The sequence below is a fragment of the Schistocerca cancellata genome, chromosome 6, assembly GCF_023864275.1.
Source record: "Schistocerca cancellata isolate TAMUIC-IGC-003103 chromosome 6, iqSchCanc2.1, whole genome shotgun sequence".
Taxonomy (NCBI): Eukaryota; Metazoa; Arthropoda; class Insecta; order Orthoptera; family Acrididae; genus Schistocerca; species Schistocerca cancellata.
Genome location: NC_064631.1, coordinates 550,708,498 through 551,285,213, shown reverse-complemented (window position 1 = coordinate 551,285,213; position 576,716 = coordinate 550,708,498). Strand labels below are relative to the sequence as shown.

The 576,716-nt window shown below is 41.5% G+C and overlaps 3 protein-coding genes and 1 pseudogene across 4 annotated transcripts in view; 1 reads left to right on the top strand and 3 right to left on the bottom strand.

The window, feature by feature from the left end:
• LOC126088417 (zinc finger SWIM domain-containing protein 5-like) overlaps positions 1 to 98,008 on the top strand; it is a 147,446-nt gene extending 49,438 nt beyond the window's left edge. Inside the window, exons 3-18 of the mRNA XM_049906557.1 lie at positions 16,917 to 17,044; positions 63,245 to 63,388; positions 67,771 to 67,919; positions 69,619 to 69,769; positions 69,879 to 70,030; positions 73,257 to 73,417; positions 73,523 to 73,662; positions 76,498 to 76,872; positions 79,323 to 79,489; positions 80,114 to 80,358; positions 81,052 to 81,206; positions 82,977 to 83,140; positions 83,800 to 83,947; positions 90,005 to 90,123; positions 90,228 to 90,446; positions 92,423 to 98,008. Coding sequence (XP_049762514.1) covers positions 16,917 to 17,044; positions 63,245 to 63,388; positions 67,771 to 67,919; positions 69,619 to 69,769; positions 69,879 to 70,030; positions 73,257 to 73,417; positions 73,523 to 73,662; positions 76,498 to 76,872; positions 79,323 to 79,489; positions 80,114 to 80,358; positions 81,052 to 81,206; positions 82,977 to 83,140; positions 83,800 to 83,947; positions 90,005 to 90,123; positions 90,228 to 90,446; positions 92,423 to 92,944 — 3,139 coding nt within the window. The 3' untranslated portion in view covers positions 92,945 to 98,008. The remainder of the gene's footprint in view (positions 1 to 16,916; positions 17,045 to 63,244; positions 63,389 to 67,770; positions 67,920 to 69,618; positions 69,770 to 69,878; positions 70,031 to 73,256; positions 73,418 to 73,522; positions 73,663 to 76,497; positions 76,873 to 79,322; positions 79,490 to 80,113; positions 80,359 to 81,051; positions 81,207 to 82,976; positions 83,141 to 83,799; positions 83,948 to 90,004; positions 90,124 to 90,227; positions 90,447 to 92,422) is intronic.
• Positions 98,009 to 145,879: 47,871 nt separating this feature from the next.
• LOC126190848 (venom dipeptidyl peptidase 4-like) lies at positions 145,880 to 436,509 on the bottom strand. 2 transcript variants are annotated; one of them, XM_049931435.1, is made up of 16 exons: positions 436,246 to 436,507; positions 297,992 to 298,202; positions 245,499 to 245,593; positions 240,810 to 240,887; positions 228,630 to 228,679; positions 220,599 to 220,807; positions 217,111 to 217,262; positions 216,863 to 216,975; positions 201,292 to 201,415; positions 181,554 to 181,789; positions 162,861 to 163,068; positions 158,454 to 158,638; positions 150,924 to 151,118; positions 148,632 to 148,792; positions 148,328 to 148,539; positions 145,880 to 148,228 (listed from the first exon to the last, which is right to left on the bottom strand). In XM_049931435.1, exons 1-16 carry the CDS (start codon positions 436,486 to 436,488, stop codon positions 148,130 to 148,132), a joined length of 2,571 nt encoding a protein of 856 aa, XP_049787392.1. In that variant the 5' UTR covers positions 436,489 to 436,507; the 3' UTR covers positions 145,880 to 148,129. The 2 variants fall into 2 exon arrangements, with proteins under 2 accessions (XP_049787392.1, XP_049787393.1); XM_049931436.1 differs by lacking the exons at positions 145,880 to 148,228; positions 148,632 to 148,792 and having other exon boundaries at positions 148,358 to 148,539; positions 436,246 to 436,509.
• On the bottom strand, positions 298,542 to 298,658 carry LOC126089929 (5S ribosomal RNA; annotated as a pseudogene).
• Positions 436,510 to 478,893: 42,384 nt separating the features above from the next.
• Positions 478,894 to 556,784, bottom strand: LOC126190686 (ras-related protein Rab-14). Its single transcript, XM_049931145.1, has 8 exons — positions 556,416 to 556,784; positions 556,035 to 556,148; positions 547,409 to 547,535; positions 547,211 to 547,328; positions 527,573 to 527,691; positions 486,914 to 486,982; positions 486,692 to 486,800; positions 478,894 to 482,119 (listed from the first exon to the last, which is right to left on the bottom strand). The coding sequence occupies exons 2-7, from the start codon at positions 556,138 to 556,140 to the stop codon at positions 486,692 to 486,694; spliced, it is 648 nt and encodes a 215-aa protein (XP_049787102.1). The 5' UTR covers positions 556,141 to 556,148; positions 556,416 to 556,784; the 3' UTR covers positions 478,894 to 482,119.
• Between the last annotated feature and the right edge of the window lie 19,932 nt (positions 556,785 to 576,716).

Below are 576,716 nucleotides of genomic sequence, written 5' to 3'. Positions count from 1 at the left end.
CGTACATGTTCACAGCAAAATCGAGTGTTTAAATGATTAGAATTGCAGTTCTCTGTGACAGGTAGAGTGCGTTATTGTCCTTACTAGTCCCGGTAAGGTATCTAAGGGCGTGAACTACGTCAGGGGTTGAGTGACCAGTGTGATGCACGCAGAGGTGCCCCACACTCGTGTGAAACAGCGTTATCAGCATCTGACAGGGTTTGAAAGTGGCCTCTTTGTGGGTATCCATTTGGCCGACTGGTCGAATGGTACAATATCAAAATTTGCGAGACATGCGGGAGTAACATTGGTCCGACTTTTGACTGTGTTGGAATGTGAGGGCAGGCGTATTCGCCATTCGTCGACAACGTCTGACTACCAAAACAAGAGGGCTTCCGTGTTGTTCACCAAGCACTTCCTTAGCCCTTCTCGGCTGCCGCTGCTATCCGAGGACAAGTCACTGCAATGTTCTAGCAGCAGCCCGATTAGGGAATTATTGTCCCACGAACAGCACAAACGGTTGCGTTTGGAGTGATGCCGTGACTACGAAGCACGGACTGTTGATGAATGGCGTCGCACTGTGTACAGCGATGAATCGCTGTTCTGCACTACCCCAGATAACCATTGTCGGCGTGTATGGCGTCGAGCTGAGGAGACGTCCCACTCTTCTTTTCGAGAGGCACACGGGTGTTTCTCCTAGTATCCCTGGCGTCAGGTGGTGATGGACCGTCGGGTACAGCTCACACCTGGTAGTGACTGCGTGAGCTGATGGAACCGACGGTAGGTCACGGGCATGCTGCATCCTCATGCATTACTCGAATCTCCCATGCGAGAGTATGGTGGCGCCGTTTTTCAAGAGTACAGATGTCGTCTGCACATGGCACGTGTCTCTTTGAATTATCTGCGTGATGTTGAGGTGCTCCTGTGTCCAGAAAGATCCCCATATTTGTCTCCGATAGAAAATGTGTGGGACCGGCTCAGATGTCTACCCCATCCCATTTCAAGTATACGTGATATCACAGACCAGTTACAACGTTTGTGGAACAGCTTGCCTTGGGAGAGGAAAGAACTGCTTTACGAAACCCTTCTAAAACGAATCAGTGCATGTATTTAGCCCAGAGGGGGTGCAACGTCGTACTGATAAGTGAGCTCATATTTCCGAGTTCTTTGTTATACAGGGTGATTCAAAAAGAATACCACAACTTTAAAAATGTGTATTTAATGAAAGAAACATAATATAACCTTCTGTTATACATCATTACAAAGAGTATTTAAAAAGTTTTTTTTCACTCAAAAACAAGTTCAGAGATGTTCAATATGGCCCTCTCCAGACACTCGAGCAATATCAACCCGATACTCCAACTCGTTCCACACTCTCTGTAGCATATCAGGCGTAACAGTTTGGATAGCTGCTGTTATTTCTCGTTTCACATCATCAATGGTGGCTGGGAGAGGTGGCCGAAACACCATATCCTTAACATACCCCCATAAGAAAAAATCGCAGGGGGTAAGATTCTTGGAGGCCAGTGATGAAGTGCTCTGTCACGGGCTACCTGGCGGCCGATCCATCGCCTTGGGTAGTTGACGTTCAGGTAGTTACGGACAGATAAGTGCCAATGTGGTGGCGCTCCATCCTGCTGAAATATGAATTGTTGTGCTTCTTGTTCGAGCTGAGGGAACAGCCAATTCTCTAACATCTCCAGATACTGTAGTCCAGTTACAGTAGCACCTTAGCTTTCCCTTTGCACAAACACCCATTCTCTGTAAACTGTTTATACCAACGTTTAATACACCACCTATCAGGAGGTTTAACACCACACTTCGTTCGAAATGCACGCTGAACAACTGTCGTCGATTCACTTCTGCCGTACTCAATAACACAAAAAGCTTTCTGTTGAGCGGTCGCCATCTTAGTATCAACTGACGCTGACGCCTAGTCAACAGCGCCTCAAGCGAACAAATGTACGACTAAATGAAACTTTATAGCTCCCTTAATTCGCCGACAGATAGTGCTTAGCTCTGCCTTTTGTCGTTGCAGAGTTTTAAATTCCTAAAGTTGTGGTATACTTTTTGAATCACCCTGTATATCCCACCTGGTGGCCGCACAACCGAAGCTCTCTTCTGGTCAGTGGTTCACCTCGGCGAAGCTTAGTAGACGTCACGTGACCTCTTTCATCCTCATGAGGCTGGGACCCCGCCCACCTATACCGATTGAAAATCATCGCTTCTGGCCGCTGTGATCAGAACACAACGGCGCTGACGGATCTGACTTGGTTGCGAGGGGCCACCTACTCTCTACAACTGTAACTGCTTTGCTTACTTGCTCGCCAACTATTTAAAATACGCCAGTGTCCAGCTTTGACCTATAATTTGTGTGGACCTTGTCCTCCCATAGTACCAGCTGGGTTCGAAAAATGGGACGTCTGTGTCTGTTTTTCCTTTGCACGAAGAACTTATCTTTGTAAACTACGCCGTTGCAAAGCTGTGGATGTCATTCTCCTCTGGAACATGCCCGGTTCGAACCCTGGGTCGTAATTCTGCGTTTTTAATTTATACGACGAACTTATCTTTGTATTTCACGCTGTTATCATTGTTCTATTGTGACAACTGAACTACTGTTAACTTGGAACTGTTATAACTATTGTTGACTGTATGGTGTTCGTTGTTTAGTGTTTTTATTTTGCATTAAGAACTTATGGTGGATTCAGGTTACCTTATCAAAAAGGTTGACGTTACGGATATGAAAGTAGCTAGGATGATTGCAGGTACTAGTAGATGGGAACAATGGCAGGAGGGTGTCCACAATGAGGAAATCAAAAAAAAACTGGGAATGAACTCTATAGATGTAGCAGTCAGGGCGAACAGGCTTAGATGGTGGGGTCATGTTACACGCATGGGAGAAGCAAGGTTACCCAAGAGACTCATGGATTCAGCAGTAGAGGGTAGGAGGAGTCGGGGCAGACCAAGGAGAAGGTACCTGGATTCGGTTAAGAATGATTTTGAAGTAACAGGTATAACATGAGAAGCGGCACCAACGTTAGCACTGAATAGGGGATCATGGAGGAACTGTATAAGGGGGGCTATGCTCCAGACTGAACGCTGAAAGGCATAATCAGTCTTAAATGATGATATTGATGATGATGATTAAGAACTTATATATGTACATGCAACTTGTTCTGCTGTGAAAATTACATTTATGTTAATATGACGCTTTTGTAACCACTGTTGAACTGTGTAGTCTTTGCTGCCCCAAGCTAAAAACAAATACATAAAATAAAAAAAAGTTCTTTGTTAATTTGACTCGATATTGTAAACACAGAAATAATATGACGTGTTTTCTGAATATGAAGTTTCATTCCTATCCCTCGTCACCTTCTCAGTGTTTCCATTCTCGGTTAGGTGGTGTAGAACAGACCATATACAGCACCAAAGAGAATTGCGGTATACACAAACGCTGCTAAGACCTAATCATTCTTCCTTCGTTCTTTTTAAACACGAAGCCTATATTCTTGTACGCTTTGTGTCTCTTAACTAATGATTTTGACCTTTCATACCCTACCTGTTTCAGGCCAAGGGAGTATTACAGCATTCACGATGTTCAGGGTGCACCGTGATAGCAAAAACTGGGCACGGATGAAAATATACGGTAATAGAAGCAAAACCGTTCAGGTAAACGTGGTTTTACAATCGAGTCGTTTGCGAAATAACTGCAATTGTGTGACTACGAGCCACCACTGACTTCAGTATGAAATTCTGTCTTTTGCAAAATGCATAATTTTCTGGAACACAAAGCAATTCGGGAAGTTAAAACTGTAGGGACAGTTTTCTCGTTGCACTGACACAGTTATAAAGTACCTAGATACACTGCTACCAATAAAAACAATAGATGACGTAACACTAAAATAAATTAAAGTAAGAGGAAAACCCAACACACAGACGAACCATACAAAAAACGAAGAGAAAAGGCGCCACCTGCGTGCGCATCTACCGTTGAAAGCGAAAATTTCCCTCGACCGATCATCCTAGAAGCACAGACCGCCAATGGTTGCCCTTCAGCACGCACAACTCCCCCAGCAGAAGCAACAGGGAAGCAGGGAGAGCGGCTTTTCGCAGCGCGCACGCGGCGCGTGGGCGCCGGCGCGGCCGACGTGGCAACAGCGAAGCAGCCGCCCGCCTCTGCCGCACCCCCGGGCAGCCTCAATGGCCCTCGGGTCCCCCGGTGCGGACTCCCCAGCCCAGTCCAGCACCTGTGCCCGCCGTGACTCAGGCACCGCCGCCGTGCGCTCACTCTCGTCCACAGCCCCCTAACAACACAGCAAACACCTCCTCGCCTGTATAAACACAGTTTGACGATTGCTCTAGTTAACGACAATGCAACATCCATTCTTCATTAAAAACGAAACAGTAGATCACGTCTAATTATCGAATTTAGAGCTGAGCGTCGCTCCTTGTAGCCGAGACAGAGAAAAATTGGTTTCTTTAAAAAATAAAAAATAAAATTTTCTGCTATCAGCCACGACTTTTTTTTATTTCTTGCACGGCGGGTTTCAGGAAGAGACTCCCATTTTTAAGTGCGTTTTCCGTGTATTACGCACTTCACGAGTGCTGTTTTCGATATGTTTGGTGTAGCAATGTTTTCTAGCTTTTACTGTACTATACAGGGTGTAAATTTTAAGTTGACAAACCAGAATAACTCGAAAAATAAGCTTCACACGAAAAAATGTGTAGAATCCAAACATGATTATTGTCGAGAGGGACCTCTGCTGGGCCGGCCGGAGTGGCCGAGCGGTTCTAGGCGCTACATTCTGGAACCGCGCGACTGCTACGATCGCAGGTTCGAATCCTGCCTCGGGCGTGGATGTGTGTGATGTCCTTAGGTTAGTTATGTTTAAGTAGTTCTAAGTTCTAGGGGACTGATGGCCTCAGAATTTAAGTCCCATAGTGCTCAGAGCCATCTGAACTATTTGACATCTGCTGGTGCTAAAATTACCCCGCCACCCCAGACTCCTGGGGGTGGGGCGGGAGGCAACTTTTAAATTTCAAATCGGAACCCCTATTTTTTATTGCAGAATCAGATTCTACATAGAAAAACTACGTACATTTTGTCTTAAACATTTGTTTTGATTCTTGGTAGTCGGCGCTGTAATACACGTAAATCCATGCTCTCGTTTTTGCTTGGTAAATGGTTACGGATAAATAAAAATACTTATTTACTTCGTAAATTTTGATTCGCTAAAACTAAAACTCTCCTTCTCTCCCCATAGGGTGGGGTTTGAGAGATAGGAATTAGAGTTTTACAAATGTTGACCCAAATATTAATTTTTTTCGTAGATTCAGATAAGTTTTGTTTGTTTCGTGGTGTCTCAATGCATAACATTAGATGATTAAATCATCGTCACCCCTTTATTTATCTCGATGAGATGTGGCTCAATCACAATCGCGCCGTATAGCAGATCTGACAGAATTCAAAGGGTAATGGTGCTCTGAAAGTACCAAGTGGCAAAGGAACAGGATCATCTGAATATGACTTTATCATAAGCTCCAGACTAATACTTACATCTGCAAATACAGTGATTACTATGAAGAGATGAACAGAGATGTACTTAAAAACTGGTCTTTAACTTTATAATGTGGTAAATAGGAGAAAATTCCTAATTCAAATACAAAGAAGGAAGAAACTGCACTGTGGCTAGAGGAAAAAAAAACTATTTCCACTTCAAGCTGGTATACGAAAGCGGAGATGTTGGAGGAAGTTCGAGCCACAAGCCCTTTTACAACAAATGTGAAATTGACTGCTTAGCAGCAGAAGAGGATCACGAGATTGTAAGACTGCCCCCTTATCACTGAAATACAAACCGGTAAAAATGTTTGGTCCGTAGTGCAAGGAATAATTGTATCCAGAAATTGCACACTGACAATGAAAGATGTGCAGAATTTCCTTTACAGTTGTTGTCGCTATGGAAGATTTGTTGAAGCGCGTACGCCACGCTGAATATCTACAAGAAAAATAATTTCTAAACGAAAGCATCCATTGCTTCTAATGACTCGTGGGACAGTGAGTCTTCAAAACATGACAATTAAACAGCAACAAATTGCAAACCTCTCTCCCCACAATATTTATAAATTCAAGGCAGAACAGCGGCTAGGTGTGTACTGCCTGTGCTGATATGTTTGTCAGTAGTACTTGTGGGGTGCAGGATCCGTGTTTTCTACTCTGAAACGGCTAAATATTTCCATAATCAAAGCACATACAGCTTTATAATTTAACAGAACAAAAGTAATAGTAATGTATTAAGCGGTAATATATCTCTAAGTTACAACAGAATACATTAATATGGGGAGGCTGCCGTTCCCTACAATATTTCCTAAACGTTTGCTTGACACGGTGTGTCGCAACCATAACAAATTGCTTAAATTAAGTCACTGTCCGCTTTACCTACAAAGTATCATTCCAAAGTGCTATCTGCCGATTGTGGATATCAAAACTTTTTCATGTGAGTGTCTTGTAATGAACTGTGCATATGTGTGCCAGATAGCATTTGTCTTTTGACGGTTTCTGGCCTGCACGCGCGCCCCGAACGCTTCGCACCTGAAAAAAGTGACGTGTGCGACGAGGCAACCAATGGGAGTTGCCACTTTCGCTGCTCCATAGTGTAATCTTGTAATCACACTCTGTCAAGTTCTTTTTCTTTGTCATTCGCAGTATTTTGTATTCATCCAATTTTTGAGAGGTCTGTCATTGATTATACCAAGTGAAAATTTAGTGCAAAACTTTCTACATGTCCTTATGTCCCTTCTTTCCTGTAGACAACTGAATCATCAGTGCTGCTGACCCAATCTTATAAATCGTGTACAGGGTGTCCCAAATGTTTAGCGCCAAAATTTCACACATGGTACAAGTTCCTAAAGTGAGTGCTTTGAGATGAGAAACCAATGGTCGAAAATAAATATTTCACGCGTTATGAGGTCTTCAGCGAACAAGACGTTTACGGCACGTAATTCTTTAGATGCGTGTGTTTCATAGTGAACGACTGCCTACAGAAATGTAATACTTTTCGTTAGCTCGAGACGAAAAAACAATACATAATCGTCTATGCTACGTCCAAGGTGCAATTTGCCACAGTCTAAATGTGGTGTCACCGCCAAACACCACACTTGCTAGGTGGTAGCTTTAAATCGGCCGCGGTCCATTAGTACATGTCGGACCCGCGTGTCGCCACTGTCAGTAATTGCAGACCGAGCGCCACCACACGGCAGGTCTAGAGAGACGTACTAGGACTCGCCCCAGTTGTACGACGACTTTGCTACCGACTACACTGACGAAGCCTTTCTCTCATTAGCCGAGAGATAGTTAGAATAGCCTTCAGCTAAGTCCATGGCTACGACCTAGCAAGGCGCCATTAACCATTGCTATAGAGAGTCTCACTTGTATCATCAAGAATGCTGTATACAAATGATGGATTAAAGTTAAGTATGCCGCGCGGGATTAGCCGAGCGGTCTAGGGGCTGCAGTCATGGACTGTGCGGCTGGTCCCGGCGGAGGTTCGAGTCCTCCCTCGGGCATGGGTGTGTGTGTTTGTCCTTAGGATAATTTAGGTTAAGTAGTGTGTAAGCTTAGGGACTGACGACCTTAGCAGTTAAGTCCCATAAGATTTCACACACATTTTTTTGAAAGTTAAGTATTCCAGCAGCTACGTACTTTTCTTTATAGCATTCATTACGTATCCTGTTTCAGACCTAACGCCAGCCGGCGTGTGTAAACGCGTGCCTTTCGGTTACCCGTCACTGTGGACTGGCTGTCTTGTCAGTCCACAACGCTATAGCCTTTGACTGGTTGTTGAAAGGCATTTCTCGTTACAGGAGCTTGCAGGACTCCATTTAATGTACGATACAGTAGGCTGTAGTGCCCGGTAATCCAAAAGAATACACAAAGATCAGCTTCGCAAAAGGAATCATCCTGAAACTTCCCACCAGATTAAAACTGGCCAGGGTAGAACTGGCGGAAGTAAAGCTGTGAGAGAGGGTCTTGGGTCGTTCTTAGATAGCACAGTCGGTGAAACGCAGAGGTCCCAGGTTAGAGTTCCTGCCCGTCACACAATTTTAATCTGCCACAAAGTTTCAAATCCGCGCGTACACTCTAGCAGAGTGAAAATTCATTCAGGAGTCACCCTAATCGGAAGACGAAAAAAATATAACTTACCATCAGGTTCAAAATATCTCTCAAAACTGCTTTTAGTCGCAAGCATTGCCGATTTCTTGCAGCAGCATGCGAGGTATCAATGATAGATCTTGGCTCTGCGAGGTTGTGTGTATGTCACAAGACGTGCACGGGCCAAATGCAATCACTAGATGCCAAAATGAATAAATTATTTAAACTATCCTCCATTTGGAAACTACTGTCTTAACAATTTAACTTAATTATAAAATCGCACAATCAAATGGACATAAATTCTCGTTTATTGTTGTGTACACTGTTTAACGTGCCTTCTTACGGCAACATGAATATTACCAGTTACGTAGAGATTCAGAGGAACGGAATCATCACTGAACACTTCGCTCACGCCGTGTATAACCCGAAATGTCGGCCGCCCTTAAAACGCTCATTTTCCGTTCTTTTCGTCTGTCTGCCTCGCCTGTTTGGCGCAGTACCTTGTCGGATCCATCTGTGTGCTGTCTCGGTTCACGAACTGCGTTAAATTCCGTGCGCAACTTGTTGCCTTTGGAGACGTGCAGATTCAATTAGCATCAATTTCTTGCCAAAGTGGCTTTGCGCGACGACTGCAGATCTTGATGAAAACACAGTCGGCATTGAAACTGCACATTCTCGTGCAGACTTTCGCCATAAAATAAAGAGCAACATAGTTTGTCGTTAGAATAAGTTTATACCTAGGTCAACCGCAATGCCACTTCCGCTAATGAACCTAACGTTAAAAATGCTACAGGCGTTTGATAATTATTTTTTTGTGCATCCATCACGTAATTTTTTAGGAATTTACTCAGTCGTCTGTGTTTGATTTTGTGGCTCGGCGGCAAATCCACTGCTACGACCTCAAGACAGTACCCTTGATCTGAGCGGGGGACGGAGGGGCGAGCGGTAACTTACAACAGTCTCGTGGAAGGGGAGGGAAGATTTCTTAGAAAATAAATAAAAATTCTCTGTCCGCAGTTCAGGTCCGCGCCTTAGACTTTTCGTGAAAACGCCGGGATTAAACCCAAACAAGTATTTCATATCGATATGTAATTTAATTATCAATTTTGAACCAGTACCGTAAGCGCTTTGCGCCGTTTTTCGTTTCCTTTTCGACGCTGCCGTAGCTTTTTAGATTTATTTCGACGTGAGGTTTCCTCTAACTTACGCTTTTTGCAATTCCGAGCATACTTACGAGTCTTATGAGACGACGTTTTCATTATTTTGTAATTTTGAAATTAGTGCTGATTTACACTTATATTCCGGTGCTCCGCAAGCTCTTCACAGTGACACCCGAATCAATGCCCTAGCTAAACGCCTTTCCACGCTACACCAATTTACAACTTTACACAAAGCTAATTCGTAACAATCAATCACGCACATGCGCCTAAACTGGTACGATTTAAGTCACAAGCGAAACAAACATTACGCGACAAACGCGTACTGACATTATCTATCCGTTGTGCGCACAACCAATTCCTTATTTTAGTCAAGTTGTGCCGCAAATTTCGTTTCTCCCCAGTTCGATTCAGTATCTCATCATTAGCTACCTGACTATCCATCTAAACTCCAGCTTCCTTCTGTAGCACCTAGCTCCAAGTTTCAAAAGCTTTTGTTCTCTTTTGGTCAGAACTGTTTTCTCGTCCACGTTTCACTTGCGTACCATCAAATGGTTCAAATGGCTCTGAGCACTATGGGACTTAAGTTCTGAGGTCATCAGTCCCCTAGAACTTACTACTTAAACCTAACTAACCTAAGGACATCACAAACATCCAAGCCCGAGGCAGGATTCGAACCTGCGACCGTAACGGTAGCGCGGCTCCAGACTGTAGCTCCTAGAACCGCTCTGCCACTCCGGCCGGCGCGTACCATCAGAAGAGACTTACAAACACTTAAATATGTACGGTATTAGATGTGAACCAATGTTTGGCGGTATTTTCTCACATACTAAAGTTCGACCGTCGAGCGAACAGACGTTTGCACACTAAAATCAAAACTTGAAAAACTGTGTTCATTAATCACCAATCGCACTAATGCTAACCTTTTATAATAGGTACCTAGTATCTACAACGTACTAAAGTGGAAGAGTATGATTTGAACATATTATGCTGTCAGACAGATATTTTTCAGACGCGTCGGAATATTTTCACTACAATGCTACAGGAAGTTTTAAGGACGCGGTTATAAGGGGAACAGTGGTGACAAGGTTAAAGGTACGTAGTTGAATACAAACGGGCGATACTGATAGATTTATATTTGGAAATGAGAAACCAGAATTTTGCCGTTTGGACAGTAAAAACAACTGATAGCGGTCGAAGTAGAAAGGATATATAAGGCAGACTGGCAATAGCAACAAAAGCGTTTCTGAAAAAGAGAAATTTTTCGACATCGAACACCGCATGCACACTCTGAGAGAGAGAGAGAGAGAGAGAGAGAGAGAGAGAGAGAGAGAGAAAGGCGCGCCTCAGCGGAATAATCCGATTAGGGCGGAAATCGTTAGATGTGATGTACATGTACAGACAAACAAATGACTATAATTTTAAAAAAAATTGTTGATTTTTTTCAAACGAAACAGCTTCACAAGTTGGATTGAGCAAGTCAATAGCGCGTTGGTCCATTTCTGGCTCTTATCCAAGCAGTTATTCGGTTTGGCATTGTTTGATAGAGTTATTGGATATCCTCTTGAGGAACATCATGCCAAATTCTGTCCAGTTGGGGCCTCAGATACTCAAAATCCCGGTCTGGTTGCAGGTCCCTGCCCTTAATTCTCCAGACGTTCTCAGTTGGGGGGGGGGGGGGGGCGGAGATCTGGCAACCTTGCTGGCCGAGCAAGCACGAAAACAAACAGTAGAAACTCTTGCCTTGTGCAGGTGGGCATTATCTTGCTGAAATATAAGCCCAGGATGGGTTGCCATGAAGGGCAGCAAAATGGGGCGTAAACTGTCGTCGACGTACAGCAGTGCTGTATGGGTGAACGGATGACAACAAGGGGGTCCTGGTGTGAAATAAAATGTCACCTCAGACCATCACCCCCGATCGTCGGGCCGTACCGCACGCGACAGTCAAGTTGGTATACCGCCATTGTCTGAGGCTGTCCAGACACACTGGTCATCGGCGCTCATTACTAAAGAATATCCATTGCTTTTCTTAGTACTTGCCAAACCGTTGCTTGGCCAACAAGGTCGCCGAAATAATCGGCAACTGAGAATGTCTGGAGTATTATTGGCAGGGGCATCCAACCAGCTTGGGATTCCGAGTATCTAACGCGCCAATTGGACAGAATCTGGCACCGTACTCCTTAGGAGGACATCTAAGAACTCTGTCAATCGATGCCAGGCCGAACAGCTGGTTGCATAATGGGCAGAGGTGGACCAACGCATTACTGACTCTCTTAAAAGCGTGTTTAAGTGTCTGGAAGTCTTTTCTGAAAGCATGTGTCTGGAGCGTACTCTTCTGCGGGAGTGAAATGTGAAGAGAAAAGAGTTCTGACAAAAAGAGAACAGACTTTTTTTGAAATATGGTGCTACAAATGAAAGCTGAAGATTATGTGCATACTTAGGTAACTAATGCGGAGGTACTGAATCGAAATGAAGAGAAAGGACATTTATAGCACAACTTGGCTAAAAGAGGCATCAAAGAAGCGTCAGTTTGGAACTATAGGAAATTGCAGCAGGTAAAATATTGTAGAGAAATACCAATGCTTGATGACGTTAAGGAGGTTCAGAATAATGTCAGTTGTGGTAGTTACGCAGAAATGAAGACACTTGCACAGGATAGACTAGGGTGGAGAGCTGCTTAAAACCAGTCTTTAGACTGGACTACAACAAACAGACACAGAAGCTGACACCTCAGAGTGCAGTATCGTACTTCAGAAAATCTCTGTGCCCGACTTTGTGTCACCGAGCAGCTGGTGACGTCGCTGTCAAACACCAAATCTACTTGGCTCTCCTACGGAAAGCAGCCCATCTGCATTCGTTAGCGGAGGATGCTTTTAAGTTCACCCAACCTGGATATGATGTGACGTCATTTTGACGTATATACGCTTTAGTCGATTAACACACCTATCGACTTTAAGAACGTTCGAGATTCTAAACTGTCGTCAGCTAGTGGTTTGTTTTGACACGTGCGATTCTGATAACAGCTCAGTGTGGCAGCGTATATGTATTTCGCCAAAATAAAAGTAAAAGAGCTGGATATTAATAGAAATATTCCTGACCGTGGCCTTGAAAACACCACGGACAACACGTTTCGTAAAAAACTGAAGTCTTCTTATGTCCCGACCAGATTAGATTGTGTGATTGTTGTATTGAACGCTTACGCCGAAAATAATAGTTATTTATTATCAATATTTTAGTATGGTTTCATACAATTGGTCTTGTCAGTACATATTAGATTGTAGCAGCATATTCTTGCTGACTTTTTTTTCTTAATTTATATAGCTGAAAGAGAACTCTTGCAAGTTTGTTAGCTAAGTGATTTATACGTCCATCCCAAGATAGTCTTTTATCAACCATAATTCCAAGTAATTTTACACTCGGACTGCAGAGACAGGTACCTTAGTGTCCAGTAATGACTGGTGTGTAGAATGATTGAATTTCGAACTTAAAAAGAAAAATATGAGGCATTGTTGAAGAAAAATCGTCGACAGGAGATGAAATACGAGGGGAAGTGGATTTCTCAATGTCATCTTAACCAAAGGTTAGTGTCTTGACGAATCTAAAGATTTTGGCTGCTGAGTGCTTCTTCTCACCGAGTACGAATAACCGACGCACTTCAGCTGGGTCAGAAATACATCAATTTCTGCTCGAGATTCACAATAACCACGCAATGGCCCGTCGTCATCGATGCTGAACTCTTTCAGCTTTTCTCTCATTAGTCTCTCGAATGCTGAACACATAATCAGAGACGAGCAAACGAAAAACAACGCACAGGACACAAACGCAGTACAATACACGATTTAAACGCAAGGAACGCAAAACACATTTAAACGAATGGCGCAGAGCACAGCGCTACCCTGTCACAACCTCTCGAAAGTTCACAAAAGTCGAATAGTCGATATACGGTTTCTATCGTTTTCTATGTAGCGTGTATACGTCATAATGACGTCACATCGTATCCAAGTCCGATGAACTTAGCATCCTCCTTCGTTAGCAGGCAACGCCCTCATACACAGATGCTAAACGTGCGCGCTGACTCGTTTCCACATGGGGGACTGCCTCGGCGAGCGGTCCTCCCGAAGCCATTCTGGTGGGTCCCGTTGCCGGGACAGCGGACAGTGACGAATGGAGCAGGTAGTGCGGCTGGAAGGCTGCCGCCGTTACCTCTGCCTCACGAGCATTTCTTTCTACCGATTGCCGCCGCAGTGGCGTCGCCTCGGTTCCGGGTCCGCTAAGTTAAATCCTGTTGCAGCAAGACTGCAGTCCGCCGGCCGCAGTGGCCGAGCGGTTCTAGGCGCTTCATTCTGGAACCGCGGGACCGCTACGGTCGCATATTCAAATCCTGCCTAGGGCATGGATGTGTGTGATGGCCTTAGGTTAGTTAGGTTTAAGTAGTTCTAAGTTCTAGGGGACTGATGACCTCAGATTTTAAGTCCCGGCCGGCCAGAGTGGCCGAGCGGTTCTAGGCGCTTCAGTCTGGAACCGCGGGACCGCTACGGTCGCAGATTCAAATCCTGCCTAGGGCATGGATGTGTGTGATGGCCTTAGGCTAGCTAGGTTTAAGTAGTTCTAAGTTCTAGGGGACTGATGACCTCAGATGTTAAGTCCCGGCCGGCCAGAGTGGCAGAGCGGTTCTAGGCGCTACAGTCTGGAACCGCGGGACCGCTACGGTCGCAGATTCAAATCCTGCCTAGGGCATGGATGTGTGTGATGGCCTTAGGCTAGTTAGGTTTAAGTAGTTCTAAGTTCTAGGGGACTGATGACCTCAGATGTTAAGTCCCGGCCGGCCAGAGTGGCCGAGCGGTTCTAGGCGCTACAGTCTGGAACCGCGGGACCGCTACGGTCGCAGATTCAAATCCTGCCTAGGGCATGGATGTGTGTGATGGCCTTAGGTTAGTTAGGTTTAAGTAGTTCTAAGTTCTAGGGGACTGATGACCTCAGATGTTAAGTCCCGGCCGGCCAGAGTGGCCGAGCGGTTCTAGGCGCTACAGTCTGGAACCGCGGGACCGCTACGGTCGCAGATTGAAATCCTGCCTAGGGCATGGATGTGTGTGATGGCCTTAGGTTAGTTAGGTTTAAGTAGCTCTAAGTTCTAGGGGACTGATGACCTCAGCAGTTATGTCCCATAGTGCTCAGAGCCATTTGAATTTGAAACCTGCAGTCCCCTGAGAGATCGAGCCTACCTGCTTCTCGCTTGCGAAATGTATCCTCGGAAACACACACACACACACACACACACACACACACACAAAGCCAGAACATCGAAATAGTTTCTGCTGTTAGGAAGTAACAGGATGGACAAGTAAACCAGAACATTATTTCTAGAAATACGGCAACTAGCCAGCTTTTGCTAAAAAGGGAGGACAATCAGAGGGTGACGTCCCGTTACGGACAGACTGTCATGTGTAAAGGTCTCCGCGATGTATCAGCTGATACCCGCAATAATTGTGTCTGACTGATAAGACCAGTGTCAGTATTACGATTTTCGTCTGTCTGCATTACACGCACTTAAATATGGTTTGGTATTAAAGCAGAGAGTGTATTAACGTTTCCCTTAAATTCACTTACAGGTGCACAGTGCAACTCTTTTATTACACGGAGAAATGTAGGACGTTAAAATTAGATAACGTTATATGTACCAGTACTGCATACATGTACTCCGCAAACAAACAAAAAATTAACTGCTTAACTATATTTTTCGAGCTGATAATTAAAACATTGATTACCCACCTCATATGAATAATTTAAAAAAGGTTCCTTCCCTTATTTTGTGGTCCAGCGTATGTTGTAAAGTACTATTTCCACGAAACATCTAAATCTGTAACGTTTGATGCAGGGTTCCTATGATTTATGTTATGTGATGTGAGGTTCAAATGGCTCTGAGCACTATGGGACTTAACATATGAGGTCATCAGTCCCCTAGAACTTAGAACTACTTAAACCTAGATAACCTAAGGACATCACACACATCCATGCCCAAGGCAGGATGCGAACCTGCGACCGTAGTAGCGGTCGCGCGGTTCCAGACTGAAGCGCCTAGAACCGCTCGGCCACATTTGCCGGCAGTGCTGTGAGGTTTCTAATATGTTAACCCCAGAGGCTTCCTCAATTATCCTATTGTAATAAATTTATTTTTGCTGTGATTGTGTTTTATCCGTGAAAAGCCCATTGTTTTGGTTTCCTCCGTAAATAATTTCATGTGATATTCTGTGACAACATCGTTTACTATACATAATGCCTCTAGTTACCCGAGTTCAGGTCCGTCTATTAAACAAACCACTATTCTTTTTAATGCCGAGACCTGTTTCGGTATATTTTTGGCACCGTAATTGGGTATTTTATTCAGGTCTTATTCTGTAGAATGATATTTTGTGTACGACATCCTTTGTGTTATTAAAAAGCTTTCCACAGCTATTCTCGTAGTACCTGTTTTCATCTGCATGCTCGTCTGTTGTAGAAATGCTCACAGTACATGGGCATGTTTTTACTGAAGCACACTCAAATTAAAAATAAACACCTGGTTTTAGTGTGCATTTCTACAACAGATGAGCATGCAGTTTATGACAAATACCAAAAAAATAACTGTTGTTGTTGTTGTTGTGGTCTTAGGTCCAGAGACTGGTTTGATGCAGCTCTCCACGCTGCTCTATCCTGTGCAAGCTTCTTCATCTCCCAGTACCTACTGCAACCTACATCCTTCTGAATCTGCTAAGTGTATTCATCTCTTGGTCTCCCTCTACGATTTTTACCCTCCACGCTGCCCTCCAATACTAAACTGGTGATCCCTTGATGCCTCAGAACATGTCCTACCAACCGATCCCTTCTTTTAATCAAGGTGTGCAACAAATTTCTCTTCTCCCTAATTCTATCCGATACCTCCTCATTAGTTAAGTGATCTACCCATCTAATCTTCAGCATTCTTCTGTAGCACCACATTTCGAAAACTTCTATTCTCTTCTTGTCCAAACTATTTATCGTCCACGTTTCACTTCCATACAGGTCCACACTCCATACAAATACTTTCAGAAACGACCTCCTGACACTTAAATCTATACTCGATGTTAACAAATTTCTATTCTTCAGAAACGCTTTCCTTGCCATTGCCAGTCTACATTTTAAATCCTCTCTACTTCGACCAGCCTCAGTTATTCTGCTCCCCAAATAGCAAAACTCGTTTACTACTTTAAGCGTTTCATTTCCTAATCTAATACCTCAGCATCACCCGATTTAATTCGAAAAAATAACTATGCCAAGCTATATAATAACACTAGGAAGTTCCTAGAAAACATATTCTACAGAATAAGACCTAAATAAAAATACCTACTTATGGTGCTAGAAATAGGCCGAAAAGTGTGTAGACATTAGAAAGAATAGCTGTTTGCGTGACAGACGGACATGAAATTCCAACATTTAATTTGCATACCCTGCTGCTTTTAGAGCTTTAAGATTAACCCATGATGATGTCTATTGTATTTCATATTCAGAACTAAGTACGACTAGCCGATCAGCTGCAAATGCTCTGTAAGACATAGGCTTAGCTGCCGTCTTGCACAGTGTGTGCCAAGATCTGACGACAGTGCGTGATGTTACAGGTGCAAGATCACGTCGGTGACATGCAGCTGCGATACCAAGGACATCTTCTGGTGCCAGCACGTGGTCGCGCTCTCGCTGTACCGCATCCGCAACGCGGAGAGCGTCCGACTCAGGGTCCCAATCTCCGGTAAGTAACAAACTGCTGAGGTCCCGTTGATTGCACTCCCTTGCAGCTCCAACCAACAGGGACACACAAACAAGGTCAGAGTCACGTCGGATTGTCACAAGCTAGTCCAAATTCAATTACTGATGTAAAAGGCAGGCACCTGGAAGTGGTCCGATGCAGATCCAATCTCACTCACATATGTGGCCTCGGTGAGTATGTATATATTTGGAGTTGTAACGATTCGTGATGCATAGTAGTGCCCTAAGTGGGGTTTACTATCTTTGGCCCGAAAAAAGCCTTTCAGATTTATTTTCTCGGGATGTGTTACAGAAATCAATGTCCAATTTGGTAAAAATGTTTACTGATATTTCCTCTACAAACTGGAATTTTTTTCGACCGGAAATGTCGAAGAGCAAAGGCGGAAGTGCCGCCGGGACGAAACAAAATTTCGATGCAGACCTCCACGCGCGGTATGCCACAGGTCAGGCGGCTCGTCTGAAATCAAAATTGAGTTGACGTTAGCGAAATATATAAGATTCTTTAGGAGTTGTACCTTGCTTAAATTATTTGGACCATACGAAACGAAATGGCGGCCATTTGAAAAAAAATAGTGTTTTTTCATCAATTTTTCGAATTCGTCAGCCATGTAAAAATATTTATAGTCAATGGATCGGAATAAAAGTTGTACAACTCCTAGACAATTTGGTTAGGTTCGCCGTAAACAAAGCATCATGCCAATCGATTCAATAGATTTGAAGTTACCATACAGGCGATAAAAAAAAGTCATTTCGATAAAAACGCGTTTAGAGGTTTGACTACATATAAACTACAGTCGCTTGAATCCGGTGGTCGTCCGACTGCTTGGCGAACTGCGTCGAATAGAGACTCAGGGTGACGTCCATCGTTGTCATGGTCTTCAGAATTGCTGAATACCCTTCGTTGAAGCTGCTCTCTGCCAGGAAAGTCGCAATCTCCACAGTCTTCACACCAGAATGCAATTGCTTGCGGGCTAACTTCCAAACACACGCGTTCAAACTTTCATTTGAACTTTGTGTATTTCCTCCCAAGCACCGGTACAATAACTCGTCCTCCGAAAGAAAAAAAAAACTGGTGCGTGAAAAAGGCCTATTTCAGGCAGTTGCATTTTTTTGTTCAACCGCGAATACAAACATTTCCGTTCTGTATTCGGAAAAACCGTTTCAGGAGTCGATTCTAAACACTTTTATTGACCCAGAAATACAATTTAAAAAAAATAGATTTTTTGAAGCAAAAGGTAGTAAACCCCCTTAACGTTGCCACCATAAGATCGTGTTATTAGGCCTGACAAAGTATATGATAGACGAGCGTTGCGTCAGGATAGTGCGACAGCGTTTGAAAGAGTTATCATTGTGGGTCTCTCGTAATGGTAGGGGGTGCCATTGGTTACACGTCTCGGTAACCGCTTGTTCGCATTGACGGCAGTTTGAGCAGTGGACGTTACATTTCAGATGTGTTACGACTCGTGGCTCTACCCTTCATTCGATCTCTGCGAAACCCTACATTTCAGGAGGATAATGCGTGACCGCATGTTGCAGGTTCTGTACGGGCCTTTCTGGATACAGAAAATGTTCGACTGCTGCCCTGGCCAGCACATTCTCCAGATATCTCACCAATTGAAAACGTCTGGTCAGTGGTAGCCGAGCAACTGGCTCGTCACAATACGCCAGTCACTACTCTTGATGAACTGTAGTATCTTGTTGAGGCTGCATGGGCAGCTGTACCTGTACACGCCATCCAAGCTCTGACTCAATGCCCAGGCGTATCAAGGCCGTCATTACGGCCAGAGGTGGTTGTTTTGGGTACTGATTTCTCAGGATCTATGCACCCAAATTGCGTCAAAATGTAATCACATGTCACTTCTAGTATAATATATCTGTCCAAGGAATACCCGTTTATCATCTGCATTTCTTCTTGGTGTAACAAGTGTATATTTGGGTCAACTGCTAAATATGAAAGAAGATCTAAAACCAGAAATATTTCGACGTATTAAATTAGGCTGGCAAGCTTATGGAAGACACTCCTCAGCTTTGAAGTCCAAAATGTCGGCCGAGCTGAAGAATCCAGTTTCCGACCAGTGTATACTGCCAGTATTAACTTATGGCCGTGAGACATGGACATTAAATGAGTTCATTGTCAGGAAACTAATAGTAAACCAGTGCGGAATGGAAAGTTAAATGTTGGGCTACACAAAGGAAGACAAAAAGAAAGCAGTTGTCAGGCAGACCACAAAAGTCAGTAACATAATGGAAGAGTGAATACCTTGAAATGACAGTGGGCTGGTCATGTCGCTTGTAGAAAAGATGGCAGGTGGTCAAAACAAGTACTAGACTGGTGCCCAGTTTACCAAAAACAGACCAAGGGGAAGATCACCGGAGAGATGGGACAGAAAATTAAAAAAGATAACCGGACTGAACTCGCAAGGGGAAGCTCAAGATAAGCAGAAATGGGAGAACGTACAAGGATCATATGTTGCACGCCACCGAGCGAGGTGGCGCAGTGGTTAGACACTGGACTCGCATTCGGGAGGACGACGGTTCAATCCCGCGTCCGGCCATCCTGATTTAGGTTTTCCGTGATTTCCATAAATCGCTCCAGGCAAATGCCGGGATGGTTCCTTTCAAAAGGGCACGGCCAACTTCCTTCCCCGTCCTTCCCTCATCCGATGAGACCGATGACCTCGCTGTCTGGTCTCCTTCCCCAAACCAACCAACCATATGTTGCACGCCGGCTCGAAGAGGCCACGTCACCAAGGGATCGAACTGGCTGACAATGACGACGACATTGATTACTTAAATGATGGCGAAATATTTTCATTAAAATTGTTACGTCTTACTAGACCGTATGCTGCCCGTCACCCTCTAAAGTCTAAATAGTCTCTTTAGGAGTGAAAACACCTGTTCCAACATTTTTACCAGTTTTGAAATGCATCGTAGGAGTCTTTTTTGGTTAGAGTGTTTAGTACCCTCTGGGATTCTGCGCAAACCTCTTCCACTGTATTAATCCTTCGCTCTTTCAACTTGACTTTAATCTTGGGGAATAGGAACAAATCGTATGGAACTACCTCTGTCGAGTAAGGAGCGTGGAGAACAACTATCATCTTATTTGTAATCAAACATTCCTAACTAATGTACGTTGTGAGTCATGGAATACTCAGTCTTTCGTAGACCACTTCTGTGGACGTTTCCTCTTCGTGTCCTCCTTCACGTGTCTTAGAACCCTTTAGTGATCGTCTGACCACATCAACGAGGACGTAATGCTGCTCTTGATTTGTCGAGCTGTTTTTACCCAAAGTGAAGAGGCCTCTTCCAGTGCGACGATTGCTACTTAGTTTCAGGGACCTAGCTATATTTCGTAACAAGTGACACCCACTGAAAGAAGTTCGGATGAGCTTGAAGTAGTTGTCTAAGTTCCCTGCAGACTTCTACGCAATGTTGCTTCTGATCGTCTTAAAGCAATTGTAGCACAGACTTCGTCGCAGTCCTTCTCAGGTACAATTCTCCAGATATACAGGGTGTTACAAAAAGGTACGGCCAAACTTTCAGGAAACATTCCTCACACACAAAGAAAGAAAATATGTTATGTGGACATGTGTCCGAAAACGCTTACTTTCCATGTTAGAGCTCATTTTATTACTTCTCTTCAAATCACATTAGTCATGCAATGGAAACACACAGCAACACAACGTACCAGCGTGACTTCAAACACTTTGTTACAGGAAATATTCAAAATGTCCTCCGTTAGCGAGGATACATGCATCCACCCTCCGTCGCATGGAATCCCTGATGCGCTGATGCAGCCCTGGAGAATGGCGTATTGTATCACAGCCGTCCACAATACGAGCACGAAGAGTCTCTACATTTGGTACCGGGGTTGCGTAGACAAGAGCTTTCATATGCCCCCATAAATGAAAGTTAAGAGGGTTGAGGTCAGGAGAGCGTGGAGGCCATGGAATTGGTCCGCCTCTACCAATCCATCGGTCACCGAATCTGTTGTTGAGAAGCGTACGAACACTTCGACTGAAATGTGCAGGAGCTCCATAGTGCATGAACCACATGTTGTGTCGTACTTGTAAAGGCACATGTTCTAGCAGCACAGGTAGAGTATCCCGTATGAAATCATGATAACGTGCTCCATTGAGCGTAGGTGGTAGAACATGGGGCCCAATCAAGACATCACCAACAATGCCTGCCCAAACGTTCACAGAAAATCTGTGTTGATGACGTGTTTGCACAATTGCGTGCGCATTCTCGTCAGCCCACACATGTTGATTGTGAACTGCTTCTCCCGTAGCACTCTCCATACAGTGACGTGGTCAACGTTATCTTGTACAGCAGCAACTTCTCTGACGCTGACATTAGGGTTAACGTCAACTGCACGAAGAATTGCCTCGTCCATTGCAGGTGTCCTCGTCGTTCTAGGTCTTCCCCATTCGCGAGTCATAGGCTGGAATGTTCCGTGCTCCCTAAGTCGCCGATCAATTGCTTCGAACGTCTTCCTGTTGGGACACCTTCGTTCTGGAAATCTGTCTCGATACAAACGTACCGCGCCACGGCTATTGCCCCGTGCTAATCCATACATCAAATGGGCATCTGCCAACTCCGCATTTGTAAACATTGCACTGACTGCAAAACCACGTTCGTGATGAACACTAACACGTTGATGCTACGTACTGATGTGCTTGATGCTAGTACTGTAGAGCAATGAGTCGCATGTCAACACAAGCACCCAAGTCAACATTACCTTCCTTCAATTGGGCCAACTGGAGGTGAATCGAGGAAGTACAGTACATACTGACGAAACTAAAATGAGCTCTAACATGGAAATCAAGCGTTTCCGTACACATGTCCACATAACATGTTTTCTTTATTTGTGTGTGTGGAATGTTTCCTGAAAGTTTGGCCGTACCTTTTTGTAACACCCTGTATTACATTTATATGTACCATACGTTCCTCCCAAGATGCTGCAGAGGTCTTGGACAGTCTGTCTACGATCCTGCCGCGTCATATTGCTCGCTTTCCATCTTTTGTTCGATGTGTGATGTTTTATTTCATTTCCTGCTCTGCTTCGAGCTGTGTAACTGTTTTTATCTGTGGGTGTAATTCACCAGAGGAAACCAAGACACGGCAGTGTACAACACTATATACTGTCACCAGGTAGAGTAATGATCGTCCGAAGAGTACACAAAAATTAGTACCGGAAAACACAGACATTAGACTGAGACAGTGAGCATATAGCAAAATCGGAAGGCGGCTGGAGAACGTACAGGTCGATCGTTTCTGGCGACTGTTTCTCGTGCGTCAGTATTGGTCACGGGTTTCCTCCACGTGACCATCTTTTTCCGATGTCTGGTTGGGACGCTGTCAGTGCCTCCAATAGCTGGCACGTGAAACGCTCTTCGTCCCGTCCTCGAAGATGCCTTGGCGTTGCGGGAAGTCTCACTTCCACTCTCAGCGATGTGTGGCGCGCAAGTCACATTACGCGACACTGATTAGCAAGTAAACTTTTATCAACGTATCCATGCCATTTCTTCCCACTGATACACACATCAAACTTTTTAAAGGAAATTTCCGCCCTTTGGCTGTTTGTTTCCATCCTCATTTATTTCACACTAACGTGATTTCAGCTTACAGACCTTATCAGTTGCAAAGCTGAACTAAAAGTCAGTAAAATGTGTGGATCGTATAGTGCATGACATAATGTGAAGAATATGAAAATCAGTACATATTTAAGGAGCCTTACTTATAGACATGCCTAAATGACAGATCATCATCGAAATATTGCAACATACAACTATCGTGTACACCAGTGTTCGCATTACTTAATGTGAGTCAAACTAAAAATAAATAGTGCGGCCGACATTGTGCACGGTAGAGACAATTTATCACACTGTATTGTGTTTATGACGGCCGAAACGGTGCTGTGTCGTGCACTCAGCTGTTGACTCATCAACTAACATTAACATCTTCGTAAAACGCTGATATGATCATGTGTTGTATACGATTTCATCGAACACCAAGCCAAATAAATAATCGTGTTTCCCTTCGTGGTAATGGCATTGCCACTACAGACATCATATAGCTCACACGGAGGTTCAAAATGGTTCAAATGGCTCTGAGCACTATGGGACTCAACATCTGAGGTCATCAGTCCCCTAGAACTTAGAACTACTTAAACCGAACTAACCTAAGGACATCACACACATCCATGCCCGAGGGAGGATTCGAACCTGCGACCGTAGCGGTCGCGCGGTTCCAAACAGAAGCGCCGAGAACTGCTCGGCCACACTGGCCGGCCGCACGGAGGTGTTGCTTTGTAACTGAGGTGGTTTTGACAAATTTTAACATTTATTGATGTATGGACATGGTTTGTACATGCCACAGCACTATTGCGGTCTCCATAAACATTAATTTAATTTAATTTAGCGTATAGCAAGTACAAATCACGTATGAAAAATCTAAAAGTACATAACACACAAAACAGTTACAATATCACAAACAAACATCTAGGTTAGAAATATAATCGATTGCACTGTTAGTCGCATCCATGAAGTCCCTTGTTGGCCCAGGGTAGGCCCTCAGAGGGCATTCTACCACGATATCGTGAATTGTCTGCCTGTCAGCGCCGCAGTCGCACTGTGGTGATGGCACTATGCTCCATTTGTACAAGGAGTCCGCACAGCGGCCGTGGCTCGTCCTGATCCTGTTAAGGGTAGACCAGATTTTGCGGGGCAAGTCAAAGCCCCGAGGTCTGTTAGATGTTCCCAATAAGGTGTTAACCTGAGGCGGTGTCTTTTCCTCCCATTCTTCTCTCCAGCGGTCCTCAAGAATAAAAGCGTTCTTTACCAGATCTTTGGCACTTGCGAGAGGGGGGGGTGTCTGGATTTCAATCTATTTTGCTCAATTCCATTACTCAGGGTGTGGATAGGAAGATCTGGGCTATTTTGGATTTTTCGACACTCCCTGAAAAGTGCGTGTTCTCTGCGCAAATGTGGCGGCGGGATGTGGCTCAATACAGGCAGCCATTGGACAGGAGTTGACCTGATCGTTCCAGAGATAATCCTCATCGTTTGGTTCAAGACTGCATCCACCTTCTTGATGTGAGCACTATTTAACCATATTGGGGAACAGTACTCTGCTGCAGAATAGACAAGTCCTAGCGCAGAGCTACGCAGAACGGAGGCAGTGGACCCCCAACTAGTGCCACAAAGCTTTTGGACAATGTTGTTTCTAGTTCTGACTTTTTCAGCAGTGTTTACAAGGTGTTGTTTATAGCTCAATGTTCTATCGAGTGTCACGCCGAGATACTTTGGTGTTCTATTATATGGAAGAATGCCGCCATCAAAGCGGATCTTGAGCTCTTTGTTTGCTAATTTGTTATTCAGGTGGCTCTGAGGTTGGTCACTCGGTTTGCCCGGTTTTAATATGGCAACAATTTTAGCCTTTTTGAGAGTGTGCGGAATTTTTCCAGTTTGCAACACGTTAGAGAAGAATCGCGCAAGCCATAATCTTGCAAATTTACCACAGTGGAGCAGAAATTCTGGGTGAATCGCATCAAACCCTGGGGCCTTTCCTGGTTTTATATCGTTCAGGGCCATATTTAACTCTTCGACTGAAAAGGGTTGGGAATAAGATGTATTGTTCTCTGCTGTCGATTTTAGCTCTTTAAGCTCCTTTTTAATTTTTATAGTATGGGCTCGTTCCTTTGAGGCCCTGGACGTCTTGCTGATGTGAACCGCAACTGTATTTGGGGCCATAGCACTGGTCATTCGCAGATTTTTACCTCCACCTCCAAGTCTCCGAAGCAAAGACCACGCCCTTCTGCTTGATCGTGTAAAATCCATTTGTTCCACGGTCTCCATCCACTTAGCACGCCTGGCCGCGTCTAGGCTATGTAATAGATCGTCTGCAATTTCTTTATCCCCATTGTCCAGAAACTGTCTATAAAGCCGTTCACTTTCCTCGCTCCATCCTGGCACATATTCTTTTCTGAATCCTCTGGGCATACTAACTTTAGCTGAGCTGATGACGGCTCCAACAAATCTTTCGTAGTTCTTATACGTTGGGGGTATCCATCCAAGGCATTTATCAAGTTTCTCCGAGAAAGCAGCCCAATCTGCCCTCCCAAAGTTCCATCTAGGACGAGGATAAGAGGATATCAGGGGAATAGTAAGACCTATTTCTAAGAGCACTGGGCGATGCTCAGAGTGGGGGAAATCCTCAAGTACCCTGCGAGAGACCGGCAGGGGTTTGTTGTTCTTGTCAGTTGTAACAAAACTGAGGTCAGGGCAAGTCTCAGTTAGCCAAGCGGCTGATTTAAATGTACCTCGGTCTTTGGCGTCAAAGATTAGTTGAGTATTATGATCTTCTGTCCATTTCACCAGGTCTTCGCCGTTTTGGTCAGATATTCGATATTTCCACAGTTCATGGTGGCTATTAAAGTCACCCACGTATATTGCTGGGTGAGGCAGGGTTTGAAGGGCTTGTGGGGGCCACGATTGCCCTGGAGGCTTGTATATATTATTTATTGTGACTTCACCCACTTTTATAATGACTTCGTGAATCTCGTTTGTGGTAGATGTTGATACGAGAGCCACTTCTTCGATATTTCTCCTGACGTATGTTGCCGTGCCATAATGTCTGTGGTGTGTGGCGCCTATTAGGTCATAGCCAGATATTATGCCCCTTGATCTTAGCTGCTCGTCATCTTCAGTATGGGTCTCCTGAATTGCGACTACGTCAATGCCGTTCTTTGTTAAAACTTTATGCAAGTACATGCATTTGGCTCTACTTATGCTTTCAATATTCAGGTGGCAGACTCGAATCAGCGATCCGAGTTCTCTAGTCAAAGGGTTCGTTTTGCTAGAATTCATCGTGATTTGCCGTGACCAGGAGATCAACTAAGGATTATCTGGTCGCCTGTTCTTTGCTAGTTCATTTAGCGTTACCCAGGGTGCACGTGTAGTATTCTACTACGGACGCGAACTAGCTTTACACCCCTCCATAAACATAACACAATGTGATAAAAGTTTTACTGTGGTGCACAGTGCCAGCCGTACTATTTATTTTTGGTTCGTACTACCATCCTGTAATGCGATGATTGGTGTATATAACCACATATATGTTGCCAAATTCCTAGTATGACACGTCATTTAGACATGTTGGACATGTTATGGCTTGTAAGTAATGCTTACCTTAAATATGCATTGATTTCAATGTTCTTCACATTATGCTCTACACTATAATTTGATCTACACGCCAACTTCAGGAGTCTGGCTACCACTTCCCTCAATAATTTTAGAAATTCCGATGGAATTTAATCTTAAATCTTCGAAAGCTCTTTTAAATTCTGATTCTAATATCGCATCCTCCATCACTTCCATATCGGCTCCAGTTTCTTCTTCTATCACATTATCAGACATTGCTTCCTTACACAGAGGCCTGATATGTACTCTTTCCACATATCCACTCCAAATCACCGTCCCCACGGGCTCTGAATTGATAAGTTACAAGCGGAGTCGAAATCCTCGCTTGGCCATTATGTTTTAGGTTTCACGTGACTTCTCTAAATAATTTCGTGCCTGGGTCTGAATACCTCCTTCGCTAAGACGCCATCCGATTTCTCCCTGACTCCTTGTCTCTCTGAGATAGTGCTCTGCCTCTAATAGACGTTATTGTCAAGTTCAAATCTTCCTTCAAGTTGAGGACAGTTTCGCGAAGAACGTGTCTGCTTCGCACACGGTAGTGGCAGACTTATTTGGAAGTGGAACTCCCCGCGCAGCTGTTGGGATGCTCCTAATACGCAGCGCGGCCGAGCTGACATACTCATCATCAAGGACGAGCAGCAGACACGTGTGCCAGAAATGGAAAACAGACATCGTTTGCTACTGCTGCTGCCGCCACAAAAGCTGCACGGAATGCCTGGCAGTGTACCAGCATTTTTTTTTTGAGCACGTCGCTGCCAGCGCTTGCGTTAACTCTCTGCTCGTCGCGTTACGATTGCTTCACCGCAAAGCTGCCGAGGACGAACCAATGACGGGCGGCACTCCGACGTTTTCTAGTACCAAACACGAGTGAACGTAGTCAAAACCTGCAAGGAACCAAAAATATGTACTTACTTCTTCACACTCTTTGATAATCTTTCTTGCAAAATGACATGTAGCTAACGTGCTTGCGCGGGGCTGTAGCGTGGTTGTTCTTTCAACCTACGACGAAGGTCATACGAGTTACGTTTCTTCTCGGAGCGGGAAGCAGTACAGGACGAACGGCTGGAATGAGCTTTCCCTTTGAGCAGTCACCGGACAGAACATTCCGAGAGAACATTGTAAAGGGATAGACTTGAATTGGACATTAAGAGTTGTTACCTCGCTAAAGGCCATGGCTCTTAGCGGAACTTAAAGCTTCACGTCTTCAGTGGTCCAAACAACACAGAAACTGGGCGGTAGCAAACTAGAGGCGTCTAGTATGGTCTTTTCAAATGATGCACGGCGTCGACGTTTAACCCGCCCTGTATGGAGGGCATAGTTCTGGCCAGAGGTGGTTCTGTTTTGTTTTGGAGTGTTTTTCGCATCGTGACTTGGGTCGACTCATTTGGGTTCTGTAAACATTCTCGGTGAGCAAATGTCCCGCGTTCTACTTTTTCACGTGAGTGTGCTGTGACCATTCTGTCTGCCAGGACGATAATATCCGTGTTCAAGGTGCTGGATGTGTACGTTCCTGGTTTGAGAAGAACACTCAGACAGCCTACCCTATCTCGATTGGCCTGCTCAGTTACCAAGTCTTAACCCATAGAAAATGTCTGGATTCAACAGAACAGTGGGTGAAACTATCAGTTTAACATGTCCGCAATTTGATAGCTCTACGGCAGGGGTGCTCAACATTTTTAGTCTTGAGATCTTTCAAGTGTAATTTAGTCCATTTAGAGTTCTACTGACTTAAAAATTCACAAAGGTTTAAGCGCAAAACAATAATGTGGCCAAAACTAACCATCTGAACTACACAAAACACATAGTGTATTTCTCTCCATCAAAAGTTGTAAGCCTACTATCCAATTTTCAAGATATTACACATGTTAAAAAAATTAACATATACACCATCAGAAATGTTGAAAAAAGTCTGGTGAGATATTTGTCTTTGCATGTCAATGGCAAATTTATTACAATCTGGTGAATAATTTGTCAGAGCCAACTTTACACAATCTGAAAGATGAGGATCAGTCACATTATTTTTACACTTAGATTTCACTATGTTCATCGTTGAAAACATTGTCTCACATTGGTAAGTTGATCTAAAAAACAATAAAACATAACATGCGGTTTTTGCAGTGTTAGAGTTGGTTTTTACGCTCTCTAAATCCCAAAAGTTATCTTCACTGTATTCTGAATTGAAGGAAATGGCATTTTGAAATAGAATTATTTCCGTTCACTTTCAGTCTTACTACAAGAGAAAAGAGTTCTCATTCTACTTGATATATCTTCCACATCCACTTTTTGTAAAGGCTGAGCTATGAAAGATATAACAGGTTCCCATTGCCTTGAAATCTGAACGGATCGATTGGCCGTATATTTCCTTCTATCAACTTGATCCAATGACAATTGTTTATCCAACAGTTTTGACTGTATTGGCAGAAAGAGTTTCACATTTAATTTCTGTAGCTGCGACATCCAAAGGTCAAGTTTTTGCATGAAACATTTTATTAGAGCAGGTAAATGTTACGACGTTTTCGTGTTTTCCTTGAAGTTCTATTTTTAACTCGTTTAGTTTTACTGCCATATCAGTTACAAATTCCAGATCCGACACCACCTCAAATCATATAGTTGTCAGTTCATTTCCTCTCTCTCAGACACAAAAGATTTTATCGCTGGCAGGAGTTCTCTCTGTCTGCTTTGTACCATACGTTTACTCAGCCATCGAACTGCGATGTGCAATAGCAGGTCTCCATATTGGCTGTCCAATTCTTCAAATGGTACTCTAAACTTGCTTCTCTGTCGGACTGCGAGCGAACTGAATTCATAGTTTTTTCTTCTCTGTAGCGACTATGAGCGAAATCAATTCACAGTTTTTGTGACAGTACTCATAAGACGTGGCGGTTATGAAATATGTCCACAAAGCACTTGCTGATGCACGGTATAATGACACTGAAAAAGAAAGGCAAGAAAGTTTCGTCCTTCGCAGTCAAGGTAACAAATTCTTTGTATTTGCCTACCATGCAAGGCGCTCCATCAGCAGTAATAGATGCAAGTTTCTAAATTATCGAATCATATTCAGAAATTAAGGATTTGAATGCAGTGTAAAAATCTTCTACTCGTGAAGTATCTTCAAAGGTCAAAATTGTAAGCAAGTATTCTTTTACACTGAAATCTGAAAACATAAACCTTACAAAAATTATAACTTGACTGAATCAGCTCTAACTACTGACTCGTCTAACTGCAATAAGAAACACAAGCAGTATTGTAAATCTGTAATCCGTTGACCTTTTGTATTTTCCGCCATTAATTCCACCTTTTTTTGTTACAGTAGATCTTGACAGAGCCATGACTCTGACAGCTGATATTATCTCTGACGGCTGATATTATCTCTGATGGCTGATATTATCTCTGATGGCTGATATTATCTCTGACTTGTTTCTAAGTGTGGAAAACAAGTACTCACTAGCTACCAGAAAACAATCCTTAACAGCTTTGCCATCGTCAAATGATTTTGCTTGTTTCATCAGTATTGCTGAAACTCGAAATTATATATTTGATGATAAACTTTTTTGTACAGGTTTTATAAAAAAAACGAACGCTGGGATTGTAATTTACTTTTAAAATTAGAAAGTTTCTTCCTCCTCAACTCACTAGCAACTACGGTTAAAGAAGCATTTCATACGGTGAAAGTGGTGTGTTTTCTGTGTTTAGCTGCACCCATTTTTCATAAACTCGTTGCTAAGTAAGTACTATAACTTGTTTACATTGTGGCTGAGTTGTGCTGTCTGTGTTGTTGCGCTATTTTGATCGCGTCTGTTTCGAAAATGAGTGGTGAGGAGACGGTTATTTAACAATATAAACAGGAATCTCAGTTCCGATAACATAAATTAATCAACTGATCATTACCTCTGTCGTGCACTTTGTTGTTTGTAGAAGCTCGAAAACAGAGATTGGTTTGCCCGCTGGAATCGGAGCTTGTTCGTCACTCACCACACTCATCCCGCAGCAAATGAGCGCTCTCCCCGCTCACAATGAGCCAAGTTACAGTTCGCGTGTAGTAACCTCATCATGCAGCAGAAAAAAAAGGCGGAGACAGTGACGTCAGATTTACAGCGTACCGTGTGACAACAAAACTAGCGTTGTTTCAAAAACAGCTCATTTAAGCAGATATCGAACAAATATTTTGAAAGATCGACTCATAACGCCATGGAGATCGACCGATCGATCGCGATCGTATGACTGAGCACATCTGCTCTACGGGATGTAATCATCAGCAGGGTGTGGCATTTCAGAAAATACTTTTTGACCCTGTGGTTAAGGCTAGAGGCTATGTCACGCAAAATTAGTGTAATATTTCTTACGTAAGACTAATTTTTTGTGCGATGTGCGCCGGTCGCTGTGGCCGAGCGGTTCTAGGCTCTTCAGTCCGAAACCGCGCTGCTGCTACGGTCGCAGGTTCAAATCCTGCCTCGGGCGTGGGTGTGTGTGATGTACTCAGGTTAGTTAGGTTTAAGTAGTTCTAAGTCTAGGGGACTGATGACCTCAGATGTTAAGTCCCATAGCGCTTAGAGTCATTTGAACCACTTTGTGCGATGTGCAAAGTTCTTGTTGTTTGTTAATTTCATCTGTCGTGAATATAGGCACCACATGACGGAATACTTCATTATCCTTTGGACTCCCACTCTTAGATAAAGGGCTCCTTTAGACTTTTTCATGCATCACAGTCTTCAGTTATGCACACCGATGCTGGTTCTGCAAGTTTTCTAATGTCATCTGGTTGTCTTCTATTAGGTCATCTCCTCGGTCTTTTCGGTGGCTCCTGGCATCCAACAAAGAACTTTCTTGGTTCATCAAATATACATTCGAATGGCTACTTGCCCCACAACTGCATTTCATTTTCATTACAGTTACGTCTTCGGCTCTAGCCTGTTCAGTGAGAATTTATTTCTCGCCATATCCCTCTTAGTATATGCCAACAAGTTCCTCTCCATTGCTCTCTGAACAAACCTCAGTTTTTGAATGGTTTTCGCATTAAAATTTTATATCACAGTGCCATAAGTAAAACCACGTCGTAAGCACTTACAGTGAACTTTCTCGGCGAGACTTTGCGGGAGCTATGTTTTAGAAACCCTGTTTTGTTTACCAAAAGTACTCTACGACATTTCTACTCTTTCGTTTCATCTCTCTCTCTAGTCGTCGTCTTCAAATATCTTATATACAGAAACTACTTAATTCATTCTGTGATTTCATTGTCTATTTGTAGTATTTTCTTTTCACAGTAGTGTTTAAACACAGTTTTAGATTCGATCTTTATTTTCAACACTAGTTTCAGACATGTTCTATTACGTTCTTTCTGTTTTTCATTAAAGTTTATGCTCCCAAACAGTACAATGCTATCATCAAAACAAATGCGTTTCACGTATATTGCATTAAAACATTTCATTATTACGTTATTCCCAGTTGAAGTACATGAACGCTTCATTTGGGCTATTGAGAATAGTTCTGTTGATGTGGAATCTCCTTGCCTGATTGCATTGTGAATTTCCCGCGACAAACGTAAAGGACGTTATAGCAATGGTGTATGTGTCTTTCCTGTTACGGCAGACCACCGACATCCTACCAAAGTGGTAATTTCGTAATGTAAAAGCAAATATTTTTGTGGACAGTAATCTTCAGTCACAGTCTGTGGTGCCATTTCATTTCACATCAGTACCCCTTTGGCTGTTATCCGTGACACTCTTACAGCATATCATTACGTCGATGATATTCTATGCCCCCTTTTGTTGGCCTTCATGGCACACTAGCCTGGGCTTACATTTCAGCAAGATAACGCGCGTCCGAACACGGCGAGAGTTTACACTGCTTGCCACCAGTGTCGCCGTATCTCTCCCCTATTGAGAACGTACGAAACATTATGGGCAGGGCCCTGCAGCCAGCTAGGGATTTTGACGATCTAAGGGGCCAATCGGACAGAATTTTGCACATCCCTAAGGAGAACATCCAACAACTCTGTCAGTCAATGCCAAGCCGAATAACTAACTGCCTGCATTAGGGCCAGAAGTGGACCGACACTAGAGATGGGCAAACTCGTTCATCCTTGGGAACTAGTTCACTGCTGATCGTTCTTTTTTGGGAACCGTTAATTTTTACTCGTCCACCGTTCATTTGTGCTTGGTATATGGTTCTTATGAAAAACTGAAAACTAGTAGTGTAGGTGACTGGAGGATGGGGGCACCAAGAGGGGGCACATGCCTCCTCCCTGGAGTACAGAGTTTTTATTCATTACAGTATTCTTACACACTTCTAGAAGTAATTTCTGTGATTCTGCAGAGCCTCTCGCTTAGCCAACTGTAGCGCTGTGTGGCTGATCGCAGGGGAATAATATAGGGTGGCGCACCGAAAACCGGCCCCGAGTACAATTTGCTCGCCATTACGGACGATGTGTTGCTCGTTACGAGCAGATACAACAAACAGACAAACATGTAATAATTAGGCAGCGAAGAAATAACAAGCTAATGCGAGCAACAATTGCGAAACAATCGATGACAATGTGTAGAGAGCTGGAGAAGAGAACGTGAACACCTCACGCGCCGCGCATGGGCAATAGCTCATGTAGTCTTGTAAACCTGTTGGTGACTGTTTCCCAGCTTAATAGACCACGAGTCTCTTGTATAAAATTCTTCGTTTCGACTTCCACTACATAGCTATGCTACGTTGTAAACAATAATCGTTTACACTCCATATATACTTCACGTTGTCTCTGAGTGCGTAGGCAAAGTAGAGACTTCATGGAAGCATAAATAAAATGTGGTTTTCTCATCATACTTGGCGTCACACGCTTAGTTAAAATTCGGTTTTTATGTTACATTATTAAAGTTAATGCAGCAATAATAATAATAATTAAGTTCCCAGTAATAAAGTTTTTGGTTTGAAAGCTCCTTCTGAACAAATGTTTTTGAGAGAATAAGTAAATACGATTTTATGGCAATCTATGTCTTTTCAAATGGAGAGGCACCGCTTTTCCTACTGAGCCAAAATGACCCACAACCCATTTTTTTGAAAGAAACCAAACTAGCAGGTAATGCAAATTGGAAACAACCACACTTAAAAAAATAATTAGAGCCTTCCTAAATATAATGTTCGTTCCTGGAAACTATAAGTAGACCGCCGCGACAAGAGTGAACTGATCGTTCCTTGGAATTCATTCCTCGGTCCTTTCGTTCATCTTGGTGAACCGTTCCTTTGCACCCGTTCGTTCGCGAACTACCCATCTCTAACCGACACGTTATTGACTCGTTCAATTTGTGACGGTCTTTCTCTTGAATAAATCATCTAATTTTCCTTGAAATTATAGTCATCTGCTTGTCTGTACATACACACCGATTACCATCCCATTCAGATAATTCCTTCGTCGTGCGTCCTGTTTTTTATCTTAGAATGTATTTCGAGAACACTGCTGGTTGAGTGAAAAGGGGCCAGATGCTACGTAAGCTGAGAGAGAGAGAGTGAGTGAGAGAGAGAAGAGAGATCGGGAAGAATCCAAGCAGCCAAGCTGAGTTTTTAGTCGTGATTTGTGCGCCCTTCTTTTCCTCCGCGTGTGACAGCATAGGACGGTGGAATGAACAGAAACATTACCTCTGCACGGACATGGCTGCATTTCTCTCGTGCGCTCACTGCAGACAGTACGATTTACGCAGTCGCTGGAGAATGCAAAACGCCGCGAAAAGCACGCGGAGAACAGCTGAGGAGCGGTTGGTGGTGGTGGCGATGGCGGGGGTAGGAGGTGGTGGGGGGTAGAAGGCCGCATGCCTTGCGCGCACTCCCCTCCCCCACTCCCTCCGCGCCGGCCTGCTACTATTTAATTAAAGCCGTAATTCTGCTGAGGGCGGGCGCCCAGATCGCCACGGGCGCTGCGGTGGCGACATTCTGGCTCGGCCCGCTTCCTCTGCACTGGTCTACAGTCCGCTGTCTACACCGCAGCTCCGCAACACTCGCTGCGAGCTATCTGGCTGCTACCAGCGACTCGTCTCTAGCTCGCCCGCACTACACAGTCTGTGACGTCGCACTGAACACGTTACAATGGGAACACTTCGAGGTCCGTGACAGCAGCAGCGCACAGATCTTGCTTTAGTTACATTTCTGAATAATGAAACCCACTTTGGCCTTCCTGGTTTGGTTTCTCTGTTGATTCCCTAAATAAAACATACGGCGAATGCAGCCACGGTTCTCCCAAGTGGGAAAAAAGGCTCATTCCGCCGCCCATTCTTAATTGTATATGTTTACACAGGGAATTTACCCTGCTACAGTTTAGGTACATGAAGCAGACATAAATATCAACCAATATGATAACTCGAATAGGTGGGCCTTCGTCGGTGGAAAATATCTACATCTACATCTACATCTACATCCATACTCCGCAAGCCACCTGACGGTGTGTGGCGGAGGGTACCTTCAGTACCTCTATCGGTTCTCCCTTCTATTCCAGTCTCGTATTGTTCGTGGAAAGAAGGATTGTCGGTATGCCTCTGTGTGGGCTCTAATCTCTCTCATTTTATCCTCATGGTCTCTTCGCGAGATATACGTAGGAGGGAGCAATATACTGCTTGACTCTTCGGTGAAGGTATGTTCTCGAAACTTTGACAAAAGCCCGTACCGAGCTACTGAGCGTCTCTCCTGCAGAGTCTTCCACTGGAGTTTATCTATCATCTCCGTAACGCTTTCGCGATTACTAAATGATCCTGTAACGAAGCGCGCTGCTCTCCGTTGGATCTTCTCTATGTCTTGTATCAACCCTATCTGGTACGGATCCCACACTGCTGAGCAGTATTCAAGCAGTGGGCGAACAAGCGTACTGTAACCTACTTCCTTTGTTTTCGGATTGCATTTCCTTAGGATTCTTCCAATGAATCTCAGTCTGGCATCTGCTTTACCGACAATCAACATTATATGATCATTCCATTTTAAATCACTCCTAATGCGTACTCCCAGATAATTTATGGTATTAACTGCTTCCAGTTGCTGACCTGCTATTTTGTAGCTAAATGATAAAGGATCTATCTTTCTGTGTATTCGCAGCACATTACACTTGTCTACATTGAGATTCAGTTGCCATTCCCTGCACCATGCGTCAATTCGCTGCAGATCCTCCTGCATTTCAGTACAATTTTCCATTGTTACAACCTCTCGATACACCACAGCATCATCTGCAAAAAGCCTCAGTGAACCTCCGATGTCATCCACCAGGTCATTTATGTACATTGCGAACAGCAACGGTCCTATGACACTCCCCTGCGGCACACCTGAAATTACTCTTACTTCGGAAGACTTCTCTCCATTGAGAATAACATGCTGCGTCCTGTTATCTAGGAACTCCTCAATCCAATCACACAATTGGTCTGATAGTCCATATGCTCTTACTTTGTTCAATAAACGACTGTGGGGAACTGTATCGAACGCCTTGCGGAAGTCAAGTCCACACCGTAATCTTCGGACACAGCACGTGGCTTTTCTGAAAAACATGCCTAACCAATCCAGAAGACAACTGGGATTTATGCGAACTAGTTTCAGCGACAAATGGCCTTCATCAGTGTCTATTTTTAATTACATTTTTATTTCAAAATAAATTAACAGCACGTTTCATTACTTATATGCCTTACATGCCCTTTTCTATGGCCTAATGTTACCAAAATTTACTTCTGACGTTAAATAAACTCTGTTCAAATTGCTCTGAGCATTATGGGACTTAACATCTGAGGTCATCAGTCTCCTACAACTTAGAACTACGTAAACCTAACTAACCAAGGACATCACACACATCCCTGCCCGAGGCAGGATTCGAACCTCCGACCGTATCAGTCGCGCGGTTCCGGACTGAAGCTCCTAGAACCGCTCGGCCACCGCGGCCGGCTAAATAAACTCTGTACCTTTAACTAAACGCTGTGGAGTACTGCAGAAAATTAGATGTATAAATCAGACAATTAATGAGAAGGTGTTGAATCGACTTGGGGAAAAAAATAAATTTATGGCACATCTTGACTTAAAGAAGGGATCGGGTGCTAGAACACGTCCTCAAAACCAAGGATGTAGGTTGCAGTCATTATGCAAAGATGAAAAGATTTGCAGAGGATGGACTAGTCTTTAGATTGGACACAACAATAACGACGACGACGACGACGACGATTAGGCGACACTTAAGACAGCCTTAATATCCTATCTCACCAAAAGTCTCCAGACACACATACATAATACGGAATTGACCATGTCAGGTGAGCTCAGTGACTTCGATCGTAGACGACCAAACACAACACAAAAACAGGAAGAAGGTGCAATGAACTGTGAAACAATAAGCAAAATAGAAACAGTGAACGGTCCAAGCTCAAGATGTGCACCATCGAGCTAATTTGAATAGCGACGGCGCCGTTGTCATATAGTCACGGTGCTGACTGCGAATGGGGAGGTCAGAGTTCAGATCGCTTTTTTTTTTTCCACAAAATTATGAACTGTCTGTCCCGTCGCTGACGTGTCTGTTCGCTTTATTCAAATCTGTATCTACGTCGTGGTGAATCTTCCGTTTGTAACAGTGAGGTGTATGGAGGGGACTTTCAAACGTACGTACCTCCTATCTGTTCAGCACAAGTACCACGTGTTATGACTCTTGCGCTCCGTTTTGGGAGTTCTGACTCCTGAATTCCTTTGTTGTAACATAGTTCACACCCATTTATTTGTTGTTTTCATTTCAGTGACAGGTGTATGCGGAATCTCACCAGCTCACTATTTATCACATTTTCTTGCGACGGTAGTATATTCTTACCGCGTGATTCATATTCTATAACCAATGTGTAGTATGACAATTGCAAAGCCTACAGAAGGAGAACAGACACGTGAATGACAGACGGACAGTTCATAACTTTGTGAAAAAAAATGGGGCACAAGGGAGATTTGAACACTAACCTCCCGCTTTACAGTCCAACACACAACCACGAGGCCTCGCTTCTTGCAGTTCGCTCGACGTTGCACATTTTGAGCTTGGGCCGTTCGCTGTTTTTATTTTGCTTCTTTTTTCACAGTTCAGTGCACCTTCTTCCTGTTTTCATGCTTGATCTGTGTTCTGTTTTGATGTGCTATCCACTTAGCTATTTTATCACTAAACGTGCCAAGGGGGATGGGGGGGGGGGCGATGGGAGTTCCCTGGTGAGTAACAAATCCATTACAAACATTTAAGCTCTTCTGAAGCTGCCAGAGTTGACTATTAGTGATGTGATTGTGAAGTGGCAAAACTACACCAAAATTAGGCATCGATTATGTACTGAAGGACAGGAAAAAAAATGGTTCAAATGGCTCAGTCCCCTAGAACTTAGAACTACTTAAACCTAACTAACCTAAGGACAGCACACAACACCCAGCCATCACGAGGCAGAGAAAATCCCTGACCCCGCTGGGAATCGAACCCGGGAACCCGGGCGTGGGAAGCGAGAACGCTACCGCACGACCACGAGATGCGGGCGAAGGACAGGAAACGTCGAGTATTGTAGAACGTGGTTGTAAAAACTAGCATGAAATCAGCGGAAGGAATGTCTCGTGAGTTCCAAAGTGCTACCAGCTAGCACAGTGATCGTGCTTAGGGAGTTAAAAAGAATGAGGCATAATGGTGCAGCAGCTCCTCGTAAGCCACATGTTCGTATAGTCAATGCTAAGCGTTACTTGAGGTGGTGTAAACTCGACGCTAGTAGACAGTGAATGACTGGGAACGTGTGACTTGGAGTGATGAATAACGTTATACCCTGTAGCAATTCGAGGGAAGGGTTTGCTTTTTGCAAATACCTGGCGAACGTTATCTGCCATCACGTGTGACGACAACATTGAAATACGGTGGCGTGATGTTACGGTACGGGTGCGTTTTTCGTGATTAGATTGTGGTCCCCTTATTGCCCTAAAGAAAACGCTAAACGCGTAAGAGTGTGAACACGTGATACTGTGTACAGCTGAGGAACAGTTCCGAGACGACGATCGTTTTTATCAGCATGATAATTCACTCTGTGATACAGCAGCATATTTCAGGCAAATTGTGGACATTTCTTGTTCAGAGTCCCGACCTGAACACAATGGGACACCTCTGTGATGAGTTAGAATGTCGACTTCGCCCAAAACTCCAGTTCAACATGATGCACTGGTTTCGGTTTTTGTGAAAGAATAGGCAGTCAATGCTCCACAGACGTACAGACACCTCACTGAAAGTGACCCCAGGCGAGTTGAAGCTGTCATAAAGGAGAACAACGCACGCATTCCATTTTAATGACCATTAATAGGTGTCCGGATACTTTTGATCAGATAGTGTGTGTCAGTAGGAAAAGGGAAGAGAAGGAAACATAGTAGGTGAATATGGATTGGGGGGAAGGAATGAAAGAGGAAGCCGCCTTGTAGAATTTTGCACAGAGCATAAATTAATCATAGCTAACACTTGGTTCAAGAATCATGAAAGGAGGCTGTATACATGGAAGAAGCCTGGAGATACTGACAGGTTTCAGATAGATTATATAATGGTAAGACAGAGATTTAGGAACCAGGTTTTAAATTGTAAGACATTTCCTGGGGCAGATGTAGATTCTGACCACAATCTATTGGTTATGAACTGCAGATTGAAACTGAAGAAACTGCAAAAAGGTGGGAATTTAAGGAGATGGGACCTGGATAAACTGAAAGAACCAGAAGTTGTAGAGAGTTTCAGGGAGAGCATTAGGGAACAATTGACAGGAATGGGGGAAAGAAATACAGTAGAAGAAGAATGGGTAGCTCTGAGGGATGAAGTGGTGAAGGCAGCAGACGATCAAGTAGGTAAAAAGACGCGGGCTAATAGAAATCCTTGGGTAACAGAAGAAATATTGAATTTAATTGATGAAAGGAGAAAATATAAAAATGCAGTAAATGAAGCAGGCAAAAAGGAATACAAACGTCTCAAAAATGAAATCGACAGGAAGTGCAAAATGGCTAAGCAGGGATGGCTAGAGGACAAATGTAAGGATGTAGAGGCTTGTCTCACTAGGGGTAAGATAGATACTGCGTACAGGAAAATTAAAGAGACCTTTGGAGAGAAGAGAACCACTTGTATGAATATCAAGAGCTCAGATGGCAACCCAGTTCTAAGCAAAGAAGGGAAAGCAGAAAGGTGGAAGGAGTATATAGAGGGTTTATACAAGGGCGATGTACTTGAGGACAATATTATGGAAATGGAAGAGGATGTAGATGAAGATGAAATGGGAGATAAGATACTGCGTGAAGAGTTTGACAGAGCACTGAAAGACCTGAGTCAAAACAAGGCCCCGGGAGTAGACAACATTCCATTAGAACTACTGATGGCCTCAGGAGAGCCAGTCATGACAAAACTCTACCATCTGGTGGGCACGATGTATGAGACAGGCGAAATACCCTCAGACTTTAAGAAGAATATAATAATTCCAATCCCAAAGAAAGCAGGTGTTGACAGATGTGAAAGTTACCGAACTATCAGTTTAATAAGTCACAGCTGCAAAATACTAATGCGAATTCTTTACAGACGAATGGAAAAACTGGTAGAAGCCGACCTCGGGGAAGATCAGTTTGGATTCCGTAGAAATGTTGGAACACGTGAGGCAATACTGACCTTACGACTTATCTTAGAAGAAAGATTAAGAAAAGGCAAACCTACGTTTCTAGCATTTGTAGACTTAGAGAAAGCTTTTGACAATGTTGACTGGAATACTCTCTTTCAAATTCTGAAGGTGGCAGGGGTAAAATACAGGGAGCGAAAGGCTATTTACAATTTGTACAGAAACCAGATGGCAGTTATAAGAGTCGAGGGGCATGAAAGGGAAGCAGTGGTTGGGAAAGGAGTGAGACAGGGTTGTAGCCTCTCCCCGATGTTATTCAATCTGTATATTGAGCAAGCAGTAAAGGAAACAAAAGAAAAATTCGGAGTAGGTATTAAAATTCATGGAGAAGAAGTAAAAACTTTGAGGTTCGCCGATGACATTGTAATTCTGTCAGAGACAGCAAATGACTTGGAAGAGCAGTTGAACGGAATGGACAGTGTCTTGAAAAGAGGTTATAAGATGAACATCAACAAAAGCAAAACGAGGATAATGGAATGTAGTCAAATTAAGTCGGGTGATGCTGAGGGAATTAGATTAGGAAATGAGACACTTAAAGTAGTAAAGGAGTTTTGCTATTTAGGGAGTAAAATAACCGATGATGGTCGAAGTAGAGAGGATATAAAATGTAGACTGGCAATGGCAAGGAAAGCGTTTCTCAAGAAGAGAAATTTGTTAACATCGAATATAGATTTAGGTGTCAGGAAGTCGTTTCTGAAAGTATTTGTATGGAGTGTAGCCATGTATGGAAGTGAGACATGGACGATAACTAGTTTGGACAAGAAGAGAATAGAAGCTTTCGAAATGTGGTGCTACAGAAGAATGCTGAAGATAAGGTGGGTAGATCACGTAACTAATGAGGAGGTATTGAATAGGATTGGGGAGAAGAGAAGTTTGTGGCACAACTTGACTAGAAGAAGGGATCGGTTGGTAGGACATGTTCTGAGGCATCGAGGGATCACAAATTTAGCATTGGAGGGCAGCGTGGAGGGTAAAAATCGTAGAGGGAGACCAAGAGATCAATACACTAAGCAGATTCAGAAGGATGTAGGTTGCAGTAGGTACTGGGAGATGAAGAAGCTTGCACAGGATAGAGTAGCATGGAGAGCTGCATCAAACCAGTCTCAGGACTGAAGACCACAACAACAACAGTGTGTGTCACTCAGGCGTTTGCCTCCATATAAGTGGTGAAAAGAATAAAAGAAAATAGAATTAATGTCACAGCCTGGCCCAGAACTTGCTCGTGTGATGAGCAATCGATAAACAGGGAACGTGTACTATATTAAATGAATTATTTTGAGGTTAGAACCGTCTGCTCGCAGCTGAATAAAAGCGATATTTGTTTCACCAGTCCCGTATTAATTAGTGATAATTAGCGCAGTGGCAGGAACCTCGCGTGATAGGCTGACACCGCTCCACGCAGCGGATGTTTGGTGAACGGCCGTAGCGCGGGTTCGGCGCCGTCACACAGCCTGACGCAACCAGTTCCGTCACGCCCTCGCGCGCGCCACGGACGCCCCTAGACACGCCAGCTTATGCGTCCCGCACGACACAGCTGGCAAGTGGGATGCGGCCAACACTGCCCTACAAGGCGTTAAGCTCCGAACAAAGGGATCCCACTTCACATACTGAAAACGTACGATTACTTCCATTTTTTAGAACAACTACCGCGCGCATATCGCAGTTAATGCCGCCACGAAGTGAGGTCACATCTGACACGTCAGGATTAGGGTGAACTTTCGGTCCAGGAATAAGCGCTCGCAACAGTTCTTTGTCTTTTAAATGCGAAAACCTTAGGTTGAACTACGAGTTTACGGTAACCAGTCTATCTTCTTGATACCACTACGCATTTATAGGTTTAGACATTCAACATCGGGCGGATTATGTCAACAACATGTGCAGGTGTTGTGTCTTCAAGTTTGGGTAACCTGTAGCGTTGTTCCAGTGGTAACAGGCTCTTTTTTCCTGCCCTGTTGACATATACATCACATGCACTTTTGTGTACATTAAAGCGTATACAAAGCGTATGTTGTGTAAAAATGATCGAAAAGGAGTCTGTGATCACTGGAGACAGTGCTACAGGTTGTCCAAAAGTCGTACGTACACAACACATGCACGTGTTACTAACATAAATCCACTTGATGATGAAAGTTCAAATATCTTACGCGTGGTGAAACATAGACATTTTGTGTCTGGTTGCAGTAAACTTGTAGATTCAATTGGCTTTTTTGTCCCATAGTCTTCTTACAAACAACGGAAGTGGCACAATGGTTAGCACACTGGATTCACGTTGCGGAATACCGACATTGAACTCCATCCAGCCGTCCAAAATTAGGTTTTCCGTGGTTTCACAATAATCCAGTACGGCAAACGACAAGGTCGGTTTCCTTCTGTTCTTATTATATCCGAGATTTGCTTTCCATCTCTAAGGACCTCCTCATCGACGGGACATCCGTTTATATTCTTCCTTCGCCTTTTTACAAATTCGAAACTTGTATGAGGCCATCCAAACATTCCCAGCGTGCCTGTGATCTGTTCGATAGACCGAATTCAAATTGTTTCTAGCTACGTAGCATCATCATTTTTGTATCAGCCAAGCTATAAAATCTGTATTGATAAGAGACAGTTATGGGAGAGTAGTCTACACGAGAAACTCGTTGACTAGTCTCATCTTTAACATAAAGTTCGGAGAGTACTTGAACAAATCATCTGTTTTGTAACTCAAGTGTATTAAAAATAACCACTAAAGACTGCTAATAATTCATAGTCACAGAACATAAAAATTCCTATAACTGGAATTTAAGGAGGATATTTTTTTTTCATTCCAATCTGTGTCATTGACAAGTTCGATTAATGGCTTTCAAAGATATCGGTCACACGAGCTACGCTTTGAAATCGATAGAACAAAATGAATGAAGGCTTTGAAGAGGAATGTTTGACCTTTAGAACTGATCAGGTGTGTTTGAAATAAAAAGAGATCCTTATTCAATGGTATGGAGATATTTCTATAAGTTACTGCAAAAGAAGCACGGGCATCAATGATATTTACTCAAAACAAAAGTTTTCGAAAGAACGTGTGTATTCTTCATCCCAACTTCTCTCACGATTCCGTCTGTGTTACGCAAATGCAAGAAATATGTTCATCCGCAGTAACATACTTTCGAAAAGGGGCACACGCACTGAAGCTCCATACATTACGAAAGCGGCGATAGACGAAAGGGAACGCGCACACGCAGTTAGCTGGTTAATTATTTCGCACGTCAGTGTACTGACGTGCTTTATACCAGTTAAAACTATTTACTGCGCTAGTAGTGTGACGTTTGAAGATGTGTTGAAGCGTGCTGCAGAATATTTTAGTCTGAATTACTGCTTTCAGCTTAAAAGGCTTAAATGTTGCTTCTACCGACAGTTGAGAAGCCATTTGCCACTCCACCGCTGTTTCTGAAACAGTATAAATTATACACATAATATTTTTTATCACTTTGCAGCTTAAGCTCTTAATTAAATTACTCATGCTTCGTTATACGTTTTATGGCCCTTGCCGAGTCTTGATGGACTGCGTATCCCAATGATACAGATGGCCGTACCGTATGTAAAACCACAACGGAGGGATATCTGTGGAGAGATCAGACTGACCCGTCGTTCCTAAACAGAGGCAGCAGCCTTTTCGGTATTTGCAGATGCAACAGTCTGTGTGACTGGTTGTTCTGGCCTTGAACGTTAGTCATTATGGACTTTCAGTGTTCGAACAGCGAACATCTTAAAACAAGGGGAACGTACATCCGGTTTTTTTCCCGCGGACATGCTACTCTGCTTATGGCTTCATGACGATGGCATCCTCTTGGTTAAAATATTCCGGAGGTAAAACATTCCCCAATTCGGATCTTCGAGCGGGGAATATTGAGGAGAATGTCGTTTTCAGGAGAAACAAAACCGGCATTCTAAGGGTTCGACTGCGGAATGTTAGATCCATTAATCGGGTAGTCAGATTAAAGAATTTAAAAAGAGAAATGGATAGTTTAAAGTTAGATAAAGTGAGGATTAGCGAAATGCGTTGGCAGCAAGAACAGCACTTCTGGTCAGGTCAGTGAGTTAAAACCACAAATCAAATAGGAATAATGTTGGAGTAGGCCTTATAATAAATACAAAAATAGGAATCGGGTCAGTTAGTGAGAACAGCATAGTGAACGCAGTATTGTAGCCAAATTGATTCGAAGCCAACGCCTACCACAGTAGGTAGAAGACTACCTCTGCAAATGATGGAGAGACTGAAAGAGCGTATGATGAGATAAACGAAATTGTTCAGATAGGTAAGGGAGATGAAAATTTAATTATGATGGGCGCCCAGAATTAGGAAGTAGGAAAAGGAAGAGAAGAAAAAATAGTATGAGAACATGGACTGGGGGAAAGGAATGAAAGAGGAAGCCGCTTTGAACAACTTTGCACAGAGCATAATTTAAGTATCGCCTACACTTGGTTTCAGGATCATGAAAGAAGGGTGTGTACCTGGAACAGACGTGGAGACACTGGAAGGTTTCAGAATATTATACTGTATGATGTTCTAACAAAGATTTCGGAACCGTATTTTAAACTACACGGCGTTTCCAGGGGCGGATGTAGAGCCTGACAACATTTATTACAACTATTAACTACAGCTTAAAACTGAAGGAATTGCAAAACTGCAGGAAATTAAGAAGATTGGACCTAGATACATCGAAGGATTCAGAAATTTTTGAGAGTTTCAGAGGGATCATTAGACTAGGTTGGACGGAAAGAAGAGAAAGGAATACATTAGGAGACGAATGGGTAGCGTTTAGAGACGAAATGGGGAAACCAGCAGAGGATTCGTAGATAAAAAGATAGGCCGATTAGAAATCCATGGATAATGCAGGAGATACTGAATTTCTACAGGAGAAAATAAAAACATGCAGCAAATGAAACAGGCGAAAGAAAATACAGACGTCTAACAATTAAGATCGATAGAAAGTGCAAAATGGGAAAGCAGGAATGATAGAAGACAAATGCAAGGATGTACAAGCATGCATAACTAGAGGAAGATAGATGCTTCCTACAGGAAAATTAACGGCCCTTTGGCGAAAAGAGAACCATCTGTGTGAATATCAAGAGCTCAGGTGACAAGTCAATATCAAGCAAAGAAGGGAAAAGTGAAAGGTGGAAAGAACATTGAGGTTTGCTGATGACTTTACAATTCTGTCAGACACGGCAACAGACTTGGAGGAGTAGTTGAACGGAATGGATAGAATGTAGTCGGTGTAAATCAGGAGATGTGAGGGAATTGCATCATAAAATTGCACACTAAAGGTAGTAATTAAGTTTTACTGTTTGGGCAGGAGAATAACTAACGATGGCCGAAATAAAGAGGAAATAAACTGTCGACTGACATCAGCACGACACATTTCTGAAGAAGACAAATTTGTTTAACAGCTAATGTAAATTTAACTGTATTGTTTGGGGTGCAGCTACGTATGGAAATGAAAGGTGGACGATAAACAGTGCGGACAAAAAAGAATAGAAGCTTTCGAGATGGGGTGCTACAGAAGAATGCTAAAGATCAAGTAGGTAGATCGAATAACAAATGAGGAGATATTGAATGGAACTGGGGAAAAATGAAATTTGTGGCAACAAGTGATCGATTGATACGACGCATTCTGAGGCACTGAGGAAGAGTTAATTTGGCAATGATCGAAGGCGTGTTGGGGAAAGGGGGGGGTGTAAAAATTATAAGGGAGACCAACAATTAAATAGTCAAATGTATGGACGTTGCGGTAGTCATGCAGAGGTAAGAGGCTCGCACAGGAGAGACTAGCATGGAGAGCTGCATCAAACCTGTTTTCAGACTGTGAAATCTTACAGAATATTTTTAGATGTTACATCACCAGGAGGTGTAATTCGTTCATATTGATACGTCTAAATATAAAAATCGGCTGTGTAGCTAAGTGGTCAGCGTGTTTGACTTATGCGGAGGACCTCGATTCGATGCAATTCCCGGTACTGCCACGGACTTTTCCTTGACGAGAGGACTGGAAAGGGGCGCGCTCCGTCTTATGATATCAACTGAGGAGCTACTTTTGTGAGAAGTATTGATTATAAGGACTGAAAAGCCGGCGGAGAGAGCGGTGACCCAATACCACTTCGTGCCGCATGCGAATGTCACCATTTGCAGAGGACGACACGGCGGTCCATAGGCACTGAATGGCCTGCCAGGGCTAGTAACTTTTTTAAATTTAAAATTCGCTGGTCTATGAAATTATTACACAAATATGACAATTACTAGGAAGACAAACATAATAAAGTTACTATTTACAAAGAAGTGTCACAATTACATCTTGGAAGATTGCAATGACATCTGCGGAGCAAAGAAGTATCACATTTACATCTTGAAAGATTGCAATGACGTCTTCGGAGCAAAAGAAAGCGTCTCGTAAAGAAAAGAAGAATGATAAAGACTGAATATTGGAGTCGCCGTTAATTTCGAGGAAGTGCTGTGTAACCAATACCTTTGACGCTCAAATATCACGTGACAAAAATAGTAATTTTATATTCCTAAATATAGTAATACCATACAAAAGTGCTGAAACTATATACGAAGCATGAAGTCTAAAATGTCGAAGAGCAGGATTACTAATGGGGCTAGAACATGGAGCATATTGGGAAATCGAATAACAAGATACTTTCAATACAGAAGACAAGCGAACCAAGAACTTATACTCAGCTAGAGACATTGTCAGGAAAAGGACTATGTTTTTCAGACACAGAGTCAGAATGGAACAGACATGTTGACACAATGAAGTTTCTTGCAAAAAAGTTCCAAGGTACAAAGCAACCCTGAAGAAATAGGAATACAGCAAACGAGAGGTTTACAGCAGCGTAACTTTCGGATAAAAAAGAGGCTGTCATGGGTTTCCAGGTCAGAACTAGAATCAACGCAAAAACATCATGGACAGAAGAGCAAAGAAAGTTGCCAAGTATGTGATTGAAGGAACATGGGACAAGGATAAAGACCAAAAGAAAAGAATATGAAGTGATTCAAAGTGGTCCTCAGATGACCAAGACGGAAAGAAGAAGGAGAACCATTCCAAAATGTCACAAATTTCTTAACGTGTTCATTTGTTTTGGCGCATCTGCGTGAAACAGACAGGCGTTCTTGTGCCAGTTCGTCTCATGTGGCGAGCAGAAGTGAAGGCATTTCGTAAAACGCAACGCCAGGGCATTTAGCTGAGTCCATGAGCTATGAAAAGACATAAATATCACTCACAGTTTGCCAGAAATAGACGATGATGACCAAGGAAAATTTTGTGGCACGAAGCTTTCGGATGCATTCATCCTGAAGTAAGGCACTGTCACGCCACTGTTAGGGAGAACGATGTAGCTATCTCCCACCCCGTTTCTTGAGCGTCGTCACGGCGGTGTTGCACCAGTGCTCCTCAGTTCGTATTGCAACGCCGTTTGATTCTCGCTTCTGGCAATTTTTTAGCAGTTGTGGAAACAGATCTGAACAATCATATTTACTAAGACCACGTAGAATGTCCGGTTATGATGTGGTAGGTTTTGGTAGAATGCATAGATATGTGGTCGACACAATTTACTATGCTCAGTTCCGCCGCTTACGGCCGTGACTGCGCGCGCGGCGCTGTGACATAACTCGTCCTTGGCCGGCCAGCTGGCGGCGCGTGACGTCACCGGGCACGCCTCCGGGCTACGTCACGCGCGTCGGGTGAACGACTGCGGCGCTAGCTGTAAACAATAGAGCGCCGCCGCGTTGTTGCCACGCCGAGTTCTCGGTATCGCATTTCCGGAGCAAACGGCCTCGAGTGCAGGACGTGAAAGAAAGGGACTATGCAAATTCACTGGTTTATTAATTCGTACTACGTAACTGTTGATTGTGAGTATTGTGTCAACGCACGTAGCTAGACAGCACCTTCTGTGCGCTTGAAAGAGATGGTGTCGATACAATATTGCGCGACGTTGATGCCATCTGTCGTCGGTTCTCACAAACTTGTCGCCTTGAGCTGCCGCTTTTCCACGGGTGTAAGGAACTTCCCTGTTGCCTTTGCTTAAGGAACCTTAACACTGTTTTTTTAATTGTAGAACCCTTAAACTATTTGTGAGCGATGATTCGGAAAGGACTGTTAACCTTAGATACAAATAAATATATACTCAACACTTGCCTGTTTGCTTTGCGATGCACATCGTTGCGATGTAAATTTGACCGTAATGGCGAGTATTGCCATTTTGTGCATCCAGCGCACAATATTTAACAACAGGAGAGGAGAAGCTTCTTCGGTACGCTCAGTCCACGAGATTATTACATTTCCTGTCGCCTCCTTTTCTTATCAGTAATTCGAGTAGTTAACATCAGCAACTTCATTTCAACTTGAATGTGGTTTTTGGCTAAAAATGGTTCAAATGGCTCTGAGCGCTATGCGACTTAACTTCTGAGGTCATCAGTCGCGTAGAACTTAGAACTAATTAAACCTAACTAACCTAAGGACATCACACACATCCATGCCCGAGGCAGGATTCGAACCTGCGACCGTAGCTGTCACGCGGTTCCAGACTGAAGCGCCTAGAACCGCACGGCCACACCGGCCGGCTGTGGTTTTTGGTCTACGTTTTACGAGATACCGCACTATGCCATATGTCATCGAGTCAAACTGCCAACGGTGTTCCATCTTATTTCAACGGATCAAAGATGAATAATTTTGCTATAGGCATTGCTTAAGGCAGGGGTTCCCAAACTTTCCCCTTGAGAATCGTGGTACTTTGATGGATCAACTTGTTTATTTTGAAGGTTAGTAAAATATCTAAAAAGTGAGAAAAACTAGTTTTATTCAGTGATTTCTTCAGTTTTAAACCATAACTAATAACACAGAAACCACATTGATAACACAGGCGAGCAGTGATTTAAAACAAAACTGTAGCCACCTAAATTATAATACCTAGATCGACAAGAACACTATTATCGTTGCTCTTCACGAAGTTGCTTAAAATGCGATCGTATAGCTGGATAATGTTGAACACTGTCTTTTCTGTTATCTGCAGTGAGACAGTATATGTATATATGATAGACTGTGAAGAAGTTCGCTGCTAGCCAAAGCAACTATTTACGACGGAGAGAGAGGGAACACAAATTACATGTGTATCAGCAGCATATCTTTTAAATGTATATGCGTGAACTTTTCTTCAATAATCTGGGGTGCTACAATGGCTAAAACATTTTACGCGTATTATATTCATTTTGAACTGCAGGTTACCTTATGTGATGCAATTGTGCTTTCATTTAAAGTCTGTGTTGATAAACATTGTGTTAAACTCTCGCGCGCGCGATTTTTTAATTAGTAAAACACGAAAAAAGTCAATCAATTGTTAGTATTATAAACTTAGAAGTTAATTTGTGCGTACGCTTAATCACTACTGAGCGGGGTGGCGCAGTGGTTAGCACACTGGACTCGCCTTCGGGAGGACGACGGTTCAAACCCGTCTCCGGCCATCCTGATTTATCTTTTCTGTGATTTCCCTAAATCCTTTTAGGCCAACGCCGGGATGGTTCCTTTGAAAGGGCACGGCCGATTTCCTTCCCAATCCTTCTCTAATCTGAGCTTGTGCTCCGTCTCTAATGACCTCGTTGGCGACGGGACGTTAAACAATAGTTTCCTCCTCCTCCTTAATCACTTTTGATAAAGGGTTTCTTCATTTTCGCTGTAGCTATCATCAGATATCATGTTGCTTACTGCCGAGTATATGGTGTGATTCTGTAATGTCACTTGTATGTTACTGAGCACTTTATGAACGGTCCCAGTTTAACGGAAGTATGTTCTATCTAATTAATAATATGCAAACTTGCTTATCCACTCAAATTATTTGAGCGTGAGAGTTCGTAGTTTATGTTTAACCCTCTCAATAACAGAGTCTGGGGAAGTGTACTTTACACCTTTTGAAAATTTTGTAGTCTAATCAGATATTTCATATTTTAAAAGTTTGAAAAAATATTTTTTGGTTTTAATGAAGACTTTTACCAGATTCCATAAATGGTTTAAATTTTCAGTTAACGCAAAAATTTAATTATCAGTAGTAGATGGACTTCTCACAATGAATGACATATTCAATATTTTACATCAGTACATCAATATCTCTTTAAACTGATATTTTTAAAGTCTTTGCGGAGTTTTTTACATTCCTTACAAGTCCTTTTTTTTTTAAAAAATAGTGAAAAGTCTATTGCAGTCTAGCGTTGTTATCGATCTTTGTTATTAGATCGAAACGGCTGTTACATTTTTTTTCTTTCCTAATATGTTAGATACGTTACAACTGACTACGAATCAGTATTCGAAAAGAAATAATAATTTCCACTGAAGAAAAACTGAATTCTTAACTATGCAAAAGCATGTTATCAACAGCCATTGCCGACGACACGACAGGGAGAGAGAGAGAGAGAGAGAGAGAGAGAGAGAGAGAGAGACTGTTCATATGTGTGTGAAATGTTATGGGACTTAACTACTAAGGTCTTCAGTCCCTAAGCTTACACACTGCTAAACCTACATTATCCTAAGGACAAACACACACACCCATGCCCGAGGGAAGACTCGAACCTCCGCCAGGACCAGCCGCACAGTCCATGACTGCAGCGCCCCAGACCGCTCGGCTGATCACGCGCGGCCGAGAGAGAGAGAAACTAAGACGAAAACCGAATTTCGCAAACCATTTTTCACATGTCGTGTTTACATGTTAAGATCTCATGCGAATTTCCTACCCAGTCAAATATGTCGTCTGAGAAGCAGTTCTTCCAGATTCTGATTTAATCAACATAATCTCTGGTTCTCTTCAGTTAAGTATTAGAGGAGTAGGCAGCTTCATGCTCAGTCTAATATTTCTATGTTTGCTTCACTCTACAAAAAGTCGCTCCGTCCAAACTAGCCGAAATTTTTTTAAACACAAGACGTAACCTGACACCCAAACAGCGTATCAGAAACGGCTGCACGTTTACACGGGAGGGAAAATCACTTGTGGATGTGCAAAACCGGCAGCTGGAACCGAAGTTTGAGAACTGATTTTTGAATGTTTACGAAATCCGGTTTTGGGAGCCACATGTAAACATAACGAGCGAGAGAGAAAGAGAGGGTGCGGGAGAGCTGCTTCGGTGTGAATTTCTTCATGTCGAGTCCATTAAATCATTAACTACTCCGATAGATACAAAGAGCATGCCTTTTACTCAGCGAAGCATACTATTCCTATGTCAGAGGTGCTAGTACACTATTTACGCGAAAAAGATGCTTGTTCATGTGCACATGAAAACGAACAAAAGCAAAATTCCCTATCCTTCATCACGGCTTACGCTCGTGCTATTCATCTAAATGCTGTTGCTAATTATGAGGAATGGAAAAAAGTGAAAAGGGTCGACGTGCCGTTTCCGTACTGAAAACAGCTGCTACAATCTACAGGGTGTTACAAAAAGGTACGGCCAGACTTTCAGGAAACATTCCTCACACACAAATAAAGAAAAGATGTTATGTGGAAATGTGTCACGAAACGCTTAATTTCCATGTTAGAGCTCATTTTTGTTTCGTCAGTATGTATTGTACTTCCTCGATTCACCACCAGTTGGCCCAATTGAAGGAAGGTAATGTTGACTTCGGTGCTTGTGTTGACATGCGACTCATTGCTCTACAGTACTAGAATCAACCACATCAGTACGTAGCATCAACAGGTTAGTGTTCATCGCGAACGTGGTTTTGCAGTCAGTGCAATGTTTACAAATGCGGAGTTGTCAGATTCCCATTTGATGTATGGGTTAGCACGGGGTAATAGCCGTGGCGCGGTACGTTTGTATCAAGACAGATTTCCAGGACGAAGGTGTCCCGACAGGAAGACGTTCGAAGCAAATGTTCGGCGTCTTAGGGAGCCCGGAACATTCCAGCCTATGACTCGCGACTGGGGAAGACCTAGAACGACGAGGACACCTGCAATGGACGAGGCAATTCTTCGTGCAATTGACGATAACCCTAATGTCAGCGTCAGAGAAGTTGCTGCTGTACAAGGTAACATTGACCACGTCACTGTATGGAGAGTGCTACGGGAGAACCAGTTGTTTCCGTACCATGTACAGCGTGTGAAGGCACTATCAGTAGCTGATTGGCCTCCACGGGTACACTTCTGCGAATGGTTCATCCAACAATGTGTCAATCCTCATTTCAGTGCAAATGTTCTCTTTACGGATGAGGCTTCATTCCAACGTGATCAAATTGTAAATTTTCACAATCAACATGTGTGGGCTGACGACAATCCGCACGCAGTTGTGCAATCACGTCATCAACACAGATTTTCTGTGAACGTTTGGGCAGGCATTGTTGGTGATGTCTTGAGTGGGCCCCATGTTCTTCCACCTACGCTCAATGGAGCACGTTATCATAATTTCATACTCTACCTGTGTTGCTAGAACCTGTGCTTTTACAAGTACGACACAACATTTGGTTCATGCACGATGGAGCTCCTGCACATTTCAGTCGAAGTGTTCGTACGCTTCTCAACAACAGATTCGGTGACCGACGGATTGGTAGAGGCAGACCAATTCCATGGCGTCCATGCTCTCCTGACCTCAACCCTCTTGACATTCATTTATGGGGGCATTTGAAAGCTCTTGTCTACGCAACCCCGGTACCAAATGTAGAGACTCTTCGTGCTCGTATTGTGAACGGCTATGATACAATACGCCATTCTCCAGGGCTGCATCAGCGCATTAGGGATTCCATGCGACGGAGGGTGGATGCATGTATCCTCGCTAACGGAGGACATTTTGAATATTTCCTGTAACAAAGTGTTTGAAGTCACGCTGGTACGTTCTGTGTTTCCATTCCATGATTAATGTGATTTGAAAAGAAGTAATAAAATGAGCTCTAACACGGAAAGTAAGCGTTTCCGGACACATGTTCACATAACATATTTTCTTTCTTTGTGTGTGAGGAATGTTTCCTGAAAGTTTGGCCGTACCTTCTTGTAACACCCTTTATAATCAAGGGACCTGCTTCATAGAATTCTAATAAGGTTTTACGGTGACTGATGTGATACGAGAGTAATCTTCCGTGTGCACGATGTCGTAATCACAAAAGTAAATTTGTATTTGTTACTATCAAACGTGGTTCTTTTACGAACAATGAAAAGCTAAGATTAGTCTCTGTTTACTTTTTAACTAAGACGAGTTGTTTTCAACTCAAGTTATCAGTCATCAGGAAACAGATTTAATGGCGGGTTGGTTGTTACTTTTTTTTCACACCAGCTGTACTATAATGAGTAATACGGTAGAAGAGACAGAGAGAATGATGCATCAGCACAGACTCTATTTACTACCTGTTAGTGGAAACGGGTCCTAAACATGTTATGTTAATTAATGAAGCAAAACATTAACTAGGACAGTGTTTTATTGTTCAATATAGAATAACATTTCCCTGTTGGACGCTGTGGCAGCACCAAGTATGTTTACGCTTGGGGTGCTGTTGTGATACGGAGAAGTATGGTTACGTTTAAGGCAATTACGTGACACCCATTTCAAACGGTGCTGAATCATACAAGAGAAATAGCTTTTAGACTGTGCGAAACTCTCTCTTCTATTCTGAAAAAGATGTATATACCAACAATCTCGAAACCTGTGAAGTATATACATTTCTCTCTCTCTCTCTCTCTCTCTCTCTCTCTCTCTCTCGTGGGGACGGGCAATTAATTGGAATTAATCGATTAATCGTAATTATTTTTTTAATCGATTACAGGCGCACCTACATTTATTTTACGCCAATTAATTATTCTTACGATTAATTTTTCCAATTTTCCCATTTTTTGTTGTAAACGCTGTTGAGTATTGCCTTGCTGTCTTCTGCTTGATTACAGAAATTAGTTCCTGTGCCCCTAGTACTGATCGTGTAAAGTCGGGGCATTTCGTGTCGACTGTGTCTTGCTTACGATTGCTCCAAGGAGGTGTTATATTATTCTAACCACCTTGATCGCTGCCAACATCGGCTCCTATTTAGTGTGTCAAGTAGTAAACGTCCATAAAGCAAAGTATCAATGCTTCATATGACCTTTGCCAAACTTCAAACATCTGCTGTAAAATGAGTAAGTGAAATTCGTCAGCTCATTCAGCATTGCCCCACAAGATGGAACTCGACATTTTCAATGCTTCAACATTCATATCTTTGTGAAATATAGCGAGCACTGTTTTGCTGAAACAGCCTGAAGGTCCAACATCTTCAGTAGTTACGGAATTCCAGGTAAAAAAGATGCCATTACACTTTTGCAGCCGTTACACCAAGTAACCGAAATAATCTTTGGTGAAAATTACATAACGTGAAGCAGAGTAATACAATGTTGGCAAGAAAGCTAATGGACACAAACATTTCGACACCAGAATGAAAATGTCTCGAAGAGAATCTCTAACAACAATACCCAAGATGTTTTCAAAATGTTGTGAACTCCAGATTGTTATTACTGTGCGCGACAACAGACCTTCGCTGAAAGCGGTTCCATTATCAAGATCCCTTGGCTGTTATCTACTGCAGTTAGCGCGTTAAATATCCTTGTTTGGAGCAAGAGTACACAGGAAGTAGCCGAAGTCGAAGAATCAAATGTACAGTCACCATTTACTGCAAAAGATGATTTGTGGAACGTACATGAGATATCAATTGTAATACAAAGAGGCACAGTAACAGCAGACAACCAGGACTTAGTCTCTTGTTCGATTCTATTTACACTAACCTGTAATCCAATGAAAATCGTCTTTCTGCAATTCAGAAAGCCAATGAAATTGGCTTCCTCTGTGCATTCTGAAAGACCGGTTGCTAACGCAGGGCACTCAGCAACAGTTCCCCGTTCAAGATTCAGTGGAGAAACACTACATACACTAATGGTCCTCGGTTCACTTTCGCTCCTTGGAAGTGTATTTCTACAGTATCTGCGTTAAAAACAATTAGCTTTAGTAATAAATGTTCAATAGGTATACATTTCTACTAAAATTAAAAAAAATGTAATTACATTTCAGCATGTTGAGAACTGCAGACAGTTAGCATTGTGCGTGATTATAGATCGTCGCTTAAAGCGGCTCCATTTTCAACTTACGTTAGTTAACTTATGACAGTTACAAAAAGAGAAATATGAGAGTGATAGCATCGCTCTATTTTTTGCTGAACGAACCTTTTTATCATAAAAATAATTATTGGGATATTGTTTACTGATCTAAAAATAAAGAAGTAACATATCAGTTAACCAATTCATTTAAATAATCGAAAAGGCCAATTAATTAACTGTTTCTCATAATTCCCCCCTTCTCTCAAACACCTGACACTGACCAAGATTAATGTAATTGGGAGGAAGACATAAAATGACATTATTCTCAAGAACTTGCTCATGCAGGGTCGATTTTAGTACAATCTTGATACGCTTTGATGAAGGAAGACTGTCAACTGCACAAAACTTCCTGCCATTGGGGATTGTTGTGACCTGTCTGAGACTTCAGATTATATGGATTTTTGTATCTTATTGCAAAAGCTAAAAAGTTGTGGAATAGTAGACACAGCTTCTGCATGGTTTTCAACTTACCTGTATTACATAATTGAGTGTTTCAGTCGGTATCATAGAGCAATAAGCACTCTGAATTAGATGCAGTCATATAACTGTGATGTACTACAGGAATCTAATTTGCATTTTTTGCTGTTTCTAACATATGTAAATGACGTAACACATATATTTTCATAAGTTGTAAAGTTTAGCATTTTTTCAGTTGATACGTGTATGGGAGTAATCGTAGCAACTATTGTCTCACAGAAATACTTGGATGTACCTCTACATGTTACAAGGAAAATGTACTACCATTAATATCTCCTTTTCATAAAAGGAGTTGTAAACATAGTCATAGAATTAATAAAAACTTTTGGTTCACTTACATTACACAACATATATGACTGCAGTTACGTTGACATTGTGTTCATTTATGACGCTACTGTGATGGCTCGTACAACAGTTACAGTGAAATAATATATATTCACGAAAATAATCATTACTAACCAAGAAAACAACTCGCGAAAAAAAATAGCTATAGAACATATCAGTGTTCATAGTCAAATTGGTTGCAAACATAGTCGGGAAATATGAAATCGAAATTTCCTTGCACATGTTCAGTTATGCTCTGCAAATGGCTGAAAATCAGGAAATAAAACTATACCAGCTGACTTCGTCTTCATTTGAACCAAATTTATCGTCCACTTTAACAAAAAAAAAAAAATTACACCGCCGATATGGATGTGCATTGTCTGTGCTGCTCTTCTATGAGCAGTAGAAAGTCGTTGAAGAATGTAGATCGTTCTGTTTCAGAAGAAATTGTATGTCCTTCACATTCTCGGGGTATTAACATATAATAAAAGTATCAACCGTGCAGCAATATCGCCCTCTAACTCTGACATTTTGAACTGTTTATGAAATAGTCTGCCTGCAACTGTGTGTATTACCTTCAAATTTACAAATTAAATATTAGAATTACAGAAAAAGAGTGCTTTGAGAGAGGGCCGGAGCTAATATTTTTGCGAATGAGGTCAAGCTTAAATTTGCTGCCCCTTCTTTGGCCCCCCTCATAAAAATCAACAATTTTATAACAGTAATTTAGGCAATATATATCGAAATAAATATCACCTTCTCATGACATTAACTTGTCTTATTGAGTGAATTAAGGTCAACGTCAAAACAAATAAACAAAAATTTACAAAATATAAAAAAATAAAACATGATTACTCATTCTACAAATAATAAATTTAAAATTTCACTTTCCAAGCTTTTTTGCAGCAAAATGATCTCATCAAAGTTTATAGAAGCAGCTCGTTTGTGCCCTATGAATATTATTATCATATTTTTTAACTTTAGTTGAGCAGTCTTGCTTCTCGAATAGATTTTAATTAATTTCAGTTTACAGAAAATACGTTCTGCGGAGTAAATAGAAACTAGGGCGGTAAGGACTATTATTAAGACTGTAGTAAAGTTGGGATACCCCTCTCCCAATTAATTTTTATAAATTAAATTTAATGTGGATGAGGCAGCGGCATTTTGTATGCATCTTTCTATTGCCACCACAAGTTGTTTGAGACATTCAATTCAAAAAAATAGATTCTTCCTTGTTAAGATATTCTAAATATGTATTTAACAATTCCACTGTTTTGGCCTGTAAGTCCTCCATTTACATTTCTTGAATTTGGACATCACACAGATTTAAAACTTTGCAGTAATTTTCTTCAGCCCCTTAAACCTGCTACTCAGCTCCATTGTCACTCTGTCAGTTACTTCCAACAAGAATATCCTGAACAAATATTCCTGTGAATATCCAACTAATTTTACATCTACAGACGTAGTCCGCAAGCCACCGTACGGTGCGTGGTGGAGGGTACCTTGTACTGCGTTACTTGACATTTCCCTTCCTGTTCCAGTCGCAAAAAAAAAAAAAAAAAAAAAAAAAAAAAAAAAAAAGGCGAGAGAAAAATGATCGTCTATATGCCATCGTACGAGCTATAATTTCTCTCTTATCTTATCTTTGTGGCCCTTACGCGAAATGTACGTTCGCGCTAGTAGCATCGTTCTGCAGTCAACTTCAAATGCCGGTGCTCTAAATTTTCTCGATAGTGTTCCTCGTTTTCTCTCCAGGGATTGACATTTGAGTTCCTGAAGCACTTCCGTAATACTTGCGTGGCGTTGGAACCTACCTAACTGTAAGAAATCTAGTTGCCAGCCTCTGAATTGCTTCCGTACCTTCCCTCAATCCGACCTGGTGGAGATCCCGAACACTCGATCAGTGTTAAAGAATGGGTCGCACTAGTGTCTTATATGCGGTCCCATTTATAGACTCCTTGAACCTTTCGGACAGCTTTGTCAGTCGTAAGGTCTTATCTTTGCAGAAGCTGACCAACATGATAATTTTTTAACATTGCTTAGCAGAAACAAGTTAAAGTAATGAAATCGAGTTTTCTCATGTTCTTTAAAATAAATTTTGCCTCAGTTTTTGTTCCTGTGCTGACATGTTGTAAGTGTCAACTTCTTCCACAGCCCCTATAACTTCATCAAAATATCTGAAAACAGCTTCGAGCGCCTCTACTCTTGCAGATCATGTGCTTATTCTCTGGAACGTAAATGTTATAGCCTCGTGTTTCTGTAGTATTTCCCGGATTGAAGTTGGAGCCACAAAGAATAAGACATAAACGATAGACAGTACCGAAAAAAAATTGAGCTTCAGCTGATGTGTCGCCTGCATGCGCTCCTATTAACTTTAAAGAGAGAGCAGCACATGGTGCAAAACAGGCTAGTACAATCTTTTCAAAGTAATCTTGACTTGTCCCCTTTGTACTTTTACGTCAAGGACATCCTCTTGTTATATTTTCGGAAAAATAGCTTGTGGCGTTCAGTATCCTTACGAAAGGGGATATGTGATCAACGGCATTTAGAAATTTCCCGGATCATCAAAATCACCAACTTCCTTTGTTCCTCTACACGGAGTCCCTTGCCTTGCTAGAAAAAGAACAACAGCACACTGTAAATGTCGCACTAAAATTACGCAATTTCTCTTCGAAAGCAGGCCGGAAATGGAACTAATATTACGCCATTTGTCTTCGAATGTGTGGTTGCATGCAAATAAAACGAATGAAAACATGTTTTGTAGCACACTCTCTGCAATAACTAGAAACCAGTCTCGCGTGCTGAAACGATGGTCAAGGTATCCATTACGAATTGTATTTATATTTTATAATGTTACCTTATATTTTGTCTTCACTACTGCAAGCAGTTCTCGTGTTTAAGGCAACACCTCACTCTCTTTTTTTCTTTCGCTATTTTTCTATATGTCGCTCCACCACTTCGTTTTCGACAATCCATTATTATAAAACTTATTAATAAATTTAAATTCGTAAATATAAACAAAACAATGTAGACCAATAAAACAGCAAGCAATTAACAAACAATGGACTGCCATATGTAGGAGGGGATGGGCTGCGCGCACATGATGTACGAAACCATATCCATGTCAGATTATGCTTATCCATTACGGATATTTTAGAACCGTGACTGTATATTGAATGTAAATAAGTTATACAAAACTGGAAGCAGTCACTTTTTTGAATGATTATGTTTTATTCCATGAACCGGTTTTCGAACCTTTTCAGGTTCATCTTCGGATGGTTTCAGGAAGTTACATCATTATTGCTAGCATAGTGCTGGGCCTATACTGTCGCAAGCCAGCACCCAGCATTATGCGAGCAATAATGATGTAACTTCCTGAAACCGTCTGAAGATGAACCTGAAAAGGTTCGAAAACCGGTTCTTGGAATAAAACATAATCATTCAAAAAAGTTACTGGTTGCAGTTTTGTATAACTTATTTACATTCACATCCATGTCAGTTTGGCGGTACGTTAATGCTATTGAATGATATCGCTTCTTAATTGGATCTGTTTTACCTGTATATGACAATTATTTACATTAAAATTTAGCAGAAACATAGCTTTTATACTTAACCAAAAAATAAAATTTCTTCCAAAATTTGTCGCTCCTTGAAAGCCGCCTTCCTCCCGCTTCGTGCGCTGCTTTGGGAATCTCATCAAGCTACGTTACTCAAAGTAATACATTTGATTATAAGTAGTGATTCACTATGATTGGAACAGGAGGGATTCCTTAGTGACCTTGACATTCGTGCGCTGCTTGAATCGTTGGTTGCTTGTTGTGACGTGGAGTGCCTCAATTAGAACCACAGCGTGGAGTTCGGCGAGGCAACTGCACCGTGGGAGCGGGCGAGCGAGCAACCGTTTATTCTATCGATCCTGTCCGCTAAAAACTGCTTAAAGGGGAGCTGTCGGCAGGGCGCGGCCGCCTTTAAAGCGGCAGCAATTAATAACCTCCCGTCTAACAGGTTACGGCGCTTCTTCGCGCTCAACAAGTGGGGTGACGTATTCCGACCTCGCAGGCTGACCACGGCACGGTTGATTGTATGGCCACCATGATAAACCCTGCCACCAAGAGAATCCCCACATTCCCCTGGACCCAGACATCTCAATGAAATGACAATGACCTCATTGCAGACAGAGTATGGATTGCCGCGCGTGTCGCCGTCCTGTTTTTAAGAATACATACTTTTTGGAATGGTATGTACTTAATTCCGTATTGTGAAAACTGCAGTTATCTGACATTAAATGAAAAAAAGAACAGTACTACAGTGTAATTACGTTATAAAGATTGGTTTACTATTTCCACATTTATTGCAATAACAGCAAGTAATAAGCTGGAGATAGTGCCAAGTATATTTTTTATTTACTTTTTACCTAACAGCTTCAAAAGCTAAAATATGGATCAGGCCAAGAGCCATCCAAGTTAGCAAAGGGCAACTCACATTAATTTCGTGGAATGGAGGATACATGTTTGCCTGTACATGTACATCACATTCACAGATTTCCAACCCATTTGTATAATTCCATCATGGAGCTTTCCCCCTTTCTTTCCCTTGTAGTGTATATAAAATATACTACACAAATATTCAGTTTTAAACCAAAGGAGTAGTTTAACCACATTGAAAATGACATTTGAAATATATGGTGGTAAATAGTTGTATATGTGGCTCTGTGGCTCATAGAACTGGTGTGTAAGTCAGTTCAAAGATCAGAGGAAGGCAATGGCATACCATCTCGAATAGAAACATGCCTAGTTTATTTATTTAATCGTATGGCAAGGGCCCCCCATCAGGAAGACCATTCGCTGGGTGCCGGTCTTTCAATTTGACCCCATTTTAGTGACATGCAGGCGATGAGGATGATAGGATGATGATGAGGACAGCACAACATCCAGTCCCTGGGCGGAGAAAATTCCCTGACCCAGCAGGGAATCGAACCCAGTCACAGAGGATTGGCAATCCGTCAGGCTGACCATTCAGCTACCAGGGGCAGACACCACGCCTAGTGAAGCACTGTGTTGTTCAAAATATCGTTTAGGTTGATTATGGCTGTACTTTTTTTTGTCTGAAATAGTTTTACAATACTACAGCCACTAACCAGCACATCTTCAAGTTCAGTTGTTCCACACCGAACTAACTGTTTTGTTTGATACGTCTGCTAACTGTTGAATGCTAGCCTGTTAAATGTTTTGAATAGTTGCTTACAAATGTCTTTCCTTTTTACATTAGTTAATATTTTGACACTATCTCTTCCAGTTTGTTTTATTTCCATCTTATGAGTGCTGTCAAAAGTACTGGATATTAAAAACACACCATCAGGCAGTAACTGTAATTTATTTATTACCTTTCATGTCAATTAATGGTTATAGGTATGCCATTTACTAATGTGTAAGTCATTGTCCATTGTGTGGATTACTTTTGCGATATGACTCCTGTCAAATGAGGCCCCCTCTGCGCAACACATTCATTTAGGCAGCGTTGGAAACTTTCCATAACTCGGCATAACGTATTTCCTGGGACATTGCCGATGGCAGTTCTGATGCGATCTTTCAACTCGGGAATGGTGGCCAGAATTTGCATGGATTTCTTGCGACAGACATTTCCCGGTAGAGTAATTTCCCATTTTGGTGACATTTCCTGTCCGCCCCACTGACCTGACCTTTCATGTGCAGACTTTTCCCTTTGGGGTTACCTGGAGCAAGAAGTGTTCTGAACACACTGTGTCACCGTTCCTGAGTTGAAGGATCACATCAGAACTGCCGTCGGCAATGTCCCAGGGAACACGTTACGCCGAGTTACAGAAAGCTTCCAATGCCGCCTAGATGAATGTGTTGTGCAGAGGGGGCATCATTTGACAGGAGTCATATTCAAAAAGTAATCCACGCAACGGATAATGACTTACACATTAGTAAATGGCATACCTTTAACTATTAATTGACAGAAGAGGTAATAAATAAATTACAGTTACTGCCTGATGGTGTGTTTTTAATATCCTACTATGAATGCTGCAGCACCCTTTATAGACACTAGAACTCAGTAATTCATTAAAGCAAGAAAAATACACCGTTTACAGAACATATTTGGTAACTAGAGGCTTAATGTTCTGAGAAATGAAATGATGGTGCAGCACTTATCTGTGAGTTGTGGTAACAATGTATTCTTTTCACACTGAGAAATGATATACAATCCCAGCTAGCACTCAAGCTTATTTCAAGGTGGATATTGAGTTTACGTTCAGTTGAAAATTCAAGATTGAAAAATCAACCTGTTACACAGCTTGTTTAAAGGTGGGTATTGAGTTTAGGTTCAGTTGAAAATTCAAGATTGAAAAATCAACCTGTTACACAGTTTACATCAAGCTGTAAAAATTTAGCTTGAATTAAAATAATTTTCCCAAGCTTGAAATAAACTGTAATTTCCCTGGAAGGCTGTACAGCAGATGCGCGCGCAGCATAGCTTCCATAGACGTCCACGGGAAGCGCCACAAGCGTTTATAAGCCGTGACGTAAGGGTGTTGTCGTGTGTGACGTCATGACGGCGCGGAATTTGGTTTGAGTGTGGCTGTCTCCAGTTCTGTTTTATCTTATTTTATTTACTTTTCTGAGCCTTGCTATGTTTATGGCCATTTTACCTTTGTGACGCGCGTTAATGGTTGTGGTTTGTTGACAAGTTTGTTTTATACTAGAAAACAGTTCGGTACGTTAATGTTACAAATGTTAAATATTACGTAACGTAAAGTTACGTTTACGGCCATTTTACCTTTGTGATGCGCGTTAATGGTTGTGGTTCGTTGACAAGTTTGTTTTATACTAGAAAACAGTTCGGTACGTTAATGTTACAAATGTTAAATATTACGTAACGTAATTAATTAGGTTCAATAAATTCAGATTAATATTTATATAGCTTAAAACAAGCTGTAAATACCAGGCTGTATTCCACGTGTGTAGATACAGCTGGAGCGAAGCTTGATAAGTCAAGCTTGAAATATAGCTTGAACTCTGCCAACTTTGATGTTTATTTCAAGCTAGAATCCAGCTAACAGGCTTGAATATTCCAGCTTTGATCAAGCTTATATACTTGAACTTTACAGTTGGAAACAAGTTTGAAACCGGCTTACTGTGCTATCTGGGATGAACCCTAAGAAATTTTACTCTTTGAACTACATTTAATTCTGTTGGGTGTGCTTATAGGTTGCTCTTCTGTTGCTCCTGACCAGTAATGCTTTAGTTTCCTCAGAACTGAACACTGGGTGTTCAACCACTGAATGGCATTCCAAGTATTTATTATGGCACCTGCTGCCCTATCGTAGGCTGTATTGTGGTTTCAGTGTTAAAATTTGATAATTATTTCTTCTGTTATTATAATTAGTTTATTATTCGTTACAGCTTTTTTTATTTTTTTTTCCAGAAACACTTTTGCAGATGGATCGTCAGCAGTTGCAGAAATTCATTCAGTATCTCATATCAGAACACCACACAGAAGTACTACCCACAGCTCAAAAATTGGCTGATGAGATTTTGCAACAAAGATCTGAAATTAATCAGATTCCAGGTGAGAATTACATAAATTTGAAACTTGAAATGTAAACTTTAGTCTTTAACACGTACTGCATAGTATAAATTTTAAATATTGTATGTTACCGAAACACAGTAGGCTGTGCTGCATGTATGTAGTGAGTGCTACACATGATAGGTATTTGGAAATTAATCTTAATTTGGTTGTGAATAAAATAATGGTTATCGAAAAAAGTAGAAAATTCGAAAATCTTTGCCTTTACTGTTTTACGTAATCACATTACAAATTTTAGCATCCATCATGCTTTTTAACTAGGTGACAAATTAGTTCTCATAAATTTCTGTTACCTGAAATCACAGAGAGCCAAGAGAGCAACTTGAAATTTTTTCTTGGACTATGTGTCGGGGGTCAAGACATTCACGTGCGCAAAGAGACAGGAAGCACATTGAGCCAAGATGGAGCAATAGGATGCTTGTTCAAAAATCCCACTTGAGCTGACTCCACAATTCCTCCTGTTAGTTATATCAATGAATACTTGAGATGATTATGGGGAGAATACAATTGCATTTCCCAGAAATTATGGTAAAGTTTTTTGTCTGACTTTATTTTTATGTAAATCACATTGTGCAGATTTATGCTTATTCATTCCTCTTATTGGAAAAAATTATGAAAAAACTGATTTTATTGACACACACTTGGAATGATAGCCACTGGAAACATCAAAACTGCTGCTAACTCATAACATTGTTCACCAAAGTGGCATCACCTCGAAAGACTTGCACCAGGCGTCTGGTCTACCCAGGGGGAGGCCCTAGCCACACAACATGTCACTTCTATTTGCTGTTTCTGTATAAGTTGGAAATGACCTGAAGATTTCGAGTTGTTTCTGCTACTATTGTCTGAGGACAAAATGACGATGAAGACCTACAGTATATTTTACATGAAGAGTTATGAGAAAGGTCACTAGTTTACTTTTACAATTATGTTGCTAGATGACATTATTTGTCATGCACTATTCTCTTGTTTGTATTTTCGAAACACTTTTTCATGTACATTAAGCAGTGTGAGAATGCATGGGCCTCTGTCTGACTAGACTTCATATTGTGCAACATTTTGTGATCCTTTCAGTCTTCTCTTTCCATAATTTTATTGTTCACTGTAGTTTTTTTTAGCTTTTGGAATTGAGGATGGCTGTAGATCAAGGCCGAAACAGATTATTGCGCAAATAAATCAGTGATTTACATTCAGTACATAACAAAATGAAGCATAGGTTTTTAATCACCACATGCTAAAAGATTACAATTATGTCATATTTTACAAATTTATAGGAAAACTGAGCAAATTGAGTGCTGCATTTGTTGAATGCTAGCTAAATGAAGATTCTTTTCATTATAATTTAACTGATTACAAGTGCCGATTTGGTATTGTGGATGGAATGTTTAATCCAGAAATTAAACAGCTATCAAAAAATGGGAGGAAGCTGATGGCTTGTGCCTTAAAGGTAACGTTGAATTCTTCTACCACCAAGTTATAGCCACTGTTTAGCAGCTACAAAAGGCATTCTTCCTATAGTTGCCTTGTAAAGAGTAAAACAGTAACTGCATGTATTGCAGAAGTCTCTTGGACTAAATGGAAGAAAGAAAAGGTCTGTGCTGTGAAAGAGACCCGTCTTCGGGACCATGTGCCTACCTACAAAATTGCTTGAATATGGGAAAACTGTGGGATCTGATTCTAGGAACATCTCTGATTATCATATTTGGCATCCACAGTCACTAATGTGGTATGGCATCAGCCCCTTGGACATCACTTAATTGAATAGGAAAATGTTGTTTCACAGAGGTGTGTAAAGAGAATAATATGTGGCATGCACTTTAGACCCTCTTGCTGATATCTCATTAAACAGCAACCCCACAGTTACATTACTGTCTTCCGATGTTTGTTGTCCATAATCAATCACAGATTGAAAACAACAGTAATTTTGATAAATACAATAATGAAAGAACAAATGCCCCATCTTCAAACCCCACTTGAAATCTTAACAATGCTTGGCAGATAACGGCCTGTGTGTGTGTGTGTGTGTGTGTGTGTGTGTGTGTGTGTGTGTGTGAGAGAGAGAGAGAGAGAGAGAGAGAGAGAGAGATATGAAACACGCAGACAACAAATTAACTAATCATATGTACTCTCAAATCTTAACAAGGAAGGAAGGTATTTGTGGTTTAACGTTCTGTTGACAACAAGGTCATTAGAATCAGAACATAAACTCAAATTAGAGAAGGATGGTGAAGGAAATTGACCATGCCCATTTTAAAGGAAAAATTCCTGCGTTTACCTTGAATTATTCAGGTAACTCATGGGAAACCTAAATCTGGATGTCTGGATGATGATTTGCATCCATCCAGATGCAAGTCCAGTATGCTAATAACTGTGCCACCATACTCAGTACATTTAAAGAAATTTATAGTTCGTAACTGTTTTGTGGACGCAGTGAACAGGTCACAATAACCATGGAAGGATACTTATATGTCTTGCAGAATCAGACTTCAGAGACAGAATCTGCTCACTCTAAAACACTGAATTGATCTAAAAATGATACTACTTTGAAAAAGTAATTTGTTCGTCTTTCCCTAGCAATATATTAGGTATGCCATTGTTCCTCTGTGTGTAAACTATCCTCTATCTAATATCCAACAGGAAAAAATAGTTCTTTCTGTGAATGACAGTAGTACTGTAATCAATCCAAGCATACATACAGCAACAGAAGATGTAATAAATGATGTTCTTAACAACATCATTCATTGGTCTTGTGTGAATGATCTCACTCTCAATTGGAAAAAGACACAACATATTTAATTCTGCACATTTCAAGGCTTTAGGCCAGTGACAAGTGTAACACATGGTGAAAAAATGATAAATAGGGTGGAAGCTTTAAAATTTGTAAGTGTCCATATTGATAAGAATTTAAACTTGAAAAAAAAAAACACATTTTAGAACTCCTGAAACATGTTACTTAGCCACATTTTAGCGTAGAATCATTGCAAATCTTGGGCAGAGGCAAATCAGTATGTTGACATACTTTGCATATTTTCATTCAATCATATCATATGGAATAATGTTCTTGGTAAGTCATCTTTAAGAAAGAGTCTTCATTGCTCAGAAATGTTCTATAAGAATAATTCATGGTATTCACCCATGTTCATCTTGTCCACATCTAGTAGTAGTAGTAGCAGCAGCAGCAGCAGCATCAGCAGTAGTTGCTGCATTGTTTTTTTCATCTGTAGATGTGTGTACAAGGATGCTGGACATGTCAGGACATTACAATTTAAGAACAAAAATAAAGTAATTCACATGTACAGACTTACAGGTCTGGCATGGCAAGGATGTGACAGGTAGTAAGCTACGACCTTATAGTAGGAACCATCCTGGCATTCGCCTGAAGAAATTTAGGGAAGACATATAAAACCTAAATCAGGGTGGTTGGATCCTCCACTCTCCTGAATACAAGGCTGCTCTGTTTAAAATAGTGCTACCTCGTTTGTTTAACTCCTAGGATAAATGCTGTTTTCCAAATAAGTTGTTTAATAATGAAAAAGGCTAATGCTACATTGTTCATTCATTTCTCACTCTCAGTTGCTGCACACCACAAATGTTCTGTAAATATATTGTTTCATAACAGTATACACACTATCAGCTGTTGTCAGGAATGCCTGTATTAATGTATGTTGTTTCTGATAACATTTTACTAAAAGTTTAGACTTACTTGATAAATGTGATATCTCTACTGTTTGTATCCTATCTCATATCTGCTAGTTATGATTGGCACCAGTCATTAACTACTCCCCTTATTCCTAATGCTTCTGGCTTGCATTTAGTTGAATCTTAGGGTCAACAGTACAAAAAGCTTTAGAAAGATGTAAAAAAATATCTGTTTAAAGAGTTGGGCATTCTAACTACTGCTTTACAGTATATTTATTCCTTGATGAACATAGATACAAATAATACACTGCAGTTCAAAATGAACAAAGATGTACATAATTACAATACCAGAAGAAAAAATGACATTTGTCGCTTCACCTTAAGGTTGTCTTCAGCACCTACATCTGTATATTTAGTAGGGTCAGGAGGTGGGGGGGGGGGGGAGGGGGGAAGCATAAACGCTCTGCATGTAACCATATTTACAATTTAATTTGTGATGTGAATGTAAAATGACTCATTTCACATCATCGCAATTTATCATGCAAGTGAGACATGTAACATGAAACTAGCTAACACACAGAGCAAAATGGACATATCAAAATTGTATTAATTTTCATGGAACACAACTTTTCATGCTCATTGAATTACTGTCAGTATAGTGTGCATTTGCAATGAAAGGAGCAGATCACCATAACTGAGAGTTCATCAACTGCTTTGTTTGGTAGGTGCGCCCGACCCAACAGCTGGAGCGAGTGCAGATGATGACCACAGCTGGCACTTGGATGAGGAGCAAGTTTGTGAGCAGGTGAAATCCTACCTGTCACAAGGCAGCTACTACAATGCTAATAAGCAACTAAACTCACTATTTGCAAAGGTAAATTATTGTACCCAGATTTACATATGAACTGGTGTGTAGTTTTGTAAATAGTTTCTGAATGATTAGCTGGCATCTAGTTTTTAGGAATCATTATTGTCTTCTAAGTATCCTGCCTGGTGAACAATATGCAGTGTTAGTTACTGTGGTTAATGTTACATAAGTTAATACTTAATTGTCCCAGTATACATACTGTAGGGCATTAAACACATAACAGCAGTTGCGAGGTTCATCAATATTAACATCAAAATACAGTTTTACTAAGTGATAAATAAAAATTTACTATGTGAATTGTTAGACTGGCCTGTAGTGAAACCTGAGGGAGTGTGATTAATGTTCAGTAGAAAGCAATAGATAAAAGTAGCAGGTGAGTAGCACCAGTTTTCTTCATCAGTTCTGATAATTATTAGTGCGGATGTATTAACACTAACCATAACTTTTTGTTACTATACTTAAGAGAAATTATGTGCAGTGGCTGCTTCTGCTTGTTATTGTATAATTAGATAATTTCCACATTCTTGAAGGCTCTCCTGCAGGATGGGCTTCAGAAAATTACGTGTGTTTCGAAGAATGACTGTGACTTGTTTGACTATAACTTAACAAAAACATTGTGGAATCCTGGGCTATCAGAAATTAATATTCTTTCTGTATAAGCTAAGGAGAAAATATAAAGATGTAAGAAGATAGAATAGCATGTGAAAATAATGAGATCGTTTGGAATTCATGTCAGTATTTTCAAAGAATTGTCTTAATTTTCACTTTGCATAAAATGTTTGCTTCACATATCATGGAAATTGAGCAACATACAATTGACAGTCTTCCAAACAACATAAAACACACGGAGTAACTTACATAACAATGGCAATGTAGTCCAAAACACTTTTCACAAGTATACTACTAAGGCAGTTCAGTTTTCACAGTAGTTATGTGTGTTTGCTTTTTCTATGAATAAAACTGTGTCATTCTTGTAAGCGACATATCATTTCATTAAATAAGTTAACTGTGTGCTCAATAATAATAATCACCATCTTTATTTGCCCAATAATAACTTTACAGTTGTGAACATACTCATTTTTGTAAGCATTAACTTGTTAATAAAATCGTACTACAAATATGATGAATACAAACAAATATGTATAATACTATAGTTCAGATGTCTTTAAATAAATATTTCCCACCAATAATATTCTGGAACTGATAAATGTAAAAGATAATACAACACAAAATAGGGTCAGAAATCTTCAAGTGAATGTGAACATCTTGTAATTAATAAAAATTTTAATTTGGCCTCAAAAAGATTTACAGGGAGTTACTATATATCTCCAGACAACCTGTTAAAGATATGTCTTCCAGAAGCAAGTGGATTGTGATTTGAGGCTCTTTTGTTATTCAGTATCATGTGATAATTACCTAAGGTTTATTCTGTATTATATTGATGAATGTCTGCAGTCATTACACTATCTCCTGTGTTCTCTTTTATGAACAGATCTATATTAAGAACATACATGGCTTATGCAACTAGTAATTATACTTAATGAAATAATTCTTACATCACTGACACTTACTTATATTTACAGTTATTCTAACTGCCCTTTCTGGAGCCGTAATACCCTATGCATCTAGACTCCAGTTACCCCCCTCCCCAAACCTCATTCCTATTTTGCAGATGTAAGTGCCTGAATGAGCTTGATTGTTCCAGGTGAGAGAGATGCTGAGAGCTAGAGATTCAAATGGAGCAAGAATGCTAACTCTCATCACAGAACAGTTCCTTTCTGATCCAAGACTGATGCTTTGGAAGACCCAGGGGACACCTATGACAGATAAATGCAGGCAGCTCTGGGATCAGCTAGGTAAGGAAAAGACGAATTATTGTGAGCAAATTTGTGTGCTTAAGGAAATTTTTTGAATACATTTTCTCTTGTATAATTGAAACTGAGATGTCCTTTCTGTTGCTTACAGGTGCCCTTTGGGTCTGCATTGTTCTGAATCCACACTGCAGTCTCCAGGAAAAGCAACACTGGAAAGCACTGTTAGAAAAGTGGACACTAATAGATGTTTGTCCACAAGAAGACCCGGATTTCAGACCTCAACAACCACCTCGTCAAGATGCTGCGGTATGTTGTTCCTTGATAAAGTGGTGAAAAAGTAGTTTTATCTTTCATTTGCAACAATAAGGAGGACAAGTGTGCTTTAGCACTAAAATACATACCTAACATCATAACGGATTTTGAATGTTCCCAAAAATTTGTTTGGCATGGGAACTTGAGTGTAAAAAGTAAACTGTTGGGGTGTGGGAATATGTTGTGTTTAAACTATAAAGACTGTGGATATTACAAAATATCTTTAAAACACTTGAGTAATGTAGTACTGGTGAAAGCAGCATTTGTTCAAAGTATCAAAAGGAATGAAGTCCTGAAGAAAAAGTAAGCAAAGTGTGGGACAGATAATAAATGTCTGTGGGTACTGTAAGTACCTCTTCTTGTTCTATACGATTACTATGTTCCCTATGTATTAATGTTTGCAACACTGGAGTATCAATGTGTATTTCTTCAAAAAATTATTTGTACTTCTTTCAGTTTTTTTTTTTTATCTTTCTTTCTCAACCAGAGATAGTGATAGTTCTTGTCGAATACTCATTAGACCCTCTGCTGTGTAACAAAAACTCGTACTTAGCAATGGACATTCCAGGGTGGAACCACAACAATGTAGAGGAGGCATTGAGTTGCAGACAGGCACAATGAAAATACTACTAAACATTTAAGCTTTCAGACACAAAAGTCTTTCTTTGAAAATAGAAAATACACACACATTCACACAAGCCTGACTCAGACCACAGATACAGTGGCGATATGTGGATGATTTGTGCTTGTGTGAATGTGTGCGTCTTTTTTATTTCTGAATGACTCTTTTGTCCAAAAGCTTAAATGGTTGGCAGTCTTTTCATTGTGTCTGTCTGTGACTCACTGGCTCTTCTGTGTCATGAGCAACAATTTATCCTTTTCATAAAAACCAATATTTTATGCAGTAATGGGTATCTAAAGGACTAATCAATCCAACAATCAGAGTGTATGGTACTGTCATTGAGTAGACATTGTTTTATTGAAGATGCCTTCATTCGGCCTGTATAATCAGTGTAGTTTGCCAGTTCTGGGAAGGTTTTTCAATTTTCTGTATGCTCTGGTAAATGAAAATACCAAAAGATTTGCTGAAGGTGAAGGTTAAATTGAAAGAAAGGCTTAGAACCTATAGAAATTCACATTCCAGATTTCTTGATCACTGTGCTGAGGCCATAGGAATTCAATATATACGTTGTATATGCTAATAAATGAATTTGGAAGCACTAATGTATGCTAGCCACAGATTTGTGTTTTAATACATCTCTATACAGAGTAGTGTCATTACCATATTTTACGGACTATAAGACACAACTTAACTTTTAAGCACTTTTTTAAAAAATAACGTTTTTACTCTTTTTATTATTAGACTGTAAAGCGTGACAACAATTCTTAGTTTATAAAACCGAATTGACCTTCAAAATCCCTGAAAATCATCTGAACTTTCTTCTTCTTCTTCTTCTTCTTCTTCTTCTTCTTCCCTCTTCATGGCCATTGTCCTCTTTATATATAAGATGGTCTTCAGTGCCACCAAGAGAGTTACTTATCCCCCACTTCTTGAAAGAGTTAACAATAATGTCTCCTTTCACTCTAGAACACAGCTGTTTTGTCCACTGACACATTTGTTTGATTGTAGGACATTTCAAAGAACCCTTTGTTGTGAATTCATCTTGGGTTTCATCCATCATTCATTTGGTCCATTACTCTCCTACACAATTTAAATGATTTACTTGTCGAGACATCAAAAGGTTGCAATTGTGAAGTAAGACCTCCCAGAATAATAGCAAGCTCTGTACTCCCCTGTCTCAATTTCTCTTTCACAGAAGTTATCAAATGACCACTAAACTGATCCAGCACAAGAAGAGAACTCTTCTTCAATAAAACACCTTTCCATTCTCTCCCATACTCTGTTAATCCATAATTTCATACCAACTTCATCCACCCAGCTGTTGTCATGTACATGAACAACAACAACTGGTGGTGTTTCAGAAGGTTTTGGCATTGTTTTGGGCTTGAAAATTATCATTGGATTAAGTTTAATATCATCAGCATGAAATAAAAGAACAACAGTGTAATGCATTTTTCCACGTTCACTCATTTTTATAGTTACAGTTTTTACAGTTACAGTTTTAGCACATTTCATGGCAACAGTTCTGTTACTTGGCATATCAAATGTCAGGGGAGTTTTGTCCATATTTGCTATTTGGCTTAGTTCCACATTGGTTTTCTTTTCATGTTCAATAGTAAAGTGATGGAAAGATAATATTTTCTCTCAATATTCTTGTGGCTTTCTCTGAGATATTTTGGTTTTGGTCCATGATACTTGATAAAGCTGTAGTACCAACCAACTCCACCCTTAAAATCTGTTAAGTTCCACTGTAGTGCTAGTTTACGACCGTGTATTGGAATCACTTTTGTATTAATTCTAACGCTATTTTGACGGTGTGTGTAAATCCATTTCAATACGCTTTCTTCTAGTTTTGGCCATTTTGCATTCTGTCCTCTATTTGCACATTTACCCTTCCTCACTTTTTTTTCTGTTCTTCCTTACTAGACCACCAGTCACATTTTTCTGTTGGTGGAGGGTCGAAATGCTGCTCAGCTGCACTGGTTCCATGTCCTTGTGCATATTCTATTAGTTTCAATTTATAGCCCGCATCATATGAATACCTTTTATTTTTTCCCATCACGAAACTAGTTACTAACAAAAATATTGTACTGTTACTGACAACATAAATGACTTTCAGTTCAAGTTCACTGGCACCATAGACTGCTATGACTCATCATAGGCTAGACAGTGTTCCAGTTTTGTGATGATGGGGTAGGAGGGAGATGGTGTTAGCAAGCTTGTGAGTCCCCACAACTTAATGTTCATTGCATCAATGCACTGCTGTTGCCAGTTGAATCCAATTTTGCCAGATAGAGAGAGGTTTCCCGTGGCACTGAGTATATGGCCATTTTCAAGACTGTCAGGAATTTTGAATCAAACAGTTCTGAGTATAAGATGCACCTAAATTTTGTAGGTAAATTTTTGAAGAAAAAAGTGCACTTTATAGTCCTTAAAATACAGTATATTTTAAATATTACAGTTCCTTCATTTTCATTACATGTCTGTGTATTTCTGTGCCATTTTTATGTGTGCATATGATTTATGTAGTTGTAATTGCAATTTTGTGTGATATTTTCCATGAGTTAAGTTTTCTCCTTTTACCAATTTTAGCAGATGCATGTGAGTGATTCCTCAGATAGTAGTTCTGATGATGAAGGGGGAGGTGATGGAGGCTACCAGGGTATAAATAATAATGGTCGTCCTCGAACCTCAGGCCACAGAAGTCATCATTCAAGAGCCACTACCTCAGCTGTACCTAGAACAGTGTTCCACAGGTACCACTTACTTTACCCTTTTTTTCTGTTTTCTAATACATATCAAAACTGTAGCAGTCACATAGACACTTCAGTTAAATACACTTGTGTTTTAAACTTTTTTAGGGCAATGGATGCAGTTGGAATGTCCTGGGACAACTTGCATTTGAAACACATTCTCTCAAGTGACACATACTGTAGCCATGTTCCTGATAGTTCTCTGCTTTGTGGAAGTTTCAACTCACAAGGGCAACCATTGTGGCATGGTAAGTTTTTTTATTCGGTTATTTAATAGTCTTAGCTGCCTATGGAGTATTAATTTCTTTATTCTTTTGCCAGAATCTCTGGCTCACTCTTCTTGTGAGAATAGTGTTCTCTCTTCCTATTCTTGCTGGTTTCTCATTGGATAGATCTACCACTTATGGTATTTTTCTCTGAGATGGAGAGAAGTCTCATATATCTTTCTTACTGAGCCCATGCTTCACTAGATCTAGATTCTGATGTACTTCTTTCATCCATAGGACCCATGTCTTTCTGTTCTGCTGATAAGTGAATAAAATGAATATCTTATTTGCAGCTCTTTTTGGTTTTGTGCTTTTAGTGTTCTTGAAAAGAATATCTTTTTTATTGTATTTGAGATCTGTTCAAACTTTTCATTTACTTTCTTCTCTGACATAAAGTGAAATGTAGCTCATTTGCTGTTACGATTTTTTGGGTCCAGTATTCTCTTTAAAATTTATTTTTTATTATTTTTATTTATTTATTTATTTGTATTTATGAGACTTTCTTTATGGTAGTTGTCTCTGATGGATGTTAAGTTTAAGGATTTACCATGGTCCTGTAGCGCCAGCTTCATGTTTTGAAAGTTTTGACTCCATACACTTTATCTATCTTCTCAGGTATGCATATTATTTCTTACTGTATACGGGCATGCACCTCTTTGTCCAGTTTTATAGTGTGCCAGGCTTTACTGATTGCAGTGTGTCTGTACACTGTAGGTCTTACTGAAGTATGTAGTAAGTAGAGATTAAGTAATACACTAGACTCCCGCTAATCCGGCCATTCCTGGCGCATATGGGTCCCAGATTAGCAGATTGTAGAGTGTCTGAAATTTATTTTATTCATTTATTTTGTTTTTTATTTATTTTGAAAACATAGGGGATATCGTGTAGTGTACTTTATTAAACAGAAAGATAAAATTTTAAAACGTAGAGGATATGCTTTATTAAATCCAAAAACACATTAATTTTCAAAGAAAACTTATCCTTGAGTGTATACTGTACATAATTATACAGACGTATCACTCAATAGGAAACATGTCCCTAATTTTTAACTGTCGAAATGATGATACACGATGGTGGCATGCTTTAACACACACCCGCTTTACAAGCATTACATCGGTACAGCATGTATCTGATTGTTGCGTAATGTGCCCCATGAAGATCTCAGCAGCTTCAGCACCACCAGTGTGAGAAATCTTCATGCTCTCTCATCCTGTGTCCTCTTCTTCATCACTTTCATCATTACTTTCTTGCATGCTTTCGATTATATCTTCATCTGTTAAAGTTTGCTGCGTATCACAGTTTTCCTCATTCAGCCACTTAGTAACATCTTCATCATCAATTTCTTCTCCTCCTGGAAATTTGTGGAACATGTCAGTGTACAAAGTAATTGATAAATACGAATTGACGGGCTCATCACTGTCACTCACTACTCAATCCAACTCGGCATCAATGGATGGCCACAATTTTCTCCAACGCTTCATTATGGTAGCGCACTCTACTTTATCCCATGCTTCAGCTGCTTGGAAAACAACATCACGTATGTTAATTGCTTTCCACACCTTCAGCATAGTCTCAATAGAGTAGTTTTCACTTTTGTTCAGCAAGGAGATGAGAAATGAATGTCGATAATGATGTTTAATTGATTTCAAAATTCCCTGGTCCATGGGCTGAATTAGGGCTGTCATATTGGGTGGGAGAAAGAGTGCTTGTATACCATCGGACTTTAGTGAAACATCTGAAGGATGACTGGGAGCATTTTCAATTATAACGATAGCGTTCAATGGAAGCTTTTTCTTTGAGAAAGAGTGCTTGTATACCGTCAGACTTTATTGAAACATCTAAAGGATGACTGGGAGCATTGTCAATTATAAGGTTGGCTTTCAATGGAAGCTTTTTCTACTTTACCTCTTTTCTCACTGTTGGTACAAACATTTCATGGAACCACTGAGAAAATATTTGTCTGTCCACCCGCACTTTTTTCTGAGTGCAATACCACACTGGTAGAGTATTTATGTCAAAGTGTTGAAAACAACTTAGATGTGATTTTCCAATCACCATAAGCAGTAGTTTATGACTCCCATTTGCATTACGACACGCTATTAATGTTACGCGCTGTTTTTGTTGCTTGTAACCACAAGCTTCCTTCTCGTTCTTGGCAGCTTATGTTTTTGAAGGAAGCATCTTGTAAAAGAGTCCTCTTTCATCAGCATTATACAAGGCATCAGCAGTTAAATCTTCTTCCTCTATAATCTTCCATACCTTTCTTACAAATTCATCAGCATCCTTATCGTTAGCTGAACAACTTTCCCCGATGACTGTCAGTTGCTGAATGCCATGTCATTTTTTATAGTTTGATAGCCAACCTTCACTCACTGCAAACAAGTTACTATTGCCAAGTTGTTTGTTAAATTAGCTGCTTTTTCCTGTATAATCAGGCCACTGACTGGAATTCCATTACTGTGTTGTTGTGTGAACCATCTATAAATAGCTACATCCAGTTCTTCATAGTTGCTCATCCAACACTGAACTCAGCAGCAATGGCTTTATGTGAAGAACCTCAATTTAACTTATCTAAAATTTCAAGTTTCTGCTCGAGGTTAGCGTAACACATTTCTTTTTAGTAGACATGATTCCGAACTGCAAAGAAAGCTGCAATTTCAAATACAGTATATAAAGCATTCTTTAACTAAGCATTGTTGCGCATGATAACTCATTGTGCACATGTTTTTGGATGTGCGCCAGATTACTGAGAGGCCGTACTACTGAGGGCTGGATTAGCAAGAGTCTAGTGTATATAATGGCACTTTTTTGTTTCAGAACCACTGCCGACATGTGCGGCTCGCGTGGATGCTCTGCGTTCACACGGCCACCAGGGAGCTGCCTTGAGGCTGGCCGTGGCAGTCGTCCGCACGATGAAGCAGCAGCAGCTAGCCGCACAGCGCCGTTGGCACGAGAGCCGCCACCGCATGCCCGTGCTGGGAACGCCATGCTCCTCCCGCTGCCCGGCAGCCATTCCTGTTCCTCCTACAATCCCTGTCCCTACACCAGGACCGGCTGCTGGAGTGTCTGGGACAGGTTGGGGGGAGGGATGGGTCGGTCACCCTCTAGACCCAGTTGGATGTCTGTTCGATACGTTGGCTGAAGCCTCACTGGTCCCAGATGATCAGACTCCTCGTACACCATCTTACTTTGGTAAGTGCATTGCAAAGTTTTTCTCTTCACATGACTTTAGTCTGAAATGAGCTTGATGTAAATGGAACTGTGGATGGGGGCCGAAGGTGGGGGTAAGATAATCATCTTTCTTCTGGCTTTTTCCATCCAGTACATCTCAATTTTGTCTCCTATGCCACTTTCCTCATCTCAGAATAGTACTTTATTTGCACTACATTCAAGGGGTAGCCATAAAGTCTTAATTATGACCTTGAAAAAACAATGTCACATAATTAATTTTTTGTTTGTCTGCAGATACATTTTGCAGTCATAGTACACATTCAAATCTCTGTGCCACTGTACCTTAGCACACCACTAGAGGTGCCATAAAACAGTGGTGTAGCCCATTGATAAAATGAAATATCATGTCTTAATTTATTTTTGGCTACAGCCAAAATGTTGCACCTGTGTCAGGCTAATTCAGATTGGTAATTAAGTCATGTGTATTGGTCTGACATTGCTGTGACATTTTTGTTGCTACCAAAACGAACTGTCACATGGTACTCCACTTTATCAACAGGCTGCACTGTAATATAGCATTTTAGTGTTTTATTCAGAGGGATGCATGTCTTGTATATATTTTTAGCCAAATCATATGCTCTTTCCATTTTGAGTGCCCTGATATGTGTAGTTGGTCTTTCTGATTAATTCTGTTGTATGCTGTCTTCGAGATATTTAAATCCAGCAACCCTTTCTATTTTACCTATTTATGTTACTACAGTAGAACCTCACTAATCTGCCCCTCTACAGTACTGGAGCATGGCCGGAATGCAGAAAAGGTCAGATTATCAGAGTAACACTTTTATTTTCCCATAACATCATAATACAGTACAGCACAACTTTAATTTTCAACTGGAAATACTGTCTGAAATATTGCTCCTTGTTAAAACAGTAATAAAAATGTAAAGAAAACATTTACACACTAAAAAATCTTGCAAAAAGTGTTATGCACAGTAGCGCAAGTACTGTAAAATATATATGTATCATACAATAATATATATCTAAAAACGAAGATGATGTGACTTACCAAACGGAAGTGCTGGCAGGTCGATAGACACACAAACAAACACAAACATACACACAAAATTCAAGCTTTCGCAACCAACGGTTGCTTCGTCAGGAAAGAGGGAAGGAGAGGGAAAGACGAAAGGATGTGGGTTTTAAGGGAGAGGGTAAGGAGTCATTCCAATCCCGGGAGCGGAAAGACTTACCTTAGGGGGAAAAAAGGCAGGTATACACTTGCACACACACACACACACATATCCATCTGCACATACACAGACACACAATAATATGCTGTTGCTGTGAGTGAAAGTTCAACATCTATACATAACTTATTACTACATTGACATGAAACAGTTTAAAACATAAGAAATAACCCAGAAGAAAATGTTGCGGTCTTAACCAAGATGAAAAAGGTCTTGAATGTCATTTTGCTTAGGATACGAGAGTTTTGATTTAGCCAATATGTTCTACCATTTCCTAATCTACAAAATGTCTATTGGGGTAGACCTAGACCTTTGTTCAGTACATTGAAGGGCTATATCAAGTGCATTCTTAGCATCTGTAAGTGATATTCAAGCTGTAGATTCATTGTCTTTGTTGTCGTCATGTTATCATCATGTTTCTTGTATTCATTGGTTGTTCGAGTTACAGTGTCAATGAGCTGCTTCTGTTGTGCAGTTGTACTGATCCACTGATCCACTCACTTATGTCACTGGGCTCATCAACTGCTTGTAACGGCAGCACCACATGTTTACATTTAGTGGGTTCCATTATTTAGTTTTACACACTTTAATGTGTAAGAAGAACATTGCCAATAATTTATGAAAAAAAAGAGTATTCAGGAGAACACTTAAGAATCGAGACAGAAACAAGTTATTTCATACTAAAAGTGATTGAACTATTCCACCTAGCGACAGTCAACTGTCTACCGTTCCATTTCGCAGATAATGAGCCATCAGCAAATCCAGTCTTGACTACTCAAATTCTGTAATCAGTTCTGTTTGCAATTTTCTCTGAAAGATTCATTTGATTAATTGTTTCTGTTATATTTTCTGAAGTTATTTTAGAGCTATCCGTCAATGTTAAGAAGTTGACGTAATTCCAGTCTATTTTCTCCCGAGAATTTTTGTTCACATTTTGTTATTTTTGAGCACCTCATTTCATATCCTTATACTTATTTTTCCTGCCTTTGTTGCTGCTTTTTCATTTTATGAGCTGAATCTTTTCTTCTCTGTGACACAGAAAATGTTCTTTTCATTGTCAGCTACAGCAATAAGGAGTGATTCACTAATCGTTGGTGTGTCACTTTCATTCATAGGTTGCCAGGTTCATTGCAGTACATGCATACCAGAATTAGAATCTCACAAAAAAGTGGATAAAAATTTGTTGTGTCTCCCTGTTACATGATTGTTCACTCTTGTCTGCAGACCCTGTTGGCGTTGATGACACAAGTGCCAATGTTCCTCCTCGGTACCACCATGTTCCTGTTGTGGCTTCTCGTGATCGTTCAGAAACTTACCTTACCCTTGCAGTGGAAGTAGCTCTCATTGGACTGGGCCAGCAGCGTATTATGCCCACAGGACTTTATGCTCAGGTAAGAACCAGTTAATATATTATTGTTTATATTTATTTGATACTCAGATAACTGTGTTTTTTGCAGTATAGTTTTTACTGTCCAACTGCCACATGTAATTGATCTTTAAAGAAAAAAATCATTTTAATGTTTAAGGTGTTATTAATTCTTCAAGAATAATATAACGTTCAGGTCACTCCTGGTGACTGGTGCAATTCCAGATGTATAAATTATCAAATGTTCTGTACCTGAGGAAGCCAGTCTAATGATTCTATTAAATCAATGGAGAATTTCATGAGTGACAGTATTTACTAAATGTTTAGATGCATGAAACATTTTTAATCACCCATAATGGAATTTTGTCTTCAGTGTTATTTCTGTATGTAATTTTTGTTTCCTGGCCCTGGATGTTTTGTTGGACTCCATAGTGCATCTATTATGCTGTATTATGTTACTCCAATAATTTTAAAAGTTAACACATATCCCAAAATGTATCCTTGAGCAGAAAGCTGAGGAGAAATTTAAAATATACGTTCTAGTATGCTGCTGTAATTCACATTCATCAACAAAAACAAAGATCAAACTCACTTAACTTAGAAAGGACAACAACTTTAAGCAATAATCATATCACTTTTTTCTCAACAGGAGAAATCCTGCAAACAAGAAGATCGTCTGATTGCAAAGCTGCAAGAAATAGAACTGGACAACAGCCTGGTTGCAGTGCTACGGCGCCAGGCAATTGTATTACTTGAAGGAGGCCCTTCAAGTGGACTGGGTATTGGCATCCATCCAGAAAGCATTCCAATGCATACTTTTGCTAGGTTCCTGTTCCTCTCACTTCTCAACTATTATCCTGACTTAGCCTACGAGGTTGGTCTACGTGCTATGAGGTTAGTGCCTTTTGGTAATTCTTTCTTTCGCAGATTCTATCAATGCTAGAAATGTTGTAATGTGTATACCAACACTGATGGAGACTGTGGAGAGAAAAAGGTAATTTTTTTTTGGAGGAAAGAAACTAGTTTTCTCAGTTGGAGAAATGCAAGACAAATAACACTAAAATACTCAAAGGAAGATTTTGTTTTTTTCCTGGCTACTTACAACAAAATGTTAAGCGTCTGGACAGCTTACAACTGCATGCTGGACTGGGGCTTGAGCCTGGAATCTTGCCTTTTGAAAGCAATGCACTTACCAACTGAGCAAGCAGGCATAACTCACAATCCATCCTTACAGTTTCATTGCTGGAGTACCTCTCTCTTACTAAGCAGAATGTGAAGCCGCAAGCAGAAAAAAATATAAGCAACAGTTGATTGAGCTCTCTATTGTTTAGACAGTCAGTTAATTTACTTGTTTAGGTTACGAGAACCTATTGACTTGTCTTTGATTACACCAAAGATTCCTGAACAGTCTGTGTTCTAGTCTCTGATCAGTGATTTATTCAGAATTGTTTACCAATGTGAGTTGAAGTATGTCTTAACATCAGCATATCATTTGTTATTTCCAAACAAAAATACGTGTTGTTGCTACTATGAGATTGTCTTTTGAAAGTAGAATACAGTTCACTAAAATTGAACTGCATGTTGTAGGTTACCCATTTTGGAGGAGCATGAGGATGCTGATGACCCAGTCAATGCAAATGTGAATTCGTTAGTCCTGAGTCGATATCCACGTTGGTTTACACTGGGCCATATTGAAACTCAACAATGTGCATTGGCCTCAACAATGCTCAGTGCAGCAAAAGGTATTTTTATAAGAACATATCTACCTATTTTTTGGCCTGAAGGATTGTATTATAATACGTCTGTCTCTTAATTATAAAAAAAGAACTGAAAATGATCAAAGAAACTTCATTAAAAGAATAAATGAGATCCTAGTTTAAGTAGTGATATTAGTACAAAAAAACATTCATTGTATAGTGGAGTTGTTGAGCGGTAGACAAACAAGTAAACAAGAGCTAGAACATAATAACTAAGCTTAATAAATTGCACTCTTTTTTCATATAAACAGGTAAACATACACTGATAAGCTAAAAACATTATGACCACAGCCCACCGTGACTTTGGATGCCCTAATGGAGTTGCGGGCGTGTGACATGGTAACAAAAGTATGTAAGCACAACAGACATGATTGGGGTATCATCCTAGAAAAGATATAGGGTCCAATGGGGAAATCCACTGAGATAAGCAACTTTGACACAGGGCAGATTATTGTGACCCAAAGACTGTGAATGAGTATCTCGAAAATGGTAAAACGGGTCAAATGTTCACATGGTACTATCGTGAGCATCTACGAGAAGAGGTAGTAGATCAGTGAAACTACCACTAGGTGCTAAATGGTTGGACGTCCATGATTCTACACAGGATGTGGGGTTTGGAGGTGATCTGTGGTGTCTCTGCTGAAAGAGCCCAAAGCTGGTGCACGCACAAGTGTTTGGGAGCACACCATTCACCGTACATTGTTGAACATGGAGTTCCACAGAAGACCACCCCTAAGTGTTCACTTGTTGACCTAATGACATTGTCAATTACAACTGCAGTGGGCATGTGACAATTGGAATTTGACCATTGATCAATGGAAGTGTGTCAGCTCTTCAGGTGAATCACATTTTTGCTACACTAGATTACTGATCGTTTCCACAGATGCCATCATCAAGGTAAATGGCAGCTCAGAATATGCAGTGCGCCGTGGATGCAGCACAGTGGGAGCAGTATTATGCTGTGGGAGACATTCTTCTTTGCTTGCATGGGACCTGTGTTAGTAATCAAAGACACACTGACAGCTTTGAACCATTTGCATCCATTCATGCTCGATATCTTCCCTGACGGCAGTGTCACCGTTCAGCAGTATAACTGTCCATGTTTAGAGACAGAACCGTGCTACTTTCATTTGAGGAGCATTATAGTTAACTCACATTGATATCTTAGTGAGCAAATTCACCTGATGTAAATCCTATGGAACCCATCTGAGTCACTATCACCGTGTACGCAAGTCAGTGGCACGTTATTTACATGAATTATGTGACCTGGGTATAGACTTCTGATGCCACATACCTCCAAAAACCTACCACAAACTGTCAGATCCCTGACACTCGGAATCAGTGATGTATTTCATTCCAAAGACAGACAAACAACCTATTAAGTGATGTTCATATTGCTTTGGTTCATCAGTGTATAAACATGCAGTTACATATAAATACGCAGTTACATTGAGCTGGCATTATGACTGCGATGTAATAGATGGCTTCAGATGCATATCTCGTGTGCTGTTGAGAAGAGCAAAAATTTGTAGAGTGATTGATTTTTATTTATGTGGCTGTCCACCTTTAACAACTGCTCTATAAAGTGTGTGGTGGTTTTCACTCAATCAGTTTACTTTGTTTTACCCTCAGTTTGTTTCAGTATTACATTAATGAGACCACTTTTTCTTTCAATTATGTGAGTTTTCTCTTTAATGGATAACATTACTTCTTACAATGACGCTATTCTCATTTTGTGTCATTTTTATTTTACAGGTGATGTTCTTAGACTCAGAACTGTACTCGAGTCGTCACAGCGCCATATACATAGTTCCTCTCACTTATTTAAGCTAGCACAAGATGCCTTTCGCTTTGCTACTCCAGAAAATGGGCCTAGGCATCCAACACTACTGAGTGTAGCCTTTGAATTAGGACTGCAGGTAAGAAACTTGAAAGAGAATGCATTATTTGAGTGCGCTAATGACCATAGAAGTTTTGCGCCCTAAAACCACAAACATTATTTGAGTGTTAAAAAATAAAAAGTACTGGTTTTAGTTTGCATTTTGAGTGTTTTATAATTCCAAAGAAGATAAAAATGGAGCATGCCATTCATCTCTGTTGATTTACCAGAATACGTTTTCAATAAATCTCCTGATATTGAGGCAGCAATTATTTTCTTTCCACATAAATGTAAAATAATACAAACCAGAACAGGTATGTCTGTTTTGATCATGCATTCAAATGAATAGAATTCATATTTTGAAACTAATGAAAAAATTTGTTTCTGAAAGAATTTACTGTAAGAAGGTAGATTGAGTTATTTAAAAAATACCCACATCCAAAGCAGAAAGCTACTCTTTTCTTATTATTCTTGAAGAATCAAGTTTGCCAAGATTGGTAGAAATTTGTTTTACTACTATTACCAGTTTTGGTAAATAAATGCTGTCATCATCAGCATATATCTGTTGAAACTGGTTAAAGTAATAAAAAGAATCACTAGCAATCTTGGAAAACTTGATTTTTCAAGAATAATATAACCTATAGATCACCCCAGTGACATGCAATGCCGACAAGAGTAACTAATTTTTTTAAATTTCAGGTTATGAGAATGACATTATCCTCTTTAAATTGGAGACGTCGTGAAATGGTACGATGGTTGGTAACATGTGCTACAGAGGTGGGTGTAGAAGCTCTTGTCTCAATAATGCAGAACTGGTATCAACTCTTCACACCTACAGAAGCAACAGGTAAATGTTTGTGTCATGTGTATTGAAAAATGGATTGAAAAATTATATACAGACATATCATGTTGTTTTCAAGAATGGTTATTTTAAAATATTTTATGAATTACTCGTAAATGAAATGCTTAAAGGAGGTCCTGGCCATGGGAGAAACTATCTTGGACACTGACTCCATACAGATTGTTGTGATGTGATGTGCTTATTTAACTGCTTTGATTATGTTGTTTGTATTGTTCACATTATTCCTGTAATCCTCACTTTTGATAATCAAGCAGTAATCTTGGATGTAGATAATAAATCAACTATACAGGTGCCTTATTCAGGCAAACTGATACACATTGCCAAGCTTTGTACAAATGCAGTTTTAATGTGTTTGGAACAATCTCTTGTCATAGAGCTGATGCCAAATATATTCTTCACTGCTTGGCAACTGGTGTTATTCTATGCTGTCATATTGCCTTGTGCTGCAAAGTCAATTTTATTTGTACTATGCATTTAATAAAATTTTCATAACAATAAATCCTGTATTCAGCAGAGCTTTCTGGTAACATATCTCTTTGACAGTTTCATGGAAATTGTATACACTTTGGTGTCCCTGCAAAGACAGTTTCTGTGAAGCATGGCTAGCAAGTTCATATTTGGATATATAACATGCATTGAATGCACAACATTGGACAGCTTTCCCTCTGCACTATAAAGATGCATTTTCAGAATGCCTATAGATATGGTTCTGAGCAGGTGCCAAAGAACATGAACTTACAGAAAAAAAAGAAATAATTATGTATGAATGTATCAGCAAACATCTTGAAAGTTAATGTACACGTAGTGTTTTTTTCAAAGTCACTTGTGGTCACTCAGGAACAAAGGTGCTGAGTGGAAATAGGGCCAAAATTTCTATCACTTTAGGGATCACTTCAGAGTTGTGTGTGTCAATAGTTTCCTGTGCAAGCACCGAATGTAAATACAGACAATTTCCTCACTGTACCGACATAGCTGCATGCTATTATCATCATTCTGTTTGTCTGCAATGAGAAGGGGAAAGTAATGTGGTGCTGATGGAAGAGATGAATGTACAGTTTCCCAAGATTTTCAGGTTGAGTAAGTAGATGGTGTGAAAATTATGGAAGGAGGGACATGATGCTAAGAGTAATTTGATTGAGATATACACCCCAAAGAAGAAAAAGCAAACTGTTGACTTTAAAGATAAGATTAAATTTGCTGTTAGATGGTAATTTACACTGATGAACCAAAACATTATGACCACCAGGTTAATAGTGCATTGTTCACCTTTGGAAGACAATACAGTAGCGGTTCCACATGGCATCAGTTCGACAAGTCCTTGGTAGGTTTTTGGATGCATGTAGCACCACATGCCTATCCACAGGTCAGAAATTCCTGTAAATTATGGGCTGGTGGTTTGTGGGTGCAGAGCTGGCACCTGACAGCATCCCAGATATGTCCCAGGACATCCAGATCAGGCAAATTTGATAGTGAGGGCATCAATGTGAGTTCACTATTGTGCTCCTCAAACTGCAGTTGCATGATTCTGGTCATGCAAAAAGGACAGATATCCTGCTGGAAGATGATGTAATTGCTGAGGAAGATATAAAACATGAAGGGATGCAGATGGTCCACAGTACTCTTGACACACTACACAGCTATCAAGGTGCCTTCAATTATTTCCACAGGTTCCATGAAAACCTCAAACAATGTCCACCATGGCATGATACTGCCCCTACTGACCTGCATCCATGTTACACTGCATGTTTTGAGGAGCTATTCATCTGGATGACAGTCGTTCCATGTTTTCTGTGGTTTTCCTAAATTGCTCTAGGCAAATGCCAGGATGGTTCCTTTGAAAGGGCATGACCTATTTCTTTACTTTTCTTGGAGCATTTAGAGCTTGTGTACTCCATCTTTTTTACAGTATATCTAGATATGATCATCAACTGGTGCAACAACAAATATGATTCATCCAACCAGGTGACATGTTTTCATTGATCCATGGTTCAGTATTGATAATCCCATGTCCTCTGCAATTGTAAGTGACAAGTGAACACATAGAGTTGTCTACTGTGGAATTCTATGTTCAACCATGCATGTTAAACAGTATGCTTTGAAACACTTGTGCTTGTGCCAGCATTGTATTCTGTCATCAGATTTGCCTGTACTTTTTTACACAGCAAGCAAGTTACTGACTTCCACATTCTTTGATGAGGTATGAGCATCCAACATCTCATCGCCCACTCATGGTTTCAGTGTCCCTCAACCACTTCCCATTGATGCTGACAATGCCAACACATGAACAGCTGAGCAGCTTTGCAGTTTATCAGTTCCTCATTCCCAGATATTGGGCATAACAATTTGCCCTTTGTCAGAGTTGTATATGTGAGCCTGTATTGTTAATAGAATATTTGTCTCTGCTCTACTTATATACGTTCCCTATTGGGTCATGTGGCCACAACATCACGACACTAATGCAGTCACACAATGGACAGTGGTCATAATGTTTTGATTCATCAGTATATGTGGTACTAAAAGCACTATTAGAAGCTATGAACTCTACAGCTACATAGCTTGTGTTGTATATACAGGATTAAAGGCTTCAGAGTCATTCTTAGAAAAAATCTGTTTACAATATTTTGCTTTAAAAGATGGCAGAATAAATAAGTGATAATATACAAGCCATGCCTGGAAAGTTAGTAACATCTTGGGAAATCTCAGAAAACCATTTTTTTCTACCCAAAGTTTATTTTTACAAGAAAGAGGATTTGTTAAACTATTATCCTATGAGTTGTCACCCTTGTTCAGACATTTGTCATAGCAGGAAACAAACTTTTCTGTGCCGTCTTCCTAGAAAGATGCTACTAGTGAAGACAAATACTGCTGAACACCGTCACTAACAAATCTAAACACAACACAGTCAGACTGTAATGGTGTCAGTGGAAAGAGAGTGAACCAGAGAGACAAATTCAAATGTACATAACTGTGACAGTAGTGCTGCAGTGACAGTAAAACAAAATGCTACTTACTTTCTGGACTTTCATCATACAAACAACATGACATGGTTATGAAAAAAATGAATCATTGCATATGAAATGACTAGTTGATTCACGTCTGTATTATTGTGATTAAATGTCAATAATATGACAGCGCATGGAAAACAATCTCAAATAAAAGTGCTGATCAATGTTTAATTGTTGTTAGATGTATAATAATAACTGAGCATATGGTTATCATGCATCCATCTCTGTCTTTCTGCATAGTAAACACAATGGTACTGCTACTCTGGCTGGGACCTCAGTTGACTTTCTCACCTCTTAATGTAGCATATATGTAAATCATGAATCGATTGTTTCAAAATACTCACAAAAATATATAATTTCAGGATCTCATGTGTGAGGAAAGAGCTGTACAGTCAAACCTCAATATAACGAATTTCATGGGACCATGAAAATTAAATTATTGTACCAGAGTTATTGTTTTAATGAGTTTTTTTTTAATCATGATGTGGAGCAAGGAGCCATGTTTTTGTGGCTGAGAAGTACATTTCTGTAATACTTTTATGATGAAAAATAACATTAAAAGACAAGTAATGAAACACATTTTGTTCACTTCATTTATTAATACTGTACCTGTAGAATATCTTACTTTTGTGTATAGACAGATTCACTTATTTTCCTTTGTATCTTTTTTCTTAAACATTCTCTTGTGTATATTGTCTTTATCTCCTCTCACGCAATCAATTGCTGCGCTGTAATACAAGGGATTGAAGATGCTACTTGCTAAATGGTTTCCAACTGACCTATTAGCCCCATCAGAGGAGGGGGATTTGCACTTATCACATCACTGTCATCATCAAAATCTTCAACAGGCAAATTACCCTTTAACTCCTTGACAATAGATTCGTTGGTATGTGCTTCAAACATCAACACCTCATCATCCACTGACAAGTATTCAACTACTGAAGCATCTATGGTTTCACAAGTAACTGTTGAATAAATCTCCAGATCACTTTGAATATCATCCAGCGTTATTTCATCCACCACAACATTCTCACCAACATCTTCACTTTCAGAAATTCTTTCATTTTTCCAGCAGTTCACAATTACATTAGACTGTACACTGTTCAGGAACTAGCAATCATGTCACAAGCCTGCTTCACATTGAAACTGTAGGGATTGCTCAGCTTTCTTTCAATGTTTGCGATCATGTGTTGAACTAAACGTGAATGGTATTTTATTTTAAAGTTCTTAATTATCCTCATATCTAGTGGCTGAAGAATCGAAGTACAGTTCAGGGGGAAGTAGCATAGTTCAACATTCATCAATGCTGGTATGTTGTTATGCGCACTACAATTATCCACCAGCAATGCAATTTTCTTATTCTTCATTGACATCTCGTTACCAACATAAGCAGCCACTCACTAAAAAGACTAGACGTCATCCATGCTTTTCGATTTGTCTTGCAACTGACTGCAATAAAAGAAATCACATTTACAATACGACTGTAGCAAAACATTACAGCTGAAGCTATACTGTTCTGAATTAAATTATAAATTAAAGGAAGGTAAAAACAAAATGTATATGCCCTCTTACCTGGTAAGCTTCTTACATTTTTGGAGCACCGTGGGTTTGCTGATCGTCCGATCACCAGTGGTGTCAGTTTATGTGTCCCTGATGCATTTCTGCAGAGAAGAACAGTTAGGCATATTCTATGCTGCTTCCCTCCTTACACTTTTCTCCTCTAAAGGCCATCATATTCTCTGGCATCAGTTGATAAAACAATCCTGTCTCATCTCCGTTGTACATCTACATCTACATTTATACTCCGCAAGCCACCCAATGGTGTGTGGCGGAGGGCACTTTACGTGCCACTGTCATTACCTCCCTTTCCTGTTCTAGTCGCGTTTCAGGACTGTATTTTTTTAACAGTTCACACATGGTGTTTATCCTCCAAAATTGTGCATCACCTAAAGATGCTGAATTTTCTTCTCCTGAAATCACTTTAAAAATGATCCAATGTCTGTCCTTAAAGCTTTGCAACCATCCATTACTTGCCTTAAAATTAGAAATGCCAAGCTACTTAGTGAAATCTAAGGCTTTTCGACATATCAACAGATCGTTAATTGATACATTCTGTGCACGCACAGTGTAGCACTATCCACATTGTCAGCAACAGCTGTCTTCATTCTTTTTCTTGAAGGGTTAAATTTGCCACCTACAAAACTTTCTTCAATTACTTTTCATTTTTTAATAAATGTAGCCAACGTTGATTGTACAAGTCCGTACTTCCTTGCCACATCTACTTGTTTCATTCCATTATCAATGTCTTTGAAAATCTCCATTTTTGTCTCCAACCTTATTTGTTTCAGAGGTCCAGCAATTGTCCAAATCTTACTGAAGTCCAAAGCGTTTACATCAATTAAAAACATTCACAGATTCCAAAAATCATGGAAATAAGCTGCATGAGAGCCCAACAAAACATTTTTGTCTGCTATTGAATCTCATCAATGAACAAACTAAGCACTCATTCAAACAAAGGAGCTGTTTGATGTTTGCCACTCAGCACTGCTCGCCTGCTGCTCTATCCTATTCTCTTTATCACTAGAATAAATACAGTACTGTAGTATGCAGTGAAGCTTCTGGAAATAAAGTGCTGAAAGTCTAGTAGCTAAATAAACAATACCTACGGCTATAGTGAGCTTCTTAGAAGTAGGAAATATTAATTCCTCAAAATTTGTTGCTAAATTTACTTCATCATTGTAACGAGGGGCAATTAACATGGCACATATAGGAAATCAGCGAGGGCCATATAAAATTATTGCTGTACCTGGGTTTATCGTTGTATAGGTAATCGTTATATGGAGGTTTGACTGTATATTATTTAAATAAATTGCTATATTTGTTTGGACACCATTTCTTTATTCCTGCATAATATTTGATACATCTTATTAATTATAGGGGTTAGCATAATCACTTTCAACATAGATGAAACTATTTATGTTACCAATTTATATGTGAGGCACTTCAGTCAGTAAAAAAAAAATGTTTGAATTTTCAGGCCCTGTTGCTACCACTATAATGTCCCACAGCACTATTATGAGACTAAATCTGTCCTATGCTCAGCAAGAAGAGCTCTCAAGTTGTGCCAGAAATCTAGCACTGCAGTGTGCTACAAAAGTAAGTTACAGTTCTATTCTATAAACATGAAACATTTTTTGTCTTGGAATGTGTTGCAAGTTCAGTTAAATGCAAGAATCTAATGTCACTATTCTTGTTTTCAGGATCCACCAAACTGTGCCTTGAATGCATTAACATTATGTGAAAATGAAGCTCTGGCCTTTGAGACAGCATATCAAATTGTTATCGACGCCGCATCTCATATCATGACTTCATCACAGCTCTTCACAATTGCACGATACATGGAACACAGAGGCTATCCCACCAGGGCTTATAAACTAGCAATGTTGGCAATGAAAAATGTCCATCTTGCATACAACCAGGTAACATCAGCATATCCTCCAAATATGTGGTGTATTCACGTATGGGCCCAAATAGGAACAGACGAGGTACAACCAGTCAATGTCGCTTTTGGTGGTTGGCCATCCTTTGTGTCCAAATTCGTTTCATCCTTTCAGAATGAAGTCTTTATCAGACCATGGTGTTCCAGTCTGTTTTCTAATTTCCCTCTGACCAACTTTCCCATCAAATATCTTTTGTCTGAATGTTTTTCTGTCTGTAACATCTGCTTGAGTTATACCGGCTACTTTACGATCTTCCTTAATCACAGCAATCCATTCAGTTGGCTCAGTTTCGGCCTTACTTCTGTCTTCGCAGAATTCCACCATTTGTTTTGTCAACCTAATGGGTGCCATTCTTTTAATGTGCCCATGAAATTTGTCTTTGTTTTCTCATGTCACAAAGTATGTCTGTGTATACTTGTATTTCCTTATTACTTCTCAGCCTATAAGTTTCTTCATCAGTAATTTTGGGACCTAATATTTTCCTAATCACCTTTTCTTCTTTATTTTGAATTTCTTCAATATCCCTTTTTCTATTTAAAATTAAAGTTTCTGCTCCAGAAAGACATTCAGGTTTGATTGTAGTGCTGTAATGTCTAAGTTAACTGAATTTAGAAAGTGATTTTTTAATTATAAATATTTTGTGTTAATCTGAATGCAGTTGCCATTTTTTGACAGTGAACTTTGTTTGCAGCTTTTACTTGTATGATTTCCCATAAGTATTTGAATTGAGAAACACTTTTTATTTTTCTGTATTTCATGTTCAAAAACTTTGGTGCTTATTTGTTGCATGTCATATATTCTGTTTTTTTAAATGATATTTACAGTGCTACTTTTTCCGCAACTTCTTTAAGAGCAGTTAAAAAAAAAATTTTTTTTTTTTGAGTTGTGGTAATATCAATAGTTAAAATTGCCATATCATCTGCAAAGGTGGGGCTGTCTACGCTAATATTACTTCTACCTAATGTGATTGATCAATCTATAGTTTGACTGGACTTTTGCTCTCCTTTTCCAAAACACAGTTAATCAGTGATGGGGAGAGTCCATCTCTCTGTCTAACACCAGTCTTTATATCAAGTGGTTGAGAAATTTCTCCCATGAATTTAACTTTAGAGCTAGTGTTGGTTAATATTTCCTTAATCAGTGTTAGAACTTTATTATCTAGCCTTTGTTCCTTTAAAATTTGGAAAAGATATTGTTATTTTTCCATGCTTGTTTTTAGTTGCTAGTACATTACAGCCAGTGTGTTGTTTTGTTATGCTGAACTTACTATGATACTCAAAACTGAATTATTGATTGCTTACTCTCATCCTATCAGTGAGCTATAGGGATAGCTCAAAAATACAGCCAGTTTAATTGGATGGGGAAAGGAAATATATGAACCTGCTCATGAATGAATATACAGCATATAAACAAGTGTAAAACAAAATACAGCTGCAGTAACGTTTGCATGAAGTCACTTGTAACACAAAATTTATAAATTTAAAATGAAGGTTAGGTAAAAACTAAAGACAGTTATAGATAGTATGGGCGTCTAAAATCCAAAAGACATAAGTAGTGAAAATTATATCAATCTCTTTTTTACTGCAACCTCACGTAACAATGAGAGGGAAAAGCAGGTACCATCAAAACATGCAGAGCAGTTAATGCCAGTTACCACAGATGCTTTACCAGTAAAGAAAACTGCACTTGGTGAAATACTTTTTTAAAATTTTAATCTAATGAAAACAGAAAAAGACAAGTAATAGTTGTTGTATAACAGCTGCTGCAAAAGATAGCCACCATTAATAAACATGTTAATATTTCTTACACTTTAATACTGGTGATTATTCCTTTTCCTAAAAAAAAGAACTATCATTTCTTAAAGAAGGAAATTAAAAAGGAAGAAAGCAGTGCTTATGTGTGCCTTGCAGTTCCTTTTTTTTTAAAATAATGTATGAATACTGCCTCTTTTTCAGGACACGCATCCAGCAATAAATGACATCCACTGGGCCTGCGCACTGAGCCATTCACTTGGAAAATCGGAACTTACGAACATGATACCATTACTGGTCAAGAACGTTCAGTGTGCTACAGTGCTGTCGGACATACTGCGCCGCTGCTCAATGACTGCTCCAGGAATGTCCTGCCCACATCCTGCTCCTGATGGGACAAAGCACCACCACCACCATCACCACCACAGAGGGGGGAATAGAGGAAGCTGTGGCGGCGGTATGAAACCGTTGTCTTATGACAGGCCGCCCCTGCGTCAGCTGCTGGAAGCTGCAGTTGCAGCATATGTAGCCACCACACATTCGAGGCTCACTCATATTTCGCCCCGGCACTATGGTGACTTTATAGACTTCTTGGGTAAAGCCAGAGACACATTTATACTAGCCCATGATGGGCATGCTCAGTTCACGCAGCTTGTTGAAAATATGAAAGTGGCATACAAAGGCAAAAAGAAACTTATGTTTCTTGTAAAAGAAAGGTTTGGCTGATCATAATCAAAGCAGAAGCTCATGAGTAGATTATTTTTTGTGTTTGCATATGTTTATTATCTTGCCAGGTAGAAATTTATTATTCAGAAAAATGTGGAAATATTGGTATTGCTTATTTTGTTTTTACCATAAATTTTGATTTCATTGGAGAAAGAAAGTGTCTGCTTTGCAGCTGGGTTATTATTTACATAAAAATTGTGCTAATGTCTGCATTTGACACCAGTAGTAAATCATCATCATCATTATTTTATTTTCCATTTGTTCTCTAGATTATGCAAAAGTGTACTGTGGGAAAAGAGTGAATTCAAAGGAAGAATGAAAGCCGAGTCCTTATACTTGCCTTATATTTGAGATTTGCATGTAATGTCTTGCATAACAGACAGTTTGCATGACTGTAATACATATTCTACTCATTTCCTTCTAAGCATTCTTAAATGTGAGAAAAAAATTAGAGGAAGATTTTTTATAACTGACTTTTACATACTCTGCACAGTCCACATGACAGAGATAGCTATACTGTCTGTAAAAAAAAAAAAAATATATATATATATTATAATATTTTGGATTACCATTTGATGAAGTGATTTTCTTTCACTTTTAACACACATGGAATGAGCTGAAATTGAGTTCTTCTATACTGAATTTTTTAATTTTGTGTTTAAAAAACCTAGTTTCCTCTGTTATGGCAATTTCTTGCAGATTCTGGCAAATGATTAGAAAAGCCTTTGAAAGCAGATCATTATGGTAGTAGATATACTCTTACAGTGACAGTGACTGAAAAAGACACATAGTGATTGATTAAACATATTGTAAGGCAGATGACCCACATGAAGTGCTACAGTTCTTGTGGATGCTCCAGTCATCTCACTGACATGGACTAAGACTGCTTCATGTTAGGATCAAGTACAACTGCTGAGCCAGAAGGAAAAGAAAAAAAGGGAGATGATGATTATCTTCATTGTGACAGTTCCAAGGTTCGTAGTTCCATGATTTTGTTGTCACTGCTCTTTTAGTATCTTTCAGTTTTGAAACATTTTAATTATGAAGTGATGGAACATTTAAATTTCTTTACTGCCAAAATCCCTAAACTCATTCTTCTGAAACTATTGGTATTCTGGAAGTCAGGATTTAAAAATGTGTTACACCTTTCTATAACTTTGATACTGTCACCACCCACTACAGATCCTCATGATCAGACAAAATGTTCTGATCTTCTGGTCCACATTACTAGTGACCAACTGACTTCCAATACAACCAATGTTTAGTTGAAGAAATTTTTTGAGAGTTAAGAAATAAAATACAAGATCAGTATCTGTTTCTCTGCAACAAGTGGAAAATATTAATTCCAAATCCCTCTTAATTATGTGTCAGCCTGCTTGAAAGGCTACTCACAATTGCAGTGAACTGTAATCACAACATTTACAGGTAATTTTTTCACATATGTTTTTTATGTAAAATCTGATGCTCATTATCTAACACTAACACTTTGCTGGGATGACCTAAAACACTTTGAATTAAATATGGGGCCACATCACAGTAGATATTCTACATGCTGTGTTAGATTTTTTACTAGCACCTCCATTATCACACAATGAGGACTCATCATGAAATTCTTCTAATTTATGATGTAGGTGTTCCTAGTGTCCATTGGCAGGTCTAATGGCAAGCTGCTACTTAATTAAACTTACCTGACTGGTGGTTTTTTTACTCAATTTGAACTTTTCCTGATTTTTTGGGAACTGTAAACATATGCTGATGAGACATATTTGGTCCTTTTAATAATGTACAAAATGATAGGAAAAGTGATTCTGATATTATTTTTCTGAAGAATGAAAAAAAAATATTATTCTGAAGGGTATAGGAAAATAATTTGTTGTTGCCAGCAACTTTTACCGCACTGGTGTTTGATTCCCTTTAGAGAGGCTGAGCCTAAAAGTGAAAATTCTAACTATGGCTTCTTATCTGTCTTTGAAGCTATTGACTAAAAAGTAATACCAAAAGCACTAGAACATTAACAAATTGATAATAGCTAAAAATAGTATTTAAAGTACATTAACTGTCCTTCACAAAACTATATCAGCTGGTATAAAGCCGAAGCACTACCAATATTAACACACATTTGCTGAAAAATTGCTTGTATTGTATAACTGATCACCAAATATCTAAACAATAAAAAAACCACTATGGCTCAGTTTAGCAAATATTATGCTGTAACTGAAAAGCACCACTGGATCTCAAGAGATGGACTGTGTTAATGTTAGGCAATGCCAACATAGGTGTGTGAAACATGCTGAGTGCAAATGGATATCAAGATCGTCAATAAAATTTTTATGTATTATTTGTATATATGATTATGCAAACATGTAAAAATATTATTCTTATGTTCTGTGTTTTTGTATGTGATATTTATGTTTACAACCAAAGATCGTTATTTGTAAGATGACTAGTATAAGATTAAAAACTTTTTAAAATTACATTTCATACCAAAATGTCCTTGGAGCATAAACTTGTTTTGCAAACCAGTTTTGGTCTTCAGGAATTTTACTGTATCAGGCTTCCTATTCTATATAATAGTAACTATTTCCATATTTTCAAGTACAAAATAATAATATCAGACTAAAAGCATTGACAAAAGCTTTATATAATCATCATTGTCAATTGCAGAATTCCGTAAACTACCTCTGTCAGTGATGTAGTCATGTAGCTTTCTCTTCCCTTAGTTATTTATTGTACAAATTGTTTTAATTCTCTTTCTTTATGTAATTATGTTATTTGTTATTATGCAATAGGTATTCTGCAGAAAGTCAAGATAAATGTTAAATTAATCTGTGAACAAGAAATTGCTTTGAAGTTCAGTATGCTATGAAATATGCTAATAGAGGAGGTTTACTAAATTTTTCCTCAAAAGTAAAATGCAGGAGCTATTCAAATTGATAATAAGTACCGATAATGTGTATAATAAAATCTGTCTCTGTCTTGATGAATTTCTCATACACTTCACATCTACAAAGCAAGTTTTGGCAGATATCAGTGAAGCAGTAAAACTCCTTTAAGTTTTTCATACTAATGGTATCTGAACTTCTTGGCAAAATATGATGCCAAGGATATGTGTGCCCATCCAGAAAACAATTTATAACACAAAATTTAATAGTATTTATTCATTAGAGAATAATTTCTACTATAATGACTTCAAACTGATACTTCTGAAAACAAATATAGCAGTAGTAGACAAATAAACTGCTTTGTAAAAGTATTTTATTAATATGTTAATAGCTCAAGTGTTTCTCATGAAGTTAAAGCAAACACATTACACATAATAGCAATTGTTTATATACTGTGGTGGCAATATCTGTACAAAAATAGTCTGCTATTGTGACAGCTGTCTGCTTAGGTATCACTTGTGAACAAGTTTATATTAAAATGATTTTAAAAGTATATTTATATATAAATATAATTTATTTACCAGTTTACTGTTTTTTGTTAATTACAGAATATGAGAATTTGTGTCATGGTCATAAAATTGAAAGTCCAGTTACTCTGTTTTAAAACTGGTAAATGTCTCTGCTGTAGAATAATTTACCAGTACAAATGAGCAGACTCCAAATACAAAAGTGCAGCTTGAATACTTAATTTTTATAATAAATACCATAAACATAGTGTTATGGTATCTTAGGGCCATAAACGATGACCAATACCCAAAGCTTGGTCCCTGTCTCATATGTTCACTTTTCAAATACAACAACAATATGTACGCCATTTTGATTGGGAATAATTGAAGTTAAAACAGCTGAAAGACACATTTCAAATGAAAATAAGTGTCAAATATTTCTCCGCAATAAAACCATCTACTGAATGAGTCAGTCCATCTGCTGAATCCCAATCACAGGGCATCTCAGTATGGATTCGTACATTAATCAGCAGAAGTAAGCATACATAACCACTGCATATTATTAAACACAATTTTGCCTCTGTAATAACAGTTTCAAAACATGGATTCTCTCTCACTACACCAGTAACAGTGATCAGTGCTGGATTTAGGACATAATTTTTGTGGTCATGTTTTAAATGATCCAATTCTTTAATTAATATGTGCTAAATATCAAATGCTGCAGCACACCAGTATTAAAGAGACTTAGAAATGAGATGAGTTATAAGGCAACTGGATAGAATTTCATAAAAATTTTTGTTTGAGAAAACTTTTTTGCAGTTGTAGCGACACAGCTATGTGTAAATTTATATGAAATAACTAAATGTGCTTGTTAAGTATGAATGGCATTGTACATATGTACATACATAAATTTTGTTTTGCAACTTTGTGTGTTTCAAGATTACATTATCTTTTGCCACCATCATTTTAGTTACACAAAAGATTTATGTGTAAATACATATATTTTTACTACTAGGTATTAAGTTTTTGACGTGGCATCTTTTGTGTTGGCTGTTTAATTGTTCCTGGAAATAATATAATACAATTTATGAGTCATATAATTGTGTGTCTGTGTGTGTGTGTGTATATGTATATAAACAAATATCTATAGAAGCATTGTGTAATTGACTTTTGGAATAGCGTAAGTTGGAATAATTGTAAAGTCAAATAAATGTGCAGTGCTGCCTTTTCTTATAATCATTCCATTTTGTATCTGGCAATGGCCAACATTGATACTTTGTTTAGATACTATTATTTTGCTTACTTTTGACTGTATGTAGCTATGTTTATCAGTGTAAGCTTACTGTGGGTCAGAAGATGGAGCATAACATCTTTCCACTCCCAAGGATTTCAGCAGATCATTAATGGAAAGTTGTCTGAATCATAGAAATTCATTGCAGTCTTCCTTACTGAACAGAAAACAGTGCCAAGGTGATAAAAGTTGTTCAGTGTGGTTTCTCTTGTCTTATGTTATAAAGAGACATGCATATTTTGATTGCATCACCCAATCTCATATTTATTTATAATTTTGTATTACCAAGTTTGTAGAGAGTCAAATGTTCTTGTAATACTGTAGACAGTGCACATGTATGTGAGTGATCTGTTGTGATAATATATTTAGTTATTTAGTTGTTAAACATGCCTCCTTTAAAACGTAATTCTGTGTTCATAATTCTCTCGCATGATATGGCTCAAAAATCCCAAGTCCCTTGATATATTGCACACAACACAGCTGAATGTGAGAAATGATCCATTTTTGTTCTGAACTTGGTTAGGAAAGACATAACATGTCCTGTGTATTTCACATCGGTAAGGGATTTCACACTGTACGAACTGTGACTCCTGCTTTAGTGACATCTGATGTTAATAGCTGCATATTATCTTTACTTGCACACTACACAAATTTAAAATAAGATAGGACCTTATTCAGTGCTCATTAAAGTACTACCTTCTTGCAATGATGAGACATAAAAATGACAGATGTGCACATAAAGTGTCCATTTCTTAAAAGAGTCAGGCTGACTGACAGTTGAGGGACAGTAATATATTACAACATTGTGAAGAAGAGAAGTGTGGGGGAAGAAAACCAAATATATTCCAGGATTGGATGGAAACACAGTTTTGCTGAATGTTCCTTTACATTTCAGAACATAACCTCATATAGATGCAGCATAAATAAAGGGTGTAATAAGGAAAATATCAAGGCTGTACACACAGCTTCATCCATTGTTAGTAAACCAATTCAGCATAAACCAGTCTGCAGCACACTGCAAACTTCCCTCTCCCAAGTGAATACCTGTTATCTGTTGGTCATACGATACAACATACAGGTGATCAAGGTTATCATCTCCATATGATCAGACTTAAGGTTGTTACTGATGTGTATAAGTTCGTGAAAAGCTGGAATGTAATGAATTGGTACTGAGGAATGTGTTTTGTGGTAAAGATATTGTTCATTGAATGTTGACAAGCATCTCTCAATAATATAGATGTCAGGCAGTTCAAGAGAAAATTTTGACTCTGCCACACTTATAATATTAATCACATTAAAATTTGATCACATTAACACTGATAGGTTTTGAAAGAGAAAACTTCCTTCTTCAGACAAACACCACCACAGGAATACCTCATCAAATAAAATCTACAAACTGATACATGAAAAGGTTTTAAGTCGAAAGTGTCTTCCATCACTTCTTCATGGCAGTCTTCTTGTTGGCTACCAGCTCCATCATGAAAATACTGTATGTTAATCTGTGCAATGTACTTGGTCAACAATATGTATTACTTTGCTTCCAGCAGCTTATCTTCCTATGCGTCCAATATACTGGGACTAAGGCTTATACCAAATGCACACACCCGCTGCTCAGCAAAACCACCTCATGTTTGTAGTAAACTGTGAAGCAGCTACTCACCAAACATAGACTTGTGAAACTAATAAAAGATTACATTGTCATACATGAGTTCAGTACACCACTGTTGTTGTTGTGGCATTCTTCAGCCCAAAGACTGGTTTTATGCAGCTGTCCAAACAACTTTATCCTATGCCAGCTTTTTCATCTTCGAATAGATGCTGCAACCCACATTCATTTGAACTAGCTTACTGTACTCCATTCTTCATTTCCCTTTGCAATTTTAACCCCTCCCCTCCCCCCTTTCCCCTCCCATTCATTGAATGTTGACATGCATCTCCCAATAATATAGATGTCAGGCAGTTCAAGACAAAATTTTGACTCAGCCACACATAATATCAATCACATTAAAATTTGATCACATTAACACACACACACACACACACACACACACACACACACACACAAACTCTCTCTCTCTCTCTTCCCTCAATACTAAACTGACAATTCCTTGAAGTCTATGAATGTGTCCTATCAATTGAACCCATCTTTTAGTCAAATTATGTCACAAATTTCTTTTCTCACCAATTCTTTCCAGTACCTCCTCATTAGTTATGCAACCTACCCAACTACTCTTCCACTTTCTCCTCTGGAACCACATTTCAAAATCTTCTATTCTCTTCTAGTCTGAGCTGTTTGCAGTGCACATTTCACTTCTGTGCAGGGCATACTCCTAACAGATGCCTTTAGAAAAGGCATTTTAACACTTAAATTTATTTTTGCTCTTAACAAATTTCTCCTCTTCAGAAACAATTTTCTTGTCATTGCCAGTCTAAATTTTATATCTTATCTACTTTGGCAGTCATCAGTTATTTTACCAAACAAATAACAAAATTCATCTACTGCTTTTAGTGTCTCGTTTCCTAATCTATTCCCTTATTTTGCTTTTGTTAATGTTCATCTTATATCCTTCTTTCAAAACACTGTCAATTCTGTTCATCTGTACTTCAAAGTCCTTTGCTGTGTCTCACAGGATTACAGTGACATCGGCAAACCTCAAAGGTTTTATGTCTTCACCCTGAACTTTAATTCCTCTTCCAATTTTTTCTTTGGCTTCCTTTCCTGCTTTTTCAATGAACAGATTGAATAATGTTGTGAATACACTATAACCCTGTCTCACTCATTTCAAAACAACTGAAGTATTTCGTTCCCTTCGGCTCTTCCATCTGGCTTCTGTATAAGTTGTAAATAACCTTTCACTCCATGTATTTTACCATTGCTACCTTCAGTATTTCCAACAGTGTATTCCAGTCAGCATTGTCACAAGCTTTCTCTAAGTCTACAAAACATATGAAAAATAGGTTGAGCTTCCTTTAACATATCATCTAAGATACATTGTAGGGTCAGTATTGCTTGATATGTTCCAGTGTTTCTACAGAGCCCAGAAAGAGCTTCCCCGAGGTCAGCTTTGACCAGCTTTTCCATTCTTCTATAAATAATTTGTGTCAATTACTACATTCTTCTTGAAGTCGAAGAGTATTTTGCCTGTCTCATATATCTCACACACCAGGTGCAACAGTTTTGTCATGGCTGGTTTTCCCAAGGATATCAACAGTTCTAAATGAATGTTATCTATTCCAGGGGCTTTTTTTTTTTTTACCTTCAAGTTCATTTCCCTTACATAGCCCACTTATGTGTTCCTTCCACATTTCAGCTTTCCAATCTTTGCTTACAAGAGAAACTCCCCATTGCATCCCCTTCAGATTTAGTGGTAAGAGGGCTGAGTGCACAGCCCGTCAAAAACTTAACACAGATCAAGCACGGAAACAGGAAGAAGATGTACTGAACTGTGAAAAAAAAGTAAAATAGAAACAGTGAATGGTCCAAGGACCACAAGTGCAATATTGAGCAGCACCTAATAGCAATGGCGTCATGATGGTTTAGTGGTCATGGTGTTGTACTGACATGCAGGTGAGCTGTGTTCAATCCTCCCTCATGCTATTTTTTTTTCTTTTATTCAAATTTGTGTCTGTGTTATGGTGTAATGTCCATTTGCGGCAGCGAGGTATAATGACAGTTGATTCAGCGCAACTGCCTTCCATTTTGGAAGTTTTAAATCTTGAATTCCTTTGTTGTAACTCAGTTCACGCCTGTTTATTTACTGTTTTCATTTGTGTGAGACGTCTATGTGGTCGAATGTGATTTTCACTCTGCAGCGGAGTGTGCGCTGATATGAAACTTCCTGGCAGATTAAAACTATGTGCCAGACCGAGACTCGAACTCAGGACCTTTGCCTTTCGAGGCCAAGTGCTCTACCATCTGAGCTACCCAAGCATGACTCACGCTCCGTCCTCACAGCTTTAGTTCTGCCAGCTGTGAGGACGGGGCGTGAGTAATGCTTGCCCATGAAAGGCAAAGGTCCTGAGTTCGAGTCTCGGTCCGGCACATAGTTTTAATCTGCCAGGAAGTTTCATGTCTATGTGGTAACTCGTCAGCTGTCATTATTCATTGTGTTTACTTGCAATGGTAATGTAGCTTTACCACGTGACTAATATTCTATAATCAATGTATAGTATGACAACTGCCAAGACTACAGAATGAGAACAAATATTTCAGTGACTGGATGGACCATTCATAATGTTATGAAAAATAAAAATAAATGGCATTAGGCATGTTTGAACATGGTTCGCCCATATGGCAGCCCAACACATAACCATCTCTCCACACACGGACGCTATGGTGTGCTCCTAATAATGCACTTATTGTTCTTGGACCATTCACTCTTTCTGTTTTGCTTTTTTTTTTTTTTACAGTTCAGTACACCTTCTTCCTGTTTTCATGTTTGACCTGTATTCAGTTTTTGACTGACTGTCCACTGGGCCCTCTTACCACAAAATCTGAGGAGGGTGCAATGGGGAGTTTCCCTTGTTAATATTGGTTTCTCATCTGAGCTCTTGATATTCATAAAGCTGCTTCTCTTGTTTCCAAAGGCCTCTTAGTTTTCCTATAAGTGGCATCTATACTGTAAACAAAAAAGATGATACACCATTACACCGTGAAGGAATTATCTGAATGGGATGGAATTTGGTAGATGTGATGCACATGTACAGATGATATCCGTCAGGTGGACGTCCAACAACCCTGTTCAATGAATGCCAAGCCGCATAAGCTGAACACCATTTGGAATGAGCAGATCATCCTTGTTTAAAGTTCTTATGGCTTTCCTGAATTGCTTAAGGCTTTGAAAAGAACTTTAATAGTTTCCATGCCCATCCTTCTCCAGTCTGTCTGTTTTCAATCTCTACCAAAAATGTTGTTATAGGACTTTAAACTCAAATCTCACTTTTTCTTTAACCATATTTGGAAAGATGCCTATGGACCACATAGTCCATTAGATTAATAGTGTCTCGTAGTGACAGTGTTACACTGTGGTTGTTACAAAAGTCACCAAGAAAACATTGTATGGGCATTAATGTTGATAACTGGCATCCATTTGTGGCTGATATCTTCCCTATTCAAAATGACGTTTTCAGTGGAGCAAGGTGTCCATGCCAGAGGGCAAGAATTCTGGTGCAGTTTTTTGAGGACTATGCTGAATTACTGCATTGTTGTGGCACCCAAAGTCAAAAGTACAACATATGGCATGTTGTGCGATCTATCCAAGAGCATTCTTGGCATCGAACAAGATATATTAGCTGTTTCTGTGCTTCTGTATTAATAAATTGTTGGTTTATAGCCATAATATTGTGCACTTACTGCCCAGTGAGATAATTCCACAAACATAATACTTACAGAGCCTTCAACAAAATAAAGAAATAAGAGCTCACCAGTTGGTGAAGAATGAATGGGGGGAAGGGGAGGAAGTTGGTTTACACACAGTAAGTACTAAACTTGCTATGGCATCAAAGCTGTATATAGCATGTCCCAGAAGGAAAGGGAAATTTCTGCACTGTAACTCATGGTCATCTGGAGAAAAAAGAATTGCATTGACAAGTTTTCTATTCTGTGTGGTTTCCAAGATAAACACATTATCACAGTGGGATGGTTTCCTCTTCTTACTTACTTGTATGCATTAGATATGATTTATTTGACAGGTTACATATATACAACAGTTTGTAATACATTTTTACAGACAACAATATAAAATTACAACAGTTCATAGTTTTAAATTGTTTAAAACAACTTTTCAGAATTTCTATTGAATGCTTTTTGTACTCTAAGGAAAACATGTTATTTCCACTTGTGTTACTATCACTATGAAAACAGCATTCTCAAAGATGCAACACAGTAGTTGATCTCATATATCCTTCCACCTTTATCTGAACCATTAAACAAAAATCTAATGGTACTGGGTGTGAAGATCTGGGAGACTAGGTAATGGGTCTGCCATCAGCAATCCACACATACATTATCTGATGTAGAAACATGTTAATGGACATCCTTCACCTATACGGCAACTTGAACTCCATTGGGGATACTTTCAGTCAGATATCTGCATGTCTGTGAAGGAGTTGTAGCCCATTCTTCTTAAAGAACTAGAATTCAGGTAAGATAGTGATGTTGGACTCTGGGGTCTGGAGCAAAGCTGATTTTCTAACTAATCCAAAATGTGATCCATCGGGTTCAGGTCTCGGCTCCGGGCAGCCCAGTACATTTTAGGAATGTTATTGTCCAGAAACCAATGCCTCACAGATGCTGCTTTATGACATGGTACATTATCTTGATAATACAATCAATCATTTTCTCTGAACTGTTCCTCTACTACACACAGTACATAGCACAGTTAAACGTGTTCATATCCTTCCGCATTTAGCAAGTTCTTAAGCAAATAAGGAGATCACACTATAATCATGAAAAATATCCCCATACCACACCATCATGTCCTCTCTACTTCACCGTTTGCACCACACACAATGGCAAGTAACATTCTCCAAGCCCGCCCGGTTCCAGGCGGGAAGTAGCGCCTGGTCCCCGGCACGGATCCGCCCGGCATGTTTGTGTTAAGGTCCAGTGAACTGGCCAGTCTGTGGATGGCTTTTAGGTGGTTTTCCATCTGCCTCAGTGAATGTGGGCTGGTTCCCCTTATTCCGCCTCAGTTACACTATGTCAGCAATTGCTGCGCAAACAAGTTCTCCACGTACGCATACACCATCATTACTCTACCACGCAAACATAGGGGTTACACTCATCTGGTGTGAGATGTTCCCTGGGGGGCCCACCAGGGGCTGAACCACACAATAACCCTGGGTTCGGTGTGGGGCGGCAGAAGAGTGAAGTGGACTGCGGTAGTTGTCGTGGGCTTGTGGACCACTGCGGCTGCGGCCGGGACGGAACCTCTCTGTCGTTTCTAGGTTCCCGATTAACATACAATACAATACAATACAACATTCTCCGAGCATTCGACAAACCCAAGTCCTTGTGTCAGAATGGCATGGGTATAGTATGATTCATCACTCCAAATCACTCATTTTCATTCATCCACTGTGCTGTGGCATCAATCTTTACACCATCTCAAGTAACTCTTAGCTTTGAGTACAGACATGTGCAGCTTATGAGAAGCTGCTCAACCACTTTACCCCACTCTTTTTAATTCCTTACACACAGTACTAGATGGACTGCTGGTAGCTGGTAGCTGGTAGCTCACTGGTACTCACAAGGTACTCTTTCCACTGATTTTATGTCATTTCCTACAGTCATCCTCTGCAACGGTCAAAGACCCTGTCCGTCAGCACGTGAGTTCTGCATTTTATTGCTGAAGGTGTGGTTGTTATTTTTCATTTACACCTCACTGTCACATCACCAACAGTCAACATGAGCAGCTGTAGAAGGGTTGTGATGTCTCTGAGGGATTTGTTACTCAGGTGACATCAATGACTAGCCCACATTTGAAGTCACTGAGCTCTCATGACGCCCATTCAGCTGTTACTGCTTCTCTTCTGACAACACAGTACTCTCCACATCCTTTTTTTTTTACTGGGAAGGCCATGTCTCCTGACATCCTATGGCCAATTCTGAATTACATAGGAAAGTCCAGATACTTTTCATCAAATAATGTATGGTTGAATACAGATGGATGCCTCATACTGGAAGTAGACTGCATTATGTATGACCAATAGGACATTTAGTTGTGTAAAGTGAAAGTAATTATGTGCTGTCTTCTTTCCATCCAAAATTGGTGCACACACTTAAGAAGAGAAATAAAACTGCAAATTTGTTTTCAGTGAACGTTTTGGGTTATCTTATGTACATAAACATCTATTCTGATTTTAACTGAGTAATACTTATGAAAATGTGTGCTACAATCAAAAAAATCAATCTACTTAAAGCATATCTTGTCTCACAAACCATTGAAAATGGAGCAACATCGATATGAATGTCTTTGCTTCAAATGACATTACCATGTTACATAAAACATTCATAATGAGAAAAATTCAACAAGATCCAGCATGGATAAAATAACATGTGAGAGGAGTACATATATGGACATTAGCATATTCCTTAGCTTCTGTGCATATCAACAGTTCAGGTGGCATCACACTGAATAAAGTGATTTTTGATACAATAAAAGATTTTGCAGTAGGCTAGTCTGTTTCTTGACACACATGAGTTGTATAGTTAGATGGAACATAATCAGACTCTAAAAAAGGCGGCAGTGTACTATAATTAAAAAAAAAACTTGTTTTTCATAGGTGTACAACTACTGAAACAAAGTTCAGGCCGATAATGACACCATAACTTTTAAGATTCCACCAGAACACAATTTTACTATCTAATCTTAAGAAGCATACAAGATACTTGAATTCAGTTTTAGATGTTTTTATCACAACATAATCACCAGTTTCCATGTCTTGTTTTCCATTTTTAAATGTGCAGTGCCAGTGTCTGTGATACATGTACATGGTACGTGTAGCTGTTTGTGTTCTCTAGTTGATGACTGAGATGAAGCTAAGGAAAAGCATGACGCATTGTAGAATATGAAACCTCTTCCTGTTGAAAGATGCAGGAGGGCCTGGAAAGGTTAATGCAATAATATCTGTAGTTGTTACCTCCACTGTTCTTTTATGCATTAATATCTCAGAGCATGACAAGAGGTTTGTAATTTGTTTCCAGGACAATGGAGTTTACCCTTTTGCATTTTATGGAATCATATTTGTGACAACCCTCCATGATGTGAACCATTTCAGTAGGTTTATATATAAGATACACTTTGCTGTGAAAACATGGCTGTATACTGGCCATTTACACTAGGAGACTTTTACAAAATCTTAATCTACAACAAAATCTGATATATGAGGTGTGACAATAAAGTAATGAGACTGATTTTCTTTGCAAGATGTGGCAAACCTGCAGGCTTGCGTAGGCACAATATCTTTGATCTTAGTCTAGAAGCTGCTTCTAGTCCAAATGGCACATCGATGCAACTGCTCAGTCATCAGTTGTGCTGTAATAAGTTAACATGTGTTTGTGTCTCTCATCACGGAAATGGAACCGCATAATATTGCGCAATGGTATGCCATTTCTTTTTGCGTTAAATTGGATGAAAACATGACGACAACTTACGGTAAGCTTCAGAAGGCTTTTGAAGAGGAGTTTGTCAAGAGCTCATGTTTTTTGTTGGCATAAAATGTTTAGTGAAAGCAGAATAAATGCTGAAGATGAAGACTGCTGTGGACGACCATCAACCTCACGGATGGTTGTCAACTTGGCCAGGGTGCGTGAACTGGTACGATCTGATCGAAGATTATCTGTGAAAATGATTGCAGAAGAACTGAACATAAATTGAGAAATGGTTTGTCTAATAATAACTGAAGATCTTGGTATGAGAAAGATTTGTGCAAAAATGGACCCCAAAAATCTCACACCACAACAGCGAGAAACGCGGAAAAATGTGGCAGCCGATCTGTTAGAGCAAATGGAAATCAATCCAGAATTGGTGAGCCATGTTATCACTGGTGATGAAAGTTGCTTTTTCAGTATAATCCAGAGACAAAATGCCAAAGTGTGCAGTGGTGCTCAAAGGGATCACCCAGACCAAAAAAAGCTTGCATGTCAAACTCAAAAGTGTAATGCATACTTGTGTGCTTCTTTGATTCCAAGGGAATTGTTCATAAAGAGTGGGTGCCTCCTGGACAAACAGTTAACCAGTATTACCACAAAGAAATTTTAGAAAGACTTCGTAAAAGAGTTCTTGGTGTCGGTGCCACCATTGCTGATAACTGGATTCTGCATCACTATAATGCACCCCATACTGCTCTGTCAGTACAGCAATTTTTAAACTCAAAACAAATTTCAGTACTACCACAGCCACCTTATTCACCAGACATTGCTCCATGCAACTTTTTTCTATTTCCAAGAGTCAAAACGGTGGTCAAGGGACACCATTTTTAAACATCACAAGATGTCCAAAAAGCTGTGACGAGAGTCTTGGAGGATATTACAGAAGATAAGTTCCAGAAATGTTACCATCAATGGCAGAAGCACTGGAAAAGATGTGTGCAATCAGAAGGAAACTACTTTGAAGGAGACAACACTAAACTTGACTAAAACAGTAAGCAACATTTTTTTCACATCAGTCTCATTAATTTATTGTCGCACCTCATATGTCAACCAATTGCATACATGTAACCCATTTATAAATTCACCAGAGGAGTAGGAGGAGTTGTCAATTAGAAATGATTTCAATTTGTTTTTAAAAGTTTTGTAATCCACTATTGATTAAGGATGTGAATACTGTAGGGTGAGTCAAGGCATGTCCAGAAAACTTATCGAGTTGATAGATCCCACAATGAGCATAATTTGTTGTCCCCCATCATATGTTTCCTATTGCTTCAAGCAAAATTTACAAGAAATGTACTCTACCAACAAACATGCATCAAATCTGTTTATATCTTATCTCTATGCATTGCAGCAGATAATATGAGTAAGACCTGCCATCAGAACAGGACAGTAACCTGCCACAATACCCACAGATTTCCTTGAGTGGGATGTTCACCACTCTGCTTGATACTAAAGAGGAACTAACTGCACAATTATTTTTTATTTTTGAAAAAAATGGATACAAACTAAATGAGATGCAGGGAAGGCTTTTTATTTATTTATTTATGCATTCATTTCAACTAGCAAGAATTGTGCCTTGGAGCCCTCCCTTACTTCTACTAAGACATCCTTACTAAGTAAATCACAATTTATAGCTGTCCACAACCAAAAGGTTAGTTTCAACATCACAGTATTCTGTTAGGGATGTTCCTATTGGAGTACAATGTCCATGCATTCTTCTGAACTTCGAACTGACTTACGTAGCCAATTTAATGTGGACTGTGAACCATGGTGTAACATGGCATTTTTCACATTAATAAATCATTTCCAGAAATGAAAGAAGCACTAAATGACAAAAAAATCTGAGTATTGACTGGAGTGTGAACACCAGGCGTGTGAATCTGTAGTGTTGCACTTACTCACCAAGCCACACACATGAGCTGCACATATTATTGAATGATTTTAATAACAATAGAGACAGTAATTAATATATGGTACTACAGAAATACCAGTCTTATTAAAACCATGTGTAGTAAATTTTTCATAATGTTCTTGTCGAACGACAGTAATGATGTAATAACAGATATGCACTGTAGTAGTAAAGAGGGGACAGAATCTGGAAAGTTTGCTGGTCTGAGTGAGAGTGAAAAATAATAGGATAAAGTTATCAGATGAAATGTTAGTAAGAGATGTGCACAGAAATAGATTCTAAAAGAAAAGATGGAATAGCATAGACAATATGACATAAATACTGTAGCTGGTGTTAGGAACAATAGCAGTTGAGATTGTGCTTGTTCTGCACACCTATGCCACGCATTTGCTGACACCCAGCGCACCGTCAGTAAAGTTCTGAGTGCTCTGCTGTGAATGTAGTAGCCAATGTAAGCATTAAATGTGATCATACCTGTTTTATTTAATGAATTTTTATTCCATTTGTTGTGAGCTGTCATTGGTGATGTGGTGGTAAATGATAAATTATACATAATCAAGCATAAGACATAATTTGCAGACTACATGCTTTCTTCAAGCACAAAGCACATGTATGTGCATGTCACAACTTTCACTTCGAACCAGCAAGAATTTGAATCCGTCCATGCTTCAACCTGCACAAACCACCATTTTTCGTGAAGCAGACTACAGTTTGGTCCAAGACTGGTACAGGGTTGTGTGGGACGCATAGCAGTTATGAACTGTGAGGCTTCTACCCAGCAAAGAGAGCTCATATTTTTGAAACATTTTATTTTACATTTATGTAATATGTTATGGTGACATATAACAAAATTTTATTTCACAGATTTAAGCATGAAAGATACTATGAACTTTTGACTTTTGAAACATCATCTGACTGAAATAATAAATGTTAGTCAATACAACTAAAACTACCTATCACAGTTGACTTAGTCTCATTCACATAATAGCAAAAAGCCACTGTTTAGACAAGTCAATTGTTAAATTTTCCTCCCTAATCAGAAAATTGTTAACTGCTGAGTTAACCTGTTGAGACTATCAGATTGTGGAGGAAACTGCTGTTTCAATTCAACCAAAGCTCATTCTGAGCTGATTCTGCTGGTCAGCTTCATTGTGTTTTTCAAGCAGTTACCCATACTCATGTAGGCAATGACAGGCTGGAAGTACAGATCCGTATCAGTTACACTTTATATAAACTGGAAGATTATGAAAAACTTATCTACACATGCCTGCAAACAGAGATTCGATTTGGGAATCACAATTCACAACAAGTATTGCCTTCTTAAGCTATGAGAAGCCTATGACAGAAATCAAACACAAATATGTAATGGCAATCATGAGAAGAATTGGTCTTCAACAGAGTTTTAGGGATATTTTAGTCAGATGCAACCAGGTCATCCACACTTGGGTGAATGTAATACATATCCCCATATTAGAAATTGCCCTTCATGAAAGCACTATGACAAGTATTCCAGCTGTCTGCCACCATATATGCAGTAGCATTAAGGAAAATCTTTGCCTTACCCTGTCTCCCCTTTCAAGGATTAAGACAGCTGGCATGTGTATGCAGACAATGTGTAATTATTAATAATGGACAAGACTTAGCAGACCTCCAGAAGATCATCCAAGGTTAGGAGAAATATAGTGGAGCATGACTCAACATGAGCAAAACAGTAGTAATAGCACTGACATCACCATCTGATGGTTGTGTCATGTAACTGAAAGGAAGGTACTAAAGCTAAAATTATTCTTCAGCCACAAACTATGTGGTTAGCTAATTTGGATGGATAGAGTAGGTCTAGTTCAAGTAGTGATCAGGTGAAGCAAAATAATGGCAATGGGCAGGACACAGGAAATTCTTCATTAATGACTACATCTTTTACAGGTTGCAGCAATCTACTCTGCACCCAAACTAACAGCACAGCTTATACTTGAGGGCTTATATTTGGAGGGCCAGTATCTTTGTGGTTCCCTTCATAGAAATGGCAACAAGGTTTTGACACAGAGGCCCACTGCAAAGGAATCTTTCAGTGAGCACACTAAATTCACAGGGCCACAGAGGGCTTCATTCCCTTTCTCATTGATGTGTCACAACAAATTCCTGGATTTGACTACTGGTTTGTCAACACATATTACATAGAGCAGAGATATACTGAAGTGGAAATGCTTTGGTTATTCATTTAATCTACTTATCACTAGTTAGCAACTGCTTTAAAGCACTGGGAAGCTCTCTCTCCAAGGGTCATAAATAGGGAGAGCTCAGACTGAAGGCTTTGGGAGAGAAAACCTAGTGATACTGGCAGCAGAGATGGAGACCATCAGTACAGTACAGCTGGCTGATGAAACATTCTTATCTTTCTGGGAATTAATGCAGAATGAAACCACTGAGTAGAGGTGAAGATGGATCTTCAAAGATATGGAGTCACTGCTGATAGAAAATCCTAAGATGAAGTAGGCTTAGTAAGCCAGATAAAGGGTAACTAACTCTTTGTCATTTTCAGCCATAGAATGAGCTGTGAATCGAAAAATAATTCAACCTTTTATGTCTGGGTAATGAATGATAACTCTCTGGAAATGAACTGAAATCCGGGATTGTAAAAAGAAATATTAATGGAAGAAACAACACTCAATCTGGAAGTAAACAACATACAGACCGAGAGCAGAAATCCTCAATGTGATGACCTAAACAGGAAAGACAGAGGAGATATTGGATGTGATAGAGAGGAGGAAGAGTCATATACTATGGTTTAGTGACACAAAGTGGAGGGGTACTAGCTCAAAATCGTTGAGAGGGCATTATTATTTGTAATGGAGTGGCCAAAGAGAGGAGTTACTCCACAAGAATGTTATTCCTGTCAATGAAATAATTTTTATTAGTGACAGAATAATCAAAGCTACAATAAATGTGGAGGACACCAGCTTCACAATATTTAGTGTATGCTCCTCAACATGTGTGCGATATTGAAGAGAAATTAGACTTTTTCATTAAGCTAGAAGAACACATACACTAGGAAACACCATGACAATAGGATATTTGAATGCACATGCTGGATAGGTCTTGTTATGAGAAACAAAGAATAGTTAGGGAAGAAATGTCCAACATTTTTGCAAAAGAATAATCTTGTGATAAGGTGTACATTTTTCAAACAGCAGGACAGTGACAAGATCACTAAATATAGTTGGGATGGAGAAGTTTAAAATAGCTATTAACTAGTATTAATATATAAACATTTGAGAGAAAAAGTAAGAGACACAAAAGTCATCCCATATGAATGTTTGGACAGTCACAACAGGTTTCTAGTATAAGATCTAAATTATACAGAGAAATGCATAACTGCAACAAGAAGAATCCTAAGGATGAAACATGGAAGTTGAAAGAGCAACAGGAGAGCCTTCCAAATTTCAGAATTTAGTAAAGCAAAAAGTGCTTTAAAATTAGCCATGAAATATTGAAGATCAATAGAATTTATTCAAACCATTAATAGTCCACTGTGCTATCCAAGTATACGGCCAAGCAGGAGGTAAAGCAAAGGAAAAAGAAATGAACTGGTGGAACAAAAGAGTAAAACATATTAATAAGAACCAAAATACGGAAAAGAAAAACAAAGATACAGACAAACATAATCAAATAAATGGTCTTGTGCCACAGGATGTATTAAAAATAGCCAGACTTGAGTATGTTTACAGAGATAAGAAACTCTAGCATAATGAGTCAGAGAGAAGAAAACAATATCAGCTGGGATACCTTCACCCAGAAGCTTGAAATTGGCAGAGGAAATATTAAAATACTTTATAGCTTATTAATAAGTATGGAATCAGAAGAATAAAGCATGAGGGCAACAGAAACAGAAGAAAGAGTCACCATCAGAGACATATAGGGAATAATTGGAAAGATAAATATTTATTTTGAAATGCTATTGAACAATGAGCATGAGAAAGGGCATGAACCCAAAGCTTCTGATCTACTTGAGGAAGAACGACAAATTACCTGGCCAGAAACAGAAAATGCTCTGCAAGAAATGAAAGGAAATAAGTTTCAGAGATGATCAGTTAAATGCAGTTATGACAAAACAAGTGGAGGTCAATGAAATGAAATGGTTGCATTGAATCAGGACAGTGATATGGAGAGAACATTGGATACCCAGTGACCAGAAATGAGAATTATAATACCGATTAAAAAAAAAAAAAAGAGGTGTGTCAATTAGAAGGGGATCACCTTATTGCCATATTGCCTAAAGAATTTGGAAAAGAGGTTGAAATTTCAAACTTCAGTTTGATGAACAACATGGATTTAGAATGAGCAGAGTGACATCTCCTTATTTTTGCACTCAGTCAAGTAATGAAAAAATATTGGGACGAAGGAAAAGACTTGATAATTGTGTTCCCAGATTTGGAGAAGGTATATGTGCAGAGGTATAAAATTGTGACTGCTTGCTAAAATGACATTTCTTCAAGTCTCTAATTATGAAAATCAAGATGCTGAGTGACAATTGTAGGAGCAGTAAACAAATAGGAGATGGAGAAAAAAGAGAAGTGTGCAACAGAGCAGCTCCCTTTTGCTGTTACTTCTTCATCCCACTCATGGATGCTGTGATGAAGGATATCAAGGAACTACATAAATGTTGTTGTATTTGCAGATGACATTGTCATTCTGATTAAAAATGACATTAAGGTACAGAGGAATCTAGATCTGTGGAACGCTTATTTCAAAATGATGTGTTTAACTGTGATTAAAAACAAGACACTGGCATTGTGGATGAGAAGAGTACCCACTCCATGTAACCTACTTTGGGAGGGGAAGAAGATTTTTGTTGTTTGTTGTGGTCTTTACTCCAGAGACTGGTTTGATGCAGCTCTCCACACTCTATCCTGTGCAAGCTTCTTTTTTTCCAAGTAACTGCTGCAACCTAGATCCTTCTGTATCTGCTTAGTGTATTCATCTATTGGTCTCCCTCTACAATTTTTACCCTCCACACTGCCCTCCAATACTAAATTGGTGATCCCTTGATGCCTCAGAACATGTCCTACCAACCGATCCCTTCTTCTAGTCAAGTTGTGCCACAAACTCCTCTTCTCCTCAATTCTATTTAATACCTCCTCATTAGTTATGTGATCTACCCATCTAATCTTCAGCATTCTTCTGTAGCATCACATTTCAAAAGCTTCTATTCTCTTCTTTTCTCAACTATTTATCATCCATGTTTCACATCCATACATGGCTACACTCCATACAAATACTTTCAGAAAAGACTCCCTGACACTTAAATCTAAGCTCGATGTTAACAAATTTCTCTTCTTCATAAATGCTTTTCTTGCTATTGCCAGTCTACATTTTATATCCTCCCAACTTTGACCATCATCAGTTATTTTGCTCCCCAAATAGCAAAACTCATCTACTTCTTGAAGTGTCTCATTACCTAATCTAATTCCATCAGCATTATCTGATTTAGTTAGACTACTTCCATTATCCTCATTTTGCTTTTGTTGATGTTCATCTTATAGCCTCCTTTCAAGACACTGACCATTCCACTCAACTGCTCTTCCAGGTCCTTTGCTGTCTCTGACAGAATTACAATGTCATCGGCAAACTTCAAAGTTTTTATTTCTTCTCGTTGGATTTTAATTCTTACTCCAAATTTTTCTTTTGTTTCCTTTACTGATTGCTCAATGTATAGATTGAATAACATTGGGGATAGGCTTCAACCCTGTCTCACTCCCTTCCCAACCACTGCTTCCCTTTCATGCCCCTCCACCCTTATAACTGCCATCTGGTTTCTGTACGAATTGTAAATAGCCTTTTTGCTCCCTGTATTTGACCACTACTACCATCAGAATTTGAAAGAGTATTCCAGTCAACACTGTCAAAAGCTTTCTCCAAATCTACAGATGCTAGAAATGTAGGTTTGCCTTTTTTTAATCTATCTTATAAGATAAGTCGTAGGATCAGTATTGCCTCACATGTTCCAACATTTCTACGGAATCCAAACTGATCTTCCCCTAGGTAAGCTTCTACCAGTTTTTTCATTTGTCTGTAAAGAATTTGTGTCAGTATTTTGCAGCCGTGACTTATTAAACTGATAGTTCGGTAATTTCCACACCTATCAACACCTGCTTTCTTTGGGATTGGAATTATTAAATTCTTCTTGAAGTCTGATGGTATTTCGCCTGTCTCATACATCTTGCTCACCAGACAGTAGAGTTTTGTCAGGGCTGGTTCTCCCAAGGCCATCAGCAGTTCTAATGGAATGTTATTTACTCCTAGGGCCCTGTTTCAACTTAGATCTTTCCATGTTCTGTCAAATTCTTCATCTGAGCTCTTAATATTGATACAAGTGGTTCTCTTTTCTCCAAAGGTCTCTTTAATTTTCCTGTAGGCAGTATCTATCTTACCCCTAGTGAGATAAGCCTCTACATCCTTACATTTGTCCTCTAGCCATACCTGCTTAGCAGTTTTGCACTTCCTGTCGATCTCGTTTTTGAGATGTCTGTATTCCTTTTCATCTGCTTCATGTACTGCATTTTTATATTTTCTCCTTTCATCAATTAAATTCAACATCTCTTCTGTTAGCCAAGGATTTCTACTAGCCCTTCTCTTTTTACCTACTTGATCCTCTGCTGCCTTCTCTATTTCATTTCTCAAATCTACCCCTTCTTCTTCTACTGTACTTCTTTCCCGTTCTTGTCAATCATTCCCTAATGCTCTTTCTAAAACTCTCTACAACCTCTGGTTCTTTCAGTTTATCCAGGTCCCATCTTCTTAAATTCCTATCTTTTTGTAGTTTTTATAGATTATAGATGTAAATAATTTCACATACCTTGGAAGTATTGTGGCAAGTGATGGAAGTGCCAGTCTTGAGGTTCCGAATAGGGTAACATGAAAGATCTTAACTCTTCAATAGAGCACAAATACTTGTCTGGCAGAAGGATGTTTCTCTAAGAGCTAAACAAACCATGTGTAAAACTTTCCTATTGCCCATCATACCCTATTGTCTGGAGATCTGCATTTTAACCAAAAGGCATGGAAGTCAATTACAAACATGTAAAATGAAGTTCTTTAGATATTATTAACAATAGAAAAAGAGAGACATGATCAGAACATGCATATAAGGATAGATCTACAAGTGGAAGTGAACGAAAGTCTAAGTACTGTGGGACTGAAATTGATTCAACCTAACTGATTTCCCCATCAGTACTTAGAAATGCTTGAAATCTACTGGAGGTTCTTTGAAAGAGATGTCTGAATGTCCGTGGAGGAATGGTGCCCCATTCTTCATCAGAAGCTGAAACCAGATAAGGTAGTGATATTGTACACTTAGATCTGGAGTGAAGTCAACATTCTAATGCATTCCAAAGGTGTTCCATTGGTTTCAGGTCAGGACTCTGAAGTGGCACGTAAATTTCAGCAGTGCTACTGTCCACAAACCACTGCCTCATAGAATGTGGTTTATGACTGTGTGCATTGTCATGCTGATATAAAAGAAAATTGTCATCTCCAAACTGACCCTGTACTGTATACAGTATTCAGTGCTTTAAAATGTGTTCATATCCTTTTGTATTTAGCATTTTCCTCAGTACAATAAGGTACCTTGAAGGAGGATTATGCACAGATCACTGCTTACAACTGAATCATGCAGTGAGCAAATTTTTCTGCCACAACCAGATACTGTGTTCAGGAAGGAGGCTATGGTGATGGGAACTGAGAAGAAGCATATTTTCCAGACATGTAGTTATTCATTACAAACTGATTTGAAAATGTTAATGCACTCACAATTATGTGGCTGCAATAAATGTCAATAGCACAAATAGTTCGTTTTTGTACACATCATAGGGACTGAATATTGGTCCAGGAGGGTGTACACTCTTCAGTGTTACAAGTTTGTTGACCAAACAAAAGGTCTCATGTCCCAAACAAACAGATCAAATTAACTTCCTGAGTGCATTGGTAAGGAACTTGTAGTAGTTCAACCCCTGTGGTCCACAGCTAGCAGAATCAGACTCAGCAACCCACTGTCTGCATGAAACTGTAGCTCAGCTCTCACTGCTTTGTCTGCCTCACATCATGTGTGACATACCACTGCCAAAATTTGACCTGTTGGTCAGTGTAAACTGCAATTCTGCCATTCACACATTTCTGTGATGAGGACACATTTCTGTGATGAGACTGCCACACAGATCCTCTCTTGGGAGAGCAGAGCTTGGGAGTTGTGAGAAAGTGTAGGCAATCAGCCTGCTGCCAGCATAGATTTGGGGTATGGATGCCTCGTAGTTACGTCAACATGACTGCAGTAGTGGCAGACAGTTTATCAAAGATTGGCCAATGGCCCATGATGTCAGTACATGGAGCCCAATGTACCAAGGACTTCAACAAGGAGAGAGGATCTGTTGTTCTGTTGTCTGCTTCAGTAGATGGTTCAAAACAAGTCTAGTTAAAAATATGGAAAAACATTATGAAAATTCCTCCAGTTTATACTGTCAGTACCATAATCAGGAATCATCTATACACAAGACCAAAGTTTATTTTTTAGTTTTTAGGAAGATTTTTAAATTTTGTCAACTTTTAGTTTTCATGACCTTTTTGTCTTTTGTTTTCAAGATTCATAGTTTCTAATAAGATTAATTCTCATGAAGTCTTAGAAGAAGGTGAGCTATTTTAAACAGAATGACCTTGTATTCAGGAGGATGGAGGCTCTGGCCATCTTGATTAGGCTTCCCTAAATTACTTCAGGCAAATGCTGGGATCATTCAGATGGTTCCTACCATTAGTCTATGGCCTGTCTCAGCCTTGTCATATTAGATTTATGAGCATGCAAATGCCTACATATGTGAATTACCATACCCTTTCTCCTTAAACTATAACTTCATGATATGTACAATATAAAGATTTTAACTTTCAAGAATTTTTTTACAGTTTTCAAACGGTTTTGGTTCTAGATGAGAATTCTAATTAGATTTTTATTGTTTTATGACTCTTATGCACACCAAACCTTCGTCGAGTTATACACTCCTGGAAATGGAAAAAAGAACACATTGACACCGGTGTGTCAGACCCACCATACTTGCTCCGGACACTGTGAGAGGGCTGTACAAGCAATGATCACACGCACGGCACAGCGGACACACCAGGAACAGCGGTGTTGGCCGTCGAATGGCGCTAGCTGCACAGCATTTGTGCACCGCCGCCGTCAGTGTCAGCCAGTTTGCCGTGGCACATGGAGCTCCATCGCAGTCTTTAACACTGGTAGCATGCCGCGACAGCGTGGACGTGAACCGTATGTGCAGTTGACGGACTTTGAGCGAGGGCGTATAGTGGGCATGCGGGAGGCCGGGTGGACGTACCGCCGAATTGCTCAACACGTGGGGCGTGAGGTCTCCACAGTACATCGATGTTGTCGCCAGTGGTCGGCGGAAGGTACACGTGCCCGTCGACCTGGGACCGGACCGCAGCGACGCACGGATGCACGCCAAGACCGTAGGATCCTACGCAGTGCCGTAGGGGACCGCACCGCCACTTCCCAGCAAATTAGGGACACTGTTGCTCCTGGGGTATCGGCGAGGACCATTCGCAACCGTCTCCATGAAGCTGGGCTACGGTCCCGCACACCGTTAGGCCGTCTTCCGCTCACGCCCCAACATCGTGCAGCCCGTCTCCAGTGGTGTCGCGACAGGCATGAATGGAGGGACGAATGGAGACGTGTCGTCTTCAGCGATGAGAGTCGCTTCTGCCTTGGTGCCAATGATGGTCGTATGCGTGTTTGGCGCCGTGCAGGTGAGCGCCACAATCAGGACTGCATACGACCGAGGCACACAGGGCCAACACCCGGCGTCATGGTGTGGGGAGCGATCTCCTACACTGGCCGTACACCACTGGTGATCGTCGAGGGGACACTGAATAGTGCACGGTACATCCTAACCGTCATCGAACCCATCGTTCTACCATTCCTAGACCGGCAAGGGAACTTGCTGTTCCAACAGGACAATGCACGTCCGCATGTATCCCGTGCCACCCAACGTGCTCTAGAAGGTGTAAGTCAACTACCCTGGCCAGCAAGATCTCCGGATCTGTCCCCCATTGAGCATGTTTGGGACTGGATGAAGCGTCGTCTCACGCGGTCTGCACGTCCAGCACGAACGCTGGTCCAACTGAGGCGCCAGGTGGAAATGGCATGGCAAGCCGTTCCACAGGACTACATCCAGCATCTCTACGATCGTCTCCATGGGAGAATAGCAGCCTGCATTGCTGCGAAAGGTGGATATACACTGTACTAGTGCCGACATTGTGCATGCTCTGTTGCCTGTGTCTATGTGCCTGTGGTTCTGTCAGTGTGATCATGTGATGTATCTGACCCCAGGAATGTGTCAATAAAGTTTCCCCTTCCTGGGACAATGAATTCACGGTGTTCTTATTTCAATTTCCAGGAGTGTATTACACCTCATTACTCTCATTCCCAGAAGTGAAAATGTCACAAGAAGGCAAGCACTGATTTTGATGCAAGCATTTATAGTGAGTTTAACATGGGCTAAAAGCGGAGCAAGATGAGTAAAAAAAGATGGAAAAATGGAAGAAAATAGTAAAAGCTATTGCTTGCAAAATGCAGGAGATCTGGTTCAGACAACCTTATCTGGGGAAAAAAAATTATGATAATAATGGTCACATTGTAATCATACAGCAAATATTCAGCACTGTGTCCACTGTACCTGGAAGACATTTGATACACTTCTGCACTATCACCTAATGAAACAAATTTGAGCATACAGAATATCAGACCAATGAGTGATTGGACTGAAGAGTTTTTAACAAACAGAGCATATCACATCTTTCTCAGTAGAGAGAAATCTTTAGACATAAAAGAAACTTTACTCATGTCCAAGGTAGTGTCACAGGACCATTAATTTTCACAATGTATATAAATGATCTAGCAGATAATGTAGAAATTCCATGAGGCTATTTGCAGATGATGCTGTTGTATATACAGCAGTCACAATGCTAGAAACTGTAGCAAAATACAGAAGACATGCAGCTGACCCTCAACATAAACAAATATAACAAATTGTAACTACATAAAGATCCTTTATTGTACACAATTGCAGAATAATTGCTGGAAGCAGGTGCTTCGATACAATATCTAGCAGTATGCATACAGAGCAATCTGAAGTGGAACAACCACATAAAGTTAATCATGGGTAAGGCAGATGCCAGACAGATTCACTGTAAGAATCCTAAGGAAAATTAGTCCATCAACAAAGGAAGTAGCTTACAAAATACTGCTTAGCAGTATGGGATCCATAGCAGATATGATTGAGACAGGATATAGAGAAGATCTGAAGAAGAGCAGCACATTTTGTTACAGTTTCACTTAATAAGTGCAAAAGCGTCATGGAGATGTACAGTGAACTCCAGTGGCTGATGCTGCAAGACAGGCATTTGGCATTACAGTGTCGTCTACTATTAATGTTTACTTTTGTAGAAGAGCCAAACAATTCATTGCTTCTTCATATGTATATCTCACAAAAAGGTCATGAAGATAAAAATGAAAAGAGATTGGAGCCCACACAGAGGCTCACCTGAAATTGTCCTTTTTGTGAACTATTCGCGAACAGGAATAGGAGAAAGTGACATTGGTACACGTAAGGAGGGTTATGGAGTATAGATGTAGCTGGAGATAAGTTTATGTCCCTATAAATGAAGAGAACAAGAACGTTCTCCCACATTTACTTGTAGCCAGAGTATTACACTGAGGTGACAAAAGTCATGGGATTCCTCCTAATACTGTGTTGAACCTCCTTTTGCTCAACACAGTGCAGCATCTTGACGGGGCATGGACTCAACAAGTCACTGGAAGAATATTGCAGAAATATTGAGCCATGTTGCCTCTATAGTCATCCATAATTGTGAAAGTGTTGCTGGGCAAGGATTTTGTGCACAAACTAACTCTCAACTAAGTCCCATTCATGTCCAGTAGGATTCATGTTGGGCAATCTGGGTGGCCAAATCATTTGCTCAGATTGTCCGGAAGTCAATTGTGAACAATTGTGGCCCAGTATCACGACACACTGTCATCCATAAATATTCCATCATTGTTTGGGAACATGAAGTACATGAATAGCCATGAATGATCAACCCATTTGAACCGGAGGCTCAGACCATTCTGTGTAAACACAGCCCACACCATTATGGAGCCACCACCAGCTTGCAATGTGCCTTGTTGATAACTTGGATCCATGGCTTTGTGGAGCCTGCACCACACTCAAAGTTTACCATCAGCTCCTACTAACTGAAATACAAACTCAACTGACCAGGAAACAGTTTTCCAATTGTGATTCTTGAGTTTCTCCCGGCGTATTTGATAATCAAAATATCCACGGGTATGCTGCCGGTCTATAGTGTCCAACGGGCACAATATTTCGGCGATCAAACATGTCGCCATCATCAGGTGAACTGACGGACTGAGCTCCTGTGAGCGTGCCGGCACGGAGATCCGTACGCTATGGCTGCTCAGAGGGAACTGGGTTCGGTCGCGGCGGCGGCCGATTTAAATACCCTCCGCCCGCGGCGCGCTCCCTCCGCCGTCCGCGCCCAGCGCCACGGTCGCGCGGTGGAACAGATTGCGACGGCGTCTGAGATGACGTCGGTGTGATGGCTCTGTCCGCCGTGGTCGTCACAACTATACGTCTGCTCGATTTACTCTTGATTAACTCGATCGCTGGTTCCCAAGCCTTGCTAAGATTATAGCCACAGTCCCGGTTTATGAGGTCGTCATTGGTGCGAATTTCGATGGCCTCTCTAACAACGCTGTCCCAGTATCTCGACGTCTGTACCAGAATCCTCGTGCGGTCATACTCCATGGCGTGATTTTCCGACAAACAATGTTCAGCGACCGCCGACTTGCTTGGATACATCAGTCGAGTGTGCCTCTGGTGTTCACGGCATCGATCCTCGACGGTACGCATCGTCTGACCAATATACGACTTGCCACATTGAGACGGAATCTGGTACACGCCGGCCTTCCTCAAACCGAGGTCATCTTTGGCGCTCCCCACTAGTGCACGAGTTTTATTTGGAGGACAAAACACAGTTCCGACCCGGTGTTTCTTCAGAATGCGGGCGATTTTCCCCGAGAGTGCGCCTGTGTATGGAATAAATGCAGTGCCTACCTCCTCCCTCGTGACTTCATCCATCTCAACAGGTTGTGCTGCAGTGGTTGGGCGGAGAGCACGTTGAATCTGCCACTCTGAGTACCCATTATTTCGAAAAAATGGGTACTCAGAGTGGCAGGGAGGTGGAGAAAAAAGGAACAAGAAAGGAGAGGAGAGGTGAAAGATGGGTGGATGCATTGGCAGAGGACTGCAAATAAACAGGGAGGGAGATGAGAATGGGGACATGATAGGACATAAGGGGTGGAAACTGTTGGGTGGAAGGTGTGGGGGTGGTATGTTACCATAGGTGGAGGCCAGGACAATTACGGGAGTGTAGAATGTGTTGTAAGGGTAGCTTCCATCTACACAGTTCAGAAAATCTGGTGGTGGAGGGGAGAATCCAGATGGGTTGGGTAGTGAAGCAGCCACTGAAATAAAGTGTGCTATGTTCAGCTGCATGCTGTGCCACAGGGTGGTCTACTTTGCTCTTGGCCACAGTTTGGCGGTGGCCATTCATTGTGGTGGACAGCTGGTTGGTAGTCATACCAATATAAAAAGCTGTGCAATGCTTACAGCAGAGCTGGTAAACAACATGGCTGCTTTCACAGGTGGCCCAGCCCCTGGTGGGGTAGGATAAACAGGTGACAGGACTGGAATAGGAAGTGCTGGGTGGGTGGTTGGGTTGGTTTTGCAGCTGTGTTTTCCACAGGGATATGATGCTTGTGGCTAGGGGTTGGGATTGGGAATGGCATAGGGGTGAACTAGGATGTTGCGGAGGTTGGGTGGGCAATGGAACACCACGTTAGGAGGGGTGGGAATTATCTTGGGTAGGATGTCCCTCATTTTAGGGCACGATGATAGGTAATCAAAGCCCTGGTGAAGGATGTGGTTCAGTTGCTCCAACCTGGGTTGATACTGGGTGATGAAGGGACACCCTTTGTGGCTGGTTTTTGGGGATGGTGGGAGGATTGGGGTTGTGAGGGTTAATGGCATGGGAGATCTGTTTTTGGGCTAGGTGTGGGAGGTAGTGCCTGTCTGTGAAGGCCTTGGTGAGACGCTCAGCATACTGTGCAAGGGAGTTGTTGTCACTACAGATACAGTGTCCCCAGGTAGCCAGGCTGTGTGGGAGGGATTTTTTGGTGTGTGCCTCCAAAGAATGAATTTTGGCACTCATTGACCAACACCTCCAACCAGTTGTCTGTAATGTAGTCTCCCACATCAAAGACACCAACCACTTCCTTCACCGACTCCCCACAATCCCCACCCCTTTACCTCCTACATCCCTATTAATCAATGTTGGCACCACCTCCCTATACACAAATATCCCTCATGCCCATGGTCTTACCACCATTGAACAGTACCTTTTCCAATGTCCTTCAGACTCCAAACCCACTACCTCTTTCCTCATACACCTTATTAACTTTATCCTAACCCAAAACCACTTCTTTGAAAGGAAGGTATATAAACCAATCCATGGCACAACCAGGGGCACTTGCATGGCACCATCCTGTGCCAACCTTTATATGGACCATCTAGAGGAGACCTTCCTATTCTCCCAAAACACCAACCCCTAGTCTCGTCAGGTTAATGGATGATATCTTCATGATCTGGACCCAGTGCAAGGACATCCTATCTTCGTTTCTTCACAACCTCAACACTTTCTCTCCCATCTACTTCATGTGGTCCTCCTCAACTCAGTGTGCCACCTTCCTAGATTCTGACCTCCTGTCTGTTGGCTCCAACCACACCTCTGTCCACATTAAACCAACCAACCACCAAAAGTACCTGCATTTTGATAGCCATAATTCCTTTCACACAAAAAAACCCTCCCCTATAGTCTGGCTATCTGGGGATGGTGTATTTGCAGTGAGAAAAATTCCCTTGCTTGGTTTGCTGAGGGTCTCACCAAGACCTTCACAGACATTCACTATCCCCCAGACCTAGCCCCCAAACAGATCTCCCGTGCCATTTCACCTCACAACCCCAATCCTCCCGCCACTCCCAAAAACCAGCCACAAAGGAGCGTCCCCTGTGTCACCCAGTATGAATGGCCACTGCCAAACTGTGGCCAAGAGCGAAGTAGACCACCCTGTGGCACAACATGCAGCTGACCGTAACACTCTTGATTTCAATGGCTGCTTCACTAACCAAGCCATCTGGATCCTTCTCTTCACCACCAGTGTTTCTCAACTGTGCAGATGGGAACTATCCTTACAAAACATTCTATGCTCCCACAATTATCCTAGCCTCAACCTATGGTAACATATTGTCCCCACACCCTCCAACCAACAATTTCCATCCCATATGTCCTTCCTCTCTCCTCTCATTCTTGTCTTCCACCCTGTTTGTTTGAATCCCTCTGCCAATGCATCTTCCTTCCCCCTCTCCTTTCCTTTTTTGTTCCTTTTTTCTCACTCCTTTTCCCATACCTTCTGATGCTGTGCCTGTTTGAGTATAGTCCCAGAACACTCCATCAGACAGTGTCTGTTTCTCTCCCCACCCTATACTACTATTACTTTCCCTTCCCCTTCCCCACCCCAACCAGATTGCTGCTTGCATTCCACACAATGTTGCATTCTAGCCCGAGATGCTGGAGTTGGTGGTTGTGTGTGTGTGTGTGTGTGTGTGTGTGTGCGTGTGTGTGTGTGTGTGTGTACTAATGAAGGCTGTGGCCAAAAGCTACATGTGAGTGTCTTTTAATCGTGCCTATCAGCAACTTGATGTGACTTCTTTACAGTAACTTTGCTCTGATTACGTTATATAGAACCAAATATCATAAAGCTAACCTACTAGATACCTGCTGTTGTTTAGATGAGTATGTAACACTAGATGAGTAAGTAACACAAGAAAGTCACTCTTATGTTCCTCAATCAGTTTCACCCCCCCCCCCCCTTTTCTGTGTCCTGTGCATGGTATTTTTTGGTGACATAAGGACAACATGTACACATCTGTTACTATAAGTAATTACTGTGTTTGTGTAATACTACATCAAATGTAGTTGTATACATTTTATACTGTAGCTCACTATTTTCATTATGATGTATTTTTAGATGTACTTGAGAGCCCAAAATTAGTAGTTCAGAGTAAAGTAATTTTGAAATACAGTCTGGCAGAATAACATCCTTCTTCATATTTATCAAGGCTGTGGTGCCCACCCAAAAGAAAATGATTTGTGAGAATGTAAAACACCCTCCAAGAATAGAAGTATTTCAAAGAAGGTAGATGCTGTTAAGTGTACATATTACTGAACCATTAGTTTATCAATTATTTATCTGGAAAGATATCCTGTAAAAAGGTCCTGTATGGATTCAAAAAGTCCTTGGTAGGTTTCTGGAGGTATATGGCACCAGATGTCTATTCACAGGACATTCAGTTTTCATAATTTGTGGTCAGTGGTTTGTGAGTGCAGAGAGAGCACCCAGTAGTGCCCCAGATGTGTTCCACTGGATTTAGAACAGGCAAATTTAGTAGACAAGACATCAATGTGAGTTTATGACAATGCTCCTCAAACAACTGTAGTGTGACATGGACAATTATTGAGATGGATGACACCATGGACATTGGGGAAAACATCAAGCATGAAAAGATGCATATGTTCTGCAATAATGTTCAACTACTCCACAAATGTCATGGTGGCATGGTAGCCCAGGTGAGTGTTCAGCATAGCATAAAAATGCAGTCTCCAAAAGAGATTGCTTAACAAACACTTATGTTAGTCTTCCAAGAATATTTCTCAAATGTATGGATTCTGCATCAAATAGAGCTATCAGGAGATACTGACTGTATATGAAGAAAGGCAGCACATACAGTCACAGGTTTGCATGATCCACAGTGTTCCAGTATATCGACAAGCACCATGAAGACAAAGATCGCAAGAGCAAAGAAGGCAGTGAGACGATGTCAGCCAATAGCCCGCTGACAAGGACCGCACCATGACAGGAGTGCCCTCTAGCCAAAGAGAATATAAGTGCCACTCCTGCCAGACTTGGGCAGACAGTATTCACACAGTACTAGGAGAGCACTATGATAGCGGGGACATATGATCCATATCAATTGCTTACATGGACCATGTACACAGCAAAGGACTTTCAATGTTTGCACATCGCCCATCACTTGCGACACCATTAAGTAATGTCAATCTTCTTATTTGTAATAAAAACTATTAATGTGATTTGCTTGAATTGTTGTATAGCATTCTGAGAACACAGTATCCAATAGGCACCCTATAAATGACTATTAGACAGGACCCCACATTTGGTGACAAGGACTTCCAAATGAACTCCGTGCCGTAATTCTCTCTTGTCTTTACTTTGCAGGAGTGCTTATTTACTTTAACAGTTTCTCATTGTTTTTGATAATCAGTGTTTTCAAGTGGGCATTGCAGAAGATTTCTTTGCATTCTTGCCTTGTCTGTTTGTTGCATTTGTGTCTTCCAAAATGCCGACCTCGCCTCTCCCGCCCCCTGCTCAGGCCCCACAGCTGCAAGCATTAAATGCCACTCAGCTAATGCAGATGTTTCAGTTCCACACGCAACAGATCTCCCCATTCCTCAACACGGTGCAGCAGCTACTAGCCAACGCTGTGCACACCTGACAGAACAAGCACCACCTACTACAGCTGCTATACCAACTTTTGGACAATTTTGTGAATAATAAGAGGAATGATTGGAGTGGTTACACCAATTTGAAACCCAGCTACTAGGTCACAGTGTACCAGGTACAGTAAAACGTCCCTATCTGTTATCAACAGCACTATTTAGGCTCCTACAAAAACTATTCCCTAACGCCACTCCAAGTGAACTTGCTGACGACGAAGTGGTGCCATGATTAACTACACTACTGGCCATTAATATTGCTACACCAAGAAGAAGTGCAGATGATAAACGGGTATTCATTGGACAAATATATTATACTAGAACTGACATGTAATTACATTTTCACGCAATTTGGGTGTATAGATCCTGAGAAATCAGTACCCAGAACAATCACCTCTGGCCGTAATAACGGCCTTGATACGCCTGGGCATTGAGTCAAACAGAGCTTGGATGGCATGTACAGGTACATCTGCCCATGCAGCTTCAACACGATACCACAGTTCAAGAGTAGTGACTGGCATATTGTGATGAGCCGGTTGCTCGGCCGCCATTGACCAGACGTTTTCAATTGGTGAGAGATCTAGAGAATGTACTGGCCAGGGCAGCAGTCGAACATTCTCTGTATCCAGAAAGGCCCATAAAGGAGCTGCAACATGCGGTCATGCGTTATCCTGCTGAAATGTAGGGTTTCGCAGGGATCGAATGAAGGGTAGAGTCATGGGTCGTAACACATCTGAAATGTAATGTCCACTGTTCAAAGTGCCGTCAATGTGAACAAAAGGTGACAGACACGTTTAACCAGTGGCACTCCATACCATCACACTGGGTGATATGCCAGTATGGCGATGACGAATACACACTTCCAATATGCACTCACCGCGATGTCGCCAAACATGGATGCAGCCATCATGATGCTATAAACAAAACCTGGATTCGTCTGAAAAAAAATGACGTTTTGCCATTCATGCACCCAGGTTTGATGCTGAGTAAACCATTGCAGGCGCTCCTGTCTGTAATGCAGCGTCAAGGGTAACCGCAGCCACGGTCTCCGAGCTGATAGTCCACGCTGCTGCAAACATCGTCGACCTGTTCGTGCAGATGGTTATTGTGGTGTGACCGCCAGACACCACACTTGCTAGGTGGTAGCTTTAAATCGGCCGCAGTCCATTAGTACATGTCGGACCCGCATGTCGCCACTGTCAGTAATTGCAGACCGAGCGCCACCACACGGCAGGTCTAGAGAGACGTACTAGCACTCGTCCCCAGTTGTACGACGACTTTGCTAGCGACTACACTGATGAAGCCTTTCTCTCATTTGCCGAGAGATAGTTAGAATAGCCTTCAGCTAAGTCCATGGCTACGACCTAGCAAGGCGCCATTAACCATTTCTATAGAGAGTCTCACTTGTATCATCAAGAATGCTGTATACAAATGATGGAGTAAAGTTAAGTATTTCAGCAGCTACGTATTTTTCTTTATAGCATTCATTAAGTATCCTGTTCCAGACTTCACGCCAGTCGGTGTGAGTTGACGCGTGCCCTTTCGGTTTCCTCGCCTTGTGTCTAGACTGTCTTGTCTAGACACAACATACATTGGCGATGAGTGTAAACGTGTTCTTTCTACTTGCTTTGCCCTAAATTGCTTGTGTCATGGCTTCGCCACAATCTCCAGATGTACTGCCCGAATTTTATCGCTTGCAGAATCAGCAGATGCAGGCATTATGCCCTTGGACAGCTCGTTCAGGGTCAACGAGCAATGCAACACGATGCGGCAGCTGCCGCTTCAACGCTACCGCAGCCACAACACGCAGTTGCACCATCTTTTAGGCCTTTTGAATCAACCAAGGAAACATGGACAGAGTGGTCACGCCAATTTGGATTCCATCTTGCCGCCTACAGAATTCAAGGTAACGAGCGGCAGCCTTTTTTGTTAGCATCCGTCGGGGTGCAGACATACCGTGTGATAGTGAAACTGTTTCCCCGACGCAACGTAGCAACTCTGTCCTACGAAGAAATTTTGTCTGCTTTAGATGCCTATTTCAAAGAAACAGTAAATGTCATTGCAAAAAGGTATACGTTCTTTCGTACAAAACGTATGGCCGGTCAAACTAATCGGGAGTGGGTTGCAACATTGCAAGGCCTTACAAGGGATTGTGCTTTTGAGTGTGCATGTGGACTCCCTTATTCAGATACTATGGTGTGTGATGCAATTGCACAGAACGTTTCTGATGTTCGCATAAGGGAACAGATTTTGAAACTAGTCAATCCCTCCCTTCGACAAGTGATAGACATATTGGATAGGCAAGACACACTTGCCTTTGCTCAGGAATCATTTGAAACTTTGCCAGCTGTGTGTCGCATTAACCGGCCCACCGGGCACGCTGCACGGAACTGTAAACAGCCTTTGTGCACGTCCGCAACGCCACGTGTGCCGCGCAAGCGAGCAAATGCAGTGCTGAAATCATGCCCGCGGTGTGCAACTAGACATTCGCATGAGAATTGCCCGTCACGCCAAGCTATTTGTTTTTTCTGTAATAAGAAAGGACGTGTTCAAAGTGTTTGCCAGAAAAAGCTTAGATCGGACACTCACAACCATTCCAGGCCCTTTGCTTCGCGCCGGAATCGAACCAAGGACACTCAGGCTCGGGAACCTTCGCCCATGGACATTCATGTAGTTAATGCCACTCCACCCTGTGCTACTCTCTCTAACTGTGACTGTGTTCATCCTACAAAAAGTGTGCGTCGACGTCGACGGACATCCCGTCACGTCGCAAGTGATTTGGCACCAGTGTCTGTTCAAGTTGCACAACACAGTCGCTCTTGTCGTCAGCAGGACAATAAACTTTTTGTAGATTTGGACTTTGCTGGACAAGTGATACCGTTCCAGCTCGATATCGGAGCTGCAGTTTCATTGCTCGATCACGCCACGTACAAACAACTGGGCGAACCTCCGTTGCGTGCCGCAAATGTTCAGCTCACTAGTTATTCAGGACAGAATATCCCTGTGTGAGGACAGTGCAGCCTTCTTGCAACATACAAGGGACAAACAAAACTTGTGTCTTTTTATGTCCTTCATTCTTCTTCTGTAGTGAACTTGTTTGGTTTAGATTTATTTCAGTTGTTTAACTTGTCTATCATAAATCAGGTCCTATCAGTGAACCAGACTGTGCCTTCCGCCAGTGTTTCTTGTCTATGTGAGGAATTTGCAGACATTTTTGCACCGGGCCTTGGTTGCACTAAGAACTATGAAGCACATTTGGAACTAAAAGTCAACGCGCAACCGAAATTTTTCAGAGCGTGCAATGTTCCCCACGCATTGCGTGATGAGGTCGCAAGAACATTAAACGATTTAGAATCACAAGGTGTAATTGAACATGTGCAGGCTTCTCTCTGGGCCTCACCCTTAGTAATTTTGCAAAAACCTTCCGGAAAATTGCGACTTTGCGTGGACTTCAAGGCCACAGTGAATCCACAACTTGTGACTGCAACTTTTCCTTTGCCCCGCCCGGAAGATCTTTTTGAAAAACTGTGCCCGGGAAAATATTTTTCAAAGTTGGACCTAGCAGATGCGTACTTGCAAATACCGGTGGACGAAGAATCCCAGCGCGTATTGGTGGTTAACACGCATCTTGGTTTGTACCGATTCAAAAGACTGCCCTTCGGGTGTGCATCCGCCCCTGCATTGTTTCAGCAATATTTACAAACTGTTTGTGCATCGGTCCCTACTGCAGCAAACTATCTGGACGATATAGTGATCTCCGGAAAGACAGAAGACGAACATTTTGCAAACCTACGAACATTATTTCAGGTCTTGCGACAAAATGGTCTTCGCTTGAGGAAGGACAAATGTGTGTTTTTTGCTCGTGACTTACCATATCAGGGACATGTACTCAATGCCCAAGGCATACATCCCAGTCCAGAGCACCTCCGTGCCATACAAGACTTGCCTTCACCACAGAATTTGAAGCAGCTACAGAGTGTGTTGGGAAAAATTAACTATTATCATAACTTCCTCCCGCATGCCTCTTCCATTTCAGCTCCGCTTCATCACTTACGCCGTAAAGGTGTTCCGTTCGTCTGGTCGACGGAATGCGAACGCGCCTTTCGCCAATTGAAATCGGCATTGCTTTCAAATACTTGCCTTATGCCATTCGATCCCCAGAAACCCCTTTTGATGATGGTAGATGCATCGGATTTCGGGATCGGTGCTGTGCTTGCGCACGAAGATGGTTCGCATGATCGCCCTATTGCCTTTGCATTCAAATTGCTGTCGTCTGCGCAAAGAAATTATTCCCAGATAGAGAAAGAAGCTTTGGCTCTCGTGTTTGGTGTTACAAAGTTTCATGATTTCTTGTATGGTCGTCACTTTACCATCATCACAGACCACAAACCTTTGACATCGCTTTTTCATCCGAACAAGCCTGTACCTCCACGTACAGTGCAGAAATTCAGTCGCTGGTCTATTTTCCTCTCGCAGTACTGCTACGATGTCTTGTATCGGTCCACTGCTCAGCACGGAAACGCCGATGCGTTGTCCCGTTTGCCTGTTGCCGAAGATAAAGCATTCAATTCTTCCGAACTTGCTGGCATGTTCACTGATGCGGAAACTGATGACGTGGTCGAATCATTTCCGATTGATTTTCGTCGTGTAGCTACAGCCACAGCTGCTGACCCTGTCCTTGCTACCATTTTGCGTTTTGTTGCTACGCAATGGCCCTTGTCCAAGTCATGGATCGAGGATCCGTTGGTACGCCGATTTTTTGCTCACAAGGAGAGATTTTTTGTACGACGTGGTGTTTTGCTGTTGCGTTCTGATAATGATCAGTCCAGGGTCATGGTCCCACGTTCGTTACAGTCCTCTGTCTTAAAGCTTCTCCACCAAGGAGATTGGGGTATAGTGCGTACGAAACAACTTGCTCGTCAGAACTGTACTTGGTTCAGAATCGATGCTGCGATTACGCATATGTGCTCTTCTTGCATGGTGTGTGCCGACCAACAATCCGCGCCACCGCGGAAATTCTTTGCATGGCTGAAAGCCACTTCCCTTGGCAACGCTTACATATCGATTTTGCTGATCCCTTCTGGAATGCTCGATGGATGGTTGTTGTCGATTCCTTCAGTAATTTTCCTTTTGTTGTCCGGATGTCTTCCACGACGTCATCTGCCACCATCCAAGCGTTGTCCGCTATCTTTTGCATTGAAGGTCTTCCACAGACTATTGTTTCCGACAATGGCCCACAATTCATGTCCGCAGAATTTCAGTCATTCTGCAAGGCCAATGGTATTCAACATCTGACATCCGCGCCGTTTTTGCTTCAGTCAAACGGTGCCGCTGAACGTTTGGTCCGGACTTTCAAGTCACAGATGTTGAAATTGAAAGAGTCGCATTCTCGGGAGGACGCGTTGTTGCTCTTTTTGTCCTCGTATCACTCTCAGCCCCGAGATGGTCGCTCACTGGCTGAGTTGCTCCAAGGTCGTCCTCATCGAACCTTGATGTCTTTGCTGCATCCGCCGCATCAGGTTCCTGTGCAGCGGCAGCCTCCTGCTTTTGCTCCTGGCGACGTTGTATTCTATCGCAACTATCGCGGTTCATGGCGTTGGCTCGCAGGGCACATTCTTCGCTGCCTCAGCCGCGCGATGTATTTGGTTTTGGGGGCCTCTGGTGAGGTGCGTCGGCATCTCAATCAGCTGCGCCTCTGTCGTCGCCTGGGTTCTGCCACTCCCCGTCTGCTTTCAGCGATGGTGCCGTCCGGTCAGCGCCCTGGGGACCCATCTACTGGCTCGCCTCATCCCCAGGTGTTACCGACGTTGCCTTCCATTTTGCCCCATGGCGTCTCGCCGCCGCCGCAGCCGCCGCCGGCGCCGCCCGCAGTGGACACTTCGCTGCAGCCGTCAAGCGCCTCCCTGGGTCCCGCACAGCCGATCGCTTCCCGTGACCAGCTGTCCTCAGCCATGGAACTCTTGCCTGCTCCGGACCACATGGCGTCATCGCGCGTCGGATACCCCGACACAATGGAGATCGACCCTTCGGCCCCTCCTGTCTCTTTACGGGCGCATACACCACATGTTGACGTGCACCCTGGACTAGGTTTCCAGGCGTTTCCTAGCTCCCCTCGGACCGAATGGCCGGGTGCGGGTGGCACAGCCTCGCCTGTTGTTAGGTTCCCCACCTCATCGCATACGTCAACATGGGACCCTCCCCACGGCGGGCGGAAGCCTTATAACACGACCGTTCGCTGATTTGCGGGGGAGGAATGTGGTGTCACCACCAGACACCACACTTGCTAGGTGGTAGCTTTAAATCGGCCGCGGTCCATTAGTACATGTCGGACCCGCGTGTCGCCACTGTCAGTAATTGCAGACCGAGCGCCACCACACGGCAGGTCTAGAGAGACGTACTAGCACTCGTCCCCAGTTGTACGACGACTTTGCTAGCGACTACACTGATGAAGCCTTTCTCTCATTTGCCGAGAGATAGTTAGAATAGCCTTCAGCTAAGTCCATGGCTACGACCTAGCAAGGCGCCATTAACCATTTCTATAGAGAGTCTCACTTGTATCATCAAGAATGCTGTATACAAATGATGGAGTAAAGTTAAGTATTTCAGCAGCTACGTATTTTTCTTTATAGCATTCATTAAGTATCCTGTTCCAGACTTCACGCCAGTCGGCGTGAGTTGACGCATGCCCTTTCGGTTTCCTCGCCTTGTGTCTAGACTGTCTTGTCTAGACACAACATACATTGTCTTGCAAATGTCCCCATCTGTTGACTCAGGGATTGAGATGTGGCTGCAAGATCTGTTACAGCCATGTGGATAAGATGCCTGTCATTTTGACTGCTTGTAATATGAGGCCGTAAGGATCCAGCACAGCATTCCGTATTACCCTCCTGATCCCACCGATTCCATATCCTGCTAACAGGCATTGGATATCAACCAACGCGAGCAGTAATGTCGTGATACAATAAACCACAATCTCGATAGGCTACAATCAAACTTTTATCAAAGTTGGAAACATGATGGTATGCATTTCTCCTCCTTACGCGAGGCATCACAACAATGTTTCACCAGACAATGCCAGTCAACTGCTGTTTGTGTATGAGAAATCGGTTGGAAACTTTCCTCATGTAAGCATGTTGTAGGTGTCGCTACCAGCGCCAACCTTGTGTGAATGCTCTGAAAAGCTAATCATTTGCATGTCACAGCATCTTCTTCCTGTCAGTCAAATTTTGCGTCTGTAGCATGTCATCTTCATGGTGTAGCAATTTTAATGGCCAGTAGTGTATTATGACTAACAAGTGAATGTTGTAGCAGCTAGGTATCAATTCTTTAATTGCAAAAAACAGTCAGAACAAACTTATCATGAGTGGGTAACAGACTTGCAGGTTATGACAAAGAAATGCAAATTCAAATGTACTTGTGGAGCATTATATTCAGATGTTATGTTGTGTGATGCGATCATGTACGATGTAACTGATGTCAAACTCAGAGAACATATTTTGAAACAGTCTGATCCATCATTTCAGCAGCTAGTGAAAATGCTAGATCAGTATGATTCCAGTGCCTTGTTGGCACATACATTTGAGCAGCCAGCTATTTGTCAGGTTGAGACCCTCAGTAGCAATCAGCCCATTCATCAGTAGCAGCAGCTCGCTAATCCGAGTAAACTAACCTACGACACCACGTAAGTAGTTTGCTACCCAGGCGGCTACACAAGTGGACAGAAGTAAGTCTTGCCCTCGGTGTTATTCATGGCACAAATGCCAAGACTGCCCTCCCAACAGACTCAGTATTATGCTTGTGGTAGGAAAGGACATATGTTTGCAACGGAAAATAACATAAGAATTTGGTCCACTCACAAAAATCTAGTCACAAGGCCCATGTAATTAATGCAGTATATTCAATTTTTGCAAGAAGCATTAGCAAAACTAGCATGCATGCAGTTTCTTCAGTGATAAATCAGTCAAACAAGCTTTTGTTCATTTACTTATTCGTTGGATATGTGTGAAATTTTCAGTTGGACATGGGTGCCTCTGTCACATTGCTCAATCGTCACACATATGAACAGTTAGGCTCCCCACACCTGTCTAAAACTAGCAGCTTATAATGGACAAGACATTCCCATTCTTGGAAAATGTACTTTACAAATCTTTAACATTAATATAGCCTTTTACAAAATCAGGTACTACATTTGACAGCTTGCATTGCTTAATGAAAGATATTGCCATACCTGTTTTCAGTATTTTATACACTATGTCCATATATCTGTTAGCTGCTTTACTTGCCTCGGCAGGTACAAATTTACAAATCTTTAACATATTGCAGCGTATCAGCAACTGTGAAATGTACAGCAAATAAACAATGTTTTCAGCCTTCAGTTGCAAGGTAATTTTACTCGTTTACCTAGTTTTCGAGCCGCTTACGTGTGGTCCTGATTTATGGCCGGCGCAGCTCCGTCTACGTTCGCCCTAATGGTTTTAATTTTGACTGACATAATCTTATGATTATGCGTCTTTAATGTTTTAATTTTTAATCTGTGACATGGCCAGTGTTTGGCTCACAAAATAATTTCATTATTGTTCTGAAGAAGATTCCATTACTGGAATCGAAACCTAGGTAAACGAGTAAAATTACCTTGCAACTGAAGGCTGAAAACATTGTTTATTTGCTGAAAATGTACTTTGCCTGCCATGTATCGCTCGCATACACAAACAGTGACTTTTACAGTGCTCCAACCACATGAGTGTGAGAACACATTTGGTCTTGATTCTTTTGATTTGTTTGGCTTTAACATCCAGGACAATGTGTTGTCAGTGCCTGCATTCAATGCAAAAGACAGTTTAGCTAAACTGATAAAAGAATTCCCGGAACTTTTTTTCTGAAGGTTTAGGCAAAGCTAAAAATGTTGTTGCACATATTACGCTGAAAGACAATGCTCAGCTTAAATTTTGGTGGGCAGAGCTGTTCCCATAGCATTATGGAACAATGTTGTGGCTGAACTTAAAGGATTGCAAGATAACAGAGCTATTGCATCCGTATCAGCTAGTCAATGGGCAAATCCACTGGTTTTGCTCCCCATACCTTCAGGTCGCATTCACCTCTGTGTTGACTTTAATTCTAAGACAACCCACAAACTGTGATTGATACTTATCCATTGCCATGCCCAGAGGTTCTCATGGACAGATTAGGTGCTGGATGCTACTTTTCAAAAACTGATTTGCGTTAACACATATCTTCAACTACCACTTGATGAAGAATCTCAGAAAGTGTGTGTAGTACATACTCATTTGGGCTTGTTTAAATATCTGCGTTTGTCTTTCTGCTGTGCTTCCATACCCACCATATTCGAATGGTATTTGGAACAGCTGACTGCACAAGTGCCAAACTGTTCAAACTATTTGTACGACATTGTCATAGCAGATTGTACACCTGAAGAACATACTGCAAATTTACATGCTTTGTTTTGTGTGTTGTCTGATGCAGGACTAAAGTGTAGACTGGACAAGTGTGATTTTTTTAGACCTGAGTTGCAGTATCTCAGTCATGATATAAACAGTCATGGCGTACATCCTGTTCAATCACATTTGTTAGCCATATGAGACTTCCTAGTTCCTTGCAATATCATGCAATTGCAGTCAGTTTTAGGGAAAATGAATATTATATCCAGTTCCTACTAAATGCTGCACCAATTGCAGCTCCATTGCATTGCTTGCGTAACAAGAATGTCCCCTTTGTTTGGACAGTTCAGTGCCAAGTAGCTTTTAAAAAACTTAAAGCTGCATTGCTGAGTGATCAATGCCTAGTTCACATTGGTACTGACAGTTTGTATTGCAAGTTGAGCTTCCTCTTACAGAATCAGTGCAGTGCTTTCACACAGAATTGGTGAGAAAGGCAGACCTGTCACTTTCGCATCAAAAGTGTTGTCTAAAGCTCAGTGTAACTACTCACAAATTGAGAAAGAGGCTTTGGCTGTTGTGTATGGCATCACCAAATTCCGCACCATACACAATAGCCAAAGACTCTTTCACAATTTCTGAATAGTTACACTGAGCTTTAGACAACACTTTTGATGCCACACAAATTCCACCACTATTTGTGTGGCAGAAAACTCTACTTAGTAATGGATCACAAGCCTTTGCAGTCCTTGTTTAATCCGATGAAACTGATTCCTGTACAAACTGGCCAAAAACTGCAAAGATGGACTTTGTTGCTGTCTCAATACCAGAATGAGACTGTGTATCATCCGACAGCTAAAGATGGTAATGCCGACGCACTTTCACGTCTTCCGATTGGCCCTGATACAGACTTTGATACTTCTGCTGCATCTTGTTGTCACATTGATGCTCAGGATTCTGAATTGCTTCAGTCTTTTCTGCTAAACTATAAGAAAAATTGGACAGGACATGGAAGCTGATTCAGATTTAAACATTTTGCTAACATACATTCGCACATCTTGACCACATTCCTTGCATAGCGCACAGAACTCTGTGGTGTGCCGGTACTTTGTCCATCAGCATAGTCTCGCTCTACAGAAAGGTGTAATACTTGTTCAAATTGACAGTGGACGGTCACGTGTGTTGATCCCTAAAGCTTTGCGAAAAGGAATGTTGCAGTTACTTCACCAAGGACACCGGGGGATTGTTCTTATGAAACAGTTAGTGCATCGTCAGTGTACTTGGCAGGGTACAGACGCCCAAATAGAACATACGACGTCACAGTGCCATGCATGTATGGAATATCAGTTTGATCTGCCACAAAAATTCTATGCTTGGCCTAAGTCGCAATCACCACTGCAATGTGTGCACATAGACTTTGCAGAACCTTTTTGGAACACTCATTGGTTGATTGTGGTTGACTTGTATAGCAAGTTTCCATTTGCTGTGCCAATGAACTCAACAATGTCATGTAGCATAATTCAGGTGTTGTCCTCTATTTTTTACCTTGAAGGTTTACCTGAAGTCATAGTGTCAGACAACAGACCTCAGTTCCTGTCAAATGAATTTGAAACATTCTGTGAACACAATGGCATACAGCATCTAACTAGTGCACCATTCCATCCACAGTCAAATGGTGAAGCGGAATGTTTTGTCAGAACCTTCAAGCTGCAGATGGCCAAACTTCACTCTGCACACAACCAGGGATCAAGCATTGCAACTGTTTCTCGCCTCAGATCATTTGCACCCATGAGATGGACAACTGCCTGCAGAATTGCTTCACAGCCGCCGCCATTGCACATTGCTCCATCTCCTCCACCATTCTTAACATCCAGCACCCAGGGAAGGCTGCAAGTATCACCTCACGCCACATGATATTGTCTTTTACAGGGTTTTTAGGGGCAACAGACGGCTGGTGCAAGGTGAGATCATCCGTTGACTTGGTGCTTGCACGTATCTTCTTTCAGGTTCAGAAGGATTGCAGTGTCACCATCAAAACCAACTTCACCTCTGTCATGTACACAATGATCTTTCAGTCTCTCTTTCCCCAGATTCATGGATCCAGAAGACAGCGCAGCCACAGCAGCTGCCAGATGGTGTCCTCACAACAGTGCGGGACAAACCCATGGAGACGGAGCCTTTGCCTCCTCCGCCTCCTCTTGTCTTACCAATGGAGCTGGACTCACCCACACTGCAGCAGTCACCACTTTCTTCACCTGGTTCATGGCAGCAGGAGGTGGACCCATACCCTATTGGTCGTTTTCTCAGGAACGTTTCCACCAGAGCACAAGCCAGATGGTGGGGTACAGCTGGAAGCTTAACGGCCCCTGCAACCACAGCTTCTGGCCTGGCACTGCACCCACACTCCTGTCTCCCCCTGCCATGGTCGCACTCCTTACACGACTATGGTCTGTTGCTTTGGGAGGGAGGAATGTTCTGGAGTATCAACAATTGCTGGCATGAAGATGAAGATAGCAAGAGCAAAGAAGGTGGTGAGATGATATCAGCCAACAGCCCGCTGACTAGGAGCGCACCATGACAGGAGTGACTTCTAGCGAAAGAGAATATAAGCGTCGCTCCTGCCAGCCTCGGGTGGACAGTATTCACATACTACTAGGAGGGCCCTATGATAACAGTGACATGTGATCCATATCAATTGTTTACATGGACCTTGTATACAGCAAAGGACTTTAATTGTTTGCATGTCTCCCATCGCTTGCAACACTGTTGTAAATTTAAAGTTAATTCTTGTCAATCTTCTTATTTGCAATGGAAACTATTAATGTGATTTGCCTGAATTATATAGCATTCCAGGAATGCAGTATCCTATAGGCACCCTATAAGCAATGAGTGGGCAGGACCCACACATGGAGGAACTGAAAATCATGAACGGAGGGTTTCAAGAAGCGGCATTAAGTGAGAAATCTAAAAATACACTACAGCCATGTGAAAAGGATGGACTGTTACCCACCATCTAGCAAAGGCATTGAGCCACAGAAAGGCACAAGGAAAAATTGCTAACACTTAATCCTTCAGAAACAGAAGGAGGACATTTTGTCAAAAATCTTAAATATTAGGAGTCCTCTCATTGTGCCTGTCTGTGACTCAGTGCCTCTATGCTTTTCATAATATTGTTGTTATTCCACCCTGGATTTTCCATTGTTTAATGTACTACAACCCCCCTATTTATCACTCCCTTACAAACTAAAAGGAGATTACACTTACTACACACTTGGGCATTAAAACATCATTTTTAGCATTCACCAAATGTAACTGGAATGGAAAGAATCCTTAATAAGTGGTGCAATGGGAAGTACACACTGCTATACATTTTACAGTGATTTGCAGAGTGTAGATGTAGATTTGAGTGTAGATGAACAACAGCTGTTTAATGTAGCTGAAGAAGAAGTAGCTGTTTTCAAAGCAGTGGATTTCCTACATGGTTACAAAGATACTTTAGCTGGAAGCAATAATGGCATTAAGAAGTACAGTGATTGTTTATTATTAACACAGTGTATTGGTACATATTATGTTTCATATGAATAACTTCACTTCCGTTAATTTTTACTTTGATTTGTTCCATATTCATGAAGGTCCTTACCGGTTCAATTTATGGGGGACAATGAATACTTATACACTCCTGGAAATTGAAATAAGAACACCGTGAATTCATTGTCCCAGGAAGGGGAAACTTTATTGACACATTCCTGGGGTCAGATACATCACATGATCACACTGACAGAACCACAGGCACATAGACACAGGCAACAGAGCATGCACAATGTCGGCACTAGTACAGTGTATATCCACCTTTCGCAGCAATGCAGGTGTGCGGGACCGTAGCCCAGCTTCATGGAGATGGTTGCGAATGGTCCTCGCCGATACCCCAGGAGCAACAGTGTCCCTAATTTGCTGGGAAGTGGTGGTGCGGTCCCCTACGGCACTGCGTAGGATCCTACGGTCTTGGCGTGCATCCGTGTGTCGCTACAGTCTGGTCCCAGGTCGACGGGCACGTGCACCTTCCGCCAACCACTGGCGACAACATCGATGTACTGTGGAGACCTCACGCCCCACGTGTTGAGCAATTCGGCGGTACGTCCACCCGGCCTCCCGCATGCCCACTATACGCCCTCGCTCAAAGTCCATCAACTGCACATACAGTTCACGTCCATGCTGTCGCGGCATGCTACCAGTGTTAAAGACTGCGATGGAGCTCCGTATGCCACGGCAAACTGGCTGACACTGACGGCGGCAGTGCACAAATGCTGCGCAGCTAGCGCCATTCGACGGCCAACACCGCGGTTCCTGGTGTGTCCGCTGTGCTGTGCGTGTGATCATTGCTTGTACAGCCCTCTCACAGTGTCCGGAGCAAGTATGGTGGGTCTGACACACCGGTGTCAATGTGTTCTTTTTTCCATTTCCAGGAGTGTATAAATTCACTACAGGACCAGCTGATGTGTTTTTGTGTTTAGGGCATTAAAGATAGATGGATAGTAAAATAATTAAAAAATAATAGTGGCCTAATGTGCTACGGTAAATTAATAAGATTTTCAAAATCCAGCTTGCAATGTGTCAAAAAATTAAACTTTGTAGCCAGTGGAATTTTAATGCAGAAACCACTCAAAAACAGAAGACTAATCACAGATCAATGCAGAGACTCGGGATGGGAATTGTTAGGACCAACATGGAGGCATATAGCTAAAGTCTAGAGGAGACTTTTATCTAGCAGCAGGGATCAAATGGCTGATGAGAATTAAGTGAATTTTTTACCAGAAGTACAGTTTTAATTTATTTCTAGAATAAATCAGAAGTATCTGGACACCTGGCTGAAAATGACTTACAAGGTCGGGGCACCCTCCATCGGTAATGCTTGAATTCATTAAGGTGTTGGCCCACCCTTAGCCTTCATGAAATCTTCCACTCTCACAGACATACATTCAATCAGGTGCTGGAAGGATTCTTGGGTAATGGCAGCCCATTCTTCATGGAGTGCAGCACTGAGGAGAGGTATCAATGTTGGTCGGTGAGGCCTGGCATGATGTCGGCCATCCAAAACACCTCAAAGGTGTTCTATAGGATTCAGGTCAGGACCCTGTGCAGGCCAGTCCATTACAGGGAAGTTATTGTTGTGTAACCATTCTGCTACAGGCCATGCATTATGAACAGGTGCTCGATCATGTTGAAAGACACAATCACCATCCCCTAATTCCTCTTCAACAGTGGGAAGCATGAAGGAGCTTAAAACATCAATGTAGGCCTGTGCTGTGTGTGGTAGTGCCACACAAAACAACAAGGGATGCAAGCTCTCTCCATGAAAAACATGACCACACCACAACACCATTGCCTCTGACTTTTACTGTTGGCACTACACATGCTTGCAGATGACGTTCACCAGGCATTTGCTATACCCCCACCCTGCCATCAGATCGTCACATTGTGTACCATGATTTGTCACTCCACACAACATTTTTCCACTGTTAAATTGTCCAATGTTTACACTCCTTACACTAAGCGAGGTGTCATTTGGCATTTACCAGCGTGATGTGTGGCTTATGAGCAGCTGCTCAACCATGAAATCCAAGTTTTCTCACCTCCTGCCTAACTGTCATAGCACTTGCAGTGAATTCTGATATAGTTTGGAAATCCTATGTGATGGTCTGAATACATGTCTGCCTATTACACATTATGACCCTCTTCAACTGTCGACGATGTCTGTCAGTCAACAGAAAGTGTCCCATCATGTTTCAACTTCACTGTCACTTCAGAAACAGTGGACCTAGGGATGTTTAGGAGTGTGGAAATCTCGCGTACAGATGTATGACACAAGTGACATCCAATCACCTGACCACATTTGAAGTCCATGAGTCAGGAGGTGGCAGCAAAATGCACTTGATATGAAAAACATATGTTTTTGGGGCTGTCTGGATACTTTTGATAACATATTGTAACTACCTATATTCACTGCTACCTGAAGAACATAGTAATACTATTTCTGTTTTATGCACAGTTATACACTTTTCAAAATAACAAGAAATGGCAATAATCACATTAATTATTTATTTACTTTCCTAGTTAAACTAGACTTAACTTAATTGCAACATTTCTAATAAGACACAGTAGTATCCACAAAAGGGAAGAGTTTTTGTGTATTTCCCCTTTTTAGCACTCCACCAAGGACTTGGAGAACTTGAACTGGATGTCCCATTTGTGAGTTATGCAGTTCAGTAACTAAATTAGTAATTGCTGTTAAGAGACATGTAGTCTCCCATGGTGAAAAATATAGTTACTGGAAAAATCGTACACTGAAATATTGCTTAGCATGGATACTTTCACCTTGCTCTGAATGATGGCATTGAGTGACATGACTGTAAGAATGGTCATAGTTCTATATGTAATCTAGACTGTGGTATAATATTTTATTATTTATGAGTAGATACTCAGAGCTTCATAAAATCTGGAAATGAAATTAACCATCAGAAGATACCACGCCACCTGCTGAAATATGCAGTCACAGTTTTCTGCATGACTGCTTACTCCAGCTTTGGCGGCATTGATAATGCACACCAGTACTATGACAACTATAATAGCTGTACATTGCTCAGAGGATGTGTACAGCAGGTGCCCAGCTATGGTACAAGATCTCCTAAATACTGAAAATTGTCCCCCCCCCCCCCCCCCCCCCAAGTAACAGAGTTATGAATTCTTCCTAGGAAGCAAATTGTCAACATAAACTCAGTCTCAAATACCAAACACATTTTCAGAATTCAGGTGGGTGTTGGTTCCCCTTTCGAACTTTCATTCACTCATAAGGGTGATGTTGGATAGATGTAGCAAGCAGTGATATTGGAATCTGTGACTCCGTGAGAGAGTGAGTTGTGGGGACATTATTTTCAGCACTCAGAAAATCTGGTACCACAGCTCTCTCCATAATAATAATTTGGCTTAACTTTTTCCATTCTGAATTTGAAGTTTGTGCAAGGTATGTGAAAAACTGCAGTAACTACAATATGAACAGATAAATGTTTGCTCACTGCATAAAAGAGCTGTTTAGTGGCAGACAGGCACATTAAAAGAAGAGTGTTGGATACTGTAAGCTTTCAGAGTCCTTAACAGATACAGAAACACACTTGTACATATTTATACACATACAACTCAAACATACACATATGACCACTGTCATCTCCAGGCACTAATGCTTGACTGCAGTGAGCAGTGATCTTGGCTAGAGCAGAAGAGGCATGGATGCTGTGGAGGGAGAAGGCTAACAGGTTAGGGGTGAGTGAAGATGCTATAGTGATGCCTGTGGGAGTGTCTGGAGATGTGACAAGGAGACTATGACAGGCTGCTAGGTACGGCATCATCAGGAAGCTCTGCGGCAAAGGAGATATAAGGAACGAGAAATAACTATGTAGGTCCATTGGAGGGGGAAAGGAGGGGGGATAGCAGGTATATGTGAATGTGACACTGGAGTGGGGGAAGGCAAGTAGATGGAGGCAGCTGGAGAGGGAGATTAGTGAAGGTTGAAGGACATGTTGTAGGGAGAGTTCCCACCTGCACAATTCAGAAAAGTTGGTGCTGGTGTGAAGAACTGAGATAGCATAGGTGTGAAACAGTTGTCAAAGTCAGGTACACCATATTGGGTGTGTAGCGGCACAACCATTCAGGATAGGGAAAGTTAGTTTTGTGCAATATTCTGAGCACAAGTTACAGCCAGGTGGGGGCCAGATTGCAGTGAGTCACACATACCAACAGTTGCGAAATAGAATAGAGGCCACAGGGCTGTCAAAGTGCTGAGAGAGTATACATAGCAGTTTTGCATGTCGTAAATCATAGGCAGAAGGATCCCCCTGGCCAACCTAGCATGTTATGAGTACGTGACGCGAAGCAGTGCGTATGGAAAAACAGAGGTGCACAGCTGCGTATAAACAGGTGGAGGTTTCTAACGAGATGCACTGATGTGTGGCAGCTCTCCTGGATGGCAGAGTGTGTCACACCACCAGCTACACACAGCAGCAGATGGGGCGCCAGTGTTCCAGTCCACGGCGGGTTGCTGGTTGGACCCTCTGAGGCCGACGCGGGGTCCATAGGCTGCCAGCCAGCGGTGGGCCACTCTTCGGCTCACTGCTGTGGGCATGTGTCCTGACTTCCAACACACGCTGGAGGCATCCTAAGGCGAGGGCAGCAGTTTAGGAAGCCAGATCTTGGGCGCTCGTTGTCACTGCAATCTCAGCCACACCAGCGAGAAGGACGCAGCTGGCCGCCTGCGCTCACCCCAAGCGGCGCTGAGTCAGCAGGGACACAGACCGCTGAGTCAACTATCAGCATCCTGATGATGGATAGCTCGGACGAGTCTTAATATGGTGCTTTCTACCTCTTTCCACTACACTTGGTCATCCTGATACATTCGGTGGCAGAAGTTGCCACTATAGGTGGCATGCATAGAAACTGGGTGGTCCAGCTGTCTCTTTCCCACTGTTATGCAGTGGCCATTCATGCTGACTGACAGCATCCACATAGAATGGCTCATGGTGTTAGCAGCTAAGTTGGTACACTACATCAATGTGGATAGACTGTCCTTACCCTCCTCATACCAATAAGCTGTTTCCTTTGATGTTGATCTCTACCTCACAGATGGCACTATCAGTATCTCCATTCACATAAAACTTATCAGCCATCAACAATACCTCCATATTGATTGCTGCCACACATATTGTGCCAAGAAGTTCTTTTTATACAATCTAGCCAGCTCTGGTTGTCACATCTGCTGTGATGAGCAGCCCCTCTCAAAATATGGTGGGAGGTCTTCACAGACCAAAACTACTCTATCCACTTGTCCAGAAATGGACCTACTGTGTATTGCCTCCTCATTCACCTACCATTCCCTACATACCTAATAATTGGCCACAAAAGCCCATCTTGTTACTCAGTATCATCCTTGACTGGAACAAATGAAACATGTTCTCTGCCAGGGGTTTGACTATCTATTGTTGTGCTCTAGAATGAGAAATATCCTCAACATCCCATTTTTTCTCACTAACAACAAATCTTCTGAATTTGGCATGTGGGTACTCTCCTACAACATGATTTCTATTCCTGCAACCCTCTTGACCTCAACCTTCACTATCCCCATTCCTTTCCTTGCCACATTCCAACCTCACACGCACATGCTATCCCCCTGAAGCATCTGCTTAGTTATTTTCCCTTCTCTGCCTCTCTCCTCTCCCCTTTTCCCACCTTGAGCCCAGCAACCTGTCCATGCCCTGTCCCTACTGTACACTCCCACAGGCAGCACTACAGCATCTTCCCCTTACTCTGCTACCCCTCTCCCTCCTTGCCCCATGTCTCTTCTGTACCCCACATCCCACCCCAGCCAAGATTGCTGCTGACCACAGTGCAGCCTTAGCAGCCACAGATGGCAGTGGCCATGTTTGTGTATGTGAGTTGAGTGAATGAATGTGTGTGTGTGTGTGTGTGTGTGTGTGTGTGTGTGTGTGTGTGTGTGTCTGTTTGTTTGTTTTACTGGATCTGAAGGAGGATCCTGTCTGACAGATTATAATATCCAGCAGCTGGTCTTCTTTTAATGTGCCTTTCTGCTGCTCAGCACCTTCTGTATGTTGTGAATAGCCATCTACCCATTTCATATTGTCCTCATTCCATCTCAGATTTTCCAGTGTCTGAAATTACAACAGCTTACACACAGTGTTCTGTTTTAGTCATTACTAACTAATTTAATTGGCATGATGCATTTCCATGGCACACTGTCATTTCAGGTGCTTTATTCTTGCCCTTCATGAATGCTTTAGAATTTCTGGCTTCACATGCTTGGTTTGCAATATGTAGAGAATGTTTGGTAGTTTGGATTTGCAGGAATATAATTAAATATTGAAATTTTACCCCATTACCACAGCAATGGATATTAATATTTGTGAAGTACACACACACACACACACACACACACACACACACACACAGTGTTACAGCACCACAGCATTTGACTGTGTGAATATAATAAAATATATTTACAAAGCTTGAAAGAGATTACAAAATTCAGTATATTACATCATTGGTGCAAAGATAAATTTATGACACAGCTTACTGTGAGTATTTTATATGGCAGATAAATTACTCAATAATATACTCCTAACTGGAGTTTCCATTGTTAGATAAATTACTCACTAACAAAGACAACTTCAGTTATACAGGAGTTTTTGTATTGTTCAGTCCTTTCATTTATAATTCTCAGTACTCACTCTGTAAGGCAACACTCACTGCATGGCCAACAGTGGGTGAGAATTGTAAACACAGGACTGAGGCTATTGCAAACTCTGTGAAGTAGAGTTGTGTTTCCAGGTGGCACTAGAGGAGCGCTGGGCAAAAGAATTTCCCAGGCACCGTATGAAGCAGCTAAGTGACTAGCCTGACAATGAGACAGAACGTGAAGCTATAATGCCAGGCCTCATGTCAAGCTATGAAAAGAACCCATGCTGATACTACAGAAATCAATTTTCACATCTTCATCTAATGCTATATAAGTTCAAGATACACAAAAATTTTTGTACCAATGAGACAAACTCATTACAAGTAACCAACAAGAGCTGTACTAAAAAATTAAGAAACTTACAATAGTTCGCATAAATCAGTATTTCTACAACAAACACACAAAGTTAACAGCACATACATGCATAAAGGCACAGTCAAAAGCAATACGTCAAATGATAGCTGAAAGTGCCAGTTATCATCACTGATCACCTTGTATCACACACATTTTAATTATGTTTGATTGATGGTAATGTCCTAGAACTCTAAATCCTTAACATATGTATGTAATATGAATACAGAGTTTTGAGGCCATAACTTGTCCCATTCTCCTAATGTGTTATGTATGCTAATTTAAGATGTATTTAATAATTAATAAAGTAATTATTTATTTTAGTAATTAATACAGTAGCATGTCATTTGAATATGGCGCAACCTAAGTAAATTGTAAGAGCAGCATTGAAAAACACTCAAGGAGCTATAAACAGGTCATATTTATTTATAATTAAATATTTAATAAGGGTTCTTTCATTTACAGTGATGAGCACATGTGAGCAAAATATGTTTTTTGTTGTTTATTAGTGAGCCAGTAGATTTAGAATGGTCCATGAGGTCAGAAAATGACCAGTGAGGATCTCATTTCCTCAAATAGATTCATTTTATGGCTGATATGATTTGTGTAAAATATCATTAGGTTATTTCATGTACTTGTGGATTGATGGCTAGTTTCTTTTCTACATGTTTCATTCTATGATTTTGCATACCATTAGTTCTTAAGATAATATGGTGTATTGTTAAGCAATGAACTGTCTCCACAAGCACAATTATTTTATATCCTAGATATTTATTCTAAAAGCTGTTGTTTTCCAGAATGTTACAACAATTTCTTATACGCATCAGCAGACGTAAATAACATTACATTGACAGCAACTAATTTGCAACACCTGTGATATGCTAGTCACAGTGCAGACAGTACTTGAGAATTCACTCTGAAGAATCATGTAAACATGTCAGATATATTTCTGTGGAAGACACTCACCAATGTGATACCAATCTGGAATTTTTTGTCACTCAGTATAAACAAATGCATTCCACATTATTGTCTTGCCTAGCAGAAGCCATAAATTTAAAAGGTGCTATTTGGTAAATATTTGAAAGGTCAAAGTTAAACATACACAATCTAGTGAAAAAACAGGTCATTATCCTATTTACAAAGTAGATTCAAATGGAGAACAGATGTGAGAACAAACATTCATAAGTCAAATTTGCTTCTGAGGTAACTGGGTCCTTGTGAAAAATACAGAGAGCAATCTGAAAAGCCACACACAAACTATTCTGGAGTTGTATGAGTTTGGTTATTACATTTTTGGCAATCAGAAGACACCAGAAGAGTAATATACAGAATACAAAAGAAGAAATTTATGTTTTAGTCTTTCTTTTGGCTGGTTTTTCAATAGCTTTTATACAAATATATTTACAGTTTGTCTATGAGTATATTCCCATTACAAAATGTTTTACAATATTTTGACAACGTTAAAGTATAGAACCCATAAAGTGTAGTTCCATGCTTTAGCAGTGAGAGTTACGAAGACATTTACTACTTTTGGATTCTTGAGAGTGACAGAGAAAATATGTTTTAATTGTATTTAGTTCAATGAACAATCATGACAGTTCTTGAAATATGCTCAAGATCATCAGTACACTGTATCTTTACCACTCTAAAACTGAACATTCTTCCAAATATTTTTCCATTGTCTTATAAAGATGTGTACGGGCTTGGAAGAGATCATTCCTTTCATCTGCATAGCTCTGCAAGGAGGTAGTGACATAAAAGTGGTCAGTCAGTCAATTATCATGATTAATTGTAGTCTGAATACTAAAATTAGTCTCTTCAGAATAGACACTTACCATTTGCCTGAAAAGAATATTTTTACTCTGTAGATTTTTAGCAAGCAGCATAGAATGTTGATAGTTAACATTGTCATCCATTGTTCCATGAATTAAAAAGAATTTTTTGTTCCTTATGTTCTCAGTATCGTTGAGAACATCTGATGTAACATAGTTCTCAAGATTATCTTCCACTGTAGGGAGGCCCATATATCGCTCTGTGTACATGGCATCTGGACAACATAAACATATTTATTAGACTAATCAAATAATGTTACTAATAAACACTAAATGTAGTTATTCATATCAGAACTTTAAAACATACGATAGTGCAGCCAACTAGTTATGGGTGAAACAGCGATGCCACACTTGAATATGTTTCCTTTGTCTTTTGCCATGATTTGTGATGTCACATAACCGCCATAATTCCAGCCCCATACAGCAATTTTAGAACTCTCAATGAAGTTCAATATATCCAAAAGTCTCCTAGAAACAATTAAGTTTACATGTTTTTCAATATAGCAGTTCATTTTGGTGGCAGTAAAGGTAAAATGAATGAAGCATTCACATTTTTTATGGCTTAACTTAAGGAATATCTTTGCTATAAACAAATTATACCTTAAATAATCATTTACAGACAACAAGTTAAGTAATAAAAACTGTGAAAAATCCAGGATTGAATGAAACAATATTTCGAAAAGGGTAGTTGCTACTCACCATATAGTGGAGATGCTGACTCACAGATAAGCACAACAAAAAGTGATGGAAAGTGAGGTTTCAGCCAACAAGGCCTTTGTTGAAAATAGAAACACACATACTCATGCAAATGCAACACACACACACACACACATGACCACAGTCTCTGTGGCAGTTTCTTCACTACAACAAGAGAAGCACTTGAAACAGTTTTAAAGGAGAAAGACTTAAAAAAAGTTTTACATGAAAGCACGGCAGCATATCTTGCGTGTATAAACATTTTCTGAAATAATCTACTTACATTGGCAACTACACACATCAAAAAAAGTTTTGCATCACCCCGGTTCTCAGAACTCCTGAAGATAGACATTGACTGTGGATATTGTATCACAGACACAGTCCCTTTGACTGTTCAGAGATGTCACTAAACCCACCCCAAGATGCAAACAACCTTGTATGAGCAGTGCCTATTAGAGAGAGGGCGTCCAACAGCCAGTCAATTCCAGTCATTTCCACCAGGAAGGAGGTACATGGCTCATGTTGTCTGTAGTTCAACCATGCCTAGATGGTCAATACCTCGGTTCGATCATGTCCGCATTGTTACTTTGTGCCAAGAAGGGCACTCAACAAGGGAAATGTCCAGGTGTCTCGGAGTGAACCAAAGCGATGTTGTTCGGTCATGGAGGAGACACAGAGAGACAGCAACTGTCGATGACATGCCTCGCTCAGACCACCCAAGGGCTACTACTGCAGTGGATGACCGCTACCTACGGAATATGGGTCGGAGGAACACTGACGGCAATGCCACCATGTTGAATAATGCTTTTCGTGCAGCCACAGGATGTCATGTTATGACTCAAAATGTGTGCAATAGGCTGCATGATGCGTAACTTCACTCCCGAAGACTGTGGTATGGTCCATCTTTGCAACCACAACACCATGCAGTGCGATACAGACGGGCCAAACAACATGCCGAATGGACCACTCAGGATTGGCATCATGTTCTCTTCTCTGATGAGTGTCACATATGCCTTCAACCAGATAATTGTCAGAGAGGTGTTTGGAGGCAACCCAATCAGGCTGAATGACTTAGACACACTGTCTAGCAAGGTGGAGGTTCCCTCCTGTTTTGGAGTGGCTTTATGTGGAGCCGATGTACACTGGTGGTGGTCATGGGAGGCACCGTAATGACTGTATGATAAGTGAATGCCATCCTCCGACCGATAGTGCAACCATATCGGCAGCATATTGGCGAAGCATTTGTCTTCACGGGTGACAATTCATGCCTCCATCATGAACATCTTGTGAATGACTTCCTTCACAATAATGAAATCACTCGACTAGAGTGTCCAGAATGTTCTCCAGATATGAACCCTATCGAACATGCTTGGGATAGATTGAAAAGGGCTGTTTATGGACAACGAGACCCACCAACCACTCTGAGGGATCTACGTCGAATCGCCGTTGAGGCGTGGGACAATCTGAACCAACAGTGCCTTGATGAACTTGTGGATAGTATGCCACAAAAAATACAGGCATGCATCAATGCAAGTGGATGTGCTAATGGGTCTTAGAGGTACTGGTGTGCACAGCAATCTGGACCACCACCTCTGAAGGTCTCGCTGTATGGTGGTACAACATGCAATGTGTGGTTTTCATGAGCAATAAAAAGGGCGGAAATGATGTTTATGTTCATCTTTATTCCAATTTTCTGTACAGGATCCAGATCTCTTGGAACTGAGGTGATGCAAAACATTTTTTTTTGATGTGCGTATGTTTCCCTCACAGGAAGTGATGCATCAGCAAAGCTATTGATGTAACAACATTAGCCTTTTTGTTGTCGAGCTCAGTTCTGAAGCACTGTTATAATGAGAAATCAGTTTTATGTGAAATTAAGAAGATAAATATGCAGTACTTTTACCTTGTAACATGAATTTGATCTTCAACTTCAAACTGGCCAAGATTTCTATAAACTTCATGCATTATCCTGTCACCTTTGCAGCCTGATCCCCTTCCTTCAATAACAGCATATACAACACTCCTGTTTACTGTTAAATATGTTCTCCAGTCCACCTCATATTTATCTGTTATGTCACAGGAAGACGGTGCACTGAACCTGCAAATTAGATTTTCAATATGTTACATGATATTATGATAAATATTTTATTATTATAATAATACTGGTATGCTTCAGAGCTAGTTGAAATGGACTTTCTTCTCATTCACCAAAGCAACAGCAGATTGGGTATTGCTTGCAAGAATGTAAAGAGATTGAAAAACATATATATCAAACTTCGAGAATCTTCTTTTCCAGGAACAGGAGTAAGGTAGAATGATGAAAAATAGCGTAAACTGATGGCAAAAGTTACACAGATTTGTATGGTAAGAGCAACTTTTGAGATTCAGAAATAAACTTATATCTAAACAAATACAAACTCTAAGACTCAGATTTACGCTACTCAGTATCGTGAATAAACAATCACTAGGACAGAAATTTGGCCAACAAACAAGAATAAATGCATGGAAGAAGCACTGAAGCACAATTTTAAATCCACTGGATGAGGTATTCCAATGCCAAATATACAATGCATACGTACTTAGTATTCACTCATTCACACATCATGTCCTATAAATCTCATTATGAAGGAGAGAAGTCAGGATGTGGAATTCATCATGTTATACATTAACAGGTGGAAGCAACTACCGCACCATACTTCTGTAAAATATACTAACAACACATTATGACTAGTATTAACCATCTCATACTGATTAATTGTGGGAATTTCTTCAAAATTACTTTATATGTGTTCTTATATAATGAGAGAAAACCAGCTACGTACTTTAACCACTGCCCTCCTCTTCCGTTACTAAGCTGCTGTTTTTATTTGATACTGTACTTCAGACAAATCATTTACGTAACATTACACAGAGCACTATCAGCTGTCTATATACTGAAAAAGAAATCATGATCTGTTTAATTTAAATAGTAGAATTACATGGAATATATATCCAAGAGCCCATGTATTCTGATAGCTATGAGGGGCATTCAATAAGTAATGCAACACTTTTTTTCTTGGGAAATTTAAGTGGGAAAAAAATGTGGCATTTGTTTTGGTACATCATGGAATATTTACACTTCAGCCTCTATAGTTACATGAAGTTCGAATAGGTGGCAACACTATACATAACCTTCAAAATGGTGTCCGTAATGTAGGTGCATTCCAAGCAGAATGCTGTCATTGAGTTTCCATTTGGCAGAAAACCAGAGTACTGCAGATATTTGTAGGTCATTGCATAATGTCTATGGAGACCTAGCAGTGAACAAAATCATGGTGAGTCATTGTGTTAGGTGTCTGTCATCATCACAACCAGATTGCTAGTCAGCTGCACACAGCTGTGAATCCTGCAACATTTGAACATGCGGACACTCTTATTCGAGGTGACTGATGACTCACAATCGATCAAACACCTTGCTGCACAATTGGACATCTCTGTTGATAGTGCCGACATACTTGTTCATCACCAATTAGGGTACTCAAAGGTAGGTGCCCACTTGATTCCTTGCCACCTAACATAAGACCATAAAGAGCAATGAAGGACCATCTGTGTGGAATGTTTTGTGTGTTACGAGGCTGACCATGACAATTTCTTGTTGAACATCATCACAGACAATGAAACAAGGGTTCATCACTTTGAACTAGAAACAAAACAACAATCCATGGAGTGGCATCACACAACCTCTCCACTGAAGAAAAAGTTCAAAGCCACATCCTCAGCTGGAAAAGTCATACTGACTGTCTTCTGGAACTCTGAAGATGTTATTCTGTTTGATATTCTCCCTCACAGTGCAACAATCAACTCTGAAGTGTACTGTGTTAACTTCAGGAAATTCAAGAAATGACTTCAGAATGTTCTTTGTTACAAAAATGCAAACAAACTTCTCTTTCTCTATGACACTGCAAGCCCTCACACATGTCTGTGCACCTGAGAGGAACTCACAAAACTTGACTGAACTGTTTCTCCCCATCCACCCTACAGCCCAGACCAAGCACCTTCCAACTTCCATCTGTTTGGCCTAATGGAAGATTCACTTCACAGGAAGCAGTACATGGATAATGGGGAGGTTATTGATGCAGCGAGATGTTGCCTCTGGTGTCAACCAGCAGAGGGGTATCACGGGAGCATACAGGCCCTCCCAGCAACATGGCATAAGGCGGGTCATATTGAATGGAGATTACATTGAAAAATAGGATTTTGTAGCTAAGAGAGTGGGGACTTATATGGTGTACTGGAATCCTGAATAAAGCCAACCTACTTTCAAAAATAAAATGTGTTGCATTACTTACTGAATGCCACTCATGAGTGTTGTAGGTGTAGTAAGAGCACTGACATACAAGCTACACAAAAACAAACAATAAAATGTTTCATCAAATGATTTATCCAAAATTAATAAAGAAAATATAGAGGAGAAACATTTTACATGACTTTGAATGATGATCAAAATCATATACAGTAAATGAGGTGCCAATTAAGAATGCCATTCTCTTTCTTGATATTTGAAGGAATATCTATTGAAAAATTTTTGGATTGAAAAATTGCTGAAACTCTTTTACACCTTTAGGCATGGGTGATAGAAATATGTCAAGGCCACACACCAGTAAACTGCACAGTCTACATACTCCACTAGACAAATATCCTCTAGTGCTCTTTAAAGTTCTAAGATTCTGAGTCAAACCTCAAACTTTAAATTCTCAATCAGCATCTCATTTGCTGTACATGGTTTGAAGTACATTTAAAGACATGTCAAATGTTTCCAGAATGAGAGAATGTGCACTGATATGAAACTTCCTGGCAGATTAAAACGATGTGACGGACCAAGACTCGAACTTGGGACCTTTGCCTTTCGCCGGCAAGTACTCTACCATCAGAGCTACCCAAGCACAACTCACAACCCATCCTCACAGCTTTAATTCTGCCAGTACCTTGTCTCCTACCTTCCGAACTTCACTGAAGCTCTTCTGTGAACCTTGCAGAACTAGCACTCCTGGAAGAAAGGATATAGCAGAGACATGGCTTAGCCACAGCCTGTGGGATGTTCCCAGAATGAGGTTTGCAGAAGAGCTTCTGTGAAGTTTGGAAGGTAGGAGATGAGGTACTGACAGAATTGAAGCTGTGAGGACACGTCGTGAGTCGTGCTTGGGTAGCTCCAATGATAGAGCACCTGCCCGCGAAAGGCAAAGGTTCCGAGTTCAAGTCTCGGTCCAGCACACAGTTTTAATCTGCCAGGAAGTTTCATGTCAAATGTTTCTCTAATCTGTTTCTTCTTGGTTCTAGACAAATCATTTCACAATACATATGACCAAATATTTTTTTTTTTTAAAAAAAAGGAGTTTTAGTTTAAGTTTTGTTCAGAAAGCATGATCTTTTTGACTTCTCATCTGCTTTTATAGTGTATCCTATTCTCAAAATGTCCTGAATTTAGTATCTGATTCAAGGAAATCCACTTTGACAGTTAAATATCACACTAAAATAATTTCTTATGCACAAAACAACTGGGCCTTGATGGGTTGAACTTTTTGACATCTCATTTGCCTTCCCAGCGTGTTCTGTTCTCAGAATGTCTTAAATTTAATACTTGATTCAAAGGAACCTTTTTGACAGTTAAACATCACATCCATGGAACTTTTTATGTGCAAAGTAGCAAGGCCTTGAAGAAATAAACGTTTTGATACTTCATTTACACAGCTAGTTGCAGCTGCTCATGAACTATTTCAATTTTCCCTCAAATAAATAATTAACTTTTTTTTATTGCCCAAATGACTTTCAAGCAAATAAACCCCTTTTTATCAAAACTATTCCTCACAATGGTCAATTTGATGTTACATTTGTCCATTCCGCCTCTTCGTTTGGCTATGAAAATTTGAACAAAAACCCAATGCGTAATTTATAGTTAGGCTTACTATATGCCCAGGATTAACCTGGACAGTTGTGGTTTCTTTGTACTAACCAGAGTAATGTACAGGGTTACAAAAATATCCAGGGATTGAGACTCTGGGAGCTATGTCAAAGTTAATTTAAAATATGTTGCTTGTAAGAAAATGTATATTTAATTTACAATTCAGGATAATGCTGCTTCTCCTGCTGAGTCCCGGTGAGAACTAATGCCAAAGCTGCAAATCATCCTACATAGGCCTCTGTACTGTACACAGTGCATGCGCTGCCCATCACAGCTGCTGTTCTCCAAGCCTGAGCATGTGGTGCCACCCTTAGTAGAACACTGGCGGCAGTGATATACCGCACTAAGCCAATTGTCAAACTCTCGGACTGACCGGACTGAAGAACATTCTGTTTTGATGCAGGACAGTACAGGGTTCCACGTGCTGCTGAGAGGAAACCCATTGGCCCCTTTTAATCAAATTATCCACCAACCTATTTCAATTGCCTTTTTATAAACACTGTCCCAAAAATTTTAAAGTGTTGGCAACTATCGCAGTTTCATCAGATTTCTTTTCATACCATGACACTCATTTAAACAATGTTCTGCTACCACCGATTTTCCCAGCTGTTGCAGCCTGATATGACATAGATAATCCATGCATGCACCTAACATAAACTGTGCAAATTCCATGGTTGAAGTAATCCTTCGCACATTGACATGGTATTTTGTGTATACCAGGCTCCCGAAGTGTCAAATCATCTTTCACAGAGCCAAGTAGTGCCCTAATTTTGGAAGGTGGGCAGAATACACTCTTCATGTTAAAATGCCTTAAAATTCTTCCAATCTTAGACGATATGCCCCCAGCATAAGTAATTAAGGCTGCCAATCTATGCACCTCCAGTGATGGTCCAAACTCTGTAGCCCGATGAATCTGCTTCTCTGAGTATCCATTTTCCTTAAAAACAGCCATCAAATGTGCAAGTACTTGGGTTAAACTATCAGCATCAGAAATGGTATATGTTCTGTGTACCAGGGTCCTAAGGACTCCACTGCATTGATATGATGGATGACAACTCTTAGCATGTAGGTACCGATCACTGCTTATCGGCTTCCAAGAATGGAAGAATCCTGTCACTTTCAACCTCCATAGTAAGTTTAATCTTAGTCATCACTTTTCCCTCCTTCAACCCTCTCCCCCACTGCCCACCTTCTCTCTCCCATGGTCCACTCCATCTGACACAACCCATCAGTGCCAGCAGAATTTAGTCAGTTGGGACAAGGTAACCACACAGGTGTGTGTGTGTGTGTGTGTGTGTGTGTGTGTGTGTGTGTGTGTGTGAGAGAGAGAGAGAGAGAGAGAGAGAGAGAGAGAGCTCTCTGAAAAAGGATTCATCCAAAACCTAGCTAAGTTTGCAGTTTTGTTTCTGTGCCTATTGACAATCCAGCACTCAAACTATTTGAAGAGTTGCTCTTTGTACTCCTTAAATTATTACATGTGCTTCCAATCAGAGATGGCACATAGATATATAGCAGAAGTTGGAAGAACCACAGTTTCTGCTGCTATGTTGACAAAAATTATTACTTCAGGCAAGTTTTATAGTTCAAAAGCTTCCAGCATCATAAAGCATTTTGACAATAAAAGTGTAGAAGCCATTAGATGGACAGTGTGTATGCAAAATAATTTTGCACTCATATCTACTACTTTTGATTCATTTTGATGATGGTCTTGATAATTTAATATGATACTAACAGATTTTTCATTGGTACAGACCATTGGAGACCTAAAAATTATTTATGAATTAAAATGAATTGCCAGGACAAATGTTTGACTAACACTAAATTGTAAACAAAATTTGACTTACATTACAAATAAATCTGATCTATGAAGACTTTTGTTGCACTGCTCTTTACTAATTGTCCACAAATCAGCATCTCCTTCCTCCTTCCCAAAGTACACGGTAGTTATAATTAAACTTTCACTACTTGAAAGGGGCCCTATGAAAAATGAGTGGCTGCAGGATACTGAAACTTTTTGGAGACATTTTTAAGGACACACAGAAGAGAAACGACAAATAAACCATTAAAAGAAACACATTTTAATTTCCACATGAGACGATAACATCAACTAATTGTGCACCATGTTTACATTCCAGGTTACAAATTTGCTCAGTGTGATGAAAATCTGCATCCATGACAGCCTGGAACCACATTAGAGATTGCTCTACTGCTACCCAAAACATCTCAGGTGGAATGCTGGACCATGGAATGTTCAGCTGTCATGATACAGATTATGCTCTGCTTGAAGATCACACATTCCATCCAGCATTCTCAACCATGGCAACAGTAACTTTTCCAACAATTCAGGTGTAATTGGCTGTCAGCCGCTTGCAGGAACAGTTTCCAGATTGCCATTTAATTCAAACTTCTGAAGCAAGTTCTTCAAACCAGTACAGAAAGAGGACCTCTCCCTATTCCTTTAATGCATCAATACTCATGAAGAGCAGTAGAACTATTGCTGTTGTTTTTATAAAATAAGTTTATGAGTAAGGCCCTGCTCACCTATGTGGACTGTCTGCAACTGCAATGTACACTGATGCTTGTGTTTCAGCCCTATGCCACTGTATTGAGGCTAACAGCAAGTCCTGACATAATATTAACACTACTAACAAGCAAATACTCCAGCACACAGTCTGGATGTCATTTCTATAAAGTTGGGTATCCAGATGATAAATGGTTTTCTGTCTACCCTGACTCGAATAGTGAAAGTTTAACTATAACAACCCAGCATTTTACTAATCAGAGTGATAAAGAGTGGAACATGTTGGTTCGAAAATGAGACACCATAAATGTCAGTTACATGATGGAAACCTAATAATATAGGCCTACAGGAGAGGAGATCTGAATTCTTGATTATGTTAATGATTGGCTATATGACTTTCATAACAATGAATAATTTATAATTTCTTTGAAGGTCTTTTGCAGTTTCCAACAATATTTCCTTCTTTTTCTTTCTCTCTATGTTATTTGAAAAATAATACCATTTCAGAAAGTGGAAAATGCCATTATACTTTGACAGTGCTGTCACAATGAATTCACCACATTGTTTCAAGAAGTTTAGTAACTGCACTTATCTCTATTGTAGTTCTTTTCAATTATTTTATTTCACATTTGTGACGAGTACTCTAAACTAGGACCAGAAAGTGGTGCTTGACCTTCCAGTTGAGTTTTCATGCATTTCACATGGTTCTACTCAAATTTTAAGTTGGTATGTTTCTCTTCATGAATGCCGTGCCCTCAGTTGGAAGAGCAGTGCCTGTAAAAGATGGTTGCCTAAGTTCGTGTCCCAACCCGACAATTTGTCACAAATGTGTAAAAATAAGTAGAAATATCTTTTCTCATAATTGTTTGGTCTTCTAATTATTTCTAGATGCCCTATTTGGCTTAAATTAGTTATCAGTTAATGTCTTTCCAATTATTTTTAATAACAGTTAATTCAACACAAAATATACTCACACATCTACAACCAAAGGATACTTCATTTTGCTTATATCCCAGGTTGGAGGTAACCACAACCTGACCTGTGCTTTGTAATCCTCTGGGACATCAACTTGCAGATTCATAGTTGCTGGGAGAAGAGTAAGACTTAAACGTTCTTTCAGCTCTTTATTTTCTTCCCACACCATTAATCTCTTCTGCTCCTAATAAAAGGGAAAAGGAAACAACACACTTATTACCAATCTATGTTTAAAAACAACCATATGAGAAGGCAATGATTATGATCACTTACAACTTAAACTGCTAATTTGGTTGGAGAATTCATTTTATCTTCAGAATGGTGTCTAAGAAGTCAGCTGAGCAATATGTTAATTAAGTGCATTTCACCTGTCAATGGAAAGCAATGCACTGATATACCAATAAGCTTTTTTGAGTCAGCAGCCTTCTGACTGGTTTGATGCAGCTTAACACAAATTACCCTCTGGAGCCAACCTCTTCACCTCAGAGCAGCATTTGCACCTTACTTTTCAATTACCTGTTCAGTGTTCTCAAATCTCTGCCTACCTCTAAAGCTCCCTCAGGTACCATGGAAGTTGTTCCCTGATTTCTTAACACACATCCTATCATTCTGTTCCTTCTTCCTGTCAGTGTTTTAAATGTTTTCTTTTCTTCATTAATTCTGTGGAGAGTATCTTCTTTTCTAATCTTATCAGTCACTTAATTTTCAAAAACCATCTGAAATGCCTCATCCCAGATGCTTCACTTCTCTTCTTTCCCAATTTTTCCACAGTTCATGACTCACTACTGTACAATGCTGTGCTCCAAATGTACATTCTCAAAAATTTCTTAATCATATTGAGACCTTTTCCTGATAATAGCAGATTTCTTTTGACCACAAACGCCCTCTTTGCTTATGCCAGTCTGCTTTTTATGTCCTCCTTGCTTTGTGTATCACGTGTTATTTTGCTTCCAAAGTAGCAAAATTCCTTAATGTCATCAGCTTCATGGTCACCAATTTTGATGGTAAGTTTCTCATAATTTTCATTTCTGCTACTGCTTGTTACTTTAGACTTTCTTCAGTTTACTCTCAGTTCATATTCTGAACTCATTAGACTGCTCATTTCTTTCAATAGGTTCTGTACTTGTTCTCTTTCAGTTAGGATAGCAGTGCAATCAGTGAATCTTATCACTGATACTTACATATGTGGGCCGTTCACCATCACTACCAGCAATGCTTCTCATACCAGCATCGTGCAAGTGGTCCAACCCAGTGAAGCCACAAGAATCACATCAGCAGACAACAGATGGAATATCATACAAACTGCTTCCAAGAGTCATGTGGCCATAAATAGATTCAGCTACATGCTGGTGCCACTTAGGTGTCTGTACTGGCACTAGACCTCTCCAGGGCAGTCTTTCCCTTTGAATTCTCTGGGACATGTTGTGATCACAGCAGTGGTCCACCAATTAGAGCTCTTACTAAGGAAAACATCGGAACCACTGACATCATGCTTCAGCCAGTCACTGCCACCAGTGGAGCTATCAGTGATTCCCTCAAGCACTGCCAAAAAGTGGCCTTCCACCAAAGGTTGCTAAAGGATTCTGGTATTGGCCATCGCCACCATCTTACATTGTAACTGCTCTCCTACAAGTGAACTATGACACTGACTTTATCTGTTACTGGGGCCATCTGCCCATTTACGAACTTGCGTAAATTCAGTGATTACCACACGCCACTGCAAACAGTTCTTATAATTAAGGTGTGCCAGGAAGGAGCTTTTGTTTCTGTACTTATTAATAAACTTGTTCTACACTGGTTACGTGGGCTGTGTTTTTAATGTGCCTAAACCATTACAGGACACATCAGACACCCTTTCACTTGAGTTTGAATCTCATTCCTGAACCTTTCTTCTATTTCCATAATTTCTTCTTTGATGTATAGATTGAAGTGTAGGGCAAAAAACTGCTTACCTGCCTTACAGCCTTTTTAATTCAAGACCTTTGCTTTTCATCTTCCAGTCTTATTGTTCCATCTTTGTTCTTGCACATACTGTGTATTACCCATTTATTTTTATATCTTATTCCTATTTTTCTCATGATTTTGAATACCTTACACCATTTTACACTGTTATATGCTTTTTTTAGTTTGACAAAGCCTATGAATGTAACTTGATTTTTTCTAAGTCTTGTTTCCATTTCAAGAACAATGTCAGAACTGTCTCTCTGATGTCTCTGCCTTACTAAAGCCAATCTGATCATCATCTAACAGATTCTCAGTTTTATTTTCCATTTTTCTGTCATTATTTTTGTCAGCAGCTTGCATGCATGAACTTACTGAGCAATAGTTCACGCATGTAATCTACCCTTGCTGTCTTTGGAATTGTGTGGATGATATTTTTTCTGAAGGTCTGATGATATGTCTTCAGTCTCATAGATTCTACACACCAATGTGAATAGTCATTTGGTTGCCACTTCTCCCAATGATTTTAGAAATTCTGAAGGAATGTTATCTTTCCTTTCTATGATATTTGATCTCAATGCTTCCAAAGCTCTGTTAAATTCTCTGTAAATTCTAAAACTGGATTCCCAATGTTTCCAGTATCAACTCCCATTTCTTCTTGTATCACTGCATTGATCCCATACATCTTTCATATTGACTTCCATTTATTCTTCTACCACTTCATATGACCAGTTCTCTGTTTCATGGAGGCCTTTGATGTACTCTTTCCACCTATCCACTCTCTCCTCTGCATTTAGCGGTGCACTTCTCATTGCATTTCTTACTGTTGCCGCCCTTGCCTTTAATTTCACCAAAGCTTGTTTTGATTTTTTAATGTAAATTGGTTCATCAAATGATTGTTTATTTTTCAGTTTCTTTACATTTTTGTTGCAGCCAATTTGGCATTGGATTTCCTGCATCTTCTATTTATTTCATACCCATATGACTTATATTGCTCTTATGCTGTATTGCCTGAACATTTCTGTGCTTCCTTCTTTTGTTGATCAGTTGATGTATTTCTTCTGTTGCTCAAGATTTCTTCTCAGTTACTTTCCTTGTACTATGTTTGTCTGTCTGGATTCTGTGATTGCTGTTTTTAGATATGTACATTCCTCTTCAAATGAACTGCTTACTTTGGTATTCATTATTATAATATCCACAGCCTTGAAACACTTCCAAAGCATCTCATAGTACTTCAGCTCCCCCCTTTTTTGCATTGATACTTCTGGATGTGTCTCTTAAACTTCAATCTACTCTTCGTCATTACTAAACTATGATATAAGTGCATATTTGCTCCATGGTATGCCTTACAATCCAATACGTAGCTTCAGAATATCTGTCTAACCACAGTACTGCATAAAAATTAACTTGTAAAAATAAGGTTGAGTGTCTCCGGATTGTAAAACAGCAGTACACACAGTTAGACACAACTAAGTACACAGTATTTGTAATAAGACTTTCCATTCCTACTGCTACCATGGCAGTACAACATTTCTCTTAATGCTACAGATTTATTTACTTGGGTGTGAAATCATGAATTGCATAAGACAAGAATTGGTTTGATTTTCTAAACAAAAAAAATTGTAATTTTTGCAAAACTGCTCATTGGCTTTTAGAAAGTGAAATGCAGTTAAATTTGTTGCTCTGATCTTTGATACTAGCAACAGAGATACCAAGTTCCACCTAAGCCTCTGCAATTAATAGAACCATGAAAAGAGGCTGTATGCCATTCAGTGAGGAGTTTCTTATAATTTATCTGACCAAAAAAATGGAATGATTATGTCTTAAATAGTTCCATAAATATTTAAGGTGAACAGCACAGCTGAATCACCTATTATACCAATCAGATCAGTAATTTCTTATTCTGATTTTCTTCCAAATTTGATACATTAATATATTAAACAGAAAATACCATGATTACATCTTTTTGTTTATCAGTTACATTTATGCTGTAAAAATACCCAGAGATCCCTGAAAATTCTTAACTAGGAAGAGAGACATTGGAGAGAGGAGAAGAGACAGTTGGAGGTGAAAGCTCCTTTTTCTGTATTCTGTTTTTACTTTTATGTGAACTTCACCCTTCTACCTCTTCTTCCACTTGATGCTGCTGACAATATCAGATATCTTCAGATTGGAAAAAATAAGTGTGCTCACCTTCTCAATATCAATGATTACAAAAAGGAACTAATTTACTTGGACACTAAGAAATGACAGCTTTTTTCAGTATTTTTATACCCACCTGCAAGATCACTTGTAATAAATTTGTTTCCTGAGATTACATATTATAAGAAAAATATGTTGTCTTCTATGATTACAAATTATATTATGTTAATTTGGAAAACCATATATTTACCTACAATACTACATAACAAAGATTATCATTCACTGAAGGAAAAAATCAGGAAAAAATATTTCATAATAATTACCTTATTGTATATGTAAGTTTCTGGAACCTCAGGCCCTAGAGTTTGAAGAATGTAGTATGAATGATTTTTACTGAATATTGCATTATGATATCGAGAACTGAGATTGCATGTGAGACACTGCACAGAATAATAAGGGAAATTTGGCTTGTCTGATACACTGTGCAAGTGAAGTACTGCTGAATTTCCAGGTAAAGTTGCCAAGAAATATCTGAAACATGTCAAAATATTATAAACAAATAATAATATCAGAATTAAAATTGGATGATTCTTAACTAGTAACTAAAGCAGAAAGAAAATTCTGCAGAAATGTGGGAGACATATTCAGATAGGTAGTACATATAGATCAACCCATAAGCTAAAATACTTTTCAGTTGACAGCAACTTCCATATCACAGAGGCTTTTACACAATTATTTGTGTGTGTGTGTGTGTGTGTGTGTGTGTGTGTGTGTGTGTGAGAGAGAGAGAGAGAGAGAGAGAGAGAGAGAGAGTGAGAGAGAGAGAGAGTGAGAGAGAGAGGGAGGGAGAGGGAGGGAGAGAGAGAGGGATATCACACAAAATGCCATCAGATACCCACAGGAAAATATTCCAGAAATTTGCTATATATGTTCACAAAAACTGGATGCTATGTAGATGCGTGTGTTGAACAATCCAAAATATACATCAGCTTTTCACTGCAAAAATGATAATGTGATTATCATAGCAAAAGCAAGCAATGTTAGTTGAACAAGAAAAATTAAGAGTGTAATCAACCCTTGTCTCCAATTTCACACAATTATTACTATACACAGCACCATAAAGATATGATGGATCAAGAGAAAATGAAAGTATAAATGAATAAGAATCTCATGGTACAAATGGCAGACAACTTCATATAAAAAAATGTGAACTCTGGGTTGGAATATCAACAATGAAGGAAAAGATAGATTGCTGCTTACCATAAAGACACGTTAAGTTACAGATAGGCACAATTAAAAGAACTTATACATAAGCTTTTGGCCACAGCCTTCATCAGAAAAAGAAAGTGAAACATAATTCATTCATTGACATAGCATGAATAAATGGTGTGTCTGCAACTTAATTTGTCTTCTTTACAGTAAGTAGCAGTCTACCTTTTCCTGCATTGTTGAGATTTTACAAAACTTTGCATGGCTTGTTAACAAGATACCAATCAGAGCTGTGTAAAATTTTGTATAATGTACTAAGAGCTCCATACCAAACATAACACAAAAAAATTAACAGTGTGCTTGTGTTCCAAATTAAAGTTGGTAAAGCAGAAGCAAAATTTAAACCAATAGCAACAGGATGCAATAACATTAGCAGCGCATTAGGTCTCACTAATATTATAGGAAATAATGGCATCAGAAAGTCCAGCAATACTGTAGCAGTACTAGTGACCTTATATGAACAATAAATTGAAGCAGTTAAATAACGGAAAGTCCAGGATGGAATAAAAACAATCTGGAAATGATAGATTGATACTCATCACATCGAGGAGGCACTGAGATGCAAAGAGGCACAATGAAGAAGACTTCCAAAATATATAACTTTTCAGACAAAGTCTTTCTTCTGAGTAGCAGAAGGACTACGTCCAAAAGGTTATATATTTCAGCAGTCTTTTTTTGGCGTGCCTGTCTGCGACTCATTGCTCCTGTGCGTGGTGAGTAGCAAAAATATATCATTTCCATACTGTTGTTAAACCAAAGAAGTTGGTAGTTACAGTGAGGATAGCATCACGTAAAAGTGCAGTCAGTCAAGAAGATTAACGGAAATAACAAAGCAATAATTCAGACAAAATGCCCAAAAAACTCCAGAGGGATATGATACAAGAAAGGCAGTGCATGTTGTGAAAGGCCTTATTCTCAAAATTCTTCTAGGCCACATCCCATTATGGCCCAAGAAAGATATTAATATTACTTCCTCGAACATTCATCTCACATAATTCTTATCATGAAAAAATTAGATCACCCAGGCTTTAACAGTTCGATTGTGACAATCTAATTTCCCATCGTATCATCTGTGAATGGAACAAAAAAGAGAGAAGAGGGGAATTATAGACATACACTACGTGCCTTTTACCAAATATTGTAGTGGCTTGCAAAGAACGAGATAATTTATATGTTAATGCAGGTAATTTGTATAATCTGACTGTCTTATTCAGGAGCCAGGAGCCACCAAGGTCAGTGTAATCTAGCTGCCTCAGTCTGTTTGCGATATTTGTAAACTGCAGTGGTATGAGTATTTACAGCCATAATGTTGAGGAATGTTGAGAACATGAGAATATGTACTAAGGTCTTAGAAGTGAACATGTAATTGCAGTAGTCAGACAGATATATTTTTAAGGCACAAAAATGAGGAATTATTAACAATTGCTAGTGGATGGGGGACACAAGGCATTATTTATCCGCAACTGAAGATGAGAACCCAAGGCTCAAAATGCGTCATGCATTGAAATAAAATCAAGATAATGACTGTTGGTGGTTGTTCTTTATTTTACAATTATTTATTGTACCACTTATTAAGCTTTTTTCTGTTCCATTTGTGGATGGAATAAAGAAGAATTACAGCTACTGTATGAGCTATTATTAGTTTAATTTTATCTTCACCATCTTGTGGAAGTAAAAAGATTGATTAATCAAGTGTGATCAGCCAAGAACCTTTTTGTAGGTACAGACTATCTTTGCTAGTTCTAGTCTGGATTCTGTTATGTTGGCTTCATGTATTGTGTCTGTGATGAAATAAAAGGGTTCTACTACATTTGAAATTAGTGTACATGTTGTAGGTAGGTGATTATGTCTCTCCATAACTGTTGACTCGAAGAAGAACTAGTTTTATAGTAGACAGATTATTTTCTGCAGTTTGCAGCATTATGATTTCATCATAGAGGATGGGGGTAACCTATTATGCACTGACAGTGATGAACTCCAGCATCTCTACCAGGAAATCAAGATTTTGGAGCCCTCCTGACCTGCACAATGACCAAGGGATGTAGTGACATGCACCAGTATGATGTTGGGCAATATGCTGCCAACCACACTGAGTGGTCACTTTACCATTACCGGACCTTTTATGTAAGGCTATATTTCACGCATCCCCACAATGACAGGATGGGACATTAAGCCTTATGTGGCAGTTCTGTTACTTTGATCTGTGTTGCAACCACATTCCAGAGCAACAGATTTCCTGCTACCTCAGTTGGTGTGAACATATCTCCAACATCCAACGGCCCCAAGCTTCACACTGTTCACACCTATGTCCTGCTATGTTCTGATTTCATGCCAGCCCTCCTATAACCTCCAAACACAACCTTTTCTGATATTGCACTGATCACAAATTTGATATACATGGGCATGCTGAAAGATAATCCCTCCAATTTTTTTCACGCAAAATTTCATAATGATTTTCAAATAAAACAAAAATTACTAAAATTCTACATCTTTCTTCTTCCTGTCTAAATATTTGCAGTCGTCTGCTGCTGGAGGGCTCCGAATTGTAGCTTGTAACATGAAGGTATGTAACATAACTATATTGGTGCAAGAGAGACAGCGTGCTATAACCAAGTTTTGAATTCAAGCAGTTAATCTACACATAGAGCACCCTCTCCTTCAGTATAATAATGCCTGAGCACATACAAGTGCTGCAACATTTGCAACAATCCAACACTATGGATTTACTGTCATCAATTATTATTCACATAGTCCCGACTTGACCCCATCCAATTTTCATCTACTTCCAAAACTTAAAGAATACCTTTGAGAAATTAACTTTGATAATAATAAAGCAGATTTCCAAAACTTAAAGAATACCTTTGAGAAATTAACTTTGATAGTAATGAAGCAGTGCAAGCAGAGTTAAGGCTGTAGCTCCATCAAAAAAGGCAAACATTTTACGGTGGAGATATTAATAAACTGGTCTCTCGTTGGGAAAATGTCTTCATTGCCAGGGTGACTACACTGAGAAATAAATATGTAGATATGAAGAATAAAGATGTAAAATGTTAATAATGCTTGATTTATTTAAAAAGCTTTAAGAGTTTGCACATAAAATATTTAGAGGAATTACTGTTCAGCATGCCCTCCTATTACAGAAAGGTAGATGCAACAGAATATTCACTGAGAAGGTAAAACCTGCATGGGTCATACCTTTAGAGGGCAACATGCCTACATCAATCGATATGCAATGCACTGCCACACCCACATTGCCTACACCTGCTTTGCCAATGCCCTGAAGTGACCATGCAGTGAAGTTCAAATCCCCAAATCCCCCTTCATTCCCAGTACTCCACACCTAGTGGTGGGAGTCAGGGTGGGGTGGAAGGGCTGTGTGGCAGTAAAACAACTGATTGAGCCAACAATTCCTTCATTGAAAATAGAAACCCCCCCACCCACACAATACCACAGTCTCTGGTGGGACATTTGGGAGGTGGTGGGTGACTGGAGAAATAATACATAGCAGATCTTTTTTTTGTACAAGGTTGGGAGGATAATTACAGTCTGTGAAGGCCTCAAAATATACTGGGGCCTTCACAGACATAGCTGTAAAACCATTCATGTGGTCTACAAGGTAAGCTGCAACCACTGTGCTGCATTATACATGGGCATGGCAACCACAAGCTGTCATTTTGCATTAATGGCCGTCGACAAACTGTGGCCAAGAAACAGCTGGACCATCCTGTTGCTGAGCATGCCGCCCAGCACTATGTTCTTCATCATTTCAATGATTGCTCCACAGCCTGTGACATCTGGATCCTTTCCAATAATGCCAGTTTTTCTGAATTGTGCAGGTGGGAACTCTCCCTGGAATATAAACCTCCCATAACCCTCCTGGTCCTAACCTTCATTAGTTATTGTCCTTACCCATCTAGTCCCATCACCTGTTCCCACTTCAGTGCTACACAGCCATCTATTTCACCAATGCACCCTCAGCCTTTTTACTTCTCTCCTTTTCTGCTGCCCCCACCATCCCCCCAGCCCCTGCTCACTGTCGAACCTCCCGACTGCACCTAGCTGCCCTACACTCTTCCCACGCATCCCTCTATGCTCCCACACAAGCAGCACCTTACTGTCCACCCTTACCCTATTATCCATCTCCCTCCTGACACTGTGTGTGTGTGTGTGTGTGTGTGTGTGTGTACAGTGTCCATTTTCGTCGAAGGCCTTTTTGGCTAAAAGCTCACGTTCTGACAGTCATTTTGTTGTGCCTATCTGTGACTCATCATCTCACTGTAGGGTGAGCAGCAACTATCCTTATGACAATACTCTTACATTTCATCCTAGATTTTTCCATTGTTTAAAAAAGTGTTTCTAGTACATTTGAAATTAGTGTATTTGTTTAATGTAGGTGATAGTGTCTCTACAGTCTCTATGCAGTCAGCGTGTAAGGAGCTTATGAAGATTCATAGATTTTAATATGAAAACTAATACTTGGCATATTCTAAGTAAGTTTTTGATACATGTTGTTCATCTTTCTTTGAATGCCTGGAAGCTCAAAGTTTTGAGTGATTCCACCATACTCACTCAGATCAAAGAAACCTGTATCCTTCATACTAGTAAAATTAAAAGCCTGTTAAATTTAAAGATGTTAGTATTGACTAGAATTTACATTCCTGAGCCCAGATATCCTGATGAATTGTAAAAGAAATAGCTAATAATGTACACCTTTACTTTAGTTTGGAACATCTGGGCATTTCCAATTTCCTGTCTGAAGTTTGCCAGCAACCTGTTAAAGACTTGTGCTATTGCACAATGGGAGAAGCTATGACTCACAACTCACACATTTACTCACAGAAAAATTTTTTATGTGACTGAGAAGCGAATTACAAAATATGTCAGGGAAGGGAGTAAATACTTTCATGACAGTCTGCGACATGCCTAGCATGGTAAAGATCATAACTGTCTTGGTGTAAATGGAGAGCTGGAAATTTACTATAAGTAGCCTGTGTGTTAATTCTGGGTACTGGCTACCTTCACTCCTAATATGTTCCAAATCCATCCAGACATTTCAGTGTGAAGAAGTAACAAACATACTAAGGTTGATGAAGAAAGAAAATAAGCTATTTCTAGTTTAGTGCAATGGTAATTTTATAATATTTGCACATGCAACAATGTCATTGCCCTCATATGTGTGTTTGTTAACAAGGACTATGATTGCATATCATAATCAACTCCAGCTTCACTAAAAGCCTACAAAATTCTGCATGAAAAGGCATGATATGTCTCTGTTGTACAGTATTTAAATGAAATTGTTATGAGTCTTCAAGAACCTCAGAAGCTGTAAGATATGTGAGATGCTCGGTGGATAAAATGCAATGGGCTTTTATGGATGTATGGATTAAACACTTTTAGGATTGTATAAGCATTGTACTCATTACATTGAATGCTATTATGCAGGACATATTAAATAATAAAAGCATTTCGACAAATACAAGACAGAGTATATAGCTTTTCTAAAGGATAAATATTGTTCCACATTTTGCATTATAATCAACAACTTGTGCTACATACTTTTAAAAGTAGCCTATGTGTTAATTCTAGGTATAAGCTAATTCTATTCCAGATTTCTATGAACTCCATCCAGCTGTTTCAGTGTGAAGGAGTAACAGACATACTCACACAGAGGCTTTCATATTTATAATACATACGGGGACTACAGTTAACTTTTATCCAATCAGTATTCTAAGGCATCCCACTTGTTATACCCATGACTACAATGATGTCATCAAACAATTTATTACTCTAACAGAAATTTGAGGATGAAAAGAAATACAAATGATGATAAACATCATTCAGCTGGAGTTGATTGATATATGATGCACAGACCCATATATAGAGCATCTGCAAATAACGTGATAAGTGAAATACCACAGCTCTGTAAATCATTGGTGTTGTAGTGCACAATATTTGCAACAACTGGTTGACTGAGTTGGTAGCTTGTCATAGTCTGACAGCAGCCATTCATGAGGGTAGTCAGCTGGTTTCTTTTGATATCCATGTAGAACGGTGCACAGTAATAATAGTACAGCTGGTATATGATATAGCTGCTTCCAAGAATGGCTCAACTCTGACAGGAGAGGGAGTGCCTGTGACTGGATTGTTGTAAGAGGTGGTGAGTCGATGTATGAGACTGGTCATGAACAAGCGTTTTTCATAGAGGAATGACCTATCACGTGCAGGTCTGAAAGAAGAGATGCCAGAGAGATGGGCTAAGATAATGCATAGGTTTGTTGGTCAATGAAATTCTATTTTGGATGCTAAAGGTAGGATTGGGGTAAGAGATCCCTTATCTCAAGGCATGATGAGAGGTTTAGTTTCTCAAGTCTTAGATGATAATGAGAGATAAGTAGAGTGCTGGATTGTGGTTCATTCAAGCTAGCTACAGATATGTTGGTGTCACATAATGAAACAGTACAGGAAACATGTTTCTGGACTAGTTGGATAGGGTATTGTGTGTCTGTAAAAGCTCTGGTGAAGTTATTTGCATTTTTGGACAACTGCTTCTTTCTACTTCATATGGGGCCAATGATCTAAAGAAGGTTCTTTTTGACATGAAATGCGTAACAGCTTTCAATATGGAGGTAATTATTTGTGTTACACTGCTACAAGTAAATTTCTGTTTATTTTATGTTGAATTTAACACTTTGCCGTGTGTTTTGAACATCTTTTCCTCAACCTTAGGAATGTTTATACACAGAATAACTGGCATTGAACAATAAAAATTTTAATCTAAAGCTAACAAAGACATTATGTAGCTTAAATTACATGCCATGAACCGTTCTGTTGTTGTAATGGCTGCTCCCACCACCACCCCTCCGCAGATTAATTCACTACATTGTTTTGCTAAATAAGATTTATTTTGTATGCCAATATGCATGAGGATGCTCAAAACATGCAAAAAATTGTTAAATTAAACATAAAATAAAGTGACTGGCCATACTGTAACACAAATAATTATTTTATATGGTCATTTCTTACACATTGATGTTATGCAGGTACTGCTGAAGATTGTTGCATTTGTTATGTACAGAGGATTTCACGGAGTTATCATAGAGGTGGATATCAAGATCTAGGGAGATAGCTCAATCAGTTAAGAAGGACTGGGTAAATCATATTTTGGAGTACACGTTGAGGTTCTGTAGCAAAGAGAAGATGCTATATTGTCATATGTCCAGATTGTGATGATATCATCAAGGATTCTGAATCAATAGACAGGGAGGATTCCTTACAGATGCTCATAAACATGCTGGTGGCAGATGGTATCATTTGAATGCTCGTAGCTGTCATGTGGATTTCTTGTGGGGTTGGAGTTTTGTGAGCCATGTGAGGAAATTGTCTTAAGGAGGCTAATAAGCATGCTGGTGTAAGATGGCACCATTTGAATGCCCATAGCTGTTCTCTGTTTCTGGAATTTTGTGAAATGTGTGAGGAAACTACTGAAGGAAGTGAACTAGTGAATATTCCTGAAGAAATGTGCTACAGAATGACTTAAGTTAGAGCAGCCAAATCACCAAAGTCAATGGAAGATATGAATCAATTACGCTCAGTTCCATTAAAAAGAAAATAGAGTAAGCAAATTCCTCAGTGTAGATCATTCTCCTGCAGGTAGAATCAACAATGTAACCCTGTCACTATGTCTGTGTTATTGATTTGGAGAACAACACAGACATGACAAATGTCCGTTTCATAAAGCTGTCTGTCACAAGAACAGCAAAAAGGAGTACACCACTAAAGAATGTTAACAGTGGAAGATGGCTTCAGCAATTCAAGGAACAGAGCAAGTTACTGTATTGTCACAACCAACAGAGCAGGTTAATATGTCATAATAATTTAGCAGAAACAATGAAAACAATGTAATTAATTCACTACATAAATGAATGTTTAAAAGTCATCAATCAAACATTTGCTAGTTAGTAGCTCAATTGGTAAGTGCCAGACTACAAATTCAAAGGTCTTAGGTTTGATGACAGTTAGTCCACAATTTTTTTCTGTCACATATCAATTCTTTCAACTCTGGGAATGATTTTTGTAAGTGAAAAATGCAAAGTTACATTATGATACAGAGCCTATGTTAAACTGCGGATTTCCATACATGTGGATTAGTAAGTCAGTTTGAAAGTCAGAGGAAGGCAAGAGCATGCCAACTCCACTAGGAACAAGTCTAGTAAACAAGTGCTGTCTTCAAACCAATATGTGGATTTGTCCCAGATTTACCTTTACCTGCTCATCAGATACAATGCATTAGATTTTTCTCCACTACAACCAGGAAGACAGTACATAAACAGGCTGCGCTTGGGTGAAAGAGTACTTCAACAATCCTAGACTGGCAATGGATAGCAGAATCTGTGAACAGAACTATTTTTGTTGAATTATTTTCTGCTCCTAACAAAATTTATTCATTGATCACTGTGTAACTTCATTTTGCTGCAACTCAAAAGGAGCAATTGGAGTAATTAGTTGCTCATTATGAGGGTGTTTTAAGTGATGTAGCAGGCAAGTTAGTGGGACCTCTAATCATGGTACACTTTCAACCTGAAGCTACACTAATTTTTTCACATGCTTGTAAAATACCTTTAGGCCTTTGAGAAAATATGCAAAGAAAACTGAAGAAAAACTAGCATTGGGATTCTGTGTTCCACATTGTTGTCAAGAAACATGGAAAATTATGCATTACTGGTGACTACATGTTGACTTAAAATCCTCATATGCCTATACACATGTGCTAACATTGAATACATCAAACCACTGAATAGTTGCTGTAAAGTTGCATGTTTCTTGACAACAATGTGGAACACAGAATCCCAATGCTAGTTTTTCTTCAGCTTTCTTTGCATATTTTCTCAAAAGCCTAAAGGTATTTTACAGGCATGTGAAAAACACTGAATAGTTGCTGTACCCAGCAGGTATGATGAAAAGACTGTTCACATTTAGCTTTCAGCTGAAGCCTTCTTCAGAAAAGGAAAATCACACACATTCACACAAGTAAGCACACCTAATGCACACATGACCAGCATCACCAGCAATTCGATCCAAGCTGCTGGTCATGTGTGCGTGAGGTGTGCTGGCTTGTGTGATTGTGTGTGTGGGTTTCCTTTTCTGAAGAAGGTTTCAGCTGAAAGCTAAATGTGAACTGTCTTTTTGTTGTGCCTATTTGCAACTCAAATCTTTTTGGTGAATAGCAATCTACCTTTTCCTTACATTGTTTATATTCCAACCTGTAGTTTCCATTATTCAATGCATTGAATAATTATTTATAACAACCAGTTTGACCAAAGCAGTATGCATCCTATCCAGTCATTATCATTGTATTTCTTATATCTTTTTAGAGTAAATTCATCCAAAAGATGGAATTGCCAAAGAAATACAGTTACAACTGAAACAGTTACTAGAAAAATATAACATTGCAGCCTGCACAAAGTAAAGTGTATTAAAGAAAATTCATCTAATGTCTTCCATCAAAGCATTAGAAACTTTATGGATCAAAAGAGATAAATTTCCTATATCCACACAGGAAAATGAATGAATAGATGAAATGTAAGCAGATTTATTGTGCATATCAGATCATCACATGGAAATCACTGGAGGTGGACTGACCATTCTTGATGAAAATGAGGTAATATCATACTACTGTAGAACTAGTAAGAACTAAGGAAAAGTGACTATACAGAGAGATAGATAGATAGATAGAGAGAGAGAGAGAGAGAGAGAGAGACAGACAGAGACAGAGAGAGAGAGTCTTCAGGTTAATGTATATTGCATTAAACAACTCTCTGAATGTTGTACCATAATAGTGGGTCAAGAAAAAGAGGAGCTGACAGCTTACAGGCCACCCACAGGAAGGCAATTAAGTTTCATACAGCAGATGAAAATAGTTTTAACAAGATTATGAAGACTTAACTGTGGAATGAATGAATTAATGAATGAGTCTGGGGTGCAGCAAACTTTTCCACTACTTGACAATGTCATATGGAAACAATTCTACAAGGACTTGTTATTGCACTGAATTTCTTCAATGACATATTGCTATTTGCAGAGGGATTTGAAAACCTAATGCTAGTTCTTGATATGACATTTGAATGATTGTGATGACATGAGCTTGCCTCAGCCACAAAAAAATCTAGCTTCATCCTTTCTATAATGAATTTCCTGGGTCACAAAATGGTTTCCAGTAACATACAAAAACCAGCTGAACATACTGAGGCAATGTCTGTTAATGCCAACTGCAGATGAAGAATTACAACTACTCATAAGCAAAGCTACATGCTACTCTCTCATTATTCCAGACATATCAAAAAGAATCAGCCCATTGAGGGATTTACTTCTTAGAGACAATTTCAGGTGTACAAAAATTGTAGAAATTTCCTATTATGATGTCAAGAATACACTGGGTTCTCTACAATTTTTGATGTTATATGATCCTGCATTTCTGCTAGTGCTAACAATAGCCACAAGTGAGATATGACTAGGTGCTGATTTCTCACATGAACTTAAGAATGACCATGAACACCCAATAGCCATTGTCAACCATGTACTAACTGTTACTGAACAGCAATATCCTCTGATTGACAAAGAGGCACGATAATTGTATGAGTTGCCAAAAAATTCTTCTGTTATGTATATGGATGCCATTTTATACTGACATTTTATGTTGACAATAATTGCCTTAAATAACATAAGATTGAAGTTTAATTTCAGTCTCATCCAAATCTACCAAAAATAAATGCAAAACATATGTACCTATTTAAAAAAGCAGATAAAAATTCTCTTGGCACTGTCCTGAGAGACAGTCTCCACTCCTTCCAAACTGACTATGTGAGCATGGACAAGACGTGGTTCAAATTCAAGGAAATAGTATCGACAACAATTGAGAGATATGAACCAAATATATTAATAAGAGATGATAATCACCCCTGTGGTACACATAACAGGTCAGAACACTGTTGTGGAAGCAACAAAAGAAGCACACCAAATTTGAAAGAACAAAATCTCCATGATTGGCCGTGTTTTACTGAAGCTTGAAACCTAGTGACTGAATTTAATTGATAAAAGGAGAAAATATAGAAATGCAACAAATACAGAAGGTAAAAGGGAACACAAATGTCTAAAAAATGAGATTGACAGGAAGTGCAAAATAGCTAAGTAAAAATGGCTGGAGGAAAAATGTTAGGATTAAGAAGCATGTATCACTGGGGTGAAGATAGATATTGCCTACAGGACAATTAAAGAGACCTTTGGGGATAAAAGAAGCAACTGTATGAATATCAAGAGCTCAAATGGGAGACAAGTCCTAAGTAAAGTAGGGACAGCAGAAGGCTGGAAGGGGTACACAGATGGTCTGTACAAGGGAGATGAACTTGAAAGCAACATTACAGAAATGGAAGAGGATGTAGATGAAGATGAGATGGGAGATGTGATACTGTGAGAAGAATTTCACAGAGCACTGAAGATCTAAGTCGATTCAAGGCCCTGGGAGAAGGTATTATTCCGTGAGAACTGCTGATAGCTTTGGGAGATCCAGCCATGACAAAACTTTTACATCTGGTGTTCAAGATGTACGAGCCAAGTGAAATACCCCCAGACTTCAAGAAGGATGTAGTAACTCCAATTCCAAAGAAAGCAGGTGCTGACAGGTGTGAATATTACCAAACTATCAGTTTAATAAATTATGGATGCAAAAATATAAATTCTAACAAGTTCTTTACAGAAGAATGGAAACACTAGTAGAAGCCAATCTCAGGGGAAGATCACTGTGGATTCCGCAGAAATGTAGGAACACACAAGGCAATACCGACCCTACAGCTTCTCTTATAAGATGGGTTAAGGAAAAGCAAAGCTATGTTTATAACATTTGTAGACATAGAGAAAGCTTTTGACAATGTTGACTGGAATACTATCTTTTAAATTTTCAAGATAGCAGGGGTAAAATACAGGGAGCAATGGGCTATTCACAATTTATACAGAAACCAGATGGTAGTTATAGGATCAAGGGGCATGAAAGGGGAGCAGTGGTTGAGAAAGGAGTGAGACAGTGTTACAGCAAGCAGTTACAAACAATTGAAGTAGGAACTAAATTTCAGTGAGGAGAAACAAAAACTTTGAGGTTTACCAACATCATTGTAATTCTGCCAGAGTCAGCAAAGGACTTGGAAGAGCAGTTGAACGGAATGGACAGTGTCTTGAAAGGTGGATATAAGATGAAAATCAAGAAAAGTAAAACAAAGATAATGGACTGTAGTCAAACTAAAAACACAAATACAAACGTTTCATTTCAATTTTGAGTACATTTACATGCAACTGATGTTCTCAAAGTTAACACAATAATAATAACAATAGTAATAATTTGTAAATAATAGATTTCAGCCATCAGTCATCCTTTGGAATTTTTATTGGCAGATCTAGATTTCAGCTAGAAACTAGCCATTCTCATGCACTATCATTTTTGTTCAATGCATGTAATGCCTGTTCGTCGGGCTTTGTCCACAGTTCATTGAATACTCATATAAACTTGGGTAAATGTCATTAACTATCAGAAAATAATCCAGGATACGTACACTACATATTTAAATAAATGCCAATAATAACAAAAAGAATTAAATCAGGTCATACTGAGGGAATAAGATTAGGAAATCAGGCACTTAAAGTAGTTGATGAACTTTGCTATTGGGGCAGCAAAATAAATGATGATGGCAGAAGTAGAGTGGATATAAAATGTAAATTGGCAATGACAAGAATAGAGTTTCTGAAGAAGAGAAATTTGTTTTAGGAAGTCGTTCCTGAAAGAATTTGTGTGGAGTGAAAAGTATTTGTGTTGCATGGAAGTGAAACAGGGATGATTAAACAGTTTAGCCAAGAAGGGAACAGACATTTTTAAAATGTGATGCTACAGGAGAATGCTGAAGATTAGATGGACAGATTGTGTAACTAATTAGGCGGTACTGAATGGAATTGGGGAAAAAAGAAATTTATTGCACAACCTGAGAAGAAGAGAGGATCAATTAATGGGATAGATTCTGAGATATCAAGGGACAACCAATTTAATATTGGAGTGCAGTGTGTGGGGTAAAAATCGTAAAGGGAAACCAAAGTATAAATACAGCAAACAGAAAGATTTAGGTCATAGAGACAAAGAAGCTTGCACAGGATAGAGTAGCATGGAGAGTTGCATCAGACCAGTCTTCGGGCTGAAGACCACAGCAACAGCAGCAGCAGCAGAAACATCATCAACAACAACAACAACAACAGTGGATGTCAAACTGATTCGACATTTTTAGATTTCCAACACCATCCCTTAAACAGACTTTTAATCAAACTGCATTTCTACAGAATATCATCTTAGTTGTGCCACTGGATTCATGATTTCCTGTCAGGACACTCACAGTTTGTAGTAACTGATGGGAACTCATCATGTAAAACAGAAGAGAGATTTGGCATTCCTAAATCAAGTGTTATTGGCCCTCTGCTGCTCCTAATATATATAAATGCTTTAGGAGACAATCTGAGCAGTTCTCTCAGATTGTTTGCAGGTGATGCTGTCATTTACCATCTCGTAATGTCATCACATTCTATTCTATTCTATCGCTTGAGCCTTGTTCTGCAGTTACGTAGGGTCAGCCATCATTAATCACATTTGGCATGTTAATGGTTAAGGGGTCACCGGATGCCCTTCCTGCCGCCACCCCATACTTCACTGGATGGAATTAGTGTACCTCCACTGTCTGTGTCGAGTGTAATCCATGGAAAAGTGTGAAAGTGTTCAGATGTCTCCAAGCCATGTAACTGAGGCGGAACATGGAGAATAGCCCAGTATTCACCTAGCGGGATGTGGAAAACTGCCTAAAAACCACATCCATGCTGGCTGGCATGTCGGCCCTCATCGTTAATCTGCCGGGCAGATTTGATCCGGGGCCGGCGCGCCTACCCGAGTCCAGGAAGCAGCACATTAGCGTTCTCGACTACCCTGACAGGTTCGTATTGTCATCAGATGATCAGAAGGAATTACAAATTGATTTAAACAACATATCTGTATGGTGCAAAAAGTGACAGTTGATTTTAAATAATGAAAACTGTGAGGTCATCCACATGGTACTAAAAGGAATCTGCTAAATTTTGGTTACACAGTAAATTGCACAAATCTAAAGGCTGTGAATTCAACTAAATACTTAAGGCTTAAAATTACAAATAACTTAAACTGGAATGATCACATAGATAATGTTGTGGGGAAAGTGAACAAAAGACAGCAATTTGTTAACAGAACACATAGAAGATGCAACAGGTCTACTGAAGAGACTGCCTACACTACATTTTTATGTCCTCTTCTGGAATATCGCTGGGTAGTGTGGATCTGCATCAGATAGGATGGACGGAGGGCATTAAAAAAGTTCAAAGAAGGGCAGCACATTTTCTATTATTGTGAAATAGGGGAATATGATAATAGAGAATGCAAAATGGAGGCGAAGTTAGCAAAATGGTACAACAGGGTAATGCATCTTACCAGTGTGTGACAGGCTTTGTTTGGGGAAGCAAGGTGCCAATGAAGTGTAAAAAAGTCCTTTACCAGACATAATTTACACCCAGGCTGACATGTTCTTCAGAGCCCTGGACAGTGACAAGAAGAGAAGGAATTGGAATCCAAGCCAGTGACATGGCATTCCTAAAAAGTATGTTAAGGGCAGCAATGAGGTACAGAGAGAGAAACGAAGATATTAGGAATGAAACTGGAGTAGAAACTCTGAATGAATGAACTGAGAATAACAGGTTCATATGGACTGGACATGTAAAGAGAATGGAAGCTAGAAGACTACCAAAACAAATGTTGGAGATCAAGTTTGAGGAAAAGGAGCAAAGGGAGACCTAGATAGAGGTGGACTGACTCAGTAAAAATGAATTCGAGAAGAAGGAATCTGGACTGAAACAAAACAGTTATAGATGAAGAATGGCAGAAAGACAGAGGAAAGTGGAGCAGTAACATAAATGTCCCAACCCAGCCTGTTGCTGGATGAATGGGAAACAAAGACAATAATGAGAGGGGAGAGCCACAGATATGATATGCAAATTATGGTGGCAGTCATTAAAACAAAGACATTTTTCATTGTGGCAAGAACTTCTCATGAAATTTCCATCACTAATTTCTCCTCCAAATGCCAAAATATTTTGTTGGCACCCAGCTACACAGGAAAAAATGATAATCATCACAAAGTACGAGAAATCAGAGCTTGAGAGGAAAGTTCAAGTGTTTTCTTTTCCTGTACACTGTTCAAGAGTGGAGTGGTAGAGAAATAGCTTGAAGGTATTCAATGAACACTGTGCTGGCACTTAACTGTGAATTGCAGAGTAGTCATATGAATGTAGATATAGATATAGGTAAAAGTGTCTTGCACAAATTCTACATCTAGAGAAATCATTACCCATTTTATGTATCCTTGCCACTTCTATTTTGACACAGAATTCAGTCTGGTGAAGTTCAATGCAAATTCTGTCTGTTGCTTTTGTGTCAAAAAAAAGAAAAAAAGGAAAGAAAGAAAGAAGAAGAAGACCAGAAGCTGTTCACTAAACCATTACCCATAATTAGCTATTTCTTGTCTAGTTGTGATGTCATGTTTCCACAGGAATTACCAGTCTTTTGAGATATCGGACCACCATAAAGGAGATAAATGATTCTTGGCACATCTTCCTCTGTTTCAAAGATAAAATTCTTCCCTAAAGGTCTCAGACAGCCAGGTGTGTACCACATTCCATGCATTTGTGGCATGTCTTATACAGGGTGACTAAAACAACCAAGCAAATCAGCTGCCACCAAGCACTGACTTGACTATAATTTTGAAATAAAATAAAATGAGGCTAGTGTCAGGGTGAAAATTTGAAGTTTCTGGGAAAATGTAAGTGAAGAATCTATCAAAATAAAGATTCTAGAAAACTTAACAAACAAAGATGGAGGATTCCATTTAAACAAGGCTTGGAGTCTGTCACTCAATTTATTAAGACCTCACTAGACGTAACATCTTCTAGAGCTAATAAACACTGATGGAATGTGTTCCATGGAATATCAGTGCAAGCTCTGAAACACAAAAGAGGATCAAAGAGCAGAGTGGGCATTAGGAATTGAAGTCACAAACAAAGCACATCATCAGTAATTGTTCATGTTCTGGTTGGAGATCAGGCAGTGAGTACATGTAACAGTAGGAAATTGGGTTTTTCATCAAAATATTGTGCATAAAATGGAAACTTGAAGTTAGTTGAACACACAGAAGCTCTCTATCAATCAGTCATGTCAACAAAACTTGAACACCAGGTCATGACAAATTTTGTCAGTCAGTATTTTGTCAAATGGGACACCCATTGGTTGTACAATGGCCGAAGGCAGAAAATAACTTGGCACATGCTAGATACAAGACATTAATATACACTGGCAGCTTTCCATTTAATGTTTGAGCACTGTATCACCATCATTCCCAGCGCACTATGTACAGCTCTTCTGAATCATCTACATGCATCTCATTTAGTAATCTTTAAAATGAAGGACATTGCTTGTGCCTTCATTTACTGGCCTGCTATTGATGCAGCTATTGAACAAGTTGTCAAATCTTGCAGTGAGTGTTGTCGACAAACACACTCTACTCCAAAAATTTTGGAACCATCTCAGAGACTTTGATAAAGCTGGACCTGTTGTGGGAGTGATGAGTTCATCATTGTTGATGGCTGTAGCATTTGGCTAGAGATGAGAGAAACTCATTTTGCCATTATTACTTTGACTATTTGCAATGTGAAACAATGCCTCCATTCCACATTCCTGAAAGTTTTTGTCCATGATGTGATTTACACAACACAATGTGTGAGTGAATGAATACCAAGCAGACAATACAGAAGAGAAATATAATTCTGTCTTAAGTGTATTGTACTCTATTAAGACAGCTGATAGTAAATTCAGGAAAAAGTGAGAAGAAAAGGCATGTAACATCTGGAATCAAAGTATTGTATGACAGGAAGCAAAACTGGAGGTGGATTACAACTATTACTACAAAGTTATTGACTTAACACAAAATAAGAATTCTACATAGCTTCCCATTTATTGTGGTGACCATGTTGATAAACATGAGAACTAGTGCCAGGACCAGGACTCACAACATTTTGTTATCCAAGCAGACCTTCTGGACTGACCAACTGACACAAATTCTCATTGTGATTTGATGTTTCCATCTTAATTTCTGAACTTGTATGTGTAGCAGTTTTCCCTCCATGGGAGTAGCACATCTGCAAGGCATTTTTAACAGCCTGCCTGTCTGCTAGAACACAATCTTGGGTGCTATGTGCATGACCACAAAATAAGGATTTCATGAATCTTATTAGTTACTGAAGTGACCAAGCTCACATATACCTAAAGGGAATCATAGAGTGGCAATGAGAATTTGAGTCAGTCCAGGAAACATACTTGAATGACAGACTTGCTCATCAAATGTAAGATCTCAACATTCAAGTACTCTTCTTGGCACATACTTTAGAGTATCACTTTGCTACAAAAATAACATATAGAATTGAGGCCAGCTACTGGATAATGATGTTTATGACAGCTGTTAAAATGATGTAATTGTAATTTATAAGCAAAAATAAAATATGTAACAAGGTACGTAAATGTTTCAGTTAGTTGTAGCATTGATGGTATTTGTACAGACACTGTACTATATAGTGTTCAAAGTGATGATACTAACATTTTGTGAAAATATGGGTCCCAGTCAACAATTTCAACAACTGAGTAGGTTCCTTCTGTCAGTGGCTTAGCAATGGGAAGGGTCTGTTTCATCTGCACCAGTGTGACATGCCTAAAATGTCCAGCATTGTTGTCTTGTTCATGGGCATCAACCAGTACCATCATTTTACCATCTGGAGAAAAAATTGGCAACTGATAAAAATCCACCCAAGCATTTCTGTTGTCTGTTGTGTAAACCTGCAAAAAGAAACTACTTTCAAGTGCAGCTTAAAGTACGTGACAAACAATTAATACAAAATAACCAATAAAATCAATAATGGAAAAGCAGAAGCATTGAGTTGTCAAAAGGCATGTGCAAAAGGAAGAAAACATGCTTGTTTTTGGAGTTACCCTTTGAACACCGACCCACCCACAAACACAAACACACACACACACACACACACACACACACACACACACTTCTACATGGTGCTGGCTGGACTAACAGTGCCAGTGCCAATGCTGTATTTTGGAATATGGACTGGTAGTGATGGGGGTGGTGTCAGGTGGGATGGGACAGAAGGTGAGGGAGGTGAGAGGCAGAGAGAGGGAATGGTGGTGGGTGGCTAGTTTCTTGGAGGGAGTTAGTAGGTTTGCCGGTTGTAAATGTGGGAGGGAGGGGGCACTGGTACACTGACTAGGCATGTAAAGCACTATTGTAGGGGCTAGTGGGGAGCAGTACACGCTGATGGCACTGTGCCGATGTGAATTGGAAGAAGGTGACAGAAAAGAGGAAGAGAAAACTGTTGGATGGAGAGTGTGGGGACAGTGGGTCATCTGAGACTGAGGACAAGATGATTATGGGAGTGGAAGATGTGCTATACGCATAACTCACATCTTTGTATTCAGAGAATCTGGTGACGGAGGGAAGGACCCAGATGGCCTGGGTTGTCAAACAGCAACTGAAACTGAGCATGTTGTGGTCAGCTGCTTGATATGTCACCAGCTCATCAACTTTGTTCTTGCCAATAATTTGGCGATGGCCATTCACTATGGGGGGCAGCTGGTTGCTAGTAATACCAACACGTAAAGCTGTGGAATGTTTGCAGCAGTGTTGGTTTATGGCATGGTTGCTTTTGACAGGAGGTGCTGGGTTGGTGGATTGGGAATGTCTTGCACTTGGTCTACCACAGAGATATGTTCCTATGGCAAGGGGCTGCAAGTGGGAGTGGCATAGGGATGGACTGGGGCATTATGTAGGTTGCGTGGGTGATGGAACACCACTTTAGGAAGGGTCAGAAGGATCTAGGGTAAGATGTCTGTCATTTCATGGCAGGATGAGAGCTGAGAGATAAATCAAAGCTGTGGCAGAGGATATTGTTCAGTTGTTAAAAGTCCAGAGTAATACTGGGTGACAAGGTGGGGCACACCTTTGTAGCTGATTCTTGGTGGTGGTGTGAGGATTGGCATGGAGTGAGGATATGGCATGGGAAATCTGTCTGTGGACTAGGATTGGGAGGTATCACCTGCCTGTGAAGGCTTTTGTGAGGCCTGCAGCATGCTGGACAAGGGAATTTTCATCACTGCAGATATGTCATCCACAGGTGGGTAGGTGGTAGGAGAGGAATGTTTGCTATGATAAGGATGTCAGCAGTTGAAATTTAGGAACTGTTGGTGGTCAGTTTGTTTAATGCAGACAGAGGTGTGGACAGACCCATCAGAGAGGTGGAGGCTAATGTCTAAGAAGGTAACAGGTTGGGTAGAGAAGGATCAGGTGAAGCAGATGGGTGTGAAGTTGTGAGGCTGTGAAGGGTTGTGGATAGAGTGTCCCGGACCTTAGTCCAGATCATGAAGGTATAATCAATAAACCTGAAAAGGAATAAGGTTTGGGAGTTTTGCAAGTCTAGGAAGGTTTCCTCTAGATGGCCTATAAACACGTTGGCAGAGGAAGGTGCCATTCAGTCACCCATGCTATGCTGCAGACTTATTTATTTACTGTCCTTCCAAAGGAAAATAAGTGTTTGTCAGGATATAGTTCATAAGTTGTATGAGGAATGAGCCTGAAGGACATCAGCAGAAGTAGTGCTTGAGATTGGCAAGGTCATGATCATGAGGGATGTTACTGTATAGGGAGGTGGCATCAACAGTGACAACTACGGATCCAGGAGTGGGGATGGTGAAAAGTTGGTGAAGGAAGTAGTTAGTAACTTTGAAATGGGAGGCTAGATTTTGAGCATTTGGTTGGAGGTGTTAGTCTACAACAGTGGAAATTCTTTCAGTGGACCACAATAGCTAGCATCAATGGCACATCAAGGATGTTGGATTTGTGGATCCTGGGGAGCATGTAGAAGGTGAGTGTGTATGGTGTAGTTGGAGTGAGGAGGGAGATGGACTCAAGGAGCAGTTCTGGGAAGAGCCTATGAATTTCAATATGGACTGGAGGTTATGTTGGATTTCTGGGATGGTAACAGTGTGGCAGACATTGTAAGCAGACATGGCAGACAGCTGATAGAGGCCTTCTGTCAGGTAGTCACTGTAACTCACCACAACAGTGGTGGAGCGTTTGTCTACAGGGAGGATGATTATGCCAGGATTTGTTTTCAGGTTGTGTATCGCTATCCTTTCTACTGTTGAAAAGTTAGTGTTATTAGGAAGGGCCCTGGGGAAGGATGGTGAGGTCAGCTGGAGGTAAGGAATTCCTGGAAGGTAACCTGGTTTTTGTTAGATGGGAAAGTGGAGGGTCACACTTGGAAGGTGGTATGGATAGAGAGAGCCATGGTTCAGCGTTGGGATCAGGTTGACTTTGGGTGGGGGTATTGATGGCAAAGAAGTATTCGAATTGTAGGGATCAGGAGAAGAGTAGTAGATCCTTTACAAGTCCAGCATGGTTAAACTTGAGAGTACGTGTGAAGGTGAAGCCTTTGGATAGAATGCAGACTTCTGTGGAACAGATGTTTTGGTGGAAAGATTAATAACAATGTTTTGGGTTTTCTTGTGTTCTGTGGGTGTAGGAAGGGTGCCAAGAGGAAGTTTTGTAGGATGTGGTAAATTGAAGAGCACAGCTAGCCAGGGGCTGGGGGCTATGGGGGAGGGAGGGGTTGGGGGGGGGGGGGGTTCACTGTGAGCAGGATGGTTGTTGATGGATACTGGTTCCCTAAGGTGGCTGTAGGATGTCAACATATTGGACTACTTATGGAGGTGATGTCTGTAATCTCCTCCAGTTGTTTGAGTGCAAGAGGGCCTGTTTTGGAGATGTTGTGTGTGTGGTAAGGATAGCACAGTATTAGTATCTCTTTTAGGGTGTAGAGGTGGTTCTAGGATGCCTGTGCCATGGAGAGTTGTTTCAGTATCAGGTTTGTGAGGGGTGGGAACTGATGGAATCTGAAAAGCTGAAGATTATTGTGAAAGGAAGGGTGGAATCCAGAGGAGGAGATTTTTATGGTTTGGCCATTGAGGTGCAATTTCATGGTTTAAGCAGCATTTAAGGAATAGTATGTAGTACTGGGTTTTAGCCAAAGAAAGTGGCACTTTTCTGAAATGGCACAGAAAGATGGATTAGGAGTCCATCATGGTGTTACAAAATGGGAAATGGCATGGGAAATGGGTGAATGAAAGCATTAGTTAGTTATAATGGGAGATGGATAATACAGCATGAGTTCAGAGAATGGAAGAATGAAGGTAATTGTGCTGGGAGCAATAGCATGATTTTGTGGCGTGAGGATATTTTGTTGCATGTAAGTTATCATCACATGTGGGAAAGAAGATGGACTGACACAAAATTCTACTGGGAGCCATGTGTGAGGAGGGATGGACAGATTTGATGTTAAATGTAGAGGTTAGCTGCTGGAAGGTGTTATAACAGTGATCCAGTGGACGGGTGGTACGTAGAACAGCCTAACATGCTACTGAAGCAGCTGCGACTGGTGCTGTAGGGTGCCACAAAAGGCATGCCTCCTTTGTTACTATCTATAATCTACATCCTCTTTAGCCTTACTGTATTGGCCATCTGCATCTTGTCCTACAGTTTCTCACTTGACATCGTTATGCACAAGCTTCATCACTGCCAACTACCATGAAGATGTGCGATTTTTATGACACCCTATAGCACTGGTCGCAGCCATTACGACTGCGAAGCACTCTGTTCTACATACTGTCTGTCCACCAGATCACAGTTATAACTCCTTCCAACAGCTGACCACTACATTTAACTACTGAATCCGCCCACCCCTCTTCACTCATTGCTCCTATCAGAATTTTATGTCTTTCCTTCTTCTTTACTGCATGTGATAATAACTGAAATGCGATCAAATATCCTCAAACCACTAAACCATACTATTGCTCCCAGCACAATTCCTCCTTGTTTTTCACTCCCTGAACTCATGCTATATTATTCAGTTTCTCTTATAACCAACTAATGCTTTCACTTGCTCATTTCCCCACATCATCTCAAATTTTCTAACACCATCCCTTCCCTAATGAACCCTGCTCCATCTTTCTTCACCAGCTCAGAAAAGTATTCCTTTCCCCGTTCCTTAAATGATGCTTAAGCCATGGAATCCCCCTAGAACAATGTAACCATAAAAATCCCCTCCTACGGAGCCCATCCCTCCTCTCACAATGACCTTCACCTTTTGAGATACTGCCAGTCTCTATACTGCAAAAACCTGGTACTGCAGAAACACTTCTCCATGGCACAGGCATCCCAGAACCACCTCAACTTCCTCCACAAGATACTAGTACTGTGCAATCCTTGCTACATATGCAACATCTGCAAAGTAGAAATCCTTGCACTCTATCATCTGGAGGAGGATTTCAGACATCATCTCCTTAAGTTATCCAACTTCTTCACATCCTACTCCCACCTTGTGGCACTACTATTCCTCAACACCCATCCTACTCACAGTGAACCCCTTCACAATCCCCTCATAGCATCCAGACCCTGGTTAGCTGCCCTGTTCAGTTTGCCACATACAGGGTTTGTATAAAAAGTAATGAAACTGAGCTTTTGAAGCAAAATTTATTGTATATATCACTAGAATCACTTATTACTCTTCAATGTATGGCCCTTGAGAGTCAACAACTCACTGCATGCAAAATTTCCATGTTTCAAATGCTGCCGTGAATGCTGAATCCGAGATGGCCTCGCCGTGGCAGCTTGGACCTTCTCCAGGGTCCAATGACAGTGTCCTTTCAGAGAAGTTTTAGTTTGGGGAACAAAAAAAAGTCTGGCAGGGCCACATTGGGACTGTAGGGGGAGCTGAGGAATCGTTGGAATCCCTTTTTTGACCAGGTAGCTGGCCACCATGAAGCAGGTGTGACTTGGCACGTTGTCATGATGCAGCTTCCAATCATCAGTGATGGCTGGCCTCATGCGGTGGACTCTGGCTTTCAGTCTCTTGAGCACTTTGCAATAAAAAGCCCCACTGACAGTTTGGCCTCAGAGCACAAACTCATGATGAACCACGCCCCTGAAGTCAAAAAACACAACAGCATGGCTTTCACCTTCGATTTGGTCATGCAAGCCTTTTTTGGATGTGGGGATGCTGTAGTGTGCCATTTGGCACTCATGTGCTTTGTCTCTTGGTGATACTGAAACACCCAGGTTTTGTCTCTGGTGAAAATGTTATCTAAAAATTCCGGATCAGCTTCAAGGCTATGGAGATTGTCTTGGCAGGCGTCCACATGTGCTTGCTTTTGAACATCTGATAAAATCTTCAGGACCATCTCTGTGTAGATCTTCCTCATCGACAATTCTTGGTGATGATGATGCACACTGTCATTTTATCAGTCTGAGGTCATCTGCTATCATCCTGACACTCATCTGATGGTCAGTGCTCAATAAAATGCGCATACGGTCGATGATTTTGTCAGTTTTATTAGTTGATGGGCGTACGGAGTGTTCCTCATCCTCGACGCTGCTGCAGCCCTCTTTAAAGCTCTTCACCTACCTGAAAACCTGAGCTTTCGACAGGCAATCATTGCCATAGGCTTGCCGACTCACATCCAACGTTTCTGTACCCAATTTTCCTAGTTTCACACAAAACTTAATGGCATAACATTGATGATCATTTGCTACATGTTGTGCCACAACCAATGACTTTGTGACGTGTCCACTCATCAAACGATGTTGCCGAGACAAGAGCCTGCAGGCGACTGGCATGCTGTGCCCCCCTGGTGAGCAAGCGTTGTGAAGTACAGTCGCATCAGTAAAAAAATCAGTATCATTACTTTTTATTCAAACCCTGTATTCACAAATTCTGTGAACGTCCACCCTCCCATCTAACTACCCACTGATCACCTTCCAGGAATTCCTTATCTCCAACTTGACCTCACCATACACACGCCCCCCCCCCCCCTCCCCCGCCCCACCGGGTCCCTTCTTAAATACACAAATTTTTCACCAAAAGAAAGAGCAGCCATACACAGCCTGAAAATAGATTCTGACATAATCATCATCGAAGGGTCCACCACAGTGGATATGAGTAGCAGTGGCTAACTGATAGAAGGCCTCTGCCAACTGTCTGACATCCACCTACAACATCTGCCATAGTGACCTCATCCCAGAAGTTTAACACAACTTCCAGTCCATACTGAAATCCATAGGCTCTTCCCAGAACCTCTATCCTGAGTCTTTCTCCTTCCTCACCCCAACAACACCTTACACACACACACACCTTCTACATGCTCTCATAATCCACAAACCCAACAATTCTGACACCCCATTGTAGTTGGCTAATGTGCTCCCACTGAAAGAATTTCCTCTGTTGTTGACTAATACCTCCAACTAAATGCCTGAAATCTAGCCTCTCATTTCAAAGTTACTAACCCCTTCCCTCACCAACATTCCACCATCCCCACCCCTTCACCTCCTGGTCCCTTACTCATCACTGTTGATTCCATCTCCCTGTACACAACATACCTCATGCCCAAAGCCTTGCTGCTATTGAACACTACATGTCCCATTGTTCTTCAGCCTGCAAACCCCTTACCCCATTCCTTGTACACTTTATGAACTTTATCCTGACCCACAAATACTTTTCCACTGAAAGGAAAGTATACAAACAAGTCCACAGCATAGTCAGGGACACTCGTATGGCACTTCCTGTGCCAACCTGTTTATGGGCCATCTAGGACAAATCTTCCTAGCCTCACACAACTCCGAACTCTTAGTCTGGTCAGGTTCACTGAAGATGTATTCATGATCTGGACTCAGGATCAGCGTACCCTACCCACATTCCTTCAAAACCTCAAGTCCTTTTCTCTTATCCACTTTACCTGCTCCTCCTCTACCCAATGTGCCACCTTCCTGGATGTTCACCTCCACCTCTCTGATGGCTCCAGCCATGCCTCTGTCCACATTAAACACACTAACCACCAACAGAACCTGCCTTTCAACAGCTGCCATTCTTGTCACACCAAAAAATCCCTCCAATGCCACCTATCCATCTGTGGATGATGTAGATGCAGTGACAGAAACACCCTTGCTGAGCATACTGCAGGTCCCATGAAGGCCTTCACAGACAGGCAATATTCCCACACCTAGTCCACAAACAGATTTCCCATGCAAAATCCTCTTAAGTCCTCAATCCTCTCACCATCCCCTAGCAACCAGCTATGAAGGAGTGCTCCTCTCGTCATGCAGTATCAACCTGGACTGGAGCAACAGAATTGTCTCTCATCCTGCCCTGAAATGAGGGACATCCTACCCGAGATCCTTCCCACTGCAAAGTGCTGTTCTGTCATCCACCTAACCTACACAACATTGTAGTCTATCCCTATGCCACTCCCACTCACAGTCTCTTGCAACAAGGATCATATCCCTATGGCAGACCAATGTGGAAGACCCGGCATCTCTTACTCCACTACAAAATTGAGCACCTAGTGACAACACGCAATTGAGCACAACATGCTCAATTTCAATGGCTGCTTCACAACCCAGGCCATCTGGATCCTTCCCTCCACCACCATCTTCTGTGAATGGTGCAGATGGGAGTTATCCTTACAACACATACTCTGCCCCTGTAATCATCCTGGCCTCAATCTCAGGTAACCTACTGTTCCCACACCCTCCACCCAATGGTTTTCCCTTCCTATATTCTGTCACTCCCTCAAAATTCAGGTCCTTACATCACCTTGAGAGTGTGCCACTACCCATTAGCTCCTACAATCATGCATTACATGCCTAGCCCATCCCAAAGCTAGAAAGATTTCTTTCTTTTGTGTGTGCCTATCGGTGACCCAATGGTTCTGTTTTTTGATGAGTAGTCTCTTTTAATCTTAAAGTATTTAAAAATTAATAAGGTATGTATGCATAGCCTGTAAGAAAGAAACAGTGGAGAATAAAAGGATAAATATGACTATATCAGTTCCAAGATAAGGTAAACATGTCTAACGCCAAAACTTTTTACTGCAAGCCCTCATTAAAACAATCAATGCAGAGTGAAGAAGTTGACAGAAGGTAAATTACATTATTTTCTAAATTGATCAGTCATTGCTTTGTGTAACTGAAACTGAATTACATCGTTTACGAAAATTCAGTAGACAAATCCATAATTACAGTAATGGCTTACAGAATAACTACAGTTATGAAACCTTAGGCTTCCGAACTGCTAATTTCCATAACTGAAAAGCAGAACTAGACCATATTTTCTTCACTGATATTAATCTTTTTCACTGTCATACACAATGCTTTAACAATTATTTTGTATTTCATTGGAAAGATTCTGATGCACGAAGTGAACATCAGTACAGAAAGTACTGCTCTGTCAAAATGAGGGGAAGAACTGTACAGGTTTAGATGCCTAACTTTTTTATCTCAAATAACCTTCAACTTGTTAAAGATATCAGTTACAACTTTTCACCTACACCAATTCTGACGAAGGGCTCATGAAATACAGAACCAACACATTTTTGCATTTTCATTAATCACTGAGACACAGGCTTCCATTTCTTTCTCAGTTGAATTGTAGTATTCTTTTCTGGCAGAATAGAATATTTGTATGAGAAAATTTAGTGGCAAAGTTCCCTGTAACATATCATTCCATGGCTTCCCATGTGTGCCAGATTATTCACAGCTAGATTCTGGCTGTAGGGGTGAAGAGGGTTTCTGTTTGGTCTAGAGGTGAGGGGCTGGTCTTTCTTTAATCTTCCTTAATGGGTGGCAGTCTGAGCTGACAAGGCTGACTTTAAAGCAACTAAATTCCTCATGACAAACAGTGTTTCCAAACTTTTTGCGAAAAAAGTTTTAAATGTATTTGTTAGAACTTCAAGTTTAACACATATATTTCGGAACGACACAACACATATAAGTCACAGAGTAAGTTGACAAGTTAGACATGTGTACACATTAGCATTCGAATGAGCACTGAGTCCCAGTCTAGCGGCCGCTGCTCGGCTGGCCGCTTAGGTGGCGCAGCTGCTGCATGGCTGGCAGACAGCGCCGCACGTAGAGGACGCCCGTAATTGCGTGGTGGCACTTTGAATGATCGGCGAGTCACAACACTTTTCCCCACTTTGAAATTGTTGCACTGGTCTTGATGGAGGTGTCCTGGAGATGGCTAACGTCCATAGGCATTGTTTGACTTGCCGTAGTAAAGTCTCGAGGAGGAGGCTTCCTGTACGGACGGAAGTGTCCCCGATGATAATGGGTCGAGATGACAGGAGACGTAGGGGTCGAATCTGCTGGGGCCCCATGCACCAATCTGCCCGTTGCAGCAAGTCCAGTTGATATGACAGGAGACATGGGCGATGTGTCGGCGTCCGTTGGAGGAGGAGGTGAGTAGATTTGCTCTGACAGAGGATGGTCCTCCGGTTCCTGCATGGGCACGTCTCCTGGTGGCGTCTGTTCTGGTGCTGGCATCGCGATGACGGTGAGAGGGCTGCGTTGTGAGTATTGAGAGATGCCAAGATCCTGAGCATCAGGTATAGCCAAAGGTGGTGTGGCGGCATTCGGAACAGGCATTGCTGGCACACGAGGCCGAAGCTGGTCCGAATGACGCACTGCAACACCCGTGTCCGTCTGGATTTCATACAGGCATCTGCCACGGTGTCTTAAGATGTGGTCCGGGCTCCATTTTGGCCGCCTGCCATATCCCCATACCCAGACGAGGTCGTCGGCGGTGAATCGGCCAAGTGAAGGCACCCGCGGCCGGGAGGTGGAAGGCCGCAGAAGATGAAGTAGCATGCGGGGCTGTCGGCCATGTAAGAGCTCAGCTGGGCTGTGGTCGCCCATGGGGGTGAAAAACTGGAGAAGCGTATTATCAGCAGCAGAAGAAGTCAGAAGTTTCCGCGTCTGAGCCTTAAATGTGTGGACCAGTCGTTCAGCCTCACTGTTGGATTGTGGATGGAACGGCGGGTCCGTGAATGCGTAACGCCGTTATGAGCACAAAAATCCGCAAATTCGGAAGAGGCAAATTGTGGACCATTATCAGTAACAAGAGTAGAGGGGAGGCCTTCCAAAGAAAAAATGCGGGAGAGAGCACTGGTGGTTGCCGCGGTGGTAGGTGACGTGCAACGGACAATGAAAGGAAAGTTAGAGTAGGCGTCAATTACGAGGAGCCAATAAGTACCTAAAAAGGATTCCGCAAAGTCAGCATGAATGCGCTCCCAGGGCTTCTCAGGTGAAGGCCACGGTGACAAAGATGACTGCGGGGCAGCGGCCTATGACGCACAAGGGCCGCAGGCAGCGACCATGTGTGCTATTTCAGAGTCAATGCCAGGCCAGTACACATGACGGCGCACCAGAGATTTTGTGCGAGACACACCCCAGTGCCCTTGGTGAAGGAGGCGCAAGACCGAAGCACGCAAAGATGCCAGTACCACAACACGTGGCAAAGCATTTTCAGTGGAGAGGAGGATAACACCATCCCTAGCCGTGAGGTGGTAGCGCAAAGTGTAGTAGTTCCGCAACGGATCAGAAGTCTTAGCGGATGGGTGATCTGGCCAACCCTTCTGAATACAGCGTAAAACCCGGGAGAGGGTAGGGTCAGAACCCGTAGCAGCCGCCAGCCTGTACCTAGTGATGGGGAACCCATCCACAACCCGCTGCTCGGCAACATCCAGGTGGAAACACAGAAGTTCGTCCCTATCGAATGCATGATCAGGACCCATGGGAAGGCGAGACAGACCATCAGCATTTGCATGTTGAGCCGTTGGCCGGAAATGAATCTCATAATTGAAACGAGACAAGTAAAGAGCCCAACGCTGGATGTGGTGTGCAGCCTTGTCGGGAAGTGACGTTGATGGATGAAACAAGGAAACAAGTGGTTTATGATCTGTAACAAGATGAAATTTTGAGCCATAGAGAAAAACACCAAACTTGTGAAGAGCATAAATGATGGCCAAAGCTTCTTTCTCAATTTGAGAATACTTTTGTTGGGCATCCGTGAGCATTTTGGAGGCATAAGCAATGGGTTGTTCCGAACCATCAGAAAAACGGTGTGCAAGGACTGCACCGACCCCAAATTGAGAGGCGTCTGTGGCAAGAACAAGATATTGGCCAGGTCGATAAGAAGCCAGGCACGGGGCCTGTTTCAGCATAGTCTTCAATTTCTGGAAAGCCGCTTCACATGACGCGAACCAGTGAAAAGGCACGTTTTTATGCAACAGGTGATGCAACGGCTGAGCTACCGAAGCCGCAGACAGTAAAAACTTGTGATAGTATGCTATTTTCCCCAAGAAGGCCTACAGTTCCTTAACAGATGTAGGGTGAGGAAGGGCATCGATCGCAGCGACAGTTTGTTGAAGCGGATGAATACCATCTCAAGAGAGTTGAAACCCCAAGTACATGATGGATGCCTGAAAAAATTGTGATTTCTGAAGATTACACTTAAGACCGGCAGTCTGTAAGACATGAAAAAGTGTGCGGAGATTTTGAAGATGTTCTTCAGTGGTGGAGCCAGTGACAACAATGACGTCCATGTAATTGATACACTACATCTACATCTACATTTGTACTCCGCAAGCCACCCAACGGTGTGTGGCGGAGGGCACTTTACATGCCACTGTCATTACCTCCCTTTCCTGTTCCAGTCGCGTATGGTTCGCGGGAAGAACGACTGTCTGAAAGCCTCTGTGCATGCTCTAATCTCTCTAATTTTACATTTGTGATCTCCTCGGGAGTTATGAGTAGGAGGAACCAATATATTCAATACCTCATCCAGAAACGCACCCTCTCAAAACCTGGCGAGCAAGCTACACCGCGATGCAGAGCGCCTCTCTTGCAGAGTCTGCCACTTGAGTTTGTTAAACATCACCGTAACACTATCATAGTTACCAAATAACCCTGTGACGAAACGCGCCACTCTTCTTTGGATCTTCTCTATCTCCTCCGTCAACCCAATCTGGTACGGATCCCACACTGATGAGCAATACTCAAGTATAGGTCGAACGAGTGTTTTGTAAGCCACCTCCTTTGTTGATGGACTACATTTTCTAAGGACTCTCCCAATGAATCTCAACCTGGTACCCGCTTACCAACAATTAATTTTATATGATCATTCCACTTCAAATTGTTCTGCACACATACTCCCAAATATTTTACAGAAGTAACTGCTACCAGTGTTTGTTCCGCTATCATATAATCATACAATAAAGGATCCTTCTTTCTATGTATTCGCAATACATTACATTTGTCTACGTTAAGGGTCAGTTGCCACTCCCTACACCAAGTGCCTATCCGCTGCAGATCTTCCTGCATTTCGCTACAATTTTCTAATGCTGCAACTTCTCTGTATACTATAGCATCATTCGCAAAAAGCTGCATGGAACTTCCGACACTGTCTACTAAGTCATTTATATATATTGTGAAAAGCAATGGTCCCATAACACTCCCCTGTGGCATGCCAGAGGTTACATTAACGTCTGTAGATGTCTCTCCATTGATAACAACATGCTGTGTTCTGTTTGCTAAAAACTCTTCAATCCAGCCACACAGCTGGTCTGATATTCCGTAGGCTCTTACTTTGTTTATCAGGCGACAGTGCAGAACTGTATCGAACGCCTTCCAGAAGTCAAGAAAAATAGCATCTACCTGGGAGCCTGTGTCTAATATTTTCTGGGTCTCATGAACAAATAAAGTGAGTTGGGTCTCACACAATCGCTGTTTCCAGAATCCATGTTGATTCCTACATAGTAGATTCTGGGTTTCCAAAAACGACATGATACTCGAGCAAAAAACATGTTCTAAAATTCTACAACAGATCGACGTCAGAGATATAGGTCTATAGTTTTGCGCATCTGCTTGATGACCCTTCTTGAAGACTGGGACTACCCGTGCTCTTTTCGAATCATTTGGAACCTTCCGTTCCTCTAGAGACTTGCGGTACACGGCTGTAAGAAGGGGGGCAAGTTCTTTCGCGTACTTTGTGTAGAATAGAATTGGTATCCCGTCAGGTCCAGTGGACTTTCCCCTGTTGAGTGATTCCAGTTGCTTTTCTATTCCTTGGACACTTATTTCGACGTCAGCCATTTTTTCGTTTGTGCGAGGATTTAGAGAAGGAATTGCAGTGCGGTCTTCCTCTGTGAAACAGCTTTGGAAAAAGGTGTTTAGATTTCAGCTTTATGCTTGTCATCCTCTGTTCAATGCCATCATCATCCCAGAGTGTCTGGACATGCTGTTTCGAGCCACTTACTGATTTAACGTAAGACCAGAACTTCCCAGGATTTTCTGTCAAGTCGGTACATAGAATTTTACTTTCGAATTCACTGAACGCTTCACGCATAGCCCTCCTTACGCTAACTTTGACATCGATTAGCTTCTGTTTGTTTGAGAGGTTTTGGCTGCGTTTAAACTTGGAGTGAAGCTCTCTTTGCTTTCGCAGTAGTTTCCTAATTTTGTTGTTGTACCACGGTGGGTTTTTCCCGTCCCTCACAGTTTTACTTGGCACGTACCTGTCTAAAGCGCATTTTACAATTGCCTTGAACTTTTTCCATAAACACTCAACATTGTCAGTGTCGGAACAGAAATTTTCATTTTGATCTGTTAGGTAGTCTGAAATCTGCCTTCTATTACTCTTGCTAAACAGATAAACCTTCCTCCCTTTTTTTATATTCCTATTAACTTCCATATTCAGGGATGCTGCAACGTCCTTATGATCACTGATTCCCTGTTCTGCACTTACAGAGTCGAAAAGTTCGGGTCTGTTTGTTATCAGTAGGTCCAAGATGTTATCTCCACGAGTCGGTTCTCTGTTTAATTGTTCGAGGTAAATTTCGGATAGTGCACTCAGTATAATGTCACTCGATGCTCTGTCCCTACCACCCGTCCTAAACATCTGAGTGTCCCAGTCTATATCTGGTAAATTGAAATCTCCACCTAAGACCATAACATGCTGAGAAAATTTATGTGAAATGTATTCCAAATTTTCTCTCAGTTGCTCTGCCACTAATGATGCTGAGTCGGGAGGTCGGTAAAAGGAGCCAATTATTAACCTAGCTCGGTTGTTGAGTGTAACCTCCACTCATAATAATTCATAGGAACTATCCACTTCTACTTCACTACAGGATAAACTACTACTAACAGCACTGAACACTCCACCACCGGTTGCATGCAATCTATCCTTTCTAAACACCATCTGTACCTTTGTAAAAATTTCGGCAGAATTTATCTCTGGCTTCAGCCAGCTTTCTGTACCTATAACGATTTCAGCTTCGGTGCTTTCTATCAGCGCTTGAAGTTCCGGTACTTTACCAACGCAGCTTCGACAGTTTACAACTACAATACTGATTGCTGCTTGGTCCCCGCATTTCCTGACTTTGCCCTGCACCCGTTGAGGCTGTTGCCCTTTCTGTACTTGTCCAAGGCCATCTAACCTAAAAAACCGCCCAGCCCACACCACACAACCCCTGCTACCTGTGTAGTCGCTTGTTGCGTGTAGTGGACTCCTGACCTATCCAGCGGAACCCGAAACCCCACCACCCTATGGTGCAAGTCGAGGAATCTGCAGCCCACGTGGTCGCAGAACCGTCTCAGCCTCTGATTCACACCCTCCACTCGGCTCTGTACCAAAGGTCCGCAGTCAGTCCTGTCGACGATGCTGCAGATGGTGAGCTCTGCTTTCATCCCACTAGCGAGACTGGCAGTCTTCACCAAATCAGATAGCTGCCGGAAGCCAGAGAGGATTTCCTCCGATCCATAGCGACACGCATCATTGGTGCCGACATGAACGACCACCTGCAGATGGGTGCACCCTGTACCCTTCATGGCATCCAGAAGGACCCTTTCCACATCTGGAATGACTCCCCCCCCCGGTATGCACACAGAGTGCACGTTGGTTTTCTTCCCCTCCCTTGCTGCCATATCCCTAAGGGGCCCCATTACGCGCCTGACGTTGGAGCTCCCAACTACCAGTAAGCCCACCCTCTGCGTCCGCCTGGATCTTGCAGACTGAGGGGCAACCTCTGGAACAGGACAAGCAGCCATGCCAGGCCGAAGATCAGTATCAGCCTGGGACAGAGCCCGAAACCGGTTCGTCAGACAAACTGGAGAGGCCTTCCGTTCAGCCCTCTGGAATGTCTTTCGCCTCCTGCCACACCTTGAGATGACCTCCCACTCTACCACAGGTGAGGGATCAGCCTCAATGCAGGCAGTATCCCGGGCAACCACAGTCGTAGTCCGATCGGGGGATGCGTGGAACGAGCTGGCCGTCCCCGACAAACCCTCATCCGGACCCCCACAGTGATGCCCATCGGCAACAGCCTCAAGCTGTGTGACCGAAGCCAACACTGCCTGAAGCTGGGAGCGAAGGGATGCCAACTCATCCTGCATCCGAACACAGCAGTTGCAGTCCCTATCCATGCTAAAAACTATTGTGCAAAGAACGTCTGAACTAATCTACAGAGAGCGCAAACAAATCGACACAAAATTTAAATGGTTATTAAAATACAAGATTGCCTAGTAAATGCAGTAATGCTGCTACTTGCACACTGCTGACACCCAGGGACAGGGAGCAATAATTGTTCCAAGAATCGCTGAAAGAGAGCAGGGGCGCTACCAACCCCGAATGGCAAGCGTTGGTATTGATAGAGGCCGAAAGCCGTGTTAAGGACCAGAAACTGCCGGGAAGCAGCGTCGAGAGGAAGTTGATGATAAGCTTCTGACAGGTCAATTTTAGAAAAATACTGGCCTCCAGCAAGTTTAGTGAACAGTTCTTCAGGACGGGGCATAGGGTAAGTGTCGATGAGGCATTGAACATTTACAGTAGCTTTGAAATCGCCACAGAGACGAATATCACCATTTGGCTTAGCAACGACAACAACAGGAGAGGACCACTCACTGGAAGTGACAGGAAGCAAGACCCCTGAAGTAGTGAGACGATCCAACTCCCGTTTTACCCAGTCACGAAGGGCCACAGGAATGGGCCGAGTCCGAAAAAACTTAGGCTGAGCAGTGGGTTTGAGTGTGATATGAGCTTCAAAGTCGTTTGCATGGCCTAACCCAGGAGAAAAAAGGGATGAAAATGTCATCGACAAGGAATCCAGTTGAGCATAAGGAATAGCATCAGAGACAATATTGACAGAGTCATCTATGCAGAACCCAAAAACGCGAAAGGCATCGAAAGCAAAAAGATTTTCTGCGTTGCTCTGGTCGACCACAAATATGGGAACAGTGCGAACGACGGATTTGTAAGATACCTCAGCATTAAACTGTCCCAAGAGAGAAATCTTCTGTTTATTGTACGTCCGTAATTGCCGAGTGACAGGTGACAGGAGTGGAGAACCCAACTGAAGATACGTCTGAGAATTAATTATAGTGGCAGCAGAACCGGTATCCACTTGCATGCGAACACCTCGACCAAGGATTTGGACAGTGAGGAATAAATTCCCTGAAAGGGAAGAAGTGCAATTGACAGACATCACAGAATCAGAATCAGCGTCATGTTCATGAACATCATGTATGCGGTCAGATTTGCAAACGGAAGACACATGACCTTTTTTTTTTGCAATTGCGACACACAGCCCAATGTTGGGGACAATCCTCGCGTGAATGTTTCGTAAAATACCGCGGACATGAAGAAAGTTGCCAGGGGTTTTGCTGCAGTTTCTTAGCGGGTTGTTTATGGCTAGGCCGAGGCTGCGTGTGGGAGTGCACTGCGGCCACGTCGGCCGGTGGGGACGCGCCGCACGCATCGTCAACAGCGCACAGAGGTTGTGTTTCCCCGACATCACCCCACGCCTCTATTTGTGCCCCTGCGGCGTGAGAAAAAATTTCAAAAGACTGCGCAATGGAGAGAACTTCATCTAGAGTCGGATTCGACAATTGAAGGGCACGTTGCCGAACTTCTTTGTCGGGCGCCGACCGGATAATAGCATCCCGTACCATGGAATCAGCATAGGATTCTTTGTGAACGTCAGTAACAAATTGACACTTTCGACTGAGACCGTGAAGTTCAGCAGCCCAAGCGCAATAGGATTGATGTGGCTGTTTTTGAGAATGATAAAAGGCAACATGAGAGGCTACCACATGCATTTGCTTTTGAAAATAGACAGACAGAAGTGAGCACATTTCAGCAAAGGACAAAGACGCAGGATCCTTCAAAGGAGCCAATTGTGACAACAACCGATACATTTGAGGTGAAATCCAGGAAAGTAACAGAGACTTACATGGTTGTTTGTCCGTGACATGAAATGCCAAGAAGTGCTGTCGAAGACGTTTTTCATAATCAGACCAGTCTTCCACCGTCTTGTCGTAAGGAGGAAAAGGAGGTACAGCCTACGATGAGAAACGCCCCGCATTTGACGCCGTGACGAAATCGTGAATCACCACTGTTAGAAGCGTTTGCTGTTCAAGGAGATGTTGCAATAGTTGCTCGACAGTAGCCATGGAACCCTGTGAGTCAACGGTGAAAAGGAAAAAGCCACTACCTCGTCGCCAATTGTTAGAACTTCATGTTTAACACATATATTTCGGAACAACACAACACATATAAGTCACAGAGTAAGTTGACAAGTAAGACATGTGTACACGTTAGCATTCGAATGAGCACTGAGTCCCAGTCCAGCGGCCGCTGCTCGGCTGGCCGCTTAGGTGGCGCAGCTGCTGCATGGCTGGCAGACAGCGCCGCACGTAGAGGATGCGCGTAATTGCGCGGCGGCACTTTGAATGATCGGCGAGTCACAACAGTATTGCCAGGAAGCATCATCTTGCAGAAGCACTATTATGGGAGCAGGAAATGGCCAATGAAAATGCCGCAGGAAATGGCCAATGAAAATGCCTACATCCCGCTCCTGAATCAGAATGGTTGGAAAGTGTGAATGCAAAACAATTTCATGAAGCAGTCTGGAGCCCAGTGACATTCAGGAGTCAGTAGGCAGCCCTCTTGAGGGTAGAAGTCATGTGTCCTCTGGAGCAGAGGTGGTGTTTCTGTAGCATATTTCAGAGGATGGAAGTTGATGATCCTGGGTGATCAAGCATGTTACTTAACAAGTATGGAAGACAGAGAGAATACAAAGTGCATTCCAAGTGTAATGGAACTGTTCAATATACATCTTTTTTCTTCAGTATTCAGAGAACACAGAACACTACAATTTAGAATGTGATCTGAGATCCAGACCACAAATTGTACACTTTCTATGATTTTAATTAAAAGTACATTGATGAAGCATAATGGTGACATAAAATTAACTATTTTATGAGAAACATAATAATTTTTGTTTCCAATATACTTCACAGTTTTGTTCATTTGTGAAGTCAAGAGTATTTAGATTTAGTATTACAATCATACTTATTGTTTTCCATAATTTTTCAAAACGATAAAATCACCATAAAACTTTATCATTCTCTGCTTTTATGAAATGTTAATCGATTTTAATTCTTTGGTCAAAGACAATGATCATATCAATCATGTAAATATATCTTTGTACTGAATATAACAGAGGGAAACATTCCACATCCTTTCGTCTTTCCCTCTCCTTCCCTCTTTCCTGACGAAGCAACCGTTTGTTGCGAAAGCTTGAATTTTGTGTGTATGTTTGAGTTTGTTTGTGTGTCTATCGACTTGCCAGCGCTTTTGTTTGGTAAGTCTCATCATCTTTCTTTTTAGATATCTTTGTACTGAAAGTGATACAACTCTGTTCTTGTTCACTTGAAGTGTGTCACTTTTTGCTACAAGACTCCAGGAAGTTAGATTTTGCCAAGAAGAGTGTTAACTTATGAAAACTGCAAAATATGGAATAAAATAGTTTTCAAGGAAAAATGTATTCCTGCCATATGGTATTATTTATTTGATGATTGGATAAAGAGAATCCAGACATCTCTTTGCAGCATTAGCATGACGGAGCCATTAACCTATGACAGTTGAGCTAAAACCAAGAAGAACTTATAAACTGATTCTCTCTTTCTCCCTAACAAAGGACTAGTATCACAACACACTAATGAAGCCAGCAATAAAGGAGCTGGCCTAAGAAACAATGCATTGCACACAGACTTGCCAAGATATGTAGTGGTTTTTCACTTCCTGTTTAACTTTTTACTGGCTGTGTGTGATTAAAAACTTCCAAAAATAACATCTGGGCTGCATGAGCAGTTACAGAATTTGAAATGATGTACTAAAGAATGGGATAAAAAAACAAAAAGAACATCACCAAAAAATGAGGAACACTTTACAAACAGTAGGATAATTAGCTCAACAATCTACATGACATCTTGACACAAAAATCTCAAATTTGAGTAAAGATTTAAAAACAATAGTCAATGAAATTTGTAAAATTATTAATAAAACAGTAATTGCAGCACATTTACATACTCTAATAATGATACTTACCTCATGGCAGTCCCCATCGTCAATCATGCAGACCATTATTTTTGCAACTGTCTGTACTCTATTTTTCCACAGAACTACAACTTCATTCTCAGATGGCCATGTAACACCACATAATATTGGGTCTCTGTGTGGACAAATAAAAAGATCATTTCTGTTGAAACAAACTATTTTAAACTGCATAGCAGAACTTCTAACAAAAACTGCTGTATTCTTTTGGTGCAAAGAATATATTCATTACAGTGGATGACAATTACAGATTTGCACTACACTAGTGTGGCAACAAAAAGCTAAACGTAAATTTTAATCATGTAACCAATGTTGCTGTTGTTGTGGTCTTCAGTCCTGAGACTGGTTTGTTGCAGCTCTCCATGCTACTCTATCCTGTGCAAGCTTCTTCATCTCCCAGTACCTACTGCAGCCTACATCCTTCTGAATCTGCTTAGTGTATTCATCTCTTGGTCTCCCTCTACGATTTTTACCCTCCACGCTGCCCTCCAGTACTAAATTGGTGATCCCTTGATGCCTCAGAACATGTCCTACCAACTGATCCCTTCTTCTAGTCAAGTTGTGCCACAAACTCCTCTTCTCCCCAATTCTATTCAATACCTCATCATTAGTTATGTGATCTACCCATCTAATCTTCAGCATTCTTCTGTAGCACCACATTTTGAAAGCTTCTATTCTCTTCTCGTCTAAACTATTTATCGTCCATGTTTCACTTCCATACATGGCTACACTCCATACATATATTTTCAGAAATGACTTCCTGACACTTAAATCAATACTCGATGTTAACAAATTTCTCTTCTTCAGAAACGCTTTCCTTGCCATTGCCAGTCTACATTTTATATCCTCTCTACTTCGACCATCATCAGTTATTTTGCTCCCCAAATAGCAAAACTCCTTTACTACTTTAAGTGTCTCATTTCCTAATCTAATTCCCTCAGCATCACCTGACTTCATTCGACTACATTCCATTATCATTGTAACCAATAATGTATACCTTTGTCAAAATTATTATCTGTACAATACTGTCTGCCTGACAGAGTCTCTCTCTCTCTCTCTCTCTCTCTCTCTCTCACACACACACACACACACACACACACACACAGGCACGCACACAAGCACACCAACCGAATACAAGGCTAGTCTTCCTTGCAGAGTGTAAAATTTAGATCCTGAGGTTTTTCCATAAGCCAAATAAAGAAATGGCTTATTTACTTATATTGAACATGTGTTCCATGGATCAATTCAATCATGAGCTTGCCCTGGATGTACAATGTGTCAAGATTTTGATTTGATTACAAGAGATAGTTACTTGTATATAAGATTTAAATTGAATTCTAATCATATTTACAGTGGAGATAATACTGCATTACAAAAAATATAAACAATAAAAAAGTATGAGCTTCACACTTAAAGACTGTCTTGTGCACAAATAATCTGGAATGTTTCAGAGTTATCATACAACTGGGCAATCAGTTCAACAATACTAGTCATGAACTGTTTAGTTTGTCATTTACTTGGAAAGCTCTCATGCACAAATTGCTCAATGATACAGAAAAAACTGATCCAAGAAAACCAATATAATTTAATTTTCAAGAAGTTGCTTAAGATTTTAAGCTTCATGGAAAGTTGAAAACTTCAGCATCAGCATACTTAGTACCTCACAGGACCACACAATACACCTACCTAGCTGGTGGTTGTAGTGGTGGTAGTAGTAGTAGTAGTTTTATTCATCCACAGATCACTTTTACAAAGGTATTGGGCATGTCATAGTATTATAATTTAATAATAGGAATAACGATGTAATTTATGTATACAGGTCATATGCCTAGGGCCTCCTGTCAGGTAGACTGTTCACTGGGTGCCAGTCTTTCGATTTGATGCCACTTCGACGACTTGTGCATTGATACGGATGAAATAATGATGATTAGGACAACACAACACCCAGTTCCTGAGTGGAGAAAATCTCTGACTCAGCCAGGAATCGAACTCAGGCCCTTAGGATTGACATTCTGTCACGCTGGCCACTCAGCTATGACATGTATACAGGTATTTACACACTTGCAGATTTATTTTGATAAGGGTGGGGCAGATAGTTGGTTGTGGCATTATAGTATTCCTCATCCTAAGATTTGCCTGAAGTAATTTAGGAAAACTATGGAAAACCTAAATCAGGATGACTGAATGAAAACTGGAGCCTCCATCCAACCGAATACAAGGCTAGTCTGTTTACAACAATATTACCTCGCTTAGTTTATCACTGGCATAAAATATTGTTTTGCAAAGAAGATATATAATAATGAAAAAGGCTAGTGCTATATTTTTCATTCCTTTCTCATGCCTTGTCACCACACATACTGCACACACTATACACACATTATTTCGACACTAGGCACACTATCTGCTGACATTAGGACCACAGTGACAATGTTTGGTTCCCATTTTGAGTGCTGCAGCATCCCATTTGCTATCATGAAATAATAGTTGTTCAACTATTCTTGTAAATGATTCCCTTTCCTCCTTGAGATATGACACTGTGTCTCTTTCTCTAGTTTATTGAACATGTAAAAATTTCTACTCATTTAAGTTATCCTTTGTGTTTTTGTAGGAATTGTTGCTACAACTCTCTCATTGTCACTGACATCAGTTGTAGAATGGATATCCTCAAATGAAATCAATCTATTTGTTTCCATTAGATCTAACATATTTCTTCTGAACTTTTGAACCATCTGTTCTAAGTAGATATTTAGCATTGTTTTGCAGGATGTCTGCTACTTACACAGCCTTAATGACCTCAGCACACTCCACATAGCTTAACTGGTTAATGTGTCCTCCAATGATAACAATATAATTGGGGAACACAGGAATTAGCAAGCTGTGATTTTCTCTAAAGCTTTCGGTGACATCTGAGGGCGAACCCTGTGATTGATAGAAGGATCCAATTGTGTTTCTACCCACCCTTTATACTGAACCTTGACCAAATAATTTAGCATGCACCTTCAATTTCTATCTTGGTGGATTTGGGTTCCTTACCTACTAGAACTAACATAACACATCTGTTTTGTATTAGCCTACCATTTCAATATACACTTACATTTACCCCAAATATTTCATTGCTGTAAATTATAAGTTTTAGCCTCCTTTCTGACATAGTGTCACTGGAGCTCCATTACTCATTAAGAGTACTTCAACTTCTGGTACTTCTTGGTGAATGATTCAGCAGCTGATCACTAAGATTTTAATAATCTCATTTGCAGGAGGCATATTTTGGGTACTGGAATCTCATGCTGATGGACTGAATGGAGTCAAAAAAAGAAGAAGAAGAACTTTTGTGTGGCCCACATACAGTCAGCTAGCTGGTTACTGGCCTCTGATGTATAGTGTGCCCCTGAGGTATTTAAGGGCACCCTAGAGTTCTCAATCTTACGGCTGTTCCCTCGATACGTGGACAGCCTCTTCAACATGTTGAATGAGGACCACATGCATAAAAACTGAGTGCGCAAGATGAACATTCTTATGCTTTGCTGTCATTTACCTGAGAGGTAGTATTATCTTAACTGCTGAAGATTACTGAACTCCTACCAATATGTGCTTACTTCACTGACATGAGGTACTGCAAGCTTTCCAACAGCTGAAGTGTGTTACTATAGACTATATAGTTGACCAAGACAGTGCAGCTGTGGGTGTGTGTCTTTTGTGTTACTTAGCTCCGCAGAAGGCCACTGTCTGAAAGTTCAGCAACAGATTGTCTTGTTCATAGGCCTGTCAGTTATTCAATGCTTCAGCAATGCAACTAGTGGTTATCATTTTGCTACTCATTATTTGTCTTCTACTCAAAACATCCCAGTATCATATTATCTGTGAGGGACATTCCATATTAATTTACACCTTATTTTTTCCATCATTCATGGTGTACCATTTGAGTTATTATTGCCGTTGCAAGTATGTAGTACTTGGTATAACAGTAGGTGGCAGGACAATCACTAGAAATGAAATCCCTGCACAGTACAGCCCATTTTCTCATTGCATGAACAGACACCATGAACTGTATCATTGAGGTCAACACAGGATAATGTGGAGCCTGTGGAAGGAGGGTATAAACACTGTGGATATTCAAGGTGATTGGCAGCAGTGAGTAGAGAGTTTGTATCATCATGAAAAAGTACTCTCACAACATGACACTGCTCATATACATAATACAAGACAGAAAATCACAGCTGCCATCACTGAAATGGAGTTCCAGGTACTGCCACATTCATTTTATTCTGCTGCATTTGCCCTTGTGATAACCAATTATTCAGGACTACTTGTGAATTATTATATTCCTTCTAACTTGTTCTCATCTGTCTCATTGGTACATACTTGATCGTCCTTGTAGGGTGTGTTAGCATAAGCATTGCACCAATTGACAAATAAGCCCAATTTCCATCAAAGTCATTTAAAGGCATGCCACCACAAATAAGGCATTCTCATGTCCTTGATTCTGAATCCTACCTTGCTTCTTTTTATTCATAAATTGCATCTTGTGGTAATTAGATAAAAGATATGGTAATTTTTTCTAGAGAGTCCAGATTGTATGTATGTATGTGTGTGTGTGTGTGTGTGTGTGTGTGTATGTATGTCCAGGATCTTCATTCAAACCCTTGGATCAATTTCAACCAAATTTGTCATACAAACTGCAAATTTCGCAAGTACCATCACTGTGGGGTTTACAACCTCCTGATTCCAATAGGAGCACAGATGCAAGCAAAAATGCATTTTTTCAGCCTCTCCCATAAATACTGTACTGCACAACAGGCATTTTGTGTGGTTATAGTAACTGCCTGCCTTATGGGCCTACTTTGCAGGGGACACCTTACATGTCAGGCTAAGAACTGGCTTTATAACCCTCGAACTGTAGGTTTATTTATTTATTTATTTAGTCCTTCAAATCCTACCTGTATGGAATATATACAAGGATACTGGACATGGTTAGGTCTTTACAAAATAAAATACAGTTTGTATTGTAATCCTGAGGACTATATATTGAAGTAATTTACCAAAGAGTCATATATACCCCAAACATTAGAGGCAACATACCAAGTAGAATATTCATGATGCATCTTTATTTTTGATGTTTGGTTTCTAGGTACTCTATCAGACTGTAAAAGCAATGATCAATTAAATATCCCTTTAGTTCAGCCTTAAAACTACTGAGTTTCCTTACTGATTTAATATGGTTAGGCAGATCATTGTAAATTTTTATCACAGTATGTAGAATGCCTTTTTGGCACAATGATGTTCGCACCTGTTTCATATGAAGGTCAGATTTTTGCCTTGTATTGTATGCATGTATATCTTCATTTTTTAATAAAATATCTGGGTGTCTATTGATATATTGTTTGATGAAAACTGATGTTTTGTAGATAAAAATGCAAGGAAGAGGAAGAACTGACAGTTTTTTGAACATGGGTCTGCATGATTTCATATTGTTTACCACTTCAATAATTCTTAATATTCTCATTTGCATCCAGAAAATTTTAATATCTGTTGTTGCATTGCCCCAGAAGATTAAGCCACATTTAATTACAGAATGCACATAGGAGTAGTATACATTTAGCAGGCTGGCTTTGCTGCAACAAGTTTTTAAGATCCTTATCATGTAGTAGGTTTTGCTTAGTTTTCTTTGCAAATATTCAATGTGTAACTCCCATTTTGTGTGGTTCTGGAGCCAGGGTCCCAGAAACTTTGTGCTGTCAACACATTCAAGGTTGCCCTCCACAGCAGGTGTGTTGTGTTTGGATAGTATTAGCCTGCTTTACCAACATGTTTTGTGGTGGCTACATGTGCAGATGGGCACAGGTGGGAGAAGGTTGAGAAGGACAGAGGAGGGGATGGCCAGGTAGAGACAGAGAGAGAGAGAGAGAGAGAAGGCAGAAGGTGTGTTGTACGGTTAGTATCAGCATGCCTTGCAGGGGCTACACACGCTGGTGGGATCAGTTGGGCTGATAGATAACAAGAGTGGGTATTAAGAAAGATAGGGAGGAGGTGATGGGACAGAGAGAGGGAGAGGAAGGGATAGACAGGGAGAGGTGGGGAGGATGAGATGAACAGAGATATTGGGCATGTGCAGAAGGAAAAGGGGAGGAGCAGATGGAAGGATAGAGAGAGCAAGAAGGAAAAGTGGGACAGATGGAGATGGAAGGATGATGTGCTAAGAGAGGTGTGGGGGTGGGAGAGGTGGACATTAAGAGGGGGGAGGAGGAGATGTGTGCTATATCTGAGTGAAGCTGCAGGTAAAATTTCAATCAATTTTTGAAAATTTTTGTTAGATGCCTTTTCAGTGACAGGAATTATACTACTTACTATTCCTGCACATATATCATTTGCAAAGAGAATAAAATTTGCAAGTGAAAGATCATTTATTTGCATTAGAAAAAAACAGAGGACATGAAATAGAACCCTGCAGTACATATAGCTGACTGTTTCAAATTATGATTGACTACTGCTAAGTGATCAATTTATTTCTAACATTGTTATGCAAAACACAAATTATATGTTTTTCTACCAACTCCTAAAGCTCAGCTCACAGTAGCACTGGAAGGTTGCCCTGTTTGTTGTTTGGTGATTTAGATTGTGAAATTTCTTCAGACTTTAGTGCACACATAGCATAATATTGACAACAAAATCTTGTTAGCAGCAAAGTATTTTTTGTCCATTTTCTAATCCAAATTAAGTACTAGTTTAAGAAATATTTATAATTCAAAGTGGACTATCTTGCTTCAGAATTGAAACCCAAAATTTTATGTGAACAGAGTTCTGAAAAAGATGATAATGCTTTGAAGAACAGGCTAACATGAAGCATTATATTTTACATTTCTCTGGTATGAGCCTTTCCTCACTCTAATCCTTGACGTGTGTAGTTCTTGTTTGTTTTTGCATCCTGTTTAATGACCTGTGCACTGTTCATGGTATGACAAAAGCTTTCCCTGAAGATTAAATAGTGCATACTGCTTTCTGTGAAACAGATAACAATTCGTGGCTGGGGATTTTAATCATACTGTGTTCACCAGATCTGGTTACTCAGCATCTGGTCCTCCAGCAATGATCTGCAGACTCACTTTGGAGTGATCTCTCAAGTGGTATGCAAGGAACATGACTGACACATCTTTGAGTTGAAGCCATAATGTATACAAGTCTTAGTGTAGCTTGTGGCATTTGGATTGAATGGTTTAACAGAATTAGAATTTTCTGCTATAAATCTTTTCATATTTACTTGAAACATCATCAATTTATTTCTAACATTGTTATGCAAAACACAAATTATATGTTTTTCTACCAACTCCTAAAGCTCAGCTCACAGTAGCACTGGAAGGTTGCCCTGTTTGTTGTTTGGTGATTTAGGTTGTGAAATTTCTTCAGACTTTAATGCACACATAGCATAATATTGACAACAAAATCTTGTTAGCAGCAAAGTATTTTTTGTACATTTTTCTAATCCAAATTAAGTACTAGTTTAAGAAATATTTATAATTCAAAGTGGACTATCTTGCTTCCGAATTGAAACCCAAAATGTTATGTGAACAGAGTTCTGAAAAAGATGATAATGCTTTGAAGAACAGGCTAACATGAAGGAGTCAGAAAGGAATGCCAGAGAGAGGTGGATGAAAAAATAAGAGAGTGGTACATTTCTAGATAGAATATATATGTTTATATTCTTTTTCATCTGGAGGCAAACATATTTACATATGGTTTGTTTGAAACTCCACATGTCAATCAACTGCACAAGGAGGAAGGAATGCGAATAATATCCAGAACTTCTTAATAAGTGGTCCTGCAAAAATTTGCGCGGTGAAAAAGCTGCATCCACGTGGTTCTGGAAAATCACCAGATCACTAGCAGAGAGGTTGCTGATGATGTCAGCATATTCTTTGGCTCTTGCCAAGCAATTTTTTCAGATGTTTTCAGCCATCAAATTTCCAACTGGTTTAATGTTGGTCATTACAGTTTCCTCTGCTGTGTCAATCACTTCATCTCAGAGTAGCACTTACACCTGTTGTTCTCAATTATTTCTGTATACATGCCACTCTCTGACTTCCACTACAAGTTTTGCTCTCAATAGCTTTCTCTGGTACCACAGAAGTTATTCTCTGATGGCTTGTCGCATGAGGTGTGATCACAAAGTAACAGAATTTTTTTAATTTTATGTGTTTTATATATCCGATTTTCAAACTTTTTATCTTTTTGGTACACATGTTACAGATGTACGTTTGCATTTCCAGAAGTTTTGAATTTGTAGCTTATTGCTGATAGTCAAAAAGGTTATACGTGTCATAATTCTGAACAAATATGGATAAAAGAATTTGCATTAAATTTTACTTGAAAAATGGAATAAAGTGCATCATTGGCTTTGAAATGTTGACTGTGGCTTTTGGTGCATCTACTATGAGTAAGACAAGAGTTTACAAGTGGTAAAAACATTTCAAATGGTTTGAGAAGACACTGAAGATGACTACTGCCCTGGACACACTATTACATCAATTACTGATGATAATGTGGAAAAAGTAAAGAAAATAGTTCTGGACAATCACCATAAGAGAGGTTGCTGATGATGTCAGCATATCCTTTGGCCCATGTCCAGCAGTTTTTCCAGATGTTTTGGGCATGAAACGTTAGCAGCAAAGTTTGTTTCAAAATTTTTGAATTTTAACCAAAAATGACATCACACAGATATCATTCAGGAATTGCTGAATTAAGTTGACAACAATCTAGAACTTTGAAGAAGGTTAAAAACGTACTCAAAACAGGGCATTCAGGTATGACATCAAAACCAAATATTGACAAGTTCAGTCTATGTCTACATCTACATCTATGTAGATAATCTGCAAGCCACCATATGGTGCACAGTGGAGAGTACCCTGTACCAGTACTAGTCATTTCCTTTCCTGTTCCACTTGCAAATAAAGTGAGGGAAAAGTGACTGTTTGTATGCCTCCATATGAGCCATAATTTCTTTTCTCTTATCTTCATGGTCCTTACGCGCAATGTGAGCTGGCAGCAGTAGAATCATTTGGCAGTCAGCTTCAAATGCCAGTTCTCTAAATTTTTTCGAGAGTTTTCCTTGAAAAGATCATCATCTCCTCTACAGTGATTTCCATTCAAGTTCCAAAAGCACCTCTCTAACACTTATGTGTTGTTCGAATCTACTGGTAATAAATCTAGCAGCTTTCCTGTGAATTGGTTTGGTGCTCTCCTTCCATCCAACCTGGTACATATCATAAACACTTGAGCAGGATTGAAGAACAGGTCACACCAGTGTTGTATATGCAGTCCCCTTTACAGATGAACCATACTTTTTTAAAATTGTCACAATAAACTGAAGTTGTCCATTTGACTTCCCTACCACAGTCCTCACATGCACATTCCATTTCATATCACTTTGAAATGTTACACACAGAAACTTAAATGACATCACTGTATCAAGCAGTACATAACTAATTCTGTATCCAAACATTACCAGTTTGTTTTTCCTACACATCCACGTCACATGTGAAGGTTTTTCTCACAGTTTTCTTTGATTATAATGGGACATTGGGTTAGTGCACCATGAGTTCTGACTTATGTTCATACAGTCAATAAGGAATAATGCATGGAAGTTATGTGCCATTTGCATGAAGTAATTCAAAGGGAACAAACAGAATTGGGGCAAAACCACTTGTGGAAATTGCATCGTGGAATGCTCCCACTCACACCTCAATGCTTGTTCATGATTTCATGGCAAAAAACAAAACTGTTATGTTGCCCAGCCACTGTGTTTGCCAGACTCAGATTTCTTTCTGTTCCAAAGGCTGAAGAGAACCGTGAAAGAATGTTGTTTTGCCATCATTAATTAGGTAAAAACAGGATTGCTGAAGGAGCTGAACACCATAATGAAAAGAGAGTTTCAGAAGTACTTCCAAGACTGGAAAAAGTGCTGGCACAAGTGAATTATATCTGAGGGGATTACTCTGAAGGGGACAAAGTTGATTTTGATAAATAATAAAAAAATTTTAAGTAAAGAAAAATTCCTGTTGTAACTTTTCAGGCTTTCCCAGCGAGATCTTGACATGTGGAAAAATCGGGTCTACTGCCAGATGTTTGTGTTGCTCTGGCACGATATTTCAACCATGTAACTTGTTGCCTTCTTCAGGTGCTACCTGAGACTGCCATATTGGAGGATCTTGTCCAGTAAGACCCTCCAATACGGCAGTCTCAGGTAGCACCTGAAGAAGGCAATGAGTTACGTGGCTTAAATATTGTGCCAGAGTGACACAAACATCAGGCAGTAGACCCGATTATTCCACATGTCAAAATTCCTGTTACTTTTAGATCACATCTTGTACATTTTGTCATCCTGTTCCTCCTCCTAATTAGTGTTTTCCTTATATTTCTTAACCCAACAATGTTGTGGAGCAGCCTCTCATCTCTTATCAATCTATTTCATTTTCAGCATCCTTCTAAATCACTATACTTTTATTCTCTTCTTTTCCAGTTTTCTCATAACAAGCTCATGCATTTGATCAAAAAACAATAAATCAATTCAAATCTTTTATTTTTTTCCCTTTCAGGCCCCTGACAGAAAACATGACAAATCTGAAACCATGTATTTATCTTTTCCATTTCTCTATTTTTCCCTTCTATTACTCATAAAACTTGTCTCAAACCACACAATGTCTTTAACTATATTAACGAAAACTTTTGTATTAATATTGCTGTGTATCATATGTCTTACTGACACATGTGAACTAGTGCCTTTTGCTACAATTAGGAGATGGGGATATGCTAGACATGGCCTACACCTGAATAGGAGAGGGAAAGTTACATTGGCTGAGCTTCTTCCAGATAATACGTGGGGGCTGCCATCAGACAAAGCAAGTTCCCTGTGATTAATGATGTCACAGAGGCACCTTTTTTTAGGACAGAATTGGGATTCAGGCACCCTGTTTTGAAAGAAATTAAAATAATGGAAGAGCCTCACAAAATGCTTAAGAACGCACAAATAAGTAGATTTGCTTTATTTCATCAAAATGTTAGAGGACTGCGTAATAAGGTAGAAGAGCTTCCCATCTGTTTGGAAAATTTAGAGAGCTCTGAAAAGATAGACACCTTGTGCCTATTTGAGCACCACATAACTACACTACATAAGTTACATGTGGCGTCGATAGGTCGTATCAACCACGATTAACATCACCTTTGGACTCTGATTGCTTGATTGCTCTGCTGAGCCTCCATGTTAGTTTTTAGTTATGTTTTGTATCGCAAGCTGTGTACACATATAAGACTTACTGCGAAATATATCTCTATGTGGAATTTAATGGGGATAGTTATTGCATTCAACCAATAATTGTATCCCGTTCCCATACATTATAACATTATTGCAGCTTACTCATGCAGAACTAATATGGCAAAAGGAGGAAATATACATATAATAAGACAGAATACAAGTTCAAAAATATTGAGACAAGTAAATTTTGTAGCAATCAGCATATAGAAAAGAATTAATACTGAAAAATAGTTCACTTTTAATGTAACTCCATGCAGACCCCTCTGGGAAATTTTGAACTCTTTATGAGGCCTCTGGATTCCTTACTTTGTCATCTGTCAGAAAGCAGCAAACAGTTAATAGTCTCTAGTGAACTTCAGTGTGATTTTCTAAAGCACACTGACAGGAAAAATTATCTGGAAACCTTATCTGTATCTGAAATCTACAATTTGATCCTCACAATTACCTTCTATTATTGGTGGATGAATACAGGAGGACTCAAACTGATAATGTTTTCTTTGGTGAAGCTCAAAACAAGAAAATAAGTGAAACTTCCTGGCAGATTAAAACTGTGTGCCCGACGGAGAGTCGAACTCGGGACCTTTGCCTTTCGCGGGCAAGTGCTCTACCATCTGAGCTACCGAAGCACGACTCACGCCCGGTCCTCACAGCTTTACTTCTGCCAGTATCTCGTCTCCTACCTTCCAAACTTTACAGAAGCTCTTCTGCGAACCTTGCAGAACTAGCACTCCTGAAAGAAAGGATACTGTGGAGACATGGCTTAGCCACAGCCTGGGGAATGTTTCCAGAATGAGATTTTCACTCTGCAGCGGAGTGTGCGCTGATATGAAACTTCCTGGCAGATTAAAACTGTGTGCCCGACCGAGACTCGAACTCGGGACCTTTGCCTTTCGCGGGCAAGTGCTCTACCATCTGAGTTACTGAAGCACGACTCACACCCGGTCCTCACAGCTTTACTTCTGCCAGTATCTCGTCTCCTACCTTCCAAACTTTACAGAAGCACTTCTGCGAACCTTGCAGAACTAGCACTCCTAAAAGAAAGGATACTGTGGAGACATGGCTTAGCCACAGCCTGGGGGATGTTTCCAGAATGAGATTTTCACTCTGCAGCGGAGTGTGCGCTGATATGAAACTTCCTGGAAGATTAAAACTGTGTGCCCGACCGAGACTCGAACTCGGGACCTTTGCCTTTCGCGGGCAAGTGCTCTACCATCTAGGAGACGAGATACTGGCAGAAGTAAAGCTGTGAGGACCGGGCGTGAGTCGTGCTTCGATAGCTCAGATGGTAGAGCACTTGCCCATGAAAAGCAAAGGTCCCGAGTTCGAGTCTCGGTCAGGCACACAGTTTTAATCTGCCAGGAAGTTTCATATCAGCGCACACTCCACTGCAGAGTGACAATCTCATTCTGGAAACATCCCCCAGGCTGTGGCTAAGCCATGTCTCCACAGTATCCTTTCTTTCAGGAGTGCTAGGTCTCCAAGGTTCACAGAAGAGCTTCTGTAAAGTTTGGAAGGTAGGAGACAAGATACTGGCAGAAGTAAAGCTGTGAGGACCGGGTGTTTGTCGTGCTTCAGTAGCTCAGATGGTAGAGCACTTGCCCGCGATAGGCAAAGGTCCCAAGTTCGAGTCTCAGTCGGGCACACAGTTTTAATCTGCCAGGAAGTTTCATATCAGCGCACACTCCGCTGCAGAGTGAAAATCTCATTCTGGAAGAAAATAAGTGTTTACCCAGTAACAAATGCTCTCTTTGATCATGATGCACAGTTAATTAAGGGAAATAACACAGTGCCTTACAGTAAAGATACGCCTTCATGGAAATTAGTTAGAATACAATACCTGTTAAAAAAATTTCGGAACATTCATAGTTTCATGCCAGTGGTGTGTTGGAGTGAATTGAGGTTGGCATCCCTGCACCCCACTGAAAGGACGAAAATTTGCAATGATACATGAGGTAAAAGAAGATTTGCAGATGGTGCTTCGTGTGATCCAGCAAGATGTGCACCAAGACTGCTTCCGGAAGTGGAAATGGCTTTGCAAGCAGTGTATTTCCAATAAAGTACTAAAGATTTGTTATTTGTTCCATAAAATAAGACTGGTCTTACCTGAAATATGTAATGCATCACTAACTCGTGGCATTTTTTCAGAGAGACTGGAACATGCCATTGTTAAACCACTCTTTAGGAGAAATGTCAATAATTATTGACCTTTTTCACTGCTGACATCATTCTACAATATCTTTGAGAGATGATGTATTCTAAAATAGTATCCCACCTTAGCAACAATAACATCCTCAAAAAATCACAGTTTGGGTTTCAGAAGAGTTGCTCTACTGAGATCACCACTTGCATGTTCACTCACCAAATTTTACAAGCATTAAGTAATAAAATAGCACCAGGTGGAATTTTCTGTGACCTATCTAAGACATCTGACTGTGTGAATCACAGAATCCTAGATAAATTGAAGTTTTTGGGATTGGTGGTACAGACAACGTATGGATAATGTCACATCTAACCAAAAGAATGCAGAAAGTTGTACTTAGTGTTTCAACCAATACAGTTTGGGGATGCAATTCTGACTGCGGAGAAACCACTTACAGGGTTCCCCAATGATCAATATTTGGTCCACTACTGTGCCTCACATATGTAAACAATCGTGTGTCTAGTATACAACAAGCAGAATTAGTTCTTTTTGCAGATGACACAAGTACTGTAATCAATCCAAGCATACATACAGAAACAGAAGAAATGGTAAACAATGTTCTTAAAAGCATCACTGACTGATTTCTGTGAATGGTTTCATCCTATATTTTAAAAAGACACAATATATTTAGTTTTCCACATCTAATGGTACTACACCAGTGATAAGTATAACACCTAGTGAGGAAATAATGCAGAAATTTGCACTTAGTAATTCAATGCTGACCAGAATTTAAATTGGAAAAAGCACATTTTGGAATTCCTAAAACAACTGAGTTCAACCACAATAGCACTTAGCACCATTGCAAATCTTGGGGAGAGCCAAATCACTAAGCTGACATATTTCGCATATAACCATTTGGTAGTGTCATATGGAATAATGTACTGGGGTAACTCATCTTTACGAAAGAGTCTTGATTGTTCAAAAATGTGCTGTAAGAATAATACATATCACTCACCAACGATCATCGTGTAGATATCTATTTATGGAGTTCAGCATTCTTACTACTGCTTCACAGTTTATTTATTCCTCGTGAAGTATTGGTTGTAAATAATCCACTACAGTTCAAAAGGAACAATGATGTACATAATTACAATACCAGAAGGAAAAATGACATTCATTACTCCACTTTAAGGCTGTCTTTAGCACAAAAAGGAGGTGCAAAATATTGCAACAAAAACTTTTGATCACTTACCTAGTGATATAAAATGTCTCACAGGTAGCAAAGTAAAATTTGAAAACAAACTGAAATGTTCTCCTTGGTTACTCCTTCTATTCTGTAGAAGAATTTCTATTATTGTAATTTGTAAATGTCTAAAAGTTGGAGGGTAAGAATTACTACCTCACATCTGTTTATTAAAATAAAATAAAATAAAAAATTACAAATATTCAGCTTGTAGCTATGTTTACAAATTAATTTTTGATGTGAATGTAAAATGACCATTCCACATCATTGCAATTTATCATGCAAAATGATCCATGGAACATTAACTAACTAAACACATCAGTGAGTTCACTCTATGTGCTGCACTCACTACCTATTATTCCATTTGTAAGATTGTTAAACATCCATTTTTATTGCAACTTCACTATTATTATTTAAGATAATAGTTGCCTTGCACAGAAGTAAAAAATTAAATAATAAGCAATTCATACGAGATGAGTACAGAAACCTTCGAAATGTGATGCTACAGGAAAATGCTGAATATTAGGTTGGTAGTCTGGATAACTGATGAGGAGGTACTGAACAGAATTTAGGAAAAAGAAGAGTTTATGGCACAATTTGACTAAAAGAAAGGATCAGGTGACAGGATACATCCTGAGGCATCAGGGAATTATCAATTTAGTAAAATGTGTAAACTTTGTAGAAAGCTATGAAAGTTTGACTACATTAAGCAGGGTTGAATGGACGTGGGTTTCAGTAATTACACAGAGATGAAGAGACTTGCACATTATTGCCTAGGTTGACTAGCTGAATCAAACCAGCCTTCGATCTGAGGCCACAGCAACAACAAAAACAGTATTATTATCATTATCATTATCGTGATCAACACTGAACATTTTACCTGTTTTCAAAATCCTGCGGGGGTAAAATAAGTTTTGAGTTGTCCAACGCATTTTTCATTGCCAAATCCAGATCAATTAGTTGTACAGAAACTTCAGGTATTGGTGTCCCAGGCTTTTGTGGCAAACAATCATGCAACAAGAAGTAGTTCAATGCACTTACAACATTTAGAAAGATTTATCAAAAACGAGTGATTGGACAGAAGTAGTTAAATATTTTGTAGTATACCAAACCAATTATATTTCCTACCTTTGGATAATGAATGTTAATCACTTCAGGGTATAAGCTTCCATACTGGATCACTGGCACGGTATGAACTAATGTATCATTGAAACTTGCATATGCCAGGGTTTTCCCATTTGGTGAGAACCACATAGCTTCATCCTTAGGGTACCAAATTGCTGAGAAATGCCAAGAAAGCTGATCTTTAATTTGCTGCATATACTCACCAATGTTTATATAAATTCCACACACCTGTTACCCAAATGGAAATAGTCTAAAAACCCCAGTTCCAAAAGAGCACACAAAGCCAACAAAATATAGCGTTTACATCAAATTATGATAAAAGAAGCAAATCAAAACTATAAGCTATAAAATACAGGCACCACTCATCTATGGCTGACTGATGTGTGGCACATTGAAACATACAACACGAAACAGTAATAACACTAGCTTTTGAGCTCCTGTTCTTTCTGTGGCAAAAATTCACACATTTACACACAAAACCATCAGACACACAAATGCACACATCTGTGGCTCTGGGATGTGTATTTGTGTGTATGTTTGTGTGAATGCAAACGCTTTTATTAGAGACAGTGCAATAACTCAAAAGCTAGTGCGAATTCTATTTTCTGTTGCATGTCTCTATGTGTCACACATCAATCAACTGTAGGTGAGCAGTTGCCTTTCCTTTATTTTACGTATCATTCCATTCACAAATGATTCAGTTGTTGTTAAACCTTTAAGCTATATCTTTCTTTTTAATTTAAGAGTGAAGAATATAAAAAATGGTATCAGAATGCAATTGACAGCACTCGAAGACATACATTTGATATTGAGAAGAGTGCTTTTTTTATTTTTGTGACTGATGTATCTTCTCTGCTGTAATTTCCCTTAGTAATTAAACAACAGTATGAAACACCTCAACATCCCTTGTTTGTCTGATGACTGATATCTATAAGTTGGTCTTACATGACACGATATCTTTTGAACAAAAAAACAAAATTGAAACTGAATGCCATAGAAGGATTTTCCAGTAAATGTATTACATTAAGTTCGCAGTGATCTATGAAGGTCATAAATAGCCACAAATTTACACCCTGAACTCTAATAAAAATTTTATTTACTTTATTAATAATGTGATTATCTATGTCCATTAAAAGAAGTGAGATGTTTTAAACAGAGAGATGTGCACCAATCAAACCAGTCACAGTTTACCCACAGTTCTTTTCAGCCTCTGTAACATAAATAAATTATAAGCCTACCAGTGATAGCCTTTGCAACAAACTGACAAACTACACAATCATTTTCATTGCCAACATATCTTATGCCAAGCAACAAGTGATATGAATCTCTGCAGCAGTATTTTTCCTAAAATGAACTTCCATGAGAAATTAAAACTTACTAATGAAATAAAACTCAGTGTCATCTCTGTAATTTGTGGGAAGTATTGCCCTGTCATTAAAATAATTATGTACAAAGTGTAACAAACTGATAACACCAAATTTGAGATATGGAGGTTCGTTTGAGAAACAAACTAGTATAGGCAGTCACATCCAGAAATGATGTTACAGAACACTGAGGTTGGAGGGACTTACATTTGTCACTTGACCACTCTTTTAACAACATATGTGGGTTTTGATGCTCCACAGTGTTGTAGTGATACATGCGATATCATGTACTGAATGCTGTCAGGCCTGTTGTGTGCAGTTCTGCTCATGGTCCATGTACAAATATATGTTAGCTGCTGGAGGGGTGCCCTGTCATCAGGCATTAGACCCTGTAACTTTGACATTCTTTAGCTTCATGAAATGATGTTTCTGGAGATGGGTTCAAACCCTGCACAACTTATTGAAGTTTCTTGGCATTGTGTTATTATGTTCTGTAGGTACAGAATAAACTTTCATCTTCAGCTAAGGAAAAGTACAAGCTGGCTTTAGGAGTGGCTGTAGCACAGTGACCTATTGACAGATTCTCAGCAAAGTTATAGAAAAAAGCAACAAATATCAGTTATCACTTGTATGGCATTTATGGTCTATGAGAACATATTCAACTCATTCACACTAAATCTGTGCTGGTAGCACTTAAGATCAAGAAATAGAATCTACCGAAAAGAATTCCTTGAGGGGTATATACTACAAGTTCTATCACTTGACTATGTTAAGAGAATGAAACTTTTCAGAACTGAGAAGGTTATCTCCATTTTACCAAGCATATTTTCTGCAGTCATTAAAGAGGTTTTCAAATCACTCAGCTGGGATGAAGAAGGACTCCATGTAAATGAATTTTACCTAACAAGCTTTGATTTGAAGAGCACATTATTTTATCTGCTTTGGATCCAGAAGAACTTCAGCAAAGCATGGAAGAATAACATAGCAAGTATGATAGTAAGCAAGAAGAATAAATACAGTAACACCAAAAAAATGTGTGTGATGCTAGCATAGTAAAGATTAATAATGAAGTTAGAGATACAGTTGATAAACTTGTATTGTTAGATTCAAAATGGTTCAAATGGCTCTAAGCCCTATGGCACTTAACATCTGAGGTCATCAGTACCCTAGAGTTAGAACTACTTAAACCTAACTAACCTAAGGACATCACACACATCCATGCCCGAGTCAGGATTCCAACCTGCGACCATAGCAGCAGCGCAGTTCCGGACTGAAGTGCCTAGAACCGCTCAGCCACAGTGTCCGGCTATTGGATTGTTAGGAAAACTGAAAACAACAAGTAGATGGGAACTTAAAGAAATAAATAGGAGGATAAAAATGTCGTAGAAGCTCATCTGATAAACTGGATGCTGTCCCCAGAAGTAAATTCCTAACATGCTCTAAATGTAAAAAACTGTAACCAAAGTATAATGTTAGTACTAAATTCTGGAAGTGAAATATGGACTTAAAAAACCAGCCCAAAAGATGGAGGCTGCCAAATAGATCAAGGAAAAATGTATGTTGGGCATAAGAAGAAGGAACAGGCAGACAAAAAAATGGATAAGAGTAGAGATGGGGTTCAGGGATGATAGTGACTTTCAAAAAAACTGAAATGGAGATGGACATGCCATATAACAACACAAAATAATGGGAGATGAACTAAGAAGATTGTCTGTTAGATGCATCATGATAAGAAAAGACATAAAGGACACCCTAACAGAAGATGAACTGACGACATAAACAAACAAGCAGAAAAACTTGGGATGGGAAAAGATGAAAATCATAACATGTGGATAAATCTGGGAAAAGGCCAAAATCTAACAGTGAGTAATACATGGTTGATGATATATATATAAACATGAGAGCACTTATTAAGGTGAGAATAGTTAATTATCACAGTAACTGAGCTGATATCTGCCTGATGTGACAAGTGAATCTAGGTTTAAGTCTTGGTCCTTGCACAAACTTTCAGTCATCACTTCAGGTACAATCCATGTTGTTCATAGTTCTCTTTCAAGCTTTGATCAACAGAAAACAACAAAGAAATGAAAAAATAAAAATAAAAACAATAATTACTTTATTTCTTACCCAAGTAATTTGAATCTGGTACACCATTGTACACAACATGTGGAATACCAGTTTGAGTAAGCTTGTAATCTTCTGAGTCCACAGTTTGTCTATAATATATATTATTATGATAAACATATGCAAGTCCATTTCCTACTGGTGCCCACACAACTAGATTTAGCAAATGCCTATCCTCATTCTTCTCCATACTCAGTAGTGGATAGCTTTCCCTGGAAAAAAAGTAGTTATTTTCAGTTTTAGGACTAAAAGTTATGTTCCTCTTTGCACACACAACTATAAACAATATTGTTAACTGACCAATTGTCTGTTCTAATATAGTGAAAAAAATTGCACTAAAGTTACATTCATACTATGTGAGGCCCACTAATTACTTAGAAGAAAGTATAAGTTGTCACACTAGCACTATCATTTACTCTATCTACTTCAACAGCATGTGATGAATCAAGAAAAAAACCAGCAGATTTAGCGTATGCCTTACATTAACTGTTTTAAAGATATCTGGGCGAGTAACATACAATTGCATGGAAAATGTTTGTATACATATGATTAGATCCTGAATTTCATGTCTCTGTTTATGCACTCTCTGGTGTGGAAAATTTAGAGAATTGCAATACCATCACAAGAGTTTAACAAGTTAACAGTAGAGTGCTACCATTTCTCAGTATATACAGTAAACTGAATCTGGTGGGATTCTATGCATTTGGGAAATCCTGACTGAGGACAAGTAAGAATATGTCCTAGATCTGTTAATCTGTCAGTGAGAGGGGCATTAGCTGGCAGGCAATTACTGAAATAAGTTTCATGATGACATCAAATGTGTCAGGTATGCAGTGATGGAGACTGGGAAAGTTCAGCGAGAAACAGAACACTACGCACAAAAACATGGGTTGAAAACTTTTTTAATGAATTTGCCCCAACTATTTTTGAATGCTTAGCTAAAGTTTCATTATTTGTTAGGTATGCAGTGATGTGTAGACATAAAAACATGTTTATTTGTATTTTCTTCAAATTATCATTCATAGCAAGTGAAATGAACCGATAAAACAGCAATAAAGATCATCTTTGCAACTTTTACATGGGTGTTCAATAAATATTGCAATACATTTTTTCTCAGCCAGTTTTGGTTAAAAGAATTGTAATTTTATTAGCAATGTCCTTAAACATTCCTATACCATCTCACATTATTTCTGGTAAATCCCTGTAGACAGCAGTACTATAACAAGTCTTCAGAGGGTATCTGCAACTGAGGTGTGTTCAGACAAAGAGCAATTATTAAACTTCTTTTGGCAGAAAACCAGACCATCACAAATATACACAGGCAACTACAGAATGCCTACAGACACCGGGCAGTGGATAAAAACATGGTAAGTTGCTGGGCGAAATGTCTGTCACCAGCAAAATGAGGAGAACAGAACCTGGCTGATCTCACATGTGCAGACGGGCTGCACACAGCTGTGATGCCTGCGGTGTTGTTCAATGTAATAGATGAATAACAATTACACAACTCAGTGCTCAACTTGACGTGCCTGTTGGTAGTGTTGACACACTTGGCATGCCCATAGGTTGATATGCAGTAGGCTCCTTGAAGCCTAACTAAAGAATACAAAGAAGAAAGAAGGAATATCTTTGCCAAATTGCTTGAGTCCAATGAGGCTGTTCATGATGATTTCTTGTCAAACATTGCCAGAGGCAATGAAACAGAACTCAAGGCATATAATCCAATGTCTTATATTGCACAGTGACTCAACTGCCAGAAAGCTGGACAATGAAAAACTGTTAATATTGATATTTTTTTTTTTTTTTTTTAAATTTTGACTAAAGTTCAGTCTTGATCACGCCATTTATGTTTATTGTGATCAAGACTGAACTTTAGTCAAAATATAATAATCTATTGATCACTGTATTCCAAAAATGTTTACCAAAATTGTTAATATCGAAACAAAATCTTTATGTACCGTGTTTGGCCCAGTGAAAGATGCACATGGCTGGAAAAGAAGGAAGAACCAGGAACTTTATGAACTGATGTGATAGTCAAACATTGTATAGTAAATTAAGTCAAGAAGATCACAAGGAAAATGTCTGCTTAGATGACCCAGGAAGCAACGATTGGACAAAATCAAGAAAGACCTATGACAGCTAGAGATTGAATCAAACTCATAAAAGCTGGAAAAGTTTAAGTTAATTTGACTTTCAATTACTACAAACCACAGCTCTCTCTCTCTCTCTCTCTCTCTCTCTCTCTCTGTGTGTGTGTGTGTGTGTGTGTGTGTGTGTGTGTGTGTGTGTGTGAGCACATGCACATACGTGCATACTCCTAACCCAAAACTCCTATGTGCCTCAACACCTAGAGACTGTGACCACGTGCATGTGAGTTGCATTTGCATGAATAGGTGTGTGTGTGTGTGTGTGTGTGTGTGTGTGTGTGTGTGTGTGTGTGTCTGTGTGAATTTTTTCCACTGTTTAGTTATTATAGTAAGTTTTTTACGAAATAATAACATTAAGTAATATTCATAAGTTAAGACTTTTCAAAAATACATAGGGGTGAAATTTTCAATGAGCAAACAACTGTATGTTTCTAGAGTGAGTTACCTCACTTAACTCTTCATTTTCCTCTTTTCATAAAACATTTTACTTTTCTCAAGACCATTTGAAAAGGTATTTACATTCAAAAGGTTCACATTCCAGGATTTTCAAATCTTAAATACAGTAATTATCATTTCCAAAATTCAGTAAGATAATTTTGCAGCATGGATTTTTTTTATTCCAAAATTTCCCACTTCTATTAAAAGCACTTGTTAGTTTGCTAATTATTCAATTTGAAACAAATGTTTTTTGGCAGTTTTTGGTGGGTGCTGTGAATCCCTTCAGAAGCAGAAATTATTTACATAAAACAGTACCTCTAATTTTGGTATTTTTCTGGAAATACAGGTTGTAGTTAAACAGACTACCTGTTTTGCTTATTATAATTTTGTAGACCCTCTTATTTTGTTCTCTGTTATGCTAATAATTAAAATATAACAACAAATTGTGATGTTTAATTTTACATGCATGCAGGACAATGCTCCAGTCAATCCACAGTTAGTTGTTGAATTGTATATTTCCTTGTGAATCAGAAACAAGTTAGCAATAATATGTTGTTGGTATTAAAGTCAGTCTGCAGTTAGCTACTTAACTGCAAACAACAGACAATAAGTTATTTCATGTTCGGGTATACAGTGAGAATAGATACTATGTGCAGTGACTAAGTAATTACAAGTAATTTCATGCTGTTTGTTCACTTTCACTCAGGATAGCAGTGAATCTTATCACCGATATCCCTAAACAATATTTTAGGGCTACTCCTAAACTCTTTTTTTTAATATCCATCACTGCTTCTTCAATGTACACCCTGAGCAGTAGTGGTTAAAAACTGCATACCTGTCTTGCATCCTTTTTAATCTGGGCACTTTGTTCTAGATCCTCAGTTCTCATTGTTCTCTCTTGACTTTTGTACATACTGTATATTATCACTTTTTCCACTTTAGCTTACAACTATTTTTCTCATAGATTTGAACATTTTGCACCATTTTACATTACCAAACACTTTTTCTAGGTCAAGAAATCCTATGAACATGTCTTTATCTTTTGTTTGTTTGTCCCTTTTCTGTGATTACCCATTACAGAGGTGTCCATTCCTCTTCAACTGAATCACCTACTGTGATCTTCATTATCAAAGTATTTACAGCTTTAAAGAACTTCAAATGTACTTCATTATTCAGTAGTACTTCAGTAATCCACTTCTTTCCATACTGATTCTTCCAGAAGAATCTCATACTTACACCTACTCATTATTATTACTACAGTGTGATTTGAATCTGTATCTGTTCATGGTAACTTTGCATTCTGATTTTGGAAAATCTGTCTTGCTATGATGTAATCCATTTGGAATCTTCCTGTGTCTTCAGACAATTTCCAAGTATGCCTCTTCCACTTGAGATTTTTGAGAAATCTATAAACTATTAGAGACTGAAATTTATTGCAGAACTCTATTAGTCTTTTTTTTTCTCTGATTATTTCTACTGAGCCCACATTTTCCAGTAGCTCTTTCTTCTGTTCTCTCCCCTACTGCTGATTTCCTCCTCTACTCTTGTGTTCCGCTCCCCCATGATTATTCGACTTCATCTCCTGTATTACCATTCATTGTCCTCATATACTTTCTCTATCTACTGCTTGTGATGTCAGGATGTTGTTGGTGTTAGTTTGAGAATTCTGATGAGAATTATCTTACCACAGACTGTTCATAGTAACTCACTCTGTCTTTCCTTCCTACCCATGACAAAGCCTACTCCCATTCAACCAGTTCCTGCTGCTGTTGGTATACATATTTATTCAGTAGTTGGTTAACTATTTTCTAAATTTGAGCCACAGATCTTCTACATGCTACCGCCCACAGCTGAATGTTTGAAGGTCCTTGCTGAGATATGACACTAACACCTATTTGTCTAGTTAAAGGAACATATAAAATCTTTCCACTTGTTTTGCTTGCCTTCTGAATTTGGGTAACCATCGTTTCTACAGTTTCCTCATGGTCACTGATACGTTATTCAGCATGGAAAGCCTCTACATATACTTACTTTGAAGTGCATGGAAGAGGATACTTCCTATTGTACTATGTATAAGGGTTTTTTCTAATTTACTTTGCATATGGAGTTCAGGAAGAATGACTGCTTATACGGCTCTATACACGAGGTAATTAGTCTGACCTTGTTTAGTCCTATGTTACTGTTGTGGTCTTCATTCCAGAGACTGGTTTGATGCAGCCCTCCGTGCTACTCTATCCTGTACAAGCTTCTTCATCTCCAAGTAACTACTGCAATCTATATCCTTCTGAATCTGCTTAGTGTATTCACCTCTTGGTCTCCCTCTATGGTTTTTACCCTCCAAGCTGCCCTCCAATACTAAATTGGTGATCCCTTGATGCCTCAGAATGAGTCCTATGAACTGATCCCTTCTTCTAGTCAAGTTGTGTCACAAATTCCTCTTTTCTTCAATTCTATTCAGTACCTCCTTATTAATTACATGATCTACCCATCTAATCTTCTTCATCTCCAAGTAACTACTGCAATCTATATCCTTCTGAATCTGCTTAGTGTATTCACCTCTTGGTCTCCCTCTATGGTTTTTACCCTCCAAGCTGCCCTCCAATACTAAATTGGTGATCCCTTGATGCCTCAGAATGAGTCCTATGAACTGATCCCTTCTTCTAGTCAAGTTGTGTCACAAATTCCTCTTTTCTTCAATTCTATTCAGTACCTCCTTATTAATTACATGATCTACCCATCTAATCTTCAGCATTATTCTGTAACACCACATTTAAAAAGCTTCTGTCCTCTTCTTGTATAAACTAGTTATTGTCCATGTTTCACTTCCATACATGGCTACACTCCATACAAATATGTTCAGAAATGACCTTCTGACACTTAAATCTATACTTGATGTTAACAAATTTCTCTTTTTCAGAAACACTTTCCTTGCCATTGCCAGACTAAATTTTATATCCTCTCTACTTTAACCATCATAAGTTATTTTGCTCCCCAAATAGCAAAACTCATCTACTACTTACAAAATTACAATGTCGTCAGGAAACCTCAAAGTTTTTATTTCTTCTCCATGAATTTTAATACCTACTCCAAATTTTTCTTTTGTTTCCTTTACTGCTTGTTCTATATACAGACTGAATAAGATCAGGGATAGGCTAAAAACCTGTCTCAGTCCATTCTCAACCACTGCTTCCCTTTCATGCTCCCCGACTCTTATAACCGCCATCTGGTTTCTGTACAAATTGTTAATAGCCTTTTGCCCCCTGTATTTATACCTTCCACCTTCAGAATTTGAGAGAGAGTATTCCAGTTGACATTGTCAAAAGCTTTTACTAAGTCTGCAAATTCTAGAAACATAGGTTTGCCTTTCCTTATTCTATCTTCTAAAATAAATCATAGGGTCAGTATTGCCTCACGTGTTCCAATATTTCTATGGAATACAAACAGATCTTCCACGAGGTAGGCTTCTACCAGTTTTTCCTTTTGTTTGTAAAGAATTTGTGTTAGTATTTTGCAACCATGACTTATTAAATTGAGAGTTCACTAATTTTCACACTGTCAACACATGCTTTCTTTGGGATTGGAATTATTATATTCTTCTTAAAGTCTGATGGTATTTTGCCCGTCTCATACATCTTGTTCGCCAAGTGTACAGTTTTATCAGAGCTGGCTCTCCTTAGGCTGTCATTAGTTCTAATGGAATGTTGTCTACTCTCAGGGTCTTGTTTCAAATTAGGTCTTTCAGTGCTCTGTCAGATTCGTCATGCAGTATCATATCTTTCATTTCATCTTCATCTACGTCCTCTTCCATTTCCATAATATCGCCCTAAAGTACATCACCCTTGTATAGATCCTCTAGATACTCCTTCCATCTTTCTGCTTTCCTTTCTTTGCTTAGAACCATTTTGCACTTCTTGTTGATCTCATTTTTTGAAACATTTGTGTTCCTTTTTGCCTACTTCATTTACTGCATTTTTATATTTTCTCCTTTCATCAGTGAAGTTCAATATCTCTTCTGTTACCCAAGGATTCCTACTAGCCCTCGTCTTTTTACCTACTTGATCCTCTGCTGCCTTTACTAGTCCATCTCTCGAAGCTAACCATTCTTCTTCTACTATATTTCTTGTCAATCATTCCCTAATGCTCTCTCTGAAACTTTCTACAACCTCTGGTTCTTTCAGTTTATCCAGATTCCATGTCCTTAGATTCCCACCTTTTCGCAGTTCCTTCAGTTTTAATCTACAGTTCATAACCACTAGATTGCAGTCAGAGTCCACATCTGCCCCTGGAAATGTCTTACAATTTAAAAGCTGGTTCCTAAATCTCTGTCTTACCATTGTATAATATATCTGGAACCTTCCAGTGTCTCCACACCTCTGCCAGGTGTACAATCACCTTTCATGATTTTTAAACCAAGTGTTAGCTATGATTAAGTTATGCTCTGTGCAAAATTCTACCAGGCATTCCTTTCCCCCATTCCATATTCAGCTACAGCTTTTCCTTCTCTTCCTTTTCCTACTTCCAGTCCCCCTTGACTAATAAATTTTTATCTCGCTTCACTATCTGAATAATTTAATTAATAAATTAATTTTTATTCATTACTAAACCTACTCTTGCATTACCCCTATTTGATTTTGTATTTATAACCCTGTATTCACCTGACCAGAAGTCTTGTTCCTCCTGCCACAGAACTTCACTAATTCCCACCCATATTCTGGTTCTTGAAACTTTGTGAGTAGATAGGAATAGCTGGTGCCTATGTTCTGGTGTTGAGCAGTCCAGGTTTCCAAGTATTTATAAGAAACACTCCCAGGGGCCAAACAAACTAGTCACCATTCATGCTGTCCTTTTTTGTATATGTAAATATAATGCATCTCTGTTTGGTTGTTTATGAGCAAGTGTCTACCAACACACATAAAACACAAAGCTTTTCATTTGAATGCCAGTACACCACACAGTTTTACTTGTTCAAGAAGTTTAGCTATAGATTACACTTGGGTGCCAACCAAGATTTTCAAAAGTATTTTTGTTTATGCTAGCACTAACACTCAGCTATACATTGCTCAAAGAGATGTTGAATTGTTGATTCACAAACTTTATCATACAGAAAGGAGGAAGAAGATTTTTGAATGGTAGATAAGATATACAGTAGGGTCATTTGTGTGGAAACATACCCAATATACTGAATTTAAAATAATAACTTTTAAAATAGAGGAAATTATTTACTGCACTTGATCCTTTAAAATAACTATTGTTTGAAGTGTTCCACAAATTCAAAGCAAGTGCTGACATTACTAAAATGTGTTGTGCTGCTGTAGGTCAAAATAAAAAAAAAAATTATATTGTTCAATGGTTTTAACAAACTACATATATCTATCAATGTCCACACTTCTAAGATTAATATCAATGTACGCAACTACTATGAGGAGAAAGATAGTTAAAATATACTTACTGGCGATCTATGTCAAAAATTTCATATTGTCCCACATATGATCTTGGAAGCTGTGGTGAAAAAGAGATCAATAAACAATTTAAATCAAACAATGTTCATAACAGCACAAAGCATAAACTGTGAATAAAAATAGCAATTCATTTCAATATAAAAGGATCTGTGGTCAGCCTTGAACCCTCAGCTAAGTTGTCTTTATGGGTAAGTGTTTCTTTTACTGGAAAGCCTTGCAAGGATCATTGTGAACCAGAAAATGTCAGTGAATGAAATGAAAAAGTGTAAGAGAGGTAAGGGTGCAAGATGACTACACTGAGGTGACCTACTGAAGGAAAACAAGATACATATGGAAAAAGAGAGGTGAATTCAATAGAAGACTATGGAAGCAAGGATGGAAGGAGTGAATAAAGCAGAGGAAACTGTGAATGGTCACACCAAAAGTTTTGAAGAAGTAATCCACATCCATCCTGGTGCATTTTATCCAGCCAGTGCTGGTATGTCTCCAATTACCCAGGGAATCAGCCACACTTCTGTACCTGTGAATAGGATATTATTACTAAGTAGCACCTCTCCCCCATCCCCTCCCCTTGCAAAGGAATTTTAAAGCTACTCTAATAAATTAAAACGTCATTTCTGAGTTGGCAGTTTTACTGGCATGAACAGTGAAAATGTAGTAAGTGATTTCTATTTTCATTATATAGTGTGGGTTGTCAGTGAGAAAAAGTTTCATAAAGGTTTGAAACTATGTGTAAAGTTTTTGCAATTCATTAAGTGCTCTCATTCTTAAATACTCAATGAGTAAAGTTTGGGAATTTGTGCACTGTGCGCTAGGCTTCTTTTTCATACCCACACCTACCCCTTTGGTAGGTAGGTGTTTTATACCTCCACAGAGATTCTTTCTTGGTAATAACTGATATGTGTACTATGTGTTGAAATTAGTCCAGTGGCTGAACAGGAGATGTGGCACATACCTACATACATACATATTTATAGCTAGCTGAGAAATATGGTATCGCCCGGGTATTTATTTATCGCCCTCTCTTTGTCCATCTCCTTCATCACTCAGTCTCTGCCAATCCTCTCCTGCCCCTCTTTCCATCCAAATCCATCCCTCCTGCTCCCTCTCTCTGTCAATCTGCTCCTCCCCCTCTGTCTACCTGCTGCTTCCCTATGTGTCCATCACCTCATCCCCCTCTTGTTCCACCTCCTCCTCCCCCCCCCCCCTCTTGTCAATCTCCGCCACTCCCTCTCTCTGTCCATCTCCTCCCCCTCTCTCTATCCGTATTCTCCTCCACACTCTCCCTCTTCAACTCCTTCCCTTTTCTTTATTTGTCCATCTCTTACTCTCCCCTCTCTCTGTGTTTCTTCTACTCATCCCTTTCTCTGTCATTTTCCTCCTCCACCTCTGTCTGGTCATCTCATCTTCCCCCATCCCTCTGCCTGTCTCTTCATCCCCCTGTCTCTGTCCATATCCTCCTTCTTCTATTTGTGCCTATCTCCTCCTTCCCCTCTGTTTCTCTATCTCCTCATACTCCCTTCTCTTGTCATCACACTCATGCCTGGTTGTTCTTACCCGTACAGTATTTCTTTCCAGATTGTAACTACTATGGGTACCAATAAATTGGATTGAAATCATTTCAGCGGTACAGGATGAGCTTTCTACCCACAGCTTTGCTCACACATACAAATATCAAATATGTTTCACACATATTTGACATATTTCATGTTATTTGTACACATATTTCACCTGTATGTCTAATGACTGCAGTTTCATTTTCATGGAGCTTAATGCTCATGACACTGTGTCTCTGGAGCTATGCACTGTACTCTGATATACTTTTGCAGGTACATTCAGTGGTATATTTGCCTACTGTTCTGTGAAATGTATCATGAAAGGAGTTAGTAGTAAAGAAGTAATAAATTAGAATGTCATGCATGATGCCAGTTTCTCAGGCATCTCAGTGTTTATAACTTCATATCTCCTGAACTATGTGCCATAGAATGATACACTTTTCTAAGTACACTCAGTGTGTGATGAAGTAAGCTGGGATCTTTTTACTTCCTCTCTTGTTTCACTGTCTGCCTCCTTAAATTCATTTTATTTTCATTTTTGCCTATTTACCATTAACATACATGAGTATAATCTGCATTTCCATAATAGAGAAAGGCTGGTCCTCAATCTTAAGGAATACACCACCAGATCTAATTTTGTGCTTAGTTTTGCGTTTATTATTAATTTCCTAATTTATTTTGACCATTCTCAGTTAATATCTTTTGTTACAGGATGAAATCAGCAATTGTTTCATGACTTAGATTCTATTGTTGACTTATAAACAAACAAATATAAATTGTGTACTAATTATAAACATTTGGAAGAACTACTAGGATTCTTTAAGTATTTATTTGGCTCTACCCAAAAATATGTTAGCAAAGCCAGCCCTTATTTAATTCCAAAATAATTACCAGATTTGTCAAAAGCATTGTTCATGTAACTATATCTGTTAATTTCATTATTTAAACAAATAATTCAGCCTCAACTTTGTGGTATAAGAAATTGTTAGAAAGAATGCATTTTTCGCTGTATTCAGTTAATTGAATAAGTTATGTTTTAATTGTAATTTCTGTTAACTTAAACACCAAACGATGCCTAGTTTCAGTGCCTGTTATTGTGAGGATATATAAAGGCTCAATTTCTGATCCCGAGATAGTCAGTTCATGGCCAATTTTCAGACAGGAAGTCTGTATCAGTTAGAGTAATGCATCAACTGAAAGTGGAATTAGTGTAACATAAATAGGCCATGTGTTAAAACAATGGCAGTGTCTGTTCAATTTATTTGAGAAATAGTGAGCTGTGTGGTAAGGTATTTACTGCTCATAGATGTTCAACAGTAAACTATTGTAGCAGTATGCTGATGTTTGCCTGCAAACTGTTAATGAAGCTTATCAAAAGTTACCCAATAGTGAACTGGCCATATAGCTGTAATATCGTGGGGTTGTGAACAGTGAAAGTAAAGAACTGTGAAAAGCAACTGTGCAACTGTCAGCTACATCATTTACAGTAGTCAGTGATGAATTTCTGCCCCCCATTTTTCAGCCAGTTTAGCAGTGCAGTATGCCAACACCGAAGACTATCAATGAAGAAATAAAGCAGGCAAATGTCACAAGTGGCAAATGTGGATACTACCTGTGAAACATGTTGCAAATAGAGCTAGTAGTAAAGAATTAACACATTATAACATCATGCATAATCCAGCAGTTTCTCACACATCTCAGTCTTTATGGCATCATATCTCTTGAAGTGTGTGCCATAAAATGATGTATTTTGATAGGTACTGATACAGTAATAAATTTAAATGTCTTGCCTGATTCTGTAGCTTTTATGCATTCAGTGTTCATGACATCATAGCTCCTGAACTAAGTGTTGCACTATGATGTAATTTTTCTGGTACATTCAATGATACATGTGAATACTGTTTGCAAAATGTGTCATAAAAACAGTTAGTAGTAAGGAAGTATCAAATTAAAATTTCATGCTTCATGTGGCAGTTTTACTGCATGAATAGTGAAATATAGCAAGGGACAAACTTTTTTCCCTTCATCATTTTGTGGGGGTTGTCAGTGAGAAAAAGTTTCATAAGGGTTTGAATTTAGTGTAATGTTTGTTGCAAATCTCTAAGTCCTCTTATTCTCAAATACTGGATAACTAAAGTGTGGATATTCTTGTGTCATGGTCTACACCATCATTCCTTCCTGACAGTACATGCTATGTGTACCAAATTTGGTTAAAATCAGTCCTGTAGTTTAGGAGATGTGGAACATACATACATATGTACATCCATTTTTGCAATTTTTATGAATATGTATGGATATGTTTCCTCTGAAATGCTTAGGCTAGGTCCTTGAATAACTGTGAAGGATTTTCAGATGTCTTACTAGCCACTTTATCAACCTCTGCCTTATGGCGTCATGCAGGTGTGGGATGGAGGGGCATGTTATCAGCACACTGCTCTCCCAGTCATTTAGCAGACTTCCCAGGCTGTGGAGTTGCTATGAACAGCTGAATAGTTCCTCAATTAGCATCACATGACTGACTGCACTCCCTATCAGTCCTCTTATCAAGGAAAAATCCATGATGATAGTGGGAATCAAATCTGGGTCCTCCACACGGCAGCTATGGAGGCGAACCCTGAAATGATTAGGAGCTAGGCAAAGCTATTTGTGGTGATCCAAAATGTTTCTTTCATTTTTAAAAAGGAAAAGACACCAAATGGAACCGGATCTGGGCTCTATGCTGTATGAGAAAGTGCTCAATTCAGGACTCCCAAAGAGGTGCTTGTGTTTTGGTGACAAAATGAACATGTTTATTACTATTATGGAACAAGATTTCACAGAGGAGAATATATGGCTGGCTGATTGTCTTGGTTTCTTTTAAAGAGCATCCTCTCCATACCAGTATCAGAGTTACCCTACCTTCTTCTCGTGGTAATAAATGCACTTAGAATGAAGCAAAGGCACATTTTCCTTTTTCTAAAATTTCTTGCTCTATCACCTTATTGCACATGAAAGTCATTTAAGAAAAGACAAATGGATAGCTTCCAGTTTTGCCTCTGAGTCAAACTGATACAGTCACATATTGTAAGCAGCTATAATGTCATTATCCATGACCTGATGGAATTAAACATCCAAGCTCCTGTTTACAGGATTATAACATTAAGCACATTTTTATTTTGTTTAATAATGTAGTATCCATCTACCTAACATTAGAACATTCACATTCACTTCTTCACTTTAGTCACAATTGTGCAAAGTCAAAAATCTTTAAAAAGAATGTAGTCATAAGCCATAAAAAGGAACAGCATTATAATACCCTTGTCACTTTCATCACAAATATGCTACAGTGTCCTTCCTTCTCATAGCTTGCAAGTATATTCTTTTTAAAGAAGTTTGACTTTTTACAGTTAATGACTAATCAGATCAGAAGATGATGATTAAATGTGATTTACACTAGTGATCAAGTGTTACTAATTGCAACTGAGAATGTTACACTTAACATTTTTAAAAAAATGTACAGTTGTGGCATTTCTCGTGACAATGTGTCACCCATTATTAAAATGTAATGTTAGTTAAAATATATTTGTTCCTTTTAATAATTTTGTATACCTTTTTATATATGATTTAGGCAGGTTATACATTTCTGTAGTATAATTTAAGTTTTATTCTACATTAAAGTTTATTATAAACAATGATCTCTTTAAATTAAAATAACTTTCAAATTATTGTACAATAAGTTGCTCTTAACCAGGTCCAGTCAGCCACACAACACTGATTGACTGCTATATCAGCAGTACAATGAGAAGATAGATTGCTACTACCATAAAGATGACTCATTTAGTTGCAGATACACACAACGAAAAGACAGTTACACATTAGCTTTCGGCAGTCAGACTGCCGGAGATGGTGATCATATGTGCATGATGTGTGCTTGCTTGTGTGAATGAATGAGTGTGTGTTTCCTTTTCTGAAGGAGGCTTTGGCTCAAAACTAATATGTAACTGTCCTTTTGTTGTGCCTGTCTGCAACTCATTGTGTCATCTTTACAGTGAGTAGCAATCTATCTTTTCCTTACGTTGTTGATATTCTAAAGTGGAGTTTCCAGTGTTTCATTTTGACTGCCTGATATGTAATTCTCCAGCCCCAGTCATTTTCCTATTTTCATTTCCAGACAATGAAGCCACTATTTATCACTTAGGTGTCTCATCAATTGGTCACATGAGGCTGAGTGCACCTTGTTTCAGCCTTCACACCAAGATAAATCTATGGTATTACCAAGAACTGAAAACACATCCTTCACTTGACGGTGTGGCATCCAGACAGGTCAGCTATGGAGGTGGACTCTACTGTGTATTAAGTAAGACCAATAACCCCACCCCCTCGATTATGAAAGATCAAACCCCTACACATAAAATAGCGCCAAAAATCTTATTACAAATGAGTTAATCATTATGAAATCTTGTTTCGTAAACTGTGTGTCACACAATGATATAATTATGTAGGTGCATTCAATGATATCTACCTCTGCACCTACTTTGTAAGTAGTTTTCACAGGATGATTTGCATCTATACTCTGCAAAACACTGTAAAGTGCACGGCAGAGTGTACATCCCAATCTACCTGTAATCAGGGCTTTTTCCCATTCCATTCAGGTACAGAGCACAGGAAAAATGATTGCTTAAATGGCTCTGTGCTTGCTGTAATTAGTTTAATCTTGTCTTTGCAACCGCTAAGGAAACATCGCATAGTGGGTTAAAATATATTCCCAGATTCACCATGTAAAGTTGGTTCTAGAAACTTTGTAAGTAGGTTTTCACAGGATGGCTTGAATCTATCTTCAAGTGAATGGCAATTCAGTTCCTTCAGCATCCTCATTACGTTCTACCATGGGTAGAATGAGCCTATGACCATTCACACTGCCCTTCACATCTATTCAGTATTCACTGGCAATCCTATTTAGTACAGGTCCCATACACATCAACAATCTTTTAGGATGGGTCACACAGTTTTCCTTTGTAGACTTCCACTTCCACAGTAACCTGCCAATGAACCACCACATGTCATCTGCTTTGCAGCATGCCTGATGCTGAAGTTTTACTGCATGAACTGAGAAAATATAGTAGGTGACAAACTTTTTTTGTTTAATTATTTTATGAGGAGTGTTAGCAAGAAGTAGTTTTGGAAAGGTTTGAAATTATGTGTAAAATTTGTTAGAAGTTGCTGAGCACTCTTATTCTCATATACTGGATGAATATAATGGGTAATTTGCATTAGCCATGAGTTATGGTGCCACAAGATATGTACACAATTCCTAACTTATTTTGTTAAACCTTTAATGTAAGATCATACCTCTGAATTTGTACATTACAGCAGCACTTTAAAATTTTAAATTCAGTCAACAATTATATGAAATAATAGAAAAACAAATTTTTGTTGCCCCTGGAAGTCTTAGTCACTTAGTAATATAGATAAAACACATTTCTATAATCAGGCAACTTTCTACTTCAAATTACTGCCAGACATAAAGAGCATTGAGAAATGGGTAAATGAAAAATGAAGGAGGAATCAACATTAGCAGACAAGTACCAAATGGTAATTCTGGACAGATTGAGCAAACTGCTGTTGAAAAAGTTCAAGTAAATGACAAATCACATCCAGGGGACAACTATCAAATAGAAACGTGATACGGAAAACAGAGCAAGCATACAAATAAGGAATAGTTTTTAATTTACAAAATAAATAGAGAAATCTCACTGAAATAATGTTAAACAATATGAAATACGGTATACAGCTGTGACTCTGTAGGCTTTCCCTATGTAATAATTGATAATTTTCTTCTCAGGTCTGCAGCCAAATCATGAAGTTATCTTAACAAAATATTTTTGCTGTCCACCTGGCACCATCCTCAAGTGGTATGCTGTTGTATGAACTCACTGGAACTGAATTCAGACTGTGAGTGGCAGCCCCTTTATATGCCACAGAGGGCCAACAGCACATGTGCAAGAAATCTATCTTCATAGCTGCCCTCTAGTACAAGTGAAGGTATAGCACCCCAGTGATGAAAGCCAGCAAAATCAATAAATCGCTATCAAAACTATTCTGATGGCTGAATCAAAGACGGTTGTTTCTTAATGTCTGATAAAACCAGGTTCCAAATTTTACTCACCTTGCCTCTATTTATAAGATCATTAGATAGTCAAATTTAAATGCATTCTTTTAAAACACAGTCCCAATAGTGAGCCACATGGGCAATCACTTTTGCCTATTCATACATTTTACGGCCCACAGTAAGACAGTGCACTGTCATTGCAGATTTCTCAGGCTGAAACAAATGTGTTTGGCACAGGTGCTCAACACATAGATCTTGAATGTTACAAACTGTTGGAACAATACAACCTGTCCCACAATGGCAGCGGATTTTGTACACAATGGGCTCCCTCAATACCCAGTCATCCTTTACTGAGCTAAGGAGTTCTCTAATCTTGGCGGGCATACGAAAACCACTTATGATATCATATGTTTTTAAAATTCTTCCTATTTTTGAAGATATGCTCCTAGATAAAGGCAGAAAAGCCATCAATTTACATGTAGCTTCTAATGGTTCCTGTGAATGTCCAAACTGGAAAGCATGATGGATCTGTTTGTATAGCTGTGCTGCTTGAACACAACTTTAAGATGCTCTAGCTCTTGTGTCAAGCATTCTGCATTGAAATGGCATAAGCTCATCTTGCCAAAGTCCACAGCACCACCGTGCATTGGAATGATGTGTGACAGCTCAATGCATGCAAGTAATAGTCAGTGTGCATGGGCTTTCGACAAATACTGTGTCCCAGTGTACCGCCATTCTTTCTGTAAACCAAGACATCTAGAAACAGAAGCTTGCCATCCCTTTCAACCTCCAGAATGAACTTAATGCTGGGATGAAGGTAATTAAAATGATCTAGGCAATCAGAGAAGAATATTATCAGGATATACAGCTACTCATCACATGGAGGAGACATTGAGTGGCAGACAGGCAGATGGAAAGTCAAATGCTAGATATTATAAGCTATTAGACAGAGTCCTTCTTCAGAGGTAGAAAAATACACACACATTCATATATGCACAGTTCATACACAAACACGGTCACTGTCATCTCTGGGCAGCAAAGTTTGACTGCCCCACATTGAAATTAAGTAAAATCACGCTTGCCTCAGTGTGTACATGGCAGTAGCTAAAAGGAAGAAGTGTGTTGTGTGTATTTATTCTTTGAATTGACCTGCACAAGAGTTTTCGAAACAGATGAAATGGTAGCTAATTGAAAATTTCTTGTTTTAAGTTAATCCTGCTTGAATCATCTTTCTAAAGTGTATATTAAAATACAGGTCATTAGAAAGGAAGCAACAGCTTATACAGTAAGTGGCAGAGGCAGGTATTGTCCATGGCCCTTCTAAGATATCATTGTGGAATTTGTGTGAAGCTTGTTAAAGGAAACCATGAACCTGAATTCAAATACAAGTTCAGCATCTTAACAATGCACTTCCTTACTATGACCTGACTCATATTCAAACTTTTCAGAGTGATCATTCAATAAGAGGATTAAACAAAAATAAAGTGGGACACAAAAAATCAATATAAACTTGATGGAGTGTAAAGACTAAAATTTTTGACAAAGCCAGGTGTTAATGATTGATGACAGAGATAAAATTCACAGTAGTATTGAAGAGTTAAAGCTACACATATTGTTAAATAACTTACACTACAACTGGCTTACACTACAAGTATTATAATCATATATATTATGTGCCATTTCTCAGACAAGGTCAACAGTGACTCATACACATTTCTCAGACAGCAACACCATGAAGGAAACATAATACAGCCAAATAAGACCCCTCTCATTATAAAATTTGTTCCTTGAAATGTGACTTTCATGTTCCTTCATTTCTTGGTTTTCTCTTTATTGTCACCAGACTTTCATGCTACTACCAACTGTTTGCTTTCATTAGATACTGACATTTACTTCTTCTTTTGCTATTTCATTATTATTAGATACTATCTATTCTTCATATTTCATTGCTCTTAAGCTACTCTTTATTTCTCTAGATATAAAAATTCTACCTTGCCTGCCAAAAAAAAGTGAAGCACTCACAACAGGTGGAGGAAATGAAATGAAACTTCTCAGTTGGAGAGTATGTGTGATATTATTAGAGTGATTACAAAATCAAATCAATTTATACAGTTCTAGGCAGAATGAGACCTCTTATCAGTATGATGTTGCACCTACTCTGGTGTGGATGCAGCACTGTTCCATCTGGGAAAGGTGTCATAATGACGTTGTATCCTTTCCTAAGGCAAGCTGACAGTAACTGTTTTAACTGGTCCTTGATATCCCGGATACTGGCACTGGGACAGAATGCACATCTGATCTGTCCCACTCATGTTCTATCAGGGACAAATGAGGGGATCTTGCTGGCCACAGAAGTATCTCAACATCATTCAGACAGTCTTTTGAGAGCTGTATGGATGAGGATTGCTCTTTTGAAAAACAGTATCATGATACTGTTGCATAAGACATGAGGACACAGGATGTCTGTGATGTACCACTGTGCCATCAGAGTTCATTCAATGTCTACCAGCTGTGACCTTAAGTCATACCCAATGACTCCCACACAGTGTCACCAGAAGTAACACTACTGTGCTTCTCAAAAATAATGGAAGAATGAGCCCTGTCCCCAGGTCACCACCATACTCACCAATGAGGGTCATTCATGATAGTGGAGAATTATGATTCATCAGTGAACAGAATGCAACATTATTCATCAGCAGTCCATGCTTTCAAGTCATGGAACCACTCCAACAAGTCTGTTCATATTGGGATGACACAGAATGTTTTAGGGAGCCCATTACTTGTTCTCGGATGGTAGATGCAGATGTGAAGGGGCTGCAATGTGATTGGTGGTCCATATTGCGATTCTGCCTTGTGCAGGTGAGATGTGATCAACAGGAATCCTGATGAGGAGTAGCCCTGTCCTCACATTCCGTGCACTCCAAAACTGGGCCACTGTCACATCCAAAAATGCTCCAAAAATCTCGATATTGTACGATTCAACCACCTGGAAAATGGAGACCCACAATGAAGCTGCTAATACTGTCTCCCATGAGTATGCAGCATCTTTGCATCCTTCACTGCGATTATTGACCACGTGACAGTTCACACCTCTGGTATTTCCCACCAGACCCTGTAAGAACACTAAACAGAAAGAACACTAATGCACTCTGTTGGCTGCTCTACCTGTCACAGAGAATTATTACTCTTAACAATGGAAAATCCATGACGGGATGTAACAATACGAGAGTAGGAAAGTTGCTACTCACCATATAGCGAAGATGCTGAGTCGCAATGGGCACAATAAAAAGATTCACACAATCATCAATGAATCTTTTTATTGTGCCTATCACGATTCATCATCTCCACTATGTGGTGAGTAGCAACTTTGCTTCTCTCGTATTTTAGAATTATTACTCTAACCATTTACATAACTGCAAATGGTATATATATATATATATATATATATATATATATATATATATATATATATATATATATATATACACAAAGTTACACTGACATCAAACCATTTCTTCTGAGTGCTTCACTCTTTTTGTCAGACAACATATGTAGCATATCTGTTCCTCTGCTATTTGTTTTTACCCTCCTTTCATTGTTTCACTGAGGCAGAAAAGCACTATCTCAATTTTAAGTTTCACATTTAATGTTTCTATTTGCAACTTATATTAAATACTTCTAACATACCAAAGTTATAATTCACCATATATCATATATATTCATCTTCCATAAATAATTCCATAATGTTCAAATGAATGTGTGTACAGAATGGATTTTCACTTGGCGCAGGATTGTATACTGAACAGAAACTTCCTGGCAGATTAAAACTATGTGGCAGACTGGATCTCAAACCTGGAATCTTTGCCATTTGTGGGTAAGTGCCATAACACACTGAGGTATTCAAGCATAACTTCGGGGCTGCCACCACAGCTTGACTTCCACTAGTAACAGTCTCCTACCTTCTAAACATAACAAATTTCTCCTGTATACACTGTTGGACTACAACTCCTAGAAGAAAGGATATTGTGGAAGAATGGCTAACCACAGTATAAGGAATTGCTTACAGAATGAATTTTCAATCTTCAGTGATGTCTGCACTGAACTGGAACTTCTTAAAACTATGCACCAGAATTGGACTCCAACCTAGGATCATTGCCTTCAAAGGCAAATGCTCTACCAGCCAATCTATCCAAGCACTTTCTTGTCATTTCTCCACAACATCCATTTTTCAGGAGTGCTAGACCTGTAAGTTATGCAAGGGAACTTCTGTGAAGTTTGGTAGGTAAGAGGAGAGATGGTGGCAGGAGTAGAGCATTGAAGGCAGGTCATGAGTTGTGCTTGGATAGCTCAGTCATTAGAGCGCTTTACTGCTAAAGGTAGAGGTCCCAGGTTTGAGTACTGGTCCAGTGCAGAGTTTTAATCTGCAAGTAAGTTTCAAATGTGTTTAATCAACTGATCAATGAAAAAAAGGTAGAAACAATTCTGATATACCAAAACTTAACTTGATCAGGTAATCAGGTACTTACACGTGACACATTGTACATTATGAGAATGTATTTCAGATCAGGTGAAAGTCTGTACTCAGGGTCTGTCAGTGTTGAAATCTAGAAGCAAAATACAAAACAGTAGTGGTAGATGATAATGGAAATGAGAAGTTATTACTTATAACATTAGAATACAGATTGTGATTAACCTAATGCAACAGTATTCAGATAAAGTGATTTCTTCTCCAAATTAAGGCTGATGTTTGATACTAGCAGACTTATTTTGAACAGAAATTCCCAGTTTACCTGTGCTAGTCTCCTTTTCTGTCCTTTCTTTGTCAGTCATGCATTATTTTACTCCCTAGGGGTAGCCAAGTTCCTTCACTTCATCAACTTCATAGTCCCAAATTTTGATGTTTAGCTTACCACCAATCTGATTTCTGCTACTCCTCATTACTTTCATCTTTCTATGATATATTCTCTAACCATAGTCTGTGCTCATCATTAAACATGTCTTGCATTTCTTCCTTTCATTGACGACCACAGTGTCTTTAGTGGATCTTATCATTGATATCCTTTCACCCTGGATTTTAATTCCACTCCTGATCCTACCTTTTAATTCTTTCAGTACTTCTGCGAGGTATAGACTGAACCATACATACTAGTATTATATCATTTGTGATGTAAAGTTTCATTCTTAACCTTCAATTCTCATTCTTCGCTCTTGGTTCTTGTACACATAGTATATTATCCATTTCTCCCTGTAGCTTACACTTATTTTCCTGAGAATTTGGATATCTTGCACCATTTTACATTGTCAAACACTTTCTCTAGGTCAATTAATCTTATGGGAGCATCTTGATCTTCTTAAGTCATGGTTCCATTATCAGCTGGAATTGTCTCTCTGGTGCCTGGCTTCTTCCTAAAGAGAAAATGGTTGTCCTCTAGAAGATCCTCAGTTTTATTTCACATTCCTTGTATATTACAAGTTGTTAAGAGTATCATTCAATAGTTCACACACTTAAACGCCCTTCCTATATTTGGGATTGTATGAAAGTATTTTTCTGGAAGACTGGTGATATGTTTCTGATCTGATAGGTTCTGAAAACCAGCTTGGATAGTTGTTTAGTTGACACTTGCCTAATGATTTAATAATTCAAAAGGAATGTTAGTCATACATGCCACCTTATTTAATTGCACATTTTCCAAAGTGCTGACTAACTGTGACTCTAATAACACTGTATCCCCTATTTTTTCCATACTGAGCCCCATTACTTGTTATATCAGATCATCAGTTCCTTCTTCTCATAGAGGCCTCCAATGTACTATTTTCATCTATATTCTTTCTCCTCTGTGTTTAGCAGCAGAGTTCTTCTTGCCCTCTTAATATTGACACCTTTGCTTTTAACTTCACTAAAGGCTGTTTTGAATTTTATATATGCTGGATCAGTTCTTCTGGTGACCATTCCTCTTACAATTTCTTCCCATTTCTCATGCAGCCATTTCTTTTTGGATTCCCTGCACCTCCTATTTATTTCATTCCTACATGACTTATATTGTTAGAGTCCTGTCTTTCCCTGAAGGTTTTTGCACTTCCTTCTTTCATCAATAAATTAAAGTATTTCCACTGTTACACAAGGATTCTTTGTGGTTACCTTCTTTGTATCTATATTTGTCTTTTCAGCCTCTGTGATTTTCAGAGATGTTCATGCCTCCTTACCTGAAATGCCTACTGTGCTATTCATTACAGCATTAGAGAAATTCAAATGCATCTCATTATTCGTCAGTACTTCAGTATCCCATTTCTTTCTGCAATGATTCTAGACAATTCTTTTAAACTTCAGTCTACTCTTCATCATCACTAAATTGTGGTCTGAGTCTATATTTGTTCCTGTGTACCCCTTACAATCAAATTTTTTATCTGGGCGTATCTGTCTGATGTAGATGTAATCAGGCTGGGATCTTGCTATTCCTACAAGCTATTCCCAAATATTCTTCCTCTTCTTTGAACAGTGTATTCGCTATTACTAACTTTAGCAGTAAATGTAAGAATCCCAAGATAGCTGAACAGGCTTTTGCAAAATGTCTCATGCTCATCTTCACCTTACATTCTTATTTTATTTATTCTTTATTCTTTTCCATATAATAAATAATTTTCAGCTAGCAGTACTTTAGAAAATCAAGATACAGGGCAATAATGTTTGAAAGCACAAAAAGTCTGCTTGTAAATCAGCACAGTGAAAGCTTAGTGTAATGTAGCCAGAATAGAGCTTTTTGGTTGATTCATGCATTTGATGTTACCATATCAGTTTTTCATTCATCTCAACTGTCTAGGAATAATTCCAAAAAAATCCTGATTATCTATACTCAATGACTGAAAACTCCTGTTATCTACAAGCCAAGCATCAGTCTTCATTATTAAGCTGCATTACAAGTAGTAAAATAATGTGTTTTTAACATTGTTACAGAGGTGCTGTGCAAATAGTTAAAATAGCTACACTGAAATACCGTGAGTGACTGCCAACACACATGCAAATAACTTGTCAGTCACCTCCTCAATTCCAAGCAGCAGCCACCAGGTGTCTTTCACCAACCAGGGCTATCTTTGGCTTCCACAGCACATCCATTAGTGCATAACATCCATCTGCTAATGGTGTCACCAGCTACCACAGACAGTGCTGTCAACCATGGACTACTTTGCTTCCCAGAAATACAACTGCAGACAAAGATCCTTCCACCAAAAGGAATAAAAGTCAATGCAGTGCTGACACTCACCACAGTTCTTTCACAGCTTTGCCACACTTCCTACAATCACACCATAGAGCACAGTTCAAACAGCTCCATTCTGAGGTTATTACCTTTTGTCTCTTCTACAGTGAGTTACAAAGTTCTACAGAGCAATAGCAGAGCATAGCTACTACATCACAGACTGCCAAGAGACAGCAGAGTTATTTAAATTAAATAATTGTGTTAGGTATAGAACTCTAATGCCACACATCTAACTATTAAGAAAGTAAAATATGTTTGTAGTAAATATTCATTGTTAATAAGTGATATTTATGCTTTTAAACTATGTTGTTACATTTATGTTCTAGTTTGCCTGTCATGGCGTTTAAGTTTAGTATTTGTTAGCATGCATATAATGCCACCTTACAGAAAACAATAGTAGGAATTTTGTTTTCTGTTACTGTGGATGTATAGGCTGCAATGATAGTAACATTCGGTTACCACAACCCAACAAGATGTATGAAGTGTGTTCAAAAAGTTCCGGAACATTCGCAATTTTCTGCCAATGGTGTGTTGGTGTGAAATGCAGTTGGCATCCCTGCATACACCTGTGTTTAATCTGTTTTAACAACCAGAAGTTTCATTGTTGAATATTTGTTAGTTATTGTTCAGTGTTGTATTGAGTAGAACATCGTGTCACACAGTTCGCAAATTTCGAGATGGCAGAGTTAGAGAAGTAACACGTTTGCATTAAATTTTGCAGGAAACTCTAGAAAACCTACACAGAGACACACCAAATGATTCAGGAAGGCTACAGTGATGAGTGCTTAAGCTGTACTCAGTATTATGGATTGTTCACATGGTTTAAAAATGGCCAGGCAGAACTCAACAATGAGCCTGGTTCAGGATGCCCTTTGATGTCTACCGATGATACTCATGTCAGGAACATCAACAAAATTATGCATGCCAGTCAAAGGCAGGCTGTCTGAGAGATTGCCAAAGAATGTAACATTTCATTTGGATCATGTCATGAAATCCTGACACAGAGTCATGGAATGCATCGTGTTGCCGCAAAATTCATCCCATGGTTCATGAGTCAAGACTAGAAGACCAGAAAGACCTCCACCTCACAATCTTAGAAAAGCTTTTGGATCACGCAAATGAGAACAAGATGTTCCTTAAGAGAATCATTTCCAAAGTTGAAAACCCCATTGAAAGGGTTGGGAGCGGCGTATCAATTGTGGAGGAGCGTGTTTCAAAGAAGACCATGCACAATAAGTAAAAGAGAAGCATAGAAAAAATTTGTGGACAAAGTTCAGGAATTTTTTGAACAGTCCTTGTACGTAACTTTTTTATTTAAGAATACTAACAAAGTAAATATTAAGGTTGGCCTACCAATAGAACATAAACAGCAACTATTTAATATAACTGAGAAATCAACAGCTTTCTTCTTCATGTAGTATCCTTCCTCCTAATTTACTAGCTAATTGTAGCTGGCATAAGCAGAAATAATGTTGCAGGAGTACAGTGACAGTCAGTTAGAAACAGAGTATGCAGATTAATTTCCTATGAGTTGCTTGTCGTTTGTATACCTTGACTCATTTCACATCCCTGAGAATTCTCCTTTTTGACTGGATCTACAAAAGATGATGAATGAATGAATGAATGAATGAATGAATGACTGTATAACTACACAAGCTGAAGCCAGAATAATTAGTAACTGAATCTACAATCAAATATAGAAGTAGTTCTAGTTACTAAATAGCAGAATAAAGGTTCCTTCAACCACCAAAATTCAAGTCAAGATATTGTGAACAATATAGTGGATGCCTCACTGTCTAGGAAACATGTCAGTAAAAAAATTAGCTCAAGCAAGAAAACCAGTGTGTTTAATGTTGACTTTTAAATAAATGGATACATGGATGTAAATTCTCAAATATGCTATTCACAGTTACAGAAGCAAATATCACAGAGACATTAAGCAGCAGAAATTTCACATCTTACCAAGGATCTGTTTGCTGTCATTATTTGATGTCTTCTACTGAGCAAATCAAACAGTACAGCATTGTTCCTCTTGTCACGATAGAAGAATTTGTCATCTGTAACAGAATTTTAATATGTTGAACTCTGATATTACAAAAAGAAGTGGTTTGTGGAAGATGGTGATAGGAGTGGAAGACGTTTGGAGGGGAAAAGAGTGATGAGGAAACAAAGGAAGATAAATGTGAAAAGAATGGTCTATTCTGCTTTTAATAGGATTGTAAATGCAAAGTCAAGAAACTTGATAAGTATGAGGTAGTTGCAAAAGAAATACTGGAACCAGACAGTTGATTACTAACATTATATTTATGGGTAAGAAATTAAATTTATCCAAAAAATGATTTATTAAATACATAAATTAATATTTTCTCTGTAAGATTGCATTCTCACCCATGTCTTCCAGGCTTTTCTCACTCATAATAACCATACTGATCACATGTAAATACACTTCTCCCTGGAAATATCCTACTGCCCCCCTTCTTTCTGACATTCCCCTCTTAACATCATTACGAGGGACGTTTGAAAAGTCTGTGCAAAGTCCAAGAGGTGGCACCACTGGTGTGTATTGAGGTCATGTTTTGTTAGTAGCATCTTTGGAAAGAACACACGCCAAGTTTCAGCCATATTGGCCTATTTCTTTGTGTTTGGCATTCGTGTGAATCAAGGAAGTCGAGTGACTGTCAAAAAATGGACGAAAAATAATTTCATGTGGTGAGTACACATTACTTTATGAAAGGAAAAACACCTCAGGAGACTAAAGATGAGCTTGATAAACATTACGGTGACTCTGCACCTTCAATTAGAACAGTTAGTAAGTGGTATCAAAATTTTTGGAGTGGCCAAATGGGCACAAGTGATGCTGAACGTTCTGTACGCCCTGTGGAGGTTACAACTCCAGAAATCATTGACAAAATCCATGGTATGGTGATGGATGACAGAAGAGTTAAGGTGTGTGAGATTGATAGTGCTGTGGGTAACTCGAATGAATGGGTACATAATATACATACACATTTGTATATGAGAAAGCTGTCCACAAGATGGCTTCCGTGATTGCTCACGCTTGATCAAAAACGGAATCGTGTGAAGTGTTGCAAGGACAGTTTGTAGTTGTTCAGGAAGAATCCGCAGGACTTTAAGCATTGTTTCGTCAATGCGGATGAAACATGGATACATTACGATACTCCTGAGACCAAACAACAATCTAAACAATGAGTTACCAAGGGAGAATCTGCACTAAAAAGGCGAAGGCCATTCCTTTGGCTGGAAAGGTTATGGTGAATGTCTTTTGGGATTTGCAAGGGATAATCCTCATCATCTATCTGGAAAACAGTAAAACTATTACAGGTGCGTATTATTCATCGTTATTGCACCGTTTGGAAATGGAGTTAAAAGAAAAACACCGAGGACTGGACCGCAAAAAAGTCCTTTTCCAACACGACAATGCACCAGCACACATCTTAGCAGTTTTGGTCGCAAAATTAATGGAAATAGGATTCCAACTCGTTTCACATCCCCCCTATTCTCCAGACTTGACTCCCTCGGACTACTATTTGTCCCCAAATTTGAAGAAACGGCTGGCATGACAAAGATTTTATTCAAACAAGGAGGTGAGTGCAGCAACTAATAGCAATTTTGCAGACTTAGACAATTCCTATTATTCAGAAGGAATCAACAAAGTAGAACAGCATTGGAGGAAGTGTATAAGTCTAAAAGGAGACTATGTTGAAAAATAAAAAAGATTTATCCCAAACATGTAAGTAGTTTTTATTTTTGCATAAACTTTTCAAATGCCCCTCATACATGCCTATTCTGTAAACCACTGCAAAGTGCATGCCTGAAGTATGTGCTTAAAAATAGCCTCATCCCTCTTTATTAATCCAGTAAAACCAAGGCACAGAAGGTTTCAGTGGAATATTCTGGTCAGGGTATGACTCACTTCAGTCCTCAAATAAATTTATCCCTCTGTGATATCATTCTCACAACAATCAGAGTAGCTTTTCTGCATGCTTGTAGCATTTGCAACATCCTTGTAAAGAGACTGGCATTTTCAGAACACTATCCCAACCACAAGGTTCCGTTCTCTATAAATATTTCCATAGTAAAACTTGTGTTGGAATATTGTTGCATATGCTACAGTTTGAATGTTGTATGAAGTATTGTAACATGTTGGTGAACATAGGCTATGTAATCTTCAGCACACAAATTCAGAGGAAGGGAGGTTTCTCAAAATACATTGTAAAAATTTCTGCAAACTTCTTGATAAGGTTAACAAGCGACTGTAGTCTCCTACACTACAAGTGTTAAACCAAGGAGCAAAAACTTTTCATATCCCTTCTGAAAAGTGCACAGATATTTTGTGGTCTGTCTGACCTAAGACTTAGTGTTATTCAATGAGTGTCAGTTGACCTGACAAACTGAAACAGTGCACGTCTGTTATTAGCAAGATTTTATTTCGTGAAGAACTCGCATCATTCATTTAGACTTTTGTGTGGGAAGTGCACTGGGTGATGCTCTAATACACTGGTTACTAATACACTTGCTTTATTAATAACTTGAGTACACTTGAAATTACATCCATACAACATGGAACTTGACAAATGGACTAACTGATATAGAGAGAGTACACTTCACCAAAGAACAAAAATATTATTATTGTCAAGGACTGTAGTCTATTACATATTTCTCATCTCTGATGGGTAAAGTTCCCACACAATCCACCCCCTTGTAGTGCAGGGCACTGGAGGAGGTGGTTTAAACATCTTCTCTTAGTTGACAATGAAGTCATTGATGTGAGGTGCTAGTCAACAAGTGCAGCTGTAACAGTACTGCAGAGTGGCATCTGATGCAGGAGGAGAAGGACCAGTGGGAGGCGTCAGTTGCAGTGACTCCGATAAGCATGGGGTATTCACCTGCAGCTGTGATTTGCAGAAAATTTTGCAGGGTGGGTGTCCTGAGCATCAGCAGTGTCATGTACAGCCCCAGCGTGCTTGAGTCTGTGAGCTGAAATTGTTGTGGGCTTGTTAAGGCGAAATATTTCTGAAGTATATCAAAGGTGTTGCATCCCCTCCACAGGATCTTGCGAGGGCCGGAGTATGGTATGGTGTAATGGCACAGCATGACAAATTGCAGTTTGCTACGGCCTTGTGTATGAAGATCTTGGGAGATCCTTGAGGCTCTGGCTGTGGCACACTAATGTACATGATGTGCTCTTTCACTTACCTGACGAGGTCTGTTAACTGGTCAGGGACCAAGAGCTGAGGGTTCAAGGAACTCAACTGGGAGGTTCAGTGGCTTGCTGTACAGATGCCTGCAGGTCTTCTTTAAAAGCCGAATGCACAATCAGTAGCAGCCAGGGCAGGGATTCTGTTCATTGACTGTGTGGCACTTGAGTGCTGCTTTTAAGGTGTGGGTGGTGCCACCACTCTACCAGTCTGTGGCTCTGCAGGGGGTATACGTTGGTGTGGTAATGTGTAACCCCACAAAGATTGTACAGCTCAGAGAACGAGGCCGACTCAAACTACTGGAGGCCTGAGTCTGTGGTAATGGTGGCTGGACATTTGATGAATGAGAACCATAGCTGCATGAAGGCCCTCACTGTGGTCTCTGCCATAACATCTGGTAGAGGTATTGCTTCGACCCATCACGTTACACGGTCAGTTGTGAAAAGTAGGTATCTGTTGTCACCGGACTCTAGCCAGGTGTGCTAATGTGTGGAACGGTGTGAGTGTGTTCCACTTGGTGAGGGTGTAGGTTTTAATAGCCTAGCGCTATTTTTCCTACATTAAGTGTGATCAGGTTATGGGTTATGCGTTTGACTTTCTAAGCTGTCCTGCACGGGGACAAGTGTTGTTATGGTTGCTGCATCGATCTTACCGGCGCAGCAGGATCACCGGACTCTGGGAGCAGGCCTACTAGAAATAGATGCACATACTGCAGTCTACCTGCGAGAATGTTGTACTGGATGAGTGTAGGGCTGTCATGGCGCCCCATTTTACAGTGCTAACATGCTTTACAAGCCAGTGTCCACTAGTCAGAGTTGCATTTCACACCTTCCCAAAGAAAATGATCAGTGACTAGTTTGATATAAGATCAAATTCCTGAGTGTGATAAGTAGTGGATATTGCCAATGATGTGTTTCTGCATTGGAAGTGGAAGTAACATGTGGATTCTACCGTGTGGCACATCACACATTTGTTTCTCAGAACCAGGAAGAGTGTGGCATCAAAGCTTCAGGCAGGTCGATTAGTTCTGCAGGAGCTCGCAGATTTGTGGATTCTTTTCCTTGTGCTGAGGTGAGGACTTCATAGATAATGTTTGTACATAGTGCATTGATGTATGACAGATAATCTGCCACTAAGTGTTGGACATCAGTGGTGAACTGACCGACATAGTCGAGTTGGTAGAAACACCTCAAAGGACAGTCTTTAGCCGGGTGACATATAGCTTCTGCGAGTGGTCAACAGTCAGTGTCAACTGTGAACGGCGTGCTGTCCACATCCACTCTGAAGTACTGCAATGCCTCATACACAGCTACGTGCTTGCAGCTGAATGCAGACCATTTGCATTGTGAATGAGTAAGCTTCTGTGAAAAGAACCACAACAGTTGCTGCTGTCCATTGACGAGTCGCTGGAAAACCACACCAATTGCCATGTCACTGGCATCATCTGTGATGGAAAAGAGGGCATTGGCGATGGGGTGAGCCAGGGTTATGGCATCCTGCAGGCAGAGTTTGATGTCAAATGTTTGTTGAGAGACTGTTTGCCATGTTTGCTTTTTCCCCCTGAGTGCATCTGTAAGCAGGACCTGTATCGCCACAGATTTTGCAAACTGTCTTCCATAGAAATGTACAGGGTGATTCAAAAAGAATACCACAACTTTAGGAATTTAAAACTCTGCAACGACAAAAGGCAGAGCTAAGCACTATCTGTCGGTGAATTAAGGGAGCTATAAAGTTTCATTTAATTGTACATTTGTTCGCTTGAGGCGCTGTTGACTAGGCGTCAGCGTCAGTTGATGCTAAGATGGCGACCGCTCAACAGAAAGCTTTTTGTGTTATTGAGTACAGCAGAAGTGAATCGACGACAGTTGTTCAGGGTGCATTTCGAACGAAGTATGGTGTTAAAGAATCGATTTCTGTGATTTTATCCTTGCTCAAATGGAAACAGATGAATCTTTCATTTCAAAGATTGTGTTTAGTGATGAAGCAACTTTCCACACTAACGGGAAAGTCAACCGTCACAATGTCTGTATAAGGGGCACTGAGAATACGCGGGAAACAACTCAGTATGAACGTAACTCGCCTAAGGTGAACGTTTTCTGTGCCATTTCAGCCAATAAAGTTTTTGGTCCCTTTTTCTTCGAAGGTGCTACTGTAACTGGACTACAGTATCTGGAGATGTTAGAGAATTGGCTGTTCCCTCAGCTCGAACAAGAAGCACAACAGTTCATATTTCAGCAGGATGGAGCGCCACCACATTGGCACTTATCTGTCCGTAACTACCTGAACGTCAACTACCCGAGGCGATGGATCAGCTGCCAGGCAGCCCGTGACAGAGCACTTCATCACTGGCCTGCAAGAAGCCCTGATCTTACCCCCTGCGATTTTTTCTTGTGGGAGTATGTTAAGGATATGGTGTTTCAGCCACCTCTCCCAGCCACCATTGATGATTTGAAATGAGAAATAACAGCAGCTATCCAAACTGTTACGCCTGATATGCTAAAGAGAGTGTGGAACGAGTTGGAGTATCGGGTTGATATTGCTTGAGTGTCTGGAGGGGGCCATATTGAACATCTCTGAACTTGTTTTTGAGTGAAAAAAAACCTTTTTAAATACTCTTTGTAATGATGTATAACAGAAGGTTATATTATGTTTCTTTCATTAAATACACATTTTTAAAGTTGTGGTATTCTTTTTGAATCACCCTGTATAACTTCAAGAAATCTTCATAATTACCAGAATCTGTTTTCTAGAGGAACTGATTATATTACTTCAGCCTGTTCTGTTGTAGGTTCAGGTATGGTGGTCACTGGGGAGCTGGTGTCCACAATAAATTGTCTGTTAGAGCCATAGTCCAGCACGTACAGCCTTGCATCCACTCCTGTAGCTGTGTCAAATTGTTTGGTTGTGTGTCCCAATCCTTAGGTGACTGCGCTGCTTGTTGTGTTCCAGAGTGTATCTTGTGACTCACTTATGGAGTTTGGATAGCTGCATGGTTGCGAGCAGTTTCGTGCTTTCTCGCCAAAGTGAGTATGGAACCAGCACATTTACAGTTATGCTCTCTTGCCGGTGTGTGCTGCTGCTGTTTACCACAGGCACGGTTATGGCAGCTGACGGTGGGTCAGGAACCCCAGTCAGGTGCCGTCAGTTGTGTTTGTGATCACTCGGGGTTTGGTGTTGCTGCATAATCAAAATGGACTGAAATAGAGATGGTAATCTGAGCAACTAGACGCACCAAGGTATGCCGTGTGGTGTAATAGTGGGTGAAACAGTGAAGGTGTACTGCTGCCAACCTGCTCTTCATAAATGACCTAACACAGCTGTTCAGGTGTCTTGCCAAGGCATTGTAATAGTGCTGTCTTTGCAGTACCAAATTTTTCTTTGGCAGGTGGTGCAAGGATGATGTCACTGATTACATGAGCATAGTTTGCAATGTTGTTCAGCAAAGCCACAGATTTAGGCATATCTTCCACAATGCTGTGGCTTTGTAAAATTAGCTCAGAAATTTGAAACCACATGGTCAAGTGTTCCAATTGAAATGCCAGTAATTAGACATGGAACCAGGTCATAATGGAACTCCACTGAAGTCTTATTTGTGCGATGTATTGGAATAGCACTTCAGAATCGAACAAAACAGGGGATCCTTCTTGAAACCAAGGCCTAGGTGCAGTTGGAGAGCGTCTACAATTCTGTTCAGGTTAAGGGGAATAAAAATTAATGGCTCTGAGCACTATGGGACTCAACTGCTGTGGTCATAAGTCCCCTAGAACTTAGAACTACTTAAACCTAACTAACCTAAGGACAGCACACAACACCCAGCCATCACGAGGCAGAGAAAATCCCTGACCCCGCCGGGAATCGAACCCGGGAACCCGGGCGTGGGAAGCGAGAACGCTACCGCACGACCACGAGATGCGGGCTAAGGGGAATACCAAGTGGTCTGAGCCATTACTGAGAATTTGGAATGAGGAGGAAGGCATGCGAGGGTAGCCCGTGCAGTTGTGAAAAGCCTTTGTGCCAGGTTGGTTTAGTGGTTGATGCATCTACCTAGTGAGCCTGAGACCCAGGTTCGAATCCTGGCTTTGGTACAATTTCCTTTTAGTCTGCATATACGTGTCACGGATTTTCGGGATTTGAAAAGGTCGCTGGAAACATATAGGCCTAGTTTCATTTGATCATTGCATAACGATAGACCTCTGGCTTTGAGCTCATATTCTACTTACACTATGTGATCAAAGGTGTCCGAACATCTGGCTGAAAATGACTTACAAGTTCGTAGAGCCCTCCATCGCTAATGCTGGAATTCAATATGGTGGTGGCCCACCCTTAGCCTCGATGACAGCTTCCACTCTCGCAGGCATACGTTCAATCATGTGCTGGAAGGTTTCTTGGGGAATGATAGCTCATTCTTCACGGAGTGCTGCACTGAGGAGAGGTATCGATGTCGGACAGTGGGGCCTGGCACGAAGTCGGCGTTCCAAAACATCCCAAAGTTGTTCTGTGGGATTCAGGTCAGAATTCTGTGCAGGCGAGTCCATTACAGGGATGTTATTGTCGTGTAACCACTCCACCACAGGTCGTGCATTATGAACAGGTGCTCGATCGTGTTGGAAGATGCATTCGCCATCCCCAACAGTGGGAAGAAAGAAGGTGCTTAAAACATCAATGTAGGCGTGTGCTGTGGTAGTGCCACGCAGAACAACAAGGGGTGCAGGCCCTTCTCCATGAAAATCACGACCACACCATAACACCACCGCCTCTGAATATTACTGCTGGCACTACAGATGCTGGCAGATGACGTTCACCAGGTATTCGCGATACCCACACCCTGCCATTGGATCGCCACATTGTGTACCGTGACGTATCACTCCACACAATGTTTTTCCACTGTTACAGTGTCCAAAGTTTATGCTCCTTACACCAAGCGAGGCGTCGTTTGGCATTAACCGGCGTGATGTGTGGCTTATGGGCAGCTGCTCGACCATGAAATCCAAGTTTCCTTACCTCCCGCCTAACTGTCATAGTACTTGCTGTGGATCCCGATGCAGTTTGAAATTGCTGTGTGATGGTCTGTATTGATGTCTGCCTATTACACATTACGACACTCTTCAACAGTCGGCGTTCTCTGTCAGTCAACAGACGAGGTCGGCCTGTACGTTTTTGTGCTGTACGTGTCCCTTCACGTTTCCACTTCACCATCACATCAGAAACAGTGGACCCAGGGTTGTTTAGAAGTGTGGAAATCTCGCGTACACCCAATCACCTGACCACGTTTGAAGTCCGTGAGTTCCGCGCCCCATTCTGCTCTCTCATGAAGTCTAATGACTACCGAGATCGCTGATATGGAGTACCTGGCAGTAGGTGGCAGCACAATGTACCTAATATGAAAACGTATGTTTTTGGGGGTGTCTGGATACTTTTGATCACGTAATGTATATTTCACAACGAACGTCGATGTGTTGTACCTTGCCGGAACTTTCGAAATGTTTGCTTTTGTTTAGTGTACGAATATTACATGGGGACGACAAATGATGTAATATTTAAAAGAAAGCGTGCTTTTTCGAGCCTTTTTTGACGAGTGTCAGCTTTGACGAGCCATACAACACGAACTGTAATTAGGAGAAAACTTTCCTTTGCACATTTCAAAGATACAACCTTGTTTTATTTGAAGACGGATTTTCGTTGTTTTCTTGTAGGTCGTTTTATCGCTATAATATCAAATGCAAGGCGCTGTGATCGAGCTTAACGTTGTTAACTATTGCTGCGAAGAAAGCAAGGGTGAAAAGCTTGACCTTTTGTTGGTTACACCGTATGTTCCTTCTGATGTACTTTCAGTGTTTGTCAGTTAAGAGCTTGTAAAACAACTGCATGAGTAACTGCAATATTATCGAGGCTGTGGTGGAGCGTAATTGTCATGCCAGCGTTCCGCCACTGTTGTAATACGCGATAAGCGCCTATTCATTAGCGAAGAATGGCAACTTCGTAGTCACATTCCAATGCAGCACTGCCGCATTCCACTTGCTTTTGGGAATAGAGGGCAATAATACGGGAAACTGCACGTGAAAGCTCGACATACAAGCAGCTCTCAATAAACGAACAATGAAATGTATTGTACATTTTAACGGTACATGAAAAATCGACTACCTCGAATAAATTTTGCTGGAAAGAATGATTAATGAAGTAAAACCTTCCTCAGTCACTTTCCCTGCTGGCTGAGGCCTCGTTGCTACTAATGCAGTTGTCTACTTGGATCAGCAACGGTCCTATAATTTAGTGCAATGTCAAGACAGTGGACTCTTCGTGCATACGCGATAACTGTTTTCAAGTTTGTGTACATGACTCACTGAATTCCTTCAGACACTTTGGAGAACACTTTCCAGAGCGGAGCGACTCAACTACACTCCTGGAAATTGAAATAAGAACACCGTGAATTCATTGTCCCAGGAAGGGGAAACTTTATTGACACATTCCTGGGGTCAGATACATCACATGATCACACTGACAGAACCACAGGCACATAGACACAGGCAACAGAGCATGCACAATGTCGGCACTAGTACAGTGTATATCCACCTTTCGCAGCAATGCAGGCTGCTATTCTCCCATGGAGACGATCGTAGAGATGCTGGATGTAGTCCTGTGGAACGGCTTGCCATGCCATTTCCACCTGGCGCCTCAGTTGGACCAGCGTTCGTGCTGGACGTGCAGACCGCGTGAGACGACGCTTCATCCAGTCCCAAACATGCTCAATGGGGGACAGATCCGGAGATCTTGCTGGCCAGGGTAGTTGACTTACACCTTCTAGAGCACGTTGGGTGGCACGGGATACATGCGGGCGTGCATTGTCCTGTTGGAACAGCAAGTTCCCTTGCCGGTCTAGGAATGGTAGAACGATGGGTTCGATGACGGTTTGGATGTACCGTGCACTATTCAGTGTCCCCTCGACGATCACCAGTGGTGTACGGCCAGTGTAGGAGATCGCTCCCCACACCGTGAAGCCGGGTGTTGGCCCTGTGTGCCTCGGTCGTATGCAGTCCTGATTGTGGCGCTCACCTGCACGGCGCCAAACACGCATACGACCATCATTGGCACCAAGGCAGAAGCGACTCTCATCGCTGAAGACGACACGTCTCCATTCGTCCCTCCATTCACGCCTGTCGCGACACCACTGGAGACGGGCTGCACGATGTTGGGGCGTGAGCGGAAGACGGCCTAACGGTGTGCGGGACCGTAGCCCAGCTTCATGGAGACGGTTGCGAATGGTCCTCGCCGATACCCCAGGAGCAACAGTGTCCCTAATTTGCTGGGAAGTGGCGGTGCGGTCCCCTACGGCACTGCGTTGGATCCTACGATCTTGGCGTGCATCCGTGCGTCGCTGCCGTCCGGTCCCAGGTCGACGGGCACGTGCACCTTCCGCCGACCACTGGCGACAACATCGATGTACTGTGGAGACCTCACGCCCCACGTGTTGAGCAATTCGGCGGTACGTCCATCCGGCCTCCCGCATGCCCACTATACGCCCTCGCTCAAAGTCCGTCAACTGCACATACGGTTCACGTCCACGCTGTCGCGGCATGCTACCAGTGTTAAAGACTGCGATGGAGCTCCGTATGCCACGGCAAACTGGCTGACACTGACGGCGGCGGTGCACAATTGCTGCGCAGCTAGCGCCATTCGACGGCCAACACCGCGGTTCCTGGTGTGTCCGCTGTGCCGTGCGTGTGCTCATTGCTTGTACAGCCCTCTCGCAGTGTCCGGAGCAAGTATGGTGGGTCTGACACACCGGTGTCAATGTGTTCTTTTTTCCATTTCCAGGAGTGTATAAAGTATTGATTGTCTTAAAATTCTTATTCTCCTTTGCTGCCTTGTCCCGGCAAATGCCCAGTTCGATGAAGTTGAATATGAAGTGCGTTACAGGTGACTGCTAAGCGCAGAATTCCTTTCTTGTGACCTAATGTACGATCGCGCGGGTTCCAGTAGGCTAGCTTTAGTAAATTTGTCATTGATGAGGCATCAAATGGAAACTGTACGTTATTTCTTTCCATCTATTCAATAATCTCCATTGCATAAATGGTTATCGTGATGCCGAATTTATCATCATGTGATACGGAGCCCGATGTAAAACATTCGCAGATTTTTTTTTATTTTTTTTATTTTATTTATTTATTTATTTATTTATTTATTTTGTTTGGGAACGCTCCTAAACCACTCTCAGAATGATAATCTATGTATCCATCTTTTCCAATAAAAAATAAACCAGCATTTTGCGGGAACCCATCTTTCTTCCCAATGTGATACATTGCAATCCTTTTTCCAGAACAAGACGTTGTCTGAATTCCTCGTTTCCATCCATTCCACCCTTGAACACTTCCTGTGTCATAACCTTACACATTTTCTGATGCATAAGGCACTTTTTATTCCTGCCAGACAAACTTTCTAGAAGGATTTGCACCACACCAGTTCTTATCAATGAAACAGTCCATCCAGTGTTCCGCAAGTGTCTTATTTCCCAGAAGTTGTCTCTTTTTCCTGTTACTCAGTTATTTTCCTTCAGCATAGGGTTTTTTGTTGAACTTTTTGTATCTGAAACCCGATTTCCGAATAGCATGCCAAACGGTTGTTTCACTCACACCAGGAAAGTCCTCCACTTCATTCTACGACTTTCCAAATACGGCTGCTACTGTTGGAAACTGCTTTTCCACACAAAAGTCGTGGATTTTTCTTCATTTGACTCCCTGTGTAAATATCTACATCTATACTTTGCCAACCACGATAGGTGCATGGCAAAGGGCACGTCCCATTGTACAAGTTGCTAGGGTCTCTTCCTGTTTCATTCATGTATGGAGCCAGTCAAGAATGATTGCATGAATGTCTCAGTGCATGTAGTAATTATCCTAATCTTATCCTCACGAGCCCTGTGTGAGCGACGCGTATGAGTTTGTAGCATATTCCTAGAGTAATCATTTAAAGACAGTTCTTGAAACTTTGTTAATAGACTTTCTCGGGATAGTTTACGTCTGTCTTCAAGAGGCTGCCATTTCAGGTCCTTCAGCATCTCTGTGACACTCTCCCAATGAATAAACAAACCTGTGACCATTCGTGCTGGCCTTCTCTGTATATGTTCAATACCCCCTGTTAGTCCTATCTGGTATGGGTCACACACACTTGAGCAACATTCTCGGAAGGGATGCAAGAGTGATTTGTAAGCAATCTCTTTTGTAGGCTAATTGCACTTCCCCAGTATTCTACCAATAAACCGAAATCTACCACTTGCTTTACCCACGACTGAATCTATGTGATCATTCCATTTCATATTCCTATAAAGTCTTACACCGAGTTGGCCGATTCCAACAGTGACTCGTTGATATTATGGTCATAGGATACTACGTTTTTTCGTTTTGTAAAGTCAAAAATTTTAAATTTCTGAACATTTAGAGCAAATTTCCCATCTCTGCACCATGTTGAAGCCTTATCAGGATCTGACTGAATTTTTATGCAGCTTCTCTCAGATAGTACTTCATCACAAATAACTGCATCATCTGCAAAAAAAACCTAATTTTACTATTAATGTTGTTTGCAAGGTCATTAATATACACTGAAGAGCCAAAGAAACTGATACGGGTATACGTATTCAAATACAGAGTTATGTAGTTACTGCTTCTACAATTTCTACAATCGCAGATTATCGCGATGTGAGTGGGTTTGAACGTGGTGTTGCAGTTGGCGCGCGAGCGATGGAACACAGCATCTCCGAGGTAGCGATGAAGTGGGGATTTTCCCATTTGACCATTTCACGAGTGTACTGTGAGTATCAGGAATCCGCCTTAAATATCAAATCTCCGACATTGCTGCGACCGGACTTCTGTCACGTTGAACGATCCTCTCCAGTCGTCGTTGGTCCCATTCTTGTAGGATCTTTATCCTGCAAGAACGGAACCAACGACAACTGAAGAGAGTCGTTCAGCGTGACTGAAGTGCAACCCTTCCGCAAACTGCTGCAGATTCCAATGCTGGGCCATCAACAAGTGTCAGCATGCGAACCATTCAACGAAACATCATCGATATGGGCTTTCGGAGCCGAAGGCCGACTGGAAACATATTGCCCGGTCGGACGAGTCTCGTTTCAAATTGTATCGAGCGTATGGACGTGTACGGTTATATAGACTACCTCATGAATCCACGGATGGACTCCGGATATCAGCAGGGGACTGTTCAAGATTGTGGGGGCTCTGTAATGGTGTGGGGTGTGAGCAATTTGAGTGGTATGGGGCCCCTGATAGGCTAAATACGAATCTGACAGGTGACACATACGCAAGCATCCATTCATGTCCATTGTGCATTCCGACGGACTTGGACATTTCTAGCAGCACAATGCTACACCCCACACGTCCAGAATTGCTGCAGAGTGGCTCCAGAAACACTCTTCTGAGTTTAAACTCTTCCGCTGTCCACTAAACTCCCCAGACATGAACATTATTGAGCATATCTGGAATGCCTAGCAACGTGCTGTTCAGAAGAGATCTACACCTCCTCGTACTCTTACTGGTTTACGCACAATTCTGCGGGACTCATGGTGTCAATTCCCTCCAGCACTACTTGAGACATTAGTAGAGTCCATGCCACATCGAGTTGCAGCACTTCTGCGTGTTCGCGGGAGCCATGCACGATATTAGGCAGGTGTACCAGTTTCTTTTTTTATCTTCAATGTACTACATGAACAGCAGGGGTCCCAACACACTTCCCTGGGGCACAGCAGAAGTTACTTCTACATTTGACGATGACCCTCATCCAAAATAACATGCTGTGCCCTTCCTACCACTATGTCCTCAATTCAGTCACAAATTTCTCTTGATACCCCATATGATCGTACTTTTGACAATAAACGTAGGTGCGATACTGAATCAAATGCTTTTCAGAAATCAAGAAACACTGCACCAGCCTGGTTGCTTTGATCCAAAGCTTTCAGTGTGTCAAATGAGAAAAGTGCGAGTTGGGTTTTACATGATCGATATTTTCGATATCCATGCTGTTTGGCATTGATGAGGTCGTTCTGATCAAGATACTTCATTACGTTTGAGCTCAGAATATGTTCTAAGATTCTATAACAAATCGATGTCAAGGATACTGCACGGTAGTTTTGTGGATCAGTTCTGCTACGCTTCTTGTAGACGGGTGTGACCTGTACCTTTTTCCAAGAAATGGGCATTGTCTTTTGTTCGAGGAATCTACGTTAGATTATAGTGAGAAGAGGGGCTAACTCCGCTGACAATTCAGAACAGAATCTGACATGGATTCCATTGAGGCCTGGAGCTTTGTTCTATTATAACGATTTTGGCTGTTTCTCAACACCATTAACACTCATTTCATTCATCTTTTCAGTAGTACGAGGATTAAATTGGGGCAATTCTCGTGGATTTTCCTTTGTAAAGGAATATTTGAAAACGGAGTTAAGCATTGATTTTGCTTTGCTACCCTCAATTTCAGTTCCTGTCTCATTCGTTAGGGACTGGACACTAACTTTGGTGCCCCTAACAGTCTTTACGTATGACCAGAATTTCTTTGGATTTTGTGAAATGTCATTTGACAATATTCTGCTACGGTAGTCATTAAATACATCATGCATTGCTCTCTTGACAGCCAAACCTGTTCATTCAACATCTCTGTATCTATAGCCCTACACATTGTTTTACACTTATTATACACTAATCTCTGTTTCTTTAGAAGTTTCGTTACAGTGACTGTATACCTTGGAGATTTCCTCCCGTTATGAACTGTTCTAATGGATACATATCTATCCAGTGTGTGGTCAACTATTCTTTTAAACTTGATCCAGAGTTCCTCTACACGCTCCTGACCTGTCCTGAAAGTTTCAAGTTCCTCATTAAGATATGACATTACTGATTTTTCATCTAGTTTACTGAACATATATATATTTCTGCTTGTTTTAATTTTTCTTTGTTCTTTGATAATCATTGTTGGCCAAATGGCTCTAAGTACAATGGGATTTAACATAATCATTGTTGTGTGGCGATAGAAGGATCCAATTATCATTTTATGCCCACCCCTGATACTGAGTCATGGCGGGTTTGAGTTTTTTATATGCTGCGACAAATACACCACCTCTATTTCTCGTTTGCCTATCCTTTCGATATGCACTTAAATTTTCCCCAAAAATCTCACTACTATCAATTTCAGGTTTCAACCAGCTTTCTGTACCTATTATTATGTGAGCTCCACTGTTTTTCATGAGCGCTTCAAACTTTTGACACTTTCTTGTGAATGCTTCGGCAGTTTACCATTAGGATTTTAATACTGTCACCTGATTGTGTGGGGGTTGGGGGGGGGAGGCATTTCTTGCGGTCTTACACTGATAATTTCGGGTTTCGTACAAGTATCTTTACCTAGATCTGATGGAGAATAGTCTAATCTAAAAAAAAAAAAACCTTGTGTGTACCCCACACACAGTCAGCTACCTGAGTAGCAGCTTCTAATGTGAGTGCACACTTGACCTATTTAGGGGAACCCCACAGTTCTCAATCCTATGGCTCAAGTCCAGGAAGTCGCATCCCAGCTTGTCATAGAACTTTCGCAGTCTCTGGTTCAGTCCTTCCGCTTGACTCAGAACCAAAGGGCCATGACCAGTTCTGGGGACAATGCTGCAAATTGTGAGCTTCGTTGAAACTCCATGTGCCAAGTCTAGTCTTGTCAACCTTCTCTGCCAGTATCTGGAATGACCCAAGAATGACCTTGGAGTCCAGAGGGCAGGCATACTTTGTTTCAATGTGCGCCACAAACTGCAGTTGGTTGCACCCTGTTCCCTCAATGCCTGCCAGAATAGCCTCTTCAACAGGTTGAATGAGGGCCCCAGGCATGCACAATGAGTGCGCCTGGTGTGCTTTCCTGTCCCTTGCTACCGTCATTAGCTATACATTTGAACTGGCGATGATTAAGACCCCTTCCCTTTTGCGTTTGCCTCCTCTTGACACCGGACAAAACAAGTTTCCCCATAAGAGGTGGAGCGAGTCCCCCTGGGTCGGTTTCAGTTTACAACAGCTCCTCAAACTTTTTGGTTAGAGGGATCGGTACAACACCCTGACCCCCTCCCCCCCCCCAGCCCCCCACCCTGTACAGTACGCCTAGATCTTCCATTGCTTCCTGCAGAGAAGACAGGATCCACAAGGGAGTATAGTATCTGAGGTACCTCTGGTACAGTTATCACCAGTACATCTGGAGCTCTGCCAACACACCAGTTCGGAGCAGCTGTCAATTGTTTGACAGTAGTCAGAGCGATTCCCAGCTGCTTACGAATGTCAACCAACTCATCCCCTGTTTGAGAACAGCATTCACAGTGGGGGCTGCATTTTGGCTGGTGCAATGTATTACAAGGCAGTGAACACAGGACTTTAAATTAAACCTGCTGATTATGCTTTAATCTACAGAGCTAAAAATTTACTAATTCCTATAAGAATTGAAGTAGATAGAGAAAAAGAGATTTCAATTAAGGCAATACAAAAACCTGTGGTAAAATTACAAGTTTCCTAAAACGTTTTGATGTTAATTGTAGTTGTTAGCAAACTCGATAACCGAGATAATTTACGATAAATGCAGATAATGTCGAGAGTTGCTCCTCTTAAGGGAAGGCTAGATGTAACACAAAGTGTTAGAAATCCTGCTACAGTAACTAAATCACAAACCCCGATGTGTTACAAATTGCTCGTCAAAGGACAATGGTAGCTTCCGAAACTTCTCAAAACACACATTCATTTGCGTTGATATACAATGAAATTCAGGGGTGATGTATACTTTGGCTGAACTGTGAACCACAAACGCTGATTGACTACGAATTAAATTACTTATCCAAAACACTCGTACCATTAACTTAACGGAAATACACTTTCGCAAGCGTTCGAAAATTCTGAAAGTAACCTATTTCTCACGTAATTTTACAACGACATTAGAGAAAGATTGTTTTGAAAGAGGATAGCCCTACTGTCCCTAAAAATTTAAATTACATATCCAAATCAAAATCACTCGTACCATTAACTAACGGAAATATAGTTTTATAAGCATCCGAAAATTCTGAAACTAACCTATTTCTCCGGTAATTGCACAACGAAATTAGAGAAAGATTGTTCTGAATGAGGATAGCACTAATGTCCTTAAAAATTTAAAAGAGCACAATTTAGTTTAAGCCTATAACAATATTAGTTTATCGCGATACTCGCGAATGTTCGAAATTTCACAATATATCACAATACGGACGGGTATTGATACAATCAATGAAAGATTAAGCAGAAAAAGCGACGAGAACAGTAAAGTATGCGAATATAGAACTTGTCTTGTGACAGCCAGAGCGAGAGCACCAGCAGCAGCGAGTACTGTTTGTATAAAGCGTTTATTTTGCATTTTGTTTACGACCTTCCACTAAGGAAGGGATTCTATTTGTGTTTATCTGCTCTGCATAGTAACTAACAGTTCTTGATAAAACTTTACGTAGTTTTCGTGTTAGATTTCTTAGTGTTTTCTTGATCGTTTAGAACAGAAAGCGCCCTAAAACCGTCTTTGTTTGTTTCACGGCCGTTAGCCACTAGTCACTTGAATCAGCAGTTGTCTTGTGACAGCCAGAGCGAGAGTACCAGCAGCAGCGAGTACTGTTTGTATAAAGCGTTTTTGTACTTATTTGCTGCGCTTAGCTTTTAAATAGTTTTTCTGGGAAAACCTAGCGTAGTTTTCGCGTCTCGTATTTCAGTGAGTGTTTCTTGATTATCAGAGTAGCTCATCAGAAGATTATCTTGGGAATTTGTCACCGTATAGGGTAGGGTAAACATAGTCATGTGTAGGGACTGTGGATGTTGTGAGCGGACGCAAGGAGAATTGGCCACTCTTCGGGGGCAGGTGGAGGCTTTGTCTGTTAGGCTCATCGAGCTCGAGGCGCAGGCGTCGGCTCGTAGTGGCGTTGGGGCAACTGTGGTGAGACCTATGCCTACTTCGGTGGCCTTGGAATCACATGGAACTCCTGATGTCGCTGCGTCTTCCGGCAGTGAGCATCTTACCGGTCAGCCATCACTCCAGGGTGAATGGCGGACAGTGGTGGGCTCGCGCGTGCCTGGCCGAAAGGCGAAGGTGGGATCTGGCCGCGTGGCAGCTGCCTTACCCCTTTCCAACAGGTACGGGGTGCTTCCTAGTGGTGATGACATCGTTTCCGAGCCACCACAGGATGCCTCGCCTGTTGGGCCAGTGGCCGATTCTCCGGCAAGGTCCCGACAGTCACAGAGGGCGGGCCTATTAGTTATAGGGAGCTCCAACGTTAGGCGGGTTATGGAGCCCCTCAGGAAAATAGCGGGTAGGTCGGGGAAGAATGCCAGTGTGCACTCGGTGTGCTTGCCGGGGGGTCTCGTCCGTAATGTGGAGGAGGCCCTTCCGGCAGCTATTGAACGGACTGGGTGTGACCGGCTGCAGATAGTAGCACATGTCGGAACGAATGACGCCTGCCGCTTGGGTTCTGAGGCCATCCTTGGTTCCTTCCGGCGGCTGGCTGATTTGGTGAAGACAACCAGCATCGCACGCGGAGTGCAAGCTGAGCTTAATATCTGCAGCATAGTGCCCAGAGTCGATCGCGGTCCTCTGGTTTGGAGCCGTGTGGAGGGTCTAAACCAGAGGCTCAGACGACTCTGCGACTATAATGGTTGCAAATTCATCGACCTCCGTTATTGGGTGGAGAACTGTAGGGCCCCCCTAGACAGGTCAGGCGTGCACTACACACCGGAAGCAGCTACTAGGGTAGCAGAGTACGTGTGGCGTGCACACGGGGGTTTTTTAGGTTAGAGGGACCCCCCCTTGGGCGAAACGATAAAATACCTGACGGCTTACCAGAGAGGACATTATCATCGTTGATAAAGAACGTCCGTCCTCAGAGACCAAAAACAGGAAAAGTTAACGTAATATTGGTAAACTGCAGGAGTATCCAAGGCAAGGTTCCTGAATTAGTATCTCTTATTGAAGGAAATAGTGCGCATATAGTATTAGGAACGGAAAGTTGGTTAAAACCGGAAGTGAACAGTAACGAAATCCTAGACACAGAATGGAATATATACCGCAAGGATAGGATAAACGCCAATGGTGGAGGAGTATTTATAGCAGTAAAGAATTCAATAATATCCAGTGAAGTTATTAGCGAATGCGAATGTGAAATAATCTGGGTTAAGCTAAGTATCAAAGGTGGGTCAGATATGATAGTCGGATGCTTCTATAGACCACCTGCATCAGCAACCGTAGTAGTTGAGCGCCTCAGAGAGAACTCGCAGAACGTCGTGAAGAAGTTTCGTGATCATACTATTGTAATAGGGGGAGACTTCAATCTACCAGGTATAGAATGGGATAGTCACACAATCAGAACTGGAGCCAGGGACAGAGACTCTTGTGACATTATCCTGACTGCCTTGTCCGAGAATTACTTCGAGCAGATAGTTAGAGAACCAACTCGTGAAGCTAACGTTTTAGACCTCATAGCAACAAATAGACCGGAACTTTTCGACTCCGTGAATGTAGAAGAGGGTATCAGTGATCATAAGTCAGTGGTTGCATCAATGACTACAAGTGTAATAAGAAATGCCAAGAAAGGAAGGAAAATATATTTGCTTAACAAGAGTGATAGGGCACAAATCGCAGAATATCTGAGTGACCACCATCAAACGTTCATTTCTGAGGAAGAGGATGTGGAACAAAAATGGAAAAAATTCAGAAACATCGTCCAGTACGCCTTAGATAAGTTCGTACCGACTAAGGTCCAAAGCGAGGGGAAAGATCCACCGTGGTATAACAATCATGTACGAAAGGTACTACGGAAACAAAGAAAGCTTCATCATAGGTTTAAGAGTAGTCGAATCATAGCTGATAAGGAAAAGCTGAACGAAGCGAAAAAGAGCGTAAAGAGAGCAATGAGAGAAGCATTCAACGAATTCGAACATAAAACATTGGCAAACAATCTAAACAAGAACCCTAAAAAGTTTTGGTCATATGTAAAATCGGTAAGCGGATCTAAATCCCCTATTCAGTCACTCGTTGACCACGATGGCACCGAAACAGAGGACGACCGAAGAAAGGCAGAAATACTGAATTCAGTGTTCCGAAACTGTTTCACTGTGGAAAATCGTAACACGGTCCCTGACTTCAGCCGTCGCACGGACGCCAAAATGGAAAATATTGAAATAAACGATATCGGAATCGAAAAACAACTGCTATCACTTAGTAGCGGAAAAGCATCCGGACCAGACGAGATACCCTTAAGATTCTACAGTGATTATGCTAAAGAACTTGCCCCCTTTCTATCAGCAATTTATCGTAGATCGCTGGAAGAACATAAAGTACCTAGCGACTGGAAGAAAGCGCAGGTCGTTCCCATTTTCAAGAAGGGTCATAAATCAGATGCGAATAATTATAGGCCTATTTCGCTTACGTCAATCTGTTGTAGAATAATGGAACATGTTTTGTGTTCTCGTATTATGACGTTCTTAGATAATACAAATCTCCTTCATCATAACCAACATGGATTCCGCAAACAGAGATCATGTGAAACTCAGCTCGCCCTATTTGCCCAAGAAATTCACAGTGCCGTAGACACTGGCGAGCAGATTGATGCCGTATTCCTGGACTTCAGGAAGGCATTTGATACGGTTCCGCACTTACGTTTAGTGAAAAAAACACGAGCTTACGGAATATCGGACCAGGTTTGTGATTGGATTCAGGATTTCCTAGAAGAAAGAACACAACATGTCATTCTTAACGGTTCAAAATCTGCAGATGTAGAGGTAATTTCGGGAGTACCGCAAGGAAGCGTGATAGGACCTTTATTGTTTACAATATACATAAATGACTTAGTTGACAACATCGGTAGCTCCGTGAGGCTATTTGCAGATGACACGGTTGTCTACAAGAAAGTAGCAACATCAGAAGACTCGTACGTACTCCAGGAAGACCTGCAGAGGATTAATGCATGGTGCGACAGCTGGCAGCTTTCCCTAAACGTAGATAAATGTAATATAATGCGCATACATAGGGGCAGAAATCCATTCCAGTACGATTATGCCATAGGTGGTAAATCATTGGAAGCGGTAACGACCGTAAAATACTTAGGAGTTACTATCCGGAGCGATCTGAAGTGGAATGATCACATAAAACAAATAGTGGGAAAAGCAGGCGCCAGGTTGAGATTCATAGGAAGAATTCTAAGAAAATGTGACTCATCGACGAAAGAAGTAGCTTACAAAACGCTTGTTCGTCCGATTCTTGAGTATTGCTCATCAATATGGGACCCTTACCAGGTTGGATTAATAGAAGAGATAGACATGATCCAGCGAAAAGCAGCGCGATTCGTCATGGGGACATTTAGTCAGCGCGAGAGCGTTACGGAGATGCTGAACAAGCTCCAGTGGCGGACACTTCAAGAAAGGCGTTACGCAATACGGAGAGGTTTATTATCGAAATTACGAGAGAGCACATTCCGGGAAGAGATGGGCAACATATTACTATCGCCCATATATATCTCGCTTAATGATCACAACGAAAAGATCCGAGAAATTAGAGCAAATACGGAGACTTACAAGCAATCGTTCTTCCCACGCACAATTCGTGAATGGAACAGGGAAGGGGGGATCAGATAGTGGTACAATAAGTACCCTCCGCCACACACCGTAAGGTGGCTCGCGGAGTATAGATGTAGATGTAGATGTAAATCGACACACGATCTTGTACAAGCGGTCTCATACAAGAAAAATTGGTAAGTCCGCTTTTATATAGAAATAACGTGCGTGTTGCACGGATTTTTGACTTAGCTTATTCTGTGTACACTTCTGCACTGGCGTGCCAAAGAAGAACACTGCAGCGTAAGTTTATCTCGATCAAAATCGCTAAAATGTGCAGCACCAACAAAGCACGTCTTCTGCTTGTTGCAGCTAACAATGGAGCATTCCAATGCAAACGTCTGTCACCTGTCAGAACTCTCTTTCGGTGACACAAGATATGAAGTTTCTCTATATTCTCTCGAAATTCGCTTCACTGCACCTCCACTAATACCGAGACATTCAGAAGTCGTCTTTTACTGGCCGTTATACAGAATTGCTCGCACCCTGTTGTTTTTCGGCCTCAAAGTTAGCACACGCACTGATCACCACAGACTTTCCATAACTCCGTAAATGATCCATGGTTTCACACAAGTACGAGGCAACTAATTTTACGATGGATCCGCAAACAGAACAGTGCGTGAGTATCAAATTCTGTGCAAATCTCGGGAAAAAGTGCTACAGAGACCCTTGCAATGATTCAACAAGTGTTCAGGGTACAGAGCATGAGCCGTACACGTGTGCTCGGATCAGGGCCGGCCGTACAGACGTCGAAGATGATGCTCACACTGAAGGCCCGTTAGCCGCACAACGCCAGACATTGTTGCCAAACTTCAACATTTGGTTCGTGCGGATCGACGTCGAACCATTCAAGACCTTGCGGATGAAGAGGGTATTGGTTATGGGACATGTCAACAAATGTTGACTGATGAATTGGGCATGCATCGTGTCGCCGCAAAATTTGTGCCAAGGATCTTGACTGCCGCTCAGAAGGCACAGCATGTTGAAGTGTGCTCGGACCTTCGTCAGACCGCATCTGATGATCCCACCTTCTTGTCACAGGTTATCACTGGCGATAAGAGCTGGATTTACGGTTATGACCCAGAGACAAAGCAACAATCGAACCAATGGAAGAGCCCGGGCACTACAAGACTCAAAAAAGCGAGACAGGTGAAGAGCAAAGTGAAGAGCATGATCATCGTTTTCTTTGATACCAAGGGAATTGTGCACAAAGAATTCGTCCCACCCAACCAAACAGCGAATTTCGCGTACTACTGTGACGTTATGCGACAGTTAACTTTACAGAAGCTTTCCTGTGAGGAGAGCTTCTGTAGCGAGGAGAGCTTCTGTAAAGCTTGGAAGGTAGGAGACAAGGTACTGGCAGATGTGAAGCTGTGAGGACGGGGCGTGAGTCGTGCTTGGGTAGCTCAGATGGTAGAGCATTTGCCCGCGAAAGGCAAAGGTCTCGAGTTCGAGTCTCGGTCCGGCGCACAGTTTTAATCTGCCAGGAAGGTTCAAAATGGTTCAAATGGCTCTGAGCACTATGGGACTCAACTGCCGAGGTCATTAGTCCCCTAGAACTTAGAACTAGTTAAGCCTAACTAACCTAAGGACATCACAAACATCCATGCCCGAGGCAGGATTCGAACCTGCGACCGTAGCGGTCTTGCGGTTCCAGACTGCAACGCCTTTAACCCCACGGCCACTTCGGCCGGCAATTTGCCAGGAAGTTTCATATCACCGCACACTCCGCTGTAGAGTGAAGATCTCATTCTCGGAACTTTACAACAATTGATTCATAGTATAGGGTACAATAAAAACAGAAAGCAGCTGATCTGCTGCCCGTGTCTACATAATATGCCTTTACTTGATAGAAGGTCTTGAAAACGGACGAATTACCACTTAAAACGAGAGTTCTTCAACCTCTGTTTTCACCGTTTGGTACTGACTATTCGTAATATCCTGCACGGTTATAATGCACTATTGCAACATGATTTTTGAGCAGAATTTAAAGACATTAGAATCAATAGGAGAATACTAGTGATGTTTTTTGTAGTACCACTTTTCGAAAAAATCAGCGAACGTGAACGGACTGAAGATTATTTTATTTGCCTATTTAATTTGATACTTTGATTCTACGTATCTTGAAACTGAGAGAGTCAACATTTTTCAATCTTTGTTCGATTTCTACGTTTATTACAGGATTAAAAAGCTGAAAATCGGTTATTTCACGAACCGGTTATTTTGAACGGTTTTAACAGTCAGGTTAAACTGGCATGGAAAAAAAAGATATAACCGAAAAGCGGTTGTTTCACCGATAACCACCATCCCTAATCCAAGTGTGGTGGTTCTGAGAAGAGCAAGTGTTTCCTGATCGTACCCCCATCGACACACGCGCCAGGAACTGGTGGGGCTCGATATGAGATGCCATTGGTTACACAGCAGGATCCCCTTTGTCTCGTATACCTGGTAATTTGAACAGCAGGCATTACATTTAGGACACTTTAAGGCCCACGGCTGTGGTCTACGTTCGAGATCTCCACGGTGTTATCCTTCAGCAACATAACATTAGACCACAAGCTGCCCATTCTGCTCTGACAGAGGGCATTGGCCTGCCCAACACGTGCTTCACACCTCCAGCCCACTAGAAACGTGCTTTGCCGAGAAACTGGCGCAACACCACTCGGGAGTCAGTACGATTGATGAACTCTGGGATAGAATTGAAGGACTATCATCCTGCACCAGTTTCCATCATCCGAGATCAGTTCCATTCGGTGTTAAAGCATGATTAGAGCCGTTGCTTTTGCCAGAGGTGCCCTACATTTTGCAACCTGTACACCCCAAAGCACCTACAAGTTTAAATACCTATTCTTATCATTACTCCATATTCACAAAATGTCGTTATTTTCTGTCTTTTTTGGCTGCAGCTTGCTCATTTCTTTTGGTTTCGAAGGGATCGAAATGAAAGAAACAAATGAGTTCTGCCTGCCACCGTCTTCCGTACCATCAGATGAGCAGACCTCACCTGATGATCTACACAAGTAAGTGGCAACTAGCCAGTCTACAATTTCGGACTACAAAAAAATGGTTCAAATGGCTCTGAGCACTATGGGACTCAACTGCTGTGGTCATAAGTCCCCTAGAACTTAGAACTACTTAAACCTAACTAACTTAAGGACAGCACACAACACCCAGCCATCACGAGGCAGAGAAAATCCCTGACCCCGCCGGGAATCGAACCCGGGAACCCGGGCGTGGGAAGCGAGAACGCTACCGCACGACCACGAGATGCGGGCTTTCGGACTACATGGGCTATATGCAGGCTTATTGGGGGACAAGTCACAGTTATATAAGAATTCACAAAATATGAACAAGGATAACGATAACTATTCCAGTCACTAAAGAGAGTTTTGATGTAGCTTAATGAAGATGAACTTCAGCACAACAAAGACTACCAGACTAACACTGATCAAACCGGGAAGCGATCTGTCGCGTTTTTAACTAAATACTCGTACTTACATCTTAAACACAGTCTGCTTTCCTATGAACATTCTACCGTGGCTGGTTGCCCTCATGGCGGTAGAATTGAACACTTGCAGCGCAAAATGGCGCATACTACCGCACGTCTGCTAGTCACGTAATAAGGCCTACAATGTACTGTCACGAACAGACACTAACAAGCACTGCCACGAACTGAGGGCGAGGGAGTGACTCTCAGTAGTTTTGTAATTTGTAGCAATGCTGCCAACATGAGCGAGGGTGGAAATGCCGACAGTCGCTTAGACAGCAGAGGTTAGCATTACTGTCTGAGAAGCCGGGGCCCTCCGCGCAACCGTCGCCTTGGCGTGGATTTTTTAAACCAACGGTGACTGCATCTTCTGCAGTTCTACGCCATCTTCCCTAACTTATGATTTAATTGATTGGTGAACTCAGAAATTTCTCCGTCTCAAACCATTTGGTAGTCTTGTACTCAGTGCTAACTGTGGTTACAGACGGCTTGAGAATATTAATTTTAATGCATAACAAAGCGAATTAAATTCTTCGTCTTTTTAATAAAGGAGGGTGCAGCCCGTGCCAACTACCATTAAATTCAGAATTGTACGTATAAGCAACCCGAAGACCGGGTTGGATCAGCAGGCTCAATTTTATGTCACCTTCCTTTGTATAGGGAATGGCCTTGACCACTATAAAGACTTCGACACGTGCTTTAAACGTCCCTGGAAAGTACCTGTGTTACATGGTGTTGCAGTTTTAATGGTCAGCAATGTATTTATTTCCTCTGATGTGTGGCTAGTAATCAGTTATTTACGGACCGATAACTTTAGGGTGGTGATTTACAGTTTATGGACAGTCACCTTGCATTTTCTCCGGACTCGAGTATCGTAGCCTTTGGAGCCGATAGCCGCTTTTACTGTTGCTTTGTTCTGTGCATAACGACTAAGTTCTTACACTGCCCGTACCGATGTATCCGTTTATTTCGCTTCAGGAAGTTTTCTGCAATGCTTTGTCCGATTCTGGCTCTCTGTACTGCACATGCGACTTAGGCGACGCACGAGTAAAGTGTCGTAACATACTGCTTATCGATTCGCTCCGTAAAGGACTTGACTTCCGCAGCGTTTCGGAATAACATCATTAACTGTGTACCTTGTAACGACCTGTTAGCACTTTTCTTCTGCGCCATCGTCATTTCAGGCTTCCTAGTTTTGTTCAATCTGGCAGAACTTTTATCGCATCCTCACTGCACATCTTTGCTGTTTTTATGAGCGATGCCAGCTCCAGAAATACATTGTGCTTTTCAGGGTTGTTCATTGAAGGACACGTGAAAACTGGTTTATTTAAATATATTTCACTAAATGTAGATTTTTACACAGTACATATGAACTGGTCATGTAACTCGGCCACTCTCCATGTTGCCTTAGACATAAGTGGCCGCCTAAACTCTCGTCAGCTAGTGATATCCCTCGTATCACCAACTTCACAGCATTCACGTAGATCGTCACAGAGCCAGTGGAACAGATATTTGTGGCTCAAATGGCTCTGAGCACTATGGGACTTAACATCTATGGTCATCAGTCCCCTAGAACTTAGAACTACTTAAATCTAACTAACCTAAGGACAGCACACAACACCCAGCCATCACGAGGCAGAGAAAATCCCTGACCCCGCCGGGAATCGAACCCGGGAACCCGGGCGTGGGAAGCGAGAACGCTACCGCACGACCACGAGATGCGGGCAGATATTTGTAAATAGCCGCACATGCATAAATAAATACTCTGCCTGACAAAACTAGTGAAGCATCCTGAAGGGGAGGAAGTGTGGTGTCACCGCCAGACACCACACTTGCTAGGTGGTAGCTTTAAATCGGCCGCGGTCCATTAGTACATGTCGGACCCGCGTGTCGCCACTGTCAGTAATTGCAGACCGAGCGCCACCACACGGCAGGTCTAGAGAGACGTACTAGCACTCGCCCCAGTTGTACGGACGACTTTGCTAGCGACTACACTGACGAAGCCTTTCTCTCATTTGCCGAGAGATAGTTAGAATAGCCTTCAGCTAAGTCCATGGCTACGACCTAGCAAGGCACCATGAACCATTTCTAGAAAGAGTCTCACTTGTATCATCAAGAATGCTGTATACAAATGATGGGTTAAAGTTAAGTATTCCAGTAGCTACGTACTTTTCTTTATAGCATTCATTACGTATCCTGTTTCAGACCTAACGCCAGCCGGCGTGTGTAAACGCGTGCCTTTCGGTTACCCGTCACTGTGGACTGGCTGTCTTGTCAGTCCACTACAGGAAGGTCCGCAGCTCGTGGTCGTGCGGTAGCGTTCTCGCTTCCCACGCCCGGGTTCCCGGGTTCAATTCCCGGCAGGGTCAGGGATTTTCTCTGCCTCGTGATGACTGGGTGTTGTGTACTGTCCTTAGGTTAGTTAGGTTTGAGTAGTTCTAAGTTCTAGGGGACTGATGACCATAGCTGTTAAGTCCCATAGTGCTCAGAGCCATTTGAACCATTTTTTGAAGGGGAGGAGGAAACGAAACGAAACTTCATTGAGCCGTGCTGTGGCTCGCGTTTGTGCTGTTTGTAGGTTTCCGTCCTCTGTTGGAGGCCAGAAAGTATCGTTTAGCTGACATGGTTGCGGTTGTTTGTCTTCTTCTCGTGTTGACTGGCGCCACTTGGTTTTGCAAGTGTTGCTTGTCTGCTCGTGGCAGCAGCGCCGGTTATCGATGTATAGTAACTGTGGCCCTATCTTTGAGGCGACGTCGTTGTTCTTCCGGGTCGTGTCAGTGTGCAGTTTGGTTGGGGACTCACAAGGGAACCTCCCCATCGCACCCTCCTCAGATTTAGTTATGAATTGGCACAGTGGATAGGCCTTGAAAAACTGAACACAGATCAATCGAGAAAACAGGAAGAAGTTGTATGGAACTACGAAAAAAATAAGCAAAATATACAAACTGAGTAGTCCATACGCAAGACAGGCAACATTCAGGATAATGTGAGCTAAGGAGCGCCGTGGTCCCGGGGTTAGCCTGAGCAGTTGCGGAATGAAAGGTCCTTGGTTCAAGTCTTACCTCGAGTGTAAACTTCAATTTTTTATTTTCAGACAATTTTAGTGTGGGAGTTGACGTGATTACCATTCCTCCAGGTTGTACACCTCTTGTGCAACCGTTAAATGTGTTTGGTTTTCGGCAAGTGAAATACTTTGTGAAAAGATTCTATGATTTTGCGAAGCTGCACATATACATAGAGCAGTATTGTTTACGTGATCGTGTGTCAATTATCAAAGTTCAGCCACTCACACATAATCAACTTCGCTCTCCAAAATTCCAGGACATGTTCAGATTTGCTTGGACATACGCAGGATTTGACGGTCCACACACGGAAAAATTTGAAAAATTTAAAAACATATGTTTTGACAGAGCACGGGGAAAACTGCGACTGTGAAACTGTTGCATTCATTTGTTGCAGTTTATGTGACAAACTCATATGTTTTCATCACTTTTTTGGGAGTGATTATCACATTCACAAGAAAAGCTAAATCGGGCAAGGTAGAAGAATCTTTTTACCCATTTGCCAAGTGTACAAGTTAGGTGGGTCGACAACATATCCCTGTCATGTGACGCACATGCCGTCACCAGTGTCGTATAGAATATATCAGACGTGTTTTCCTGTGGAGGAATCGGTTGACCTATGACCTTGCGATCAAGCTCCTGAGCTCACACTATCCTTGATGTTGCCTATCTTGCGCATGGACTACTCAGTTTGTATATTTTGCTTATTTTTTTCATAGTTCCACACAACTTCTTCCTGTTTTCTCGATTGATCTGTGTTCAGTTTTTCAAGGCCTATCCACTGTGCCAACTTATAACTAAATCTGAGGGGGGTGCGATAGGGAGGTTCCCTTGTCAAGAGGAGCCAGGTCCGTGCGGTGCACGAACATGCCAGGGCTGCTGGCGGCGCGCATCGACTGCCGGATCGAAGGCCTGTGGTCACGAGGGTGCACGCCTCGTCATAAACCGGATCCTGCAAGCTTTAAGTTGAGTGCATTTGGATTCAAGTAGAGAAACCTCCACCTTTGCGAGATCTTGCCATTCTCCAGTGACTTGGGTTCGTGTTGCAGCTCGTAGTGTTGCTGAGGCGAAGAGCAGTGAGTGGAGTGCTTGAGGAAGGAGGATCTGATTAGCTTTCCTGGACTTCTAATTACTATTTATTGCATTCAGTTTGTTACCATTTGTTAAGTTCAACCAGCGCTATTTTTTCTGCCTTGTGGCCGCTGAAGCCCCAGTTACCTGCCCTGAGTGTATGTAAAGGTAGTGTACGTTTTCTCGTCTTGCCACTGCTATCCTACGAGGCGTGTAGTTTTGACAGCTTTCTTGATTGTACACTCCTGGAAATGGAAAAAAGAACACATTGACACCGGTGTGTCAGACCCACCATACTTGCTCCGGACACTGCGAGAGGGCTGTATAAGCAATGATCACACACACGGCACAGCGGACACACCAGGAACCGCCGTGTTGGCCGTCGAATGGCGCTAGCTGCGCAGCATTTGTGCACCGCCGCCGTCAGTGTCAGCCAGTTTGCCGTGGCATACGGAGCTCCATCGCAGTCTTTAACACTGGTAGCATGCCGCGACAGCGTGGACGTGAACCGTATGTGCAGTTGACGGACTTTGAGCGAGGCGTATAGTGGGCATGCGGGAGGCCGGGTGGACGTACCGCCGAATTGCTCAACACGTGGGGCGTGAGGTCTCCACAGTACATCGATGTTGTCGCCAGTGGTCGGCGGAAGGTGCACGTACCCGTCGACCTGGGACCGGACCGCAGCGACGCACGGATGCACGCCAAGACCGTAGGATTCTACGCAGTGCCGTAGGGGACCGCACCGCCACTTCCCAGCAAATTAGGGACACTGTTGCTCCTGGGGTATCGGCGAGGACCATTCGCAACCGTCTCCATGAAGCTGGGCTACGGTCCCGCACACCGTTAGGCCGTCTTCCTCTCACGCCCCAACATCGTGCAGCCCGCCTCCAGTGGTGTCGCGACAGGCGTGAATGGAGGGACGAATGGAGACGTGTCGTCTTCAGCGATGAGAGTCGCTTCTGCCTTGGTGCCAATGATGGTCGTATGCGTGTTTGGCGCCGTGCAGGTGAGCGCCACAATCAGGACTGCATACGACCGAAGCACACAGGGCCAACACCCGGCATCATGGTGTGGGGAGCGATCTCCTACACTGGCCGTACACCACTGGTGATCGTCGAGGGGACACTGAATAGTGCACGGTACATCCAAACCGTCATCGAACCCATCGTTCTACCATTCCTAGACCGGCAAGGGAACTTGCTGTTCCAACAGGACAATGCACGTCCGCATGTATCCCGTGCCACCCAACGTGCTCTAGAAGGTGTAAGTCAACTACCCTGGCCAGCAAGATCTCCGGATCTGTCCCCCATTGAGCATGTTTGGGACTGGATGAAGCGTCGTCTCACGCGGTCTGCACGTCCAGCACGAACGCTGGTCCAACTGAGGCGCCAGGTGGAAATGGCATGGCAAGCCGTTCCACAGGACTACATCCAGCATCTCTACGATCGTCTCCATGGGAGAATAGCAGCCTGCATTGCTGCGAAAGGTGGATATACACTGTACTAGTGCCGACATTGTGCATGCTCTGTTGCCTGTGTCTATGTGCCTGTGGTTCTGTCAGTGTGATCATGTGATGTATCTGACCCCAGGAATGTGTCAATAAAGTTTCCCCTTCCTGGGACAATGAATTCACGGTGTTCTTATTTCAATTTCCAGGAGTGTAGATTGGTTGGCGATTCTTCTACTCTGGTGGTAGTGATTCCTTTCTCGTTCTGGGCGCTCTAAGCACAGTGTCCTTCAGGCGGAGTCCAGAGCGCCAGTTCTGCTTTGGCGTATTTTTACGTCTCTGCATTTGGCTTATTGGACATCAGGTAGCCTCAGCAAGATTATCATCAGCCATTCGTTAGACTGCCAGTAGTCTGAGTTACCATCTTGTGAAGTGAATGCAATTCTTGGCTCTCTATCTCATCACTCGCGAAAGTGTTTTTTGCCGGACCTACTCAGAGGTTGATTCTTGGTGCACCGTCTGTGACTGGCACTTGTGTTTTATTATTGTATTTGCTGTTTTATCGCACATTTCTAAATTTTTTATATAATTGACATTCTTTGCGTCACAGCAGGTTTAAATGATTGTGCTACCAAGTTTATCATCATTTTGTCTCACCCATTTGGTGATCAGTTGCCTGTCTTTTTAAATTAACCTTTGCTATTGCATTGCTGTTTTACAGCATGTTTGTTAAATTTTTTATAATTGCCGTTCTTGGCGTTAAAGGCCTTCAGCCGTGACTGTGGTTACTTGCCTTAAAATTCTGATTGGGATCACATTAGCTTGTTTTTAAAACATTATTTGCTGTGTTTGTATTTTATGCTCATTTGATAAATTGTAACGCACTGAAAGCACTATTAATTACACACAGTTGTTTATTCCTTCATTAATAACGTGTGATATCTTGATTTACTGCTGTGTCTGGTATTACCGTTTTAAAATAAATGTGTGTAGTTGCAAAAGGGAACCAATAGTAACTGATTACGGCCCCGTCCTCAACCGTAACTGAATCCTGCCTTCCTTGCCTACCAAGTTTCATTCATGACTTGAGAGGGTATGTGATGTTATTCCAGTAGTTACGAATTCGTAGCGTGACCAGAAGCAATTGTTTAAAAAGGAGGACAAACTGCTTCAAAAAGGAGGACAAAGGAAGATAAAAAGAGGACACGTCAAACGGGTCAACTGCAGATGAGGATACCACCCGTCAGTTTTGGACAAGTCACGTGACTGCCGGCAATTACCGGTAAAACTAGTAGTTAATTGTTAGTAGTGGTCAGTTGGCGAGTCCCAGAACAATATCTTTTACGAAAATTTTAAATAATTGATATTTGCATTCGCTTATAGGTTGATCAACTATAACATCGACGATCCTGGTGCCACCTACTAACACCACCTTCGTGCGTGTTTATCACGAAGGCTGTGCCAATAGTTAAAGTATTTAAGAAAAGCGCAATAGAACGGGGCGAATTGTGAATTTAACTGTATTACGCTCAATTTTGCGAAAAAGCCGGACACTGTAAAAATCCGCCCGGATCCCGGACAAGGAGCTAAAAAGGAGGACATGTCCGGATTAATCCGGACGTCTGGTCACCCTACGAATTCGAGTCAAATTTGTAAAGAACTAAGCAGTATGAGCTCAATTATCTGTATGACGTTGCACCGCTCTGGCCCGGATACATGCACTGATTCGGTTGGAAAGGGTGTCCTAAAACCGTTGGGTCCTCTCCTGTGGAAAACTGGCCCACAACTGTTGTGTTTTGGATACTGCCACTGGGACGAAGTTGACGTCCGAGCTGGTCCCTCATACGTTCCATTGGGGAGAGATCTGGGGATCTCGCTGGCCATGGGAGCCTCTCGACATCACGCAGGCAGTTCACAGAGTCACATGTCAGTGTAGAGCAGCATTATTCCTTTCAGAAATGGCATCTGGATGCTGTTGCATGAGAGGTAACTCACGAGGATGAAGGATATTTGTGACGTACTGTTGTGCTTTCAGTGTTGCCTCATCCACCCCCAGCCGTGGCCTGAAGTCGTATCTGGTCCCCACACCATGACTCCAGAAGAAACACTGCTATGCCTCTCCAAAACGTTGGAAGAATGGGACCTCTCCCCAGATCATTGCCACACTTACCGACGTTGATGATTTGGAATAGTGCAGAACCGTGCACCTTCACTCAACACAATACGATACCACTTGTCAACAGCTGCTGATTTCCTGACACAGTACCCCTCCAAACGAAGCCGTTTGTGTTGTGGTGTTAAAGGGAGCCTACAGATGGGACTGTAATTATGTAGTACAGCTACTGCTACTCTCTGGCCAATGGTGCAGGATGACATTGCACGTCACAGGGAGTCCATTACCTGGTATCGGATGGCAGGCACAGATGTGAAGAGGTTAGGATATGCTTGGTGCACAATATGGCAACCCTTTCTCGGTCGTGGTCAGGTGTGGTTGATCAGAACCTTGTCGACGAATATGCGTAGTCTCACACTCCCATGCAGTCCAAAATTTGGACAGTGTCACATCCGAAAGCCTCATAAATTTTGAAACTGCACGATTCAACCAATTGGCCAAATGGAGATCCCACGATGGGGCCCCCTTCAAACGCTGTTTCACACAACTGTGGAGCATGTCAGTGTCATTCAAAAAAAGCACTCAACATCTGACGCTGCTCAGGCGCCTTATGTAAATTGATCAGCCAGAACATTATGACCAACTGCCTAATAGCCGGTATGTCCACCTTTGGCATAGATAACAATGGCAGCGCGTCATGGCATGGAAGCAATGAGACCTTGGTAGGTCCCTGGAGCAATTTGGCATAACATTTGCATAAACAAGTAAATTGCAAGGAGGAGGGCGATGATCTCTGACGCCACATTCAATCTGGCGAGTGTGCGGGGGGGGGGGGGGGCAGCATGTAATTCGTCACTGTGTTCCTCGAACCACTCCATCACACTGTTGACCTTGTAACATGGCGCATTATCTTGTTGAAAAATGCCACTGTCTTTGGAAAACAGTTGTAGGCGCTTCAGTCCGAAATCGCACTGGTGCTATGGTCGCAGGTTCGAATCCTGCCTCGGGCATGGATGAGTGTGATGTACTTAGGTTAGGTAGGTCTAAGTATTTCTAAGTCTAGGGGACTGATGACCCCAGATGTTAAGTCCCATAGTGCTCAGATCCATTTGAATTATTTGGTATGGTTATATCCATACATTCATGTACAATCGTATCCACTTGTCTACGTCGCTATTTTTCTTTTTTTTTTACCCTGCACTATACAACGTGTCATTTGAACCTTCGGAAAACATGACAGTCTGTATGTGGTTCAAAAAATGGCTCTGAGCACTATGGGACTTAACAGCTGTGGTCATCAATCCCCTAGAACTTAGAACTACTTAAACCTAACTAACCTAAGGACAACACACGCGTCCATGCCCGATGCAGGATTCTAAACTGCGACCGTAGCGGTCGCACACTTTCAGACTGAAGCTCCTAGAACCGCTCGGCCACCTCGGCCGGCCTGTATGTGGTCAGCAACCAGTGTACGGTACTCCTCGGTCGTCATGGTTCCTTGCACGAGCTCCACTGGACTTATGGGTGTCCGCGTTAATGTTCTCTAGAGCATAATGGAGTCGCTGCCAGCTTGCCTCTGTCCTGTTTTACAAGTGTCAAAGATGGCCACCTGGACGGCGACGGATTCACATCCTCCCGTCGGCATGATGAAAAAGGTATCTGGATTCATCAGACCGTGCAACGCTCTTGACACGGTGCCAACGTCCAGTGCAAGATGGTCACGTACCAATTTCAGTTTTAGCTGCCGATGTCATGGTATTAACATTGACACATGCATTGGTCGTCGGCTGTGGAGGCCCACTGTTAGAAGTGGTCGGTGTGCTGTGAGTTCAGACACACTCGTACTCTGCCCAGCATTAAAGTCTGATGCTAGCCACAGTTCGCCGCCTGTCCTGTTTTACCAATCTGCCCAGCTTACTACGTCCGACTACTGCAATGAGAGTGGCCGCCTAACTCCACGACGTCTGGACATCGCTTCACCTTGGTTTCGCCACGTGTTGAGGACACTCACTAAAGCACTCCTCGAACACCCAACAAGTCGTGCAGTTTGCAAAATGCTCATGCCGAGCCTCCAGGCCATCACAATCTGTCAAACTCAGATAGATCACGCGCCTTCCCCTTTCTACACAGGGACAGCACGCACACTGATATTGGATGCACCGTGTGGTGTCTGACTAGCAGACATGCCTCGCCAGGCGACGTGTAATGCCGGAAATGCATATCCTCCTATTTCCATTTATTGTACTATAAATTTGTTTTCCTTATTTTTGTTACCTGAATATATAACATTTCTGTGTCTTCGTATATTGTAATTGTTTTACTATTTGTATATATATATTTATGCATTTATGTCGATGTATAATTGGTTTGTTTCGTAAATATTATTTGTATTTTTACGCTGGGTCTTGCCTAGGGAAAACTATGCTATCGAACGATTACATCGATAGGTCGTGTGAAGAATCGAAGTGTGTAGGATCTTTGGTAGTGTTAACTCTGCCGCATGGAGCGCGGGCAGAGCAGAGGGAGTCTGGCTGGAGTAGCGAGTGGAGCAGGTGTGTTGTGTGAAGCTCCCGCGAGTTGCCGCGCTTTCGGGGTTTGGCAGCATGTAATTGCGCTCGACTTGCGATGATAGTTTCTGACATGGTGTCGCGGACGGGAAGCATTAGCTGGCGCACATCAAGAGCCAGTTTCGCCTGGTGACCGTGTCGAGAAGAAGGTGCGCCAACATCCAGCTTCTGCAACAGCGACGGCCGACAATGAGTGACTGTCACCACCTCCTCGATCGACGGCTTCTAACCTTCAATCAACCAACAAGGAAGACTGGAAGCACGTAAAGTTTTAGAACTGTATGGCAGACCTCAGCTTTTCAAACTGTACCATCTTCGTAACTATAATTACAGCAACTTAGAATGAACCTTTGTTGCTCATTGTCCCAAATGCATTGCCAAGCAGGGTCCCTTCCTTTTCCGAAATGAACCCGAGTGTCGTTGAAATTCAAACGCCAGCATTAAAATAATAATATAATTCAATTTCGCTGCTTTAATTTCAAAGTTCAGTTAAAGTATTCATGGCTGGCTACAATATTCAGATTACACAAGCACAAATTAAGAGTGCGAGTTTTGTTACGTATTTCAGTTACCTGTGATTGCAGCTCAGCTTGGTACGTACTAAATTTTACTATTGTTAATTGTTCAGAATCATTTAATTCAAGTTCAAAGTTAAATCTCTTATTTCTAAATTGCGTAGATTCAAGTAGCTTTTGAAATGATTGTTGAGGTAGTCCAAGACTAACCGTATTTTACTGAATTTCGATGTGCTTCAGAAAGAAAGCTCACTATTAACTTCAGTCACTAAATTAACTTTCGATTTTCCTGTTTTATTAATTCTTTTGCTAAATTAAGTCAGAGTGTAGCGAAATTCATTACTTTTGACAAACTTTCAGTTTTCACACTACACGTGTCAACCTTCAGTTGCCACGCTTCTAGTGCTAATTATATGTGTAATAACCTTTCTTTTTCAGTTACTATAGTAATTGTCCTTAGGACTGGCGACCATAATTTCCCCCAAATCTCAAATATCTAATTACCGCTAGTTAATTGTTAACGTAACGGCCGCACATTTACTTTCTTTATTAACTTTACCCCTTTTCAAAATTAATTTCCACCAGTTTCATTAGCATTTTTCCTTTCATTTAGATGTAACCCTTTCCTCCCTCTTTACCGACAGATTAACTTCGGTGACGATTGCTTTTCCCAAATTTCCATTAGGTACACGCGGTTTAATTTTTCACTGTCATTAAGGTCGATAAGTGAGGGGGAGGTTACAGACGGTCCTGTCACCTGGACGGGATAGTAGGTCAGTGGTCATAATGTTCTGGCTGATCAATGTACATACCCACCGATGATGTGTAAAATGTACAACGCTACACAAAAATCCGCCCATGTCACCTCGGAGCCTCATTTTTATTTGTCAGTCAGTGTAAATGACCAAAGACGATAACAGAGACGACACACCGCCAAAACAAGACAGAGTTGATATCTCAAAAATAAAATAGTTTATCAGAACACATGCAGGTTGCATGCAAGTATAATTACAGATCTCCAAAATAGGAACTTTGCAGAAAAATTAAATTGAAGTGCTTGAAGTGCTGAGAACCATAAGGGCCTCAAGTACACTGTCATCGATGTTGAGATTATAGCATGTATCGATGCTCCCGATATCTGTTCATCTGATGGAGAACCAGCTTTATCAACAACTGTAGGCCCACACTGTGTGTATGAACATTCACGATAAGCTGTCTCACCAATGTCTCTGATATTCATTTCCACATGGGCCCAAAGCACAAAGTATAATTTTGTTGCTCTGCACTACACATTTGTTATTTAGGATACACAACATAATTTAGTGTCTACATCATGTGCGTGGTAGTAATACTTCATAATCGGAGGCGTATTGGCAGTTTTATCTGAACCTCAAGTCACATAATGTGCTGAACGAAGATGATGATAAGTGTTGGAATACCGGTAGGTCATAACTTTGTGTGTGTGTGTGTGTGTGCCACTGTAAGCTACTCCTTGTTTGAAGATAAGAGTGCATTTCACTTTGTTTCCAGTTTTGCTATTTCACATACGTGAAGTGAATGCATCATCACTGCAAATACCGTACGAAGTAAGGAGCGAGCGGTAGGTTCCCACACTGGCTAGCAGAGACTGTTGGCCATCAGGTACTTTCAGACCCAGCGGGATCAGGTGCCGAGGTAAATGTAGAATTCACTCCTGACGTCAATAAAGAGACACGGATTAAACAATAGCGCGAATTAAGTAATTTTCATTAATAAATATTTGCTAACAAAAGATGCCTTTTACCACTCATACATTAGGAGAAGTCGACAGGTCGTAAATGCAATCTTTCAGTGATTTTACAATGTCAGGATGCGTTAATATTAATAAATAAAGGAAAAATTTTGGTATAAACGAAGATGAACACTACTGGCCATCAAAATTGTTACACCACGAAGATGACGTGCTACAGACGCGAAATTTAACCGACAGAAAGAAGATGCTGTGACATGCAAATGATTAGCTTTTCAGAGTATTCAAACAATGTTGGCGCCGGTGGCGACACCTACAACGTACTGACATGCCGAAAGTTTCCAACCTATTGCTCATACACAAACAGCAGTTGACCGGCGTTGCCTGGTGAAACGTTATTGTGATGCCACGTGTAAGTAGGAGAAATGCGTACCATCACGTTTCCGACTTTGATAAAGGTCGAATTGTAGCCTATCGCGATTGCGGTTTATCGTATCGCGACATTGCTGCTCACGTTGGTCGAGATCCAATGACTGTTAGCAGAGTATGGAATCGGTGGGTTCAGGAGGGTAATACGGAACGCCGTGCTGGATCCCAACGGCCTCCTATCATTAGCAGTCGAGATGACAGGCCTCTTATCCGCATGGCTGTAACAGATCGTGCCGCCACGTCTCGATCCCTGTGTCAACAGATGGGGTCGTTTGTAAGACAATAACAATCTGCACGAACAGTTCGACGACGTTTGCAGCAGCATGGACTATCAGCTCGGAGACCATGGCTGCCGTTACCCTTGACGCTGCAACACAGACAGGAGCGCCTGCGATGGTGTACTCAACGACGAACCTGGGTGCATGAATTGCAAAGCGTCATTTTTTCGGATGAATCCAGGTTCTGTTTACAGCATCATGACGGTCGCATCCGTGTTTGGTGACATCGCGGTGAACGCACATTGAAAGTGTGTATTCGTCATCGCCATACTGGCGTCATCACGCGGCGTGAATGTATGCGGTGCCATTGGTTACACGTCTCGGTCACCTCTTGTTCGCTTTGAAGGCACTTTGAACAGTGGAAGTTACCTTTCAGATGTGTTACGACGCGTGGCTCTACCCTTCATTCGATCGCTGCGAAACCCTACATTTCAGCAGGATAATGCACGACCGCATGTTGCAGGTGCTGTACGGGCTTTCCTGGATACAGAAAATGTTCGACTGCTGCCCTGGCCAGCACATTCTCCAGATCTCTCACCAATTGAAAATGTCTGGTCAATGTCTGGCTCGTCACAATACGCCAGTCACTGCTCTTGATGAACTCTGGTATCGTTTTGAAGCTGCATGGGCAGCTGTACCTGTACACGCCATCCAAGCTCTGATTGACTCAATGCCCAGGCGTATCAAGGCCGTTATTACGGCCAGAGGTGGTTGTTCTGGATACTGGTTTCTCAGGATCTATGCACCCAAATTGCGTGAAAATGTAATCACATGTCAGTTCTAGTATATGTTTGTCCAATGAATACTCGATTATCATCTGCATTTCTTCTTGGTGTAGCAATTTTAATGACCAGTAGTGTACATTCTAATACGAACTATACTGATTGTACGCTCATGTTACAGACTGTGCGCCACTGCCGGCAGTCGTCACTACGACGCCTTTCGATTTAGCCATGCGGTAAACCGTGCTCTCGTACCGTTAACAGTTAGCTTATAATCAGCGTGAACAAGTTCATTTTACGGTATTTCTTAAATTAACGCTCCATAATGGCATGTTGTGTAAAAATTGTTTGTACAAAAAACTTCTTCCTCTATCATTACGTAAAGCATAGACAGTAGTACTGCACCTTCAGAAGCAGACGGCGCTGATACGGCTCCGCACAGAGAGAGAAAACTACAAGAGCATCTGCACGTAACAGGTAGGAAGAATTCCTACGCGGCGGATCACTAAGTCAGTTCAAGCACGGACTGGTTTAATTATCGCAAAACTCGAGTGGCAAAGCGTGCTGGCCAGTTATACTGTACACCCCTTATACTACCTTCTACGAATTCACCGGCTACGCTGAGACATTTGTGGAGGTTTAGTGCGAATCGGGGGGTTCTTGCGCTGTGTGTGTGTGTGTGTGTGTGTGTGTGTGTGTGTGTGTGCGCGTGGGTGCGCGAGCGCGCATTTTGTGCATTTAGTGTGTGTTCTTTATGTTCTGATTTGTATGTTGTATGTTAACCGAGGACCTAGAAACAACGGAGAGGCTCCGTCCCCGCCGCAGCCGCAGTGGTTCACAAACCCACGACGACTACCGCAGTCCACTTCACCCCTCCGCCGCCCCACACCGAACCACTCTTTCAGGGTTATTGTGCGGTGCGGCCCCCGGTCTGCTCCCCCCCCCCCTCCCCCCGTGCCCTCTCCCCCTCCCCGAAAGTACAGATACCATCTTCTTATCTCCTGAATGGCTGTTTGCAGCTCAGCAAAGGTTCTGGGTTATTGCTGTACACCTTGTCTTTAATGTAGCCCTATAAAAAGGAGTCGTATGGGTTCAGATCTGGTCCGCAGCTCGTGGTCGTGCGGTAGCGTTCTCGCTTCCCACGCCCGGGTTCCCGGGTTCGATTCCCGGCGGGGTCAGGGATTTTCTCTGCCTCGTGATGACTGGGTGTTGTGTGACGTCCTTAGGTTAGTTAGGTTTAAGTAGTTCTAAGTTCTAGGGGACTGATGAACTCAGAAGTTAAGTCCCATAGTGCTCAGAGCCATTTGAAACATTTTTACATGTGGAATGTAAATAATTTGAGTCTCCGTTGTCAGTACACCAAGTGTGGTGGGAGATCAAAGTATTAAAGTTGTCGTTTGTTGTTCGCAACAAGAAATTGAGCATAAGGCACCAATTTATTTTATTTTGCATTTTTAAATTTTGTAGAATAGTTTTCAAAGCGAAACTCATCTTCGGCCACCACATATTTCTAATTTGTTAGTTACATTGCATAGGCAAACATTGCTTTTTCACTATTTATGATGGAGTATGTTTTCTACATGTTCTCATATTCCATAGCAAATCCATACAGTTTCCAATAAAATTCCCTTATGCTACAGGCAACAATTTTTTTAATGAAGAATGAAAACGTAGTTGGGAATTTTTTCAACTTTGGGCCATTTCACGCAGTTCAGGTGAGGGTTACGTTTTTTCTTAAGTGCATGTGTGTCTTTGTTTTGTTGTTGTACTTTAGATTTAATTTTTAACAAAGAATTCAGATCGTTTGGATACTTTTGAGCATAGTGGAATATTCGGGTTATTTGGATACTTTTGAACACAAGGAGAAATACCTGTTCTGGGGCTACATTTCCACTAAAATACAATTTTGTGATTTATTTAAAATATGTGTGATTGTAATTATTTAAATGATGAATGACATACCCAGGCTTCATCGATTACGACGAGTGGAACTGGCTGCTATTACTACATTGATATTCGCTGGAGATAGCTGGGGGAGGGGAAGGGCTCGGGCTAAAAACCACAACTGGGCTCGTTCCACACCACAGACTTCTTTGATTTCGTTTTCATTTCGCATTAGTACACCCGGGTTATTTCCATCATTTTGGATTTTGATTGGCTGGAGAGAGCTGAGAGGGGGAAAGGGTGTCTGGCTATCACATGATGACGATGATCTCATTGATAAGGAGGACCTGGCCTGTGACATCATCAATGCTTGCATCACAAAGAAGATCAAAGGCACTATAGATGTACTACTGATTTGATACTGTTAATGTGAACTTCAGCCTCAGAGAATCCTAGGAGCAACGTATACGTTCACAGTAGAAGAGCGTGCGCTCAAGTAATGACTGCACAGCGATATTTGAGTAGGCTAGACACTGCATGCAACAGCAGAGTCTTAAATAATGGAGCTTAGTATACTTTTGGCAATATACACCTGAAGATGGCCAAAAGACTTCGTGTCAAAATATTGTGGCAGTCCGACTAAAATTTCATGGAACCTGACAAGGATAGCAGAAAAGTCTCAGTAATGGAGAGCTGCACCAAAGTGAAACAGGCAACGGATGCCTAACGAGACAGACTCATTTGATAGGCTCGAGTAGACGATCCTATGGTATGTAAGATTTATGAGACAGGTGAAATACTCTCCTACATCAAGAAAAATTTAATAATTCCTATTATAATAAAGGCCAGTACTGACAGGTGTGAATATTACAAACTATCAGTTTAGTCATTGCTACAAAATGCTGACACAAATTATTTACAGCAGACTGGAATGACTGGTAGACGCTAAGTTTGAGGAAGATCAGTCTGGGTTGCTAAGAAATGTGGGAACATGTGAAGCAATGCTAACCCAGCAACTTATCTTCGAAGACAGACTGAAGAAATGTAAACATTTGGATATTTAGGGAAAGCTTTTGACGATGTTAACTGGAATACACTCTTGGAAATTATGGAGGCAGCAGAGATAAAATACAGAGAGTGAAAGGTTACCTACAACTTACACAGAAATGAAACTGCAGTTAAAAAAGTCGAGGGACATTCAAAGAAAAAGGAATGAAACAGGGTTGCAGCCCCTCCCTCACTTTATTCTATTTCTACATATGCAAGGCGACCCAGAAGATGTTAGGAAAGGGAGTAAAAGGAATGGAAGGTCAGTTGAATGAAATGGACAATGTATTGAAAATAGGTTATAAGATGAATATCATCAAAATCAAAACAAGAGTGATGGAATATAGATGAATTAAATTAGGCGATGTTGACGAAATTAGATTAGGAAATTAGGCACTAAAAATAGTCGATGAGCTTAGCTATTTGGGTAGCGAAATAACGGACGATGGCAGACGTAAAAAAGATATGCCGACCGGCATGGCAAGACAAGCATTTATGATAAAGAGGTCTTTGGTAGTAACGAATAAAAATTTAAGTGTTAGGAAGTCTTTTCTGCTGGTGTTTGTCTGAATTATAACCTTGTATGGACGTGAAACGTGGACGATAAATAGTTCAGACTAGAAGTGGACAGAAGTTAGAGCACTGCATCCACCTTGCCAAACCGCGTGAGTGGCACTCACTCGCCATCCAAATTATTCTGTCACACTCGCTATCACCACTCGCCACCGCTTGGCCTCTTCCACGTAGCTAAGCCACGCCCCAAATTGACTAGGAATATCAGAGAAAGCATTTCGAGGCTACGAATGCTGAAACTTCGCTGCCTCTGCACATCCGTGTGAGACTTGTATGGCTACGCATGCATGCCGCGCAGCCAGCTGAGTCTTACAAGGGAATGGTCAGACTTGTCATGCCGAAACATGTATTGCTTTTTTTAGCACTGTTATTTAACTGTGCAAAAAGGTCCGTATGCAAAATTGTAGCTGCTGACATGAACTGGAAGTCACCTAAAAAAAATCACGAAAATGGCTGTTTCCTGCTTGGCGCTTGCAGTGACGGCTGGCCACCCCTGGAAATGGCGAGTCGCGAGCGTTGTGCGCATGGTCGGCAAGTGCTGCCGTCTTATCGCGGCGTTCACTAAAGAGGAATATCGCTGCACGGTTTTGGTGGGAAGGGAAAACGAATATTCGTTTCTGTGGCATGCGCGTCCTTTTAATTTCTGGTACGTATTTCGAAACATACCGTCCTGAAACTGGTTAGAGATGTGAAAGATGTTCTGTCCATGTTCATGTATACTCCGCAAGCCACTTTACGGTGACCATTCAATCTCCCCTCACAGGTGATGGGGAACCCTGTAAATGGTTTGCTGCTTGCCATGGAGATATACCACAGACGCCAAATGAAGCAATCAACAGAAAACACGCGTGAAGACTATGTGTTGTGCGACATGGTTGTTAAACTTCTAGAGGAGCATGAAAATGGCGCAGACATGTGGCTACAAACAACTGAAAAACTCGATATTGCAGACTGTGAATCTACAGACGGCGAAGACACCGACGAAAGTTGCACTCGTGAAGACTCTTCGAGTGATAGTGCCACGTACCATCATCAGTTATCTCTGAAATTAACACCAGCAACTACAATTACCTTATCAGACAAAGAAAAAGCGGTGACGTACTGATTGAACGAAAGTGATAAGAAACGCCTACGTGTCAGTACTGTTCAAAATTAGTATCGCTTTGTCCGTTCTGAACGTGAATTGTATAGATGGAAAAAGGAAGTCGCTGGACAACGTAAGAGTCGACTGGAAATTGCGACGGAGATAAATGCGCGACTTTTTGAGCTATTTACCGATGCCAGATAACAGTCATTTAGTGTCAGCAATACAACTTTGCGTAATTGGGCGTTAGAGATTGCCAACGCGATAGGCGCTAAAGAATTTACAGCTTCTCAAAGTTGGATTAGTCGCTTCAAAAGATCACATAAAATTGTGGCACGAAAAATAACAAAATTTGTATCGAGAAACAGGTCGGAAAATGAAGTGACACAAATCGAAATGATAGAAGCTTTTCTTACGAATGCAAAAAAGTAATATCGCTGGTTTTAGTGAATCGCACGTGTACGATGCAGATCAGTCAGGTTTTCAAAAAGAAATGCGTACGAAAAGAACACTGTCATTCAAAGGGGAAAAACATATTGAGACGATTGCGCAGTCCACGACTTCATTCACCCATTCATACACTATAATGCCCATAATTAGTCTGGATGGTTCATTGCTGCCTAAGCTATATGTGTGTCTTCAAGAAGAAACTGGACGTTTTGGACCACGTGTCAAGAGAACAATGTTCTACGCAAACAATCTTGCGGTAGACGCATCGAAGTCTGGAAAAATGGGAAATGAAAACGTTACACTTTTCACGCGTCATGCTTTTATTCCGATCTGCGGGAACAAATCTCTTCTCCGTGGTCAGGTCATAAAAGGTCTGATTCATTAAAAGCTGTATTTCGAGCGCACCCTGACAAAGAAGTAGAGATGCTTCAGATTCCACCCGGCATGACGAACGTAATCCAACCTTTAGACTTCTCTATTTTTCGGTCAGTGGAAGGCATTTTACAGAAAACTAACAGAGAAAATTATTGTGTGCAGTTCACTGCAGTTTCCTATCACGGTGACAATATTCTCAAGCTGCAATCAGTAGTACATTATCAATTTTCCTCCCCACGGTTTCAGAATTTGATGAAATATGCGTGGCACTCCTCGAAATATACTGATACTAGGCCTGATTCATCCCTAACACCAGCCCAGTTTTGTCTGCGGACATCTAACAACGTCTGTGATTCGCAGGGTCGTCTTTGCTTGTATGTTCCTGGTGCACAAAAAACCTAGGTTTTGAACATTGTATCAACATTTCGCATTTTTGCGGTAATTACAAGAAATAAAATTTGGACATGTTCTAAACCGTATATTTATTTGTGTCTATTTCATTGCTATTTGGAAAGAATGTCGTAGATAACATATCAGCCATATTTGCCAACGAATGTTTAATTATCATACGATCGCTTTCACTGGGGAATCAGCTCTCTCACTGCTGTGGCGAGAGAGCGGCGCGTAGCTAACGCCACCTTGTCCCTAGATGGCGTTGGTATAACGTAGCGAGAGAGGTCAGGGATGTACAAGGGCAGTTATAAGCGCGGAAACCATGCGACAATAATGTCTTACTTCATAAAATTGTTTACAGTCTTCCAGGTCATGTCAGCAGCTAAAATTCTGCATACAGACTTCTTGCAATGTTATCTCACAGTGGTAAAAAAAGCAACACAGATTTCGACATGACAAGTCTGACCATTCCCTTGTTAGACGAGACCATCTTAGGCAATTTCCGCCAAACAGTACGAAGTTCAATCCCTCTCTCTCACCCACCATAGTAAGGATGGCGGTTATCGCTGAAACAACGGATTTTTTTACTGTATCGATTTCTTTTCACGTCTGTTTAGCCTTACTGTTAAATATTGTCAAAATAACCGGTTTCTGAAATAACCAATTTTCGGTTTTTATTGCTATTATTTCGTGTAATAAAAGTAGAAATCGAAAGAAGATTGAAATACTGTGACTATCTGTTCCAAGGTACAGAGATTCAAAATATTAGATTAAATAGGCAAATAAAAGAAAACAGATAAGTGTTTGAAAACTACAAGAAATCATTAGTTTTCTCCTGCTTATTCTAATTTTTTGAAACTCTGTTCAAAAATCTTGTTGCAAATGGAGGATCATGTTGCTATTTGGGCATTACGAATAGTCAGTACTATAGAGTGAAAACTGACGTTGATAAACTTCATTTTTTGTGTTAATTTGTCCGTTTTGGCTACAAGCAGATGAAGGAGTGTTATAAGGCACAGGCAGTATTTTTTTGTACCCTGTACTATGAATGAATTGTTCTAAAATTTTTAAATTATAATTGTTACCATAATTTCTTTCCACTTTTATTATTGCACAGAAATGCCAGATAGAAGCTTAACCTTTTAAAGCAAATGAAGCATTGATCTTCATTGCTACATCACTTCTTGAAAATATTTTTGTTGTATTGCCATTCTGCAATACAACGGATACCCAGCGACGACAATGAGAAACTACCGTTCAGACCAGGTGGTCCCAGGTCTTGCACACTGCACGTACACACCTACCTTAAGCCACGACACACGGCAACAGGAACGTTACCGTCCCAGCAATGCTGTACCAATTCTTATGCCATGTATTTTTGCTCGCTTCCATCGACATTGTTATTAAAATGGGACTGATCGCTTTTCCCATTTTCTAGAATACCGCAATATTTCAAACCAATGCAAATTTTTCGAATAATAATTACTCTTTTTTTTTTTTAAAAAAAAAAGGACAGGTTTACTTGGGGCGTTTGAAAAGTCCGTGCAAAAATAAAAACTACGTACGTGTCTGGGGTAAACCTTTTAGACTTATACACTTCGTCCAACGCTGTTCTAATTTGTTGATCCCTTCCGAATAGTAGGAAAAGTTCAAGTCTGCAAAATAGCTATTCGTTGCTGCAATCACCTCCTCGTTTGAATAAAATCTTTCTCCTGCCAGCCATTTCTTCAAATGGGGGAACAAATAGTAGTCCGAGAGAGCCAAGTCTGGAGTACAGGGGAGATGTGAAACGAGTTGGAATCCTATTTCCAATAATTTTGCGACCACAACTGCTGAGGTGTGTGCTGGTGTATAGTCGTGATGGAAAAGGACTTTTTCGCATTCCAATCACAGGCGTTTTTCTTGCAGCTCGGTTTTCAAACGGTCCAATAACGATGAATAATATGCACCTGTAATAGTTTTACCGTTTTCCAGATAGTCGATGAGGATTATCCCTTGCGAATCCCAAAAGACAGCTGCCATAACCTTTCCGGCCGAAGGAATGGTCTTAGCCTTTTCTCCCTTGGTAACCCATTGTTTAGATTGTTGTTTGGTCTCAGGAGTATAGTAATGTATCCATGTTTCATCCTCAGTGACGAAGCGACGCTTAAAATCGTACGGATTCTTCCTCAACAGCTGCAAACCATCTTTGCAACACTTCACACGATTCCATTTTTGGTCAAGCGTGAGCAATCGCGGAACCCATCTTGCGGAATGCTTTCTTATGTCCACATGTTTATGCAAAATATTATGTACCCGTTCATTCGAGATTTCCACAACACTAGCAATCTCACGCACCTTAACTCCTCTGTCATCCATCACAATATCATGGATTTTATCAATGATTTCAGAATTCGTAAGCTCCACAGGGCTTCCAGAACATTCGGCATCACTTGTGCCCATATGGCCACTCCGAAAATTTTGAATCCACTTATAAACTGTTCTAATCGAAGGTGCGGAGTCACCGCAATGTTCATCAAGCTTCTCTTTACTCTCCGGAGGCGTTTTGCGTTTCATAAAGTTATGTTTAATCACCAAACGAAATTCTTTTTCGTCCATTTTTTGACCGTCACTTGACTTCCTCGATTCACACGAATGCCAAACACAAAGAAATAGACCAATTTGGCTGAAACTTAGTGTGCGTTCTTTCCAAAGGTGCTACTAACTAAATATGACCTCGATACGAGCCAGTGGTGCCATCTCTCGGAATTTGCAGACTTTTCAAACGCCCCTCGTATTTAAAAACGAAAAATTTTAGCTCAGCTGCTATGGCTAATTGATTTTTTTTTACTCTGTTACAAGTAAAAATTAAAAAAAACATCTGTTATAAACGAGACCAAACCTAGTGCCGAAAAATACCGGCTATTCAGAATTAAAATACAAGTGCTGGATTCAGCTGTTCGGTTTTTCTTATCTCTGCACCATAGCCGAGTGAACATTACACGGATCGGGCATTCACCTATATCGCTAACACAGAAGCTTTTAAAATGTGATGCTACATGAGAATGTTGAAGATTACAGTGCTTGATCGGATAACTTATGAAGACACACTGAATCAGACTGAAGAGAAAAGAAATTTATGTAGCAACGTAACTAAAATAAGGGCTCGGTTGATAGGACACATTATCAGTCACCGAGGGCTTATCAATTTGGCAATGGAGGGAAGGGTGGATGGTAAAAATTGTAGAATGAGACCAAGACTTGAATACAGTAAGCAGGTTCAAATGGATGTAGGTTGCAATAGTCATGCAGAATGAAGAGGCTTGCACAGGAGAGGAGAAGTGTGGGCAGTTCTACCAGATCAATCTTCTGAATGAAGGCCTCAACAAACACAGGAACCCAAACATACACTCCTGGAAATGGAAAAAAGAACACATTGACACCGGTGTGTCAGACCCACCATACTTGCTCCGGACACTGCGAGAGGGCTGTACAAGCAATGATCACACGCACGGCACAGCGGACACACCAGGAACCGCGGTGTTGGCCGTCGAATGGCGCTAGCTGCGCAGCATTTGTGCACCGCCGCCGTCATTGTCAGCCAGTTTGCCGTGGCATACGGAGCTCCATCGCAGTCTTTAACACTGGTAGCATGCCGCGACAGCGTGGACGTGAACCGTATGTGCAGTTGACGGACTTTGAGCGAGGGCGTATAGTGGGCATGCGGGAGGCCGGGTGGACGTACCGCCGAATTGCTCAACACGTGGGGCGTGAGGTCTCCACAGTACATCGATGTTATCGCCAGTGGTCGGCGGAAGGTGCACGTGCCCGTCGACCTGGGACCGGACCGCAGCGACGCACGGATGCACGCCAAGACCGTAGGATCCTACGCAGTGCCGTAGGGGACCGCACCGCCACTTCCCAGCAAATTAGGGACACTGTTGCTCCTGGGGTATCGGCGAGGACCATTCGCAACCGTCTCCATGAAGCTGGGCTACGGTGCCGCACACCGTTAGGCCGTCTTCCGCTCACGCCGCAACATCGTGCAGCCCGCCTCCAGTGGTGTCGCGACAGGCGTGAATGGAGGGACGAATGGAGACGTGTCGTCTTCAGCGATGAGAGTCGCTTCTGCCTTGGTGCCAATGATGGTCGTATGCGTGTTTGGCGCCGTGCAGGTGAGCGCCACAATCAGGACTGCATACGACCGAGGCACACAGGGCCAACACCCGGCATCATGGTGTGGGGAGCGATCTCCTACACTGGCCGTACACCACTGGTGATCGTCGAGGGGACACTGAATAGTGCACGGTACATCCAAACCGTCATCGAACCCATCGTTCTACCATTCCTAGACCGGCAAGGGAACTTGCTGTTCCAACAGGACAATGCACGTCCGCATGTATCCCGTGCCACCCAACGTGCTCTAGAAGGTGTAAGTCAACTACCCTGGCCAGCAAGATCTCCGGATCTGTCCCCCATTGAGCATGTTTGGGACTGGATGAAGCGTCGTCTCACGCGGTCTGCACGTCCAGCACGAACGCTGGTCCAACTGAGGCGCCAGGTGTAAATGGCATGGCAAGCCGTTCCACAGGACTACATCCAGCATCTCTACGATCGTCTCCATGGGAGGATAGCAGCCTGCATTGCTGCGAAAGGTGGATATACACTGTACTAGTGCCGACATTGTGCATGCTCTGTTGCCTGTGTCTATGTGCCTGTGGTTCTGTCAGTGTGATCATGTGATGTATCTGACCCCAGGAATGTGTCAATAAAGTTTCCCCTTCCTGGGACAATGAATTCACGGTGTTCTTATTTCAATTTCCAGGAGTGTATTACTATAAAAATCTATAAAGCGGTAAATGTTTCGGCAGTCAGTCGCAATGACGTTTATTGCAAATCTAGATTTCGGTCACTGTGTGGTCATTTTCAGAGGAGTAAATTTAAGTTATAACATTAAAAACATTTGTATATGCGCATAGTCCAGTTGGAATTATTTTTGATGTTTTATCTAACACCTACCGCACTGAAGATAGCCACACAGTGACCGAAATCTAGATATGCAAGAAACATGACTGCGACATATTGCTGTGCCCTTTACCACTCGAAATGAATACAATCGGTGGCCACAACTGTTTCCCTATGGAATCAAACCAGATAAAAATACATGAAAGTATGCGCGTGCGCGCGCGCGTGTGTGTGTGTGTGTGTGTGTGTGTGTGTGTGTGTGTGTGTGTGTGCTTTCCACACCTACTCCCAGACCACTGAACCGACTTCCACCAAACGTGGTACTCAAATCCTTTACTGTGAGGCAACAATAGCTGTGGGGTTAAGAACCGTGTGCCCTACCACAGTTTAGGAGATATGACGTCATAAACAATCAGATGCATGAAAAACTGCATCACTTTTAAATTTATTACGTCTGTGTTGCTAACTCTCTGAGCAATAAATTTTGCAGACAATATCCACATACGCCGCTAAATGCACCTATACAATTGTATCATGGTACCACACATAGTTCAGAAGATATGACGTCATAAACACTGAGATGCGTAAAAAAAGCGGTATCATGCACAAAGCTTTAATACGCACGTGTATCTTTACTACCAAGACACTCTACAGTCGAGTCAGCTTAAAGAAATCCCAGAAACATGGCAGCGCTTTTGACAGCTTTCAACTGACAACCACAAACGGCTGTAGGCGAAAACAATCGCAGTCTATTGAGCTATGTAGAGGCGTTGCCGAAGGCGTTTACACACGAAGCTGCTGCGCCCAGCTCACAGAAACTGTCTGGGATATTACACTACAAAAACAGTTATTTTTTTTCGATAAAATTGTCAAAATGAATGCCCGTGGAATGCCGGCTTTTCAGCTAGTAGAATAGACTGAGGAGCTAAAGAAACTGGTACACCAGCCTAATGAGATCTCCTCTGAACAGCACGTTGCAAGGCATCCCAGATATGCTCAATAATGTTCATGTCTGGGGAGTTTGGTGGCCAGCGGAAGAGTTTAAATTCAGAAGAGTGTTTCTGGCGCCGCTCTGTAGCAATTCAGGACGTGTGGGGTGTCACATTGTCCTGCTCGAATTGCCCAAGTCCGTCGGAATGGACAATGGACACGAATGGATTCAGGTGATCAGACAGGATGCTTACGTACGTGTCACCTTTCAGAGTCGTATCAGGGGTCCGACATCACTCGAACTGCACACACCCAACGCCATTACAGAGCCTCCACCAGCTTGAACTGTCCTCTGCTGACATGCATGGTCCATGGATTCATGAGGTACCCGTACACGTCCATCTGCTCGATAAAATTTGAAACGAGACTCGTCCGTCCAGGCAACATGTTTCCAATCATCAAGAGGCCAATGTCGGTGTTGCCAGGTCCGGGCGAGGCGTAAAGATTTGTGTTGTGCAGTCATCAAGGGTACGCGAGTGGGCCTTCGGCACCGAAAGCACGTATCGAAAATGTTTCGCTAAATGGTTCGGACACTGACACTTGTTGATGGCTCAGGATTGAAATCTGCAGCAATTTTCGGAGGGGTTGCACTTCTGTCACGCTGAACGATTCTCTTCAGTCGTGGTTGGTTCCGTTCTTGCAGGATCTTTTTCCGGCAGCAGCGATGTCGGAGATTTGATGTTTTACCAGATTCCCGATATTCACGGTACAATCGTGAAATGGTTGTACGGGAATATCCGCCCTTCATTGCTACCTCGTAGATGCTGTCTCCCATCGCTCGTGCGCCGACGACAACCATCGTCAAACTCACTTAAATCTTGATAACCTGCCACGGTAGCAGCAGTAACCGATCTAACAACTGCGACAGATACTTGTTGTCTTGTATACGAGTTGCCGACCGCAGCGCCGTATTCTGCCTGTGTACATATCTCTGTATTTGAATCTTTCTTTCTTTCACTTGCACCTTTGTCCCGCAATGGTCGCTGGGTGGGCGTGGTTACAACGGATTTGGCAAGGTTAATTTAAAGGGGTGGCTGGATGCCCTTCCTGCCGCCACCCCATACCCCCCAGGTCGGAATCGGTGTACCCCAGCTGTCTGCGTCTAGTGTAAACCATGAAATAGTGCGGAAGTGTTACAAATGTCTGTGTGTCGTGCAATTGAGGCGGGGACCAGCCCGGTATTCACCTAGCGGGATGTGGAAAACCGCCTAAAAACGACATCCAGGCTGGCCGACACACCGGCCCACGTCGTAAATCCGCCGGGCGGATTCGATCCGGGGCCGGCGCGCCTACCCGAGTCCAGGAAGCAGCGAATTAACGGTCTCGGCCTACCTGGCTGGTATATCTTTGTATTTGAATACACATGCCTATACTAGTTTCTTTGGCGCTTCAGTGTATAACGAAATGTTGAACTGCAAAGAAGGTCATTTTTTGACTATACCTGAAATCCATGATCCATTGAATTTCCTCGCTTTGTAGTAGCCGGACAAGATGTTCTTCATGGTGGCGACCTCCTCCCTGACGCGAACGCCGAGCGCCCCGCTGAGCAGAGACGATGTAACGACGATGATGACGAGCACCACGACGCCGACCGCCGCGGCCAGCGCGATCGTCCGCCAGTCGCGGCGCCACTGCTGCAGCATCAGGATCTCCTGCGGAGGAAGGAACGGCTGTCGCAAATAACTGACGGAAACTGGACGAGTATTCAGCAAAGTAGTCAGGCGTTTGGACGAGGAATCTGATATAGTTATTAACTCATTGCAAGTACAAGCTATCATTTGAGCGTAAAGCACTCCGTCTTCAGGCCACGAGTGGCCTACCAGGATCATCCGACCGCCGTGTCATCCTCCGGGGAGGATGCGGATAGGAGGGGCGCAGGGTCAGCACACCGCTCTCCCGGTCGTTATGATGGTATTCTTGACCGAAGCCGCTACTATTCGGTCGAGTAGCTCCTTAATTTGGCATCACGAGGATGAGTGCGCCCCGAAAATTGGCAACAGCGCATGGTGGCTGGATGGTCACCCATCCAAGTGCCGGCCACGCCCAGCAGCGCTTAACTTCGGTGATCTCAGGGGAACCGGTGTATCCACTGCGGCAAGGCCGTTGCCTATTTGAGCGTAAAATTTTCGTAAATCTGTAGTCAACAGCGATTCAATAGCAGCATGGACATCAGCTGCTTCTGCGTAAATACTTTTACTTAACTTTACTTTAATAATCATTGATTGTAGTTGTAGAAATAACAGCCGGCCGCTGTGGCTGTGCGGTTCTAGGCGCTCCAGTCCGGAGCCGCTCTGCTGCTACGGTCGCAGGTTCGAATCCTGCTTCGGGCATGGGTGTGTGTGATGTCCTTAGGTTAGTTAGGTTAAGTAGTTCTAAGTTCTAGGGGACTGATGACCACAGCAGTTGAGTCCCATAGTGCTCAGAGCCATTTGAACCTTTTTTTTTTTTTTGTAGAAATAACACTGTTTTTGGAGGTACTAGGAAAGACACGCACTGAATCTGCTCAATTAAATCGAGATTTATTTTTTCATCATTTTAAATGCTCTGTAGTTTTCTTTGTAAAACGAAGTTAGTTTCATTCAAATCTGATGATTATTTTACGAGATACTGATAGTTTTACAATACGTTCCCTGTCAAATGTTACGCCTAATTTCGCATAACTGTACAGTGAGGTAAAAAAAGTGATGGGGTAGCTAGCTGCACACACACAGATGGCGGTAGGCTCGCGTACGCAAGGTGTAAAAGGGCAGTGCGTTGTCGGAGTTGTCATTTGTACTCCGTTGAGTCATGTGAAAAGCTTTCCGGCGTGGTAATGGCCGCATGACGGGAATTAGCAGACTTAGAACGCGGAATGGAAGTTGCAGCTAGAAGCATGGGACGTTCCAGTTCGGAAATAGTTAGGGAATTCGATATTCCGATAACCACAGAGTCAAGAGTGTGCTGCGAATATCAAACTTCAGGCATTATCTCTCACCACGGACAACGCAGTGGCCGAAGTCTTTACGACGGAGAGCACTGTCGTTTGCATAGAGCTGTCAGTGCTAAGAGATAGGCAATTCTGCTTGAAATAATCGCAGAAATCAAAGTCGGTCACACGACGAATCTATCCATTAGGATATCACCTGCAGCGTTTGTCCTGGGCTCGTGACCATTTCGGTTGGACCCTACACAAGTGGGAAACAGTGACCTGGTTAGACGAGTCCTGATTTCAGTTCGTAAGAGCTGATGGTAGGGTTCGAGTGTGGCGGAAACCCCACGAAGCCATGGCTTCAGGTTGTCAACAAGGCACTGTGCAAGCTGCCTCCATAATGGTGTGAGCTTTGTTTACATGGGACGGACTGGGGCCTCTGGTCCAACTTAACCGATTATTGACTCGGAATGGTTTGGTGTGGGCTGTGTTTTCTTGGAATGGACTGGGTCCTCTGGTCCAACTTAACCGATTATTGACTCGGAATGATTTGGTGTGGGCGGTGTTTCTATGGAATGTACTGGTTACTCTGGTCTAATTTAACTGATTATTGACTTGGAATGGAATGTTCGGCTTCTTGGAGACCATTTTCAGCTGTCCGTGGATTCCATGTTTGCAAACAACGATGGAATTGTCACCGTGCTACAGATGTTTGTGATCGGGCTGAAGAACATTCTGGACAATACGAGCACATGATTTGGCCACATCGATAAGTTACTTCGGGCACAGAATCCTGCACCGGCAACATTTTCGCAATTGTTTCTGCAGGGGACATCCACGTCAAGTTGTTGTAGCGAGCAGGGCGAGAGGAGGTCCGGCACGATGTTGGGAGGCATCCTATAACTTCTGTCACTTCAGTATAAGATTTCTGCCACATGACTTTATGTCGTCTCCATGTGATACAAGTATCTTTGATTTACCTTTCAATGGTTTTCCAGCGTATAACCCAGGTGAAAATTGAATGTTGTTTGTCGATACGAGATGAAGATATGTTTATTTTGTTTATTTGGAAAGAAACTTGGAGGAAAAGGACTTCCACAAATTCTGAAATAGAGAAACTGCATATTTATTACGGGTTAGCCAAAAGAAGGAACTGTAATATTTTAGAAAGTATGAAAAGAGATATACGGGTAATTATGGATAACTGTTCCCATAAGGTATCAAGTGATGAAGATCTACAATACGGCCATTGTCCAAGCACTCTTGAAAGTTAGTGCAAATATACACGGACATTATGTTCTGGTGAAAATCGTGAGCGGAAACTGTCTGTGCCACTTGCAGTTATGAGCACAATAATACCTATATTTAGGAATCTAGCTAATAATTATCTACCCAAGAAGTACTTACGTGGTGTAACTCAAAATCGCATTGAAAGTTTAAAATCTACTGAAATCGGTGTTTTTTCACTCTGAAATTTTAAAATTTGTTGTATTAGATGCTCCTTGAGGTTTCAATGATGACATATCAAGAAAAATAGAAATATAGGAGCGACGAGGAGTTAATGTAGGTGCCAGTACAAGATTGGCGTTACTAAATATTGATTTTTCAAGAATTCGTAAAGCAGACGTCGCTGCAATCAATTGCGCAAAAGAGGTGAAAAAAAGGAGAGCCAAGAAAAAAAGAATAGAAGATTCATACGATTCGAATGATGCTGAGTAAGGTTAATTATAAAAACTCTTACAAAAAATTGTAAATAATACACAAATAAAACTCCAAACCAAGATTTCTCAAAACCAATTTTTTTTGTTTTGTAAATACCATTATTTCCAGAACTGTGTGTCACAGAAACTTGAAATTTTCTGCAGTTGTTCCAAGACAACAAATGAACAAACAAGCACAAATTTGGCTTTGTAAGTGTACTTCTTTTGATTCAGGCTCAAAAAGAGTATTCATTTTTTAAAAATGTAACCCAATTTTTAAACAAACGTCAAATAGCAGTACAAATTTAATGTGCCTGAATCTGCGCTAGACTAAAGCAATAATTACTCGAAATCTCGTTTCCAGGTTACAGAGTTTTGCCTTTAATTATTTGTTCGGAAGTGACACCTAAATACCTTGAAACTTTGCATTCCGGCACGAGCGAAATAGCTCGTGCATGCTTCCCCTTAAGCAAATAGACACTCATTTAGACAAGGTATCTGATACAGTTATTTCTTCATAGCAAGTACAAACTATCTTTTGAGCGTTGAATTTTCGTAACAGTGTAGTAAACAGTGATTGAATAGTTACGTGCATATCACCTGCCTCTACGTAAATATTTTTATTTAACTTTATTTTAGAACTCTTTTTCGTGATTACAGAGATGACATTGTTCGTGAAGGTACTAGCAGCGGGACTGTGATCTATGGATTAAACGAAACATTTAAATACAGAGTTTTAGTACCAAAACCGCTTTTCACTGACGAGTTATTTTCAAACTCCTTGAAATGCCAGAATGTGGGGGCAATCGCATTACATTTATGCCCTGTAAAACACTGGAAAGTGCATGACAGAGGGTACTTCTTGAAAAACTACATCTTAAAGGTTTCTTTCTTTGTGTGCGGAGCGTGGGTAGAATGATTGCTTGGATGCCTCTCAGCATGCTATAATCATGACGTTACTTGACATCATGTGTACAGCGTACAGTGAAGTACGGATGAGGTAGTGTTATGGGAAGGGGGTCTTTTTCGTGGTTAAGTTCTGGTCCCCTTATTGCACTTAAGAAAACGCTGAATGCGGAAGGATACGAACACTTTTTACAGCGTTGTATACTGTGTACAGTGGAGGAACATTTCGGAGACGACGACTATTTGTATCAACACGACATTGTACCTTGACATAAAGCAACAACTGTGAGGCAGTGGTCTGTGGACAAAAACACTCCTGGAATGGACTGGCCTGTCCTGAGTCCAAACATGAAGCCAAAGAAACACCTTTAGGATGAGTTAGAAGCTCGACTTCGTTTCCAACATCACTACCTTCTCTGGTTTTGGCTGTTGAGGAAGAATGGGCTTCCATTCCTCTACAGACATTCAGACACCTCACTGAAATTATCTCCAGCAGACTTCAAACTGTCATAAAGGCGGATGGTGGACACACTCCATATTAAAACCCACTTATATATGTTCGGAATGATTTTGCTCAGATAGTGTATATACATTCATGCTCATAAATTAAGGATAATGCTGATACATGCTGAAACAACGCTTTGGTGGGCGGTTTGCGGGTTTAAATCACCTGGGGGTATGACCATGCAGTGCATTTGACCTGCGATTGTCGCACGGTGGCACTAGCAGCAGTCCACATACGCAGAGGTGTGTTGGTGCATGTCAGAGTACGGTGTAGCGAGTAAGTGTTCAGACGTTTTCAGGTGTGGTAATGGTGACTGTGTGTTAAAAATGGCTTAAAGAACACATACTGATGACGTTACGAGGGGTAGAATACTAGGGCGACTAGAGGCTGGTCAAACGCAGCAGGTCGTAGCACGGACCCTCTGTGTGCCACAAAGTGTCATCTCAGGATTATGGCAACAATTCCAGCAGACAGGAAACGTGTCCAGGCGCAACAGTATGGGACGTCCACAGTGTACAACACCACAAGAAGACCAATATCTCACCATCAGTGCCCGCAGACGGCCACGGAGTACTGCAGGTAGCCTTACTCGGGACCTTACCACAGCCACTAGAACAGTTGTCTACAGACGACCGAACAGACATGGTTTATTTGCCCGGAGACCTGCAAGGTGCATTCCACTGATCACAGGAGAGCCCGTAAAGCCTGGTGTCAAGAACACAGTACATGGTCATTGGAACAGTGGTCCCAGGTTATGTTCACGGATGAGTCCAGGTACAGTCTGAACAGTGATTCTCGCCGGGTTTTCATCTGGCGTGAACCAGGAACCAGATACCAACCCCTTAATATCCTTGAAAGGGACCTGTACGGCAGTCGTGGTTTGATGGTGTATGGTGGGATTATTATTGGTGCACGTACACCCCTGCATGTCTTTGATAGAGGATTTGTAAAAGGTCAGGTGTATCGGGACGTCATTTTGCACCAGTATGTCCGCCTTTTCTGGGGTGCAGTGGGTCCCACCTTCCTCCTGACAGATGATAACGCACGGCCCCACCGAGTTGCCATCGTGGAGGAGTACCTTGAAACAGAAGATATCAGGCGAATGGAGTGACCTGCCTGTTCTCAAGACCTAAACGCCATCGAGCACGTCTGGGATGCTCTCGGTCGACGTATCGCTGCACGCCTTCAAATCTTTACGACACTTCAGGAGCTCCGACAGGCACTGGTGAAAGAATGGGAGGCTATACCCCAGCAGCTGCTCGATCACCTGATCCGGAGTATGCCAACCCGTTGTTCGGCCTATGCACGCGTGTCTGTTGATCATATCTCATACTGATGTCGGGGTACATGCACAGGAAACAGTGGCGTTTTGCGGTACATGTGTTTCGGGACGGTTTTCGCAACTTATCACTAATATCGTGGACTTACAGATCTGTGTCGTGTGTGTTCCCTATGTGCCTATGCTATTAGTGCCAGTTTTGTGTAGTGCGACGTTGTGTGGCACCACATTCTGCAAATATTCTTAATTTATGAGCAAGAGTGTATTAGCGGACGTAATGTTTCTTCAGTCACTTTGGAATGGGGTACTCGCAATTCTGTGACTTTTTGTGGAACGTCTGCGATCATTTCTGCGATATACTACTAAATAAGTCCATATACAATGGTGCTGCTCTTCTTTGAATCTTTTTCTATCTCTTCCGTTAATCCAGCTTGGTAATGGTGCAGGACCAACGAGGAATACTCAAGAATTAGTCGAATGAGGGTTTAGTAAGTCACCTCTTTCGTGTCTGAAGTTTACTTCCTTAGGATTATCTCGATAAATACGCGCCCAATATTTGTCTTCCCCACAAGTGAATTACTGTCTTTGTTCCACCTTAAATCATTGGGAACAGAAACTCGTGGATACTTGAAGGTTGTGAGTAATTCCTATTGTTGGTCGCGTATCGTGTAATGAAATGTTGTCGGATTATTTCGTCTATCTGCGTGCGTTACATTCATTTTTCTTAAGGGTCACCACCTGCATCTTGAGATAAAAAAAAAAAAAATATGAGTCAGTCATACGCGAAAGTCGGTGCCAAGGAACTTAAAGGTGCAAGAAAAGTTCTTCCGAAGCAGCTGCAGGGAGTTCACTGCCGTGTGGCACGTCGCTACGTATTGTTGTGCCTACCGCTTCCGCAATTCGACATGGGGGACAGTCTCCAAGCACAGAAGAATCACCGTCAGTATGAGGCATGCGAGGAGCAGCTCCCCACAACCTTTGGGTCACTACCCTGCATCATTTTCGGACAACCATTACCTAAATATGAAATGTACATCCATTACAGTCCTCTTCAGTATGGCGGTATAAGGATCTGCGACATGATAGGAAGGTACTTGAAAGTCTCAGGCACTAATATTTAATTTCAGTCTGTGTTGAATGTTTGTACCTTTATGTGTAACCTAGTGTATACCTTCATGCAACATGTAAATTTGAAAAAGTTGATCATATGTTGAGATATAAGCAACAGGAAGCAGGTGAAATGGTGGATACTACCTAAAACCAAGTAAAAAATTTAAGATGCGCAGGAGCGGCGACCAGGTGATGATCATCTTTGGGCATAAAGCCGCGGTTCCCCCTGAGCGGCTGTCGGCTCTGCCCTCGCGCTCTGCGTCACACGCGTTAAGCTGCAGTTCCTGTGAACGGGGTGACGCACGAACTGGTAGCGTTTATTAGTGCCCGTCGTCTGCAATTGGTAGAACTAGACGGCCAACTTTCCCAAAATCGCCGTTAACAGTATTTGTATTCATGTTGAGATGTAAACTTACATGACTGCCCCACATGGATTCTACCTAGGACAAGCACAATTTCTTCTTGTTTTTAACCCATAAGTACAGGGCTATTACAAATGATTGAAGCGATTTCATAAATTCACTGTAGCTCCATTCATTGACATATGGTCACGACACACTACAGATACGTAGAAAAACTCATAAAGTTTTGTTCGGCTGAAGCCGCACTTCAGGTTTCTGCCGCCAGAGCGCTCGAGAGCGCAGTGAGACAAAATGGCGACAGGAGCCGAGAAAGCGTATGTCGTGCTTGAAATGCACTCACATCAGTCAGTCATAACAATGCAACGGCACTTCAGGACGAAGTTCAACAAAGATCCACCAACTGCTAACTCCATTCGGCGATGGTATGCGCAGTTTACAGCTTCTGGATGCCTCTGTAAGGGGAAATCAACGGGTCGGCCTGCAGTGAGCGAAGAAACGGTTGAACGCGTGCGGGCAAGTTTCACGCGTAGCCCACGGAAGTCGACGAATACAGCAAGCAGGGAGCTAACCGTACCACAGCCGACGGTTTGGAAAATCTTACGGAAAAGGCTAAAGCAGAAGCCTTACCGTTTACAATTGCTACAAGCCCTGACACCCGATGACAAAGTCAAACGCTTTGAATTTTCGGCGCGGTTGCAACAGCTCATGGAAGAGGATGCGTTCAGTGCGAAACTTGTGTTCAGTGATGAAGCAACATTTTTTCTTAATGGTGAAGTGAACAGACACAATGTGCGAATCTGGGCGGTAGAGAATCCTCACGTATTCGTGCAGCAAATTCGCAATTCACCAAAAGTTACCGTGTTTTGTGCAATCTCACGGTTTAAAGCTTACGGCCCCTTTTTCTTCTGCGAAAAAAACGTTACAGGACACGTGTATCTGGACATGCTGGAAAATTGGCTCATGCCACAACTGGAGACCGACAGCGCCGACTTCATCTTTCAACAGGATGGTGCTCCACCGCACTTCCATCATGATTTTCGGCATTTCTTAAACAGGAGATTGGAAAACCGATGGATCGGTCGTGGTAGATATCATGATCAGCAATACATGTCATGACCTCCACGCTCTCCCAACTTAACCCCATGCGATTTCTGTCTGTGGGGTTATGTGAAAGATTCAGTGTTTAAACCTCCTCTACCAAGAAACGTGCCAGAACTGCGAGCTCGCATCAACGATGCTTTCGAACTCATTGATGGGGTCATGCTGCGCCGAGTGTGGGAGGAACTTGATTATCGGCTTCATGTCTGCCGAATCACTAAAGGGGCACATATCGAACATTTGTGAATGCCTAAAAAAACTTTTTGAGGTTTTGTATGTGTGTGCAAAGCATTGTGAAAATATCTCAAATAATAAAGTTATTGTAGAGCTGTGAAATCGCTTCAATCATTTGTAATAACCCTGTATATCATTGTGTTTCACAATCAATAGCCCCCTTTATTCTTCTGTCAAATACAGGTACAATTTTACTTGAAAGTATATTTAGTTTTGCGACTATGGTTGTTATATTCAGTATATCTTAAAAAAACACACACACTGACGGAAAAAATCGCAACCCCAAGAAGTTGTGTGGCGTCTCGTAAGAGTGGCGCGATTAGCGCCACTACGAGGATGCAAACCAAGTTTGCTTTAAATACACGTTTAACAGTCGGGAGCGTTAGTTACCTTTGAGATTGGGCGTGGTGAGTTGACGTTAGTCAAGAATACCATTGAGGCGACATCTACATCTACATCCATACTCCGCAAGCCACCTGACGGTGTGTGGCGGAGGGTACCTTGAGTACCTCTATCGGCTCTCCCTTCTATTCCAGTCTCGTACTGTTCGTGGAAAGAAGGATTGTCGGTATGCCTCTGTGTGGGCTCTAATCGCTCTGATTTTATCCTCATGGTCTCTTCGCGAGATATACGTAGGAGGGAGCAATATACTGCCTGGCTCCTAGGTGAAGGTATGTTCTCGAAACTTCAACAAAAGCCCGTACCGAGCTACTGAGCGTCTCTCCTGCAGAGTCTTCCACTGGAGTTTATCTATCATCTCCGTAGCGCTTTCACGATAACTAAATGATCCTGTAACGAAGCGCGTTGCTCTCTGTTGGACCTTCTCTATCTCTTCTGTCAACCCTATCTGGTACGGATCCCACTATGTTGAGCAGTATTCAAGCAGTGGGCGAACAAGCGTACTGTAACCTACTTCCTTTGTTTTCGGATTGCATTTCCTTAGGATTCTTCCAATAAATCTCAGTCTGGCATCTGCTTTACCGACGATCAACTTTATATGATCATTCCATTTTAAATCACTCCTAATGCATACTCCCAGATAATTTATGGAATTAACTGCTTCCAGTTGCTGACCTGCTATACTGTAGCTAAATGATAAGGGATCTTTCTTTCTATGTATTCGCAGCACATTATACTTGTCTACATTGAGATTCAATTGCCATTCCCTGCAACATGCGTCAATTCGCTGCAGATCCTCCTGCATTTCAGTACAATTTTCCATTGTTACAACATCTCAATATACCACAGCATCATCCGCAAAAAGCCTCAGTGAACTTCCGATGTCATCCACAAGGTCATTTATGTATATTGTGAATAGCAACGGTCCTATGACACTCCCCTGCGGCACACTTGAAATCACTCTTACTTCGGAAGACTTCTCTCCATTGAGAATGACATGCTGCGTTCTGTTATCTAGGAACTCTTCAATCCAATCACGCAATTGGTCTGATAGTCCATATGCTCTTACTTTGTTCATTAAACGACTGTGGGGAACTGTATCGTACGCCTTGCGGAAGTCAAGAAACACGGCATCTACCTGGGAACCCGTGTCTATGGCCCTCTGAGTCTCGTGGACGAATAGCGCGAGCTGGGTTTCAGACGATCGTCTTTTTCGAAACCCATGATGATTCCTACAAATTAGATTTCTAGTCTCCAGAAAAGTCATTATACTCGAACATAATACGTGTTCCAAAATTCTACTACTGATAGACGTTAGAGATATAGGTCTATAGTTCTGCACATCTGTTCGACGTCCCTTCTTGAAAACGGGGACGACCTGTGCCATTTTCCAATCCTTTGGAACGCTACGCTCTTCTAGAGACCTACGGTACACCGCTGCAAGAAGGGGGGCAAGTTCCTTCGCGTACTCTGTGTAAAATCGAACTGGTATCCCATCGGGTCCAGAGGCCTTTCCTCTTTTGAGCGATTTTAATTGTTTCTCTATCCCTCTGTCGTCTATTTCAATATCTACCATTTTGTCATCTGTGCGACAATCTAGAGAAGGAACTACAGTGCAGCCTTCCTCGCCCGCATCTCGTGGTCGTGCGGTAGCGTTCTCGCTTCCCACGCCCGGGATCCCGGGTTCGATTCCCGGCGGGGTCAGGGATTTTCTCTGCCTCGTGATGGCTGGGTGTTGTGTGCTGTCCTTAGGTTAGTTAGGTTTAAGTAGTTCTAAGTTCTAGGGGACTGATGACCATAGATGTTAAGTCCCATAGTGCTCAGAGCCATTTGAACCATTTTTTTTTTTTTGCAGTCTTCCTCTGTGAAACAGATTTGGAAAAAGACATTTAGTATTTCGGCCTTTAGTCTGTAATCCTCTGTTTCAGTACCATTTTGGTCACGGAGTTTCTGGACATTTTGTTTTGATCCACCTACCGCTTTGACAAAAGACCAACATTTCTTAGGATTTTCTGCCAAGTCAGAACATAGCCCCCCCTTCATTTTTCTGTCACATACAGGTACAATTTTACTTGAGAGTATATTTAGTTTGCGACTATGGTTGTTATATTCAATATATCTTATAAAAAAACACTGACGGGAAAAATCGCAACCCCAAGAAGTTGTGTGGCGTCTCGTAAGAGTGGCGCAATTAGCGCCACTATGAGGATGCAACCCAAGTTTGCCTTATATACACTCCTGGAAATTGAAATAAGAACACCGTGAATTCATTGTCCCAGGAAGGGGAAACTTTATTGACACATTCCTGGGGTCAGATACATCACATGATCACACTGAGAGAACCACAGGCACATAGACACAGGCAACAGAGCATGCACAATGTCGGCACTAGTACAGTGTATATCCACCTTTCGCAGCAATGCAGGCTGCTATTCTCCAATGGAGACGATCGTAGAGATGCTGGATGCAGTCCTGTGGAACGGCTAGCCATGCCATTTCCACCTGGCGCCTCAGTTGGACCAGCGTTCGTGCTGGACGTGCAGACCGCGTGAGACGACGCTTCATCCAGTCCCAAACATGCTCAATGGGGGACAGATCCGGAGATCTTGCTGGCCAGGGTAGTTGACTTACACCTTCTAGAGCACGTTGGGTGGCACGGGATACATGCGGACGTGCATTGTCCTGTTGGAACAGCAAGTGCCCTTGCCGGTCTAGGAATGGTAGAACGATGGGTTCGATGACGGTTTGGATGTACCGTGCACTATTCAGTGTCCCCTCGACGATCACCAGTGGTGTACGACCAGTGTAGGAGATCGCTCCCCACACCATGATGCCGGGTGTTGGCCCTGTGTGCCTCGGTCGTATGCAGTCCTGATTGTGGCGCTCACCTGCACGGCGCCAAACACGCATAAGACCATCATTGGCACCAAGGCAGAAGCGACTCTCATCGCTGAAGACGACACGTCTCCATTCGTCCCTCCATTCACGCCTGTCGCGACACCACTGAAGGCGGGCTGCACGATGTTGGGGCGTGAGTGGAAGACGGCCTAACGGTGTGCGGGACCGTAGCCCAGTTTCATGGAGACGGTTGCGAATGGTCCTCGCCGATACCCCAGGAGCAACAGTGTCCCTAATTTGCTGGGAAGTGGCGGTGCGGTCCCCTACGGCACTGCGTAGGATCCTACGGTCTTGGCGTGCATCCGTGCGTCGCTGCGGTCCGGTCCCAGGTCGACGGGCACGTGCACCTTCCGCCGACCACTGGCGACAACATCGATGTACTGTGGAGACCTCACGCCCCACGTGTTGAGCAATTCGGCGGTACGTCCACCCGGCCTCCCGCATGCCCACTATACGCCCTCGCTCAAAGTCCGTCAACTGCACATACGGTTCACGTCCACGCTGTCGCGGCATGCTACCAGTGTTAAAGACTGCGATGGAGCTCCGTATGCCACGGCAAACTGGCTGACACTGACTGCGGCGGTGCACAAATGCTGCGCAGCTAGCGCCATTCGACGGCCAACACCGCGGTTCCTGGTGTGTCCGCTGTGCCGTGCGTGTGATCATTGCTTGTACAGCCCTCTCGCAGTGTCCGGAGCAAGTATGGTGGGTCTGACACACCGGTGTCAATGTGTTCTTTTTTCCATTTCCAGGAGTGTACACGGTTAACAGTCGTGAGCGTTAGTTTCCTTTGAGATTGGGCGTGGTGAGTTAACGTTAGTCAAGAATGCCTTTGAGGCGACAAAGACGCCGTTATCAGCACCTCACTAAGTGAACGAGGTCGTATACTAGGGCTACGAGAAGCTGGATGTTCCTTCTGCGACTTGGTAGGAATGTAGCCACCGTGCATGATTGCTGGCAGCGGTGGTCACGAGAATGTGCTGTCGCAAGAAGACCGCGCTCCGGATGGCCACATGCCACTGCTGAGACGGAAGACCAACGTGTTCAGCACTGGTGCATCGCACTGCAGCTGCAGCAACAATTTGAACAGCAGTTGGCACCACAGTGAGTTTTCTTTTTTTTTTTTTTACATCCCGTTTACAAATTGGCCTGTTATCTAGTATTTAAGAACATGCCGACTGCTGACTAATCCATTCTAACTAATTACAATTGATTCTGTACCGTGAATTAGCTAAACTCATACAAAACTTTACATTTCACAATTTAACTGATTGATTACATCCGCCTCTTGGAAGCCACCTGAAGGGGGCCAGTACCCGTTCCTACCACAGAGAAGTGGGCATAATATAACTTGATTCTGCAGGTGCAACAGCGAATTTACACTGTTAACACCAATTTGTCAAACATGTTATTGTCACAGTTGCCCTTTCTTCTAGTTGGACAGCACCCAGGACTCCTGCTCCAAGATGGTCAGCAGCGGCTCCATATTTACGTCCCAGAGAACTGGGCCGCAGACGGAGCCCTGAGACCAACCTTTAATTACCCTTCTCATGACGGCACACCCGGAGGTTGCAAACTCCACAGTTCTGTCATCGTAATAGGCCCTCGGACAACAATGCAACAGCCGCGGGCACACCATCTCCCGGAAGCAAGAGAAGAGCCAGGGCCATCACAGGTTGTCGAAAGCCTCTAAGCATCACAGCGACGCAACGAACTGTCACAAATCGATTACTTCAGGGACAGCTCCGAGCCACACGCCCTGCAGCGTGCACCCCACTGACCCAAAACCACCGCCATTTGCGACTTCAGTGGTGACGCGAGAGCTCATTGGAGGGCAGGGTGGAGCTCAGTTGTGTTTTCTGATGAAAGCTGGTTCTGCCTCGGTGTCGGTGGTGGCCGTGTGTTGGTTAGGAGGAGGACAGTTGAATACCTGCCGGCAAAAACTTTTTAAACTCACTTTTCTAACAAGGGAACCTCCCCATCGCACCCCCCTCAGATTTAGTTATAAGTTGTCACAGTGGATAGGCCTTGAAAAACTGAACACAGATCAATCGAGAAAACAGGAAGAAGTTGTGTGGAACTATGAAAAAGATAAGCAAAATATGCAAACTGAGCAGTCCATGCGCAACATATGCAACATCAAGGGTAGCGAGAGCTCAGGTGCGCCGTGGTCCCGCGGTTAGCGTGAGCAGCTGCGCAACGAGAGGTCCTTGGTTCGAGGGAAGCCTCGAGTGAAAAGTTTACTTTCTTTATTTTCGCGAAGTTATGATCTGTCCGTTCGTTGATTGACATCTCTGTTCACTGTAATAAGTTTAGTGTCTGTGTTTTGCGACAGCACCGCAAAACCGTGCGATTAGTAGACGAAAGGACGTGCCTCTCCAATGGGAAGCGAAAACATTTGATTGCAAGGTCATAGGTCAACCGATTCCTCCACAGGAAAACACGTCTGATATATTCTATACGACACTGACTTTCTTTATTTTCGCGAAGTTATGATCTGTCCGTTCGTTGATTGACGTCTCTGTTCACTGTAATAAGTTTAGTGTCTGTGTTTTGCGACAGCACCGCAAAACCGTGCGATTAGTAGACGAAAGGACGTGCCTCTCCAATGGGAAGCGAAAACATTTGATTGCAAGGTCATAGGTCAACCGATTCCTCCACAGGAAAACACGTCTGATATATTCTATACGACACTGGTGACGGCATGTGCGTCACATGACAGGAATATGTTGTCGACCCATCTAACTTGTACACTTGGCGAATGGGTAAAAAGATTCTTCTACCTTGCCCGATTTAGGTTTTCTTGTGGATGTGATAATCCCTCCCAAAAAAGTGATGAAAACATAAGTTTGCCACATAAACTGCAACAAATGAATGCAACAGTATCACAGTCGCATCGGACGGACGGACGGACAGATAATAATTGTCTGAAAACAAAAATTAAACTTTTCACTCGAGGGAAGACTTGAACCAAGGATCTCTCGTTTCGCAGCTGCTCACGCTACCCACGGGACCACGGAGCTCCAGAGCTCATACTATCCTTGATGTTGCATATCTTGCACATGGACTACTCAGTTTGTATATTTTGCTTATTTTTTTCATAGTTCCACACAACTTCTTCCTGTTTTCTCGATTGATCTGTGTTCAGTTTTTCAAGGCCTATCCTCTGTGCCAACTTATAACTAAATCTGAGGGGGTGCGATGGGGAGGTTCCCTTGTAAGAAACCGGTTTGTCACGTATAAAAGTTGTATGTGCCAAGAGTAAGGCGTGTATGAAGTTATGTTGGCAAACATGTGCATTAAGGGCCATTTTTCGTTTGTTTCCTATTCGTCGCGAGGAGCTCGGATGCAGAAACGTTGTGAACGTGGAGCAGGAACGTTGTGTGACGTTAAGTCAGAGCATGTGCGAACATACAAGTAGGGGCCGGAAACGGAAAAATAAGTATAGTGAACGGAAGAGGAATGCGAAGTAACACAAAACGGAATCCGGGGCAACCATATTTGGCCCACAACAGCAAACCAGTACCTGGGAAAATCCCTGCTGAACAGGTGGGTGCATAACCGTTGTATGCCAATCTAACACAATTTTTTCTGTGAAATGGGAGATTCCACACGATATTCGCAAGCATTATATTGTAATGCGCTGCCATAGCCTTTACCTTTGACGTTAACGTGTTTAACTATACTTATCATTACGTCGTACTCCCTTTATAGATTGCTACTTGCAAATGTAGATACAGTGTAAAACACTAAAAATGGAGGACAACAGAGAGCTGTTTCAAGAATTCTACGCTTTAGACTATAACGCACAAACCAGACATTTGGCTTCGTCGTGCATTGAAGTAGTAGACATCAGACATAGGGAGACCGAGGAGACCATTTCGCGCAGACACTGCACATTCAAGTACTTTTTAAGAAGAGGAGCAGAAAAAATTCAGGTATGTCAAAAAACGTTGTCATGGTATATAGGATTACAGCTAGACGTTTACAAATGCTCCAAGGGAAGATGAAATGTGGCGTGCCGTTAGAAGACAGGAGGGGTAAGCATGTGAATTGTCCAAATAAACTGCAGGACAGCTTGAAGGACGTGATAAGAAACCACGTTGAGAAGCTACCAAAACAGGAAAACCACTACTCAAGACATAAGAATGAAAAACTCTGCCTGAGATCCGATTTGAGTATTTCTAAACTTTGCCGACTCTTTGAAGAAGATAATCCGACTGTACAGTGCAGTGAAAGAGCTTACAGAGATATTGTCAGTGAACAACATAATTTTCGCTTTGGAGTACTACATTCGGATTCATGTGGGTATTGTGACAGACTGTTCCTGCCGCTAGTTAACAGTAAAAGTGAAACAGAGAGAAATAAAATCGACGAAGAAAGCAAACTGCACCATTTACACGCGGAAGCAGCGTACTCAATGCTGGAGAAGGATACAGCAAATGCACAGACCTCCAGTAGGTGCTGTATTGTCCTGACCTTACCCATTCTGCGGTTTTCTATCAACGTCAGCTGTCAACCTACGATCAGGCAATACATAACGTTGGTGACAATAAGGTGTGGATGTGTGTATGGCCTGAAACTGTTGCTAAGCGGGGATCAGCGGAAATTACTTCGTGCCTTCCGAAGTACATAACATTTACAATTTCAGTACTAAACCGGTGTGAAGAAAGAACTTTAGTGGTGTGGCTAGATCGATGTACAGGACAGAACAATAACTGGAAAACATCTACATCTACATCTACATTTATACTCCGCAAGCCACCCAACGGTGTGTGGCGGAGGGCACTTTACGTGCCACTGTCATTACCTCCCTTTCCTGTTCCAGTCGCGTATGGTTCGCGGGAAAAACGACTGTCTGAAAGCCGCCGTGCGCGCTCTAATCTCTCTAATTTTACATTCGTGATCTCCTCGGGAGGTATAAGTAGGGGAAGCAATATATTCGATACCTCATCCAGAAACGCACCCTCTCGAAACCTGGACACCAAGCTACACCGCGATGCAGAGCGCCTCTCTTGCAGAGTCTGCCACTTGAGTTTGTTAAACATCTCCGTAACGCTATCACGGTTACCAAATAACCCTGTGACGAAACGCGTCGCTCTTCTTTGGATCTTCTCTATCTCCTCCGTCAACCCGATCTGGTACGGATCCCACACTAATGAGCAATACTCAAGTATAGGTCGAACGAGTGTTTTGTAAGCCACCTCCTTTGTTGATGGACTACATTTTCTAGGGACTCTCCCAATGAATCTCAACCTGGTACCCGCCTTACCAACAATTAATTTTATATGATCATTCCACTTCAAATCGTTCCGCACGCATACTCCCAGATATTTTACAGATGTAACTGCTACCAGTGTTTGTTCCGCTATCATATAATCATACAATAAAGGATCCAAAACTATTGTTTTGTATCAATATCTTCTGAACATGAAGTATTTCACCTCTGTGGAGCAAAAGCTTCTTATCACACGACACAGCTTTTTGCCTTGTGACAGGGATTTCGCATTAATTGAGAAAAATAAGAAGTACTCTGTGTTATGAACCATTTGAATGGGTTCAGGTAATAGCTACTGCACGACCAAACAAATCGTTTCTGCTTTGTTACACGGAGCAGGACGATTTTATTGATTTAAGCGGTATTGAAAAGCACGTCCGCGAAGATCCAAAATGCAAAATAACGGATTATGTTTGGATGAAGATATCTTCAGACTCCCCAACAGTACTTCAGTGCCGCAAGAGCCATAACTACTTGCAGCCTTGGTACTCAGCAAACGTAGCAAAACGCACCAGGGGTAAAAATAGTATTATAGTTCCGCCGGTGGTGTTTAGCTTGAATGACCTACCTCGACTTTACGGTGAGCCATTGCCTGTCTCTGCGGAAAAGAAAGCTAATCTGCTAGACATGTGTAGATATATTCCTGAAAAATACCGAGAGTTTTATGAGAACCTAAAGATAAAGTGACAGTGCCATGGTCGGGCACGCAAAAGGTGCGTTTGCAACAATACGTCTTGTGTGCCGTGAATAATCGTGTTACACAGTGGGAACTATTAATAGTGTTTCGTTTAAACTGCGTGTGCAGAATCGATTCTGTTTCGTTATATTCTTGTGAAATGAAAATGTGAACGTTTATCACTGCAAACTGTGGTGTCACCGCCAGCCACCACACTTGCTAGGTGGTAGCTTTTAAATCGGCCGCGGTCCGCTAGTATACGTCGGACCCGCGTGTCGCCACTGTCAGTAATTGCAGACCGAGCGCCACCACACGGCAGGTCTAGAGAGACGTACTAGCACTCGCACCAGTTGTACAGCCGACGTTGCCTAGCCATGGTTCACTGAGAATTACGCTCTCATTTGCCGAGACGATAGTTAGCATAGCCATCAGCTACATTTGCTACGACCTAGCAAGGCGCCATTACCAGTATAGATATTGAGATTCTATTAATGTATCATCAAGAGCGATGTTCTACAAATGTGGATTAAAGTTAAGTATTCCAGAAGCTACGTACTTTTCTTTATAGCATTCATTACGTATCCTGTTTCAGACCTCACGCCAGCCTGCGTGAGTTTAAGCGCGTGCCTTTCGGCTTCCTCTCATTGTGTCTAGGCTGTCTTGTCTAGACACAACACAAACCCTTCTTTTGTAACAATATTTCCACCTTCAAACACTCAGAAGTAGTTCCGACATTGTATAATGCAAATTGAATTTACGCCTAATCAGAATAAAACCAATAAACTGTATTAGAGGTTAAATAATATGAGTGGTATAAACGTTGTAACCCACAAAAGTGTGCTACTCTCGTTAGAGCTACAACGTTTTTGCATTTATGCCGAACGAAAATCTGTAATATCTTGCTTTTCAGGTCACGTACTGCCACAACTTGTACACATTAATCAGTAACGGACTCATTTCAAGAGATTGTGAATGCTATTTCTGCCATTCGTAAACATGTTGCATAGCTAATGGTTTTTCACGCCTCCTGGTTGGTTGGTTGTTTTGGGGAAGGAGACCAGACAGCGTGGTCATCGGTCTCATCGGATTAAGGAAGGATGGGGATGGAAGTCGACCGTGCCCTTTCAGAGGAACCATCCCGGCATTTGCCTGGAGTGATTTAGGGAAATCACGGAAAACCTAAATAAGGATGGCCGGACGCGGGATTGAACCGTCGTCCTCCCGAATGCGAGTCCAGTGTCTAGCCACTGCGCCACCTCGCTCGGTATCACGCCTCCTGTACAATTTGTATTTTGAGGGTTACAACGGTTTTGCCGACAGGTATTCAGTTGAGGGCCTACAACCACCCTATCTGCGTGCTAGATACACTGGACCTAAACATCGAGTTATGGTCTCGGATGCAATTTCATATGACAGCAAGAGCACTCTCGTGGTTATCCCACACGCCCTGGCTACAAACTTGTAAGTCAATCTGGTTTGCCGGCCGAAGTGGCCGTGCGGTTAAAGGCGCTGCAGTCTGGAACCGCAAGACCGCTACGGTCGCAGGTTCGAATCCTGCCTCGGGCATGGATGTTTGTGATGTCCTTAGGTTAGTTAGGTTTAACTAGTTCTAAGTTCTAGGGGACTAATGACCTCAGCAGTTGAGTCCCATAGTGCTCAGAGCCATTTGAACCAATCAATCTGGTGATTCGACCTGTTTTGCTGTCACCAATGAACAGCAATCCAGTCGGTGTTTTCTAACAGGATAACGCTCGCCTACATGCCGCTGTTACAACCGCTCATGCTCTACAGAGTGTCGACATGCTGCGTTGGCCTGCTCGATCACCATATGTCTCCAATCTAGCACGTAAGGGACCTCATCGGATGACAACTCCAGCGTCATTTACAAACAGCATTTAGCGCCCCTGCATTGACCGATCAAGCGCAACAGACATGTAAGTGCATCCCACAAACTGACATTTGTCACCTGTACAACACAATGCATCCACGTTTACATGCTGACATTCAACATTGTGGTGGTTACACCGCCTGTTAATATACCAGCATTCCAAATTTGCAATGGAGTATCTCGCGCTTGCAATAACCTGCGATTCTACAATGTTACAATTTTGTCATTTCTCTATGGAACAAAAATTTTAGGCTTAAAATGACACTATTGAAGTTTGGGTTATTCTGCCCAAACAGCAATACGTTACTGCTGCTACTAACTTGTTACTTTCTGCAGTCAACACCGTATTGGTAATTAGGTTCGTCGTTTGTTTTCGGCCCACTCCGAAGCTGACAGGCCGTCGCGTCTGACTGCCATGCGGAGGATCCGGTTGAAGTTCCCGGGACGGTCTGGGTTTCTTCCTTGGCGGGAGGACTGGAATGATGCCCACTCAGCCTCATGAAACTGATGGAGGAGCTACACGAGTGAAAAACAGCGGCTCCAAGATCTGGAAGCTGACAACGGCTGGGAAGGGTTCGCTGAACACACGCCCCTCCATACAATATCCGAATGACTCCAATGGCAGAGGATGAAACTATGCTTATTTGGCACTGGAGGCGCTGAAGGCTTGAGCGTGGATCTCATCAGCGGGAGCAAAAGGTGTTTACGAAGCTGTCGTAATCGAAATATTTGTCTTAATCTCCAAACACAGCAGGCCATTTTTTTCGAAACAACGAAATGGCTGTTTTTGCACCAAACCACTAGCAAAGGTTCCCCCTTTTCGGTAGGTGAAGGACGCTGCACACATCGAAGATAAGGAAACATGAACTGCTTATGAAGTAGCCTCCATCACGAGCGTCCGCAGAAATTTTTCCTACGGGGGGCCAAGCTTCAAACTTGCCAGTTTCGATGTAACTGATTCGGTGAGTCTGAACACGTATCGTGCCCCGTGAACTAAATTTGAAAAGAAGTCTACAAAACTTAATTGTATCACAAAATATTGTACCTATCTTAGTAATATTAAGGTAAATTACTTTGGTACCTAATCAGTAAGCCTTTTTGAATAGTATATGCAAAGTACATATCTACGTATATGTTATTAACATAAGTATGGATGCCACATTTTTGACTCAGTGATGTGAAATTGCATGCTCACATGCTTAAATCTAGTCTATCCAACGAGTTACGAAATAAAAGTAGAAACATATTAACAAAAAATTGATAATCTCATAAGATTTGGCTAAAGCTGAAGAATAAAAATCTGGAATAGGAAAAGACAAAATAATTGGAATATAGCGCTCGACATCAACAAAAACTTCCCATTAATACCCTTCAAAGTGGAGGAAGAGGGAATAAACTTCAAAAAAGGCTTTTTAAACTTTCACAAGCTGCGACATTGTCGCGAATTAAAACAGTGACCCGTATATAAATTTCTTTTAATTTACGTCTATGGTCACAAACTTTTTGTTCACAGATTACCGGTTTCGGTCTATAATGACCATCTTCAGACCTGTGTTTTATAAAAACAATGCCCTAATGTACTGCAGCCATAGTGGATTTGACGATGCTGATGCTGATTTTGCATTTAACATTTGACGATGCCACTATGGCTGCAGTACATTAGGACAATGGTTTTATAAAACACAGATCTGAAGACGGTCATTATAGACCGAAACCGGTAATCTGTGAACAAAAAGTTTGTGACCATAGACGTAAATTAAAGGAAATTTATTTTTTAATCTTTGATGCAATCTATAACACTGCTTATAAAACTTCACATCTGTTCACGTTAATTGGAAAAAAGAAAAATGTGTGCAATTTAAAGATCAAAAAGATGTGCTCTCCGTGATTAGGACCTTCTCAACGTCTGTAGATATCATACAGCACCACATGCAGCCATGGAGCAATGAATCCTGCATTCCAGATAGCATTCCGCATAATAATGCAACAAAATGGAGAAACGAGGATTAGTTTGGTGCAGTTGCTAGGTTGCGTCCCTTGTGGACGCCTATATCCTTCATCAGGTGCTGTGGAATGTATTATATGCTGCGGTAACTTGTCTTGTGCTGACTAGATCTTCTTCGACAGCCCACAGAATAGATTCTTTCTGGTCAGGCGCACGGGCGGTCTTGACCCTCTGTTAGTGGTGCTACGGATTATGTCTCAGCAAATTCTACCAACTGATTTCGGGACTCATCTGACCAGGCCATGGTTTAGCAGTCTGTGCTCACGAGCCGAGGAGAGGCGCTGCCAGCGGTATCGTGTTGCTAACAAAGGCAATCGCGTCGGTCGTCTGCTGCCATAGCCCATCAACGCCAAATTTCGTCGCACTGTCTTAACGGATACGTTCCTCGTACGTCCCATACTGACTTCTGCGCTTATGTCACGCAATGTTGCTCTGTTAGCACTGACGGAATTTGCTGTGGGGCATCGTGGGATATCCTCGCTTCAGCCACTGCAGTTTCATAAGTTCCGATAGGCGGCAGTGGTATCGTAGCCTACAAAATGGCGTCTGTAACGGAGGTGGGTTCCAGGCAGAGAGCTGTCACTGTGTTTCTTTTCGCGGAAAACCAGAGCATCGTAGATATTCATAGGCGCATGCAGAATGTCTGTGGAGACCTAGCAGTGAACAAAAACACGGTGAGTCGTTGGGCGACGTGTCTATCATCATCGCAACACGGTCGCGCAAACGTGTCCCATCTCCCGAGTGCCAGCTGGCCGCACACAACTGTGACTCCTGCAGTGCTGGAACGTGCGGACACTCTCATTCGTGGGGCTCGATGGATCAGACACCTCCCTGCACAACTGGACGTCTCTGTTGGTAGTGCTGACACACTCGTGCATCAGTTGGGGCAGTCAAAAGTGTCTGCCGCTGGGTTCCTTGCCGCCTAGCAGAAGACCATAAAGACCAACAAAGGACTATCTGTACGGAACTGATTCTCTGTTACGAGGCTGATGGTGAAATTTTTTGTCGAATATTGTCGCAGGCGATGAAACATGGTTCATCACTTCGAACCGGAAACGAAACGGTAATCCATGGAGTAGCGTCACACCGCCTCTCCTCCGAAACGAAGTTCAAAGTCACACCGTCAGTCAGCAAAGCCATGGCGGCGGACATCTGGTTCAAAATGGTTCAAATGGCTCTGAGCACTATGGGACTTAATATCTGAGATCATCAGTCCCCTAGACTCAGAACTACTTGAACCTAACTAACCTAAAGACTTCACACACATCCATGCCCGAGGCAGGATTCGAACCTGAGACCGTAGCAGCAGCGCGGTTCCGAACTGAAGCGCCTAGAACCGCTCGGCCACAGCGGCCGGCTCGGAGTTCTGGGACTCTGAATGGATTGTTATGTTTGATTTACTCCCCTACGGTGCAACGATCAACTCTGAAGTGTATTGTGCAGTGCTACCCTCAGGAAAATGAAGAAACAACTTCACGGTGTTCGTCGCCACAAAAAGGCAAAGAACTTCTCTTTCTCCATGACAACGCAAGGCCTCACACAAGTCTGCGCACTCGAGAAGAACTCACAAAACTTCGTTCGTCGTTTTTTCTCATCCATCCAACAGCACGGATCTGGAAATTTGGTAATTTGTGGTAGGGTCTTATAGGACCAAATTGCTGAGGTCATCAGTCCCTAAGCCTACACACTACTTAATCTAACTTACGCTATGCACAACACACACACCCATGCCCGAGGGAGGACTCGAACCTGGTGGATCTGGCACCTTCCGACGTCTATACATGTATTTGGCCCAATGGAGGGCGCACTTCGCGGGAAGCAGTACGTAGGTGATTGGTAAGTTACTGATACAGCAAGGCGTTGGCTCTGACGTCGACCAGAAGCATGGTAGCATGCGGTCGTAGAGTAAGGTGGCGTGAAGCCGTTGTATTGAACGGACATTATGTTGGAAATGGAAATGCCGTGTGATTACGTCCTCCCGCCGGGTAGACCGATCGCCTGGTGCAACTCTTTCGAGTTGACGCAACTTCGGCGACTTGCGTGTCAAATGGTTCAAATGGCTCTGAGCACTATGGGACTCAACATCTTAGGTCATAAGTCCCCTAGAACTTAGAACTACTTAAACCAAACTAACCTAAGGACATCACACACACCCATGCCCGAGGCAGGATTCGAACCTGCGACCGTAGAAGCCCCGCGGTTTCCGGACTGCAGCGCCAGAACCGCTAGACCACCGCGGCCGGCGACTTGCGTGTCGATGGGGATGAAATGATGATGATAAGGACAACACAACACCCAATCCCTGAGCGGAGAAAATCTCCGACCCAGCCGGGAATCGAACCCGGGCCGTTAGGTACGACAATCCGTCGCGCTGACCACTCAGCTACCAGGCACGAACGACATTATGTTGAAAATTAGTGTTCTGTAGCCAAAAGAGACGGGGAAAATATGGTGTACTGGAGTCCTGAATAAAACCAGCCAGCTTTCAGGATAAATATGTGTTGCATTGCTTATTGAACGTCCCTCGTAACTGCGTGATATGACTGCGACTGGCAGATGTAACAGTACAAAAGTAACTAACAAATAATACTATAAAAATATACCTAAAACAAAAGCTGTGTTGGTCTTCTTTACATTCATGTTAATTAGCTGTGGAAGAACAGGATGGGACAAATAAAAGTGGCCCGAGAACAGAGTTCCAGATTACAAAAAATCTCAGCAGAGGAAAGGAAATACAGTACTAACCACACTGCAGCAGATGTTGAACGTGACCACCATTCATCTCTTGGTACTTGTGCAGGCACGTTTCGGAACATTTTTTGACTTGTTGAAAACAAATCCTGTCTCACGCATTTTCGGACTAAGCTTTGCATGGCATCCTTGCTGGCACTTTGGCACCACTAATCTTATCAGCAAACAACTGACCACACCGTTTCCATGACTCTGTTGTCACGTAACTTTCCACAATGAACACCCACTTCTCTGCTATGAGTACCATCGTTCCCTTTTGCACTGCTACACTCACACTGACACAGCCTACACTACGATCTGAACCGGTGTGGATCACATGGCGGGCGTACACGCAGTGTGGGCGACACGGGGTATGGTTATAGCCAGCCGCTGTGCCCGAGCGGTTCTAGGCGCTTCAGTCTGGAACGGCGCGACCGCTACGGTCGCAGGTTCGAATCCTGCCTCAGGCATGGAAGTGTGTGATGTCCTTAGGTTAGTTAGGTTTAAGTAGTTCTAAGTTCTAGGGGACTGATGACCTCAGATGTTAAGTCCCATACTGCTCAGACCCATTTGAACCATTTGGTATGGTTATATGCATACACTCATGTCCAATCGTATCCACTTGCCTGGGCCGCTTTTTTTATTTTTTGCCCCACACGATACAACGTGATACAGATTAAAAAGTAAAATAGTTATTAGGCGACACTATCGACTGTAAGAAGTTACTTGAAATCATGGATACTTATAGCAGTTATTCCCATATTTAAAATGCAACAAATTGTAAACTTTCAAATGAAGAACGGCCTGAAGCTTCCAGAAACTTCGTTAAATCACGCCAAGGGAATATAAGCGAATCCAGTACAAAATATCAGAAAGAAGTTAATTCCATGGAGAGTGAATATCTGAAGAAGACACCAAAGATGGACGTAAAAGTGAATTCTGCAAATCGGGAAACGAGGATCGCTAGTCAAGTCAGCTCTTCACAACGAATGACGTAGCTTAAAGACAGCAGTAAGCGTGTGACTTAGTTAATGTGTTGCGTCACATCCTGCAAACAAGCAGCTATAAAAACTCTTCCTTTCACAAGAACATTAGCACGCTCGTAGAATTCCATCTCCCAGCCTTGGCTGCGCTGCGAGAATGTGAGTGGCGCGATACATCATTGTTGTTCCGCGTGGACGTGAATTGGTAACCAGCGTAAAATTTTTGAAAGAATTCACGTGTATTCTGCAAGAACTTTTCTTGGCTTCTTTGTATTAAAATGCTACCTGTTAAATTGAATTTAGATTCTTCCAGAAGGGAAAGGGGGAGGGGGGCTGGCAGCAGCGTAATATGCCGCTCAGCAGCCTACAGAAGAGCTAAAAACATAATGAGTAGATAACAACAATAAAAACAGGCGATAAAACGGCGACTGTTTAAAACTGCAACATGGCGAAAAGTTGCGGAAGAGAAAATAAAAACAAAGGGTTGGTGATGCTAATTAAAACACATAGTAATTAGACAGGCACAAATAAAAACACATGGCAACAGTCTGGTTTCTGTTCGCAAGAGTAAAAAAAAAGCAACCTAGTGACAGTATGGTGTCTGCTCGCAACACTTTAAGAAGAGGGACACACAACGTTGGCCGGCCAGGGTGGCCGAGCGGTTCTAGGCGCCACAGTCTGGAACCGCGCGACCGCTATGGTCGCGGGTTCGAATCCTGCCTCAGGCATGGATGTGTGTGATGTCCTTCGGTTAGTTAGGTTTAAGTAGTTCTAAGTTCTAGGGGACTGATAACCTCAGACGTTGAGTCCCATAGTGCTCAGAACCATTTGAACACAACACTCACTTGAGCACTGCAGTATAGAGTAGTCACGAAGGATGATGGGGGGGGGGGGGGGGAGGCCCCGAACAGATGACAGGGGGAAAGGGGGAGGGTGATGGATGGAGACGACACATAAAAAGGGGGGCAGGGCGGACACAAGAGGGAGTGGGGAAGGCAGAGGAGGGAAAGTGAAAGTACTCGGCGGAGAGAATGGAGTCAAAGAGAGGGTAGGCAGGGAAAAACTGAATGGAAGGGGTGGAGAGGGAACCCGGGAAAAGGGATAGAGGTACGGAGGGGGGGGGGAGGTGAGGATCAGAGTTGATAGGAGGGATAAATGGAGGGAGAGAGGGCATCATCTGGGGGGGGAGTTGACAGAAGCCACCTCGGGAAAGGAGATGATGGGTGTAGAGGTAGAGAGTAGGGAGGACTGAACAGTGAAGGCGCAGCAGTGGGAAGGGGTTGGAGAGGAGAGGAAAGGAGCAACCAGGAGATGGGGGCATCAAGTCTGCGGGAGGTGTAGAGGACTTGGATATGTTCGAGGAAAAGGAGCAGATGGGGGAAAGGAATCAGGTCATAGAGGATCCACGTCGAGGGACAGGAGACGTATACAGAAGGCGAGGTGGAGTGCATGGCGCTCGGTTATCTAGAGGGACTTACACAATTTGGGAGGGGGGGGGGGGCGATATCCAAGCGGTACTGGATAACAGAGGATGGGACGGATCAAGGATTTGTAGGTATGGAGGATGGTAGAGGCATTCAGCCCCCATGTCCAGCCAGAGAGGAGTTTAAGGAGATGGAAGCGGTTGTGGGCTTTGGACTGGATAGAGCGGAAATGAGGGATCCAGGTAAGGTGACGGTCAATGATGAGTCCAAGGTAGGTGAGGGTGGGGGAGAGGCGGACAGGATGGGCGCAGATGGTAAGGGAAAAACCAAGGAGACGGAAGGAGCGAGTGGTACGACTTATAATGATTCCCTGGGTCTTGGAAGGATTGATTTTTAGGAGCCACTAGTTACACCATGTGGCAAAAAGGTCAAGGGGATTCTGCAAATCGCGTTGGGACCGTTGGAGAGTAGGAGCGAGAGCAAGGAAGGAATGCTACCCGCAACTGAACAACAGTTAAATTTTGTAACCAAAAAATTAAGCACGAGAGGATAAAAAATGGTAACAGAGAAGTAATTCTCGTTCTTTTTATGTCTCACATATTGGTACGAAATAGCCTATACAGTGGTTTGTGGAGTATATATGCAGATGAAATGAATCGTTCCTTTCGTCTCTCCCGCGAGCTTCCATGGCGTTGCGCGATCTCTCACCCGTAGCCACGAAAGAAGGAAAGGAATCTCTGCGTTGCGTGACGCGTTAGACAAATAATTACGCGACTTCTTGCTCCGCAGAATACTCGGAAATGTTTTTTGGTGGAACTCGATTAATTCTCTGCAAAGCTACACTTATAAAATAAGTCTAAATACTGTACACCAACCTTGCTTTGACATGAGAGACAGCGTTAAAATTTTCACTACTTCTTTGTTTTCTGTCAATACATTTGTAATGTCAAGTCCCCAGCCGCGGTTTCTGTCTGTATGTTGGGACTTAGTAACTACAGTAGAAATTTTGTTGCACATTTTATTAATAGATAGACTGATTGACGTGTAATGTGTGTGCAAACAGTTTATAAATTTTTAGTGCAAATTGGCTGAAATGTGTTGAATTAAATTCCCCCAACTCTTGTGAAAACGATGTCATTGCCATCTAGCGGTTAACGACAGAACTGCTTTGAATCATCCATCCACAGTCAACCGCCGGACGGCAACGCCAGAGGGAACGAGGTGGCGCAGTGATTAGCACACGGGACTCGCATTCGGCAGGATGATGGCTCAATTTCGCGTCTGCCCCTCCGATTTTAGATTTTCTTTGATTTCCCTAAATCGCTCCAGGCAAATACCAGAATGGTTCCTTTCAAAAGACACGTCCGATTTACTTCCCCATCATCAAAAAAAAAAAAAAAAAAAAAAAAAAAAAAAATACGAGCTCATGCTCTCTCTCTCTCTCTCTCTCTCTCTCTCTCTCTCTCTAATGATATCGTTGTTGACGGGACAGTAAGCCCTATTTTTCTTCCGTTTTGCAGCAGCAGACTGGCGCAAACTACCACAACATGGAACAGGCACGATGTACTGGCGACTTCCTAAACGCGATGGAGGACATGCCAGATATTAGACTCATAAGCATAGATTTTTTTGTATGGAGTTAATGTCTAAGGGAGTTGGAAGTGAAATGCAGGGAAAGATCCCATAGATAATGTAGCTCGTCCCGGACTGGCACTGCAGGGGGAAGTGGCCGTAGCTTGTGCCAAACGCTATTGCAGTTGCACGGACAGCACCGTATGGGAGCTGTAGGCGGGGGATTGGACAAACTGGGCGGCACGGTAGCTCACAGCTACCATCATCACCATGAGATGTCACTCCAAATGGCAATTAAACATGGAACAGCTGAGATTCGTACCTCCTAAGGACTTTCGTGGTTTGTGCTGCTTAAATAAATAAAGTCACTTAATTGATTTTCAGGGGTGACCTCCACTTTTAAAATGCTTAATAGCATTGCTTATGTGTTGGTGCTTCTCTAAATTCAAAGTGAGAGAAAGATTATCAGCAAGGTGATACATCTGGCGACCATAGCGATATTTCAACACAAAAGTACCACATCTGAACTGTATTTCCTATCTAAATTATTTTCCGCAGTAACTACATAGCCTAGTTATTAAGAGTCTAATTTGATACGAAAAAGCAATCGTCGTGTATTTGCGTTGTCGCCCTAAATTTTTCCTTGTTCCATCCCTGTGGTTGTCTGCTTGGAAGCGTGTTTGTCGTCTGCTGGAGTGTCTATATGTGTCTTTAGGCTCGGAGTAAGTTTCTCTGAATGTAGGGGCAGTTTAACCAACTTTTGTGTAAAGCAAAGGCGAACTGTTCTGTGTCAGAGAGACACCGGCTAGCGATAATCCGTCGCTTTTGTTGAAGTTGGTACGTGTAGTACTTGCATTTTGGCTGTACGCTTGTTTCCGCTCTGGTGTAGGGACTCTGGGAGAGCAGCGAGCAGCCCCGCCATAGTGGTAGAGGAGAGAATGTTTTCGAAGATGCAGAATTGGAGACATTGCTGAGTGAAGACTCGCGTCAAACTCAAGAATTGGCACGATTAGTCGGAGTGACACAGCAAGCCATTTCAAAACGCCTCAAGGCTATGGGCATGATTCAGAAAGAAGGAATTTGGGTCCCGTGTGAGCTGAAACCAAGAGACGTTGAACGGCGTTTGTGTGTTTGTGAACAGTTGCTTCAGAGGCAACAACGGAGCGATTTCTGCATCACAATGTGACCGGGGACGAAAAATGGGTTTATTACGATAACCCTAAACGCAAAAAATCATGGGGATATCCCGGCCATGCATCCACGTCGACTGCCAAACCCAATATTCACGGCTCCAAGATCATGCTCTGCATTTGGTGGGACCAGCTCGGCGTCGTGTACTATGAGGTGTTAAAATCAAGTGAAGCAATCTCAGGTGCTCGTTATCGAAAGCAATTAATGTGTTTGAGCACAGCAATAATAGACATACGGCCGCAATACAGCGAGAGGCACGAAAGAGTGATTTTGCAGCACGACAACGCTCGACCCAACGTTACAAAAGAGGTCAAAACGTACTTGGAAACGTTAAAATGGGAAGTCCTACCCCACCCGCCGTATTCTCCAGACATTCCTCCCTCCGACTATCTCCTGTTTACTTCAATGGCGCATGGCCTGGCTGACCAACACTTCCGATCTCATGAAGAAGTCACAAATTGCATCGATTCGTGGATCACTTCAACAGATGAACAATTTTTTCGACGCGGGATTCGTACACTGCCCGAAAGATGGGAGAGAGTAGTGACCAGCGATAGAAAATACGTTGAATGATACATATGTAACCAATTTGTTTCACTGAAGCCTCAAATGTAGCGGAAAAAACGGCGGGATCAAAGTTGTACACGTTGTACTTTGATGGAATTATCAGAGCGGAACAAAAACGCCAGAAATTAGGCAATATACCCATTCTCCGCATAAAAATAGGCCGAATGGAAGCGGGATATGAGGTGAAATAGCAACGAAGCTTCATATTGACAGTAAGTAAATATTATTATTATGACGTTCTGTTCTGTCAAAATTCAGAAACATGTCTCGCAAATCTCTTCCCACTAGTGATGTAAGATACAATTATTTAAATTGTGTAGTGATTTTTTCGTTTAAATTAAAATTTTAAAAAGCAGAAAGCTGTTGAAGTGATTTTTACTTACATCAAGGTTGTTGTTGTTGTTGTTGTGGTCTTCAGTCCTGAGACTGGTTTAATGCTGCTCTCCATGCTGCTATATCCTGTGCAAGCTGCTTTATTTCCCAGTACGTACTGCAGCCCACATCCTTCTGAATCTGCTTAGTGTATTCACCTCTCTGGTCTCCATCTACGATTTTTACCCTCCACGCTGCCCTCCAATACTAAATTGGTGATCCCTTGATGCCTCAGAACATGTCCTATCAATCGATCCCTTCTTCTAGTCAAGTTGTGCCACAAACTCCTCTTCCCCCCAATTCTATTCAGGACCTTCTCATTAGTTATGTGAACTTCCCATCAAATCTTCAGCATTCTTCTGTAGCACCACAATTATAAAACTTCCATTCTCTTCTTGTCCAAACTATTTATCGTCCATGTTTCACTTCCATACATGGCTACACTCCATACAAATACTTTCACAAACGACTTCCTGACACTTAAATCTATACTCGATGTTAACAAATTTCTCTTCTTCAGAAACGCTTCCTTGCCATAACCAGTCTACATTTTATATCCTCTCTACTTTGACCATCATCAGTTATTTTTCTCCTCGAATAGCAAAACTCATTTACTACTTTATGTGTCTCATTTCCTAATCTAATTCCCTCAGCATCACCCGATTTCATTCGACTACATTCCATTATCCTCGTTTTGCTTTTGTTGATGTTCATCTTATATCCTCCTTTCAAGACCTGTCCATTCCGTTCAACTGCTCTTCCAAGTCCCTGGCTGTCTTTGAAAGAATTACAATGTCATCGGCGAACCTTAAAGTTTTTATTTCTTCTCCATGGATTTTAATACCTACTCCCAATTATTCTTTTGTTTCCTTTACTGCTTGCTCAATATACAGATTGAATAACATCAGGGATAGGCTACAACCCAGTCTCACTCCCTTCCCAACCACTGCTTCTCTTTCATGCCCCTCGACTGTTATAGCTGCCGTAAAAATTGTAAATAGCCTTTCCCTGCCTGTATTTTACACCTACCGCCTTCAAAATTTGAGAGTATTCCTGTCAACATTTCTCTAACTCTGCAAATGCTAGAAACGTATGTTTGCCTTTCCTTAATCTATCTTCTAAGATAAGTCGTAGGGTCAGTATTGCCTCACGTGTTCCAACATTTCTACGGAATCCTAACTGATCTTCCCCAACGTCGACTTCTACCAGTTTTTCCATTCGTCTGTAAAGAATTCAGTTAGTATTTTGCAGCCATGACTTATTAAACTGATAGTTCGGTAATTTTAACATCTGTCAACACCTGCTTTCTTTGGGATTGGAATTATTATATTCTTCTTGAAGTCTGAGGGTATTTCGCCTGTCTCATACATTTTGCTCACCAGATGGTAGAGTTTTGTCAGGGCTGGCTCTCCCAAGGCTGTCAGTAGTTCTAATGGAATGTTGTCTACTTCCGAGGCCTTGTTTCGACTTAGGTCTTTCAATGCTCTGACAAACTCTTCACGCATTATCGTATCTCCCATTCCATCTTCATCTACATCCTCTTCCATTTCCATAATATTGTCCTCAAGTACATCGCCCTTGTATAGACCCTCTATATACTCCTTCCACCTTTCTGCTTTCCATTCTTTGCTTAGAACTGGGTTTCCATCTGAGCTCATGATATTCATACAAGTGGTTCTCTTTTCTCCAAAGATCTCTTTAATTTTCCTGTAGGCAGTATCTGTCTTATCCCAAGTGAGATAAGCCTCTACATCCTTACATTTGTCCTCTAGCCATCCTTGCTTAGCCAGTTTGTACTTCCTGTCTATCTCATTTTTGAGACGTTTGTATTCCTTTTTGCCTGCTTCATTTACTGCATTTTTGTATTTTCTCCTTTTATCAATTAAATTCAATATTTCTTCTGGTACCCAAGGATTTCAATTAGCCTTCGTCTTTTTACCTACTTGATCCTCTGTTGCCTTCACTACTTCATGCCCCAAAGCTACCCAATCTCCTTCTGCTGTATTTCTTTCCCCCATTCTTGTCAATTGTTCCCTTACGCTCTCCCTGAAACTCGGTACAACCTCTGGTTTAGTCAGTTTAACCAGGTACCATCTCCTTAAATTCCCACCTTTTTGCAGTTTCTTCAGTTTTAATCTACAGTTCATAACCAATAGATTGTGGTCAGAGTCCACATGTGCCCCTGGAAATGTCTTACAAGGTAAGCGTAAGTTATTCCTCTGGCGATACGGTTGACTGGAAATTGGTACTCGGAATGCGTCGATATTATTCAAAACGTAATCAAATGTAGACATACACATTCTCGTGCATTTGTGGAATTTATCAGGATCTAATCGTGAACTCCCGCATAGTGAATTAAACTCTCCAAACAATTCTCTCCGTTTCAATATAAAACTTGGACCTTCCCTTACAATCAATAAATCGAGTTTCAGAAATGTATACCTTTCCAGCATCAAACCGGAGAGCAATGATTCTCTTTTGTTTGTCTGCATGTATAAGAACTATCACACAACCTTGTTCTTGCGATTTTAAAGAAACAATTTGGTAACAAATATTTGGATCCTCACTGTGTAGCTAGATAATAAACTATAGTTCCATTTACGATTATAATAGTTTCTTCAATTTCTATTTTGGTTTGGCAAAAGAATCAAAATTTAACGTGGCATCAAGATGAATATACTGCGTGCGTTTCTCAAAACTCATCACCGAAGGAAAAAAATTTTAAAAAATCAGATGAAAATAAATCGCCAATTCTGTTACAACTCCAGGGGAATCCTGTAACCCAGTGTATCATTAATGATGAACAATTGGGACTGAAACTTACCAAATAATTTTATTTCTACATTTCGTTTATCTTTGACATATAAAAAGTACAGCAAGCAGTGTACCATCTTTCAGTTCCTATCCCCTTACAGAGTCAGAGAGTGAATCTTCTCACTAGAAATATCTTTTAATTAATCAGTGATTTTGACGTTGACGAATAGTTGTAAGGGTTCTCGAAGTCGTCATGTGTTCACAGCTTCAGAGTTACGAAAGAGTTTTGTTGGGTCAGTTCTACTCTTTAGCAAAACTGCAGCATTGTTGCACTAGAAAAAATAAATTCGCTGCCTATTTGTCTGTGGATAACAATGTTACGAAAACATGATAGTCCATTACTTTATGGACCGCTTGAGACTGCCCATTAAGGTTAAAATAGATTGTAAATGTATGTAATATATCTTTTACACATTAAAAGACAGTTGACTACAGTGAAGAAGTACACCACTTCACTCTGAATGAGGATAGGAACAAAACTGTGGTAAACTATTTGCTGCGAATTATTTTCATATTTGTCAGATGAAGAGTGGGGGAAAAGTCCTCTGTTAAGTTTCCATTCCAGTCGTTCACTACTAAAAATACGATTGGTTAGAGGATTCCGCCAGAATTGCAACAGAATTGGCGATTTATTTGGTCTGAATTGTTAACCATTTTTCATTTGAAGAAGCTTCATCTATTATGAGCAACGGCTACATTTCTCTTGTTGATTGGTTTAATTGTGCTTCTTTTGCCAAAACACAGTATAAATTCACAAACTCACATAGCAACAACTATTGTGACAAAATCTTGTAACAGTGGGTCTTATTAAACAAGCAAAAGGCGACCAGAGAGGTCAGTACCTTACAGAAAACCCCATTGGTGGTTTTCTGTAACATGCGAGAAGAAAGTTCACATTTATTTTCATACTAGGAGGTTCTTTTCACTAGCTATCAGCGACTTTTTAAAAATTACTGTAGTGGACAGAAAAAAAATTAAATAAAAACAGTAGCCTCTGCTATATCGACATGATAAGAATGTGCTGTATGTTAACTACAAGAAAAAATACTCTCCTTGTTGTGTGTTATCATTTGCCAAAATCTTGTTTCGATATCTCATACAGTTTAGGGAGAATGAGGTTCAAAATGGTTCAAATGGCTCTGAGCACTATGGGACTTAACTGCTATGGTCATCAGTCCCCTAGAACTTAGAACTACTTAAACCTAAGGACATCACACACATCCATGCCCGAGGCAGGATTCGAACCTGCGACCGTAGCAGTCCCGCGGTTCCGGACTGCGCGCCTAGAAGAGAATGAGGTATTTTGTGCATATTTCATTATTGCACCTGCGCGGTCGGAAGTGAATGTGCTACGTAAATTCCATTTTCTCGAGACTGGAGACCTCCTGTCAAGTCTAAAGGAAAATTCAATATTTTAGCTACACTTCATTTGCAGAAAAATATAGTGTAATACGTACCAAATGCAAAATTATAGCGACCCGTTGTTTTCATTGGTTTCGCGCAGCTTCTTGCTTAAATACGAATATCACAATAACTATTACCATTAGCGAGATGATGGGCACTTCATCATGAAGCTGACATATAAAGCTACACATAACGTAAAAATAAGTTTTTTCGACAACTAGCTCTTGTAAAATCGCATGGGGTTGACGGCAGAGTTAATGGAGCGCGTGTGACGCTTTATTCGTAATGGCAATGCAGAATGCTGTTACACTGCTGATCTCACGTATCAGGAAACTATAGCGTTGGCTCACGTTCTAGCTTCACCGCTGCCATGCTGCAGTCAGACTGTAGCCTAAGTCTCGTAATTTTGTGTATATGTAAGTTCAGCTAACTGAGTCCCTAATTCATTTCTTAGTAGGTTTCAGATATTATAGTCTAGTTCAGGATAATTTTCATATGTGGAATTGAGACTAATTTCGTGAGTTTTAGATTTATAGCAGCGTTTCTTTGTGCTCTATAACTCTGCGACTAACGGGCTTGGGCCACGTGATCCATGAGTGTGATTGGTTTCCTATATAAATCGGGTAGCTGGTTGTGAGCGTTGCATGTGGTTTTAACTTTCAATAGTCGTATTAAAATAAGAACTCTATGTTTGTGGAGACGTGAGTGGGTTTTCTTTGTCCATTGGTTGAATAGCCGTTACCACATGTTTGCATGTGAAATCGCACTTCAAATGATCTATGCTCATCTATGAACCAGTTTTCCTTTTTTAAATAAATTATCGTGCACTACAGTTTGATTTTGTGATCTTTCCTTGTCACGGCCTTCATATTAAATCGATCTTTCTTTGTAATGGAAAGCCACTTGGTTACTATTGATACATGCTGGCTCCCAAATTAGGATGAACTGTTTACAGGGAGTAGTCCATACGCTTTGTTTCTTAATTGAAATTCTGGGCAAATTTTACCACAAATTTCGGAGAAATTTTCTGTCAAAATACGCGACCATCGAGGCTGGTCTCTTTCTAGCCCAACTTAGATCTTGTGTCCTTGTTGAATTATGGAATAACTTCTTTATCTAGTCTGTATATGTGCATGTGTAATCCATCTTTTCCATCACACTCCCGGTATTCACGTGACTGTGTTAGTCATGTATTCATTTCCATAGTCCGTTAAGTTTTTTTTATTAATAACACGGTTGTTCTTGTGCATCCTGTTCAATATCTTAATGAAAAGAATAAATGTACCGTACAAGCCATTCCTGATGTATGATTCAATTCCTATTGAGCCTCTTCTAGCCCAGTTTAGAGCACATGTGTACGATTATTAGTAGATTTCAAGGGCATTTTTCCAAAACTGATTCTCCTCCAGAGTTAATCAAGAAGTTATTCATGTACATAAAGATTTCAATATTTTTCCTGAATTCAAGCCTTTTCACTAATTATCTTGAAGCAAATGTACAGTTTTTTTAAGTGGTAAGTTCATTCAGGAGGCAACCCAAGTTAAATTCACATAATAATGTACCAAATTCACATACCATGTAACAATGCTCCACACATAAGATTAGCAACTATTTTCCCAGCAGGTACTTTACTCAGCAGGTACGTTACGCTGTGAACAAACTTAATTATCTGGATTGAAATCATAGCAGTGCCCTGTAAACAAAATTTCCTCTACGAGAGACAATTGTTCACCTGTACATATTTAGTGCTATGTACGCAAAGCTGGGGTCGTCGCTACTCATTAATAAATATCCTGTAGTAATTTAACTAATTTGGAAGATCCGACCATAGTACAGGAAAATGTACAGCGCTAACAGTTCAAACACTACATCTAGCTGCTTCCTAGCAACTTCCGCGCATAATCTCCACCAAAAAGAAAACAGGACACTAGTTCACAGTCAATAGGAAGAAAGAGTCACTCAAAACCAGCACATTCAGGTTTCCACAAAAATAAAAATAAAAATAAAAAAATAAAAAACCTTAATTGGGTGGTTTCAATTAGACCTCACCAAGTCCTATTTGTTCACTGAGCAACACCCTGTAGTTGGCTCCACAAACTGATCAGAGGCACGCAACTCTCGTCTAGCAAACGGGAATGACTCGCCAGAACTCCACGACCATACAGGAGAATGCCCTTTCCGATTCTTGCAGAACTGCCATATTTGAAGCCGGCCGGTGTGGCCGAGCGGTTCTAGGCGCTACAGTCTGGAACCGCGCGACCGCTACGGTCGCAGGTTCGAATCCTGCCTCGGCCATGGATGTGTGTCATGTCCTTAGGTTAGTTAGGTTTAAGGGGCTCCGGAAAGGCTCAAAATCATGAAAAGTTCAATTTTACTTTTTTGCGTTTTCTGAATCTGCAGACTATTTTACCTTTTAATAGATATATAATTTTTTCAATTCCGAAGACTACAACTATTTTTAAATTTTTTTTGAAATGTGTTCTACATGGGCGTGACCCACTGTGGCGCTGTTAAACTGCTGTCAAATGGTGTTATTATTAACGTCCGTGTTCATCAGGTACATTTTAGTGATGTGAGATAAAGTATGTGTTGTGGCTAACCTGTGATGGTTCAATATATATCGCTGGTGTCATTGTCGATTGTTTCATGTTTATTTACTCTGGCGTTATCTCGAAAATATTCGTAATTAATTCTGTTTCTTGAGTCTCTGTTTTGTTGAAGTATAATAATGAGTAAAAGTAAAGTTATTAGAAATCCTCTGAAGGCTTTTAAGAAAAGGAGAAATGTTGGAAAGCCAAAGGTATGTGTTATTACTGTAAATAATAACATTCTAACATGGTACGAGCGATGCTTGCTTTAGACAAGGAACGCCTTCGGGCTGCAGATAGGGCTGTAAAGGGTCTAGAAATACAAGCAAGAGTAAACAGGAGGAGGAACAAGAGGAAGCTGGAGGAGGAGTTTGCAGAGGATGAAGATAATCCATCCTATGGGCCTGGAATGCACTAAAAAGTTAATCCAATCTTTGTCGCTCGATTCCCAAAACTTTTATTTTCTCATACTAATTACATGTTTTCTAAGGATCTTCCAAACATATTTGTTTCAAACTTTCAGTAAATGTTACACAGTACCTTCTGCATAATTTAACACAGCCTTTTTCCAAAAAACTGTATATTTTTAAATATATAAATAAAAAATTGCAAAAAATGTGAATTTTCATTACAATTGAAAAAAAATCATCTTTAATAACTGAACTAAAATTTTGTAAAATCCCTGTGTTAAGTTGTAGCCCATATTCCAATAAATAATCTGTAAAAAGTTCAACTTCCTACCTCAAATACTTTGTGAGGAAAGATGTAATTTATAAGCGTTATTTTAACATTGCAAGTATAGGGCGTTCCGGAGCCCCTTAAGTAGTTTTAAGTTCTAGGGGACTGATGACCTCAGCAGTTAAGTCCCGTAGTGCTCAGAGGCATTTTTTTGTCATATTTGAAAAAAATAACTTGACTGATTCCTAAGGTTCACTAGCTCTCTACTTCAGAAATACACTTAAAAAAACACCGTCTCTGCCAGAGACAGCACACTCGACTTGCCTCCCAAACACACGCTGGCCTACAGTCGACACCTTGATAACACCAGCACCAAATTGATCTGACACCAAATTGTTTCAACATTCAAGCTTTTATCCAGTCAACCATCAGAGTAGAGCTTAGGCAAACCAATTCCTGTTTCCCACCAGGACCGTTCAAAAGTTTCTTTCTAATAAGTGCTGGAGAACAGATGCCTTCATGGAAAGTCGCGTACCTAATAGGCCTCAACCACAACCCATTGAAAAATATTACAGAAAGACTGACCCACCGTCACCATTCACTCGGTACCGGAAAATGGGGCTAGGAATGATGTACTGATGAAACAAACCACTGTGACCACTGTCAACCGTAAGACTGAATGCCACTTCGTGACAAATAAATAAAAACACCTACAGCCGTCCTTATGATTTTATTTTATTTTGTCGCTACAAGTTTCAACGCTTCAGTGTGTCATCTTCAGGCTGTTTTTGATGCGATACAGGTTGATATGATCTCCATGCGTAACACATCAGTTGTCAGCATTACTGGATACGCAAATAATGTGTCAGCACCCCAACCAACTGCCCATTAATTGTATTTCTGAAGTAGGTAGCCAGTGAACCTTAGGAATCAGTCAAGTTATTTTTTCAAATATGACAATTCTGCAAGAATCCGAAAGGGCATTCTCCTGTATGGTCGTGGAATTATGGTGAGTCATTCCGGTTTTCTAGACGAGAGTTGGGTGCCTCTGATCAGTTTGTCGAGACAAATACAAGGTGTTGCTCAGTGAACAAATGGACTTGGTGAGGTTCCAATTGAATCCATCAAATTACGTCTTTTTTTTTTTTTTTTTACCTGAATGCGGTGGTTTTGAGTGACTCTTTCTCCCTACTGACTGTGAAATAGTGTCGTGTTTTCTTTTTGGTGGAGATTGTGGGCAGAAGTTGCTAGGACGCAGCTGGATGTAGTGTTTGAACTGTTAGCGCTGTACATTTTCCTGCATGAAACTGGTAGCGACAAAATACGAGGGCAGTTCAATAAGTAACGCAACACATTTTTTTTTTCTCGACCAATTTTGGTTGAAAAAACCGGAAATTTCTTGTGGAATATTTTCAAACATTCCAGCTTCGTCTCGTATAGTTTCATTGACTTCCGACAGGTGGCAGCGCTGTACGGAGCTGTTAAAATGGCGTCTGTAACGGATGTGCGTTGCAAACAACGGGCAGTGATCGAGTTTCTTTTGGCGGAAAACCAGGGCATCTCAGATATTCATAGGCGCTTGCAGAATGTCTACGGTGATCTGGCAGTGGACAAAAGCACGGTGAGTCGTTGGGCAAAGCGTGTGTCATCATCGCCACAAGGTCAAGCAAGACTGTCTGATCTCCCGTGTGCGGGCCGGCCGTGCACAGCTGTGACTCCTGCAATGGCGGAGCGTGCGAACACACTCGTTCGAGATGATCGACGGATCACCATCAAACAACTCAGTGCTCAACTTGACATCTCTGTTGGTAGTGCTGTCACAATTGTTCACCAGTTGGGATATTCAAAGGTTTGTTCCCGCTGGGTCCCTCGTTGTCTAACTGAACACCATAAAGAGCAAAGGAGAACCATCTGTGCGGAATTGCTTGCTCGTCATGTGGCTGAGGGTGACAATTTCTTGTCAAAGGTTGTTACAGGCGATGAAACATGGGTTCATCACTTCGAACCTGAAACAAAACGGCAATCAATGGAGTGGCGCCACACCCACTCCCCTACCAAGAAAAAGTTTAAAGCCATACCCTCAGCCGGTAAAGTCATGGTTACAGTCTTCTGGGACGCCGAAGGGGTTATTCTGTTCGATGTCCTTCCCCATGGTCAAACGATCAACTCTGAAGTGTATTGTGCTACTCTTCAGAAATTGAAGAAACGACTTCAGTGTTTTCGTAGGCACAAAAATCTGAACGAACTTCTCCTTCTTCATGACAACGCAAGACCTCACACAAGTCTTCGCACCCGAGAGGAGCTCACAAAACTTCAGTGGACTGTTGTTCCTCATGCACCCTACAGCCCCGATCTCGCACCGTCGGATTTCCATATGTTTGGCCCAATGAGGGACGCAATCCGTGGGAGGCACTACGCGGATGATGAAGAAGTTATTGATGCAGTACGACGTTGGCTCCGACATCGACCAGTGGAATGGTACCGTGCAGGCATACAGGCCCTCATTTCAAGGTGGCGTAAGGCCGTAGCATTGAAGGGAGATTACGTTGAAAAATAGTGTTGTGTAGCTAAAAGATTGGGGAATGACCTGGTGTATTTCAATGCTGAATAAAACAACCCCTGTTTCAGAAAAAAAATGTGTTGCATTACTTATTGAACTGCCCTCGTAAAATAAAATCATAAGGAAGGCTGTAGGTGTTTTTATTTGTCACGATAGTAAACGGCCATCACCCCAGAGACCTCCTGCTAAAAGGATGGACATACAAAAGCTGAATGCCACTTGGTTACATTGCAGGCAGGTGACATGATAAGGAAATTACTGTAAAGATACAAGCATATGTAGATGGGTTCGATGGCATAAAGCAGGCCACTTGGGTCAATAAGCTGGCCCAGCATTGCACCACAGCATTCACTGTGTGTCGCGATCCACCTGCCCAATTTTGCGATGCATATGACATTAGCTGTTGAGAAATCACAATGGACGCGCTTTGGCACGTATAAATGCTGACTATCCAGCCAGGCAGGTCATCAGAGCATCAGAATGATCGAATCGACAGATCGTCGAGCCATCAACTGTCATCGTATCGACATTCGCGCGACGACGCCACTACTCTGCCGTCACTGACAGGACAAGCTAGCAAGTGGGTCCAGCGGCTGTCTGATAGGCTGGTGTCGAACTGTGACCCTCCTAGCCTCCGACAATAAGCTCCGTATAGTCAAGCCCACAACGCGTGTGTGGTGTACTTCCTTTCAGCCCCATCGACGGGACGAGGTTCTCCTCACTCGGCTTCGAATAGGCCACAGCCCGATGACGCATGGCTTCCTTCTCCGGCGAGAGGACCCTCCAATGTGTGGTGCTTGTGGCGTCCAAGTCACTGTGCGCCACGTTTTATTGGATTGCGTTTTATTTTCCGACCAGCGGGGTCGCGGCTGACTTGCCAGCGGACCTGCCATCTCTTTTAGGCAACACTCGGACGAATGTGGTCAAAGTTTTAAAGTTCTGTGCCCTGTCAAATGTTTTTACAAAGATTTTAGGGAGAGGATCTTAATTTGCTCACTGTGTGACAAGCTCGCCCATATTTTATGTAAGTGGCCAGCCAATAACAATTTCCTGTGACATTCTTGTTGCTATGTTTCCCCTTTCCTTAGGTTTTACTTTCTTATGTAGCATTTTCCTTCTTTTCCTGCCTTCTTTGAGTGTGTGCTTTAGTTTTCTTAGGGCTGTCCACATTCGTTCCTTTTAATGTGTGTCAGGGCGCTGATGACCTCGATGTTGAGCGCCCATAAGCCCCAACACACCACCACCACCACCACCGAGCCACTGGGCAACCGCCAGTGCCAGCCACCCCCAGCCAGCATGCCGTGATCTTGACCGCCTTTCTAGCAGCATAAACAACACCATCCGTCTACAGCAGTCCTTGACGAAACAAAGTGCTGAGCATAGAAGCTGCTGACAGGACCGCAAGATTGACGCATGACCACACCGCAGAGCATGGACACAGTGGGTGTACACTACATTCAGTACGGCGAGAGAAGAGCTCTGACAGTTGACACAGCCTTGGCACACGTGCTTTGTGCATCCACGATAGCCAATCAGATCGTGAGCTTTTGTTTACGTTACCATGGCAACACCCCAGTGTAGCCGTAGTGCTGGGCGACCGCTGCTTTCAGTCAGTTGTGCCACGTGCTAGGTTCAGGTTTGTGTGTATACATGTACATTCCGCTACTTCTGTGAGTTTCTTGCCGTATGTATAAGTGGAAAAGTGTGTATAAGTGAAAATGGCTGCCTGTAGTGCAGAGAAGAGGGCTTTTGAGAAAGGAGCTACGCTGAAATCCCAAGCACGCGAATTTATATACAGATTGCGTGTTTACTTTTAGAGGGAAAGGAACAATGATGGGCCTTTGATGTGTTGTGGTCTTCAGTCCTGAGACTGGTTTGATGCAGCTCTCCATGCTACTCTATCCTGTGCAAGCTTCTTCATCTCCCAGTACCTACTGCAACCTACATCCTTCTGAATCAGCTTAGTGTATTGATCTCTTGGTCTCCCTCTACGATTTTTACCCTCCACGCTGCCCTCCAATGCTAAATTTGTGATCCCTCGATGCCTGAGAACATGTCCTACCAACCGATCCCTTCTTCTAGTCAAGTTGTGCCACAAACTTCTCTTCTCCCCAATCCTATTCAATACCTCCTCATTAGTTACGTGATCTACCCACCTTATCTTCAGCATTCTTCTGTAGCACCACATTTCGAAAGCTTCTATTCTCTTCTTGTCCAAACTAGTTATCGTCCATGTCTCACTTCCATACATGGCTACACTCCATACAAATACTTTCAGAAAAGACTTCCTGACACCTAAATCTATATTCGATGTTAACAAATTTCTCTTCTTCAGAAACGCTTTCCTTGCCATTGCCAGTCTACATTTTATATCCTCTCTACTTCGACCATCATCGGTTATTTTACTCCCTAAATAGCAAAACTCCTTTACTACTTTAAGTGTCTCATTTCCTAATCTAATTCCCTCAGCATCACCCGACTTAATTTGACTACATTCCATTATCCTCGTTTTGCTTTTGTTGATGTTCATCTTATATCCTCCTTTCAAGACACTGTCCATTCCGTTCAACTGCTCTTCCAGGTCCTTTGCTGTCTCTGACAGAATTACAATGTCATCGGCGAACCTCAAAGTTTTTACTTCTTCTCCATGAATTTTAATACCTACTCCGAATTTTTCTTTTGTTTCCTTTACTGCTTGCTCAATATACAGATTGAATAACATCGGGGAGAGGCTACAACCCTGTCTCACTCCTTTCCCAACCACTGCTTCCCTTTCATGCCCCTCGACTCTTATAACTGCCATCTGGTTTCTGTACAAATTGTAAATAGCCTTTCGCTCCCTGTATTTTACCCCTGCCACCTTCAGAATTTGAAAGAGAGTATTCCAGTCAACATTGTCAAAAGCTTTCTCTAAGTCTACAAATGCTAGAAACGTAGGTTTGCCTTTTCTTAACCTTTCTTCCAAGATAAGTCGTAAGGTCAGTATTGCCTCACGTGTTCCAACATTTCTACGGAATCCAAACTGATCTTCCCCGAGGTCGGCTTCTACCAGTTTTTCCATTCGTCTGTAAAGAATTCGCGTTAGTATTTTGCAGCTGTGACTTATTAAACTGATAGTTCGGTAACTTTTACATCTGTCAACACCTGCTTTCTTTGGGATTGGAATTATTATATTCTTCTTAAAGTCTGAAGGTATTTCGCCTGTCTCATACATCGTGCTCACCAGATGGTAGAGTTTTGTCAATATCAGTGAGTAAAGTGGTTGCCAGAGTGGCAGAAGCATTGAACATCTCTACAGCGACAGTGAAGGAATCACAAATGATAAAGAGGCTGCCAATTCAGCTGCGAGCCCTGTTATTGTGACGCCTGGAAAGTCAAGGAAGAGGTCTTGTCGGGTGACTGAAACAGACAACATTGACAAAAGTGCTATCAGGCAACACATACACGCGCACTACAGCAGGAAGGAGTATCGGACACTTCAAAAGTTGATGGCAACACTGTCGGACAGTGTTTTTTTCACAGGCAGTACGACAACTCTCTATTGTTTTGAAAAAAAAAAAAAATTGGCTTCCGTTGGAAAAAGTTCTCAGGACGAAAGGCATTAATGGAATGTGAAGACAATGTAGCATGGAGATGTTTCCTATGCGAGTTGCTAGCAGTGAATCTGGAAAATGTAATATGGATTGATGAAACATGGATCAACATGCGTCATGCACTTTCCGTCCCATGGACAGACGACATGCGCCACGGAACTATGAGTGTGCCAACTGGTAAGGGAGGGCGACTAATTATAGTTCATATTCGCTCTATGGACGGTTTTGAGCCTGGTGCTATGATGATGCTTCAATAAAAAAAACTGTTGGATAAAAGGACATGAATGCAGATATATTCAAAGACTGGTTCGTTACCCGTTTGCTACCAAACGTCAGTTCTGGTAGTGTTTTTAAAATGGACAAAGTGCCATACCATTCTGTACAAATAAATAAGGCACCAACGGCTGCTACAAAGAGAGACGAAATAGTCAGCTGGTTGAAAGATAAGCTTTGAACAGAGAATGAGGGAAGTGGAACTTCTGGAATTTGTGAAACGATACAAGCCACAGAAGATGCATTATGTGATTGACACATTAGCAGAGAACCAGAGCCACAAAGTTATACGTCTTCCACCATACCACTGCCATTACAACGCAATTGAACTCATCTGGGCTCAAATATAAGCAGATGTTGCGGAGCGAAACAAAACCTTTATTTTGCGAGACAGAGAGGCCGGAAATGAGGCTGTCACACGAAAAACGCCAGAAAATTGGAAGAACGTCGTGAACCATGCGTGGAAAGAGATTACAAGGTCAAACATAGAAGAAGGCGTAGGAGGAGAATCCACTCGTAATATTGTAATTTCTTTATCAGGCGATGACGACAGCAGCAGCGAAGATAACGAAGACTATGTGGTCATGACGAGAGATGACCAATAAGATGACAAAGATCTTGGCGTTTCCGTTCTCCGCCACAAAAAATAGAGGTAATGTCTTTATTCGATATTTTACATGTAACATTTGTGCAATTTGCTTTACCTTGCTAATGTTGAAAATCTGATTGTGTGTAATTTTCATTTTGGCTGGTATCATAGTCATGGTAATTTTTTTAATGATGTCACCGCTGTTTGATGGTAATAATTTTTATTTTATTGTTATACGATCCAGAGGCCATTTTCAAGTACAGTAACTTATTTATATGTCAAAACATAACAGACTTGTTGAAATACAGCAAAATCTGAACCGTGTAACAATAAAATAAAAATTGTTGCAGTCAAATGGCTACAGGAATGCTGCAATGAATGACGCGGCATTGTTAGGTACTGAAGGAGCCGAGTGTTGCTGCTGGCCGAAGGACTGGATGGGAAAGTCTGTCACCCCACTCTCCCCCCCGCTGGCTCGCCGATCTTCCGTGTCGAATGCTGTCAACTGCGCTGCTAGTTGTCAGAACTCTTCTATCGACGTACGGAGTATGGGCAGCGCCACATGACGAGGGCGCTATGCTTGTCGAAAGTCACCTGCGTTGCTGTAGCCACTTTACTCCTCCGGCGGACTCCTTAGACCTTGTCGACCAATTGAACCCACAACAGCAAAGTGGAAGTGCCAGGCACCATTCTGACAACCCATACAACAGCTCTTCCATCCTTCCATAGTTACGACTGAACACCACACCTCTACAGTATATGAGCAGAGAAGAGGCAAACGAGTGGCTGAGAGTACAAGTGGTACAAATGACATTTTTTAAGAAAACAATCCAAGCACACATTTTTAAAGCTGAACTGGGCATCTCTGCAAAGTAAAAGAACTACACCTATTTCCTACATAGTTCTGCATTCTGTGACAAAATTTATGCTCTTTTATGCTCTCAACCAATGCTTGGACTGCATTAAGAATACAGCTAGTACAACTGAAATGGCGGATGAAAGGAGAATTACTGATATCTACAGGGTGTTACAAAAAGGGAAGGCCAAACTTTCAGGAAACATTCCTCACACACAAATAAAGAAAAGATGTTATGTGGACATGTGTCCGGAAACGCTTAATTTTCATGTTAGAGCTCATTTTAGTTTCGTCAGTATGTACTGTACTTCATCGATTCACCGCCAGTTGGCCCAATTGAAGGAAGGTAATGTTGACTTCGGTGCTTGTGTTGACATGCGACTCATTGCTCTACAGTACCAGCATCACGCACATCAGTACGTAGCATCAACAGGTTAGTGTTCATCACGAACGTGGTTTTGCAGTCAGTGCAATGTTTACAAATGCGGAGTTGGCAGATGCCCATTTGATGTATGGATTAGCACGGGAGAATAACCGTGGCGCGGTACGTTTGTATCGAGACAGATTTCCAGAACGAAGGTGTCCCAACAGGAAGACGTTCGAAGCAATTGATCGGCGTCTTAGGGAGCACGGAACATTCCAGCCTATGACTCGCGACTGGGGAAGACCTAGAACGACTAGGACACCTGCAATGGACGAGGCAATTCTTCGTGCAGTTGACGGTAGCCCTAATGTCAGCGTCAGAGAAGTTGCTGCTGTACAAGGTAACGTTGACCACGTCACTGTATGCAGAGTGCTACGGGAGAACCAGTTGTTTTCGTGCCATGTACAGCGTGTGCAGGCACTATCAGTAGCTGATTGGCCTCCACGGGTACACTTCTGCGAATGGTTCATCCAACAATGTGTCAATCCTCATTTCAGTGCAAATGTTCTCTTTACGGATGAGGCTTCATACCAACGTGATCAAATTGTAAGTTTTCACAATCAACATGTGTGGGATGACGAGAATCCGCACTCAACTGTGTAATCACGTCATCAACACAGATTTTCTGTGAACGTTTGGGCAGGCATTGTTGGTGATGTCTTGATTGGGCCCCATGTTCTTCCAACTACTCTCAATGATTTCATACAGGATACTCTACCTGTGCTGCTAGAACATGTGCCTTTACAAGTACGACACAACATGTGGTTCATGCACGATGGAGCTCCTGCACATTTCAGTCGAAATGTTCGTACGCTTGTCAACAACAGATTCGGTGACCGATGGATTGGTAGAGGCAGACCAATTCCATGGCCTCCACGCTCTCCTGACCTCAACTCTCTTCACTTTCATTTATGGGGGCATTTGAAAGCTCTTGTCTACGCAACCCCGGTACCAAATGTAGAGACTCTTCGTGCTCGTATTGTGGACGGCTGCGATACAGTACGCCATTCTCCAGGGCTGCATCAGTGCATCAGGGATTCCATGCGACGGAGGGTGGATGCATGTATCCTCGCTAACGGAGGGCATTTTGAACATTTCCTGTAACAAAGTGTTTGAAGTCACGCTGGTACGTTCTGTTGCTGTGTGTTTCCATTCCATGATTAATATGATTTGAAGAGAAGTAATAAAATGAGCTCTAACATGGAAAGTAAGCGTTTCCGGACACATGTCCACATAACATATTTTCTTTCTTTGTGTGTGAGGAATGTTTCCTGAAAGTTTGGCCGTACCTTTTTGTAACACCCTGTATAATGAAGCTTCAGATTTGAATATTTTTATAACTGTGCAGTTGCCTAATGTATATGCTTTTAAGATTACTTATAGTAATATTTAATGCATGTTTTATTCGCTCGTGTTTTGAAATAGTGGATGTACATCTTTAAGCACAGTCAGCACATTGACACAACAGATCACAGGTTTGTTGAACCTGGCCATATGTATGTGGAATGTGGTAAAGCAACGAAACACTTGAAATGTGTATTTGTTCCCCAAGAGAGGATAGAAGCAGTGAAGGAGGTCACCCTGAAGTTTTCCACAGTGAAAGTTAAAAGAGAAAACGTTCTTTCAATTAAAACCATGGATGCCAATGCAAAGGACAAAGTTCCTAAAGACAATCAAGGAAACAGAATACAATGGAGGGAGGAACATGTGTAGGATCAGAATCAACAGGGAAAATCGTCTAACAATGCAGTTAAAGTATTCGCTTGGACATGACCTTGTGGTTATTGAAGTGGATTTTAGGAGGCACAACACTGGTCGCCTATTAATACCTCTTCTGCGGCCATATCAAGATGAGTATGAAAAAAAGAAGGGGACGTGGTCAAAGAAGGGAACAAGGAAGGCTGAGGAATACACAACATGGTGGTACAGTGACGAGTGTTGCCCCAGCAAGGACATTCTTCTAGAGATACCACGGAAGGAAATGATTCTGATTCTATATTAAGGCACTGACTATAAGAGGATTATAGAAAGTAACACTGAATAAACTCTTGTATGTGCAGGAATCACACCAATACATTTTCATTTTAGTGTTTTTATTTTTTTCTATTTACCAATATTCAGGTTATCATATTAATTTTACATTAATTGTTTGCTGTACCAAAAAATCTTCAGAATAAAGCACAAGAAATAAAATGTTTTTACACTTGTATCTGTTTTACTCAGAAAGTTTTAATATGTATGCAGTATAGGTATTCCCCCCCCCCCCCCCCCCCCCATGAACCATGGACCTTGTCGTTGGTGGGGAGGCTTGCGTGCCTCAACGTAAGTGCAACCACAGCGGAGGGGTACCTGTTGAGAGGCCAGACAAACGTGTGGTTCCTGAAGAGGGGCAGCAGCCTTTTCAGTAGTTGCAGGGGCAACAGTCTGGATGATTGACTGATCTGGCCTTGTAACACTAACCAAAATGGCCTTGCTGTGCTGGTACTGCGAACGGCTGAAAGCAAGGGGAAACTACAGCTGTAATTTTTCCCGAGGGCATGCAGCTTTACTGTATGATTAAATGATGATGGCGTCTTCTTGGGTAAAATATTCCGGAGGTAAAATAGTCCCCCATTCGGATCTCCGGGCGGGGACTACTCAAGAGGACGTCGTTATCAGGAGAAAGAAAACTGGTGTTCTACGGATCAGAGCGTGGAATGTCCGATCCCTTAATCGGGCATGTAGGTTAGAAAATCTAAAAAGGGAAATGGATAGGTTAAAGTTAGATATAGTTGGAATTAGTGAAGTTCGGTGGCAGGAGGAACAAGACTTTTGGTCAGGTGAATACAGGGTTATAAATACAAAATCAAATAGGGGTAATGCAGGAGTAGGTTTAATAATGAGTAAAAAAAATAGGAGCACAGGTAAGCTACTACAAACAGCATAGTGAACGCATTATTGCGGCCAAGATAGTCACGAAGCCCACGCCTACTACAGTAGTAGAAGTTTATATGCCAACTAGCTCTGCAGATGATGAAGAAATTGATGAAATGTATGATGAAATAAAAGAAATTATTCAGGTAATGAAGGAAGACGAAAATTTAATAGTCATGGGTGACTGGAATTCGAGAGTAGGAAAAGGGAGAGAAGGAAACATAGTAGGTGAATATCGATTGGGGGACAGAAATGAAAGAGCAAGCCGCCTGGTAGAATTTTGTGCAGAGCATAACTTAATCATAGCTAACACTTGGTTCAAGAATCATGAAAGAAGGTTGTATACATGGAAGAACCCTGGAGATACTAAAAGGTATCAGATAGCTTATATAATGGTAAGACAGAGATTTAGGAAACAGGTTTTAAATTGTAAGACATTTCCAGGGGCACATGTGGACTCTGACCACAATCTATTGGTTATGAACTGTAGATTAAAACTGAAGAAACTGCAAAAAGGTGGGAATTTAAGGAGATGGGACCTGGTTAAACTGACTAAACCAGAGGTTGTACCGAGTTTCAGGGAGATCGTAAGGGAACAATTGACAAGAATGAGGGAAAGAAATACAGCAGAAGGAGATTGGGTAGCTTTGGAGCATGAAGTAGTGAAGGCAACAGAGGATCAAGTACGTAAAAAGACGAAGGCTAATTGAAATCCTTGGGTACCAGAAGAAATATTGAATTTAATTGATAAAAGGAGAAAATATAAAAATGCAGTAAATGAAGCAGGCAAAAAGGAATACAAACGTCTCAAAAATGAGATGGACAGGAAGTGCAAAATGGCTAAGCAGGCATGGCTAGAGGACAAATGTAAGGATGTAGAAGCTTATCTCACTAGGGGTAAGATAGATACTGCCTACAGGAAAATTAAAGAGACCTTTGAAGAAAGGAGAACCACTTGTATGAATATCAAGAGCTTTGATGGAAACCCAGTTCTAAGCAAAGAAGGGAAAGCAGAAAGGTGGAAGGAGGATATAGAGGGCGATGTACTTGAGGACAATATCATGGAAATGGAAGAGGATGTAGATGAAGATGAAATGGGAGATTCGATACTGCGTGAAGAGTTTGACAGAGCACTGAAAGACCTGAGTCGAAACAAGGCCCCCAGAGTGGATAACATTCCATTAGAACTACTAACAGCCTTTGGAGAGCCAGTCCTGACAAAACTCTACCATCTGGTGAGCAAGATGTATGAGACAGGCGAAATACCCTCAGACTTCAAGAAGAATATAATAATTCCAATCCCAAAGAAAGCAGGTGTTGACAGATGTGAAAATTACCGAACTATCAGTTTAATAAGTCACAGCTGCAAAATACTAACGTGAATTCTTTACATACGAATGGAAAAACTGATAGAAGCCAACCTCAGGGAAGGTCAATTTGGATTCCGTAGAAATGTTGGAACACGTGAGGGAATACTGACCCTACGACTTATCTTAGAAGAAAGATTAAGGAAAGGCAAACATACGTTTCTAACATTTGTAGACTTAGAGAAAGCTTTTGACAATTTTGATTGGAATACTCTCTTTCAAATTCTGAAGGTGGCAGGGGTAAAATACTGGGAGCGAAAGGCTATTTACAATTTGTACAGAAAGCAGATTGCAGTTATAAGAGTGGAGGGGTATGAAAGGGAAGCAGTGGTTGGGAATGGAGTGAGACAGGGTTGTAGCCTATCCCCATGTTATTGAATCTGTATATTGAGCAAGGAATAAAGGAAACAAAAGAAAAGTTCGGAGTAGGTGTTAAAATCCATCGAGGAGAAATAAAAACTTTGAGGTTCACCGATGACATTGTAATTCTGTCAGAGACAGCAAAGGACCTGGAAGAGCAGCTGAACGGAATGGACAGTGTCTTGAAAGGAGGATATAAGATGAATATCAATAAAAGCAAAACAAGGATAATGGAATGTAGTCGAATTAAATCGGGTGATGCTGTGGGAATTAGATTAGGAAATGAGACACTTAAAGTAGTAAATGAGTTTTGCTATTTGGGGAGCAAAATAACTGATGATGGTCGAAGTAGAGAGGATATAAAATGTAGACTGGCAATGGCAAGGAAAGCGTTTCTGAAGAAGAGAAATTTGTTAACATCGAGTACGATAAATAGTTTAGACAAGAAGAGAGTAGAAGCTTTCGAAATGTGGTGCTACAGAAGAATGCTGAAGATTAGATGGGCGGATCACATAACTAATGAGGAAGTCCTGAACAGAATTGGGGAGAAGAGGAGTTTGTGGCACAACTTGACTTGAAGAAGGGATCGGTTGGTAGGACATGTCCTGAGACATCGAGGGATCACCAATTTAGTATTGGAGGGCAGCGTGGAGGGTAAAAACCGTAGAGGGAGACCAAGAGATGAATACACCAAGCAGATTCAGAAGGATGTAGGCTGCAGTAGGTACTGGGAGATGAAGAAGCTTGCACAGGATAGAGTAGCATGGAGAGCTGCAGCAAACCATTCTCAGGACTGAAGACCACAACTATAACATAGGTATTTTTAATACATTATAAAAAATAATGCATAAGAACTACAACCTCGATCGATACCTATTGATATACGTGGACTAAGTAACCATTAGGAAAAAAAAGATGTTTCAATAAGAACTCACATAGCTTATGAATAGCCATTTAACTTTGGTGGCACTTGTCCCACTTGGACTCTCAGACCCTTAAACGAGGGATCATTCTAGTGATGATACAGGCCACAAATGGGAAAATCAACTGACATAAGTGACTTCGACAAGCTGCAGCATGTTATGGCCCAGCACCTGGGAATGGGAATCTCAGAAATGGCGAAGCTGGTCAGTTGTTCACATGTGCCTATCGTGAACTTCAGTGGAAAGTGGCTGAATGGTGAAACCATGAGTAGGTGACGAGGTATTGTGTGTCCAAGCCTCACACAGCTAGTGGAGCTCAGAGGCTTGCTCACTCTGTAAAGTGGGGTATACAGCGATCTGTGGTACATCTGGCGACATGATACAGAGCTGATACAGGCGCAAATGTTTTGGAGTAGCTCTGCACATCAGCGCACATGATTGATCTTGTGTCTTCGCAACAGACAATCCCTATGTGTTATCGTGTTGATCCAACGACTTCGTCAGTTATGACTGCAGTTGGCATAGAATTACCAGTATTGGACCTTGGACCCAAGTGGGTGATCAAACTGTTTTGGCTCATCAGTGTATGTTACAGTAGATGTAGATATTATGGCCTGAGCGATGTTTTCAAGGTATGAAATAAGTTTCTGATACATCTGCCTTTACCCGACGGTGGGGAACCAAACAGGAAACTACTTTCGGATCTAAAAGGATCCTATACGTGAGTTCTACTCCCAGCAAGACACTGCACCATTGTACATCTCCAAAACTGCGTCAGAGTGGTTTGAGCGCCATGCCACACACATGAGAATTCTTGTGCCCCCCACCCTCTATCCTTAGTCCATCAGAAGTAGATCCTTCTGGAACACCCATAGAAAGCCTTCGAAAGTGATGTGATGGAAAGTGGCTGAATGGTGTGTATGTCCAATATTCGTAGATTGAGAGTTGTGGTGTGGTCGAGCGCTTTCCTACTAAGTTCAAAAATGTTCAAATGTGTGTGAAATCTTATGGGACTTAACTGCTAAGGTCATCAGTCCCTAAGCTTACACACTACGTAACCTAAATTATCCTGAGGACAAACACAATCACACACCCCCATGCCCGAGGGAGGACTCGAACCTCCGCCAGGACCAGCCGCACAGTCCATGACTGCAGCGCCCTAGACCGCTCGGCTAATCCCGCGCGGCTTTCCTACTAAGCAAAGTCGTGGTGTACTGGTAAGACACTGCATTTGCGAGATTGGATGTTCAAATCTCCATCCAGCCATCTAGATTTGGGTTTTACTTGTTTTACTTGATTTCTCAAAATCGCTTACGGCAAATACCAGGCAGGACATGGCCAGTTTCCTTCCCTATCCTTTCCCAAGACTGACAAAATGAGTAGCGGTAGCAGATAACGTGAAACCAACACAGGTGAAGATGGACCAACGTAGACTGAGGCCTAAGTGTAAAATTACAGAAGCTGGGTGATACACTGGTATTGCTAACTACTAAGCTGATGAATCTTACTTCCTAGGCGTGGAAGTTTACTGACCAGTTCGTTACAAAGTATGTACCATACACATACTGACACACAGGGTAAAGAAGCAAAATTATAAACAGGCTCTTAATTAAACGTGATGTGATTGTCACCAGAGTGTCGTGAAAGAAAACTTATACAGTACTCAGCAATATACAGGGTGATTCAAAAAGAATACCACAACTTTAAAAATGTGTATTTACTAAAAGAAACATAATATAACCTTCTGTTATACATCATTACAAAGAGTATTTAAAAAGTTTTTTTTCACTCAAAAACAAGTTCAGAGATGTTCAATATGGCCCCCTCCAGACACTCGAGCAATATCAACCCGATACTCCAACTCGTTCCACACTCTCTGTAGCATATCAGGCGTAACAGTTTGGATAGCTGCTGTTATTTCTCGTTTCAAATCATCAATGGTGGCTGGGAGAGGTGGCCGAAACACCATATCCTTAACATACACCCATAAGAAAAAATCACAGGGGGTAAGTTCAGGGCTTCTTGGAGGCCAGTGATGAAGTGCTCTGTCACGGACTGTCTGGCGGCCGATCCATCGCCTCGGGTAGTTGACGTTCAGGTAGTTACGGACAGATAAGTGCCAATGTGGTGGCGCTCCATCCTGCTGAAATATGAATTGTTGTGCTTCTTGTTCGATCTGAGGAAACAGCCAATTCTCTAACATCTCCAGATACTGTAGTCCAGTTACAGTAGCACCTTCGAAGAAAAAGGGACCAAAAACTTTATTGGCTGAAATGACCCAGAAAACGTTCACCTTAGGCGAGTCACGTTCATACTGAGTTGTTTCCCGCGGATTCCCAGTGCCCCATATACAGACATTATGACGGTTGACTTTCCCGTTAGTGTGGAAAGTTGCTTCATCACTAAACACAATCTTTGAAACGAAAGATTCATCTGTTTCCATTTGAGCAAGGATAAAATCACAGAAATCGATTCTTTTAATCTTATCAGCTGCAGACAGTGCTTGAACCAATTTCAGACGATAAGGTTTCATAACTAACCTTTATCGTAGGACTCTCCATACAGTTGATTGTGGAATTTGCAGCTCTCTGCTAGCTCTGCGAGTCGATTTTCCTGGGCTGCGAACAAATGCTTGCTGGATGCGTGCTACATTTTCATCACTCGTTCTTGGCCGTCCAGAACTTTTCCCTTTGCACAAACACCCATTCTCTGTAAACTGTTTATACCAACGTTTAATACACCACCTATCAGGAGGTTTAACACCATACTTCGTTCGAAATGCACGCTGAACAACTGTCGTCGATTCACTTCTGCCGTACTCAATAACACAAAAAGCTTTCTGTTGAGCGGTCGCCATCTTAGCATCAACTGACGCTGACGCCTAGTCAACAGCGCCTCAAGCGAACAAATGTACAACTAAATGAAACTTTATAGCTCCCTTAATTCGCCGACAGATAGTGCTTAGCTCTGTTTTTTGTCGTTGCAGAGTTTTAAATTCCTAAAGTTGTGGTATTCTTTTTGAATCACCCTGTATTATCGTAAGAAATATGGAGAAATGGAGGACAGCACAGGCTGTCATGTAGGGCATATGATAAGTAAATCCTAGCTGAGATGTAGGATCACACCATCTGAGGGTGAGAGGCTCAAAGTTTTGCTGAGATCCTCGCCCTCGGATGGTGAGTAATATGAGATCAGGTGGCTGCTGCTCAAGAGTGAGAGTCTCAATTTTGTTTTTAGGTAGTCTCTCCTGGCAGCATCGCTGGAGGACTATATAAATCTAAACTCTTTTATATCTTTCAGCTGTTCTATCTTCTTAATCAGGGGTGGCCAAGATATCGTCTCGTCTCGGGGGCCATGCCCGGGCTCGAGTGCCAAAGCGCTCAGCCTCGCTTCACATTTTTCCCACTGCTACGCCATGCTGTATGAGCGCGAGGAAGAGGAAGAGGAAGAGGAAGAGGGGAAACAGCGAACGCGGCGCATGTAAGTGGCAGTACAGTCGTGCTGCATACGACTTGGTTTTATATTTCACGTTTCTCAACAACAAAAATCACAAACAAAATAATTTTTCTGTTTTAGTTACTTATTTTTGGCGAGCTGCAGACACAATATAATTTTTATCTGGTACAAACTGTCGGTTACAGACAGACGCAACAATTTCACAGAGTTTCGCACGAAAGTTGCCATGTAATCGTGATTTATTTGACTTCATAATCGAAAAAAGGTCTTTCACACAAGTATGTCAATCGAAATATTTTAGCATTTTCGCAGCCTCATTGTGGAGACTTGAAAAATCTACCTGAGAAAAATATGTAGGCATCCTGGATACTTTTAACGTGGAAAGACTTGTAATTTATTGACCTCACAAGTCAATCAGTTACATCTGCACATGCATATTCAACTGAAAAGGCAAACGATCTCGAATACAGATGCAAGACAGACAGAGTTCTCAAAACCTTTTTAAAACTATCGTTATAATTCTTGCAAGGTTCACAAGGTCAGCAGCAGCGAGCAGACGAATCAGTGACACCACCACACCAGAGGTCGACGGAAGAAGACGGACAGCATGGCGTAAGACGCTATACAGCTATCAACGTCACACCCTGAATGGAGCACACGGAGGAAGATCTCGTGCCTTTGTCCCCCCAGTCAAAAGACAGCAACCATAGACAAAACACTGAGCGAAATAGGAGAGGAACTAAAACCTAAGCATGCTTCATCTGCCCTGTTAACCGTCATTAGAGGCAGAGTATTTCCCTTAGCTTTCCAAACAACTAGCGTTGAAGCTAAACTGTCACGCATAAATGGTGAAAACAAGCGATTAAGATAGAAATTCTGCAAGAGAAAGCTGAGAAATTAGAGGACGAAAGTTGGGAACTCAGTGTAGCGAAACAAGACTTACAAAAATGAATTAGATAATTAACTGATGAAGTCACAGAACAAGTGCAAACATAAGCACAGCCGCTGACATGCTCCTGGCTTAAGATTAGAGCCCAAAACCAAAAAGGCTCGGAGAATAGATGATGATGATTAGTGTTTTAGGGCGCACAACAACGAGGTTATCAGCGCCCGTTCCCAAACTAAATGTTGACGAGTGCTGCCAAGAATAAAATAGGTTAAAACAAAACGGGCCACAACACTATATAAATATCAAATCGACAGCAAATCAAGACGCCAAAGCTGTACGACAGTCTATCAGCAAGAACATAAATCCTAAGAAAGAGGATTTACATACCAGGTAAGTCAAAACCACCCAGACTGCAGTTATACTAGAAACGGCAACACAAGAGGATTGTCGAAAAATAATAGAGAAAACGAAAAACCTTCACGCCATTGTCTGCGAAGGACCACGAAAACGGAAGCCTCTCGTGGCAGTATATCATGCGCCAGATACTTACCGATGAGGAATTTCTAGAAAGCCTTTATGAGTACAATCTGAGTGGGGACACCACGAAAGAAGACTTCGACAGAGAAGTCACGGAAGTCAGACCCCACCTGTACACAGTCCTAACTCAAAGACAGAGGGTCTACATTGTCTTCAAATCACTGTGTCTGAAAGACTATGCAGTAAGAAATCAGTGCTGTAAGTATTGTGACCTTAGACATAGGCTAATACCTGCAGAAAGGCCGACGTTACGTGTGCCAAATGTGGCAACCAAGGACACAAGCGCATTGAGTGCACTTTCCCAGGCTTGCGTGTGCATCCCTTGCAAATAAAGAGGCCGTGTCTGCAACAAAATATAAGGAGGTGGTTGTCAAACCTATAAACAATCGCATGACCGGCTCCTGGACTGTGTAGACTACGGCCACTAAAATCATCACACACACACACACACACACACATATATATATATACAACAAACATGAACATCCAAAACCAATCACCCAAAACACATAAATACAAATCACCATCAACAGTACAGAGAAGCTTCCCAACGGGCAATTTCCTGGAGAAGATAAATCGGTCTTCTGCTAGAGAATTGCGACGAAATTGAACTAATCCGGCTCTAACACACTCAACGACGATACAGGATAACTACATTAATACGTTAAAATATTTAGATGTCATGACAGTCGGTGGCTCCATCCACTACGAAGTGGCAAATCTAATCAAAAGCCAATGACACCACTGGATAAACTTCCAACCAGCATTAATGCAGAGGACAAATGAGTTGAATATGAGTTTCATATATTTCACACAAGAAAACGTACAAACAAAACCGATATACTCTTTCACAATTTCACACAACCGAAGTACATCACACCACACATACACAAGACGCACACAAATCCGAATCACCATCACATGGAAGACCCTACGACACACGTAAATGCGAACAGTACATCGAACCAACCAAATTTGTCTCGGGAGAGATAAAAGAAACAGGAACATAAAGATACAAATCACGTCAATACCACCGGCAAAGAACACAAAACGCTCACCAATTCCTTGGACCAACTAACTCACGAGACTCAAACAAGATCCCAGACGCAAACGAAAATTATATTAAAGGGTGGTCTATATAGAGACAGATGCATAAGACGTGAAGCGTATGGGCATGCACAAGATTTACACAGACAAACCTTATACACCACGCGTAAACAACAATGGGAACGATTTGTAACAACACAGAGCTAAATATATGGGAGGAACCATACAAAATACTGACAGAGACGATAAAAACCCCACTAGTATTGGGAACGCTGAGGCAGGATGAAGGCACGATGACGAGGGGATGGAGAAATGTAGCGGAGTTTCTACTGTATAAACCGCTCCCTGACGACGTCATCGATACAGACGCAAAATATCATACAACACTAAGAGAAAACCTACACACGACATACAACACTGCAACTGTCACCTGTCCTTTTGCGCAAGAAGAGGTTGCGCTAGCTATCTCAGAGCTCAAAAACGAACCGGATGGTATCCACTTGAAAAACTGAAAAAACTAGCACTGCAGATAACCCGCTCCTAATTACGTTACTGAACGGTGCCTGACGGCTCATGGTGAACCGCTTTTTCCCCTCCTCTCGCATCACCACGTGAACCGCTTGGCGTCGTGTCTTCTTGTCTTCCGGCTTCCTCGTCTCAGGGAAGGAGCGAGGAAGAACGGCACGTAGAGTTTCGGTAAGCGTGACTATTCAGTTAATGTCCTGGTGTGGATTTGTATTTTTAATTCAATTTATTAAAATGAAAGTCTGGTCACCCTCACCAAAATTCCGACAGGTATGCAGTGTACTGGCATTCAAAGTTCAAAAGATTGGTCTCACGTCAAGAAAATCGAACAACATTGAATTTGTCGAACTGCGGTTTATTGATCCTTCTGAAATAAGTCACTCTGCATCCACTCATCTTAAGTAGTGTGATTGTGCTGAATGACTCATACAACCTAGCAATGGAATCAATAAGCTACTCCGTATTGCCGATTATTTCAAAATTCAGTATTTTAATACTTAGCACGTTTTTGATACATCATCATTGTGCCACAGCTATGAAACAGTATACTTCTGTAGCACGTAAGTCATATCACGAAAATCACCACTACGACAAACCTGTATTTTATTGTGAAAAGTCGAGACTAAAACGACGCGTTTTCGAGAGATCTTCAACGTGCACTTGCTTTGAAACAGCTTGTATTGGTATCAACAAATACGTAGTTCAACTCCATAGGCCATATAGTTTAATATAATAATGCGTCTCCCCATTTCTGCTTGTAATGTCAACGGACGCTGCATCACACTAGCCACCTTCCTCTCCGCGAGACAAAAATCTGACATGGCAGATTCTTTCATTCACGCTTCTGAACTGTAGTGGAACGTGGAATTCCACACTAGTTGTTTGTAAATTTGACTATGTTGTAATCACTGAAATAACATCACATACCCTCTCAGCAAGTGAAGTTTTATTTCGTTTCCTCCTCCCCTTTGGGTGCTTCAACTTTTATATCAGGCAGTGTATTAAAATTACCTGAACGCATATCCAAAACTATTCAATGTACGTATCACTTCTTCCGGCGTGCATCTATCAAAATGATCATGATTGTAAAATCAGAGAAATTAGTGCCTGTATGAACGTTTGCCAACAACTGTTCGTTCTCTGTACAGTTCGAAAATGGAACAGGAAAGGGCAAAAATAATAGTAGCACATGAAGTATATACCACCAAATTCCATTAGGTGGCTTGCGCAGTAGATACATAGCTGGCAACACCACAAGATGTATGAGTTATGGTTGCACCGTCGAAACACTTAGTGGGATGGAGTAAAAATTTTGTGAGTGACGCAGAATTATATGTTTCTTTTTTTCAGTTTTTCATTGCTGTTATGCTTTTTACACTAGTAACTACGTACGTCGAACGAGTAACTCTTCTTCCGCCGGCCGGTTCACTAACCGCTGGTGCCTTTCGCTCCCTACACGACCTCTTAGATTTCTCGTTACCGGCCTGTGTACACCCGAAACGCGTTACGTCATGCTTGCAGTCGGCTGCCGCAGCGCGTTCGTAAAATAGTGAATTGCTCTTTAAAAAGACGTTTTTCCTTGCAACAATAGCCTTCCGGTTGGTTTTACGAAGTCCTTCAGTTCTTACTGCCCCCTATCAATCTCGTCACGACTGCTTTCTACTGCAAACAATATTGATAGTAATCTGTAGGGCAACATGTAAACCTCATATCTTTCTAGAAACGTTGAAGATGTCGAAACAAGGATTTAAACTAGCTGGACTACACAACGGGGCGAGTAGCATGCTGCATGGTTTCAACAGATCACAGACACGTATGATACAAAGTCTAAATAGATACAAACATAAAAGGGACAGACTCTGCAGACACGAAGTCTGATTGGCGAATCTAGATTATGAAAATTTGTTTGAGAATAATATGTATACCAGGTTAGATTATGCACACGTTCAGTAACTATAAAATGAAGACTATATGGGCATACACTCCTGGAAATGGAAAAAAGAACACATTGACACCGGTGTGTCAGACCCACCATACTTGCTCCGGACACTGCGAGAGGGCTGTACAAGCAATGATCACACGCGCGGCACAACGGACACACCAGGAACCGCGGTGTTGGCCGTCGAATGGCGCTAGCTGCGCAGCATTTGTGCACCGCCGCCGTCAGTGTCAGCCTGTTTGCCGTGGCATACGGAGCTCCATCGCAGTCTTTAACACTGGTAGCATGCCGCGACAGCGTGGACATGACCCGTATGTGCAGTTGACGGACTTTGAGCGAGGGCGTATAGTGGGCATGCGGGAGGCCGGGTGGACGTACCGCCGAATTGCTCAACACGTGGGGCATGAGGTCTCCACAGTACATCGATGTCGTCGCCAGTGGTCGGCGGAAGGTGCACGTGCCCGTCGACCTGGGACCGGACCGCAGCGACGCACGGATGCACGCCAAGACCGTAGGATCCTACGCAGTGCCGTAGGGGACCGCACCGCCACTTCCCAGCAAATTAGGGACACTGTTGCTCCTGGGGTATCGGCGAGGACCATTCGCAACCGTCTCCATGAAGCTGGGCTACGGTCCCGCACACCGTTAGGCCGTCTTCCGCTCACGCCCCAACATCGTGCAGCCCGCCTCCAGTGGTGTCGCGACAGGCGTGAATGGACGGACGAATGGAGACGTGTCGTCTTCAGCGATGAGAGTCGCTTCTGCCTTGGTGCCAATGATGGTCGTATGCGTGTTTGGCGCCGTGCAGGTGAGCGCCACAATCAGGACTGCATACGACCGAGGCACACAGGGCCAACACCCGGCATCATGGTGTGGGGAGCGATCTCCTACACTGGCCGTACACCACTGGTGATCGTCGAGGGGACACTGAATAGTGCACGGTACATCCAAACCGTCATCGAACCCATCGTTCTACCATTTCTAGACCGGCAAGGGAACTTGCTGTTCCAACAGGACAATGCACGTCCGCATGTATCCCGTGCCACCCAACGTGCTCTAGAAGGTGTAAGTCAACTACCCTGGCCAGCAAGATCTCCGGATCTGTCCCCCATTGAGCATGTTTGGGACTGGATGAAGCGTCGTCTCACGCGGTCTGCACGTCCAGCACGAACGCTGGTCCAACTGAGGCGCCAGGTGGAAATGGCATGGCAAGCCGTTCCACAGGACTACATCCAGCATCTCTACGATCGTCTCCATGGGAGAATAGCAGCCTGCATTGCTGCGAAAGGTGGATATACACTGTACTAGTGCCGACATTGTGCATGCTCTGTTGCCTGTGTCTATGTGCCTGTGGTTCTGTCAGTGTGATCATGTGATGTATCTGTCCCCAGGAATGTGTCAATAAAGTTTCCCCTTCCTGGGACAATGAATTCACGGTGTTCTTATTTCAATTTCCAGGAGTGTAGATAAAAGAGGTAATTCTTTAAGAAAGCTTCTTTGTAAAACAGCAAACGATGTAGTCGGTATGTAGAAAGGAAACTCAGAAAAAACCTGAAGTGGCGCAAAGCAGTTATTACGGAGAAGGAGAGTTTTTCAACCAAACGACAACTGTGACATCGTCTTATATGGAATATTGAAGAAAGCTACTCGGAGACCTCACCATCGAGATGTAAAATATTGGAAAACGAGACTCTATGATAGCGAGTTTAGCCTCCGCAGGGGGAATATCTTTGGCTCGTTCAGATTGTTGGCAATGTACCGTGTACGCGTGTTTCTTTGTGTGTCCACGTTTGGTGGTACGGTGTACATGAAGTGTGCGTTATATTGGCGTTCCGCTTTTTCTTGCGAGCATTTTCAGATGGAATTTTCACAGCCATTTGGAAATTTCTTCAGGTGGACTTGAGAGGTTAGAATGATGAATTACTGAACGAAACAACTGAAGACAATAAGAGTTAGAGCAACACGAAACAGAAACTTACGTTGGATCGACATTACGTTTCTCCGCTGAAGATGTCAGATGGCACAATAAGTAACAACAGCAGCGAGAAAACTGAACAAGTATTCGAAGATTTCATAAGAGTTTGATTAGTTCAAAAGAAGAACCAAAGACATAGGTAGTCAATAATGAAAATAACAATATTCCAGAAGTAAAGTCGTATAGGATGTCTAATGCCATTTGAGGGGTGAAGAAAGGAAATGCATCTAGAGACGATGACAACCTACAGATCGTACCAAACCAAGTACTATGAATCATTAGCAACACGATACACGCGCACCATGGACATGGGCAGTTAATTCCGCCTCGAGACCACCATGAAGATAATCAAGAAACTCGCCACGAGACTGTACAGGAGCTCGAAACATTCGATTAACTCCTTCATTCTGAATGTAGTGGTTTACGATAAAACCACAAGATGAAACGAAAAAGACCCCTAGTACTACTCTATAGGGAAACTGATGCCCTATGACAAATTTAAACACGAAGGCCTGCTGAAAATTAATGCCTCCTAATTTTTTAATCCAGTAAAGGAAACAAAAGAAAAATTCGGAGTAGGAATTAAAATCCATCGAGAAGAAATAAAAACTTTGAGGCTCACCGATGACACTGTAATTCTGTCAGAGACAGCAAAGGACCTGGACGAGCAGCTGAACGGAATAGACAGTGTCTTAAAAGGAGGATATAAGATGAACATCAACAAAAGCAAAATAAGGATAATGGAATGTAGTCGAATTAAATCGGGTGATGCTGTGGGAATTAGATTAGGAAATGAGACACTTAAAGTAGTAAATGAGTTTTGCTATTTGGGGAGCAAAATAACTGATGATGGTCGAAGTAGAGAGGATATAAAATGTACACTGGCAATGGCAAGGAAAGCGTTTCTGAAGAACAGAAATTTGTTAACATCGGGTATAGATTTAAGTGTCAGGAAGTCGTTTCTGAAAGTATTTCTATGGAGTGTAGCCATGTATGGAAGTGAAACGTGGACGATAAATAGTTTAGACAAGAAGAGAATAGAAGCTTCCGAAATGTGCTGCTACAGATGAATGCTGAAGATTAGATGGGTGGATCACATAACTAATGAGGAGGTATTGAATAGAATTGGAGAGAAGAGAAATTTGTGCCATAACCTGACTAGAAGAAGGGATCGGTTGGTAGGACATATTCTCAGGCATCAAGGGATCACCATTTTAGTATTCGAGGGCAGCATGGAGAGTAAAAATCGTAGACGGAGACCAAGAGATGAATACACTAAACAGATTCAGAAGGATGTAGGTTGCAGTAGGTGCTGGGAGATGAAGAAGCTTGCATAGGATAGAGTAGCATGGAGAGCTGCATCAAACCAGTCTTTGGACTGAAGACCACAAGAACAACAATTTTTATGTGAAAAAACCCTTAAAAGCTTTTAAATAAAACAAACATTCTCTACAGTCTACATCTTTGTCCTTATTCCACATATTTATTTCTCAAAATGGTCAATTCGGCGAGGAACACATTTCTCGCAACGAGAGACCAGTTTGTTGATACTCCCACTGTAGAATGTTTGAATTTGTTGACGGACCCACAACCTCTGCTCTGCTTGCACTGCTTCATCACTATCAAGGTGTGTCGTCCCCAGTGAAAATATAAAATATTTTCGAGTGCAAAGATTACTAATTATGTACAAGACAATCAATGTAAGTTTAATGTGAAGAAGAACAAAGTTCAATTGTTCTTCTACTATCCTTTAATATCTCTCTTGTCTGATGTGGTAGAGGTCGGACATGTTTGTTAATTGCTGATGAATGTAAGCTCATTTGCGATATTAATTTCACAATATAATAGTTTAAAGTTATTGTTCACTTTTAGTTTTAGAAGGTGAGCCCTGTGTTGTGTCCGTTTACTTTTTAAAATCAGTATTCTAAGTAATTTTCAGCGTAACAGTTGCAGCCGCCGCTGCAGCAACAGACGCCATTACGTGGCAATTTTAATTCACGAATTTAGCGGAAGCGAAGAGATCGCCCGCTCAAAATATAACAAATATTTTTTCCACAGCCGCCTGACGCAGCGGAAGAACAGATGGTTTTTAAGATTTTTATTTTCAGTACTCGCCCAGATCTAGAGACACGACTCGGACTTCAATATTTGTTAACGGCGGTAAGAATAATTCTCATGCGTGTGTGGGCAGTTGCAAATTATAACAAAGAACTCGTGCTTGTAAAAAAAAATTAACCGAGACAAAATACAAAAATATTATTTCAGTTTTCAAATGAAACGTGTTTCTAGAGTGGCTCATACTAATAGCATACACTCAAAAATAATTTCAATTCAGTTCAACGTTACATCCAAATCTCAATCATTTAAAAAGTTTTTCGCACCCACACTACATATTTTTATTATTGTCCCGCGAGAAAGGCCAAGTCCTAGAAGGTGTCCTTTAAATTTTGGTACCAGATGAAAATCGGATGGGGCCAAGTCGGGACCCTATGCAGGATGACCAACACAGCGAACACCAGGCGTCGGGTTGTTGCAGATGTCGTAGCGCTAGAGAGTAGTCTGATATTATCGTGCTGGAGGAGAGGGTGCTGCATGTGTGATGAACGAAGTCCTCGAATGCCTACTTTGAGTTTTCTTTAAGTGTCTCGCAGTACATCAACACAATTACGTTTCACACCGCCCTGGTACATGCTACAAATCGCAGCCCTCAAGTGGCAGAGGGTTGCAACTTGCATTAGCGAAGCGGAAAGTCGACCTAGTAATATCCATGATATTTAATGTCTCCATAGATATTGAGAATAGAATACAAAAATCAGAGACATTACTTTCCGTCAAGCCGTCGTGCAATACAAAAATGCACACAACATGACGTCGTTGATCCCTGGCTATCAACTCCTGTAAAATACGTAGCCCAACACTAAACTGTCTCAAGGAAGCTGACAACGTGTAAATTACAAACAAAATATATGTAAAATTTGCACTAAGCGGCCGATTTTACACCGAAACGGCAATCAAATACAGACATATGTAAACAGGCAGAACACGGCGCTGCGGTCGGCAACGCCTATTTAGGACAACAAGTGTCTGGCGCAATTGTTAGATCGGTTACTGCTGCTGCAATGGCAGGTTATCAAGATTTAAGTGAGTTTGAACGTGGTATTATAGTCGGCACACGAGCGATGGGACACAGCATCTCCGAGGTAGCGATGAACTGGGGATTTTCCCGTGCGACAAATTATGAGTGTACAGTGAATATCAGGAATCCGGTAAAACCTCAAATCTCCGACATCGCTGCGTACGGAGAAAGAGACTGCAAGAATGGGACCAACATTGACTGAAGAGAATCGTTCAACGTAACAGAAGTGCAACGCTTTCGCAGACTGCTGCAGTTTTCAGTGTTGGACCATCAACAAGTGTCAGCGTGCGAGCAATTCAACGAAACATTATCGATATGGGCTTTCGGAGCCGAAGGCCCACCGGTGTATCCTTGATGACTACACGATACAGAGCTTTACGCCTCTCCTGGGCCCTTCAACGCCGAAATTGGACTGTTGATGACTGGAAACATTTTGCCTGGTCGGACGAGTCTCGTTTCAGATTGTGTCGAGCGCATGGACGTCTACGGGTATGGAGACAAGCTCATGAATCCATGGACCCTGCATGTCAGCAGGGGGCTGTTCAAGATGGTGGAGGCTCTGTAATGATGTGGGGCGTGTGCAGTTGGAGTGATATGGGACCTCTGATACGTCTAATACGACTCTGACAGGTGACACGTATGTAAGCATCCTGTCTGATCACCTGCATCCAATCACGTCCATTGTGCATTCCGACGGACTTGGGCAATTCCAGCAGAACAATGTGGCACCCCACACGTCCAGAATTGCTAGAAAATGGCTCCAGGAACACTCTTCTCAGTTTAAACACTTCCGCTGGTCACCAAACTCCCCAGACATGAACATTATTGAGCATATCTAGGATGCCTTGCAACGTGCTATTCAGAAGAGATCTTCACCCACTTGTACTCTTACGGATTTATGGACAGCCCTGCAGGATTCTTGGTGTCAGTTCCCGCCCGCCAGCACTACTTCAGACATCGGTCGAGTCCATGCCACGTCGTAATTGCGGCACTTCTGCGTGCTCGCGGCGGGTCTACACGATATTAGGCAGGTGTACCAGTTTCTTTGGCTCTTCAGTGTATAATAATTGATCTTTCTCGTAACGTTGTTGGCTTGTTAGAAGGGCGAGACCACTCCCGTCGATCCAGGAAACATGGTCGTTGCACAGTAACAACAGTAACTGCCCCACTGCTATAGTCCGCTTTAAATTACTTGGCACCTGGAAGCTAGCAGGTTGGACTGCTTCCGCCATCAATACAGCAATGGGAGAGCGCAGCAAGGTCGGCTGCCACTGTGCCGCCACTTCCGCTGCGCAAAGCATTGTGCTTCCCACTGACTGTCCTCAGTGAGCTTTAGTACGAGATTCGTGTTACGTTTAGGTTGGCGTGCCTCACAATGCGCGGTGAAAGAGGAGCAGGTGTGCTGAAAGAGGTGCAGAAACGAGGCGCTACAGAGATTTGCGCCATACTCGAGCTTCAGAATTTTTACGTAAATTTTGTAGGAGACAGAGGTTTTATGTCGTATAGTGTGGACAGTGTAACTTGGCAGCGGGCCGTGAGCATAAACAAACAAACGAGAACTGCATGAGGGATAACGATCTGTGCAGGAGAACAAGCCCCTCCTTTCTCTCTTGGAAGACTGACAGCGTAAGTACATGGGCTGTCCGGAAAGCAAGGTCTGAGCGGTCGCGAAATGAAAACCACTGTGAAAATCAAAAAAATTTTTATTCGCAACAGTTAGCCACACCTTCCAGCTACCTCTCTACATAGTCACCGCTCCGACTTAGACATCTGTCGTAGCGTTTTGTTCAAACTTTCCAGTACCCTCGTCACAGAAAGCAGCTTCCTGTGCTTTCCGCCAGTTCTCTACGCTGGTCTGCCTTTCGTTGCTTGTGTCAAAATGTTGTCTTCGTAGCTAGGGGTGCATGTGAGCCGGGTTGAACAACGGAGACAGCCAACTAAGGACTGTATTTGGATTTGATTGTTTTGGGGGGAGGAGACCAGACAGCGAGGTCATTGGTCTCATCGGATTAAGGAAGGACGGGGAAGGAAGTCGGCCGTGCCCTTTCAAAGAAACCATTCCGGCATTGGCCTGAAGCGATTTAGGGTTCAAAAATGGTTCAAATGGCTCTGAACACTATGGGACTTAACATCTATGTTCATCAGTCCCCTAGAACTTAGAACTACTTAAACCTAACTAACCTGAGGACATCACACAGCACCCAGTCATCACGAGGCAGAGAAAATCCCTGACCCCGCCGGGAATCGAACCCAGGAACCCGGGCGTGGGAAGCGAGAACGCTACCGCACGACCACGAGCTGCGGAGCGATTTAGGGAAATCACGGAAACCTAAATCAGGATGGCCGGACGCGGGATTGAACCGTCGTCCTCCCGAATGCGAGTCCAGTGTGCTAGAAAGGACTGTATTGTGGGTGATCAAAGACTTCCCATCGAAAACGCTGCAGGAGTGTCTTCATTGCCCCTGCAGAAAGTGGCTTAAAATTGGCTTGAAGAAAAATAAACACATGACATTTATGTTATGTGGACTGCATAGCTTCAGGCGAAATCTCTCACCACGTACTTTGCCAGAGACACTGTAGTTTTAGGCATTTCCACATGATCACTTTGCTTCTCTGAACTGAAAGAGCGACGTGAAGCGATCAACAGGCACACTACAGACACAGCCCAACATATCTGTGCAATGTTTCAACGGATTTTCACAGTGGTTTCCAATTAGCGCCTAGGAATACGCCTCATAGGTATTCTGTGCTTCTGCGGAACAAGCGCTGGCACATGGTCACAAGGATCGACGATCCCTTCTGGTGTTGTGAGAGTCTTACTCGAACCCCACTGAAGAACCAGAATTAGTCTCTTTACTCTTTTCAGAATAAGTAAAGAAACAAAGAGCAACGCACAACACAAAGCTAAGCGGAGTACCCAAAGTATTCGATAACGACAACAGCGCAATTGTTTGCTGAGGTTGGCAGTGTCGTGTACACCATATGACCAAAAGTATCTGGACACCCCTATGCGATGCGGAATTGACCACTAGATTTCACGAGTGGCGGACTCGCCAGTACATAAGGATTCGGGGCAGTAAAGAAGCAATAAAAGCAGAATGTGTCGGTGAGGAGAGCTCAGTGAATTCGAATGTGGACTAGTCATTGGATGTCACCTCAGTAACATATCCATCATGGACGTTTCAACACTCCTAAAGCTGACCCAGTCGCTTGTTGGTGATGTGACTGTGGAGAAGTGAAGGAAGAACCACAACTAAACCAAAACCAGGCAGATCTCATTGCTGACGAACAGGGAGTGTCGAGGAATCACTTGTGTGTTTCAAAGTGGCACAAGAAGTCCAGCTAGGTGAATAACTGTGCGTATGGAGTTAGAAGGAGGGGGTGCAATGGTCCAACAGCTCCTCATAAGCCACACATTTCTGCAGCCGACGGTAAGTGAAGCTTGAGGTGGTGTAAGGAGTAACATCGCTGGACAGTGGATGACTGGAAACGAGTGATATGGAGCGATCAATCACGCTATTCAGTGTGGCAATCCGATTGAAGGTCTCAGGTTTGGCGAATACCTGGAGAACGCCATCTGGCATCGCGTTTAGAGCCAACAACGATGTACAGAATAGGTGGGGTTACGATAAGGAGATGTTTTTCGTGGTTATGGTGTCGTCTATAAAGGTTTTTGTTTTAATTACCGCTACCAGTCACAAACTTTGTCAACTATTGTATTACTTATTTATTTACCGACATGTTTCGTAGGTTATACCTCATCTTCAGACTAAATGGCATTATAAAAAACAATTTTACAATAAGGTCATACTGATGTTACATAGTCTTTTCAGAAATGCTGTAGTTATCCTGTGGAAGGAGAGAAAACTTAGTAAGAGGCGATGTCACTCTGGAAGCTGGACTGATGTTTGCAAATAAATGAAACAGGACACGGTGTTACAATTGACAGCGATCTCAAAGAACTACATAATTTAGAAAAGAGCTGGAAAAAGGACATGTTGGAAGAAATGGAAATATTCATCCATGGCCACATGGGGAATAACGAGATCCTGAATGAAATGACAGACTTCAAAGAATCACATTTCTTTTCCAATTTCACTACAGTACTCTTAGAATAAAAGCCACATAACATGACAGTCGTTTGACTCTAGACCCAGCAATAGCTTAGAAATATGTAAAATAAATAATTTATATCATGATGTGTTCAATAATATTGTAATAGGTGCTCAATTTGTAATGTATTCCGTCAACCTACATCTGTAACACAATAAACTGGTAGCCAAGATCACAGGATTTCTTTTTATTCCATACAGGTTACATCATCAAGGCAAACAATGATGATATTAATAGTTGCCTATAACACGCAGGCCTCACAAAATATCATCATTGTTTGCCTTTATGTTGTAATCTGTATGTGTCCTAAGATGCGATGATGGCGTCTTTAGTTTCATGAATAAAAAGAATTCCTGCTATTTTGGCTACCAGATTATTGTGTGATAAGCATCTAGATCGCTCCCACATAAGCACAATGTGCTCCCTACAAAACCTACATCTTTAATACGATAACAAGACGTGCAGAAGACATGTAAATATCTGACATCACATGATCGACAAATCGATAGTCAAATCGAAACCGGCTGTATTTTGACGGCCGTCTTGTCCACTGCACTACAGATTTGTTTGTGATCGTGTTTCCAAGTTACTGTTACGTTAGTGAAAATTTGCGATAGTGACTAAGAAAGCTAAGAGAGCCACGGAAATGGAAACACCTCAGCGCATCACAACGAAACTGCTACGCCAGAAGAACAAAGTGAGCGACCGTTACAAAACATTTTCGTGCAAACATCAATCCAGCTTCCAGTGACATCGCCACTTACTAAGTTTTCTCTTGTTCCACAGGATAACCATAGCATTTCTGAAAAGACTATGTAACATCAGTATGACCTTACTGTAAAATTGTTTTTTGTAGTGTCATTGAGCCTGAAGATGAGGTATTCCCTCGAAACATGTCGCTAAATAAATAAGTAATACAATAGTTGACAAAGTTTGTGTCTGATAGCGGTAATTTAAAAAACCTTTACATATTTTTTGAGACAGTCACGGTCGAAAAATAGTCCAAATGGCTTCAAATTTATCGTGTCGTCCCTTTATTGCGCTTAAGAAAACACTAAATGATGAAGGACATTTTACAGCAGTGGGTCCTGCGCACACTAGAGGAACAGTTCGAAAACGATGATTATATTAGTGGGACAATGCAACCAGCCACAAAGCAGCATCCGTGAGACAATGGTTTGTGGACAATAACATTGCTGATATGGACTGGTCCCGCCCAGAGTGTTGATCTGAACCCAATGAAACACCTTTGGGATGAGTTGGAAAGCCGACTTCGTTATAGACCCGAACGTCCAACAACCCTACCTTTGCTGGTTTCAGGTCTTGACGAAGAATAGATTGGCATTGCTCCACAGACATGCAGACGTATCATTGTAAGTGTCCCTGAAACTTGGACGTCTATACTCTGCTGTGTTCATTCACAAATTCTGAGTCTGAGATACTATTATCGCGGATAGTAGCGAGCGAGCAGTTGTCGATGGGAGTCGGACGCAGCGTGCGGTGGAGAGGAGCTTCGCGACACGAGAGGTCGCAGCCTGCAGTGATCGTGCTAGTAGCGCCGGAGGAGACTGTGGTTTTAATTGAGGATTTCTGGTAATTCTCCTTTTTGCTGCACATAGTTGTCGCTTCCTGAGGGCCGGAGGGATTTTGTCAGATTTTTGCATGCATACATTGAGAATAACAGTCGCATCTTTGTTGTGTCCAGAAACGTGTTTATTAAGTACAGACATTGTGCTATAATTAAAAGTCTGTGTAAAGTCTGCCTGTGTTTAAACAATATATTGCAAATATAACAGACTATAGACTTCATAGGTTCCTTTCATTTTATTTATACCGTTTAAGGCTAGTTGACCAAACCCCTCCTGATCATTCAATTTCTATGTATAAATATATGACAGTAATTGGTGCAATTAGTCCATGCAGTGCACTGTGCATGTGTCGCAGTACTGATTTTGAAACATTTTAGCCTATTGCTGATCACGCAGTTGCAGTGGCAAGACGAGGTAAGTTGTCTGTTGTGCACAGGAGCATCGCAGAACAGTTGTTAGGAGACGTTAGAGAATTATTTTTAAAACTCGCAGTCAGATAGCTCAGAATTGATTTGTTTATAATTCGTAGGAGGAGTGAATGAACTTCTGTTCCTAATTATTTTAATTTTCGATAAGAATTCCATTATTGTCAATGTTTACGTACGTCTTACAAAATAATTATCAAATAAAGAAAGTTTAACCCCCAGCAGAGTTCAAGCCATCATAAACGCGAAGGCTGGACACACCCCATATTAATGTCCAGTAATAGGTGCCTGGATACTTTTCATCAAATAGTGTAAGTGGTGGTTCAGGCCCGTTCTCCACCGGTATCTTACGCATTCATAATTCAAAACAAGCTGCAACTTAAACTGCAATTTTAAACTTGTTATGAGCTGAAAATTGCGAAGAATTGTCATCTTCCGAAATTTACACAAATCAGACATCTTGGAAAATGTCGTTGCTGACGAGATATTTTGCAAACTGCGAAAAAAATTTATTTCGGTGTGTTATTTACTTTTCTTAATATCACATAAAAAGTTACATGCTGTTTCCTGATCCACCAAACTACATCTGTTCGAAAAAAATATTAACGTAACTGCTGTCTTAATTAAAATTAATAAGCGACTTGTGACATGCTTACAGATACTATGAAGATCCACACCATGTGTAAATGTAAGGTTTTTACAACACAGAAACTATAAAGTGGCTTTTTATCGCTGCGGATAGCAGAGCGCTGTAACAGCTGTCCATAAACAACGCTTGTCGCGGCAATGTCAAAACTTTGGACCTTCACCGTCAGATGCCTGCTGCACTGTCTGACAAAAAAGGTGAAACAGTCAGAGAGGTAGGAGGAAAATAAATGAATAGTTGATAAGAAGAAAATCAAAATTGTTTTTTTTTATTATACATCACAATAAAACCAATGTACAATAGTTGACATGAATAAGACATGTATCTGTTTTACTTCCGATTTTTTAGAATGTTTACACATACTTTAATTTATTTACTATGATGATGATGATGATGGTGTGTTCTCTCCATTAGGCAGGTCCACCAGCGCAAGTTCAGCGTTCCCCATTCTCCCAGTTTACCAACATCCTTGTTATAGTTGCATATGATGCATAGCTCCTGATGAAAACTAACTGTTATCTTCTTCTACCTCTGACCCTCTTCCCAGTCATCATTCAGTCCAGTGTGTCCTTTATTATGCAGTCTCTTCTAGTCCAGTGCCCTAGCTAATTTCATTTCCTCTCTTACTTGTTTCCAGCATTTGCTTTATTTTATTCATTCTTTGTAACACAATCCCATTCCTTATTTTATATGTCAGTTTCACACCTTCCATTCTTCTCCATATCCACAGTTCAAACTCCTCTAAGGATTTCTCCTCTCTCCACCGCAGTATCCATGTTTTGGCACTACACAATGCCACACTTCATAGAAACGCTTCACTAGTTTTCCCTTAATTGTTTAAAATGGATCGCTGAAGATACTACTCCTACTGTAAAATATTTCTTTTGTAATAGCTATTCTTGTAATTATCTCTCGATAAGTATCATGCCTGAAGATATCATTTTGCTTCATGAACTCCTTGAATTCCTTGTAAAAATCATTGCTGTCGTCATCTCACGTTTCTTCATTCTATATTGGCTACAGCTAGTGTCCAGTTCTTAACTTATTGTTAATTGTTTTTATTTTCACTCAGTAATATCATTTCATCACCAAATCGTATACATTTTATTATCCTTGTTCCTATTGTCACACCACACTTTTTTTTATTATGAACAGTTTCTACCTAAGTAATCTAATCAGATATCAAACACAGCAGGTGTAAGACAACAGCTTTGTCCAACCTCTCTCCCAATTTACCACAACAGTACATTTAATTTACTGTGTGTAATATAGTTCACGTAAGAATATTTTTCAATAATGCATCAAGATAATTAAGTACAAAATTACAAAATTTAGTAATTTCGCGTAAACGAAATGTTGAAAGGCTGTTTTAGGAGGGGGAGGGGGGGGGGAGCTTCGGTAGTTCTGCCAGTGGTGCAGATAGTTCTGTAGAGCACTGCCCATTGAGACGATTCTATCCATAACTTCTAGTGTTCTAGAAAATTTGTCTGCGCCTAGTTGGCCATCTCGGATTCTTCGTCTCCCCAAATGAATTCTTTTTGAAACTATTTTTGTTGCTTTACATAAAGCGTTCTAAACGACACAAACACTTACCAAAAACGTAACTTTTCAAAAAAAATTCTATGTAAACTAGAGCAACGTTTAGCTTGGTGATATCAAAAAAGCGCTGTGTATTGTCATTTTATACAATTACAACCGACTGAATTATTATGTATAAAGTAATTGGCATGGAAAGAAATAGGAAATTACAAGCACTCTTATGTTGCAGTTGAAAGTTTATGTTATGTTACGTCAGAAACAAGTTTTAACGTGTGAAAATATTCATTAGAGAACCAAAGGGCTTTCACTCAGATACAATGATCAGATATTGCTCCTGTGCTTGCTACATACCTTTGAATGTTGAGCACAGAGGATTAATGACGATGATACAACAATTTATTTTAAAAAATAAATACGAATAGCATTCTCCAGAAAGACACATGTGCTATTTTACAAGGGTAGCATCCACAACAAGGAAATGTAGTTCCATATGCTGGATATGTGAAGTAGCTATTGTTTATCACTGCGTTCGCTATGTATAGATAGCAACTATACATCGATATATCATAAATATAGAGTTTTGTAAAAAACAATTACAGTGCTCATACATCGCTTTTGATAAATGGTTCAAATGGCTCTGAGCACTATGGGACTCAACATCTTAGGTCATAAGTCCCCTAGAACTTAGAACTACTTAAACCTAACTAACCTAAGGACATCACACACACCCATGACCGAGGCAGGATTCGAACCTGCGACCGTAGCAGTCCCGCGGTTCCGGACTGCAGTGCCAGAACCGCTAGACCACCGCGGCCGGCTTTGATAAATCGATGCATTTTCCTGAAATATGTGGTTTTCATAATTATATTTTCTGTGTAAGCACCACGGGGGGCAGGATGTAAATCATTATTTTTCACAAGTATTGTAAAACGTTTATGTTTCTTTAGTGCTGGATAAAGACAAATTTGATGCATCTCCCCACATTAGTCTGTCTTCTGAAAGTCTCTTCATCTATACACAAATACAGCTATCTACACACATTTGAACCTGCGTGCCGTATCTCCCTCACGTTACATTTGCCAATATTACCAAATTAACTATTCTTTGATGCCTCGGAATGTGTCCTATCAATATATCCTTTCCTTTAGTCAAGTTCTGCGAACTGCATCTTCTTTAATATACACTCCTGGAAATGGAAAAAAGAACACATTGACACCGGTGTGTCAGACCCACCATACTTGCTCCGGACACTGCGAGAGGGCTGTACAAGCAATGATCACACGCGCGGCACAGCGGACACACCAGGAACCGCGGTGTTGGCCGTCGAATGGCGCTAGCTGCGCAGCATTTGTGCACCGCCGCCGTCAGTGTCAGCCAGTTTGCCGTGGCATACGGAGCTCCATCGCAGTCTTTAACACTGGTAGCATGCCGCGACAGCGTGGACGTGAACCGTATGTGCAGTTGACGGACTTTGAGCGAGGGCGTATAGTGGGCATGCGGGAGGCCGGGTGGACGTACCGCCGAATTGCTCAACACGTGGGGCGTGAGGTCTCCACAGTACATCGATGTTGTCGCCAGTGGTCGGCGGAAGGTGCACGTGCCCGTCGACCTGGGACCGGACCGCAGCGACGCACGGATGCACGCCAAGACCGTAGGATCCTACGCAGTGCCGTAGGGGACCGCACCGCCACTTCCCAGCAAATTAGGGACACTGTTGCTCCTGGGGTATCGGCGAGGACCATTCGCAACCGTCTCCATGAAGCTGGGCTACGGTCCCGCACACCGTTAGGCCGTCTTCCGCTCACGCCCCAACATCGTGCAGCCCGCCTCCAGTGGTGTCGCGACAGGCGTGAATGGAGGGACGAATGGAGATGTGTCGTCCTCAGCGATGAGAGTCGCTTCTGCCTTGGTGCCAATGATGGTCGTATGCGTGTTTGGCGCCGTGCAGGTGAGCGCCACAATCAGGACTGCATACGACCGAGGCACACAGGGCCAACACCCGGCATCATGGTGTGGGGAGCGATCTCCTACACTGGCCGTACACCACTGGTGATCATCGAGGGGACACTGAATAGTGCACGGTACATCCAAACCGTCATAGAACCCATCGTTCTACCATTCCTAGACCGGCAAGGGAACTTGCTGTTCCAACAGAACAATGCACGTCCGCATGTATCCTGTGCCACCCAACGTGCTCTAGAAGGTGTAAGTCAACTACCCTGGCCAGCAAGATCTCCGGATCTGTCCCCCATTGAGCATGTTTGGGACTGGATGAAGCGTCGTCTCACGCGGTCTGCACATCCAGCACGAACGCTGGTCCAACTGAGGCGCCAGGTGGAAATGGCATGGCAAGCCGTTCCACAGGACTACATCCAGCATCTCTACGATCGTCTCCATGGGAGAATAGCAGCCTGCATTGCTGCGAAAGGTGGATATACACTGTACTAGTGCCGACATTGTGCATGCTCTGTTGCCTGTGTCTATGTGCCTGTGGTTCTGTCAGTGTGATCACGTGATGTATCTGACCCCAGGAATGTGTCAATAAAGTTTCCCCTTCCTGGGACAATGAATTCACGGTGTTCTTATTTCAATTTCCAGGAGTGTATTTATTACTATTGGATTAGTGCAGTTTACCAGTCATATAAACTGTTTATGTTTGACAGCAACAAAAGTTTTGTTTCTTACGACACTCAGAGAAATTTCGTGACAAAACTTGGCCGTATGTCTATATCGACACAACTGTCACAGGTAGAATTTAAATAACAACAACTTTCTGTTTATAACTGGAATAACGTCTTTTTTAAAATGATGAACACGAGTTCTAATTTTTAGGGCTTCTGATATATCGAAAGTATCGATATCTGACACATCGTCTATGTTGGTATTCTTCAAGCGATATATCGATTAATCGATACTTAGGGTTTTCTATCGCCCAGGCCAGTGAGTTAAGACGGGTGCTGACGTTCTGCTGATCCACTGCCTGGTGGATTCGACACCGTTATTGCGATGGCGCTGCCACAGAGATACGGCCGAGGCTAGCGTGCATATCGCCATGAGGGTCACGTCGGGCCAATTCCGCGACTCGCCCGTTTCTTTTTCGCGGCAGAGCCGACGGCGGCGGGAATTCCCACGGCCCGAGGGATAGATTAACGCCGATCACGTGACCAAGGGTCGCCTCGCGACCTGCCTGACCTCAGCTTCCGCCCGTCATTCAGTGTGTCACGCTGCGAACACACGGACACGCTTCTAGAATATTATCAGGCTGCTTCAACCCACACGAAAGCGTCATACATATACTCATCATGGAACATAGACGGGAACGTTTGGAACAAAGGGGACCTTGTCCTCGCGAAACTCTGTTGAGATAATTTCGAACAAGACTGTGCAGCAGTTCTATTATCAGTTCTGCATAGTTCGCTTGAGGATCGTAGGAGTAAGATAAGAGAAAGAATAGGAGGCGCATAGAGGCATATTGATAATCATTTCCCATCGCTGAATAAGCGAATGGAACACAGGATCGCTAATTGGTACCAATCACCTTTCGCCATTCACTGCACAATGGCTTGCGAAATACACAGAGTGTTTCAGGAAGAATAGTAAGGCTTTTTAGGAGGTGGTAGCATATAGCAATTGTAATAAAACTTCCCGTGTAACACGTGTCCAATTTCTATTGGTTACAGAGATACAGCTGTTAAGATATGATAAAAAAAAATCCTCGTAGACAGTGTAAAGGAAAGGCAAATGATTACATTCAAAGCTGATTTTCGTAAACACTACCTTCGACTTCGGTATCCTTTCGACTTTTCTCGACAACACAGCACCTAGCTCTGAGGTCGTCTTAACGTTCTTTTAAGAGAGCGACACTAATCACTTCCTTACTCACATATTTTTCCAAAATATTCGAAAAAGTAATGTACCAAGAGTAGTCACTACTTAAGGGCAAACAATTTACTTAGCATATCACAGACTGGATTCCAGAAGAACTGCTCGACTGAGAATGCTAGTTATACATTCACTCATCACAGAGTCAAAGCCTTAAATAATAATTTATCGCCAGTTGGTATCTTTCGAGATCTTTCCAGGGCGTTTGATCCTGTGGATCATGTTACTCTTTTAGAAAAACTCAAGTTTCGTCGAATAGATGGCTTTATGAACAAGTGATTTGATCTTACTTAACAAACGGATTGTGAAAGGTATGCTGAATAATTGAAATAATATTGCAAAGGAAGAAAATTTTAGTGACTGGAGAAAAAACAATCACTAACGGAGTCCCATAGGATTCAATTATGACTCCACTTACGTATGTGAATGACCTTCCACTTAACATTCAACAAGCAAAAACTGCTAATTGTTGCAGACGATACTGGTGTTATATTACAAATCCCGTTAGAGAGAAAGCAATAGAAGAGATGGTGAACGATATTTTCCAAAGATTTATTAAGTGGTTCTCACAAAACGTACTCTTCTAAATTTGGAAAAAGAAACTGCGCTGTCACAATACATATGAAATTCGTCATAAATAATCTATCGGAATTTGAAAAGAACACTGACGTCCATATCTATAACGCTAGAGAAAAAAATGAACTTCACTGACGATTGTTAAAGCTGTCGGCGGCTCAGAAAGCGATGTGTAGCAACAAAGATTTTTGATTATTTGCCCAATAGCATAAAAAAAATTTGAGAGGTAGCAAAGAAAGTTCTAATTTAAAATCATTTCTCCTGGGCAACTCCTTCTTTTCCATGGACGAATTTCTAGTTAATAACTGGTAGTCAATAAAAAAGTACAGTTGCCTGATAAGATTAAAAATAATAATTTGTTCATTAACGTTAACTCTAACATACGGGCCATGGCCAGTCACGTAATGTAGCAATCCACTCGACGGGTTAAGAAATCTCATTTTTAATCTCTTCCCGATGCCAGGGAGAAATTCTCCTATTCTGTTGCCTGTGCTAAAGTGTCCCACTCATCTTGCCACAGTTGTAATAAGCGATCTTTCATTACCCTTTCCGAACTGTCCTCCGGTGGGCATATTCCTAGAATTACTAACAAAGCATCATCGTGGTAGTGTAGTAAGTTCCCGTTAATCTTAGTAGCACTTGAATTCTACTCACTAATGAAGCCGGCTTCAATAGCTTGAGTCTATGAGCCCAAACGATCGCTGATGCTAATATACACTGTTTTATTATTATTATTTTGAGCTTTTCCTCAGTACAGAGGCTTATTTCCAACATAATAATTTACTTGGAAATTACAATACAAACAATAAACGTTCTTAAACTATACTCTCAAAATATTTCTCCAGGTGTTTCGATCTTGCGTGTCGTCTTCCTCTGCGCCCATTCTCCTCATTGTGTGCTGTACATTTTGGAGCCAAGTGGTCACAGGACGTCGTCTTCTTCTTCTCCCCTCCGGTTCCCACTCAAGTATCAATTTTGGTATTCTGGCTTCCTCCATTCGTCGTACATGCCCGTACCACTGTAATTTCTTCCTATCCATTACGTCATATATTCTTTCTTTTATTTCCATTGTCCTTATTACTTCGGTGTTCCTTATCTTTTCTTTCCTGGAGATTCTTGCCGATCTTCTCCAAAAGTCCATCTCTAGAGCTTGTAATTTTTTAATGTGCTTCATGTTAATTGTCCAGGTCTCCATTCCATACAGAACCACACTCTCTAATATGGATTTGTATATTAATTTTTTAGTTCTGCTCATTACATTCCTGCTCCATAAGACTGAGTTAAGCATCCCAATGACCCTCCGTCCGCTACTAATTCTTTTATTGATTTCTGCTAACAACTGATAAGTGACCAACACAAATAACAAATGAATGTTAAGCCTGATCAACAACGTGAATCCATATCTATATCTATACAAGTATTATAAACGTGAAAGTGACTGTCTGTTACGTTTTCACGACTAAAGTATTGAACCGTTTTTGATGAAATCTGGTATGGAGATGGCATGAACACTGAGAAAGAACAAAGGGTACTTTATAAAGTGTGTAATACAATATATTTATTGCTTTCAAGAATATGACGCGAAATATGGAACAATAATTACTCTTTAAAATAGCTATTTACTCTTTGACTTTGAAATTTCATTATACGTGTGAAAATGCTTTTGTTGTTTTATACATACCACATAACGCGATGCAAACTATTCAATTCAATGCTTATCAATCTTCAACGTGTTTAATCCATACTTCCATACTAATGTCAGTTACGAGCCAGTCGCATTTTAGCCAATGAGAATCCGTCTTTCATAGCTACCGAAACAGTTGAAGACTCACAACAACGGCGTCATTTTCAGTGCTGTACGACAGAGAGACGTCGTGTCTTTATTTGTTCAACGTGGGAGGCTTTTTAGGGAGATTGCGTTTGATTACGAAATGCGAGAGCAGCTGTGTGTAACAGGAAGATACGTGAGGGCAAGCTGACCCTTTTGCACATACAACTATTATACAATTTGCGCTGCTCTGAGCTACAAATTATGTATTTTTTCTTTTTCCATTAAGTTAAACGCTATTTAATAATTTTAGAAAGTCTAGATTGATATTAGTCCTGTCACCCTCACTCATAATAGGAAAACTATGGATGCTTCAACAGATTTTCTCCACTCGTGACTGGGTGTTTGTGCTGTCCTCATCATTCTTTTATCATAATCGAATGGCAGGTCGCCGAAGTGGCGTCAAGTGAAAGCACTTGGACCAAACGGCCGAACATCCCGAATGGAGCCTCCCGACCAAAAATGCTATGCACACATTAATTTCATTTTACTGGTATGTAAGAGCACGCAGGGGGAACAGCTAGGATGCAATACTTGCACAATCCTCAACGTGTTTAATCCATCCTAATACTATTAAATGCAAGAGGAACTGTCAGTTACATTTTCACGACTAAGCCATTGGACTGATATCGCCGAAATTTCGTATGGAAACAGCTTGAACCCTGAGCAGGGCCACATTACGAACCTCTTCAACTATCGGTGGTCTCTGCCAGTCAACAGTCGAGGTCGGCCTGTACGCTTTTGTGCTGTACGTGTCCCTTCACGCTTCCACTTCACTATCACATCGAAACAGTGGACCTAGGGTTGTTTAGAAAAGTGGAAATTTCGCGTACAGACGTATGACACAAATGACACCCAATCACCTGACCACGTTCGAAGTCAGTGGCTTCTGCGGAGCGCTCCATTCTGCTCTCTCACGATGTCGACTGACTACTGAGGTCGCTGATATGGAGTACCCGGCAGTAGGTGGCAGCACAATGCACCTAATATGAAAAAGATATGTTCCATGGTGAAGTAAGGAATGAAACACATTTTTTAGTTCATATTTTTTACTTGCGTGAACATAAATCACTTTAAAAAATTATTAAATTTGTTGTATGTGTGCGTGCGCGCGCGCACACACACACACACACATACACACACACACACACACACACACACACACACACACACACACACAAACACAAACACGCGCGCGCACACACACACACGAGATAGAAATTACTGACCACAGAGCTCATACACTGCTCCCATAAAAACTGCAACACAGTAGGGACAAATTCACAATCATATTTCGTTAGTAATATGGGAATTTATAGGGACAACCATTTAGCACATAGAGCTTCCACATTTGCTGTAGAAATGTATCGCGACTGCGTACCGGGCCAAAGTGAGAAAGGTTGACAGATGAGGATACGCCATTCAATCACATACCAAGTTAGGGTGCTATGCTGGGTAGTATTTACAGTGCTCGAAACAGAAAAACAGTATCAACAGCACTAAAGCAAACACCCAAGTAGCGCAAATCCAACATACACCGATAAGTATGTAAAGTGTATAAGCGGAGCAGGGACGAAGGGGAGACTCAATCTAGAAGCAATACGGGCTGCAAACGGGAAAAACCACTGTTGTGAGGGACTTTGACCATGGGTAAAGTCTTATCACGCGGCGCTTGGGAACGAGCATCTCAGAAATGGCGAAGCAGTATAGGCGGCAGATCTGACGGCAGAATACAGTGCTGGAGCAGCCGCCACAAGTTTCTTTGGAGCACGCACTGTTGAACATTAGGCTCCGCAGCAGCGTTCCATACGTGTTCACGTGGTGACACAACGACATAGTCAGTTACGATGGTAGTGGACAAGGGATCATCGTGATTCAATTGTGGATCTACATATACTCTACATACACTACTGGCCATTAAAATTGCTACACCACGAAGATGACGTGCTACAGAAGCGAAATTTAACCGACAGGAAGAAGATGCTGTGATATGCAAATGATTAGCTTTTCAGAGCATTCACACAAGGTCGGCGCCGGTGGCGACACCTACAACGTGCTCACATGAGGAAAGTTTCCAACCGATTTCTCATACACAAACAGCAGTTTACCGGCGTTGCCTGGTGAAACGTCGTTGTGATGCCTCGTGTAAAGAGCAGAAATGCGTACCATCACGTTCCCGACTTTGATAAAGGTCGGATTGTAGCCTATCGCGATTGCCGTTTATCGTATCGTGACATTGCTGCTCGCGTTGGTCGAGATCCAATGACGGTTAGCAGAATATGGAATCGGTCGGTTCAGGAGGGTAATACGGAACGCCGCGCTGGATCCCAACGGCCTCGTATCACTAGCAGTCGAGATGACAGACATCTTATCCGCACGGCTGTAACGGATCGTGCAGCCATGTTTTGGATCCCTGAGTCAGCAGATGGGGAAGTTTGCAAGACAAAAACCATCTGCACCAACAGTTCGACGACGTTTGCAGCAGCATGGACTATCGGCTCGGAGACCGTGGCTGAGGTTACCCTTGACGCTGCATCACAGATAGGTGCGCCTGCGATGGTGTACTCAACGACGAACCTGGGTGCACGAATGGCAAAACGTCATTTTTTCGGATGAATCCAGGTTCTGTTTACAGCATCACGATGGTCGCATCCGTATTTGGCATCATCGCGGTGAACGCACATTGGAAGCGTGTATTCGTCATCGCCATACTGGCGTATCACCCGGCGTGATGGTATGGGGTGCCACTGGTTACACGTCTCGGTCACCTCTTGCTCGCATTGACGGCACTTTGAACAGTGGACGTTACATTTCACATGTGTTACGACCCGTGGCTCTACCCTTCATTCTATCCCTGCGAAATCCTACATTTCAGCAGGATAATGCACGACCACATGCCGGCCGCGGTGGTCTAGCGGTTCTGGCGCTGCAGTCCGGATCCGCGGGACTGCTACGGTCGCAGGTTCGAATCCTGCCTCGGGCATGGGTGTGTGTGATGTCCTTAGGTTAGTTAGGTTTAAGTAGTTCTAAGTTCTAGGGGACTTATGACCTAAGATGTTGAGTCCCATAGTGCTCAGAGCCATTTGAACCATTTGAACCACGACCACATGTTTCAGGTCCTGTACGGGCCTTTCTGGATATAGAAAATGTTCGACTGTTGCCCTGGCCAGCACATTCTCCAGATCTCTCACCAACTGAAAACGTCTGGTCAATGGTGGCCGAGCAACTGGCTCGTCACAATACGCCAGTCACTACTCTTTATGAACTGTGGTATCGTGTTGAAGCTGCACGGGCAGCTGTACCTGTACACGCCATCCAAGCTCTGTCTGATTCAATGCCCAGGTGTACCAAGGCCGTTATTACGGCCAGAGATGGTTGTTCTGGGTACTGATTTCTCAGGATCTATGCAGCAAAATTGCGTGAAAATGCAATCACATGTCAGTTCTAGTATAATATATTTGTCCAATGAATACCCGTTTATCATCTGCATTTTTTCTTGGTGTAGCAATTTTAATGTCCAGTAGTGTATGTTGGCGGCAGTAGGATCATTCGCAGTCAGCTTCAGATTCCGGTTCTATAAATTTTCTCGGTGGTGTTCATCGGAGAGAACGTCGCCTTTCCTCCACGGATTTCCATTTGAGTTCCCAAAGCATCTCTGTAACATATGAATCTTGTTTGAACCTACCGGTAACTAATCTAATACTCCACCTCTCAATTAGTTCGATGTCTTCCGACCAGGTGCAGATCCCAAATACTCGACCAGTACTCAAGAGCAGGTGGCGCTAGCATTCTATTTGCGATCTAATTTACAGATGAACCAAACCTTCCTACAATTCTCCCTATGAACCGAAATCGACCATTCGCCTTCCTTACCACAATGCTCGTTCCATTTCATATCGCTTTGCAACGTTACACCCAGACATTTAAACAACAAGACTGTGTCAAGCAGGACACTGCTAATGCTGTATGCGAACATTACAGGTTTGTTTACCCTATTCATCAACATTAACTCATATTTTTCTAGTCCGCAGCTCGTGGTCTCGCAGTCGCGTTCTCGCTTCCCGAGTACCGGGTCCCGGGTTCGATTCCCGGGTGGGTCAGGGATTTTCACCTGCCTCGAGATGACTAGGTGTTTGTGTTGTCCTCATCATTTCATCATCATTCATGCACGTGGCGAGATTGGACTGAGAAAAGGTTGGGAATTTGTACGGGCGCTGATAATCGCGCAGTTGAGTGCCCCAAAATCCAAACATCATAATCATATTTTTCAACATTTAGAGCCAGCAGCCAGTCATCACACCAACTATAAATTTTGCCTAAGTCATCTTGTATCACCTTACAGTCACTCATCTTCGACAGTCCGCCCCATTAACGCTGGCACGGTAGCTCAGCGTGTTCGGTCAGAGGGTTATGTGCCCTCTGTAATAAAAAAAACTGAGTTAATCCATCATCAACGAACTTACATGGATGTCTTACGACGTCCGCCCCGAGCAGACGAAGCGAACAAAATGAGACTTAAAAAAAAAAGAAAACAAAAAGCTGAGCGGTCAGCGCGTTGTAATGCCAAGCACGGGGGCCCGGGTTCGATTCCCGGCTGGAGTGCGAGATTTTGTCCCCTCAGGGACTGGGTATTGTGCTGTCCTCATCCTCCTCCTCCTCATCATCATCATCTCATCCACATTGTCGACGCGCAAGTCGCCCAATGTGGCGTCGCACTCAGTACGACTTGCACTTGGCGGCCGAACTTCCGAACTGGGAACTCTCGGACACTGGCGCCATTCGATCATTTCCATTTTTCCATTTCCATCTTCGACACCTTCCCGTACACCACAGTATCATCAGAAAACAAACGTAAGTTGCTGATCAGCCTGTCCACCAAATCATACACGTATACAGAAAATAATAGCGGTCCTGCCGCAATCCTCTGGAGCGCTCCCGACGACACCCTCGCTTCTGATGAACAAGAACAACATACGAGGTGCATTCAAGTTCTAAGGCCTCCGATTTTTTTTCTAATTAACTACTCACCCGAAATCGATGAAACTGGCGTTACTTCTCGACGTAATCGCCCTGCAGACGTACACATTTTTCACAACGCTGACGCCATGATTCCATGGCAGCGGCGAAGGCTTCTTTAGGAGTCTGTTTTGACCACTGGAAAATCGCTGAGGCAATAGCAGCACGGCTGGTGAATGTGCGGCCACGGAGAGTGTCTTTAATTATTGGAAAAAGCCAAAAGTCACTAGGAGTCAGGTCAGGTGAGTAGGGAGCATGAGGAATCACTTCAAAGTTGTTATCACGAAGAAACTGTTGTGTAACGTTAGCTCGATGTGCGGGTGCGTTGTCTTGGTGAAACAGCACACGCGCAGCCCTTCCCGGACGTTTTTGTTGCAGTGCAGGAAGGAATTTGTTCTTCAAAACATTTTCGTAGGATGCACCTGTTACCGTAGTGTCCTTTGGAACGCAATGGGTAAGGATTACACCCTCGCTGTCCCAGAACATGGACACCATCATTTTTTCAGCACTGGCGGTTACCCGAAATTTTTTTGGTGGCGGTGAATCTGTGTGCTTCCATTGAGCTGACTGGCGCTTTGTTTCTGGATTGAAAAATGGCATCCACGTCTCATCCATTGTCACAACCGACGAAAAGAAAGTCCCATTCATGCTGTCGTTGCGCATCAACATTGCTCGGCAACATGCCACACGGGCAGCCGTGTGGTCGTCCATCAGCATTCGTGGCACCCACCTGTATGACACTTTTCGCAGTTTCAAGTCGTCATGCAGGACTGTGTGCACAGAACCCACAGAAATGCCAACTCTGGAGGCGATATGTTCAACAGTCATTCGGCGATCCCCCAAAACAATTCTCTCCACTTTCTCGATCATGTCGTCAGACTGGCTTGTGCGAGCCCGAGATTGTTTCGGTTTGTTGTCACACTATGTTCTGCCTTCATTAAACTGTCGCACCCACGAACGCACTTTAACACATCCATAACTCCATCACCACATGTCTCATTCAACTGTCGATGAATTTCAATTGGTTTCACACCACGCAAATTCAGAAAACGAATGATTGCACGCTGTTCAAGTAAGGAAAACGTCGGAATTTTAAGTATTTAAAACAGTTCTCATTCTCGCCGCTGGCGGTAAAATTCCATCTGCCGTACGGTGCTGCCACCTCTGGGACATATTGACAATGAACGCGGCCTCATTTTAAAACAATGCCCATGTTTCCATCTCTTTCCAGTCCGGAGAAAAAAAAATCGGAGGCCTTAGAACTTGAATGCACCTCGTACTGGGTTCTATTACGGAAGAAGTCTTCGAGCCACTCACATGTCTGGGATCATATCCCTTGTGCTCGTACCTTCGTTAACAGTCTACAGTGTGGCACTGTGTCAAATGCTTTTTGGAAATCTAGGAATATGGAATCTGCCTGTTGCTCTTCATCCGTAGTTCACAGTATATCATGTGTGAAAACAGCAAGCTGCGTTTCACCGAGCGATGCTTTCTAAAACCATACCGATTCGTGGACATAAACTTTTTCGTATTTAGGTAATTTACTGTTTTCGAACGCAGAATATGTTCTAGAATTCTAAAGCAAAGCGATGTTAAAGATACTGGTCTGTAATTATGCGGGTCCGTTCTTTTACCTTTCTTATATACGGAGGTCACCTGCCCTTTTTCCCAGTCGCACGGGACTTTGTGCTGGGCGAGAGATTCGCAATAAATGTAAGTAAGTTTGGCGCCAATGCCGTAGAGTACTCTTTGTAAAACCGAACTGGGTTTCCATCTGCACCTGGCGACTTTTAATTACTTCAGTTATTTCTCTACGCCAGGGATACTTGTTACTGTGTCATCCATAAGGGTTTCTGTACGATGGTCAAACAACGGTATATTTCTACGATTCTCCTGCACGAACGATTTCTTGAACGCGAAGTTTAGAACATTAGTTTTCATTTTGCTACCTTCAGCTGCCACACCAGACTCGTCAATGAGTGACTGGATGGAAGCCTTAGACGCTCTTGGTGATTTTACGTAGGATCATAATTTTCTCAGGTTCCCTGTCAGATATTTTTCTAAAGTACGACGGTGGTAGTGGTTGTATACTTCGGCGCATAAATCTTTTCACAGACACACGAATCTTTACTAACATTTGCCTGTCGTCATTTACGCATTCTCTTTTGAACGGAGAGTGCAACAGCGTTTGTTTCCTCAGCATTTTTCAAATTTCGTTGCTAAATCACGGTGAGTCTTTTCAATGGTTAATCCACTTAGTAGGCACATACTTCTCCAGGGCACGATTTCAAACCTATTTAAACTTTGCCCAAGTCCATCATACTGGAGCTAAATGATGGCAGTTCATTGCCTAAGTGAGATGCTAACAACTACTTATCTGCTCTTTCTACACTCATGCTCATAAATTAAGGGTAATGCTGATACATTGTGAAACAACGCACTGGTGGGCGGTTTTCGGGTTTAAATCACCTCAGGGTATGACCATGCGGTGCATTTGACGTGCGGTCGTCGCACAGTGGCGCTGGCAGCAGTCCACATACGCAGAGGTGTGTTGGTGCATGTCAGAGTACGGTGCAGCGAGTAAGTGTGCAGACGTTTTCAGACGTGACTGTGTGTTGAAAATGGCTCAAAGAACATATATTGATGACGTTATGAGGGGTAGAATACTAGGGCGACTGGAGGCAAGTCAAGCACAGCAGGTCGTAGCACGGGCCCTCCGTGTGCCACAAAGTGTGATCTCAAGGTTATCGCAACGATTCCAGCAGACAGGAAACGTGTCCAGGCGCTACGGTACTGGACGTCCACAGTGTACAACACCACAAGAAGACCGATATCTCACCATCAGTGCCCGCAGACGGCCACGGAGTACTACAGGTAGCCTTGCTCGGGACCTTACTGCAGTCAGTGGAACAGTTGTCTCCAGACACACAGTCTACAGACGACTGAACGGACATGGTTTATTCGCCCGGAGACCTGCAAGGTGCATCCCACTGAGCCCTGATCACAGGAGAGCCCCTAGAGCCTAGTGTCAAGTACACAGCACATGGTCGTTGGAACAGTGGTCCCAGGTAATGTTCGCGGACGAGTCCAGGTATAGTCTGGACAGTGATTCTCGCCGGGTTTTCATCTGGTGCGAACCAGGAACCAGATACCAACCCGTCAATGTCCTTGAAAGGGATCTGTACCCCTGCATGTCTTTAACAGAGGAACTATAACAGGTCAGGTGTATCGGGACGTCATTTTCACCAGTATGTCTCCCTTTCCAGGGGTGCAGAGGGTCCCACCTTCCTCCTGATGGACGATAACGCACGGCCCCACCGAGCTACCACAGTGGTAGAGTACCTTGAAACAGAAGATATCAGGCGAATGGAGTGGCCTGCCTGTTCTCCAGACCTAAACCTCATCGAGCATGTCTGGGATGCTCTCGGTCGAAGTATCGCTGCATGTCTTCAAATCCCTACGACACTTCAGGAGCTCCGACAGGCACTGGTGCAAGAATGGGGGGCTATACCCCAGCAGCTGCTCGACCACCTGATCCAGAGTATGACAACCCGTTGTGCGGGCTGTGTACGTGTGCATGGTGATCATATCCCACATTGATGTCGGGGTAGATGCGCAAGAAGCAGTGGCGTTTTGTAGCACTTGTGTTTCAGGGCGGTTTTCTCAACTTATCACCAATACCTTGGACTTACAGATCTGTGTCGTGTGTGTTCCCTTGTGCCTATGCTATTAGCGCCAGTTTTGTGTAGTGTCACGTTGTGTGGCATCACATTCTACAATTATCCTTAATTTGTGAGCATGAGTGTAGCAGAAACACTCTCCTAGTCTCCTTGACTGATTTATTAACTTTCGTAATCATAGTTGCTACGACAACATCATGGTCGCTAACTGCAACACCAGGTCAATGGTCGTGTCTGGATACGCCATCATGAAGGTAACCGGCAGCTCGAAACACGCAGGCCTGTGGGGATGTTATTATGCTGTGATAGACATTCATCTGGGCTTCCATTGGATCTGTAGTAGCATTCGAAGCCGCCATGACAGCTGTGGATTACATGAACTATACTACATTCGTGCTCATAAATTAAGGATAATTGTGGAATGTGGTACCACACAACGTGACACTACACAAAACTGGCGCTAATAGCATAGGTACAAGGGAACGCACACGACACAGATCTGTAAGTCCAAGGTATTGGTGATAAGTTGAGAAAACCGTCCCGAAACACATGTCCTACAAAACGCCACTGTTTCCTGCGCCTGTAGCCCGACATCAATATGGGATATGATCACCATGCACACGTACACAGGCCGCTTAACGGGTTGTCATACTCTGGATCAGGTGGTCGAGCAGCTGCTCGGGTATAGCCTCCCATTCTTGCACCAGTGCCTGTCGGAGCTTCTGAAGTGTCGTAGGGGTTTGAAGACGTGCAGCGATACTTCGACCGAGAGAGCATCCCAGACATGCTCGATGGGGTTTAGGTCTGGAGAACAGGCAGGTCACTCCATTCGCCTGATATCTTCTGTTTCAAGGTACTCCTCCACGATGGCAGCTCGATGGGGCCGTGCGTTATCATTCACAGGAGGAAGGTGGGACCCACTGCACCCCTGAGAAGGCGGACATACTTGTGCAAAATGATGTCCCGATACACCTGACCTGTTACAGTTTCTCTGTCAAAGACATGCAGGGGTGTACGTGCACCAATCATAATCCCACCCCACACCATCAAACCACGACCTCCATACAGATCCAGTTCAAGGACATTAAGAGGTTGTTATCTAATTCCTGGTTCACGCCAGATGAAAACCCGGCGATAATCACTGTTCAGACTATATCTGGACTCGTCCGTGAACATAACCTGGGACGACTGTTCCAATGACCATGTGCTGTGTTCTTGACACAACGCTTTAAGGGCTCTCCTGTGACCAGGGGTCAGTGGAATGCTCCTTGCAGGTCTCCAGGCGAATAATCCGTGTCTGCTCAGTCGTCTGTAGACTGTGTGTCTGGAGACAAATGTTCCAGTGGCTGCGGTAAGGTCCCGAGCAAGGCTATCTGCATTACTCCGTGGCCGTCTGCGGGCACTGATGGTGAGATATCGGTCTTCTTGTGGTGTTGTACACTGTGGACGTCCAGTACTGTAGCGCCTGGACACGTTTCCTGTCTGCTGGAATCGTTGCGATAACCTTGAGATCACATTTTGTGGCACACGGAGGGCCCGTGACACGACCTGCTGTGCTTGACTTGCCTCCAGTCACCCTAGTATTCTACCCCTCATAACGTCATCAATATGTGTTCTTTGAGCCATTTTCAACACACAGTCACGTCTGAAAACGTCTGCACACTTACTCGCTGCACCGTACTCTGACATGCACCAACACACCTCTGCGTATGTGGACTGCTGCCAGCGCCACTGTGCGACGACCGCAGGTCAAATGCACCGCATCGTCATACCCCGAGGTGATTTAAACCCGCAAACCACCCACGAGAGCGTTGTTTCACCTTGTATCAGCATTATACTTAATTTATGAGCATGAGTGTATAAACTAGCTGCTTCCCTTCATGCTTAATGGTTTTCTTGACGAATATGGCATCTTCCAGCAGGATAGTTAAGCCGTGTCAGAATGCAAAAATCGTACAATAGTGGTTTCAGACACGTTACAGGTTACTCATGTTGATGTCTTGGCCACCAGATTCGCCTGACGTGAACCCGAAGAAACACATCGGGGACGCTATGGGGCGCCAGCTTAGCGGCCACAAACCACCCGCCTGTAGTTCACGGGAATTGTGTGATCTGTGCGTAAACACCTGGTCCTCATACTTCTGGAAACCTACTAAGGGTCTGTCGAATCCGTGCCACGGAGAATCGCTGCTGTACTATGTTCCAACGCGCTACTAAGCTGTGGCCATAATGTTTTTGGTTCATGAGTGTATTAAAGACGCTTCAGATCATCTAATGCGAAACGCCTATAGTGCATTTATTCTGTTGCACGCTGTCAGAGTGAAAACCAAGCATATCTTATAACACAGCTGTTTCACAAATGTGGTCGTATCCGTGAGGTGCTTCTCTGAAGACCCGCTTCCAGTGAAAGTTATTCGACTTGGCAGTGCCTCCAGGATTTGTGTGTCAGTGACACTGCTTGCGTATTTAGACAGCGCCTCAAGAGACAGCGGACCCTGTTTCAGCAACTATCTATGTCAAACAGTCCAATGTTGATGATGTTTAGTTTGTGGGGCGCTCAACTGCGCGGTTATCAGCGTCCGTACAAATTACCAACCTTTGCTCAGTCCAGTCTCGCTACTTTGATGAATGATGATGAAATGACGAGGACAACACAAACACCCAGTCATCTCGAGGCAGGTGAAAATCTCTGACCTCGCCGGCAATCGAACCCGGGACCCCGTGCTCGGGAAGTGAGAACGCGACCGCAAGACCACGAGCTGCGGGCCCAAACAGTCGGAGATGATTCACGTAATCTAATCGTGACAATCCTGTATTTAGTCTGCGCTCTTAAACCTATCATGCACGAATAAATGTGACAAAAAATAAAAGTTAATTATTAGTTAATTTTATCAACTGAGAGCTAAATGAAATAGGAGACTGCAGTTACATGCAAAGAAATTTGAGTAGCAGTATTGGAATTACAGCTCATGTGGAGCAGTACTACTATACGTAATTCAAACTGACACTGATTCGCCGATCCCAGCGAGTAGGAAGGTCGTAGATGGCTTCACTTTAGCAGCTCTTGGGGTGCTGACGGGTCCAGTTTTCCACGGTGCCCGGCACTTCCTTGTCATATGTGAACCTCTGATCTTTCACTGGTTGTTTTAACGGGCCGAAAATATGCGAGTTACGTGGGAAGATATGGAGGCTGCGAGGAGGATGTTCCAGGGCCTCCCATCGAATTTTTTAAGGAGCTTGAGAGTCTTCTTGGCCACACATCCCACCTCAAAACGCTGACATCACCGGAATATTGTACACCGTGTGAGACACTGCTCTACGTATATCAGTTTCATCTTCCGATAAATTTTGTAAGCATGGTCTCCTTCTGCGCGATGAAATTGGACAACACTTCTTTGTGTTGATGGGTAGCAATTCATCACCCAATGAACTGCGGATTAGCCCTCCAGAAAAGAGGAAATTGCTGCGAAGCCGTTAACTCCGCTAGTGTAAATGAATATGCCACCACACTATCTCTCGGTAAACACCTTCACCCGTTGGTATCACAGACAACGTCGTTATAGCGAAGGTCTCATTTTCAATTGGGAATACCTAATATTAATTGGTATCTTTAAAACTTCAACAACACAAATTTTGACGGGACTCCCTACAATGGGGCTACGCAATTAAACATATTTTCACAAAAACTATAAAATTTTTTATCTGAAACTTTTCAAAACAATCAAGACTCAACAGTTCTTTACATTTAATAAGCATGTATTTTGTTTTCTTTTTAAATCTTTAATAGCTGGCCGCTGTGGCCGAGAGGTTCTAGGCGCTTCAGTCCGGAACCACGCGGCTGCTACGGTCGCAGGTTCGAATCCTGCCTCGGGCATGGATGTGTGTGATGTCCTTAGGTTAATTAGGTTTAATTAGTTCTAAGTTCTAGGCGACTGATGACCTCAGAAGTTAAGTCGCATAGTGCTCAGAGCCATTTGAACCATTTGTTTACATCTGTCAGTTTCAACCTATTAGTTCCCTTCACGATGCTATACTTCAACTAGTGTTGGGCTCAGTGGGCATATTAAGTGAATCTGGGCTTGGCCTTCGTCTTTCTACAACACTTACGCTATAGGAGCCAATATTTATAGGGAGCAGTCAAATGAAAATGAGACAGACGGATAAAAAGTAAGTAAACTGTTTACTGTTTCAAAAGTAATCGCCATAAATGTGGGCTTGTCCACATGTCGAGGTTGTTTCGAGTGTGCTGCAGTAGTTTCGCTGGGAAGCGCTCACATATCTTCACAATCTCGATCTCTTTCCATGATTCCCATATTTTTTGAGCTATGAAGAAAGATGTTAGTGGCCGAAGATTTGCTTCCGACGAGGAAGTGATTGTCTGGGTGTAATCACGATTCGATAGGCAACTGCAAACATTTTTACATGCAGACATTCATCAGCTCATCTCACTGTGCGGTAAGTGTTTTTAACAGTTATAGCGATTACTTTTGAAATAATCAACAGTTTACCTACTTTTTAGGTTTCCGTACCTCAGTCTGTAAAAACGGAATCCTTAGAGGATCACTCTGTTATCGTTCTGTATGTCGGACTGTTTAGAACCCTTTTTCTCAGGAACGGGTTGACGTATCTAGCTGAAATTTGTGTCACAAATTAGGATCTGTCGTCCCTTGGTTATGTAAAAAAGTGAAGCTTGTAAGCCGATGCAATCTAAAGATACGGTCATTTATGTCACTTACTTTGGTAGTTGCAAACTCACTCATCAAAGCCGGCCGGAGTAGCCGAGCGGTTAAAGGCGCTACAGTCTGGAACCGCACGACCACTACGGTCGCAAGTTCGAATCCTGCCTCGGGCATGGATGTGTGTGATGTCCTTAGGTTAGTTAGGTTTAAGTAGTTCTAAGTTCTAGGGGACTTATGACCACAGCAGTTGAGTCCCATAGTGCTCAGAGCCATTTGAGCCACTCATCAAAATCTACAGCATACTTCCCGTTGACGTAGAATCACTAAATTTGCCAAGAAGCAAGGTTTCGCTGTACAAGTAAAGGCAAGAAATCCGAAATTTGTGAATATGTAATTATATCATGCACAAAAAATGTCATTTATTATCAGACTCTTTGTCTGTACGACCGTTTGCTAAGCCCCTTTTTCTCACGAACGACTAGACGTACCAAGAAAAAATTTGTCACATACTAAGGTCTGCGGTCCCTTGGCGGCATGATAAACGTTAGCTTCTAAGTCATTGCAATCAAAAGATACGTCCATTAATGTCACGTATTTGGATGACCACAAACTCAGTCAAAAAACCTATAGGGTACTTCCCCTTGATGTAGAATCTTGAAATTTGGCAAGAAGAAAGCTTTCACAGTACAAGTAAAGGAAAAAATCATAAAATAGTTAATCTGTCATTATTTCACACGAAAAAAAAATTATCATTTGTCATCCGACTTGAAAGTTGAAATTAAAGTCTCGAAAATCTTGGAATTCCTGGGACCTATATTTTGTCACTATTAGTGTCGATGTTGTTGTTGTTGTGGTCTTCAGTCCTGAGACTGGTTTGATGCAGCTCTCCATGCTACTCTATCCTGTGCAAGCTTCTTCATCTCCCAGTACCTACTGCAACCTACATCCTTCTGAATCTGCTTAGTGTATTCATCTCTTGGTCTCCCCCTACGATTTGTACCCTCCACGCTGCCCTCCAATATTAAATTGGTGATCCCTTGATGCCTCAGAACATGTCCTACCAACCGATCCCTTCTTCTGATCAAGTTGTGCCACAAACTTCTCTTCTCCCCAATCCTATTCAATACTTCCTCATTAGTTATGTGATCTACCCATCTAATCTTCAGCATTCTTCTGTAGCACCACATTTCGAAAGCTTCTATTCTCTTCTTGTCCAAACTATTTACCGTCCATGTTTCACTTCCATACATGGCTACACTCCATACTAATACTTTCAGAAATGATTTCCTGACACTTAAATCTATACTCGATGTTAACAAATTTCTCTTCTTCAGAAACGCTTTCCTTCCCATTGCCAGTCTACATTTTATATCCTCTCTACTTCGACCATCATCAGTTATTTTGCTCCCCAAATAGCAAAACTCCTTTACTACTTTAAGTGTCTCATTTCCTAATCTAATTCCCTCAGCATCACCCGACTTAATTCGACTACATTCCATTATCCTCGTTTTGCTTTTGTTGATGTTCATCTGATATCCTTCTTTCAAGACACTGTCCATTCCGTTCAACTGCTCTTCCAGGTCCTTTGCTGTCTCTGACAGAATTACAATGTCATCGGCAAACCTCAAGGTTTTTATTTCTTCTCCATGGATTTTAATACCTACTCCGAATTTTTCTTTTGTTTCCTTTACTGCTTGCTCAATATACAGATTGAATAACATCGGGGAGAGGCTACAACCCTGTCTCACTCCCTTCCCAACCACTGCTTCCCTTTCATGTCCCTCGACTCTTATAACTGCCATCTGGTTTCTGTACAAATTGTAAATAGCCTTTCGCTCCCTGTATTTTACCCCTGCCACCTTTAGAATTTGAAAGAGAGTATTCCAGTCAACATTGTCAAAAGCTTTCTCTAAGTCTACAAATGCTAGAAACGTAGGTTTGCCTTTCCTTAATCTTTCTTCTAAGATAAGTCGTAAGGTCAGTATTGCCTTACGTGTTCCAGTATTTCTACGGAATCCAAACTGATCTTCCCCGAGGTCGGCTTCTACTAGTTTTTCCATTCGTCTGTAAAGAATTCGTGTTAGTATTTTGCAGCTGTGGCTTATTAAACTGATTGTTCGGTAATTTTCACATCTGTCAACACCTGCTTTCTTTGGGATTGGAATTATTATATTCTTCTTGAAGTCTGAGGGTATTTCGCCTGTTTCATACATCTTGCTCACCAGATGGTAGAGTTTTGTCAGGACTGGCTCTCCCAAGGCCGTCAGTAGTTCCAATGGAATGTTGTCTACTCCGGGGGCCTTGTTTCGACTCAGGTCTTTCAGTGCTCTGTCAAACTCTTCACGCAGTATCGTATCTCCCATTTCATCTTCATCTGCATCCTCTTCCATTTCCATAATATTGTCCTCAAGTACATCGCCCTTGTATAGACCCTCTATATACTCCTTCCACCTTTCTGCTTTCCCTTCTTTGCTTAGAACTGGGTTTCCATCTGAGCTCTTGATGTTCATACAAGTGGTTCTCTTATCTCCAAAGGTCTCTTTACTTTTCCTGTAGGCAGTATCTATCTTACTCCTAGTGAGATAAGCCTCTACATCCTTACATTTGGCCTCTAGCCATCCCTGCTTAGCCATTTTGCACTTCCTGTCGATCTCATTTTTGAGACGTTTGTATTCCTTTTTGCCTGCTTCATTAACTGCATTTTTATATTTTCTTCTTTCATCAATTAAATTCATTATTTCTTCTGTTACCCAAGGATTTCTAAGAGCCCTGGTCTTTTTACCTGCTTGATCCTCTGCTGCCTTCACTGCTTCATCCCTCAAAGCTACCCATTCTTCTTCTACTGTATTTCTTTCCCCCATTCCTGTCAATTGTTCCCTTATGCTCTCCCTAAAACTCTGTACAACCTCTGGTTCTTTCAATTTATCCAGGTCACATCTCCTTAAATTCCCACCTTTTTGCAGTTTCTTCAGTTTTAATCTACAGGTCATAACCAATAGATTGTGGTCAGAGTCCACATCTGCCCCTGGAAATGCCTTACAATTTAAAACCTGGTTCCTAACTTTCTGTCTTACCATTATATAATCTATCTGATACCTTTTAGTACCTCCAGGGTTCTTCCATGTATACAACATTCTATCATGATTCTTAAACCAAGTGTTAGCTATAATTAAGTTGTGCTCTGTGCAAAATTCTACCAGGCGGCTTCCTCTTTCATTTCTTAGCCCAAATCCATATTCACCTACTACGTTTCCTTCTCTCCCTTTTCCTACACTCGAATTCCAGTCACCCATGACTATTAAATTTTCGTCTCCCTTCACTATCTGAATGATTTCTTTTATATCATCATACATTTCTTCAATTTCTTCGTCATCTGCAGAGCTAGTTGGCATATAAACTTGTACTACTGTAGTAGGCGTGGGCTTCGGGTCTATCTTGGCCACATAATGCGTTCACTATGCTGTTTGTAGTAGCTTACCAGCATTCCTATTTTCCTATTCATTATTAAACCTACTCCTGCATTACCCCTATTTGACTTTGTGTTTATAACCCTGTAGTCACCTGACCAGAAGTCTTGTTCCTCCTGCCACCGAACTTCACTAATTCCCACTATATCTAACTTTAACCTATCCATTTCCCTTTTTAAATTTTCTAACCTACCTGCCCGATTAAGGGATCTGACATTCCACACTCCGATCCGTAGGACGCCAGTTTTCTTTCTTCTGATAACGACATCCTCTTGAGTAGTCCCCGCCCGGAGATCCGAATGGGGGACTATTTTACCTCCGGAATATTTTACCCAAGAGGACGCCATCATCATTTAATCATACAGTAAAGCTGCATGCCCTCGGGAAAAATTATGGCCGTAGTTTCCCCTTGCTTTCAGCCGTTCGCAGTACCAGCACAGCAATGCCGTTTTGGTTATTGTTAGAAGGCCAGATCAGTCAATCATCCAGACTGTTGCCCTTGCAACTACTGAAAAGGCTGCTGCCCCTCTTCAGGAACCACACGTTTGTCTGGCCTCTCAACAGATACCCCTCCGTTGTGGTTGTACCTACGGTACGGCCATCTGTATCGCTGAGGCACGCAAGCCTCCCCACCAACGGCAAGGTCCATGGTTCATGGGGGGGGGGGGGGGGGGGATTATGATAAGACAGTTCATCCATTCCGGGAATTGAGGATCTCGACGATTTTTGCCTGTTATCGATTAGTGTCGATAACAGGCAAAAATCGTCGAGATCCTCAATTCCCGGAATGGATGAACTGTCTTATCATAATATTAATACGTGAACACAAAAACAGAACTACCGATTTTTAATATTAATTGTAGAAGGAGGCCAATAAAACTTACATAATTTGAAGGGCACTTTGCCATAGACGTGCACAAGAAATAATCGTGTGTGTACATAGGCATTAAGAGTGGTAAAAGAAAGTAGATGCTTTCATAACTCTGATGATACCTTCTCTGTCACCCATTATAATCTCCAATACGTAAACATCAAAAACTGAAGGGCTGACAACTTCCGGCCCGTGTACCGACCAGGTGCTATGGTAGAAATAACACAAAAGTACCAATGTTTCGTGGAATCACATTTTAGGGATGTTCATATGGTTTCAAATGGCTCTGAGCACTATGGTACTTAACTTCTAAGGTCATCAGTCCCCTATAACTTAGAACTACTTAAACCTAACCAACCTGAGGACATCACACACATCCATGCCCGAAGCAGGATTCGAACCTGCGACCGTAGCGGTCACGCGGTTCCAGACTGTAGCGCCTAGAACCGCTCGGCCATCCCGGCCGGCGGATGTTCATGCTTACTTGGTTCATTTGCAGTAACACATGCATACCGGGCAGCTGCCATGCGACAAGAGCTAGGTGGATGACGTTGTCAGCAACGGAAATCAAAATACCGTAGTAACGACGTCTGTAAATAACTACGTACCTACATACACTGACGTCGTTATTTCGCTTACTTTTCTGTAAGGGCAACTTCGTAGCCATTTGCTGCCGTTACCAGAAAATCTGAACTAGGTTTCTAATTTTTAATTTCATTTTGTATAACCATGACCTCCGACTTCCCATATCTTACGGATAAGCCTAGAAAGAGAGCGCAAACGGATAGGATTGAAAGACGCAGAGCTAGATAGACATAATTTTTGGGTAGGGAAAGCAGTAGGAACGCGGACTTTCATAATGATGATCATCGGTTTTTTTGAACGATCATAATATTAATATGTGTACCGATTTTTAAAGATAATTGTCCAATTAGGCCAACGAAACTTACAGAATTCGACAGGTTTTTTTGCCATACATGTGCACAAAAAATCATGTGTATACATAGCCGTTAAGAGAGATAAAAGAAAGAAGACATACATGAGAAAAGTTTTCCTGTCTCTCACGCTGCTATGAGTTTCTACCACGCGTGCCGATCAGGGGCTATGATGGAAATGACACAAGGAAGTAACAGCGCTTAGTGAAATCGCGTTCTAGGGACATTCATATTTAACTGTTGCAGATGATTCACTTGCAGTAAACACGTACAACGGACAGACGTAATGCCACAACTGCTATGCCGTTGATGTTATCAGCTGTGGACAACGAAATTTAGTAACAAAGCCGTCTGCTGTGTGCTGTCCTTAGGTTAGTTAGATTAAAGTAGTTCTAAGTTCTAGGGGACTGATGACCATAGATGTTAAGTCCCATAGTGCTCAGAGCCATTTGAACCATTTTTGAACACTTCTTCCATGATAAATGACTGTATGCTTTCCCTCTGAGCTGTAAAAAATATCAATCCTTTGAATAGTAAAGGTTTTATACACCAGCGTGGAATTTCAGAGAACGAAAAAACTCGGCAAAAAAAAAAAATAATAAAAATGGAAAGATCTGTGGTGTGCAACAACATTTAAGCTGCATATTTTCATATTCGTATTACGAAAGTATTGATTTGAAACAGCACGTTAGTTTCCGAAACGTTGAAATCGAGTTTGAAACGCGCTTTTGTAAGCAAAACATAGCTCATGTCACACGATCTCGCCAGCTAATGACAGCAGATATTCAGAGCACAGGACACGTGACGTTAATGGTATAAATTAATGTACATAGTGTAGCTACAAGAACAGTTAAGCTTTTACATATAATATTGATCTTGAAGATTAATAAGCTACAAGAAAAGCTAAACTTTCACGTATTATATTGGTCTCTTTTACGTGCGTTACACTTTAAGAGACATCACAAAAATGTGCCAATAAAATTTTAAATGACGACATTAATGTCGGATCTTCTGGGCTCGAAATTCTTCTAAGTGGCTAGTCCTCAGTCTGTTAAGTTTTAAATGAGAGTCAAACGCTCTGTGATTTAAGAATTTCATTGCACATTTATACACGTATTGTAAATCATATTGCGTGAAAGAACTTTGAAACTAACGCTTTTCAAAGCGCCAGTCGCAATATTTTCTCGCAACCTGTTAGAAATGCTTCGTTTCAGTAGTTGCCAGAGAGTGCCATAAAATAAACGTTACTGCGCTTGGGCGGCCATGATAACATAGGAAGTCCGTATGTTCGTACACATAGTATTAAAAGATCTCACGACATCATAAAAGAAATACGATACTCGAAGAGCATCGGAATTTCGTAAACCATACTAAAATGCATAACTCGGCTTAAGGTGCACATTCATATGTCCACAATCACAATGAAGTAGGCCCCCAACCTGATATTAAGCTTTTCTGTGCGGTTTTCGGGATGCAAATTTTCTTGGAGTACCAGTACTGAATTATCTCATGGTATAATATGGTATAATGCCATACGTGCCAGAAGATGAAAGACCACTTGAAATTCTGTGAACAGTTGAAACTAGCCAATAGTGCAGAATGAAACACTTCGTTTGTGCTAAATTTCCTACCTCTGGGGAAAAGATTAAGAAAAACCACATTTATTTAGTAAACCGGCAAAGTAACAGGCGACTGGCTGCCAAAAACGTGGAAATGAAATCAAATCAGAAAGCTGAAACTGATAACATATGTTAGCCTTCCGTAATTATGTGAATGTATTTTAATTCACTTGATAGCTCCTAACATCAGAAATCCATTTTGTTTTCATCTGATGTGAAAAGTGTAAACGAAGAGGAACCAGCAAAATCACTGAACTTAAATACGGCTGCATGGAGACTAACCCCGTCTCCATTATAACCCATACTGCTGTGCTCATGGGCGAATTTGGCACCTTGGGCGCGCCAGAAAAAATTTTGCGGGCGGCATTTGGCTGCTTGTTGCTAGTGCTGATACAGCTAACAGCCACACTTCACGTAGCCGGAAGCAGGAGGAAGTACTGCCCATATGCAGCTCAACTGAGCATGGCGTGGACCCCCGAGCAACTGCTCAAACGGACTTAACGTAAACAGTTGTGACGTCACACTCGTCGGCAGGAGTTTATTGTTATGAACTATTCAATAGTCTTCGTGCTAAAGCCTTTGACACATTTTGCCGTTTATCACTTCTTACCAGTCAAAATTACAAAAATTTAACTGATGACTAAAACAATGAATAATTCCCGGAATTCAAATTTATGGGTTTTCTCGGTTTTCTCCCGGATGAAAAAATTCCTGGATTTTTCCTGGCTGTCCCGGAGCATATACACCTTGTTATTGTACGGAAACTATTTGTTTTAGGCTATGGTTCGAAGAAAAACACTAACGGGTCGGACAGAAAGACGAAGAGCTAGAGAGATACAATTTTTGCGTAGTCGAAGTAACAGGAATAATGTGGTCGTTGATAATGATCTTTATAGTTTTGTTTTGAAAGAAACATTGAAATGATCTCTGAACGTAATTCCAAATACACTACTGGCCATTAAAATTGCTACACAAAGCAGAAATGCAGATGATAAACGGGTATTCACTGGACAAATATATTATACTAGAACTGACATGTGATTACATTTTCACGCAATTTGGGTGCATACATCCTGAGAAATCAGTACCCAGAACAACCACCTCTGGCCGTAATAACAGCCTTGATACGCCTGGGCGTTGAGTCAAACAGAGCTTGGATGACGTGTACAGGTACAGCTGCCCATGCAGCTTCAACACGATACCACAGTTCATCAAGAGTAGTGACTGGCGTATTGTGACGAGCGACTATTGACCAGACGTTTTCAGTTGGTGAGAGATCTGGAGAATTTGCTGGCCAGTGCAGCAGTCGAACATTTTCTGTATCCAGAAACGGCCATACAGGACCTGCAACATACGGTCGTGCATTATCCTTCTGAAATGTACGGTTTCGCAGGGATCCAATGAAGGGTAGAGCCACGGGTCGTAACACATCTGAAATGTAACGTACACTGTTCAAAGTGCCGACAATGCGAACAAGAGGCGACCGAGACGTGTAACAAATGGCATCCCATACCATCACGCCGGGTGATACGCCAGTATGGCGATGGCGAATACACGCTTCCAATGTGCGTTCACGACGATGTCGCCAAACACGGATGCGACCATCATGATGCTGTAAACAGAACCTGGATTCATCCGAAAAAATGACGTTTTGCCATTCGTGCACCCAGGTTCGTCTTTGAGTACACCATCGCAGGCGCTCCTGTCTGTCATGCAGTGTCAAGTGTAACCGCAGCCATGGTCTCCGAGCTGATAGTCCATGCTGCTGCAAACGTCGTCGAATTGTTCGTGCAGATGGTTGTTGTCTTGCAAACGTCCCCATCTGTTGACTCAGGGATCGAGACGTGGCTGCGCGATCCGTTACAGCCATGCGGATAAGATGCCTGTCATCTCGACTGCTAGTGATACGAGGCCGTTGGGATCCAGCACAGCGATCGGTATCACCCTCCTGAACCCATCGATTCCATATTCTGCTAACAGTCATTGGATCTCGACCAACTCGAGCAGCAATGTCGCGATACGATAAACCGCAATCGCGATAGGCTACAATCCGACCTTTATCAAAGTCGGAAACGTGATGGTACGCATTTTCCTCCTTACACGAGGCATCACAACAACGTTTCACCAGGCAACGCCGGTTAACTGCTGTTTGTGTATGAGAAATCGGTTGGAAACTTTCCTCGTGTCAGCACGTTGTAGGTGTCGCCACCGGCGCCAACCTCGTGTGTATGCTCTGAAAAGCTAATCATTTGCATCATTTGCTAATCATTTCCTGTCGGTTAAATTTCGCGTCTGTAGCACGTCATCTTCGTGGTGTAGCAATTTTAATGGCCAGTAGTGTAATTTGGAGAGTTATAATAGCGATTTGTGGATTTTGAAGATCATTGGACGGCATGCAGGAAAACCGAAAAGTTGCAGTCCACAGAGCTGTGTACAATGCGTGATTGGGTCAAACGCCGCGCTTCACCTGAATCTGCTGAAGGCGTCTACTTTGGAAATTACATAAGCCCTTTCTGCCTAATGTTGTGGAAACGAGAAGCCATATGAGCCACCGTTGAAGACCGTTGCTCCCGTCAGCCCTAAAGCTTGGCCGAGTGTGGCTCAACAGTCGGACCGCGATGCAACATTCCCCTCCTCGCTCACCCAGCTGTGGTACAAGCGTAAGATATTGGATTCATATACACTGCTGTGAGGAAGCGGAAGAGAGGTGAAATGATACTGTGTATCATGAATGATGCAACAAGTGAAATATTTTGGTTTGTAATGTTGTGGATATAAGAGCACCCTACTCAGACCAGTGATCAACATTCTTTTTCCTAAGGTATAAAAATTTTAAAATAATAAAGTACACATAAGTCACTGGAAATTATAGAAAGGAGCGATGAGTATGAATTATCGCTGTGCTTGGAACTGATAGATTCTGAGAAACCTTTTGACGTGGTTCCAACGGAATTTGTCATTCGTTCTTAACGACTTCTAGAGACAACAAAAATTTGGTTTTCAGTATTTTTTAGAAATATTGACCGAATGTAAAAATTAAAATGCTTCTACAGTCCGCGCTTTTAGAGGTGTAAACTTGCATTAAAGTTTAACACGATAAGTATTAAAGTTAGAAACTGTGTACATGTCTCGAGGCAGCATAACGGACGGTGCATAAATTACTCAGACTATAATCATATAATATTTGAGAATGAGAAACTTTACGCATAATTTCAGATTTCAAAAGTTGTCGGAAATTTTTCTCGCTTACACCCATACAAAATAGTGAAAGGAAAAAAGTTAACCGCTTACTATATGTTCATTGTTTACGCAGCGGATCAGCACCAGGAATAATCCTAAACTATTAAAACTAACGTAATTACAGTTTTCCGTCTTCAGCCATAGGGTCTTTCATGCTCGAAGTCAAATATTTAACACGTTAACTAATTTGTAAAACAATCAGACGTCTGAATTTGTTTTGTGCATGGGAGTTCGATGATTCTCAGCGGGGGCGGGGGCTACCGGTGGCTTTTAATTAGATAACTGTGCAAAATCTGAACGTTCAAATGTGTGTGAACTCTTATGAGTTATGGGACTTAACTGCTAAGGTCATCAGTTCCTAAGTTTACACACAACTTAACCGAAATTATCCTAAGAACAAACACACACACACCCATGCCCGAGGGAGGACTCGAACCTCCGCCGGGACCAGCCGCACAGTCCATGACTGCAGCGCCCGAGACCGCTTGTCTAAGCCCGCGCGGCTCTGAACGTTGCGAAGCGAGCAATGGACGAACGCTTACAAAATAGAGAAGATCGAAGGAATAGCAGCACGTTTCGTCACAGGTTGGTTTACTTGGGTGTTGTTGGTATGTGGGGCGCTCAGCATTGTGGTCATCAGCGCCTGTACAAGTTCCAAATCATTCCACTTCTAGTCTCGGCACATCCAGAATGATGATGAAATGATGAGGACAACGCCCAGTCCCCGGGTGAAGAAACTCCCCGACCCGGCCGGGAACCGAACCCGGGACTCTGTGATCCAGAGGCAGCAACGGTAGCCACTAGACCACGAGCTGTGGACAGGGGTTGGTTTAGTAAGCGCGATAGTGAGACGGAGCTACCCCTTGTAATGGTTGTTTATTTACGTAACCATTACGGCACTCCAACCCCAGTTCTCGATACCAGTAATATCGTACTACTTTTCTGCGAAGTAACAGACATATTTTTGTGACAATATTCACATTTGGTTTTATTAATGTATAGGTACTCCGATGTATCGATATATTACAGTGATATGGTTCTTGTGTGTATTCATTTCTGTGAGACTGTCATAATCTTTGACTTATTTGTAAGCGTTTTGGCACGAATGCGCACAGAGCAGTCTTTGTTTCACTTTGCAGAAGTTAAGTTGTTATTTCGCTTTGTAACAGAACACTGAAGTCTTGTATTTGGTTAAAGTGGAAATTAAATATATGAAGATTGATACAAAACTGTTTTCTTGATGATGTGACAATTAAGAAGAAGTATAGGTGAATTTACAAGAAATTTAATAAAAATGTGGATCGTGAACACCAAGTCAAAAATTATTTCTACCATATCATTGTTCTGATCTGGGATTGTTTGATCATTAAGAATTTCCTGAAAAACGCATTTGTTAGGTCTTCAAATATTGCTAAAATACAGATCTGGACCTTCTAGCAGTCAAAGTGGAATCACCCTAGAATCAACAAGATGAGCCATAAAAACTTTGACGAAATCTGCCTGGGAGTCCATTCAAGGTAAGTGTCAAAATCAATGACTTTTTTTACAGTGACTTCATTATTTCCATTCTGACGATACCATCCACAGCCAATAACTTTGTTGTTGCCCGATAAAGCGAACATATGCTGCGTGAGCAACATTATTAATCTGATTTCTAATCTACTTTGCAAGTGGTGGTATTGTTAGACCGTCCGATGAGATGCTACAAGAGAGGCGGTTCCATCACGGCGTGGTTTACTGATAAAATTCCGAGATCACACATTCGAAGAAGAGTTAACTAATACAGGGTTATTACAAATGATTGAAGCGATTTCACAGCTCTACAATAACTTTATTATTTGAGATATTTTCAAAATGCTTTACACACACATACAAAAACTCAAAACGTTTTTTTAGGCATTCACAAATGTTCGATATGTGCCTCTTTAGTGATTCGGCAGACATCAAGCCGATAATCAAGTTCCTCCCACACTCGACGCAGCATGTCCCCATCAATGAGTTCGAAAGCAAAGTTGATGCGAGCTCGCTGTTCTGGCACGTTTCTTGGTAGAGGAGGTTTAACACTGCATCTTTCGCATAACCCCACAGAAAGAAATCGCATGGGATTAAGTCGGGAAAGCGTGGAGGCCATGACATGAATTGCTGATCATGATCTCCACTACGACTGATCCATTGGTTTTCCTATCTCCTGTTTAAAAAATGCCGAACATCATGATGGAAGTGCGGTGGAGCACCATCCTGTTGAAAGATGAAGTCGGCGCTGTCGGTCTCCAGTTGTGGCATGAGCCAATTTTCCGCGGGCTACGCATGAAACTTGCCCGCACGCGTTCAACCTTTTCTTCGCTCACTGCAGGCCGACCCGTTGATTTCCCCTTACAGAGGCATCCAGAAGCTTTAAACTGCGCATACCATCGCCGAATGGAGTTAGCAGTTGGTGGATCTTTGTTGAACTTCGTCCTGAAGTGTCGTTGCACTGTTATGACTGACTGATGTGAGTGCATTTCAAGCACGACATACGCTTTCTCGGCTCCTGTCGCCATTTTGTCTCACTGCGCTCTCGAGCGCTCTGACGACAGAAACCTGAAGTGCGGCTTCAGCCGAACAAAACTTTATGAGTTTTTCTACGTATCTGTAGTGTGTCGTGACCATATGTCAATGAATGGAGCTACAGTGAATTTATGAAATCGCTTCAATCATTTGTAATAGCCCTGTATATTGATTTCTTTTATATGCATCTCGCGAAAAGACCATGAAAGCCACATATAGAGGCTCATCAGCACTCTTTCCGTAGTTGCAGTTGTCGGCAATAAAGTCACCAGTGATAGTTACACCTCTGGGAAGCAGTTCGTAGTACCCGACACCGTCGCTGTTCGACCAGATACATAACGTTATCTTTTGTGGATGCGTGTAGGTCAGGGAAGCTATTGTTTTGTTTCGGCTCAACCATTTCTTCCTTTTCGATATGTTATCGTAAAGATACCATTCCTCGTCACCAGTAACGATACAGGATAGGAATGGTCGGTGTTGTTCACGAGCCAGTTGACGACGAGAAGGCAGTGACGCACACATAGTCGTTCCCCCATTGATTTATGCGATTTTGGCTTAGAGCATGCGATACCCATACATTCTGTTTTTGAACATCCCCAATTTCATCCAAATGTCGCGCGATGGTGGAATGATCACAGTTCATCACATTTGCCAGTTCTCGAGTACACTGACGTGGAACATTGTGGATTAGCGCGTTTAAACGATCTTCACCAAACGCCGAAGATCTTCAAGAACATGGAGAATCATTAATTTCAAAACGATCATCCTTAAATCGACAAAACAATTTTCTTGCTGTGCTCTATCCAGTGACATTATCCCCATACACTGCGCAAATGTTTCTGCGTGTCTCTGCAGCTGTCAGGCATTTATTGAACTCAAACAGAAGAATATGTGGGAAACGTCCAGATTTCTCCGCTTAACACTCCATTTTCTAGCGTCCACAACTCCAGTCGGTATTTCCAGTTGGCAAAATGACAATACGTAAACTAAAATAGCAACAGCGAAATACAAATAATAAATGACAGTCGATAAATAAACTTATAGCAACCGGAATATCAACATGCAAAACAAAAACGCCACGAACTTATGCAACAAACCTACCGTCTGTTACTTCCTCGCCCCCCCCCCCTCCCTCCGTCCGCACAAATATATTGGTTTGGTGCATAAGTTTGTAGCGTTTTTCCCTAAGTTTAATAAACACAAAAGATACACGTAACAGAGAATTTAGTCATCACTGATGTATTCTCCTTTACTATTTACAACAGTCTGCCAGCGTTGGGGTGACTTTCGATTGCCGGCCGCTGTGGCCGAGCGGTTATAGGCGCTTCAGTCCGGAACCGCGCTGTTGCTACGGTCGCAGGTTCGAATCCTGCCTCGGGCATGGATGTGTGTGATGTCCTTAGGTTAGTTAGGTTTAAGTAGTTCTAAGTTCTAGGGGACTGATGACCTCAGATGTTAAGTCCCATAGTGCTCAGAGCCATTTGAGCCATATGCACCAACCTAATACCACGTCATCACCCACACTTTTAAAATAAAAAACAAGCCTATGTTTTGAATAACAGTTATACTGAAATCTATAAAATATTTTAATATAATAATAATTATTGGCTTACATTAGTGCTTAATTTTAATACATCGACTTAGCATAAAAAGCGTGAAACTGTGCTCTAGAAAAGTACATTTTAAGCGTATTCGCCCGAAAATTTGAGAAATTCATCTCTCATTCAGTTAAGAACTGTGCTAATAAAAGACTCACACAATTTTCACAATGTCGTAGTAAACACAATTTCACCTCCTCAGTCTTTTCGTACAACTATTTTTTAATTCTAGTTACAGAATAAGCTAAACTCGGTGTGTCTGACTGTTGCATATGATGTAAGCCACGTGTTTTCTATGCATCACTTCTTTTCTCGGTGGCAAGTGTGAGGGTAATTTCTGTTTTTTAGTAATTTTTTACTAGTATGCTACTACTTTCATATTCCAGTGGCATTGTTTTCATAATTTTTAGCCGTTTATTATTGAGTTTTCTGAATATTGCAAATACTTCGGTTATTTTATAGCTTACATAGGAATCACTTCCAATATGTCCTAAAATTTTGGTGAATCACATAACTTTTTTAAATGCGTTATTTTAGCCAATTTTCGTCCCAGAGCAATGCACTGATCACCAATATAAACTTCTCATTAATAAAATCTAAACGCAGGGCTGAGGAGTATTAAACCGAAGAGTGTAGTCGTTATTATGACTATCCACTAAACACTACGACTGTGAACAGAGGTCTGCATATTGTAGCAAATTGTGCGTGTAAACAGGGTTCCGGGAGGGGGGGATGGGGGGGAGGCCCTGTTTCTTTCAGACTTTTCCGCTTCCATTCTGGACTGGTCAGTCATTCTGTTATGTTTTCGTAGTGGACAGTCTTTCCCTTTCTGTGTTGCCTTGCTCAGGTCCTGTGGTTCTACCTGTGGACTCTAAAGAGCTACGTCGGTTTTTTTGCAGACAGCACGGGCGATGAGCTCGTGAATGCGTGTATTTTCCTCGCCAGAATGTTCGCTGCAGTCAGTCAGGCCGAAAGCCCATTACGTAGTCATAACCTGAAAAGGATTCTGTGTTAAACGTAGCTAAATTCTGGAGGCTCAGGAGGTGACCATGGACACGGAGTTGCTGGCCTCATCCACCCCCGCTCCCGGAGCGAGAGCGGAGAAGACCAGTGAAGAAGAAGACGAACCGTACTTCGGAGTGTCTGCCTCTCCCCGACAAGAAATCCGTGGAGGCGGTGCTCACCAAGATTGCAGACTTCATCCGTGACGGCAGCCATCCCCAGCATGATTTCCCTACCCCTTTTCGCACACAGACATCGCTGACCTCCGCACGAGCCCTATGAGTTCCAGTGCGGGTGTGAATGCAATGGAAATTCAGGGGCAAGAAGTTCATCCCGTGGGCTGACTTGGGGCTCGTAAACTCCTATCCTATCTTTACACTCCCGGACTGGATGACGGAGGAAGCAGTCACGTATATCGGAGAAAATTAATCACCAGCGGGTTTCTCCTCCCTCACCGAAATAAAGTTCAGGAAACCGAAGAAGAAGAAGAAGAAGAAGAAGAAGAATAGGCCCAACTCTTCTATTTGTTTCAGATACCCTGCAGGCCAATTCTACAGCGAGAGGACATTACAAAACATTCAGCCTGGAGTGAGGAGGAACAGCAGATGATGTGCCTCGGTCCAATGATAAGGTCTGTCTGTCAGCATCATCGTAGCTTATTCTTTCCCAGAATTCATTGCCTTTTTCGAAATTTTTAATTTTGATGTTACTTTATCTGCTGAAAGTTGAGTGAGAAAATTTTTAAATTGGTGTGGTCGGGTGTCAATGTAACTTCGTATACGTATATACCATTGGCGGGTATGTAACTGATCACAGAGTTGCAGTTCTCTGTGACAAGTAGAACGCCCACCAGAATACGTTAGTGTCTTTCGAATTCAGTGTTGTGACCAGGCCTGGTAGAATATAATTATAAGGGGCTTCAACTGTGTTAGATGTTGAGTGATCACTGTAAAGGACACGGAGATGCCCGATACTCGTGTGAGACAGCATTATCAGCAACTGACAGAGTTTGAAAAGGGTCTCGTTCTGGGTCTCCGTTTAGTCGGCTGGTCAAAGCGTGCAATATCCATACATGAGGGTCATTTTGATGTGACAGTGGTCCGATGTTGGACGCATGGAAATGGCGATGAGTTGCACTGCATTGTGTTCAGCGATCAATCGCGTACCGTACTGCTCCAGATGATCATCGTCGTCGTGAATGGCAGCGAGCTGGGCAGAGGTCCCAAACTTCCAGTGTTTTGGAGAGACACAGTGGTGTTACTGCTGGCGTCACAGTATGAGGAGCCATATGACAGGGCTCCACGTCAAGGCTGGTAGTGACTGAGGGAACTTTGACGACATAACGGTACGTCACGAACATACTACGTTCCCTTGTGTCACCCCTCATGCGACAGTATCGAGGTGCCATTTTTCAGCAGAACAATGCTCATACACACACATGGCACCTGCCTCTGTGAACTGTCTGAGTGATGTTGAGGTACTCCTGTTGCCCAGCAAGATCCCCAGATCAGTACCCGATAGCACATGTGTGGGACCAGATCCATCTCAGTGCCACTACGCAGGATACGACAGACGCAGTTACAATAGTTGTGGGCTACCTTGGCCCATAAGAGTGTGCAAAGGCTTTATGGCACTCTTCGCAACTGAATGAGTGCATGCATCCAGGTCAGAAAAGGTGTATTGTCATACCGATAAATGGGCTCATCCTGCCAAGTTCTTTGTAAATTTGACTCGATTTTGTAGTAAGTGGAATGAAATCACATAGCTTCTCAACCTATGAAGTTCTATTTTGATATCGTCCGCCCCGATAGCTGAGTGGTCAGCGTGACGGATTGCCGTGCTACGGGCCCGGGTTTGATTCCCGCCTGTGTCGAGGATTTTCTCCGCTCAGGGACTGGGTGTTGTGCTGTCTTCATCATCATTTCATCCCCATCTGGCGCGCAGGTCGCCCAATGTGGCGTCGAATGTAATAAGACCTGCACCAAGGCGGCCGGACCTGCCCTGCAAGGGGCCTCCCGGCCAATGACGCCAAACGCTCATTTCCATTTCCATTTCGATATTGCAACTGTCAGCTGTTTTAGGGAATGACGACAATGAAAATTTGTGCCGAACCGGTACTCGAACCCGTATTTCCCGCTTTACGCGAGCGGTCGCTTTAACCCCTTCGGCTGTCCATGTACGACTCAGAGCCGTACGCAAATTTCCATATGTCGTCGTTCCTACTTCACAAACTGTACTCGTTCACAAGTTATGTAATTCCCTTACAGGGGAGTTGAATTTCGATGCCTGTTACTGCCGCGAATTTTCAGTGTCATCATTCCCTTATACAGCTGATGGTTCTTCGTACTCGCAGCTGCAAATACATTTAACTTGAGTTTTATTTCGTTTCCTCTTCCAGTTCTGGGTGCTTTACCTTTTTTGTCGTCCAGTATATTTAAAAATATGAATGTTTTCCGTAAATTTTGTAGCGAGATCGGGGAGGGGTGTTCATGATTCTTTCATAGGCCTTTCCCCAGCACAACTCTTTGGATGCGCGTCTGGATGTACTAAAAGTGTTTTTTTCCAATTTAAGTTATTGCCACGAATTTTTGACATGTTATCTGAAAACTCTAAACAGGTCATACGTACTCAACAATCATGATGACATACACTGATTTACATTTGCATATAGTACAAATTATGTTAACAGCAACCATTTATAATGTTAATATAATAATAAAATAGGAAATTAAAAAGAAGAATCAGTTCAAAACATAATAAAATAAAATAAAAGGTATTAACTTTGCTTCCTTTTTTTTGAAAAACGTTCCTTTTTTATTTATATCTGTATTTTAAAGTTTCTGTTAATTTTATATGTGCCTGTTATTATCTATAATGAAGAAAAGGGTTCTTGTGATCTGTTGATGGGGTTCTAGGCGCTTCAGTCCGGAACCGCGCGCCTGCTACGGTCGCAGGTTCGAATCCTGCCTCGGGCATGGATGTGTGTGATGTCCTTAAGTTAGTTAGGTTTAAGTAGTTCTAAGCCTAGGGAACTGATGACCTCAGATGTTAAGTCCTATAATGCTTAGAGCCATTTGAACCGATTTTGATCTGTTGACGTTGTTTTGATATTCAGAGCAACTTAATCTTATAGTGTGAAAGTTAAACAACTGCCTTTTAGATCTTCTATGTGAAATGATATTAACTGTAGTCGACAAGTTTGGCCCCTTCCATTTGTTTGGAGATCGCAGTCAAACTGTCTGCAGTATCTCTCTACCTGAAAGAGGGGGCATCTGAGAACAACATGATCAAAGGACCCTTCCTCTGAACATTCACAGATTGGTGTGTTATTACATACCACTCGATGCAGATGTTTGGGAGTAGCGACTGTGACCTGTTGATAGGTGCACCATAGCTCGAGCAGGGGCGACGTCCTGCAGTTTGATCCTATCCCTGATGCTTGGGAATATACTGTAAACTGGCCTTGCAGTGCTACCAGTCATCTAACTTCCAGGAACGTAAAAGCTTTTTACCAGTAGTATGAGTTTCTGTGGTCTCGTACACGCTATTACACTCCTGGAAATTGAAATAAGAACACCGTGAATTCATTGTCCCAGGAAGGGGAAACTTTATTGACACAATCCTGGGGCCAGATACATCACATGATCACACTGACAGAACCACAGGCACATAGACACAGGCAACAGAGCATGCACAATGTCGGCACTAGTACAGTGTATATCCACCTTTCGCAGCAATGCAGGCTGCTATTCTCCCATGGAGACGATCGCAGAGATGCTGGATGTAGTCCTGTGGAACGGCTTGCCATGCCATTTCCACCTGGCGCCTCAGTTGGACCAGCGTTCGTGCTGGACGTGCAGACCGCGTGAGACGACGCTTCATCCAGTCCCAAACATGCTCAATGGGGGACAGATCCGGAGATCTTGCTGGCCAGGGTAGTTGACTTACACCTTCTAGAGCACGTTGGGTGGCACGGGATACATGCGGACGTGCATTGTCCTGTTAGAACAGCATGTTCCCTTGCCGGTCTAGGAATGGTAGAACGATGGGTTCGATGACGGTTTGGATGTACCGTGCACTATTCAGTGTCCCCTCGACGATCACCAGTGGTGTACGGCCAGTGTAGGAGATCGCTCCCCACACCATGATGCCGGGTGTTGGCCCTGTGTGCCTCGGTCGTATGCAGTCCTGACTGTGGCGCTCACCTGCACGGCGCCAAACACGCATACGACCATCATTGGCACCAAGGCAGAAGCGACTCTCATCGCTGAAGACGACACGTCTCCATTCGTCCCTCCATTCACGCCTGTCGCGACACCACTGGAGGCGGGCTGCACGATGTTGGGGCGTGAGCGGAAGACGGCCTAACGGTGTGCGGGACCGTAGCCCAGCTTCATGGAGACGGTTGCCAATGGTCCTCGCCGATACCCCAGGAGCAACAGTGTCCCTAATTTGCTGGGAAGTGGCGGTGCGGTCCCCTACGGCACTGCGTAGGATCCTACGGTCTTGGCGTGCATCCGTGCGTCGCTGCGGTCCGGTCCCAGGTCGACGGGCACGTGCACCTTCCGCCGACCACTGGCGACAACATCGATGTACTGTGGAGACCTCACGCCCCACGTGTTGAGCAATTCGGCGGTACGCCCACCCAGCCTCCCGCATGCCCACTATATGCCCTCGCTCAAAGTCCGTCAACTGCACATACGGTTCACGTCCACGCTGTCGCGGCATGCTACCAGTGTTAAAGACTGCGATGGAGCTCCGTATGCCACGGCAAACTGGCTGACACTGACGGCGGCGGTGCACAAATGCTGCGCAGCTAGCGCCATTCGACGGCCAACACCGCGGTTCCTGGTGTGTCCGCTGTGCCGTGCGTGTGATCATTGCTTGTACAGCCCTCTCGCAGTGTCCGGAGCAAGTATGGTGGGTCTGACACACCGGTGTTGACATGTGTTCTTTTTTCCATTTCCAGGAGTGTATTTTGTCCACGCCCCAACCAATACAGTGCTCTCGTGTAACGTACCACGATAACCATCCGACATATCTGGAAATCGCCAGTTGCCCGCCGACAGTTGTAGTGTGAAAGGCGCCGGTGAGCCTCACAAGTATGCTCCGCTGATTTCGTCACGGTATTATTTCGTAGCTGCATTGTCGAAGACGATGCGCCCAAACGCTGGCATCAAGCCCACTATGGCATTGAAGATAGCTTCGTGATGAGACCGCACCTCATGCAACAGTAATTTGTAGTCGGCAGTGCCAGCACGGGTCATCTTATGCATAACTTTAGCAGCTTTCTCCGTAACAACTTTTACGTGTACTAGAAAATTACTTTTACCGTCTAGAACACGGCTTAACAACTGGCCGGTTTTGGGCGCGAGTACTCGCGTCTGCTCAGGCACGTGCTCACGAGCAGGTGCAAGGTCGCGGAGTAGGGATGGAGGGGAGGGAGGGGAAATACGCGCGCACGTTTGAATGTGATCTCGCGTTCTTAGCAGATTTAACTAGCCATCTGAATGCTTTGAACATTTCACTACAAGGTAAATATCTGTTAATTACTCATTTCATAGCTCGAATACGAGCTTTTAAAATGAAATTGACACTTTGGGTGAGTCAGCTGGAAACAGGAAATCTAGCTCATTTTCCTAAATTATCATCCATGCAAGATGTTCACAAAGACTGTGAACGTTATTCACATAGGCAGAATCTGATCAATGCTTTCAAGATCTGACAGCACTAGACAGTGATTGTGATCTGTTCTCCTCTCCATATTCAGCGAATATTGAAGAGATTCGTCCTGAGCTGCAGCAAGAAATTATTGACCTGCAGTGTGACAGAGAATACAGAGACAAATTTCAGAACAAGAAAAACATTTTGGAATTCTACAGACACTTCCCTCAGGACAGATTTCCTCGTTTGCACAAACTGGCGGCTACAATAATATAAATATTCGGTTCCACGTATGTTTGTGAACAACTGTTCTCTGCAATGAAATGTAACAAGACGCGCCTGAGAAACGCATTGTCTGATCGAAATTTAAACTGCACGCTGCGCCTAAAATGCACAAGAACAATTACTCCGAACATAGACGCAATTGAAAAGGGCAAAACGTACAAGATAACCGAGAATCCCACACTTCAGTGACACCTTTTATTGTGTAACAGTTCACAAATTAATGCGAATGTAGAGGCATACACTAAGCTAATAAAATTATGTGGCACGTGTACATTCTCCTTTATTTGTTTCATTTGTCGCAGAAGTAATTCGTGAGTGATATCCCTGCAGGTGGCCGCGGATTTACATTGACTGGCGGCAGCTGTTGTGTGCCTCACATGACTCTCCCCACTCTCCGCTCTGGTCCGGTAGTGGGGGTAGCGTGCTCGCGCTGCTCCGTGCTCGCGCCTTGCTGCTCACAGCTTGCTCTGCGAGCACGTATGTTGTGAAGCCCTGGTGTAGAAGAACGCCTAAATATCATTAAACAGTGCTGCGTTTTACAGGAATTCCATCAAGTTTCAGGGAGGGATTTCTGGCAAGAGAAAGTGTTGCCTTCAGGACTATGTAGTTTTACGAACATCTACATCTACATCTACATTTATACTCCGCAAGCCACCCAACGGTGTGTGGCGGAGGGCACTTTACGGGCCACTGTCGTTACCTCCCTTTCCTGTTCCAGTCGCGTATGGTTCGCGGGAAGAACGACTGTCTGAAAACCTCCGTGCGCGCTCTAATCTCTCTAATTTTACATTCGTGATCTGTTCGGGAGGTATAAGTAGGGGGAAGCAATATATTCGATACCTCATCCAGAAACGCACCCTCTCGAAACCTGGACACCAAGCTACACCGCGATGCAGAGCGCCTCTCTTGCAGAGTCTGCCACTTGAGTTTGCTAAACATCTCCCTAACGCTTATCACGCTTACCAAATAACCCTGTGACGAAACGCGATGCTCTTCTTTGGATCTTCCCTATCTCCTCTGTCAACCCGACCTGGTAGGCATCCCACACTGATGAGCAATACTCAAGTATAGGTCGAACGAGTGTTTTGTAAGCCACCTCCTTTGTTGATGGACTACATTTTCTAAGGACTCTCCCAATGAATCTCAACCTGGTACCCGCCTTACCAACAATTAATTTTATATGATCATTCCACTGCAAATCGTTCCGCACGCATACTCCCAGACATTTTACAGAAGTAACTGCTACCAGTGTTTGTTCCGCTATCATATAATCATACAGTAAAGGATCCTTCTTTCTATGTATTCGCAATACATTACATTTGTCTATGTTAAGGGTCAGTTGCCACTCCCTGCACCAAGTGCCTATCCACTGCAGATCTTCCTGCATTTCGCTGAAATTTTCTAATGCTGCAACTTCTCTGTATACTACAGCATCGTCCGCGAAAAGCCGCATGGAACTTCCGACACTATCACACAGGTGTAGCCAATTTGTTGCCCTTGCATCAATGGTACATCTGAGGAAGCACATCATTTCTTTTTTCCTCGAGTATCGACCTGGAGAGTTCTGAAAGGTTGAAGAAGAGTATACGGAAGAGACAGCCCGTGCTGCCGAAGTGAATGCAGAGGAAATCCGCTGCAGCGATTGCGAACACAGCCTGCGAACCAGGCAGAAGAGCGGGCGGCCTTGACACACGGTGGCGGCGCCAGAGTGGAACGGCCTGGCCTCGGGCCCCTACCTCCGGTGAGAGAGGCGCCCGCCGCAGTCGCCGCCGTCCGCGCCTAGCCTCTACCGCAGTGATCGCCGTACTGCGGTCCGGATCGAGTGTTCGTGTGGTCCGCCAAAAACGCTAGCTTCTTCGAGTCCTCCTCGGGCCCCTGCTGCTTACGTCTTTCCGGAAAGAAGAACCCCGAGGAGGACTCCAAGAACCTTGCCTTTTTGCCGTTCTGTGGCTCGGTAACAGGAAACATTAGCCGGCTCCTAAAAAAATGGCTCTGATCACTATGGGATCACTATCCCGTGGTTAGCGTGAGCAACTGCGGAGTGAGAGGTCCTTGGTTCAAGTCCTTCCTCGAGTGAGAAGTTTAATTTTTTATTTTCAGACAATTTTCAAAGTTCAGGCACTCACACATAATCAACTTCGCTCTCCAAAATTCCAGGACATGGCCAGATTTGCTTGGACATATGCAGGATTTGACGGTCTACACAAGGGACAATTTAAAAACGTTAAAAACCGTTAAAAACAAATGCTTTGATAGAGCACAGGGAAAGCTGTGCGACTGTGAAACTGTTGCATTCATTTGTTGCAGTTTATATGACACACTCTTATGTTTTCATCTCTTTTTTGGGAGTGATTATCACATCCACAAGAAAACCTAAATCGGGCAAGGTAAAACCCATTCGCCAAGTGTACAAGTTAGGTGGGTCGACCACATATTCCTGTCATGTGACGCACATGCCGTTACCAGTGTCGTATAGAATATATGAGACGTGTTTTCCTGTGGAAGAATCGGTTGACCTATGACCTTGCGATCAAATGTTTTCGATTCCCATTGGAGAGGCACGTCCTTTCATCTACTAATCGCACGGTTTTGCGGTGCGGTCGCAAAACACAGACACTAAACTTGTTACAGTGAACAGAAACGTCAATGAACGAACGGACAGATCATAACTTTGCGAAAATAAAACTTTCAGTAGAGGGAAGACTTGAACCAAGGACCTCTCGTCCCACAGCTGCTCACGCTAACCACGGGACCACGGCGCTCCTGAGCGGAGAGTAGTCTCCATGTTGTCTATCTTTGCATGGACTACTCAGTTTGTATATTTTGGTTATTTTTTTCATAGTTCCACACAACTTCCTTCTGTTTTCTCGATTGATCTGTGTTCAGTTTTTCAAGGCCTATCCGCTGTGCCAACTTATAACTAAATCTGAGGGGGGTGCGATGGGGAGGTTCCCTTGTTAGAGCTACTTAAACCTAAATAACCTAAGGACATCACACACACCCATGCCCGAGGCAGGATTCGAACCTGCGACCGTAGCGGTCGCGCGGTTCCCGACTGAAGCGCCTCAACCGCTCGGCCACACCGACCGGCAGCCGGCTCCTGAAGAGACATAAAATCGATTCGATCTTCATGGCTCCTCCAGAAATTCCACAATTCATGAGCCCTGTGAAAGACGATGTAGGCTCAGAATGCCAGGAGTATACAGGGTGAAGATTAATAAAACCGACAAACTGTAGGAATGGGCTCCTGACTGGAAATGGAGGGGAAGAGGTCCTATGAAAGTGCGTTCGGAAATCCATCGTTGCGACGGTAGATGGCGTTGACGAATGACAGTTCCACTGATCTCGTGCTGTGTATTCCTTGTGTGTTGCAGGCTGTGTGATTGACTCGGCATACTGTAAACAGCAGAATGGTCTGGTATTCATGCCGCGAACAAGCAGAGATGATGTTTGTGTACGGCCAAGCAGACAAAAAAATGGTTCATTTGGCTCTGAGCTCTATGGGACTTAACATCTGAGGTCATCAGTCCCCTAGACTTAGAACTACTTAAACCTAACTTAACCTGAGGACATTACACACATCCATGCCCGAGGAAGGATTCGAAACTGCGACCGTAGCAGCAGCGCGGCTCCGGACTGAAGCGCCTAGAGCCGCTCTGCCACCGTGGCCGGCGCCAAGCAGACAGAAACGGTCTAGAGCTGGGCTTAACAACTGGCCGGTTTTGAGCGCGAGTACACGCGTCTGCTCAGGCACGTGCTCGCGAGCAGGTGCAACGTCGCGGAGTAGGGAGGGAGGGGAGGGAGGGGAAATGCGCGCCCACATATGAATAGGACCGCAGCGTGCCTATTGAATTCGCGCCGACTGTGTAACGTTAAAAGTACTACTATCAGCTCTGTCACTTCGCTGGTTAAGAATCATGTCAAGTCGCCGTTGTGTAACCCCAACCATGCTTTCGCAGTTCAACTCCCATTGGGAGGAATTGTATCTGTTTACAGAAAAAGATGGTGTTGCAAAATGTTTAGTATGTCACAAAACGCTGAATTCTTCTAGGAAATTTAATTTGCAGCGACATTATATGTCGTACCACGCGAAAGACTACGGAAGTGGAAAATGTGATGGACCAGATCGTGCACAGGAAGTTATTAAACTTAAAAGGAAGCTATCCGAAGAAGATCTGGATGACGAAAAAAAATCAACTGAGGCAGCTCTCAGAGTGAGCTACAAAATTGCTTTGTTTTTAGCAAAATCCCTGCGCCCCTTCACTGATGGCAATTTAATAAAAGATGTTTGGTAGTTGCAGCGGAACATTTGTGTCCATCTCAACTTGAACAGTTTCGGATTGTGCCATTATCTGACACGACCATTATGCGTCGCATACAGGACATGGCAGACGACGTCCAGAGCCAGCTTGCAAATATCTATAAAGATTTCATGGCGTATTCTCTAGCTCTGGACGAAAGTGTTGATATCACTGGAACAGCGCAGCTTTCCATATTTATTAGGGGTGTTAAGAGAGATCTTCAGGTGAGGAAGGAGCTCCTCGATGTAGTAGCCATGAAGAACACTACAACCAGAGGTGATATTTTAAGTAGTGTTGAAGAAAGTGTTGAAAATATAGGATTGTCGTGGAATTCTTTAGCTTCAGTGTCTACAGACGGTGCACCAGCGATGACAGGGAAAAAATTAGGTTTCGTTGTGCTGTTGAAGGAGAAAATGCAAAAACTGACCGTGCCGAATGAAATCACTGTGTAATCCACCAGGAAAACTTATGTGCAAAGAGTATCACTCTAAAAAATGTGATGAGTGTTGTTGTTCGTACAACCAATTATATAAGGAAGCATGGGCTACAACACAGACAATTTAAAAGCTTTCTTGAGGATGTAGAAAGCCAGTATGGTAGCCTGCCTTATTACAGCGAGGTCCGCTGGCTTAGTCGTGGCGAATTATTAAATCGAATTTTTGCCTATTAGATGAGATAAATATGTTCATGGGAATAAATAACATGTGTGTTCCTGAATTGAAAGAGCCTTCATGGAAATGTGATCTCGCGTTCTTAGCAGATTTAACTAGCCATCTGAATGCTTTGAACATTTCACTACAAGGTAAAGATCTGCTAATTACTCATTTCATAGATCGAATACGAGCTTTTAAAATGAAATTGACACTTTGGGTGAGTCAGCCGGAAACAGGAAATCTAGCTCATTTTCCTAAATTATCATCCATGCAAGATGTTCACAAAGACTGTGAACGTTATTCACATAGTTTAGTAGCCCTTAAGGAAGAATTTGAACAACGCTTTCAAGATCTGACAGCACTAGACAGTGATTCTGATCTGTTCTCCTCTCCATATTCAGCGAATATTGAAGAGATTCGTCCTGAGCTGCAACTAGAAATTATTGACCTGTAGTGTGACAGAGAATATAGAGACAAATTTCAGAACAAGAAAAACATTTTGGAATTTTACAGACACTTCCCTCAGGATAGATTTCCTCATTTGCACAAACTGGCAGCTACAATAATATCAATGTTCGGTTCCACGTATGTTTGTGAACAACTGTTCTCTGCAATGAAATGTAACAAGACGCGCCTGAGAAACGCATTGTCTGATCGAAATTTAAACTGCACGCTGCGCCTAAAATGCACAAGAACAATTACTCCGAACATGACGCAATTGTAAAGGGCAAAACGTACAAGATAACAGAGAATCCCACACTTCAGTGACACCTTTTATTGTGTAACAGTTCACAAATTAATACGAATGTAGAGGCATACACTAAGCTAATAAAATTATGTGGCATGTGTACATTCTCCTTTATTTGTTTCATTTGTCACAGTAATAATTCGTGAGTGATATCCCTGCAGGTGACCGCGGATTTACATTGACTGGCGGCAGCTGTTGTGTGCCCCACGTGACTCTCCCCACTCTCCGCTCTGGTCCGGTAGAGGGGGTAGCGTGCTCGCACTGCTCCGTGCTCACGCCTTGCTGCTCACAGCTTGCTCCGCGAGCACGTATGTTGTGAAGCCCTGGTCTAGAGGCAGTACGGCTATATCAAACCAAGTACCTTCATAGACACCAACCATATCACACGACATTTCAAGCCCTTTTTGGGCGTTCGTGTGATCATGGGTCTTTTCAGACAGACGAACGTGTGGAGCCATATCTGGAGGACCGTGGTTCCGCCTCTCGATTTTTTCCATCTGCTTGGCCTTACACAAAAATCATCTCGGCTTGTTCTCTATATGAATGCCGGACCATTTTTCTGCTTACAGTATGCTGCGTCAATCAAGCAGCGTCCAGCACGCAAGGAACACGCGGCACGTGGTCAGACCAACTGTCATTCGTAGCGCCATCTACCGCGGCAACGATACATTTCCGGATGCATGTTCATAGGACCTTTTTCTCCGCCATTTCCAGCCAGGAATCCGTCTCTGCAGTTTGTCGGTCATATTAAGTCATATTAATATTCGTCCTGTGTAAAACACCGTGTGAGTGCAGACAGTTTTATGTCGTAGAAACCGTGCATTCTACTGTACAGTGCTGTGTAGAAGACGAGTGATGCTTTCGGCTTTGGCAGTCTGAGAAATCAGCGTTAGTTGACCATGCTCTAGAAAACGAACTCTGTATTGCATTCGACGAGACACCTCTTATTAAATCGTCTAATAGTTTCTGGGATAGCGTAGTAAAAGAAGCGATCGAGTTAAACATTTGTGACATCGCCGTTATCGGGGAATGAAGACTCCTACGCCATCTGTTGGTGTTCTGTTAAGTCTGTACATTGTGCTGCCCTCTGCAGCGGATATATTTCAACGGTAACTGTAAAATGGACGTGTGAGAATAAAGGTGTGTGTGAGCAGAAGTTTTACTGTGTCCTTAACTTCACTAGTTTGTAGCAACATTTTGGTGCCGAAACCCGGGAGAACATGAAGAGATAGAGTGCTACTACACATTAAAGAGGACTCGACGCCGGCGGAGAAGGTTTTGAGCGACTTCAATCTCAAAATCCAGTCACGTCACGCCACGTTCAGCTCACACAGATAAGTTGCGGCATTGCTCTGAAACTGTAGCAAAGGACACTGCAGGGCGATTGATTTGTATGTGATGTTACTTGGTGCATGTTTGTTGGTGGCAGAGCAATAGAGGGCAGTTGGCGTATTATTTGCAAGGCACAAATGGGACTTGCTAAAGTATTGGTAGACTGCAGAGCCATCTGTTAGCAACAGCGACCACTACTAAAGGTCGCGGAAGTTGAAAACTGCACGGTCGCGTCATCTGTTGAGAACTACAAACACCACTAGGGGGCTGCTAACGGTTCACACTCCAGGACAGCGCCATCCCTTAGCGATAGCATCCAACTTACAGGGTGTCTTGACCTTGAACGCACTCTCGCGACAGAAAGCAAAACCACCAACTCATCATGGCAGAAGCAGTAGCTACGAACTTGAGGAGGCTGCGCCGGAAGCGGACGACCTTGCGATCGAATGCCACGCGTTTTGTCAGCCTTCAAGACCATTTGCAGTAACAGGCATCGATTTTGCCGGACCATTATATGTCAAATCTGGACATCAAACAAAAAGGTCCTACATGGTCCTATTCACATGTGCAACAACACGGGCCATTCATATTGAACTTGCAACTGACATGTCCACTGACAGATTTTTGATGGCCATGCAACGCTTTGCACGACGTAGGAGCCTACCAGTCACTGTCTACTCAGACAATGCTACAACATTCCATGCAGCCAACTCAGAACTGGCAGAGCTTTTCAAAACCATGCAGCATACTGATGTACAGCTCTACTGTGCCCACCATGGAATCACTTGGAAATTCATACCACCACGTGCGGCTTGGTGGGGAGGCTGGTGGGAACGCATGATAGGCTCAGTCAAGCACTGCATGAGGAAAGTTCTTGGTCGCTCCCAGGTGGATGAAGAGAGCTTAAACACCACCTTGATCAGCATAGAAGCCGCAATAAACTCACGACCCATCACTCAAGGAGAGAGCGACACTTCATTGACGCCAGCTCACTTTCTAAATGGTGGGAAATTAGTAACAATTCCATGTGGGCCAGAGTCAGCAACTAGAAAGGACCTTGCCAAGGAGTTCCGACTCAGACAAAAGGTCAATGACGACATCTGGCGCAGGTGGACAGAACACCTCCTGCTGCTAAGACAATATCATGAGGTAAAGGGATACCCTCGCAAAGGAAACCGAGAATTGGAGAGGTTGTTCTGCTCCAAGAAGACAGCAAACCACGGCACTTGTGGAAGAGGGCCGTGGTAGAAGAAGTGCGGCATGGCAGAGACAGTAAAATACGGTGCATCATCCTCCGCCAGCCAGATGGTATGAAGATCTGTCGACCGGTCCAGCTGGTCATCCCCCTCGAGATGGACCAGGGTGGGGAGGATGTCGGGGAATGAAGACTCCTACACCATCTGTTGGTGTTCTGTTAAGTCTGTACATTGTGCTGCCCTCTGCAGCGGATATATTTCAACGGTAACTGTAAAATGGACGTGTGAGAATAAAGGTGTGTGTGAGCAGAAGTTTTACTGTGTCCTTAACTTCACTAGTGTGTAGCAACAGCCGTCAATAAAGACGATGGCCAACAGCCAAGTACGGCTTGGTACCCGGCCATCGAAAGGTTGAAGAGGAGCCCGGAGGGCGCGCAATGAAAACATTACCTTCTATGGCGCTGGTGCGAGTACGAGGCCAACGAGATATACGGGCACTGCTACTAACTTGTGACGTCACACTAGTAGGCTTGTCTGTCTCACTCGGGGAACTCTCGGCTCCGTGCAGGACCCACGGAAAATCAATATTTAACTTAAAAGATACCGGCGAAAAGTCTTAATACTGTGATGTGCTGTCGAGAACCTGCTTGCATTTAAATGTGCAGTCAACAATTATTAAACTCGTCTGAAGTAGTTAACTTTCTCCCCGCCGGAAACGACTGCTGGCACTCGTAAGACCTGCAGAGTCACGTGTTGTAACGTACGCGCCACGGCCAATCTTTCTCGGAGACCTCGTGCAAGTACCAGTGACGTCACAGAAAGCTGCGCCGCTTATAAGGACGGCAGCATTCGGGAGACAGTCATCACTTGACAGTAGCCGAGAAGTAATTGATCGGCCTGAAAACCTTGGATTTTAAACCACCTGATGCTGTTGGAAGCTCGAGATAATTTTATCAAATTTCACGTATGGCTGTCTCAGTGCAAGTAAATTTAAGTCAAATTAAGCATCCATAAGTTCTGCAAAATCATTGGACAGCTTACAATATAACTTCTGATGGCTTTCCAATTTAATAGAAATATATGTATCTTGGGTACAACAAAATGGCTCTGAGCACTATGGGACTTAACTGCTGTGGTCATCAGTCCCCTAGAACTTAGAACTACTTAAACCTAGCTAACCTAAGGACATCGCACACATCCATGCCCGAGGCAGGATTCGAACCTGCGACCGTAGCGGTCGCGCGGTTACAGACTATAGCGCCTACAACCGCTCGGCCACTTCGGCCGGCTGGGTACAACAGAGAGACACCTTGTTCCCATATCCCTTTCAGACCTGAATTTTGTTCTAGAGGAAGAAAAATTTTTCTTTATGTGCTAATATTTTATATGCAAGATTTATACAAAAATGTGATCCTGTTTTCAAAACATAGTTTGTACACTTGGCTTCATTTTACGGTCTAAAATAACTAATTACAAAAATTGGTTATTGTAGTAAATAGTAACATGATCATTCAATCCATATCATGCAAAATAACACCAGCAATACTCAATTACACAACAGAATATAGCGAACCAGCCACATTCGTTTATTCTGGGGGTCACGAGCTACTGCGCACTGCTGCATTGACTTGCTGTTATTTTTATAGTGGTATCCAACAATTGGCAGCACTTGCACATGATGAAAAAGTTGAATATTCACAAATGTATACCTCAGGTATTTACTGGGAAGAAATATTTCTGTTGCAGCGTAAGACACAGTAAAAGTTAATGTACACAACTGTAGCCAGAGAGTCTTAGAGGGATATGGCGTTTCACTTGTGAAAAGTCTCCATCCACTGAGTCTATAATTTTTTCAGTTCTTCTCTCTTTACAACAGAATTGGAATAAAGAGCATAAATATTCAAAATTACAGTCTCTGTGTCATATGATACAAAAATTCACGGCATGTCTGATGCAGTCATGCACAGTCTGTGCACGATAATTTTCTTCAACAATAAGGTACCCAAATCGCTCATATTTGTAAATAAAGAGCGAACAACTCCAAAATTAGCATCAGTATTGTCGGAACTTCGCCCAGTTACATTATAAAAGGTAATTTATATTTTACCATTCACTTTTGAGTTGCCTGAAACATGCCATCAGCAGATTCATCACTATTTTAATAAAAATCTTTTAACTTACTGAGAATGCTAAAATTGACTGTGAAATATTGTACTACTAAAGGAAATAGTTTTGTGTTTCTTTGTTATAAGCATTAGACCGTAAGCAGTAAAATAAATTGTCTATGTTTAGACTATCTATTCCATTTTGACTAGCATATGGTCCTAACATCTCGGTAGCTAGAGCTTCCGTTTTGCTTCTAGTCAGATAAATATTGAAGCTGTACTTTAGTAACGCAAATAATCTTATATAGTTTTACGATACAACACGTACTGTTGTAGGACAAATTACGTTTTACAGTTGGATATGTCACGGCCAGTTCAGCTGCAGTAACATATTCTTGATCACTGCAAGATGACATTTTAGACGTGGAAGTGGAAGCAAAGACGAGATTGTATTACGCCAAAGACGAGATTGTTGTGAAATTGTTCTGATGATGAAGACTTGACCTTCGAAACGCCTAAATTCTAGTGGTTTTCATTATTATTATTATTATTTACACTGTAATAGGTTGAGCTGACGGTTTAACGTTCATTCGACAAGAAACTTTGACGTTGGCAATATTGGTATCTGAGGTTAGGTTGCGTTCAAAAGCGAGTACTCAGTTCGTGGTTCAGTTACTTAGCCGATCCGTCGTATTAATTACTGCTAACTTTTGTGATCTTCAAATGATTTACCTAACATGAATCCTAGAAAATATCAAACAATGTCAAATTCAATACTGTCACGTGCTTTATTGTTCACATAAAGTACGGAAAACACTTGACAGAAATAATGTACACTACTTTATAATAAAGTCTAAATGCCAACCCTGATATTTGCCGTGGGGCAAACAAAACAAGTTTTCTGACTACTAGCGTCTTCCAACGATTCAGAACTTCCAATAGAAATTTGTCGCATGGCACTTATTTAGAGTTAAAGACTGTGTTCATGATGCCTCCTTTGCGTTAAAACTATCATCTAAGTTAAGATCGGTTACAATGGCCAACGCTTTAACTGTTGATATAGAGACTGACCTCTGTCGAACGTGCAGTACGCAGGTCGGGTGCTCTAGCCCCAAACTGGGCAACACGAAGAACAAAGCAGTGCAGTCGTCTAAGAAGGAAATGTCACTGACGCAGACACAAAAAGCGCCAAATTCCATAACCGAATTTTTCCATGAAATGTGCTGCGCTATGGTCCCTGGTTATTGGTACCTGAATAACGTGCGTTTATACTCCGAGCAGCAGATTCCTGATGAATCTACATTAAGGAAAATGTACTTAGATTTAGATACGACGTTCTGAAAAGGGTGCGACGCTGTATAAGTAACCACCACATAAGTAACAGGGAGATAGGTTTCTCGGTGCAATTGTGATATCAAACTGATATGCAAGTAAATGAAATTGATCAATTAATTCCCCCCCCCCCCCCACCTCCGTCCACGTTCACCCCCGCCCCCGATCACGTCCAACCCCCATCCCCGGATGACGTCACGTGTTTTTCTCAGCCTGTACGTGGGCCCCAGCCCCCTCTTCTCTCTCCACCATCCCCGTCCCACACTCACCGTGTTGGTGGGAATTCCGAATTTTGGCGAGTATTTAGAATTTCGGTGGCAATTTCTTTGTCCCAGGGCTGTGATGACGTCCCACCCTACCTCCCACCCGGGAATTGGCGGCAAATTAAAAGTGGCGGTACCCTTTCTGGGACTCGAGCCCTAGTCGTCCTTGACGGAAAGCCAAAGTGCACCCTCCCCCCCCCCCCCCCATAGCACAATTATACCACCAGAGGCACTTGGAATGGAAGAAACGAGATCTGGCGTAAGTAGTCAAAATGGGAGTGAGCCACAGTGCTGCCGTAAAATGAACTGAAAACTTGTTGCGGTATGAGACTTCGATGATCTATATTTTTGTTTTTTCCCGTCTTAAAACTTCATTTTACCCCGCAAGGAGTAGTTAATCCAGGTAAGTGACCATTGGTTTGAAGAGACTGAAAGACCCCAATGTATTACTTAACCACCTTGCTGAAAAGAGCTTTTTGCTCCACACAAAGTAGCCTCTCTCCAGCAGTTGAATGTAGATGTGTGTTTGTGTGTGTGTGTGTGTGTGTGTGTGTGTGTGTGTGTAGTATGGTGTTATATCTGTGTCGTACGATGATGAGGAAGAGAGAGAGTGAAACCCAGCGCCCACACATAACCATCTCCTCCCAAAGAGTACCAAGGGAGCAGCCGAGCCTAACTTCCCCGTCCGTTCATCATCAACATCGTCGCATGTCTTCACTCAATGAGACAGTACGGAGAAATTCTGGATTTAATGCAGACATAGGTGCAAACTCTAGTGACTAGGGACATAATTTATATCACCATCTCTCCTCCCGTTGACAGCCAAACACTGGTGTTCAAACATTCTCTGTCACTAGGATTCAAACTGTTACCTTGGAGTCGAACACTTGCGCACAAGAGCGACAGGTGGATGTGTAATATGGTATTCTGGAACAGTGTAATGACTAGATAGTTAGACGCTTAGGTCAGAGATCATAGAGATGGTACATGACGTCATTATGTTGAAACCAACATCTCGATCAGCCGATATAACAGCATCCATTTTCAGGAAACTTATGGAATATCAGTGCAGATTTTACTGCTACAATGATGAAATTTGTGCTACGCCGACATATATGTGTTAAGGAGGTAATATTTCGTTCTACACATAAAGTTGTTGTTTTAAAAATACAATCACGAAAAAAAAATCGCAACACCAAGTAGGAGTTGTGCGACATTAACGAAAGCTGGTTGGCGTGTCTCTGCATCTGAAACATGATGTCCATTCAACTTCCGCTGAGTCCAATTCAGTCGCATAAGAATGACTCTAGTAGCGACACTATGAGGATGTAAATCAGGTGTGCTTTAAATACACTCCTGGAAATGGAAAAAAGAACACATTGACACCGGTGTGTCAGACCCACCATACTTGCTCCGGACACTGCGAGAGGGCTGTACAAGCAATGATCACACGCACGGCACAGCGGACACACCTGGAACCGCGGTGTTGGCCGTCGAATGGCGCTAGCTGCGCAGCATTTGTGCACCGCCACCATCAGTGTCAGCCAGTTTGCCGTGGCATACGGAGCTCCATCGCAGTCTTTAACACTGGTAGCATGCCGCGACAGCGTGGACGTGAACCGTATGTGCAGTTGACGGACTTTGAGCGAGGGCGTATAGTGGGCATGCGGGAGGCCGGGTGGACGTACCGCCGAATTGCTCAACACGTGGGGCGTGAGGTCTCCACAGTACATCGATGTTGTCGCCAGTGGTCGGCGGAAGGTGCACGTGCCCGTCGACCTGGGACCGGACCGCAGCGACGCACGGATGCACGCCAAGACCGTAGGATCCTACGCAGTGCCGTAGGGGACCGCACCGCCACTTCCCAGCAAATTAGGGACACTGTTGCTCCTGGGGTATCGGCGAGGACCATTGGCAACCGTCTCCATGAAGCTGGGCTACGGTCCCGCACACCGTTAGGCCGTCTTCCGCTCACGCCCCAACATCGTGCAGCCCGCCTCCAGTGGTGTCGCGACAGGCGTGAATGGAGGGACGAATGGAGACGTGTCGTCTTCAGCGATGAGAGTCGCTTCTGCCTTGGTGCCAATGATGGTCGTATGCGTGTTTGGTGCCGTGCAGGTGAGCGCCACAATCAGGACTGCATACGACCGAGGCACACAGGGCCAACACCCGGCATCATGGTGTGGGGAGCGATCTCCTACACTGGCCGTACACCACTGCACGTCCAGCACGAACGCTGGTCCAACTGAGGCGCCAGGTGGAAATGGCATGGCAAGCCGTTCCACAGGACTACATCCAGCATCTCTACGATCGTCTCCATGGGAGAATAGCAGCCTGCATTGCTGCGAAAGGTGGATATATACTGTACTAGTGCCGACATTGTGCATGCTCTGTTGCCTGTGTCTATGTGCCTGTGGTTCTGTCAGTGTAATCATGTGATGTATCTGACCCCAGGAATGTGTCAATAATGTTTCCCCTTCCTGGGACAATGAATTCACGGTGTTCTTATTTCAATTTCCAGGAGTGTACGATGTAACGATCGCGGGCATTAGTTACCTTTGAGATTGGACGTGATGTTAGTCAAATCGCTCTGAGCACTATGGGACTTAACATCTGAGGTTATTAGTCCCCTAGAACTTAGAACTACTTAAACCTAACTAACCTAAGGACATCACACACATCTATGCCCGAGGCAGGATTCGAACATGCGACCGTAGCAGTCGCGCGGTTCCAAACTTAAGCGCCTAGAAGCGCTTGGCCACACCGGCCGGCTGATGTTAGTCAAGAATGCTTTTAAGGCCACAAAAACGCCATTATCAACACCTCACTGAGTTTGAACGTGTTTGTCTAACAGGCCAGGAGAGCAGCAGTTGGCACCTCCGTGACACAGTGAACTGTTACAAATCGGTTACTTCAACGACAGCTCCGAACCAGATCATTGTAGCGTGCATTCCACTGACCCCAAATCACCTCCATTAGCGACTTCAGTGATGTCAAGAGAGAGCTCATTGGGCGGCAGGGTGGAGCTCTGTTGTGTTTCCTGATGATAGCTGATTCTGTCTCGACACCAATGATGGCTGTGCGTTGGTTACAAGGAGGGCAGCAACCATCCTGTCTGCTGCCTAGACACACTGCACCTACGCTCTGAGTTATAGTCTGGGATGCGATTTCGTACGCCAACAGTGGCACACTCGTGGTTATCCCGCGCACCATGAGTGCAAAATTGTATATCATTCTGGCGATTCGAGCTGCTGTGCTGCCATTGATGAACAACATTCGAGGGAGCTATCTTCCAACAGGATAACGCTCGCCCACATACCGCTTTGTAATCCAACATGCCTTGGATGCTCAATCATCAGATGAGACTCCAGTCGACACATATGAGGCATTATCGACCGACATCTCAAGCGTCATCCACAAACAGCACTAACCGCCCTTGTATTGACCGAACAAGTGCAAGAGCCAAGCCATAGTCCACAACACAAACTGACATCCGGCACCCGTACACGCTTGCATGCTTGTATTCGACATTCTGGCCGTTACACCGCTCATTAACGCCCCAGCATTTCACATTTGCAATGGCTTATCACGTGCTTACTTTAATCTGTGATCTTGCAATGTTTATCACTAAAATATGTTACCTAGACAAATGTATTGCCGAAATTTAATTATTCCATATTAATTATTTTTTGGTGTTGCAATTTTATTTTCCGTCAGAGTAGACAAAATATAGCGATCACATTTTTAAAGATTACGTAAGTGGATTTACAGGCTGAAGCTAAGAACTGGCGTTGCTACCATTATATTTTAAGAGTGTTTGTGTCTAAACATTACCAACTGCATGATATTTACATCCCGTGCGAAAACTTACGAAATATTCGTTACAGGGTCTCCGTTTTCCTATTTATTCTGCTCAGCCTTGTAACTTTTGCAATGTAAAAGGTTATAGTTTTCCCACAGATGAAGTACGAAGGAATATTTGGACCCTTGCTTTGAAAAGAGAGAATTTTAACCTAACAATTACGCAAAGCTATGCAGAACTATATTCCTGGAGCCTAGTGGAGATATCTCCGTGAACTGAAAGTTGGGATACAGGTCGGTCCTCGATAAATGACGAAGATTTTGAGACGACCGAACGTTACATGTGTATCAAAACAACAGTATCTGATATATTATATTTCTTATACTGATACTGTTGCGGTATCGGTACTGGATTAAGAAAACGTCATAAAATATAAACGCCCATTTTGTGTAAAAGCTGGCCATTATGGATAGAAATGGATGCCATTTCTTATAAAAAATAATGCATTGTTTCACGTTTGTTGTTGAGGAATGATCGTAAGACTAAAGATTTCCTGCCAAACTGATATTTTGCATGCACCCTGTGGAAATGGTCAACTAAATGATTCACAGTGCAACAAAAACAGAAACTGACTAAAGAACTGTAATTCAGTCGTTCGTAAAAAGGAAGCACTGCCAGTATAATGTATCAGTACTGCACGTCGTCGTCCCCGTCCTCCTTTCAACAATACAAAATCATTTCTATGTTTTCCGAGGTCTTACAATATCTGTTTTCTCATCCGGCCTGTAGTTCAGACCTGCTGGAGAATTCTGTGACATGGCATTTTAATGAGGTCTTGTCTCCAGTTTTCGCGATACTTTCGAATTTGTATGTTTTATTCTGAATATAGGAATCAAAATCAAAATTTATATCACAGCCTAAGATATTCGGGAGACTTGTACTGAAACTGAATTATCTACAACGATTTTTAATCTGACCACATATTTTCCACTGAATGTCATTATTATTATTTTATTACAAGAAACCTTTAAATTGCATTTGTTGCATATTTCTTTCAGTTCGTACACTGATCTTCGGTGGTCACTTTCATTCTTTCGAATAATAATGATATCATCTGCAAACACGTTCAGGTACTTATCTTAACTATTTTGTTTTCTTTACATTTCCATTTATGAAGAATGAAGTCAATGTAAACATTAAAAAGACCAGACGATATTCCATAGCCTTGTCTTACACCTTCGTTAATTATTATTTTCTAATTGATCCCTACTTATATTTATTGTAGCGTACATGTTTTTATAAAGACTTTTCAGTATCAGTTTTAGTTAGGTTATAAGGATAACGAATTTCAGACACAGTCTTCCATAAGCTATCGCTGCTCAGACGGTCGAAAGCCTACTAAAGATCGATAAAAGCCCTAAGGATTTCTAGATTAAATTCTCTGTGTTTTTCTCTAATGTTCTTAATTACAGTCGCATTGTCTGTGTGCGAACGAATTGATGTAAACCCATTTTGTTCCTAAGAAATAACAATTTATGTGATATTCTTCATTTGGTTACTGACTACACTAAAACAAGAAGCCGTTCAATTGTTACAATCAGTGCTTGATTTCAGTTATAAGTGTGAAAAATTACAACTGTCTGTTCCCATTCCACATAGTACGTAATGACAGAAACTCGGCTTCTTGCCCTCTGTCACGTGGCTTAGATGTTGGACGTTAACACGGCAGAGGTAGGGGCGTACGCTGGCCTGTAAGTGACTATGGCAGTCATTCCCAACCTGAGGGGGTTATGGGTAAAACTAAATTTTGTGAGGGGTGAAAACAAAAGGGATAAGTTGTGTTTCGCTCATGAAACGAAGTTTTTTTAAGGTCATTATTGTTATTAATACTTCGCACGACTGCAGTACTGATTACACAAGTTGCAAAAAATTACATTTTTTAAATACTGGTAAAGCCCGTCGCAGTTTGTGGATGTCACATCTTCCTCACACAATGCATGCACTACACATAGATTTTATACTTTGTACCATCCATTTACGATGGTAAAATTGAGGCGAATACATCACATATAGTTAAATATGTCATGCGAATACCTTCTCAGAGTTGAAGGTAGTTTCCGCAATGGACCATAACTTGTATCCTTATTCACTTACTAACAATAAATGAACTAAGTGATAGCACAACACAACAGTAACGATGTAATGGGCCCTACACTGTTGTAGAGCGTACACAGTACTATTATTATTATTATTATTATTATTATTATTATTTGCGAATAAGCCCATTAGGACTATGCAAAGTACTTAGAGGAGGGCATTTGCCTTCCTTTGTGTTCATATTTCTTTCTTCTCTTCCTGTGGACTTCGTATCTCTCTTCAGATTATGTTGTTCCATTCCTCTTCTTTGGTTTTCCCTCTATGGGCACTTTGCCATTGTGAATTTTTGGACCTGAAGATTTCACAGTTTTGGACATCTTCTGGAGCAGCAATTCTTGCCTGTTTCAGATCAGTTTTGATCTCACCGATTCATTCCATCGCGTCCTTTTCCCTTTGCTACTATTGTCAAAACAAATAAACTGTTTGTTTTGTAAATGTGTCTGGGTTCACTCTTTTAAATTGTCCACAGATCCTTAACTTGCGTTTCCTAATGTAATGTCAGTGTGGATATTTGTGTGTTGTTTGATTTCCTGAGTGCTTAGGAGTCGCTACTGTTCGTGTACAAGTTCTAGGGGTAGACTTTCTCTTACAATTTTCCGCTACTTTTTCTCAATGTTTTCACTGTCTTTTTTCCTGTTCAAAATAAGTGTTTCTGATCCATAGAGGCATTCCGGTTTAATTACTGCATTGCAATGTCTTAGCTGTGTGTGCCTGAAGATACATTTCTTACTGTAGACATTTTGGTTAAGTTGGTATGCAATTTCCATATTTTGGCATCTATTTATGTTTGCTTCTGTTTCTATTCCATTTTTCTGAGTGGTTTCACCGAAATATTTAAACTGTGCAACTCGTTTAATTTTTCCATATTTCGTCTCCATGGATTTTGTTGCTTCTTTGTTGCTCGACTTGTACTCTGTCCTTTAAATATATGTGAAGTCCGACCTTTTTTGCAGTTTATTTCAAGAGTTCTATTTGATTTTGGATTGATGAAATGTCACGAGTTTGTACTGATAAACCGTCTGCAGATGCTAGGCAATCTACAGATAACTTGCCCCTGCCTAAAGTGATCACTTGGTCAATTTTGAGGACTGATTTCTATTACCGTCATTCTTGTATCACTTTCTCAAGGAGACAGATGTAAAGTAATGGAGGCATTCCATTTATTCCAGTTTTGATTCAGAAAGGATCTGAGAGTTCCCCAACAAATTTAACCTTTGTGCGTCGCCGTGCAGCAAGCTGATTTCTAGCTCGGCAAGACGACGGTTGACATTCCGCTGCCACAGCGGAATGTCAGTGTGTACCACCTTTTTTAGGTCCTGCATTTCCGCATTTGAGCCCACATCTTTGGCTTCAATCGCGGCGTGCACTTTCTCGTCTAATTTTTTTTATTAATTCGTTTTCAATTTCGTGCACTTGTTCGGACATTTTGTGCTCAATTACTTGATTTGTGTCAATTTCTAATTGTTCCACCCTGTTAGTCAGTACACTGATTTTTTGCGTTGTGTCGGTCAGTGTTTATTGTACGATTACCAGTGTTTTCAGATTTAGACCTTCTTCTGTTGATATCTGGATGAATGATTCGCGGTCAAATGAGTCATAGGCTTTCCTGAAATAACATACGCGCTGACTAAATTTTTGCCACAGCTTCTCTTAAGTCTAAAGATTAGCTTTAGTTTCAAGATTTGCTTTGCACGCGAAAGGCCTGGTATAAATCCTGCCAATATCCTCCAATTTTTGGTTCAAGTCGTTACTATGCTCTGTGGAGAAGATATGGAGATAGAATTTTGAATGCAGTTGATATTAATGAGATTCCTCTGTAGTTATTTACATTTATTCTGTTCCCCTTCTTATGCAACTGGTGAACTGACGAAATTTTCCAATCTTGTGGAATTTGTTCTGTTGGCCAAATGTCTTATATGATTTTGGAGATTCATGGTGTCTGAGTCTGCTAATTTGCGAATTTTTGCTATGATTCAATCTTCCGGTGATGCTTAATTGTTGTTTAGTCTTTTGATCTACCTGGCTATTTCTTTTTCATCTGGGGGCTATAAATTAGTGGGACATATTCGTAGTTATACTGCGTCTGTGTGTGTAGTTAACTGCTCAAACTTTAGGAATGATTTCGGAAAGAAATTCGGCAATTGCATCTGTTACAAGTTTGCACACCCACTACCTCGCTTTTAAAACAACCACAGAACGACGAGTGGCTAAAATGAGGAATCCAAAACCGCTTTCGCCTGGCGTTCGTCTGAAATCAGATATCGGTCACGTGACGCCCCATGCTCGCTAATTTTGAGAGGATTCATTATTTCCTCGTTTTCGTACTATAATGGTTCAAATGGCTCTGAGCACTATGGGACTCAACTTCTGAGGTCATTAGTCCCCTAGAACTTAGAACTAGTTAAACCTAACTAACCTAAGGACATCACACACATCCATGCCCGAGGCAGGATTCGAACCTGCGACCGTAGTGGTCTCGCGGTTCCAGACTGCAGCGCCTAGAACCGCACGGCCACTTCGGCCGGCTTTCGTACTATAACTTGCGAGTTATGGCAGTACACTGTTTCAGAGCAACGGTGCGTTGAAGATTTATCACAAGCACGTCACTCTAGGTATGATTTTTTTATAATAACGTGTCATTTAAGGACGCATCAACAGTAAAAGTCCTTAGGAGTTCTAAGATGAACGATGATAATTTTGGAAACTCTAATCGATCTCTGTGGTCGTGCGGAGATGTGCAATAGGGAGTCGAAGGAAATGCGTTCGCGTTCTAGTAGGATTTCTTTCCATCTCCGCTTTTGGAACACAGTCTGGGACTTTCCTATTCACGTAATAGGAGAATATTCTTCAACGTTCGATGTTATCTGCATATAAGGGCGTGTTCTATCAGGAATGAGTTTCTTCGGTTTCGTTATTTCTTCGAATTAAAAAGGTAAGATGACGCTGCTGCTTTCTTGTCACAAATATTTGGCCGTTCTTTTTTTTCCAGAATATTTCGCCATTTCAGAGAGTGTGCTTAAGCAGGAATCTCATCAAATTGCTGCGAGTGAAATACGCAACTACGACATTTCTATTCTTGCATGGCACAAATGCTTGGCTCTTTATTTCCTGAATTTGTTGCGATATCCGAGAGCGAGGAGAGGAAAGAACGAAAGAGCACAGATTGAATTGCTGCGAATGAAACGAGCAGCAGTCACATTTTTATAGTCTTGTTTGTCACAAGTATTTAGCTACCATAGAGTGCTTAACAACGCTTTCGTGAATTTAGCGTTCAAAACAAAGATTGCACCACACAGCAAGCAGCTGAGGCCAAGTGACCGATTTCCGAACGCCACTTGCACACGGCAATACTTCCTCAAGTTAGTCACTCGTAAACAATGACTACCGTAAATATGGCGGATAATAGTACGCTGTGGCACCGCAGGGAGTGCTGAACAAAGTGCCACAGCCTTTCTATGTATATTCTGTCTGGCTGACATTCAGAGTTTCAAATTTGCCCTTCGGTTTAAAGCGACTTCAGTTTCTCATGCGGCTTGCATTCGCTATGAGTATCAACAAAGAACGGGGCCAATAACTGTGTGTGTTTGTGTGGCGGATGTTAAACATCCCGGGCAGTGTCCACCACTGCAGCTTATCATTCTGTAAAAGAAGGTTGATCGATATAAGCAGTACCAATTGTGTCACTGACTCATTTCTTTCTTTCTTTCGCTTACGCCCTTCTAACAGCCGTGTACCGCAAGTCTCTAGAGGAACGGAAGGTTCCAAATGATTGGAAAAGAGCACAAGTAGTTCCAGTTTTCAAGAAGAGTCGTCGAGCAGATGCGCAAAACTGTAGCCCTATATCTCTGACATCGATCTGTTCTAGAAATTTAGAACATGTTTTTTGCTCGCGTATCATGTCATTTCTGGAAACACAGAATCTACTCTGTAGGAATCAACATGGATTCCGGAAACAGCGAACGTGTGAGAACCAACTTGCTTTATTTGTTCATGGGACCCAGAAAATATTAGATACAGACTCCCAGGTAGATGGTAATTTCCTTGACTTCCGGAAGGCGGTCGATACAGTTCCGCACTGTTGCCTGATAAACAAAGTAAGAGCCTACGGAATATCAGACCAGCCGTGTGGCTGGATTGAACAGTTTTTAGCAAACAGAAAACAGCATGTTGTTGTCAATGGAGAGACGTCTACATACGTTAAAGTAACCTCTGGCGTGCCACAGGGGAGTGTTATGGGACCATTGCTTTTCACAATATATATAAATGACCTAGCAGATAGTGTCGGAAGTTCCATGCGGCTTTTCGCGGACGATGCTGTAGTATACAGAGAAGTTGCAGCATTAGAAAATTTCAGCGAAATGCAGGAAGATCTGCAGCGGATAGGCACTTGGTGCAAGGAGTGGCAACTGACCCTTAACATGAACAAATGTAATGTATTGCGAATACATAGAAAGAAGGATCCTTTATTGTACGATTATATGATAGCGGAACAAACACTGGTAGCAGTTACTTCTGTAAAATATCTGGGAGTACGCGTACGGAACGATTTGAAGTGGAATGATCATATAAAATTAATTGTTGGTAAGGCGGGTGCCAGGTTGAGATTCATTGGGAGAGTCCTTAGAAAATGTAGTCCATCAACAAAGGAGGCGGCTTACAAAACACTCGTTCGACCTATACTTGAGTATTGCTCATCAGTGTGTGATCCGTACCAGGTGGGGTTGACAAAGGACATAGAGAAGATCCAAAGAAGAGCGGCGCGTTTCGTCACAGGGTTATTTGGTAAGCGTGATAGCGTTAGGGAGATGTTTAGCAAACTCAAGTGGCAGACTCTGCAAGAGAGGCGCTCTGCATCGCGGTGTAGCTTGGTGTCTTGGTTTTGAGAGAGTGCGTTTCTGGATGAGGTATCGAATACATTGCTTCCCCCTACTTATACCTCCCGAGAAGATCACGAATGTAAAATTAGAGAGATTCGAGCGCCCGCGGAGGCTTTCCGGCAGTCGTTCTTCCTGTGACCATACGTGACTGGAACAGGGAAGGGAGGTAATGACAGTGGCACCTAAAGTGCCCTCCGCCACACACCGTTGGGTGACTTGCGGTGTATAAATGTAGATGTAGATAGTCACGCTGCGATCGCAGGGTCGGCGTGGTTACAACGAATCTGGCAATGTTAGTGTTAGGGATGACCAGATGCCCTTTCTGCCGCCACCCCGTACCCTCCCCCCTCCCGCCCCAGGACGGAATCAGTGTACCCCAACTGTCTGCGTCTAGTGTAAATCGTGAAATATTGCGGACGTGTTGCAAATGTCTGCGACGCTTTTAACTGAGGCGGGACGTGGGAACTGAGGCGGGACGTGGGGACCAGCCCGGTATTCACCTGGCGGGATGTGGAAAACCGCCTAAAAACCACATCCAGGGTGGCCGGCACTCGTTCGTGGTTAAATAAAGCAACTACAAAATCGAGATGCGATTTATCTTTTGCATTTTAAAAATTAAAGTGTTCAAAGAAAGTTGGTTTTGTTTCTTAAGTTTGGTTGAGCGCTAACGTCGATGATTTTGCGGGGAGGGGGGACTTTGGAGTGCTAGCTAATACACGACAGCACTCGGGTGTAACGGTCTCTAAAAAGTTGGGAACCACTGGTCTGTGATGTAAGGTTAGACGTGTGGAACTGACCTGCTCCCTGGCGAAGTCTGCGCTGGTGGGCTGCTCGGTCTGGGACGTCCTGTGCGGGAGGTGGTGCTGGTGTTGGTGCTGCAGCGACTGGCGCTGCGGCCGCGGCGCGCCGGCGTGGCCCTTGGTGCAGCAGGTTGTCGCCGGCTGCGGCGCCTGCTGCTGCTGCTGCTGCGGGTGCTGGTGTTGCTGTTGGTGCTGCTGGTGGTGTTGGTGCTGGTGGTGGCACGGCGGCCTGCGCGCCATGGCTGACCGGAGCAGACTGGCTGCTGCGCTCACCTTCGCCTCCGAGGCGCGGCCAATCGGCGCCGCCCGCCGGGGAATGACGTGTCGCACAGTGCCCGCTCAGCCTCTCCTCGTCAAACTACGCTGCGCTGCACGCCGTTACTCTCCGTCAAATGGCAAACCACAACTTTAAAATAATTAATTGTTTCCTTTTTGCCAATTTCTTTTTTGTATTCGTTGCTTACTGTGATAATAAGAGCTAATTTTGAGAAAAATTTTGCGATTGCATTCCAAAGAGAAACTTGTAACGCCGGAAATGCATATCCTCCTATTTCCATCTATTGTACTATAAATTTGTTTTCCTTATTTTTGTTACCTGAATATATGACATTTCTGTGTCTTTACATATTGTAATTGTTTTACTATTTGTATATATATATTTATGCATTTATGTCGATGTATAATTGGTTTGTTTCGTAAATATTATTTGTATTTTTACGCTGGGTCTTGCCTAGGGAAAACTGCTATCGAACGATTACATCGATAGGTCGTGTGAAGAATCAAAGTGTGTAGGATCTTCGTGGTGTCAACTCTGTCGCGTCGAGCGCGGGCAGAGAGAGAGAGAGAGAGAGAGAGAGAGAGAGAGAGAGTCTGGCTGGAGTAGCGAGTGGAGCAGGTGTGTTGTGTGAAGCTCCCGCGAGTTGCCGCGCTTTCGGGGTTTGGCAGCATGTAATTGCGCTCGACTTGCGATGATAGTTTCTGACATGGTGTCGCGGGCGGGAAGCATTAGCTGGCGCACATCAAGAGCCAGTTTCGTCTGGTGACCGTGTCGAGAAGAAGGCGCGCCAACATCCAGCTTCTGCAACAGCGACGGCCGACAATGAGTGACTGTCGCCACCTCCTCGATCGACGGCTTCAAACCTTCAGTCATCCAACAAGGAAGACTGGACGCACGTAAAGTTTTAGAACTGTATGGCAGACCTCAGCTTTTAAAATTGTTCCATTTGCCTCGCACAATTACAGCAACTTAGCATGAACCTTTGTTGCTCATTGTCCCAGTTGCATTACCAAGCAGGGTCCCTTCCTTTTCCGGAATGAACCCGAGTGTCATTGAAATTCAAACGCCAGCATCATTTTATTTCACTGCTTTAATTTCAAAGTTCAGTTAAGGCATTCATAGCTGGCTACAATATTTAGATTGCACAAGCACAAATTAAGAGTGCGAGTTTTGTTACCGTATTTTAGCTTACCTGTGACTGCAGCTCAGCTTGGTATGTACTAAATTTTACTATTGTTTATTGTTCAGAATCATTTAATTCAAGTTCAAAGTTAAATCTCTTGTTTCTAAATTGCGTAGATTCAAGTAGCTTTAAAAATGATTGTTGAGGTAGTCCAAGACTAACCGTATTTTACTGAATTTCGATGTGCTTCAGAAAGAAAGCTCACTTTTAACTTCAGTCACTAAATGAACTTTCGATTTTCCGGTTTTATTAATTCTTTTGCTAAATTAAGTCAGAGTGTAGCGAAATTTATTACTTCTGACAAACTTTCAGTTTTCACACTACACGTGTCAACCTTCAGTTGCCACGCTTCTAGTGCTAATTATATGTGTAATAACCTTTCTTTTTCAGTTACTCTAGTAATTGTCCTTAGGACTGGCGACCGTAATTCCCCCAAATCTCAAATATCTAATTACCGCTAGTTAATTGTCAACGTAACGGCCGCACATTTACTTTCTTTATTAACTTTACCTCTTTTCAAAATTAATTTCCACCAGTTTCATTTGCATTTTTCCTTTCATTTAGATGTAACCCTTTCCTCCCTCTTTACCGACAAGTTAACTTCGGTGACGATTGCTTTTCCCAAATTTCCATTAGGTACACGCGGTTTAATTTTTCACTGTCATTAAGGTCGATAAGTGAGGGGGAGGTTACAAACTATCTCCTTAAAATAATTATATTTTTCCAATATCTTCTTGTATTCGTTGCTTTACGTGATAATGGTCAATTGCATGAAAAACTCTAAAATGTTTTTTTTTGTATTGTTGGGACTCAAAGGGTTACAATACCATAAATATAACACCTTCTGTCCTCATTAACAGATATATGAACAAGAGATGATCGTGTTCTGCACCCAGCAGCAACGCATACTATCACGCCAGGTGCTGCAACCATACGGTGAAGACACACACTGTGGTGACAAAAGTCATGGTATACCTCCTAAATATTGTGTCAGACCTACTTTTACGTGGCATAGTGCAGCAACTCGACGTGGCATGGACTCTCACAAGTCGATGGAAAAACCCAGCAAAAATACTGAGCCACGCTGCATCTACAGCCATCCATAATTGCGAAAGTGTTGCCAGTGAAGGATTTTGTCCACGAACTGACCTCTCGATTGTGTCCTATAAATGCACGATGGGACTCATGTCGAGTGATCTGGATGGCCAAATGATTCACTCGAATTGTCCAAAAAGTTCTTCAAACCAATCGCAAACAATTGTGGCCTGGTAACACGGCGTATTTGGAAATTTGTGGTAAGGTCTTATGGGACCAAACTACTGAGGTCATTGGAAGCTAAGCTTACACACTATTTAATCTAACTTACGCTAAGGACGACACACACACCCATGCCCGAGGGAGGACTCGAACCTCCGACGGGGAGAGCCGCACGAACCGTGACAAGACGCCCTTGACCACGCGGCTACCTCGCGCGGCCACGGCGCATTGTCATCCATAAAAATTCCGTCGTTGTTTGGGAACATGGAGTCTATAAATGGATGCAAATGATCTTCAAGTACCCGAACATTAACATATACAGGCAATGATCGGTTCAGTTGAAACAGAGCGCCAGCCGCTGTGGTCGAGCGGTTCTAGGCGCTTCAGTCTGGAGCCGCGCGACCGCTACTGTCGCAGATTCGAATCCTGCCTCGAACATGGGTGTGTGTGATATCCTTAGGTTAGTTGGGTTTAAGCAGTTCTAAGTTCTAGGGGACTGATGACCTCAGATATTAAGTCCCATAGCGCTCAGAGCCATTTGAACCACTTTTAGATGAAACAGAGCACCCAGTCCATTCCATGTAAACACAACCCACACCATTACACAGCCACCACCAGGTCACACAGCGACTTGTTGACAACTTGGGTCCACGGCTTCGTGGGTATGCGTCACATTCGAACAGTACCATCAGCTCTTACCAGCTGAAATCGGGACTCGTCTGACCATGCCACGGTTCTCCAGTCGTCTAGAATCCAACCGATACGGTCACGAGCCCAGCAGAGATGCTGTAGGCGATGTCGTGCTGTTAGCAGAGGCATCTGCGTTGGTGGTCTGCTCCCATAACCCATTAGCGCCAGATTTCGCTGTACTGTCCTAACGAATGCATTCGCTGAACGTCCCACATTGATTTATGCTGTTCATCTACATCTACATTCTACATCTACATTTATAATCCGCAATCCACCCAACGGTGTGTGTCGGAGGGCATTTTACGTGCCACTGTCATTACCTCCCTTCCTGTTCCAGTCGCGTATGGTTCACGGGAAGAACGACTGCCGGAAAATCTCCGTGCGCGCTCGAATCTCTCTAATTTTACATTCGTGATCTTCTCGGTAGGTATAAGTAGGGGGAAGCAATATATTCGATACCTCATCCAGAAACGCGCCCTCTCGAAATCCGGACAGCAAGCTACACCGCGAAGCAGAGCGCCTCTCTTGCAGAGTCTGCCACTTGAATTTGCTAAACATCTCCGTAACGCTATCACGCTTACTAAATAACTCTGTGACGAAACGCGCCGCTCTTCTTTGGATCTTCTCTATGTCCTCTGTCAACCCCACCTGGTACGGATCAGACACTGATGAGCAATACTCAAGTATAGGTCGAACGAGTGTTTTGTAAGCCACCTCCTTTGTTGATGGACTACATTTTCTAAGGACTCTCCCAATGAATCTCAACCCGGCACCCGCCTTACCAACAATTACCTTTATATGATCATTCCACTTCAAATCGTTCCGTAAGCATACTCACAGATATTTTACGAAAGTAACTGCTACCAGTGTTTGTTCCGCTATCATATAATCATACAATAAAGGATCCTTCTTTCTATGTATTCGCAATACATTACATTTGTTCATGTTAAGGGTAGTTGCCACTCCCTGCACCAAGTGCCTATCCGCTGCAGATCTTCCTGCATTTCGCTGAAATTTTCTAATGCTGCAACTTCTCTGTATACTACAGCATCATCCGCGAAAAGCCGCATGGAACTTCCGATTCTATCTACTAGGTCATTTATATATATTGTGAAAAGCAATGGTCCCATAACACTCCCCTGTGGCACGGCAGAGGTTACTTTAACGTCTGTAGACGTCTCTCCATTGACAACAACATGCTGTTTTCTGTTTGCTAAAAACTGTTCAATCCAGCCACACGGCTTGTCTGTTATTCCGTGGACTCTTACTTTGTTTATCAGGCGACAGTGCGGAACTGCATCGATCGCCTTCCGGAAATCAAGGAAAAGGCCATCTACCTAGGAGTCTGTATCTAATATTTTCTGGGCCCCATGAACAAATAAAGCGAGTTGGGTCTCACAAAGATCGCTGTTTCCGGAATCCATGTTGATTCCTACAGAGTAGATTCTGGGTTTCTAGAAATGACATGATACGCGAGCGAAAAACATGTTCTAAAATTCTTCAACAGATCGATGTCAGAGATATAGGCCTATAGTTTTGCGCATCTGCTCGACGACCCTTCTTGAAAACTAGAACTACCTGTGCTCCTTTCCAATCATTTGCTACCTTCCGTTCCTCTAGAGACTTGCGGTACACGGCTGTTAGAAGGGGGGCAAGTTCTTTCCCGTACTCTGTGTATAATCGATTTGGTATCCCATCAGGTCCAGTGGACTTTCCTCTGTTGAGTGATTTCGGTTGTGTCCGGGAGTGTTGCTTGGCTGTTACCACTGTCAACTATACGCAAACGCTGCTGCTCTCGGTCGTTAATTGAAAGCCGTTGGTCACTGCGTTGTGTGTGGTGTGAGGTAATGCCCTTGGCACATTCTTGACACTGTGGAACTCCGAATATTGAATTCCCTAACGATGTGAAATGGAATGTCCCATGCGTAGAGCCCCAACTACCGCTCCGCGTTCAAAGTCCGTTAACTTCCGCAGTGCGGCCATAATCACGTCGGAAACCTTTGCACACGACTCACTCGAGAACAAATGACAGCTCTGCAAATATGCCGATCTTTTAACATCTTGTGTACGTGATACTACCGCCATTTGTATATGTGCATATACAGGGTGTTTCAAAAATGACCGGTATATTTGAAACGGCAATAAAAACTAAACGAGCAGCGATAGAAATACACCGTTTGTTGCAATATGCTTGGGACAACAGTACATTTTCAGGCGGAAAAACTTTCGAAATTACAGTAGTTAAAATTTTCAACAACAGATGGCGCTGCAAGTGATGTGAAAGATATAGAAGACAACGCAGTCTGTGGGTGCGCCATTCTGTACGTCGTCTTTCTGCTGTAAGCGTGTGCTGTTCACAACGTGCAAGTGTGCTGTAGACAACATGGTTTATTCCTTAGAACAGAGGATTTTTCTGGTGTTGGAATTCCACCGCCTAGAACACAGTGTTTTTGCAACAAGACGAAGTTTTCAACGGAGGTTTAATGTAACCAAAGGACCGAAAAGCGATACAATAAAGGATCTGTTTGAAAAATTTCAACGGACTAGGAACGTGACGGATAAACGTGCTGGAAAGGTAGGGCGACCGCGTATGGCAACCACAGAGGGCAACGCGCAGCTAGTGCAGCAGGTGATCCAACAGCGGCCTCGGGTTTCCGTTTGCCGTGTTGCAGCTGCGGTCCAAATGACGCCAACGTCCACGTATCGTCTCGTGCGCCAGAGTTTACACCTCTATCCATACAAAATTCAAACGCGGCAACCCCTCAGCGCCGCTACCATTGCTGCACGAGAGACATTCGCTAACGATATAGTGCACAGGATTGATGACGGCGATATGCATGTGGGCAGCATTAGGTTTACTGACGAAGCTTATTTTTACCTGGACGGCTTCGTCAATAAACAGAACTGGCGCATATGGGGAACCGAAAAGCCCCATGTTGCAGTCCCATCGTCCCTGCATCCTCAAAAAGTACTGGTCTGGGCCGCCATTTCTTCCAAAGGAATCATTGGCCCATTTTTCAGATCCGAAACGATTACTGCATCACGCTATCTGGACATTCTTCGTGAATTTGTGGCGGTACAAACTGCCTTAGACGACACTGCGAACACCTCGTGGTTTATGCAAAATGGTGCCCGGCCACATCGCACGGCCGACGTCTTTAATTTCCTGAATGAATATTTCGATGATCGTGTGATTGCTTTGGGCTATCCGAAACATACAGGAGGCGGCGTGGATTGGCCTCCCTATTCGCCAGACATGAACCCCTGTGACTTCTTTCTGTGGGGACACTTGGGAGACCAGGTGTACCGCCAGAATCCAGAAACAATTGAACAGCTGAAGCAGTACATCTCATCTGCATGTGAAGCCATTCCGCCAGACACGTTGTCAAAGGTTTCGGGTAATTTCATTCAGAGACTACGCCATATTATTGCTACGCATGGTGGATATGTGGAAAATATCGTACTATAGTGTTTCCCAGACCGCAGCGCCATCTGCTGTTGAAAATTGTAACTACTGTAATTTCGAAAGTTTGTCTGCCTGAAAATGTACTGTTGTCCAAGCATATTGCAACAAACGGTGTATTTCTATCGCTGCTCGTTTAGTTTTTATTGCCGTTTCAAATATACCGGTCATTTTTGAAACACCCTGTAGCTATCCCTTGACTTTTGTCACCTCATTGTATACAATGTGGAAACGTTTATTCACCTTGGGGCCTCCATATACGGGTACGTTCACCTTGATATTGTACTCAGAGCAGGGACTCATCCGAAAAGACAATATGTTATCATTCGTGTGTCCTGTACTGTCGTTGCGTGCATCAGTGTCGGCGTCCCTCTTATCTGGCGTCAAGGGAAGCCACAACAATGGATCGATGTGCTGGCAGTCCGTAGCGTGATTGTCCTATTTCGTGGCTCAAGGAACGTGGTATGATTTTACGACCCTGGGTGGCTGAGCAAACAATTTTGCCTGTTCTTTCGGTCGCTAGTCGGGTGGATCATTGACGTCATGCAAGGCCCTCCTGAATCTGTCGAGTGTATATTGATGTGACAGTCGTGGTATCCCTACTAACGCGAGCAGAAATATCGCCGAAAGATGAACCACAATCTCGATAGGCTACGACGACCTAGCCGTTTCCAAATTCCGACACGTATTGGTCAGTGGCGTAACGAAAACGTAACTGGCGACCGAAGCATGACACTTAATTGGGATGCCCCCCCCCCCGTAAAATCGACGCCTGTGCCACAACACTTTATTGCCCCATCCCCTCCTCGGCGCCTGGAGTGCAACACTAAACTTTATTGGCGGCCCCCACCCCGCCCCCCTTTAGAAACACATTTAGTAATATATAGAATTTACTTTAATGATAATATATTTTCCCGCAAATTGGGCCTGGTAGACATTTCTCCTTCTGTCACGAAGCGTAACATGATCTCAAAAACAAAAAGATTCAAATGCTATTTTTGAACGGAGTGATTGATCCTCCCTCCAAAGGCGCTTCTTTCGATTACTAATTTGTTGCAAATTGATTATAATGTTGCCCGCATCTCGTAGTCGTGCGGTAGCGTTCTCGCTTCCCACGCCCGGGTTCCCGGGTTCGATTCCCGGCGGGGTCAGGGTTTTTCTCTGCCTCGTGATGGCTGGGTGTTGTGTGCTGTCCTTAGGTTAGTTAGGTTTAAGTAGTTCTAGGGGACTATTGACCATAGATGTTAAGTCCCATAGTGCTCAGAGCCATTTGAACCATTTTTGATTATAATGTTAATGGAGTATCTTCAAATTTTTCTTTCGCGTTATTTCGTTATTTTTAATAAAAATTTGATATTGTTGTCCGTACATATTATAAAACGTATTGATGTATGTGTGTGTGTGTGTGTGTGTGTGTGTGTGTGTGTGTGTGTGTGTGTGTTTGTGTTCCACATCTCCTGCTAAACCATTGGACCGATTTCAACCAAGCTCGGTACAGTTCAAAGACCTTGTAAAAAATAACTAGACTCACTGATGGCGCTGCAGTCGCGGGATAATTTGAACCTTCGCCTGGACGCCATTATAGTGGTTGTAGTCTGATGTGTTGTGTAGTATTCTTGTTTATGAAGACCCTGATTCAACGTTGTGTATTCGTTGGGGCGTACATACAGTATTTGTTACTCGCAATTCTACTGTCTGTACGTTCCAATCAAAGGAAGTACAATGGTGAAGAGTTGTGCAGCGATTAATCGTACAAATAAATTCGAGAAAGGAACGAATATTACATTTCACAGATATGTGAATTTATAAGTTGTTTCGTATGTCAGTGCACTTGCTTAATAAATGTTTTTGTAACACGGTATTAGCATAATGACTGTGCATCTATTTGCAGGTTTCCTTTCTCAAAACCACAGCTGTTACAAAAATGGTTACACGCTGTCAGGAGGCAAGATTTCCGACCGACAGAATACCATTTTATATGTTCTGATCATTTTGAAGAAAGTTGGCTGATCAGTAGTGTTTTCATGGTCTAGATTAGGTTGAAACTTGATAATTTGGTCGTGAGTTGCCAAAGCACTATGCCATATACTGTATAACGCACTTCTCGTCATAAAATCTAAAGCAAGGTAGAGTCAGAAAATATCTATTAATATAGTGGGGAAATCTTCGACTATTTTGATGCATTTTGCGTAGATCTATCGTAAACGAACTACGAAATATGCTAGGGGTCCAGTACATAACTTTTAGCTACGGCAGATTCCATGTAGTACGTAAGATAAATTCATAAACAGTCACTAGTTGCTGTTTGTTCATAAATTATAAGTATATTGTAGTAACGTATTTCAATGAGGTGTTATGTTTGTGACCTAACTAAAGGGAAGGCATTTTATAACCAAAAGCGATGTATAAACATTCGAACTCCGCGCGTCAGTTTACCACTCTAATGGCCGCCGCCCAGCTATTCAATTTGTCCGCTCTTTACAGTCGACCACTCGTGCTGTTGTGGGGGCCTGGTACACTTATAATGGGTGTCCGGGAAGTAAGGACGAATTTGAATTTTGCACCGTTATGTCATATGACGGTTGGCAGCCGTCGTTTTTTCATTATTGGTGTCTACAATCCTTCCAATTGATAGCCTGATAGCTTTAGTCTGATAGCTTTTGTGTGATGAGATTTGTTGTTTGATGTTTATGAGCAACGTATCCAAGTGATAAAAGGTTATTTACAGTGGAACCATTCGTGAATTGCGTGTGACACTCGGACGTAATGCTGCTCCAATCGAATCATCAATTCGGAAGTTGATCCGGAAGTTTGAGACTACGGATTCTGTTTCAAACGTTAAGAAAACAGGAGAAGTGCGTTCTTTTCGAAAACGAGAAAACATTGACGTCTTGCGTGACAGTGTGACCATAGACACCAGAAAATCGGTTCGCCGATAAGCTCAACAATGGAATTTATCACCAAGTTCACTGTATGAAATCCTTCCAAAGATCTGAAAATGCAAGCGTACAAGACTCAATTTGAACAAGAGTTGAAGCTTGCATATCGTGGAAAGAAACATCGATTTGCTCAATGGGTCTTGGCTCGACAAACGGAGAAGACAACTTTACAAAGAGAACAATTTTTCAAATGAGGCGCACTTCCACCTCAATGCGTACGTCAATAAGCAAAACCGCAGAATTTTGAGTTACGAAAATCCGCGTGTGACTGGAGGATGAGATGCATCCACAACGGACGACTGTGTGATGTGGATTCTGGGCAGGAGGAGCGATCGGCCCGATTTTGAAAATAACGGAGCTGCCGTTACTGTGAACGGTGAACGTTACCGAAATATGCTTTCTGATTGGTTTTTCACTCTTATTGATGAAAATGACGATTTTTGGTTTCAACAAGATGGTGCGACATGTCACACATCCCGTTAAACGATTGGTCTGCTGAATGAAAAGTTTCCTCAAAAAATTCTCTTTGTGTGACAACCAGCAATGGCCTACCAGATCATGCGATCATACGACTTGAGACTTTTTTTTTTGTGGGAATTTGTGAAATCAAAAGTGTACGCGAACAAACCGCAAACAATACCCCAATTGAAGGACGAAATTAAAAGGGTTTTACCGCATCCCACCAGATGTTCGTGAACGCGTCATCGAGAACTTCAATGAACGCACTGTTCGTTGCCGCGCGGCCTTCGGTGGTCGTATGGAGGATATAATTTTTCATACATAAATGGGAGAAGTTAATTAATGTGTTTGCTAAAAGAACATTACATTTTCAATAAATTTTGTATGTTCTACAGCACTTTAATATTCGTCCCTGCTTCCCGGACACCCTCTACCTAGCTGTAAGGCGGCAATCGCTGAGGGAGTAAGAATGACCTGCCTATAAAATGGGTGGGGTTGCGAAAGAAACGTAGCTCGCGATGCCTGAGTTCCCAGACTTCACTCATCCGATATTTGAGAGTAACAGCACTTAGCAACTTACAACAAACTTTACACATCGTCAAACCTTTACGATTTTTTTTCTCGCTGACAATCCCTAAAAATTTTGAGAGGAAAGATGTTTATCGCTTTCTACTTCTCCGTTGTCCATACAGTAAAAATGCAGACTGAGGCATGACGTTAGGTATAATTTATTACTTCTTTACTACTAACAGTATTAGCGACAGGTTTTACAGAGAGCATGCAGATATACCACTGAACGTAAGTGCAAAATTAAATAATTTTACGACACATAGTTCAGGAGATATGAAGTCATAAACAGTGAGGTAAATGTAAAAATGCCAAATCGTGCACAACGTTTAAATGTATAACTTCTTTGCTATTAACACCATTCACAACACATTTCGCGGACAATATCCATATATGCCACAGAATGTACATACAAAATAATATTATCTTACGGGACATAGAGCAGGAGATACGACGTCACAAACATTAAGCTCAAACGCAGACGCTGCGTAGTAAGGGCATGGACTCATGCCTACAAGTAAATGCTTGGGAAACGCTGGGATTCTCCGCTAGTTATTAATAAAAGATTAACATTTTATTTGTGATTTCTTCTTAGGTGTTATGTGGCGCTCAGTAGTAATGAAATAACAATGGTCGCCAAGTGCTATAAAATGATCGTGGACTCATTTGCAGACTTTATGTCTTCAACTGAGAAAACGTGACTTCGAACACCAGAAAGGATTTATGCCTACAAAGAAAAACACACAAGAGGGCATGTACGCATTTGTGAAGCCCACTGACACTGGACAGGAAGCCACTACAACAAAACTGTTGTGTAAGAAACGCGGTGAGCAAGAGACAAATATGCTCGATTTCTTAGTGTCCCTTACCAAGGCAGACCTAGAGACTTTCGAGCTGGCGCTCTAAAGTTGGCTATTCCAAATAAGTGCAGAGCAATAACCGTAGAAGTACAGTATAGTTCTACGCGGTGTTCGTGGATGATGGCGCAGGCCAACCTAGACCAAGATAAAGCAGCTGCTCAGTGCGACATGCGTTATGCCGCGGTTATTCGCAACCTATTTGCTCGGCATTACTCCTGTAAATTGATTAACTTTCAGCACGTCGATTATCTGTTCAGCGTCGATGCAATGTATTTGTTGTTAGATTGTTCTGTGAACTGACCAGTTGGTACGAAAGAAATTTAAGAAAGTTGTAGTAACTGTTAATGCTCTTGTAATGCATGGTCCCCTTCCCCAAATCAACCAGTCACTGTAATGCAGATGGTAATACACTGAAGTATACTCTGTGCTGATAATGTACCTAAAAATGTTCATCACTGCAGTAGGTGAACCGCTCTGGAATATCAGAACTTGATAAATTTTTTGTTGATAACTGGGTATGTTTATTCACCACACACAAAAAAACACTTAAGATAAACATGTAATCACTACTATATTGCCTATTAGCTACTTTCTGTTTAATTTTTTCGGGCTCGATGATTTCACTATTTCCACTCGAGGACAGCCTACGCCGTATTATGAATTTACCGTACCGAAAAAAAACCTTCAAACAACACTGTAATAGAAAATACTGGTTAGCAGTCACATTTTCGCACTACTGCTGAGCACACCTGTGATAAAACTGAACTGAAAAACTCAAACAATTGATGGCCCTGGGTGGAATAACAGCTGAAATACTATATTGATTTCTATGGATTCTTTGGCGGTGAACGAAAAGAACAATAAAGTTTAAGAAGCGGCTACAAGCTGAATATAAACAAAGAGGGCAACAAAAAAATAAGCGAGGGACACAAAAATCCCCGGAATTTTAGGGAAAAGCACGTTTAGACTAAATTACATTTCATTCCTATGGAAATGTAACAGTTATCAACATGTATTGAATAATTAAGCAATAAACAAGCCACCTTCTTACTTAAAATCCAAGGAATTTTCCTTAAAAACATAAAAATTGGCAGAATGTTTAACATCGAAATCTCTTAATTTGTTACAATAATATTGTGAGCGTACGCGTCACACCAGTGTGCCGCACTCCTTTGATTTAATCGAAAATCTGAATAATATTTCTTATTTATCGAAGAAACTGTCCAGTTTTCAGCTTGAAACCATTACGGGAATAATGGCGTTTAATAAAGGTGCAACAAGCAAAACCCTTTATTCTTCTCTAATACCTTTATTTTCTAAGTACATGTTTCTGAAACCAGTATTACTGGACTTGTTTCTGATGGTTGTAATTCTATGATGGGGTCAAGAAACTGTGTTGCTACTAGGTTAACTGAAGAATTACCTGGATTAATTATTCTCAAATGTGTATGTCACTCGCTTCGCATATGTGGCAGTGAGGCTTGTAAATGTCTTCCTGGACGTTGTGAAGACCTATCTAGGAACAATGATAACCATTTTAAAGCTTGTGCTAAGAGATGCGCAGCACTGTATGAATTTCAAAAGTTTTTAGATATCAAAATTAATAAATTGTTGCATCAGTCACTGACAAGATGGCTGTCTTTTGCGGGCCGTTTTAGTGAGAATTTTAGAACAATGGAATACTCTATTTTGATTCTAAATACCTAGAGGAGAGGCTGGTTGCGGCAGAAGAAATTCATCGATCCCTCAATGATAATTTTTTAAAATTATTTTATTTACTTGTGGTCTATATTTTGCCGAAATTCACAGATGTAAATAAATATTTCCAGAGTGGTAAAGATTTATATGAAAAAATGGTAGAAGGTTACAAGGAAATGTTGCATTGCTACATCGACCAGAAGTACAGGTATGTTGTAATCAATAAATTAATTTACATTGATCCCAACAACAGGTCAACGTTTCTTCCTTACAGCCAAATGCATTTAAGTGTTGAAGTTCTGAAGGTAATTCAGAAATTAGAAATATAAGGTAAAGGCGGGACAGACGACGCACATTTTTCAAATTAATTTTTATCAATATATAAACACTTAAATCGCGATAAAATTAGGCAAGATTGATGGTTTGAACATTGTATTTTATTATAGATACCATCGTATAACAAAAACTTTGTAACAAAAGAAGATTCTTATGATGTACAAAGGCTTGTAAATTTCAGTTAATTAGTAAGTGGCAGGCAAGATGCTGCAGAACGGAGGGACAGATGGCCAATGGCAAAATACATTGAAAATGACATTCACTTTGATTTTTGTTTTTCAAGTTTATTTTTAAGTCGTCCACATAAACGACACATGTTCTCATAGAGAGTGCAAGTTTCATGAAGCCACCTACAACACCCTACACATTGAATCCAGTCAGAGGTAGACGTTGTTCCTTGATAAAGGAATTTCTTCGAAATTTAATTCATCAGAGGAACTACTGTGTGGGGAAATATCATCATCTTCTTCTTCTGAAACTGAGTCTTCAAACAGACGCCTCTTTGGCGGTTTTTTCCCTCTGGTTTTGGGGATTTGATTTCTTTTAACTGCTACATTTCTGTGGGCAAGAGCTTTTCCTTTCTTGCTTCTTTCGGTGATTTTCTTTATTTTCGTTGCTATAAAATCGTCGGATGTTATATTTGTTGCTGATTGCTTTCTTTTGGATTAATTTCTATGAGGGGTATAGGATCAGGTGAAATCTTTACCAGCAAGTTTGATGGAGTCTCTCCGTGAGGTGCCACTGAGTTGTCATTTACACAGCAGCTGCCTTGATCAGTTGGTCGATGAGTAGCCAAATTTGTGCAAGGTCTGCAGGTAGGAGGGAGTTCTCTTAACGCATTTGTTTCAGACTTTGATGCTGAAGGCTCATCTGGAGTCAGATCATTACAGACATATGCAGTAGTTGGGAGTTCAGTATTATTAATGTCTGAAACAAAGGCATAGTTTGGAATTACTGCTCTGTCAAGCGGGATAATTCCAGTAGCTCTAAAGCCGGATACACCAATCTGGACAGTGGCATCACGAGTCCATGCTTTGAAGAGCATCTCTCGAAACTGCTGCCTTGTAATTCTTCTGTCTTTGCTTGTATTACCTACAATCCATGAATAACAAGCCTCTTTAAGGTAGGATTTCAGCAGCTTGAAAATTGATCGGTCTAGTGGTTGTAAAAAGTGTGTTGTGTGGCTAGGCAAACAAATTATCGACACTTCATTTTCAACAGCTATATCCAAAAGGGTGACACAATTCATATGAGAGGCATGACCACCTAACAGAAGCAGAGAAGGGCCAGGCGCCTTTCTAAGGAAATGGCTTTTGAACCAATCCATGAAAATATCACTATTGACGTAAGCGTATTCTCTCCTCATAACAACAACTGATCCTGGAAGCATGTTGTCTTCAGCGTCTTGTTTTTTATTCACTCCTTTGTAAATGCAGCAAGGTGGTAACAAATTTCCCTCGCCATTACAGCATGCAATAACTGTTATTGTCTCTCCTCTTTCAGCAGAAGTAATGACATGGACATCTCTGTTTCCTTTTGCCGCAAAAACATTCCCATGCCCGTTGTTTAATTGTAGACCAGTTTCGTCTACGTTGTAGATAGTACCTGGTTTATCCAAAAGCCCATTTTCGGTCAAGTTTTGAGTTAACAGATCAAAGTAAGAACTGAATTCTTCTCTGTTCAATCCAATCACTCAAAGCCCTTGCGCTTTTCTGGTGCTTAAGTCCTCACTACGTTCTAAAAATGGGAGAAACCAATCTTTCCCTGCAAGTTTCTTTTCCGTGTTGAATTTGTTTTTCAGTCCCATCTGATCAGCTAAATTGAAAGCTATTTGCCTGACGTCTGACGGTTTGGAAGCAAAGCCACATGACTGCAACTTCTTTATATGGGAAACTTTCCGCATCTTCACCCAAGTATAATGACGGTCCACATCCTGCTTTCTTGAAATTGTGCGTAGCAAGTCTTCTCCTTAATGTTCGTTCTCGTATTTTTTCATTCGAGCTGCTTTCCTTTTAGCATAACCTTTCTCTTCGACTAGTTTCTCTGCCTCTCATAGATCTTCTGCAGTCCATTTTCCCCTGTCTGTTGTCCTAATGGGTTTTCTCGGCATTTTTCTGTAAAACAAAAACCTATGGACTCCTGTTAGCATTGCAAGTATTGCACCATTTGTCCCACAGTAATGGTGAGTCATCTGTCCGTTTTCGTAGGGACAGATGCCGCACCCCCATTTTCACCAAATATGTTATCGGAAGAAGCCATTACTCGACCGACATAACCTACAATGTTTCCGCTGCACAATTTAAATACAAGTTATAAGCTACTATGCCGTATCTACTAGTACATACTGTTAAAAAGGAATCGTGAAAAATTTCCTAGATTTACCTTGGTCTCGAAATGCTATTTTCTTAAATTTCTCCTGTATTTTCCGCTCCTGAAATACAAAAACTTGGGAGTAAACTCACTGATGAATTTCTTGGAAGTGCGGCGTCTGTCCTCCCGCGTCATGTGTCCCGCTTTTACCTTATAACAAACGGGATGCCGCGAAAGACTTTTACCGCAATCGGGATGTTAAGAACTGAAAAGGAGACATAACTTTGATGATGGTACATCGCCACTGCTTGCAGTTTTGACGCCTAAATACGTTCTTTCAAACAAAGAAAGAGAAAAAACTCCCATTCTTATACTTCCTATGTCAAACTTGCCAAGAATAGTCCCTCTAGATGATGATAAGCATCTACAACAAACCGATAATGACTAGAGGAAAGTTCCTATCGCAAAAATACACGAAAATATTAACTGTTCAGAAATGGAGGTATTTTGGGAAACTTACTCAACATGAAAACTTTATTTGGCGAGAGAGAATTCCCAGCCTTACCGGAGTTTGCGCTCTCTTATTTATTCCTTCCACATTCAAAAGCTGACTGCGAGTTTTTAGTAAGATGAATTTTATAAAAGTGAAAAATAGGAATAGGCTCGTTACTCGCAAAGTGAACGGATGTCTGCTTGCGAGGCAATGTGTGAGGAGCAGCAGCTCATGAAAAAAAAAAAAATTTGTTCTTACTGAAAATATGCTCAGTAGCATGAAGAAAACGCAGTTATATTCGAGGCCACCCACTTTCAGTTCTTCTGTTTCTGACCCTCCAGAGGAGGAAGATGAAGATGATAATGATGACGACGATGATGGTGCATTCTATTTTTAAGTCTTCTTCCAAGGTAAGCAAATAACGAAGTAATTTTTATATAATTTTATGAATTATATTTAATTTTTATAAATTGTTTCCTAGCAAAAAAAATTAAAAATCGATAGCGTTAAAATGTGTAGAAGTTACGTGAAATAATTGGACACACCTATTTTTATGCGATACCAGCATCAAGTCCCGGCTGAGTTCTTCCCAATGCATTGCAACAATCATAATAGCGCTCTAATTCCGTTATTCTTGACGATAAGCATTTAACTGAGAAAAAGTTTAATAAAGGTTTAAATCATGCTTTAAGTTTGTTGGGAGCCTCTGAGTGCTTTCACTATGAAATACTGGATGATTGTGGGATAGATAATTTGCGCTCCATTTTAAGCAGCAGCGCGTTTTTGATGCATCTCATTTCATTATTCCTGACGTCGTATTTCCTGAACTATTTTCTCTACAGTGACGCTATGTTGCAGTTGCATTCAGTGATATATGTAGATACTACACACAAAATGTGTTGCGAGTGGCATTTACTAGTGATAAATTAAAACGTCACACCTGATGTTGAAGTTTTACTGCATGCCAATGAAAGCAAAAGGTAGTTTTTGACACGTCTGAGTTTCTTTCACGTCATACCTCCTTGAACTATGTGATACAATTTTGCAGGTGCATTATTAATATACGCAGATGCTGTCTGCAAAGTGCGTTGCAAATAGCATTAATAGTCTTTTCTTTCGCTGGTGCCTCTATCCTGCGTTTCGCAGGATCAGCATTGTTAGAATCGGTTTAGTCAAGGTTAATGTTAAGGAGTGGCTGGATGCTCCTGCTGCCGCCCCCCCCTTCCCCCTGGGACGGAATTAGTGTACCCCAGCTATCTGCATCTAGTGTAATCCACAGAATAGTGTGAACGTGTTCAGATATCTGCGAGTCGTGTAACTGAAGCGGGACATGGGGAACCGCCTGGTAGTCACCGAGTGGGATGTGGAAAACCGCCTAAAAATCACACCCAGTCTGGCCGGCACACCGGCCTTCGCCGTTAAAGTAAAAACGTCATGGCAGATGCTGAAGTTTGACCACATGAACAGCGAAAATGTTATAAGCGATAAACTTTTTCCCTTCGATCATTTTTTGGGGGCTGTCAGCGGGAAAATATTTCGTAAAGGTTTCAAGTTAAATGCAAAGTTTGATGAAAATCGCCAAGTGTTATCATTTTTGAGTGACGGATGAACAAAGTTGGAATATTTGAGCGCCATCAGCTTCAGGACAGATACTTAATTTCTAATTGTAATACTTATCACGTTAAACTTAACTTACTCTTAATGAGTAGATTATGATAGCACATTAAATTTTTAAATTTGGTCAATAATTATGCGAAATATTGAGTATGAATTTTTTGCTGCCCCTGGAAGCCATTAGACAGGCCACCCGCAACGAAAAGTCCAAGACAAACACCCACAAACGGATTTTATATTGTAGATTGTAGATATGTACGATCCCTTAATGAAATGTATGATAATTTCGATGCAATTATGTTATCCAGTAACGCTGAAAGCTTGGGGAATACTGACAGGTGGAAACTAGGGGGTGCATAGCGTCGAGATTACTGGTAATGTAGGATATTCGGAATTGTTCAAGATGGAAGAGTAGGCTGGGGAGTTTTAAAAGTCGGTAGAGGATCAGGATGGGGGAGGGTAAGCGGATCCGAAAGACTAGACAGAGTGCATGGCATATGAGGATCTGTACGGCGTGGAGCAGAGTATGGTTGGGATCTGGGATTTATAGATGTGGAGGATTGTGGAAGGGCGAAGTCTCCATGTTCGGCTAGTTTAGCAGTTTTAGTAATTTTAGTCTATTGTGGGCTTTATGTTGAATGGTTAGTAGGATGGTGGGAGCTGAAGGTGGTTAGGCCTACAATTATTTCCTGGATTTTGGTAGGGTTAATTTGAGGAGCCTCTAGTTGCACCTGAAGGTGAACTGCTTGAGATGGAGCTGGAGGGATTGTCAGGATTTCTGGAGTGTGGGATGGAAGGAAAGGAAGGAGGTGTCTTCTGCAGGAGGAGGGGAGCTTTGGCATATCGACAATGTAGAGGACATGCAGGAGAAGTGAGAGGACAGAACCTTGGGGCACACTTGCAGTGGAATGGAAGATAAGGTAGTTGGTGTTGATGGTGACATAACATGGGCCATTATAGAGAAAGGAGGTAATGAGGCCAACATAATGTATGGAAAGTGCATAGCTCTGGAGCTTAAAGAGGAGTCCAGAATGCCACACATGGTCTCAAGCTTTCTCAAGATATAGGGAGACAAAAATGAGGGATTTGCTGTTGTTCATTTGGAGGGATAGGAGACGAGTAATGTACAGGAGTTGGTCATCGGAGGAAAAACTGGAACAGATGCCACACTGGTGGACAGGAATGCAGGAGTGGGTAGTAGTAGTTGTAGATATATACGGATATGTCAAGATAGGATGAACTCACAGACCTTGCCAAATATGGAGGTGTGGCTGATGGGATGGTAGGAGGAAGTGTCAGTGATAGGTTGATTAGGTTTGAGGAAGAGGCGGCCCAGGATAGAAACCCAAGTGTAGGATTATATTGTAAATGGTGGCTATGATTTCCAGGATGGACAGGGGGCATTCTTTCAGGTCTCTGTAGGTGATGCAGACGTGACAGGGAGCCCTAGGCGATGCAGTTGTGGCAGAGAGCCTTGTTGTGTTTGTGATGGCGTGTCTGTTGAATGTCTTGTGTTGTTATTGAAGTATTGAGTTCTGTCTGTAGGATGTAATGGAGGAAGTGGGAGCTAGGAGCGAGGGGTGGGAAGGAGGTATAGGTACGTTCACAGGTTGTCAGGAATAGGGAGTAATCGAAGTTTGGATTATGTGGTATGAAGAAGGTATCGGAAAGGTAGGACGCAAAGTGTCTTTGCTTAGGTTGTTGGCGAGGGGGTGATTATGGTGCGGGAGGTGATAGGAGGGAGCAGGGTTGTTGCCAGTAAGTGCATTCCAATACCTGGAAGAGCTTATGAGCAGTGTGGCATTGAGGTTTGTGCACGTCTGCTGCCAAGAGCGGTGTTTCTTTGTGTTCAGCAGATTTCGGAAGTGTAATTGTCGGTGGTCTGTAAGTCACATCTTTTAAAAATGGGCTATAATTTCTTCCACTAAACAGTCATGGAATAACTTAATAAACTGAGTATAATTGTAGCGGGCAAAAATTTTCTTTCTATGCACATGCTCAACAAACGAGAAGTGTGTGTATCTGGTGCTACGACGATGTTTATAAGCCAGTTGTCGTCAGTGAAACACTCGCAATAACAGAAGCACAAGTCGGTATATAAATAGGAAAGAAATGTGTATCGATTAGCTCTGTTCCCAGAACCGTACTTTCGGTTTGGAGCAGCGGTGTGACGCCGAAATAATTCCCCTTCTCGCCGGTGACCGGCGCCACTCATAGATCTACGCTGTGGTCTTGACACTCTTTCGATCTGAGACTACAGTCTGACGCCGAAATAACTCTCCTCCTCACTGCTGAGCAGTATCGGCCATAGTTCCGTGTTACTATGACGTGTGGAATTTTAACTGAAAAGAACATACAAATAAACGCCGAATGTTGAACGGTAAAATATGATTTCCAAATACACGGCTAATTCCAGTATCTATTACCAAGACATGATACGTGACAGAAGAATAAGAAAGACGCCTCTAGCAACCTGAATCACCTAATGCTGCGTCAATATAAACTCGCTGTGTTGTCCTGTCAGTCCCACCCTTCGACTCACAACTAACAACTAAACCTCACCTGCTAACCATCCAACAGAAAGTCCCCAGTAGTCTAAAACTACCAACTGGCCGAACATGGGGACACACACTCCGCCTCGCTTTCCACCTTCACCAACAAGGATCCTTTACCAATTCATCAAACTCCCACCTCTTCTCAATCACACTAAACCTACAAACAATCTACATCATCCACAAACTCGACACCAATAATACTATCGTCACCCTCTATTTTTCAATCCACATATGCTGCTGCGGTTTTACCAACACATTCCACCAGTCCAACTTCTACTCTGCCTCCACCTACTCTCCCAAAGAAACTTAAACCATCTCCCCCTCCTAGGTAATGAAATCCGCCCCAATATTTACCACCCTACCAGCTATAAGTCCACCCAACCCATTACCATCATCTGCCTTTCTTTCCCCATCCTCTTTTTCCCAACTATTGGTGTCTCCAGTTCTCCCCTCTATTCCATCCTTTGTTCTGTCCCAACACTATCGCTGCTATGTATGAGTATCTCATCCTTATACCACTAGATCTCCACCATCCTCGCCAGTCAATATTTCCCCTTCAACAAGACTCACAATCCCAGGGTAGGTCCTTTCAGTTCTTAGTGACAGAAAAGTGATTCTTTTAAATATCAGTGTTTCGCCATCAGGTTACAAATATTTTTAAATGTGCGTTTATTGTGTTCCGTTTTACCTTCTATTATTATTGTTTTTACCTACCATACATACTATACGTACATTACGTACCAGTGCAACAGGTCATATGTCTAAAAATTTACAGTTTATTTTTCCCCTCAAAAAAGTTTTAAATTCAGTTTAAATATCTCCCCTATTTGTTTCTTTTTCATCTAATTAAATTTTAAGGTCAATTGGCTGAAGAGTGAGTTGACTTTACCACCGATGCCCCATGTGCGTGGGCAGATGAAATATCAGTAAAGGAAAAAAATTCCATCAGTCCTGTTTGGACAGCAGTAGCGAGTCCATCTGTGTGCTCTACTGTTCTAGGCCGAGAGGTGTATTTAGCCAGTGGTGTGCACGTGACTCAGCAAATTTGTTGTGATGATGTTTTAAAAGTGACAAATAAAATTGTGTTGATGTTATGCGCACAACAGTGGGCAACAACAAACGCAGCGTGAAGAGGAGGACATTCAAATCTGCAAGAGACAACTTACCAGCTTGGCTGTTTCAACCGATTGACGAAACTCAGATGCCCACACATGGCTGCTGAGGACAGTCTCTGACGTCAACAACGTCTCCCACCACACCTGTGGCGAAGGGGAGGCGCAGCTGAAGAATGAGCCCAGGATCACCGTTTCCCTTTTTACATCCAATATCATGGTGAAAACTGAATGGAGTTCCTCTGCACACTGGAGCGAACTATATCTAACGATACAGGCATTAAGTGCCTGAGCAACGACGCTCTTCTCGAGGTGCAAGTTGAATTCTGAAGCGACTATGAGCCCTCTCGCCTCTCCTGGACAAATACATAGTCCCTTCACCAGTGTCTGCCCCAGAAGAAGAAGATGACGGCAGCCAGGGCACTCCTCAGAGGATTACTGTGGATATCCAACGAAGACATGGTACACAAAGGATTCAGAGACGTGGCAATCCGTTTGCATAACAAGACAAATAAACGGAAACTGCTGCTGTTCATCCTAGCGGTGGACATAGTGGAGAACAAGTGGCGTAAGAAGGCAGCTGATATCATCTTTGAGTTGCACAAACTGCTCAGCTTCTACATGCAAGTCGAACCTCTCCCTACAGGACTAGGCCACCAAGCAGCAATGCTTCAGGTGTCAAGAAGAGGGACACGTGGCAAAATATTGCTGCAGTCAGACGAAATGTGTGAAGTGTGCTGGAAAACACGCCAGCCACAAGTACATATTAAAGAAGGGTGATTAGTCGAAATATGGTCACCTTGGCGGGCCTCATGTTGCAAATGGGCACGGCTGCAACACAAGCAGCAGCCTCCCACCATGGCATGCCGTGAGGGTCAATATGTTGCAGCGGTTGTAGGCAGCACAGCAACCACCAGCACACAAGACGACTAGTGCATCAGTGTCAACTCTGCCCCAGAAGAGGCTGAGTAACGTTTCAGGATGGTGCTCTATGAGGAGATGGAGGCAAAAGGAGTCACGACTGTGCCAAACTGGTGGTGCCTGCCAACTCACCTCATTGTCCTCCCAGACAGAGTGTCAATTTCAGGGTGACACCACCAATAACGAACGCCTGCGAGGGCTATCTGGCGGAGACGACCAAAGCACTACAGACATACACTCCTGGAAATGGAAAAAAGAACACATTGACACCGGTGTGTCAGACCCACCATACTTGCTCCGGACACTGCGAGAGGGCTGTACAAGCAATGATCACACGCACGGCACGGCGGACACACCAGGAACCGCGGTGTTGGCCGTCGAATGGCGCTAGCTGCGCAGCATTTGTGCACCGCCACCGTCAGTGTCAGCCAGTTTGCCGTGGCATACGGAGCTCCATCGCAGTCTTTAACACTGGTAGCATGCCGCGACAGCGTGGACGTGAACCGTATGTGCAGTTGACGGACTTTGAGCGAGGGCGTATAGTGGGCATGCGGGAGGCCGGGTGGACGTACCGCGGAATTGCTCAACACGTGGGGCGTGAGGTCTCCACAGTACATCGATGTTGTCGCCAGTGGTCGGCGGAAGGTGCACGTGCCCGTCGACCTGGGACCGGACCGCAGCGACGCACGGATGCACGCCAAGACCGTAGGATCCTACGCAGTGCCGTAGGGGACCGCACCGCCACTTCCCAGCAAATTAGGGACACTGTTGCTCCTGGGGTATTGGCGAGGACCATTCGCAACCATCTCCATGAAGCTGGGCTATGGTCTCGCACACCGTTAGGCCGTCTTCCACTCACGCCCCAACATCGTGCAGCCCGCCTCCAGTGGTGTCGCGACAGGCGTGAATGGAGGGACGAATGGAGACGTGTCGTCCTCAGCGATGAGAGTCGCTTCTGCCTTGGTGCCAATGATGGTCGTATGCGTGTTTGGCGCCGTGCAGGTGAGCGCCACAATCAGGACTGCATACGACCGAGGCACACAGGGCCAACACCCGGCATCATGGTGTGGGGAGCGATCTCCTACATTGGCCGTACACCACTGGTGATCGTCGAGGGGACACTGAATAGTGCACGGTACATCCAAACCGTCATCGAACCCATCGTTCTACCATTCCTAGACCGGCAAGGGAACTTGCTGTTCCAACAGGACAATGCACGTCCGCATGTATCCCGTGCCACCCAACGTGCTCTAGAAGGTGTAAGTCAACTACCCTGGCCAGCAAGATCTCCGGATCTGTCCCCCATTGAGCATGTTTGGGACTGGATGAAGCGTCGTCTCACGCGGTCTGCACGTCCAGCACGAACGCTGGTCCAACTGAGGCGCCAGGTGGAAATGACATGGCAAGCCGTTCCACAGGACTACATCCAGCATCTCTACGATCGTCTCCATGGGAGAATAGCAGCCTGCATTGCTGCGAAAGGTGGATATACACTGTACTAGTGCCGACATTGTGCATGCTCTGTTGCCTGTGTCTATGTGCCTGTGGTTCTGTCAGTGTGATCATGTGATGTATCTGACCCCAGGAATGTGTCAATAAAGTTTCCCCTTCCTGGGACAATGAATTCACGGTGTTCTTATTTCAATTTCCAGGAGTGTATGTTCAACTGGTTCAGTATCCTGATGAGTCCTCACAAGGAGGAAGAATTTAACCAAGAGAATGTGTATTATTGCCGGAAGGAAGAAACAATAGCAGGAGTCAGTGCCGGCATAATACATAAGGTGTCAACACCAGCAGCTCTAGCCAGGGTTTTTTGAGGTTTCCCCTTGGCTGTAAGGTGAATGCTAAAGCTGTCCCCCAGATAGCCTCCACAAAATTCCTAATTAGGAGACAAGTCCTCCCAGTCCAGTTGCCTCAAACAACAGAACAATCACAGAATAGTAGCCACAAAGAGTCTGAGAACTCCCGCTTGGCCTGCACATCCCCTTCAGGGTTGGGAATGAAGTGTAAAAAAAAAAAAGAGCTTCAACCAATTACAGTTAGGTGACACCTGACAATATTTTCATTAAAGATCATGGTTTGTGTCGCCTTTTTGTAATTTAATGTTAAATGATCATTAATAGCTACAATGACTCTGGAGGGGCTCACAGTGAAGTATGAGATTGCTGCAGTGGTTGCCTGCATCACACAAAACTTATATCACAGAGTATAGATAGCTACCCACTCTCTTCAAGAAGTGTCTGAGAATTCTGTAAAAAATAGTAACTCTGTACTCCAGATTCGATAGGGGGAGGGGTAGGGTATGGGAGAACTATTAGAGTATCATGTGAAATTTGATGTAAGTTGGTCACTATCTTTTCAAGATTTTTGCTCACAACTCTTCCCTATTACATATATTTACATGTCATATATATCTGAAGAAAGAATATAGCCTATTTCTGTCCAAATGTTTATTAGGGTATCATGCTAATATTTTAAGTAAATCTGTCAAGAACTTTTCCTACATGTTGTGCCTGTTATGGGGGGACTGGGAGGGTGATGTCTGTGCTGTGTCTGTTATATGGGGGGGGGGGGGGGGAGGAGGAGTCTGCGCTGAGCATGTAAACCTGTTGTAAACCTGTATTATTGAACTTCAGATATAATGCTGACATTCAGTTCTCAAGATTTTGCTACTTATGTTATTAGTCACAGTGTGTGATGCCAGGTATCACTCCTGATGTAAAGAAATGCTTTTATCACCTTCATTGCAGCCATATGAACAAAGAATACAAGGGCCAAAATGTGTTCTAAATGTGATGGTTTAGTCAGGTAACATTCTTTGTGCAGTACCATAAGAATGTGATACCACAAGTTAGGGTTGCTTCCCTTTTCAATCGCAGAGGGAGTGTGGGTATATTGACTGTTTACATCAGCATGGGTGTCCGCAGATAGTTTTAAAAGGAAGAGTTGCAGGAAAGGCTTTAAAATTGGCAATTATGGTTTAAATGAGTCTCTCAGTTTCGAGACATGTCATACCATAAGAACTAAATTTTACAGCTGACACAAAAGACTTATTACATCCAGGTCATCCTCTCAGTATAGAATAAAAATTCTGTACTCTAGATTCCAGGGGCAGGGGGCCAAGTGGCCCCACTTGCAGATGCCTGTGCTTACAAACTGCTGGGCATGCTGCATTTAGTCTGTAATTGTCTTCATGATCACTATGGAATGGAAAGTGTGGGGCTGAACAATGCCATTAAGCATTTTCACCCAATATTGTTCTTTGATACTGTGTTGATAGACTTTTGCGAGATAATTTGTGTCTATTTTTAAGAGACTACCCATCAAGGTTTCTCAACATTTCCATGACCTTCTCCCACTTGTCAAACAAACAGGTGACCATTCATGCAGTCTTTCTTTGTACATGATCTGTTCGGTATGGGTCCTACATACAGGAGCAGAATTCTAGGACAGGATGCACAAATGATTTGTGCCCATTCTACTTTGAAGACTGAGCCATTCCCCCACTATTCTATCAATGAGTCAATGTCTGCCACTTGCTTTATCCACAACTGAGTCTATGCAATCATTCCATTTCACATCTCTACAAACTGTTACACCCACACATTTGTATGAGTTGACCAATTTCATTTGTAGCCCTTCTGATATTGTAATCTTAAGGCTACTATGTGCTTTTGCTTTGTGAAGTGCATGATTTTATGTTTATATAGGTTAACCTTTGCACCACTATCAAATTTTATCAAGATCTCACAGAATATTTGTGAAACTACTTTCCGACAGTACTTCACTGCAAGTAGCTGCATCATCTGCAAAAAATTCTGAGCTTACTATCAATATTGTCAGCCAGGTCATTAATAAACAACATAGCAACAAACTTCCCTCGGGCACACTTGAAGATACTGCTATATATGTTGATGACTCTCCATCCAAAATAACATGCTGCATCCTCCCTACCAAGAAATCCTCAGCCAAATCACTAACTTTGTTTGATGGCTCATGTAACTCTATCTTTGTTAAAAAAATGTCGCTATAATCCTGAGTCAAATGCTCTTTGGAAGTGAAAAAATACAACATCCATCTGACTGCCATGGCCTCATGGCTTTAAGGATGTCATGTGTGAAAAATCGCAAGTTGGATTTCACATGATTGATGTTTTCAGAATCCTGGTTGGTATGGAAGAGATCATTCTGTTGGAAACACATTATGTTTAAGCTCAGGACACATTCCTGCATTCTACAATAGACGGATGTCAATGAAATTGGATGGTAGCCTTGTCAATGTTACCCATCCTGCAGACGTATCTGACCACTGATTTTTACCAAACAATGAGCACACTTTTTTCATCTAGCACTATTGAAACACAGTAAAGTTTTGGAATGTTTGTTGTCAGCAGATTCAATATACAATCACTGCAGGGGGATTTCCTAGCCAACTTCACAAGATAATTATTAGAAAATACTTTTAGTACAACAAATGATCTTTTACCCTGTCTCCTATTACTAACATTTGTTTCTTCCAGTCTAGTCAGCAGATCACAGTCACCCCCTATTACTGTGACGTGATCTTAGAATTTACACACTACCAGCATATTTTCTTCAAAGTATCCCACAACTTGATACTAAATGTGCGTGAAATACATCTGCATTGCTAACTGAACCCACATTTTGACACTTATCTTCACCTAGATTATCTTGCATTTTTGCCCTTTATTTATGTCTTTAGATATTACTGAAATTTTAGGCCAATATACATCCATTTCCAGCCTGTCTTTCTGGTACACAAGTTTCAGTGCCAGCATAAACAGCTGTTGTAAAACTGTACTAATATTTTCAAGAGGTTTCAAAAGCCATTAAAACATATAGTGTTTCATTTAAAAAACATACTTGATTCAATTTCTCTACTGAAATAAGAATTAAGTGGATTAAACATGCACCAACATTATGAGCTCCTCCCATATTATCATATTAGGCTAAAACTTCTTTTCTCTATCTTGAATGGTTCACAAAATAAAAGGGGTGCAAGTCTTAAGTGATTCACCTGTATACTCATTCAGAATTTAATATTTCACTGTCTATGTCTGTTTTGCTTCAACACTTGGAAAAACAAGCTGGTTCCTGACCAGCACAGTCCAGAGAGTCCTTTTCATGGCAAGACTGTTAATGTTGTTAATAGCATTGCAACATAGGCCTAAAGGGCTCTGGTGCAATGAAGTACTTCTGGCTACAACTAGCTGTAAGTGGTGGCACCTGTGCCAGAATGGCGAATAAAAAGGAATCTATATTTTCATCTGTATCTACACGCCTACTCTGAGAGTCACTGCGAAATGTGGAGCAGATGGCGCTTTTTATTCTATCAGGTATTAGGATTTCTTCCTTTCCATACACGGAAGGAGAGGGCGAGAATAACTGCTTGGGTGCCTTGCACCACTTGATAGTGATTCATCTGTCAGACGGAGACATGAAGTTGGCAGTCCCCTTGACGCTATTTGATGGAAACAAGCTATGTGCTGGCACTTCACTATCTCCCTTCTACCATCAACATAAAAAAACTACAACTACTACTACTACTTCTACTACTACTGTGCGCGCTTGCCCACACACACACACACACACACACACACACAAATCTGAAGCATGGTGGTGTTTCAGTCTCCATCAAAGAAACAGAAACATTTAGTATCATGAATGATGTTACAGATGTAGGTTCTTTATGTATAGAAGCAGTTTTTGAAATCTCAGTGTACACTTCCCCTAGTAATAACAAAGAATTAACCAATAGAAAATTTTGAAAAATTTATAACAATGGTCTTAAAGTAAAAAAAAAAAAAAAAAAAAAAAAAAGGAAAAAAAAACCACTGAACAGTTCTGATACACTGTGGAATATCTGATCATGCAGGACTGCGGCTTAGGTACCCTCCAAATAACAAAACAGACAGTTCCTCATCTGAACTAGGAAGGGTCATCAGACCAACTGATGAACATAAACTGAATCGGTCACAAACCAATTTAAAACACACAAACTGCGGTACAGTATTCACTAATGATATATTTTCCAATGAAATTACACAGACATTTTGAGAATTATTAGTAGAAAATTTTGACTTATGATGTCCAAAACATCGCAAAAAACACAAAATGCAGAACTGTTGTAATAAAGCTCAGAAACTGAGACTGGTGCACTACACACCTGAGCAGGTTTAGGGATGAATGTTGGTACACTATTAATACATTGCATCAGAGTTAAGCTGACAAGGAAACTTACACAGCAATGGGAAGAATGTACAGGTTAGAAACTAGAGCAGCCAAGAGGGAAACCAATGTCAACTGTACACTCAGCATGATAAACAAATGTAAAGCAGCATGGTATGTTATTAAACCAGAAATAAGCTTTAAAACCAAGTGCAGCAACATTACAGTCCAACCAAACAACTTAAATGTACACTGTCCCAGTTTTGGTTCAGATAAAATTCTCATTGGAGATGTAAATGAAGCTGAAGCTTTGCTACCAGCTCTAGTTTGTAAGCTGACAACTTTGCTGCTCTTATTTATCTTACGGACAAGTTAGCTAAGCAACTGCCAACTTTGCAAATCTTCCGTAGAATATTTCTGTAAACTCTCAAATTTTGTAATAAAAAATATAAAGAAAGAAATTTTACTGCAACTAACCAAACTCTTCAATGAAAACCTTCAAAAAAGCAATCTCTCCAGATTGCCTAAAACTTTCTCTTGTAACACATAGCCATATGAAAGGTCATACAGCATCCTCTCTTAACTATCATCCCATCTCACTCAAACCAGTAATATCACAAATAATATTGTGTGCACACACACATATGAACCAGCATTTCAAACAAAATAACCTACTTAGCTCCTCACAGTATGGTTTCAGACCTTGTTTTTTATTTATTTAGTCCAAGAATCATTTTTGTACATTTTACACATGACTTAGGTCAATGGTAAATGTAATTAATTTACAACTGCACAATCACTGTGACTAAATTGTCAACACAATCAGAGAGCACAGCAATATAAGTTATTAACAAACTGACATACTATGTTGCTTCTACATTTGATAGCAGAAGTTAGTGAGACTACATGATAAACACAAAGTAAATTATACTGTGAAATGACATAATACATAATTAACAATATTTGGTAAATGAGGTTTACTTATTATGATGTTCCAGAAATTCAGAGACAGAGTAGAAATGGTGGTTAAGCAAGAATTGCTTCAACTGCACCTTAGATGTATTTAATGTTGGTAGGCATTTTAAGGAGGCATGTGGTTGTATAACATAACTCCAGTATGATACACTGCTCTTTTGCATAAGTTTTGCTTACTGTGTTTACATGTATGTTCAGCTTCTGCCTAGTGTCATATGCGTGTATCGTATTTTGTTTGAGTAGGATTTCTTTTTTAAGATGCCCTCTTTTGTAAAATTTAGTACTTCACATACTCTGACGAAAAAACAATCGCAATGCCAAGGAGGAGTTGTGTGACATAAACGAGAGTTGGAATGTGCATTTATACATCTGAAAGAGGATATCTATGTACATTTCACACCAGTCCCATAACAGTGATGCTAGTAGCACGACTATGAGGATGCAAATCAGGTATGCTCCACAACACATTATAACAGCCATGAGCATTAGTTACCTTTGAAATTGGATGTTGACTAATATTAGTCAAGAAAGCCTTTAAGGAGACAAAGACACCATTATCAATACCTCACCGAGTTTGAACGAGATCATGTAATAGAGCTAGGAGAAGCTGGATTTTCCTTCCGAGATATTGCAGAAAGACTCAGCAGGAATGTAACCACTGTATGTGATTGCTGGGAGTGGCGGTCACAAGAATGTACAATCACAATAAGACTTGGTTCCAGGTGGCCATGTGGCACTCTTGATAGGGAAGACCATTGTGTTCGGCAAATGGCTCTGCCACATCGTACTGCATCTGCATCAGCAATCTGAGCAGCAGCTGGCAGGACTGTGACAAATTGGCTACTTCAAGGACAGCTCCTAGCCAGACACTGTGTAGTATGCATTCCACTGACCCTAAAGCACTGCTACTTGTGGCTTCGGTGGTGTCAAAAGAGAACTCAACGGAGAGCAGGATGGAGGTCTGTTGTGTTTTCCAATGAAAGCTAGTTCTGCCTCAGTGCAAGTAATGGCCGTATTTTGTTTAGGATGCCACCAATCTGTTCGGATGTTAGACGCACTGGACTTACACCTGGAGTTATGGTCTGTGGTGTGACTTTGTATGACCGGAGGAGCACTCTCGTGGTTACACCACGCACCCTGGCTGCAAATTTGTATGGTAGTCTGGTGATTCGGCCTGTTGTGCTGTGATTCACGAACAGCATTCCAGGGGATGGTTTTCCAACAGGATAATGCTCACCCACATACCACAGTTGTAACCCAACATGCTCTACAACGTGTCAACACATTGCCTTGGCTTGCTCGACCACCAGATCTGTCTCCAGTCAAGCACATATTGGACGGCATTGGACAACAACTCCAGTGTCATCCACAAACATCATTAACCGCCCCTGTATTGACTGAACAAGTGTATCAGGCATGGAACTCCATTCCGCACAGTGACATCCAGAACCTGTACATCACAATGCGTACATGTTTGCCTTCAACATTCTGGTGGTTATGCTCATTATTAATGTACCAACATTTCACATTTGGAATGGATTATCTCCGCGCTTACACTAACCTATGATCTTGCAACGTTAATCACTTAAATATGTTACCCAGACAAATGTATTCCCAAAAGTTCATTATTCTACATTAATTATTTTTTTGGTGTTACAATTTTTTCCATCAGTATATATACAACAAGGCACAGGCAGTAGTTTCAAACTTTTAAAAAGGGATCTACAAAAGGCACTGCATTTAGCTTTCACTATGACCCTGATAATCTTTTTCTGTATTTTACATGATTTTTAAAAATTGTGGCATTCCTCCAAAAAATTATTCGGTACATCAGTAGTGACTGCGTACTACTGTGATACATTGTCACCACTGCTGGGCAGCTTGTATTGTGAGTGAGAATCCTTACAGCACACATTGGTGTATTCAGTTTTTCATTGAGACTGGTAAGGCGCATTTCCCACTTCAAATCCTCCTGAATATCTAGGCCTAAAAATTTTGCATGACTGACATTTGAGACATTTTTCCTCCATTGTCAAAAATTGGGTTTGCAGGATGGAGGTTTTGCATTGCGGGAAAGGTAACTGCTATAGTTTTTTCACAATTAATCATGAGCCTATTTGTCTTGAATCTCTGTACTAAGCTACGCATAACCAATGTTACTGTTTCCTGCAGATTTTCTTCACTAAGTGATTTAATTAGAATACTAGTGTCACTACAAAGAGTACTATGGTTCCATCATGTCAGTCAATACAGGACAGTTAATGTTGTTTGTGAATGATGCCACAGAGATATTGTCTGATGTTCCATATGTGCATGATTGCAGACAGATATGGAGATTGAGCAGACCAAGGCAACATGTCTACACTCTTTGAGCATGTTGGGTTACACAGCGGCATGAAGATGAACGTTATCCTGCTGGTAAACACCCTCTGGAATGCTGTTCATGCATGGAAACACAACAGGTCAAATCACCAGACTGATGTACAAACTTACTGTCAGAGTGCGTGCGATAACCATGAGAGTACTCCTGCTGTCACACAAAAGGAGGCATAGGATGGGTGGCCATGCATGGCAGATAAACAGCATGCACATCTGCTGAGGAGGAAGTTACGGTGGTAGGACAGTGGTACAGGGTTATTACAAATGATTGAAGCGATTTCACAGCCCTACAATAACTTTATTATTTGAGATATTTTCACAATGCTTTGCACATACATACAAAAACTCAAAAAGTTTTTTTAAGCATTCACAAATGTTCGATATGTGCCCCTTTAGTGATTCGGCAGACATCAAGCCGATAATCAAGTTCCTCCCACACTCGGCGCAGCATGTCCCCATCAATGAGTTCGAAAGCATCGTTGATGCGAGCTCGCAGTTCTGGCACGTTTCTTGGTAGAAGAGGTTTAAACACTGAACCTTTCACATAACCCCACAGAAAGAAATCGCATGGGGTTAAGTCGGGAGAGCGTGGAGGCCATGACATGAATTGCTGATCATTATCTCCACCACGACCGATCCATCAGTTTTCCAATCTCCTGTTTAAGAAATGCCGAACATCGTTATGGAAGTGCGGTGGAGCACCATCCTGTTGAAAGATGAAGTCAGCGCTGTCAGTCTCCAGTTGTGGCATGAGCCAATTTTCCAGCATGTCCAGATACACGTGTCCTGTAACGTTTTTTTCGCAGAAGAAAAAGGGGCCGTAAACTTTAAACCGTGAGATTGCACAAAACACGTTAACTTTTGGTGAATTGCGAATTTGCTGCACGAATGCATGAGGATTCTCTACCGCCCAGATTCGCACATTGTGTCTGTTCACTTCACCATTAAGAAAAAATGTTGCTTCATCACTGAAAACAAGTTTCGCACTGAACGCATCCTCTTCCATGAGCTGTTGCAACCGCGCCGAAAATTCAAAGTGTTTGACTTTGTCATCGGGTGTCAGGGCTTGTAGCAATTGTAAACAGTAAGGCTTCTGCTTTAGCCTTTTCCGTAGGATTTTCCAAACCGTCGGCTGTGGTACGTTTAGCTCCCTGCTTGCTTTATTCTTCGACTTCTGGGGGCTACACGTGAAACTTGCCCGCACGCGTTCAACCGTTTCTTCGCTCACTGCAGGCCGACCCATTGATTTCCCCTTACAGAGGCATCCAGAAGCTTTAAACTGCGCATACCATCGCCGAATGGAGTTAGCAGTTGGTGGATCTTTGTTGAACTTCGTCCTGAAGTGTCGTTGCACTGTTACGACTGACTGATGTGAGTGCATTTCAAGCACGACATATGCTTTCTTGGCTCCTGTCGCCATTTTGTCTCACTGCGCTCTCGAGCGCTCTGGCGGCAGAAACCTGAAGTGCGGCTTCAGCCGAACAAAACTTTATGAGTTTTTCTACGTATCTGTAGTGTGTCGTGACCATATGTCAATGAATGGAGCTACAGTGAATTTATGAAATCACTTCAACCATTTTAATAGCCCTGTAGTTCAGCAGCTTCTGCATACAGACTCTCAACCAGGCTAGTGTAAAAGGCACCAGAGGCCAAACAGATGTGCACGGAAGTGGGGTACGAATCAACAAACAGATACCACATGGGAAATGGTCACTTGAGTAGGTATCAGAAAGAATGGACCACTCAAGATGATGGGCAAGATGGGAAGTGCAGGATAGGTCGAAATGGGAATAGGTACCGTATGTGAGGAGTCTGAAAGAAATGTGGGTGCTCTTGTGTTAATACAGCAAAAGTTAAGTTGATTAAGAAGGTCAGCCAAGAGGGCACCTCTTGGACGGGTTCTGGGAGAACCCCAAATGAGATGGTGCACATTAAAGCCACCAAGCAGCAGAAATGCGTGAGATAGCTGTCCAATAAGCTGGAGGAAGTCGGCCCTGGTGACATTGAATGATGGAGGGATGTAAATGGTACAAAGGGAAAAGGTCCAGTGAGGAAGAAAAAGGTGAACGGCAACAGTTTGAAGACAGGCAGTCAGGGAGATGGGTTGACTATGAACATGATCGCATATGAGCAACATGACTACCCTGTGGAGATGGAATGCTGACCTTGGGTCGAAGGTAAAATGGACCAGGAAGAAATGTGAAAGCTCAAAGCGGTTGTGAGGATGCAATTTTGTTCCCTGAAGCCAGAGTACAAGTGGATGCTGCAATTCTACAAGCAGCCACAAATCCTCTTTGTTGGATCGAAAGCCATGAACGTTCCATTGGAAGAGTCATGATGAGGAAAAAAATGGTGTCACCTCGGCAGCTGGTGAGTGCCAGCCTGCGAAGACTCGCTGCTACAGGGCACCGAGGCAAGTGAATCCTGCTCCATGAGGTCCACAGAAGCGTTGGCTTTCTTCTGCTGTCAGCCTGCAGAATCCAATGCAGGGTATGGTTGGTGGCAAAGAGGATCTTCAACACAGTGAAGGAGAAGACCATTTGCCTTTGTTGGACTTCTTCGAGTCTTTCTGGTTAGCAGAAGAAGACTCAGGTGTTGGCTGGCTGGAGGGTCAGAGGAAGTCTTCACAGGACATCTGTCCTTTCCAGCCTGCTGGTTGTGTAGCTGGTGCCTTCGCCCCGTGAGGCGGGAGTTTGGTAGCTTGTTGCACGGCTGGACGAGGTGACTGCATTGCTACCATGACAATGGGTGAGTTCACATATTTTTCCTTTACCCGGATCTCCTGGACAACCTGCTCATCGATATACATGGGACAATCTCGAGGGGAAGCTGCATGGCCGCCATTGCAGTTGATACAGCAGAGAGGAGGATGCGGACAATCGCCCTCATGCACATCCCTGCCACAGGTTACACATTTGGCCAGATGTCAACATGACATTCGAGTGTGGTTGAAATGATAACACTGGTAATAGCACATCTAGTTTGGAATGTGTGGTCAGACTGTGAGAACCTCATAGCCTGCTCTGATTTTGGACAGTAGCACCACTCTATCAAAGGTGAGAAAAAGAGTGCGTGTGGGCACTAAGGAGGCATCTACCGTTTTCATCATCTGATGGACGGCAATGACACCCTGATCAGAGAGGTATGTTTGGATTTCGGCCTCGGTCAGACTGTCACGCAACCTACTGTTAATAACACCACGGGAAGAATTCAGTGTTTGATGGGGCTCGACACGAACAAGATAGCTGTGGAGAAATAATGGGGGAAGCAGTTTTTGTGCTTGAAAACCAGAAGTAGTCTCGAAAAGCAAAGTTCCATTCCATAAATGAGAGCAGGATTTCACTGGACCTGCAACTGCACCAACACCTTTCTGAATAATAAACGGATTTACCACTGCAAAGGACCGACCATCTTCAGTATGTGAAACCACGAGGAACCATGTCGTAGGTGGGAGGGTCTTTGAATCGTTAGTCTCATTCTATTTATGTTTTGTAGACATTGATTGTGAAGATGACTGGCTCATTGTGAGAAAATCCCACACGATTGTCAGCGCCTCCGATGACATGCTCCTTCCAGTTGAGGTCCCCCTTCACAAGGGGGTGCAACCGCATAAGATGATTGTTCATATTTCAGGTCACACCTCTTGAATACTGAACAGAGGGATCAATCGGCAGTTTGGGAAGGTAGCAGATCAGGCAATCACCCTCCCTGGGCCTGGCCTTGTAAAGGGACACTGCCTAGCATTACTTTTCCTCAACAGAAGTGGTTGATACCAAAAACAATTACAACTTTTTAAACAGGTTAATATTATCTCGGCTGTTTTTCTAAAAGAATTTCAGGTGATTTTGTACATAATGTAGTAATATTTCAGACTATAATAAAAAAAAAGAAATTACTTTATTTTCGTTGATATAAATTGGTATGTACTAGCTCTGTATGTACAGTTAAAAATGTTTTTTTAAGAAATATTCTTCTTACGAAATATCTGGCACACTTAAAATTCCTATTATTAATTGTGCAATCTGACAATATTTATAATGTTTATAATAGAAGGAAACAATCCATGAAGGAAAACTCTTTGTCTTTAAATATGTCTGCTTGTGTCTGTATATGTGTGGATGGATATGTGTGTGTGTGCGCGCGAGTGTATACCCGTCCTTTTTTCCCCATAAGGTAAGTCTTCCCGCTCCCGGGACTGGAATGACTCCTTACCCTCTCCCTTAAAACCCACATCCTTTCGTCTTTCCCTCTCCTTCCCTCTTTCCTGATGAGGCAACAGTTTGTTGCGAAAGCTTGAATTTTGTGTGTATGTTTGTGTTCGTTTGTGTGTCTGTCGACCTGCCAGCACTTTCATTTGGTAAGTCACATCATCTTTGTTTTTAGAAATATTTATAATGTGTACTTCTGGATTCATTTATAAAATAAGGATAATGAATTGGTAGAGATTCATTTGTCAAGAAAATTTGTAAACTCTTTGTAATAATGTTAGTACTGCAGAATGTTGGCACGCCTCTGACATGATCAGATATGTTTTTATTTTTGGCAATAACAATGTAATTTTCGGTTTTGCGGTAGTAGAAATTGTAAAGTGGTGCGATATAGAAAAATGAGAAAGAATAAAACCTATAGAAACAGAAATTACAGCTCAGGCAATACTTCAGCATTATGTAAGTCAATTGGGACCATGAGAGCTTATAATATCAAAAATTTATTTCAGTTTCAAGAATATGCCCCTAGACGTGAAAAACTGAAGCCATCTACAAGAAAAGAAGGTAAGTAAAAAGTTTATTGTAAATCTTACTCATCAGGAAGCTTATTGAAAGAGTTAATTAATGAAGTCAGGGACAATCAGCAAATGATGCTGCTTTCCATCGGGTCATAAAAGAACTGTTTATCATTATGATGTATGAATGATTGATGTTTCTTTTACAGCTTTGACAAACAGCAATGCAGAAGCTTTAAACTAAAACTGCCAGATTTAACTGTCAGTGTTTCTATAACCTGGAAAACACAAGCATTTGAAATAGTTATCCTAAGCCACATCAAATGTGTTAGAAGCTGCCATATGCCTCAGTCCCATAATGAAAATTAATATTTGACCCTGCTTTGATGTGCAGGAAATAAAATTTTATCTTAGTCATGTGGACCAGTCTTGCTGCATATAACAATATAGCCTGTCGTGAAAACTCTTGTTTGGCAGTACTTAACACCAAAATAGCTGACTAGCTGCACTGCTTTCCAATTTTAGCACATTTCTCCGATTCTTCTGCGAATGTTGACGTCAATATTAACAAGCACTGTATCACTGTAATTGTCTTTCTACGAGCTATTGATGGCAGTTATGAAAAGTTTGTAAGCTTCCATTAAAAGACTTCAATATCTTAGAGGAGGATACTGGAGTTCAAAGCATTATCCATACCCCTCAGCAACTGCAGAAAGTCTCACTTCGACATTTGGAACTGTTCATGAAATTAAGGGGTTGTTACATTTTATGTGACCCATTCTGCATAGAGAACACACTAACTCACTCTTCTGGGGCACTCCAGACTATACTTTTGTCCCTGAACACTCGCCGTCCAAGACAATATATTAGTTCCTATTACTTGAAAGTCTTCCAACCACTCATATCTAGTTCTACTAATTAAAACAGCTTCTAACTACTACTCTGTATGCTCGGACTTTTATCAACACACTGCATTGCAGCAGTGTTAAATTCTTTCTGGAAATCTAGCAATATGGAATCATCAACTTGCCCTCCACCCACGATTCGACAGATATTGTGTAAGAAAAGGGCACGCCGAGTTTCACACAAGTGATGCTCTCTAAATCAGTGTAGATTCGTGGGTTGGAGCTTCTCTCTCTGAAGGATATTTATTCATAAGAATGCTGCAGCAAAACAACATTAAAGATACTGAGAGTCCATTCTTTTACCATTCCTATATAGAGTAGTCATGTGACATATTTCTATTTGCCTGGCTGAATTGGGATTCCATCTGGTCACAGTTTGTAGCACCAGCGTTGTCTGTCTGTACATCCTCCGTAAAGCAGTTTCTGCAATGGTCAAATGATGATATGTCTGTATGATCCTTCGACATGAAAGTTTTTAACACACTGGTTGCAAGTTGCCTAGTGATAGATGTTTCACTGCCACACTTGGCTGGGCAAACAGTGTGAGGCTCTGCTGTGGTCACTAACCATGTGGCATCAGGCATGCTGTTCTGCTGTGCCTCCTTGTGGCAACAAGACAGTCAGTGTCCTAAATGTGATATTCGAAACTGTAGTTTGCCTTGTGCTGTTCTATTCTACTACTGGAATGGTCTACAAGTAGTAGAGTAGAAGCCTTTGACCTGCTCATGTAAGACCTGAAGTTTCTGTGATTCTTGCCAATGTCTTTTGCTAATGTATGACACATTTGTGTATGCTTTGCACATTTATCTTTTTTACAGGGACAAATTTCTACTGCATTTCGCTTGTCTACATTTCTGTGTTCTTTTGAACCAAGAATGCAATAACCTGTTTTCTCAGCATTTTCCGAATTCTGTGATTAAACCACACAGTGCGTCTCTTCTGTCCTTAATGAAGTTACTCACCACACACTATGTCCACCATTTTGGAACTAAATGATGTCCATTCATTGTCTGAGTAGGATGCTAACAACTGCCTGCCTGGTCTTTCTAGCCTTCTTGATGTATTTATTAACTTTAGTAATCTTCTTCACTATGACAGTGTGATCACTAATCCTTGTCTTTAGAATGACACTATAGATAAGGTAAAACTTGTCTGTAGCTCTTTCTTCTAAAATATTTCCACTGTGTGTGGCTTGTTGCACTAGTTTTCCACTGAATCCCTTGCAAATGCTGGCATGTGAACAAAAGAAAATCCAAAAAACTGAAAGGACAAGTTCTCTTGGCAATGTAACATTCAAGTCTGTTCCTGTTCTTCAGCAAGACCCAGCAATTAGCAGTGGTGCAATCCCATTGCTCACATGTAGTACTGTTTACCTGACAACTTGCTATGGCTTCACACTGTAAGATGACAAATGGATTTCTGTTTGGTCACATGTAACATGCATACAATGGGAGCCTCTCTAATGTAACTGCTTTCTATCTCACCAAACACAACCTCTGCATAGACAGAGAAATAAAAATCTTTGTGGACATGTTTAAACACTGAATTTATTTTATTATTGTAAACATGGTCTTAGCAGGAAGTAACTTGATCACGTAAATATATACAGTCATGGACCAGTTAAATGGGGGGGGGCGCTCACTGTTACCACCAAGTGATAGCACGGAAAATGTCTCTGGTAGTAGTGCGATGGCTTTATGTTAATGTCATTAAATTTATTCACAAGACGACGAAAGAACTGACTGTGATAAATGATGAGGCACAGAAGCTGTGAGTAAAGTAATATTAGCATCCAAAGTTACAGAAGGATGGGCATGATGCTTAGCAGAGGGATTCAAGTATCTAGATCCAAACATTCCACTGATTGTAAGAACAAATGTGTCGTTATGCAACCTCTGTGACGTTCCAAATAATAAAAAGAATTACCAATTTCTGGAAAACTTATCTTTTGCTACCCAGAACTGAACCTGAAGGCTAGCAAGGAAATTATCAGAAAAATTATCCAGTCTGTGGGATTTGGCTACAAAAAATGCCAGAATAAATGAGTCATACTAAACTGATTGGACATACTCAAAGTGGCATACTACATTAGATTTTCACTAAAAGAATTAAGCATTAGGTTTAAAGTAAGGAGTGGCTAATTTAGACAAAACGTGAAGTCATACACATTACATTGTGAATAAATGTTGGAAAAGCGGTAGCCAATTAATGTTTAATTGTTGCGTGTGCAGGTGATGAATTTTGGAGGATACTAATGGTTTCACCTCAGCTGTTGTTTACAAATATTTACTTCAATTTCACACAATCGGCCAATTTTGGTCTTATGGACCTTTCTCAAGTGCTGTAGAAGCCAACATATCGCAATACATCCCATTATTTAGCAGCAGACATGTCAGTTTTGAAAGGGAGCACATAAACCTGTGTCAAATGATTACTGAAACAGTAATAGACATTGCAGATCCCATTTTCACGTTCTTAGACACTGTCTGTGCAAAAGCTGTAGACGAGCATTCAGTCATATGTCCCAAACATCTTTTATGAATTAAAACCAGAACAGAGAAAAGACTTTTTGTAAGTAATTTAAATTACACACAAGTACGTTTCATGCTATTTATAAAAGGACACCTCCACAAAACCATGAGCTGCACCTGAAATGTGTTATTTGCGAATCTATTTGGTTATATGGTCAGTGGCACCTAATACAGAGGAAGAAACAATTGTATGTATGTCAGTTTCTACGACATGACAACCACATATGTAATAGCAGAAATACAAGTCTACTCACATCATGTTTCTCTGTGTCAATGACATGCTTATCAGTTAATACGATGGCATTTGAAATCGACCCTATCACATAGCACAAAGGTTGTTGTGTATGTTATTGTTGTCAGATATAGGATGAAGATAATTCTTGATCACTTCTGACATAACTGTCATGTACTGTAAACATGGAACTGACAGGTCAAAGTGTCTAAATTACCTGTCTTATTATTTATAAGATCCTGTACACCTGTAACACACACACTCATATCTGTAAAATACAATCTTTGGATAGTTGGTATACAAAGTTGGAATATACAAAAAGATATAAAATTGCAGAACAATTCAACATATCACATGAAATAGACAAGATTACATGCAGGATATGGACAGACTCCAAACCAAACTTATTTGGTTAAAATATCATTGAAATTTTGTACATACATCTCATTCTCATGTCTGCTTGTGTCTGTGTATATGCAGATGGGTGTGTGTGTGTGTGTGTGTGTGTGTGTGTGTGTGTGTGTGTGTGTGTGTATATACCTGTCCTTTTTTCCCCCCTAAGGTAAGTCTTTCCGCTCCCGGGATTGGAATGACTCCTTACCCTCTCCCTTAAAACCCAAATCCTTTCGTCTTTCCATCTCCTTCCCTCTTTCCTGATGAGGCAACCGTTGGTTGCGAAAGCTAAGAATTTTGTGTGTATGTGTGTGTTTATCGACCTGCCAGCGCTTTTGTTTGGTAAGTCTCATCATCTTTCTTTTTAGATATATTTTTTTCCACGTGGAATGTTTCCCTCTATTATATTCATATCATTAATTTGTATATAGATTTATATTTCTGCTATCCATTATATAGTTGTGATGTTGTATAAATATATGTACATACAAGTGTCTGTTTCTCTGTATCAGATGCCACTGACATGGCTTATACACCCAAATATCTGTGGCAAATAATTTCACATGCAGCTCAAGGTGTTTTGAAGGTGTCCTTCAAAAGAAACCTTAAAAAGTTGCAGAGCAGCGAACATTCAGAATTTTTTGTGTTACATTAGTGAGTGTAAAAAACATCTCGCAAATAGATGGAGATTACTTCTAGGCAAATGTTAAAGTACTGTATTCGCAACTTTTGTTCCTAGCTTATTTTATCAGGGTAGACAGTGTAGCCCAAACACTCAACAGGCTCACCATGTGCCATTGCAACACTGATCAGTTTCCCAATTTCAAAACCTGCTTGTAACTACTGGAGAACTACAGAACTTTTGTAGTTACAGAAGAGATTAACTTCCTGTAAATATGTTAGTTGGAACAAAATTCTAGTTTGATTGTATTATCTCTTTACTCTCTGCAATGTGAGTCCTTTCCTAATTTGTTATTCATTTAACTTTCTACTGTTAATCGTCTTAAAAATCAGTACATGTGAAATAAACCTTCTGGTGAAAAATAATTGAAGTAGATGAATTGAGCTGAGTGGCACTGAGGCAAACACTAAGAAGTTTCCACACAGGCCATAAACATGTATATAAAACTTAAAATTTAACAACACCTGCATAGTTAACTTACAATTGCTAAAGTGCAATTATGGTACAAGCTGCTCTATATGTACAACAGAAGTTTTCACACAAAAGTTATCACATAAGATTGTCATCAGCACTCAATTTGTGACTTCATTACTACAGATTTTTGCTTAAAAAGATATTTCCCACTACAAATAATCAATTTCTTACCAGGTTGTCACTAAATACACTATTGTAAATATGCACATGCAGATAAATATTTCTCCGCTGTGCAGTACTCATTAATGAAAAAAAAAGAGAAGAGGGAGAAAAAGTAAATTTGTTTAAAATTCTGGGGTCTTTGTAGCAAATCAGAATAAAATTTGTTAAAGAAATAAAGAACGGCCATCAAAAAATAGTTTTACTATTTAATTTTATAGTTTATTATACTCAAAGGTATTCTGTGTGTTACTGGAAAGAAAGAATTCATTAACTGTTGGAATGTTTTATTTAGTGATACAGTTGCAAGGGCAGGGTGGGAACAAACAGTTGCCAGCACATATGTAATGAACGGGCAGAGCAAACATGAGCAGCACATAAATGAAATACACTTTTAAGTTCTCATTATAACGAGGACCACATATTAAAGCGATGTAGCTGCATGCCGCAATAAACATTAAAAAAAAAATATTATACTTCTCCCTAAGACAGAATATTAAAATGGTCTTCTGTAAACTTTAAACATAACAACAAATATAAATTAGTAAAATCACAGTCTTTAAGCAGAAACAATCACAGCAAAAGAATAAAAATACTGACATGTAGAAGTTAGAGAAAAACCTTTCAGACAACAGTTCACTGAGGTAATCAATGATGCACAGCCCTCCTTAATTATCCCAAGTGTTAATGGGCTTTCCAAAAATATCACTGGGCACAAGCTGTTACAGCTAATTCATATACGTAAGAGGAAGACCTCTCTCAGCCAACAGCATGAAAAGTCTGACTCTCACTGCTTTTCAACACAAGGTCAGTTACATGCGGTGTCCCAGTTCACATGTCATTATTTGTTTCCTTTCCACGATTTGTTCAACAATAAATTTTCACAGGTAACAACAGACAATGATCTAACAAATAAGATTCTTGTTAAATTGTTTTCCCAATGACTGCAATCGAACTTAGTGTCATAGATATCAAGGCTGTTCATACAGAAGTGAATCCATACCACATATTCGTTAATCTTTTCACCCAGAAACACCTCACTGCATAACATTTAAAATAGTCACCATTTTCCATTTCTGCTACTGGCTACACAGTAATATAAGAAATGAGTATAATTCACCAGTTTATTCAACAGTAGCAAATTAAATTCCTGGAGAATTGGTGGACAGGAGTGAAATTTCCATCATAATGCAGGCTGACTTGACAAAATCTGTCCAATGCATTTTTAAATTTCATCTCTAACCCTATATGCATACTTCTAAATGAATCAGGACTTCTGTCCTGTTAAGTGTATGAACATTGTAATACCGCAAACAAAGTGCATCACTGAAAGAAATTACTTTCTTTACAAAACTGAATCTTTTTTGCACTCTCAGTTCTGCATACAACTGACATTGTGTATTTCACTTCTGTCTAAGGAAGATTAAAATTTTTACTGCATGAACAGAAATTTTTAGCATATTCTAATTAAATATTTTAAATCTATACTAGTCACATTATCACCATTCAGTTCAGCCTTATCAGCTGTACTACAGTAAGCTTTCTTTATAACTGCTTCTAAAGCTTAACAATTCAAATGCTGATGAAATTCTGAATATCAGATCACTTTATACTGAAGGCAGGTTTATAAATACATTACAGAGAAAAAAGTCAGAAACACTTGGTATTTTCCAATAAATTAAGAGCCAAGTCCACATATGTTTGGGCACTAAACAAGTGTCACAACCAACTGCCATTCTTCTATTTTGCTGTGAGTGAAGAAAACAAATGAAAATGCAGAATAGTAGTATTCTTCAGAGCAGTAAGTATAAGTAACAACAGAGAAATAGGAAACTGCAAAGCACAAACAACCTAAATCCAGCAATTAAGCAAAATATGCACTGAACTAAATTTTAAAGTAATTTATGAGCACAGAATGGTGTAGCAATGAAAACATCATTCAAAGATTAAGAACTGTAGATTTAACATTGGTATCAGTAACAAAACTACAATTTTATGTGTATACCAATATGTAAGGTCTTCTAAAGAAATAATGTTTCTTTTTAAGTAAAGAAGACATTAGTTTTCCAACTTTACTGCTCGCTACAACACACCAAGTTTCTGTTAGGTATGTTCAAGCAGCATGATAATTCAGTCAGCCTTCTCTCAATCAACATTTCAACAGCACAGAAATTCTGGGAACAAGGCACATGTCATGGTAGCTAAATATATAATAATTATTAATACATTAAAATATGGAAGAGAAGACTGAATGCATTCATATGTTTCAAATAAAGTGTAATTTAGCTCTTAAACTTATTCTCATTTTTTCTGATACACACAATGAATATTACACACAAATTTATTCAGTAATCCATACTTAATTTCTGAACAGTAGTAACAGAAACTGCACCCAACTCTGCACCCATACCAAACATACATTAAGTAGCACACAAATGCCATCCTTTTACTATTTCAATCTATAACACCAATTTATATAACAATGTACTTTACTGCTAAACTAGAGAAATTGAAAATTTCTTAACGTGCAAGTGGACCACATGAAATTAATCCGTAGTGACTTAAGGAAATGTCAAATAGCACACAAATATAATATCTGTATGCAATGTATGCACATATTTGGTATCCTGGAATTCTCAAGTTCTAAATCTTATCACAACTGAATCTCAATTACAACATTCACTCAAACTTTGCTGGTTTTTCTCTAGCATATTAGTAATATTTTAAAACTTTCTAAGCTGGGTTTAATTCACAATAGTAGACATCAAGACCAAGGGTTTCCATGACAAAATAAATTTCTAATATCAATGAATATTATTACTATCTCCAGATACATACATACTTGTGGTCCTAAGTTGCAAGATTATGGTAATTAATTTTTCATCACAATTCATAAATAGGAAGAATAAATTTACAGCAGCCAGATTATTCTTGTAGTAATCTTTTGATATCGAAGGCTGAAAACTATCCAACTCCAAACAAATGGATGAAACGAAGACTTTGAAAACTGTAGTAAAATGGAGTGGAGTGTTTTGATTTGTGTCAACCACATAATATAAAAAGAAATGTGAAGCTACTGCTTAAATAATTTTGATGCTTACATCTGTATATGCCAAGAAAGTAATTGTTACATTTAACGAAGTGTCATACAGTAGCTGCTTTTCGAAAATGAATATCCGATGCACCAACAAAACTTCAGATACCAATCACTTAAACTGCAGTTCTTCAAATGATACTTCGCTTTTCTTGCACAGAAAAAAAAGCAAGGTGCTCAGACACAAAGTGCAAACCTACTCACATTGGAATAATTGAATGTGGCATCTGCTTAGAGCCGTTAATCCTGACCACATATTGGCACGAACAGCCAATTCCTACAACACTAGTTGTATCACAAAAAGTTACATCACTCACTCGTGACCCACAAGTCAACTGCAGATATTTACACAGAGCAGTGACAAAGCACCTTCACACGAGACATAACCAACAGATCGAACACCTGCAACAATGATAAGACAACAATATTAGATACCACACTACTTATGCTAAGAAAAATAAAGTATTACATGGCAAAGTGAACTGGCAGGGTGGCAGAACTACTACTATGCCCTAGAAGTAGAGAGAGGTAGTAGTAATAGCATGCACTTCAGGAAGGAAGAAAGGAAGGAAGGATTAGCACTTAACATTCCGTAAACATAGAGGTCATCAGAAATTGAGCACAAGCTCTGAATGTGTCAAGGATGGGGAAGGAAATTGGCCATGCCCTTTCGAAGGAACCATCCCAGCACTTGCCTAGATTAATTTTGTGAAATAATGCGAAACATAAATTTGGATGGCTGGATACAAATTTGAACAGTTGTCCTCTGAAGTGCGAGTCCTAGGTGCTAACCACTGTGCTACCTCACTCGGTCATACACTCAATTATTCTACCAAATAAAAGGCTGTCCTGTGCTATGTGTGTAATAAATGTAGTGCCACTGAATGAAGTGCCTAGAACAAGAATGGAATAAGGACGTAAATATATCTCAGTTATGTTTCTTACAATGCTTCGCTGGTGGTATCCATAAAACAACCTTCCTCAGTAATGTTGCCATTTTCAACAGCTGTGTCCGTTGATTCATTGTCTGGCATTTCTATCGTGGATGATAATACTGACTCTGAATTTATGCTGTTCGATTTTATTCTATTCTGTTGCCTTGTCCATCAAAACATCATCTCTCCAGTGGTGTCACATTTTGGCGTGATGTGTGTCCTTTCTTGTCTCCTATTACTACCATTAGTTAAATGTAATGTTACGACAGCAACGGCAAACTGACTATGTGGTCTAGTGGTTAATGTTTTTGGCTAGTGATGCTGAGGTTACATGATTTGATTCCCAGTGACCAACTTAAAATTATTGCTGGTGGAAAGATGTGGAAGAGTGTCCACATGGCCTTGCACAGACAACTGAAAAGCTGCTTGAATATAAAGGAAGCTAAATTTAAGCACAAATTGCCAGACAGGCTTGTGCCAGTAAAAGTGACACTGTATTTGGTTGTCAGCAGCAATAGCATCAGTTTTCTTGGTTTTGGTTTGCATGCGAGATACCTGCATAATACAACTACAGATTTTATTATTTGTATGATATCACGTAAGTTCTATACGATTTAACCCTAGATAGTATAGCTGGTAGTAGGAAGGTAACCATTTTCTTACAAAATTTTCTCAATGGAAAAATGGTGAGAAGACATTCTGTAATTCAAGTCAAGAGTTTGCCTTCCCTTGTCTCTATATATTTTTATTTTTTCTGTATTTCTAAACAACAGTCTGAAGTTTTCCTCTTACAGAAAAAGAAGTGAACATGAAATTAAACTATTCACAACAAAACATTGTTTCACAATACTTTTTTCAAACTATCACTTTACAACATTTATTTATCATGTAGTGTACATGAATTCATAGGTTGTCTAAATAAACAATTGGCTGCTTTAATTACGAAGCTTCATATCTTTGAAAAAATCTAATGCCATATACTGTATTCTTTTCGCAAGTACGTTCACTTGCCTGCACATAATGATTTTCATTCAACATGTACATCTACATAGATACTCTTCAAGCCACCAAACAGTGCATGGAGGAGGGTACCATGCATCACTACTTGTCATTTCCCTTCCTGTTCCACTTTCAAATAGAGTGAGGGAAAAACTACTGTCTTTACGCCTCTGTATGAGCCCAAATTTCTTGTATCTTCATGGACCTTACGTGAAATGTATGTTGACAGTGGTAGAGTTGTTCGGCAGTCAGCTTCAACTGCTGGTTCTCAAACTTTTCTCAGTAGTTTTTCTTGAAAAGAATGTCGCCTTCCCTCCAAGGATTCTCATTTGAGTTCCCATAGTATCCCAGTGACTTGCATGTTGTTCGAACCTAATGGTAAAGAATCTAGCAGCCCACCTCTGAATCCCTTCGATGTCCTCCTTCAGTCTGACCTGGTACAGATCCCAAAGACTATAGCAGCACTCAAAAATAGCATCCTATATGTGGTCTCCTTTACAGGTGAACCACTCTCTCCTAAAATTCTCCCAATAAAATGAAGCTGACTATTTGCCTTCCATACCACAATTCTCACATACTCATTCCACCTCGTATCCCTTTCCTTCCGGCACCATTTAAAATTGAATTCCAGAAGTGGAACAGTTTTTCTCGAAGTTTCTTTGATAGCCTTGAAGTCTACTTCTGCGCACCAAAAAAATGGTTCAAATGGCTCTGAGCACTATGGGACTTAACTTCTGAGGTCATCAGTCCCCTAGAACTTAGAACTACTTAAACCTAACCAACCCGAGGCAGGATTCGAACCTGCGACCGTAGCAGTCACGCGGTTCCAGACTGTAGCGCCTAGAACCGCTCTGCCACCCCGGCCGCCGCACATCAAAAAATGAATGGCAAGGAGTGTTAGTTTCCTTTGAGATTGGACAAGGTGGGTTGATGTCAGTCAAGACTGCCTTTAGGGTTACAGACACCATTATCACCACCTCACAGAATTTAAATGAATCAGTGTAACGGGTCTTTGAATAGCTGGAGATTTCTTCTGCAATATTGCAATGACTGGGCAGGAATGTAACCACTGTACATGACTTCTGGCAGCAGTGACCATGAAAATGTATGGTCACAAGAAGATGGGCTCCAGATGATCACGTGGCACTACCGAGAGGGAAGTCCGGTCACGTATGACGTACGGCTCTGGTGCATTGTACTACATCTGCAGCAGAAATTTGAGCAACATTTGGCACCATAGTGACACAGTGATCTGTTACAAAAGAATTACTTCAAGTAAAGTTCTGAGCCAGATTCCTTGTAGTGTGCATTCCACTGATGCTAGACTTACCGGATCTACACCTGGAGTTATGGTCTTGTGTGAGATTTTGTGTGACAGCAGAAGCATTCTCTTGGTTATCCCACTCACTCTCACAACAATTTGTAAGTCAATCTGGTGATTTGACGTATTTTGCTGCCATTCGCAAACAGCATTCTAGAGGGTGTTTTTCAGCATTATAATGTTCACCCTCATACTGGTGTTGTAGCCCAACATGCTCTACTGAGTTTAGACATGTTGCCTTGGCCTGATCGATCATCATACCTGCCTGCAATCTATCACATATGGGACATAAAGTGATAACTGTAGCGTCATCCACAAACAACGTTAACTGTCCTTGTATTGACAGACCATGTACAACAGGCATAGAACTCCATCCCACACAATGACCTCAGGCACCAATGCAATGCATGCATGTTCACATGCTTATGTTCAACATTCTGGTGGTTACACTGGTTATTAATGTACCAGCATGCCACATTTACAATGGCTTATCTTGTCATTACGTGAACGTGTGGTCTTGAAATTTTAATCACTTAAATACGTTACCTAGACAAATGTATTCCAGAAATTTGATTCCATTCATTAATTTTTGGTGCTGTGATTTTTTCCCATTAGTGTATTTATGTATGTCATCAATGAAATATGTATTGTGTGCATTTTACTATTTCTGCTTTGGGGCTGATATTTTAATTTTACTCCATTCAGCATCAGCATCTTGAGCCCCCCATCCCCTGTAATTTACACACTTACGTTTTGCTTGTTAATAATAATTACTTGCACCTTCCACTGCCTTCTACATCTGTATCATCACACCTTTCTTGTTCTGACTGTGTAAAATTGAAGGCATTAACATCAGGTTGTCACTGTTTCCTTATTATGGTATTTTCTGCAATCACTCTTCACGCTCGTACTGGGATTTAAAATGGCCGCAACTTTGGATCGGAATGTGGGTGTACTTAGTCATCTCGTCAAGTTAATCCTGCCATGGCTGGCTAACCAGTTCACCGTGCCAAGTAATACAATGCATTCCATATAAAGAATACATTATATGAATTAACTGTTGCACGGTAAGAACTACAGAGCACAGGCTCACTGGGCGAAACCACTATAATACACACCTAAGGTAATGAAGGTACAATTCTTAGGTGGTACTATCTTGTTAGCTAAGCAAAAAATGCTAAGGAAGTCATCGGTAAGCGACTATTTACTGTGGAGCAAGAATACAACACATTTTCATGCAACAATCACCAACTTATTTACAAATTTGAATATATAAAAGAATATGGCATTACAGTTTAGAATGCAAGACAAAAACTACCATTTATGCACTTTGTGGACTAAATATTTGTAAGGAGGTAATGAAATGTGGGAGAGTTTTAAGAAAGGCAGAAAGCAAAGGTGTAAATTAGAAATCTGTACTGACACCTGAAAGCCAATATTTTAAATCACTATGCACTTGATACCGTATCACAATGAAACGCCATGAAAGCTTAGAAACATATTCAGAAGCATGAATATTACTAAAACAAGTTTCCAAACAACAATGTAATAGGTAACTGGCTCAAAAGCTCTGCCTCAATTAGCAGGTCTATTTCCAAAACACACATTAAGTTTAAATTAATTATTATAATGTTACAAAAAATATTTTTCTTCTCATGCTGTTCATACAGCAGCTATTACACCACTTTTTGTATGAAACAACACAATCCAAATACACACCTAGCAAGCACAAGTGTCTTTGTTGGCTTGCTGATCATTGACCAGCGTGCTTCGGCCAGGCTGTGATGGTTTATGCTGCACTCCTGATTCTGCAGCATTCAGATCCAACCTACAACAGAAGAAAAATATTTGCAGAATTTTGTAGCGAAACTATTTATGGTGGAATGGGGTGTTCACCCAACACGTGAAGAGTTTACTGGAAAAAAAAATTGAATTCCTTACCTGCCATCTTGTATACTTTGATAAATTTTCTTGGCAGTTTCCAAGAATGCTTCCTCTACATTTTCTCCTCTGCAACAAAAAGAATAAGATTGTTGGACAGTGTGCTTGGGTCAAAGTGCAGATTAGAGCATGGATCAAACTTCACTTACATGTTTTGAAAATTTGATTCTAATTCTATGAATGAAGTAAGCTATATATGTCAAATATTAAACACCAACATTCACTAACATAAAACAGTCAACTATACAGTTATCTCCTGACTACAGTAAACAAGTACTATTTTCTAGATAAATATTAGTAGGCTTAGGTAATTAAATTCCTATAGTTTTCAAATTTGTAATCCTGGATTGAAAGTTATCTACAATTAACTGGAAGTTTATGTAAACCAGTTACAACATGAAAAACTTCCACTTAACATCACAATCTGTGTTTAAGACTAACACAAAACAAGCAGAAATTTCTTCTTGCATTGTCCTTTTTCATCCAATCATTTATCCATCCATCCATCCATCCATCCATCCATCCATGATTTAATCAGCTTTCTGAGTAGTTGATTTCACTTCAGTTTACTATATAAACGGATACCAAGGAATTTCACAACAGGTACTTTTACCTATTCACTGACTCAATATACATTAACAACTAGTGAGTCTTCTGGGTTGTATGGGCATGGGGTGTGGTCTATGAAACTTTTCAATTCCTTATGTTTTGTCCAGAGCTATGCTGGGTATCTTCAAAGGTGCTCCTGCTGCCACTCAGTCTTGGCAACTGATGGGTTGCAGTGTTTATGAAAAAGGGAGTTGAAGTTTACTTGTGACTGACAGAGATAAAAGTAAACCATTTATGTTCGTGTGTCAACAATAAAACTATCGATTCTGTAGAGCTACTGCCCATTCATCACCAAGTTTCGTGACTTCCTTTCTGTTAATTACACCCATTTTTATGTATTTTGATGGCTTCTCTGTGGCTATGGATGTTCTCACTATAGATAAAACATTGGTTTCGGAGAACTTCACAATTTCCTTACTGAAGGGCATACTTGGCTACTGATTTTTCTATTTTCATTTGCCATTAAAGATCTACATTTCTTCAGCCATGTATTCCTGCTTCTCTTTGTAGTTACAATGTAGAGATTATCAAACATACATGGAATTTTATATACCTCACTCACTAACAGAGGACAGTATTAATCCTTTAAAGATTGGAGTGCTTGACTTATTTCCTTGGTTGGTCTAAAAAACAGTGATATTTTCGTGTATAATGTTGCCCATCTAATCGCATTTTAAATAAAAGAAGCAAAAGTGTTCTTCCACCACTATGTTTTATCTTTTCTCTTCAGCGAACTGTTATTTGGTGTAAGGACTATTTACTTCTTTTCCTGAATACCCATTTTTCTCAAAAGCCTGCTTAAGATGTTTTTATTCAGTATTCAGGTGTTCCAGTTTTAAAATCCTTCTGGCCCCATTGTGTGAGATGATGGATTTCTTATGGAAATATCTGTGCACACGTGTGACTTTCTGTAAAACTTTGTTTCAACCTCCCTTTGATCTCTCTCTGCAATAACACATTGAAGAAGGATAATTTGGTTGTCATTCCCACAGCAAATCTGTCTCCATAGCTCTGGTCAGCACAGGCTGACAGCCATGTAAGGGCCCTAGGTTTGACTCCCCGTCTGTTCAGAGATGGCACCTGCGTGAAGCAAGACGACTTGCACTAGGCAGCCGAATATTGCCAGATGGGGCCTCCTGTCCAACAATGCTGTACAATAATTCCATTTCCATGGTAAATTGGATTTTGTTTGGGCGTATGTGCCACACACGATGTGTCTCAGGGAAAGATAAATTTTGGGTAGGCCATAAGGTCTGAGACACACAGCTCCAGTCTTCAATAAGGCTTTTTTACATTTTTGAATTTAATAAGATAACATTAGATTATTTGTTTTCTTCACTGTGCCAGGTCCCAATTTTTTTGGTACTGTCCTGATGTTAACAGTTTCAAAATTCTGCACTGATGATCTCTCATTTATTCATAACAGCAGTGTTTCCTTGCTCCACAGGAAGGACCACTACCCTTTCATCTGCATTTGAATGTTTTGAGAGCCTTTCTCTCACATTTTGTTAAATTATTTGTCAAAGGTTTACTGCAGCACAACAGTCTGGCAGTTTTGATTCAAACTGCATTTGCAATCTTGTTGGGAATAGCTCATCCCTGCTTCTACATTCATAATAATCTCCTTAACTGGTGCTTTCGTAAGTGTTATAGCAGCATCTCCCTTTTTGCAGAATGAAATTCCATCTTGAGTCAATACTCTGTCTGGCTTAATAATAACAGAACCAGACATCAACATACTGTTTGTACTTTCTACAATACTTTGTAATTTTTTGAACTACTACTTATGCCTACTAGTCTTTTCTATTATACTGTACACAGACCCAAATGCAAGACAGTCTTTTCTATTAAAGAAATCTCTCTGTACTAGCAATGAATTTTCAGACCAACTAAGAAAATGTGTCAAACACTCTGATATGTAAAGGATAACTGCTCTCTTCTGTCAGCACGAAAGGAGGTGGGGTTATATAAAATTCTATGTACATACGGTAAGGTCTACACTGGAAGTACCAGGAGAAGCATGAATACTTGGTTGAAGGAACATGAAAGTCTAGGTCAATTAGCGAAAATAGAAAATTCAAGTGTAGCGGAACATGTTCTTCAGCCAAAAAAATCATTAAGTTGGCCAAACCAAAATTTTTCTACAATGACAAACTATTCATATCCATACGGAGAAACAATTAAAATATATAAACGTGGAGATAATTAACAGAAAAGCTATGAAACTTTCTGATATATGAACAGTAACACTACAGAATCAACAGTTTAATCTTAGACAGATGACCTTCGATAAGTTCCATTCTGAGACGGATTATCTTCGCCGATCACTTGTAAATGATCACACTCCTCCTTTCACAGAATTTATGTTGCTCTCCGATGTCTGAACCATCAACTGGGCAGACGCAGCACAAACAGGAGCACCTCTGAAAATGTCCAGTTCAGCTCTGGACAGAACAGTACGAATGGAAGCCAAGACATCCAGTCCTAAAGCCTTCAATATATTATCTGTATACACGTCTTTAATAATCTAGTGATTATTAGTCAACCTTCAAAGCAGATATTTTTATGATTTAAGATGGAACTTTCTGCTATCAACCCATTGCATGGTTGGTTGGTTTGTGGGATGAAAGGGACCAGACTGCCACGATCATCAGTCTCCCCCCCATTACATGCTTCTTGAGATCCTGTTCTGGCTAATGTGCAGCTGCATAATTTAATGATCACAGGGCACTAGTTTTTGAGAAGATTTAATGATTCTAACAGATCGCAGATATCAAAAGAGGGATGGGGACCACATACCGACTCTATAAGATTTTTTTTCGTCCCCCACTTTTCACCTCATCAACTGAGGTCCAGTTTTTAATGTGCTTTGTGTCGCAGTGCAAAGACTTTCACCATGCAAGTAGGTACTGGCCTTTACCATTGCAAAATTTTATGTATTAATAGTGTGCTTCCAGGTGTTCTGGTGAAATACTGTTCCATTTGAAGCACTTTTTCAATGACTGACCCATCCATCATCAAGTGCTGCAAATTTGGCTCTGTGTACTCGCTGCCTAGACTCCAACGTGTCAACTACTGTTGGTCTTGCACCACTTTTTATAGCTGAGTGAGTCCCAATGCCCACTAAATTCTTTAATGCTCTTGTTTTTCAGAGCTCGACAGTGTATGTCAGAAATGCAAATCCTCTCAACATTTTCCAGCGTTGGTGGATGTGATGGCCAATGAGAATTTTGAGCGATAGCCAGGCCCTCAAGCATTATTTAAATTAAAGCTGCCATCCCTGTTTTTTTGATAAGTTTTTTTTAACCTATTTCCTTCAGTAAACTTCTGAATTATGCTGTCCCAGAAGCTTGGCCTTTTCACCGTCATACTGGTCTCAACGTATTTCATTTCATAGTTACATTTAAGGCAGCCCTCAGCAAAAGCCGATTTGCTTGATTGTTTTAATTGCATACGTCATTTACGTTTCTTTTATCCCTATTCGACTGGTCTGATAGTCTCCCCACATAAGACATGCCACATTCACACACACTGTGATACACTCCCGGCTTTTGAAGACCTAGGTTGTTCTTAAGATTATGTTGGATGCCATGTTTCTGCTGGAGCCCACTGACCTTTGCAGATACTGTGCCAGGATATGGTAGATACACAATTTTTGGCTTCTTTTCCTTGTCAGAGAGTGTCTGAGATCTGCTTACCAGTCTTTAGAACTGAATTTTTTTATGACAGATGGTGATGCCTTGAGGCGTGTAGGTTTCCTATGCTCACTGTGAGCTAGGGATTCATCTACTTGTCTCTTACCTAAGATGTCGGGGAAAGGCAGTTGGCCCTCTGTATCCAGTTAAATCATTGAATTTTATATATATACATACATATATATACATACATACATACATACATACATACATATATATATACACACACGAGTTTAAATGTTACAGCAACTCTTTAAATTTTTCCGCTCCAAGTGGTCACATTGGACTAACAAGGCGTGAACATGACTAAGTTGAACTTACATTCACAAAAATGGAACATCACATAACATGTCAGCGGAAAATAGGAATATGCACCATGCAAATCTAGCTCTAGTAAGAAAGGCAACCCATGACCCCTGATAAATGCTTGATGTCACTTCAAAAGAGATTCATCTTGATCTTCACTTATTGGCCACACACTGCAGATACTTGGAAATGGGTTGACAGTATGACATTGTCACAAGCAGAAGCAATGGAGATAAAGTCTGCACACCAGGAAACAAAGTTCTATCACTTGCACAATAAGGCAAGATAGAACACTGGGAGCTGTTCTATAATTAATCTCACTAACAAACATCTAGATGACAACAAAGAGGACAAGGACACTGTACTTCTCTTAGCCAACAAGGACAATCCTATGGTCCTAATGTCAGATGTGGACAACAATAAGAAATTTTCGATCTTTTCAAAGACAACAAATATAGACAGATATATATCTTATGAATAAAACCAATAAAAGTTAATAATACTGGCACACCTATACACCAGCTGGTAAAATACCTGAAACAAATTCTCTGTGAAAATGTGGGGAAGTGAGAACACCACGCCATGAACTCTGCTGACTTTTGACACCATCTCAGTCAACTGTGGCACCAGAATACTGCCAGTATCGATACAGCCGCCCTCTTCATGCAAGTTCTACTTTATGATTCTTGGAACTCATCACGGGTATTTTTAGGTACTTATTTCCTGTTCAATTGAAAATACAGGGTTATTCTAAATGATGGGCCCATTTTCAAAAATTTGGGTGCATTCAAGTACAAATCCAAAATGAACACGCTTTATACCAATGGAACGAGGAAGTTTCAAAGTTTTCGGCGGGCAGTGACTGCTTCAGAAGCGGCCGCAGTTTGCACGACAATAGGGTTGTCATTCCATTTCATTTCACAGTCAGTTGTGAGTGAGATGGCGACAGTGGAGCACAAGGTTTTCAGCGGTCTTGAGTTCGCGAAAAGTGTCTCGCAAATTGCAGTGCAGTAGGCATTTCGTACCAAATTCGGTATTCAACCAACGGTGGCCACACTGAACATTTATCACATTTCTCATTATTAAAAACTAGATATTACAAAATATTGCTAATTATTAAACTGATATCAAACATAATGAAAAAAAACATTGAAACTTCCTCTTTTCACTGGTATAGTACTTGAATAAATACGAAGTTTTGAAAAAGGGTCCATAATTTATAATAACCCTGTATTATGAACACACAGATGGTATGGCAGTGCGTAGTCAGTAATCACCTGTGTGACTAACCTATACATGGAACACACTGAAGCAAAAAAGGCAGAATCTGCCATATTGAAACTGATGTGTTTCTGTGGGTATGTGGCCAACGTATCTTATGTGGCCACATGGGGCAAAAATCTTAGATTTCAGGAACATTTAAACTCCATTCATTGTAACACAGGGTGTACCAGGAACGATTGTCAATATTTATGGACATGGCAGTAACAATCACCCACAGCAAAAAAGTACAGTAAACATGGGCCGTGAAATGCACAGCTTAAAAGCTACGAGCACTTGTTCGATACAAGAGGTGTTTCACAGTAGTGAAGAACATGTGCTCATAGCTCTTAAGACAAAGTCCATGTTTACTGTACTTTTTCCCTCCTGGGATACACTATAAAATGCAGGATGGAACTTTAGAAAGAGGGCCAACTACTTTTCTTCACAGTGGTAGTCAAGAGAAGAACAGACCCACCCCTGGGTCACAGTGCTTACGGAAAATCGATGCACTATGACCTTTAACTCCCTGCTTCGATTAATCACCATCTGTCAGAAAGAAACTTGATGGTAAAGACTCCTGTCCATAGCATAATAACACTTTCATACAAGGAGTGGACTGCCAAAGAATTACAACTTTTAAGAACAATGTTTCGAAGGAATGGTAGGTACTCAAAGCATTAAACTGAATGGGGCATACAGTCAAAATTAACAATCCCTGAAAGAGAAATTGAGGGTGAAAAGAGCAGCAAAAGTCCCTTACTACTATATGCTTGCCCAATATTAAGAACGGTCACAGACTGCTACGGAAACATGGCATCTGGTGCATTCTGCTCTCTTCAACTAAGTTAAAAAATGTTCTTTGTAGTGTTAAATATGATCTAGTCTATGAAAGCTGGGTATCACATTCCAGGCAAATGTTGCATGCCTTGTGAGAGGCAAACTGTCAGAATATTCGAACAGAATGCAAGGAACATCAATGCCATACCCAAATAAAACAACAAATCATATCTGCCATCACTGAGCATAGCCTCTATATACTCATAAAATGAAATACCAGGAGACCTGTACTGTGGCACAAACGGCAAGTTTCTGGGACATCATAATTAAGCAGTCTATCAAAATAAAGATGTCAAAAAACCTAATGAACAGGGGTGGTGGTTTCAATTTAAACAACACTTTGGGTCTCGCACTCGATTTATTAAGATATTGCTGACCGATCATAACACCCACCACAACTGGAAAATGCTGAGAGAATGTGCATTTCATGGAGTATCAGTGTGAGCTCCGGAAAAAAAAGAAATAGAGAGAGAGAGAGAGAGAGAGAGAGAGAGAGAGAGAGAGAGAGAGAGAGGGGAGGAGAAAAGGAAAGAGCATAATGGTGCGAGACCAACAACAGATCGCAATCTGGTTGGAGTCCAAGCAGTGACTACACACAACACCACCTAACCTACGGCATCTGAAAAAGTCGGCTGGGTTAGCCATCGAAATACTGATGATGATTTAGTTGAGGGGGAACTTGACATCATGGTCATCAGCTCCCTGATGAAAAGTCAACATGAAATCTCATGGGTGGGGACGAAGTCTGTCCCCATATCAAAATATTGTGCATAAAATGAAAATCAACTCAGTAAAACACACACAAACACATTTATGCAATCATGCCAAGAAACCTTAAGAGATCACAAAATTTTTGTACTTGTTTTTATACTAACTGAATTGTTTACAATGAACAACACAAATCATAATGGCTGTTTCCATGTCATATGGAACAATTTCCTACCCATTTGCACTGTGAAACTTATGTGTTTATAAAACAAGTTTATGTGAATGCCTTTGCAATTTGTTTATTGGGCAATGTATGAAGTTTAGAAGAATGTTTTGACATTATAGGCAAACATTGCGATGTTTCTCTTGGAAGGAAGTAAAACTGAAGGCTGTTTCCCACTTACGATCTTTAAAACTGTATTCCTAACTCTGACAATATACTGTAGTGCTTTTGTAATGATGAAGCCAGTATCCATCACCTGCCAAAATCCTCAAGGTTTACAGCAACTTCACTGTTTCACATTTGTCACCAATAATGTTTCCATGTTATACTTTATGAAGCCAGCTTACCTTTGATGCTTGTGTTCCTACTTTGGACAATCTGACACCTTTCAACTATGCTAACGACCATGCAACTATACCCAAAGGCACAAACTGATGAATGTTTCCTTTAAGAGACTAAGAGAGAGAGAGACTACATAAATTTTATTTCCCATTTCGTATCTTAACATAACGGTCATTTGGTGTGGAAATGAATGACTTAAGTAAGGTCTCCAACCTGAGATACATTTTGTTCAGTATTTTATAATTTCTAGTTAAAAAATCAGATTTATAATTTCATAATTGAGAAATTTACTTAGCAAGTAGTAGCAATGCTCTATGTATTCAATAATTTGTCAGAACGAATAGAACATTTTGAACAGTTTCGCCAGCATGAACAGAAAAGTATGATATGCTACTCCAAATACATTTCCCATTTCAGCATTTGTGTGCTTTATTTTCGAGATACTCAAATGAAATCATTTCCATGTTACATTTAACATATTGATGGATTAGTTCTCTAGTGTCACAAAATAGGTTCATTTTATTGCAACATAAAGTGAGAACACGACACAAAAAATATGGATATCACTCTTCCAAGTATTTGAAAGAGTAATGAAACAGTAAGTAATTAAATACTTACACAATTACTAGCTACTGTTCATAATCAACAGCTTCAAACAGGTACACATAAAGAAACAACAATATTGGCTTCCACAGAAGAACTATCAGATGCCTAGAAAATCTGCTTCTACATACATACTCTGCAAACCACTATATGATGCATGGCAGAAATTACCTTGTATCAATACAAGTCATTTCCTTTCTTTTTCCCTTGCTCTGTCTGCGAGTGGAACAGCGACAATGTGTCTCCACGTGAGCCCTAATTTCTCCTATCTTCGTGGTTCCCTATGTGAAATGTATGTTGGTGGCAGTAAAATTGTTCTGGAGTCAGGTTCAAATGCCAATTCTCTAAATTTTTTCAACAGTGTTCCTCAAAAAGAACTTCGCCTTCCCTCCAGAGATTCCCATTTGAGTTCCTGAAACACCTCCGTAACACTTGTGTTTTGTTTGAAACAATCAGTAATACATCTAGCAGCCCACCACTGAACTGCTGCAATGTTTTTCTTTAATCTGACTTGGTGTGGCTCCAACCACTCTCGCAGTATTAAAGAATAGGTCGCATTAGTGTACTCTACATGCAGTCTCCTTTACGAATGAGCCACACTTTCCCAAGATTATCCCAATCAACCAAAGTATACCATTCACCTTCCCTACTAGAATCTTCCACGTTGTATACGCAGATGAGGGAAAAAAAATTCCTGGATTTTCCCCAGATATTCCATTTAAAAAACATACTCTTTCCCGGGCGAAAACACACTTTTCCCGTGCTAACTGACATTAGATTTTCTGTAGTTTTCCCCTCGGAACTGTGAAACTTATCAATCCTCTGAATGGTTAACATTTTATACACTGGCGTAGAAGATATATTGGAAAGACCATATAATGGAAACTAAGACACTTTGTTAAGCTTATTCTGAGAATCATTTCTGAAGTATGTGCCATTGAAGCTAATGTAATGCCATACTTTTGGATCTTTCAAGTCCCTCACAGCTTCTGAAGTAGTATTGGGAGGGGGGGGGGGTGAGGAGGGGAGAAAATGTCATAATACAATACACACATTACAAATTATGCTGAACTGTTATGGTGGACAATAGCTTGCTCTAATTGCATGGTGAATTGTTGCATTACAGCATATAGTTTTTCTTTCACAGATCACAGTTAATATTCATTTTATTACATCAATGCTGTAAGGATTTAGCAGGTTACTTGCAGTGGTGCCATTGGTCACATGGAATACTTTCACTGGAAGGGTGAGAAAAGTTCGGAAACAAGAAAGTTTACAAAATAATGCTATTGCCCAGTTTAAAACAACTTCAACTCTAACTGCTTGCATACCCACCATGACAATGGGTAAAGCACAAAGAACATTTATTGGTCTCCCTTATACCACTAAGTCTAAGTAACTGGCTATGAATCCAATGAACCTTGCTCTGGGAGAAACGGGTGGGGGACGGTACCACTGTACACATATATAGTACTATAGGCACAAGAGCAAAACACAGAAATTTATTTGGGGGAGGTGGATGAACAACGACTCTAAAACTGCCATTTTTAATATAAATGAGCTAGTCAGTTTCAAGAAGCTACAACATTGTCTTAGTGCGATCAGCCTGGTAATGCTACAATTGGCTAAACAGGACGTTAGCAGAATTACAGGAAATCTCTTACTGTGAGCATATGAGAATTCAGTAACGAATAAAAGCTCTGTACTCCAGCTTTCATGGTAGCAAGTCTCCCCCCTCCCCAATTTCTGCTTTTGATTTGACTATCATCACTGCAACCATACGGAGGGGTATATATGATGAGGCCAGACTACCCTATGTTTCCTCAAGAGGCAGCAGCCTTATCAGTAATTACAGGGGGGGGGAACAGTCTGAACAATTCATTGCTTCATCCCTTTAATATAAGCCAACATGACCTATGTTGGTACTCAATGACTGACAACAACAGGAAACTACAGTTTTTGTTTTCCCCAAGAACCAGTCGCTATATTGTATGGAATAAAAATTATGGAATTCTTTCAGTCTTCCATTACGATATTTGGGAACTACTCAGTAGGAACAAATGTGGCTTCCTTCTGGCTGCAATGTAGACTATTAGATCCCTTAACTAGTGTAGGTTACTGAAACTGAAAAAATAAATCAGTAGGTTGAAGTCCTTAAAAGTGGGCATTAGTAAGTGCAGTGGCAGGAAGAATAATTTTGGCCTTGTGACTACCAGGCTATCAACATCATTAAGTAAGGGCAAATGCAGGTGTAAGTCTAATAAGTAAAAAAGACAACAGGAATGTGGTACACTATTATTAACAGCCTAGGGAACAGGTATGATCATAGCCAAGACTGAATCAAAAGCACAGCACTAGAAGATAATGTACCATATTTACTCAAGTATAAGACAACCTTCATTATAGAATGAGACCCCCTTTTTAACAAATCATTCAACATATTCTGATAAAAATTACAAACTGTTTATTGATGACAAGTATCCACTTAGAAAACGTAACATTATACTTATAACAAACCTATACCACTTATTGATTGTCTGTGATAATAGAAAAGAAATGGTTTGCATTAACTTTTATCTTCACTATCTTTTTTGCTTAACATCCACACCAGCTGCCTGTGGTATCACTATTTTTAAAAATGACAATAATAATAATAATAATAATAATAATAATAATGATGATGTGATGATGATGATGATGATGATAATCACTGGTAACATTATCACAGCTAAAACTGCTCCGAGTGAAATGAGGATCAATACAACCTCTAATCTTCTTTGGTCAACGTATCTGACTGTTTCTTCCAAATATGCAGTGATTTACAACATTGTCATTATAATGGGATCTGATAAAACACAGCTGTTTTCTCCATATACATAGCAGATTTCACATCTAAAATGACACGAAAATGTGACATTCTTATTTCCAAACATGTTGTCTGCCCACTGCTCTCTCATTGGCCATATACAAAAATGTGAACAACACCCCCTATCTTCTTCCCACTATACCGCACAGCGAGCATCACCAACGTTGTATGAAATACGTAAGTATATCACTGGCCACTATCTAAACTTTTACCATCATCAGTAGAAATGTATATTATTGCTGAGTATTTGTATAATTTTAAAATAAATTCCATTAATTTTCACTGCAAATGGGCAAAGGCAAACAACAGTTTAAAGCATTTTAGATATTCAAAGAAAGCTAAGGTACGCTGTATACTTGCCTACAGGTAGCAGCACAATGAAATTTGCTGCCTCCTCACCATTACCCCCCCTCACCTTATTCTTAGTTCTCAGTCAAGTTGGTGTCAGCATCCCCCATCCAATCCTTTCGAATTCTTCAAAATAAATTTGCATGTGATTTCAGTTGCCAAATGTAGTGAAACAAACCACAAAGTATAAGCTTTTAAATCAGCAGCAATAATTTAATTTGTGAATGTACGACGACCCTGCATTTTTTGAATGATGAATTGTAACTGGGCAAATATGGTATGCCTAATAACTCCACAGAGGGGAGAGGTGCAGGGAAAGGATGAGGTAAAAGAATTAAATTTGTTTGACATAAAATCCAACTGCAGGAAAAAATAGAAGGAATAAAGCTAAGAGAGCAATGACTGGGCAAAAGAAATGAAAGGGTGATCTGCATTCCAGGATCACGTTATAGCATCGCTTCTTGAAAAAAGTAATGTAAATTATTTTATCCATAGGTGACTACAATGGAGCCGCTATACGTACTTAGAGAATCGTAATAACTATTATCTCTCTACTGTAGTATATAAGAAAAGATTTCATTGTCTTCTCTGCCTCCTGCGTCTTCTGTGCCTGGTTGGTTCTGATGTTGCATTTCAATTACACTCTGTAAAGAATTATTTCTACTATAGGTAGTGTTTTTAGAATTTCTGATAAATATATATGTCATTATTTAATGCAGCATGTGTTTTCGTTAGTAGCAAGGAAGTACCTTCCCTGTCCCCTTTATTTTATTAATTAAATAATAATTAAATGTGCCCTGGCCATTTGTAATTGCATTGTTGAGGCGACCATTGCTGTTAAAATTGATAAAAATTTCTTCATGGCTATTTAATTTTGACAATATTGAAAGGATTTAATCTCAGTAAATGTAAAATGGCGTCTCATAATAATTTACATTTCATTTTAGGCCAGAGGTACTGTTTTCTTGAAAGGAATGATTTTAATTGTGTACGCTGCCATACTTTAAATATGATGCTGGCAATAATCAGAGCAAACGCTGCCATTGCACATAGGCAGCTATACTGGAGCATCAAGCCTTACAGAGAAAAATAATAGTTTGAATATTATATTAAATTTGCTTATTGCATAACATTAAAGAAAGATAATTTTTTTAATCCACAGTGAATAAGAGGGATGTCTTCACATTGGAATACACATGATATTTCTGGCCATAGTGCCCTGAGAAAATTTAGTCATGGGTTTTAATGAAAGTAAAAGATTTTCTTTAATCAAACATTTTCATTCCAAATTAATGGAACATTTTTTTTCTCTCTTTTCAAAAAAGAGAGTTTGCGATAAGATTTGGATTATGACTGCAATTTATTAGTTATGAAATGCATAGCCAAGCTGATGAAACTGCAGAAATGTAGGAAATAAAGGAGATGGAACCTAAATAATTTCAAACAACAAGAGGTTATTCAGTTTTGAAGTGATCTTGAGGCAATGACACACAAATAGGCAAAAGAAATGCAATTGAAGATGAATGGACAATTTCAAGAGATGAAGTAATGCGAGCAGTATACTGACTGGAAGATGCTTCAAACTGTCTTAAGGCATTACCCACACATGGCAACCAGTGAAGCGGGAATACACAAGAGTTTCACCCATACAGCTGATTCCTGCAGGTAGCTCCTGGTGTGCTGGGTCCTGGCCTGGGTAGTGCCTGGCATGCTAGGTCCAGTCCACCTCTGTTTGCAGGACTAGAAGATGGAGAGTAACCAGCTGTCACCTATGGAGGAGCTCCACAGGGCTGTTGTTATGGACAGGGGTAGTCATGTAGGTGTTCAGAGAAATTGTGAATGCAGCAGTGCTGGTAAAAGTGCCCAGAGCCTTTACAATGTTCTGCTTACATGTTTGGACCACACACACTATTTTGCCACTGGACGAGTGAAACAGCTGATATTTCAGCACTGTGTAATGTGCTCAATCAGCTGTCTACATGAACTAAATGCCCTTCTTTCGCAATCGGTTGCGCGACATAATGTGGACCGCTTATGGAAGGAACACCAACAAACATCTTTCCCAAAAAAGAAATCTGGCAGCTACTCTAAGCTATGGGGCAGTATAGAGAGTTACCAGCACGATCTATGTGGTTAGTGGGTTGGATCTCTCCTTTGTTGAGCAAGTGGTCCAGTTATTCTACTTGCTCCTGAAAAAATTGGCATTTGTGTAAGTGGCAATTGACCCCTGCATCACAAAACGTAGTAAGGAGGGTACAAAAGTTGTGCAGGTGATAATGACATCTAATGCCTTTTAGAATTAAATCATCAAGATACTTAGTATAAATAGGGATGGATATGGTTAATTGTTCCAGGTACCTCTGCAAGACAGCCAGAGCATATGAGATTCCAAAATGCAAGCACTTGTATCTGCGGAAGCTAAAGGGAATGTTGATGACCAAAGTTATTTATGATTCCTTGTCTAGTGGGTTCTGCAAATATGCATAGGCAAGGGCTATCTTAGAAAAATATTCACCTCCGACGAGCTTTGTAAGGAGGTCCCTCGAAGTATGTGGTATGGGGTAGGTTTCCAATTGTGCTTGGGCATCGATTGTCAATTTAAAATCTCCACATGGCCAGAGAGAGCCACTAGGTTTCTTGACCACTACCATCATGAGCATGGCCCAAGCACTACTTTTAATACTTCCAATACCACCAGTTTTGAGGTGGTAACAGTTCTAGCTTAGTGGCCACCCACTTGGAGACAGGAATGGAATGCACCCCACAGAAACTGGGCACTGCATCTGGACATGAGGAGATGAGCCAGCAAATCTGTGATGCGCCCCACGCCTAGTTTTAATCGAGGCACAAACGTGATACAGGGACCATCAAACTCCTGGAAGGCAACTGTGCCCCAGACAATCGTACCTTTTCAGCAATGGAGAACCCGAACAAAGGGAAGGCATCCAGACTAAACACATTGCCAACAGAGTGACTATTGACAACAGAGTTATGAGCCCTAAGACCTTTCTGTATGCAGGGTTGGCTGTGAGTTGACATCAGAGGGGAATCCGTCACCACATGTGACCAGTGTACAGGAGGGCTGGGTGAAGTCATGAACCAAGATTAGCACATATGTTTGGAGGTTAACAGAAACGAGAGCTCCTGTGTCTACATGGAAATGAAGATCCTCATTTGCAATCATGAGGTTGGTGAACAATGTGAGTGGTGGAAGGAGCGTGCTGAGAAATGTTTATAAAGTTCATGCAACATCCCTTGACAGATGTGGGGAGACCATTTAACTTTCCACTGACTGACGACAGTTTGGAGATTCCCATCTTTCCCACAACATGTGCAGTGTGGCCAACAATCTGTACAGTTAACATGTGGGTGTGCTGTGAAACACCCAGGACATGACAGGAGACCCTGATGCTTAAGCTGACAGTGTGTGACAGGCTTCTCAGAGGCTGTAAGTATGTCCAAAATTGACTAATTGTGCCACTGCCATCAGGAGACAGACTTGCAAAAATTCCACCCCCTAGGTGGTGGCTACTTGCAGGTCAAGCCATGAGGCTTTTATCAACTACCTGTGTGATCTCAACAGATCATGATTTTCAAATCATCATCATCCAAGAAAGTATTGTCTAGTTCAAGAACTGCAGTGTATACTCCCAGATTCAGCATATGAAGTTTTGCATGCCAGGTTCATTGTGAAATCACAATACTAACTCAATCCTCGAAAATCTATCACCCACGAACGATATGACTGACCAGGTTGGTTGTGGTACTGATGGAACTCCAGGCACGATGCGACCATATGGAATCACTGTGAATAATAATTTGTCTGCAACGAACACATCTTTTAACACGAGCACAGTAGGAGTCTCAATGTGGAGACGACTTTGTAAGAAAATCATCTCCATTAAAGTCCCAGAAAGAAAGAGAAACCACTGGGGAGCATTACATAGCTGAAACTTAACAGAGGGCTGTTTCAGCCAAAGATAATGTGTCCCAATCCGCTTCGGCATTGTTAAATGGTGGAAATGTGGGTAGGCAGCTCTGTCTGGTGAATGACCACAGCATGGATGAGTTGGGAACCCTGACCCTGGAGGAAATAAAAAAAGCTGATTTACCTGAATGATCAAGTCAGTTTGCTGCTGCTGTTGAAACTGCTGTTGCAACTGTTGCTGCAGGAGCAGTTACTGCTGTTCCGTAAGCTACACGCGCTTTGTATACTTAGGGTGCTGCTGACCTTTTCCCTCATCAATTACAGTGACTGGAATTGAACAAGACTGGAGAAACTGGCTGACTGGGTCAACAGTGACCCACCAAAGAGGAAACCCATGGACAACAATGACAGAATGACAGAAAATGGAGACAGCACACCCAAATGACAAGTCCACTGAATAATCCAAAATCAGAAAATAAGACTTAACAAATCCAAAATAACAATGTGCAGTGAGATCAATATAATAGTGCAATGAAATCATTTGCTTAAGTGGCTGTGCTGCTGGCTTTAAAGGGCAACCACAGGCACTGACTGGTTGCAGGAGGAGCATGTCTAACCAGCAGAGCAGCAGAGCTCATCTAAGGGCCATCACTGAGGTCCATGCCTTCCGACAGCCTTCCAAACACGCTGGGCCAGGATAATAGAGGCAGCCAACGAAATACTATACACAAAGATAGGGCCCAAAAGGAATAACTACATAACACAGCATATAAAACTTAATTGATGAAAGGAGAAAATATTAAAAAACAGTGAAGCAGCAAGCACAAAAAATAAACATAAAAAATGAGACTGACAGCAGGTGCGAACTAGCAAAGCACAAATGGCTTTAAGTGAAATGCAAAGCCCGACAAACAAGTATGTACAACTAAAGAAAAAGTGGTGTAAGAACATGAAGATCATAGATCATAATCCACTAGTAAGCAAAGAAGGGAACGCTGAAAGGTGAAAGGATTATGTATAAGGAACATTCAAATGAAAACCAGAGATTTAAGAAAAGTAAGTCTATTATTTCAAAAGAAATCACCATAATTTAATACATTTATTCCACTGTGACAAGATGGTCAATGTTTTCGGAAAAATGTTTGCGGGAACCATGATTGTATCCAGGCATTTACCTCTCCATCTGAAGCAAATCCATGGCCATGAGTATCTTGCTTAGGACAAATAGGTGCACACCTGGGTACAACCAAGGTTCTGTAGGCAAACAATCACCAAGATTGACTGTCTTGTCTCATGGTGGAATAATATGTTAACAATTACGGGCATTACTTTTGGAATAATTACCAATTTACTCACTATTCTTCCATCTGTCTCACTTTCAATTGACTGCTCCTTAAACAATGGCTATGTGAAGGAAACAAACATGAAAGTGTGATTCTTGAAATGTTAACCACATAGAGAGTATTCCTTGAAGTTTCAGGATTGCAGCAGGACAGTGTTGACATCTTGGCACGATACTTCGGCTGACAATCATTCAGCAATCTAAGTGACAATCAAAGATCGTCCTTTGCAGAATCAAGAAACGCACACGTCACTGTGGGTGGGCAGAAAATACTCTGACATGATATTTCCTTAAAATTCTGCCCAATTTCGGCAGGACTGCAGAAGGATGGAATACACAGAATGGCTTGATGAAAGATGCATTAAACATGATCACACTTGCCTTTCACCACTAAGTCAGCCATAGCTGTGCATTGAATCTCGACAAGAGATTCCATGGTTATTCTGCTTTGGAAACCTTGGCCTTAATGAGGTCTTTTGGGGATTCGATTATTAAGGGATTGATGGAATTACGTTAGCCCAAGATCATGACGGCAGCTTTCAACTAGATAAGGCATGTGACTATTTTTTTAAAATTTCTTCAAAAAGAAAACATTTTATGACGAAAACATTTTATGACGAAAACATTTTATGACGAAAACATTTTATGACGAAAACATTTTATGACGAAAACATTTTATGACGAAAACATTTTATGACGAAAACATTTTATGACGAAAACATTTTATGACGAAAACATTTTATGACGAAAACATTTTATGACGAAAACATTTTATGACGAAAACATTTTATGACGAAAACATTTTATGACGAAAACATTTTATGACGAAAACATTTTATGACGAAAACATTTTATGACGAAAACATTTTATGACGAAAACATTTTATGACGAAAACATTTTATGACGAAAACATTTTATGACGAAAACATTTTATGACGAAAACATTTTATGACGAAAACATTTTATGACGAAAACATTTTATGACGAAAACATTTTATGACGAAAACATTTTATGACGAAAACATTTTATGACGAAAACATTTTATGACGAAAACATTTTATGACGAAAACATTTTATGACGAAAACATTTTATGACGAAAACATTTTATGACGAAAACATTTTATGACGAAAACATTTTATGACGAAAACATTTTATGACGAAAACATTTTATGACGAAAACATTTTATGACGAAAACATTTTATGACGAAAACATTTTATGACGAAAACATTTTATGACGAAAACATTTTATGACGAAAACATTTTATGACGAAAACATTTTATGACGAAAACATTTTATGACGAAAACATTTTATGACGAATGACATCCTTCAAGCAATATTTAATTTTATTAATTCTGACATCTGAATTTTAGTTCCATAAGTGCACTCTCAAACAGAGAGCACACACTCAGTATCACTTTACGCATGTGTCTGCACACCATAGATGGAGCAGTATCTCAAGAGGGCATGGAACTCCAAAGAACTCCCTCATTTAGCATCTGCCTTTGCACAAGCACCTTCATGCTAATTTCATTTTATTTCAGTTTTTGGTGTGTATGAAGGTGGCGATGTGAACTAGCAATCTCCAGTGCAAACTACTCACCTGAAGGAAGCTGAATGGTTGTCAGCCGAAATATCGTAGCATGCAGTTAATGACATCTGGCTACAATCCCAAAACTTAATGGAATAAACTTCAAAATATTAGGGAAAAGTAAAAGGAACTAGATGAAGATATGGGTGAGCATGTAATACAACAAGAGGTGTTCAATAAATAATGTAGCAAATTTTCTCTCTGGCAATTTCAGTTGAAAAATATCAAATTTGTTGTGGGACATTGTGGAATATTCCTGTTTCAGTCCCTATAGTTTTATGAAGGTCCAACAGGTGGTGGCACTATACACAGCCTACGAAAAGGCATCTGTAATGGAGGCGCATTCCAAGAAGATAATTGACACAGAGTTTCTTTTGGCAGAATACCACAGAATTGCAGATATTCGTAGGTGCTTGACAAGGCCTACAGAGACCTGGCAGTGAACAAAAGCATGGTGAGTCTTTGTGTGAGCCATCTCATCATTGCAACGTCGTCACACAAATCTGTCCAATCTCTCATGTGCCAGACAACTGTACACAGCTGTGACTCCTGCAATGTTGAAATGTGCAGACAAACACATTCCATGTGATCAATGAATCACTATCAAACACCTTGCAGCACAGCTGGACATCTCTTTTCATAAAGCTGACACACTTGTCCACCAGTTGGGGCTCTCAAAGGTGTGTGTGCTGGGTTCCTCGCCATCTAACAGACCATAAAGAGCAACAAAGGACAAGATGTGCAGAACTGCTTGTGTGTTTGGAAGAAGGCTGGGCATCTCTGACATATTCTGAGTTGTGGTCACCTTTGTGCTCATACGGCAAAGACTATCAAATCCACCGGTTAGTCCCTCAACCGTTAGGGGTAAAACCCAATGGGACTCGGGGCAAGTAAGGCTAGCAACCTGCTTCCCTGGTACTTTAAATATGATGCTGGCAACAATCAGAGCAAAATGCCTCGGACCTTTGGAGGTGATGGAGTCCCACCTCTAACTGACAAACCAGGGACTCCTAAGATATGACTTGGCAAACAAATGGTAATGAGATGGGGAGCTATTAATATCAATGGGGGCTACTCTGGGAAGAAGGTAGAGCTGGCAGAGGCTGCAAGTAAGATGGGGCTGGATGTTTTAGCTGTTAGTGACATTCGGGTAAGGGGTGAGAAAGAAGAGGAAGTGGGAGAATACAAGGTTCACCTGTCAGGAGTCAAAGCAGGAATAGCACAATGTGGTGTAGGGCTTTACATCAGGAAAGAAATGGAACCCAGCGTAGTTGCAATAAGGTATGTAAACGAACGACTGATGTGGGTAGATTTGACAGTGTCTAGCAAGAAAATTAGGATTGTGTCAGTATATTCGCATTGTGAAGGGACAGATCAAGATAAGATGGATAGTTTTTATGAGGCACTCAGTGATGTAGTTGTTAGAGTAAAAGGACAAGGGCAGTGTTCTGCTCATGGGTTATTTTAATGCCAGGATTGGAAATCGAACAGAAGGGTATGAAAAGATTATGGGTAAATTTGGAGAGGATATGGAGGCCAACATGAACAGGAAACAACTCTTGGATTTCTGTGCCAGTATGGGCTTAGTAATCACAAAATCCTTTTTTAAACATAAGAACATTCACCGGTATACTTGGGAAGGCAGGGAAACCAGATCTGTCATTGACTATATAATAACAGATCAGGAATTCAGGAAGGCTGTGAGGGACACGTGTATTCAGGGGATTCTTTGATGACACTGATCATTATTTAATCTGCAGTGAAATTGGGATTGTGAGGCCGAAAGTGCAGGAGGTCAGGTCCATATGTAGGAGGATAAGAGTGGAGAAACTTCAGGATAAGAAAATCAGGCACAAGTACGTAACAGCGATATCAGAAAGGTACCAGTTAGTTGAATGTAGACAATTACGGTCATTGGAAAAGGAAGTGTGTAAAAGTAGGATGAAGCAAACAGCTTGGTGGAATGACACAGTCAAGGCAGCCTGTAAAAGGAAAAAGAAGGCGTATCAAAAATGGCAACATACTAGAACTCAGGTAGACAGAGAAAGTTATGTTGAAGAAAAGAAACAAAGCCAAAAAGATAATTGCAGCATCCAAGAAGAAACCTTGGGAAGACTTTGGAAAAAGGTTGGAGACTATGGGTCAAGCTGCTGGAAAACCATTCTGGAGTGTAATTAGCAGTCTTCGAAAGGGAGGTAAGAAGGAAATGACAAGTATTTTGGACAGGTCAGGAAAACTGCTGGTGAATCCGGTGGATGCCTTGGGCAGATGGAGGGAACATTTTGAAGAGTTGCTCAATGTAGGTGAAAATACGATCAGTAATGTTTCAGATTTCGAGGTAGAATGGGATAGGAATGATGGAGAGTTGCTCAATGTAGGTGAAAATACAATCAGTAATGTTTCAGATTTCGAGGTAGAATGGGATAGGAATGATTATGGAAATAGGATCACATTTGAGGAAGTGGAGAAAATGGTCAATAGATTGCAGCGCAATAAAGCAGCTGGGGTGGATGAAATTAAGTCGGAACTCATCAAATACAGTGGAATGTCAGGTCTTAAATGGCTACACAGGATAATTGAAATGGCCTGGGAGTCGGGACAGGTTCCATCAGACTGGACAAAAGCAGTAATCACACCAATCTTTAAACACGGAAACAGAAAAGATTGTAACAACTACAGAGGTATCTCTTTAATCAGCGTTGTGAGTAAAATCTTCTCAGGTATTGTTGAAAGGAAAGTTCGAGTATAGTTGAGGACCAATTGGATGAAAATCAGTGTGGGTTTAGGCCTCTTAGAGGTTGTCAGGACCAGATCTTTAGCTTACGGCAAATAATGGAAAAGTGTTATGAGTGGAACAGGGAATTGTATCTATGCTTTATAGATCTAGAAAAGGCTGTCTGTTCTACGAGATTATGGAATAGGAGGCAAACTTTTGCAAGCAAGTAAAGGTCTTTACATGGATAGTCAGGCAGCAGTTAAGAGTTGACGGTAAATTGAGTTCATGGTTCAGAGTAGTTTCAGGGGTAAAACAAGGCTGCAACCTGTCTCCACTGTTGTTCATATTATTTATGGATCATTTGTTGAAAACAATAGACTGGCTGGGTGAGATTAAGATATGTGAACACAAAATAAGCAGTCTTGCATATGCGGATGACTTAGTTGTGGTGGCAGATTCGATTGAAAGCTTGCAAAGTAATATTTCAGAGCTAGATCAGAAATGTAAGGACTATGGTATGAAGATTAGCATCTCCAAAACGAAAGTAATGTCAGTGGGAAAGAAATATAAACGCATTGAGTGCCAAATAGGAGGAACAAAGTTAGAACAGGTGGGCGGTTTCAAGTACTTAGGATGCATATTCTCACAGGATGGCAACATAGTGAAAGATCTGCAAGCGAGGTGTAGCAAAGCTAATGCAATGAGTGCTCAGCTACGATATACTCTCTTCTGCAAGAAGGAAGTCAGTGCCAAGACTAAGCTATATGTGCACCGTTCAATCTTTCAACCAACTTTGTTGTATGGGAGCGAAAGCTGGGTGGATTCAGGTTACCTTATCAACAAGGTTGAGGTTACGAATATGAAAGTAGCTAGGATGATTGCAGGTACTAGTAGATGGGAACAATGGCAGGAGGGTGTCCAGAATGAGGAAAGCAAGGAAAAACTGGGAATGAACTCTATAGATGTAGCAGTCAGGGCGAACAGGCTTAGATGGTGGGGCCATGTTACACGCATAGGAGAAGAAGTAAGGTTACCCAAGAAACTCATGGGTTCAGCAGTAGAGGGTAGGAGGAGTCAGGACAGACCAAGGAGAAGGTACCTGGATTCGGTTAAGAATGATTTTGAAGTAATAGGTTTAACATCAAAAGAGGCACCAATGTTAGCACTGAATAGGGGATTATGGAGGAATTTTGTAAGGGGGCTATGCTCCAGACTGAACGCTGAAAGGCATAATCAGTCTTAAATGATGATGATGTCGCAAGTAATTTGAAGGTTCCTCCTTGTACAAGGCATGCGAAAGTGGAATCAGACCTCGTCACTTGGCCATTCCATGCCAAGTGGTCTAATTTCGGAGTAAATTCCCACACGACCATCACGGATTTTTCTGAAATTGAACATTCACATATGTTCCCAATAAATATTGGAGTAAAGTTCTACTTGCGCCAATTTAATACTATCAGAGCATCTGCTTGACCCCATTGTGCAGCTGTCAACAATGCACCTGTGAATTTTTGCAACTTTGAGTAGTAGTATCTCCAGAAATATTTGCTTGAAAGAAACAAAACTAGCCAAACTCTTAGAGCTCTCTGAAGCTAAATAACAGTAGTAGTAGTAGTAGTAGTAGTAATAATAATAATAATAATAATAAAATAAATATGATGTGCATACAGATAATTTGAAGGAAAGTTAGATAATGCTGATGCTCTAAACAATGTGAAGTTTAGGTTATCATATCTCCAGAAGAAACGCCAATATACAAATGAAACCTTGCACATAACAACTTAACAATATGAGGACTTACAACGTAAAATTTCATTCTCCTACCGCTTTCCAATAGTTTACAAACTGAAGACAAAGCTGACAATTTTTCTGAAAACAAAAAAATTGCTATTTTTGGCCCACTTTTACAAAAGTCTTCTGCCAACTCTTTTAAACCATTTTCATTATGAAGACCATGTTCTAAACTGCCTAAAAACTGTAACTTTGCAATGCGAGCATACAAGACCCTAAAGAAGAAGAACAAAAGTGGAGGTGCACTGAAAATTGGCCTATATTCCACTGGTACTCAAAGTAAATCTGACCTCATTTATTATGTTATATAGATATTTATTACTCTGTGTGGAAGGTAAATCAAATGTCCTCCTGACTTGGAAATGAGCTCGAGTCAGAAAAACTGCAGGTAAGTAGTTTGACACCTCTACAGCAATCGACTCTAAAAAATTCTTTTTACAGAGGAACCATGACCCATGGACCTTGCCATTGGTGGGGAGACTTGCGTATTTTAGCAATACAGATAGCTGTACCGTAGGTGCAACAACAACGGAGGGGTATCTGTTGAGAGGCCAGACAAATGTGTGGATCCTGAAGAGGGCCAGCAGCCTTTTCAGTAGTTGCACGGGCAACAGTCTGGATGATTGACTGATCTGGCCTTGTAACACTAACCAAAACAGCCTTTGCTGTGCTGGTACTGCAAACGGCTGAAAGCAAAGGGAAACTACAGCCGTAATTTTTCCCGAGGGCATGCAGTTTTACTGTATGGTTAAATGATTATGGCGTCCTCTTGGGGAAAACATTCTGGATGTAAAATAGTCCCCCATTCGGATCTCCAGGCGGGGACTACTCACAAGGACGTAGTTATCAGGAGAAAGAAAACTGGTGTTCTACAGATTGGAGTGTGGAATGCCAGATCCTTAATCAGGCAGGTAGGTTAGAAAATTTAAAAAGGGAAATGGATAGGTTAAAGTTAGATAATGTGGGAATTAGTGAAGTTCCGGAGCAGGAGGAACAAGACTTCTGGTTAGGTGAATACAGGGTTATACATACAAAATCAAATAGGGGTAATGTAGGAGTAGGTTTAATAATGAATTAAAAAAAAATATGAACACACATAAGCTACTATGAACTGCATAGTGTATGCATTATTGTAACCAAGATAGACACGAAACCCACACCTATCACAGTAGTACAAGTTTATATGCCAACTAGCTCTGCAGATGAAGAGATTGAAGAAATGAATGATGCAATACAAGAAATTATTCAGATAGGTAAGGGAGATGAAAATTTTATAATTTTATAGTCATGGGGGACTAGAATTCTATAGCAGGGAAAGGAAGAGAAGGAAAAGTAGTAGGTGAATATGGACTGGGGGTAAGGAATGAAAGAGGAAGCAACCTGGTAGAATTTTGCACAGAGCATAACTTAATCGTAGCTAACACTTGGTTTAAGAATCATGAACACGTGGGAGAGGCGTAGAGACACCGGAAGCTAACAGATAGGTAATGTAATGATAAGATAGAGATTTAGGAACCAGGTTTTAAATTTTAAGGCATTTCCAGAGGCAAATGTGGACTCTGACCAAAATTTGTTGGTTATGAACTGTAGATTAAAACTCACGAAACTGCGGAAAAGTAGGAAAATAAGGAGATGGGACCTGGATAAAGTGAAAGAACCAGAGGTTGTAGAGAGTTTCAGAGATAGCATTAAGCAATGATTGACAAATACAGGGGAAAGAAATACAGTAGAAGAAGAATGGGTAGCTTTGTGAGATGAAATAGTGAAGGCAGCAGAGGACCAAGTAGGTAAAAAGTCTAATAGAAATCCTTGGGTAACAGAAGAGATATTGAAGTTAATTGATGAAAGGAGAAAATATAAAAATGTAGTAAATAAAGCAGGCAAAAACGACTACAAACGTCTCAAAAATGTGACTGACAGGAAGTGCAGAATGGCTAAGCAAGGTTGGCTAGAGGACAACTGTAAGGTTACAGAGGCATGTATCACTAGGGGTAAGATAGACACTGCCTACAGGAAAATTTAAGAGACCTTCAGAGAAAAGAGAACCACTTGTATTATAAATAACAAGAGCTTAGAGGGAGAACCAGTTCTAAGCAAAGAAGGGAAAGCAGAAAGGTGTAAGGAGTGTACAGAGGAGCTATACAAGGGCGATGTACTTGCACGAGGATGTAGACGAAGATGAAATGGGAGATATGATAGGAAAAAAAAAAAAGCCCCGGGAGTAGACAACATTCCATTAGAACTACTGATAGCCTTGGGAGAGTCAGCCAAGACATTACTCCATTGTCTGATGAGCAAGATGTATGAGATGGGAGAAATACCTTCAAACTTCAAGAAGAATATAATAATTCCAATCTTAAAGAAAGCAGGTGTCAACAGGTGTGAAAATTATTGAACAATCAGTTTAATAAGTCATGGTTGCAAAATACTAACATGAGTACTTTACAGACGAATGGAAAAACTGGTAGAAACCAACATCTGGGAAGATCAGTTTGGAGTCCATAGAGACATTGGAACAGCGGGGCAATACTGTCCCTACGTCTAATCATAGAAGACAGATTAAAGAACGGCAAACCTACATTTCTAGCATTTGTAGACTTAGAGAAGCCTTTCGACAATGTTGACTGGAATACTCTCTTTCAAATTCTGAAGGTGGCAGGGAGCAAAAGGCTATTTACAATTTGCACAGAAACCAGATGCCAGTTGAGGGGCACTATAGGGAAACCGGGGTTGACAAGGGAGTGAGACTGGGTTGTAGCCTATCTCCGATGTTATTCAATCTGTGTATTGAGCAAGCAGTAAAGGAAACAAGAAAAATTTGGAGTGAGAATTAAAATCCATGGAGAAGAAACAAAAATTTGAGGTCTACTGATGACATTGTAATTCTGTCAGAGACAGCAGAGAACCTGGAAGAGCAGTTGAATGGAATGGACAGTGTCTTGAAAGGAGGAAGTAAGATGAACATCAACAAAAACAAAATGAGGATAATGGAATGTAGTCGCATTAAATCAGGTGATGCTGAGGGAATTAGATTAGTGAACGAGACACTTAAAATAGTAGATGAGTTTTGTTATTTGAGGAGCTAAATAACTGATGATGGCCGAAGTAGAGAGGATATAAAATCTAGACTGGCAATGGTAAGAAAAGCTTTTCTGAAGAAGAGAAATTTGTTAACATCGAGTATAGATTTAAGTGTAAAAGTCTTTTCTGACAGTATTTGCATGTAGTGAAGCCACATATGGAAGTGAAACATGGACGATAAACAGTCGAGACAAGAAGAGAATAGAAGCTTTTGAAATGTGGCGCTACAGAAGAAAGCTCAAGATTAGATGCGAAGATCATGTAACTAATGAGGTGCTGAATTGAATTGGAGAGATGAGTAATTTGTGGCACAACCTGACTGAAAGAAGGGACTGGTTGGTAGGACACGTTCTGAGGTGTCAAGTGATCAATTTAGTATTGGAGGGAAAAATCTTAAGAGGAAGACCACAAGACGAATACACTAAGCAGATTCAGGAGGATGTAGGTTGCAGTAGTTAGTCTGAGATGAAGCTTACACAGGATACAGAAGCATGGAGAGCTGTACCAAACCAATCTCTGGACCAAAGAACACAAGAGAGAAGAGAGAGAAGAGAGAGAGAGAGAGAGAGAGAGAGAGAGAGGTCTCTTTTTTTGAGGCTCTAATAATTTGAAGTAATCGCATTTGGAAAGTAATTTTTTGTGTTTTGTCTCAGCAAAATTTCTTCCCAATTGATCCCGTCAGTGACATTATCTTTCCAGCAGTATAGTTTTTCTTATGACGCTATACAGCAACTTAATGAAAATATAAAAAACAAAGTAAGTAGCTTGAAGAAAACATGCTTAGGATCCTATAAGAGACCTCTTCTGGCTTTGTCCTCTGACACAGAAATCTGTCATTAGCTTGGGAAACAGTGGTACAGAAACTCTCCTGTGGCTGCTGTTGCACAGCTATTGGGCATGGCCCCTATGTCAAAGGGGATGATGATTTTCTCACATTAAAAGGAACCAGCATGGGTTAAGCCACCATGGACCATACCAACACATTTATACTATTTTACTATTAAACTAGCACATCAATAGACTGTATATTGCACATAATTCTCTATAACATGAAAACACTGCACTAAATGTCAGGAAGACTGCTATGAACTCCTCCACAATGTGACAGTAGTGTAGAACCTGCAGGCTATTTATATAATGTGGGCTCCAGCTATTTTGCTACAGTTTTACTGTCATGACATCCTCTGCCTTGGTAATGCACTGTTACAGTGTGAAGTTTATAACCAGTTTGATTCTATACTTATAGCAGAAAAACTGACTGAACTATGTCACAATGAGTCGTGACAAGACATGTGCCACCCCCCCCCCCTTTCCTAGTCATCAAATCTTTTTATTTTGCCTCCCAAGAGAGTACTAAACACCTATAGAACATAATAAAATATATCAGATTTACATGAACTACCAGCTGAATATGGGCACTTCCAATGCACCTGCACCTTCTCGTTCTTTTTAAGGTCTTTATACACTCGCGTTGCAAAACTAAATATAATTTTTTGGTGGTTTAGTCCGTGAAACCAGTTTGTAAGAGTTTGCAGAGGACTTTTTTTTTGTTTTTGTAAAAGTGTGGCAGTTTTAGAAAAATTGTCAGCCTTGCCCTAAATTTGTAAACTACTGGGAAGCTGTAGGAGAATGAAATATGTTCTACAACCTTATATTGGCATGTTATTACATGTCTGGTTTCAGGTGTATCCTGCAATTACTTCCAGAGATATAGAAAGCTAAATTTCAATTTTTTTCCGAGCATATTTTTTCAGCCGCCATTGTTCAAATTACAGCTGCAAAAAAAATATTTTTTTGAAAGTTGTTTGAAATTTGATAACTGACTAACTTTTCAGAATTGGTTTCAAAAATGCAATCCATTTTTTCTATCACGTCAGGTTTTCTCACAAAAAAGGGAGTATTTTTGGGTATAACAACAAAATTTAAGCAATTTTATCACATTTTTTCCAACATTATAAAATTTAATTTAATTTAAAAATCATGTTCTAAACTACATTTCCAGTACACTTCCATTTCTCTGTGAGCTCTTAAGTCCTTATAACAACACTTTCACTTTCTGTCAAAGCTCCTTTGATTGGTTTTCCAGCTGTGGACTCGTTGAGGATCATCTCTCTTTATCATTTGGCAGTAGTCCACTATCATGTTGACATTCCATCTTCCTTGATATCTTCTTTCCATTTCTTTGATGTCTAGGTGGAATCTTTCATCCTGCTCTTCACTTACACACCGAGGTTTGCACGGAAGTAGTCAAGATGTGAGTGGAGAAAATGAACTTTAATGTTCATGTTACAGTCTAGCTTCTTAAAGTTGTCAAGCATGTCTGCAACGATTGTCTTTTAGTTTGGATCTCTTGTTTCCTAGGAAACTGGTAACAACTAATTTAAAAGATGTCCATGATGCCTTTTATTTTGTTTCCAGTTTGTACACAAAGTTGGGATCTGTCATTGGTTTTCTGTCTGATACAACAAAGACTCCTTCCTTTAGCTTTGCCTCAGATAAACCAGGAAACTGTCCTTTTAGCAATACCTTAAATTCTTTCATCAGCCCCAACTTAATGTGAAGTGGTGGAAGTTAACCCCTTTTTGGGATCTACAAGGCTTTTCCTCTCAACGTTTTTAACCCCTAACTGTAAGGTTTTTCTCAAGGGCCAAGCTTTTTTTATGTGGTGTTGCTTTCTGTCTCTACTGTCCCATTCACAGAGAAAGCAAGGCAACTTTGTGTAGCCACTTTGTTGACCAAGCAGCATTGAAATCACTTAAATCACCACATAGTGTCCATTTGTGGTCTGAATCAGAGTTTGCTTAAAACCAGTTCAAGGTTTTCTTAACATTCTTTTAAGTGAACCGAGTGTCTAACTGGTATAGAAGCATACTTACTGCCATTGTGCAGAATACTGCTTTAAGGCTTCTTTTTAAAGAATCAATAAATTTTGAAATGTGGCATAAGTCCAGGAATATCACTGCAAAACAGCAGGTCACCTTCTTGAGAGAGGAAAGATACAAACTCCTGTTCCCTCAATCGATACCAAGAAAAGGATGTACCCGAAGCCAACATTGTTTATCTTTGAATCTGGATCCTAAAACCTCTGCCTATTCTTTAGAAAGGCCTAGGTCTTTAACTAAATCGTTCGATTCATATTGTGAGAATGGAATGGGATCAGTTGTGCCAGGATTGTAGCAATCTCTGTCTTCTTCACTATCACCTTGCTGAGCAAATGGCTCGTGATCATCTATATGATCCAAAGAATCTGGAAGAGAGGGTATTGGTACTTCAGCTCCATGAGGAACAGGGCGAATGGCTGAATGAATGTTAGGGTAAGAAATATCCTTTTTGTTTTTCAAATTGAAACCTCGTACGCTGCAAGAACAAAAATAGCAATCATCACTATGATTTTTGGGCTCATTCCAAACCACTGGTATTAGAAAACGTAAGGACAGCTTTTTATGTTTAAATCATTGCCTCAGTTCTTCAACACACACTGAACGAACTTTGTGTGGGGCCCACGGCTTATCTTGATCGCCTAACTTTATACCAAAATAGGCCGAAATGTTTCTTCGTTGCTTTTTAACAGTATAGTTACCGCGAATGTAGCAGAAGCAATCTGGCGAGTTTATACATCCTCTGGTAGCCATTGTCCATAAAACAACTTCACAACTCAAAAGTCACTACTTTAAAGCACTAGCAACAACACGTGAACAGCACAGAGTGAAGAGGTACTGTGAAGGACAATAGCAGAAGCTCACTGATGGCGGGGGAAGGGGCAGTGCGACAGACAGGCACCGACAAGAAAATACTGCTGGTTTCTCCTAATTACTCTTTATTTTACGTATATCTAGTATAAAAATGGCTAAATAACAGTTTATGGAGATCCTAAAAACCAAAATCGAACTCACTAGACTGCTGAAATATCAAAAAAACTAGACAAGCAGTTTGTGAAATAACTTCATGTGATGGAATTTTTTCACTTCCCAAAATCAGTGTTGAAAATGCTATAAAAATAACTTAATAAATTTGAAACAATTTTTATGTCACAGACCTGTGTTATTGGTGTGCAAACCAAGCAGGGAATATTTTTTTAGTAATTCGCTTGAGACAGTACAAAATTTGTAAAAGATGACCTAGTTTTGTTTCCTTCAAGAAAATATTACTGGAGATATTAGGTTTCCAAGCAATCGGAACTCATGAGTGCACTGTTGATAGCTGTGCAACGGGTCACACAAATGACTGTATCTCCAGAAATATTGAATAGTGAAACTTCACCAGTGTTCATTGGGAACACGTGCGATTGTTCATACGAAATTTCATTGAAATCCGTGATGGCCATGTGGGAACCTTTACACCACTGTTGTTTAAGTGCTAAAACATGCGGAAAGGACCGCTTAACTGTTAACATTTAGTGTACACCATTTGCATGACCCTTGGAAACACTGTTCACCTACTTCACAGACACACCAAGGACATTATATGCAGTTAGGGGAGTGTTCCAACATGAATGTTGAAAATGATATATAAATTCTAAGGAGAAATACAAGTTCTTCATCCTTCCGTATTAGTTTCTGTATTCCCATATTACTGATTCTTTTCCTCCAGAGACACTGGACTCTCATTCGGGAGGACGACGGTTCAATCCTGCGTCCGACCATTTTGATTTAGGTTTTCCTTGATTTCCCTAAATCGCTCCAGGCAAATGCCGGGATGGTTCCTTTGAAAGGGCACGGCCGACTTCCTCCACCATCCTTCCCTAATCGGATGAGACCGATGACCTCGCTGTTTGGTCTCTTCCCCCAAAAAACTCAACCCCCTCCAGAGAATTGTGTGATGCAGAAGCAGACTGGACATCTTTGTTTTCATCATCTTTACTCCAACTATTAATTTTTAGAACTGGTAGTGAAACAATGTTATCTAGTATATTAATAATTTTTAAAGCTACATTTGTCAGTTACCACTATAATAAAAAAAGTAATTAAGTACAGTGCTGTTAAGGTAGCAAAAACTTCTAAAAAATATGTGTTTTACACGAATAAAAAATCCAATACTTACAATTTTAACTGCTTTACAGATATGCCTAGTCAAACTGAAGTAACAATATTTGTTGCACATATTATTCAACAATTTTATGGCATTACTGGCCTACCTTAATTTTTGCAATCTAACATTGTTAATGAGCAAGAAGTTTTCTGCACTCAGTTTTTAATGTTACTGTCTGAACCGAATGTACACAGAAAAAATTCAATTTGAGATTAAAGCTTTTTAACATGAAGATATGAGTTACAGAAAGTTCTTTGCATATTTTCCCGCAATTTGCTTGACATTATTTGTAAAGACGACCTTCATAAGAAGGACGATAATCTCTTGGAATAACTGACTAAAGAGATGTTAAGTCATGATACTTTCACACAGAAATTGCAACTGGCCCAGTGTCAGATTTTTTATTTTCCCAATGACTACACTCGGGTGTGTTGGGTGTAATTTCCAATCCTCTTCAAAATACCTCAGAGACAGTATGTCTAAGAACATGAATGTCCTACTGCATCCCCAGACAAAATGATTTGTAGTACAGGACTTAAGTCTTTAAGTAATGTGATACATACTTTGCTTTCCACTGGCCCTGTGTTTGCCACATCTTGGTTCCTGAATAATGTTAACATAATTAAGAGTGTAATAGAGCAACCTGTTTCTTTTCCTGTGTTCAGTTGCGTTTCATTTGGGTTTGTGTCCATAGCAAATAGTTTTGAATGATTGTTGTACCACTTTCTTTACTGTAATGTTTTAACACATTTGAGGAACGTACATTTTGGTTCTAAGCACAACCACTTATCACTATAAAAATATTTTAGTTTTGCTGTTGTCAGTCTATTGTTCTGGATCTAAAAACTTGAAAACTAATGTCACAAACACATTAGCATCTAGTCCTAGTCCTTTTCCTTTCTGCTAAATATAACCTACCATTGCAACATCCTCTACATTACACATAGCGAAATTTTAACATGCTAGGTTCTATTTAAAATAAAGACAACTGGACTGGGTTACAGGACTAACTGCACTGCTTGTACATCCATCATAAACACACAGCAATTTCCTGCTTCAGTTTCTTTTTTATTATTACACTTATCCTGTCTTGCTTCTTGTTTTCATCTAGTGAGCATCGCCCTGACGCACTGAAGTATTATACAGGGTGATTAAAAAAGAATACCACAACTTTAAAAATGTGTATTTAATGAAAGAAACATAATATAACTTTCTGTTATACATCATTACAAAGATTATTTAAAAAGGTTTTTTTTCACTCAAAAACAAGTTCAGAGATGTTCAATATGGCCCCCTCCAGACACTCGAGCAATATCAACCCGATACTCCAACTCGTTCCACACTCTCTGTAGCATATCAGGCGTAACAGTTTGGATAGCTGCTGTTATTTCTCGTTTCAAATCATCAATGGTGGCAGGGAGAGGTGGCCGAAACACCATATCCTTAACATACCCCCATAAGAAAAAATCGCAGGGGGTAAGACCAGGAATTCTTGGAGGCCAGTGATGAAGTGCTCTGTCACAGGCTGCCTGGCGGCCGATCCATCGCCTCGGGTAGTTGACGTTCAGGTAGTTACAGACAGATAAGTGCCATTGTGGTGGCGCTCCATCCTACTGAAATATGAATTGTTGTGCTTCTTGTTCGAGCTGAGGGAACAGCCAATTCTCTAACATCTCCAGATACTGTAGTCCAGTTACAGTAGCACCTTCGAAGAAAAAGGGACCAAAAACTTTATTGGCTGAAATGGCACAGAAAACGTTCACCTTAGGCGAGTCACGTGAGTTGTTTCCTGCAGATTCTCAGTGCCCCATATACAGACATTGTGACGGTTGACTTTCCCGTTACTGTGGAAAGATTCATCTGTTTCCATTTGAGCAAGGATAAAATCACAGAAATCGATTCTTTTAATCTTATCAGCTGCAGACAGTGCTTGAACCAATTTCAGACGATAAGGTTTCATAACTAACCTTTTTCGTAGGACTCTCCATACAGTTGATTGTGGAATTTGCAGCTCTCTGCTAGCTCTGCGAGTCGATTTTCCTGGGCTGCGAACAAATGCTTGCTGGATGCGTGCTACATTTTCATCACTCGTTCTCGGCCGTCCAGAACTTTTCCCTTTGCACAAACACCCATTCTCTGTAAACTGTTTATACCAACATTTAATACACCACCTATCAGGAGGTTTAACACCATACTTCGTTCGAAATGAATGCTGAACAACTGTCGTTGATTCACTTCTGCCGTACTCAATAACACAAAAAGCTTTCTGTTGAGCGGTCGCCATCTTAGCATCAACTGACGCTGACGCCTAGTCAATAGTGCCTCAAGCGAACAAATGTACAACTAAATGAAACTTTATAGCTCCCTTAATTCGCCAACAGAGAGTGCTTAGCTCTGCCTTTTGTCGTTGCAGAGTTTTAAATTCCTAAAGTTGTGGTATTCTTTTTGAATCACCCTGTATAACTTGCAAGAAAAACAGATTATGTTAATGTGTCTTTTGAAAGAATAACGCAACATTTCTTTTATTTGTTTCTAAATGGATCTCTTCTTGCATTTAGTTCAACAATACTGTGAATGCATTCACAAAATAATTAAAAACAGAGCTCCAAACAAAGGTTGGAAGTAGATGCTTGACATTAATGTGATGGTAGCTTGTGAATTTTATCTTTATTCCCCTTTCTGTCTTGAAACAATTATTTATCTTTACCGTATTTACTCGAATCTAAGCCGCACATTTTTCTGGTTTTTGTAATCCAAAAAACCGCCTGCGGCTTAGAATCGAGTGCAAAGCAAGCGGAAGTTCTGAAAAATGTTGGTAGGTGCTGCCACAACTAACTTCTCCCGTCGAATATATGTAGCGCTATACAGGCATGCTTTGTGGGCACAAAGATAAATACTGGCGCCAAAACCTCTGCGTCAGTAAATAATTTTTTTTAAAAAAAGGGTGGAAGACGAGCTTTTTTTCTCCGCCCTGAGTTTCGACCACTGCATTTTCATACATTATCCAACGAAGTAAGTACAAATTCCGTATTGTTCATCTTCGAATGTAGCAGAATTTCAATGTACTACGAAAATCCGACTGGCAAGACTGGTGGGATGTTTGTCAATATGGCCAACTCTACGTTCTAAATTTTTTCCTACCTGTGAGAAGAGATGGTTGCTAATAGGAACCTGATGAAATGTGAATCACATGCAGTATTCTCTTCACCATAAGAAAGAATGCGGATATAAACATTTTGCCATGTATTCCTTTGTGTTTGCTGCTATCTCATTTAATTCCTGTCTGCCTAATAAACTACGAAACTAGAGTGAGACAACAGCAAACGCGGAAGAATGTACATATCCTGTCATGTTTATATTCGTATTATTCTTATACCTAATAGTGATACAGTCAGAAATGAAGCACGGCAAGATGACTAATTTCTGTGCAGAATTTGATGTACTAAAGAAGCGGCCGCAAAGATTTTCAAACGGAGAAAAATTTTCGCCTAACTCTCATTCAGAAGATGTTCTATCATACGCAGTCTATTATTTGGTTCTTGTTAAACATTATCAAAGAAAGCAGCAGTGTAAGTAACAACAAACAGCAGTCTTTTGCCATTGTTTTGCTAATGAGACGATTCCTCTCTCACACATTTTTTTTTAATTTATTGTAAGTGGCGGTAGGCGATCACAAAAGCAAGCCATGCCGCGAGCGGCGACAGGCCGTAAACACACACTATCAGAATGCGACAAACAATACGTGACATAGTACAGTAATCCATTTTCAGCTTAGAGTGACGTAGACATCTATAACAAAGAAAACGGCACTTATCAGATCAAAGCAAAATAAGCAATCGATTCAAACCAGACGAAGCAAGTGAAAAAGGAAGGGTACCCGTATAATTACGGACGGAGCGCCTGACGCATAGCAATGGCTACCTGGTGAAGCTTAACTGCTAAGCTTACGACTCGAACCAAACTACTGTAGCTGTATTATTCATTCGACCTAAATCGTGTCTTATATTACAATGGACCAACTTTGTTTCGATTTGGAGGTGCGGCGTAAAACTTTTCTCTTCCCTTGAATTTCGAGTCTCAAATTTCACGTGCGGCTTAGATTCGGGAAATTTTTTTTTCTTTTATTTCGAGTCTCATTTTTCAGGTGCGGCTTAGATTCGAGTAAATACGGTACTCTGTTTAATAAAACTGTTGTCTGACCATTCACCAACTCTTTAAAGTTTAAAGAAACATTTCTTTACACACACTTATATTATCTTTTAATTTTAACTCTCCTACTTTGTTTTCTGTTTAACTTCTTTCCTGTGAAATAGGGTATCAACATACACTTTCTGTTGTTCCTGTTCCCATTCCTATTTGACAAGACTATATTAAATACTTGACTACTGTTCTCCTCAGATATTGTAGGACACATTCTCGTTCTTTCTGCATCTACAATCATATCCCGCAAACTGGTGCATGGTGGAGGGTACCATGTACCCCGACTATTTGTTTTCTTTCCCATTCCACTTGCAAATGGAGTGGGGGGAAAAACTTCTGTCTCTTTGCCTCCATATGAGCCCCAATTTATCTTGTCTTCACAGTCCTCTGCAGCAGTAGAATCTTTCTGCAGTCAGCTGCAGCTACCTATTCTCTAAATTATATCACGAGTGTTGTGCAAAAAGATCATATTCCTCCTAGGAGTTCCCATTCGAGTCGTGAAGCACTTCAGTAACTGGCTTGTTGATTGAATTTACCAGTAATAAATCTAGTAGCATGGTTCTGAATTGCCTCAATATCTTCCTTTAATCGAATCTGGTGAGGTTCCCTAACATTCAAGGAGTACTCTAGAATAGGTCACACAAGTATTCTATACACAGTTTCCTTTGTAGATCACCCATGTTTTTGTAAAACTCTTCCAATAAACCAAAGTAGATTATTCGCCTCTCCTACTACCGCCCTTGTGTGCATCCATTTCATATCGCTTTGGGACGTTACTCCTAGATACACAATTGGAGCAACTATCGAACAGCATGCCACTAATGCTGTATTCTAACATTAGAGGATTGTTTCTCCTCATCATCTGCATTAACTTAGATTTTTCTACATTTACAGTCAACTGTAATTCATCACAACAAATAGAAATTAGGTCAAAGTCATCATGCATCATTCTATATGGCTACTGTTAATGATTCTAAGTTCTAAATTGTCCAGAATGTTACATGTACAAATATGATATACATGGTAAGAACTGTAAACTCACTGAGTTTGCATTGTGCCCACCAGTTGGCAAAAGGGCAACACAGAAAGATGATGATGATTATTATTGAAACAAACAGATGTGGCTAGAACCTCCAAAACTGTTCCACACTTACGCACTCAAATCAAGCACACAATCACTTCATCTGACATGCTCTAAACCAATGGAGAACAAGTAATAGTAGATATCCATAAGATTAAAATGAAAGGAGCTCAAAAAAAGGGCACAGGCAGATGTGACTACCTGACCACTTGCATAATAACGGATGAGCCAGTCATCCTGTTAATGCATTAAAACCATTGCCCAAAAATTTTGGGAAAAATGTTCGACAATGCTCTAAGCACATTCGTTCAAACATTACCTAAAATAGACGGTAAATCCAAGGGCAAATCTGATGTGGCCCGCTGGTTGGAAAATAAAACACAATCTAATAAAATGTGGTGCACTGTTATCTGCATGCCGCAAACCCAACACAGAATGGTCCTCTTGACAGAGAAGGAAGCCATGTGCCATACGGCTGTGGCCTATGGGAAGACTAGTAAGGAGGACCGCGCCCCGTCGACGTGGCTGGAAGGAGATATGCCACGGCCATATTGAGGGCTTTACTAGATGGAGCTTATTATCTGTCCTTTCCAGCTGCTCATCCTCCCATCAACGCAAGACTCTTGAGCTCAACACCGGTAGTTATAGGTTATAGTATGCAGGGGGGTGGCACAATGAAATACAAGAGGATCACGATGCACCTCCTTCACTGTTTGATCTACCCTTTCCTTTCCTGCAAGTCCCATATGCTCTGGTACTCAGCGGAAAGACACCATCCCCAGATGCCGTAGTTGGAAGAGGGCATCCTGGATATTCTGGACTAAAAACAGAAGCAGAAGTGCTATCTCTCCTGTACTGCACCAAATTTTAAATTATCCTGGGGGCTCTGCAGTAGCCAGGGTGACATGGTTAAAACCCTGGAGTTGAGGTCATACCTGCTCCACAGCAAGTGACTCCAACACGTCACACACTGATCCCAAATGGCATTGTGACTCACTGACGGGTGGAGAAAAGGTATTCCAGCATTGGACACGCAACAGTATTGTATGCGAGTGATGTTGGGACTGCAAGGAACTTACATGCCAGATGCACTATGAGGAATTGCCGCCAGATGGCGAGTGGTGGTTCACCAGCCTTAGCATGGAGACTGGTTATGGGACTGATCCTATAAGCACCCATGGCCATCTGATACCCTCATGGTGGAGTGTGTCAATGATCTTCACATTAGAAAGCTTGCCTGCCCATACACTGTGAACCCTCAGTCCAGCCGGGAACTCACAAAAGCCTTATAAAACTGGAGCAGAAGTGCTCTGTATTCACCCCAAGAACTATGGTTTGGGCACTTTATGATGATCAGTGCCTTGAGGCTTCTGGCTTTCAGGTCTCTCAGGGGTGGCAATCAAGACAATTTGGAGTAAAAAATGAGGCCCAGAAACCTCATTGAGGCTCTGAAATGTAGGATGTGTCCCTCATACAGAGGGTAACACTTAAAATACTGCCCTGACAGACATCATTCTCCTGCTCAAAACGATCTGGCAGCATATCACCAAATCAGGTTGAAAACACCACTGAGACAGTGAACACCGTATGAAGACAGTGAGGTGGCCACAAAAGCCCCACTGATGCAGTTGTGCAAGAATACAGTGTCTCCAAGCAAGTACCACCGTACGCCTCACTGATATTTAAGAATATTCTAATACAGTGATGATTAAGTAGGAAAGCTGGCTGAAATACCCATCTCTATCAGGTTCAGGTTGTCGAAAGTGGACTGAAATCTCTCGAATCCACAAAAGACACACACCAGAGAATAGTTAACCATTTGTTGCAGTCTTTCCTACACAGCTCCTTTAGGCGATACTCCGGTAACTAGTGGGACATGTGCCGTCCTTTCATAGTTTGAGGAGGGTTACCAAAATCGGCTGTCTCAACAAGTTGGGGAAGTGACCTGACTGCCATGTGAGATTAATACATTCGAGAAGGATTTCCTTCGACACTGGTGGCAAGTGTCTAAGCATGCAGTACCATATTTGATTGTGACCGGGTGCAGAACCACGAGTCTCAGACAGTGGTATTCCAGCTCCCACATGGAGAAAGGGCAGATTTAAGACTCTTAGTTTTCACAAAATGCTCTGCCATCGTCTGAGCAAAGTCTTTGGGTGTTCTATGGAGACACCCCTGTTTCAGCACTGCTCCTATTGACTGACGACTGTGTTTACTGGAAATCCTCCAGATAGTTTCCCATACCTTTGTAGAACACGTGGAATGGTTGATTAAGTTCAGGAATATTTGCCATGACCTTTTCTTACTCTCCTTAATTATGCATCGAGCCTTGGTTTCTCGCGACTAAACGCCATGAGGTTGTCTGCTGTGGGCTGGTATTTAAACCGTCTAAGAGCTGCATGTCTGTCCCTGATTGCTGAATGGCACTCATCTGTCGCCTCCTGAGATGACTGGAGGACTTTGGGATGGAGAAGCCAGCAGCACGGTGGATCACTCGTGTTACGTGGTCAACTCATTCCTGGACATTGTTGCGGTATTCCAACACAGCCAGCTGGTTTAAGAACAACAAAGCAAGAAAAACGTTTTGCATGTTGGAATGTTGTGAAATGTTTATCTGTTGTAACCATACAGTATGCATTTGGAAGGAATGCCTTCTGACTTTATCCATACTTTAGAAAAAACAGCTTTGAAAACTGATTATTTCAAGTAGCTTCACACAGTCATTCAATGATACTTGCCCATATACTATAGTGTCATCAGCAAACAGTTGCAGACTGCTGCTAAGATACCCTTGTCTTTTGCAACAAATTTCAATGAGCATCACATTTTCCTTGGTTCTTTTGTTATTTTAGTTTATTCACTATTTCCTTACCCAAAGTACTTTTACATTAACCTTTCATTCAAAAAAATCATTATTTGTTTAATGAAAATAGCGTACTTCATTACTTGTGTACTTGCCATTTTTTGGATAGTTATTTAATCTTCTGCATACATTAAATAATCACTTTAACAATTAATAATGTATTGCATATTAATCAGTACTCTATAATGCTGTTAAATTACACACAGAATTTAACTTCCTGGGAGATTGAGACTGTGTTGGATCAGGACTTAAAGCTGGAACCTTTGGATTTTGCATGTAACTGCTGTACCTACTGAGCTGAGCAAGCAGGATTCATGACCTACCCTCACAGTCCGCCTTCTGCCAGTACCTCATCTCTTACCTTTTGAACTTCACAGCTCCTTCAAGCTTGTAGGGCTTGCATTCTTGGAAGAAATGATATTGTGGACACACAGCTTAGCCAACTCTTGAGTCATGCTTGGATAGCTCAATTGGTAGAGGACTTGTCCATGAAAGGTAAAGGTCGTAGGTTCTAGTCCTGATCTAACACAATTTTAATCTGTCAGGAAGTTTCAAATCAGCACACACTGCTTCAGAATGAAAATTAATTCCACACAAAGAATGTAGTAAATATTTTGAACAAACCAAATAATTATTACATAACACAGCATGAAAGAAACACTGTACATTTCCATGCAGAAACATTCTTCTGAAATGAGGTTTTATGCACTGGGATTTGAATATTACATGATACAAGCTTTTGATATTTTGCCACAGAAGAGCTGAGCATACCTGTATTAAAATATGGGGTTTTCCACCTTATGTGGGACACCTCTTAAACTGATGAAAAGTTTAACTCAAAATTGACACTTTTTTTTTAGTTAAGAGGTTTTGCTAACTTAATAATGATATAGCAGTAGTTACCATATTATCATTTGCTCAGTGATAAAAATCACAAACTTACACTGTACTCTGATGTAGGTTGGAGGGATAGACTGTCAAAAGGCAATGGTACACAGTTTTAAGTAGTCTTCTTGAACAGTAGTTCTTATAGAACATTTACCAGCTTATGAACGTATGGGAAGTGAAATAAGTACTAGATACTCAAAGTTGGAGGGCAATTAAATTTCTGGGAATAACAGAAGCTAACAAGGAAATTATTCTTGCCAACTAAAGGTTTCTGACAACAACTTTGTGAATCACATGCTACATCAGCCCTTGCATCCTTCAAAATATACATATCTGGACACTCACGTTTTTGCGCTGGCCTCCACAAACATCAAGCCATTTTCGTCTGCAAATTGCTTTGCTTCTTCATATGTTACATCTCTCTGGGCATCCAAGTCACATTTGTTTCCAATCAAAAATATTACCTAAAAATAACAACAAGAAGTGAGAAACTATATTCCAAGTAACTAAAGCAGCAATACACAAATTCTTAGTGTGGTCACATGATAGGGGTGAGGGGAAGAGGACATAAATACATAGCAAATACACTGGTGTCCAATATTAAAGCAACAATAAGACATTTTGCAAGATAACATTTATTTTCCAAAACTATATAAACAGGTGATAGTAAAGTAGAAACAATGTAATGAATACAAACAAAAGACTGTGACAAGGATGACAGTAGACAAAAATGTTGTTCTTTTTTCCAACTTAACGCGTTTGCACACACACTCCAACAACTGGTTAATGGTGTGTGACCACCTCCTGCAGCAATACAGGCCTGACAATGATGGGGCATGCTGTGAATGATGTCATCAGTCTCATGCCGAGGCATTAACACCCACTCTTCCTGTAGAGCTGCTCGCAGTCTTTGAGAGTGGTTGGTGGATGATGACATGATGCAAGCCGTTTCCCTAGTACTTCCCAGACATGCTCTATGGGATTCAAATCAGGAAAGTGAGCAGGTCACAATGTGTGTGCAATATCTTCTATTTCCAAGAAAACATCAAACAACCGTGCTCTATGAGGTCGCACATTATCATCCATTAATACTATACCTGGGCCCACAGCAATGCAACAACCGCAAATGAGGCCCCACGATCCCATTACAATACCTGACAGCAGTTATACATTGCCAATTCCCCTGCACAATTTCATGAAGAGGGATTTGTGTGATAACGTAATCCCTGCCCACACCATTAGGGTTCCTCCTCGATCTGTCTCTTCCTGTAATGTTTGGGTCCCGAAATGTGTTCAATGTTCCCTCAAGATGCAAATCTATTGAGAATCACTCTCCACCCTAAATCGCCACTTATCTGTGAAAACAACATTGGCCCAGTGTTCAACCATCCAGGTGGCATCTTGATGACTGCACTATAGAAGTTCCCTTCTGTGAAGTTGCGACAGAGGTAGACACACAGCATGTCTCCAACAATAAAAGCCACTCTGCGGAAGTCTTGCATACACTGTTTGCCTCGATACAACAAGTTAAAGGATGCTGCGGGGGCAGATGCCAGATGCGGTGGTTCCGTCATGTCATTACAACCAAATGTCAGTCCTCTCTTCTGAAGTCACAAGCAGTTGGCCCTGCTCTGGTCTTTGGGATACAGTTTTGATCTCTCTAAACTGTCACCACATCTGAGAAACAATAGAGCGATTCACATTAAGCCATCACGCCAAATCAGTTTGCGACTGTCCTGATTCCTTTCTTTCTATGCCCCCCCGCTGCAGAGAGTCTGGTAGACATCTTCTCTGTGCCATACTGCACCACCTGTGACACTGTACACAGTGATTGTGGATGTAGGACTATCCAGCAAACACTACCTCATTTCATAGGTGCCCTGACATCCTCATTGCCATGGTTATCTGTTGAGCAGAATACCATCTTCTGTGCACAACAAAACCGTATGGAATCTAGTTGGCACATAGTATGATTATATCGCAGATTAGACACAGGACGAGGAAACAGCAGTTTGTTGCTTTAATTTTGGACAGCAGTGTACTTATAGGCAATGACACAAACCCATAACATAAAACCAACAACTTAACTGTTATATTTCTCTAAATACAAGATATGTGATCTTATCCACCATTGAGTTATATCAGTAACAGATTACAAAAATGAGAAATGGAAAAATGGTTTGTGTGTGTGTGTGTGTGTGTGTGTGTGTGTGTGTGTGTGTGTGTGTGTGTGTGTGTGTGTTTTAGGGTCCATAATGCAATGAAAACAAATATACACTTCCTAAAGAAGAATCACAGGTATCCACTTGTTCCTGAATGTGGCAAAACGATTATCACCATGCAAAAGGCAGCTCCAATACACTTAACTAGTGTGTCAGTGCAGTAACTGTACACCACAGAAAGTTAACCAATGCCACAAATAAATGAATGGTAGCTTAATTCTATGCATCCTAATACAATGCCTGGAAAAAAAAAGTGAAGCGCACAGAAACGGAGAAGCAATGAAATGAAACTTCACGGGTTGAGAGGGTATGTGATGATATTGCAGCAATTACAAAATCAAGTCAAATTCACGAAGAACTTGGCAGTATGTGCCCACTTACCAGTATAATGAGATGATGAGCACCCCCATGGCCTCTATACATAAGCGGATTTGGTTGGGAAGGGTCATAAAAACATTATATCCTCTCCTGAGGCAAGATGACCTAAAATTCATTTACTGGGACCTCGATACACTGGATACTAACTGTGGGATGTACTGGATGTCCGAGCAAGGTTCTACACATGTTCTGTGTGTGTGTGGGGGGGGGGGGGGGGGGGCAGATCTGTGGATCTTGTTGAACATTTGAGAACCTCAACATCAAACAGTTCATAGAAACACATACCGTGTGTAGATGAGTATTGCTTTGTTAAAAAATCGCACCATTATACTGTCACACAGAAGTAACACACGAAGATGCAGCATGCACATGAGATACTGTTGTTACATTACAATTCCCACCATGACGAGAAGTATATGCCTTCCCACAGCATGACACCATGAGTAACACCACTGTAGCTACAAAACATTGAAAGAATGGTGCCTTTTCCCAAGTCACTGCCATAGTCACTGACAGTCGCCCTTGGTAGTGCAGAACTGCGATTTTCTGTAACACAGTGCAATGCCATTCATCAGCAGTCGATGTTTCCAGATCATGGCACCTCTCCAAACAGCTGTTTGTGTCATGGTGTTAATGGCAGCCTCTACATGGACCAATGATTTCCTAAATCACTGGTAATTTATCATGGACAATAGCCAGACATGAAGTACTTTAATAACGACAATTGGAATCAACAACTGTATTGTAATCAAATATTATTTATTCAAGACACACTATCAGTTTCAACACCAAAAAGCATCTTCTTCAGACCTCTATATATGGAAACATACACAGCATGATAGTAAAATTTGAGGGTACAGACAGACAAATCACAGTTCATGACTAAAACGGGGATAAATCACATCATAAAATTACATGATAAAAATATACTATCGTTACCCATATAAAACAAAATGTAGCATCTATTTTATACTGCTTAACTTTTTTTAAATCCAATAACCACATATTCCAAAAATGTAATGTACCCCGCAGGAATCCATGCATACAAAGAATTACACCAGCAAAGTAACTGAAGTTGCGTATATCCCTAACTGGAACAGCTACGAATATGGGATGTATAAAAAACGAACCACCTGATAACACCATACCAAACAGCTGAAATAAACAAATGCAACAAAAACCTAATGAACAAACGTTCACTGGATAATGCAAACCAACTGAAATAATAACATATACTCTAATGACCTCTAATACATAAACAATGTAAATCACAGCCTAAAACTTAGTACACAAATAGCATTGAAGTCACAAAAAAGTATGAACACATGCTCCATTGAGATTACTGTACAGCAACCCAGGTCCACCGCCACACTAGGATAGGAAATGTGTAACTTGTGAAAGTAAAAGACAATACGCGCATTATCTTCTAAATAACACTGAAACAGGTTACCAATTTTTCTACTAATTCCAGGAAATGTACTGGACATAAAACGACGTTGCCAACATTAGTAACATCCAATGTCAATATGTACCCACATGGTTAAAAGTAACATACATGATACATGTCAGCGAACAATTACTGAAAAACATCTCACACAGCAAATCTTTTATTTATAGGCAACAATAGTCTATAAAGTAACGTCGTAGAAGTCAATCACTAAAACGAACAGCCACGTGCGTATAACATACACATACAGGACTATGAACTCAAACATCTATATGGAAATCCATTGGAATAAAACCAAGAACACATACATATTAACATACACAGGATGTCTACAGATTTTCAGAGGATCACATTCATGACCTTTTGAGTTTTTCAATATCTCTTTAGTTGCATTATGACCTCTTGAAAATATGCATGATTCAATGACAATATCACGTTTTTATGAGCCTGAAAGCTGGTTGAAATGGAAGCTGAATATAATAATTCTTACCTGACAAACTGTATATCAGCAAGAATAATGTAACTATGTATGACTTTGAGTATAGCATTCATCAAACACTATAAAAACATTACATTAGCACAGACAATGGGGTTGGTTGGTTGGTTTAAAGGAGGAGGGGAAAGGGATCAAACTACGAGGTCATCAGTCCCTTGTTCCCGGTAAAATAATTACACAAGGGAAAGAAGAAAAGAAAGGAGACATACAGCACAATAACAGGAGAGCGGAAGAACCAGAAGAATAACAACCAACAGTGCTATGGACAAAACAGGAAAAGAAAATCACAGAGAGAAGCAAGAAACAGGTAGAAGGGATAAAGACGAGAGAAGATGACCGTGGCTGGCCGACCACAAGAATAAAAAGGAAGAGCCAGTCACTCTGAGACAAATTAGAATATCAAGCCTAAAAGCATTAGAGTGGAGAACACAAAGGGACAAAAGACGTGCAAAAAGTTATGTAGAATGATAAAACCCACCGTCACATATAAAACATAAAACTAAATCAGCTAAAATTAATGGCAATGTGTCCGGTAACTGCAGAGTAAATTGCAGGGCAGCCAAAGAAGGACAGCTCACCAAGATACGGGCCACTGTCAGCCGGGTGCTGTACTGACACTGAGGTGGGTCAAGACGGTGCAGGAGGTAGCCATGTGTCACCCAAGCATGGTCAGTACGGAGCCGACAGAGTCACTGCGAGAGGCCCACGTGGAGGTTTTTCACACATTTGTAGTCTCATTGATGGCACACAGTTTGTTGTGCGTACTGCAAGTTCTGCCATTCCATCTCCCAAAGCTGCAAAACCTTGTGGCGCAGTTCTGAATGCTGGTCAGTTGCAGAGTAGCCGATCTCCATAAGTGGTTTCTGTGTGGCCTGTTTGGCCAGCAAGTTCGTTGTCTGGGATTCCAACGTGAGCTGGGTTCCAGAACACCACTGAACGACTGGACCATTTCAGGGCATAGACGGACTCCTGGATGGTCGCTACCCAAGGATGACAGGATAGCACTGGTTGATAGCTTGTAGGCTGCTCAAGCAGTCAGTACAAAGAAGAAACGATTCCCTATGCATGAACAGATGTGCTGAAGAGCACGAGAGAGAGCCACCAGCTCAGCAGTGAAAACATGCAGCCATCGGGCAAGGAATGCTGTTCAACATGTCCTCCATGGACATACGCGAAGCCAATGTGATCATCAGCCATTGAGCCGTCAGTCTAAACCACTTCATGGTCTCTGTATACGTCAAGAATCGATGGAACTGGCAGCTGAGAGCCGCAGGGTTAACTGAGTCCTTAGGGCCATGTGAAAGGTCCAGATGAAGCTTCGGCCTAGGTGTACACCATGGAGGTGTACATGAATGGACCTCAGGTATAGGTGGTAAAGGCAAGGACTCCAGTTCGGAAAGAAAGGATCGGACACGAACTGCAATTGTAAGCACTGACCTGGGCCGTCGATGCGGGAGATGAACCGCCGTGGGTGGGAAAAGGAGATGGTAATCCGGGTGCACAGAAGACTACGAACGTGTGCAACGTAACTGGTCAGCAGTTGTGCACGCCTAACCTGCAATGGAAGGACTCCAGCCTCCACCAGGATGCTGGTCACCAGACTCGTCCTAAAAACTCCTGTCGCTAGGGGAACACCACAGCGGTGCACTGGGTCAAGTAAATGCAATGCTGAGGGTGCTGCCAAACCATAAGACAGACTCACATAGTCAAGTTGGGATTGATCAAGGGCTCTGTAGAGCTGCAGTAGCATAGAGCGATCTGCACTCCAATTGGTGTTGCTCAGGCAGCAGAAGGCATTGAGGTGCTGCCAGCACTTCTGGTTAAGCTGACTAAGGTGAAGAAGCCAAGTCAATTGGGCGTCGAAAACCAGTCCTAAGAATTGTATGTCTGCACTACAATGAGTGGATTGTCATTAAAGTAAAGTTCTGATTCTGGATGATCAGTATGATGCCGACAGAAGTGCATAACACAACTTTGGGGCCAAAAGCTGGAAACCATGGGATAGAGCCCATGACTGCACTTTGTGGTGGCTCCCTGTAGGTGCCGCTCAGCAACACCAGTACTGGTGGAGCAGTACGAAATGCAGAAGTTGTCTGCATACAGAGAAGGTGAGACAGACGGCCATACATCTGCTGTAGTCCATTAATGGCCACTAAAAGTAGAGATACACTCAATACAGAGCCCTGCAGGACCCCATTCTCCTAAATATGGGGAGGCGGGCAGCTATGGGAGGCACCAACTTGGACACAAAGTATGAAGCGACAGGAAAATTCGGAAAAAAATCGGGAGCGGGCCTCTGACACCCCACTCGTATAATGTGGCAAGGATATGCCATCGCCAGGTCATGTCATACGCTTTTCGTAAATCAAAAAAGATGGCAACCAGGTGCTGTAGTAGAGTGACCCTGGCAGAAGCAGTCCTGACCATGGAGCCTTTAGGCCACGTGACTCCAGGACCCAACCCAACTGCCGACATACCATACGTTCCAGCAGCTTACAGATAACGTTGGTGAGGCTGATGGGCCAATAGCTATCCACACCAAGCAGATATTTATCGGGTTTGAGCACTGGAATGATGGTGCTCCCCCACCATTGCGACGGAAAGACTCCATTGCACCAGATTCTGCTGAAGATGAGGAGATGTCGCTTGTAGTCAGATGAGAGATGTTTAATCATCTGACTGTGGATCCAATCTGGCCCAGGGGCAGTGTTGGGGCAATGTGCAAGGGCACTGAGGAGCTCCCGCTCTGTAAATGGGGCATTATAGGATTCACAGTGGCATGTAGTGAATGAGAGGACTTTCCCTTCCAGCCTCCGTTTGAGAGTGTGAAAGGCTGGGGGGTAATTCTCCAAAGCTGAGGCTCGAACATAGTGCTCAGCTAAGTGCTCGGCAATCACGATTGTGTCGTTAGATAACATGCCATTTATGTTAACAATGGGAACACCTGTTGGAGTCTGGTACTCGAAAACACATTTGAACATTGCCCAGACATGGGAAAGTGACTTATGGCATCCAATAGTAGAGACGTATCTCTCCCAACACTCCTGTTTCTGTCGTTTGATAAGTTGGCGAACGTGGGCACGGAGCCGTTTAAAGGCTATCAGGTGCTCCAGTGAAGGGTGCCCCTTGTGCCACTGTAGAGCTCACTGACACTACTCAATTGCTTCAGCGACTTCCGGTGACCACCTAGGAACTGCCTTTTGCCGGGGGCGCCCTAAAGGGCAAGGGATCGCTTTTTCTGCTGCAGAAACTATTGTTGTCACCTGCTCAACCATCACATTGATGTTCCTGTGTGGGGGAGATTCAATGGTGACAGCAGAGGTGGAAGTTTCCCAGTCCACCTTGTTTAAAGCCCATCTGGGCAGGTGTCCGTGGGCCTGATGCCAGGCAGTGACAGGAAGATGGGGAAGTGGTCACTATCACACAGGTCGTCATGTGCTCTCCAGAGGATAGATGGGAGAAGTCCTGGGCTGCAAATTGATAAATCAATGGTCGAGCAACTACCATGAGCCACAATGAAATGTGTGGCGGCCCCATTATTTAAGAGGCGGAGGTCAAACTGAGAAAGTTTCAACATCTCTGCCCTTGCCAGTAAGCACGGTGCCACTCCACTAGTGGTTATGGGTGTTAAAATCCCCAAATATAGGAAAGGTTTATGGCAGAGATCGGCAACAGGTGGACCGTGGTCCACATACGGCCTGCGGAAGGTCGAACCTCGGACCGCCAAATATTCTTAAATACAATCCGATGTCCAACTAAATATCCCGGCGCCTCGTTCGCACTAGGCTAGTAATTTAGTCGAGTACTGAGTAATTTAGGAACTAAAAGTGTCTGAAAAAACAAAAATTTAGTCGATTCGATCCATTTCATTCTATTTTCCTTGGTGAGTAGCGCCTCCCACCACAAGTCACTGCTCACTCATTCATTTGTTAAACAAGTCCGAACCTGTCATTTCATTCAAAGAGAGCACAGTGGGCGGTCGGTCTTCACTACTTCGTTTCGTCAATCACACACAGGCCACAAAGCAATTATTCATTTCTTTTACAATTTGTTGTGTAAAAAACCTTTTCGTACAAACATACCTACATTAATAATGGGTCCTAAAAAGCGAGAAGTGGACACCGAAAATAGGAGATTTTTGACAGAATGGACTGAACAATATTGTTTTACATTGCCTGATAGGCCTCAAGCAGTTCCAGTTTGCTTAATATGTAATAAAACTGTCGCTGTTATTAAAAGTGGCAATTTAAAGCGACACTATGAAACAACTCATCATCAGCAATTCCACAAAAACTTCCTCCTTGGCAGTGAGGCTCATAAAGAAACACCACAGGTAATGTAATTCTATTAGATAATGTATAAATATGATATGTATAACTGCTTTGTAAACTTATCACAATAAAATTTAAATTACAGGAATATCTAACTTCTTACAAAAAAAAGCACGAAACTGTTGGTTCGCTGGATGAGTGAGCAAGAAAAATCGGCAGCAGTAGTGTTACATGTGTGCTGGACACTTAATAAACACCAAAAACCATTTTCAGATTCTGAAATAATGAAAGAATGTTATGTTGGAAGTAGCCTCGACACTTTTTGGAGAAAAAAAGATTGTTGTCGCTGCAATTCAAAGTATTCCAATGTCGGCAAGAAGTAATACAAGAAGAATGGAAATTTTAGCTACTGATATTAAAAGCAACCTGCTTGAACTTTTAGAAGAGGCACCATGCTACGCCATTGCACTTGACGAATCATGTGACATTGTTGATGACAAACAAATATTTATTTTCACGAGATTTTTCGACATTGAAAATAAGATATTCAGGGAAGAATTGCTTGCAATATTGTCTTTGAAAGATAACACTCGAGAAGATTTATTCAAAGCTATTGGTGAATTTATTAATAATTTCAACATTCACTATGATAAAATAGTGTCGCTTTCAACTGACGGTTCTCCAGGCAAAGAAAAAGGTGTAGTAAAGAAAATCGGGGATCAGAATCAAGGTCTAATATCGTATCAGAGTATAATTCATCAGACTGCCCTTTGTGGAAAACTCACTGCTGCACTGAAAGAAGTAATGGACAGCTTGGTGCAGTTGATTAATTTTATGAGATCTCATTCTTCTCTTCAACACTGAGAGTTCAAGAAGTTTCTTTCAGAATGTGAGGCAGCATATTCTGACTTATTGCAATACAACAATGTTCGTTGTTAAGTAAAGGTCAAATTGTTTAACATTTCTGCCTAATAAAGGAAGAAGTAACCTCCTCCTTGCAAATCTTGGATACGCAGGGAGCAAAGAAGCACTTAAGAGTTCATAACAAATGAGCTCAATATGCTAGCTGTGGCTTTTCTGAAAGATATTCTGAGATATTTAAATGCACTCAAAATAGAGTTACAAGGGAATGGGAAATTAACACGTGATCTGATCTTTTCGTCGTAAGCTGGATATTTTTGAAAAAGATATTGCAAGGCACGAATTTATTCATTTCCCAACAATTCAAGTATAAAAAAGAGAACTCTGAAGAAGACATTGCAGTGTTTGTAAGATTTCTGTCCGATCCAAGGGATGAATTTGCTACAAGATTTCAAGACTTTGCAGAAATTGGAAAGCTGTCTCAATTCCTAAAATTTCCTTATGAAGTTGATGCATCGGCAGAATGGACTGATGTGGCTGCTAAGTTGTTCAGCGTTTCAAAGTCTTCACTTCAAGTGGAGATAATCGACTTGCAAGAAGATATTTGCTCCCAAAGTAGGTGGTGCAGGAGCAACAGGGAGGGATGTGCTCCCCGCCATCAAGGGGGTTGGTGTAGTCTTCCGGTTTTGAGAGGTGACTGGGGTTGGCGGAGCTGATAGGGCTAGAACTGTCGTAGCAGTAGCTTAAGATGATGTCATATGTACAGCATGTAGGAGTTCAAATTTCCTCTTAGCCTCAGTGTAGGTCAGTCGGTCCAGGGTCTTTTACTCCATGATTTTCCTTTTTTTTCCTGGTGAATCCTGCAGTCAGGCGTGCAAGGCGAATGGTGGTCTCTGCAGTTCACACAGATGGGAGGTGGGGCACATGGAGTATTGGATTGTGAGGGGAGCTCACAATGTCGAAATGTGACGCTGGAAGTACAGTGGGAAGACATACAGCCGAACTTCCAGCATTTAAAGCACCACATTGGGGAAGGGATATAGGGCTTTACATCACAGCAGTAGACCACCACCTTGACCTTCTTGGGTAATGTATCAGCCTTGAAGGCCAAGATGAAGGCACCAGTGGCAACCTGATTATCCCTTGGACCCCAGTGGACACGCTGGAAGAAATGTACACTTCGCCGCTCTAAATTGGAGCGCAGCTCATTGTCAGATTGCAAAAGAAGGTCCCTGTGAAATGTGATACCCTGGACCATATTTAAGCTCTTTGTGCCATGATGGTTACAGAAACATCCCCTGCTTGTCACAAGCGAGTAACACCTATGACTGGGCTGAGGATGTTCTTTTGATCAAGACTGACAGAGATGTCATTTGGGACAAGCCTTCCACCTCCCCAAACTTGTCCTCTAAATGCTCAACAAAAAACTGAGGATTTATCGTCATGAAAGATTCCCCATCAGAACTAGAACATACAAAGTACTGGGGTGAATAAGAGCTGCTGCCGTCCTTAGCCTGACACTCCTCCCATGGTGTGGCCAGGGAGAGGAATGGTTTGGGGTCATACTTCCGTGCATCGAATTGAGCCCAAACGCTTAAGACACTGCTGGTGTTTGACCACCAGCAAGAGATAATGTACTACGCTTCATCGCGTGTCATCCGCCCTGATGCCAGCCAGTCCAAATAGGGACCCTCCCCACGGGCGCCACCCAGCTGCAGTTGAGGCCACCTGGCAGGATGGCCATTGCCAGGAGTCCCGATGCCCCCAGACGATGGGCATACGTGGGGAGTTAACGGCGCTGGCATCAGCACAGCGATCTCTGTGTGGTCAGTGGGCTACAACCAACAGGGTACAAGGCAGCCCCACCACAATGGACTGGCTACTGTGCTGGATATCAGGTACAAGTAAGAAACAAGTCCATTATCATGGTCAGTGTAGAGAATGATACTGCACATCTGATGGAAAAATACGCACCCAGGAGGGTGACCTTGCCCAAAAGTTGGAGGATGAGCAGAAGTGCAGATCCACGTTGACGAAGGATGCGGTATGTCTCAGCACATGGACACAATGCACCATGTAAAGTGCCCTTCCCCAATTTGCTCACTCCTAAATGGAGGTCAAACCCAACAGGGGACCATCACATAAAGGCCGAAACATGTGAGACTCCTCTTAGTCACTTCTTACGACCGGCAGGAAGACCTCTGACATATTCTAACCTCCGCACCCACAGGGGTGACGAGAGGGTATGAATATTTTCACGCACATTTATCATCACGTCAATTAAAATACAAATTGTTTTAACATAGTAATTAGTGGAAACTACAATTTTCTTTAAGACAATATAACAATTCTGAAGGTATAATATTTTTGTCAAATGTTAAATTTCACAGTAAAACATTCAGTGTTTGCGTTTCTTAGCTAAAACTTTAAATTTCAACATCTAAAACTTCCAACTTTTTCTTTAAACTTTTCAAGACACACTTTTTTATTTCTGAGCTCTTATTTCTTGAACTACGCCTACTGTTCTTTTGTGATTGGCCATTTCATATTAATCAGATTTCTTCTTTTTTAAGGCTTCTACTCTTTTAGATGAAGCATTCTTCATAACTAGTATCACTGATTTTGTAATGACCACATTCAGCTGTTTCTCACTATTACGTAAATCACCTAACAATTTTATTGCATTGCAAACACTTCTCTTTGCAACTGTATCTTCTTCTAACTTTTCATTGAAAAGTTCTATGTTCACAGAAAAGCCTCTTTCATCTGCGTTCCCATGAACACGCATAACAGCTTCTGCATGAACCTGACAAAGTCATGGTTTGCACTTTACAATAAATTCATCAGAAAGTCCTTCTTAGGATTAAGATATTTGGTTGGTTTTCAGAATATTCAAAAAATTTGAAGTCTTCTCTCTTCACACTGTCAGCTGTTGATAAAGTCACATTTTTTCGACACAAATTCTTTTATGGCAATTGTTACTCGAGAATTTCTCAAAAGCAGCTCTGCATTACTACAGGTGATAAAAATGAGCCATCGCTGACTAATTTCAAAAGACTCTTCTCAGCACTTATTTGATACAAACTGAAAAATTCCTGTGCAGTTATTTCTGAAAATAAGGATAAACTTTTCTGTGTAGTTCTCGGTAGCAGCAGTGGCACCAAATCCAATTATCTACATAATGACATTTTTTACAACTATATGCTTCGATAACATCAATAGGACTGAGAATCAATGCTATACATTTAACTGAAAAAAATCTTTGTACAAAAAGGGAAGAGAGAGTCATTTGGCCGTTACTTAAGTTTCGTATGGTCTTTTCTGTAGTTCGGCAACATACTACTTGAAATGCGGAATAAGTTCAAGTGCTCTCTTCATGACTTCAATATTTCCAATCCATCTCACAGAACAAAATTTGAGAGAAAACTTTGAAAACCCAGTGGTATTTGAGAATGTTGCCCTTAATTAACGAAAATCCTTCATAAAGTACAAGATCATCCTAAGATCTATGTGAACATTCCAACCACTTTTATTATGAGCAGTTTTCAAATCTACATTGACTACATGAAGTGAGCAACTGCCACAATAAAACATTTTTGGTTCATTACCTTCTTCACTGATTAGAAATGCTTACAAATTGTGCAACATCTTCAATTTCACATTTGGTCCATCCATTCAAACTTTATATTTTTAGGCCCTGCTGGAAATATGACTGTAAATTAGAAAATGTGGCAGAATTCAAAAACATATATGTTAAATATCTTTTAGATACAGACTGATTTTGCTCATCCCAGAAACAATCCACGAAATCCATCTGTCCCTTTTGCACAACTGTGTTTAAACTCTCCACGAGTGATGCTGAGTTTCAGACAGGCAACAAAAAGGCTACTAAACACATAAGCATTTGGCCAGAAGACCACCTCCTGAAATAGACAACACACTCAAACATAAGGTAACCGTCTCTGGCTGTCGGGTCAAGACAGTGAGCAACTGCGCATGGATGGGGTGGAAAGAACATAGGGCAGCTAGGTTTAGTCGGGAGATCAGAGGGCAGTAGGGTGGGGTGGAAAGGGAACTAAAAAGACTGGTTTTGCTTGTGGAATACCGTATTTACTCGAATCTAAGCCGCACTTTTTTTCCGGTTTTTGTAATCCAAAAAACCGCCTGCGGCTTAGAATCGAGTGCAAAGCAAGCGGAAGTTCTGAAAAATGTTGGTAGGTGCCGCCACAACTAACTTCTGCCGTCGAATATATGTAGCGCTACACAGACATGTTCTGTAGGCACACAGATAAATACTGGCGCCAAAACCTATGCGTCAGTAAATAAATTTAAAAAAAAAAAAAGGTGGAAGACGAGCTTTTTTTTCTCCGCCCCGAGTCTCGACCACTGCATTTTCGTACATTATCCAACGAAGTAAATACAAATTCCGTATTGTTCATCTTCGAATGTATTAGAATTTCAATGTACTACGAAAATCCGACTGGCAAGACTGTTTGGGATGTTTTTCAATATGGCCAACTCTACGTTCTGAATTTTTTCCTACCTGTGAGAAGAGATGGTTGCTAATAGTAACCTGATGAAATGTGAATCACAAGCAGTATTCTCTTCACCATTCACCATAAGAATAATACGAATATAAACATTTTGCCATGTGTTCTTCCGTGTTTGTTGCTATCTCATTTAAATCCTGTCTGCCTAATAAACTACGAAACTAGAGTGAGACAACAGCAAACGCGGAAGAATACACTTATCGTGTCATGTTTATATTCGTATTATTCTTAGCCTAATAGTGATACAGTCAGAAATGAACCACGGCAACTGACTAGATTTTTAAATCTAGGATGACTAATTTCTGTGCAGAATTTGATGTACTAAAGAAGCGGCCGCAAAGATTTTCAAACGGAGAAAAATTTTCGCCTAACTCTCGTTCAAAACATGTTCTATCATACGCAGCCTATTATTTGGTTCTTGTTGATCATTCTCAAAGAAAGCAGCAGTGTAAGTAAACAACAAATAGCAGTCTCTTGACATTGCTTCGCTAATTAAACGATTCGCCTCTTTTTAGCTGTAAGCGGCGGTAGCGCGCACAAAAGCAAGCCATGCCGCGAACGGCGACAGGCCGTAAACACGCACTATCAGAATGCGACAAACAATGCATGACACAGTACAGTGATGCATTTTCAGCTTAGAGTGACGTAAACACCTATAACAGAGAAAACGGCACTTATCAGATCAAACAAAATAAGCAATCGATTCAAACCAGACGAAGCACGTGAAAAAGGAAGGGTACCCGTATAAATACGGACGGAGCGCCTGACGCATAGCAATGGCTACCTGGTAAAGCTTACGACTCGAACCAAACTACTGTAGCTGTATCGTCATTCATTCGACCTAAATTGTGTCTTGTATTACAATGGACCAACTTTGTTTCGATTTGGAGGTGCGGCCTAAAACTTTTCTCTCCCCTTGAATTTCGAGTCTCAAATTTCAGGTGCGGCTTAGATTCGGGAAATCTTTTTTTCCTTTGTTTCGAGTCTCATTTTTCAGGTGCGGCTTAGATTCGAGTGCGGCTTAGATTCGGGTAAATACGGTACAAGGCTGTGGAAGCTGGACCACCCAGTTGCTGAGCACGCTGCCCAACAACATTCTTCATTTTAATGACTGCTTCACAGCCTATGCCTTCTGGACCCCTCCTACCACCACCAACTGTTTTGAATCTCTCAGGTGGGAACTCTCCCTGCAATATATCCTATGACTAGTAGCTCTCTTGGACTCAGCCTTTGTTAGTTATTTTCCTTCACCCACCTATCCCCTTCCTTGTCCCTACTTCACAGCCTCCAATTCCCCAAGAGCACTGACAGTCTTTTTACTTTTTTCCTTTTCTAAAAAGACAGAAACAGCTGAACTGACAATCCTCCAGGAACACAAGATGACAGCCCAGTCATAAGCAGAGGTACAATCTGTATGTCATTTCCACTAGGAGTGTATACACCACATACAGCTCAACGAAGCCATGCCTCCAAATTTCTCCATCCACACCTGCCCAAACTGCAGTAGCAGACTTTTAAGGCGAATCTTTGCACATAATTTTTTATTAAATGGACTGCTGAATACAACACTTTTTGGGATGGATCTAACTTGCTACTCTCTTTTAGAACTATACGTAACTGACACAAAAAACAAAATTTATGGCCACCCACTCAGTTTCAGAACTTCATTACTTTCATGACCATCCATTCACTTCCATTATTTTTTCATGACTCATGACCTGTAGACACCCTGATACATGAGCGAGATAACGAACTCTGAAGATTCCATAAGAACTGGAACCCAGAATAGATGAATTATGTATTCTGTCTAACATTACTTCACATAGATTGTGGTTGGGTTTGGGACAGATAGCATCCCATCTTTCTAGGTTAGTGAGGACATGAAAGTACGACTCTGTGTTTGTCACATTTATGTAAGTTATTGTCTGGGTTCCCCTTCTTGTGGAACCTTTGGCGTTCGTTGTCTTGCTCTTGTATGTTAATACATTTGTTATTCATTTTTTTTTTATTTACACGTCAAGTTCCGTAGGATCAAATTGAGGAGCAAATCTCTAAGGTCATGTAACATGTCAATACATGAAATTACAACATAAAAGTAATAACAGATAAAAATAAAATGTTTGTGACCCAGAAAAAAGTCAATGCATAAGTTTAAGTAAACACAATCAACAATACAACAAGAATCAGCTTAATTTTTCAAGGACCTCCTCGAGAGAATAGGAGTGACCCATGAGGAAACTCTTCAGTTTTGATTTGAAAGCGTGTGGATTACCAAATGCAGATTCGATTTCTGCTGAGTATTAACTGAGTGAAAGCTGCTCATTCTTGGGAATAAGCTCATAATGTTAACAAGAAATGGCAGTAAGGAATATACATATATTGAGAGGCCAGTGTTAAAATACCCAGACTCATGAACAGGAGTCGACAAGAGGCTCGTTCATTGTTTTATTCTGCTGGATTTCCATGTGGATGTTTCCAAGTTCATTGTCCTGTAAGTGTATTTTATATATACAGGTGGCTATTGATTTTTCTGATTGACTTCTACAAGGTTACTTTATAGGCTATTGCTGCATATAAACAGAGGATTTGCTGCACAAGATGTTCATCAATTAGCCATTGACACATGTCACATGTCACTTTTACCCAGAGGGTACACATTGATAGTGGATATTACTAATGTTAGCAACACAGTTTTACATCCAGTACCTTTCCTGGAATTGGCAGAAAAATTGGTGATTCGTTTTATTGTTACTTTGGAGAAGTTGCATTTAGGATCTTTAAGTTACACAATTGCTATGCTAGTGTGGTCGTGGATCTTATGGATATAACTAGGTTGTTGTATAGTAATATTGATGGAGAATGTGTTTATAATTTTTTCTGATTTCAGTGCTATTTGTATCTCAAGTAGTAGATTGTGATTTACATTGTTTATGTACTAGAGGTCATTAGAGTATATGTTGCCAATATGGTGGGTTTTCATTATCCAGTGAATATTTGTTCATTAGGTTTTCATTGAATTTGTTTACTCTAGCTGTTTGGTATTATGTTATTACCGTATTTACTCGAATCTAAGCCGCACTAGAATCTAAGCAGCACCTGAAAAATGAGACTCGAAATCAAGGGAAAAAAATTTTCCTGAATCTAAGCCGCACCTGAAATTTGAGACTCGAAATTCAAGGGGAGATATAAGTTTTAGGCCGCACCTCCAAATCGAAACAAAGTTGGTCCATTGTAATATGAGACACAATTTAGGTCGAATGAATGACGATACAGCTACAGTAGTTTGGTTCGAGTCGTAAGCTTAGCAGTTAAGCTTTACCAGGTAGCCACTGCTACGCGTCAGGCGCTACGTCCGTATTTATACGGGTACCCTTCCTTTTTCACGTGCTTCGTCTGGTTTGAATCGATTGCTTATTTTGCTTTGATCTGATAAGTGCCGTTTTCTTTGTTATAGGTGATTTCGTCACTCTAGGCTGAAAATGCATTACTGTACTGTGTCATGCATTGTTTGTCGCATTCTGATAGTGCGTGTTTACGGCCTGTCGCCGCTCGCGGCATGGCTTGCTTTTGTGCGCGCTACCGCCGCTTACAATTTAAAAAAAAAAAAGAGAGAGGAATCGTCACATTAGCGAAACAATGGCAAGAGACTGCTATTTGTTGTTACGTACACTGCTGCTTTCTTTGATAATGATCAACAAGAACCAAATAATAGACTGCGTATGATAGAAGATGTTCTGTACGAGAGTTTAACGAAAATTTTTCTCCATTTGAAAATATTTCCAGGCGCCTCTTTAGTACATTACATTCTGCACAGAAATTAGTCATCTTAGATTTAAAAATCTAGTCAATTGCCGTGCTTCATTTCTGACTGTATCACTATTAGGAATAAGAATGATACGAATATAAACATGACACGATACGTATATTCTACCGCGTTTGCTGTTGTCTCACTCTATAGTTTCGTAGTTTGTTAGGCAGATAGGATTTAAATGAGATAGCAACAAACACGAAAGAATACATGGCAAAATGTTTATACTCTTATTATTCTTATGGTGAAGAGAATACTGCATGTGATTCAAAATTCATCAAGCTCCTATTAGCAACCACCTCTTCTCACAGGTAGGAAAAAATTCAGAACGTAGAGTTGGCCATATTGACAAACATCACAAACAGTCTTGCCAGTCGGATTTTCGTAGTACATTGAAATGCTGCTACATTCGAAGATGAACAAACAATACGGAATTTGTATTTACTTCGTTGGATAATGAATGAAAATGCAGTGGTCGAAACTCGGGGCGGAGGAAAAAGCTCCTCTCCCACCTTTTTTTTTTAAATTTATTTACTCAGCAGAGGTTTTGGCGCCAGTATTTATCTTTGTGCCTACAAAGCATGCCTGTGTAGCACTACATATATTCGATGGCAGAAGTTAGTTGTGGCGTCACGTACCAACATTTTTCAGAACTTCTGCTTGCTTTGCACTCAATTCTAAGCCGCAGGGGCTTTTATGGATTACAAAAGCCAGAAAAAAAGCGCGGCTTAGATTCGAGTAAATACGGTAGAATGTTTCATATTTTATTATTGGTTTCGTTTTTATTATTGGTAGGTGTTCTGGTTAGGGATATACGTGACTGCCTGCTTTGCTGGTGTAATTCTTTGTACATGTGGATTGCTCTCAGTTATGTTACATAATTGGAATATGTGATTATTGGATTTTAAAAATTAGACAATATAAATTACATGCTAAATTCTCTTTTGTGTGGATAACAATAGTATATTTTTTTACTATGTAATTTTATAATGCGATTGATCCGTTTTTAGTTACATATTGTGATTTTTGTTGTCTGTGCCCTCATACTTCACTATCGTGCTACATAATTTCCATACACAGGGGTCTGAAGGTAACACTTTTGGGTGATGAAATTGGTAGCACGTTTTGAATGAATGACGTTGGATTACAGCTTTTGGTTTCAATTATGATTATTGAAGTAATTTCCTAGTCTGACTGCTGATAATCTCACACCAATAGTGTGGGATAACAGTTATTTTTTTTGTGCAAAGAATCTATTACTTGTTCTCAGATGACAGACAAAGCTGTGAAGGGACTAGGAGGTGTTTGGTCCACAAAACGGCACTCCACCCTTGTGATGGTCAGAACTGCTCAACTGGAACCTTTATGATGAGTAGTCTGCCTTAAACTTCCCATGAAGTCCAATATCTGGCCACTGTCCTGTCTGAACACCCCACAAAACTGGAATGCCCAACTCCACCCACTGGCCAAATGGACATCCACAATGACACCTCCTTCGAACTCTTGTGAGGTGCTGATAATGATGTCTCTCACAAGTACGTGGCATCTCTGGGTCCTTCACTGTTCACACTCGTTAAACACCCTATCACATCTAGTAATGACACTAAACATGAACAATACTAATACACACTGGTTGTCCTACCTGTCAGAATTTCAACTATCATTTACATGCTCACCGAGTGTAATTTCAAACGTGTGCTCTAACATCTGACCATGTCTTCTGTGTGCTTCCCTTTTTTTCCTTGTCAGGCAGTATATTTATCAGTCTTTGGAAAATAAACTCCTGTACCACTAATACTAGAACATTGTTATAACATAAGGTTGTGAAGGCAGTTCCAATACACAGCATTTGCAGGCATGCACTGAATAAGCTGAACATTAAATGAAGTTTTGGTAGTTTAAGTGACTATAAGGAATGTAATAATATCTATTAAGAATATTTAAACCAACAGTGCTAGGATTCGTTAAGTTGCGAGTGTCCGTCAGCCAGCTGCTAAGATGGTTGTAAGTAGATCGCCGAGTTATGTCGTACACCATCAGAGCACCAGCTGCACCCCGGTAATACGACCTACAAACAAAATTTGTTTTTCACAGCAGTAGTCCTTTTCAAATTACTCCAGGTTGACCAACTACCACTGCAAAAATTACCTTGTCACAGCTCTGAAGCGCTCCTGACCCGCAGTGTCCCAGATCTGCAATTTTATCTTCTGGCCTGAAACCTCTATAATTCGGGTTCCAAATTCTACACCTATAGTGTGAGGGCAGTCTGCCATAACTGTAACAATTCAGAAATAGCTGTTTTACTCATTTGGTGGTAACATCTAACATATTTATTACACTAAGTTAATGATAAGGGACAATCACATGAAAGCATACATGAAAACATCTCTTGCACATCATTATATTCTTTTTTGCATGCTTCTAGCAACAACAGTCATAGTTTGAGAGCAGAAAGGTAAGAGTACTTACTACCTAATGACAGAATCATTATTTTTTCTTTAAATTGGGACCTTCAATGCAGTGCAAGTTTGCCAGCTACTCTTAGACATTTTCAAATACCTCAGCATTTACATGAAGTTTCCAAAAGCTTGGATAAGGATAGTAGAAATCAGAAACTTAGCTTTGAAATTTCTTCCTGTAGTATTTGTTTTGTGATGAACATGTTAATGATACAGGAAAATCCTCAATGGAATAAAAATGTTAGAAGGAATACCATATAGTTGAGGTACTGAGGACAGATTTCTTCTGCAGTACATCTCAAATGCTTTAATTCTCTTCTGTTCCAATTTTCCCACAGCCCTTGATCCACAACCATACAATGCTGTGCTTCAAATGTACATTCTCAGAAATTCTTCCTCAAATTAAGGCCTACGTCTCTTGATATCAAATTCTTTGCCCTTTATGGGTTATTTTGCTTCCAAGACAGCAGAACTTCTTAACTTCGTGATAACCAATTTTAATGTCAAGGTTCTCACTATTCACATTTCTGCTACTTCTCACTGCTTTTGTCTTCTTCTGGTTTACTATCAATCCCTATTCAGTACACAACTATTCTTTCCATTCAACAGATTCTGCATTTCTTCTTAACTTCCACCCAACACATCAGTGAATTTTATTACTGATATCTTTTCATCTTTTATTTTCCTCATTGCTTCTTCGATGTACAGGTTAAACAGCGAGTGTGGAAGACTGTATCCCTTTTTTAATACAAGTAATCTGTTCTTCACCTTCGTTTCTTCTTGGTTCTTGTACATACTATATATTACTCGTCTTTCTCTATAGCTTACTTCTATCTTTATCAGAATCTTGCATGTCTTACACCATTTTACATTGCCTAACACTTTTTCCAAGTCAATACAGCATATGAAGGCATCTATTTTTCTTCAGTCTTGCTTCCATTATCAAGCACAATATCAAGACTGCTTCTGTGGTGCGTTTACCTTTCCTTAAGTCGAACTGATTGTTCTCTAACAGTTACTCAATTTTCTTTTCCAGCCTTTTGTGTATTATTCTTGTCAGCAACTTTGAACTGCGAGCTGTTAAGTTGGCTGTGTGATAGTTCTCACACTTATCTGCTCTTGCTACCTTCCAAACTGAATGGATAATGTTTTTCTGAAAGTCTGGTGGTGTGTTGCCAGTCTTGGATTCTACACACCAACTTGAATAGTCATTTCATTGCCATTTCCCACCAATCATTTTAAAAATTCAGATGGTATGTTATCTATTACCCTGCTTTATTTGATTTCAAGTCTTCCAGAGCACTTTTAAATTCTGACTAATACTGGATCCTCTACATCTTTCTTAACGACTTCAGCTTCTTCTTCTATCCAGTCATCCTAGACAAGTCCTCCCCCTCACAGCCCCCTCAATGTACACTTTCCACATATCCATTGGCTTCTGAATTGAACAATGAAATTCTGATTGTGCTATTGATGTTACCATCCTTGCTTTTAACTTCACTGAAGGTGTTTTGACCTTTTCTATATGATGAGTCAGTCTTTCCGACCATCTTTTCTTTCAGATTTAATCAGATTTTTCCTGCAGCCATTTGGTCTTTGCTGCCTTGCACTGCCTATGCATTTAATTCATAAGTAATTTATACTGCTGTTTTCCTGTCTTTCCCTCAATATTTAATACTTCCTCCTTTCTTCAATCCAGTATTTCTTCTGTTCCCCAAGGTTTTTTTGTAGTTATATTCCTTGTACATGTGTCTGTCCAACTGATCCCCCTTTTTAAACATGCCTACTTCTCTTCAACTGAACTGCCTACTGAAATGTCCCTTAGCATAGCATCAACAACCTTAGTAAACTCCGAACCCGTCATCATTCCGCAGTACTTCAGTATCCCACACTGAATCTTCCAAACGATTATCTTAAATTTCAGTCTACTCTTCATTGGAGGAATCTGTCTGACCACGACATAATCCAGCTGGATTCACCAGATTTCTCCCAAGTACACCACCTCCTTCTATTCTTGAATAGAATACTCGCTATTGCCATTTGAAATTTACTGCTGAACTGTTTATAGTCTTTCTACATTGATACCAGGTCTCAGCCCCATGATCTATTTTATTTGAAATCTGAAGTAAAACAACAGAATGGAGAATGTTTTTCTCCATTAAGCAATAAAGAAATTTATAACAATTAAAGATTGACATTTAGAAACTGAAAACCAGATAAAACTAATGAACAATTAGCCTTCCTAGCAGTAGTAGGGTGTCATGTCCATGCCTTAACAAATACAATGAAGAGCCAAAGAAACTGGTACACCTGCCCAATATCATATAGGATCCTCACGAGCACACACAAGTGCCACAACACAATGTGGCATGGACTTGACTAATGTCTGAAGTAGCACTGGAGGGCTGTCCACAGATCTGCAAGGGTACGACGAGGAGGAGATCTCTTCTGAAAAGTACATTGCAAGGCATCCCACAGACATGCTCATGCTCAATGATGTTCATGCCTGGGAAGATCGGTGGGCAGCTGAAGTGTTTAAACTCAGGAGAGTGTTCCTGGAGCCCCTCTGTAGCAATTCTGGATGTGTGGAGTGTCACATTGTCCTGCTGGACTTGCCCAAGTCCATCAGAATGCACAATGGACATGAATGGACGCACGTGATCAGACAGGATGCTTATGTACTTGTCACCTGTCTGAATCATATCTAGACTTATCACAGGTCCCACATCACTTCAACTGCACACGCCCTACACCATTACAGAGCTTGAACAGTCCCCTGCTGACATGCATTGTCCATTGATTCATGAGGTTGTCTCCATACCTGTACATGTCCATCCACTCGATACAATTTGAATGAGACTCGTCCCACCTGGAAACACATTTCCAGTCAACAGTTGAATGTCAGTGTTGATGGGCCCAGGCAAGGCATAAAGCTTTGTGTCGTGCAGTCATCGAGGGTAGACGACTGTGCCTTCAGCTCCAAAAGTCCATATTGATGATGTTTTGTTAAATGGTTCACACACTGACACTTGTTGATGGTGCAGCATTGAAATCTGCAGTAATTTGCGGAGGAGTTGCACTTCTGTCACACTGAATGATTCTCTTCAGTCACCGTTGGTCCCATCCTTGCACGATCTTTTACCAGCCGCAGTGATGATGGAGATTTGATGTTTTACCGGATTCCTGTTATTCACAGTACACTCATGAAATGGTCCTATGAGAAAATCCCAACTTCATCGCTACTTCGGAGATGCTGCGTGCCATCGCTTGTGTGCCGACTAACAGCACATTCACGCTCACTTTCATCTTGATAACCTGCCATTGTAGCTGTAGTAACTGATCTAACAACTGCACCAGGCACTTGTTGTCTTATACAGGCGTTGCTGACAGCAGTTCCACATTCTGCCTGTTTACACATCTCTGTATTTGAATATGCATGCTTATACCAGTCTATTTGGCATTTCTCAGTGTATATCCTTTGTTTTTTCCCTTTAAGTATTTTCTAGCCTTCCTAATACGTCGAGACTTCTGACATTACATGCTCCAACTTTTAGAACGTTACCCATTTGTTGGCCACTCTACCTTTTTCTCGTGGTCATCTTTCCTTGGCAGACCCTTCCGAAGATCCGAATGGCGGACTAAGTCAGAATCTTTTTCCAATGGACAGATCATGATGACCATAGATCAGTATTTGAAAAAAATGATGGTTGTATGGCTTGGATAAGTCTAACTTTTGATGTCCCACAAGAATACGATCCGTATGGCTGAGGAGGGGGAATAAGGGTGTCATAAGGATGGACTCCTTTCACTACATGAATGCTTACCATTCAAATAGCACCTTTTATCTGTATTTGGAGCAAAGGGAAAATTCTATAAGACATTTTTGCATACATCAGACGTACGAGACTGTACCTACTAATTCTACAGAAAGACCTACTGATCCTACAAAATGATCAGCATTGGATGATTATGTAGTTATGCACGTGGAAGACCACCTCTTCAAAAAAGTATGCCAGAAAGTAAACATCTAAGAAATGGGTTGAAATTTGAGAGACTGAGTCAACACGAACTTCCACATAAAACCTACCAATACGTGACATCAGATTTGATCCATTATGTAATTGTGCTGTATGATAAATACTTGTAAACCATGCCAGAATCTAACACTAACAATACTTTTTGGAACAGGGTTGTGATGTCATGCTGAGCTCCATCAGCCAGAGTTGGGTTCGGTTGGTTTGGGGAAGAGACCAAACAGCGAAGTCATCAGTCTCAGCAGATTAGGGAAGGATGGGGAAGGAAGTCGGACGTGCCCTGTCAAAGGAACCATCCCTGCATTTGCCTGAAGCAATTTAGGGAAATCATGGAAAACCTAAATCAGGATGGCCGGACACAGGATTGAACTGCCATCCTCTCGAATGCGAGTCCGGTATGCTAACCCCTGCGCCACCTCGCTCTGTCAGCCAGAGATCTCAGTTACGCTTATAAGAAGTTTGTATGTTGAGTTGGCAAAGTGAACAAATGTAACATCAGAAAAATAATTTTTATGCTACATATTTTCAGCATATTGAAGCTTGATAAAGGGTTTGTATACTGCCTTTTTATGTCGGATTGAAAAAAGTAGTACCAGTAGGTACAATATTTATATTTCACAATACTCAGGGGGCTTAAACAGGAATTATTAGAAGGGATGGACTCTTAGTTTAATATATTTACATAACTAGTGTTTAGAACATGTGAGATGAAACTGCAACATGGTTTTCAGATGGGGACTTCACTGTGAGGCCAAGTGCTGCATGTAAGAATTAGAAGGGAAATTACTTATTGGGCAGAGTGGCACAAACTGGAAGAGGCCTGTATTCATTACCTGATGACAACAGGCAAAAGTAAGATAATATAATTTAAATGCACACTGCACAATCCCAATACAGTTTCAGAAGTACCTCACAGCAGGCAAAACTGCAGTTTCAAATAAGCTCAATCTTAAAAAAACTTACCTGATATAATTTTTTTATAGCAACTGAAGCATAAAATAAACACACTGAAATTATATGTATACTGACACACACACACACACACACACACACACACACACACACACACACACACACACACACACACACAGTCTACTCCACAATATTTGATTGCGGCTAATAATGATTGTTCAATGAACACAATAAAAAGATGGCAAAATTTATACATCTGAAGTTCAGACAGAAATGATCAGTTTGGCTTAAAAACTATTTCACAAAAATAACTTCCACTAATGCTTTAATGCCAAGTGTCACGAATTCGCGTCATACCAAAGCTATGCTAATACTTTGAAGGTTTTTGAGTGCCAGTGCTGGTAGCTGTTAATTCTGCACGAAGCTACTTATGCTTGTGACAACTGCTGCAATCTCCTGAGCGTTTCAGGTACCTCCAAGATGTCATGTTTTTAAATTATCTTTCATCTAGAAATTTATGTTTGTATTAATGGGTTAAAATTAAGGAGAAAGATGAGTATGGATGATTAGACATTTAGAATGTGTTTCTTTTACTGCAGTCTATCAGCACAAAATTTTTTTGCCCTCAGACTATTTCTGTCTGTGGTGAACATCTTCATATCTATTTAAACCATATTCTATTACTATAAAGATAGATTGACATCAACTGATACAAACAAAATCAGCTAGACGTCATCAAATAACTAACAATGTGCTACGAACTAGGCCGCAGTGACAGCATTCATGTAAATGGCACTACTGTACATAACAATGGCACCATTCACATGACTTAGCACTGTGGCACAGTTTGAACCATACTTTTGGTTGTGCTCAACAATACGTAGCCAATTATACTGCATCTCTCAAAGATGTCACACTGATGATGATGAGTCCCACACTCCTTTACAGAGCGTAGGGGAGCGATGCGAGAGACCCGCGCCGCCTTACTAGGCAAGGTCCTAGTGGAGGTGGTTTGCCATTGCCTTCCTCCAACCGTAATGGGGATGAATGACTGTGGTGATGATGATGAAGACTACAACACCCAGTCATCTCAGCTTCATTACATTAGGACATGTTTTAAACATACCTGTTACACTGTCCTACTGAGCGAAAACTACAGTGAGGATAAATATGTTTTCATCACACACTGGAATAAAAAATTCTACACGTCCTAGATAACTTTTTCCTTATGATTGTCACATCTTCTGAGATACAAGCTTCATGATACTCTCGTTAGTGACAGTATTACTGATTCTGTATCAATTTTTGTTGAACTCATGGTGGAATAACAACCATATTTCTGTTTGTATGCACAAGCCTCCCTTAGATAACTGCCTCAAAAATGTAACCTGTGAACTGGCAGCATTCTACCATGTGTAGGAAAGTATGTTGGAAGCTTAAAAAATAAAGATAACATTTGCAGGGGCATAAGAAAAACAGGCCATGCCAGCCCTCACATACTGTGATAATCTGTTGTCCCTTATCTTTAATCCACACAATACAAATTTGTGTGCTAACGTTTTAGAGAGCTTTTCCCTATATTCCAGCAATCTATGGGTATGTTCTATTCTGCTCCATATAGCAAATTACAAAGGGTAAATTGCCTCACATAATTCAGTACACTGAAAATTAATTACAGTTTATGAATTAATGTGGTTGACTTTATCAACAACCAAGTGGGATTTCCATACCCTGTATGGTTTTTTAAAATATTACATGAATTAAACAGTAACATTTAAAAGGCAATTGTGATGCAACTAGTGCCCTTGTGGTAACCAGTTCAAACATTTTTCATCACAAGACATACAATATTTAAAGAGTAATGGGCATATACACAGGTAATTTTTGTTCGGACATCTAAAAGCTACCGTATGGAAATACAATAGTCCTAAAACTTATTTAGGAAAGAAGTTACCAAATGTGACTTGGTAATTTAACTCCCCTTGAATCAGTTAATATTGCACACATTTGTCACCTCAGTTCTGGCATCATTTTAACATTTCAGCAAACTAACACACAATCAAATGTAACAGTTGGCACCTGCAATGGTTATGCTTGTACATTACAGTTTTGATGTTAGTTTATACTGAGTGGCTGTTTAAAATCATGCTACATGTTAAATCTATACAAATCTACTAGAGATATTTAGTGTATTAGACAGTCATTCCACTTTACATGTTGTTAATAGCTATCAAGGTGACAGACGTGTAGCATAAGAGATCTAGGTTTGGCTGCACTTGGTGAAGCTAATGGCTGTGTTGTGATACTCTTCTTCTCACACATAATGTTTTCCACAATTATGCCTCTGTTCCCCTGTTTTCACTGTTGTCTGATACTTTCATATTGTAATATGTTTCAAGTTAACAACAAGATCATCCTCAGCCCAAAAAACCTGAATCCTTGTACTTTGTCAGTTCTTGTTTTGATAATGTTTTTGAGCTGTTAGTGATGTCTTAGAGGGATTGTTTCTTGAGGATTCGACCTCTCTCATGGTGGTAATGGTAATTTTCATGTTCCCATCTATAGGTACCTAAGGCAGCCCTTGGCAGTTCACTTCTTCTGTGGTGTGTATTCAGTTCTACCACAAGTGATTAGGAGCTTAAGAGGCTTTCTGATTTCTGAATGTTAGAGCTGACCTTAACAATCAAAGCTGTACAAAAATACATCTAAAACAATTGCATCATACATATTTATGCAATTATAATTAGTGTAATATTCGATTTAGGTTCATAACCTGATTAAAGTCAAAGAATATCAGAATTGTTGAAGATGAACATAATGTCATCTACATAGGAATGACTATGGCTAGATAATGTGGTTGTGGCATTTAAAATTTAGTCCAATTATCTGTAATAGTTAAGGAAAATTAAATGAAAGACCTAAATGACTACTAGACTGCAGCCCACTCCTCTAAAGTACACCAGCAAAACAGTCTCAACCATTGAACAACCTTGTACAAATATGGTAACCTTATCTCCTATGTAATATTTGTTTATTTTGTTCCATTTATTTACAGCAACACTGCACTACATTTCAGCGGCAACACTCGTGTGTAATGAAAATTAAAATGTTTCTTCACACACACAGGAATCATTTTGCGAATAGACATCCCTCAACTAGATAGGTTTATAGAAATCTAACTAGGTCTACTACTAAAACAATTTTACAACTAGACCTACAATAATAAAAGCGTAATCTTTCCCATGAAATATTACTGCATACATAACGTCAGGGCAAACTATCGTACTGAGTGCATGTTCTGGCAATATACAGACAATATATTTAATAATATAATTAGTTAACAATATTGGAAAAGTAGTTTATACTTACATTTCTTCTCGGTGAACTGGTGCAGGAGGCATGACTTGCCCACTCCCATGTCACCAATTATTATATATTTAAAAATGTAGGAGTAGTTGTACGGACCTGCTGACATTCTGACTACTGAAAAATGAGAACACGCAAAGAAATATTACGTTAATTCTAGCTTACATGTCGCCACTTCCGCGCAACGTACCAAAACTGTAAAACAGCAGTTAAAGACAGCTGTCACTGCAGGAAACACAACAAACTTTCAACTATGATAGTCACATAAAACTTTGATAACTTCCGAATGTCAGGTAACATTACACATACAATTAAACTATTTGTAGGTAATATGACGTACGTAACTACACTTTCCCATGAACAATATGATAGTCAGATAATTACCTTTTTTTTCAATATGACGCTGTTCGTTAGTAAGGCCTGTTTCGTTGCTTAGATACTACACTTAACACTAACGTAAAAGTCTTTGTTCCAGTAGGTTTCTTTCCAGTCCTTGACAGTGGAAATGATTAGACCTACCAAAATATGGCCGAGGTTGTCATGCAACTTCAAGACGAATCGTATAAAGACCGTTCCACTCAAAACACAAAGTACTGGTTTCACACGTATCAAAAAGTTCAAAAATTCTTTGCAAATATCGAGAAGGAAAAGAAATGCACACTAATGTAAATTTTATTCCTTGCAATTCATTACGATTCACTAGCATTAACACCTACTGCCATCAGAGATGTTACTGGTGAACAAGCAAAGATGATAACGGGTTGTGCAGCGGTAATTTACCGGTTGATTCATGAGTTCTAGTGACGCAAAATACTTATTTTAAACTGGAATTTTAGTATGTTGTAGATGGTTATATAGAGTTCACATCAATACGCCCCATACTCTAAATTTCAGTGTATCCTAGAATTCACTGAAATGTGAAGGGATCTAGTAGAGGAATGATTCCCCGAACAAAGACTCTAGTTAATCCCCTTTCACGGAAAGCAGTGTCAAAACGCGCTCTTTCCGCTTCAAATGGTATCGTCGAAATTATTAAGATAACAATCGACCATAAATCATTTTACAAAAAAAATAGTTTTGACTTTTACAAACCATATACTATCAAATACAACATTAGTAGGCCTATGTCAAAACAGTGGTATTCACTTCCGACTTTTTTAACACAACACCTAATGTTGTTGTTTCATTCAGATCTAAGATGAGAAGCAAAAACAGTACGTTCGTTGTGTACCGAGTGTGAGCAGTAAGCTTTGTACTCACAACGTGTTTACTATAAGTCTATAACTTTGCTGCAGATTAATAGCCACAACATCCTATCAGCAGAAATAAACGAAACAAGTATTTGCTTTTTTTCCAACTAGTGCACAACAAGGTATGTTTACTACAACGATACATTGTTATTAAAACAATAACAAGCAGAGCATGTCTACATAAAACCGAAGAGAATAGCGATAAATGCAAACTATAGTCTGACGATAACCGTTTCTTCTATTGGTTCAGGTGACAGATAGGTTTATCGAAAAAATACCTAATGTGAATAAATCAAGTGTTGCACCACACACCACAGGAAACAATTCATCGGAAATTTCTCACTGTTAACTCTTCAGAATAGAGTGATCATACATAAAATATAGAATGCACGGTTTTTCAAGGTTATTGCTAGACTAAAGCTGGGAGGAAGTGTAAGCGGAATATGCTGGTTCCAAAGTCGAATATTTTCAACAGGTCATTTCAAGTAGGAATATTTCCTGATCAACCTAAATTAATTTAAGTACGATAGTATATATATATATATATATATATATATATATATATATATATATATATATATATATAAAGGGAATAGATTATGCTTCTGATAATCGCAAACAAGTATCCTTAGTATGAGTCTTCTCCAAAATATCAGAAACGCTCATGCTCAACAGACTAACTGCTTACCTGGAAAAGCATAATATACTAACTCCAGCACAGCACGAATACCAAAAAGAGAAATCAACAGAAACAGCAATTGAATAAGTAACAGAATTTATTATGTAAGGCTTGGACAACCAAATGGTAATGTCTGGGGTTTTTCTTGACTTATCCAAGGAGTTGACACAATTAATCATACAGTCCTGGTAAATGAACTAGATAATACTGGTATTTGTGGACAAGCAGCAGACTGTACAACATCACATCTCAGTAGACTTATCCAAGGAGTTGACACAATTAATCATACAGTCCTGGTAAATGAACTAGATAATACTGGTATTTGTGGACAAGCAGCAGACTGTACAACATCACATCTCAGTAACAGGAGGCAATATATAACCATTAACAACTTACATAGATCAGAAGTTAGAAGCATTATGTATGGTGTACCTCAAGGATGTGTTATGGGACCTATCCTCTTCAGTTTATTTGTAAATAAGGTACAACGATATGAAAATGAAAATAAGATACTGTATGCAGATGACATGACTGTGCTAAATTTTTCCAACAATTTTGAAGCACTTGAGAAAAACACTGTCATATAATTCAATAATACACTACAGTGGCTCATGGACAATGAGTTAATTTCTAATCTGAAATACACTATGTACTTGGTTTGCAACATTAAACAGATGGAAGAACTCACAGATGTTTCTCTATGTGAAAAAGAACTGAAAGAATTAAATTCCGTTACGTTTTTGGGAATAATAGACAGTGAGCTAAATTGGAAGCAGCAGATAAATACTGTACCAACAGGCTAAGCTCAGTGATATTTGTAATGGAACAACTGGCTTAGTATTCACATCAAGACCTCTTGTGCACTGTCTATCATGTACTTTTTGAACTATACATGCTATACATAATCACACTATGGGATAACTCAACTACCATATGAATAAAACAGTATTAGTACTGTAGAAGAAAGCCATTTCAATTATACTGGATAAGAAGCAAAAAGAATTTTGTAGAATCTGTTTCAAAGATCTTAATACTTTGATGTTTCCTTCACTGTATACAGGGTGGAGAAATATTGTGTCAAGAAATTTTAACCCTTGATAGCTGATGCCAGTAGGAACCAAAATTACTAATGTTGTGTAGGTCAACAATACACCAATTTTCAAGAACGAAAACTTGGTGCCACATGCTCGGATTGGCTGTGGGATTGCTCTGCTGCCATTTGCCGGTTGACGGGCAGTGCTATGGTTGTCAGTTTACACATACAAATGTCCCTCGTCCTATCACTGCCCCAACATGATACACACCTGTGTCAAATAGGTCTTGCTGTTTGTCTCCACCTCACATCAGAGGCACTCACATGTAAGCTTCGCTTAGGAGCACACACACGTCACCTGCGATTTAGTTATACAGTAAGCATGGCGGCACAGTATTCGTTTGAAGAACAACGAGATATGGTTTTTGTTTATGGATTAGCCGATGGTAATGCGCGTGAAGCTCGACGGTTGTATGAGGAATGGTACTCAGCAAGGCGCCACCCACATCCGCAAACGTTTATAGCAATTTACTGGCGACTTGACGAAACAGGCTCGTTAGTGGGATATCATGGCGATGCTGGAAGACCTCGAACAAGATGGGGTGCTGCATTTGAAGAGAGTGTTCTCGAGCACTTTGAGGAAGCACCTATGACAAGTACTCAAGTGGTTGGACATGACATAGGGATCACTCATCTGTTAGTCTGGGAGGTTTTGAAGGATGACAACCAGCATCCATTTAGTTTCCACCCTGTCCAAGACCTAAATCCTGTGGCAGACTATGAACACAGGTTACGGTTTTGCCGGTGGTTTATGCATGTGTTGCACGAGATCCGACCTCCCTGCCATTGTGTTGTTTACCAACGAGTACACCTACCCTCAGGACGACCTTTACAACACTCGAAACGTTTATTACTGTGCAAGTGGAAATCCTCACATCACATACATGCACGGACACCAGGAACGATTTTCGCTCAACATTTGGGCAGGCATTGTGGGTGACAATCTGATTGGGCTAGTCCATCTACCTCCTCAACTTACCAGGGCAAATTACCTTCATTTTTTGCAAGAAACTCTATCTGGCCTGCTGGAAGATGTCCCCGTGGACATATGCCTACGTATGTGGTTGCAGCATATAGGGTGCCCGCACATAAAAGTCGTGTTGTGCGTGGATATTTAAATGAACTCTTTGATGGCCAGGTAATTGGCAGAGGTGCTCATAGGACATGGCCCCCGTGATCACCAGACCTCATGCCAACGGACTTTTTCCTGTGGGGTTCTTCAAGTTCTAGTTCACCCGCCCAGATGTGAACCACCTAGAAACAAAGAGGAATTAATGGATCACACTCAACATGACGCAAATCACGTCAGGGCAATGCCAGAAATCTTTGAAAGAGTTTGGTAAAACACCGTTCGATGTTACCAAACTTGTGTCGAGTCAGAGGGTCGCCACTTCAAACCCTGCATTAAGTAAACAATGTCCTAGCTACAAAAAAGGCCCCTTCCAGGGCTGACACTATTTGTAAAAGACTTCCTGTATGCGATTTAACAGCTGTTGATGGGTTTGTTCCTGGTACATCTTATCATGAAACTACAGTGGATGTGTCGGGACCCCTGTGGATTCGCCCCCAGGCCGCCAAAGTGGAAGGCCGGCGTGCTACCATCAAGCATGTGAGGCACTTTGGATACATCGCGATCTCCAGCAGGCAAAGCATATACAGTCATGCGTTTTCCAGACCATCTGGCAACAGAGCAGTTCCATGGCCAACCGGAGCACATTGCACCAAGTTTCCATAGTTTAAAAATTGTGAGTTGTCGACCTACATAACACTAGTAATTTTGGTTCCTAGTGGCATCAGCTATCCAGGGTTAAGATGCTGTGATACAATTTGTCTTCACCCTGTATATAAAACACCATTGTGACTACATTAAGAGATGACACACAACTGGAAACCAGTGAGACTGTTTATCCTCAAAACACAAATAACATAAAATAATCACAGTACATTTCACACAGACTTTAAATTTTTGAATGGACCTAAATATACTGGTACAAAATTAATAAAACCATTGCCAAGGAATTTATGAGACCTCAAAATTGAGTAGATGTTCCCTGCATCTCTAAAAATGTTTTTAATAGAAGGAGAATTATACAGTGTGGCTGAATACATGATCAGATACTGAGAAAAAGTTCATAGTGTGAATTATAAATGTTACAATATGAAGAGAAACTAGAGTTACAAATTAGTGTATGGAACTAAACTAGAATTAAAACTATTCATGTACAATATAAGTTCCACAAAAAATGTATTTTTAACTCTAGTGTAAATTATTTAGCATTATATACATACTATGCAAGCTATTGTATGTTTTTATTGTGTAAGCTATTATATGTATATTGTCTGGATGTAACTTAAATGACATTTCTATATTACAAGTACGTACCTGTATGATATGAAATTTATGGGACCAATAAAAATCACAAACACACCACTAAAAATAAATGTTTACCTGAGATTTCCAAAAGTTCCCATATAGTAGAAATGTTGAATACAAGCATGTGAATAACAGCAGGTATTTGAAAGTTCTCTCATGCCTTTAAACACAGAAGTTCTCAAAATAGAACCATGGTGACCCAGAATTTATAGACTGTTATCAACTTTGCAAAAAGATTTACATGAGGGTAGTGTTTTTTTTTGTAAAAAAAAGTCTTCAAGTGTCAAAATACTATAACAATAACAATAAAACATAACAATAAAACAATGTGGGTGATTGTAAAATAGGGAACAGAGAAAAACAAATGGAAACATAACAACATGCACCTTGATATGAACTGAATAATAAATGATCTACAGAAAATAACAAATTTTCTGAATGAATGTTTTCCAGTACTGAAGAAAATTGGCAACAGAAATTTTCATAAACAGATGTAGCTTCTGTAAAAGGAATTACACATATGCCCCAAGCAAAGTACAAATAATATAGTTATCTACCACAAAGCTTGAAGTAACGAAAAGTGTATAAAATACAAGAAAGTGGAAGTCAGTATGGACAGATGAAGTGCAATTCTGTGTACTGAAAGTATTTTAACTAACGTATTATCCCTTCAACTCAGGTAGCTTTTCAGAGTGTCTAAAATAAGATAAAATTGTATCTACACTAATGACTGGTATTCCAGAAGATATGGAAAGTTACAGATCTGTCTCTCTACAGTTAACATTATCAAATAATAAATAATCGCTAATGAATTACGTGAGTGAATATAACATATTTACTGATGTATAGTTTGTTTACCAAAACAGATGAATTACTGAATCAGCAAAAGTGTGAATGATAAGAGTGGTGCTTCATGCATTAGGGAGCAATAATTGCATAACAGGCATATTTTGAAATGCGTCTGCAGTCTCTGACATTATTGACCACATAATTCTATTAAAGGTGCTATGATTATTAGGATTAAGAGGAGAAGCAACTAAATGATTGTTACCATACTTGGAAATCATGGAGTGTGTACACAGTAAAGGTATCGAATGAAATGAAAATTGTAATAAAACACTTGTCAGATCCAAAATACATTAACACAGGAGTACTCAGTGTAGCGTAATAAAACCACTGCTGATTTTTCTATACAGCATTTCTACAGTTAGTTCTTCACAGGAAAGGTAGAGATCTCACGAGGTTTTTTGGTACAAAGTAATCGTAGATCAACAAGGAAACTATATTACAACTGACGAAAGGATTACATATCGCTTCACCCGGCTACCTTTCGGACTTACCTGCAGTCCGTTTCTTCTTGCAGCCACGCTGAAAGAAGTTGCTATAATGCACAAAACGAATTTTCCGCAAGCTGCTTTACTTGTTGAAGATAATATGTACATGGATGATTTTATAGCAGGTGCTAAAGATGACAATGTCGTAATTAAGTTATATTATGAGCTTACATCACTCATGGGACAGATCAGTCTACCAATGGCAAAGTGGGCCACAAATTCAAGCGAATATGGCAATCAGAAGGTGTCATAAACACTACAGATACAGAGGTACTGGGAGTCCACTGGAACACACAGACTAATACGTTCAGTGTTGTTCACAACAATGTTAGAAATCGTCCTGCCACTAAGCGAGAAGTACTACGAAACACTGCTAGATTCTATGACCCACTGGGTTTGTTGTTGCCTGTGTCCCTCAATGCAAAAATAATTTTTCTAGAAATTCGGTCAAGAGGAATTGAATGGGATGAGCTTTTACCCCTTGATCTTAGCAAACGCTGGCGAATGTGGGTATCAACATTGCCATCATGTTCACACATAAAAATGCCCCGATGGTTTGGTGTATCTGAAAACACTGAGCCAGAAATCCATGTCTTTTGCGACGCATCAGAAAAGGCCTATGGAGCAGTCCTTTATGTACGGTGCACCACAACAAATATGGTATCAGTGCATTTAGTTTGCAGTAAAAACCGACTCGCTCCCATCAAAAAAATAACTCTTCCATGGCTGGAACTTCTAGCGACACTTCTTGTACCAAGACTACTTCATTATTTCTGTAAGGCCACAAGCTATAATGCAAGTCGTGCTACATTGTGGACTGACTCAACTGTAGCCTTAGGATGGATACAACATGACCCTAATCGATGGAAAACCTTTGTGTCGAACCGTGTTACGGAAATACGACGACTAACGATTCCGCCGCAGTGGAGGCACTGCCCTGGAGACGAAAATCCAGCTGATCTAACCTCCAGAGGTACCACAGCAGATAAACTTAACCATGCTTCTGTATGGTTCCATGGGAACAGATGGTGGGGTCTGTCAAACGCTGCCTGAGGAAAGTTTTAGGACAGTGACAGTTGGATGAAGAAGGTCTCAACACAATCCTGGTCATCATAGAAGCAGCTCTAAACTCTAGACCAATTACACAAGGGGGAGAGGAATCTGAGCCACTGATGCCCGCACATTTCCTTGTAGGCGATCGACTCACAACACTACCTACTGGTCCAGAATCACCAGTTAGAAAGGACTTGTCCAAGGAATTTCAACGCCTGCAGAAGATGGTAGAACACTTCTGGAACAGGTGGAAGAAAGAATATCTGATCCTGCTCAAAAACGTCCATGAAACTCATCAACCAAGGCCAGGTTCAGGAAGACTCCAGCTGGGTGATGTCGTTCTTCTACAAGAGGATGTCCATCCACGGCACATGTGGAGGAAGGTGCGGATAGAAGATATTCATGAAGTAAGAGATAGGAAAATACGAACTGTAACCTTACGAATTTCAGAAGAATCCATAATCTCACATCCCATTCAACTGGTGATTCCTCTAGAAGTTGACCAGGGTGGGGAGGGTGTTGCGGGTTGATTTTTGTAATTATAGACACTCTGGAAATATTGATTATCCTTGAATTAATGTTTTATATTCCATGATGTACATTCCTTGGAGAGAAATAAATTAATGTTGTATTGGAATCACGGTGTTGTGTGTCCATAATAACAGTAATATTGTAATAACAGATAAAATAGCAGAATTTCTGGTAGGAACAGGAAATTAAAGTTTAGAGATTTTACAATTGGTTGATAACCAATAAACTAATGTTGAATGTGAAGAAATCAAACAACATGAGTTTAGTTTGAAGAAGGAGAGTACCAGTATTACCTTTGTGTTAAATGCAGGTGATATTTCCATAGACTGTGTAATGAACACAAAATTTCAGGGATGAATATTGACTGTCACTCTTAGAAGAATGAGCACACAAATGTACTACAACAAAGAATGCCATCAGCACATTATGTCTGTAGAATCCTGTCATCAGTATACAACACACTATTTCTATGTACACTTAGTTTTAACTGTAGTATTATTCTTTGACATATCAAATGCACAAATCACCAGCTCTCTATTTAAACTGCAGAAAAGGGCCATAAGAATAACAACTGTTGTTGTTGTTGTTGTGGTCTTCAGCCCTGAGACTGGTTTGATGCAGCTCTCCATGCTACCCTATCCTGTGCAAGCTTCTTCATCTCCCAGTACTTACTGCAACCTACATCCTTCTGAATCTGGTTAGTATATTCATCTCTTTGTCTCCCTCTACAATTTTTACCCTCCATGCTGCCCTCAAATGCTAAATTGGTGATCCCTTGATGCCTCAGAACATGTCCTACTAACCGCTCCCATCTTTTTGTCAAGTTGTGCCACAAACTCCGCTTCTCCCCAATTCTATTCAATACTTCATCATTAGTTATGTGATCCAACCATCTAATCTTCAGCATTCTTCTGTAGCACCACATTTCGAAAGCTTCTATTCTCTTCTTGTCCAAGCTATTTATCGTGCATGTTTCACTACCATACATGGCTACACTCCATACAAATACTTTCAGAAACGACGTCCTGACACTTAAATTTATACTCGATGTTAACAAATTTCTTTTCTTCACAAACGTTTTCCTTGCCATTGCCAGTCTACAGTTTATATCTTCTCTGCTTCGACTATCATCAGTTATTTTGCTCCCCAAATAGCAAAACTCCTATACTACTTTAAGTGTCTCATTTCCTAATCTAATTCCATCAGTATCACCCGACTTAATTCGACTACATTCCATTAACCTCGTTTTGCTTTTGTTGATGTTCATCTTATATCCTCCCTTCAAGACACTGTCCATTCCGTTCAACTGCTCTTCCAAGTTCTTTGCTGTCTCTGACAGAATTACAATGTCATCAGCGAACCTCAAAGTTTTTATTTCTTCTCCATGGATTTTAATACCTACTCCGAATTTTTGTTTTGTTTCCTTTACTGCTTGCTCAATATACAGATTGAATAACATTGGGGAGAGGCTACAACCCTGTCTCACTCCCTTCCCAACCACTGCTTACCTTTCATGCCCCTCGACTCTTATAACTGCCACCTGGTTTCTGTACAAATTGTAAATAGCCTTTCGCTCCCTGTATTTTATCCTTGCCACCTTTAGAATTTGAAAGAGAGTATTCCAGTCAACATTGTCAAAAGCTTTCTCTAAGTCTACAAATGCTAGAAAGGTAGGTTTGCCTTTCCTTAATCTTTCTTCTAAGATAAGTCGTAAGGTCAGTATTGCCTGACGTGTTCAATATTTCTACAGAATCCAAACTGATCTTCCCTGAGGTCGGCTTCTAGCAGTCTTTCCATTCGTCTGTAAAGAATTCGTGTTAGTATTTTGCAGCTGTGACTTATTAAACTGATAGTTCGGTAATTTTCGCATCTGTCAACACCTGCTTTCTTTGGGATTGGAATTATTATATTCTACTTGAAGTCTGAGGGTATTTCGCCCGTCTCATACATCTTGCTCACCAGATGGTAGAGTTTTGTCAGGACTGACTCTCTCAAGGCCGTCAGTAGTTCTAATGGAATGATGTCTACTCCCGGGGCCTTGTTTCGACTCAGGTCTTTCAGTGCTCTGTCAAACTCTTCACACAGTATCGTATCTCCCATTTCATCTTCATCTACATTTTCTTCCATTTCCATAATACTGTCCTCAAGTACATCGCCTTTGTATAGACCCTCTATATACTCCTTCCACCTTTCTACTTTCCCTTCTTTGCTTAGAAATGGGTTTCCATCTGAGCTCTTGATATTCATACAGGTGGTTCTCTTTTCTCCAAAGGTCTCTTTAATTTTCCTGTAGGCAGTATCTATCTTACCCCTGGTGAGATAAGCCTCTACATCCTTACATTTGTCCTCTAGCCATCCCTGCTTAGCCATTTTGCACTTCCTGTCGATCTCATTTTTGAGACGTTTATATTTCTTTTTGCCTGCTTAATTTACTGCATTTTTATATTTTCTCCTTTCATCAATTAAGTTCAATATTTCTTCTGTTACCCAAGGATTTCTAGCAGCCCTCGTGTTTTTACCTACTTGATCGTCTGCTGCCTTCACTTCTTCATCCCTCAGAGCTACCCATTCTTCTTCTACTGTACTTATTTCCCCCATTCCTGTCAATTGTTCCTTATGCTCTCCCTGAAATTCTGTACAACCTCTGGTTTAGTCAGTTTATCCAGGTCCCATCTCGTTAAATTCCCACGTTTTTGCAGTTTCTTCAGTTTTAATCTACAGTTCATAAACAATAGATTGTGGTCAGAGTCCACATCTGCCCCTGGAAATGTCTCACAATTTAAAACATGGTTCCTAAATCTCTGTCTTACCATTATATAATTTATCTAAAACCTTTTAGTATCTCCAGGGTTCTTCCATGTATACAACCTTCTTTCATGATTCTTGAAGCAAGTGGTAGCTATGATAAATTTATGCTCTGTGCAAAATTCATTTCTTAGCCCCAATCCATATTCACCTACTACGTTTCCTTCTCTTCCTTTTCCTACTGTCGAATTCCAGTCACCCATGACTATTAAATTTTCGTCTCCCTTCACTGCCTGAATGATTTCTTTTATCTCATCATACATTTCATCAATTTCTTCATCGTCTGCAGAGCTAGTTGGCATATAAACTTGTACTACTGTAGTAGGCGTGGCTTTGTGTCTATCTTGGCCACAATAATGCGTTCACTATGCTGTTTGTAGTAGCTTACCCGCACTCCTATTTTTTTTATTAATTATTAAACCTACTCCTGCATTACCCCTATTTGATTTTGTATTTATAACCCTGTATTCACCTGACCAAAAGTCTTGTTCCTCCTGCCACTGAACTTCACTAATTCCCACTACATCTAATTTTAACCTATCGATTTCCCTTTTTAAATTTTCTAACCTACCTGCCTGATTAAGGGATCTGACATTCCATGCTCCGATCTGTAGAACACCAGTTTTCTTTCACCTGATAACTAAGTCCTTGTGAGTAGTCCCCGCCTGGAGTTCCTAATGAGGGACTATTTTACCTCTGGAATATTTTACCCAAGAGGACGCCATCATCATTTATCCATACTGTAAAGCTGCATGCCCTCGGGAAAAATTATGGCCATAGTTTCCCCTTGCTTTCAGCCGTTCACAGTACCAGCACAGCAAGGCCATTTTGGTTAGTGTTACAAGGCTATATCAGTCAATCATCCAGACTGTTGCCCCTGAAACTACTGAAAAGGCTGCTGCCCCTCTTCAGGAACCACACGTTTGTCTGGCCTCTCAACAGATACCCCTCCATTGTGGTTGCACCTATGGTAGGGCCATCTGTATCGCTGAGGCACGCAAGCCTCCCCACCAATAGCAAGTTCCATGGTTCATGGGGGGAGGGGGGGGGGAATAACAACTAAAAGAGGTAATATGACACATTGTAGAAATGTAGAAATCTGTTGGAAGGGGAGGGTTTCTACCGGCACCAGCTGATTGTCTACCAAAACATTATGTACATTGAGAACACATTATCAATTATCACAACAGGTCTATTCATTATATTTTACTGCCCATTGGCTTTTGTCTTAGGATCCTCAACTGAACTTGAGTAGCTTACCGAAAACTGGAACAGTGTTCTCTTCTAGCATTCTGAAAAATGAGCAATTAATATGATGTTATGATGTGTCATAGAGTTGAAATCTATAATAAGCTAAGTTTTTGAGTTTTATGAATGCCATGTTAATAGTTATCGAATCTACAACCAGCCATATTAAAAAAGTAAGCAAAAATTTTGCACAGTCTAATAATTTAATTTTCCTGGAACAGTTTTAACATCAAATATAAAAAAAACATATAAAGCCCATAAAGACAGTAGAAAGAAATTTCTCATTATATAGTAATAGTGAAAAGCACTTTAGACTGTCATTGAAGTTCTGAGTGTGAATCCAGACTAATCTAAGACAGAACAGATGTACAGAACACATTACAATAAACTGAATACTATTTGCAATTTCTTTAGAAGTTTTTTGTAATGCAAATAGAAAGAGAATAGAAAACATGAAATTTATCCAAATAGAATCATTAAATTCCAAGGAAACCTATTTTACAGTGCAAGGAAAGTTGTGAGATACAAAGAAAATATTAACTTTAGAAGTACATGGAAGGTTTTATTTTTTAATATGCATATTAATTTTAGGAATAAAAACATCCTGGAAAAGTCTTAGATGATACATATAATTTATATTAGGAAATTAAAATATCATTTTATACCATAGAATGAAAAAAACTTGCCCTACAGATACGTAGAGAAATGCTTATTCAAAGTGAATTAGCAAATAGCTTAAGTAGTAATGCAAGATGAGATACAATGAAACACAAAGCCACACTTAACAGCCTCTTGTTACAGATGTCACATTGTAATACAAATGAAAATCTTGAAATAAAAACGAAATTTGATGTTCTGAATTTCATTTTAAAAGACAATGAAAACTTACATGATATGGTTTAGGGTTTAAGAAATCAAAAACAATTGATAATGACTGCACAAGACCAGATCGTATAACCTATTTTAAGAACCATTTAAAAGCGAAAAATTGCCATCTGTTGCTTCCTTTGGGGGAACCAGATACCTGGTATTAATATGTGCAAATACATTGGGCTTTAACGTCTTTGCCACATCCTCACAAAAAGAGTACCGTGGTAGGCTATCAGCTGTCCAGGCATTGTGCCTGATGTATGCATGAGCACATTCACATTGAATACTGTAGACACCAGGTTTACGGAGTCTCTAGTCATCTTTCACCATACCTAATAGTGTATGCGTTTTTGGAGGGATACAGAAAACGCATTTAATGTTATATTGAGCCATTATTCTACCGATTTTGAATGATGCTTTGCCAGTGTATGGCAGATACACAATTTTTCTCCTCCTTGTGATCTATTTGCTGGGCCTGTACCTCCAGCCTGAAAGTTTGTCGCATTTGTCTCCTGCCATATCCATTCGTCTTTAATATCTCCTTAAGGGTGATTGAGCTCCCTTGGTAGGCTTTCTTCATCTGATGGGCCCTGTGAACCAGTGTATTTAGCACACCCCGAGACGGTGAAGGATGATAGCAGCTGATGGCATGGGACTAAAGATCAATGTGAGCATCTTTCCTCCACATATTATATCTCATAGGGGCATCCATTCTGTGCTTTAGTAGGACGTCAAAAAAAAAAAAAAGTTCGCCACTTTCTTTCAACTGTGCAGTGACTTTAACACTGGGATGCAAGGAGTTAAGACGTTGGAGATGCTCCTGAAATGTTTCTCCCCCATGTGGTGATAACACAAATGCGGCGTCAACATACCTGAAAAAGCATGTGGCCTGCATGAATAAGTTTGTCTCAACAGACGACGGAGGGTAGCCCACAGTTACGCCATCCGTTTGTTCACAGTAGTCGCCATTGAAGAGAGAAAGTATAGATGTGAGAACGAATTTGAAGAGGTTAACCATTGTGTGGTTGAATTTCTTCTTGATCAGCTTGAAGGAGTCAGAAAATAGCACTCTGATGAAGTGGTAGACCACATCAAAGCTCCCTGTAAGATCTACATCTACATTTATACTCCGCAAGCCACCCAACGGTGTGTGGCGGAGGGCACTTTACGTGCCACTGTCATTACCTCCCTTTCCTGTTCCAGTCGCGTATGGTTCGCGGGAAGAACGACTGTCTGAAAGCCTCTGTGCGCGCTCTAATCTCTCTAATTTTACATTCGTGATCTCCTCGGGAGGTATAAGTAGGGGGAAGCAATATATTCGATACCTCATCCAGAAACGCACCCTCTCGAAACCTGGCGAGCAAGCTACACCGCGATGCAGAGCGCCTCTCTTGCAGAGTCTGCCACTTGAGTTTGTTAAACATCTCCGTAATGCTATCACGGTTACCAAATAACCCTGTGACGAAACGCGCAGCTCTTCTTTGGATCTTCTCTATCTCCTCCGTCAATCCGATCTGGTACGGATCCCACACTGATGAGCAATACTCAAGTATAGGTCGAACGAGTGTTTTGTAAGCCACCGCCTTTGTTGATGGACTACATTTTCTAAGGACTCTCCCAATGAATCTCAACCTGGTACCCGCCTTACCAACAATTAATTTTATATGATCATTCCACTTCAAATCGTTCCGCACGCATACTCCCAGATATTTTACAGAAGTAACTGCTACCAGTGTTTGTTCCGCTATCATATAATCATACAATAAAGGATCCTTCTTTCTATGTATTCGCAATACATTACATTTGTCTATGTTAAGGGTCAGTTGCCACTCCCTGCACCAAGTGCCTATCCGCTGCAGATCTTCCTGCATTTCGCTACAATTTTCTAATGCTGCAACTTCTCTGTATACTACAGCATCATCCGCGAAAAGCCGCATGGAACTTCCGACACTATCTACTAGGTCATTTATATATATTGTGAAAAGCAATGGTCCCATAACACTCCCCTGTGGCACGCCAGACGTTACTTTAATGTCTGTAGACGTCTCTCCGTTGATAACAACATGCTGTGTTCTGTTTGCTAAAAACTCTTCAATCCAGCCACACAGCTGGTCTGATATTCCGTAGGCTCTTACTTTGTTTATCAGGCGACAGTGCGGAACTGTATCGAACGCCTTCCGGAAGTCAAGAAAAATAGCATCTACCTGGGAGCCTGTATCTAATATTTTCTGGGTCTCATGAACAAATAAAGCGAGTTGGATCTCACACGATCGCTGTTTCCGGAATCCATGTTGATTCCTATTAGTAGATTCTGAGTTTCCAAAAACGACATGATACTCGAGCAAAACACATGTTCTAAAATTCTACAACAGATCGACGTCAGAGATATAGGTCTATAGTTTTGCGCATCTGCTCGACGACCCTTCTTGAAGACTGGGACTACCTGTGCTCTTTTCCAGTCATTTGGAACCTTCTGTTCCTCTAGAGACTTGCGGTACACGGCTGTTAGAAGGGGGGCAAGTTCTTTCGCGTACTCTGTGTGGAATCGAATTGGTATCCCGTCAGGTCCAGTGGACTTTCCTCTGTTGAGTGATTCCAGTTGCTTTTCTATTCCTTGGACACTTATTTCGATGTCAGCCATTTTTTCGTTTGTGCGAGGATTTAGAGAAGGAACTGCAGTGCAGTCTTCCTCTGTGAAACAGCTTTGGAAAAAGGTGTTTAGTATTTCAGCTTTACGCTTGTCATCCTCTGTTTCAATGCCATCATCATCCCGGAGTGTCTGGACATGATGTTTCGAGCCACTTACTGATTTAACGTAAGACCAGAACTTCCTAGGATTTTCTGTCAAGTCGGTATCTAGTATTTTACTTTCGAATTCACTGAACGCTTCACGCATAGCCCTCCTTACGTTAACTTTGACATCGATTAGCTTCTGTTTGTCTGAGAGGTTTTGGCTGCGTTTAAACTTGGAGTGAAGCTCTCTTTGCTTTCGCAGTAGTTTCCTAACTTTGTTGTTGTACCACGGTGGGTTTTTCCCGTCCCTCACAGTTTTACTCGGCACGTACCTGTCTAAAACGCATTTTACGATTGCCTTGAACTTTTTCCATAAACACTCAACATTGTCAGTGTCGGAACAGAAATTTTCGTTTTGATCTGTTAGGTAGTCTGAAATCTGCCTTCTATTACTCTTGCCAAACAGATAAACCTTCCTCCCTTTTTTTATATTCCTATTAACTTCCATATTCAGGGATGCTGCAACGGCCTTATGATCACTGATTCCCTGTTCTGCACTTACAGAGTCGAAAAGTTCGGGTCTGTTTGTTATCAGTAGGTCCAAAATGTTATCTCCACGAGTCGGTTCTCTGTTTAATTGCTCGAGGTAATTTTCGGATAGTGCACTCAGTATAATGTCACTCGATGCTCTGTCCCTACCACCCGTCCTAAACATCTGAGTGTCCCAGTCTATATCTGGTAAATTGAAATCTCCACCTAAGACCATAACATGCTGAGAAAATTTATGTGAAATGTATTCCAAATTTTCTCTCAGTTGTTCTGCCACTAATGCTGCTGAGTCGGGGGGTCGGTAAAAGGAGCCAATTATTAACCTAGCTCGGTTGTTGAGTGTAACCTCCACCCATAATAATTCACAGGAACTATCCACTTCTACTTCACTACAGGATAAACTACTACTAACAGCGACGAACGCTCCACCACCGGTTGCATGCAATATATCCTTTCTAAACACCGTCTGTACCTTTGTAAAAATTTCGTCAGAATTTATCTCTGGCTTCAGCCAGCTTTCTGTACCTATAACGATTTCAGCTTCGGTGCTTTCTATCAGCGCTTGAAGTTCCGGTACTTTACCAACGCAGTTGTTGAATGAAATTTACAGCGTTCCTGGTGCTGACGTTTACCGATGTAGGGGCTTAATACTACTATTATAAATCCCATTTTTGAACCTCCTACTAACGCGGAAAGCAGAAAGCGGAAGGCACTACAGGACACATTGTATACAGGAAAGCCACTCACACTGACTTATATCTTCACACCTCCAGCTGCCATCATCCTTCACAGAGTGCGGTTGTGCTACGTATACTGGGCTGCAAGTCTGTGCAATATCGAACGAAGAAAGCCTACTGAGGAAGCTCAATCATCTTAAAGATGTATTCAAGAAGAACAGATAGAATGGGAGACAGATCCAACGTCCTTTCAAGTTGGAGGTTCAAATGGTTCAAGTGGCTCTGAGCACTATGGGACTTAACATCTGAGGTCATCAGTTCCCTAGAACTTAGAACTACTTAAACCTAACTAACCTAAGGACATCACACACATCCATGCCCAAGGCAGGATTCGAACCTGCAACCGTAGCAGTCGCGCGGTTCCGGACTGAAGCGGCTGGAGGTACAGCCCTTGCAAATGAAATACAACGATAAATGATAAGACTGTGGCATATCTGCTGTACGCCTGCTAAAGTCGGTCGAATCTTGGCTAGACGCAACATAAAATGCGTTTTCCGTACAGTCCGAAACCGCGTGCTCTGTTAGTTATGGTGAAATATGACCTGGAGCCCCATAAACCGGGCGTCTACCGCATTCCGTGCAAATGCGATAAGGTATACATCAGGCAGGCTGTGCGAAAAGTTGAAGAAAGACGTCAGGAGAACAGTAGGCACACCGAGCTCAAGCAAGCAATAAAATCTGCGATTGCTGAAAAGTGCATAGCTACAGTGGATTCGATGAAATGTGAGCAAAGTGCTAAGTCCTCGTTGTAGAATTGTGCTCTAAGGGAGGCTTTTGGAACACAAGTGGCTGACGCCCTGATCAATAGTAACAATTGCTTTACTCTGAGTAAAGCGTGGGACCCAGTTCTCTGTCATCAGAAGTCACAACGTCGGACGAGAGAGACTTCCGTGTTCGACTGTGGCGACAGAGCACTGGGGGGAAGTGGGGTTTGCTCTCACCATTCGGCGATCACTTCTCACCCCGCCCTCCGCCAACAATCACGCTTCCGACGCGGCGTACGGCTGGGTAATGAGAGAAGGGGTGGGGGAACGATATGAGTATGAAGAAAAATCGAGTTTCGCAAATGACACCAGCAGACTGGACACTCTAGGCCTACAACAACACAAACTGGAAATGGAATATTTTTTAAAGCACTCCCTTCAATGCGTTAAGCGCCTTGAAGATCCACTGTCATATCCTCTATGCACTTCATAACTTACTTCATGCATGTTTGAGGATTGCTAATGAATCTATTTCATGTGGGTTTATTTTCGACAGAGATAATCTATGGGATGTGCGCACCAGGTGCAGATGACTGGTAGAGTTGTGGTGGAAGATCACATTGGCTATAACATCCAAGGATTTTTTTCTGTCACATAATGCTTCTTTCAGCTCTGACAAAGATTTTTTAATGTGCAAAATGCCGAGCTACACCTTAATTCAATGCCTAGATGAAACTGTGCGCCCCCCCCCCCCCGCCCTCCCTATTACATCTGGCTGGCTAATAGAGCATTACACTGTGCAAACCAACCTTCAGGTCGAGGGCAGCTTTAGATTTATTTCAGAAAGGAGGTCCAAATATCCACTGCTTTGTCTGTCTAGTGGGGGAGTGTAGCTGAACTGATAAATATCTCAACTGGGCGACACTCGTAAAAAGGCCATATACACACATCAACAGAAGTGTTACATAGTCCCGAGATGTCATGCAGATGTGTTGCCATTGCGACCGTTACTGTACCGATGGAAGGTCACCCCTGACTTTGTAAACATATAGACTGTTACCATGAACATTACTTATGGGTAGAATTCCGTACTCTAATGTATTACACCATTTCAGTTGAAAATAAAGCACCTGTAGGACGACATTGGAGATGTCTGTCAAACAGCAGAGTGAGCATCCATCATGCCATGAAGGACAATTTCGACGAGTGATCGGATCCACATCATCGCGTTACACACAGATGGTGTGGCACTAGGGACGTTAATCGACTTGTGCAGCGGAGTCAAAGTGATGTAGTGCCGACATGGAATCGTCTCCAGTTGACAAGTGTTGTTGATGACATAACACCACAGAGGCCGTCCACATTTGGCAAATGCACAGCATGATTATATCTACAACTTTTGAGACAAGGGAACCATGGTTTTAGTGCTCCAGAATTGTATCCAGCTTCAAAAGAAGCTACATGACGCCACGTATTGCGTCAAACTGTTGCGAGACGATTGCATGATGCGAATCTCCATTTTTGACAGCTACAGTGAGCTGTACATCGTACACCTCAATACTGTGGGCTCCGTTACAGATGGGCAAGAAATCTTGCAGAAGGGATGCCCAAGGACTGGCGTCGGGCGATTTTTAGGAACGAAACTCCGATTTGAAACTTTCTCGCAGATTAAAACTGTGTGCCAGGCCGAGACTCGAACTCGGGACCTTTGCCTTTCACAGCCAAGTGCTCCACCGACTGAGCTATCCAAGCACGACTCATAAATCGTCCGCACAGCTTTACTCCCGCCAGTATCTCGTCTCCTACCTTCCAAATTTCACAGAAGCTCTCCTGCGAAACTTGCAAGACTAGCACTCCTAGAAGGAAGGATAGAATGGAGACATGGCTCAGACGCAGCTTAGTGCATGTTACCAGAATGAAATTTACACTCTCCAGCGGAGTGTGCGCTGATGTGAAACTTCTTGGCATATTGAAACTGTTTGCTGGATCGAGACTAACACGGGACATTTGCCTTTTGCGCTCAATTGACTACTGGCGGGAGTGAAGCTGTGAGGACTGCTTGTGTGTCATGCTTGTGTAGCTCAGTTGGTAGAGCACTTGCCCCAGTAAGGCAAAGGTCCTGAGTTCAAGTCTCAGTCTGTTACATAGTATTTTCCTGTCAGGAAATTTCGTATCAGTGCACACTACACTGCAGAGTGAAAATTTCATTCTGGGAACTACTATTTGTTTTTACCCTGACAAATGTAGACAAAATGTGTGGAGATAACCTGGTAATGTCTAATGCCTCCATCACTGTTTCCCACATGCGCTACAAGGTGGTGGTGCAGTATTGTTCTGGAGTGGGATTATTTGATGCCAACATACACCTCTCTTGGTTGTTGAGAGCGATCTCACTGCTCTATAAGATAGAGACAAGATTCTGCAAGAATAATGGGAACATATTTCCAACACTTTGGTGACAATCTTAGTAGTAGGGCACTTGAGCTTATACCTCAATTTTGATATTAAATTTATATGCAAATTAGTTAAATTGATCAATTCATTCCCCCCCCCCCCCACTCCACCCCCAGTTGACATCATGTGTTTTCGTCAGCCTGCACATGGGTCCCTCACCCCCTCATGTTCCCTCTTCCTCCCCTACCCCTCACCCACATATCCTATTAATGGGAATTTCGAATTTTGGCGGGAATTTCTTTGTCCCCAAGCTGTGCTGACGTCCCACATC

What these genes read in the sequence shown, in the direction of transcription:
- LOC126190848 (XM_049931435.1), bottom strand. Translation starts at nt 436,488, where the DNA reads ATGGCGCGCAGGCCGCCGTGCCACCACCAGCACCAACACCACCAGCAG. An exon ending in CAATGGATCATGGATTTCAG is followed by an intron (nt 245,594 to 297,991) that starts GTATAGTCAAAA and finishes ATTCTGTTACAG; the next exon opens with ATGACAAATTCTTCTATCGT. An exon ending in ACGATGGGGACTGCCATGAG is followed by an intron (nt 181,790 to 201,291) that starts GTAAGTATCATT and finishes TTCTTTTTGCAG; the next exon opens with GTTTACACAACAGACAACAG.
- LOC126190686 (XM_049931145.1), bottom strand. Translation starts at nt 556,140, where the DNA reads ATGTCAGCAGGTCCGTACAACTACTCCTACATTTTTAAATATATAATA. An exon ending in GTGGAGGCCAGCGCAAAAAC is followed by an intron (nt 486,983 to 527,572) that starts GTGAGTGTCCAG and finishes TTTTTGTTGCAG; the next exon opens with AGGAGAAAATGTAGAGGAAG. An exon ending in CAAAGTATACAAGATGGCAG is followed by an intron (nt 486,801 to 486,913) that starts GTAAGGAATTCA and finishes CTTCTGTTGTAG; the next exon opens with GTTGGATCTGAATGCTGCAG.